General features: G+C 42.9%; 1 protein-coding gene and 2 pseudogenes across 3 annotated transcripts; all 3 read right to left on the bottom strand.

The window, feature by feature from the left end:
* Window positions 1-147,726: 147,726 nt before the first annotated feature.
* On the bottom strand, window positions 147,727-430,791 carry STXBP6 (syntaxin binding protein 6). 3 transcript variants are annotated; one of them, XM_062205343.1, is made up of 6 exons: window positions 430,633-430,791; window positions 349,164-349,352; window positions 194,687-194,817; window positions 193,647-193,812; window positions 154,586-154,743; window positions 147,727-148,414 (listed from the first exon to the last, which is right to left on the bottom strand). In XM_062205343.1, the coding sequence occupies exons 2-6, from the start codon at window positions 349,315-349,317 to the stop codon at window positions 148,391-148,393; spliced, it is 633 nt and encodes a 210-aa protein (XP_062061327.1). In that variant the 5' UTR covers window positions 349,318-349,352; window positions 430,633-430,791; the 3' UTR covers window positions 147,727-148,390. The 3 variants fall into 3 exon arrangements, with proteins under 3 accessions (XP_062061327.1, XP_062061328.1, XP_062061326.1); XM_062205344.1 differs by lacking the exon at window positions 349,164-349,352 and having other exon boundaries at window positions 430,633-430,790; XM_062205342.1 differs by lacking the exons at window positions 349,164-349,352; window positions 430,633-430,791 and adding an exon at window positions 325,765-325,801.
* Window positions 204,877-221,636, bottom strand: LOC133769714 (hsc70-interacting protein-like; annotated as a pseudogene).
* Window positions 430,792-501,442: 70,651 nt separating the features above from the next.
* Window positions 501,443-523,357, bottom strand: LOC133770473 (serine/arginine-rich splicing factor 11-like; annotated as a pseudogene).
* Window positions 523,358-529,822: the final 6,465 nt, after the last annotated feature.

Raw genomic sequence — 529,822 nt, 5'->3', positions numbered from 1 at the left:
TTCTTTGATGGCCCGTTCTTTCCACTGGGATCTCACTCGCAGGGATCTTTCATTTAGGTGTTTTTTTTTTTTGCCAGAATGTCTTGGCTTTCCATGCCTAAAATACTCTCATGGGCTCTTCAGCCAGATCTGAATGCCTTAAGGGCTATCCTCCAGTCTTGACATGACATCAAGTTGTGATATGTCATATGTGATACTTGGGTATGACCCAGTTGTAGATAACCCCTTGCTGTTTAGTTTCTCTGTTTCTGACCAGAAACTCAAGAGCAGTGTGGGAAATACACACAATGGTGAAGGAGGCCTGGACCATTCTAGTCAGCCCTGCAGAGTTTGTACCATGAAAAAGTAGGGTTTTGCAGAGGCTTGCAGGGCCTTGAGAACATTGTGCCAATGGCACTGTGGTGCAATGACTTACTGACCTACTGGGGGTCCAAAGACTCCATAATTCTCTCTGTATTCTCTAGTTGGACCATTTGCCAGAACTATTCTCTAGATGTTTTTTGTGTTCTCTTATCTCTGGCTTCTAAGCCTAGAAGACTGGGGATCTGTTGCTGGAGCATGTTTAATTTACCAAGGTATTGAGGTTCTGAGTAGTCATATATCCAGCCCCCTTTGGCATCATATGCTGAGACTTTGGCTGCGCAGCTATGAGCATCTAAAATACCTCCACACAACCCAGTATTTCCTAAGGACATAATGGGGCTGGAAGAAGTGAGGTTAGTATCAGCTTGTGTCTTTAGTTTTGTTTCTTCTTCTTTTTTTTAAAGATTTATTTATTTTATTTGAAAACCAGTGTTACATGGAGGGGGGGGAGGGGAGAGGGTGTGGGAGGGGGAGGAGAGAATGGGGAGAAGAGGAAGGGGAAGGGGAAGAGGAAGAGGAAGAAGAGGAAGAGGAAGAAGAAGAAGAGGAAGAGGAAGAAGAAGAGGAAGAGGAGGAAGAAGAGGAAGAGGAAGAGAAGGAAGAGGAAGAGGAGGAAGAAGAAGAGGAAGAGGAGGAGGAGGAAGAGGAAGAGGAGGAAGAAGAAGAAGAGGAAGAGGAGGAAGAGGAGGAGGAGGAAGAGGAAGAAGAAGAAGAAGAGGAAGAGGAGGAAGAGGAAGAGGAGGAAGAGGAAGAAGAGGAGGAGGAAGAAGAAGAAGAGGAGGAAGAAGAGGAGGAAGAGGAAGAGGAGGAAGAGGAAGAGGAGGAGGAGGAAGAGGAGGAGGAGGAAGAGGAGGAGGAGGAAGAGGAGGAGGAGGAAGAGGAGGAGGAGGAAGAGGAGGAGGAGGAAGAGGAGGAGGAAGAAGAAGAAGAGGAAGAGGAAGAAGAGGAAGAGGAGGAAGAGGAAGAAGAGGGAGAGGAGGAAGAGGAAGAAGAAGAAGAAGAAAGAGAGAGGGAGAGGGGGAGAGAGAGAAGGAGAGGGAGAAAGGTGTCTTCCATCCGCTGGTTCACTCCCCAATTGAACGCAACGGCCGGAGCTGTGCCGATCTGAAGCCAGGAGCCAGAAGCTTCTTCTGGGTTTCCTATGTGGGTACAGGGGCTCAAGGACTTGGGCCATCTTCTACTGCTTTCCCAGGCCATAGCAGAGAGCTGGATGGGAAGAGGAGCAGCCTGGACTCAAACTGGCACCCATATAGGATGCTGGCACTGCAGGTGGTAGCTTTACTTGCTATGCCACAGTGCCAACCCCAGCTTTGCTCCTTTCTCTCCAGAAATCTCACCTTTGCCTCATTCCTCACAAGACTGAGAGGAGGGGAGGAAGAAGTATTTTCCTTGTCCCCATTGAGGTCATAAGAGATGAAAAGGGTAGGAAAGACTTAGCCAAAGAGTATATCCACTCTGGGCTCTGCTGAATGTCCCAGAGAAGAGGGTCTTCACTGTGGAATTAACTCCCAGCTGACTCATGTAGGGCAAAGATGAGGTGAAGTGGAGAACATCAAAACCATCTTCAGATAAACTGAGGATGTCATTTTGTAGCATAATTAGTTGTTTAAACAGGAATGCAGATAAGAGGAAATTAGGGAAGAAGGAAAGTAAAGAGCATTAGTGTTAACCCATACTACATCACTATATTCTAAAACGTGTATAAGGGAGTTTATATGTTATCTCATTGAACTGTGCACATTCTGCATGGGAGTTATCATTAATCAGAGTTTTAAGTGAAACAAACTGAGATATTAAGTGATGTGATCAAGACCAGATGGTTAGAGAAAGTGTGTACACATATGCATGCTTACACACACACACACACACACAGGATGAGTGCCTGTCAAGCTGCAAACTCTTCTCGCTGCCACTCGTAGAAGTAGTGGAAGCCACAGTGGGCAGACTTCAGCTCAGCAAAGGGAGGTTCTCTTATAATGTGAGTTCTTATGGGAGTGGTTCCTTCAGTGAGGCTAGCTGCCTTCTCTCCAGGGAATTGTTGCAATGGAGGCTGTAACACATATTAGGAGGACTGGGAAGTTGCTACGGGCATGGGCATAAGATCACCTTTGGGACCTCTTGTAGCTCTGAGCTTTTATCTCAGCTAGAAGAGACCTCGTCTCTGGGTTAGCAGCCCTGAGTTCCTCTTCAGTTTTGTGGCTCAATTGCCAATCTGGGCCACATTATCCTTACCTATCAAAGGAAGATGTGGGCTTCAATAGAGGCTTTTAAATGTCTTTCATTATAGAAACTTTTCCTAAATGGATTATATATATGTAAGGCAGCTCTTTTTTTTTTTTTTGCCCATTCAACATGTGCATTTTATTTTTTTAAATTTTTTTAAACTTTTATTTAATGAATATAAATTTCCAGTGTACAGCTTATGGATTACAATGGCTTCCCCCCTCCCATAACTTCCCTCCCACCCGCAACCGTCCCCTCTCCCGCTCCCTCTCCCCTTCCATTTGCATCAAGATTCATTTTCAATTCTCTTTGCATACAGAAGATCAATTTAGTATAAAGATTTCAACAGTTTGCACCCACATAGAAACACAAAGTGAAACATACTGTTTGAGTACTAGTTATAGCATTAAATCAAAATGTACAGCACATTAAGGACAGAGATCCCACATGAGGAGCAAGTGCACAGTGACTCCTGTTGTTAACCCAACAAATTGACACTCTAGTTTATGGTGCCAGTAACCACCCTAGGCTGTCGTCATGAGTTGCCAAGGCTATGGAAGCCTTCCAAGTTTGCCGACTCTGATCATATTTAGACAAGGTCATAAAAGACAGAGTGAGGATAGTAACCAATGATCCTAAGAGTGGCATTTACCAGGTTTGAACAATTATACAGCATTAAGTGGGGAAGAGGACCATCAGTACACCCAGGTTGGGAGTAGAGCCATTGGTGGTAGAGTAGAGGTTATGATTACAAAGGAATGAGGCCCAAGTGTGCTAGACAGAGCCTAGAACAAAGGACCAAGTCATTATTAGAGGAGCTAAGAAAGGTGCTGTCTCAGCTACAAGTAATTTTTCTGATTGAGAGGCAAATAGAACCCGATAGAAGGGGCTTGATAATAATCTGGTGGGCTTTAGGCCTTGTAAGTTAAGAGGCCCAGACCTATCTATCTCTTCACATGGGGTATATCCTAGGATATACCTAAGGGAGGTGTGAACCTCCTAGGGGAAGGCACTCTGTTGACTTTCATTACTTGGCTGGGCTGGGAGGAGAGCTGGCCAGGTAAAGGCAGGGGGCATCTCTAACAAGAAATTTACAGTTCTGCCTGCAATGTTGCTGACCCTACTTGACCATCCCCTCAGCTGCAGTGGTCACTTTGGAAGTTGGGCTGAGTGAAGGGCTTTTCAGCTTAGAGCCAATAAGATCTGTGGCTCTGACCTGGGCATCCTTCGACTCCAGGGCAGGTCCATTTCCAGTGATCCAACTCTTGGCAGAGCTGCCAGGGCTCTTCACAAGCTGACTTCTGCTGAAGCCCAGGCTTACCACATTGAAAGCCACTGCAGTGGACTGGCCTGTTGGGTCTCCTTGAGGGCAGATCACTGTACAGATCAGCCATTAATAGGCCTGCCACCCATTGCTTCTGATGCCGAGCTTTCTTTTCCTCCTGGTTTGTGTTAAAGCAGACCAGAGGATGCAAGTCAAGGGAGTGCCCAAGTCCCATCTCTAATCTTCGGTGGCCTGAACTACAAGTCTATAGTCACAGGCATGTTCTGTAGTAGTTTTTCTAAGGTAGACAATGCCCATGAGGAAAATTATATTCTCACTTTAAAACTTTCTTTCCCTTTGATCTGAAAGGGAGGTTTTTTCTACTTACTGTATACTTCGCTAATGGCGAAGTGAATCTAGCTATGAGATTATTATTTAAGTTCTTATTTTGGCTATGCTATTACAGAAAAATGTTAGCCATCTCTTTTATAAGGTCTAAAGATTAAATTGTGCGTCCTACAGATTCCTTCATAATAGAATTAGTTTCCTATCTTGAAGAGAATAGAGAAATAAAAGAACAAGTTGGGCTTAGAATAGAGAAATATGGGAGCAAGTCCTAGATCGCTTGATGACAATAGCAATATTACATGAATACTTAGCAAACCGTTTCAACCATTAGATAACAACTTAAGAAAACATTTACCAGAAGGTCCAATGCCTTCTATAAATTTTAAGGATCATCTATTTGAAAACACCTCTTAAATATCTAACATGGTGTAGTTTGTTTAGCCAGTAAACTTAAGCACAACCATCTAAAATGTTTTTAGTTTCTTTCTACCAACACGTTTAAAACATATGATACACAGATTCAGGTCACACAAATTAAAATGTATCTTTGATTGATTTTAGCAGCTTCAATTTATGGACAATCTTATCTATAAGCCATTTAAAATAAAACTCTTAATAAAATTTCCCCATGTGGACATACAATATGTACACACATATAACATAGCATAATAGACCAATATAGCAATTTTAATAATAGCTTTTAAAATCTTTAACTCTTTTTGTAGATTGCCAATTGATTTGAATTGCTTTTTGTTTTTAGTAACCTCAGTTAACCATACTTTCTCTCAGTTGGTACTGTTAATACATTATTGGCTTCATCTGTTTACAGAGCCATCCCAAAGTACTGAATACAATAAAAGTGGCTGGAAAAAGTCCATAGGAACCTATAGGAGGACAGCTAAACACAGAACCAACAACGCTTTAGTTTTATGAGCAGCACATCATATAGAACTATGGATGACAAAAGACTTTAAGTCGCCATGTTTAAAATTATAAACTCATCAACCAACAAGAGGCACTTGCTTACTTCACAGTATTTTTGAAAGCACCTGTAGGATTTTACAAGTATTTAACCCTTTAGGCCTCTGGGGCTTTCTCATTAAGATAACTATCATGTCTAGTAACACAAGATCATTAGACTTTTTAATTCTCAAACATTTGTATTAATAGCATTTTCCATTATAGAAACTTAAAGTTTGGTACCATGTCACATCCTGACAGTACTTCTAATATAATCCAAATAGCCTGATTAGTTGGTGTCTCTATAAGATGAGAGACATAGGTCCTTCGTTTCAGTTGGGCCCAAACTGGAAAAACCAAAGTCCAGGATTTACTGGAAATTTTAGAGACCAGATTGTTTGAAACTTTGATTTTCTGAATGCCTGTCAAGAATGCCAAGAAGGCTCAAAATCCAAAATATCTGGTTGAAATAAGATTCCTTAAAATCATGACATAACAGACCAAATTTGATCATTGTTACAGGTGATTATTCAAATCTTTGAAAATAAGCACATATTTAAATAACCCATAGCTCTTAATAAAAATTCAGCTGTTTTTGAACAATTAGAATTTAACAGACATCAAGAGAACATAATAGATTACTTTAACACATTGCTTTAACAGAGCATCAGAGTTTAATTCTATGTCAAAGAGAAATTGAGCTTCCTGTGATCTTTTGCTGTGAGATTTCCTTCCTTTACCTTCTTTCATATTGGTGACCATGTTTCTGTGTTTCTGTGTGTAACACATCTTTAAGCATCTTTTGCAGGGCAGGATGAGTAGCAACAAATTCTTTCAATTTCTGTTTGCTATGAAAAGTCTTAATTTCACCTTCATTCACAAAAGAGAGCTTTGCAGGATATAGTATTCTGGGCTGGCAGTTTTTCTCTCTTAGTACCTGGGCTATGTCTCGCCATTCCCTTCTAGCTTGTAGGGTTTCTGATGAGAAGTCTGCTGTGAGTCTAATTGGAGATCCTCTGAGAGTAATCTGACGTTTCTCTCTTGCACATTTTAGGATCTTTTCTTTATGTTTCACTGTGGTGAGTTTAATTACGACGTGTCGTGGTGAGGATCTCTTTTGGTCATGTTTATTAGGGGTTCTATAAGCTTCCTGTACTAAGATGTCTCTGTCCTTCTCCAAACCTGGGAAATTTTCTGCTAGTATGTCACTGCAAATGCCTTCTAATCCTTTCTCCCTCTCCATGCCTTCAGGAACTCCTAGAACCCGAATGTTGGGTTTTTTAATAGTATCCTGTAGATTCCCGACAATATTTTTTAGATTTCTAATTTCTTCTTCTTTTCTTTGGTTTGCCTGTTTCCTTTCCTGTTCTCTGTCTTCTAAGTCTGATATTCTCTCTTCTGCTTCGCCCATTCTGTTTTTAAGGCTCTCTAATGTGTTTGTCATTTGATCTATTGAATTCTTCATTTCATTATGATTTGTCGTCACTATCACAGTTTCTTGTTCCACCAGTAGTTTCATTTCATTTTGATTCCTCCTTAATATTTCATTTTCACGAGAGAGATTTTCTATCTTGTCCATGAAGGATTTCTGTAGTTCAAGAATTTGTTTTTGAGAACTTCTTAATGTTCTTATCAATTTTTTGAGATCCGCTTCTTGCATTTCTTCAATCTCATCATCTTCATAATCTTGAATTGGGGTGTCTTTTTCATTTGGGGGCGTCATAGTGTCTTCCTTGTTCTTGTTAGCTTGGTTTTTGCGTTTGTTGTTTGGCATGTTGGAGATATTTGGTTTCTTCACTGTGTTGTTTTTTCTTGTTACACTATGGCTCTATATTAAGTGGACTGTCTGCTTTCAGTCCTTGAAATCATATATCTGTATCTATATTGATGTTCTGTGTACCTAAACAAATATTTATGTACATACTTATGCACATGTATACATATTTTAAATATACATATTTATAAACATACATTTTAATATATTAGATATGTACATATAATATAGATAACAATTACTAGATTATAATAATTAATAGATTAGCTATGTACATATAAATAGGTATATAAATGTGTGTGTGTTCATGAGTGCAGTTGTTACATATTTTGGTTTGCTTTGATCCTCTCCTTTTCCTTTTTCAAGCATAATCTTGACACGTCTTTGTCTCAGGAGTATTTTCAGCACTCACACTCAAGGTGTGAAGTCAACTCTTTTCTCCAAAATCATTAAGATATTCTGTTATAGAGGGCTTTGTGATCAACAGGATGTGAGAAGGCATGACTTTAAGGGTAACAGGAACCAGGAGGAAGATATTTTCCCACATGAAAATGAGTTTGGTATTGGTAGTGTGGGTGTTTTGGTCATAGGGTATTCATCCACAGCTGTGACTTGACTTAACTCCAAAGCATCACCCAGATTGGCCACAAGACCTCGAAGGGGATGCCTGCTGATCATGCCTGGTTAGATTGACTCAGGTGCATAGGGACTGAGGGCCAACAAAGAATCGCCTAACATGTGTATGGCTTCCTTGCTTAGAGCTGACCAACTGTGGGCTTGGAAACCAGGAATGGAACATAATCATCATGGCCTGTGGGCTAGAGGCTATTTCCATTTTTCTGGTACCAGATGAGCTGCTCTGAGTCTGGTGTTATTTAAGGAAGATAAGGAAATGTAGAATCACTTCCATGTCAGCATTTGCACTGAACTTTATATCCCATAAGCTACTTTAGATGTAAAGCCTAAGTAATGGCTTCCTTGGCTATGTTTTTCTTCGCTGCATCCCTCCCTTGCCCAAAGGTCGTTCTCCAATGGATATGGAATTAGAAATCTTCAGAACAGGAGGTCCCCACACCGATTCCAGTCCCACACACTGCTCAGATGGGACAATTGGTATGAAAACTGCAAGTTGTAAGACAGATGAATGTTATTATCCTCAAGGAAGATGACTTCCATTTGTGTTGATTTCCCAGGCAGATTCTGGCCATTCTGACCAACTAGGGCCAAGGAATGAGACTTACGGCGAGGAAAGTCCTTCTTCACAAGGAGTTGAACAGTGGCCTCCATGCTCACTTCTGAGCCATCAAGCATTCTCACCTTGCTGTACTCAGTACTACAATACCGTTTCATCACCGTGTCTCCCGTCTCTGGGATCTTACCCTCATCCTAGGAGATAAGACCAGGTTTCCTATTAGGGGATAGCAATTGATGAAAAGGAAGAAGAGCTTAAACCCTACTCCTGAAGAGCAAGAAGGGAGTGGTGGCATTGCTGTTTTCTTTTTTGTGTATTTTTGATCCCATATCTTCTAGGGTAGAACACTTCCTTGAACATGTTTCTTGGTTTTTTTCTCCTCTAATTTCCATTGTTTGCTAGCTTGATCATCAAATGTTGATGACCTGAAGTGGAGTGTCCCTCTTCACCATCCATAGATTTTGCTAACAAGTATAAGATAGCCCCCCAAATCCAGAAAAGAGAATTTTTAAAATTCAGGGAGATAGTTTTTTTTTTTTTTTTTGGCCAGGCAGAGTTAGTGAGAGAGAGGGAGAGAGAGAGACAGAGAAAGGTCTTCCTTTTCTGTTGGTTCACCCCCAAATGGCTGCTACGGCTGGTGCTGTGCCAATCTGAAGCCAGGAGCCAGGTGCTTCCTCCTGGTCTCCCATGCGGGTGCAGGGCCCAAGGACCTGGGCCATCCTCCACTGCCTTCCTGGGCCACAGCAGAGAGCTGGACTGGAAGAGGAGCAACCAGGATGGAATCCGGTGCCCCAATCGGGACTAGAACCCAGGGTGCCGGTGCCACAGGCAGAGGATTAGCCAAGTAAGCCACGGTGCTGGCCTAAGATAGGGTTCAGAAGTCAGCAAAGAGATTGTATAGACAAATTAGCCTCTTGTAGGAACTAGCCCAGAAAGAAAACCAACTCGTCATGCATTTGAAGACCGCTAACATTTACTCATGGATAGTTTTTTTTTTTTTAAGATTTACTTATTTATTTGAAAGTCAGAGTTACACACGCACACACACACACACAGAGAGAGAGAGAGAGAGAGAGAGAGAGAGAGAGAGAGAGGTTTCCATCCGCTGGTTCACTCCCCAGTTGGCTTTAACAGCTGGAGCTGTGCCGATCTGAAGGTAGGAGCCAGGAACTTCCTCTGGGTCTCCCACACGAGTACAGGGGTCTAAGCGCTTGGGCCATCTTCTACTGCTTTCCCAGGCCACAGCAGAGAGCTGGATCGGAAGTGGAGCAGCCAGGATTCGGACTGGCGCCCACATGGGATGCCAGCACTGCAGGCAGCGGCCCCACCCACTACACCACAGTGGCAGCCCCATGTTTTAAAATTTTTTTTAGGGCTGGCGCCGTGGCTCACTTGGTTAATCTTCCTCCTGCAGTGCCGGCATCCCATATGGGTGCTGGGTTCTAGTCCCGGTTGCTCCTCTTCCAGTCCAGCTCTCTGCTGTGGCCCAGGAAGGCAGTGGAGGATGGCCCAGGTCCTTGGGCCCTGCACCTGCATGGGAGACCAGGAGGAAGCACCTGGCTCCTGGCTTCGGATCACCGTAGCTCCAGCTGTAGCGGCCATTTGGGGGGTGAACCAATGGCAAAGGGAAGACCTTTCTCTCTCTCTCTCTCTCTCTCTCTCTCTCTCTCACTGTCTATAACTCTACCTGTCACATAAATGGGAAAAAAAAAACAATTCAAAGAGAGGGAATTCTCCAAAATTCTTAAAAAATTTTTTTAAAAAAGAAAGACTTATTTATTTATTTTGAAAGTCAGAGTTACAGAGAGGGAGGGAGGGAGGGAGGGAGAGAGGGAGAGAGAGAGAATATCATCCACTGATTCACTTTCAGATGGCCACAATGACCAGGGAGCCAGGAGCTTCATCTGGGTCTCCTATGTGGGTGATAGGGGCCAACACTTGGGCCATTTCCCCCTGCTTTTCCCAGGCCATTAGCAGGGAGCTGGATTGGAAGTGGAGCAGCTGAGACATGAATTGGCACCCACATGGGATGCTGTTGTCACTCTACCCACCATGCCAACATGCTGCCCCAACCTGGCTTCTTAGCATCCAGCAAGGACAGGAGCCTCTCTAACATTTAGCCACTAAGCTACTTACTTTGAACTTGTGAGGGAAAGAATAACTTTCTTTTTCTTTTTTTTTAACTTTTATTTAATGAATATGAATTTCCAAAGTACAGCTTATGGATTACAATGGCTCCCCCCCCCCATAACTTCCCTCCCACCCGCAACCCTCCCCTCTCCCACTCCCTCTCCCCTTCCATTCACATCAAGATTCATTTCCAATTCTCTTTGCATACAGAAGATCAATTTAGCACATGTTAAGTAAAGCTTTCAACAGTTTGCATCCACACAGAAACACAAAGTGTAAAATACTGTTTGAGTACTAGTTATAGCATTAAATCACAATGTACAGCACATTAAGGACAGAGATCCTACATGAGGAGTAAGTGCACAGTGACTCCTGTTGTTGACTTAACAATTTGACACTCTTGTTTATGGTGTCAGTAATCCCCCTAGGCTCTTGTCATGAGTTGCCAAGGCTATGGAGGCCTTTTGAGTTCGCCAACTCTGATCATATTTAGACAAGGTCATAGTCAAAGTGTCTCCTCCCTTCAGAGAAAGGTACCTCCTTCTTTGATGACCTGTTTGGAAATAATAACTTTCAAAATAGACAGTGACCAGGGAATATGGTTATAGTGTCTCTCACAGTAGAAAAGGGAGAGAGCGAGAACAAGCGAGACAGAATTGAGCTATCAAAACATGTAAAGACATGGAGGAACCTTCAGTGTCTATTGCTAAGTGAAAGAAGCCAATCTGAAAAGGCCACTGTGTGATTCCGAGTATACAGCATTCTGGAAAAGGCAAAACTGTGGGGACTGTAAAAAGACCAGTTGCCAGGGGTGGGAGTGGGGAGATGAATAGGTGCAGGACAGAGGATTTTTAGGGCAGTGAAACTACTCTGTCTGCCGCTGTAATGATGGACACATGGCATTCTACATTTGTCTAACTCCATAGAATATACCACACCAAAAGTGAACCTAACGTTAACCATGGAGTTTGGGTGATGAAGATGTGTCAGTGTATGTTCATCAGTTCTAATAAATGCGTCACTAATGAGGCATATGGGTGTTGGGGGAGGCTAAACATATGTGGGGTCAGAGTGTGTGTGTGGAATGTGTGTACCTTTTTCTCTGTTTTTCTATAAACCTAACTGAAAACCTAAATTTTTAAAAGATTTATTTAATTCATTGGGAAGGTAGGGTGACACAGAGAGAAGGAGAATGAAAGAGAAAAGGATTTGTTCTTCTATCTGCTAGTTCACTACCCTAATGGCTGTAACAGACAGAGCTGGGAAGGCCAAAAAGCCAAGAGCTTGAAACTCCATCAGAGCCTCCTATGTGGGTGGCAAGGGCCCAAGTATGTGGTCCATCCTCCACTGTCTTCCCAGGCATGTTAACAAGGAGCTGGATAAGAAAGAAGCAGAGCAGACAAGACTCCAACTGGTGCTCTGATATAGAATGCTGGCAGCCCCAACTATTTTTAAATTAATAAGCATCTTTTTAAAAAAAGTATCTATCTATCTATCTATTTAAATTTGAAAGAGTTAGAGAGAGGTAGACAGAGGGAGAGAGGTCTTCCATCTGCTGGTTCACTCTCCAAATGGCCACAACAGCCGGAGCTGAGCCTATCCAAAGCCAGGAGTCAGGAGCCTCCTCAGGGTCTTCCACGTGGGTTGCAGGGGCCCAAGGACTTGGGCCATCCTCCACTGTCTTCCTAGGCACATTAGCAGGGAGCTGGGTAGGAAGTGGAGCAGCTGGCACTGGAACTGGTGCCCCTATGGGATGCTGGTGCTTTAGGCTTGGGCTTTAACCCACTGTGCCACAGCGCCGACCCCAATAAGCATCTTTAAAACAAACACATACCCCCATATAACATTTTGGACAAATGTAAAGTGTTAAATAAGAGTAGATATAAAATCATGTATCTCAATAACTATATTAAGTGCAAGCATTCTAAATTCTCCAGTTAGAAGTAAGAGATTATCAGATTAGCTCTAATAGCAAAACATAATATGTTCCCAGTATAGTAGGCTTAAAAATTTGAAAGTAAAAGATTGGAAATGTACATTACATTTACAGTATCCCAAATAAAACTATCATAGGTGTGTTAATGCTAGGAAAAATTGACTTTAAGACAAAAAGCATGTGTAAAGAGAAGTAGGGGGGCTGGCGCTGTGGTGCCGCGGGCTAAAACCCTGGCCTGAAGCACAGCATCCCATATGGGCAATGGTTCTAGTCCTGGCTGTTCCTCTTCCAATCCAGCTCTCTGTATGGCCTGGGATAGCAGTAGAAGATGGCCCAAGTCCTTGGGCCCCTGCACCCATGTGGCAGACCTGGAAGAAGCTCCTGACTCCTGGCTTCGGATTGGTGCGGCTCTGGCTACTGCGGCCATCTGGGGAGTGAACCAGCATATAGAAGACCTCTCTCTCTTTCTCTGCCTCTCTGTAACTCTGTCAAATAAATAAAATAAATTAAAAAAAAAAGTGAAGTAGGATCATTTCACATGGATAAAAAGTTCCACTAATCAGGAAGACATAATGACTTGAAATTTTAATGATTTGAATCAGGGCGTGAAAATACATAAAACAAAAAGTGAAAGAACTGCAAGGAAATAAATAAATTCACTATCATCTCGGGAACTGGCACAATAAACATGATTTAAATAGAACACTTGGCAAAGTGGACCTAATAGTTCTACAATACTAAACCAGCCCACTGCAGAATATATATTTTTATTAGTACACACAAAAACATTTGCCAGAATTGATCATCTACTGGGCCATAAATCAAACCTCGTTCTGGTGACAGCATCATTAAGCTAGAAATCAATAACATGATAACTAGAAAATCTCCAAAAGGTTATAAAAAGAAATACATTTTAAAAATCATCCATAAGTCAAAATATAATTTATAAAAATAAAATATTTGAACTGAATAATAGCAATAACAATACTTATTAGAATTGTGGAATGCAGCTAGAATAGGTAGAGGAAATTATATAGTATTAATGCTCATAAATCACAAAAACGGAAGTCTTTGAGTTGGTTATATATATTATGTAGTTAGAAATTAGCAAATTAGACAAGCTCAATGAAGTAGGAGGAAGATATAATTTGAGACAGCAGAAGTTAATGAAACAATAAGCAAACATACAGTTGAGAGATTTAATAAAGCAAAGGTTATCTGAAAAGGCTAATAACACGATCAACCTCTGGATAAGCTAATCAAGGAAAAGAGAAGACTTTTTTATATAAGAATTTTTTTCCTCTTTTTTTGACAAGATTTATTTATTTTTATTTGAAAGTCAGAGTTACACAGAGAGAGTAGAGGCAGAGAGAGAGAGAGAGAGGTCTTCCATCCGCTGGTTCACTCCCCAATTGGCCGCAGCGGCTGGAGCTGCGCCGATCTGAAGCTAGGAGCCAGGAGCTTCTTCCGGGTCTCCCATGTGGGTGCAGAGCCCAAGGACTTGAGCCATCTTCTACTGCTTTCCCAGGCCACACAGAGAGCTGGATCGGAAGAGGAGCAGCAGGAACTAGAACTGGCGCCCATATGGGACGCCGGTGCTTCAGGCCAGGGCATTAACCTGCTGCGCCACAGCGCTGGCCCTTTCCTCTTTTTTTTTTTTTTTTAAAGACTTATTTGTTTCAAAGTCAGAGAAAGAGGGACAGACACACACACACTTACAGACAGAGAGAGAGAGAGAGAGAGAGAATATCTTCCATATGCTGGTTCACTCCCCAGGTGGCCACATTGGTCTGGGGCTGGGCCAGGCCCAAGCCAGTAGCCAGGAGCTTCCTCCAGGTTTCCCACGTTGAGTGCCAGGGGTCCAAGCACTTGGATCATCTTCTGCTACTTTCCCCAGGCACATTAGCAGGAAACCAGATCAGAACTGGAGCAGCCGGCACTTGAACCAGCACCCACATGGAATGCCAGATTGCAGACAGCCGCTTAATCCACTGTGCTGCAATGCCGGCCCCTAATATCAGAAATTTAAAAAGTAATGTTTTCCCAAATGCTGCAGGGCATTTAAACATGCCAAGAATGTCATTAAAAACTATATAGAGGAGCCAGTGCTGTGGCATAGCAGGTGAAACCCCCTTCTACAGTACTGGCATCCATATGGGTGCCAGTTTAGATCCTGGCTGCTCCACTTCCAATCCAGCTCTCTGCTATGGCCTGGGAAAGCAGTAGAAGATGGCCCAAGTCCTTGGGCCCCTGTACCCACATGGGAGACCTAGAAGAGGCTCCTGGCTCCTGGCTCTGGATTGGTGCAGCTCTGGCCATTGCGACCATTTGGGGAGTGAACCAGTGGATGGAAGACCTCTCTCTCTGCCTCTGCCTCTGTAACTCTTCCTTTCAAATAAATGAACATATCTTTAAAAAAACTATGTGGAAAATTTGAAATGTTAGACAAAATAGAAACATCACTGCCTGCCACCAACTCAAGATGAAATTGCAAGTTTGAGCAATGCTGGAACAATCAAAGAAATTACTTCAGTAGTAAAATTTTTCCACATACAAAGCTGACCTAGATGGTGGTACTATAATTTCTACTGAGACTCAAAGAAAAAAAAAAGCTTTTAACATTCTAAAAACACTTCCACAAAGATAGAAATAACACCACTCATCTCCGTTTATAAGTTTGGCATAATTGGGGTATGAAGAACAGAATAATAAAGAGAATTTATAGTCAGTCTTATTCATGGTGAGGTGAGTGAGATGAGCTCTTCCAACTGCTGGTTCGCTCCTCAAGAGGCTGTAATGGCTGGGGGAAGCCAGGAACCAGGAGTTTCTCCTGGGTCTTCCACGTGGGTGCAGGGACTCAAGGAACTGGGCCATCTTCTGCTGCTTTTCCAGGCACATTAACAGGGAACTGGATTGGAAGTGGAGCAGCTGGGACTCGAACTGGCACCCATATGATATGCTGGTGTTCAGGGGCAGCTCAACCCATTACATAATGCCAGCCCCATTTCTGTTTATTTTTGAAGAGAGACTGGGAGGGAAGCAGAACTGAAGTTCCTAATAATTTTGGGATATTATTCCTTGTGGATACCCCTTCTTAGCTCTCTTCCCATGAAAGATTTGTGCTTTTGTCTTCACTATCTGGGATCAGGGTCGCTAAGTCACCTTCTACATCATCTCTGTCTTCCAGCATTTAAGAAAACAGCAATTGTGTGTCCTCAGTGCTGCCTTTTCATGTAAGAGCAAATTTTCTTCTGTAGGAATTCCACTGACTCCAGCTATTCTATGTGATTTCCCCTTCATCATATAAGATGTATGCCACATGCCCACGGTGCTACACCAGTGTTATCACCTGAGATCTGTCCTTCTACCCAAACTCTGGCCAGATTCAAGGTGAAGGCATGAGAGGCAGTCTCAGGGAACTCTGCAATAGGCAGAAAATAGGAACATGGTGAATGGGGTCACAATGTGTGAAAACCCCCTGTACTACAGCTCCCAGATGGATGTAGACATTCCAGTGTGGCCCAAGTCAGCCATAACAAAAACCTTGACACCTCTTTCAGTGCCCAAAATTTATTTTTTATTTATTTATTTATTTATATTTTTTTGACAGGCAGAGTGGACAGTGAGAGAGAGAGATAGAGAGAAAGGTCTTCCTTTTTGCCGTTGGTTCACCCTCCAATGGCCGCTGCGGTATGCGCGCTGCTGCCGGCGCTCCGCGCTGATGTGATGGCAGGAGCCAGGTGCTTCTCCTGGTCTCCCATGGGGTGCAGGGCCCAAGCACTTGGGCCATCCTCCACTGCACTCCCTGGCCACAGCAGAGAGCTGGCCTGGAAGAGGGGCAATCGGGACAGAATCAGTGCCCCGACCGGGACTAGAACCTGGTGTGCCAGCGCCGCTAGGCGGAGGATTAGCCTATTGAGCCACGGCGCCGGCCTCAGTGCCCAAAATTTAATAAAAATAAAATAATCCCTTGAAAACATGTCATTGAAAAAATTCAAAATACTGAGAGGATGAGTTAAGGCTGTGTTTAGTCAATAACCACAAACTTGCTCTTAACTACAGTGACCACAAATCACCCTCCCAGGGTTCACTACGTCTCAAGAGCCATTGACTCTTTACAGTCATTGTAGCCACAGCTGGAATCCCATAGACAGCACCGCAGGCATTACAGATATAGAGACGCTGTTTCTTGCAAACTTTAAAACTTTCCACTGCTGGGCGCTGATTTGGGGAAGCCAAATTATAGCAACATTGGAGAATCAGTCCCTAGAGAAACATTTTTACATAATCCACATGGAAATGGAATGTCTAACTCTGGGCAATTCTCCCATTCAGAAAGAATGTATTAAGTACTATCTCTGTGAGTGGTACTTTACAAAGTATTGGGAATCCAGTCGTGAACAGTAACAGATTTAGTTTCTAAGCTTGAGGAGATATACATTAGCCAAAGAAATTCACACATTTATAATTACAATTGTGGTTAAATATATCTATACAGAGCCCATCACTTATGTCCATAAATCTGATCACCTCCCCTTTTCCTTTGCTTGATGGATAGCACTACTGTCTACCCTGTTGCCAAACCTTTCTTTCTCCATTCTTCACTACCCACAGCAACTCTATCACTGAGGATTGTTCAGCTTTTCTCCTCAGTGTCTTCCTGCACACTGCCCTCTTCCCCACCACTCCAGCTACAGTGTTGATGTAGAACAGAGATCACAACTGGGCTTTAGCCAGTGGTTTCTCTATGGATCACCTCCCCTTTGGTGTTTGCGGTCATCCAGCCATGATTCACAAAGTTGTCAAAATGAGATTTTCATGTTAAAATCTTACCACCTGACTCTCCTTTTTCATGAACCTTTAAAAAATGTCATTTCATTTTAAAGGGAGAGAGAGAAAGAGAAAGAGAAATCTTCTATCTGCTGTTTCACTCTCCAAATGACCTGCGTGGCCAACGCTAAGCCAGCCCAAAGCCAGGAGTCTGGGGTTCATTCAGATCTCCCACATGGGAGGCAGGGACTCCAGTATTTGAGTCACCACCTGCAGTAACCCAGATTGCACATCAGCTGGAATTGAAGCAGAGGAGTCAGGACTCCAAACAGACTCTCTGATATGGGATATGGACATCCCAACCACTGCACCAAACATTCTCCTCCAAATGTGAGCTTCTTGAAATGTCAAAAATGTAGGCATGGGGAAGCCTCAGTGCTAAGCCTGGTCTGTATCATTAACCTTCCCACTGGGAGCAACAGTCTTCTAGGCTTACCTGAGATTTTCAGGAAATGCCCAGTTTTGACTCTCCACGTGGCAATCACATGGACTGTTTGCCACACTTAGGATTTCTTGAGACTGCTTGTCTCCTTTTGATCAGATCTCTCCTCCAAGGCCACCACCTCTAGAAGCCTCACTTCACTCTTGATGAAATTTCAGGGGGCACCTTCCTCTATCTCCATGTCTTTCCTACCTCTAGTGAACAGCTTACCTGGCTGCATTGTCATCATTTGCTGGCAGATAGTGAAACTCCTTTAGATGATGCATATTTTAAGGCAAGGAAGTATGTCATTCAGCCTTGGGATCCTGAGCTCTGAATGTACACCCCTACTTGTAGGAGCTTAGTCTGTTGCTGGGTCTATGCTTTCTTTCTTTTTTTTTTTTTTTTAAATTTGACAGGCAGAGTTAGACAGTAAGAGAAAGACAGAGAGAAAGGTCTTCCTTCTGTTGGTTCACCCCCCAAATGGCCACTAAGGCCGGCGCACTGCACCGATCTGAAGCCAGCAGCCAGATGCTTCCTCCTGGTCTCCCATGCGAGTGCAGGGGCCCAAGCACCTGGGCCATCCTCCACTGCCTTCCTGGGCCAAGGCAGAGAGCTGGACTGGAAGAGGAGCAACTGGGACTAGAACCCGGTTCCCATGTGGGATGCCGGCACTGCAGGCAGAGGATTAACCAAGTGAGCCATGGCACCGGCCCCAGGTCTATGCTTTCAAAGCTGAGGTCTCATGGAGACTTCAGGAAAAGGAGTAACAGCTCAGGACATTCAGATATGGCACTGAAGGGCACACCCTGATCCTGTAAAGAGACTAGGGAGACTTCTTGCAGCCAGGGCACCCAGGAAACAGACAATGTACAGAAAGGGGAAACCCAAGCAACTTAACCTCCAGCCAGGGATGGCCATTCCTGAAAGCAGGCAGATCAGAAACCCAGGGTAGGGGTGCCAATTATGTAGAAAGACTTAGCTCCACAGCTTGAAGTTTCTTCTTTGTTCCCTGCCCAATCAAAATCCAGAAAATCCTTATGTTTACAAGAATAAAAAAACAAAAGTAGATGATGACATAGGTATCATGTTATACCATGTGGCTCTGCTATACACATTAGAAAAAGGCACCCTGGGGTAGGCTTTGTGGAATAGTGGGGTAACTTGCTGCTTGGTGCCCCTTCATCTCATATCAGGGTGCCTGGGATTGAGTTCTGCCTCTTCTTCTGAGTCAACTTCCTGCTAATGCACACACTGGGAAGCAGCAGATGATGACCTGAGTACTCGGGGGTCCTGCTGCCTTAATAGGAGACCCAGATGAAGTTCCAGGCTCCTGGGTTTTGGCCTGACCCGGGTGGGCAATTGGAAAGTGACCCAATGCATAGAAGATCATGTTTTATTTTCACTTCTCATTGACCCAAGGGATAACTGTTAACTATCTTTCTGCTCTATGGCTTTATTTATTGTCACTGAAAGCCTAAGCTGTTATTTGGGATAGGAAACTATGACTAGACTAGTCCATCTTGCAGACTTGTGTCATGTATGAAAGAGCTTTGCATCTGGAACAAAAACTGGTTGAATCTAAATAATGTCAATGTTAAATATTCTGCTCATATTATTTCAAAATTTCAACATAAAGAACATAGAAAGTATAGTATAATGAATACCCTTACACCTCTTATCTCAATTAAATAATGACTAAAGTTTACCATATTTTCTTTTTTAAAATGTGATTTTAAATATTAGCTATGGCCTAAAATTTGTTCCAAGTCAAGCACTAGAAAAGATCTGGAAAGAGCAGCAGGCATTTGCCTTAGGGGTTAAGATGCTTATATCCCAAATAGAGGGTCTGAGTTTGCTTCCCACCTCCAGCTCCTGACTTGAGATGCCAGCTAATGCAGACCCTGGGAAGCAGAGGTGATGGCTCAAGTCACTGAGCTCCTGCCTCCCAGATAGGAGACCCAGATCAAGTTCCAGTTCCTTGCTTTGGCCCCACCCAGTCCCAGCCTTGTGGACATTTGGGGAATGGACCAGCAGATGAGAGTTTGCTTGCTTGCTCTCTCTCTCTCAAATAAATTTTTGAAAGATCTGGGAAAAAGTATGAACTGGTTTTTTTTCAACCTCAGCCTACGTCTCTTCTTGTGACACACCCGTCACACGTGGGCTCTCCAGTCAGGCCACCGCAAACACCTGGGATTGATGCTGGGAAACCGGAGGGAGGCCCCTCCTCACACCTCTCCAGGCCCAGAGGCACAGAGAGAGGAAGGCTGATGGGGAGGTGCTTGTGGGCACTTTCAGAAATGTGTAATTCAGAGGTGAAAACTGCATACCACATTCCACTTTCATTAAAAACAATGAGTGCACGTAAAGGCTACCCTAGCAAGAAAACTTCTCCAGGGCCAATGACAGGAGTTTTCCACTGGGGCCTGTCTTCCACTTTTCATTTGTCTGGGGGCCTCTGAGACCCTTCACTCACATGTATAGATTAAGCTTCTACCTCCAGCCTGGTGACCTTGAAATCTAAGCTCCCATCCAGAGCTCTCTCCCCAGCTCCATACTGGTAACTCTAATTGACTTCATCCACATCACTTGGATGCCCCATGGACACATCAAGCTCAAGGGTACAAGACTGAGCTAATTATTTCCATCCCCACTTCAAACAGAAGATGCTGGGAAACTCAAGTATTCTTGGATTTAACTTTCACAAAATGCTCCTGGGTGATTTGGAAAGTTCATGACTTTTCCTTTTTTAAGTAAAATTCACGATACACAGTTAATCAGGGACTGTTTTAAAACACACAAGTCAGTGGCATTTAGTACATTCACAACATTTTATAACCATCCCTTCTATCTAAATTTAAGACATTTTCACTACCCCAAAAGGAAAAAGATGTGTGTATTAAGCAATTACTCCCTGTTCTTCCCTGTCTCCAGAAAATATTAATTGGCTTTCTATCTCTGTGGATTTGCCTATTCTGAATGCTTAAAATGAATGGAATCATGTATCTGACTTGTTTAACCCAACATAATTTTTTTTAAAGATTTATTTATTTACTTGAAAGTCAGAGTTACACAAAGAGAGAGCTCTTCCATCCTCTGGTTCACTCCCCAGTTGGCCACAATGGCTGGAGCTGTGTTGATATGAAGCCAGGAGCCCTGAGCTTCTTCTGGGTCTCCCATGTGGGTGCAGGGGCCCAAAGACCTGGGCCATCTTCTACTGCATGCCCAGGCCACAGCAGAGAGCTGGATTGGAAGTGGAGCAGCTGGTACTCAAACCAGCACCCATATGGGATGCCGGCACTGTGGCGGCTTTACCTGCTACGCCACAGCGCCGGCCTCCATAATGTTTTCAAGGCTCATCCATGAGTTAATGCTTCATTCCTTTTTATGAATGCATAATACTCCATTGTTTGAGTATTCTATTTTATGTTTATCTACTTATCAGCTGCTGAACATAACCACTCCTTGGCTTTTGTGCCTAATACTGCTAGAATATTTGTGTACAAAAAAAAATAGACACAAGTGTATTTGAATGTCTATCTTCTTTTTTTTAAAGATAATTTATTTGAAAGGCAAAGTTTTACACACACATACACACAGAGAGAGAGGGAGGGAGGGAAGGAAGGAGGGGGAGAGGGAGAGGGAGAGAGAGGGAGAGGGAGAGAGAGAGAATGAGAATGAATGAGAATCTTCTATCCCCTGGTTCACTGCCCAAATGGCTGCAACAGCCCAAGCTGGTTTAGACTGAAGTCAGGAACCAGAATTGTACTGTATTGGGTCTCCCAAATGAGTGGCAGGGTCCCAAGGACTTGGGCCATCCTCTGTGGCCTTCCTAGGCATATCAGCAGGGAGCTGGATTGGAAGCAGAACAGCTGGGACTCTGATATGAGACACTGGTGTTGCAGGTGGTAGCTTAGCCTGCTGTACCACAATGTCAGCTCTGTTGAATGTCTGTTTTCAGTTCTTGTGGGTATATACCTAGGAGTGGAAGTGATGGGTCATATGGTTATTCTGTCTTTAAATTGTTGAGAAACCTTCAAACTGTTTTGAACAGTGGCTATATTATTATATATCCTCAAAGCAATGCACAATTATTCTAATTTTTCTACTCTTGCTAATACTGCTATTTCCCCAAGTTTTTATAAATGTATTCATCCTAGTGGGTGTGAATGATTGTGGTTTTGATTTGTGTTTCCCTGATGACTAATTATGCTGAACATTTCTTGAGGTGCTTGTTGGCTGTTGGCAATTTTCTTTGGAGACTACTTTGCTCAGTTTTTAAATTAAAGTCATAATGTTTATGGTTTGGTATTGAGATGTGGATTTGAATCTCAGGCTGCAAGGCTGGTACTTGGGAGAGTCATTTAGCTGAGGTCCAGCAATTATAGAAAGCTCCACCTCCTATAATTTTTCTTTTTAAACCATTAGTTAATTATTTTAAAATTTTATTTGATACACACACACACACACACACAGAGATTCCATTGAGTCACTTCCTGAATGGTCACATAGCCATGGGTGTGCCAGGCAGTGGCCAGGGGTCTACAACTCAATCTGGGTCTCCCATATAGGTGACAGGGACCCAACCACTTGAACCATCACTTGCTGCCTCCCATGGTGCACGTTAGTGGATGCTATAATCAAGAGTGGAACTGGGACTTGAGCCTGGGCATCCCAAGTGGGGTCTTAACTACTAGGTCTAATGCCCTATCCCATACTCATTTTCTTGTACTCCTTTCAAGGGGAGAGTTACAAGAAAATTAGTCAAGCTCTATTGAATCATTAGTCTTGGTTAAAGACTCTGTCTTGTTCTTCCCTGGTTATTTTTAAATTTCAATGTACATTAAGTACCACTGGATATCTTGCTAAAATATAGATTTCAACTTCTTCTCCCTGAATTTCTGACTTGGTAGCTGGGCTCTGTACTAAGAAATCTGTACTTTTAAACATTCCCTTGGCCTCTTTGAGAACCACTTTCCTGCTTGAGTAATTGTGACCATTGCCCAATTTTTCACTGTGTGAACCTGTCACCATTTATTCAACCAGTTAATTATTGGGGAAGCTCCAATTAGATTAAGTGAATTCTTCACTATTTTAGTGGCACATTGGCTATAAACATTTTTATACCTACAATTTTGCCCTCATCCTTTTTTTTTTTTTTTTATAGGCAGAGTGGATAATGAGAGAGAGAGACAGAGAGAAAGGTCTTCCTTTTTGCCATTGGTTCACCCTCCAATGGCTGCTGCGGCTGGCACGCTGCGGCTGGCACACTACGCTGATCCGAAGGCAGGAGCCAGGTGCTTCTCCTGGTCTCCCATGGGGTGCAGGGCCCAAGGACTTGGGCCATCCTCCACTGCCTTCCCGGGCCACAGCAGAGAGCTGGCCTGGAAGAGGGGCAACCAGGACAGAATCCGGTGCCCTGACCGGGACTAAAACCCGGTGTGCTGGTGCCGCAGGCAGAGGATTAGCCTGTTGAGCCGCGGTGCCGGCCGCCCTCATCCTTTTAATATTTCTTGATTATACCCTGACTGTGTAGTATATGCTTGATAAATACTCCTCTAATTGTTGAAAGGAGGTTAAAGGTACAGAGGCTAGAGAAAAAGAAGCCACATCATGCCCTAAGAGAGATGATAGAGAAGAATTAGATTTTTAAAGGTAAAGTGGGAGGAGGAAGCAAGTGAACCTGCGAGGGAGCTGCATTAAAATTCCATAAAATCGAAACTAGAAGCCAAAAGAGGCTGTACATCTGGGGCCCAGCCAGTAAGAAAGCTTACTTCCCTAGAAACTAGGAGAGGAACCAAGGCCATCCATTTGAAAGCTTCAGGGTGGAGCAATAGTGGTGGGTAAGAGGGATGCTGCAAGAGAGAGGGAGGGAGGGGTAAGGAAACTACTCAGCTTTCTGTCTGGATTAGCTCCTGGAAGAGAGGCCATGCATGAGAAATTAAAGTGTTTTTTTCACTAAAGATTTTTGAGTTATATACAAGACACAAACAGAATTGCTTTGCTACTGGAACACTGAAGTTTGTGGCCAAGGAAAGGGGGTAGAAGTGTTGATGTGGACAGGTTTGGTTACTTTAAAAACTTCAGAGAACACACAGCATGCCCCTGGGTCACAATGGCCCTGTGCACATTCACAGAGCATTGGAGAAGAGGATGGCTCAGTTTCCTCACCACACAGTGCAGAGCTGCTGTACCGCAGCCTCCCAGGCTGCATTAGGTTCAGCAGGGGAGAGGGTAGTCCATGCTCCAGGAGAGGAAGCCAAGGCTCCATGGACTGGCAAGGGTCTTGCTTGTGAGCCCTTGTGAAGCATCTCCTTTTGGGGACTTGCAGGGATGGGGCTGTGGTTGGGAACTCCAAGCTGTGAATGAGATTCCTGGAAACGGAACTTTCTACCCCAAGAATGAAGGCAGCATAGTCCAGATAACTCATGAATCAGAGCCACAGGGGCCACCCTGAAGAGAGGCTGTGGAGTAGAGGAAATTTCTGCTCATGAATTGGTGGTATGGTATGGTGATCGCAGGAATGGGTGGGGTGAGGGCACTGCAGGGTCACTTATCAGAAGCCGGCAGAGTGACCAGAATCTGGAAGTTATTTCTTAAAAGAAAAAATAAATTAAAAAAAAAAAAACCAACCTGCCTCTTTTCTTGTTTTGAGATGGGTGAGCAAGCCAGTTTTCCCCTCTACATCCATTTCTACCCCTTGTCGCCTTAGGCACCCTGGTGAGGATGCCTCTAATGTAGAATGAGCCCTAAGGAAGTCTCCCTAGCATCTACTCCAATTCAAGTCAGAGAGTAACTGTTGCTGGGGAGAAGGGGGTTGGTAACTGAGGCCACTGCTGGAAACGGGCTGCTTAAGTCTAAAGAAATGCAATGGGGACTCATGGGGTGCAAGGAGGTGGTAAATGCAGTGAGGAAAGCACACAGCCTTAGTGTTTGAATTAGTTCCCCCAAAAGCCTCAGAGCCCAGAACCGGATGTGGCAGCTTCCTGTTAGTTGTTTCGCACAACCCCACAAAGAGCTGTGATGTTTTTTGGTCAGATCAAGATCACCACACCTATCTTCCTGAATTTATGAATTAATTTTATGAGAATTGTCATCTTTTAAAAAATTGTGTTATTCTGTAACAGTTAGCAGTATTTTAGGTTGCAGTAAGAGAAACTTGACTTATGGTAGTATACGTAGTAAGGGTTCATATTTCTTCTATGGTAGTCAGTCTGGAGCTGAGTAGCCTGGACATGCTGCAGTAACCACACAATGCTTTTCTCATCAGAGACTTGCACTTCTGTCTACACCTGTTGGTCTTCACCCTTTTGCTTATTGTGTCCTTGTCACTAAATGGCTGCAGCTACTCTAGGCATCACATTTGATTTCTTTCAAGAAGAAGGAAGAATAAACAGGGCTGATGTCCCATCCATAAGTCAAAACAGATGAAAAATCAAAATAGCAAAATAGAAACCATTTCATACTTCTGTTTACTCTCACTGGTCAGAACCCTGTCAAAAACTATGCCTATATGCAAACAAACTTGGCAAAACACATTCATGTTCCTCTCTCCCCAAACCTTGGGTTTTTATCAGTAAAAGGAAGGTGATGAACAGGTTTCATATAGATAATGTGTAGATCTGCTACATTATTCATCAATGTAGTCGTGTATTTGATTTATTAAGTCTTCTTTTATGGTCTTTATAAACTTTTATTATTTTACTCTATACACGTTTTAAATATTTTTGTTATTACTAGGATTGCCACAACTTTTATCACTATTATGTTACCTTTTACAAATATACATATTCTAATTGGTTGTTGTATAAGAGGTCATTCTTGTGTATTGTTCTTGTTGAGGATAATTAACTATAATAGCTTGTAATTTTTTGAGTCATTTAGACACTAACATCATCTATGTTAATGAACTATTTATTTTTCCTCTCCGTATAGCATTTTCTCCTTTTTTGGGTCTTATTGATAATTAAGAATGTCAAATACCATATTGGTTAAAAGAAATACTGGAAAGGTTAAATTTCTAAGTTTTATCATTAAAATATTGGCTATGTTTTTGTTGCTATTGAGCCAGACCATGCAAGATGGGTGGTTTGTATTAGGATAGACAAAGAAAAGGGACTTGACTGTTGAAGGACTAGAATCATAGGAGCAGAGAGGCTGGGTGATAACTGCATTTATAGGATAAGGAAAAGGGAGGAGTCAATTTAAAAAGGAATATTTTAATTTGACCTACTTCAGATTTACAGGAAAGATGCAAGATTAATATGAAGAATTTCTATATACCCTTCACCAATATTCTAAATGTCAGTATTTTATGTTTATCTCTTCCATTATAAGTAATCTGTAGATATACTGCCTTTTTACAACTAAATTCTCCAAACTATTTTCCTAATACAATTATAAAAACTAGAAATTTACATTGTGGGGAGGGTGTTGTGGCACAGGAGGTTAAGCTGTTGCTAGCGATGCCCACATCCCATCAAGTCCTGCCACCACTTCCAATCCAACTTCCTGCTTACGTGCCTGGGAGGCAGCATATGATGGCCCAAGTGCTTGGGTTCCTACTACCCACGTGTGATACCCAGATGGAGGCCTTGTCTCCTTGTTTTGGCCTGGCTTAGCCCCAGCTATTGTGGGCATTTGGGGAGTAAGGCAGCAGATGGAAGATATCTCTGTTTCTCTGTTTCTGTCTCTCCCTCTCCTTTCTCCTCTCTCTGTCACTCTGATTTTCAAATACACACATAATATTTTGAAAAATTGACATTGTTATGATGCTATTATATGACCTGTATAACTTATTGATATTTCTCCAATTGTTCCAATAATGTCCTTTGTGGCAAAAGAAAATTTAAGACCATGCAATACATTTCACTGTCTTTCCTTCTTTCCTTCAGTCTGGAGCGGTTTCTGGACCTTCCTATGTGTCTTGTTAGTTTTAAGAGTGCAGGTCCACTGTTTGGCAGAGTGGCCTTTACCTGGGTTTGTCTGACCACTCCTCAAGATTAGACCCAAACTTTGAACTTTTGGCAGGGCCCCTGGTGGTGGGGAGTCCTTCTCAGTGCATCCCACGTGGAGGCTCATGCTGTCAGTGAGCCCACTGCTGGCAACCTTACACTCCTAGCTGCCAAGTTTCTCCAGTCAGTCAAGTGACTGTTTTGCCTTTTGCTAGGAGTGAGTATCTTCTGGAGAGATACTTTGAAACTGTGTAATATCCTGTTAGTCCTCAAAGTTCTACTAGTGGCAATAATTTGTGCCTAAAAGAATTGGTATTAGGAAGACTGTTAAATGAGAATTTCCTAATGCTTTCGATCCTTCTACATTTATTATTAATTGCTTTCTTCTATGGAGAAAAGGCTTTCCTATTTATTTATTTATTTATACATTTATTTATATCAGTGTGGGGTTATTAATTATTACTTTACTCAATAGGTTTTAATCATTTTTGCTCATTTATTTTGAAGCTCAAATTGCCCATTTTTGAGGAAGTAGTGTAGTCAACTTTAATGTCCAGGTATTTGGTTTGGATAATCAATGGAAAAAGCTGCAACTTAACTGAAATGAGAAATGAAGGAGAAAGAAAAATATTTTTCCATTGTTGCTGTACTTTTTATCCAAAAATACATGATTAATCATGAAATTAATTTTATTTACATATGCTTATTTCCTTTTGTGAATTATTTGTTCATACCTTGTGTCCATTTCCCCTACTATTTGTAAGAATCCTTTATTGCTTAAAGGCATGAATCCTTTTTTGATATACACATTATGAATTGCTTATTGAGAGGATAAAATAAAGCAGAAACTTTACCAGCATATCTTATTTACTGTAGAGCCCTCTCAACAATCTCACACAGTATTGCTAGTATTTTCACTCTACAGATAAGAAGGCAAAAGGGTGTAGAAATATCTCCCCAGCTCATGAGCCAGCAACCAAGGAAAACCAGAGGTTAATTCCAAATGTGGCTGATGCCAGGTAGCAGGCAGCTGGTAAAGTGCATGGACTCCATGAAGATGAGCCAGTGGGTCAGTCACGAACTTTGACTCAGAGCACAGCTACTTGGGAAGGCCTTGCACCCGGACCCTAGGGAGCCACCGCAGTGCTTCCTCTGCGAAACAGAAGCTGCAGCAAGGTCTCCGTGGCCCCTTCTGACCACGACTTCCTGGAATTTTACCCTTCTTCATATTAGTCACTATTGGGGTCCCCTCTTTTCACTTGCCTTCTTATTTCCCTTCTTTTTCTCCTCTCTGCAGCTGCCTTTTTTTTTTTTTTTCCTCCTTTGATGTGCATTTGGCCTGCCAGAGGGCTCCTTTGAAATAATCATGTCTGGCCCTGTGACCCCTGACCAAAGCAATGACCTAGAGGCTGCCCTCCATTGCCTCAGAGTTTCAGGAGCCCCGATTTATGCTCTAGGGAGGGTGGGAAGGCCAGAGCCCTGGAGCTCTCTAAATCACCACCTTTTAAATTCCCTGTACCGTGGACTGTCTGCATGGTGCCCTCTGGTGTCCAACCCAAGTTCTTTTACCTTCTAGACTAGGAAGTCCAGAGCAGATTTCATCTTTTCCACAAGAGGGAGCCACTCAGGAAAAACAAGATTGTGGGATTAGTAGAAGCCATTTTCAAATAATAAGTTTTATTGAGTTACAAGAAAAAAATTGCATTATTTTTTCTAATTTATTGGATAAAACATCAATTCAGAGAAAGAAGAAAGGATTAGTTACTAAAAATACTAGTGAGTGCATTTAATGCAGCAACCCAGAGGAATCAATTAGTCCTTTGTTCCTTCATTCACATAATCCTGTAGAGATCTCCAAGAGTGCGCATGTGTTTTATCTAATTTAGGCCCTGATGTGCATAGCTGGATAGAACTAGCTCTAGCTCTGATCTCTCCATGCAGCTCCAAATAGCCTGTACAACTCTCTCAATATGTGCAAAAGAGGTAACAAATGTTACTGTGTGAAAAGCAGATTTTTTTTTTTACTCCCTCCCTCCAAAGCCTGATCTCTGCTCTCTCCCCTCCCTGGCACTGCCATCTGCTTAGCTGCACAGGCCCAAAACCTCGGAATCATTCCTGACTCCCCTTTTCCACATCTCGCACCCAAGTCACTGGTAGTTACTGTTAGCTCTGCCTTCCAGGCACATTCCAGCTATAACCCCTTCTTACCACGTAGTCCAAGCTCTGCCATCTTTCTTCTGATCCAGCAGTAATGTCCTGAGTGCTCTGTCTCCTCTTCCCCACCTCCTTCACTTAAACAAGAGCAACCTCACAAGATTGCAAGTGGGATTATGTGACCCATATTCAAAACCCTACCATGACACTCATTTGATTCAGAATGAAATGCAAGGTCTTTCCCATAGTCTGCTCTCTGACCTTGCCTCCTCTACACTCTCATCCCTCACCCCTTTCTAGCTACTGTCTCCTCCTTGTTAGTCCTTGGGCCTCTGCTCCTGATATTTCTTCTTTCTTGAATGTTCTATCACCAGACCAGAACTCTATTCCTCCTTCACTTCCTTAACATATCTATTCACATGTCATCTCCTCAAAGGAGACTCTCCCAGTCACCCATCAAAGATGGCTCCATATCTGGTCCTTTCTTCTGATTTATTTTTCTTTTGGGATTTTATCATCTGAGAGTGGACTGCTCAATTCCCTGTGTGTTTGGGGCCTGCACTTTCCTAAATAAAATATAAGAGTTATGAGAGGAGACTGTTTTATTCCTTGCTGAAATCTCAACTTGGAATACATCATGGCCACTTAATGATGTGGGAGGATATGAATTAATCATTAAAAGATTCTGGACTCCCAAAATAGTTTATCTTTTTTATTTTTATTTTTTGACAGGCAGAGTTAGACAGTGAGAGAGAGAGAGACAGAGAGAAAGGTTTTTCTTCCATTGGTTCACTCCTCTAATGGCCGCCATGGCCGGCGCTGTGCCAATCCGAAGCCAGGAGCCAGGTGCTTCCTCCCAGTCTCCTATGTGGGTGCAGGGTCCAAGGACTTGGGCCATCCTGCACTGCCCTCCCAGGCCACAGCAGAGAGCTGGACTGGAAGAGGAGCAACCAGGACTAGTACCTGGCGCCCCAACCGGGACTAGAACCTGGGATGCCGGCGCCACAGGCGGAAGATTAGCCAAGTGAGCCACGGCGCCGGCCAAAAGATTCTGGACTCCCAAAATAGCTTATCTTAATACAGCATTATCGCTGCTTTATATGTAGGGAACTAAAGCACAGTGAAGTAAGCTGACTTCCTCAAGTCAAATAACACAAGACAGGCAGACTGGGAGCATTTCACTGCTTTCATTGCAACACTGACTCAAGTCTTCTTGTGTCCTAGACCCCGTGTTAAGTCTTGGGGCCTTGGATGAGAAGGTCTTGTTCCATCTCCCAGCTCAGCCTTTCTGATGTTGTGGCTCTCTGGGTTCTCCTGTGTGCTCTGGCTGGCAGCAATGGGCAGGGCTCTGTGTGCACCCAGGGCAACATCATGTTTGCAGAAGGCCTGGAGTCAGCAAGGTAGACTGCTCCCTACTGCTTCTGTGACTTCTGGCATCAGGGGCCTGCCTGGTGGACCTTGAACCTGTTCCTTCTGGTCCCAGAGGAAATGTGAAATGGTCTGCCTGTAGTGTCAACCCCTCTGTCTGTCTCTCTCTCTCTCTTTCTCTTTTTTTTTTTTTAAGATTTATTTATTTATTTGAAAGTCAGAGTTACACAGAGAGAAGAGAGGCAGAGAGAAGGGGGGAGGGTCTTCCATCCGATGGTTCACTCCCCAGATGGCTGCAATGGCCAGAGCTGTGCCGATCTGAAGCCAGGAGCTAGCACTTCCTCCGGGTTTCCCATGTGGGTGCAGGGGCCCAAAGACTTGAGACATCTTCTACTGCTTTCCCGGGCTATTGCAGAGAGCTGGACAGGAAGTGGAGCATCGGGGACTAGAACCGGCTCCCATATGGGATGCCAGCGCTTCAGGCCAGGGCGTTAACCCACTGCGCCACAGCGCCGGCCCCCTCTGTCTGTCTCTTATCCCCTCTCTTCAATGTTGTGATGCTGGAAAGGCCACACACATACTTATGCATTGCTGATTCATCCTGAGAGGTACAGAGAGGAATCCACACATCCCCCAATATTTCTGTGCTCAGGAAACTACTCATAGCTTGGAGGGGCATCTAAAAGTGGGCAAAGGGTTAGGCCCATCTGTTCTGCTTTGACAGCAAAGGATATATGGAATGAGGGGTCATGTTCAGGGATGATTAAATGCTCATGGAACTTTTCTCTCCCAAACAGCTGCAGTGCTTCTGGGTCACTGTAGGAGTGCTGTGCAATGGGAGGAGAGAGGAAAATGAAAAAGCCATGTCACTGTGCTTTCCTTTCAGTCTTCAATTTTCAGCTTTTTTGCCTTCACCATTTCCCCTGACGAATTCTTCGTTTCAGAATTAGCTGGAAAAGTTTTGTTTTTCCTCTTTAACTAGCATTTTGCTTATCCTGTGGTTTATTGAGCCAGAGGGAATTTATACCCTATAAATAAATAAAACTATTATTATTATGTAGATCTATTCAGAGTATTAGTTGAAGGCGAGAAGTGACATTTTTCTTTATTTGCTTTAGAAATGTGTTGCAGTCACAATAGCTCTCCTCCTGCCTTGGATTAATGGCATAATTATTCACACTGGGCAGCAGAGATGGAATGAGCTTGAACTTGACATAAATTAATACACCAAAATATGCCTCCTGTTCTCTCTTATTGCTTAATTAATTCTGAATTATGAAATTTCCTTTGAGCTACCCAAAAAGCACAGGCACTGAATTCTGGTGCAATTATTCTCTATTTGCAATAAAAATCAAGTGGTTTGATAGTTATGGTCTGTTTGCAAAGAGAATATCCATTTCAGCATCCTGATGGGGAGGGAGACAGAAGACAATCTAAGGGATATTTCTAGAGGCTTTACAGTGAAGAACCTATACATTTTGCATATGTAAGGGTCCCCAAAGAAGACTGAACTTTGCATGAACCAACTGTACCTCTATGGAAATGAGGATCTTAGGAGCATTTCCCTAAGTCACTTCTCCAATCCTGTGCCTGAAGATCTGAAATTTCCACTGTGAAGACCATACCTTTGGGTTAGGAATGTTTGTTCAGAGATCCCTAGTTAAATACGAATGAGTTGTCCATGGAGAATAGCACAGTTATCTACCAATCACCAGCATAGGTTGAGAAGAACTTGGCATTGCATGATGAACTACACTATACTCTTGCTAGCTGCCCATTCAAAGGGAGGAAAAGTCATTAAGGTGAATTATTGGAACTCAAGACATTTGACTGGGCCAAAATAATAGATGGGGAATTGTGACATAAGAAGCAAAAATTCTGCACCTGCTTTCTTGCTCCCTCTTCCTCTGGGGATGTGTAAGTGGATTCAAGACATGATCACTCTCTTTAATTGACCTTCTTGCAGTTGTTAAGAGAGGTCAAGATCCCATTAATTAAACTCAGGACTTGGGCAAGAAGCCTGAGCTACAGAGTCTTAGTCAACTATTATTATGACGCTGATCTGGAGTACTGGGTTCTTGAACAACCATTAGTAGTGTGATATTTTAATTCTTACTTGTTATTCCTGTTGAGTTGTACCCCTAAGATCCTCATGGAACTGGGGGGAAGAGAATGATCAGCACAACAATATTCTCATATCTTTGCATGGATTCCTGGCAACAGAATGATCAAACACTATCAACATAAGAATTAAAATCCCAATTAGCTAAAGAAGGCAATATTCATTATTCAAATGAGTATCAGTTTATCAGTTTACTTTAAAGTAAAGGATAGCTTCTATCGGATTTTTTTCCTATCAACATATAAACACCCTGTGCTATTTCTCATCTGGAAAACAAAACAAGGAAACATTTCCTAAACCTCTTAACTCCCTCTAGTTACCTCTCCATGTCTCCACTTCCCTTTAAAGAAAATTTATTTTCATAAAATGTCATCTGTACATTTTGTCTGTTCTTACCTCATATTCTGTCCAATTATTGTTATTCCAGCTTTTTCACTAGTTCACTTTGTTAAAGTCATTGTATCATCTTCCTTGCTAAATTTAGTATTATTTTTGCGTCCTTTACTTTTCTATAGACCCATGGTACTTGTCGTATTGGTCCATGCTCTCTTCCATAAAACATTAAAAAAAAAAACCTTGGTTATGGTATTGCTTTTTCTATGATGTCTTTGTCCATGACTACTACTTCTGTTTTCCTGGAGTCTCTTCTTCCCAGGAATAGTCCATTTCTTTATCTGTGCTTGTTCCCTATGTGAGCTTACTGTGTGCTATAGTCTTAACTACATTACTTATACACTAATGATTCTGTATTTATCAGCTATTGTTGTAGTCTCAAATAGCCCCAATAGCTCAATATTTTACAAAAACCTTTGTTTCTCATTAATGCTATATGAAGGCCATGAGTAAGCTGTGCTCTACTTAGCTTGACCTAACTCAATGTGACTTTTCATTCTAGCCTCTAGAATAGACCTTTTCTGGGATAAGTTGTCCTTATGGTCAGAAGAAAGAGAGAAGCAGTGCAACACAATCTCTGAGATCACATTTAATGCTTTTGCTCAAATATGCACTTGTCCTCACACCTCATTGAGTAAATCATGTCACAGATTCAAATATGTGAGGTGGGGACATATTCTCCCTCCAAACGGTTCAGGCAACTCGCACAACAGAAAAAAAGTTACAATAAATCATTATATTAGAATATGGGAACAAGTTATTGGGAACAACAATTCCATCTAATATGATCCATCTCTTGTCATATGTATGTTCTTTCCTCCAAAATACATCACAATTTTGCCCATAAAAATTAGCCTAAGGGTCAATATGTGCTTTTCAAATAGTCAAAGACTGGCATCACTTTTTTTATTTTTATTTTTATTTTTTTATTTATTAAATATAAATTTCCAAAGTACAGTTTATGGACTACAATGGCTCCCCCCCCCCATAATTTCCCTCCCATCCTCATGCCTCCCATCTCCTGCTCCCTCTCCCATTCCATTCAATCAAGATTCATTTTCAATTACCTTTATATACAGAAGATCAATTTAGCATATATTAAGTAAAGATTTCATCAGTTTGCACCCACACAGAAACACAAAGTGTAAAATACTGTTTTAGTACTAGTTATAGCATTACTTCACATTAGACAACACATTAAGGACAGATCCCACATGAGAAGTAAGTACACAGTGACTCCTGTTGTTGACCTAACAATTTGACACTCTTGTTTATGGCATCAGTAATCTCCCTAGGCTCTTGTCATGAGTTGCCAAGGCTATGGAGGCCTTTTGAGTTTGCCAACTCTGATCTTATTTAGACAAGGTCATAGTCAAAGTGGAAGTTCTCTCCTCCCTTCAGAGAAAGGTACCTCCTTCTTTGATGGCCCCGTTCTTTCCACTGGGATCTCACTCGCAGAAATCTTTCATTTAGGTCTTTTTTTTTTTTTTTCCAGAGTGTCTTGGCTTTCCATGCCTGAAATACTCTCATGGGCTCTTCAGCCAGATCTGAATGCCTTAAGGGCTGATTCTGAGGCCAGAGTGATGTTTAGGACATCTGCCATTCTATGAGTCTGTTGTGTATCCCGCTTCCCATGTTGGATTGTTCTCTCCCTTTTTGATTCTATCAGTTAGTATTAGCAGACACTAGTCTTGTTTGTGTGATCCCTTTGACTCTTAGACCTATCATTGTGATCAATTGTGAACTGAAGTTGATCACTTGGACTAGTGAGATGGCATTGGTACATGCCACCTTGATGGGATTGTGTTGGAATCCCCTGGCACGTTTCTAACTCCACCGTCATCACTTTTAATAACATTGCTCTCTCAAACATTTTATTGTGTTGTCACATTTTAATCTATTTGATATTAAATCTATGTTCAAGGAGACATAACCACTGTTCTCTTCAAGGCACACCTGTCTCTCTAGGTTTATAGAACTGTGAGGATTTTTGTGCTTCCATGGAAACATACACTTTTTTTCTTTTCTCTAAGTCATTTTGTCCAAAGTGAAGAGATTATTGGGAGCTACCTTCATATAATAAGCAATATTGGACACATAACCAGAGAGGGCTGAAGGACATGTTTAATTTTCTAAATTTGGGATAGGGCCGGGTTGGGAATTGCTTCCTAGTTCCTCCCTCTTACTCTCAGTCTTTCCACATGCATTTACAAGTGTGCACGCCTGCACATACACGCAGCACAGGGACAGCTTCCTGTCAGCTGCAGGGAAGATCTGGCTTGACACTGACAGCTTGAGAGATGAAAGGGATACAAGAAGTGAGCAGGTCTAGATCTCTCATTTCATAGCTCAGAAAACCAAGGCTCAGAGATATGAGACACAACTAGTTCCTTGCAGAATCAGGACTGCATTCTCCCAGTTTCCTGACTTCTAGCTCCTGAGCTTCCCACATTTCCATGGAAACCACATCACAGCACCTTAGCCTGTTTCCTCACAGGGCAGTCTGTCTCCAGAAGGCTTGGCCACACCTCACATACCAGGTCTTTTGAATACTGGAACCCATGAGGCCCTCAGTGAGTCAGTGAGGAGTGTACACACAGGTGCATCACCACTTTTCCTCTATTTTGATAGGATGTAACCCTCCCACAGCAAAGCACTGAGTGGTTCCATCCTTCTTACCCCCAGGCCTTCTCAATTAGCCCCTGTCCTTTATATAGCAGCCTCTCACTGTCTTACAGAGCAGGAACCCCAGCAACTGCTTCAAGCTTAATTGATCTGGATGTTTAGAATCAAACTTCATTAGCTCAAATTACTTCAGTTTAACTAATTTGTTTCTCTATGTGAGCTCTGATCAGCTTGGCTTAACATCTTCTAAACTGTGATGTTTATCATCATCAATGCCTACTCAAATGACCCCTGCAGAGTAATGGACCAGAGAAAAATAGCTTAAAAGGTATAGCTATTATGTGGGTATTTCTACATTACACAGAATATGGCATTCATGTAACCATGGAAAGACACTTATTTCCATAAGATGCATCCAATTCTTTTTAAAAATTTATTTTATTTATTTCAAAGAGTTACAGAGAGAGGTAGAGACAGACAGACACAGACACACACTCACACGCACACACACACACAAAGAGGTCTTCCATCTACTGGTTCACTCCCCAAATTGCTGCAATGGCCGGAGCTGAGCTGATCCAAAGCCAGGAGTCAGGAGCTTCTTCTGGGTCTGTTATGTGGATGCAGTGGCCCAAGGACTTGGCCATCTTAGGTGTATTGGCTTTCCTAGGTGCATTAGCAGGAAGCTGGATCAGAAGTGGAGCAGCTGGGACTCCAACCAGTTTCTGGAAGGCACTAGGAGCAATTGTCATTTCCAAGAGGTGGTGGTACAAGGGAGACTTTCTTCTATACATCCCTTTATGCATGTGGAATCACACATTATCTTTCCCCCAAATTAAAGGCAAAAAATTGCATTGTCAGTAGTGATAATCCCAAATAAAACATTTTCCCATAATACTTAGGCCTGTTGACTGTGCCACACACATAGTTCATAGTTTTGTGTGCTTCGAAACGCCTTCATTCCAGTGCCTTGAGGCAGTAGCCGAGTGGGAGTCTTAGACCTGTGCTGACTGTCTGCCCCCTGGTTATTATTTTAACATGGAAATGGGTGTGAGAAAGCACAGCTAACACTGAGAATATGGAGGCCTATTTTACCATCATCACACTTATCTCAATCAATTTGTGTCTTTCTCGTAGAATCTGGAACATACAAGTGCTTTCATTCATTCGTGCGGACAGAACTGCTGGATTCAGTGGGGGCAGTCACTGCCAGAGTTATGAGAAAGGTCTCTTTCAGATTGTTCAGGTCATTTTTCTGCATTGACAAGAATCATAATATTTTCTTGCACTCCTTCATTGTATACGCTCATACTGGAAATGGAAAATACAGAAAATCTACCATTTAGAGCTAAAATGCTGCACACGCGAAAACAGGAAACTGATGTTCTAAGACAGAAATTGTCTTTCTTCTTTTTAAAGTTATCTCAATAACTGCATCAGTTTTTCACTTCACATGAATATCATGTACCTTGGACTGACCATGTTGGGTTACAAATGTTGGAGAGTGTAATTGTGGTCACACTGGTGTGCATATTTAGGTGGGGCTAGTTCAACAACCCTCACCAGTGGGAATTTGATACATTGGTCCCTCTGCCCCTTTCTAAGTTTCTGTTCACGTCTGCTCTCTTGAGGAGGCACCAGGGAGCCCCACTTTACTAAAGGATCAATCCAGAAAATAACACAGGCTGTCTCCGTGACCTCAGTGCGTCTGCTTCTTTTTCAGTCCTTGGGGGTCCTTTGGTACTTTGCTCTCATACACCTCACTTCTTCCCAGGGGCTTCCCTCAGGTTAATTGACACAGGAAATGCACCTGCCCTGAGCTTGGGCCATTGCTGCTGCTGTCCCCTGGTCAGTGGAGATGGAAACAGACAACCCCTCCCTTGAATTTGGCCCTCTTTCCAGGATCCCACAGCAAGGTTTCATGGGTCCAGAGTTGCCACAGTACTTCTGATTTTCTAAAAAACAGCCTTATTTACTTACAATTATACTAAAAATGTCAGCCACATAAAGTGTACAAGTAAGTGTTTTCAATGGCATATTACATGATTAATTTTTTTAACATGTAAAATACATGCAACAGAAAGTTTGTCATTTTGACTCAGGCAATTTTAATTAAATTCACAATAATGTGCAACCATCACCACCATTTCCAAAATTTCTCATCAACACAAAAAACTCTTAACCATTAAACACTATCTGTTTCTACCTTGTTTGACCCCAGGCAACCTCTGTCCACTTTCTGTCTATGAATGTGCACATTCCAGGCCGCTCATACAAGTGGAATGACACATTTTTGTCCTTTTGTGTCTAGTTTCATTCATGTAGCTTGGCGTTTTCAAGATTCATCCATGTTGTAGTGTGTGTTAGAATGTCATTCCTTTTAAAAGCTGAATAATACTTCATTTTAGCTATAGGCCACATTTTGTTTATTCATTCATCTGTTGGTGGACACCTGGGTTGTTTCCACATTTTGAATATTGTGAATAGTGCTGCCATGAACACCGGCATACAAGTATTGGATTGAGTCCTGTTTTCAATGACTCTGAGTATGACTGTAGGAGTGGAATTGCTAGGTCATGTGATAAGTCCATGTTTAACTTTTTGGGAACCAAAAAACTGCTTTCCACAGTGATTGCATCATTGTGCATTGCCACCAGTGATGCATGAAGGTTAATGCTTTTTACTTTCACACAAACACTACATTCACCATTCCTCCTTATAAGGCAGGAAAACACTGGTAGGATTGGGAGGGACAGTCTCAAATGATAGCCCCTAAGCTACTGGTATTTGGTTCACCAGTGGGTGCTCAGAGGCACGCAGTCCCCCATTCTAATCTGGCTTCTGTTAGCTCCTCCAGTCTAGTCTTCTGCAAATGCCTGTTCCTGTCTGATGACAGTCATTGATACTGCTTGAGTTCTCAATTCCATAAATCTCTAAAGCCATAATGAAAACCAGTCAAGAAACATAGAGACCAGAAAAGGAGATCCGTTGCTAGCTCTTGACACAGACTTCTATTTGGGTTCAGCTGGGCAAACATTTTAATAACATTTTCAACAGAGACTGTCCTGATGCCTGTAACTGAACCACTTGAACCATTCAGTGAAAACCAATCATTCATTTAACTAGTCTTGAAATGATGAACAAAATGTACTTCCAGGTCTTCCAAGAAGCAGACACCAACATGAGATGAGAGGCCCAAGACATGTATTTGGAAAATACCTGCAGGGGAATGGGGAGGGGTGCCATGGAGGATGAGTGAGCCATCAGTTTGCAATGCAGGCCTGGCCCCTGGGGAAGGTGAGAAGGAGAAGAATGTTGGATGGAAACATCCTTGACCACAGTGAAATCTCAGGAAGTTCAGCCAAGCTGTCAGGAGTCCTCAAGGCAAAGCTGCAAGTCAGAGTAGGCCCATGCCTCCTGGGAATGGATCTGCCTCAGTACCCCAGTCGTGCTCAGTCTTAGGCTGAGAAGAGCCCTAGGAAGGCATGGTGTCACCACCAATGCAGTGATGGGTTTCTGAGCAGGAGCTGGGCTGCAGTTGGGAATTTGGCAAGGTACAGTTCCATTGACATGATTGAGTGAGTTTGTATGTGGTGACATTTAGAATGATTCTTAAAGGAGATTCATGAAGAAAGAAATTATACTGGAATGGTATCTTGTGCCATTTCCTGTTAGAGGTTCTGTGTCCCATTAGCCCTCTAGAATATTCAGACTGCTATATATATATATATATATATATATATATATATATTTAATTTTTTTGACAGGCAGAGTGGACAGTGAGAGAGAGAGACAGAGAGAAAGGTCTTCCTTTTTGCCGTTGGTTCACCCCTCCAGTGGCCGCTGCGGCTGGCGCATCTCGCTGATCTGAAGCCAGGAGCCAGGTGCTTCTCCTGGTCTCCCTTGTGGGTGCAGGGCCCAAGCACTTGGGCCATCATCCACTGCCTTCCCAGGCCATAGCAGAGAGCTGGACTGGAAGAGGGGCAACCGGGATAGAATCAGGCGCCCCAACCGGGACTAGAATCCGGTGTGCCGGTACCGCAAGGTGGAGGATTAGTCTGTTAAGCCACGGCGCCGGCCCAGACTGCTATATACTTACTTATCATGGTTGGCTCTACAATGCCCCATCTTCTAAAATGCCTAGCATCTAAGGCAGCTATGTATCAATCTTCTTGAGCAAGATGGAGGGCTCCAACCACACCTGCTTTAACAGAAAGTAGTTCAGCATCGAGTCTGCTGGGTGCCTGTAACTTTAAGAGTTCTTTGACGACTATGGAATCCCTCCACTTTGAGTAAGCCCCTAACCCAAATGGCTCAAGTGGTAATAGGGGTTAGACCTGGAAACCCAGGCTTCAGACCCCCAATCGAGTGGATCTCTCAGTAACTTTAAGTAATCTTTTATGTTCCTCTTGCGTTCTCATTGTTTGGCATGGGTAGGACCCTGGCTTGCAGTTTCACCGTGGGACTTGCAGGCATCTCAGAATAGTATTTTTCCCAATGTGGTGGGAAGACTTGGGTCTAGCTCCACTCTATTTCTTCCTCATTAAAATCCTCATCGAATTCTCCTTTGTCTCTCCATATCCTTTCTTATTTCTAACCACAAATCTTGGCTGTGTCTTCCCTACTGTATTTAAATGTCTGTCTTCCCTTTACCCAGAGTCCCACTGGGTGGATTAACAGAGAGCTGTCTCCACATTAGGCACAATCCAGGGCCTTCTAATTCTTGTGCTAACAGGCCCCACTAAAGAAAGTTGGGGCCTGTGGCTTGGCCACACATCAAGGAGAGAATTATTGATGTGCATGAAATAGGCTTTGGGGTTTAATGGCCCTAAGATATCTGCTAACCCTCGGAATCCATAAACTTCTAGAACTCTATTCATAGCTGGACTATACTCTTCCATGTGGCACTGAACTTAATTAGAGAAAATGCATTGACTGCAGCCGGGGCGGAGAGTAGTTTGATTAATTAGGGCCCTATCATGCATTGCAGCGTACTTTCATGCTCCTGCTGTTGCTGTACATTAGTATTCTGCTGTTGTAGAGCTTTAAATAGTACCTGCTCCCCTGAAGGAAAACTTCAAGGTCTATTCATTTCCTAAAAGCTACAATTTTCCCCTGGGGTCAAGTGCCAGATTGTCAGCCCCAGCGGCTGGGGGGCTGTGCTTGCCCAGGACAAGGAGAGCCAGACAAATTTCCTTGCCCCTGCTTTCTTTGCACAGGGCAGGGAGTCCTGTGCTCCTCACGTTGCTGTCTCTCTTTGGTGGGAATGAGGATGATGTGGTCTTTGCTATCTGGGAAATACATGTGAGACCATGGGACATGTGAGACCATGGGACATGCAGCTCCAATTCTACTTTTGTTTTTGACAGGAAGAGTGGACAGTGAGAGAGAGAGACAGAGAGAAAGGTCTTCCTTTTTCCATTGGTTCACCCCCCAATGGCCGCTGCGGCCGGCGCACTGCAGCCAGCACACCGTGCTGATCCGAAGCCAGGAGCCAGGTGCTTCTCCTGGTCTCCCATGCTGGTGCAGAGCTCAAGGAGTTGGGCCATCTTCTGCACTGCACTCCCAGGCCACAGCAGAAAGCTGGACTGGAAGAGGGGCAACCAGGACAGAATCTGGTGCCCCGAATGGGACTAGAACCTGGTGTGCCGGCGCCGCAGGTGGAGGATTAGCTTATTGAGCCACGGCACCAGCCAGTTCCAATTCTACTTTAATCTTGTAAAATAATAAGTGAATCCACTGAGTTTTTTTTTTTTTTATTTTGTTCACTCAAGGTAAGGCGTAAGGTTGATTGCAAACAACAATATCAGGCTCCACAGTTACAGAGTTACCATGAGGGAAACAGCCTTTCACACTCACCTGGATTCCATATTCAGGGGATGGCAGGGAAAATACTGTCGTTTCTGTTTAATAGGAAAAACATTCATTCTTTCAGAAAACAAATATTTAGCTCCTCGTAAGATTTCATTCCTAATACTTACTGAATGCATACTATATGCCAGGGAGAGACTGACTTACTATCCAATCACATGTCCAAACTGACAGTGCGAACCCCACTTGGCAGATAAAGAAATGGAAGCACAAAGATTTCCCTGGGACATAAATGGATGACAGGGCTTGAATCTGATTCCATGTGGTCTGACTCCAGCACACATGCTCTGGACTGTTGTGCAGTCCCAGCAAGCAATCTATCAAACTCACAGAGGAATAATTACTCAGTTACAGTTGATAAATGCAATGAAGAAAAAGTACATTGTGCTAAGAGACAGTGTGATAGATGCCCTAGCAGTTTGGAGAGTGAGTAAAGGCTTCCCCAAGACAATGACACTGAAATTTAGTCCTGGAGAAGGGACAGAACAAGACAGGGGAGTAGGGTAAGGGCAGGAAGGGCGTCCTGGACAACAAGAATGGCTTGGGAAAGATTGAGAGGAGGGGAGGGTGTTGCTCTTGGAAAGACCTGAAAAAGCCTGCTTTCTTTGCTGAGTAGAGACTAAGGGGAGCAGAGAGATGAGGCTAGAGAGACAGGCAAGGGTGAGGCTTTGTTGATCATGCCCGGATTTGAGCACTGAGAGTTGGCTGAAGGTTAGTTTGGGCTTATAAGAACCCACCGTGACGGCTCACTGTGTCTGCTTTAGATTGGAGAGAGAGGCAAAAGCAGAAGTGGGAAGAGAGGCTAGGAGGCGATGACAGGAGGTGAAGATGGAGGGAAATGAGCAGATCAGGGCATGATTATGCAAGAAAGTGGGCATGACCTGGTGACTGATCTGGGCTGGAAAGAAGGAAAAGCCCATGACACCCGATCTGTAGCAAACCCCGTTGGCTGATGGTGCCATTTCCTCAGAGAAAGTAGTGAAGAGAATACAGGTTAGTGATGGGGGACTCAGCAGGGCACAGGTTAACTGGCAGAGGTCAGGGAAGTATTCAGGGAAATGTGTGACTCTGGAGCACACACGAGAGGGCTGTGATAAATGTATGCGTTGTTGAATCACTGACATAGCAGTTGAAGCCTTGGAGTAAAGACGAGAAAAGACCTAGGCTACCACCCAGAGTGCCCCAAGATTGAAAGGTTCCATGAAGAAGGATGACTTATCAAAGGAGAATAAGAAGGAACAATCAGGGGACTTCAAAAATTTCATGGAAATGGAATTAAAAGATAAGCCTGGGGTGGGCATTTGGCACAGCAGTTAAGACGCTGCTTGAGATTTTCACATAGCATGTGGGAGTACCTGGTTTTGGGTTCTGGTTCTGCTCCTGATTCCAGCTTTCTACTAATGTGCACCCTGGGAGGAAGCAGATTATGGCTCAAGTAGTTGGGTCCCTGCCACTCACATGGGGGCCTCTCCCTGGCTGTCACTGATATATGAGGAGTGAACCAGTGGGAGGAGTCTCTCTTTCTCTGTTGAAATAAATGATTTGAAAAACATTAAATTTGGTCCAAAAGTCCCAAGGTTTTCTTTGAGAATGACTAAATTATAAGAATGAAAAGGAGGTTAAGATATCTTGTTGCCCATGTAGATCCTTCCTCTGTTACCATCACTTCTCCAAAAGGAAGAAGGAAAATTTCTCCACATCTGTAGAGACCTCCTGAGGGATCAGGGGGCCCTGTAGGTGTTTGGGATTTACAGGGGGAAAAAGGAAACAGCTTTCTAAGCATGTTTTGGATTATGTGTATTCCTGAGTGTGTGTGGAGCTGATTTATAACTTTAGATCACAAAACTGAAGAAGTTCAAGAAAATGGTCCTAGAATGCTATCATAGCCCATTTGAAACAAAAGTGTTTAACTGCTTGCTTGAACTTAAAGTGTGTGCTTAAGAGAAATTCCCTGGATTATTAGATATTTTGCCATTAGGTGGATGTAACCTGGCCTAAACTTCCTCCTAACTTGACACCTGTGGATTACTCTGATGCTGGCTATTATTACTTCCTGGCTAATGATAAAGTGGATCATTGTTTAGAACCATCCAGTAGCCTCATGTTTGAAGATGTTTTGAAAGTTTCTTTCTACCTGGTGAGAGATTTTTTTTTTTATTTTTATTTTTTTGACAGGCAGAGTGGATAGTGAGAGAGAGACAGAAAGGTCTTCCTTTTGCCGTTGGTTGGTGAGAGATTTTTGGTTGGAGGTCCTTTCCTCTCCTCTTCTTGTGGTAGCAACAGCAGGTATAGAGTAAGACTGCTGTGAGCTGTCACCACACTGATCTGAAAGCTACTTAAGTTTGGGACTTTTGATTCTACAAAGCAGAAAAGGAAGCAAGCCAGTTGGCTTAAGAGAAAGCACAAGGCTGCCAGGGTCTTTGTCACAATCTGAGAAGTGCTGTTCCTGGGTCTGGAGGTCTGCTGACCCTGGTGATACCGGTGGAGTTGGCTTGAACCTCAGGCCTCACTTCCTTCTACCACTTGCTACAGCCCAATGATGCACACACACGAGCAAACACAGGGCACAGCTCATAAAGCCTGCCCAGCTCCTTGAAAACTTTTTGTTGAGAGAATCTTTAATTGTGAAGTTTCTCCAGGAAATTTAATCTTCTCAATTCCTTAATAAATCTTCCTATGATTTCTCAGTGGACCATGCAGACAATATTTACTTGATTTGAATAAATGACTAGCAATATGCACAAGGAAGCTTCTCTTTAAAGTGTATCAATTGATTAATGACTCGGGCAAGATTCACTTTATGGCTCTTGGCTGCATTATTAGTCATTTTATGATAATAGGGTTTTGTCACTTTAAAATGTAACTTTCTTTAATGTAAACCCAGTTAAGGTCACATGTGTTTGAAAAGATTAGGCAGGGAGTATGTGACCATACTAAGACCACCCCCCAATACTATGTACAGTTGCACAGCTGAGCAGGCTCCTAGGTGTCTTTCAGCCCAAACCTTTGATTTTCAGAGGTAAACTGGGTACAGAGATGACAATAGGATACCCACATCATTAGACTGCCTAAGCTAAATCAACACCAGTTTCTCAGATGCTTCTGATGTGCTTGTACTGTATGAGGCAATCACGTGGTTTTTGTCTTGAGTTTACCCCCTGGTTGCTGAGGGAAAACTGGCACATGTAAATATTTAAAGATAAAACACAGCAGTATATCACGTGCGACTCAGTAGGGGCCGACTGCATCTTACAGTCATACTGTGGGTCAGGATCTGTTCCTGGTCCAGGTTGGAAAGCAAAGCAAGCTTTGAGGCAGAGCGGAGCAGTGATAAACATTGCTCTGTGCTGCAACAGGAAGCTGGGCCACATGCAGTTCCAGTCTGGGTCATAGAGGACAAGGCTGCCAGGAGGAGCGGAGTATGGCTTAGAATCACTAGGACAGGAAGACTGGAAAAGCCCGACACCCGTGCCCCATGCGACTTTCTTCTTCCTTGTTCTGGTAGTAGCTTTCCTATTGGGAAACCAGCACAGCACAGTAGCTAATGGAGCTTTGTCATTGTATGACTTTGGGCAAATTACTGTACTTAGATTTCATTTCCTCATCTGTAAAATGAGAATAATAATTAATGCCTGCCTCACGTAATTCTATGAAGATCAATTGAGATAATGCATGGAAGTAAAGCACCCAGCACAGTATCTGACAGAGAATAATGCTTACTGCAAGGATCTATTGCTAACATACCCAGATTATGCTGTTAGCCTAGCAGCTGGTAGCAATGGGTTGTGGGGAGATACTGTGTGTGTGTGTGTGTGTGTTTCCTTACAGTATACTTGGCTGTTTGAACTATCAAGGAGAGATTTGGATTATGAAATCAAATTGCACAATGAATAGCTCTACAATGGCTGAAAATAACAAATGGGTTTAAGGTAGAGATATAAGAACAGCTCATTTAAAAATATTTATTTATTTATTTGAAAGGCAGAGTTACAGAGAAAGAGAAAGAAGGAGGGGGGGGGGAGAGAAAGAATCTTCCATCTGCTAGTTCACTCCCCAAATAGCAGTGATGACCAGGGCTGGTCCAGACCAAAGCCAGGAGTCAGGAGATTCTCTCAGGCCTGCCATGTGGATGCAGGGGCCCAAGGCCTTGGGCCATCCTTTGCTGCTTTCCCAGGCATAGCAGCAGGGAGCTGGATCAGAAGTGGAGCAGCTGGGACTCAAATTAGCATCCATGTGGGAAGCTGGCACTGCAGGTGGTAGCTTAACCTGCTGGCCATGGAGGCGGCCCCAGAACAGCTCATTTGTAAGTGGTCCTGTCAGTTATTTACTAGTTAGTGTCTTTTTAAAAAAAATTTATTTATTGTCTTTATTTGAAGAGCAGAGTGACAGAAAGTCAGGGAGAGACAAGGGGCGAGGAGAGAGAGAGAGAGAGAGAGATCTTTCATTCATTGGTTCCCTCTCCAAATGCTTGCAACAGCTAGGTCTGGGTCAGGTTGAAGCCAGGAGAGAGGAATTCCACCCTAATATCCCACATGGATGGAGGGGCTTGCATACTTGGCCATCTTCTTTTTTTTTTTTTAAAAAAAAAGATTATGTATTTATTTGAAAGGTAGAGTTACAGAGGCAGAGGACGGAGGCTTAGCCTACTACACCACAGTGCCAGCCCCTTGGGCCATCTTCTCTTACCTTCTCAGGTGCATTAGTAGGAAGCCAAATCAGAAGTGGAGCAGTTAGGCTTGAACTGACACTCTGATATGAGCTGCAAGTGATGTAAATAGAGGCTTAACTTGCTGTGCTAACACATTGGCTCCTCCATTTCTTTTTTAATAGTCACAGAGGAAGATTCTATTTCCCAGTCTCCCTCACAGTTTCATTCAGACCATGTGACTGATTATGGCCAATAAGACATGAGAAGAAATGTTGAACATAAAGCCACCTATGTGACACCCTGCTCTCTCTTCCTTCCATTGTCAAGTGTTCTAAATGACCATTCTAAACAGAAGGGGCACATACCCTTGATCATACTTATTGTAGAGCAAGGAATGAAGCTACCCACACTGTCTTCAACATTGTGTGACTATGAATTACATTTTTATTGTGTTAAGCCTCTGACATTTGGGAATTAGAAATAAGCCTTGATTATCTTACTTGTAAACTGGCCAACTGGGACTGTTTCAATGCAAAAATGTAAAGACAACCAACATGTTCATATCCAAATGATTCAGTTATATTTAGTAATAATCAATTTTATTAACAGAACATTGGAGGTACTTTTAAAATCATTAAAAATTATGTTTTTAGACTGAATTTTCTTTTAACCAAGATTTCAAAAAAATAATTTTTAAACATGTGGTGTTCTGACTCAGCACTGAGAACAGGGAGCATTTTCAGTTGTTGCCAGAAAATGCCCACCATGTGCTGCTGAGTGAAAAAGAGAGCATGTTTCAAATGAGTACAAACTGACTCTATTGGGAAAAAAACTAGTGTAAGTGGTGATGGCTCCTCTCCTGATGAGGGATTACAGATAGTTAAGTAATTTGTTCCATATAGGTTGTCATATTTTCTTGATCTTCAAGACATAAGCATGTGAGACTTTTAAACAAAAAGATAATGTAATTTAATTGCAGTAAAATTAAGATAGGTAGGAAATTGGAAGACGTCAAATATAGAACACACAATTCCTTAATTCTTTACTGTTTTCTAAAATGTGAGAGTCAGACAGAGACAGACACACAGAGAACTCCCATGTGCTGGGTCACTTCAGGAAGTGAGGTTGGGTTGGGCTGAAGCCAGAAGCTGGAAACTTAATTCAGATCTCCCATATGGGTGGCAGGAACTTGGGCCTCCGCCACTGCCTTCCAGGGTCTGCATTGGCAGGAAGCTGGAGTGAGGAGTTGGAGTCAGGCATTCTAATGTGTGGCACAGGTATGTAAATGAGCATCTTAGCATTGGGCTAAATGCTTACCCATAAGTTTCTTTTTTTTTTTTTTTTAACAGATTTATTTATTTATTTGAAAGTCAGAGTTATACAGAGAAAAAAGGAGAGGCAGAGAGAGAGAGAGAGAATGAGAGGTCTTTCATCTACTGGATCACTCCCCAATTGGCTGCAATGGCCAGAGCTGTCTGTGCCAATCCGAAGTCAGGAGCCAGGAGCTTCCTCTGCATCTCCCACATGGGTGCAGGGGCCCAAGGACTTGAGCCATCTTCTATTGCTTTCCCAGGCCATAGCATAGTTCTGGATCAGAAGTGGAACAGCTGGGACTCGAACCAGTGTCCATGTGGGGTGCTGGCACTTCAGGTGGTGGCTTTACTCATTATGCCACAGCATCGGCCCCTACCCATAAGTTTCAAAAATTACTTTAATTGAGCATTTTTATGAGATGCAGAGTTTTAATCTGTTATATGTATTCAATTTTGTGGTGGTCAAATCAGGTTAGCATTTTCATCTCCTTAAATATCTTGAGAATTTTTTGATTAACAATAATTGTACATTTTATGGGCTATAGCATGATATTTCACTAAGTATATGCAATCTGTACTGGTCAAATCAGGATACTTAACATTTCCCTATCCTTATTATTATTCTGTTTGGAGCCTTTGAGCTCCTCGCTTGTATTTGTTCATAAAATTATATAATGGATTTGATAGCAAAAACTTAAATCACAGTGATTTGAGTTTATAATCTCTAGCAAGTTATGTCATTAGTTAAAAGTGTTGAGGAAGAAGTGTACAAGTCAGCTAGTAACTGTGGACTTAAATGGGGACTACAGAGGCTTGAGTCATCAACATGGTGTCTGAGCCATGGAGATACCCTGCTGGGGGTTGCAGGTCACAAGACCTGTCAATGGCCCTCAGCAGTGACCAATGAAACATCTAGTGTACCTTCAGAAGGAGTGAACTTTCAGTCTTAGGATCATTGTGAGAAGAATGATGATTGACCCCCTTGTTTCACCCTCCCTTCATATAGATAACATCCCAAGTGGGAAAGAGTGTGGGAATGTAATGTACCTCCTCAGTTAGTAATCAAGTCTGTTAGTCATTAACATGTGCTCTTCTATTTCTAATGTATTCTTCAGATTCACAACCACACTTACTTCTGTATTGTTTAAATCTGATTCATTATATACACTCATCCTTTAAGAAAAGTATAAAACCTGTAACCAACTCAGTCTTGTGAAATAGCCAACACAGGCAACCAACTGGTTGTTTCCAAGTTTAAATGTTGGTTTATTTGAAAGACAGAGTGACAGGCCGGCAACGCGGCTCACTTGGCTAATCCTCCACCTGTGGTGCCAGCACCTTGGGTTCTAGTCCTGGCTGGGGCACAAGATTCTGTCCCTGTTGCTCCTCTTCCATTCCAGCTCTCTGCTGTGGCCCGGGAGGGCAGTGGAGGATGGCCCAAGTGCTTGGGCCCTGCACCCACATGGGAGACCAGGAGGAAGTGCCTGGCTCCTGGCTTCAGATTGGCGCATTGCGCTGGCCGTAGTGGCCATTTGGGGGGTGAACCAACGGAAGGAAGACCTTTGTCTCTGTCTCTCTCTCTCACTGTCTAACTCTGCCTGTCAAAAAACAAAAACAAAAACAAAGAAAGACAAAAGTGACAGAGCTAGATGATAGGTAGATAGGTAGATAGATACATATGCACATAGTTAGATGATAGATAATCTTCCAAACACTGGTTCACTCCCAAATGCCTGTAATAGCCAAAACTGGGCCAATCTAGGTATCCCACATGAGTACAGGGGCCCAAGCTCTTGGACCGTCTTCTACTGCTTTCTCAGGCCATAAGCAGAGAGCTGGATTGGAAGAGGAGCAACTGGGACATAAACTGGCACCCATATGGCATGCTGGCACTGCAGACAGAGGCTTAATCTACTACACCACAGTGCTGGCCCACATGTTGATTCTTTAATATGACATCTTTCAGATACTTGGTGGCTTTTTGGGTATGCATACCCTTGATGGCTTGGGGAGTTTCTCAAGTGTTCTTAAAGTGAACATAGAAATTTGAATCTCTTGATTTGGATGATTTTATGGGGTTTTCTGGGTCAATTGAGTAGCGAACCATTTCCAATCATTACCTAAGGCTGCTTACAGGAAGAGAGGATAAAAACCCTTGGAAAACTACATGTCAGAGGAATGTACCTCAACATAAATGACCATAAATGACAACTTCACGCGTATTATCCTCAATGGTGAAAAAGCTGAAAATTTACTCCCTTGGATTGGGAACAAGAAAATGATGCCCAATCTTGCTACTTGTATTCAACATAGTAATGGAAGTCTCAGTCAGATCAGTCATGGAATAAAAAGAAATAAAGGGCATCCAAATCATAGAAGAAGGAGTAGATTTGTCTTTGTTTGCATATGACAAAACTTCTTAGAAAATCATAAAGACAGCACCTGTGCTGTGGCATAGAGGGTGGAGTTGCCACCTGCGGTGCCAGCATCCCATGTGGGTGCCAGTTTATGTCCAGGCTACTCCACTTCCGATCCAGCTCTATGCTGTGGCCTGGGAGGGGAGTGGAGGGTGGCCTAAGTCCCTGGGCCCCTGCAACCACATGGGAGACCCAGAGGAAGCTTCTGGCTCTTGGCTTCAGATTGGCACAGCACCAGCCATTGCGGCCAGTTGGGGAGTGAACCAGCGATGGAGGACCTCTCTCTCTCTCTCTCTCTCTCTCTCTCTCTCTCTGTGCCTCTGCCTCTGCCTCTCCTTCTCTCTGTGTGTAACTCTGACTTTCAAATAAATAGATAAATAAATCTTTAAAAGAAAAAAAAAGAAAACCATAAAGACCTCACAAAAAATTGTTGATGTAATAAAGGAATTCCATAAAATAAATAAATAGACACACAAAAACCAGTTGTGTTTCTGTACACTAACAATCAAATATCCAAAAGGAAATTAAGGGTAAAATCCCATTTATAATAGCACTGGAAATAACATATCTAGGAATAAACTTAGTCAAGGATCGTAAAGACTAGTATACTGAAAACTATAACATATGAATGAAGGATATCAAATAAATGGAAAGACATTCATATTCATATGTTGAAAGACTTAATATTACTAAAATGTCCAGAGGACATGGTGAAATACAGATTCTTTTTTTTTTTTAAGGGAAGGAGTTTATTGGGGGAAATCCATCAGACTGGAAGGAAGGGGCAAAGAAGGAGAAAGAGGGCGAAGGAGAGTGTAAAAGAGAGAGACAGAGACAAGCTATGCAGACTCAATGCTATACTCATCAATATCCTAATGACATTTTCTATGGAAAAAAATCAGTCCTAAAATTTGTATGAAATCACAAAAGATCCTGAATAGCTAAATTAATCTTGAGAAAGAAGAGCAAATCTTGGGAAAGAAGGGATTTTGGAATACTTCCATATTCCAGAATATAGTATAAAGCTGCCATAATTAAGTTAGCAGAGTAATAGCATAAAGATAGACAAATGGGACATAATAGAGAAGCTAGAAATAAACCCACATATGTGTGGCCAATGATCTTCATCACAGATGTAAAAATACACAGTGGGAAAAGGGAAGCCTCTTCAACAAACAATGTTCAGAAAACAAGGTATTCACATGCATACACAAAATAAATAAAACATAATACAACAAAGTAAAAATACACAGCATACAGAAAAGTGAATTCAAAATGGATTAAAAGCTTAAGCATAAGACCCAGAACAGTAAAACTCCTAAAAAAACGAGGGAAAAACTTCATGAAATTTGTCTTGGCAATGATTTCTTGGAAATGACACTAAAAGAATAGACAATAAAAGCAAAAATATATGATTGAGACTAAGTCAAACTATAAAGCTTCTACATAGGAACAGAAAAAATTGATAGAATGAAAGGACAACCTATAGAATAAGAACATGTTTGCAAACCATGTATAATTTTGGAGTCAATATCCAAAATATGTAATGCATTCCTACAATTCAATAGCAAAATAAAAACTTAATTAAAAATGGATAAAAGACTTGACATTTCTCCAAAGAAGATATATAAGTGTCCAACTAGTATATGGAAATGTACCCAACATCACTAGTCATGAAGAAATATAAATTGAAGCCTCAAAAGGCCCTAGTCCTTTGGAGGGTCTCCGCACTCTGGCTACCTCCAATCACCGGATCCTTTTAAAATCTACCCACTTGCCCATACATTCTGTGTTGTGGCAATGAGTTGGCTGTTTCTCAATCTTGCTTAAGTTGGAGTAAAATTTAGTTTCAGTAAAATTAAGAGAGGAGACTGGAGGATATCCAATACTTCATATACCGTTCCTTGGTACTAAAAATTTTATGAGAGAGAGAGGGTGGTTGGAGAGATCCCATCTGCTGGTTTACTCCCGAAACGTGCACAATGGTTGGGCTGGGCTAGGGCTGGAGCCAGAAGCCAGAAGCTCAATCTAGGTCTCCCATGTAGGTGACAGGAACCCAATTACTTGAGCCATCACCTGTTGCCCTCCCATCTTCTGCCTTGGAAGGAAGCTGGAGTCAGGAGTTTCACACCCAGACCCTGTAATGTGAGATGTGGGAATCTTAACTGCTAGATTGAATACCCACTTCCTACTTTATCTCTTTAAATTCCTAGGTTAATAGTAGAGAAGACAGGAATAGGTTCTTTAGACAAGCCTCCAACTAGCTTGTATTTCAAACTTCTCTCTGTTACTATTTACAGCCAAAGAAGATAGAGATAAGCTTTATTTTCTCTCAGTTCAGGGTGGGAGAAGGAGAAAAAAAAATATTTCTTAGAAGCTTCTTTCTCAGTTGACACCCTCTTATAATATGACTTTCCTGAAGGTGAATGGCTTCAGGTGCAATGTATGGTGGTGTTCTATGATGGATTCTTCTCACAAGCCAAAATACAGTTATGAAATTTTTAATTTAGTTTAATTTTATTTTATGGGCAGAGATAGAACCAAGTGCTTGGGTCATCACCAGTGCCTCACAGGATGTAAATTGGTAAGAAATTGGAGTTGGGAGGGCAGTAGAGCCAGGAATTGAACTAGGCACTCTGATATGGGGTGCAAGCATCCCAAGCAGCATCATAACTGCTGTACCCAATACTGCCCCTTGAATGTACATTTTGCAGGCCCTGACACTGTAATAATATCCTCATATAATCCCTGCCTTTGACTTAGATATTTAAAAAAAAAAAAAAACAACCAAAAACCCTGTTAAATGAGTCTTACCTTTAAAACCACCTTGACTTTATGTGAACTTCACATTACTTGCAATAACTCACGGTCAATAATTCAGTGGCATTTTCACATTTTTGTTAATGTTTTACCTATCTGTATCTTCCAGTGAACACTCAAATTCTGCAGTGTGGCTGGTGTTGTGGCACAACTGGTTAACCCATAGCACACCATGCCAGCATCCCATATCAGAGATCTGGTTCACTTCCTGGTGTTCTGCTTCCTATCATCTTCCTGCTAATGTACCTGGGAAGGCATTAGAAGATGACCCAAGTGATTGGACCACCTGCCACCTGCAGGAGAGACCCAGATGGAGTTCCAGGCTTCTTGCTCTGGCCTGGCCCAGCCTCAGCTATTGTGGTCATTTGGGAAGTCAACCAGAGGATAGAAGAACTCTCTCTCACTTTGTGTCTCTCCCTTCCTCTCTGTAACTCTGCCTTTCAAATAAATATATAAATCTTAAAAAAAAAAACTGTTTGAAAAATCAAAGTTTCTATTTATCCAGCTAAGCAAACTGAGGATTTAAACTCAGAAACAGGGTTGGGTGTTGTGGGCCAGTGGTTAGGCCACCGCCTGGGATAACCATTCCCATAACAGAGTGCCAGTTCCAGTCTTGGCTTCTGTGCTTCCAGTCCAGTTTCCTCTTATGCACTCGGGGCTAGGGGGGCAGCAAGTGATGACCCAAGTACTTGGGTCCCTGCCATCCCAGTGGAGATCCACTGGGAGTGAACCAGTGGTTGGAAGATCTCTTTCTTTGTCTCTTCTTCTCTCTACTTAATTCTACCTTTCAAACAAATGAAATCAATCTTTTTAAAATTCTTCTTTAGTAAGGATTTTATTTTGATATTTTTTCTTATTTTCTACAGTGACCCAGAATTATTTAAAGTAAATGCTGAGTAAATATTGTTAGTAAGGTTATAGTGATTAGCTACTGCCATCCATTTATGCTGCTAGCTCAGTTTAGGTTTAGAAATGATTGGAGTTGAGGCTAAAGACCATTTTATCCTATTCCCCCAAACCCAATTTCCTAGCATCATGTAAATGAGAAAATTGCCATGGTTGTGATTTGCCCAGGATGACACAGCTCATTAGCGGAAGCATTAGGACATGACTTCTCAGTTCAGTGCTCTTTTCACTACAAAGTGCTGCCTCCAATCATCTAATGGGGTCAGGAGGAAATGGGACGTAAAATAGGTAAGTTCTATAAGGGAGAAAGTACCAGAAAATGTCGATAGAACGACATAGAATCTGGGGCTGGGAAATTGGAAGCTACCAGAAACCATGATAAAATGTGAGTTTAAGGGAAACAACAGAGAGGATACACATGGAACTAGATCTGCAGGAAACTTCACCTAAACTTTCTCTAACTTCATGCTGAGGTCTGACTCAGTGGTGGCAGGCAGCATGCTGTGAGATAGCTGCAACAATGGCATACATTCCTCAAGCTCTCCTTATGCCCCGTCAAGAGAGGGTATCTAATTCCCTGCTGTTGAATCTAACTGGCCTGTGACTCTCTAGTAACTAGGAGAATGAGGTTGAAAGGACGTGTGTAACTTCTAAGGCTAAGTGCACAAGGGCTGTATAGCTTTTGTCTGGTTCCTTTGGAACACTCGCTAGGTGGGCAGCCAGCTGCCATGGAACAACCCTGAGACCACCATGCTGAAGAGGATGCATGTAGACACTCCAGTAAAATTCCCAGCTGAACCCAGCTTTCCAATCATTCATGCCAAGGTGCCAGACATGTGGGAGACTCTATCTTAGACCCTGTAGACCAGTCTGTCTTCCAGCTGAACACCGCTGAGTGACCTCAGTACATGTCATGGGATCAGAAGGGTACAGGGTTGGGAGGACAGAAGAATTGTTCAGTCAAGACTGTATGAATCCCTGAATTATATAACCTGTAAGATTTAGTGAAAATGGTTTTATTTAATAAAAAGAATCATCAAAAATTACTACAAAGAGTTGTTTGCCATCAAACAGGGAAATCTATTAGAAATGGATAGATTCCTGGACACATGCAATCTACCTAAATTGAACCATGAAGACACAGAAAACCTAGACAGACCCATAACTGAGACAGAAATTGAAACAGTAATAAAGACCCTCCCAACAAAGAAAAGTCCAGGACCAGATGGATTCACTGCTGAATTCTACCAGACATTTAAAGAAGAACTAACTCCATTTCTTCTCAAACTATTCAAAACAATTGAAAAAGATGGGATCCTCCCAAATTCTTTCTATGAAGCCAGCATCACCTTAATCCCTAAGCCAGAGAAAGATGCAGCATTGAAAGAAAATTACAGACCAATATCCCTGATTAACATAGATGCAAAAATCCTTGATAAAATTCTCGCCAATAGAATACAACAACACATCAGAAAAATCTTCCACCCAGACCAAGTGGGATTTATCCCTGGTATGCAGGGATGGTTCAATTTTCGCAAATCAATCAATGTGATACACCACATCAGCAAACTGCAGAAGAAAAACCATATAATTATCTCAATAGATGCAGAGAAAGCATTCAATAAAATTCAACATGCTTTCATGATGAAAACTCTAAGCAAATTGGGTATAGAAGGAACAAAAAATGGTTTTATTTATTATTTATTTTTAAAGAAACATTTAAAAATATTTATTTATTTATTTGAAAGGCAGAATTTAGAGACAGGGAGAGACACAGGAGGCAATGGCTGGAGCTATGCCAGGCTGAAGCCAGGAGTCAGGATCTTCTTCCAGGTCTCCTATATGGGTGCAGGGGTCCAAGCATTTGGACCATCTTCTGCTGCTCTCAGGTGCGTTAGCAGGGAGCTGGATCAGAAGTGAAATAGCCAGGACTCCGACTGGCACACACACACACACATATATATGAATGGTTTTAGGTCACCAAGTTTTGGAGCAGTTTGCTACATAGCAACGGGTAGGGGAACACCAAGTTTTCTTACATTTGTAGGCATGCCATTATGCCATTCAGGGCTTTCTCATTGAGAGATTCTTGCTTGCTTTGCCCTGGCACATAGATGGATGGTTGCATGTCTGTATTTTAATAGACTGATAATCTGAGAACCAAGGGGTATCAGTTGGCCCCACATGGCCAGTGAGCTTCTGTTTCCTAGTGGATGTTGTATGGAGTCATGAGTCATGTCATAGCTCAATGGAAAAGTCATTTTTAGTTCAATGTAGAAATAGAAATTGATTCTCATTGAAAGGAGGAATTTAAAAACACCTTGTAGGCAAAGGAGAGACTTGGATTCAAATATCATAGACCCAGAATGCTCAACCTAAAGAGACAAAGAATTGAAGAGTCATTCTCATTAATACATGAATCAGGCAGCATATTCCATGAAGTCTACTGAGGCAATGTCTTTCCCTCCAAGATCACATCTGGGTATTGAAAGGCCCATAACTCAATTTTTTTGTGTTGGAGTCCTGAGAGCTAGGAGGGGTATGGGAATGGCCTGGGTGTGGTAGGTGTGTAGGGTATCTGTACTTCTGAATATAATTGCAACAGCATTGAACCGTATACCTGTTCCTCATGAAGAACAGAGTCTATTTTCTCTCCATTTGAGTCTGGCTGGCCTGGGGACTCATTTGCCCCATACAGTGTGGTAGAAGAGATATTTTGGCATTTCTAAGCCCAGACACTTTTTTTTAAGGGAAAGGGTTTATTGGGGAACACCCTGCAGACTGGAGTGAAGGGGCGGCGAAGGGAAAGAGAAGGAGACTGTAAGACAGAGAGACAGGGAGGAGGGAGAAGAGAGACGAGAGGAGGAGAGGAGCCAAGAGAGCGCAGGAGAGAAGGACCAAGAGCCAAGAGAGCACATGTTCAGGAACAGGCCCTTTTAAAATTTCGCCTGAGGGCGGGCAGGGAAGCAGAAGCAGCGAATCCCATTAGGATGGGAGTGGAGCCTGGCTCAGGTAGCTGGGCCATGCAGCCACCTGGCTAAAACTGCGCCAGTTTCCTAACATTCCCCCCTTTTGTTTTTTATAAAGCGGGGTTTATATGAGTCCCAAAAGTCAGGAGGGGTAGAGGGACGATGATCTGTCTTTAGAGCTACTTCCTGCTGACACGGGGCAATGAGGTACCCTCCGCTGGCATGGGGCAATGTCTCAAGCCACTGTCTCCTGGTTGGGGAGTATATTCCGGTAGCAGCATTTAGTTGACCACCTGGTTGCTGAAGGCCTTCGTTTGTTGCACTATAACCTGCTGTAAACACTTAGACACTGTAGTATAAAAGACAGGATGAGAATAGTAACCAATGACCCTAAGAGTAGCATTAACCAGGTAATAAGAGGATTTTATAGAGAGGAAATGGAGGGGTTCTCTGGACCCTTGTGGGGACAGTTTGATGGATGTGGCTTAAAGCTGATTCCAGCCAAGACTGGGAAAAAGGCCACTTAACTTTTACAGGTAGCAGGGTTTGTCTGTAGAGAAATTTTGAACAACCATACAACGTTAAGTGGGGAAGAGGACCATCAGTACACACAGGTTGGGAGTAGAGCCATTGGTGGTAGAGTAGAGGCTATGGTTACAAAGGAATGAGGCCCAAGTGGGCTAGACAGGGTCTAGAACAAAGGACAGAATCATTATTAGAGGAGCTAAGAAAGGTGCTAAGCTACAAATAAGTTTTCTGATTGAGAGGCAAATAGAACCTGACAGAAGGGGCTTGATAATAATCTGATGGGCTTTAAAGCCTTGTAAATTAGGATAAGCCCAGACACTAAGATGGCCTGAGAGCTTTCACTTTTGCCTTTTGGAGAAAGCCAACTTCCAAATAAGAAGTCCTGTTACCCTGAGACAGCCATGCTCAAGCTTTCCATGTGGAGAGGCCCTATGGAGGAGAACTCAAGCCCTCACTGAGGGCCCCCAGTGAGTTCCAGCTGTCAGTCAACACCAACTAGCCAACTGTGTGAATAAGGCCATCTTGGAAGTAGATTCCCCAGCAGTCTTCAAGTTGTCTTGGCTGACAGTACATGGAAAGAAATGAGCTATACCTACTGAGACTTGCTCAAGTTACAGAATCATAAAGAAATAAATGGCATTGTGGTCTTAGGTTATGAAGTTTTTTGTTGAGGTGGCTTGTTATGTAGAGATTAGGTAATTAAAAGAGTAGGAAAAGGCATGAGGCTGGCTTGTGCATATAGAACAACAGGGGTCTAAAAGCAAGTTCTAGGGCAAAGGCTTGGGAATTCAGGGATATGCCATATCATTAGATTCAAAATTCATGTCTGAGACTCAAAAACAGGCCCCAAATGCAGAGGCTGCATCAGGAATTAGGCAAATGGGGAGAACAGAGGACAGAAACAAAGGGGTGGGGGGCACCAAGGCAATAGCTAATGGAGCAAGTTGGATTTTCTTTTAAGTGACAGACCAACAAGAATTTTTAAGGGATTTTTTTATGCCTGTTTTATAGAATTTGCTTAAGCAACTGAACTAAAGCAAGATTAAAACAAATATTTCTAAAATACCTTCGATTTTCATAGGTCCTGGAAGCAAGTGTCCATCCTCAGCCCCACTGGCAGTGGTAGGAGCAGTGTGAGATACAGCAAAGAAAGCTGTACCCATGCCAGGTAGGGTTCCCACACACTCCTAATGAATGAGGCAGAACTGATGATTAGGACACACTCTAATGAGTTGATGTTTATATAGTACATTTTATATGGGTCTAACTTCTTGCAAGGGCCCAGACATTGCTACCTTTGTTATCTTCAAAAAGCTGTGAGTTAAAGAATCCCTCTAGGTACTGTTATATAAACACATATTCAGGAAGGACCCTACTAATGTGAAGATTTTAGGACTCAGAATCCGTAAAAAGCTAGGTAAGCATCTCTTTTCCAGAATTCTATCTTAATTGAGTCTCTTTCCAACTGTGTACACCAGGTGACATTAGCATAGATCATAACTGATGCACACCACCTTGAAGCAGTTGGATATATTATTCTACCACCTCTTGCTTTAATAACATTTAGAATGTTCTGAATTTCTAGTGTTTCAGCCCAATATACTGAGAATAATGTTTGCTCCATCCCTTAACAGAGCTGAGCCTAAGCAAACTTATGGAGCATTCCAAGGGTATTTCCCATTTTTGCACCCATCTTTATAATGTGTTGCCTATTTCCCCATGAGAGACCCAAACATTCTGTTTCCTAATTACTGACCTCAATTCTCCTGTGCCCATCAAGATCTGACCCTTCTCAAGTCTTTCATATTCTGGACCCAACTGTTCCCCAGGAATATTTACTCACTCTGTTGCTGAAATATGTGACATATATCTTTTGAGTAATTTTTATTGATATAGTAAAATGTTCACAGACCCATATGATATCTATAATATAAAAATTATATCCTAATAAGAGAGAGAGGAGATGTACAATTTGGGGCATGCTCAATCGGACTTGCCTCAAATGGTGGAGTTAGAAATGTGCCAGGGGATTCCAATTCAATCCCATCAAGGTGGCATGTACCAATGCCATCTCACTAGTCCAAATGATCAACTTCAGTTCACAATTGATCACACTGATAGGTCTAAGAGTCAAAGGGATCACATAAACAAGACTAGTGTCTGCTAATACTAACTGATAGAACTAAAAAGGGAGATAACGATCCAACATGGGAAGCGGGATACACAGCAGACTCATAGAATGGCACTTGTCCTAAACAGCACTCTGGCCTCAGAATCAGCCCTTAAGGCATTCAGATCTGGCTGAAGAGCCCATGAGCGTATTTCAGGCATGGAAAGCCAAGACACTCTGAAAAAACAAACAAACAAACAAACAAACAAACAAAAAAAAAAACAAAGAAGACCTAAATGAAAGATCTCTGCGAGTGAGATCCCAGTGGAAAGAACAGGGCCATCAAAAAGGAGGTACCTTTCTCTGAAGGGAGGAGAGAACTTCCACTTTGACTATGACCTTGTCTAAATAAGATCAGAGTCAGCGAACTCAAAAGGCCTCCATAGCCTTGGCAACTCATGACAAGAGCCTAGGGTGATTACTGACGCCATAAACAAGAGTGTCAATTTGTTAAGTCAACAACAGGAGTCACTGTGCACTTACTCCTCATGTAGGATCTCTGTCCTAAATGTGCTGTACATTGTGATTTAATGCTATAACTAGTACTAAAACAGTATTTTACACTTTGTGTTTCTGTGTGGGTGCAAACTGTTGAAATCTTTACTTAATATATGCTAAACTGATCTGTATATAAAGATAATTGAAAATGAATCTTGATGTGAATGGAAAGGGAAAGGGAGTGGGAGAGGGGAGGGTTGTGGGTGGGAGGGAAGTTATGGGGGGAAAAAGCCATTGTAATCCATAAGCTGTACTTTGGAAATTTATATTCATTAAATAAAAATTTAAAAAATTATATCCTAAGCTAATAAGGGTAGAAGTTTCATTATTTTGATTATGGACAATATATTCCTCTTAGGAGAGAACTATCTTTGCTTCAGAAAATAGATTTATACAAGCAGTTGAGTTGGAGGGAAGACTTGAGAGTCTTGGAGAGGTGTCAGGAGCTTGAGCAACAGTGAGAAGTAGCTAAACTGCTCTTTGTGAGCCCAGGATCAGAGAAGGGGAGACAGGAGATGTTTCTAGGCTTAGGATAGTAAGACCCATGTCGCTAGTGGGAATCTGCTGGCTGTGGAAAGGCTGATGTTTTATTTGACACTACATGCTGTAATGTACAGTTATACTCTTTGGTCTTCAGCTTACTGCAGGCACATGTGTGAGTGTGTGTGTGCAATCAAATATACATGAATGTATGCATCGTCAGAGTGGGTAAGCCTGGTAGTGAGCAGAGAAAGCAACTTTGGAGGTAGGGATTGGAGCCGAGAACTGGTCATGAGAAAGTGACTCCTCAATCTACAGAGATGTGGGCGAGTGCTTCGGACTTCTACAAAAAGAGGAATGAGATTTGTGTCACTTCAAATTCCAGGTGACCTATTGATTACAGGTAAATCTGATTATGTAGCTGGAGAGAAGAACCCAGATTGCCTGATTCCAAAGCCCACATTCTGACTACTTGCTTTGGGAGCTTCTCGACAAATGGAAGGGAGGAATGAAGAAATATGAGGAGAAAGGGAGTCAGGTGTTTGGCACAGTGGTCATGACAATGCCCGAGATGGCTGCATTCCATATTGAGTCTTAGTTCTGCTTCTGATTCCAGCTCCCTGCAAATGCACACCCTAGGAGGCAGCAGGTGATGGTTCAAGTGCCTGGGTCCCTTCACCCACATGGGAGATCTGGATTGAATTCAGGCTGGCCCAACCATGGCTATTGTTGGCATTTGCTGGAGTGAACAAACAGATGAAATCTCAATCTCTCTCTCTCTCTCTCTCTCTGCCTTTCAAATAAATTTCTTCTAAAAAATGAAGAAGGGACAGAGTGAGGAAACTGGTTCTGTTAAGTGTTTTTCCTCTCCCTTTGTGGAGAAAGCTGTACAAGTCAATTCCCTGATTCAAATTGTGGACTCCTCAAAACTGAACAACGGAGACATTTGTGTGTCTCTAGAACACGAACAAGGATATTTGATGGCTGGCACCCCCATCTCAAGCTCTTATGTTAGGTGAACCATTTTGGGGTTGGCCTTGCACTTCGCTGTTTTGGGAGGTATGCCTGTCAGGCAAGAGACTGGGTTGGCTGTGTCATTTTTCAGTGAGGTTGCTCCCATCCCGAAACACAGGAGGGCAGTGTTTCAACAGGCCTGAGAATTCTGAATGCACAGTAAAGTATGCTTCCATTATTTTCAGTAAAACGCTTGTTGGACTGATTATTTCAGCTCAAGAATTTTAGAGTCCAGGGGAGGATGCATTTTAATGACTCCAGGGAACGGATCAAATTAAACACATTATCCAGGATTTTCTTTCCTAGCCTCCTCTCACCCGCCTTCTCAGCGCTTCTGTCTGCACTGCGTGCGTTTCAGCCTCCTGCCCCGAATTATCCCCATTGCAAAGAGGCGGTGCTTGTGGAGGAACAAAGGGCCAGAAAAGGCCTCAGCAGCTTGTCTGGGCACAAATCCTCCAAGGTCACCTTACAGCAGGATAAACTTGGGAACTGCTGAGAATTGTGGTCCCAGCCAGCGTGTCTGCAGCCGGACAGGCCCTGGCCAGGGGAAAATAGACACAAACCTGGCAGCTGCCACAGCTCTAATCATGTAGGTGAGCTCCACGCACATCTAGGATCTTCACGTGTGTGATATCTTTTTTTTTTTTTTTTTGGACAGGCAGAGTGGATAGTGAGAGAGAGACAGAGAGAAAGGTCTTCCTTTTTGCCGCTGGTTCACCCTCCAATGGCCGCTGCGGCCAGCGCATCACGCTGATCCGAAGCCAGGAGCCAGGTGCTTCTCCTGGTCTCCCATGCGGGTGCAGGGCCCAAGCACTTGGGCCATTCTCCACTGCCTTCCCGGGCCATAGCAGAGAGCTGGCCTGGAAGAGGGGCAACCGGGGTGGAATCCGGCGCCCCGACCGAGACTAGAACCCAGGGTGCCGGTGCCGCAAGGCGGAGGATTAGCCTGTTGAGCCACGGCGCCAACCCCGTGTGTGATATCTTATCACCTGGCAAAGCTTGGGAGCAAAGTGCTGTTTCCATTTCGCAGATGAGAAGACAAATGCAGAGAGGTCCAAAAGCTGCAGAGCTGGTGGCTGCAGAGCTGGGGCTGACACCGGGACGTCCAGCCCAGAGCCCAGAGCACCCATGGCAGCCTTCTAAAGTCGGGCTCCACTTCTCGTGTACCAGTAGGTAGCCTGTGACACTTGGCCAGAACATTCAGAGGCCACATTAAGTGATTTACTGGGGGTGGGGAAGGAAACAGCGACAGCCTTCTTTGGGCCCCCTGAGTGCAAACTTTAAATTTCAATTCATCTTCAATCCCTTGTAGCTCCTGAAATAGCCTAGCATTACTGTCAGGTTGACGTAATCACATGTAATGAAATCGTGTGATTCCTTGGGATAGTCGACGGACTTACTCTTGATTGTCATGAAGTTTGTTTCTGCCTCACCTTATAGAGGGGTTGCTTCTGCCCAGCTTCTTGTTAAAATATCCTCAGAAACCCACTTACAGTGGGCTGTAATTGCTATCTTAGCTTCAGTGTCACTGATAAGAGACACGTATGAATTTTTTTTTTAGAAAAACCAGAATTAACTAATCAATCAAAACACGCAGCTGTAATTTGATTTTAGAGCAATCTGTGTGGTAAGAGTTAGCCAAGGAGAAGTAATTTCCTATAACAGTGGGATTTATGCAAATGAAATTTAAGCTCCAGTCTCACTCACCTCACAGAATGTCAGAGAAGCGCCAAGCAGAATGTGTTTATGAATGGGAAAGCCAATGGTGTTATATTTTCTCTTAGGTTATTCTCAATCTTGTTTTCATAAGGGACAAAATAGCTCTAAACATTTCCAAATATTTCACTCCATATGGCTCGAATCCCAAACTTAAAAATATCTACCAACTGCCCACAGAGACCGTTCTTTAAAGAAAAATAAAGAATCAATTTTATTGGAAAATATCCTCAGAAAAGTTTTCCCAGTGGGTAAAACATTGGCTGCCTGCCCTGCAGTGTAGTTGAATCTGTCCTAGCAAAGGTTGGACAATTATTCATTAACCATGTCATGGAAAGTGTTGCACCAGCTAGAAACTTATTCCAGGTGACCCTAGGGAAATTTCCACCAACTCTAAAATTACTGTAAATGAAGCACATGAGTGACACTTGCCTAGAATCTTATCAGGTTCACCATTCTGACTTGAAAAGAACTAGGAGCAGTGAACCAATCCTCCCACACTGTGTTGGAGGAGTTCTTCAACTTTCCCCAGACTCGCCTTCCAAGCCCTGCAAGCAGGACAGGCCACAGGCTGTGACTAACACTTCAAAGGAAAGGAGAGAAACTGCTGTCATTAAAAATGGCTCACCACTGAGTGACATGGGTTAGGAAATGATCACTGCTAAAAAATGACAAAGCTTGATGGCTTTCCGCCCCATCTTGAAAACCAGGGACATAGCAGACCTAAGGGGCAGCACCAGCTCTAGAACTGTTTTCTATCAACTGTGGATTTAAATACTGAAGCCCTAGAGGGAGAAGAGCTGTGGTGCCCTGGTGCCCTCCACTGAGGCCTGCAGAACACTTTGCAAGTTAGTCCCTTCTGGAGGAGGGCAGCAGGTGGTCTCCTGTGTAGGGCAGCACTGGCTATTCCCCCCACTACCATTCTTCCCCTCACCTATTTAACAAACATTTCTTGAGCATGTGCTATGTTCCAGATACTATTTTAGGACTTTGGAACAAAGTGGTGACAAGTGAGTCATGGTTCCTGCTCTCATAGGACTCATATTCTAATGGAAAGAGAGACTGTGGAAGAATAAATAATGAAATAGGAGTAACAGTTACCACAAAGAAAATAAAACATGGGGATGGGAAGAAGGGGGCCTGGTGAAGGAGGTGCCTCTGGGGAGTGACCTCACTGGTGGGAAGAAGTCAGTCTGGGCAAGGACATTCCAGGCAGGAGAGCAAGGCCCAAGGCCCCAAGATGTGCTTAAGTAACAGGAGGGGGAACAATGGGGCTCAAGTGCTGTGAATGCACACATTGTGGTATAAGATGAGGGCCGAGGTGATGGCAGCTGTGCTCTGAACGGAGAGCAGTAGAATCGTGATTGCCCAGTGGACAGTGTAGACCCAGCCTGTGTAAAGGACAATTCTGGTGCCAGCATTGCAGTGCAGTGGAGCTAAGCTACCACTTGTGATGCTGGCATTCCATATCAGAGTGCTGGTTCGAGTCCTGGCTGTTCCACTTCTGATTCAGGTTCTTTCTAATGCTCTTGGGAAAGCAGTGGATGATGGCCATAGAACTTGGGATCCTACCACCATGTGGGAGAGCAGGATGGAGTTCTTGATTCCTGGTTTGGCCTGGCCCAGACCTGGATGTTGTGGTCATCTGGGGAGTGAACCATCAAATGGAGGATTCTCTCTCTCTCCCCACTCCCTCTTGTCTGTCACTCTACCTTTCAAATCAATGAATTAATAAACAAAAAAAATAAAAGAGGACATCTTAGGACAGCCACAGTTCCTGTACCTACTGTTCTATATGAACCTTATCCAGGGCACCAGTTAGGATCCAGCCACATTACAGTTGGCAGGTATGGCCTTGAATCTGAGAAGTTAGTTTGGAAAAAGTCTGCTTCATCGGCTTTGAAGACCCATTAAGCATCTATTTTCTCTGGAACTTTAAGGACAAGGCCAATATTTCAAAATCTTCCAGGCACCAGTAATTTTTCCCATTGTATCTCTGACTCACCCATATCAGAGTTTACCTCAGCATCTCATCAAAACTCTTTCTGCTGATCTGAACAGTTTTAAAAACATCATGTCACTACAGCAGATTAAAGAACAGCTCAGGGGGGTATAACGTTGATGGGATTTTAGTGTATGTTTCAGCCTTCAGCTCTGCCACACACAGCTCTGTCTCCCTAGGATATATATGGTTCTCCACCAAATTTTCCGTCTTACACCTATATATTATTTATAAGTGTAGGTGGAAAATTCTTAGTCTTGTAAAATGGCTTTGAATGAGAAACAACCAATAAACGTCTAAAGAGTCCCACTGAAACTTAGTTCTTTTGGAAAAGGGTGACCAGATGCCTGATCCCCAACATATAGAGCAGAACCAGGCCCAGCAGATTCCTGCCTGTCTTTGCTCATCTTTCCCTGTGGCAGGTTCCTTTGAGGAACAAGCATCCTCCCTGCTTTGGCCTCCACCCCGTGTCCTAGTCTTGCCCTGTGCTTGCTGTCAACAAATCCTGTTGCATCACTTCAGGTGCAAGCTCACTATCAGAGTATGCATCAGCAGCCTGCAGTTGGGTCTTACCCTGCCTCTATTTTTAGCACATGTATTCTCACATTGCTTAACTTTTCTCAGCCACTGTGCCTCTGTCCATTCCCAGCTTACTTTGCTACCAGGATTGTCATTTGATGAGATTCAGTTGGCTAGTGATTTTCCTTGCATGGGACAACTCTAACAGATTGGGTGTCTGAGGAACATTGTTCAAAGGACTCAGATCCTTCGGGTGTAGTGTGGGCAAGCTGTGTACTGACCTAGGATCCTGAAGCAGGATCTCTGAACTCTTCACACTTTCCTACCTGTCCAGACCCTTCTCCCCCTCATCCAGATGGAAAGAGGAAAAAAGTGAACATTTAGTTTTATTTTCTTTGGTTTGACTTGCAAACTGAGCTCCTAAGCATTTGAAGGAATGACCCCAAGAGGGATAGAACATAGTCTATGTAATAATGATGGCTAGATATAGAAAAAGCTGACAGCCGTGATCCCCCATCCCCCGCTTTCAGGAGACATTATGAGTGTCATTTGGGATGAAGGTGGAAGGTAGCACAGGTGATCCTGGATGCAACTATGGAGACAGCCAGAAGCCACACAAGAAAAAAACTGACTTCGTTGGGGGATCTATGAATAACAGCAGTCACTACCGAGAGAGGTGGGGCCTAACCCAGCCAGCATACCTGCTCACTGCCTGTGGATCAGCCAGCAGAGGAATACCTGCTGGGGTCCTGGACATGTCTGAGCCTCCACCTACACTGCCCTGTGTGGGAAAGTCCCACCCTCATCACCTTCCCAGGATTTCAGTAAGCTTGTTCCTTGTGAAACAGAGCAAGTGTCATTGACTTACAGAAGGGTAGGTTATATAGGAATGAAAATAAAGCCTGAGACCTATGTGGGGCTGGCTGTGGGGGAAATGCCTTACTGTACAATCCATGTGATCAGTTACGATGATTGACTTCGGTACAGGAGGGTGAGGAGGGTGATGGAATTTGATGGAATCTAATAACTACCATTCTTTCTCCCAACATGTGAACATATCCAGGAAGTTTTAGAGACAAACAAGCAATTGTACTTGGAGAGCTCAAACCATAAGGGCTTGATTGAGTGGCTTTTGGCCTTAGGTGGGGTGAGCATGGGTCACATAAACTTTTCATTTTTAACTTGAAGGATTGTAGGACTTTGTTGTCACATGTGGCTGGTTTTTCAGTTGTGATTGGCTTTGCACTGGTGGGACCTGGGCTGGCAGCTTTGTGCTGTAGATATTAGTAAGCATAGTCCAGTGGAGTTTTGACCTTGCAGCTAATGGCAACTTTGTCCACAGGCAAGTAGCTGTTTTTATAGTCAGGGCAGCAAATGCCAGTCTTACAAATATGCAAGAGCTGCACTGCTCTCAGTAAAAGAGAGAGCTGAGACAAAGCTTTGATTAGAGGGAAAAGAGAATGTCAGACTTTTAAGTATAGGAGATGGAACACATTTTTCATTGCTTGGCTGCAAATTCACAATGTGGATTAGTCTCAAAAGCATATGGAAAGTGAATGAATCCAGACCTATAAGATGATATACCATATGATTCATTTATATAACATTTCAAAGAGTAAAATATAGTGACAGAGAGCTAGCTCATAAGTGAATCTTCTGGGCTATGGGTAAGGGGAGCATATGCATTCAAGGAGACACTAGGGAATTTTGGGGAATGATTTTCTGTATCTTGATTGTCATGATGGTTATGTGAGTACACAGTTGTGAAAACTCATCAAACTGTAGACTTAAAATGGTGAATGTTATAAATTATACCTGAATAAGGCTGATAAAAATAAAATTTACTGACTTTTTCTAAAGAGAACTAACAGAGTAGGTCCTTAAAGTCAAATTCTGCTGCTACAGACAAGGTGTAGGTCAGAGAGAGGCTGCTCAGAGCCTGGAACATTCCATGACAGGAAATACAGGTTCGAAGGAACATGTGGCGGAAGCCTTGTTTTTCGCCAGGCTCTGGGACACAGGCTTTGCAGGCAGTGCAGCCTCCATTTAGGGATCTGCTGAGAGTGATTTTCCAGCTGAAAGGAAGGAGATATGAGGAGGAGCCTTTCCGGAGAGGCAGGCTCCCCAGGCCGGAGTAATTTCAGAATAAGAAACAGGGAGAACCATCAATGTGGTGCAGGACTGAAAATGCACAGACAGAGGAGACCAAGTCAGCAGATCTAACCCACGCTGTTCTCAGAGGCAGATGGAATTTGGATTTTTCTATATATTGATTGGAAATAAGGCACTCACGATGAGATCCAGTGACTAGGATGGCAACTACTGCAAATGTCTGAATTTTATTAGGACAGTTAGCTATGTATCAGATTCTTTCTCCAAATTGCTAAGACACTATGTATATATGGATTTCTTGTCCCCTCCCACTGATATAGTGAAAATAATGTAATTGGCCCGTAGATGGGAGATATTATTAAATATTGAGTTCAAAGTCATATTCTCCCAACAAAGATATAGAATGACCAGTTACCCAGCAAAATTGAAACCAACGATTCAGTTCCATTTCTTTACATCATTCCCCTCAAATATCATGGGTCTCTGCTATGATATTTGGGAATAGTAAGTAGTAGAGAGTTTTGCCTGGGATATCTGCTAACTGCTATGGATTTACGTTTTCTAAAATACATGGGTACTTTGATCAATGTTAGCGTTTTCATTGATTTCCTCCAAAATGAGGCACATATGGATACAACTGAACTTTGAGGATCCTGAGGTAATTAAATCTATTCTGTTGGGAGAGAACTCAACTGCAGCTGAGAACCACAGTTCTACCTGGGCAGGGAATATTCCCCTGATGAGCTCAGAAGAATAAGAAGTGGGGAGGATGGAATTTGGGTTTCTAATGTCTTTTGATTTTTAATACAAAGGCGAGATAGTTTGATTTTAGAATTTAATAAGAAGGGGCTTTGATTTTGGAGTTATAAATTCAACCTGGGAAAATCATGATGGAAGGCTTATACTCAAATTTGGAAAATTTTATTATTGATAGACTAATGATATATCTTGATGTCTTCATTTAGTTTCATTGTAGAATCTCTGATGAGGCATTTTGGACTGTGTGGCTGAATGTAATTTAGGATGGAAAATACATCAGTGCAGTATGGTCTTTATGGTCTAATCTATTTCATAGCTTTCTGGGAACAAAAATCAACCTTGTCCCACTCATAGTCCCATGGAGGAAGAATAGTGATTCCTGAGAGAGAGGTCTTATTAAGTGGCAGCAACGCTCTTCTGAGAGAGCCGATTCCTTCTCTGGAGGGAGTGTCTCATCCCTGCTACAGAGTTGGTTTCCTCCAAAATGAGGCACATATGCATACAACAAACCACAGGATTCAGAGTTAAGCCTAATGGCTTAAGAGCTGAGGAATGAGAAGAGAGAACACCTGCTCCTCCCTCTCCTCTTGATTCCAGTGTTTGTCCAGGATGAGAATCACCACATTAGAGCAGCGATTCAGCATCACTTGGGACCTTGATTAGAAATACAAGTTCTCAGGTCTTACCCAGACCAGCTGAGTTAGAGAGGCCTAGTAATCTGCACTTATAACAAGCTTTCCAGGTGATTCTGTTACCTGCTCGAGTTTGAGAGCCCCTGCAGTGGAATAACACTGCTTGCCTCTCTACCACTCTCTTGCTTATTCCTGGTGAGTGGGGTCAAGGTGGACACAACTGAACAGATCAATGCATTTGGGAGAAGGAACTGGGCAGGCAAGGCACTTCTGGCTTCTTTTTACCCCTTTTGGTTTCTCCTTCTTTAAGAGCTGCCTGCAGACCTGCACCGTGGCTCACTTGGCTAATCCTCCACCTGCAGCGCCTGCACCCCGGGTTCTAGTCCCCGTTGGGGCACTGGATTCTGTCCCGGTGGCTCCTCTTCCAGTCCAGCTCTCTGCTGTGGCCCAGGAAGGCAGTGGAGGATGGCCTGAGTGCTTGGGCCCTGCACCCAATGAGAGACCAGGAGGAAGCACCTGGCTCCTGGCTTCAGATCAGTGCAGCGCGCCGGCCATAGCGGCCATTTGGAGGGTGAACCAACGGAAAAAGGAAGACCTTTCTCTCTGTCTCTCTCTCTCTCTCTCACTAACTCTGCCTATCAAAAAAAAAAAAAAATAGAAAATAATGAAAAAAAAGAGCTGCCTGCAGATGGAGAGTATGTTGCTGGCCTATGATGTCCCCAGTGTGGCAAGATTGAAGGGCAGCCTGGCCCTAACTAGCGAGGCACAAAGGCTGGGGGGTTTAATTTGGGAAAGAGTAGTAAGTCCACTTGTCTTTCACACCCAAGCTGGGTTTCCAAGAGCTGTGTCATTAATAGTTGATTTCCATCTTTCTAACTACTGTGTTTATTGATTACTTGGTTCCGAACTTGGACAGGAAAGAGGGATAATATTTATTTGATTGTCTCAAAACTAACTTAGGAGGGAGTTGTGGTACATGTAGATTAGACAATTAGGATCCTTTAAATTCCTCTAGGCACCCTACTTTGTGTAGCTTTTATGAGGATCTAGGTCATAAATGAGAGTATATGGGACTGGCGCTGTGATGCAGTGGGTTAATACTCTGCCTGCGGCACAAGTATCCCTTATGGGTACCAGTTCTAGTCCCAGCTGCTCCTCTTCCAATCCAGCTCTCTGCTGTGGCCTGGGAAAGCAGTGGAGGAAGGCCCGAGTCCTTAGGACCCTGCACCCGAGTGGGAGACCAGAGGAGACTCTTGGCTCCTGGCTTCGGATTGGCGCAGCTCCGGCCATTGCAGCCAATTAGGGAGTGAACCAGCAGATGGAGGACCTTTCTCTCTGTATCTCCCTCTCACTGTCTGTGGCTCTGCCTCTCAAATAAATCAATAAAAATATTTTTTTAAAAAAGAAATGAGAGTATAATGGAAATTATTTATTAGATTCTCGTGTTTGAAGACTTGGAACATTTGTACATAATCCATCAAGAATTCACTCGTCTTTAAGAAACACAAGGCCAAGGAGAAGGATACAATACTATTCATATTATAACAGACTGACAGATTTCCATCATAAATTAGTCACAAACAGGAAGCAATGAAGACTCAAATTAGTTCATTATGTCTATAAGACCTCATTGTATACTTTTAAAAATAATGACTCATGCCAACTTCTGAATTATCTTTGATATACATATGTTCAACTTACCACTATCCATTTATGATCACAGTTAATCAAGTCATTCAATCTTAAGGGAGCTCTAAAATGAAGGCTCTTTTTGAGTTGGATGGAAACAAGCGGTCAGAAGACTCCTTTGACTTGATTTTCAAGTTTAATGATTCTGAATATGTGTATTTCCCCTTCTACAAAAATACCGTGTGATTAATGATGCAATTTCTTTTCTTTTTATAGCCTCTGGGTCTAAGATTAAATTAACTACATGTCAATAAATGATATTTTCATTATTTCAACAAAACTGTGCCACTTCCTAAGATTAATTGTTGAAGTTGAGATGATGACACAGCCACAGGGAGGAAGATAAAATATGATTGTAGTTAAATGCAGGCTTTTGTGCCTCATTGACTATTTTCGCAGTGAATTGGGATCCTAACTTTTTGCTTTAAGTGAGGATTTAGTAAAAATCAGTCATTGTAATGGTTAACATTCAGAACCTGGAAATACAAATAACCAAGCACAATTGCCCACCAACATTCTGTGCAACTTGGCCTAGCAGTGAGGCCCAGCTTAAGTTAAAGAGTTGGATGTGATGGCAAGATTTATCAAGGGTTCTCTGTATGCAGAAGTATGACACAAGACTTGTACCTTAGTCCCTATTCAAAAATCAACTGACAGTGGGTCAGAGCTCTACATCTAAGACCTGAAACCATCAAATTACTGAAGAAAAACACAGGGAAAGCATTGTAAGACATTGGCATAGGCAAAGACTTCTTGGATAAGACTGCAGAAACACAGGCAATAAAGGCAAAAACAGACAAATGTGATTACATCAAGCTAAGAAGGTTCTGCACAGAAAAGTAAATACTCAACAAACAGGCAACCAACAGAATGGGAGAAAATATTTCCAAACTGTACATCCAGCAAAAGATTTTTTTTTCAAAGATTTATTTTATTTATTTGAAAGACAGAGTTACAGAGAGAGGTAGAGACAGAGAGAGAGGTCTTCTATCCACTGGTTCACTCCCCAGATGGCCACAATAGCCAGAGCTGCACCGATCTGAAGCCAGGAGCCAAGTGCTTTTTCTGGGTCTCCCACATGGGTGCAGGGGCCCAAGGACTTGGGCCATCCTCTACTGGTATCCCAGGCCATAGCAGAGAGCTGGATTGGAAGAGGATCAGATGAGTCTCAAACCAGCGCCCATATGGGATGCTGGTGCTTCAGGCCAGGGCTTTAACCTGCTTTAATCACAGTGCCAGCCCCCCAACAAAGGATTAGTGTCTAGAATATAGAACTCAAGAAAATCAACAACAAAACAAGCAATCCAGTTAAGAAATGTGCTTAAGGATATGAAGATATTTTTTTTGACAGGCAGAGTTAGACAGTGACAGAGAGAGACAGAGAGAAACATCTTCCTTCCATTGGTTCACTCCTCAAATGGCCACTACAGCCAGCGCATGCGGCTGGCGCGATGCAGCCAGCATGCTGCACCAGGAGCCAGGTGCTTCCTCCTGGTCTCCCATGTGGGTGCAGGGCTTCCTCCACTGCCTTCCCGGGCCACAGCAGAGAGCTGGAATGGAAGAGGAACAACCGGGACAGAATCCGGTGCCCCAACCGGGGAATAGAACCCGGGGTGCGGGTGCCTCAGGTGGAGGATTAGCCAATTAAGCTGCGGCACCAGCCTGAACAGACATTTTTTTAAAGAATGAAATACAAATGGCCAACAGACACATGAAAAAATGCTCAGGATTACTAACCATCAGAGAAATACAAATATAATCACAGTGAAGTTACACCTCACCTCAGTTGCAATGGTTATTATTCAAAAATCAAAAATAATAATGCTGGTGAGTATGTGAGGAAAAATGTACCCTAATGCACTATTGGTGGAATATAAACTAGGACAACTATGATGGAAGACAGTATGGAGATTCCTCAGGAATCTTAAACTATACCAACATTATTACCCAGCCATTTCTACTCCTTGCAATTTACCCAAAGGAAATGAAATCATCATATGAAAGTGTTATATGTATCCCCATGTTGATAGCAGCTCACCTAACAATAGCTAAGATATAGAACCAACCCAGATGTCCATCAATTGAAGACTGGATAAAGAATTTATGGTATATATAAACAGTAGAATACTACTCAGCTGTTAAAAAGATTGAAATTCTGTCTTTTACAACAAAATGGATGCCTCTGGAGATCATTATGCTTAGTGAAATAAGTCAGCCCCAAAAAGACAAATATCGTATGTTTTCCCTGATTTATGGTAACTAGTATACAGAGTATTAAAAAAATTTAATGTATATGAGTGTATTTGACATTGTGAGATTTGATTATTATTTATATTTCTTGTCTATACTCTTGAGGAACAGTGGTTTTTCTACTTACTACTTGTTGAATTTTGTATTTAGTGGAGGGTTAAGCTTGTGATTATGAAGAAAATTGAAAGTATGTCATTGGTAAACAAGTTCAGAGTCGGTGAACTCAAGGGGCTTCCATAGCCTAGACAGCTCATAGCAAGAGTCTCGGGTGATTGCTGACATCATAAATAAGAGTGCCAATTGTTAAATCAACAATGGGAGTCACTGGGTACATGCTCCCCACGTAGGATCTCTGTCCTTAATGTGTTTTACTATGAAACTTAAAAACACTACTAGTCGAACAATACCCTATACCTTGTGCGGTTGTGTGAGTGCAGCCTGTTGAAATCCTTGCTTAGTATATACTAAGTTGATCTTCAGTATATGAAGGTAATTGAAAATGAAACTTGATAAAGGGCGGGATGGGAGAGGGAGAGGGAGAGGGGAGGGCCACGGGAGGGAGGGAGGTTGGGGGGGGGAAGCCACAACAATACAAAAGTTGCACTTTGTAAATTCACATTTATGAAATAAAAAAATAAATAAAAAATAAAAAAAGAAAGCATGTCATTGGAAAAATTAAAAGAAAAACAAGAAAAGCAGGGGGGTGGTAGAATTCAGTGAGTGAGGAAGGGTAGGGTGGGAAGAATCATTATGCTCTTAAAACTGTATGTATGAAGTACATGAAGTTTGTTCCCTTTTTATAAATAATAAAACATTTTTAAAAAGGGTTGACATCCACAAAGAAGACCAGATCAGAATTACACTACCTTCTATCCTTGGCTTATAAACAGGGTATACTGATTGTGCTCCAGAATTTTATTTATTGTCAGTTTTTTAGAACCTGAAATGCTTGAAAGTCATTTACTGACATAGTCCCTGTCTAATTCACAGGGACTTTTAGTACATAATTAATGAAACATTTACAATGAAATGCTGTACAGTTGCAGTGAAAGTATGAGCTAGAAGTTCAGCCCAACAAAAGAAATCAGAAATATTAAATAAATGTTGTTTATTTTAAACATTTGAGAGGCTAAAAGAACAGAAGAACAATTTTGGAAAAGAGTTAAATGGGCTTTCTATGCACTTTCAAGTATTCTGGAATTCGATGGCCCTGGTCTCTTCAAGGAAGTTTTTCTTTTATCTGATGTTGCCAGGGAATTTTGAGTTATTGCTTCTCTTTCTTCAAGATAAAGTACCTTTTCAGAAAGGAAAGAACATTTCCAAAGGTAAATGGTCCAGAATTGAACTAGAGAGCTGGGGGAGGGGTGGGGTTCAAGTCTTGTGTATGTGTGTGTGTTGGTTCGACAAATAGAGTTCCTTTAATAGAATCAACTGTATTGGTACAGCAGAGAAAGTCTAAAGAAAAGTAAGGAGTGTTGCCTGGGAGGTATCCAGTGGCAATTCCTGAAAAATGAAAACAAAATTATGTTTGAATGAAATAAAAACATAGTTTCTTAAATTGTCCCTGGACTGTGTTCATCCAGAACGTTGTCTCTGCTTGACTTGGGAGATAGCTGGTGTAGTTCCCAGGAGGCATGGTGGCACAGGTGTTCAGGTGTGCTTATGGAAGCTCCAAGGGGGAATACTCAAAATGGAGGTCCTGTGGACAAATTGACTTGCAATTCAGCCAGCCTAGCTAAGATTTGGCTCTGCCAGTGTATGTACCCTGGAGTATTACTCAGAGGCAAATCTGTAGCTGCCAGAATCTCATGGTGCATGGGTGCCACCACCGAGCCTATTTCCCCCTCTTTGTATGGACTCTGTCAGCCTCTCAGTGGCAGGGCAGTTAAGGCACCGAGGGGGAAGAACTCCTGCTTCTTTACAAATTGCTCATGAATTTTCAAGTGTGCCTGTTGGCCGCTGATAGTGGCAGTTCCCATAGACCTCCTACTGGATAATGCTCTTGGTCACAGTTGTTGGAGAGGCAGCAAATGAACAGAACTTCTTGTCCAGCATGTCAGATCAAAAGCAAATAGGAAAGGCTGTGCCAAGTTTAATTCACAAAAAACGACCCCAAGGAAATGCATGCAAGTGTAAACAGGGCTGCTCTCTACCAGGATAGACAGTCCCTATCTGTGTGTGTGAAGTCATCTGCTATCGGCACCTGCTGCAGAGCAAACAGCCTCGGGGCTGAAAACCAATTTGAGAAAAGGCAGCTGTGGAGGGTCAAGTACTCAGGTAGGAGAGGACAGAGACCAAATTACTGTAGGACTCATTTCTGAACTGTCAGGAGATAAGTGTAAAATGCACATGCATTTTTTAGGGCTTCATAAATAGCAATCAGATTCCTTTTGTAAACAGAACACTGCCTTTTTCTCCGCTTTGATAACCAAGCCTCACAGAGTGGGTTAATTTTGAGTCACTCTTGGCAAATGAGTTTCCTGAGACATTCAGAGGAAAGCCCTGAATCCAGCTGAAAGAGAGACGAGCACATTTAAATAGAAAAGCTGATCCTCCTATCTAACAGCATCTGGCATTTTCATTTTGGCTTACTTATTTGCAAATTAAACTTCCCATAAAAAATCTTATGGGGAAGCTCAAAGATAAGCCTTTATTATTTTCCTGTGAATACCAGCAGTGGTAAAAAAGACTTATTCCAAAATTAATAAAGAGGAGCTGTCCTGATGAATAACTTTAAGGACTTACAAAGCCCCAAGAAAGTTTAGAAAATTTTGCGATAAATGCATATATGTAAACACAGAACACATATTTTGTTGCGTTCTGGTTCTAATCTGTCCCTTGAGGTCAGGGCTTTGGGACACTAGCTTGATGTATATTTTTAAAAATGTGATTATTTGTAGTCCTTACCTATATTCCTGCTGAACTATGTTCTTCTAAATTTTTATTTGTTGAACTCTTTTTTTAGTGGAGCATTAAGCCTTTGCCTATAATGTAAATTAAAAACGTCATCTCAAAAATTAAAAGAAACAAAGTTTGTCAGCAAATTAAAATGATCATTTGGAAGGGAGGGGTGGGAGAGGGGAGAGAGAGAGAGAGAGCTTCTATCTGCTGGTTCACTCCCAGATGGCCACAATGGCCAGGGCTGGTCCCAGCCAAGGCTCAGGAACCTGTAGCTCTAACCAGGTCTTCCATGTGGGTGGCAGGGGCACTAGCACTCAGGCTGTCCTCCACTGTCTTCCCAGACACATTAGCAGGGAGCTGGATTAGAAGTGGAGCAGCTGGGACTTGAATCAGCACTCCAAAATGGAATGCTAGTGTTGCAGGTGGCAGCTTACCTCAGTGCACCTCAAAGCCAGCCTTGCCTTGACATTTTATGAAGGTAAAATTGTTAGCAGTGCCTGGGTATTTGGGGCCAGTATCCATCTGACCCTTTCTGCTTTTCGACTTCTTCCTCTTTTGTATTACTCTTCTGCCTTCCTTTCTTGGGAAGCAGGCTTTCAGGTTGCTCCAGTGATGAGCTGGTGATTGGTAGAGCCTACTGTTTTGACAATTATTTAGTTTTCTTTCCCATAAAGTCCCCTTAGGCTCCAAATCCTAGGCTTAGGAACAAGCTCCACATTCCCTGTTCTTTATCCCCAATCCCTGTTCCTTGTCCTCCTAGAACATCTCTGGCATCTGGCTTTGTACAAAGGTAATGAACAGTATTGGCCTAGCCACTTTGTACAATTGTTCAGCAGAATCTGTGAAAACTGATCTTACACACATCCTATGGATCCAGCAATGGTACTTCTTGGCATACACCAGCAAAAAATGGGTGTATGTATACAAAACAAACGCACAGGAAGGCTCACATAAGCATTCTTCAGAATAGTAAAAGGCTGAAATCAACTTATTATAAGGATTCAACTGAAAATTGTGGAATAAAAGAGTTCTTCAAAAATATTGTGGAAAAATGGAGTTAAAAGAAGAGCTTATGGCTGGCGCCGTGGCTCAACAGGCTAATCCTCCGCCTTGCGGCGCCGGCACACCGGGTTCTAGTCCCGGTCGGGGCACCAATCCTGTCCCGGTTGCCCCTCTTCCAGGCCAGCTCTCTGCTGTGGCCAGGGAGTGCAGTGGAGGATGGCCCAAGTGTTTGGGCTCTGCACCCCATGGGAGACCAGGATAAGCACCTGGCTCCTGCCATCGGAACAGCGCGGTGCGCCAGCCGCAGCGCGCTACCGCGGCGGCCATTGGAGGGTGAACCAATGGCAAAAGGAAGACCTTCCTCTCTGTCTCTCTCTCTCTCACTGTCCACTCTGCCTGTCAAAAAAAAAAAAAAAAAAAAAAAAGCTTATTTTGGTGCAAAGAACTTTGATATCCATGCACAGTTTTTCCATAATATGCATTTTCCATGAACTTTCTGGTGACTTCTCATATGCCTGGATTTCAAATGTTTATGCTCCAAAGTAAATTTACCTTTTAATTCAAATTTTTGAAACATTGTCATATTTGTAATACTTACAATACAGCAGCGAGGATGAACAAACCACAACCAACATCATGAATTACTCACAAAAATGATGTTGAGCCAAAGAAGCTAAACCCAGAAGAGTATATACTCTGTGTGTATGGGTGTGTGGATGTGTGTGCTTCAAAAAGAGGCAGAATAAATCTACAATGTTAGCGGTCAGGATAGTTGAGACTGGGGCTGTGGAGATTGACAGGGAGGAGATATGCAGAGCGCTGCTGGCTGCTGAAATGACCTGCTTCTTGATGGGAGTGTTGGTTACACAGCTGTGTTCACTTCGTGTGCTTTTCTATTTGCATGTTACACTTGCACTATGATAAATTTTTCCTTTAAAAGAGAAAAGATCTACACTAAAAATTAGTATGAGATGCAGTCATCTTTTTCCAAGAAAGAAATTTATGTACAAAACTTAACCACATGGCAAAAATTCAATTCCACCACTGAGCAAGCTGTCCCTGCCTATCACATTAGTAGTCACAGTTATTAGTGTCTGTGGTCAAGCTCTGTACCTAGCTAAACGCTTTTCTAGAAGAGGTATGCATAAAACCTATGGAAATCCACCAAATATTTGGAGGCCTAATATGTGTCAGGCATAGAGAAAACAATGGACCTCCTCTCTCTCTCTCTCTCTCTCTCTCTCTCTCTCGATTTATTTATTTGAAAAGCAGAGCGTGGGGTGTGGGGAGAAAGAGAGAGAGAGAGAGAGAGAGAGAGAAAGAAAAAGAAAAAGAAAAAGAAAAAGAAAAAGAAAGAAAGGAAGGAAGAAAGAAAGGAAGAAAGGGGAGAATCTTCTATCTGCTAATTCACTCTCCAAATTCACAGCCAAGTCTGGGCCAGGCCTGGCCAGGAGCCAGGAATTCATCCAGGTTTCTCTCATGGGTGGCAGGAGCCCACATATTTGGATCATCTTCTGCTGCCTTCCCAGGTGGATTGGAAGTGCAGCAGCCAGTACTCGAATTGGTGGCTCAAGCAGTGGCTTAACCTGCCATACCACATCAGCCCCCTTGTGTCTTTTGAATTTCCTCCTCCCCTTCCTTCTTCTACCCAGGCCCCATCCCTTGCACTCCTCTGCAACTGCTGTGTTTTGCAGTGTTCCCTTCTTCTTTGCCACGAACACAACAACTTTCTCTTTGTGAATGAAATTGGACCTTTATGTAATGGATTTGAACCTGCTAGGGCACAGGCGCAAGAAGCTAGTTGAGAACTGGATTTCAGAAATCCCTAGTCATGTACCCCTACCTCTTCCCAAGAACAGGGATTACAACCACCACAACCCCTGCTCCTATCTCCTTGCTACCCTTAAGCTTATACTTGAAAACTCAGCTTTGATATTTGCAATTCTAGAAGAGGTATTAACACCAGAATAGTTTGAGTAATTATATCCAAGTGACAGAGAAAATGCAGCCATCATCCAGAAGTACTTACTAGTATAATAAGAATAGCCCAGAAATACAGCTATTGATTGGGTACTGATACAGATATTCTATCTGTATTTTTACAGCATTAGGTACAGATGCTCTGACTGTACCTAGCTCTCTAGGTAGGACCAGATCCTTATGTGTGTTGCAGTATGTTAAAAACCCTGAAAAAAATTGTACAATGATCCACAGTAAGGTTTTATAGGCTAGGCACAAGATAAATTTTTATGTCTCACTGGAAATATATGATCTTTATGGAAGCAAATATGGTTATTGCATGGTGATCACAAATTCTGATTAGCAATTTTCTGTGATTTTGATAAATTCAAGTTGGTAGACTAATAATTTCTTAACAGATGGAGTTTTCTTGGAAGATAGATTTCAAAGTGCGAGGTCCCTAGGGTTAATAAAATAATTAAACAGCTTCCTGGTAGTGAAAAATTTGACAAGTACAGATGTAAATTCAGGTGCCTTGCCCCTCTACAGGGCCAGCAGAGGGCGCTGGAATTAAATTTATTCCTTCCTGAGCCAGTGTTGTTTCAAGGGCACAAGACAACAAAAGTGAGGATTATTAGGGCAGATCTAGTCGTCTGAAGATTGAAAAGCAACCAGACCAGGATGGCAAGTGTATTTCATGTGCAAGATTTTAAGGACTAGGAGGTGAAAGACACGAGGAACAGTGTTTTGATGACAGTATTGTCTTGTTGTGACCTGTAACTGCCCACAGTTGCTCAGAAATGGATCATCTAGTGTGTGCTCATTGAGAGCATAGCTGCCTGGATAAGTTCACCACTGACCTCCTTAAATGTCATTTTCATCAGTGGGAGTGCGTCTGATTTTGCTAAAACAGTGGTCTAGGGGCCGGCGTCATGGCTCAATAGGCTAATCCTCCTCCTGCGGCGCCGGCACACCGGGTTCTAGTCCCAGTCAGGGCGCTGGATTCTGTCCCGGTTGCCCCTCTTCCAGGCCAGCTCTTTGCTGTGGCCCGGGAGTGCAGTGGAGGATGGCCCAAGTGCTTGGGCCCTGCACCCCATGGGAGACCAGGAGAAGCACCTGGCTCCGGGCTTCGGATCAGCGTGGTGCACCGGCCGCAGCGCGCTGTCCACAGCAGCCATTGGAGGGTGAACCAACAGTAAAGGAAGACCTTTCTCTGTCTCTCTCTCTCACTGTCCACTCTGCCTGTCAAAACAAACAAACAAACAAACAAAAACAGTGGTCTAGGGATTTCTGTTCCTGATTCCTCCTCCTCCTCTCTCTACTGGTCTCCTAGGCATGACTCTGGAGTAATTATTTCAGGCATTAATAAATCACACAAGGAGCTTCTTTTTCGTCAGGGGTTGACTCCAAACCTCCCACTTTATTCTTGCTCAACAGGTATAAGGAAGGTGTAACTTGCCCTGCCATCCTGAAGGGAGCCTCAGGGAAAAAACAGAGTCAGGGTAGCCCAACTCATCACTCCATTTCCTCTCTATGATGGCTCATCTCTTTCTGGAGAAGCTGAACACGGTCATCTTGCCTCACTGCTTTTTATAACTCCACATTTCACTGATTGCTGTTCTGCAGATTCACACTGAGTTTCACTAAGGCACTTAACCTACTTAATTATAAAAAGTTTTGTGTTCATCATTTTTTCACATCTTAAATGATCCTACAGTTTTCAAACTGTTTACACAAGCTGGATACTTGAGTTTCAGACTCATTTTAGTTATTTGCACTTTTAAGATGTGATTTTCATCTCCCCTCTATTTTGAATAAGTGCTTATGTGACTGGAATTAGAAACCCTGTGTTCTGAGTCTATGTAAGAGAACTCTGGAGTGATCTTTTGAGGCAACCCACAGCCTCTTCTATGACTTTGCTAACAAATCAGCAATTTTCCTTATACTTGAACATTTCTAACTATAGGATGAGGGTACTCTAACTCATGAGAAGGATCTCTGGTCAATTTATATGTTCAATAGGAATCCACCTCTTTGAGTTATCTAATAACAGATGCAAGTTACAACCCTCTTCTCAACCTTTCTTCAATGTTTTGAATGTCACTCTCATATTTCTCTTCCATTCTCTTTTCCCCAAAGATTGAATATACCTAAGGTCTTGTTTTAAAGATTTATTTGAATGGCAGAGTGGCAGAGAGAGGGAGGGAGACAGGGACACACACACACACACACAGAAAGAGAGAGAGGGAGAGAAAATGAATCTTCCATCTGTTGGTTCATTCCCCAAATGGCTCCAATAACCAGGGCTGGGTCAGGCTGAAGCCAGGAGCCAGGAATTCCATCCTGATCTCCCACATGGGTGGTAGGGGCCAAGTACTTGGGCTGTCTTCCTCTGCCTTCCCAGGTACATTAGCAGGAAGTTGGATAGGAAGCTGGGACTTGAACTGCCACTAGTGTTGGCTTAACCAGCTGTGCCACAACGCCAGTCCTTCCCGAAGGTCTTTAATAATCCCTCATATAGCACAAAGTTCTTTTTGCTTCCTTGTCATCATGACCAAAACTTCTGTTTGTCAGTACTTCTTAGAGTACACTCTATCCAGACTCCTTTCCCAGATAAGCAGATGGCTGGATTCACAGGAGCTTGTTCTTGTGTGGAGGTAAAGCCGTGCTGATCCTGAGGCAAAGGGCAGCCTCCTCAAGTCAAGCTGGGACCCAAGGGCAACTGATAATTCAAGCATAGCATCTGACTCTAAACTAACTGGGCCGAGAAACAGAAACCTGTCAAGAGATTGACTTAGAGTGCAAAGTCTCCCTGAGGCATTAGAACAGCCCCTGCTGCATACAAGACCTAAGCATGAGAAAAAGGCTGTATACTTGTTGAGTTCACTGAAGATTTTATGGATTTTCTTAAGTGGGTATTCATGGTGGTTTTTCTGATACCATTCCTAATACCAGATGTGTGGGGTTTTTTTCCATACCAGTCCTCCAGTTCTCTGACACCAATTTGGCATCCACTAATTCAGTTCTGAGGTTAATTATCAGGAGTTAGATCTACCCTGCATAAGAAGGTTCCATAAAACCTCCCCCACTTCAGATGCCTGCAAATGGGGTGCCCACATTTCTGCCCACATGGGTTCCCATAACCCTCACCCCCACCCCAGGTCTGGTAATTTGCTAGAATGACTCACAGGACTCAGGAAAACACTGTACTTACCAAGTTTATTTTAAAGGTTACAACTTAGGAACAGCCAAATGGAAGAGATAACATTGGCAATCCATGGTGGGGAGAGCTGGTGATGCCCAGCTTCCATGCCCTCTCTGGGCATGCTGCCTTCCCAGTACATCAGTGTGTTCACCAGTCCAGAAACTTTCTGACTCTCCTTGTTGATGACTTTTTTTTTAAAGGATTTATTTTATTTATTTGAAAGACAGAGTTACAGAGAGGTAAAAACAGAGAGAGAGAGAGGTCTTCCATCCATTGGTTCACTCCCCAGATGGCTGCAACAGCTGGAACTGTGCCGATCCAAAGCCAGGAGCCAGGAGCTTCTTCTGGGTTTCCCACATAGGTGCAGGGGCCCAAGGACTTGGGCCATCTTCCACTGCTTTCCCAGGCAATAGCTGAGAGCTGGATCGGAAGAGGAGCAGCTGGGACTAGAACCGGCGCTCATATGGAGTGCCAGTGCTTCAGGCCAGGGCTTTAACCCGCTGCACCACAGCGCTGGCCCTGTTGATGACTTTTTATAACCCAAACTCTAGCTCCTGTTCTCTCCGTAGGGCTGAAAGTTCCCACCCTCTAATCATATGTTTGGAAGAGTTAATATTGTTAAAATGGCCAAACTGTCAGATACAATTTACAGATTCAATGCAATTCTCATCAAAACAGCAATTACATTTTTTACAGACTTAGAAAAAATTTTTAAAATTCGTGTGGAAGCACAAAAGACCCCAAATATTCAAAGTAATGTTTAATGAAAATAACAAAGCTGAAGGAATCATAATATTTGATCTCAAGACATACTTCAGGATTTTAGAAACCAAAACAGTATGGTGTGGGCATAAAAATCCACACAGGCCAATGAAACAGAATTGAGAATCAGATAAATCCATACTTATACAGCCTAATTGATTTTATTTTATTTTATTTTTTTATTTTATTTATTTTTTTATTTTTGACAGGCAGAGTGGACAGTGAGAGAGAGACAGAGAGAAAGGTCTTCCTTTTGCCGTTGGTTCACCCTCCAATGGCCGCCGCGGTAGCGCGCTGCGGCCGGCGCACCGAGCTGATCCGATGGCAGGAGCCAGGTGCTTATCCTGGTCTCCCATGGGGTGCAGGGCCCAAGCACTTGGGCCATCCTCCACTGCACTCCCTGGCCACAGCAGAGAGCTGGCCTGGAAGAGGGGCAACCGGGACAGGATCGGTGCCCCAACCGGGACTAGAACCCGGTGTGCCGGCGCCGCAAGGCAGAGGATTAGCCTAGTGAGCCACGGCGCCGGCCGCCTAATTGATTTTTAACAAAAGTGCCAAATATATACATTGGAGAAAGGATAATTTTTTCAGTAAATGGGGGTAGAAAAACTGGATTTCCATATGCTGAAAATGAAACTAGATCCATATTTCTATCATATCAAAACCAACTCAAAATGGATCAAAGGCCTAAATTTAAAACTTGAAATTATGAAACTACTAGAATAGTAGCATAGGGAAAACACTTAAAGATACTGATATAGACAGTGATTATTTTTTGATAAGATCCCCAAAGGACAGGCAACAAAAGCAAAATTAGACAAATGGATTTGGATTATATTAAACTAAGAAATTTCTGCAAAGCAAAAGAAACAGTCAACAGAGGGAAGAGACAACTCACAGACTTGAAAAAACATCCCCCAGCAGTCCACTCAATGAGGGATTAATATCCAGAATATGTAAGGAACCCAAAAAACTCAAGAGTAAAAACAATCTAAATAAAAATGACATTTTTCAAACAAGAAATACAGATGGCCAGCAAATATATGGAAGAGTGTTCAACATCACTAATCATGGCTATGCAAATCAAAACTTAAAAGAATGAAATGCTTCCATTTGCAGCGTCATGGATGGAACTGGAGAACATTATGTGAAGTGAAATATCCAGACACACAAAGACCAAAACCCTCATATTCTCATTTATATGTGGAATGTAAGAAGTTGATGTCATAGAACTGGAACATAGAACGATGGTCAGTAGAGGTGAGGAAAGGTTGGATAAGTGGTGCCAAAATAAGTTACATAGGAAAAATAAGTTCAAATGTCCTATAGCACAAGCAAGTGACTGTAGTCCACAACTTTTTCTATATTTTATGTGGAGCTAGAATAGAGGAGTTTGAATGTTCCCAACACAAAGAAATGATAAATATTTAAGGAGATAGGAATGCTAATTACTGATTTGGTCGTGACATGTTGCACACGTGTCTCAAATTGTCACACTCTACCTCATCAATATGTACAATTATTGTCAATGCACAAGCTTTGTTTTTAACAGAAAGAACCCCCTTCAGAGGGTCTCGGCTATTTATGAGGTGGACAGGGTCCTATCACAAACGAAGTCAGGTGAAGTTTGGGGCCTTTTGTGAATCTATTACTGCTGAGATCCGGGCATCAGATGAAGACCGGACTCCCTGGCCTGATTGCTAGCACAGAGTAGCATCTTATCTCCCAATTCTTTGAAATTAAGCACTGATATATGATTGGTTTTGGCCAAAAGAATATGAGTAGAAGTGATATGTGTATATGTGGTGGGATCATGGATGCAGTGTTGAAGTGGTGCTTATGTTAACCTGAGGTCCTGAGTGACCCCAGAGAGCAGGTCTGTTGACCTGCATCAGCACATGTGTGAGTTTTGTTGTTAAGCTACTGTGATTAGGTGTTTGCTTTCAAAGCAGGACCCACCGATCTTAACTGTACTGCTGCCATGGTCTTACCCAGCCCATCGTTCTGCACCTCTGTGAGGACAACATTAAGGAGGATTCACAGTCTGGGAAAGACTTGAGTGGGTCCTTGCAGTGGGAGTGCTGAGGAGGTGATGGGAAGGTCAAGGTCTTGGGGGAATACTGGAGAGGAAGGCCAAGGCCAACAGAAGTTTCTTACTGTTTCTGTCTTGAACCAGGATGGTGGGTTTAAAATTGCCAAAATATTCACTTTTTTGGGAAGCAAATAGGAAATTTTGCTATTGCAGAAAATTATGATAAAGAGATCTCTGTGAACTTGAGACTGACTGGCCACACTCAGCAAGGCATGGTGAGCTTGACAGAGGCAGTTGAGTGGAGACTGATGAAGGTGCAGGTTCCCACCTCTTAGCTGATTGGCTGTTCACTGCTGGCTGCGGGCTGGGTAAAGAGAGGGATGGTCGTGGGGCTGAACCCCCAGTATAACCTGAGAACGAGTATGAAGAACCTTGGGCACAGAAGACTCAGCTCCTGCCTCGGAGGCCTTGTGTGACTTCCAGCTGGTGCTTTAGGCTGGTTGAACTTCAGCTTCCTCAGAAACAAAGAAGAGCTTAAAAAAAAAAACCCGTTCTGCCTCCTAGGAGTTCTATGGCAATCAGGAGATAATGTGCCTGCAAGGGTTTTGTGAATTGAAAATCGCTAGTCAGATAGCAGATTTTTTTTTGCTGTTGTTAAGGCCCTACTTGCTCTGCTTGGTTTTCCCTCGCTGATGTGCCTTAGGTGATATTATTTAGATATTATTAGTATAATGAAAAACTGTGTTGGTAAACTCATTCCTAGTGCTTTCATGTATTCAAGTCAACCCTGAATACTCTGGTCACCAGTCTCCCGTTAGAAACTTCCTGCTTGGATTTATTGCCCAAACGTCACAAAACGTACACATTTCTCAATAGTTTTTTGAGTGATGCTTGCATTTAAAAGATTTATATTACATTCCCCAAAGTCAAGGCACTATGTTTAACAAAATGACATGGAGAAAAAGTCTTGAATTAACATTTCAAATGTGAGTGGCAGAGCGGCAGAATCCTATGTGTGGATGCTTTGGAAATCACACACAGGGCCAACAACAGCCTTGCTGGCTCTGAGCAGTCAGAACACTGTGGGTTAATCATCTTATAAATTGTTTGGTGTTCTGGGAGTGATGTTTTAAGTATTTTCCATTCTAATGTGGTAGTTTGCTACTCATCATACAGGGTGTTTTTTTTTTTTTTTTTCCATTGCACTTTAGAGAAGTGAATGGGTGCTTTGGTTTCATGTGTGTTGTTACGATGATTTCCACTTCACAAGAAAGAGGCTTCATGTTAGTCTTTTCTTGCAGACTATATGCTGTCTGGGACAATTTGATTTTGACCCTTAATATTTGTAAGGGTGAAAACCTGAGGCTCAGAGGACTTAAGTTTTTCCTAGGCTGCAACATCTCTTCTTATGAGGAGTGAGGACTGTGATGTGTCTATGGTTACAACTTGGTCTGAAGCTGCTCCGGGTGCTCCAGCTTGGGCCTGTGTCCTCCTCGTGGCTCTGGTAGAGGCTGTGGGTCTGTGCAGAGCTCAGCAGAGACTCCCCGACTGCTCTGCAGAACCACTGCCCACTGCCCACAGCCCTGGGGGAGCTCAGGTGCTTGGGGGCTAACCCTCCAAGCCGCAGAAGTGACAGCTTGTGTATAACATGTTAACTCAGTCTGCTGTTGCAGGATCACCGCAGACCAGGTGGCTTTCACATCCGGCGTTTATATGTCATTGTTCTGGAGGACGAGAAATCCGAGGCCAGGGTACTGGTGTGGTTGGGTTCTTGGGGGAGGGGCTGCATCCAGGTGTGCAGCTGGATGGCTCCCCACTGCATCCTCATATGGCAGGGAGAGCCAGCTCTAGTCTTTTTCTCTTCTTATAAGGACACTAATCATCATGGGGCTGGACTTTCCTGATCTCATATAAACCTAATCACCTGCTGGGACTTGAGGCTTCAACATATGGTTCTGAGGAGTGGTGGGGATAAACTTGCCACCCATAATGTCTCCACAGATATCAGCCACACTCCTCTTTTTTTTTTTTGGACAGGCAGAGTGGACAGTGAGAGAGAGAGACAGAGAAAGGTCTTCCTTTGCCATTGGTTCACCCTCCAATGGCTGCTGTGGCCGGCGCACCGTGCTGATCTGAAGGCAGGAGCCAGGAGCTTTTCCTGGTCTCCCATGGGGTGCAGTGCCCAAGCACTTGGGCCATCCTCCGCTGCACTCCCGGGCCACAGCAGAGAGCTGGACTGGAAGAGGAGCAACTGGGACAGAATCCAGTGCCCCAACTGGGGCTAGAACCCCGGGTGCCGGCGCTGCAGGCGGAGGATTAGCCTAGTGAGCCACAGCGCCGGCCAGTAGATCTTTCTCTATCCTTGCTCTTTGCTTACAATTTTATTATTGTCTGTGCTGTGGCCAGTGGAGAATATATCAATTTCTTGGAGGATGGGTGACCGCAGATGAGGGAAGTACACAGGGTCTAAAGTACAACTCAAACAGGGCTGGGGGCGAGGTCCTGAGGACAGCCCCTGTTTTATTCACAACACTGTAGGCAGTCTCTGTCCCCAGGACCAGGACTGGGCCTGACCAATAGTGGGCACTCAGTGGTTGTTGAGGAATGAATGGGCGGATGAAGCCTGAAGCATTTGTTATAATGAGGAGGTGGCCAGGAAGGGACTACCAGACCTAAAACCAGAACACCAGGCCAGAGAGATCAAAGAACGACAACAGGAAAAGGTAGTCAAGCAAAGCAAATGCTGTCTGTTTGCTCTGCCTTCACCACAGTCGAGGCTGAAGTGGGGGAACGTGTGAGGAAAGATTGGATTTATTTTTATTTATTTATTTATTTTTTGACAGAGTTACACACAGAGAGAGACAGAGAGAAAGGTCTTCCTTTTTCCATTGGCTCACCCCCCAAATGGCCACTATGGCCGGCATGTGGTGCTGATCCGAAGGCAGGAGCCAGGTGCTTCCTCCTGGTCTCCCATGCGGGTGCAGGGCCCAAGCACTTGGGCCATCCTCCACTGCCTTCCTGGGCCACAGTAGAGAGCTGGCCTGGCAGAGGGGCAACTGGGACAGAATCCGGTGCCCCGACCGGGACTAGAACCCGGTGTGCCGGCGCTGCAGGTAGAGGATTAGCCTATTGAGCCACAGCGCCGGCCCAAGATTGGCTTTAAAGAGAAAAGATCAGGGCAGCTGTGGTGATGAAGCCTTTGTTCTTCTATCAAGGTTGTTTCTATACTTCTTTCTCTCTTCCGTTTGTAAAATTCTTTTCTTCAGAAAGATTCGTTTTGTTTATTTGAAAGGCAGAGTTACAGAGAGACAGAGATCTAGAGAGGTTTTCCATCAGCTAGTTCACTCCCCAAATGGCTGCAACAAACAAGGCTGGGTCAGGCTGAAGCCAGGAGCCAGGAGCTTCTTCCAGGTCTCCTATGTGGGTGCAGAGGCCCAAGCACTTGGGCCATCCTCTGCTGCTTTCCCAGGCACATTAGCAGGAAACTGAATCGGAACTGGAGCAGCTGGGACTCAAACTGGTGCCCATATGGGATGCTGATGCTATAGGTAGTGGTTTTACCTGCTATGCCACAGTGCTGGCCCAGTATTTGTAAAATTCGTGAGGGCAAGAACAGTGTCTGACTTACCTATCCATCCTTCCAGCCTCTGATAATACTATATTCTTTCACAGAGCAGACATTCAACAAATACAAAAGAAGTTTTAAAAGTTCAAAAATGGAATTAAAATTAAATTTATTTCAGTTTAAAAAACTTCAAAATTTGGAGTTGGCATTGTGGCGTAGTGGATTAAGCTGCCATCTACAATGTCAACATCCTATTTGGGTGCCGGTTCAAGTCCCGACTGCTCTACTTCTGATTCAGCTCCTTGCTAATGTGCCTAGGAAAGTAGCAGAAGATGGCCCAAGTTCTTGCGCCCCTGCACCACATGGGAGACCTGGATGGAGTTCCAGGCCTGACTGTTGCAGCCATTTGTGGAGTGAATCAGCAGATGGAAAATCTCACACTCTCTCTCCCTCTCTCTGTAACTCTGCCTTTAAAATAAATAAATAAATCTTGAAAAAAATTAAGTAAGTAGATTAAAAAAGTAGATAAGAACTTTAGAATAACTATGATGTATTCTCAAAAATCTTAAGGAAAATTTGAATATAATAAGGAGAAACATGGAAGATACAAAAAAGAATCAATTAGAGGTTGCAGAAATGAAAAATACAATGTATCAAAATTAAAGATTCCTTTGTGGTATTAACACAGTATTCTGCTAGCCACTGACCCCCTAAGACCACAGCGAGGCCATTTCCCTTCCCTTGAATTCCCTCGGAACTAAAACAGGCTCAGGCATGATTCTGTCCCTCATGGAACTGGAGAAGCAAGGACTAGGAAAGATTGAGCTTCCATAAGCCCTACCATCTGTATTGTTCTGTGACCACTTCTGGTTCTGAAGCAAATGCTTCGACATGACCATTTTTCTTCATAATCTTTATTTATAGCACTTCCCAAGGTTATTAAATTATTTCATAATTCTCAGTCATTTCTTCCCTGGAATGTAGATGGTAGATTCAATAACAGGTACCTCCGGAGGACTCCTGCTCTCTAGTAGGAGGCTGCTCTAATCCTCTTTCCCCACAGGTTTCTATGTAAAATATAACCATTTGGCCTTTGCTGCTAGAACCGGTGCATTCAAAGTCTTGATTACAGGCACAATTGTTGAAAATGATCTTAGAATATCCCACTGTTACAGACATATACAGAAAGGATGAAAAATAGACCATAAAATTTATTTCCCCAATTTTCAAAAAAGTTCTAGCATCTCTGCAAAGAGCTCGTGTGACTAATAGGCTATAAATAAATATAACTTTGCATTATGCAGCATGTAGTCTGACTGGAACTGAGACAAATGAGGCAGACAGAGGCTCTGTTCAGAATCATCCGAATACTGAATGATGAAGTTCAGCAGAAGCATATGTAATTTTTTCTCCCAAGCTTGAACAAATGTGAAGGAAGAACTTTTAGATGACCATTATGTGCTGATGTTAAAGTTTACATATTTTTATATTTCTCTTTTGTAAGACATGATAAAAATTTTAAGACACTTAGGAAAATTAGCAAGCATCCCCTCAAACATACTACTGGGAACTTATATGTCTCATTTCTTTCTTTACTGTTTGAAGTTTTTTTGTTTATTTTATTTATCAGAGAGAGAGAGAGAGAGAGAGAGAGAGAGAACTAGATGTTGGGGCTTGAGCCATGAGGCAAGAACACTGACTACTTGGGCCATCACCACTGCCTCCCAGAATCTGTATTCGTAGCAAAGTGGAATCAGAAGCAGAGCCAAGAATCAAACCCGGGTATTCTGATGTAGAGTGTGGGTGTCTTCACCATAAGAATATTTTCATTCACCTCTACTTGGTAAATATAATGATTGACTTTAATGAGTCAACTTGACTGGGCTAAGGGATGCCCAGATAACTGGTAGAACAACACTTCTGGGTATCTCTGTGAGCATGTTTCTGGAAGAGATTAACATTTGACTAGGTAGACTGAGTAAGGAAGTTTGCCCTCACCAATGTGGGAAGGCGTCAGTTACTGCTCTGAGGGCTCAAATAGAACAAAAAGAAGGCAAGAAGGGAAATATTTTAACTACTGTACCAAATGCTCTCTCCAGATGATCTATGTTTTAAAAACGGAGTAGAATTCCCCTATGAAGCTATCTGGGACTAGTGCTGTTTGTGGAATGTGTTTTCCAATCTTTTGGGTAACTGTCTTTTCATAACAAGTTATGCATCTCACCCAAATTTTAAAATTTATTCACATAGAATTTGGCAAATTAGTTCAAACAAATCTTTTATTTTTCTCTCTTTATGAAGATACAGCCACCTACTATCCTTGTATTTTCCCTCTCTCCATTTCAGCTCTCTTATTCTCCTTTGTACTGCTCTTTTTTTCCTTTGTACTTCTCTGCTTCCTCCTGAATAGCTTCCTCATTTGTTACTAGTGAAAAATGCTAGTAGATTAATTATGATAGATGTAAATGAAGGGAAGAGTCAGGCATTTATGCCTTCCTTTTATTAATGGAAGTTACCTCAGGGTAACCAAATAGTTTCTCAAGGGGAATTTTTATTTATGGAAATATTTCAGCTGATAAGTAGAAAACAGTTAGAATATTACCTTCTATATGCCCTGAATTAATTAATCTGAGCGCTGAGAGTCAATGGTTGCTAATTTATAAAATAGGACACCAGCAGGCATTATGTGTGTCCTATTAGAAATACATAAAGGGGCCGGCACTGTGGTTAATGCCACAGTGTTAATGCTCTGGCCAGAAGCGCCAGCACCCCATATGAGTGCCGGTTCAAGACCTGGCTGCTTCACTTCCTGTCCAGCTCTCTGCTATGGCCCGGGAAAGCAGTAGAAGATGGCCCAAACACTTGGGCCCCTGCACCCATGTGGGACACCCAGAAGAAGCTCCTGGATCCTGGCTTCGGATTGGCACACTCCAACCATTGCGGCCATCTGGGGAGTGAACCATCAGATGGAAGACCTCTCTCTCTCTCTCTCTCTCTCTCTCTCTGCCTCTCCTCTCTCTGTGTAACTCTGACTTTCAAATAAAAAAAAAAAAAGAAATACATAAAGTCATTTGCAAAGTGATATTGGCACAATAGTAAACTTGAATCTGATCAAGCCCATTGATCTACCAATTTATAGGAAATACAAATGAGAATAAGTAAAATATTCCTTCTTCCTTTTAGAAAATTGAAACCTAACCTTACTCTTTTGCCTTGAAAATTGGACACTGGTTATGGTTAAACTTTATCTAGACTAGGAAGACCATGAATAAATGATCAATATTTGCTGGGAAACCCTGGTTATGGACTTTCCTGAAGATGGTGACATTGTGAACAGGCCTCTCTCTTGCTGCTCCTTAGACCCTGTCTGTGGAAGCGCTAGATATTGGTTCCTACTGGGGACATGGAGTTTCTAAGCTATGGGTTCTTTCCCACCCACCACATGATTACATTCTCTTGTGCTTGAGCTGAGTCTTAGGGGCCAGACAAGACTAGCCTGTGGGCAGTTTGTCAGGACTCACGCTGCAGTTCCTGGGCTGGCAGGCGGTAAATTGTCCTTGGATCTTTATAAGTGATTTTCAGTGAAACACGTGGCCTCTTTTATAGCAGAGGGAGTCTGTATGTGTAACTGGGACTAAGAAGAGACCAGAATAGAAACTGAGAGCAGGAAACAGCAGCATTGTAAATGGTACCAGAGAGATACAACCAACAAATCAACATAAAGCAAACTTTATCAGACAAATGATGCAGATTTCTTCAACATATACATGCAAGGCAAAGAACAACTTAGAGGGCAACCTGTAAATTAAAATATAACTTACATGTCAACCATTGGAATGTATGAAACTTATTTGGATCTTTAATCAAATGTACTATAAAATATGAGGCAATGAAGAATACTGGAACACTGATTCAATATTTCACAGTATTCTAGAAATATTGTTCATGTTTTAGCTGTAACAACTTAGTCGTGGTTACTTTAAAACTGAAGCATTAATGGGTATCTGGAATTTTCACCTAAAGAATCAAGTGGGAGTGGGGGAAATGTGATGATCACTCATCTTCAACAAATGTTGACAAATGATGGCTGCATGGCAGCTCATCAAGCTATTCCAGCTATTTTGTTGCCTGCTTAAGGTTTCCCATAATGAAAAGTAAACTACCACTACTACTATTACCACTAAACATCGCAGTTTGTTTCAACAGTGTAAGGATGGTTCAATATTGGAAGGCAAATTCATACAATTCACATATTATTTTAAAATAAAAAATCCACTTGATTATTTTCATAGATGCTAAAAGCTTTTTAGCATCCATTCCTTACAAAAAAGTTTGAAAAAATAGCACAGCATGTTTAATATCTATATATTTTCTTTTTAATATGTCTTTTAAACAATTTAATATTGCATATATGTTATATTTCTATTAAAGTAGCACCACTCCAGCTCTGTTTTCCATATGAAATGGAAATATAAGGATAATACTTTTACATTCACAGAATGTAAAGCAAAATATTTAAAAAATTATGAGTACTGCAGATTACTTCCAAAATGTTCAACACAAAGAAAAGTCAAGCAAAAGTAACAAAACACTACCAGCTTTTGATGGTATTTAGAAATTCATTGTATCAATCTTTAAACCCTTCTGTGTCCTTGAAATTTTTCAAAGTAAATGGTGTGGATAAAAGCACACAGAAATCAATTTGAAGTCCCCACTGGTCTAAGACAAAATAATTTAAACATCAAAAAAGAATAATGAATTAAATTGTTTGGAACATTCTGAAATACAGAAAAATTCATGAGTTCGTAATAATACTCCAAATCTAACAAACCAATATTTCACTGTTCACCACTGGATTTTACTAATTTATTATTCTGGGAATTAATAAGTTAAACAAAATATTAAATATTTCTTTTAATTTTTCCTTATTTCATTTATTTGAAAGGTATACACACACACACACACAGAGTATCTGCTGATTTACAACTCAAATACTCACAACAGCTAGTGCTGGAGAAGGCTAAAACTGGGAGCCAAAAAGATGGGTGGCAGGAACAAAAGTACATGAGCCATCACCTGCTACCTACAGGGTGCGCATTACCAGGAAACTGGAATTGGGACTAGAGCCAGGACTTGAACCCAAATACTTTGATATGGGATGCAGATGTCCCAAGTGGTATCTAAGTGTTCTGTCAAACACTTTTCCCTAATTATTCTTTTATTTCCCTACACAAACTGTATTTTAGGGTATTAGATATTGGGTGTGTTTAAGTACTTCTTTATAGAAGTCCAGTCATAAATGCAGAGGGAACTATCAAAGTGAAAAATCACAGATTTGCAACCTATAATGGAATAATGGGTTTCAGTAATGGTCTTCATGGTTGCTGAAAATGTTATATTTTTAAAGCTTAATATGAAACTTTCTAATGGGCATCACAGTCTGGTCAATCTTCATTTTACAAAAAACAAGAAGACATCATGATGCCATGTAATAGCAAAGCATAGCTTACAAAGTTTTGTTTTTTCTTTTTAAAGATTTATTTATTTACTTGAAAGGCAGAGTTATAGAGAGAGGTGGAGACAGAGAGGTCTTCCATCCACTGGTTCACTCCCCAAATGGCCACAATGGCCGGAGCTGCGGCGATCCAAAGCCAGGAGCCCGGAGCTTCTCTGGGTCTCCCATGTGAGTGTAGAAGCCCAAGGACTTGGGCCATCTTCCACTGCTATCCCAGGCCACAGCAGAGAGCTGGATCGGAAGAGGAACAGCCGAGACTAGAATCGGCGCCCATATAGGATACCAGCACTTCAGGCCAGGGCTTTAACCCACTGAGCCACAGTGCCGGCCCCACAAAGTTTTCTTTCCAAACACATTTCACTTAAATCCTGTCAAGCTTTAGATCCACTAGTGTGCAGGAAATACAAGGACTGAGGAACAAGTTGACCAATACCCAGAGGAAACAATCAGTGAAATCTAGAATGCTGAATATGCTACAATAAGATTATAAGATTACTTGATTTCCCTCAATAAACATGCATAGGAATACAAAGAGAGGGGTAGATTAAAAATGACTGAAATGGTTTGGTAATAACCAATTGTTATGTGTGACCTCACTTGGATATTGATTCAAATAAACTTAAGCCAAAAGCATATTTCTAAGACAATCAGAAAAAATGGTTATGTTTACTCCCAAAAGACACAGAACTTCCTGAAACACAATTTCTTGGTGGTACAGAAATTTACCCAATATTCTGAATTTTAAGAAAACTGCTAGTTCACCCATTATGAATTCATTCCCTGACAATATCTGTTCTGAGCCTATGCTATGTCCTAAACACTGTGAAGAAACAAAATGTGTACAACCCAGAGCCTTCCCTGTAGGAGTATACAGAGCAGGAGAGCAGGTGGAATGTACATGGGTCATCTCCATACCAGGCATTCTGGGAGAAGTGTATTGTGGGAGGAATACATTGATGGAAGCTCAAGAGAAATTATTTGGGTTCCAGGGACCGAGGAAGACTTATAAGAGAACCTGAGCTGAACCTTAAACTTGTGTGGGGTTACTACATAAGGGTCAGGGAAGCAATATTTTTACCACAAAATATTTCTTTTCCTTTTCATCTTGATCATATGCAATGAGATCATAAAATTTGACCCACATCTTGCTCCTTTATCATATGTCTGTCTCCTTTTTAGTTGACACATAGGCCAACACCTTTCCCTTCTTTATTTCCTATTCTTCTGGCAGTTCTGTTATTACCTGAACTTATATCTACTTTCCACCAATATTCACCAAGTATTCAGTAGCCCTGGCTAAATAAATGTACTAGCTTCTCTCTGACAAGGATGTATCTTAAGCTAAGGCCATCTTGGAAAGATTGGATTAGCCAATTGTTGGGTTTTTAGAACATATTCTTTCCTTCTGGTTAATAACAGGCCTGGGCCCTAATACTCCCATAGGGAAAAGCAGCATTCGTTTCTGGGACTCCTGGGAAATATTGTCTAATGGAATTGCATGAGCCTTGTAAGCTCAATTCTTTTTCTGAAACCCTTTCCCTCTGTGCCTATAAAGTCTGCAGAGTAAATCCTTATTAAACTGATAGCTATTATTCAAAACAGCTCACATTTCAGAGCAATTACTGCTCCCTAGACAACAAAATGCCCAATTAGTCTTTAATAAAAACAGCACCTAGTACAGTGCCCAGTGGAGAAAGGTGTTTAACAAATCCTTTATTGCCGAATTCGTTGAACTCAAGCGACCTAAATAACATTTTATATGTTTTTTAGAAAATAAATTGTGCCCACGATTGAGTATACAGGAATTATTTTTTACTAACTCTCATAAGAATACCAGTCCACAACTGGGAAAGCTTATACCTTATCCTTTTTGTCTTTACATTATCCCTGTCAGGACCAAGAGCTGGTCATTGCTATTCTTTTGACCTCAACTCAGTCTACAGCAACAACCATGCAGCTTTCCTTCCCCTGTCCCAACTCCTAGCATCCTTCTCTCTGAGTGGTGGGGAGGGCAGGCAGGGGTAATGGTCCTCCCCGAGCATCAACACAAGGGACTCCTGGCTGGGACACGTATACATGAGCCCAATACTATTGTATTGGGTTCTTAAAATATCCCTGTAACCAAAGTATGTTTTTTAAGTGAAGTGTCAAAATGGATAACCTTGTATGAATGTACTGGATTCCTTCAATCAGCATTTTAACCATTTTGAGCTTAATTGGGACCACCAATTCCTCCCCTCCAGGCAGGTAGCAGGAGCTCTTTATCTGGAGTAACCAGGTACAGTGTCCAAGTCTTGCTTCTCTGCTATTGTGTGCTGGGATGCTGTCCTCTTTGATTTTGCAGGGGACGCAGACGTTTAGCTCCTCAAAATATTCAGTGGGAAAGTCTTCAATTAAAGGAGATTTACTGTGCTTGCTTTAAATTCTGAGGAGAGTGCCTTCCTCCTGCACAGTGTGGTAACCGAGGCTGCCTTCCTCTGACTTTGGCTGTTTTCATCAAGCTTGTGCGCACTCTCTGATGTGTTGCTCGTCCCTCAAGTGCTGCCTTCGTGTGCATTTGCCATGGAGCAGTCTCTGAAATCCTATTGTGTGGGGAACCGCAGGCTGGCCACCTGTGAGAACCTCCTCATCTACATAGTTTGCAGCAATCGGTCGACTACAAGGCCTATGAAAACAACCAGGTGAAACAGATGAAACAGAATGGACTCTGCATAAACAACTAGGAAGAACCAGGTGAAACAGCTGAACTTTTGACCTGAGGTTATCCGCGCCCTTTCATCTGATTGGACGATATCAGCATAAAGGGACATTGGGATCTGGGCGGGCCGGCGCGGCCCTCCTCTTCTTTTCTCCTCTCCCCACATTCCTTCTCTCCCCACAAATATAAAGTTCCTTGAGAACCGATGAACAGTGACCGTGTCGTGACTGCGTTGGACCCTTGCTGGCGAGGGTCCGACAAATGGTGCCGTGACTCGAATAGTCGGACCGGTCACTGGAAGCAGGGAAGAAAAAATTAGAACGTGTGGAAAACAAGGGAGTCTAGGCGGTAAAGTCTAGGGTTGGTACCGGGAAAAAGTTAGAACGTGTGGAAAACACGGGAGTCTAGGCGGTAAAGTCTAGGGTTGGTACCGGGAAAAAACTAGAACGTGTGGAAAACACGGGAGTCTGGGTGGTAAAGTCTAGGGTTGGTACCGGGAAAAAGTTAGAACGTGTGGAAAACACGGGAGTCTAGGCAGTAAAGTCTAGGGTTGGTACCGGGAAAAAGTTAGAACGTGTGGAAAACATGGGAGTCTAGGCGGTAAAGTCTAGGGTTGGTACCGGGAAAAAAATTAGAACGTGTGGAAAACACGGGAGTCTAGGCGGTGAAGTCTAGGGTTGGTACCGGGAAAAAACTAGAACGTGTGGAAAACACGGGAGTCTAGGCGGTAAAGTCTAGGGTTGGTACCGGGAAAAAAACTAGAACGTGTGGAAAACACGGGAGTCTAGGCGGTGAAGTCTAGGGTTGGTACCGGGAAAAAACTAGAACGTGTGGAAAACACGGGAGTCTAGGCGGTGAAGTCTAGGGTTGGTACCGGGAAAAAGAATTCTTCGACAACCAAGTTGTCTTTTAAAAAAGTAGCGGGGACGCCCGTGAAAGCGGCCGCTGTAAAGCGGTGAGTTAGAACAGGAACAATGGCGTGGGGTTGGAAGACAATTGAGGGCAGCAGAGCAATCACCTGAAGTCTCTAGGCTATGGCAACTGATCGACCCAGCTCTCCGTAATGGCTTAGAGGAAATAGCAGCCCTCTCAGATGAAGGGGCTGATTTACTAGAGGAAACAGAATCTCAATCTGGGAGCCTAGACGGAGACGAAGAAGACGGAGACAGAGGACCAACATGGGTCGGGACAGAGATAGGGAGGATGAGAGACCCCTTCCTTCTGCACCCCCCTATTCGAACCAAGACTCTTCCCTCCCTCCGGAGGACTCCTCCAGGAGAGAGACAAAAGGCGGGGCTTCTCCCCGGAACCTCAAGAAAAACGGGCAGGAGGACGAGGTACTCCCCCTAAGTGGGAAGAGGCACCAATGGACTAGTCCCAGAGGACTGGAGGAACCCAGCTAAGGCAGTGCTTGGTGGGGGAGACTTCCTCCTCTGGTCCAGGGCTTACAGAGAGCTGGCTAGGGCTCAGGCCCATGATAACGCTAGGAACCGTCAGCCAGCCTGGAATGAGGCTCAGGCTGGTTGCTCTAATGAGGTTTTGATGCAAGTGAGAACTAGCCTGGAGGGCATGGAAGGCCATTCCAAGAAATGGGCTAGAACGAAAATGTTTTAAGTGTGGAAAAGATCACGTGAAAAGGGAATGTACAGAACAGACAATCGGGACGCCAACTAGGACTGTGTCCTCGATGTGGTAAAGGCAACCATTGGGCAAATGAGTGCTATTCCAAGCAAGATAAGGCAGGCAATCTGCTCCTATCGCCCACCAGATTAAATAGCCAGGATAGTACATTCCAAAAAAGAGTGGCGGGCCCCCACACCCAGGAGCCCGAAAACTCAATGGGTGAAAGGACAAACCATGGGAGGAGTAGGACCGTCTCAAAAGGACCGGCAAGCGTTTACTGCACAGAGCTGCGAGCCACCAACTACTTAGTATTAACACCTCAAATAGGAATCCAGGCAATAGATGTGGAACCTCGGGAGCCCATGGATGATATCCACGGTTTAGGCATTACTATAGGAAGGGCTACAAATTCATTAAAGGGGTTAGTGGTTATAACGCGGCTTATTCAGTTGCCTTGCTCACAGCTCAAAGTAATATTCCAATCAACTAGGGGATAGTGCAGCTGTTGCCATTGCAGCCCATTGCTCAGCTGCTAATAATAAGCCCTGTAAAGGATACTAGAGGTAATTAAGGAAAGCATTTTGCAGCTCACTATGACTCTTGGCGAGCGCCCACTATGGGCTCTTATCAAAAGAAAGGCAATCAAGGGGCTGTTACATACGGGCACAGATGTTAGTATTATCTCCAAACAAGAGGAGCCTCTTTCATGGCCCCTCCAGGAAGGAGATAACACCTTGGTAGGATTAGGCACCGCTGTTGCCCAATCCCGAAGCACGCAAGTGCTAGACTGGAAAGATCAAGAAGGCACCACAGGCAAAGTACAACCTTACGTGTGTGCTATCCCTGTAACTTTATGGGATAAGGATGTCTTAGAGCAACTTCATTTGCAGAAGAACGCCTTAAAATCACGCAGATGCAAAGACGCCAGAGCAGTTCGCTCGTGTCAGTGGACACGTTCTCTGGAATTGTTAACCACGGCTCTAAACAAAGAAGGAACTCAACAGGTTATTCAACACTGTCTACAGTCCTTTGCCGCTTGGGGGTGCCCAAAATTATTAAAACAGATAATGGGCTAGCATACACTTCGGCCTGTTTTGCTACATTCTTAAAAGAATTCTGCATAAAGCACATTACAGGTGTGCCCTACAATCCCCAAGGGCAGGCAATAATTGAACACTCACCTGTACTTAAAAACTTTAATAAAAAGGGGGAATAGGAGAATATGTGGTAGCTAATTGTGATGCATTGGCTATAGCTCTATATACTATAAGTTTTTTGAATAGGAAAAAGTGTGGCAAAACTCCTGAGTTCATGGTGTTTAGTGATGTACTTGCAGTATTGTTTGAAGAATTCTTTTGCCTTAAGGAAAAAGATGTTGCACGTGATTTGTACTGCAGTAAATCAAAGTGACCTGAGTTGGATATATTTGAAGGTATTTTGAAAGTTACGTTCAAGGCTAACACCTAAGCTTTGTGTAATGTAAATAAGAATGTTTTTGTATCAGTTTTTTCCTTTGTAAATGGCATTAACATTGTTACTTGAGGTCTTGCTTAATCACTTTTGTTGTCCTGAGGACTTGAATTTAACATTGCATCAGATTTGTTGCTATTTTGTCTGTAGATAGTCTAGCTTCAGCTGTTTATGGTGATGCTACATTCTCGTTTATAAATATGTGGTAAAAAGTATAACCATAGGCTTTGAACAAATTTCCTTACATTTTTCATACAAAAATCATAAATATCTGTAGTGGTCCGACAGGCTATGCTTGCTATGTATCGCTCTGACCCTCAGCAACAGATATGGCTTGGCTTGATGAAGCGGTAGCCAAAGACGGGTAATCACTGGCGAGTGCCCCTAGCAACCTAAGAAGCAAGTGGCACATCGCTGGGAACCTAAAAGACAGGCACAACTATGCGCCATAAATAACAAAAAAGGGGGAGCTGTGGGGAACCGCAGGCTGGCCACCTGTGAGAACCTCCTCATCTACATAGTTTGCAGCAATCGGTCGACTACAAGGCCTATGAAAACAGCCAGGTGAAACAGATGAAACAGAATGGACTCTGCATAAACAACTAGGAAGAACCAGGTGAAACAGCTGAACTTTTGACCTGAGGCTATCCGCGCCCTTTCATCTGATTGGACGATATCAGCATAAAGGGACATTGGGATCTGGGCAGGCCGGCGCGGCCCTCCTCTTCTTTTCTCCTCTCCCCACATTCCTTCTCTCCCCACAAATATAAAGTTCCTTGAGAACCGATGAACAGTGACCGTGTCGTGACTGCGTTGGACCCTTGCTGGCGAGGGTCCGACACTATTCATTTTGAGCCCACACTCTCTCTGCACAGGAGAGAGTGCTATTTGTTTTTGAGAAGCTGTATGCTATTTTGGAAAGAGCATGGAATTTGGAGTTGAAAGACCCAGGTTCAAATCTGAGCTCTGTGCTTACTGAACTTTGAACAATTTAATTACATCTTGGTCTGTGGGCCTCCTCCCCTAAGCTATTAAATAGGGATAGAAATATTATCAACCTTGTGGGATTTTGTACAGATTAAGTGGGATAATATGTAATATTCCTAACACATAACCTTAATACTATATTTCGTTGACTCTGAAACACTACTTATTACAAAACACAGCATTATGGGTTGATGGTATTTCTGGGAGCAGGATGCATTATCAGAAAAAGATCCCTGAAGATCCTGTCATCTGAGGAAAGCTGGGAATTTGAGAGACTGGATGAGGGCAAAACGGGGAGATGGAGATGGAGGGTTCTAGGGAAGAAAGCCTCACCTAATTCTGTTTGGCACAGTTGTAAACTTTACATAGTGTAATTCTTGTGAAACATTTCTTGGTTTCCTGAAATTCCTGCTATAATAGCTGGGAGTTTTTTTTTTTAACTTGAGAGACAGAAAGCCCCCAATTGCTGGGACTGGGCTGGGCCAAAGCCAGGAGTGGGAGACCCAGATTCCGTTATGAGCCATCTCTGCAGTCTCCTGAGATTTGTCTTAGCAGGAAGTGGGAACCAGGAGCCAGAGCTGGGAATCAAACCCAGTCACTCCAGTGGGATGTAGGACTCTTCACTGGTACCTTCAGTGCAAGGCCAAGCCCACCTTTAAATAGAGCGCGCCAGTCTTCAAGTATAATTTTAAAACACTAAGGTGAAATCAGATGGCCTGAGGCTGCTGCCCCAGGCTGGGACACCTTGTGGGTGGCTCCTACCACCTCTGTTTCAGACATTGAAGTGAACACTTTCTCTTGTGTTTGCTCCTTCTTGCTTATGAGCAGGGCAGGGCTGAGATCTGGGTGTGGGCCCATGGGGATGGAACATGAGAAGCCCCTGGTCCTGTTCTGATTCAGACGAAGGAATTCCTTGGCTACAGAGGGACACATGACCTGAAGGCAGCATGCTGAGTTACAGGGTTGAGGCAGGAGGAGCTTGCTCCTTGACCCTCTCCAATGCCTTTCCACTCGAAACAATGAGAGTACCTGTGTGGGAGAATGAACAAGAATGGAGTGCATCAAGGAGTCAAAGTAGGAACTTCCAGAGCTGAATGGAACAGAAGTGAAAATCTTGTAATTGAGAGGCATCTCTGAGACCTGGGGTGAGCAGTGCTGTCGTATAGTTGCTGACACAGTGCCCTGTCTTTTCTCCCAGCCTCTCCCCTTCCATCTCTCTAGTAATACCCCGTGGTTTCTTCTACTTCCTTTATTTTTTATTCACTTTTAAAATCTTTTTAAAGATTTATTTACTTGAAAGGCCGAGTTAGAGAGGCAAAGACAGAGAAAGGTCTTCCATTCCCAAATGGTTCACTCTCCAAATAGTCATAACAGCTGGAGCTGGCCCAATCTGAAACCAGGAGCCAGGAGCTTCCCCCAGGTCTCCCATGCGGGTGCAGGGGCCCAAGGACTTGGGCCATCTTCTACTGCTTTTCCAGGCCACAGCAGGGAGCTGGATCAGAAGTGGAGCCGCCAGGACTCAAAATAGTGCCCATATGGGATGCTGGCACTGCAGGCGGTGGCTTTACCTGCTAAGCCACAGTGCCAGCTCCTCTACTCCCTTTAAACATTTCTAAGAAGCTTCTGGTTGTCTAAGATTCCAGACATCATTTCTCCAACTTTGGTAGAACGATCACCTCAGGAAGTCACCAAGAGAAACTGTGATCTGATGAACATCCATCAAACTATTTATATCCATGAAACACGCACAAACGCTTTCCTCATCCATCAAACCACTTACAATGAAGAAGTCTGTGGCTTCCCTCATGGTGGCGGACTGAGTCAGGAAAAGGCAAGAGCCAGGGGCTGTACAGTTGTGCCTCAATTTATCAGTTCCCAAGGACAGAGCAGCTTCTCTGCTGCTGAGGGGAGCCTGGCTCTCCAGCTCTGTGTTGAAGGAAGGAAGCAGGTGGGTACTGTGAGGCCAGCCTTGAATATACCAGCTAGGCCTGGGCAAAGGGTTTCGCAGCGTGAAGTTCAGCATGACACTGGGAGAGGTCCTCTTTATAAGGTCAAACTTGATAACTATATCCTGACACCAGCGGAATCCCAGTGCGCATGAGATCCTCAGGGCAGAAGCGAAATTATTTCACCACCTTTTTTTCTAAGTGCTGGAAGCACTCAGCTTGCTCACCAAACTGCTGCATTGTGTGCCTGCTGACACAGAAGAATAGCACTTCCCTATAGCATCCCACCAGATGGTAATTGGATGCTAATAATAGAACGAAATACAGAGAATTCCCACTGCTTGGCTGGGTTTTAACTGATGTGACAATGGAGAGTCAGCCCCTCCACTGTGTGCCTGAGTGAGGCCCGAGCTGTGACTGAGGCCTCAACATCTCTCAAACTCTGCGTTAGGGGAGGAGTCAGTTAGCGGCTGGGGTGGCCTTGGGGGCTTCAGCATTCCCCCTCTAGGTTGCTCTCTGTCGCTGGATTTCCTGACATTCTCGAGGGAGTTTGGGCTTCCTCACTCACAGCTCTGCTTCCTTTTCTGCAGTTGGCAGTGGGAGTCAGTCTTCTGGAACCAGGGCTCCAGCCTCAGCAGGGAGGTCATGTCTTTCGTTTTTCTCCTGGCCGTCCTCGGACTATTTCCAGGATTGTGGTAACTCCCAGTAAAGCTCCTGCCATAAAACATACAATACAGTGAACGGAATGGATTTTCTTTTTTCAGAAACTTGACTCCAATTTCTGGAAAAAGAAAAATCGCCTAGAAGACATATGCTCAGGAAAGCTACGCAACACACATGAGCCATCTGAAACTTGGACTTCTCTGACAAAAACAGGGCCAGCTGCCTGTTGTGCTCTGTTTTCCAGAGGCAATGTCTATAAATGTGCCTATGATGGTGACCAGCCAGATTAGGGTTCACCTCCTAAAGAATTAGGACTACAACAGCTTCTAGGATCACCATTGAGTCCTTGATTAGCTCCTCACTAAGCACCAGTATTTGCTTATAGTGCTGTAACAGCCAATAATAAGTAAATTCACTCACATAATTACAGAAAAAATTCAAGACACAGGGGCGCAGATTTAATCATGTATTTGTAGCTTGAATCCTACATGGAGCCTCAGATCCAACCTCCTTTGTAGATGACGAACACAGGAATCGGAGGCAAAGTGAATGACTCCAAACCCTGAACCTAAGTGATAAGGTGCGCCACACACAACTCATACCCACATTTCTGCTCCAATGCAGAAAAGTTTTTTTATCACTAAATCACTGTGTTGGAGTGAACTGGAGGGGCCAGCACTGTGGCACTGGGTAAAGCCAGTCTGTGGCACTGACATCCCATATGGGCACTGATTTATATCCTGGCTGCTCCACTTCTGATCCAGCTCCCTGATGAGGGGGTGAGATAAGCTGTGGAAAACGGCCCAAATGTTTGGGACCTTACCATGCATATGGGAGACCTTGAAGAAGCTCCTGGATCCTGGCTTCTGCCTGGCCCAGCTCTGGCCATTGTAGCCATCTATAGAGTGAAGCTGTGGATGGAAGATCTCTGGCTCTCCTCTCTTCCTGTAATTATGACTTTCAAATATTAAGTCTTTTTAAAACATAAAAAAAATTGGAAAAAGGAAAGGAGGTATCTATAATTTGGGGGAAGGTCTTGTGATGGAAGTAGACAGCCCAGCATTCTGGAGAACCTGAATGCAAACATTTACAGCAAAGTACGCACAGACGACTCTACTTAGATTCTGTGCTGTAAAAGTTGAGAGATGACTTTGGGTTAGGCAATGAAGACAGGCCCCCAGGAGGTGGGAGCTTTTGAGCTGAACTTTGAAAGATGGCTACATTTCAGATGAGGAATGAGAATAAGACCAGCAGGGGTAGGCTGACCAAAAGATGCAATCCTGGATGTAAGTAGAAGGGTTGTTAGTGTGAAGGCTGGAGACACATTAACTGTGGCTAGAAAAAGATCTAGAAGCCTGTACTAAAGAAAAACAGTAAAAAGGCTCAAAGTATCAGGTGTTAAATATCAATCAATGTTAAGAAAGTCAATGATCAAAAGTGGTAATTTGGGAATGATAGTATTACCTGTTATAAAGTCAGGGTTAGCCTTGAATCTGGGAGTAATACTGTGAATTTGTATTCGAGTCTGTATAGAAATCCATTTTTGCAGGATACTAAGATGCTTAAAGACTGATGAAATAATAAAGATCCTGTGTTGACTTTGGATATTGAACTTGAGCCAGAAGGACATTTGTTGAACGGTAGAAGTTAGCACTCCGAGAGCTAGATGTGCTTTAGAGTGTGGGTTTGGGAGTTTTCATACAGATGATTCCTGCTGAGATGGGGACCTAATATCAGATGTTGACTCCCTCCCTTGAACCAACCCAAGGATGTCGTCACATCAGCTTGTTTGATGCTTCTGATAATATAGCAAATAGTAAAAAGATCCTGGAGAGGCAGAAGGAGATTGGGTCCCAGAGTGTGGCTTGGAGGTGGGGGAGATGGGGGAGGGAGTGTATTCAGACGGAGGGATCTGATGCCCAGATGGAAACAGACTCGGAAGAATTTTCTGGCTAATTTTGCTTGTTCTCTTACATTACTATGGGCAGAAAATTGTTTGCCAGGCAGAAAAACAGCCTACTAGCCCAGCACCAGCCAGAAGTAAGAGTAACATCAGGGTCACTCTGGGGCTGTCTGGGTAGATAGCAGATAATCAACTGGGGCAGTCAGAGGCCTAAGTCAAGGTTCTTCCCCCCCCCCCCCCCCCCAGGCCTCCCTGTACCATAGTATAATTAACCTTTTATGCCACAATGCCAGCCCCTAGTTCTTATTTTCAAAACAGGAAGAAGTAGCCATGAGGGTGCAGTGTTGCTTATTTGGGAGTTAGGGAGTAAATAAAGCATGCCAGAGTCAGAAGTGTGTTCACACCAGGGTAGCTCCCTAAACTCGCCAGGAGACATAAAGACCCGAGTTTCACCCTCTTCCAGATACCCGCTGTCAGCCAAGATTATTTCAAGAATTAAAGGAGTCCAGTTTTCTGGATTTATGAATTTTTTACAGTAGGCTTTCAATAAATGTTTGCTGTTATTAATAAGGGGAAAGGCTGGAGGGAGATGGGAAATGGATAATTAAAATCAATGAACTACATTAATGTATGTAAATAAGCACTTTGAAGACAATAATGCATAGTGGGGATAGAGATGGTGTCAGAAAAGATCTCTCTGCAGAAGGGACGTTTGAGCTGCACCTGGAATAATGCGAGGCAGCTTGGAAGATGATTGGGACCAGCTGCCAGAGGGGCCGTCCTGAATAGCCTGCTCCACAAAGGAACTTGAGGACTTGCCTGTGTCCTTGGGGAGGGAGCAGAGAGGAATCAACCTTAGCAATGACTGATATTGAATTTCCCATCAGTTCAGGGGACCGGAGAACTTCAATGTCAATTTTGTTAAAGAATATCTGACATTTTGTGCCATTTTTAGTTTGTGTAGTAAGATTCTTATGTTTACTATAAAGGTGATTTTTTAAAAAAGTACTTGTCCCTTCTATCTTTCCTCTTTCAATTTAATAGCAATAATATTTTGTAACCCTCTAGGAAAGAATAAATACTAATTTGACTGGATTCAGAAAATGTCAATCACTAAAACATCTGATTGCAGCTGAGCTTTAATTTTTATACGAGAGAGAGACAGAGACACCGACCCCACCTACTGATTCTCTCCCCCTAAATGCCCACAGTGGCCAAGGCTGGGCTTGACTGAAGCTAGGTGCAAGGAAGTCAGTCCAGGTTTCCCATATGGGTGGCAGAGACTCAACTACTTGAGCCATAACTGCAGCTGAACTTTTTAATCACAGCCGTGTCAACACAGACCCCTCCTCAGTCAGCACCATGAGGCACTAACCGGTGCTTCTTGATTTTCCTAAGCCCTAACTTTGGGGGCAGACAAGAGGATAATTCTTGGTTTGGTTAACGGTGATCAGAATTCAAGACATCTTCACCTTTGAGATGTCACCATCACTTGGCCATTCTTCTGACCCTCCATCTGACTCCAAACAAGTTCTGACTTTCAACAATGCCCTCAGGACCAAATGTTTACCTTTCTTGTTCCTAACTTCACAAGTGACTTCAGACCACTGATCATTGTACTCCTCAGTTAGAATGGCCATGATCTGGGGAGATACTGATCCACTCTAATCTTCTAATGGACTTTCAATTCCATTACCTCCTAGGCGATTCCATAAGATATTGTAGTTCTAAAAGTCTTTTATTCTACATATCTTGCTGTGTAGCTTTGGGTAAGCTATCTAACCTCTCCAAACCTCATTTTCTTTATCCATAAAGTGGAAGAAATAGTAGATTGATCTTTAAAGGTTGTGTTGAGAATTAAATAACATAATTCATGTAAAGCAATGAAGGGACTGGATCATAGTAGCTTACAGTAAGTATTTAATTTTTTGCTATACATGAAGGGCAGAGACAGCAGAGAGTTCCTGTCATTGGTTCATGGCCCAGATGCCTGCAGCAGCTGGGGCAGTCACGCCAAATTTGGAAGCCAGGAACTCAGTCCAGTACTCCCAAGTGAGTGAGAGAGACCAAAGTAATTGAGCCATCACCTGCTGCTTCCTAGGGCGCACATTAGCAGAAATCTGGAATTAGGAGTGGAGCCACACAACTTGAATCCAGGCATTGCAGTATGAGACGCAGGCATCCTAAGTGGCTTCTTTACCACCAAGCCAAATTATCACCCTGGATTTAGAATTTAAATTCAAGATCTGGGCTCCAAGATCCACTGGTGATTACTTATACACTGACATGGACTTGGTACACTATAGCAGTTTTGGTTATTGAAATTATCTCTACATCTTAGTACTGTTCTTTTCCCACTGCTTTTGGGAATTACTGGTATCCAAAGTTCTTATACTAGACAGTAAATCTTTGCTTAAACTTGGGAGGCCCAAGAACAAAGTTTTGACTGTCAATATTGTAATCTAGAGCAGGAAGCAGGCCTAAAACAGCTTCTAAGGAAGATAGTTCCAATAAGCCTCCAACATGATGAAAACAGCTGCACCAATTAAAAGGCAATTAAATGTGTAATAAATGGAAATGCTACAAAATTGTTCTGCAAAAAAAAATCCAAATGGGACTTGCTGGGGTGTACTCGCCGAGTGAAAAATGCGTGCCAGGATGCAGGTTGCCCATGTTGTGGCTGGTGTGCCGCTCTGCAGTCCCAGCGAGGAATCTGTCAGAGCCACAACCCAGAAGCAAACTTTTCGGGGTTCTGCTGCGGTGTGCGGGAATGGTGACCTCTCTGCTCGCCCCCATGCTTGGGAGAAAAAGAAATGCTGAGCACACACCTGGGCGTGGGGAAGGGGAGAGGGGAACAGGGAGGAAGAGACAGCTTGGTGGAGCCACATGGCCTGAAGCCTGTGAATCCAAGCACTGAAAGGCGCGAGGGGCAGGACAGGAGCACCAGAGCAGAAAACGATGTTTTGAGCCAGTAAAGTGACCCGAGAATGAGCTTTGTAGACCATAGCAGTCGATGCTCTTCCTCTAGGAAGGACCACCTTGTCTTTTCTGTTTGATTTCATGTCACTTCACAATCCCAGAAAGACACCCTGGTTAAACCCTGATATATCAAATATTTATCACTCACCTTGTATTACAGGCCTCTCTTGGGCGGCAGATAATAGGGTGAATCAGTCAATCAGAAACAACTGCTATTTGTCATGCGATGAGGGGTCTATTACAGGAATTGGGAATCAGTCCTAACTCAGTTATGAGAGGAGCTGGAAGGGGGCAGTCCAGGAGGGAAGCTGGAGGATCAACGAAGTCAACTTCCTGCCAGGCACGGCCAGCCTCCCGAATGGGACCTTGTGAAAGAGATCACAGCAGATCTGTGGATCCATGGTGAGGGCCTGGAGCTATCCTTAGTCAATAGAATTGACAGTCAGGAAGGAGAGCTGGACAGAGGAGACAGAGAACAAGGTGGAACCCACTGGCACCTCAGCATCTCTCAGTCACTGTGTCTGACCTTGATGGCCCACAGCCACTGACCACTGCTGCCTCACACCTGCCTTCCAAATCCCACACAAGCGTCTCTTTTGGCCAACTGTCAGCCAAAGCCATAGAAGTAAGGGGATTTTAAGAGACAACTTAATGACCTCCCTTTCAGACCAAAGGGAAAGAAAGTTTTTAAGTGAGAATATAATTTTCCTCATGGGCATTGTCTTCCTTAGAAAAACTACTACAGAACGTGCCTGTGACTATAGACTTGTAGTTCAGGCCACTGAAGATTAGAGATGAGACTTGGGCAGTCCCTTGACTTGCATCCTCTGGTCTGCTTTAACACAAACCAGGAGGAAAAGAAAGCTAGGCATCAGAAGCAATGGGTGGCAGGCCTATTAATGGCTGATCTGTACAGTGATCTGCCCTCAAGGAGACCCAACAGGCCAGTCCACTGCAGTGGCTTTCAATGTGGTAAGCCTGGGCTTCAGCAGAAGTCAGCTTGTGAAGAGCCCTGGCAGCTCTGCCAAGAGTTGGATCACTGGAAATGGATCTGCCCTGGAGTCGAAGGATGCCCAGGTCAGAACCACAGATCTTATTGGCTCTAAGCTGAAAAGCCCTTCACTCAGCTCAACTTCCAAAGTGACCACTGCAGCTGAGGGGACGGCCAAGTAGGGTCAGCAACATTGCAGGCAGAACTGTAAATTTCTTGTTAGAGATGCCCCCTGCCTTTACCTAGCCAGCTCTCCTCCCAGGCCAGCCAAGTAATGAAAGTCAACAGAGTGCCTTTCCCCTAGGAGGTTCACACCTCCCCTAGGATATACCCCATGTGAAGAGATAGATAGGTCTGGGCCTCTTAATTTACAAGGCCTAAAGCCCACCAGATTATTATCAAGCCCCTTCTATCAGGTTCTACTTGCCTCTCAATCAGAAAACTTAATTGTAGCTTAGACAGCACCTTTCTTAGCTCCTCTAATAATGACTCTGTCCTTTGTTCTAGACCCTGTCTAGCACACTTGGGCCTCATTCCTTTGTAATCATAACCTCTAGTACCTCCAGTGGCTCTACTCCCAACCTGTGTGTACTGATGGTCCTCTTCCCCACTTAATGCCGTGTCATTGTTCAGACCTGGCTAATGCCACTCTTAGGATCATTGATTACTATCCTCACTCTGTCTTTTATGACCTTGTCTAAACATGATCAGAGTCGGGGAACTTGGAAGGCTTCCATAGCCTTGGCAACTCATGACGACAGCCTAGGGTGGTTACTGGCACCATAAACAAGAGTGTCAAATTGTTGGGTCAACAACAGGAGTCACTGTGTACTTATGTCTCATGTGGGATCTGTCCTTAATGTGCTGTACATTGTGACTTAATGCTATAACTAGTACTCAAACAGTATGTTTCACTTTGTGTTTCTATGTGGGTGCAAACTGTTAATCTTTATATACAGAAGATCAATTTAGTATAAAGATGATTGAAAATGAATCTTGATGTGCATAGAAGAGGAGAGGAAGCGAGAGAGGGGAGGGTTGCGGGTGGGAGGGAAGTTATGGGAGGGGGACGCCATTGTAATCCATAAGCTGTGCACTGGAAATTTATATTCATTAAATAAAAGTTTTAAAAAAAAAAAGCCCCAAGTTTCTATGAAAGTCAATGTTTGGGGGGGGGGGAAGCAGATTGGTCCTTTCAGAATTGTTTTCTTTGTAAAGTTAAATTAGAGGGTCTTTACACCTGCTAAAACCAGCTTCCTGGGATTTGGCTATTATTGCTCTCTCCTGATTTCTCAGAAGGTAAATAAACAACTTAGAAAAATTCTAAAAAAAGACAACTTAATGGAGCTGGCACAGGACAAATTACTCCGTAGGGTAAGTAGCAATCTGGAATGATTTGATTTAGAGCTGACGGTTCAGGATAGCAGGTAGTGTAGGAAAAGACAGAATAAGAAGAGAGAAGGAAATGGGAACCCAGAGCTTGGTTGAGAATTGTAGGGGCACAGATGGAAAAGTTGTGTGGTCTAAACAAATGTATTTCAGGGACAGAACTAGCTTTATTTCACTATGGGTGCTAAAGCCATAGTAATTGTTTAAAAAATTACATTGATTCATTTATTCAAGAAGCAGGAAGATTCAGATGGAAGACCTCTCTCTCTGTAATTCTGCCTCTCAAATAAAATACTTTTTTAAACAAAAGAAGCAGAAAGATAAAGATATCTATAGAGAGCTTTTACATGCTGGTTCACTCCCCAGATGCCCCCAACAGCCTGGGCTAGGCTGAGACCAAAGTCAGAAACTAAGAATCCAATGCAGGTTTCTGCCGTGAGTGGCAGAAATCCAACTACTTGAGCCATCTCTGTTGTGTTCCAGGGTCTGTACCAGCAGGAGGCTGTAATTGGGAACTGGAGATGAGTTGAACCCAACCATTTGATTGTTAGGCATGAGCATCCTGACTGGCATTTTAACACTAGGCTAAATGCACACTCCACTATGCTCATTTCAAGTACTCAGTTGCATTGGCTTGAAGGTGCCCATGCATTTTCTGAATGATAAAATGATTCCCAACTCCGAGAACATCTTGCAGCCTCATCTATATTCTCAGAACCACTCTTCTCAAAGCTGTAGGACAGGGGCCAACATAGAGTTGGCTGGAACCAACCAAACTCTAGCATCTCTCCATAACAGAGACATTTTCTCTACCTCAAATTTTAGAATGACAGTAAAAGGAGCTGCTTGAGAGGGACTCATTTACATTATGGGTGCATTTTGTACAAGCCTACTTATGTAGGTAGATATATATAAAGATTTATAGATACATTAAAATAATTATACAAACATGTTCATCAATCACCATTTGTTCCTAACTAAAGTATTAACTATTTTCTCAGATTATTATGTGAACTTAGATGTGTGTTTACATTTACCCAAGAAAGCATAAGGAAATGTTTCTGTGGGGGCTTCCTGGATCTTGCAGGGAGTAAATTAGAATATCAAGCCCACATGTAGACAAATGTCAGCTTAGAAATTCTGAAAGGAGAAATCTTTACTTAATGTATACTAAATTGATCTTATGTATATAAAGATAATTGAAAATCAATCTTGATGTGAATGGAATGGGAGAGGGAGCGGGAGATGGGAAGGGTGCGAGTGGGAGGGAAGTTATGGGGGGGGGGCATTGTAATCCATAAACTGTACTTTGGAAATTTATATTTACTAAATAAAAGTTTAAAAAAAGAAAAGCCAAAAAAAATTCTGAAAGGAAACTTCTATAAAATTCCCAGCCAGAACCCATGCGGAGATAAGCCTGCTTTCTTCTGTGCCTTTGCTGCTGAGATGGTTTTTCCCGTTGTCTCTCCCACTCCCTACATTGCCTGAGTCAAGGCCCTGTTCCTGCCTCTAACATGGCCATTACCATACAGGCCTCATGGTTCCTGAAATGCGCTCCTATTTTGGCTTCCAGCTCTGCTTGTAGCACCTTCCTCACAGCTCCTTGGGATTTCCCTTCCTTGCTCTGAATCCAGCCCTGTGTTCAAAACCCACTGGATATATTTTAAGCTACATTTCCAGTGTTTTGTATGAGAATTGTTCAGTGGCTTTAGAATCACGGATTTCTGGAAAATGAAGTTGCCAAGATGGTCATTAAATGCCTTCTGGCTAATACTGTGCTACACAGTGAAGCACCGTCATACTGGGGTTCTAAGTCTTACCTAGAATCTGAGAAAAATAGGCCTGGCCAAGAGAGGTTTCCATGAATATTCTGAGAGTCTGAAGTCGGGGGCAGGGGTATCTTACACTGGTTATGTTGCTGGGATTCTTTGAAATAGTGAAAGGTAGCTCTTCTTGGACTTTGGGTTTAGGGATGGTGCGAAACTCTTCATTATCTTTTTGAAGGCAAAGTGTTAGTGCTGAAGCTCCAAATTAATGATCTGAGGGAAGGATCTGCTGGATCTAGCAAACCATCTGTTCTTCTCTCCAGTGCCCGGAAGATGACCAGAGTCCACAAGTCGATGTGTCTATTCAGATTAAGAACGAGTCAGTGTCTGGCATAAAGGAAGACCAGCGGGAAATAAACCTTTTATCCACTTCTAGATGGAAACATTGAAACCTAGACTGTGCCTTGTCTGTCTTTCTGGTCATTTGGCTGCTTATTCAATGAAGATAATAAGGATCTCTTAGCTGAGAAAGAGCATGAAAGTGAAAATGGAGTTCCTTCCTCCAGTCAGTATTTAGTACACAGCCTCTGTGCTTGTATAATGTGTAAAGAGAAAAGGCCTCACAAAACAGGGCAGAAGATCAGACCCATGGTGTGGCCTGCCTCCACCTACAAACCTACCTCAGCAGAAACCAGGAAAATGGCCTCTTTCATGAAAGGAAACTGGCAGATAATGAGCTGCTCTGGAATTATATTTTTTATTTTTTTGACAGGCAGAGTGGACAGTGAGAGAGAGAAAGGTCTTCCTTTGCCGTTGGTTCACCCTCCAATGGCCGCCACGGCCGGTGTGCTGCGGCCAGCGCACCGCGCTGACCCGAAGGCAGGAGTCAGGTGCTTCTCCTGGTCTCCCATGTGGGTGCAGGGTCCAAGGACTTGGGCCATCCTCCTCTGCACTCCCGGGCCACAGCAGAGAGCTGGCCTGGAAGAGGGGCAACCAGGACAGAATCCAGTGGCCCGAATGGGACTAGAACCCGGTGTGCTGGCGCTGCAGGCGGAGGATTAGCCTATTGAGCTGCGGTGCCGGCCTGGAATTATATTTTCTAATTGGAGCACATTGTGGTTCAAAAACAGGGGCTGAGTATTCCTCATGTATGCAGTCTTGCACTTGTGCAACAACAAATAGTTGACACAGTGAGGCCGGGGTTGGGAGGGGAGGCAGGCATGTTTCCCCAAAAGTCCTGTTAGAAACCTTAAGCAACAGTCAAAAGTAAAATCTGACAACGTGTGAACAGTCATCCTTCTATTCATTCTATGATGATTTAAAGAAATCAAGTTTTCATAAGCATAGAAATAAATACAAAAGAAAGATGAACACTATCTTTTTAAAATTATAAGTGTAAATTTTCCTTTTTTTTTTTTTAAAACCACTTTGCTTTGCTAGGCACTTTTCATTCCTCTTGTGTTCTGACGCTAGCCCCTGTGTACTCCACCATCCATTCTCCTTCTGAACTCCATCTTTGCTTCCATGTTATTTCTCCTAAGAAATGGGTTCTTGTGAGCAGGGACAACATGGGATTAAGCAAAATGTGTGGATCACATAGATATGATCATGTAGTAGATTACACAGTAGAATATGATCACAAGGGAAGGGATTGGTTGTTTTGTTTACAAGATGTTTTCCAGTGTCTGGAAAGTCAGGGCTGCTGGAAGATTATTTGGTAAATAAATAACTGGGTGAGTGAGTGGATGAGGAAAGGAAGAGAGCCGCAGGAAAGCTATTGCAAAGGACTTTGTGGGAACCCTGCCAGGAGAAACAGCTCCCCCGAAGTGGGATCTTTAGGGGTAAATAACAGTCTTCGGTCATGTGGAAGGGTAAGGCTCTGCCCTGCTAGGCGCTCTTCCAAATCCCTGACACCTGAGGATAGCTGAACATACTCTCACGTTCTAGAAACCATGGGCATTTAAGGAAGAGAGGGAGTTAAAGCTGGGAAGAAGTAAAAACAAAGAAGTGAACGAGAGGATTATGGGAGGGTTTCAGTGCATCCTCCTTCTGCAACATCACCTGCATCAGCCGTGGTCTCAGGAGCGGCACTACCAGGTGAAACGTATGGAAAATTCCCAGGGTAAACTGTTGTGCTGAATGTCTCACAAAGGCAAAGCGACAGACAGTACAGTCTTACTACTGGAAGCTCAGAGAGCCATCTGTGAGCCCATTTGACATGGACCACGAATTCAAAATCTATGCCTGTGTCTGCACTTCCCCTATCCTTTTAGGAGACATTGTGAGCCCTCTCCCTTTCCAAGGTCCCAATTAAATTTCAAGTTGGTTCCACCTGAAATTAATAACAGGTATAAGGATATTCATCAACTATATATATGTCAACAATGTAGACATATGCAATTTTGTATCCAAACTGTTTTCCAGCTGCAGAGGTGGGTGGAAGGAGTGATTTGGAGAGGAGGGGATTGGAAGGAAAGGAGGGTTTCTAATTGAGGAGTTAGGAAACCCAGCACTGAATAAAACTTGCCCAGTCATAAAATTCCCTTAAGCTGGGCTCTTTGAAATATCCCCATTAACAAAGATAAAGAGCCTACAGATGTTCAACCAGTCTAAGCAGTTGATTAGCAGAACATCTAAATGCCTCCATTATGGAAAGTGATACTTCCTCATTCAGAAGCAATAATGAGCTCTTTCTCATTGATTCCATTGGGAGGGGGTCTAGAGGACTTCAATATTTTTCTCTCTGATGTTATAGTGATGTTAAGATTAAAACAGTGTTACAGAGAAGCCTGCCACTTCCTGGCTAGGGTGATCTCTGTGCTGACCTTCTGTAAATTCTTACTTCTGTACATTTCCCACTTTGCTGTAACCTGACTTGTCTATCCTGGTCCTCCCCCAAACCACTTGAATATTCTCTACATTATTTTAAGATCACTATGACCCTTACATTGCCAAATTAAAAAAAAAAAGACCCACATTTTTCTTTGAAAATCTCTACAGAACTGATGTTCCACATTTAAGTTTCTCCTTTCCTGCCTCTAACAAGTCATTTCTTGTGCTACTGCAGGCCATTTCTTTTTGCTCCTTTTGAGAGGGTCCTCTTCCTGTACTAACCCTTAAATAGTGCTCTTACCACATGCTGGACTTGGACTCCCTTCTTACGTATTCACTGTGCCCAGGTCATCTATCTGCTCTTTCTGCTCTTTTAAGTTTTATTTATTTGAAAGGCAGAGTTACAGGAAGAGGGGGAGAGACAGATCTTCCATCAGTTGGTTTACTCCCCAGGTGACTGCAACAGCCAGGGCTTGGGAAGGCTGAAGGAAGGAGCCAGGAGCTTCTTTCTGTTATCCCATGTGGATGCCAGGGATCCAAGGACCTGGGCCACCTTATGTTGCTTTCCTAGGCACGTTAGCAGGGAGCTGGATCAGAAGTGGAGCATCCAGGACACCGACCAGTGCCCATGTGGGATACTGGCATTGCAGGTGGCAATTTTACCTGCTATACAAAACCAGCCCTGATCTATCCACTCTTACTGGGTCAACCACCATCTCTAGATGAGGTTGCTCCAACTTCATCAAAAACCCAATTGTCCTATAGGCATTTGCAGTTCAAACTCAAGATCTCCAAAAGTTCATCACTGTCTTCTTTCCTATGCTGATTCTCATTCTAATATTCTTTGTTAAAACCTCATCAATCCAAGTAAGCAAACTAGAATTTTGGAGGACAACTTTGATTCTTCCCTTTCACTCTCCATCTGATGGTCATTTCTCTGCTCCCCAAATAATCAGCACTCATGTTGTAGTTGGCAGAACCCCAACATTGATTCCTTGAATATAAACCCTCCTACAGGCCAAAAAAAAGCAAAAACAATATTTTCCAAGGCAGAGATTAGAACCCTCCTGAGATAACTGAAGAATTCAAGACTAACCATCCCCATTTAATTCACCCTGGCCCAGACGGAGCTTAGAGGATGACAACTGAGTACTGCAAACTCAACCAAGTAGTAACTTCTGTTCTTGCTACCATGCTGTACTAGAAGTGGTGTCTGCTATGTAAATAGCACATTAGCACAGCTTTAAGTACATGCTGTATGGCCACTGAGCTGGAAAATGTGTTCCTTTCCATCTCAATCAGGAAGGAGAACCAGAAACTGTTCACATCCATGTAGAAGGAACGGGAGCAAACATTTTTGATACTTGGACACCAGGGTATTCATTTCCTCAGCTGTCATGGGTGTTGGCTGCCAATGGCTCACAGCTGGTCCAGGATTCGCTTTTCACAGAACAGAGGTGCTTTGTGAAGGTTGTGTACTCTTTCTTGGGGTCAGTCGATAGCCAACGACTAGACTAGGAACACCTCACTTACTTTGATTCGGGACTTTTCTGAGCGGCCATCCTTGTGCGACTGACTGAATGATTGACTCCAACTTCTCCCTTTACGCAGTCCTGCTTCCCTCAGTCCCTTAAAGACGTTGTTTCCAAGATCAATCCCTAATAAACCACTTGTGCAAGTCTCTATCTCTGTCTCAGGATCTGCCTCCATGGCAAACACTGAACCACCTGCATGGCAACTACGTGCAGCACTGTTTCTTTCTTCAGGGCTCTCCTCTGTAGAGAAACTCCCTTCCCCCTTGTGGCAGACGATGTGTTCCATCGTCCAGATCCCTTCAGGAATGAGGGACTGGTCTCCCCAGCACCAGGAGTTGCTGCTGGAACACAGCTCTCAGCTGTCAGTTCTTTTTGAAGAAAATTATTCTAAGTCACACCTCCTTCCAGGGGTAGCCCTCATTCAAGGACTGATCAATATGACTGTAATGACCTGGTTCCTTTATTCCTACTTGGAAAAACTCTGAAGGAGGCACTTCAACTCTAGAGATTTTATGGCTGAGGTCTTCAATTGGAGTATACCTTAATAAATGTCTCCTGTGCTAAACTCCTGTTTAGAATTGGCTTTCTCATTAATTTAACCTGCAATGTCCCTCTTTTCCAAGGTAATTCTTACTTAACCTTTAAGCATTCGACTCAGAGTTCCCACCTCCGGAATATCAATCTTCCATGTCCTGTACTCAATCTCCTCCTCTATTCTGGGTTCATTTTCCTGTGTTAGTGCTTCCATAGCATCCTGTACATGGTTCCATCACCTCCTCACGGCATCCTGTACGTGGTTCCATCACGGCCTACAGATTAATTCCACCTCTCCTTTTAATATGTATCTATACATCTATTTTTCCTGCACTAGATTTATGACTTCTTTGTTGTCCAACACTAAAGCACTAAAGTCTGCTGAGTTCTAGTATGAGCTTTCCTAATGATTATCTGTGTACCTTTACCTCTTTGTCATGTACCAGTATGCGTAACAGTATAATGAGAATGGTAAATCTCCATCTCTCCTACTCTGCTCTGTAAAAATGTATCACTATAGTTGTGGTTGGGGAAACTCCAGGCAGGACTTCTTTCAGGAGGGGTTAAGTACTCCCTCCACTTAACAATGTCCACTTATCCGGCCTTCTACAGTGTCAGCATAAGGACTAGCTGCCTGCAAGACTAGTGCAGAGCATCCATCTTGGTTCTCAAGCCAGGTACATATGAGGGTACTTCAAAAAGTTTGTGAACGGAATTAAAATATGAGCTTATGTTGGTGCAAAAAATTGAAATCCATACTTTTTAAAAATAATACACATTTTATGACATGTGTATTGACACAAAATTTTTTTAATCAATATGAACTTATTCTTATTTCCATTTTTCACACACTTTCTGAAGTCCCTGCATACTAATGTGAAGCCCAGGGTTGGAGCAGCCCCAATTTAATTTCTTAAACCCGGTTATTTAAGCATATTTAAATATAATTAACACTTATGCTTTTTTTTTTAAAGACCTATTTATGCATTTGAGAGGCAACGTTATAGACAGAGGAAGAGACAGACAGAGAGGGGAGGGGGGGCTTCCACCTACTAGTTCAGTCCCCAAATGGCCACAATGGCCAGAGTTGGGCCTATCCAAAGCCAGGAGCCAAGAGCTTCTTCCCAGTCTCCCATGTAGGTGCAGAGAGCTAAGCACTTGGGCCATCTTCTACTGCTTTCCAAAACACATCAGCAGAGAGCGAGATCAGAAGAGGAGCAGCCGGCACTTGAACCGGTGCCCATATGGGATGCCAGTACCGCAGGCAGAGGCCTAGCCCACTATGCCACAGTGCCAGTCCCAACACTTAGGCTTCTGCAGCACTTTGCATATAAACAAATTCCTAAGCCACAAAAGAATCTTTTATTAGACCATGTGACCCAGTTGGTCTGGGAAATTATTCCATGTACACACTAAAACATAGTAGTAAATTGGCATTGTGATTTATGCAACTGCCTCTTACGAGTTTGGTGTGCATTAGCTCCCCAGATTCCTGGTCATACTTGGGTAATGAAATTCAGTGGCTAAAATTTCAAAGGCTGTGGCTCTGTCTTTTTGGAGTGCTCAGCAGCATGAAGCCACTTCATAAAGCTCAGCTTAAAAATATGCAGGGAGAACCCATGGTGCTTCAGCCGTGTTGCAGTTATTACTTTAATCTTTATAGTGACCCTGGAAGTTCCCTTATCCCTTTCATACAAATGAAGAAGCTGGAGCGAGCTTATATGGGCTTTGAGAGTCAATAGTATTGATTGGTATTGGCCATGGCAGAAGTATTTACACCACAGAAATTGGCATGTTCTACACATCAAGGCTTTATTTATCAGGAGAGCCTTTTGTTAAAAACTAGCCAGCACACCATAGCTTACAGGTAAGTAATAACCGTCTGGGCCAAGATTCAAACTCAGGGCTGTCAGTGTCCAAGTTCTTGCCTGTCCTCCATGTTAAGAGAAGCTACAGGCTGAGGTTCAAGAGCCCAGCACTTTCTCAAGGCTCTGAAGATGTCTGCCTAGAGGCATCCCACCTATTCCTCAAGTAAATTCTGCCTTCTCAAAAGTACGAAGCAGGGCCCGTGCTATGGCGTGGTAGCCTAAGCCTCTGTCTACAGCATCAATATCCCATACAGGTGCTGGGCCATGTCCTGACTGCTCCACTTCCATCCAGCTCTCTGCTATGGCCTAGGAAAGCAGTAGAAGGTGGCCCAAGTGCCTGGACCCCTGCACCTGCATGGGAGACCCAGAAGAAGCTCCTGGCTCCTGGCTTCAACCTGGCCCATCCCTGGCCGTCACTGCCATTTGGCAGTGAATCGGTGGATAGAAGACCTTTCTCTCTCTCCCCTCTCTGACTGTAACTCTACTTCTCAAATAAGTGAAATCTTAAAAAAATAAGAGGCAAAGTTCAGCCAGGGCCGATCAGAATTCCCCTTTCTTAGTTTCAACTCTTAAAAAACCTAAGAGTCAAGTGATAAATACTTGAGAGAAACTAAAGAGACAAAGACAGTTTGGTGCCTGTTGGTTCAGTATCTGTGAATAAGTTTGAAGGAGGAACTGAACAAGCGATTAATTCCCAAATGCTTCAAGGAGCCCCACTGGAGAGCTCTTTCAGTTGGTAGTGAGGAGAAGGACCCCATGGAAGCCTGAATTGACATCTAATTACAGGAGGTTGAGTTTAATCTCTGGGCCAACTGTCCGTCTGCTTCCCATTTCCAATCAGTTAGCACACATTAAAAGTGAACACAACATAAACTCAGAACAACCTCAGCAATGCATTACATTTTTAGACAAGAGTAAGACAAACTTCAAGGAAAAACACAGCCAAATGGGCCAAATGTCCTACTAAAATCTGGCCTGGAGTACAGTCAGATAATGAGAAATGACCTTTAATTATCAATTCAATTTTTAGATATACTGGACTCTTCACTGCCAGTCATATCAGTCTTGAGGCAATGTTTAATAACTCAGCATATTCATTTTATATGTATTTTATACTACTTTTTATAGTTCCATTTTTGGTTTTCAATAATTCTTTGAAGATAGAGACCATATCTACTAAGTCCTTATAATAATGTGTTTTTTGCAGAAAAAATGTATCCTAAGGTGGGCATTTGGTCTAGTGGTTATGATGTTGCTTGTGACAACTGCATCCCATTTTGGAGTGCCTGGGTTCAAGTCCTGGCTCCTCTCCTGATTATAGCTTCCTAATGTGGACCCTGAAAGACTGCCATATGACTCAGGTACTTGGATTTCTGCCATCTAAGTGGGACAGATGGATTGAATTCCTGACTCCTGGCTTTGGCCTGACCCAGCCCCAGCTGCTGCAGGCCTTTGAGGATAAGCCAGTGGATGAATGGGGAAATCTCTCTCCCTCTCTTTTCCTCTCTCTCTCTGCCTTTCAGATAAATAAAATACATCAAATATGAAGAACAGAAAATGAAACTTTTAAAAATATGTTCCAACAGACGCTGGCGAGGATGTGGAGAAAAAGGGACACTAACCCACTGTTGGTGGGAATGCAAACTGGTAGAGCCACTGTGGAAGTCAGTCTGGAGATTTCTCAGAAACCTGAATATAACCCTACCATTCAACCCAGCCATCCCACTCCTTGGAATTTACCCAAAGGAAATATTCTTTTGACAGGCAGAGTGGACAGTGAGAGACAGACAGAAGAAAGGTCTTCCTTTTGCCGTTGGTTCATCCTCCAATGGCCGCCGCGGTAGGTGTGCTGCAGCCGGCGCACCGCGCCGATCAGATAGCAGGAGCCAGGTGCTTATCCTGGTCTCCCATGGGGTGCAGGTGTGTGTGAAATAACAGGAAATTAGGACCTAGTGAATGTGTGGTGCTAATGAGCTGAGACTGAAAAAAAAAGATGGTGGGGGAGAGAACTCACGAAATTCACGTGAGTACTCTCCAGAGATGCTATAATTTGGTAATCTTGGCAACCCAGTGGGAGACTGCAAGAGAATTTAAGCCCACACTGAGGGCAGCACAGATTCCCTATGTGGTCCTTGGGAAAGAGCTTCCGATCTCTGGCTCCTGTGGGTATATCATTCGCCTGCTAACTACCTCCAATTCCACTCAGCTGTGCGGAATTACTTCCCTTCCGAATCAGATTTACTACGCCTAACCTGGGAGTGTCACCTTTGGCACACCCTTAACCCGGAGGAACCAAACAGAGCTCTCGGGCCACACCCATTTCAAGCCTCTAAGGCTCCATCAAAAGCAGACAGTCTACTTAATACAGTCATAGTTTAACAAGAAAAAAAACACCACAGCAAGGGAAGAAGAATCCAAAGAATATCTCCACAATGCCAAGCAACAAATGCAGAAACTGAGGAAACAAGAACAAGGAAGACATTATAACACAACCAAATGAACAAGACACCCCAAGCCAAGATTATGAAGATGATGAGATGGAAGAAGTGCAAGATACGGGTTTCAAAAAATTTATAAGAACAATTAGAAGTTTTCAAAAACAAATGCTTGAGCTACGGAATTCCTTACTGGACAGGATAGAAAATCTCCTTCGAGAAAATGAAATCTTAAGGAGGAATCAAAATGAAATGCAGAAACGAGTAGAACAGGAAAGTGATAGTGAAGAGAAATCAAAATGAAATGAACTCAACAGATCAAATGACAAACACATTAGAGAGCCTTAAGAACAGTCAGTGAGACAGAAGAGAGAATATCAGACTTAGAAGACAGAGCACAGGAAAGTATACAGTCAAACCAAAGAAAAAGAGGAAATTAGAAATCTAAAAAAATATTGTTGGGAATCTACAGGATACTATTAAAAAAAACCAACACTTGGGTTCTAGGAGTTCCTGAAGGCATGAAGAGAGAGAAAGGATTAGAAGGCCTTTTTAGTGAGATACTAGCAGAGAACTTCCCGGGTTTGGAGAAGGACAGAGACATCCTAGTTCAGGAAGCTCATAGAACCCCTAGTAAACATGGCCAAAAGAGATCCTCACCATGACATGTAATAATCAAACTCACCACAGTGAAATATAAAGAAAAGATTCTAAAATGTGCAAGAGAAACGTCAGATTACTCTCAGAGGCTCTCCAATTAGACTCACAGCATACTTCTCATCAGAAACCCTGCAAGCTAGAAGGGAATGGCGAGACATAGCCCAGGTACTAAGAGAAAAACTGCCAGCCCAGAATATTATATCCTGCAAAGCTCTCATTTGTGAATGAAAGTGAAATAGACTTTTCATAGCAAACAGAAATTGAAAGAATTTGTTGCCACTCATCCTGCCCTGCAAAAGATGCTTAAAGATGTGTTACACACAGAAACACAGAAACATGGTCATCAATATGAAAGAAGGTAAAGGAAGGAAACCTCACAGCAAAAGATCACAGGAAGCTCAAAGTATATATTAGAAAATATCTTTGGCAAATGGCAGGGCAAAGTTACTACTTATCAATAGTCACATTGAATGTTAATGGCCTGAACTGTCCAGTTAAGACACAGATTGGCTGATTGGGTTAAGGAACAAAACCCACCTATTTGCTGCTTACAAGAAACACATCTTTCCAACAAAGATGCATACAGCTTGAAAGTGAAAGGCTGGAAAGAGATACCATGCCAACAGAAATGAAAAAAGCTCAGGCTAAAATTTGTGTTACCTTATTTAAAATGTTATCCTAATTTGGAGATTATTAACAGTTTATTTCAAAATGTAAATCGAGGACATAGGCAGATAGAAAATGTTACAAGTATACTAATCTATTTCTCTTTGACATAGAATTAAAATCTGATTCTTGGCTGGCGCCGTGGCTTAACAGGCTAATCCTCCGCCTTGCGGCGCTGGCACCCCGGGTTCTAGTCCCGGTCGGGGCATTGGATTCTATCCCGGTTGCCCCTCTTCCAGGCCAGCTCTCTGCCATGGCCCGGGAAGGCAGTGGAGGATGGCCCAAGTCCTTGGGCCCTGCACCTGCATAGCAGACCAGGAGAAGCACCTGGCTCCTGGCTTCGGATCAGTGAGATGCGCCGGCCGCAGCGGCCATTGGAGAGTGAACCAACGGCAAAAAGGAAGACCTTTCTCTCTGTCTCTCTCACTGTCCACTCTGCCTGTCAAAAAAAAAAAAAATCTGATTCTCTGTTAAAGCAATATGTTAAAGTAATCTATGTTCTCTTGATGTCTGTTAAATTCTAATTGTTCAAAAACAGCTGAATTTTTAAGAGCTACGGGTTACTTAAATATGTGCTTATTTTCAAAGATTTGAATAATCACCTTGTAACAATGATCATGTTTGATCTATGTTATGTCATGATTTTAGGAATCTTATTTCAACCAGATATTTCAGATTTTGAGCCTTCTTGGCATTCTTGACAGGCATTCAAGAAATCAAAGTTTCAAACAATCTGGACTCTAAAATTTCCAGTAAATCCTGGACTTCGGTTTTTCCAGTTTGGGCCCAACTGAAAAAATCGAAGGACCTATGTCTCATCTTATAGAGACACCAACTAATCAGGCTATTTGGATTATATTAGAAGTACTGTCAGGATGTGACATGGTACTAAATTTTAAGTTTCTATAATGGAAAATGCTATTAATACAAATGTTTGAGAATTAAAAAGTAATGATCTTGTGTTACTAGACATGATAGTTATCTTAATGAGAAAGCCCCAGAGGCCTAAAGGGTTAAATACTTGTAAAATCCTAAAGGTGCTTTCAAAAATACTGTGAAGTAAGCAAGTGCCTCTTGTTGGTTGAGTTTATAATTTTAAACATGGCGACTTAAAGTCTTTTGTCATCCACAGTTATATATGATTTGCTGCTCATAAAACTAAAGTGTTGTTGGTTCTGTGTTTAGCTGCCCTCCTATAGGTTCCTACGGACTTTTTCTAGCCACTTCTATTGTATCCAGTTCTTTGGGATGGCTCTGTAAACAGATGAAGCCAATAATGTATTAACAGTACCAACTGAGAGAAAGTATGGTTAACTGAGATTACTAAAAACAAAAATTCAAATCAATTGGCAACTTACAAAAAGAGTTTAAAGACTTTAAAAGCTATTAAAATTGCTATGTTGGTCTCTTATGTTATATGTGTGTACATATTGTATGTCCACATGGGAAAATTTTATTAAGAATTTTATTTTAATTGGCTTATGGAGAAGATTGTCCATAAATTTAAGCTGCTAAAATCAATCAAAGATATATTTTAATTCGTGTGACCTGAATCTCTGCATCATATGTTTTATACTTCTTTGTAGAAAGAAACTAAAAACATTTTATATGGTTGTGCTTAAGTTTACTGGTTAAACAAACTACACCATGTTAGATATTTAAGGTGTTTTCAAATACATGATTCTTAAAATTTATAGAAGGCGTTGGACCTTCTGGTAAATGTTTTATCAAGTTGTTATCTAGTGGTTGAAACTGTTTGCTAAGTATTCATGTGATATTGCTATTGTCAGCAAGCGATCTAAGACTTGCTCCCTCATTTCTCTATTCTAAGCCCAACTTGTTCTTTCATTTCTCTTTTCTCCTCAAGGTAGGAAACTAATTCTATTATGAAGGAATCTGTAGGACGCACAATTTAATCTTTAGACCTTATAAAAGAGATGGCTAACATTTTTCTGTAATAGCATAGCCAAAATAAGAGCTTAAATATTCTCATAGCTAGATTCACCTCGCCATCAGTGAAATATACAGTAAGTAGAAAAAACCTCCCTTTCAGACCAAAGGGAAAGAAAGTTTTAAAGTGAGAATATAATTTTCCTCATGGGCATTGTCTACCTTAGAAAAACTACTATAGAACGTGCCTGTGACTATAGACTTGTAGTTCAGGCCACCGAAGATTAGAGATGGGACACGGGCACTCCCTTGACTTGCATCCTCTGGTCTGCTTTAACACAAACCAGGAGGAAAAGAAAGCTAGGCATCAGAAGCAATGGGTGGCAGGCCTATTAATGGCTGATCTGTACAGTGATCTGCCCTCAAGGAGACCCAACAGGCCAGTCCACTGCAGTGGCTTTCAATGTGGTAAGCCTGGGCTTCAGCAGAAGTCAGCTTGTGAAGAGCCCTGGCAGCTCTGCCAAGAGTTGGATCACTGGAAATGGACCCACCCTGGAGTCGAAGGATGCCCAGGTCAGAGCCACAGATCTTATTGGCTCTAAGCTGAAAAGCCCTTCACTCAGCTCAACTTCCAAAGTGACCACTGCAGTTGAGGGGACAGCCAAGTAGGGTCAGCAACATTGCAGGCAGAACTATAAATTTCTTGTTAGAGATGCCCCCTGCCTTTACCTGGCCAGCTCTCCTCCCAGGCCAGCCAAGTAATGAAAGTCAACAGAGTGCCTTTCCCCTAGGAGGTTCACACCTCCCTTAGGATAAACCCCATGTGAAGAGATAGATAGGTCTGGGCCTCTTACAAGGCCTAAAGCCCACCAGATTATTATCAAGCCCCTTCTGTCATGTTCTATTTGCCTCTCAATTAGAAAACTTATTTGTAGCTTAGATAGCACCTTTCTTAGCTCCTCTAATAATGACTCTGTCCTTTGTTCTAGACCCTGTCTAGCTCACTTGGGCCTCATTCCTTTGTAATCATAACCTCTACCTCCAATGGCTCTACTCCCAACCTGTGTGTACTGATGGTCCTTTTCCCCACTTAATGTTTATGATGGTTCAGAATTTCTCTACAGACAAACCCCTCTACCTACAAAAGATGAGTGACTTTTCTCCCATTCTTGGCTGGAATCAGCTTTAAGTTACATCCATCAAACTGTCCCGACAAGGGTCCAGAGCCCCCCGCCCCCCGTTTCCTCTCCTCTATGAAATCCTCTCATTACCTGGTTAATGCCACTCTTGGGATCATTGGTTACTATTCTCACTCTGTCTTTTACATGTGCTCTCTCAGCTCTTCCCTCCTGCTCTCTTGGTTCTTCTCTCTTGGCCCTTCTCTCCTGTGCTCTCTTGGCCTCTCTTGGCTCCTCTCATCTCTCTTCTCTCTCCTCTCTGCTCTCTCCTCTCTTAGCTCCTCTGCTCTCTGTTTCTCTTACTCTTTCCCTTTGCTGCCCCTTCACTCCAGTCTGTTGGGTGTTCTGCAATAAACCCTTTCCCTTAAAAAAAAGGGAGGTGCCTTTCTCTGAAGGGAGGAGAGAACTTCCACTTTGACTATGACCTTGCCTAAATATGATCAGAGTCAGCAAACTCGGAAGGTTTCCATAGCCTTGGCAACTCAGGATGGGAGCCTAGGGTGGTTACTGGCGCCATAAACTAGAGTGTCAATTTGTTGGGTCAACAACAGGAGTCACTGTGCACTTGCTCCTCATGTGGGATCTCTGTCCTTAATGTGCCATACATTGTGATTTAATGCTATAACTGGCACTCAAACAGTATTTTACACTTTGTGTTTCTGTGTGGATGCAAACTGTTGAAATCTTTACTTTATATACAGAAGATCAGTTTAGTATGTATTAAGAGAATTGAAAATGAATCTTGATGTGCATGGAAGGGGAGAGGAGTGGGAGAGGGGAGGGTTGCGGGTGGGAGGGAAGTTATGGGGGGGAAGCCATTGTAATCCATAAGCTGTACATTGGAAATTTATATTCATTAAATAAAAGTTAAAAAAAAACCTCATGGAAAAACAGAAAAAATAATTAAAGGAGAGAATGATGCAACATGGGAAGCGGGATACATAGTAGACTTATAGAATGGCAGATGTCCTAAACAGCACTCTGGCCTCAGAATTAGCCCTTAAGGCATTCGGATCTGGCTAAAAAGCCCATGAGAGTTTCACAGGCATGGAAAGGCAACACACTCGAGCAAAAAAAAAAAACAAATACAAAACAAAACAAAACAAAAAAAACAAAAAAAAACCCAAAAAACCTAAATGGAAGATCTCTGCGAGTGAGATCCCAGTGGAAAGAACAGGCCATCAAAGAAGGAGGTACCTTTCTCTGAGGGGAGGAGACAACTTCCACTTTGACTATGACTTTGTCTAAATAAGATCGGAGTCGGCGAACTCAAGAGGCTTCCATAGCCTTGGCAACTCATGACAAGAGCCTAGGGTGATTACTGATGCCATAAACAAGAGTGTCAAGTCTACAACAGGAGTCACTGTGCACTTACTCCTCATGTAGGATGTCTGTCCTTAATGTGTTGTACAGTGTAAATTAATGCTATAACTAGTACTCAAACAGTACTTTACACTTTGTGTTTCTGTGTGGTTGCAAACTGTTAATCTTTATATACAGAAGATTAGTATATATTAAGATAATTGAAAATGAATCTTGATGTGAATGGAATGGGAGAGGGAGATGGGAGGGTTGTGGGTGGGAGGGAAATTATGGGGGGGGGAAGCCACTGTAATCCATAAGCTGTAATTTGGAAATTTATATTTGATAAATAAAAAGTTAAAAAAAAAAAATGTTCCGAGATTGAACTCTGGTACTGGTAATTGTCTCAAACTTGCAGACCTATGAATTTCAGAGGCATTCCTCTGTCTTTACATGCAGTTTCCCACAGCCCACATGCTTTGTTCTTGCTTGCTTTGGTTCAGAATTAGTGGGGAATGGTAAGGGTGGAGCTGGTGATCACCCAAAATAGTTCTGTTTACACTCGATACAGAAACCATCACCTGTGGCCCCTGTAAAATCCACTTTCTTGGTCAGCCTAGGATGGATGCAATAGGCTCCTCAGGAACAATCGGGGCCAAAAGGTGAGTCTTGAAAGAAGACAGAGGGAAGTTCTCTTTTCAGTACACAGAGGAATGGATAGACGAAGGGAAGTGTTTGTTATCTGAGCACCACCAGTGGTCACATTAGCAGCACCTGCAGTACAGTCAGGGCTTTGAAAGAGCTTTAGCACAGGGTGGAACAGAAAGCACATTCATCCCTCACTCACATCTGATCTTTGATATAGCCTTCCTCACTCCTTAGATGAAATCTGGAGCAGGCCATTCTCCTGTGGCCACTACATATTACCAAATATGCTACCCAGTAACTAAAATGCCTGGCCCACTTTTTGGTATAAGAGTCAAATTAAAACTTGAATTAAAATTATGTTTGAAATCTCTCCCTATCTGGCTTGGTCTTGCACAGATAGAAGCCTTCAGTGGGAAGGAACATGGGGTGTGGAGGTAGGGAGAGGCTGCAAAGTTGGTTTCATGTTTACTGATTCAGTCAACCACTCTCCCTACTCCAATTCCATCTTGCTCATTAGGCCATCTGTTCCTCTCCAGTGCTGAAGAGGAGAGGGGAAGGAGGGGTGACTTAGCTGATTGGCATAGCCATGAATGGGCACTGCCTTGCACTGGTGAGTATAATGTTGATCATTTTTTCATCTCGGGGGCCTATTTTTTTGTAGATGTTACCAGATTTTTTTTAAAGATTTATTTATTTATTTGAAAGAGTTACACGGAGAGGGAGAGGGAGGTGTCTTCCATCTGATGGTTCACTCCCCAGATGGTTGCAACGGCTGGAGCTGTGCCGATCCAAAGCCAGGAGCATCTTCCAGGTCTCCCACGTGGGTGCAGGGGCCCAAGGACTTGGGCCATCTTCTGCTTTCCTGGGCCATAGCAGAGAGCTGCACAGGAAGTGGAGCAGCCGGGTCTTGAACCAGCGCCCATATGGGATGCCGGTGCTTCAGTACAGGGCGTTAACCCACTGCGCCACAGCGCTGGCCCCAGATGTTATGAGATTTATCATAGTATGATAAAAGATTTTTTAATATGAATGATAATTGAATTTTATAAAATTTTTTCTATGTCCATTATGGTCATATAATCTTTTAAAGATGATTTTATTTATTTGAAAGGCAGAATCGTACAGAGAGGTGGAAGGACAGAGAAAGATTTTTCATCTGCTGGTTCACTCCTCAAATGGCCTCAATGGCTGGGGCTGGGCCTACACCAGGCTGAAGCTAGGAGCCAGGTGTTTCTTCTGGGTCTCCTGTATGGGTTCAGGGGCCCAAGCACTTGGGCTGTCCTCTGCTGCTTTCCCAGGCACATTAGCAGGGAGCTGGATTGAAAGTGGAGCAGCAAGGACTGGAACCAGCACCCATGTGAGATGCTGGTGTTGCAGGCAGTGGCTCTCTCTGCTTTGCCACAACACTGGTCCCAGATGTATAGTCTTTATTCTGTCACTATATGAAGGGCACTAGTTGACTTTTCAAATATTAACTCTTGCATCCCTATATTAAATATCACCCAGTTATGATGTATTATCTTTTCCTAAATCATTGACTTTATTTTGCTTATTGTGATTAAGATTTTTTTTATATTTTTAGAAAGAATGGCAATGTCTCTATCAGGTTTTATTATCATGGTTCTGTTGTCCTCACACAATGATTTGAAGAGTATGTGACTTCTATTCCCTGGAAGAGTCATTTTGCATATTTTTACTATGTCTTTTTGTAAATTGGCACATAATAATTATACATATTTATGGGGTACAGTGTGATAACTCCATACATATATACAACACATAATGATCAAATCATGGTAATTAGCATTTCCATCTCCCTAAATATTTATCATTTCTTCATGTTGGGAAATTTGAACTCCTCCCTTCCTGTTTTGTGAAATATTTAATAAATTATTGTGACTTATAGTCACCTTGTGCTATAGAATATCAGAATCTGGAAGAATTATTTAAGATTAGTGTTAACTTCTTCCTTAAAAGCTTGGTTGGATTTACCAGTGAAATCCTTTGTGCTGGGCATTCTTTGTGGGTTGTATCTATTTCTTCTGAAGACACTGCAAATTGTTTGGAGATTCCCTACAACTGGGAACCATCCATCTATCGATGCCTGCTTGATTAGGTGCATTTTCCACATTGTGTGTAGGCTAACTGACCCAGAAGGACATCTGCAGGGATAGAAGAGCTGGGAGATAGACAGGAAACACTCTCATCCCAGGGACACTCCATAGCCCAGTCCCAGCATCTCTGAGGCTCTGCTATTGCTGTGGCTCTCAAACAGATTAAATCCCAAAGTTAAAGCCATAGGTTGATGGTGCTGAGAGGGTAAAACATTAATCCAATTATGGTGTCTAGGAGTTGGGCTTAGTGGGAAGTCTTTAGGTCACTGGGGTTGTGTCCTTGAAGTCCTCACACACGGGTTGTTGTAAAAGCCGAGTTAAGCCTAGCCACTCCTTGTACTTCCTGACTCTCTGTGTAATTCTTCCTCTGTGCTTGCCCTGTGATTGCTGTCTTCTGGCCTTGCCAGACGGCTGAACTAGTAGGGCCTGCCTGATGTTAGAATGTCAATCTTCAAAAGTGCAAGCCAAAGTAAACCTCCTTCCTTCATTAATAGCTTGTTTCAGGCATCTCTACAGCCTCTCTGTGTGGATCAGGAGGTCTTCCTTCCCTTCTGTTCTATCCTTTTCCGAGAACGGCAACAGAGCCAGTCATGTAAATTGCAAGTCTCACTGCAAAATGGAAATGTGAGGCTCTTGTGCAAAAATGGTTAAGAGTGTTAACGTGATGGCTGCAGAGTATTAATGCAAGCATGGGGCCCTGTGTCATTGCACAGATTAATGCTCATAAAGTCAGCCCTTTCGCCTATTTCTCTCCATCTCACTGTTTTTTCACATCCACATAGCAAGTTCTCAAAAATTGCTTTTAAATGACAACCAAGGACCTCAGATGTACTGGGATGATATTGAGCTATTATAGGTTCTCTAAATCCATAAACATTGCAACAAAAGGAAGTCTTTGCTTAATGCATGCTATAAAAATGATAAGAGAAGTGTTTGGCACTTGAAATAGAAAATGGCAACTCAGAACAGTACAGGGAAAAATGATTGAGTCTTTGAAATACAGAATACCAATCGGCCAGGATCATGGACAACAAATAGTAGGAAAAGAGACTCCCCTTTTTGGAGTTGCAATAGGGAAAGAGGACAGAATAAAAAAAAGAAGAAAATAAGTAATCCTCACTTAGCAAACAGTAAAGATTTTAGGCTTTGAAGATCTGTTTTTTCTAAGGGTATCAAAAGACATGCCCCAAAGCTCCTAGGAGTAGGGGTTGGCGTGGTGAGGCTGTGAGGTAGTGGAGCAGAACAGGGTAAGATGGGGGCACTGTCTTTAAAACCACAATGGGCTAATGAGCTTGGATAATTAGCAAGGCTGTGTTTGCCTTGCCATCCCAGCCTGACAGGACAGTGAGAATTATGAAATGGCTGCTGGCAGATGGATGGGTTGCCTTCGCCATCTGTCTTCTGCATGATCCTGGAGCTACAGCTATTATTTTGGTCAGCCACCGGCAGGCGGGCAGTTGTTCACAGACTCTTAAAGAATCGCAGCTGTCAAGGATTTGGTGACTGCTATGACTTCCCACAGGCCCGTTTTCAGCTTGTCTGAGACGTTAACACACATGGGGCCCCAGGGTCTGGCACTGACCAGGAACGTTTAGCGCATTCCCTCAGCGTGGCCACTCGTCTTCTCTTCCTGTCCTTCCTCCTCCTTCCTCCTTCCAATGCTCCCCCTCCCCTCCTGTGGCCTCCCAGTCCCCCAGTTTCTCCACTTAGGTATCCTCTCTTCACCTGTTTCTTCTCTTCCTCTCACAGAACCACGCGGATATATTGGGAGAAGAGTCGCTGTTCCCAGGAGGCTGGGAGTATGGCGGTACCAAGCCCAAAGGGAGGAATTGGAGTAAAACTTACTGCCGTCTGACCAGGTGCCAGCCCTTGGTGTTATCCCAGGGAGGAAAACAAAAGGAGAGATTTCAGAAAAGGAAGAGGCACCCCTAAAAGGCATCCAGTACTAAATAGGCTCGTTCTGGCCAATAAGTTGGTTGTTAGATAAGACTGTCTTCCAGCTGTGTTTTTTTTTTTTTTTTCTTATTAAATTTCCCCAAAGGTAGGTGTGAACTTGAGCATATTGAATAGTTGCCTATACTCTGCACTCATTTTGTCAGCATTCTAATTTTCATCCCTTTATGGACCCATTTGAGTGTCACGATTCGGCCTACACATGCTTTGATGTGACAGATTAGAAGCACCACACAAGGTTCTCACCTTTGCACTCCCAAGAACCTACAAGTACAGACTCCAAGTTGAAGAGCACGTGACTGTTAAATCTTCCACCTGGAACAGGACTTGTTTTTGAAAGGGTAGCACCTTGAGGTTCAAGTTCATGAGTAGATTCAAATGATGGCTCTTCAGGCCTGGTGCACATGGCAACACATCTGGAACTCAACTTTCTCTTCTACTCTTCCTCCTCTTCTCCATTCCTTCACCCTTACCCCAGTCCTTCACATAAGCACTTTAAAAACAAAACAAAACACAGCACAACACAACATCTTTTTCCCCAGCTGCTGCAGCTGCAGGGAATGTCAGCATTAAAATCACTGTCTCACTTGATAATTGATTTCAGTTTCCTCACTTCAACTTTGCCACAAAGAGAATCCGAGTACTGTGTGTCAAGTATTATGGAAACGTCTGTTTTATTCCCAGTCAATCAAACAAAAGTGTATTAAGACTTCAGAGGCATAAAAACTTGATTAATTTTGATTCTGCATTGAGATTCAGGTTCAAAGCTATTGCTAACAGGGTATTGCTATGTGTGTGGTGGCTTCATGTCTAATGCCCCATTCCCATGGCCATGTGGTTTATCGTGAAACTAGGCACTTCTAAGAATTAAAGTGATCCCTTTTCAGGATGATACTAAGACAGCACACATAAATCTGTACTTCCCTGCATGAACCTGGATGCCTAGCCCCATGCCTATTATGGGATGCTCGAATAGGAGGAGAAGCATTTCCTTGCAAGCAAAGATGGTGGCCTCCCCTGAATGCCTGAAGTTGTAGATGAATTTTTCACCCATTTGCATTAGCATATTCTGTCTTAAAATTTTGTTTTCCTTTATATGGCTCTCACTTTGAGAGTGAGGGGCATCTTAATTTCTATTTCCATTTTCTAGGACAGATCCAGAGGTTCTAAATAAATATTGGTTGGCCACAACCGAGGTTGGCCTGAGAAGAGCTATTGGCTCTTGCTGGGTTTTGAGGGACCCCAATTCCCCATCTGAGAACTTCTATACTTCACCTGAGTTTAAGGATTGTATTAGTTTCTTATTGCTTCTGTAACAAATCCTCACTATCTTAGTGGATTAAAGAAATACTTGTTTTGCTACCACGGAGGTCAGAAGTCCCAAAATCAAGATGCCAGCAAAGCTGTGACTCATGGCAGCTCTAGGGGGGAATCTGTTTCCTTGCTGTTTCTAACTCCTATATGCCATCTACATTCCTTGATACGTGGTCCCTTCCTGCACCTCCAGAACCAGCAATTTGTCTTTTAATCTCTCTTTCTCTCTCTTGTCTCCTGCCCCCCTCTGGCCTTTATCATCATTTCACTTTTTTTCAACTCTAACCCTCTGGCTCCTTCTTACAGGGATCATTGTAACTACATTGGGCCACCTGGAAAATACAGGATAATATCCCTACCTCAAAACCCTTCACCTAATCACATCTTCAAAGGTCCTTTTGCCATGAAAGTAATATATTTACAGGGTCCAGGGGTTAGGATATAGGTACTTTTGTGGGGCCTTATTTAGTCTACCACGAGGGCCCTTTCAATTTAGACTCTTAAGTCAACCTGGTACTTTGTTATCTAGGAGTCATATCCATCCATCCATCCACCCGTCTGTCCATCCGTCCATCCATCTGTCTATCCATGTTTCCCATAGGTCTGAACAAAGGAAATATATTCCTTGTACTAAATTGACAGTGATCTTTGTGCCTCTCTAGGGTAGCCAGGGGGAGTAAAGATTTTAAATGCATGAATATGTTCCAAAAGTGCCATCATGTTTGTCAAAGAAGAGAAATTCTTCCCAGGTGACTTTTTAAAAAAGATTTATTTGAAAGAGTCTCTCTTCACACACACACAAACACACACACACAGAGAGAGAGAGAGAGAGAGAGAGAGAGAGAGAGAGAAATCTGCCATCTGCCATCTGCTGGTTCACTCCCCAAATGGCCACAATGGCCAGGGCTGGGCCAGGTTGAAGCCAGCTACCTAGAACTCCCTTTCCAGGTAGTTACACCAGCTGGGGCTGGGTACTTTCTCTCAAGTCTCTTCTGGCTCTTGGTGTACTATATGCCTTAGGTTGACTATGTGCATGGTCTACATACATACGTCTCCCAAGAAGAGTCCAGGAGGAAACTTGCAACAGACAGTGTAGACATGTGGAATAAGAGTTCATAACCAGTGTTCTCCCCCCGGGCCACCCTCCTTAAAATGGACCAGGTCTATTACCTCTGCTCTACCTTCACCCCCAGCTTGACAGGCAGGAAGCATGAACTGTGCCTCTGACCGCTGCCACAACCTCACCCCCATTAGCACCACCACTGCCAGAGGCCTGTTGGTGAAGATGTTGATGTCGCTGTGCTCAGACTTTCCTCCTCGCCTGTGATGGTCTCTGTTCCAGGGACATTGTATTCCCTCCGTCTTTCTTCTTCATGTTCAGGCAGGGTCTTGTGATTTTTCTCTGTAGGACAGTCATTAGCATAGCTCACAGGTGCCTGTGGTTTCAATTGTCTTTTTTTTGACAGGCAGAGTGGACAGTGAGAGACAGAGAGAAAGGTCGTCTTTTGCTGTTGGTTCACCCTCCAATGCCTCCGTGGCTGGTGCGCTGCGGCCAGCGCACCGCGCTGATCCGAAGCCAGGAGCCAGGTGCTTCTCCTGGTCTCCTATGGGGTGCAGGGCCAAGCATTTGGGCCATACTCCACTGCACTCCCGGGCCACAGCAGAGAGCTGGCCTGGAAGAGGGGCAACCGGGACAGAATCCGGCGCCCCGACTGGGACTAGAACCTGGTGTGCCGGCGCCACAAGGTGGAAGATTAGCCTATTGAGCCGCGGCGCCGGCCTCAATTGTCTTTAAATCTATTTTATTGTGAAAGCAGATTTCATCTTTCTCACAGCCAAACATACATGTAACTGCCACTGTGATAAAGTGACATGTTAAACACCTATGGTTTATAAATCAAATGCTGAGTAGTGTATGTGCACTGTCTCATCTAATCTTTACAACAGCCCTATGAAATGAGTATTTTCCGATATTACAAGTGAGGAAAGTAAAGTTTAGAAAAATGATTCGTCCAGTATGTGTGTGTGTGTATGTGAACTTGTGTAAACATACACATACAGTTCTCAGGAGACTTTGGTTAAAGAGAAAACAATATCCCCGAATCAATGTCTAAGTCGAAGCTGTGAAATATTGTTACAGAGGAAAAATCTTTGAAGTTGATCTTCTCTTGTGTTGGAGGTGTAGGAAAGAAATGACAAAGTTTTAAAATAGCATGTTCTTGCTCATATTCGTTTAATATGTGAACATACACTTATTGAGTATTGAATAATGTGTATTCTTAGAGGCATAACTGAGAGTCAGTGTCAGTCCTCTGGGTGCCACCTTCCTGCGAGAAGAAAAATTACATCTACCAAACGTGGTACAGTGTTCCAGAGTACCAAGAAACAGTGGGAGTGAACGAAAAGAAGTGATTAGTTCAGGAAGTGGAGTTGTAGCATAGGAGATAAAGCCACCATCTGCAATGCTGGTGTCCCATATGGGTGCAGGTAGGTGTCCCAGCTGCTCCACTTTCGATCTAGTTCCTTGCTAATGGCCTGGGAAAAGCAGTGGAAGATGGCCTAAGTGTTTGGCTTCCCTACCACCCATGTGGTTGACCTGGATGAAGCTCCTGGCTTCAGCCTGGCCCAACACTGGCTGTTGTGGCCATCTGGGGAGTGAACCAGTCAATTGGAGATTCTCTGTCTCTGTCTCTCTCTCTATATATACATATATATACACACATATCTCTGTAACTCTAGTTATATATATACATATATATATACATACATATATACACACATCTCTAACTCTGGTTTTCAAAATAAATACATAAATACATCTTTATAAACAAAAGTGATTACGTCAGTCTGGCAAAAAAAAAAAAAAAAAAAAAACCAAAGCAGCTACCTGCATCCATATGAGAGACCTGGAGGAAGCTCCTGGCTTCAGATTGGCTCAGCTCTGGCCATTGTGGCCATCTAGGAAGTGAACCAGCAGATGGAAGACCTCTCTCTCTCTGCCTGTGCCGTTCAAATAAATAAATCTTTTAAACACATTGCGAACAGTAGACTATTGATAGATGTCAACGAACTGGAGTTGCTCAGTTAAATATCAATGAGGATTAGTGCTATATTAGTGGCACTGATGGAAAAAATAGGACAGGCAGTGTATGGGAAGCAGAACTGACGGACTTGCAACTACTCAAGTGGATGATATTAATTAGAACAAATAATAACTCCTGATGGCATTACAACAAAATTTTATTCCTACAAAATACCATGATGTACACATTATTATTTCTAGTTTATAGTTGAGGAAAAGGAGGGAGTATCAAAGGGTGCTTAGGTTTTATGCTTGGATAAGATGTTAAAAGAAGGCAAACAAGCATGTAGGCAGAGATGAATTGAAATTTAGACTTACTGAGTCATGTGGAAATTTCTAGCAGGAAAGTCAGAAATTCAATTCTGGAGTTCAGAGGAAGGTGAAGGCTAGAGTAGTATGAAGGGACTTCAAAAAGCTCATGGAAAGATGAAATTAAAAGATAAGCTTATTTTTGAAACCCACACATAATTTTGTCATAATATGCCTTTCCATAAACTTTTTGAAGTATAATTGTTGCGTAAAAGTTTTAAAAATCAGCTTATGGAATGCATTCACTGACTTTGAAAAAGTGTAAAACAGAGGGGGGCAGGACAGAATTTTTGGAAAAATATGTTCATAGTGGTTGGGAAGAATGCACACACCAGAGGAAGGAGTGGAAATGCCCACCAATGTCAGATATCTGGCAGGACAGAGAAATAGGGATTAGAAGAATCCATTTCCGCTGGTCATTGAATCTTGGCTGGGCCATCCTTGAAAGACCAGTCTTCATAGTGTGTTGGCTCCAGAGCATTCTTGAAATTTGCTGGGCAAAGGTGGTGAGAAGATGGTATCTTAGGAAGTAACAAAGGCAAGGGGAAGCTTTAAAATGACTTCATGATGGGGAGACATTCATTTGTCCTCTGAGAGATGGGACAATGGAGAGGGAGAGATTAAAGACACAAGGGGAGGTGGGCACATGGTGCAGTGGGTTAACCTGCTGCCCAGGACACTTGCTTCTCATAACCCAGTGCCTGATGAAATCTTGCTTCTGCTTCTTGTCCAGTTTTCTGCTAATGTCATTCTGGGAGGCAGCAGGTGATGGCTGAAGTACTTGGCTCCTGCCATCCACACTGGAGACCTGAACGGTGTTTCAGGTTCCTGGTTTTGGCTTGTCCTGGCCCTGGATGTTGTGGGCATTTGGGGACTGATGGAAGATCTCTCTTTTTCTTCCTTGCCCTCAGTTTACCTTTCAAATAAATGAACGTTAAAGACAGAATGAAAGGAGTCTGTTGTTAATGGAATGGACCCTTGAAGCAGTTGGAGAAGACAGGGAGAAAGGGGTCCTAACATGGATCCTCCTGAAACAAGAAGAGGGCTGTTAAAGCTGGGAGTCTAAGGATGTAAAAGAACTTAGACAAAGAGTGAACGAAGTGGGATTATTTTAAATAGGATAGTCTTGACCTTAGCAAATTAGATCACTTGACAAATGTAAAGGATTTGCTGTAAGAACCTTGGAGAATGATGTAGATCTGGAACAGGAACTGTGCCAAGTTGCCTGGGAGTCTCCTGAGAGCAAATGTCAGGAATTCACATCACAGGTGTGAATGGGAAGACCGTAATTTAAGGAATTGTTAATGAGTAGAAAGTGGTTAACTTCTAAGGGCTCCAGAAGTAGCAGGTGCAATTTGCAGAGTTCTGGTATCACAAAGCAGGGTAAAGAAGGGTGGTTTGGGAACGGAGAGAGAATAACGTGATAGCTGGCCTAGATGATTACAAGGCTTGTCTCACATAGCAGATATATAATTTGCAGCTTAACAGTTCATTATTCCTTCTTCCCTTGCCAGATCCAGAATCCCATAGAGAAAGTACTGAGGAGTCGGGGAAAATGCATAGTTGCAGAAGCCGGACTAAGGGAGTGGAAGTACCCACCAATATCAGACGACTACAGGACAGCAACAAGCCGGGCATATTTATTTCATTGATTTACTTGTTTGGGGGAATTAAGAGCCTTCTGATAACTGCTTTCTGCCATTGAGAGGTGGAGAAACTTATTGTACAGTAGCTGCTTTAACGAGCTGGGCCAGGCAATGGTGATCTGAGTGGTAGACACAGTACTGGGTGGTCAGGAGAAGCTGGAGGCTAACAGACGGGCAGAGCACAGGCCTGAGGTAGGCTGGTAGGTGCCAGCAGCTTGCATCCAGATAAATGGTGACAGTGTGCCCCAGGTCGTATTCCCCTTCACTTTGATTTGATTATCAAATATGATCAACTTTTGAACTGTGCCTTTTAAAAAATGTGCATGTCTCCCGCTCTGAGTGAAGCTGGGTATTTCTCCTATGTTTAGCTATCTTACTTTTTTTCCGGCCAGCTCGCCTTTGTCTTCTGCGTGGAGGCTCCAAGTGGAAGGCCGGTGCATTCATTTAGATGGGACGTACTGAGTGCCTGGTGAATCGCAGGCTCTGGATACGCCCTGGGGAGCAAAAGGACACTGGTTCCTGGCCTCTGGGGGTTTACTGTATGATGAGTGAGACAACGAGAGTGAACAAATGGCTAAAAACTCATTTCCATAAGTTCTATAAAAGGAAACAGGAGGTGCTGTAACGGGAAAACCCTAGTTTACTTTAGACGTGGGGGTTGGGGAAGATCTTTCTGACCTGTAAGTGGACACTTCATGGACAAGACACGCAGACAAGGTCAGCCATGTGGAGGCCGAGGGACAAAAGTAGCCTTGGCAGCAGAAACAGCATATATGAGGACTTCTGGGTGCAAAAGAGAGCTGCAAGCGGCCAGGCCTGTGAAAGCATAATGAGTAACAAGGCAGCTTTAACTGTTGTGCCACGGTGCCGGCCCCATCTCTATTCTTGAGGTTAATTTCTATATCTCTCATGGCATTTTCTGAATGGTCTCTTTGGATTCATCTTTCATTGACCTCACTGAATTCAGGGGACAGCTCTTTCATGCTGAGCAGGTCTGGGAGCTATACTTTAGACTTCCTCTTTTTTAAAATATTTATTTATTTGCGAGGTGGAGGCTGGAGTTGTGGTGGTGCTGGGGCAGGCCAAAGCCAAGGGCCAGGAAACTCAGTTCAGGTTTCCCACATGGATGATGGCTGGTATCCATCACCTGCTGTCTTCCAGGGTTCACATTATCAGGAAGATGACATTGGGATTCAAGCCAGGCTCAAGCGCTCCAGTGTTGGATATGCTTGTCCCAATTAGTGGGTTAACTCCTGGGCCAAGCACTCACTCCAAGACTTTCTTTTCTTAAATAAAAAGCCTACAAGCCTAACATCGTTTGTGGTCTGCTTATGGAGTTAAGGTTTGTGGTGGCCTTGAGAAGCCATCATCTGTTGATAGGCAAGACGGTTTGAGTGACCTCAGGAAGTGGACTCAGTACTTTCCCTCCATTGTCCCTTCCTGTCATTATACTCGGTGAGGACAATATTTGTTCAGGTTCATCTCTGCCCCGACTGTGGCAACAGCAGCTTCCTCAAACCTGTCATCCACCCTCGCTGTATCTCGGGGAGGAGGACTGAAAGCAGAGGACAGCACAGGGACCTGAAGGAAGCCTGGGGGGTGGACTCTGGTCCACATGCCTTGTTCCTTGGGGTGTCTGCACATAGCTTCTCCTGCAGGGCTGGTGGACGGCAGGTGTGAGGGCAGTCTGATGTGGCTCAGCACCATGGGCAATCCTGGGGGTCAGAGGGACGAAGCATGAAGTAGACAGCTTAGCCTGTTCAGCATTATGCTGGAGGGGAGCCAGTTATGCCTCTTCCAGTCCTTCACCTGCTATTTCCAAGGGAAAGTCAGGCCAGGCGGAATCTCCAAAGGGGAGCACAGAACTGGCTGCCCAGCACCCCCTGGTCAGGATACAGCTCTGCTTTCAGTGAACGCAGGTGTGGACAGTGGAGTCCTCCCTCCATCTGAAAGCACGTCATTGGACCATTCTTCTGTCTGTATCCTGTCTCAGTGGGTTGCCTGACCAATCGCTACACTGAAAGCACATCATTGGACCATCCTTCTGCCTGTACCCTGTTTCTGTGGGATGCCTGACCAATCACTACTCCTTTCACTCTTTCCCAGTGAATTTCCAAGACTTTGACCATTTCTGTGGCCCTCCACCTGTTACTCTTGCCTTGGGAAAACCAGTCTCAGTAAGGACATGGATGGACCTCTGCTCAGCCCTCGTCGAGGGGAGAGTAGGTCTGACAGAGCTCAGTGTTTTGTTCTGTTGGTTTTCAGGTCATCTTCCCAAGCAGGTGGACGGTGTTTCTCCAAGAGGACTCAGGACTTGCAGGAGTTACCAGAGCCCCAGGGTCCACTGCACCCGGGCTGACCTGTCCCACTCTGTGGTCCCCAGTAGCCCGTCTTGCTCCCAGTCCTTTCCGTGAGGAAAGCCCACCTGTCTCCCACTATTCCCTCACTGCATTTCCCAGGCCAGCAAGTAGGGTCCACGTGTCCGAGACGGAGTTTTTCCTGTGAAGGGGGAAAGGAAGTCACGAGACCACCCCTACCTCAAGGTGGGGCCTGTAGGAGGGAGCAGTGGGAGAAGGAGGTTTTGGTGACTGCTATTTCCCACATTCCCCAGCTCAAGTCACTCCCAGGTCTCAGCAGACAGAGGAGGGAATTGTTCTCTGAAACACAACACGAGGTATTTTTAAAAAGTTACACGGACACACACAAATCTGATGAAGAAGCCAGGAGGCTCTCTGCTAGGAAAGATTCCAGTTACTTTTTCAAGATGAGACTCCATGGCTTGCCGTTTGTTTAAAAAATAATTTGTAGCACTGTAAAAATTAGAGGAGTAGAACTGGATTTTGATGGAGCATGTTCCCTGTTATAACAACCTTGATCCCTCTTACCTGGATCTAATAATGTGGGGTTTTAAAAGTTAACTAATTGAGACACACACAGAATTTCAATCTGCTGGTTCACTCCCCAGATGTCCACAACCACCAGGTATTAGCAGGAGCCAGGGGCAGTTTTCAAATCCAGACACTCTGGTGTGGGATGTGAGCATCCTTACAGTTAGGTCAAATGCATGCCCCATAATATTGAGTTTACTCAGCATAACAAATAGTAGCACCGTGGCAACCATAAGGAAACAGGACTCTGACAATGAGAGTTTCTGAGACCAGCTTTCCTTCTTTTAGCTGAATGCTTCCAGGAAAGCCACGTTATCAGCTATTTGCACATCGGTGAGATAGTTATTTCCCTTTTCCCCTTAGAACTATTTTCACTGCAGGCCAGGGTTCAATTCATAGAGTCAATAATTCTCTTTAAATCACTTTCAATTTAGGTAATTTGAGAATGGTTTATTTTTAAGAAAGTCCTCCCCAGAGTCCTTGGAATCACATTGATACATCTGTAGAATGACCTTGAACCTTTTTTTAAAAAATTTTATTTACTTATTTGAGAGGTAGAGTTACAGACAGTGAGAGAGGGGAACAGAGAGGAAGGTCTTCCATCTATTGGTTCATCCCCCAAATGGCTGCAACAGCCAGAACTGGGCCGATCCAAAAGCAGGAGCCAGGAGATTCTTTCGGGTCTCCCACATGGGTGCAGGGGCCGAAAGACTTGGGCCATCTTCGACTGCTCTTCCATGCCATAGCATAAAGCTAGATTGGAAATGGAGCAGCTGGGACTAGAACCTACGCCCATATGGGATGCTGCTGCTGCAGGCAGAGGATTATCTTACTGCACCACAGCTCTTTTTAAGAGTGCTCTCTTGTTAAGAAAGCAGTATGAATTACTGTCCAGTGGACATGTCAGCATCCCACAGACCACAAAACCATTCTTGATCACCCCATAGTTGATAACATTGACGATAAGGTCAGTTTCTCTTGACTTCTCTCACATGAATTTAGGCTTTTTGGAAATTTCTTCCAGAAAGTGGCTGTTAGGGCAGGAACCTTCTTTATCCCAGAACTGGCATTTATGGAATGCCAAGGGATTCATGCCCTGGGCCATAAAAATGGCCAGAGATGCTTGGCCAATGTCTGCCCTTTGTGCCTGTGCCAACCTCAGTTTCAGGGAAGTATGCCCACCCTGCCAGTCAGCAGCACAGTCTGCAGCCTCGCAAGACTGTAAAGTTCACCATTGTGTTTTGGACCCACATCACAGAGAAGTGGCGTTGACATTCTTTGAGCTCTTCACAAGAGGCAGGCACAGGACTAGAAGCTTTATCATGCATTATTTCATTTAATTCTTAAAATGGTCACCCCTATTTCAAAGCTAAGAAAACAGGCAAGAAAGTAGGAAATTACCCAAGGCCAGATAGTAGCAAAACCGGAGCTGGGTTTCAAAGCAGAGTAGGGCCATTTGGAGCCACTCTTCGTCATGAGGCAATGCAGGTCCCGATAAATCGGCACAAGGGGGCGCTCTGCCCTTGCCCATGCCAGCTAAAAGATGCTATGGTTTACTCTTACTTCCTGGGGGCTGCAGCGTGGGGCACAATTTATGCATTCCCTTTCCCACATTTTCCTTCTGTGCAAATCCTGAGGCTCCTTTAATACTGGGAAGTTTTGAGGCAAAATCTGTGGTATAGCAGGTAAAGCCACCCCTGTGGCGGGCATCCCATACGGGTGATTCCTGGCTGTTCCACTTCCTATCCAGGTCCCTGCCAGTACACCTGGCAAAGCAGCAGAAGATGGCCCAAATTCTTGAGCCCCTGCACCCACGTGGGAGACCTAGAAGAAGCTTCTGGTTCCTGGCTTCAGATCTGCCAAGCTCAGGCCATCGCAGCCATTTGGGGTATGGACCAGCAGATGTAGATTCTGTCTTTTTCCTTTCAAATACATAAATAAATCTTTAAAAAAACTGGAAAGTTTCTGGAAATGTAAATGTGTCTACCAGTATTGGCCACTGTAACTGCTGGCCTTAAATAAATTCCTCAAAAAGCCATTATGCTATGAATAGAGACTAGCTCAACAGTAGGAACCAGACTTTCCTTCCTTGAAAGTTAAGAAAGGGCTCATTTTAACACAAACTAACAGAAAGCTCGGGGCTTCTATCACCAGGGATGCGGTGTTATTATTGAACAGATCAGTTGCTGCACGAGGTTAAAGCACACATCAGTAACTGTCTTCAGCAAGGCATCTAAGCCATGTTTTAGATCGCAGGGTAGAACCCACGGGCTCCTTTATCTTCCCTGTGTCATCTGACAAATAATCAAGTGGCAAAGCAATTGTGATACAATGTCCTCAGACCAAGGCTCCAAACCTCATGTTGGCAAGTGACACCCGGGACTTGCAGGGCTGGAAACTCCTGCCCAGCTGCTGACAGTCCTAGGTGAGGATGTGTAACGAGGCCCGGCTGCATATAAAGAGGCATCCTTTTTTTTTTTTTTTTTTTTTGGACAGGCAGAGTGGACAGTAGAGGTTGGTTCACCCTCCAATGGCTGCCGCGGTAGGCGCGCTGCGGCCAGCGCACCGCGCTGTTCCGATGGCAGGAGCCAGGTGCTTCTCCTGGTCTCCCATGGGGTGCAGGGCCCAAGCACTTGGGCCATCCTCCACTGTACTCCCTGGCCACAGCAGAGAGGCATCCTTGCACTGGTTGAGCACAGGGAACACACATAGGAAAATGTGTGTTCTCTTAAAAGCTCTTCACTCCTAGACAATCAGTAGCATTTACAATGTCTAGCAGATGAGAGCAATGGGAGTGCCAACTGCACACGTCCAAAGCCAAGGCAGAGGCCCTTAGGTCTGTTCCTGTGGGCGGATGGAGGCATGGCCGCTTCCCCTCGCTGCACCGTGTCCATCGGTGCCCAGTGGAATGGGGCATTGAAACAGACGCCCCGAAGACCTGCGATCCCAGGCCATGGACTTAGCAGAGAGAAGAAATGTGGCAGAAAGCTTCACGGGAGGGAGGGGGCAGGTGTGAAGAGAAAACAGGACTCGGGAAATCCCGAGGCTCTGGATGAAGCGCGGGGAAATATAGACAGGGTCATGGTAGAAGGTGATGCTACAGGAGTCACAGAGCTTAGCTCCACACTAACATTTAATTTCCTTGGCAGCTTTAATTAGCTGGCTTAATTCCAGTCAGCATCTGGAAAGCCAGGTGTCCCATCCAGGGCCTGCCCAAGTCATATATATATATATATATTTTTTTTTTTTGCAAAAGCCCAGATGACCAGGGACACCAAAATGGCAGATTGGGAATAAAATATGTGCATTTCTGATAGCTCCCCAATTGCTCAGAGGAACTGCCTTAAGCTGCTATAAATCAGCACTTTAGCCCACCCTTCCTAAAGGGTTACCTATAAATAAAGCAGGATTTCACTAGGGTCGAGAACAAAGAGAAAGGCATGGAGGGGAGAAGGGAGCTTGCTCAACAGGTTGGGGGTGAAGGTTTAAATATAAATTTTGCACCAGGCTGGCTTGACTGCACAAAATCATCCTCTGTGTAATTTCTGAAGTGTCAAAAAGCAAACCAAAAGAAAATTCGTCCTTTGCAGCATCTTGTGAGAGAGATCTGTGGGCACATTACATTTAGAGACAACAGCGAGATTTGCCTTGTGGGTGGGTGTTCTTTTTCCATGTCTCCTACCTCTCTGAATTCTTCTTGCTGTGATAATGGTTGCCCCTGAGGCATTTTATAGTTTGATCCCTGCAAGTACCATCTCCTGCCTAGATGGGCCAGAGGGAGCCATGTAGTGGCTTCAGGGGTGTCTAGGAGCACATGTATAGGGGAACATGACTAAGTGTACCTCGCTCTCACCCAGGCCAGCCCACGCCAGCAGGAGAGGCATGCAATCAAAGGCAGACGTTTGCAGTTTGGCTTGACATTTATTTCTGGTAAATCCCGCCCACTCTCCTACTCTCTACTTCCCTTTCCCCCATCTACTCCAAAATGCTTGTTTAGACAGACAATGGTTATGATGTCAATGCTGTTCCCTAAGCAGGTTCCCACTGACAGCGGGGGAAGGGCACCACTGATATTTTGGAAACACTTTTTATATTAATTCTCACATAAAATGTGAAAGTTGGTCATGGCATAACCAGCAAACAAATAAAAATTATGCGAAGAAAAAAAGATCGTCTTTGCAAGGCAACTGGCTACCAGTTCAGTTTGTAAGAGCAGATGACTTGGAACGCTTCAGTAACGTAGGGCTCAGTTGTTGTCTAGCCAACCCCGATCTTCATCTTTTTTCTCTTTCCCTTCCACCTGCGGCCCTCCCAGAAGTATTTCAAAGCACTGCCTGCTCAAAGAGTGTCCAAGGCAGCCCCAAGATGCTATTCTGCTACCGCAGGCACCCGAGTCACTTCTCTCGAAAACAAATGGGGTAACGCAATCGCCGCCTTTACTTTCCAGGAAGTTGATAGAATATGGCCAGGTCTTTCCCAATCACAGGGCGTAGCACTAGCTGCTGAATGAGGGCACACGTTGAGTAAGTTATTGAGTACATCACTAATATCAGCAGGAGGGCAACTATGAATCTGCTTCATCTCATCCATGAGAAGGAAAAACAAAACAACACTTGCAGAATAGATGCCCATTGTCTAAATTAAGGTTAGCTCTTTAATCCTTTTTACATTTCAAGTTTTTCCATTAGAAAAGTTGCAACGGAACTTTATCAGGCTAATCCTAGTTATGAGGTATGAGTATGGTGCTGTGTACCTATTTGTAGTGTTTTACAGATTTCACAAATAACCGAGAAACAAACTTTCATCACAGTAAAATATTTAATGACAAAATTAGGGCTTGCTGTAATAGTGAATCAGTAGAGCAGGTGTTACTTGTCTCTGAATAAAACAAAAATTATGTTTTACATCTTAGGGAACTTCTGAAGGATTAGTAATTGTACAACATACATCAGCAATGCTGCAATTCTAAAAATTAAGAGCACAACCTATCTTTAATATCCTTTGATTAGGGCATTCTGTAAATATTTTTATATAAATGCACAACCTTTGCTAGCCACAAAAGTAGTATTAAGACAGACTTCACTGTAATTTTAAATCTAACACATAATCTTAGTTTTTTTCAGAGCTTAAAAAAAGTTAACTACTGATCTTGTTACATTTTACAAATACATTCTTTAAACAGGAAACACCGACCCGAAAAGCTGCGTACTTCCTGTACACAGGTATCTAAGAATACTAGTAAAGAATACTACTACAGCTACATTCCAGGAAGAAATGGTAATACTGGGAAGTTTCTTCTCTTCATATGTTGCCAGTATAATCTGAGAAGACCTTCACAGAAAAATAGTCTTCCCCAAATTCGTAGTGAAATGCAGAAATGAAACAGAAGTCCACCCAAATGAACGGGTCCCAAATGGTGCGAGTCAGTTCTGTTTTCTCCAGGTTTTGCTGTATCAACACTTCGTACTGCAGCACCTTCCACCTTCCAAACGACAGAAGACACTTCACACCTTATCCTGGGGCTCCTCTGCAAGAGCCTGAGGGGAGAGGAGGGAGAGGATTCCTGCTCTGGCCACTGGGTTGGTGGGACTTTGACACAGGGAAGTCAAGGTCATGACCACGGCCTGCGAACAAATCAGTAGAGGAAGCTAATAAAGATGCAGATGGACTTGCTTTAATCTAGGCTATTTCCGATCTTAGTCCGAAAGGATAAACAGCCAGGAGAGGGGGTGCGGTGCGCGTACTTGGATCACGATTTTACCAGGGAGGAAGAACCTCAGATCTCACAGTGTGCTTACTACCTCCTCCACTGCTTTAAAAGCCAGTTCCCACACGTGGCTGTTAGATACTTGGCACCCAACTTTATTCCTGCTTGGCCGATGCTCGGGAGGTTTTAGATTTATTCTTTCAATTACTTATTCTATCTATGTCTAAAATCAGAATCTATGTTGGGAAGGTGACTCCTCACCCCTCCCCCACCCCAACTCCCCATGTTTTCTGAAGGGAAGTTGGTAAACATAACTCATTTGGAGTAACACTTGGGTCTTTTCTTAGAAACTATAAATACTTCTAGTAGCGTTCACCAAATGGCATGTCCCTTGTTTCATTAGACTTTAAAGACAATACAAATAAAATAGAAACATATAAAATATTACAGTAAACTTACCTAGTTTACTATATAAGTTGGTTGAGAGCTTTCTAGAATTGGATAATCTCTAAGAGGATTCAGAAACTGGTCTCTGGCAAACCCCGTCTCTACTCTGACACACACTGCCTAGACTGTTTTTTGCTAACAGATAAATTCCGTCACCCTGGGGATGCTTTAATCAGAAGAACTTCAGCTATTTAAATCTGCATTAATCATCCCAAAGTCATCTTACTGCCATGTAAGAGACCACAGTTCACAAAGACTCAATTGGCTCAATAGATATAAGGGGGTCCTGAGGTTTGGGCAGCTTAAAAACTGACGCACTGCAGGGAGAGGCTGACCTGCGCGTCTGTGATGTGGCTTCACGCAGAAAAATCCCAGCTTGTTTTATGTTTAGCCTCTTAACTTTCTAGGAAACAAAACTTGCAGACTCTAAACCCAGCCCTGCCTTGAGTCATACAAGCTCAGGAGGTGTGACTGCAATGTCAGGGACTTATGTCTGTGCTGTCTTACGTCAGGCTAGGCAAGTCGCAACTGCCATAAAATGCAATTCCTCAAGAAAATCACATGTTAAATTATGTTAAATAGACCACAATAACATCAAAATCTCCCCAAACCAGATACTAAGAAACTGAAGGCCATTTCTCAGGGCACTGTGTAGGTGCCTAAAAACAGGCATGCCTTTGGAGAGATAAGAAGATAATACTTAAAACATAGCATCTTTTCACATTATCATCTACACAGACTTTTACCCAGACAAACCAAATTTTGATGAAAATCCAAGCTTTTTAATACAAGCCACTATCATTTGTGACAGTGACAAAGGACAGAAGCATCCATGAACACACAGAAGTTGTTGAATAGGCTTTTCCTTAGATCTTTACTTTCAAATTTTTATCCTTCATATGGTAACTCCAAATAATCAGCCTGGAAATAAGTAGCAGAAGTATTTACGCTGTAGCTCAGAAAGTAGATTTCTATCTGTGATTCTGATTTGCTTTTTCTTTTTTGAATGCTGGTGATGGTTCATGCAAAAGATTACTAAGCAATGAGCAAAATCTAAGACTGCTGTTTCCCCTGATAAATCCAAATGTTTCCCATAATACAGTCATGTCTTCGGATACACAATTCTAATTTTATGCTGCATATTGAGAGTAGCTGGAGAGTGAGGAGACTCAATAACTGCTTGATTTTTATTCTCACCTGGAACAATAATATCTGATGTCGCCACATGAAAATATGCTCCTGCTTCTAATCAGGGGAAAATACATGATGCCATTTAGAGACAGCACAGTTTATCATGTCCAAATTTTATATCCAAACTACAAAAAAATTTTTTTCAAAAAAAGAAAAATACATTCTCTTTCTCTCACACACACACATACACACACATACACACATGCGTGCGTACACTCACACAAACTCCACCGGGAAGAACAAAAGCAACATGAAGCTGATGTTACTGTAGCGTTTCCTAGCAGGATCACTGGGGGAATGTATAAACACATCACCTTTCCTTTTGTATTAATGTCTGAAAAGGAAAAACAAACTCTAAATGTCCATATATTGGAAAAAAAGAAGCAAGTGGAGGTCCAGAATTCTTGCAAAAACTGCTGAACAATCTCTTCCATTTCTCTTAGGGTCACCAGGACAGGTAGGTTCTCAACATTTGTGCTTCATGGCAAGCTAAGGAAAGAAAGGGATGAGCACAGTGAGACCTCATTAGCAGGGAACTCTCATTGTATGGCTCCCTCCCCGCCCCCAAAATGAGCAGCAGCACCCAGATTCTGCCCTGTCTGCCAGATCATCATTGCTACTCGTAGTGGCGTCTTGCAAATGCACACCGCCCCCCAATAGTTCATCTAGCACTGAGTTTTTAGCTCTCTCTGGCAACTTCTTGCTGTTGCATTGTGCAGGTGGGCAGAGTTCTACAAGGTGTGCTTTCATTCCGCTGAAGGAACAAATGGAAAAATCAATGCAACTCTTCTGAAGTGTAAGATTTTTTTCTGATGCCTCATCAGTATTAAAAAATCAACAGTTTGTAGAAAGAGAGACACAACCTGCAATACTCTACTTCATATCTGGCCTGGGCATTCAACCAAGGAAAGCACTTGACAATTTAAGTTGTGTTTGAGAGCAGGGCTGACTAATAGACCAAATCTAGACCTTGATTTTACTACTTCTCTCATTGGTATCTGAGGAATGTGGTCTATAAATGTTTGATCTTTATAAAAGGGAATACTGGGTACCACTCAACAGTTTCCCAAGTCTAGCTAGAGCCCATGGGATGCACTTAAGGAATGACATGCGGGAACAAAATGTAAAGTTGTCCCTGTCTTTTCCTATCTGTATCTTTCCTTAGGTCTTTTCCAAAGAGCCCATACACTGATGTGAACCAAAAGGCGGAGCCGAAGCTGAACCCTGATTCCTCTTGTGTGCAGAGTGACAGTGGTGGGTTAATCTCTGCGGTTGCGGCTGGTAGTGACCCGGGGTAGCGTCCTGCAGCTCAGGACTCCCTGGAGCAAAGAACAGGTGATTCTCTGCAGGCAAGAACTGTGTAGATGCCCTGTCATCTGCATCATGACTAGGTCCTCTGTCTTTTGGGAATTAGTCAAGTGGACCCCGCTGATCTGACCCAGAGCAACCATCCTAGAAGATGCCAATAACCCATTTCTCCAGCAAAACTCAGGGGGCATCCTGAGTCTCCTCCTTCTCTTCTTGATGTGTTCGACAGAGAAGTTACCACCCCAGGGTGGGCAAACAGTGAGACCACCAGCATCAACATTTCTGCAAGTGCTGGAGAGGGGATGTGTGGACCCAGCCCTCCTGTCGCAGCGTTAACCCCAGCTTGGGAAGCCTCAGCTGAAGCAGCTCCTGGTAACCCCGTCAGGTGGTGCCAGTGAGGCTGACACCAACAGTCAGTCAACTGTCACCTTCACAGTGTTTGTGAAGTTCTGTGTATCCCTGGCGTGCCATGCTGAGGGCTGTGGGGTTTTGTCAACAAGGGTGGAGCTGGCTAGTAACTCCTGACCTCAAGGAATTTGGCCTAGGCGACACGACTGGTGGAACGGCAGAGCCGTCCCACCCTGGGTACCCCGAGCCCGTTCACTGGATGGCTTTCACTTCTCACTCTGCCTGTCCTTCTCCTACATTATTTAGCAACACAGACCATAAAATTAACACAGAGCTGTTAAGGGTTGTGCATGATGAATTCCAACCATAAATATTTGATCAGCGCTGCTGTCCTGACAGACACTGGGCTGTTAGCTGTCACGTAACGGGCTGTGGCTCACTCGTGCACACGGCCATTAATCTGCACCAGTGACTGTGCTGCTGCCCGAGCCACATCCTGGTCACTGTGACTCTGGAGTGGAGCTGAGGGACGCCCCTGGGCCTGATCAGCAGGATCTGCAGAAAAACAACTGGATTGGACATTTTGCCATTTGAGGCATTGCTATGGCCCATGTGTTTATGTCCCTTTCATATTTGTGCATTGAAACTAACTTGGGGCTGGTGCTGTGGCGCAGAGGGTTAATCCTCCACCTGTGGTGCCAGCATCTCCTATGGCACTGGTTCTAGTCCCAGCTGCTCCTCTTCCAGTCCAGCTCTCTGCTGTGGCCTGGGATAGTAGGAGAAGATGGCCCAAGCGCTTGGGTCCCTGGACCCACGTGGGAGACCTGGAAGAAGCTCCTGGATCCTGGCTTCAGACTGGCTCAGTTCTGGCCGTTTGGGGAGTGAACCAGTGGATGGAAGACCTTTCTCTCTGTCTCTGCCTCTCACTGTCTGTAATTCTGCCTCTCAAAGTTTTTTTTTTTTAATTTATTTATTTAACTCCAGTGTGTTGTTGTTAGGAGGTGGGCCCTTTAGGAAGTGATCAGGAGGGAAGAGCCCTCAGGAATAGGATCAGGGTCCTTACAAGGAGGCCGCAGAGAAACCCCTAGCCCCTTCCACCGTGGCAGGACACAAAGAGAAGGCGCCATCTGTGAGACCGGCAATGAGCCCTCACCGGACAGAGAAACTGCTAGCACCTTGGTCTTGGACCTCCCAGCCTCCAGAACGGTGAGAAATGCGTTTCTGCTGTTTATAATCTGCCCAGTCTATGGAATTTCATCATGGCGGCCTGAATAGAGCATGGCAGGTATTTTTGCAGAAAGTGGCATTAGCTGACTGCTTTTTAATCCCCTGGGAATTAGGAGCTTTAGGATGTGGGAGGTTGGGTGGGAGAGCAGAAAGAGCATTGGATTAAATGAGGTAGGATACCTGCTGCTAACTTTGCTGTATGACCTTGAACTCGAAAGTCCACATCTCAGCCTCCTCATGCCTATAAAAGTCTCCAACTCTAAATGCTTGTGGGTTCATGCAGGTCTTAAGTTTCTATATGAGTTCACAATTTCTTTTATGTATATTGTTTTCTTAATATCTCACGGAAGGCTTTCCCTCAGTGGTATGTAACCTCCTCCACCTGACAATGCTAACAGAAGATCACTGCTAATGCCAAGGAGATACTTGAAGAGCTCTGAGCTCCTGAGTCCCCTTGTGGCCTAGAGACCCTGGGCTACCTAGAGTAGCACAGACAGAGAGACCCATTCCCTCCCAGGGAGAGACATGCCACACTTCCCCCATGAACGTAGGCCTGTGCAAAACAGGGCAGATCAATGTTCTCTTCTGCAAGAAATGTCATCTGAGGATGGCTGTGTGTGGGTAATGCTCTCGCCTGCTGACTCACTGCCTGTGGCAGTGCCCGGGCAACGCGCCGCAAACACTGCCACGTTGTGCTTTCTGGGGCAGGGGAAGTAGACAGGCCTGTGTCTGTGGTTGAGTAGCGCTTTCCCAAGGCTGGGGCTGTGCCAAGCCCACAGCTCAGGAAGGAACCACACTTCCTCACGCCAGGCTAACTGGGGCTGGGGGACCAGGGATCACTCTCCATCTGTTCTGTAGGGGACAAGCGCCCACTTATCTTGACGGCACAATGTCCCAAAGTGATTCTGTCACTGTCATACCTGGGATGTTACAGGAGCCCTGGAAAAATCAGAAGCTGACAATCTTTCTCTAGCAAGATGGATCGCAGTCTCCGGCTGCCCCTATTCAGCTGGGAGCTTGGAGGAGCTGTCACCTGGAATTGCCACTCTCCGCTCAGGGCGCTACCATGTGCACCGTGCCTTCACTTGCAAATGCAGCCCACTCTCTATGAGTCAGCTGAACCATGTTTGGGGGTGGGAGTCCAGGGCCGTCTTGGCTCTCCCCTCGCCAGCAGGCCCAGCTGGGAGTTGGCCAGTGAAATTACATCTTTACGATCAGCCTACACCAGCGAGTCCAAATCAGTGGTCCCAGGCCCTTGGGAAACGGCTACAACTTATTGAAAGAGGTCAGTGTGCTCACCAGGAGAATTGCCAATGTTGGTGATTCAGAAGCATGCATCGCAGTTTTGGAAGACTGCAAGTCTGGCTCCGACACTGTCTCACGCTCCCTCGCACACACTAAGAGACCCCAGCAGCCCCTCCTGCTCCCCCAGAACACCCACAGCGGGGTCTGGGCAGGGAGAACCAAAGCAGGTAGAAACTGTCCCCAGCCTCACCCCTCTCTACTGGGAGCAGGTAACTGCATGGACTTTTCCATTGGTCAAAGCCAGGGGCCTCTGTCTTTGGCCTCATCGGTTTCTTTTGATGGGTCCTGTTTCGGGGCTGCCGTGTGTTGAGATGGTGTCAACATTTAGCATCCCCCCTCACCCCCCGGATCTTCACCTGTGCTCTTGCCCCATCCCTGTGTCGAGGATCCTCGGTCACCAGGAACTACTCTCTAACTCCCCTCCAGTGCTCACTAAGCCATTGAAGGCTTGGCAGTAGCTATTCTTATGGAACTTACAATAGCAACTTAAGTTTATGTGTACTAATAGCTTTGGGCTCACTAGATTTTTTTTCCACACCACAGGAGGCAGGCATTATTATTAATCAGCTCTATTGTATGGATGAGGAAACCGAGGCTTGGAGGAGTTACGTACTGCCCAACGTCATGGTCTTGGTGAATGACAGATCTGGATTCTAACACAAGACACTACCTGCTATACCATGTTGCCTTCCCAAACACCCAGCAAACTTGGCCACAGTGTCAGGGAAACAGGACAACGAGGGCCAGGAATTTGGGCCATCTGCTGAGGTTATCCACTCTGGTGTTTGTACAGGCCCCTCTGAGAGGGACGCCTACGTGGATGGCATCCAGGCAGTGTCTACTCCACCTTAGAAAAAGTGGTTTCGCCGTCCTGCTCAGTCACTGAGCTCATGGGTTAATCGTTAACCTGAACTCCTGTTTTAACAAATTTTAGCAGTGCTCTATTGATGGCTCTATTTTGTGTGGGAAGACAAGCAAGATAACTGTGTGCACTCTCACCCTCGCCAGACAGGGAGCTGGGTGCAGTGCCACTCCCTTTAGCCTTCTCTTCCCACACTCAAGGCTTTCAACATTTCCCCAGATTTCCACTGTCTGTTCCTCATCTAAATCACTCAGGTTACTGTTAACAAACTGCAGCAGAATTCTGGCCTCCATCTCACAGAGGTGGGAGAAGGGAGGAAGTGGCCAGGAAACCTGCAAGCTGAGTTCTCTCCCCATAGAATAACTACAGCAATCTGAGACTGTGGGCTCCAGTGGGGCTGCCCTGCCCAGTCTTCCCACAGATCTGGTCAGTTCTCTCCCAAGGTATCAGAGTGGCAAGAGCCTGTCTCGACAGAACAGCAACAAAACCAGAAAAGTCAGAAGGGGCTGCCGGGAGGTAGGGCAGGAGACATCCGCTTGGAATCAGATTCCCGGTCAGGCCTAAAAGCTGAGGGGAGGCCGCCTCAGCTCAGCGGGGTTGCTTTTTGACACTGCTTTTTAGGTTGTTCATTTTTGTTTCCTCGGCAGAAGTAAGGATTTGTGTTGAAGTAAATTCATTTTTTCCCCGAAAGATCACCTGAAAATCCTATCTGCAGGGCCAGATCATGGTCTGACATGTCAACACAAGTCATCAGCAGAAGGTGTTTCTGGAAACCCAACTTTGAGTCACTGGCCGGATAAAAACAGCCCTTCGACCCGAAGGACAGGGCAGTAATGAATCCTCCTATCGCCTGACCAACAGGGCTTCTCTCCCCTTTGGTTTGTGGCAGTCTCAGACAGTGGCTGCCAATATACATCCCCCTTGTCCCTACCAAAAGGCACGGCTCTCTGTGAGTGTGGGAACGCACAGGGTGCACGATCAGTCACGTGGGAAACTCGCCTCTCCTGATGCAGAGGCAGGAGGGGAGCTTGCTGGCTGCTCGGCACTGGTCTGACCAAGCTTAGGGTTCTGCAGCTGAAGCCCTGAAATCGCACCTCTACAGGCATCAGCCTGAGGTGTGTTCTGTTCTGGGCCTCGCAAGCTCGCTTTGCACCTTGGGAAGAGATCATGACACAGGCTGAGCAAGGAGCTGGATGGGCAAATTAGCATGAGCAGCTGGGGGCCTCCAAGGCTTCTTTCCAGCGTTGGTCAAGGGAGGGAGATACATTTGAGACCTGATCTCCTTGTGCCCTTCTCATCCTGTGGCCTGAAACTTGAACCCGGAACTTCCGGGCAGGAACTAGAGAGGAGCCACGTTTCCTAAGGATCCAAGGTCAGACAGGCAGAGATGGGCATGAGCACATCAGAAAGGATGTAACCAAAGCTATTGGGCAAAAAGAACTTCTCACGACTCCGGTGCTTAGGAAAGAGTAGACGGGAACTATCTGAAGGGTGGTGAAGTAAAGGTGCTTTTCTATCTCCCATCATGAGGAACATTCTAAATGAAGTTCCCTGGAACCACGGCTCCCCAGCCGCCTGGAGCGAGGCCCCCGGGCCCTCCGCTGGCTCACCTTGTGCGCAGTTTCTGCAAACTGCTGGGCGCTGTTCTTCATGTCTTCTGTCTTCTCCTCTGCCCGGCCTAACCGCTCTCCACGCTCATTCAAGGCCTGGCTGGCCTTCTGCACTGCGCTGGTCACGCTATCGGCAGCCGAATGGAGGATGCTGTTCCCTGAAAGAAGAACGGCAGGGCCATCAGAAGCCGGTCCGGCTGACCCTGCCAGGCGACAACATCTGCTAAGGACAGGGCAGGCCACACCCCAGCGAGGCCTCCAGTGTCTAGGACACAAAGCAACATTTCTAGTTGGAGCTGACTGACTCACGTGCAGGGAGAACACCCCCTGAGCACAGGACCTGGGCAAATTCTGGGTGCTTCTTCCCACCCCCATCACTGGCCTGCCAGTCATTTCCATGCCGGCCAGCATTCTGTCTGGTGAAGCTCAAAAGGGTGGGTACATCTCGGTTTAGGACTTGGCTTGCAAAGGTAAAGGGGAATCCTGACAAGTTCAAAATAAATTAGGCAAGTTCAATGAGATGTCTCTGGGCGCTATGGTTATTTCCTCCTGACTTGTGGTTTAGAGGTAAGTGTCCACAGGAAAACTGGGCCCACAGGACTTCTCTAGTTACAATGCTCCATATTTCTTTCAACTCTTCCTTTTCATTTGGCCCCTTCTTCCAGCAGGGAGGCAACACTCCCAAGTGTATGGTTCCATGTAAGAAGCTGTGAATCGGTCTCAAAATTCAGAACAGATGCATGGGTTCCCATCCTTGAATTAGTGCCATGGTTCTGAGGGGGGGGGGCTCCTTCTCTCTGATCTCTAATATATGAAACATGGAGCCTCAGCACTGCACTTAGCCTGTAGGTAGAAAACAGTTACAGAAATCAGCACACGGAGAAACCTGACACTCCTGCATTTCAGAGTTAAGACACCGAGAAAGTTGAATTCCATTGCATCTCAAAGGGTCAAGCGTTCGCGATGTTCCCTTCACCAGGGCTGGGCAGCAAAATTCCACGGTCAAGAAATGGCAGATGCATAACCCATGGAAAACCGGCGAATTGCAAAATGATAGCCAAAGGAAATTTACGGCTGGGTTTTGTTCACACTGAGTGGAAGATGTTTAATGGCATTTTATGTAATAGCTTTATGTCTTTGAATAAGTTTATTACCTCATTTAAATTTGTACCTGAGATGGATACATCTAGCCACAGACAGCTTTTAATAGAAATGTAATTTCCAATGGTCTCGGCGGCAAAGGCTTCCTACTTTCTCCTCTGTAGGAACAGTCTGTGGTCTGTGGAAAAGAATTTCAGGCAAAATAAAAGCCTGGCCCACAGTAAGCACTTAGTAAATTGTTTTCTGTTCTTTAGGGATGGATTTCAAGGGCTTCAACTACGCACCAAGGGAAGGAGAATGGGATTAACTTAGTGTTAGTTGGATCAGATGCTACACAAATCAAGACCAGCAGATGCCACTACGGAGAAATCTGGTTGAAGGCATGGGTTGGCATGGAAGGCCTGGGTCTTCAGAACAGGATTAGGGTGAGAAGGCTTAGTCCCACTTCCGTGTCAGACCCATGACCATGATGACACCCCACCTGCACTGCCCATCATTTGACTAGACCTTTGCAGTGATAAAGCACTTCCCCAAATGTTATCTTGTCTGACTGTTCTACTGAGAAGACCGTGACTATTACAGGCTAAGAGGCTTGGACAAGATCATATCAAGTGAAAAGTGACAGGGCGAGTCACTGGGACCTAGTTTTCCTGTGACTTTTGCTTACTCTGCATCACCTTTTTTGCAGATGTGGTGTGGGACTGGGGAAGCGATCACTATGACAGAGCTGTGGGCAGACTTACATACAGATCGGTTGTGACAGGTTATTTTCCAAGGTCACGCCTGACTGTTTCTGTCCTTAAAGAATTCCTCTTGGTAAATTAAGAGTTATTGCTCATGCTTCACTGCAAGCTAAGTACTTTCCAGAAGGAATATAGGTCAATGGGATGGAATGGGAAGATGGAGAAGGGACTGAAAGGTCACGAGAAAATCCCTCTTCGTGCGTCATTCCATGTACCCACAGCCTCACCATCAGGACTGGGAAAAGATGAGTCGGGGAATCTGCGAATTCATGGATAGGAACAGCTGCCTTCAGTCAAAGGGAATTCAGAATCTGCTACCATAAAATTAATAGGAAATATAACTACCACCTGTCTTTCCCCGTTAGCATTGACCCAAATGATTGCCTACAAGGTATATACACCTGTGTTTCTGGAATGACCCTGCTACTCCTAAGCCATACTGCTTTCTTGTCAGGACTTAATCTTGTACCTGAGATCAGGTAACACCACAGCCAGTTTTGACATTCTGTTGAACCAATAATTGCTACAGCTAAGAGAGAACCACATGCTGTAGTCACTAGTCAAAGATGAGGTTGCTGACTACTCGTGATAGGAGGCCCACCTTTGGTTATTTGCAGGCATGAGAATGAACTGAACAACCTCATTCTCTCTGTTGAAACGACCTCTTCCAGGTTTAATTCTGCCAGATCTCAGGCCCAGTGAAATCCCATCACCTTTACCAAGCTTCAGGTCAACTTCATTTACTCCTTCCTTTCGGCTCCATCAGTACTGCCGTAGCCTTCCTGGGCAGGCAGTCAAGTGCAGTCGCGGGCAACTCTTCCCCCACTTCACGTCTTTGCCTGCAGACGCAGTGACTTCTCAGCTGCGTTACAGATCCCCGGAGCACACCACTTCCCTCTCGTGATTACCCCCTAAAGCTTCAGTTTCTTTTTTTTTTTTTAACTTAGATTTTGTCTTCATATACTTTCTTCTCTGGGGGAGCCTCTTGCTCCTATTGGAATTTTAGGGTTCTGTCCTGTTCTCTTCGCTTTTGCACTCTATAGACTCTTTGAGGACAAACTTACCCAGCTGATGGGTTCGATGACCAACTATTTTCCTTTTTTTTTTAAATTTTTTAAATTTTTGACAGGCAGAGTGGACAGTGAGAGAGAGACAGAGAAAGGTCTTCCTTTTGCTGTTGGTTCACCCTCCAATGGCCGCCGTGGTAGCGCTGCGGCCGGCGCACCGCGCTGTTCCGATGGCAGGAGCCAGGTGCTTCTCCTGGTCTCCCATGGGGTACAGGGCCCAAACACTTGGGCCATCCTCCACTGCACTCCCTGGCCACAGCAGAGAGCTGGCCTGGAAGAGGGGCAACCGGGACAGGATCGGTGCCCCGACCAGGACTAGAACCCGGTGTGCCGGCGCCGCAAGGCGGAGGATTAGCCTGTTGAGCCACGGCGCCGGCCCTATTTTCCTTTCATAAGCTTGTGCGCCAGAGTAATTTCAAATTCGCGTCTAAACCTGACGGTGTTACCTTTGCCTTCACGCGTGATTTTCCTTTAAGTTCCCTGCTTGGTGAATAACCCCAACATTTGCCCAGCTGTTTAATCCAGCCAGAAACCTGGGAATCTAGTCGAGATTTCTCCCTTCCTTTTACCCCATACAACTAAAGGGTACCTCCTCTACTTGTGTGGCTCTCTGTTTACTGTCATTGCCTTGCATATACACACAATCTTTATCACACCTCTAGTAATCACTAGAAATGGAGTCGCTGGCTCAAAGGGCATCATCGTGCCTTTTGGGGTTCTTGGTGTATGCTGCAAATCGCTTCCCTGAAGGAGCCATTACCATCCAAAACTGTTCAAGAAGCACATGCCATGTGTCGGGCAGCGTTGTGTTGACAAGCGACAGAGTGACTTGGAGCGAATGAGTTAATCTACCCGATCTTCAACTTTCTCTTCTTTCAAGTGTGGATGATGCCATTCATCGCACATGGCCACGATGAAGATGAAGGTACCTTGAAGTGTCTGCTGGTACTCCATGGAAGTTTGTCCATGTAGCTCCCTAACACCACATTTGATCTGGAGGGAACTCTGGAAAAATGACACAATCCCACCCAGTTCCACTGCGCGTCTCCCTCTCATTTCCCTTATCATGGAACTAAGTGTTTTGGGGCTCATGGAAGATACTTCATCGATATCTTTGTACATTCTACTGTGTATAGCACAGTGTGTTGCTGAAGACATATTCATTTATTCATTATATCAAGACAAGCTTTGTAAATAGGATGCCTAACTCAAAAGTTGGGACCAAGCATATTGTGCGGAGTTAAATCTGGAAACAAAGCGTCTCCTGAGGCAGACAGAACAGTAATTCTCCGTAAATAGACAGGAAGCGTATTAATACCCAAATTTATTCATGCAGACTGAGAGGAAGCTGCCAGCCACAGCAAATAAAGTCAACTCGCTTTGGAATTACAGTCTCTGGAGATACAGCAGAGACCAGTCTTACTTCATTGATGTTGCCTTCACATCAGTTCCACTCGGTGTGTGCTTTTAAAATATATATGCCAGAATCTTTTATATGATTTAGAAGACTTTACTGAGAGCAACTTGAGATAAAGCTATAAGACTATATTCAGTCACTGTTAGGCAATACAATTAAAAGAAAATGAAATGTATAGAAAAAGAAGAGAAAGAGAATAAAGTATACTGAAAAGTGACAACAGGAGAGAAGGAAGAGATGAGATTTTTAGAAGTACACCAGATACACCCAGTAACTCTGCAGCATGGTTTCATTTGATCATGTTAGACTTCAGGATGCCTCTTGGTAATTAAAGTTCCTCATTCTGTAGTTAGTCAAGAGGCAATTTAAACAGAATTTTGGGTAGATGGTATACATATTTGAATGTAAGATATTCATACTGTTTAGAAAGCAAGGCAATATTCACCTAAAAATTAATGATTGATAAATATATGCACACCTGTACTTAGTGGTGACTAAACAGGCTCATCTCTGAATACTCTTTTTAAAACAAATTTCTTAAATAGTTTTTCCTTGGGCTGCTTCTATTCCATAAGCAATTTTTAATAACCTTTTTAAAAAATATTTATTTGAGAAGCAGAGTGACAGAAAGAGGGAGAGACAGAAAGAAAGGTCCTCCATCCACTGGTTCACTTCCCAGATAGATAGCCATAACAGCTGCAGCTGGGCTGATCCAAAGCCAGGAGCCAGGAGCTTCTTTCAGGTCTCCCATGCGGGTACAGGGGACTAGAATGTGGGCCATCCTTAGCTGCTTTCCCAAGCACATTAGCAGGGAGCTGGATGGGAAGTGGAGCCGCAGGGTCTTGAACCCTGGGATGCTGGCATCACAGGTGGCAGCTTTACCCACTAAGCTCCAGGTATTGATTTTCTTAGCAAGACCACTTTCACGGGTAGGACATAGTTACACTTGTCTGGTTCAGTACTAGTAACACTCAAGCTAATATTTTGTGGGATCCACTCAAGCTGCTGTTCTTTCCTTTCTCTGCTTGGAGTATGTAAACATCTCACCCCTCAGCACCCCTACCACTGAAGGATATATTAGCAAAATAAAGATCCATGGAGACCTGGCTTGGTCTTTCCTGTCTGAAAGTCGCTCAGCACCATGGGTACACTGTTCTACTTCCTAGGAGGAGAGGCTCCCATCAGTGGTAATTGAGATGCTGCAAAGGAGGCTCTGCTCAGTACTGTGACTTTTCCCACACGTCTTATAAATGAATGCTAATGTAGACAATTTAGCTTTAAATTTAATTTAAATGATTTAGCTTTCTTTCTACAAAGAGAGGGAATAAATGCAAAGGCTAACGCGGTAAAACAAGTTGGTTTTTAGTTTACAGTGTCCATTAATTATCTAAGATTAAGACAAGAGTACAAGACAAGAGTATAAGATGAGCTGTTTCTACATTACACTGACTAATCAATACTAAATAACATCACTGAATTTCAATGCTGGACAACTTCTAGTATTTTTTAAGATGGAGATTCTTCAAAAAGGGTAAATTTCACTTGTACTTTGTGGTAATGACCAGTCAAATAAATTCTTTAAAAAAATTCTGGGTGTATCAAGCCTTTCTAAAAGGAGTTTTTAACCCAAGCTGGGCACAGATAGAGTGTGAACATGAGCCAATCACTATCTAGAACTTCTACCATTCACCGACTATCTACTGGGTAGCGGTGTTATGGTGAGGGGTTAAAACCTTCAAAGGTTTCAATAACATCCTTATTTTAGAGTTAAGGAAACTCTGTTCAGGAAAGTGAAGTAGCTTACCCAAGATCCCCCAAGTACTGACCCTAAAGATCTTAATGGCTATGCCAGCATTTCCTAAAGTTCCGTGAGCTTATAAGGTGTTTTGGTGGGCTCATAAGGTGCAACAAGGAGACCTTAATTCCATGACAAAACGACTGTGAAATGTGACCTAGTCTGGTTCCTTTAACACAGAACTTTGGAAAACCTTGAATAAACAAATATAAACAGTAAGTGAAAAAGAGATGGGGGTGGAGCAACAGAAGTATGATTCAAAGATGCCCAGATATGTTTACGCAAAGGTGCTTTTTGCATTGAGTACGTTGGTAGGATAAAATTCTACAGAATTCACACTGGGAGATGCTATGGTAAACTACCCTGACTCCTAAGTTAACGGAGGAAAATAAATAAATCCAGGCTGTCCTCATCCATTTAGCAACAGACAGACAAGTCATGTAATTACATTAAAAAGGCTTGCTTTATGGAGGCAGCACAACAGATATAGTATGCTGAATGGCAGTTCCGAAATTATCTTTTGTCTCCAGTTGGTTGCTAATTTCAGGGATCATGAAACTTGTTTGTTGCCTGGAGCTGATGACAAAGATAAATGGACTCAGCACTCAGGAATATTTTGTAAGCCCATAAAATCAAAAGCCTACTTGAAGGAGACCTTGCAGTTATCTATTGCTGAAGTTACCAATACCAGGTAACTGTCTTCTGTTGACTATGTTAAGGTGATTTAGTGGAACTCCAGCCTCTTCCCAGATAGCAGACAATGCCCCAGAGGCTAAGGACAGACTGAAAAAAGCCCAATGCCTCCTCCCTGCCCTCATGACAACTGAGTTCATACTTCCTCCTCAGTTCTTCCCAATGAGAAGGGTTAAACATTTAGGATTTTATTTACGTTCCTTTAAGCACTTAGACATGCAGAGAAATTCATGTGTCTTTAGTATTCAGTTAGCCTTGCTCCCTTTTTTTGGGTACAGATTTATTTTTATTTATTTCAAAGGTAGAGCTAGAGGGAGAGGGAGGTAGAGATAGAGATCTTCCATCCATTGGTTCATTCTCCAAACAGCCACCACAGTTGGGGCTGTGCCAGGCCAAAGCCAGGAGCCAGGAGCTTCATCCAGGTCTCCCATGTGGGTGCAGGGGCTCAAGCATTTGGACCATCCCCCACTACTTTCCTAGGTGCATTAGTAGGGAGTTGGATCAGAAGTGGAACAGCTGGGGCTCAAATCAGTGCCCATATAAGGGATGCCCATATAAAGGATGGTGGCTTTACCCCCTGTACTACAATGCCAGCCCCTAGCCCTGCTTCTTTTAAAATTATTATTTTAATCATACACATTTAGGGGTACTGTATAACAATTAGATACGTGTATTCAATGTATGATGATCAAACCATTTCCAGCTCCTTAAACATTTTTGAAAAATTTTACTAACACCTAATAAGTATGCATGTTTATGGGGTATGATGTGGTATTTCAACAAATGTTTGCAAGGGTTCATGGTCTTACAAGAGTCACTTTTGGTTCTGTTTCCATTGGAGAACAGGAGGCTCTTAGGAAGCTGAAATGCAAATTCCAAGAGTGACCTTTTGTTCTGAAGTTAAAAATCTACAGTGGCTCTAAATTTGGTAATATGGATTTTGTTTCTTATCTTTGGCTTTGTCTGGTGACAACCCAGTTATGATCTGTAGATCTGAGCTTTCATTACAGTTGGAAGCTAGTGACTTTAATAACTATAATTTAAAGTCCCAATACATACAATTTGAAAACATTCTACACAGTGCTACTGCCTAAAAGATGAATTCTATTCAACATCTTGAGCTTGGTATTTACTAGCTGTGCAACCTTGAAAAATTACTTACTCCTTTGCATTTAAGCTTCCTCTGGTCATGAGGCTAGGTCTACTGCCTACTTCACCAGATTATTGGGGACATGAATGAAGCAGTGTATAAGTGGAGCACTTATGACGTCTGGCATGTACCAAACACTCAACCTGAACCATCACTAAAGAGATAGACTTTGGTGCTGCTGCCTGCAAGCTGTCATCCCACATGAGCACCAGTTTGAATCTTGGCTGCTCCACTTCTGATGTAGCTCCCTCCTAATGTGCCTGGGAGAGCAGTGAAAGATGGCCCAAGCACCTGGGCTCATTCCACCCACTTGAGAGATCCAGTTGGAGTTCCAGGCTCCTGGCTTTGGCCTGGTCCAGCCCTGGCCATTGTGGCCATTTGGGGACTGAACCAGTGGATGGAAAAGCTCTCTATATCTCTGCCTTACCCGTTCTCTCTCTAACTCTGCCTTTCAAGGAAATAAATAAATCCATTTTTGAAAAAAATAAAGAGACTTTGTGTCTGGCACAAAACAATCTTTCTGTTAAGCTTCTAATTCAGATCATCTCTTTCCTTATTGTCATTATCATGCACATTCTTTGTTTTTGGTTGACACACGATATTAATACATACTTTTGAAGTAGAAGAAGACATTTTGATTCCTGAATACATTGGGTAATGATCAGCTCAGGGAAATCAGCATATTTACCACTTGGAACTTCCACCATCTCTTTACGTTGAGTCCATTTAAAACCACCCCTTCTAACTGTCGTGAGGTATACCATGCATTGTTGTTAACCATATTCAATCCTGCCATGTGATGGAACACCAGAACCTATTCCTTAAATGCAACCGTAACAATGTGCCCGAGAACAACTTCTTCCCACTCCCCAGCTCTCCTTGGTCTCTAGTAACCACTAGTCTATTCTTAACTTCTATGAGATCAACTTTTAAAGACTGCACTTGTGAGAGATCTTGCAATGTTTGTTTTTCTGTGTGAGACTTACCTCACCACAAACATGCTTGAAGGGGTAGTTTACATCTACTGTTACTACTCTAATCATTTTGAATTTTCAGCAAACAGCCTCCAACCCACTGTACTAACCTGGTCCTCTCAAATTTACCAATGATCTAATAAGTCCAATATTTTTTATATTTTAAATAAAAAAAATTTATTTACTTGAGAGGCATAGTTACAGAGAAAGGGAGAGACAGAGGGAAAGGTCTTCCATCTGCTGGTTTACTCCCCAAATGGCTGCAACAGCCAGGGTTGGGCCGATCCCAAGCCAGGAGCCAGGAGCTTCTTCTGGGTCTCCCATGCGGGTGCAGGGGCCATGGACTTGGGTCATCTTCTACTGCTTTCCCAGGACATAAGCAGAGAGCTGGATCGGAAGAGGAGCAGCCGGGACTAGAACCAGCACCCATACTGGATTCCAGCACTGCAGGCAGATGCTTACCCTACTACGCCACAGCACCGGCCCCCTCAATGCCTTTTAAGTTTCTTCTACGTGGCTACTGGAGCACAAGTTGGCTACTGCTTTTGAAGGCTCCTGGACTTCTAGAACACACTAAAACTGTGACTTATCCTCAGTAGTGTGATTATTTCCTTCGTTCCTTCCCTGGTACGGAGTCTGGCTCTGCCTAATGTCATCTGTGTGGCCTCAGTTAAATTACCTACGCTCCAGGTACCTGCAGTCTCTCATGGGGAGAATGGCGATAAAAACAGTACCTATTTTTCTTAGGTTCTTTCATGAAAATGAAAATAAATGTCTACTGAGCTTGGTCCTAGTAATGCAGTATGAGCTCAGTACACACTATGTCACTGGGGACAACTGATTCAGTTGGTACATTTATAACAGAACCAATGTGTGCCGGACAGGTTACACTCTCTGCTTCACAAATCACGCATTAATATTAACCTAGTGTTTCCCTCCCTCCCCTCTGATTTACTCTTTCTGAATGCACAGTGTAAATTAATGGCCCTTCTGTCCGCCCAGACTCCATGGGCATGTGGCTCCACCTCTGTCATGGTCCACAACAAACGTTCCCAGAGTCCACAGCTCCCTGTCCCATCAAGTCCTCTTCACTCGGCTCTCCACTTTATTATCCTTGATGGTGCTCCTGCCACTGGTCTCTGGGTGCTCCAGTCCCTCATCCTCTTGCTGTACAGACCTGACTGTGCTTGCTGGCTCACCCCCAACAGGACACACTCCACAAGGAACCCTTTCCTGCTCCACTGCTAGGCTACTCACGTCTCACCCCCGCAGTGCCCTAACCCTTCCCTACCACCTCACTATTCTTTACATGTTTTAGAAAGTCTTAGAATTTTTATCAGTTTCTTACTATAGATATGATAGGTATGATATAACGTAGGTTACTATGGACATGACAGAACTTAAATTAAGGGAAAAAAAATCAATGAGAATAAAAAGCGTAAGGAACACTGTGTCCAGCTCTGTCCCTAAAAGTTCCCCTCCTCAGCGGTAGCACTTTGTAGGTTTTTTCTTTCCAGCATCGGTTTACAAATGCAAACATGGCACTCAGGTTTTGGTGTCTAGCAATATTTTCTGCTACAAAAACACAACGTTCTTTGCAAAGTAGTCAGTTCTATGCCTTGGGGCAAGGGAAACTCAGATAGGTTTGATAGTCCTTATCACTGCCAGATGGCAAGGTTATCTTGAAAGATTGTGGACAGTGCTAACAGGAAAAACAAGCCAGTTGAAAACAGAGCTCACTGAATCTCGTTAGCAGTAACGATTATAAGAATGAAGATAATATGGTAATCTTGTAAAACTTTGTAGAAGCCATAATTTCTTAATAAGAGAAAGTTAATATAATATGTTCAAAAATAATTATAATTGAATGTTTATTTTATTGATTTTAACTAATAGGGAATACTAAAATACTTAGGTATTTTGTTTCCTCTAAGTATTTAGCTTATATTTATATTTTAATATTTTTAAAATATTTTTTCTTAGTACATTTTTTAAAGATTTCTTAAAATTTATTTATTTGAAAGGCAGAATAACCGAGGAAGAGGCAGAAGCAGAGAGAAAGAGAGAGCACGAGTCTTTCATCTGCTGGTTCACTCCCCAAATGACCACAGCGGCCAGAGCTGGTCCAATCAGAAGCCAGGAGCCAGGGGCTTCTTCCAAGTCTCCCGTGTGGGTACAGGGGCCCAAGGACTTGGGCTATCTTCTACTGCTTTCCCAGACCATAGCAGAGAGCTGGACCAGAAGTGAAGCAGCCAGGATTTGAACCAGTGCCCATATGGGATGCCGGCACTTCAGGTGGTAGCTTTGTCCACTATGCAATGGCACCATCCCCTATATATATAATTTGTCTCCATTCTAGGAGCAATGGGTAAATATAGGAAACTATGACTAAGCCAGAGGATTTCAGAAAGAGTAGAAACTGTTACAGAAAGGGTTGATGAGCATTAATGGATACACAGAACCACTAAGTAGAAAGCGTGACAATGACACATGCCAAAATAGTGAATGTGTCCTCTTATTTAGAAATTTGGTAATACGTTCAGACTAGATTGTATCTCTAGGGGAAGAAACATCTGGATAACTTGACAAAAATGACAGTAAGATTAATAATGTATCTGTATGTTTCCAATTATGCTAAATCAATGTATAATACTGACATCATAGAGAATGATACAAAGCTGGCCAAACCAACACCCCTGCAGTCCCAAAAAATAAAAGCACCATTCTGGAAGAAAACCCACCAAGCTGAAAACAGTGGATGCATGGGAAAAGTATGGGCCTAAATAGTGCTACCAATGTGATACATGAAGTTCACTTATAAAAAGAGACCCAGCGCGATTTAAATAGATTCAAGTTTAAATCAGCTTGGGAGAAGAAACCAGGCCCTGTGTCTCCTTCAAAAACTATTTGTGTGTCAGCCCAATTCATCCAGACTCAGGAAATGGGAGACAAAAAGCGCTTTGATTAAATTTGGAGGACCTATGAAGAAGTAAAGAAATAACGAGATATAAATTAAACCCATGGGCTTAGTTCATAATAGGATTAAATAAAATATTCCTTTAAGTATTGTTACTTTTGCATATGTTTTGTCTATTTAAAGGATATAAAGTATTGAAATGAATGAGTCCTATTAAATTCTGATTGCAGCTTAAATTGTTTAAGGGAATTTGATGAACTTAGCTTCACAAACGATGTTTAAAAGCTTAAGATTTGATAGTCCAAGTTGTGCTTAGTACAAATATTTAATGCATTAAGCATGAAACAAAGCGAAAATACTGCAAGTGCTTCCTCTACAAGCACAGACGCCTCATTAGTCTAGTATCTAATCAAGTCCTGAGACACACCATGTCTGTTCTTGCCACTGAGACCTCATCCACTCTAGCTATCCAACGGGCAATGCCCTTCCTTTCTGAACACCTGCTCATTCATAGTCATCAGATGTCACATCACCTTTTCAAAGTCTCTGCTGGTTTGTTTATTCATCGAAACAGGCTTTTGGACACCTATTGTTTGCAACAAGCTAGTAACACAGTTGTAGGCAAAATAGACATGCTTTCTAAACCCATGGCAGACAAGGAGCTTAGGGTCTGGAATAGGAAGCAGAGTGTGCATAGTTCAAAAAATGACATGTATAGGTGCATACGTGTGAGCCATTGGTTGTAATTAAAAACAATTTATTAAAATACAAAAAAGTGCCACACAGTTGAACAGTAATTAAAAAATCTGCCAAGCAGAATGTGCTGTGAAAGTGTATTCAAAAGGAGGAGAGTCAAGATTATTTAGACTACTTGTCTAAAGAGGCAATGTTGTGATGTGAAGACACAGGCTGTAAAGGCTTGAAAGGGAGACAAATATTATTTAACATTGTTACAATATGAAAGTATGATTACATTATTATTATAATATGGAAGGAAGACAAGCGTGGCTGTAGGGGCAGGGGGACTGGGGCTTGAAAAGAGAGCAGAGATAAGCAGGAGCCAGAATACACAGGGCTTACAGACCATGGTCACGAGAGCTCTTACCGAGGGTTTGAAAATAGGGCCAACTGGACAGAGATCATTTTTGAAATTACTACTGTGGTTATAGTGCTGGAAGAGGAGCAAGACAGGAAACAGATCAGTCAAAAAGCTACTAGGCTGTGCTAGGAGTATGTTGGTGGACATGAGAGAAATGGAAAGATTTAAGATGTGTATCAGAGCATTGACTGTGAGGGATGAAGGACGTGGAAGGATATCATATGAATGCTAGGTTTCTGGCTTAATCAATTGGGTAGATAGTGGTATCATTTTCATGATAAAATATAAAAAGCTGTCAGGAAAACAAATATTCTTGGAGAGTGAGCAGATAGGAGAGTAAAGCATTTCATTTTGGATCACATTATGTGCTTAATTTGCTCATGAGACATCCAGGTAGAGTCATTAAGGCAAATAGGTATTCCTGTGTGAAGTTCTGTGCCAAAGTCTGGGATGGAGATAAAACGTGTCAGGTATCAGTACAAAGATTATGGGAATACATTTGCTTGTCTAGAAGGGAAGGAATCTACTTGTCCCAACTCACCTTTTAGAGTATTAACATTTAGAGAACAGAAGGGGTAAAAATGCCTGCCAAGTAAACGGAAAAGAAATAAACTGAGAGGCTAAAGAAAACCAAGGTGAACCTGGCATGGTGGAAACTAAAGTCAGGACCTAATGTATCAAAGCAGCAGCCACAAGAGTGCTAAGATAATTTAAGGTGTTGCGTGTGTGCATGCATGTGTGTGTGTGTAGGGGTGCAGTCTTCAACAAATGACCACAGCTGGAAATGCAAAATAATGAAATTGGGCCTCTACATTACAACACATATAAATTTAACACAAAACAGATCAAAGACCTAAGCATAAGAGCTAAAGTATAAAACTTTAAGAAGAAAACCCAAGTGAAAATCTCTTGACTTTAGTTTTAATGATGTTTTCTTAGCTACGCGGGGACTTTGAAAAGTTCACAGATAAATGAAATTAAAAGTTTATTTTGAGGCAAACACTTTTGAACTCTATGCGTACATGTATGGTACCTCAAAGCAAAAGAGAAAAGTAGATGAACTGGACTCTTCAACATTTAAAAAGAGGGTTGTACCTTTTCTTCCATGCTGCCATATAACTTTACTAATGCCTCTATTCCTGTTTTTAATATACTGCATATTTAGACAATTTGATCGTGAATTCTTAGACTTCCTTGCCAGTGTTTTATCCCCATCTGTTTCGTTGATGCCAGAGTGCCAGGACCACACATCATATGCATTCCATGGCAGCTACTAGTCATATGAAAATAAGGAACTTTTTAAAACTGGGAGGTAAAAAGACGGAAAATATGGAAAGTTTTGCCAGACAAAGAGATATCACTGAGGCCAATTTATTAACACAGAATGGGAAATTAAATTTTCTTGGATTAAGACAATAAAAGGTAAAACTATCTGAGGCTTGAGTAAAGGATGAGGTCTGATGTTGAATGTCCTCTACAAAAAGCAAAACACAAACTCATTGTGCTCTTTAAGAAAACATGCACATGATAGGTAGGTTGTGTCCAGCCCCATTTGGTCTTAGAGAAGCTTTGCTCAAACTAATTCAATCATGAGTAATGTTTTTTGAGAACTCTGCATGACTGCCTCATGTCAAACAAGTGAACAACCCCCTCGCTTTTGACTGGGATGTAACACCATGTCCCAGCGAGCATGTTCACGTCAATTATTCTGTGATTTCAATCTGTACCACCAAGCTTCAAGCTCATGATCAACAAGTCCACAGGGAAAAAAGCATGCACTTCTAAGGAACGTGAGTATGTACCACCAGGGATATTTTTTTCATGGCCCATATACTTTGTGTAAAAGTACTGAAGAATTGTGAAGAAAGTTTTCTACTACTAAATGTTCTTCTGACAGTGCAGTCCTTAAACTGGCCATATCATTCACATCAAACTCTGTGTGTGAAATGTATTATCTGGAAGGAAAAATGAGACAAACTTCTACAGAAAGATGGTTATATTGCTGCTAAATTTTAGGCGAAAAATGCCAGCTTAACATAGAAAATCTCCTATTTTAATTGTCAGTGTCACTTTATAACTGGACGAGGTCTCTATTGTAGTAAAATCCTGTTATTCAGGAGACAATAAAGATAATCAAGTCAGTCCGTCTACAGCCACGGCAATTTCCTTTTATGATGCTGGTAGTAAAAAATTTCAAAGTATGCTCAATTATGCTTCAGGTATTGTCATCCAGGGTAACAGAACTTGGCACAGAGCTCAGTGAACCACAGCTTCTCTTTCTGACTGTCTGTTCTAATATGCACATGAACTTGAGAGTCATACTATTTCTTTTAATTTGGTGAATTAAACAATTGAGAATCCCACCTTACAGACAGATTGGACATACAGTGATGAATGAGTAGTTATGCTAAACAGTGTCAAATACAATTTCTATCCAGGCTGATGGTTGTAGAGGGCATTTTCATTATCTTTCTGGTATCGTACTTAACAATTCTGAAATTGATAATGAAACTCCAAAAGGTTTCATTACTACTCATTAGTCATTCTCTGGTCTTAATGAGTTTTCTTTGATTGCTAATGAATTCCTGTGATACATTTTACTTCAGAAGCGGGATGCTCTGAAAATCCTGCCAACTGGTCATTACAAGCCACTACAATTTCCATCAGTGCAATCAAATTGCTACTGATTACAACGAGGAGTTAATCTATACTGTATTATAAAGATAAACATTTTCAATTCATATTATCGAGGTAAAAACTGAAGGAAAGAAGGCCCAACTGCCTGTACCTCTGGAAGTTGAAAATGTAATCCATTTCCACTTGTACTACTATTGTTCCAAACCAGGATTTGGTCAGTGCCTGCCATCCGCCACAAACTGTGCTAAATGCCTCACATTCATTATTCTATTAATCCTAATGGCTACCCTTCAAGACAGATAACCATTACTCCTCTCCTGAAACCGAAGAAACACAAAGGCACACCCAAAAGTATACTGCTAGTCACTGTTAACATCTTGATTTGAGTCCAAGTCTTTTGGTTCTATGAAAGTCCCCACAGTGAAGGTATACCTTGGAAGGTGAAGTCTGAAGTACCAAGATTTGATTTTCCCTTTGTCCCAGCCTCATGTTAAGTTACACCTAGAATGTGAGCATGACGGATGCTTAGGGGCTGTCCTGTCAGGTTTCTTCCCCTCATCAGCCTGGTGATGTGAGCCACAATTCCTCTTCCTGGAATCCGGTTCTGATTCCCTGAGGCTAGAGGAGGTATTCTCCGTTTGGCACCCTTTGCATGTCTCCAATGGAGCATTCAATAGAATGCACCAAAAACCACTACTCCACTTATTTTACACCTCATTAAACCAGGAGGTTCTCAATCAGAGGAGTAGCCCCTTCATTTCCCAGCACCTTCAGGCATGATGGCTATCATTTAGTGGTTGTTCAACAGATATTTGTTGACTTGATAGTGTAACCGATAGATAATGGAGAATGTGTTTTGGTTTTATGAGGATGGAATGAGGTCACTATTCATACCTACATTCTTATTTTCATGGGCATGCATTTTGAATTGTGCTATTCTAATCAGTACACAGTAAATGTCAACTTCTGGACATGGCAAATTAAAATTGCCATTATACAACATTTCCTAAACTGCTGAAGACTTCTAAAAATTCTATCAAACATATATTCATGTTAAATATTCAAGTTCAGAATATCTGATATGGAAAAAATTATTTTTTAAACTGTTATTTATTTGAAAGGCAGGGTGACAGAGAGGGGGACACAGAGACAGGCAGAGAGGTCTTCCACCTGCTGGTTCATACCCCAAATGGTGGCAATGGCTGGGGCTGTGCCAGGCAGAAGCCAGAGGCCCAGAACTTCTTTCAGCTCTCACAGGTGCAGGGGCCCAAGCACTTGGGCCATCTTCTACTTCTTTCCCAAGTGCATTAGAAGGGAGCTGGATTGAAAGTGGAGCTCCTGGAACACCAACTGGCACCCATATGTGGTGCTGGCATTGCAGGCGGCAGCTTTACCTGCTATGCTACAATGCCAGCCTGGAAAAATAATTTTCCATAAAAACAGCACTATTTCCCAAATCCTTGTTATGGTTCTGGTGAGAAAAATTGACATACAAACTGAGTGAAAACCAAAACAGATTTTGTTTCTTCCAGTTAGAATAAGAAGGATGGCACATTTTTCACATGCCTGTTGCAATACCACATGTTTTTAAAGGATTAAGTGTTGAACTTTTATTTTTAAAAAATAAATTTTTAGGCTTTTCTACTTTGATACAGCTCCCTGCTGTTGCGTCTGGGAAAGTAGCAGAGGATGGCCATGTGCTTGGTCCCTGCACCCACGTGGAAGACCCGGAAGAGGCACCTAGCTCCTGGCTTTGGGCTGGCCCAGCCCTGACCATTGCAGCCATTTGGGGAGTGAACTAGCAGATGGAAGATCTCTCTCCCTCCCCCACTGCTTCCTTTTCTCCCTCTAACTCTGCCTTTCAAATAAACCAAAAAAAATTTTTTTTAATATACACTGAATATACTTTTAGTTAAAATACAGGCTAAAATGTTAACAATCACAGCTAAAAGATAAGGTTTCTGTCAACTTAAAAGTATTTCATATTTCAGTCTTTGGATTGTCTAAGTGGCATGAGAAGCCATTTACAGAGCTGTAGGAAGGATCTTCATATATTGAGGAATGGGTAAGGCATGTGACTCTTACACACCACGTGGTCGAGTGAGTAATACAGATGCTAGTGCTTCTTAGAATTTGTAAGGTGGGCAGAGCTCAGTGCTGAAGTAGTGATGATCTGGATGGTGAGGAGTGGGGTGGGTGTGGGAGGGGATAATGACAGAAATTAGGTGAACAGTGATGAGTGCAAATATTCTAGGAAAAGGTAACAGGGTCCTGAACTAAAATTAAAATGGTAAGGATGGGAATGAAAAAGCAGAATTTTAAGAGACATGGAGGGAGGCACCTAAGGGAGAAGGGCTCATTTAAGGTGACTTGTTTGCAGACAATGTACCACAAATTCCTAAAAGAGGAAAAGCAGAATCTAGCACAAGATCAAGTTCAAGTTGCATGATTTGAAAAATTTTTTAAAGATTTATTTGAAAGGCAAAGTTCTACAGAGAGGGAAGGCAGAGAGAAAGAGAAGTCTTCCATCCGCTGGTTCACTCCCCAGTTGGTGCAACAGCCAGAGATGTGCCAATCCAAAGCCAGGAGCCAGGAGCTTCTTCCAGGTCTCCCACATGGGTGCAGGAGCCCAAGGACTTGGGCCATCTTCTGCTTTCCCAGGCCATAGCAGAGAGCTGGATTGGAATTAGAGCAGCCTGGACTTGAATTGGCACCCATATGGGATGCTGGCACTGCAGGTGGCAGCTTTTCCTGCTATGCCACAGTGCTGGCCCCCATGATTTGAAATTAAGATTTTAAAAAAGTGCTTCTTGTGAGTTTTATTCTTTAATACACATGAAGGGTTTGGCAGAACTAATGCTGGTTGCTTGCAACATTGCATTGCATTTTTCTTCTTCCCAAATACGGAGAATGTATCTTCAAGATTTCTTTGCAGGTAGATTGGTAACATGGCCAATGAGTTTTCAGTAGAAGCAATGAGGGTTCCTTCTGGGGAGAAGTAATGAGAAGCCCCTGGGCAGCCCTCTAGCAATCTTTTCCTCTGTGGAATCTGACTAGGGAAGGCATGTGTTGGAATGGTAAAATAACAAAGAAACAAGCAAGGTGGATCCCAGAGAAACTACCTATTGCTTCAGGGAGGCACTGAACTTGCAGACCCTGGAGTAATAATATGGTAAGCTAGTAAGGTTTGTTACTGCAGCATCACTGAGTGTTGTTCTGACCAATGATTTGTGATGACGTTCACAATTTCAACACGCTCCAAAGACAGCGCCCAAGGGGCATCTATCACTTGGTAGACTGAAGTTTCCTTATGTTATTTCTTTTAAAAAAAGCAAAAAGGTGGGAAGATGGATAAAAAAAATCAATAAAAGAAAAAGGAAGATGAATGGGAAAAGATACTCTTTTTCTTAATTCTTTAAATCCTTAGGAAAAAATCTTGCTTCAAGTAAGTTCTTGTGAGTCTAATTAAGCACTTTTGCTGCAAGATGGAGCTATAATTAAAGCCTTACCTTATATGGCTTACTAACTTGCAGCTGCAGCTGAATGTGTTAACGTATCGGCATAGTGGGATTAGTTTGACAAAATGTAGTAATCATTTCCTTTTGTGGGCTACAAGGCACCCAGAACATGAATATTTTAATTCACATGTTAACAGATACAGACGTAATTATTAGATGTTACATGGTATATATGGCATTGTAATTTTTTCTATTCCTTTGTAAGGTAATTGAATGCTTTGCCTACTTGGAATAAATGTAACCTGACACAAATAATCTAAAACAAGGGGGAATAATAATCTAAAACAGCAGGGAAGTGGGAAGAAAATGGGACAAATCCTTGGCTTTGTAAAAGTACAGCAATTCGGTATTCCTAAAGGTGAAAAGTAGACTGAGAGCTGGGAGAGCTCGAGGGCCTGCCGGTTGTTTCCATCAAAAAGGATAAACTGATACTTGTGAGGGAAGCAGTCATGGCATCCATCTTTCTCTGTTCAAGCTCAAGAGTGGAAGGAAGCAGTCAATCATCTGGAATCTGAAATCTCACTGCCAATCAACTATACTCCCAAGCCACATAATCAGGTGTTCAGTTACTTCTGTATTCACATTTGGGCACTTGATCACTTTCATCAAAAGCAAGGGAGAAAGTTAGCAAAATGTTACTCTGTGGCTTTCGGCGTAGTGGCCAGGAGGAACAGTGTGACCAGGTTGGAATCAGAGGTCCCAGGATTTGGGGCTTAGTTCTTAGAACCCCGACCACCACAGTGGACCACAGTTGTGCCATCAGACGTGTGCCCACTTGGGCAAGGACTAGGGCGGAATCTGTAACATTAGCAATAACCAAAGAGCTCTACGATGCTGCTCCAACAGAACTAGCTATGGATGATAATCTTTATCTTAGCACTTTCCCAAACTATGGGGTGTCTGCCAGAAAGCCTGAGTCATCTCCAGGGAGTGTAAGTGTTGCAGATGCCCTGGTGAGCTGTGGGTGGCTGGAAATAGTAACACAAGGAAGAACAACAGCTAATGATCTCTCTGGGGTTTGGCAACCAAAGAGAAGCTTTCCCTTATGTTTACATTCTGGTCAAAGACCTGGATTCACCTTCCCAATTGAGAGCTTCACTGACTTTTAAAACAGCATCACTATTTGTTAGTCTTTTTCTAAAAAGATTTTATTTACTTATTTGAAAGGAAGAGTTATAAACAGAGAGAAAGGTCTTCTGTCTGCTTGTTCACTCCCTAATTGGCCACAACGGCTGGAGCTGGGCTGATCTGAACCCAAGAACCAGGAGCTTCTTCTGGGTCTCCCACGTGGGAGCAGGGGCCCAAGTGGTTGGGCCATTTTCTACTGCTTTCCCAGGCCATAGCAGAGAGCAGGATCAGAAGTGGAGCAGCGGGGACTAGAACCGGTGCCCATATGGGATGCTGGCACTGCAGGTGGAGGATTAACCTTATGCGCCACAGTGCCAGCCCCATGTTATAGTCTTTAATTGTGGAACTGAAGAAAATGTAGATGTTTTTCTTTAATGGCCAGTATACTTAAGGGCTCTTCATGTTCTATTATTAGGTAAGTTTTCTCTAATTCTTTTTAGAAATGTCCTAGGAGGACTAAGCATATTTGAGCACAAACACCTCCATGCACAGACAACTCAACTTCCCTTCCTTAGTTAAGTCTTGCTACTAATAAAGAACAAGATATAGAACATCCAAAGGCCAACAGGTGTTGGAAATGAAGACTGAAAACATTAAGAGGACCTTCCCTCTCAGCTGGGAGCCTGGCCAGCCACGGGAAGCAGCGGGAAGCAGAGTTCTGTGATTCTGAGTGAAAGTTGCACTGTCTGTCCCATTCTCTAATTTTAGAAATATTAGCCTTGACAGCATCCTTTAAATCCCACATTTCTCCATTTCTCACACTAAGAGAAAGGAATGGAATTTCTACCATCTTCCTGTAGATTAAATAGTTTTTTTTTTTTTTTTTTTTTTTAAGGACATCTGCCATTCTATGAGTCTGCTGTGGCTCCCCCTTCCCATGTTGGATCCTTTTCTCTCCTTTTGATTCTATCAGTTAGTATTAGCAGACACTAGTCTTGTTTGTGTGATCCCTTTGACTCTTAGACCTATCAGTGTGATCAATTGTGAACTGAAATTGATCACCTGGACTAGTGAGATGGCATTGGTAAATGCCACCTTGATGGGATTGTATTGGAATCCCCTGGCACGATTCTAACTCCATCATTTGGGGCAAGTCCAATTTTGCACGTCCCCAATTGTACATCTCCTCCATCTCTTTTCTCATTCTTATATTTAACTGGGATCACTTTTCAGTTAAGATTTAAACACCTAAGAATAATTGTGTGTTAATTACAGAGTTCAAGCATTATTACTAGAACAAAAAAATACTAAGATGTATAAAGTATTACATTGTACATCAACAGGACAAGAGCCTCCCCCTCTTGGGCTGAGAAGACTTGGTTCTAAGCAAATCTGGCACTGTCTCTTACTTTGGGGTACTTTCAGCCTCTATTGTAACACAGAATTCAAACTTCTCCATTCAGACAGACCTGGAGCTTATCAAACAGGCAGCTTTGTCCCTGCTAACTGCTCTATGATTCTGTTGGGTTTCTATTTTGTATTTTTTTCTCTTTCTGAAAGTGGCTATTTGCAATTTCCTTTATTTGCATGTGGTAGCACTAAAGGAGCTTCAAAACACACATTTACAATGCCAAACTGCCCCAACATCCAATCTCTGCAGCATTCATTTTTACCAATACAACAATCCAGAAATTCTACATTGATCAGCAGTGATAATACTTATTTTCCCTGTTGTTTTCATGAGCAAAGAAAAAGCTGATTTTGTCCTACTGACAGATTCTCTTATTTACTGCCTTGCTAATTGGCAGTGGATGGCCCCAAATGATCAGTTCCAATTTACTTTTTTTAACCAGAAAAGAAAGGGATGGAAAGCAGCAGCAGTTTGCCAGTCCTGTCTATTAATATCTGTGCTGTAGCTGTCAACTTTGGTGGCAATTTTACCTAATCAGAGAGAAATCTGGCTATCTGTGCATGTGTTTACTTAGCTTTTAAGGGAAGAAGTTGAGAAATATAATTTGCACAAAAGAGGGGGGGGTCATAATTTTGCAATTATTTTCTTAATTGTCACTGAAGAAAGCGGTCACATTTGTCCACGTCTTTCATCCCTTAAAGTAGATTCCTGCATATTCTATTTCTGAAGGCTGCCTTACCTAGGGCTTCTCCCTAATTGCCCAAGCATGTTGCTTGCCTGGAAATCTTATCAGCACAGGAGTTCAGGTGCATACATCATATATATATATATAACACGTGTATGTCTGAAATTTTATCAAATTTCAACAAATGAAATGGCATATTCCTCTTGAATTATAATATAATTTCAAATATGTGATTTGAAATGCCAGAAGAAACAGCATTAGCAAAATGAACATTAACAGTCAAGTGCTTAACCTTGATAAAGCTGTGTATTTGATAATTCAAGTGTTATACCGAAAATACAACGTTGCTCAATGTCAAGAACAATACTAATTGCCAGTGTAATGAAAATAGAAACAAATTTTGTTGGAAGAACATTTGGCATTTTTAGACAAAAATATGCATAATGATAGCTGCTTGGGAGAGTTTTCTGCTTTCTCTTTAAAGGGGAAGATGAAGAAACTATAGAAATGGGTGCAAATCTTGACTGTCTTCATTATTTCTGACTTTAGGTTAAATGATCTGAGGCTCAACTTTTTCACTTGTCAAACAGAAATAACAGCAACCATTTTTTAGAGTTAAATGAACTATAAAAACTCCCTGGTATACAACAGGAGCTCAGTATGGTAACTATTAGTGTAATCACTTGCTGGTTTTTCTTGGAAGAAAAATAATAAAAATGGAAATACAAATACACATGACTGCACCTCCACTCCAGCTGATGTAAAGGGACGCTTTCAGAACCATCGTCTGTTCCCACTCCCTCCTCTGGGTCTGACTGGAAATCAGATTCTATACTGATTCCCTTAACATGAGGGAAGGCAGAACAACAGGAAGACAGGATATCAATGGTAATATCTATCACTGAGCGCTCACTCTGTCCCACAGTTCGCCCTACGAACCATGCTGAATGTTTCACACATGATGTCATCTAACCTTGACAACGACCCTACAGGTTAGCTTTTAGTATTGCATTTAAGGAGAGGAAACCATGTTGCAGGTTAAGTACTTGACTCACTGACCAGTAACAGACTCCACCTGTCCAGTACATGACAACAGAAAATTGAAACCCAGATCTGTGTATTCCAAGCCTTTTTCTTTTTAATGGCATCGTATTATACCATACCTGCCAGAGAATTTAAGAATGTAAATATGTATGAATATATTTAGCTTCTGCCTTCAGTTCCTGGCATACAACTGGATTTCCTAAGTGATAAAGATGAAAGTAACATCTTTTGTTATTCATAATAGGTACCTTTCAACCATACCAGAGTTTATGCTGAAGCGCTGACTGTTGGAGCAGCAGGGCTGGTTGCCAGAAGAGCCAACCATGGGATTAGTGTTGGAACCTGCAGCCATAACCTCTGATCCATGCACTCCAGGAGGGGAGAGGGGCTGGAGATTGAGCCAATCACCAATGACTTAATCAGTCATGTTCCACATAAGGAGACCTCAGTAAAACCCCCTAAGTGATGGGGTTTGGAGAGCTTCCCCATAGATGAGTGCATCTCCACAAGCCAGGGAGACGGCACCCCTCAACTCTATGGGGACAGACGCTCCAGTACTCAGGACCCTTGTGCACCTTGCTCTAGGAATCCCTTCACTGGGCTGTTCACTAACAGTCTTTATCATATCCTTCATAAGAGACTGGCAATGTGAGAAAAGTGCTTCCCTGAATTCTGTGAGCTGTTACAGCAAACTGTCCAACCTGAGGAGAAGCTTGACCTCTGCTTTGTAGCCAAATTGGACAGAAGTATGGGTAGGATGGAGGCATCATACTGGGCACAATCTTGTGGGACTGACCCCTTAAGCTGTTGAGCTGCACTAACTCTGGGAGATGTCAGAATTGAGCTAAATTGTAGGACACCCAGATGATGCCTGCGGAAAATCAGAATTGCTTTGGATGTCAGAACACTTGGTGTCAGAAGTGCTCTGAGATTAGAAACAGGTCCCAGTAGTAGTAACACATCACTGGAGCAAAGGGATGACACACCCTGCACAAGGCAGGAAGCTGTCAAACTACGTGGTAGCTGCATTGCAGGTGCGCAGGTGGCATCACTTGTAAACATGTGTTGGACCAAATAGATAGATGTAACCAATGAATGGGAATTTGTCTGTAATGATAATGCATGAAATAAATGTGACCTTGACTGAAAAGGGATTTGTCAGGCTATCAAAAATAACACTGACAAATTATTTATAAGCAGTGCAGCGATGCATCAAAGAAGAGGATGAGTTTAACAAAGCCAAGTGACCTATAATATTTTCATCATCAAAAACATTAAATGTCAAATACCTTAAGACTTCCCAGAAACTTATGGAGAACGTTTGTAACTATTACGGGAACACAAATTTCTCAGCAAAGCAAGAGCCAGGGCTCAAATATCCCAGCTAGTAAAGCAGGGAATCTCTGGATACCGTGGAACACAGCAGGTGCTCTCAGCCCCGGAAGGCTCAAGTGCTTCTAAACTTCACTGTCTTCAATCATAACAGATTAGCACAGGAATACAGTCTGTGGGAAGTATATATCTTATGAGAGGAAAATCATTTAAACATAAGACAATATTACATGTTGTGATCCAGTGTAGCTGCTGCAATCGTTTAGGCACATGGCATAGAAGGCAGAACAGGCCGGCGCCGTGGCTCAACAGGCTAATCCTCCGCCTTGCGGCGCTGGCACACCGGGTTCTAGTCCCGGTCGGGGCACCGATCCTGTCCCGGTTGCCCCTCTTCCAGGCCAGCTCTCTGCTGTGGCCAGGGAGTGCAGTGGAGGATGGCCCAAGTGTTTGGGCTCTGCACCCCATGGGAGACCAGGATAAGCACCTGGCTCCTGCCATTGGAACAGCGCGGTGCGCCGGCCGCAGCGCGCTACCGCGGCGGCCATTAGAGGGTGAACCAACGGCAAAGGAAGACCTTTCTCTCTATCTCTCTCTCTCACTGTCCACTCTGCCTGTCAAAAAAAAAAAAAGGCAGAACAATGGCTATCAAACATGTCTGCATACTAGTCCCTGGAACTTGTGAACAGTAAAAGGGATTTTTTTAAAAAAAAATTTACTTGGGGGCCGGTGCTGTGGCGCAGCGGGTTAACGCCCTGGCCTGAAGTGCCGGCATCTCATATGGGCGATGGTTCGAGACCCGGCTGTTCCACTTCTGATCCAGCTCTCTGCTCTGGCCTGAAAAGCAGTGGAAGATGGCCCAAGTCCTTGAGCCCCTGCACCCGCATGAGAGACATGGAAGAAGCTCCTGGCTCCTGGCTTTGGATTGGCGCAGCTCTGGCCGTTGTGGCCAATTGGGGAGTGAACCAGCAGATGGAAGACCTCTTCTCGCTCGCTCTCTCTCGCTCTCTCTCTCTGCCTCTTTCTCTCTGTGTAACTCTGACTTTCAAATAAATAAATAAATCAAATAAAAAAAATAAAATAGTCAACAGCTTTAACAAAATATGCAAGGGTTATGTACTGATACTGTAAAAATGTTCTTAAAATTACAAAATGTGTTTTCCCCCTATTATCTCATCTCCAAAACAATATAACATTTCCAGAAATCAACCATCAGAAGGAACTTTTCTTTTTAAAAAATGTTAACTATTTGCATCTACTTGAGCGAGAGTGACAGTGAAAGCAAATCCATCTGCTGGTTCACTCCCCAATTCCTGCAACAGTGAGGGCTGGGCCAGGCTGCAGCCAGGAGTCAGGAGTCCCATCTGAGCCTCTCACGCAGGTGGCAGGGGCCCAAGCACTTGAGCAGTCTTCTGCGGCCTCCCAGGACGCATTAGGAGGCGGCGGAATGGAAAGCAGAGCAGCTGGGACTTGATGCCAAGCTCTCTGATACAGGACAGCAAGAGTCCCGAGCAGGGGCTTAACCCACGGTGTCACAATGCCCGCTTCAAGCTTTGGCTTTTATCACAGATAGGTGAATTGAACCTGACCTCGTGAAAAACAGAATTCCGCCAAGTGATAAACCTCTTAAAATGAATGGCAACTGGGGAGATCAATAAAATCAACCAACTAGGAAAATAAGGTGATGGGATAGAGGGATGATAAATAATAAGACGAAGGAAGAGTCACAGGAAGTTTCCATCTGTGTGCGAGCGATTTACATGATTTACAAGGCTCCTTTAGGCCTTGGGATAAGATGTATGAAGCCAATCCTGACCGCAGTGTTCTCGGGTTCAGTGAGGAAGCTACTGATTCCATTGCATTGCATTGCATTCCATTCCATTCCACTCCATTCCTTTCTTTGACAGGCAGAGTGGACAGTGAGAGAGAGAGAGAAAGGCCTTCCTTTACCGTTGGTTCAACCCCCAATGGCCGCTACGGCCGGTGCACCGCACTGATCTGAAGCCAGGAGCCAGGCGCTTCCTCCTGGTCTCCCATGCGGGTGCAGGGCCCAAGCACTTGGGCCATCCTCCGCTGTTCTCCTGGGCCACAGCAGAGAGCTGGACTGGAAGAGGAGCGACCGGGACAGAATCCAGCGCCCCGACCGGGACTAGAACCTGGGGTCCCGGCGCCGCAGGGGGAGGATTAGCCTAGTGAGCTGCGGCGCTGGCCCTGATTCCATTTCAGAGTCACTTTCTACCAGGCGTGGCGGCACAGGCAATTATGCTCATTATGTTTACATTTTTTTTTCCAAAAAGAATAAATAACTGGTTTCTGCTTAGACATCAAACACACATGGTTTGAGTCTGGTGTTTTCTTGATAAAGTTTTACTCTTTATTTGAAAGGCTGAGTGACAGGGAGAGGAAGAGGGGCAGGGAGAGGGAAAATAAGTGGGAGACGGTGAAGAGAGATAGTAAGAGAGTGAGAGAGAAATAGTGAGAGATAAAGAGACAGATCTTCCAATCGCTGGTTCATGGCCTAAAAGGCCCCAGCAACCAGGGCTGGGACAGCCCAAAGCCAGGAGTCAGGTCCTCCATCCAGTTATCCAATGTGGGTGGCAGAAACCCAAGTACTTGGGTCATCATCTGCTGCCTCCCAGGCACATGCGCAGGGAGCTGCATCACAAGCGGAGGCAAGACTCCATCCTGGCAGGCAGATGTGGGATGCAGGCACCCGCACTGAATCATGGGGCCACAATGCCCTCTGCTATCTGGTCTTTTAAATTTGAAGCATCCAACTTCAAATCTGCAGCAGAGTCCAAACTTCAGACAAGTTCCCATGCCAAAACTAGTGACTGTAGCCTTACTTTAGTGATCAGACAGAAAGCTAAAAGTTTAGAATATAACATGAAAAAAACAAGCCAGGTCCTTCCCCCATTCATGAAAGGGTTCAGGAAGTTTAGACTTCCGGGCCATTTTTCTCGGGTGCTGTGCTTCAGTTCTTTGCCCTCTTTCCAGATAAGGAAGATGCCTGGCCTTCAACTCTGAAGATTATACTCTGAGCTGCTGTCCCATAGTGTGTGTTGAATGGTTTCCCCAGAGCAGGAATAAATTTGCCTCATCATTCAATAACTACTTTTAGAAGCAGTTACTGTTCTTGAGAATTTAGAGTTCCTCTTCTCTGAAATTCTATGTAATTTTTAGTTCTGGATGTTTCTGTATTACAACAAAGCAACAGCTTCTAAGTGCCTGTTTTTTTTTATTATTATTTTTTTTATTGGCCAATGTGAAATAAGGACAATTAAGTTTTTCATAAAGGTAAATGTTTCCAACTTAAGAAATAGTCCCTTTATTCTCAAAGATCATGCTTTTTTATTATTTAGTATTAAACATCCTTTTTAAAAAAAAAACATTTATTTGAGAGTTACAGAGGCAGAGAGAGAGAGAGAGAGAGAGAGAGAGAGAGAGAGAGAGTCTTCCATCTGCTAGTTCACTCCCCAAGTGGCCACAATGGCCAGAGCTGGGCCGATCTGAAGCCAGGAGCCAGGAGCTTCTTCCGGGTCTCCCAAGTGAGTGCAAGGGCCCAAGGACTTGGGCCATCCTCCGCTGCTTTCCCAGGCCATAGCAGAGAGCTGGACTGGAAGAGCAGCAGCCTGGACTTGAAACAGCACCCATATGGCATGCTGGCACTGCAAGTAGCTTTACATGCTGTGCCACAGAGCTGGTCCCAAACCTCCTTTTTCGAAATTGTGGTGATACTGGGTGTGAAGTGGTTTTTTTTTTGTGTGTGTTTTTTAATACACTTCTCAGAAAATTGGTTGGCTAAACCTATGCCTCCTAAATTCTTTTCAAAATTATATTTATCTATAAATTTAAAAATATAGGCAACAAAGGGTGTTTTAGTTTGCTTCAGCAATACCACTTCGGGTCTAACAACCCTACATGATTTACAATCTGACTGATGCACCTCCGCTTTTGGCAGTGGAAAGAGAAATGGACTCAAGGAAGTACTGTGGACTGAGGACATCCTTCTGGAAAAACAATATTTCCATTCTCTTGTAAAGCTCAGGAAATGTGCTTTTTTTTTTTTTTTTTCTTTCCTACTGGAAGATGTGAATTATGTGCCCTGATCTTTGGCACAGTGTTACTAGATATATTTTAAACATCATTTTTTTGGGTAAGTCAGCAATAACATATGCACTCTATAAATGTCAAACACAGAATGCAACACATTCAGCATTCCATAAAACCGTGGCAAATAACTCAGCATCCCAAGCATTTAAAATGTCTATAACATAGCTCAGCTCATTTCCACTCGAAACAAAGAAATGACTACTTCCCCCCCCCACCCCCCGTGAAATTCTTAAGGGCAACATGGATCAGGAAAACTCAATAATATTCTCTTCTTTCTTTCATAAGAAAAGGCTTTTCCAAAAGTTACTTTTTTTTTTTTTTTTTTTTGAAAAGCAAAGAAATAGCGAGCAAGGGAGTGCTTCTACCCGCTGGTTTACTCCCCAGATGCCTGCAGCAGCTGGGGCCAGAAATGGATCTCAGAACTCAATCCAGGCCTCCCACGGGGGTGGCAGAAACCCAATTATTTGAGCCATCACCGCTGCCTTCCAGGGTCTGCGTTAGCAGGAAGCTGGAGCCAGGAATCCGATGCCAGCACTGTGATGTGGGACACAGGTGTGTTAACAGCTAGGCTAAATGCTCTCCCCAGTAAAGCCTTTTGATAAATACACTGGAAGAATTCACATGATATTGTAAATACATGCATTACAATTTCCAATTCGAAAATTAGAATATTCAGGCATTTACTGCCAGTTCTCCAAAAACCCATTTAAAATTTAAAGATTTACTTAAGGATCTTGAAATTTATTTCAATGGAACATATTTATGGAGAACAGTGAGTTAAGAACACATTTATTCAATGTGTGAAGATCAAATCAAGTTAGTTAGCATTTCTATCTCTTTAAATATTAAAAATGTTTAGTGACAATGATTGCATAATTTATAGTGCTCAGTGTGACATTTCAATAAATGTATACAGCATATGCTGTTCAAATGTCTCTTTGTCATGACTTTGTGAATGGAGGCTTTGAGCGTCTCTCTTCTATGTGTATTAACAATATACAATAGATTGCTGTGAACTATAGTCGCCACACTGCTGTGTATCACTAGACACTTGTCCCCTTTAGCAAGTGAATCCAGTCTGTGCTCTTTTCACTATATCACGTTGCATATTTATGTCTTCTGGTTGATTCTGAAAGTAGAAATGTCTCTCATTAATTGCAGATCAGTTAACCATCGAATAGGCAAAATGTTCATGATCTTTTTCAAACTGTCAAAGGATGCCTTGCAAGGACCCTCACGCAGCCTCGATTGGGTTCAAGATTTTACACACAGGGATGATTCAAAAGCATTTAATGCTTAGTCACTGCCAGCTCTGGATGACTAAGTATAACCTACCAGCTGTTTCACAGCATGCATTTCAGGGTAGCTAGTAGCCAATAAGCAATAAAAAAGAAAAATGTGTGTCTATGAACATTTTTAATATTTAAATACTTAGTGTAGGGTTAATCTTGTGAGTATAAAGTTTACTGAAAATAGATCGTTTTAAAATGAAGAGTAGGGGGGCTGGTGCTGTGGCATAGCGGGTAAAGCTGCTGCCTGCAGTGCCGGTGTCCCATGTCGGCACCAGCTCCAGTCCAGGCTGCTCTGCTGCTGATCTAGCTCTCTGTGATGGCCTGGGAATGCAGAGGAAAGTCCTTGGGCCCCTGCACCTGCATTGGAGACCTGGAAGAAGCTCCTGGCTTCAAATCTGCACAGCTCTGGCCATTGTGGCAAACTGGGGAATGAACCAGTGGATGGAAGACCTCTCTCTCTCTGCCTCTCCTCTCTAACTCTGACTTTCAAATAAAATAAATAAATCTTAAAAAAAAAAATTAAGAGTGGGAATAGGAGAGGGAGGAGGAAGAATGGTGGGAGGTTAGGCAGGAGTGAGGGTAGGGTGGAAAGTATCACTAAGTTTCTGACTCTGTATATAAAATTTGTACATCTTAAATAAAATTTTTAAAAAATGTTATGCTTAGTCAACAGTGTTCTACCATAACATATGGCTATGTTTGTGGGTCACAAAGTACCATGCACTCATTGTGTTTGATACAATAGTTACACTGCTAGGATTCCAATAACATCAACAAATTCCCCAGCCTGGACTTTTCTAATTGTATACTTTAAATATTTACATTGTTATTTTTATTGATACTTTTATTTTTAAAAACAGAAAAACTGAAGGAGGCAGACAGAGATCGCTCACCTACTTGTTCACCTGCAACAGCTAAGCCTGGGCTAGGAGCCGGGAACTCCACCCAGGTCTGTCAGTGTGATGGAACAAAGACATAACCCTTAGCCACTCTCCTCATTGTCCACAAGAGAAACACTAGAATGTATTCCTTGCCCTTGAACCTCAACTGGGTCTCACACCTTATTGCCTTCATACCCCACCTGCATTCTTTCCTAGGCTCCCAAGGTCCCCCACGGCCACCTGAAAGACCAATTCCAGGAATTCACCTCCACCTGCTACACCACCCCCCATCCTGAGCCCTCCTAAAATATAAAAAGGCCTGGCCCCTGGGGTCTCAGCCTTCTGCCACGTGTGCCATCCATGTACACTCTGGTAATTGGTCACCCACCTCTACGAATTCATTTTCTCTGAATAAATTTGGTCTGGCTATAGATTTGTATGCTGCCTCCTCTCTGCTCTGTGCCTCTTTCCCTAATATCGTGTGTTTACAGGAACCCAAATAGTCGAGCCATCCTTTGCTGCTTCCCAGGGTGTGTGTGAGCAGGAAGCTGGAGTTGGAAGTGGAGCCAGGACTTAACCCATACACTCCAATACGGGACGTGGGTGTCTGGAGTGTTTTCACTGTTGCATCAAATGCCCAACCTTAAAACCTTAATTCTTAATTTTTCATTCCAAAAGAATTCTATAAGGAAAATCCTATATTAAATATCACATTCTAGGTGCCAGCGCTGTGGTACAGCAGGTAAAGCCGCTGCCTGCAGTGCCGGCGTCCTGTATGGGTACCAATTTGAGCCCCGGCTGCTTCACTTCCTATCCAGCTCTCTGCTATGGCCTCGGAAAGCAGTAAAAGATGGCTCAAGTGCTTGGGCCCCTGCACCTGTGTGGGAGACCCAGAAGAAGCTCCTTGCTCCTGGCTTTGGAACAGCATAGCTTCAGCAGTTGCGGCATTTGAGGAGTGAACCAGAGAATGGAAGCTCTCTCTGCCTCTGACTCTGTAACACTGCCTTTCAAATAAAGAAATAAATAAATCTTAAAAATACCACATTCTAGATAAAGATGTGTTGACTTCAGTGAGGAGGACAGAGGCATGGAGGAGTGGATGATAAGTCTGTGTGTGTACATGATTAACATAATTAATAGTCATTTACTACATAAGTTTAAACTCAATATGCCCAAAGACCTTGTTAAACTGCCATCAACCTCTCTTTTGCTTAGCTGAATCAATATAAGGAAAAGAAGACTTGGGCTTATGAAAGGACTTGGAAGTCATAATCTCCACTTATGAGTGACAGGTCTTGAGTGAAAGACCAGCTCTATTCCTTAACAGCTATGGGGTCTTGGGTAAGTTCCCCATGACTCATTTTCCTCATTTGTACCATGGCTGATGATAAATGAAGTATTTTATTTTCTAACCTTTTTAAAGGACAACAAAAATAGTCTCCAGAGGAAATACAGAATGGATTTCTCTTGATTTGAAGAATTGTAACAAGCATTGCAAGGCTCTGTGACAACAGTGTATCTGCTAAGGAGCCTGACCTCCTCCACCATGTCTACACATGCGACAAGAAGCAATAGTGTGGTGGTTTAATACAACTCAGTCTGTGAACTACAGGCTCTAATGTGTAGATGTGTGAACGTGCGTGCCTGCACGTTCTGGCCATTGTGGCAAACTGCATGTGTGTATGTGTGGGGGGTGTGTGCGTGCATCCCCAAGTGTACTTAAGTTTGAGGAGTAGGGGCAAACTTATGACTTTTTTCTCGAAGTAAGCATTTCATTCTAATGCACCTGTGGTTGGAAAATGTGCAGCAGTGTGATGGCCACTCCCCATAAAGCCTTTATTCATAGGCAGAAAATACTAAACATTAAAACAGAGGGGCTGGTGCTGGCATAGCAGGTAAAGCCAGCATTCCATATGGGAGCCGGTTCAAGTCCCGGCTGCTCCACTTCGGATCTAGCTCTCTGCTATGACCTGGGAAAGCAGTGGAAGATGACACAAGTGCTTGGGCCCCTGCACCCGTGTGGGAGACCTGGAAGAAGCTCCTGGTTTCAGATTGGTGCAGCTCTGGCCACCGTTGTGGCCATCTAGAGAGTGACCCGGGGATTCAAGACCTCTCTTTCTCCCTTTCTCTCTCTCTGCCTCTCTGTAACTCTGCCTTTCAAATAAATCTTAAAAAAGAAGGGAGAAAAATAATGGCAAATGTTATAAAATGTTATATTTCCTTAACTCATATTAACATACTGGCATTAGGTATGATCATATTAATCTCCCCTATTTTTTTTTTATAAGAACCTTATTATAAAGTACATTTTTTTCTGTTTGTTTTGTTTTGGTTTTTAAAATTCGTTATCTCACCTAACACATGCCCATGGCTGAGGCATTCTCAAGGTGAAATATCTGCACATCTCACAGATGGATGACCTTGCACTGTTTGGAAGAAAAGTACAACATAAAGTCACACTTTGATCGTATCCTTAGACTCCATTCCACCCCAGGGGAGTTCAGCGCAAAGCCATAGGGTTTCCTTTAGAATACCAATCAGCAGGGGCAAATGAGGGCTGGCCTAGAATGGAGGAGATCTCCAGGGTTCTGTGTCCCTGGAATCCCAATAGCACTCAGAAGCCCAGGCTTTCTCCCACCATCTGGAGGACTGTGCCTAAAAGGGCAACGCTGATGAAATACCCTTTGCTGCTGATGAAAGTAGAACGAACTTCAAAATAGCCCGCTTTGTGGAAAAGCAGTCTGCCACTCTCCAAATTCTGAATATAGCGAACATTGAAATAAAAGTGTCTAGATGAACATTTACAATAAGAGACAGCTCATTTCATCTCGCCCTGATGTGTTTGGCAACTGCTAACCATCCTTTCAAATGCAGTTCAGCCATCAGCTTGCTGTTAGCACAGTGTTTTCTGGGTGTTTATGTCTGATTTCCATCCTAAAGAGAAGGGAAGTCAGCAGATCTCCACAGCTAGCTCTGTCCCAGACACACAAGCATCGCTGAGCAAAGGCCTGTGGAGTCAATGAGAAAATGTGCACAACAGGGCTGGAACAATGGTGGGCGGGGCCCACTCCAATAAGTGAAGTCATTACAGGTAACTGAATGAGTTAGGGTGTGTGTTTGGGTTCAGAGTTTAAGAAAAATGCTTTAGTTTTAACTCACCTCCGAGAATAATTTATAGTATTATTGAAAATGAAAACAGCAAGGCATCTACTTTGTGGATTCTAACAAAGATTGCCAATGTGGATGCACATTTTTTATACTGTGCTGTACAGAGCGAGCATCTCTAAATTCTAAATCTAAAATCTGAAACATTCCACAATCTGAAAGCTTTTGAGCACTGACCTGATGCCACAAAGTGGAAAATTCCACCCCAGGTCTCATGGGATGGGTCACAGTGAAACCACAGGCACACACTATACAGTACATTTAGTGTCTCCAGCAGGAAAAGACTCCCCACCCTGTTAGCTGCAACATGCTAACTTTGCTTCATGCAAGAGACTGTTGTATTAAATTACCTTCAGGCTATGTGTGTAAGGTGTACATGTAACATAAGTGAGTTTCAAGTTTAGACTGGGGTCCCATCCCCCAAATTTCTCTTTGGGTACATGCCGACATCCTAAAATCTGAAAAAACCCCAAATCCAAAACAGTGCTGGTCCCAAGCATTTCAGATGAGGGACGCTTACCCTGAATTAAGCACACAAATAATAGGCCAGCAGTAACCACTATAAAAAGTCAGCGAAAATACAATAACAATTAGAGAGCCACGCGGGGTCTAGTCACATTCTCTTAAGAATATTCAAGTGAGTGCACCAAAGGTCTCCCTTGGGACCCTGACTCACCAGGACATGCAAACTATCTAAGATGATGTGCTCTTTGCTTTGAAGTGAACTAGTCAACAGTAATTCTCTCCTCTGGAATCTAAGGTTTAACACACGTGATTAACTCCTTTGAGGCACCTTGGAAATACAGATGTGTGATCACACGTATGACATCATCTCTGCTGACACACAGAGGGAATAGCAGCTCCATCTCAGAACAAGTCTGATCCATACGAAGTTGAGTCATTCATGATGCGCTGTTCTGTTCAAGCAGTCAGGGTGGCCGCCGTGCCTCTGCCTTCAACGTCTGCAGGCTGCTGGGTAGTTCAAGGACCCAGCAACTAAATGAACAGCTTCGTATTTCTGAAACATGACTGGTGTTAATGAAGTGAAAGAGAGGGAGAGTGGAAGTCGGGTATGCGTTGGGAGACCGCCCTAGCTTGCTGATCCTCCAGCCACCTAGAGAAGAAAAGAGCCACAGAGGTGCCGACAGAGGGTGAGAAGCCAACACTTTTCCTTTTACACTTCTTTAGAGAATCCTGCCTTCTCTCAATGTATGAAGGCCTTGGAGACTTTACAACTATCTTTCCTGGATCCTGACCAAGCATCAGAAGATCAGAGCTCCCCAATCTGTTCTGTAGAGATGAGGAAATAGCGTTTTGGAGGAGAGACTTTCAATGATGCCAAAGAATTCGTCTCATTTCTGTTCAACTGACTTCCTCCAAAAGAAAAAGGAAACTATGGCCACATGAGATGCATACAGTCAATCAAGAGTAGAAGAGCATGGAATTACAGATATTTAAATGATGAGTTTGTTGACTTGGCATTGAAGGAAGTGCTGTTCAGTGAGAGTCAGGCACACTGGCTTCTACATCCTCTGATCCTGATAATGACATTCCAAATTGCTGCGCCCAGGTTTTCCCAGTGCAGCCATCACATGCACAGCACCTGAGAAGCCCTGTGAGTGGCTGGGATCACATCGTCTTCTCCACGCTTTCTAATGAACAACAACAACAAGCAAAATGATTTTAAAGATCCTTGATGATTCTATGGTTCTTGGAAAAAAAAAGCTTGAATTACTATTGCAATTGTATGCAGCTGAGACATAAGGAAAACTGTTAAAACTATTCATACCCTGTTCCTCTCATCCCACCCTCCGTTGTTAATTCTCAGAAATGTGCTGGCTAAAATAGGCCCAGCAGTTCTAGTACAATTCCAGGGGGCGCCACACTGAAGCAACATCATGGCATATCCTGAGCACACTACTCAGAGCCCCTAAGGAGAGGCTTTTAGAGCAGAGTGGGCCTGTCTTGAAATCTTATCTCTCTGACTCACTGTTTGGCCTTTGGCAAGCTATGTAATAATCTCTCCAATCCTGTTTCCTTCTCTGTAAAATAGAGATAATAAACTGTATTTCTAAAGGATGCTTTAAAAACAAAGTAAGATAACACATGTAAAGAACTTTGTGTAGGGCAGCCTATGAACACCAATATTAGTTCTCTGAAAATCATAGAATTATCAGTTTCCCCATACCATAAATAATGATATCTAACACCTGCGGCCCATTTTATAAGGAGATACCAAAACATATTAACTGGGAATAGATTTCACCTGCTGACGATGCAGACTATGCCCAAAAGTTAAAGGGGTCTCAACATAATGACCCCAAAACCACATTATTTTTGTCTCAGTACTATCACCAAGGAGACTTCTCAATATGCTAATTCATTAATGTGTGTTGGTACAATTGTTATTAAGGATCAGCAACTGTTTAAATAAGATAGCATTCATTCATGACATACATATTGCTAACAAATTACAACATGATTGATTCACATATGTAGTCCCAGCTATTGCAGGGAAGTGAACCAGCAGATGGAAGATATTTCTCTCTCTCTCTCTTCCCCCAATCCCTAAAACTCTGCCTTTCAAATAAAATCCTTAAAAAGAAAAAGTTTAAAAAAATAAATTATAGATGTTAGACTGGAAAGATTTAGCTATCATCCAGCCTATTTTCCACAGGTTCCACCTGGGAAATGCAGAAAATATGAGCGACACTGACAGTCATAAAAGACAAAGCTAGTTCTGCTACTGGTTTCATAACTTGTTCTCTCTCTTACTTCAGAAACCAATCTTCAGCTTCATTTATTACATATACCAACAATTCCATATTGGACACATGGGTCCCCACCTCAGCTCTGCACAATTTGGGGTTCATGGGCAATGGGAGAAGCCTGTAGGATGGGGCCAAATGCCTGATGGAAGTAACTGAGTGGGAGAGAGTGGGAAAGGCTGAGGATGTCCACGGAGGTACAGGAAGAACACAATACAGAGGCCACACGCCATCTTCCAGGCTGGGGTATGGGTGGTGGCTATAAGGGTCTATCAAGGGACCAAATATAGATGCAGTCTTTGTATCCAGGAATCAGCAGTGACTAGCACATAGCAGGTGCTTAATTTTTTTTGTTGTATGAATGGATGTTGAGAAAACACCTGAAAGAAGTCATGAGCGCTTTAGAGGTAGTAGAAGAGGGAGTGCAAGGAAGGAGGAAGAGGAGGGTTAACAAATCTGTCCCCAACTTAGGAGGAAGGAGGTCTTCATTGCCAGGTCAGTGAATCTGGGGTCTTTTTACTTCCTCCCTCATTTCCATTCTGAGGGTGTGCAATGGTTTCCATGGCATGGGGTCTGCTCTAAGGATGTCTCACTTGGCTCTCAGGGTGGGGTGTGGAAAGAGGGTTGTCCAAGGGGCAGTTTTTCTCCGAGAGCAACAGAAATGCCAAGTCCATATGTCACATTATTTTTAGAGCAGATTAAGTGCTTAAGTGCTAGCCATTCAGGCTACTGATGATACAAGGTGATCCTCAGAAAGTTCATGGAAAATAAGAATTTTTTTAAAAAAACTATGCATCAAAATAAACTTATTTTTTTTAGTTTTCCAATGTATGCTTGTATTGGCACCAACAAGGAAAGGTTTCAGAATAGGAACTGAAGAGTAAGAAAAAAATCTAACCAGGGGTCAGAATGATGAAGGGAGATTTGGGGTCCCTGGCCAATTTCCCACTTCCTGAAAGCATAATCCTATGCCTGGTGTGTTTCAACCCTCTGCTAAGTCTGTTAAGGCTGGACTTCCAAAGCAGGATTCATGCGAAGAGCATATGTAGTATAGACATGATAGAATGCTATGTCTCATATTTCCTAAATGGGTCAATGTTTGATAAGAACTTTCCTTTAGACACCTATGTTTAATATTTCTCACTTTCATATCATAGGATATGGCATCTCTGAAAAAGTAAGCACTACTCATCACCTCTTCTATTTTTCTATGACTAAATAAGGAAGCCATGATAAAAGATTGCATTGATGGCTTAGATCTGTCGAGGTTCTTATGACATAAGCAACTTCTCGTTTAAGAGTAATACGAACACTTTAGTGGATGATAACAAAGAACTGGACAGTGACTTCTCCATACAACATGTGGTAGATTAATGGCAAAATGACAGTGTGCAATCATTGCTAGGACAGAACAATGGATTCTGTCCCATGTTCACATGAAAGATGTGTACACCCAGGAGAAGATGTACTACCTCTAATGTGATCTTCATTTTATATTCCGTTAAGGAAAAGTTGGTACATTTAAAAAATTCAAAATCAAGAAAACACGTCAGTGAAAAGACCGATACTATAAACATTCCTCCCTAGCTCAGAGTGATTGGCAAGGTTTTTACATTTTTTGCACAGTTTGAATTCCCTAAAAAGCAATGCTACCTAAAAGAAACGTGTAAGCACCCTTTAAATAGTTCTCATTACATTGCCAATGCTGCATTTGCTCCTTAAGGCTGGCTTACAGTACTTACCCTAACTCAGCTTGCATGCCATTCAAGGAATGAATGCCTGACCTGTTATTTGAAAGAAAGCGATAGCTTCTTCTGGAATTTGTGCAATACTTATAAACCATCTTGAGAAATAACAGGTAAAAGCTCCCTTAGTCAGTGTTCTGTGATGAAATTAGAAAAGGTAGTCAAGGAGCGAAGCTGAAGTTTTTCTAATAAACAGACAGGTTTTTCTCATAGTACCAGTAATCTTGGCAAAAGGCTAATTCTTCTAAAAAGTCCAGCTTTTGAATGAGTGCAAAAACATGCCACTGTGTCTAGATTTAGCAAACATGAACTCCTTAGAAAAGTTCTCATGCTGGCTAGCTCTGAGTATATTGATCTCTTTTTTTTTGTCTTAGGCTATTGAACAACTAATATTTTATGTAAAAGTATAAGGGAACAGAGTGACGGAAATCATACAAATGTCTGCTTACCTCCCATAATTTTTGATTGACAGTTAATAAACTCCGGCTTCCTGTCTGTGAGGTACCTCTGGCAGGTGTGGTGGAGGATCTGGAAGAAGGTGCATTTTTCTGAGGCTGTGCTGGCGACCCACTGGTCAAAAGTATTTTCAAACAACAAATCAAACTCTGCAGAATCCTGGAAAAGACAATGAAATTAGTGATCTCAGTCTATAAGAACTGTTGCTTCCAGCTTACCAATGTTAGAATACTGTTAAAGTTAAAACAAAGACTATGGTCCCAGCACAAGGCTCATATTTACTACGACTCACATGTGTAGACAGTCCACATTTCTGTTTATTAACCAAATCCCAGATAATACAGAATCTGCAGACGTCCCTATAGAGCAAATATAGAAGCTGAGCTAATCTAACTATATACTAACATATTACAATTCAGGCCATATATTGTTTCTCCAATTATTTGGGGAGGAGTCCTTCAGCAATATTCTGTACTAATTTTTTCCCTTAACTTAGGCAGGGAAGTAGTCCCCTTTATTATTTTAATATATCCTACAATTTATTATCCTTCATTACTGATGTTTTGAGTGCTGTGTGTGGGTGAGCAAAAGGGCTGTCATTTGGATAACTACACCATAACGTGTTTTATTAATTCAATGGAATCATAATATACAGTTTCTAAGGTGCCTCTCCTTTGATTTGGGGTAAATAAATCGAGTCACTGGTGATGTCAGGAGCTAAATGAAGCTTTGATGAGCACGGTTTCCTCATATTGATACTTGTGGATATGATCATCTGAACTCTGCCCTTTGCTGATAAACATGACTAGACGTAGCAATTCAATATACGTCACCACAGGTTTCTTCATCAAACATGGTGAAAAGGTTTGTAATTTCCCATAAGAAGGGAACAGGCATCAGAAAGTTTTAGTCACCTAACTGACATAGAGAAATTGCCCTGGTATGAATGATTCCGTCACCACCCCTTCCTAGGTCAATCAGAGAACCAGCTTGTGAGGAGAAGGCCTTGCTCAGCGTTGGACCATTCACTCACCCGGTTAGGATCGATTCCATTAACCTGGCGAAGCTGCTCGAGCATCCACTGCGACCTCCGAACAAACGACGTGGAGCCTTCAAACTGTTTGACCTTCGTGATGGACGCCTGTGTGGGTTTCTTGTTTGTCACTGCCAAGAGAAGACCAATTGGATTAGTGGGTCTGCAGACTGGGCTTCTTTTCCCACTCAGTGTTGCCTTTGCATGCGCCTACTATGCATACGCACAATGACGGACACACAGGGAGGGAGAGAACACCAGTGAATAGGCCTGCCTCAGGTTAGGAGAGGAGGCGAAAGACACAGAAGTTATAATCTCCTCCCAAGCAGTCTGCAATATGATTAAAATTGTAAAAGCTGCTTCATTTATGTCTTCATTGTTTAAACTGAAAATAAGTCAATCACCCCTAGCGCGTTTAATGAAGGCTACAGATGCACAATTACAGCCTGTAGAGCAAGAAGCATTAGGTAGGGTGCACTGGGAAAGGCTGATGTTTAAAGGAAGTGAAGGTTACTGGCTCCCCTGGGTAACTACAATACTTATTTCTAGTTCTACAGCCCAGCATAAACATGGCCCACTGCAGTGACAGGAATGCCACCTCAGCGACCACGTCCCCCTCCAAAAAATAATAAATGAAAGAAGAAAGAGGAGGAGGAGTATTTGGTTTTATAATATCGTTTTTTAAAAAATCTATTTGCATCTGATCATGATTTGGAGGAGGAGGGAGGAGGAAGGAAGGAAGGGGGGGGAGGAAGAGGAGGAGGAGAACTATTTGGCTTTATCTAGTTTTGTATCTATTTGCATCTGATCACGACTCTAACATTCTGGCACACAGCATCACACATGAATTCCTGAGGTTACCCCAGCGGCAGGGCCAGCCGCAGTTGCTTCTTCCCCCAGCAAGATAACAGCATCTCCTCTCAGCTGGATGCCCAGCACCTGGCACCAGGAGAACAGCACCCTGAATATTCATACATCTGTTGACTTTGTGATTTAGAGACTGAAGGGTGGGAGTGAGTAACTAAGGATCTTAAAAGGCTTTCCTAAAAGCTCCCTCTGAGCCCCGGTGTAGGAATTACTACGATTAGGTAGGTATAATGCTATAAAGGAAGTAGGCAAAGCGGAAAGCACCATTGGCTATAATGGATTTGATCCTAATCACTGACTTGCAGAACACTCAGCAACCATGGCATCTTCTTTCTTTGTTTTAAATAATCCCATGGCTTCCCTGTTTCCCAATAACTATGCAGATGTTCAATCAGTGGCAAAAAGAGTTCTTGAGGGACAAGAAGCACCTGCTCAATCATAGTTGGTCATAAGAAGTTGCTATGGTTCATGCATTCCACACTGTATTGCAGTTTCAGCGTCTTGAGCCATTGCTGTGAGAGAGACTGCTGTGGGCCCTACAGTCTCAACATTGGAGTCTGTCTTCATAGCTTTAGTACACTCTCCCTTTGCTCCTAGCCAGAATTGAACAAACTTTTTTTTTTTTTTTAACTTCAAATGATACTTTGGTTTATTGGCCATTATTTCAGTTGTATTTGGTTAAAAGCTTCTGAACATTTCACACCAATTACATTTGCTTTCATGGTTAAAAGCCATCATTCCCTTAACACCCATGATCAGAGGAAATTTTATAGTCTTCTATTCACAAATGGCCTTTCTTCCTCTAACTAAATTCAGGCAACATTATCAGTCTGCCCAAGGTTCTGCTCATCCACTTAATTTGTTTTTTATTTTTTCTGTCTCCAATGACACAAATGGGAGACCTAATAGATTTCCCTGATAGTTGTGCCTTGCACTTGCACTGTAATGTTAAAGGAAACGACGCACCTGGAATATATGCAGCTCCTAAAAATGTGCTTAAAAGATTAAAGAATACTTTTCAATAACAGGAAAACATGGGTTCCTGTATTAGACACACACCCCTAAATGCACAAAGAGGATTTCCTCCTTTGTTTATGTAAATCAGATGACACTCAAGCATCCTGGGAAATATGAAGGTGTTCCTTCTGCCTTGACAGTTGTTAGGAGCTTCTATTTTCACCACTGGCCCATTTGTTTCCAGTAGTTTACAGCATTATAAAAATCTCAAACACAATGTGCGCTACTGGTATGTTTAGGACTCACAGTTTAGGAAGGTGAATTCCATTGGGAGTTTGTCACTGAGATGAGGTGGGCAGGAACCCCACCCACAATGATAAATGTCCCCAACAGTATCACCTTGCAGGGCAGTCATAAAAATGGAGGCAGTTACGACTCTATCCGTTCTTTTTCTCCCCCTATTAGTTTATTCTTTGCCCAGTTCTTGGAGTCTGGCTAGTTTTTCTGGGCACTGAGCCCAGTTGGTCTAATTTCTGTTTATTGTTATTAATTATAACATCACAATTTCTATTTTGAAGCAGGTGCTTTAAAATGATATGATTATATACACATTACATTATACGGAGTTAAATAAAAACTTTCCCCTTTTGAAATCAAAACACTTGTGCAAATATACAATTGCCAGACTTTTTCAGTATCACACTAGAAGGGACCACGTTTTAACTCCTTCCTTGTTTTGGTGTTTTTCAAGGTTTGCGGCTGACGAAAAGTAAATCAGTCACTCAAATTCCAGATGTCTTGTGAAAAAAGCATAATTTACCTTCCCCTTCCAAAGCAAAGCTGATTGATAACACACTCTGGAAAACGCAAACAGATTACCTGAACTGACAATATAAAAAAGACCAAAGAAACATAGTGCTATATGTCCAATCACTCTCACACTATACCCCAATTCTATTATTTTCAATAATTGTATTTATTTTCAACTTCCTATTTATTTTTTAGAAGACATTTTAAATGTACATTATATCAAAAATGTAATGCTCTTCTATATAAAGAGCTGGCACTGGGGTGGTTGTGTTACGCTTTCCACATTCACGAGGAAAAGGTATCTGAAGGGGCAGGGCAGAGACGGCACTCTGGGACATTACAGACCGCTCAGAATCGGCCTTTCCCCCTGGTTCTCCACTCCACCTGCTCATCAGTATCACCCAGGCAGCTTCCAACAAGCAAGGAGTCTTTGGTAAGTTCATGAGAGGTGCACATTATGAAGAAACTTTGCATGGATCTCAGAATTGTTTTACACCAAAATAAACATTTTGCACAAACGTTCGGAAGTGCCCTAGTCCACCTGAACTGTGTGAGTCAGACCTCTGGAGAGTATGGCTCTGGCACCCACATTTTAAGTCTTCCCAGGTTTTTTGTTTTTTTTTTTTTTTTGACAGGCAGAGTGGACAGTGAAAGAGAGAGAGAAAGGTCTTTTTTCCGTTCAACCCCCAATGGCCGCTGCGGCTGGTGCACCGCGCTGATCCAAAGCCAGGACCCAGGTGCTTCTCCTGGTCTCCCATGCGGGTGCAGGGCCCAAGGACCTGGGCCATCCTCCACTGCACTCCCGGGCCACAGCAGAGAGCAGCAAGTTAAGCTGCAGCCTGCAATGCTGGCAGTCACTATTGGAGCCCCAGTTTGAATCCTGGCTGCTCCACGTCCAATCCAGCTCCCTGCTAATGTACTGGGATGGCAGCAAAAGATGGCCCAGGTACTCCTACAACCCATGTGGGAGACCATATGGAATTCCAAGCTTTAGCCTGGCCCAGCCCTGGCCATTGTGGTCATCTGGGGAGTGAGCCAGTGAGTAGAATCTCAATCTCTCTCTCTCTCTCTGTCTTCCCCTCTCTCTCTCTGTAACTCTGCCTTTCAAAGAAATCTTTTTTAAGAAGGTTGTCAGGGAAAGGAAACGGAGTTCTTTGCATTTTATGCAAAAAAGGGAGACTAGCTTATGTTCCTCCAGTGGTTCAGAGACCAAGGATCCTTTGCAAGACCCAGTGGCTGAGAGATCACCTTTTTCAAAGAGTTACTTCCCTTACAATATCATTATTCATAGCAGTGTCTCTCAACCACTCTTAAAAAAAAAAATCATGGCCGGCGCCGCGGCTCAATAGGCTAATTCTCTGCCTGCGGTGCTGGCACACCGGGTTCTAGTCCCGGTCGGGGCGCCGATCCTGTCCCGGTTGCCCCTCTTCCAGGCCAGCTCTCTGCTGTGGCCAGGGAGTGCAGTGGAGGATGGCCCAAGTGCTTGGGTGCTGCACCCCATGGGAGAACAAGAGAAGCACCTGGCTCCTGCCATCGGATCAGCGCGGTGCGCCGGCCGCAGCGCGCTACCGCGGCGGCCATTGGAGGGTGAACCAACGGCAAAAGGAAGACCTTTCTCTCTGTCTCTCTCTCTCTCACTGTCCACTCTGCCTGTCAAAAAAATAAAAAAAAAAATTAAAAAAAAATCAATTTTGCCTGGGATACAAATTTGTCTCAGCCTTAAAATATTATTTTAAAGGAAACACATAATCATGGTATAGACAAAGTGATTACTCACCACCTCTATACCCTCTACTTCCTCACATTTCATAGGTATTTTTGTATATTGTCTAACATCTACATAAACATTTCTCTTACACATTGATGGAAATCATAACTTTATGTGGCTATTTCTCTTTAAAAAACAAAAAGCAAAGGTGCTCAAGAAGAACCAGTCACTTCTACACTAGAGTTTGATGTTGAGGCTAGGCAGCTGAAATGCGCAGTGAATCCTCTCCAAGACAGCTTAAGCTCTCACCAGGCAGAGTCCTGTCACAGCCTGGGCTCTCTGCTCAGCTGGAGCACAATGGCCAGGCATTTTGGTTTCAAAAAGATTGCTGATGAGAAGTGAACAGCTTAGAGTTAGAAAAAAGTGACATTCACATAAAATCTTACCAGGGTCACTCTCTGACTGCATCAGCGGTGACTGAGCAATGAGGAACAGAAGCAAAGTTCTCTGAACTGCGGGTTCAGGAAGCGAGGGCACGACCAAGCACGGCCCCTGACCCAGCGTGGCGGGAGCAGTCCAAGGTGAGAAATGGTTACCTGGAACGGGTCTCCTCACTGCTCTTCTAAACCTAACGTATGGCCATTTCAGGTGGATTTTCACAGTATTCGTGAGAAAATACAAGATTAGAAGCTGCACCAGCAACTTTATTAGGCAAAACAACTGAATGTTTACAAAGCTCAAAAAACAAAAACTCTACATCATTATCTCTGCTGCTTTCTGAACGAGGAAACTTCAGCCCTGCAAGAGTCCGTGGAAGTGGAGCAAGGGGCCCTCTACACAGCACTCGTCTGTTGCTGCTCACACCACTGCTCTAAGTGCGTCATGATTCAGGGTCACAGTAGATGTTCAGAGTCCACAGCCTACAGAAACCCAGTCTTCCAAAACCAGACCAACTCATGCAATGGTCAAGTTTGTCTCTGGGGTCCTACCCTTATCCTCCTACTGCTTCCTCCTTTCCATCTTAGGTGCGGGGGTCTCTGCTCAGATTCCTCACACGACCCGAATGGGCCCGACAGGCTATTTTTGAATCCGCAAGATTTAAGAAAGAAGGTATAATTTCTTTTTTAAAATTCAAAGGAACCATAAAAATGGCGGCATTTCAGTCATAAGCGCCACGTCAATGGAGAAGAATGTGTGCTGCCCATAAACAGTCCCTAAACGGGAAATAAGGGGTTGAATCAGCGCATAGGGCTTTGTGGAAGATGCCTTAGTCTACAAAGGACTCCATCACCAAGAGAGATTTTCCGTACAAAAATTCTGTATTTGCTATCACTTCTTCCTCATCCCTTTGGACCACATTCCCATCTCCAAATATGAGGAGGAGCTGGGGGAAGAGAGAGGATGACAATGATGATGATGGACATAATGCAAAGTTTAGGAAATGCCTTCAAAGAAACACCAGAAGAGAAAGCACATGAATGGTGAAGTTTGGGTAAGTCCTGAGAAGGATCAACATCCGCACCAAACATTCTATAGGAAGACTGGTTTTAATATGAAGGTATAGTCCCACATCCAGTGACATGACCAACCTATGCCAACTGCACAGGGAGTTTGAGCTGGTTTTAATATTTTCAAATTAACAATAAGGAAGCAGCACTACTTTTGGAAAACACAGCTTCAATGGAAGACTTTAAAAGTCAATACTTTAAAAAACTAGTCCCTTTTATTTTAGTCTTTACCTTGTCATAGTTTTATCTTTTTATTATAAAAATACATCTGCAGATTTTTATTTTGAAAGGGCATTCCGTTTTCCAAGTCAATGACAGGTTCAGGTACATCACAAGTAACTGTAGACTACTAAAATCAGAAGCACGAAACCAAGAAGCTTAGCCAAGAACGGACTTCCCCACTGCCCTTCCCAGACAACGACCACAGTATCTAATATATTATAAACTGATACACAGTGCAAACTGATGTAGCCATGAATGAATGAATAAATGCAGGGTTCTTCAACCAAAGAAGTATCAGTTGTTGTACACACTGGAAGCCATGAACAAACTAAAAACTTATTTCAGGTTCAACTGTTCAATTTCAAAACCAAGTGACAGATTTAAGGGATTCAAATATATTCTAACAAGAACACAGGGAATCAGAAGAACTATAAGTGAAAATACAGAAAAGGACAATAGCCGTAAGTTAAAGAAATATTGGTGGACTAGAAGGAGAGAGATGCGAGGGTTAAAACATATCATAACAACCTCTTTCCCTACAATCCTTATTCTAGCAGAATCCCCGATAAGTAACTGTTTGTTTCAGCCTCCCTGAAAATGTGATATCCGGCTTGAGATTCAGCAACCCAAGGCTTTCCATTGTGTGGGATTTTTGAACTTCCTCAGACTTTTCCCCAAAGACCTGCAGAGAAAATCAATTTGCATCAATGTTGGCCATAAGGGAAACACACAATGAATTGTAAAACCTGGATAATACTAGTTATTGCAAGTTTACACTTTATCTGGAAGGCTGCAGTAGATCTGATTCATAGAATGTATCTGCAAAAACAAAGAAACAGAAACAAACAAAAACACCAAAAAGGGCAGAGCCAAGGCAGCCAATGCCCAGAATTCTGACAACTGTTTGTGGTTTCTCAGAGATCAAGTCCAACACCAACCACTGTAACATACAGTGAAGGTAACAGAAGGGGTTAACTCAACTCAAAAAGTCCTGTTCTGCTCTTACTTCCTCAGTTCTGGCAACAGATGTAAACATCATTTTTGATCTTTTCTTAGGGAAGATTTACAAACAGAGTAGCAAAAAACAAAGGCATCAAAGCAGGAGCTACCCTACTCAAGCATGAATTACATTTTCCCACAAAAGCTTAAAGGAATAAAACTCGAAAAAGTTTAACGTTAGGCTTTCCTCGAACATTGTCCATTATACACTGAAAAGTGCAGGCCAAGCAGCAGCTCTCTTCAGGAAAAAGTCATACTTGGTATAAATTCAATATGCATTTTACCTAGGAGGGCTGCTAAAAAGCAGTTTTAGAGCTCAAATACCCTTTAGGTGGGCAGAGACGGAAACACTTCTGCAGCCTCTACTCCCTTTACTTGCTCTGCAGCTATGGGCCAGGCTCTCACTCACTGCCGAGGGAGGAACGAAAGCACCTGGTCCTGTGTCCCCCAAGAGCATGTGTCCCACTGCTGAGCACAGCCTTTCAAAGCATATACTTAGTCTAAACTAAGCAGTATCTAAATACACATTCCAGTGTGAAGAGACTATTCTAAAATACCCCAAACCAACTAAATAACTAGAAACCAAAACAATTAAAAAGAAGGGGGGGGGGCAGACGACTAAAACTTGAAGGAGGCAGATAATTTTTAAAAAATTTCATTTTGAAGCCATATTTTACTTTTAATGTAGCTAGAAATATCCAGCAACTATATATTTTAGATAGAAAAAAACTCCTTTTCTTTCCCTTATAGCATCATTAACATAAGAAAAGAACATTTCTGGTTTAGAAATGATATTGATGTTAAATCAACAACAGGAGTCACTGTGCACTTACTCCCCATGTAGCATCTCTGTCCTTAATGTATTGTACTATGTAAATTTACGGTATATCTAGCACTCAAACAGTACTTTATACTTTGTGTTTCTGTGTGGGTGCAAACTGTTGAAATCTTTACTTAGTATATACTAAATTTATCTTCTGTATATAAAGATAATTGAAAATGAATCTTGATGAAGAATGGGATGGGAGAGGGAGTGGGAGACGGGATGGTTGCGGGTGGAGGGTGCTTATGGGGGAAAAAGCTGCTATAATCCAAAAGTTGTACTTTGGGAATTTATATTTATTAAATAAAAGTTAAAAAATGATATTGAGGCTCAATGGAACTGAAGAATGTATTTTGTATCTGTGGAACTTAAAATTCTAAAAGCACAAGGTGTGTTTTTAGAAAATCAGTTTTATTTTTACCCCATTTATGCTAATTCTGTAATATTAGAATATAATTAGGCAATGTATATTTAAGTAAATTAAAGAAGGAACCCAGAATTAGCTTGTCTTTCTGAATTAAGCAAAGAATGTATTGGAAATTATGAGAAAGGAAGTTTATATGGTTAATGCTTCTATAAGATTTAAAAGCATGATTTTTAGTGTATAGCCTTTTCTCATTTATCTAACAGATGTATTTCTGTCTGCCTATGTATAGCAAAGGGTTACAAATCCAAATAAATGTATTTATGACTGCGGAGTGTGCTATTTCAGAAATCTATTTCATGCGATTTATCATTTTCTTTATCCTTGTAGGGGAAGGGAGAAAGAGCAGAGTTGGGGGTATGGCTGCAGTATTTAAAGAAGAGGTGAACAAGAGGACAATGCCTCTTTCACAGTGCCAATAGCTCCGCCATGAATAGCCGTGGCTGGCATCTATTGTATAATTCACGTTGGGTGAAGAAGTTAAGTTCTTCTCTACAGATCTCAATTAATTAAAGTCTTATACTCTTCAAAATATCAAGATGAATAGTATAAAATAAACTCTTGACTGCAATAGGTATTTCCTAAGTAGAATGTTTTTTAATACGACAAGGTTTGCCAGAGTAGGAGTCTAGCACTTAAACAGGCAATTTCATGGCCAAGTAAACTACAGCTGTTAAGGGTATCACCCCACAATCACCATGTGTATTACATATTAAATTAAATCCAGCAATAAATGTTTTCACAACGATGCTGTGAGGATGACAGCAGCAATGATGCCAGAAGAGAAAGAGGACTATCTGTAGCTTAAGAAGATTGAGTGGGAATGTATGACAGATGGGGTTAGGCATTTTGCAACCAGGAAAGGTAATTTTAAACACAGAAATATAAAAGGAAAACTACTCCCTTATTTCTTCTATGTGGAAATAATATGAAAAATGTATTAATACACTGAACAAGAATAGAGCTAAGAAATCCAACTCTATTATAGCATTATTAAAAAATATCCCTTTACCATAGTGTAAGATTTAAATGCAACCTGCACATTTAAAACATACAACACACAGTAAGAATTCTGTGCTCTGCCAAGTACTTCCAGCGCCTATATAGGTCTTAGCGAGATACTAGGAGTCTCAACAGTTTAATCAAAAGGAATCATTTATTAAAATATATCATACTCGTGTATTTGTGCTTAAGTCGCCCATACTCAAATATCTCCCTTGCCCAGTAATCCAAAGGGAAAAACTCAAAATAACTAATGAAGAAAAATGTAGGAATTAACAGTTTTTTTTACTTTGTTTTACATATTTTTAAAGCTTAAAATGTTTAGTTTGTGATTTCTAGTAGGAAAACATTATCTGAATGAATACCCTATTGATGAACCACTGTAAAATGTTCCAGTAGCATTTGGCAAGGCAGAGGGGTTTAGATTATCTTCATCCCAGCTCTTTTGAAGAGAACATCAGAGGTGCACTGGTTTGTAGTATTGCAACACCCATTAAGTGACCAAACTTGCTTTTCTTTTAACAAGGCGGCTTCTTTTTTTTTTTTTAAAAGGATTTCTTTACTTATTTGAAAGTCAGAGTTACACAGAGAGAGGAGAGGCAGAGAGAGAGAGAGGTCTTCCATCCACTGGTTCACTCCCCAGTAGGCTGCAATAGCTGGAGCTGTACTGATCTGAAGCCAGGAGCCAGGAGCTTCTGGGTCTCCAACGTGGGTGCAGGGGCCCAAGGACTTGGACCATCTTCTACTACTTTCCCAGGCCATAGGAGAGAGCTGTATCAGAAGAGGAGCAGCCGGGACTCAAACTGGTGTCCATATGGGATGCCAGCACTCCAGGTGGCGGCTTTACCTGCTACGCCACAGCACCAGCCCCTAACAAGGCTTTGATGGAAGGGCATTATGATCTCTACATTTGGCTGAGAGTTTACTGATGAGATTTATAACTTTGGGCTTGTTCTGATATTTGGACATATTTGCGGGGTTCCGGAGCACATCCTGGAAGGCTCCCATAACTTCTGGATCCTGCATGGCTGCAAGAACCTCTGGATCAGAGAACTTCTTTGAGTCCAGGCATTCCTGCCATTTCCAGGCATGCCCCTCCCATTCCAGGCATCCTCCAGGAAAAGTGCCAGGCACCTCCAGGCACCTGGAAAAGAGCCACACTGGGAGCTCCTGACTGTCCTCTGTCTTCTTCCTCCCTCTGGTCTCTCTCCTGCTCTTCTTGAGGCTTTTGAACCCTTTCTTTTCATTCTCTGATCTCTTACTCCTCACATTTTTGCTCACGTTATTTTTGATGTTCTGTGATATTCTGTGCCCTTGGTTGAACTTTCAGCATTGTGCTAGCATCTCCATCTAATCCAATTCACAGGTAAGGGCAGGATCATGGGCTCCTTACTCCCCATGGCCCAGAAGTTTGTATGCTTTCCCTGACCCCTTGTAAGGCTGAGCTGTATATGGGTTTATTTCAAAGGTTCTGTCTCAGATGCTGTATTTGGCTTTGGTAATCTGATGAAGACACTGGCTCTCTTGGCATAAAGAAGGGGCACGTGAGGATTTGGCGGGAGGGTACCTGTGAACCAGTCAGTGGCTTTATGCAGCTCTCCATCACGTAGGGCTTCTGTGGCTGTCCCCTTGCATTCATTTACCTGATCAATCGTTTCCTTAGTTTCCTCCACACTTTCATCTCCCATTTCTCCAAGGGCATCACATGTCTGGTTTAATTACACTTTTAGGAACATTTTCCTCCCTTGGTGGCTCACCCGTCTTTGTTTTCCCCTGCCTTTCTACCGTCTGTGGACGATTTCCTCCTGCTTCATGTTTATGAGTAGTAGCAGGTGCATCTTTATATACCCCATGCCCCCCACCTACTTTCTCAGGAAGTGCATCTCCTTGGTCTCTAGAATGCTTGCATCCTGCGTAGACATTTTCATGAAGGCCCAAAGCAAGGGTACAAGTTCAGGAGGCAGTGGGAGGCAGAAGGCACAACTCAGGAGGTTGTGACTTGATACAGACAAAATTTTCTGATGGACCAGGTACTAAATATGAAATGCCACTGCATTTTCAATAAGTACAAGCTGTCAAATCTAATTACAACTATGTCAAGCAAAGATAGATTTACCACTCTCGGCTCTCTTCCCTCTCCACCACCACTTTTAATCATGCATTCTAAATGAGGGTATACATTACTGAGCTCTAAAAAAAGGGAATGATGCCACTAAGAGTCTGTCACCTTCACTCTTTACTGTGTTAAATTAGGAAATAAAATCCAGTAGCATGTTCTAGTAAGAACAAAGGTCAAATATTTTAATGAATAGTACCTACAGTTAAAATTAGCTGAATTAACTTTGGTAAATGCTAGACAATATCCATGAAAAGCTAACCATGTATATACTTTATGGCCAAGAAGTTCCAATCCTGTGACAATATCCAATGTAGGTGAGTGCTTGGCTTACTCTCCTGCCTGAGACAACCAAAATCAACAACAAAATACAAAAAGTCAGTCAAAATGGATGACATAGCTAAAAGTAAAGGTCCAAAGCTACAAAATTTCAGAAGAAAACAAAAGATTTATTTGAGAGGCAGAGTTACAGAGAGAGCGAGAGAGAGGTCTTCCGTTCACTGGTTCACTCTCCAAATGGCCACAATGGCCAGGGTTGGGCCAAACCAAAGCCAGGGGCCAGGAGCTTCTTCTGTGTCTCCCATATGGGTGCAGGGGACCAAGCACTTGTGCCATCCTCTGCTGCTTTTCCAGGCCATTAGCAGAGAGCTGGACTGGAAGTGGAGCAGCCAGGACACAAACCAGCACCCATATGGGATGTTGGAGCCACAGGTGGAGGTTTAGCCTAATACACCACAGTGCTGGCTCCAGAAGAAAATACTTGTGACACAGGGATAGGTACAGAATTTTTATATATGGCACTAGAAGCACAATTCATGAAAGAACAAATTAAGAAGTAGGATGCCACCAAAATTAAAATCCTCTATTCTTCAGGACAATAAAAAGACAAGCCATGAATGAGGAGAAAATATTTGCAAATCTATTGTCTGATAAAGAATTTGTTTTGGGGGAATTTGTCTAAACATCTTAAAACTTATTAAAGAGAAAACAACCCAACAAAAAAAAATAAGCAAAACATTTGAGCAAAATCACTAAAGAAGATATGGCTGGAAAAACACACAAAAAGATGCTCAACATCATTGGTCATTGGAGAAATGCAAATTAAAACCACTATGAAATATTTTAAACACTAAATTAAAAAGACTGACCATAATAAGTGTTGGCTTGTATACCAATATTCAGAAAAGCTTTTCTTGTAATAGTCAAAAACTGGAAACAACCCAGACCTCCATCAGCAGAATGGATAAACCATGGCATATCTATATATGGACTACTACTGAGGAAATGAAAAATAATAAACTATTGATACATACTATGATATGGGTGAATCTCAAGACAATTATACTGAGGGAAAGAAGGCAGACCAAGAAGGATCCACACTGTATGCTTCCACTTATAAGGCCTTTTTTAGAAATCCCAGTTAATGCACAGGACAGAAAGCAAACTACCTGCACAGGACGGGTGGAATGCAGGAATGTTGAGGGCCAAGAAGGGGTTGCAAGGGAGGGAATACCAAGGGGTACAAAGAAATTTTCAGGGTGATGGACAGTTTACTATTTTATTGTGGTTCTAATTCTACAGGTGTATTCATATTACAAATTTATAGATTACTTTTGGTGGAGGAAGACAGGAGCTTTCTGGACTCCTGAAAAGATTCTATATGTTGAGGGAGGTGAGCCATGCATGGGTTTAAACACAGAAAATTCACTGAACTGTACATAAGAGTTATCTCATGACATATAAATAATACAGTAACAAAAATAGATTAATAATAACAATAACAGCATGGTTTCAAAAACCCCAGAGGTGGTGCTATGAATCTGTAATCACCTACCTGCACAGGTGTATCTCAGCACACCCCTTGCCCTGCCCAGTGCCTTCCAAGGTGACTGTCAGTATTAGATCACACCTACCCAAGCATTCTCCACAGAGAAATAATCTGTAAACTTCAAAGTGAATTTATTTACTGCAATTCTGACACTTGATTTCCTGAAAATCTACTTGTACAATGGAGAGCACATCTTATTTGTTAAACTCTCCGTTTGGGTCCATGGTCTGATTTCTGCCTGTCTCTTCTGGAACCTTTCTTGATCAAGTACTCCTCATCTTACATGAAGCTTCCATTCCTCTCTTTTCAGGTTGTCCCAGTCTGTTTTGTGTTGCTAATAATACAGCACTGGAGACAAAAGTTATAAAGAAAAAAGGTTAATTATGGCTCACAATTCAAGTCCAAGATCAAAGAAGCTGCACCTGGAATGGCCTTCTTTGCAGGCACAGTCTCAAGGAAGTTCAGGGTCTCACACGTCAAGAGACAGGGGGCATATGAAAGGGGCAAACTGGCTTTCATAGCAGACATGTTGTTGAGATAACCCATTAACCCACCTCCTGTTGTCTTACAACAAAGATTATGTTGCATTGCAATGCAAGTTTTGGAGGGGAACAAACCATGTTCAATCAATTGCACAGACTTCTTCTACTTGCCTGTGTACAGGCTTAACGTCTTTTCTTACAAGAATCTTTGGTTGACAGAGCAGTCCTCAAACCCTTTGCATTCTTTTGAGAAGTATGGTGGTGAGAGACTGAGACGTGCTTCCTCCTTATGCTGCTTCGCTACCCACTCATTCGTCAACTGCTCAGTTCTCTGTCTCCTGATATTCTCCAGAAACTGCTCCATGAACATCACAACACTTCCCTAAGTGTAAAACCCACTGCTTTTTCCGCTGTCCTCATCTGCCTGACTTCACTTCTCTCCTCCCTAGATTAGACAAACCCTGTGATGGTTAATTTTATATGTCAGCTTGACCAGGCCAACAGCAATGCAACTTAAACACTGTATGTCTGTGAGGGTATTTCCAGATTTAAAACAAAACAAAACAAAACAAAACACCATTTGGGTTAGTAGACTCAGCAGAAGTACCCTCTCCATATGGTTGGGCACCATCTAATTCTTTAAGGGCCTAAAAAGAACAAAAGGCAGGGGAAAGAGGAATTCTCCCTTTTCTCTTACTTCATCATTTATGCTGTGGCAGTTATTTTATCTTTTCTAGCCTCTGGACTGTGATTTTCACCATCAGCTCCCTTGATTTTCAAGCCTTTGGACCCTAACTGAATCGTATCACCAGCTTTCCTAGCTCTCCAACGTGTAGATGGCAGATCACGGGACTTCTCAGTTTCTGTAACTGTGTGAGCCAATGCTTTATAATCCATCTTCTATCAGTAGACAGACAGATATGGGTAGATAGAATATATGTATACTTCCTATAGATATATCCTATCGGGACTGTGTTCTAGAGAATTCTAACACAAACCCCAAGATACTCTTTGGATACCACAAGCCCACAAGGCCCAAAGGTGGACAAGAGGTTGATATGTTCAAGGAAGAGAAAAAGACCCAGAGGACAAAATAATGGCAAGAAAAGAAAGAATGATTGAAGTCAGAGACCAAAGCAAGTGCAGATCATGGAGGCTCTGATGCACAAAGCTGTGTAAATAGGAAGCAGTGGTATAATGGGATCTGATTTTTCATTACAAAATTATCCAGCTGCTGTAGGGCAAATGGGTCATTGCAAGAATGTGCACAAAAGCAGGGAAACCCCTCTGGAACTTCTATTGCAATATCCAGGAGAGAGGTCACGGCAATGACTTAGAGCAGACAACAGCAATGCAGACAGAGAGGAAAGGGGATTGTCTACTCTATTTCCCTTAGCCATCCAACATACAAATGGAAATCCTCAAGGTCAGTTCACAGGTCCCAGTCATGTATAGTGTATTGGAGGCCTCTGTGTACTGAGCACCACATTTTGTGCATGTCAGAATAAAGATGACTCTCTGATTTGTATTTCTATTTATGTGTGTGTGCTGTCTTATCTACCAGACAATAAATATCCAGAGAATGTAAGACTATCTCTTTGTATTCTCCAAGGTACTTGGTAGGGTGCTCTAATCAGAGTCTTAACTCAAATCTAACTCCAATATGCATCTCACGACATAGCTCCACTCCCATCAGAAATAACTGTTTGCTGCATTACTGATGACTGTGGCTAGAAACACCTCATCCACCCTGTTTTCTGGCCTCTGTTTTTCTCTTTTTATCTAGGGTCATTTAAGGTAATGTGGGGGTAGAGGGTGGAGAGAATAAACAAGCACACCTGACTCCCAAATTCTGACATGTGGTGAGGAGCAGCTTCTCTCACACACAAAGCCAGCATCTCCGTGACTTCGGCTGCAAATTCCAAGGTGGCGCACATTGTTATGCATTTCATTAGTATTTATGCAGCAGCCTAGGCATCATTGCTGAATTAAATGATGCCACTTGTGGTAAAGGACTGCTTCCAAAGAAAAACCCTGGGGTCTGTCCACTGCACAGCCTTGGTGAAGGTTCAGAACAAAAGGATCAAACACCTGACACTGCGGTGCTGGGTGAGTGGTGAGCCATTGAGGCTTCTCTACTCAGCTCCCTACTGACAATATCCACATAAATCGCAGTGTACTCGGAAGACAAACTGTCTTAATGAGAGGAGGCACAATTATCAATGCTTGGACGTCAGCTCTTCTCAAAGATCTGTCTTCAAGCCTCCATTTGCTTGTCTCTTGGTATCTTTCCCTGCCTCAGACCTACAGCCTGGGCTAGAGACTCTTTGGATAAGGTCAACAGAATCACAGCACAGTCATCGGACCTAGCGGCTACTCCCTGACAAAGAGAAAAGCTGCTGCTCTCAGTAAACACCAAGGGCAGCCACAGGGATATAGCTAAATGCTTCTCCAACCTTTTGGTGTCTACACCATGGAATGAGTTCCTCGGTGTTACTGGATGTCACCATGTGTCTCTCACTGGGAAGGTAAGGGTATGATATGCACAAAATCATTAGCAGGGGTAGCAATCTGGATAGAAAAGGTTTGTACCAATCAGATAATTAATTAATTGAAGGCCAATGCCTATCAAACAGCATGTGGGCCTACAATCTTGGAGCTTTTCATCAAATTGTTTTTGTCCCCAAATCTTGGGTTATTTTGACTGAAATTTGGGTCAGAAATCACCTTTACATCACAAAGTGACCTATGCTAGTTTTTTTTTTTTTTTAAAGATTTTTATTTATTTATTTGAGAGGTAGAGTTACAGACAGTAAGAAAGACTGAGAGAGGAAGGTCTTCCATCTGACGGTTCACTCCCCAAATGGCCGTAACGGCCAGAGCTGCACCGATCCGAAGCCAGGAGCCAGGTACTTCTTCCTGATCTCCCATGTGGGTGCAGGGGCCCAAGGACTTGGGCCATCTTCTACTGCTTTCCCAGGCCATAGCAGAGAGCTGGATCCGAAGAGGAGCAGGCCAGCACCACGGCTCACTAGGCTAATCCTCCGCCTGCGGGGCCAGCACCCCAGGTTCTAGTCCCGGTTGGGGAGCCGGATTCTGTCCAGGTTGTTCCTCTTCCAATCCAGCTCTCTGCTGTGGCCCAGGAGAACAGCGGAGGATGGCCCAAGTGCTTGGGCCCTGCACCCGCATGGGAGACTAGGAAGAAGCACTTGGTTCCTGGCTTTGGATTGGCGCAGCATGCTGGCCGTAGCGGCCATTTGGGGGGCGAACGAACGGAAGGAAGACCTTTCTCTTTGTCTCTCTCTCACTGTCTAACTCTGCCTGTCAAAAATAAATAAATAAAAAATAATAAAAAAGAAAAAAAAGAGGAGCAGCCGGGACTAGAACAAGTGCCCATATGGGATGCCAGCACCGCAGGTGGAGGATTAACCCACTGAGCCACAGCACCGGCCCCGACCCATACTAGTTTTAAAGCTAAACTGAATAAGGGGCCAGATATGAAGTCCTTAGATTTAAAAAAATACTAAAAATTATGACTTCCATTGACTCCTTCTAAAGCAGTAATTTTCATTTTTTAATGCAAAAGCTAAAGTTCTGTTCAGCTTATTATACCAATTTGATATAATTAAAGTTCACTTAACTGATTTTACAAATATGGTTTACTCTTTGGCCTATGTAATCACAGTAATACAGAATTAAATGGTCGGAAGATTTCTCTAGAGGTTTATTCTCCACGCCATGTCTTGCCTTCCAAGCTCCATTAGACAGATGTTTCTTCTTTTTTTCTCTTAAAAGTAATCAACAGTTCACCTAATAGTTAACACGTATCACTCACAAGAAACCCTCCTTTCAGGTCATAATTACATTCATTTGCATGTTTTTATTTTTATACCCTTGAAAGTTGTCATGTCAATGGTCTCCAGTTTTCTCCATGTTCATTCTCCCTGGTTCATTCTGCCTACCCAAGCAGGGCTTTGGTCACCCCACCCTCTACTACCACAAATCACCACCAGCTGTGTTGTCCCCCACTGACCAGAGCTGAGCTCGCCAAGGTCCTTTACTGGACACTGAGAAGATCTAAGAAGAATAGCTTAAAAGTGCATCCCCCAAATGCCAAACAGAACACACCAAATCCACATCCAACGTCAGGGATCTGAGCCCCTCTTAGAGTTTGCTAGAAAAAGTGCAGTGCTGCTTCATGTTCATGATCTTATTATCTTCCACGATTATTTTTAGGCCTTTTTTTGGCCACCTCCTCTGAGAGATTAGAGGGGAATTGCAATGGACATTTTGGACTTACTTTTTCTCTACAAGCCATAACAGTGCTTTCCATCCCTTTATGTTCACTTACTGCTACTGTCAAATGCAGGAAAGTCCATTGTTGAACTTCTTGGGGGATGCAGGTAGTTCCTACTCCTCAATAAAGAATTTCATGCCTTAAAGGCAAGACTTCTGCTTCTATTTTTCTCCAGGCCCCACTTCCATCTTGGCTCATGAAGTCAGATGGAAAATAATTTGGTACAAATTTGTGCCTGGTCTAGGAAACCAAGCATAAGGATGCTGGAGGTGATTCCGAGACACTCTCTAGTGTGAATAAGGATTCCAAATGGGTCTCATAGAATACTCATTCATGAGTAAAATGCAACATGAGGTACAAAAAAGGGAAAAGACCAGTACATTTGTTACTATAATACAAACCTATTTTTGGCAAGTCAAGAATTATAGGTAAAGTAACAGCCCACAATGACTCAAGTATGTTACTGAATCTTTTCTTGGTTGCTGTGAATTTTGTAGTTCTAAGGCACTTGAGACCCTGGGAAGCACAAACACACAAGCCACACCACAAAACTATAAACAATGGCAAAACCCTGTCAAATGTACATCTAGATGTAGAAGATGTGACTACCACGAGGACTAACAAAGGCAGCTTTGGGGTCTGAGGTTCTTACAAGGATAAGACTATTGCCTTCTCCTGTGGGCTCCCTCTGCTAAGGATGTCAGGACATCACTGAGTTCTACAGGAAGAAGCCAGTGCACCCTGCAGACACAGAGTGATGTTGAGGATGGCCGCCCTTTGGGTGACAAGCCATTATCTCCAGATCTTCACAATCAGGAATCTGTGCAAACAGAGTCCTCAGCACTGCTATCAGTGTCTCACCCCAAAGACACAGTCATGATGGGTAAAGTCACTCAGGAGCCCCAACAATTCAAGTCTAAATTACAGAATTTATTTCCAGGAAATAATTCTAAGTATAATTCTTTAAGTAATGCTATGTAGTGGGTCACAACTGTCCCTGGGTCCTGGAGGCCTAGCTGGCCCCCATCTATCCAGCCTCACTCTGTATGACACACTTCCATTGTAGACACTGCTAGAGACTTGACACCACCAGAGTGCCCAGGTACCCACAGGGCTTTGCAAGCATCTGCTGCTCCTGTGACTTTTCAGCCTGAGACACCCTCACAGGCACCGGCTGCAAATCTATGGCATGCCTGTCCTTCATGGGCCAGCTCCAGACCCTCCCTCTGCCACAGGACTCTCCTCCACAATGCAGACACTCTCTCTCCTTTCCCCAAAGTGCTTGGGGGTATTTTCTTTGCAACACTCAGAATGGGATTTTGCTGTACTGAATCTGATATGTACACACAAGGGAAATATGCTGTTTGCAAGTGAATGATTGATCCTGAACTGCTAGGTTCTGTTTTCATTTTTAATTTATTAAAGCTTTTTTGTGCATCTCTTATTCATTCTGTTCATCTCCTCAGGAAGTATTCCCCACCCCTCCACCCCGCTAACAGGTAGGAATTCAGCCAAACTTGTGACAAATCATCAAAAACTCTAAATCCACAATGCATTAGGTACCTTCAAATGAAAACATATTGCCTAATAAAACTGCAGTAGGATTTTGTTATTTATGAATTTTTTGTTACCCTGGGCAAAATAAGATACAATCCTGTCATCTCTAGGGTTTTCAGGCTACATTTGGATGAAAAAAAAAAGTCAACCAACAAATGGTTGTTACATATCTGTCCGTGGGGGGTTTGACAGGCTAGAAGAGACAGGAGAGTTTTCAGAGGAAGGTACATTCTAAAGGGAGACTTGAAGAAAAAGGAGAAGCAGAGATCCTCACAAAAGAGGAGGAAATAGCCACTCTGTCTCTCAAGTGCAAGAGAGAGTAAATGTTGGAAAAGCCACATGCCCAGAGAGGGGAGAGTAAAGACTGAAATGGGTACAGGGTGACTGTCAGGATTCTAATGAAATGGACAGCGAAAACAATGACTTCTAACTCTGGACTTCAGCCATTGTGATGTCCCCACAGAAGGAAGTACAGCGAAGGTCACTGCCTTCTACATGCGGTATTTAGTTTTCCTCCTCCGTGCTGGGCCAGAGGCACCAACTTTCTCCCTTCTCCCAAGGTCTCTTTTGTAAAAAGATTCATTTTGCAGATGAAAGTCCATGCCCTGACTGATGGGAACAATGAGGGCGTGGAGGAAGAACACAGGGACAGAGTCCAAAGATAACAGACACCGTTGTATGGGCCTCAGCTCTGTGCACAGTCTGTTCCTAACATAAGTCAAACAGCCCACGCTCACCAGGGCACCCACCTCACATAGACAAGGTGCCCGATTTTGCTGACAGGCAGGTGTGAAAGACCTCTATTGTCAATTCTGGTGCTTTGTAAATGAGATAAGGGAAGCATCCCTAGGACCACAAACTAAAGTTAGCATATACTGAGCACTCTAAATGAGAACTTCCAATTCTTAACCTACAGCAATGTTTTTAAGAGATGGGGTGGGGTAGGGAGGGAGAATCACTGGCTTTGTCCTTGGTAAATGGCTTACTCCCTCTCTCCTCCTTTCGAAGAAGCAAGGATTCCCAGGCCAGAAGCCTGAACTGAGGGTGGGGGAGGTGAGAGGGCATCTCAGCTGTATACTAAAGCTTGGGGTGCAGATACTGATATCCAGTGCTTATGCCCTGGTTTTAGATTTGTTCATTATACTGCTGACCTCCATTTCTAGCCAACATTTCCATAGTGTTGTTCAGGTACATAAAAGAGGAGTGTTGAAAGCCTGGTTGGCCCAGTGCTACCCACAGATACAGACCTCATTATGCTACAGACTACGTCCTAGCCATCCCATCTTAGCCACTGTTTTTGAGAGGCTCCAAAGAAAGACAGCCAGCATCCAAATTATGTCCTAAAAGAAATGAGCTCTGTTCACCAAAGCGTAAGCCAGGCAGAAAGCTACTACGGTTCATATGTTATGATGGATGGAAGGTCATTTTAATTCAAAGAGTGAAGCTAATTAAGAGGATTTTCTTCATAGAAGTTATTTGCTGAGACAACAAAGTAAAAGGAAATTTGTATGAGAAGACACACAGTGTTCCTGCAGGGAGCCTTAGACACGTCCCTTTGCATAGGATCCCATCGCTATACAGAGGCTCTTAAAAGGAAGTACGGATCAGCCTGCTCTGCTGTCTCCTGGGAGGAAGAGGACCTCTTTCCTACTCCCTGTCAGTGGCACAAACTCATTAAATGGGTGCAGTGGATGCTAGGCTCTTACGTGCTCCTTCATGTACCCACACAGCACAAGAGACATAGGATTTGGCCAGAAACTAAGCAATTCCCTCCTTAAAGGAAGCTGGCTGGAAAGGGAATGAGCCTTGTACCCAACAACCCTGGACTGCAGCTAACTGAGTAATGCAGTGATTCTGAGGGGACATCAAGCATCAGAGGGAGAATGCAAAACAGCTGGCAGCGGGTTGGGGTTCTAGCTACTCTTCTGTGGACACTGCAGACATGTTCTTTCCCTGTCTGGTCCCACTTCTATCATTTGTGGGAGGAAACCAGGTCAAGGGACACGATGAGCCCCTTCTAGTTTCAACATCCTATGGTTCCAGGAGTCACGTAAGTGCATGCTGTGTCCTGTGATACACCTTCTGTCAAGCCCAGATGTCTAATAAAATCAGAAACAGAGACAACTATTTTAGATAAAAACGGTGGTAAAAGATCTATTCATTAACAAATATCTGACACACAAGAAAAATCTTCAATTCTTTATACCCAGTCATAGCTGGAAGACTCATCTGAGATTGATATAGATAGCCTGTTCTGCCAAATCCTCTGCAATGTGGATTAGGTGTTGTGGGGTGGGTGTAAGGCATGGGGAGGTCTCTTGGCAGGAAGGGAAAGCTATTCTGTTGGGGGCGGCAACCTGTTAGGCTCATAACTTTCAGAAATTCCCCTGGAGGGAATCATGACCGAATATGAGAAGTTTATGTAAATTTTCTGTCTCACTTAGGAGGAATTTAAACTGCCAACACTCAGAGCATAAAGCAGTGTGACTATTCTTTTATTCTGGAAGAAATCTGAAGGCACAAATAACATTCATTCAACAAATATTTACTGTGTGCACACTGAAGGAGAGCTGATGCACGAGAGGTGGGAGGGGGAGGGGGAGGATGAGTTGAAAGGCAGAAACAAGGACAAGGTGATCCAAGGACAGCCCTACTCTTCAGAGCGTATGCCTTTCAGAAAAGAAAGGGCATGTTCCTAAGTGCTAAAATATAACCATAATATGATAAACACCATGATGTGTATTTCTTAACCACCAGCAAGCATATAATCAGGTATTTGGCGGCGGCCAAGAATACACGTTGTATAGAGAGGGAGAGTGAGGCAACAGGTACGTGTCTGGTGGACACAAGACCAGCATCATTTGAATGGCAACCAGCAAGGTGGGTAAGGCTTACAGGGATCAAGGCAAGAGAAGCAAAGCAGATCTGAATCAAACAATCCTTGTGCTTCCATGGCTAAAAAGAAGGGCCCTCCTATCTAGAAAGGACTGGTTCACAAATAGAGAAATGATGCCAAGCAGAGAGCAGCTGATTTCTTTTGGATTGTCTTGACCTGGGATGGATCTTAAGACAACTCATATCCTGGACAAGAATCCTGGATACTCCTCTATGTTCAGACTCAATGTTTAGGAAGTAATCTTGTTAAATATGTATTTATATTCAAAAACAGAACCCCAAGCTTCCTGGTCTTGTTTCCTGTCCTTAACACAAAGGCATTATTATTTTCTTGAGAAGGAAATTACTCCAGTATCCCTGTCCAGGCTCTGACACTCCGGTTTGCCCTCAATCTTCTTCCTCTTCGTGAAAGGGCACTCAGAGCTGTAACAATGACTGCTAGTGTGGGACAGCACAAGGGGTTTGATGTAGAAGCAGCAGTGATGTGCTTGCGTTTCTGTTTAAATGATGGGAACGATGTGGAGAGAAAACACTTAGACTGTTACTTCCCTTGAGATCTGCTATCCATTAAAAATTCAGCTGCAGGGCAAGGTGCATTTTAAAATCTAAGTCAAGAGGCTAAAGTTGGCAATTGGGCATTTGAGTGGGTATGCAAAGGAACTTACTGGTTTTGAACAATTCAAGAGGTAATGTTTAAGAACATTAAAAATTAGAGCAATGATGAACTAGATGCAGGTGGAAAGTGAATGAATTCTGGCACTACAATTTAACCATAGACACTTAGTGTTCTGAGCTGAAGGTAGTCAGTTTTGTTGGTTTTCTTAAAATTTTTTATTTGCCGGGAATTATCAAAGTATTTGATTTTTTAAAACTTCGCTTCCCTTCTCACAAAATTGCTTCTTAAAAGTGTTAAAATCATTCTGTAGGTATCTATTTGGAATGATATGCAGCTGGTATTGCTTTGCCAATGTAGCCTGGTTAAACAGCAATGAACATCGGTGAGTATATTAGAAATCTGGCCACTCAGGGGGTACCCAGAAGGCAGTCAGCTGGGTGTTTGTTAACTGAATGGAATGGCTCTTTCATGATGATCTATACCTAATGGCCTCAAAGCCAATTGTGAGTACTCCGCTGCCTGCTGGCCACCTAATCTTTTTAAATAGGCAATACATCCACATTGTTCAAAAACCCTGACCTTTGTGTCCATCTACTGCATTCTTTACTCCCTCTCTTGTAAGCTTTTTCCAGGGTTTCTTTCTGTAGAAAAACCAAATATGAGTAGATATTCTCATTTACACAAAAGGAAAGTCACTATATATATTTTCTTTTTTTCCCAAAGAAATCTTATATTTAAGGAGTACAAATTTTATAAGTACAACTTTAGGAATATAGTTATTCTTTCTACCATACCAGCCCTCCCACCACCCCACTTCCACCTCCACTCTCACCCCACCTCCTCCTCCCTCTCCCATTCCTAGTCCTGTTATCCATTAAGATTCATTTTCAATTAACTTTGTACACAGAAGACCAACTCTATTCTAAGTAGATTTCAATAATTTGTGCACACATACACAAAACAACTGTGTGAGAACAAGTTTTACAGTTAATTCTCATAACACATTGAGGACAGAGGTTCTGCATGAGAAGTGAGTGCACAGTGACTCCAGTTGTTAATTTAACAATTAACATTTATCATTCTTATGTATGACATCAGTTATCACCTGAGGATCTTGACATGAGCTGCCAGGCCAACGTAAGCCTTTTGAATCCACAATCTCCATTAGTACTTAGACAAGGCCATAAGCAAAATGGAGGGACTCTCCTCCCTTCAGAGAAAAGTAGATTCTTCTTTGATGGCCACTTCTTTACCCTAGGGTCTCACTCACAGAAATCCGATCCTTCATGTAGGACTTTTCTTTTCTTCTTCTTCTTCTTTTTTTTTTTTTTTTGCTACAGTGTCTTGGCTTTCCATGCCTGAAATGCTTCATAAGCTTTTTAGCTAGACCAGAATGCCTTAAGGGCTGATTCTGAGGTCAGAGTGCTATTTAATGCCATGGCACCATCTGTGTATACAAAGGCTACTGATTTTTGTGTATTGATTTTACATCCTGCTATTTTATCAAACTCTTCTATGAATTCTAATAGTCTCTTGGTGGATTCTTTTGGATTCCATATATATAGAATCATGTCATCTGCAAATAGGGAGAGTTTGACTTCCTCTTTCCCAATTTGTATCCCTTTGATTTTTTTTTTCCCCCCTAATGGCTCTGACCAAAACTTCCAGGACTATATTCAACAGCAATAGTGAGAGTGGGCATCCCTGTCTGGTACTGAATCTCAGTGGGAATGCTTCCAACTTTTTCCACTTAAATATGATGTTGGCCATGGGTTTGTTATAAAATGCCTTGATTGTGTTAAGGAATGTGCCTTCTATACCCACTTGCTTAGAGTTTTCATCATGAAAGGGTGTTGTATTTTGTCAAATGCTTTCTTTGCATCTATTGAGATAATCATATGGTTTTTGTTCTTTAGTTCATTAATGCGATGTATCACATTGATTGATTTACAAATGTTGAACCAGCTCTGCATATCAGGGATAAATCCCACTTGGTCTGGGTGAATGATCTTTCTTAGGTGTTGTTGGATTTGATTGGCTAGAATTTTGTTGGATTTTTGCATCTATGTTCATCAGGGAAACTGATCTGTAGTTTTCATTGTCTGTTGTATCTTTTTGGGTTTAGGAATTAAGGTAGTGCTGACTTCATAGAAAGAATTTGGGAGGATTCCCTCCCTTTCAATTGTTTTGAATAACTAGAAAAGAATTGGAATTAGTTGTTTTCTTCTCTAATATTATTGATTTGGGTCTTTTCTCCTTTTCTCTTTTTTTGGTTAATTGGGCCAAAGGTGTGTCAATTTTGTTTATTTTTTCAAAAACCCTGCTCTCTGTTTTGCTGATCTTTTGCATTGTATTTTTGGTTTCAATTTTTGTTGATTTCTTCTCTAATTTTAATTATTTCTCATCTCCTACTAGTTTTTGGTTTGGTTTGCTGTTGTTTTTGTAGATCCTTGAGGTGCATAGATAATTCATTTATTCGGTACCCTTCCAATTTCTTGATGTAGGCCACAATTGCTATAAACTTTCCTCTTAACACTGCTTTTGCTGTATTCCATAAGTTTTGATATTTTGTATTGTTGTCTTCATTTGTTTACAGAAATTTTTTGATTTCTCTTTTGATTTCTTCTATGACTCACTGTTCATTCAGATCATATTGTTCAGTCTCCATGTGTTTGCATATGTTCTAGAGTTACCTGAGTTGCTAATTTCCAGCTTCAATTTATTGTGGTCTGAGAAGGTGAATGGTGTGATTTGATTTTTTTGAATTTGCCAAGATTTGCTTTATGGCTTAGCATGTGGTCAATCCTAGAGAATATTCCAGGCACTGCTGAGAAGAAACTGTATTCTGCTACTGCAGGATGAAAAGTTCTGTAGATTTCTGTTAAGTCCATTTAGTCTATGGAATCAAGTATCTCGGCTGTTTCCTCGCTGATTTTCTGTCTGGTTGATCTGTTCATTGCTGAAAGTGGGGAACTGAAGTCCCCTGTTAGGATTGTTTTGGAGTCTGTCTCTCTTTAGATCCCTTACCATTTCTTTTTTTTTTTTTAACTTTTATTTAATGAATATAAATTTCCAATGTACACCTTACCATTTCTTTTAACAGTTTTTGTATTAAAGTCTATTTTGTCTGATATTAGGATGGCTACATGAATCTTTTTTGGTTTCTGTGGCATGGAATATCTTTTTCCTTCAGTTCACTTCCAGTCTGCAAGCATCTTTACTGCTGAGATCTTGTAGGCAGCAAATAGATGGGTTTTGTTTTTTAATCCAATCAGCCAGTCTGTCTTTTAACGAGAGTTCAGGCCATTTATAGTCAAGGTGATTACTGCTAAGTAATGACTTTACCCTGCCATTTTCCCATAAATATTCCTATATTTTACTTTGGATTACTTTTGTATTTTTACTGAGATTTTCTTCCTTAACCTCTTGTGTATTGATAACCATGTTTCTGTGTAGCTTAAGGTTTCTTCCATAGCTTCAGGCTTTTCCGTGACAGTAGGTCCTTCCTCACTCTAAGGAACCTGCTTATTTTTCAAATCTAATTTTTGTTTATATTAATATTTTCATCCTTTAGCAATTTATGAAGGAATACGGGCATGCAATCAACTTTACTAATTGGTGTTTCAGTTTGTTCCAATACCATTAACAGTTCAATTTTCCTTACTGATTTGAGATACTATTTTTACAATATACAAAATTTCCCATGTACTTTCCCATGTACTTGCGTATAAATTCTACATGGGATCCTCAGTGCTACCAGATACCTAATCTAATGCTGGAAGAATCATTTACTTACCTAAAGGCCTCTTCTTAAACTTCTGAATTTTCTCAGAAGACATCTTGGGACTTTCAGTTCCAAGACATGTTTCATCCTCACTTGTTAATCTTATGCCTAACTAAAATTCAGTAATTTCTTTCTCATTCAGAGGTTATTTGGTATCTGGGCAGATATCTGTGAACAATGAACACTAGTATGGGGCTACTATCTTATGACTATTTTTACTGCAATGAAATTGTGAGCAAGAACAAATAATTATAAAAACACACAGACACCAGGGAAATACAAATATAAACCACAATGAGGTTTCACCTCATTCCAGTTAGAGTGGTTATCATCCCCAAATCAAAAATAAATGAATGAATGAATGAATGAATGAATAAATGTTGGTGAGGATGTGGGGGAAAAGGTATCCTAATACACTGTTGGTGGGAATGTAAACTAGTACAACCATCATGGAGATTCCTCAGAAATCCGAAAACAGATTTAGCATGTGACCCAGTCATCCTAAAGGAAGCGAAGTCAGCATATAAAAGAGTTATCTGTACCCTCATGTTTATTGCAACTCAATTCACAATAGCTAAGATATGAAATTAACCCAGATGTCCATCAACTGATGAGTGGATAAAGAAAATGTGTTACATATACACTATGGAAGACTACTCGGCCATAAAAAAGAATGAAATCATTTCTTCTGCAACAAAATGAATGCAACTGGAACTCATCATGATTAGTGAAATAACTCAGTCCTAAAAGACAAATATCATGTTTTGCCTGATTTGTGGTCATTAATATATAGAACACACTAGTTAGAAATTAAAAAAAAAAAAAAGGAAATCCTGACATTTGCAACAAAATTATGCAACTGAAAACCATTATATTTGGTGAAATAAGCCAGTTCCCCAAAGATAGATATCATGTTTTCTCTGACCTGTGGTAACTAATACAGTACCTAAAATGTAATGTATGAAACTGACACTTTGAGAGTTGATGATTGTTTATAGCCCTTGTCTCTACTGTTGAGGAACAGTGTTTTTTATTCATACTTTTTGTTGAACTCTTTAGGGTTCTTTGTAGGGTTAATCTTATGAGTATAAAGTATACTGAAGATAGATCTTTGTAAAAATTAAGAGTGGGGATAGGAGAGGGAGGAGGAGGAAATGTGGGAGCATGGGCAGGAGAGAGGGTAGGATAAGAAGCATCCCTATGTTCCTTGTATGCCTTAAATAAAATTTTAAAAAATATAGAGGGCACAAAAATGTATATGAGTGAAATTGACATTTTGAGAATTGATTACTGTATACAGTCCTTGTCTATATTGTTGAGGAACAGTGGTTTTTCTATGTACTGCTTATTGAATTCTTTATTTAAATTTTCTACTTACTACTTACCGAATTATGGTTAAACTTCTGATTATAAAATAAACAGAAAGTATGCCATTATAAAAATCAAAAAATAAGGAAGGAAGAGGGAGGGTTTGAGCATGGGCAAGAGGGCAGGGAGGATAGGAAGTATTATTATACTCTTAAATCTGTTTATATAAAAAACATGAAATTTGCCCAACTTATATAAATAAAAAATTTTAAAAAGCAAAAAAAAAAGGCACACAGTACCAAAAGTTCTAATTATACAATGTTTAATCTGAATAACCACAGATCTCAAACACATTTTTCTTTCCTTTTTTTTTAAAAAAATTCATTTGTTAATTTGAATGGCAGAGCGAGAGAGAGAGGAGAGACAGACAGAGACAGACAACCAATCCTCCATCTGCTGGTTCACCCTCCAAATGATCACTGCAGCCGGGACTGGGCCAGACTGAAGCCAGGAGCCAGGATTTCTATCCAGGTCTCCAAGGTGGATGGCAGGAACCCAGTTCCTGGAGCCATCATTCCTTGTTTCCCACGTATACCAGCAGACAGCTGGACGAGAACCAGGAAATCCAACACGGGATGCAGGCATCCCAAGCACTGGCCCAACCAGTTGTCCCCTCAATGTTCCCTAAATTTTAAGGAGTAATTGAGAAAGACTATTGAAATTCTACAAAAGCATAAAAATACGTGCATTATAAAAGAAAAAAAAAACCAATAAGAACTAATAGCCCAGTAACTATCGGAGCCATGTCACTGAGGTAGGAAAGAAAATAGCTTCTTTTAAAGAAAAAGAAGGGAATTTTCATTTATTTAATTATTCACCATTCTTTTTTTTAAAATTTTTTGACAGGTAGAGTTAGACAGTGAGAGAGAGTGAGAGAGAGAGAGAAAGGTCTTCCTTTTTCCATTGGTTCACCCCGCAAATGGCCGCTACAGCCGGCTGGCGTGTTGCGGCTGGCGTGCTGCGCTGATCCAAAGCCAGCAGCCAGTTGCTTCCTCCTGGTCTCCCATGCGGGTGCAGGGCCCAAGGACCCGGGTCATCCTCCACTGCACTCTCGGGCCACAGCAGAGAGCTGGACTGGAAGAGGAGCAACCGGGACAGAATCCGGCACCTCAACTGGGACTTGAACCCAGGGTGCTGGTGCTGCAGGTGGAGGATTAGCCTAGTGAGCCAGGGCGCCAGCTAATTCACCATTCTTATCAATAATTAATAACCAACACTGCATAGAGAAGAACACATATGACTGGTTTTTGCTGTGCTATTTGTATCTGCTCTACAACCCTATACACAATCGGTATTTATTACATAGAGAAGTAAATTGATAATCAGAGTTTTTCTTCTAAAAAAAAAAAAAAGGACAAGAGCAAAGTAAGGTAAGGAGTTCTACACCCTAATGCTTCTGCTGTAATCCACGGTGATACTGGCCTGAATACTTAGCATCACGACATTATTGATCCTTCTCCTCCCAACCCTCCAAAATCTCTTGCCCTCTTCCTGGCTCCAGGCCAGCTCTCAGCTGTGGATCAATATTTCTTTTCATTCAGACACCATGATCTCATTTGGTACACTTTTAGTTCCTTGCTTGCATTCAAGATAACCTGACCCTCAGGGTTTGTCTGATGGCCAATTCTATTCTAGTCTCCAACCAATTACCTTAAGAAGAGATGAGGGAAAGAGGAGAGGAACTGGACAAACAATCTGACAGAATCCATTTTCTCCCTCTCCCTTGAATGTTTCCGGCCTCCCCACCTTGTCTTTCTTTCCCTAGCTCCAGGAGCTCTTTTTACAAAAGAGCAACAGGACTTTGGTTGGCAAAAGCCACCCGCTAAGAACAATAAAAAGCCAGGCAGAGACAACAATCCCCAAACAACCATGGGCCAGGTCCTGTAGGAAGGCAGCACAGTCCCCACTGACAGTGTCTCCGGGCCTGCTCCCAACCGGCCACTCAGGGCAGCAACGCTTGGGTCATTTGTTTCTTGTTCCTTTTTATCCTCCTGGAGTACACCTTCTTCAACTGTGAAATGATGAATCTGCTCCTACCACTAGGCTTGACAGCCATATGCTCTGCAAAGGGTCTCCTTGCGTCTGTGGGTGAAAGACTGCTATGACATTCCTCAACTGTCATGTTCCAAGTTGTGCTCAAAGACACAGAGAAAACACTTTAAAAACAGACTTACTAATTCACTATATTGTTTACAACATTATTCCCCAGGGGAACCAATGGAAGGTTTCCTTACTAGTTACCATGAGGGATTTGTTTCTGACATTGGGGGTGAGGCGGGGGGGGGGGGGGGGTAGGGAGGCAATGGAAAATGCAGCAACTAGGAAGAAGACTGAAGATTTCAAAAATTTCCCTGACAATGTTAAAACCTATTCCCGGGGCTGGTGCTGTGCCATAGCCAGTAAAGCCTCCACCTGCAGTGCCAGCATCCCATGTAGGCACTAGTTCAAGTCTTGGCTGCTCTACTTCCAATCCAGCTCTCTGCTATGGCCTAGGAAAGCAGTAGAAGATGGCCCAAGTCCTTGGATCCCGGCACCCATGTGGGAGACTAGGAAGAAGCTCCTGGCTCCTGACTTTAAACAGCCCAGCTCTGTCCCTTGCAGCCATTTGGGGAGTGAATCAGTGGATGGAAGATCTCTCTCTTTCTCCCTCTCTCTCTGTAACTCTGCCTTTCAAATAAAGAAATAAATCTTAAAAAAAAAATTATTCCCAACCCCTCTGAGACACATGAATGCTTAGCTCACACCTCTGTGTTTACCATGCTATTTGTCTACCAAGGCTTTGTGTCCCCTGTGCACAGAGAGGGAAGGCTATAGCTGGGAAACACACAGGGAGCAGTGGTACCACGTCCCTACTGCACTCTGGGTACATGATTCACTGCTCTCCGCCATCTGGTGCTGGGAATTCAGGCTCTATATGTGAGAATGAGCGGTGAGGGGAGACACTAAGGCAAAAATCTGGAAATAGTCCAGTCCTCACTTATTAATAGAAGAAACATTTATTAAAAATGACCAAATACAAAAAAGTGGGCCACGTATGGCTCAATGATAAGAACATGTCATGAACCAGTGATGATGATGAATCTAATTCTGTATACCCAAGTCCTAAAAAAGATGAGAGGGGAGAACAGGGACAGCTAGAGGGCAAAGAAGATGACTTGGCAGAACAGCATTGTGGGCAATCCAACATCTGAAAGGTTAGATGCGTCACATTTCATAAACTTTTCTAGATTCATCTATCAAAAGGGTGTTTTTAAACTTGCACTGAAAATCCAAAATGCACTGAGATTGTTCAGACATTATTCTATTTTTTTGACACCATTCTTTTTTTTTATTTATTTATTTGAAAGCCAGTTAGAGAGAGAGAGAGAGGGGAGAGAAAGAGAGGGAGAGAAGGATGGATCTTCCATCCAGTGATTCACTCCCCAGATGTCCATCATACACAACAGTCAGGGTCTGGCCAGGCCGAAGCCAGGAGCCTGGAATTCCATCAGGGTCTCCCATGTGGTGGCAGGCTGGCCATCTTCCGCTGCCTTCCCAGGCACATCAACAGGGAGCGGGACTGGAAGTAGAGCAGCCAGGACTTGAATGGGTACCCTGATGGGATTCTGGTGTCACAGGCAGCTGCTGCTCCCACTGTGCCACAACACCAGCCCCGACACAGTTGTTCTTACACAGTTGTCACCCCGCTGTGAGCTGCTGGCTTTACCACACACCTTCCTTCACAGGTGATGTTATCACTAGAAAGCTGCCCAGAGGCTGGAGCTCCTTCTGAGAATTTTTGCAAACCTACACAGAAAGAATAGTGAGCACATTGGTGAAAGGCTTAGGTTGTATTCAGCGTGCACAGGCCACACATTCAAGGGTAAATCCGAAGGGCAGCACACTTGACACCTTCTTTGGAACTCGCTGGCTTTCTGAATCTCTCCACGGTGGGTGGCCAGAGCTCCAGCTAGCAGATGAAGTGTACACTGGCATACTCCTCAAGTTACGGCAGAGAACCAATCCGTTGTCTAGGGAATAGACTTTGGAAAGGCACTCAAGTCAATATTTGAACTGCCATTCAAAACATGAAAAAGTTACTTAAATGCTATAGCAAGAGAATACTTGGAACCAGACAAAACGTGAAGAATGTCCAGTCAGAGTAAAACAACAAAGAAGACATTCACAACTCACTGTAAGTGAGCAGAGAAACACAACTTTTAATATTAATATTTAGTCACTCATGACATGGGGGCAGCCAGTTTAGACTGGAGCTTACCTAAACTCCCTGAAGCAGGAGACAGACAGGGAAATGACTCGAGAACTGTTTCCAGCAATGGTATAGATGCATCCTAAAAGCTAATTGTGGCTGGCACTCTTGGGCTGCGTAAGTGTAATATTAGCAGCAGACACAGGTCTGGTCATCACTCTGGAGTGTAGCTATCATAAAGGGTGAGACAGGGAGAGGAGCTGTGCCTACGAGGGCTAGTGGTCACCTGTGCCACAACACCAGCCCCGACACAGTTGTTCTTACACAGTTGTCACGCCGCTGTGAGCTGCTGGCTTTACCACACACCTTCCTTCACAGGGGATGTTATCTGCAGGGATGATGTGCAAGGCTCATACACAAATACCCCCACGAATGGGGAAGAGTCACTCTACTTTGCTCCAAATCGGCTCTAGCTGTCTACGGACTAGGAGGCGGAAATCCTGTTAGTTCTCTCCTCCCTATATCTTGGAATAGTCCTCTCACCGTCTGAGCCACCTTACTCTCTCTGAGGACAGGTTCCCACCCTGAAGGGCACTGCCCATCAGTCCTGTCCCATTTCTGTGACTGGTCACTTTACAGGACCGGGTCCTAACCTGCAGGACCTCATCCTGAAGTAACTCTGAGATGCCTGAATCTCAGCAGATGTGCCCTATGGCACCTCCTCAGAGCCAGCGGCAGAAAATGAGCACTGCGCCTCGAGTGCTGCTCCTAGCCAAGCCTGCACGGACCTGCATCTGCTCAGCTCTCTGTCACATGCCTCCACAGGGCTTTCGTTACTAAGTCGGCCTCTTGTTCCCTTCCCCACCCCCAAGCATTCTCAGCAAAGCTTCCAAGGCAGTTCAATAGATAAATATACAGACCTCTTAAATCTGATCTCCCTAGGTAAATCAATAGATAAATATACAGACCTCTTAAATCAGACCTCCCTCAACTTCCTAACTAGTTCTAGCCCAATACCTCTCCACTACAGATTCACTCGTTCATATAACCTCGCATGTATAATAAGCCCCACTTGATATAGAATTCAAATTCAAGTACAAAAGAACTATCAGCATTTTGAAAGTTTGTGTGTTTGCACGTCCTTTGAGCCAGTAACACTATTTCTAGAAGCTGCTCCTGAGGGAATAGAGTGAATGTGATAAAGTTTTTTTATGCTTATTTATTTGTTTTCATCTACTTGAAAGGCAGAATGACAGGGAGGAAGGGTGGGAAGAAGAGAGAGAGAGAGACAAGGAGGGAGGGAGGGAGGGAGGGAGGGAGGGAGAAAGGAAGGGAGAGAGAACTAGAGTTAGGGAGCTATAGGGAAGGGGAAGGAAGAGAGAGAGGCAGGTACCCAAGCATTTGCACCATCATCTGCTGCCTCCCAGGATGTATCAGCAGGAAGCTGGCTTGGAAGCAGAACAGTCAGGCCATGAACCGGTGCTCCAACATGGGAAGCGAGCACCCCAAGAGGCTGCTTAACTTGCAAGCCGCAATGCCTGCCCCCAAGGTTCTATTTACATGGTTAAGTCAAGACATTACTTATAATAATGAAATACAGGCAATAATTTCAATTTCCAATAAGAAGGGGTCGGTTAACTACATTCTGGTATATTTTCATATAATTGAATGCTACATGATGACTGTAATGATATGAAATTCTTAGAAAAGGAAATCATGAAATGAAATGTATATATCATAAAATCATACACACTTACCTGTACACAAATGTATACAAAATTTCCTGTGAATACTGCTTACTTGCACGTCACAAATTTTCTCTAAGTACATATTTTTAAAAATGAACTCTAGAATAGGATTAGATTTACAGAAAAGTTGTAAAGATCATACAGAGAATTCCTTTGCACCCCATACCCAGTTTCCCTTATTGTTAATATTTTGCATTAGGCAGGAATATGTCACCAAATATGAATCCAAACTGGTATATGAAGTCCATGTTTTATTCAGATGTCTCTACTTTTTAACATGATGTCACTTTTTGTTTTTCATGATCCTATCAAGGTTACCACTATTATTTTGGTAATAAAAATTATCCTGCTAAAAACTATGATCAAGGAAATTCTGAAAATTTGTCACAAACCATGGAGGGAGACAGTACTCAAGAGTGGCTGAAATCTCAAATGTTAAGCGTGCAGCTGCTGAGCAATCTGCGTTACGGAACTATGTGGACATCGGAACCCCTACTCCTGTAAAGTCCCCACGCTGAGGACTGTCAAAGGCTGCTACTCCACAGAGGTCGACGTTATTACAGAAACATGGCCCACTGAAATTGCTGGCCTGGCTTTAGTCCCTGGAGTCTCTGTTGTGCTGTTTTGGTTCCCAGAGCTGACTAACTGACCATTTGTTCTTCCCTAGTGTCTAATTCCCCCTGGGATCACTGTACAAATGGAAATGTCATACTATCTTCCTTAGGAAAGACTGCTTTTAAAAAATGTTTTGAATTGGAACTTTCCTACAACACAAGCTCTGAAGTAATTGGCAAACAAAAGAACAAAATAACAGGCTGTGCTTAAGGCAGAGGGATGGGGGAGGGGACAGCAAAAACCCTCTTGTTACAGGCTGCCGCCTCCCCCTTTTTAAGAAATCTCGTCACTTTTTAGCAACTGTACAGCTTCCGTGCAAACTGGGTGCATCTTATCTAGTACAAAGAGAAGGAAGAGAACGCCCCAGTAAGCCCCTGGGGTTCAATGGAGCCATCAGCCACTTGTGTTCTGTGGAGTGAGACTAGTTACAGCCTCATCTGATCCTTAAAAGATATGCTAGGAAAAAAAAAAGGAACAGTTTCTGTATGTCAGGACATATTTATATCTTCACACATAATTTCAAAGGATTTTGGTTAAAATGACCTGAAGAATAGCTGCAGAGAGCTTCAAATTTCCATCTTTCATTCATCACGGAAATTCCAGAACAAAAGGTAGTAATAGCTCTGATTCTCAATTAACAAATTTTCATTTTAAATTTCAAGGAAACATATTTTGATTTTTTTTTTCTCTCAAAGGACAGTCATTCTAATACAGCTTCCCTTTCTAAACGCAGTAAAACAACAACAACAAAACAAAGCTTTGCCTACATATGCCAAGAGTCAAGAAGAAATGGGCAGCACCCGCTCTTGCTGACGTGGCATTTCAAAGACTGCATGCACCTTTATAACTGCCCCAAGAATTTATACAGAACACTCTGGCATCAAGGAAGTCCTGCCAAGTCACTCCTCAGTGTCAGTTTTCCAAAAAGAGTATGCATTCATTCAGAAAAACATGCAGATCTGTAATATCGGTCACCGATACTCGTTATAAACCCTTCATTTCCATAGCTGTGCCCTGTGAGAGGCATACACAAAATAAAACACTGAATTCTAAACTCTTCACTATGCCTCGACGTGGCTTTGCCTTCATATAAAAGTCACACAAGAAATACCGATGTTTAAAATTCTGTGGGAAAAGATATAAGGAATCATGCAGGAGCATAAGAAAGCATAAGGAGGCATCAGGAAATTTTGCCAGGAAATGCAAGAAACCCCAAGTCAGTGCTTCTTCCTTCCCTGTCCATGTCCTGCTTTTGCCCAGCCATAGAAAATCATGCATTCATTTAGAAAGAAAAAGTCTCCAGGCTTCAACCTGGTCACTTAGGGTAAAATAAAACTTAGTGCGATATCTCTAAAAATCTGGAAGACCAGAAAGTTCCCGTGATTTATCAAATTTTTACATTCACCCAAGAATATTGCTTCTTTAAAAGCAATAACAACTGGTATTTTAGAACTGACTGCCACCTCTTCAGGTGTGGCTGAATCGTCTCATGCCCCAAATAAGAGTCCTGGGCAGAGTCTGTTTTCCTATACTCAAGATCTGGCAGATACAAAGGCCACAGGGCAAGCTGGGCAGGCTTGCTGTGGGAGAGCAGCTCAGGACCCCGGAGATGCCGGGGATGGGCAGGCCTTAGAGACCATTACTCCCAGAGGGAGGCCCCTGAGTGCCCAAGAAGGGCAGACTTTCCCACAGTCATGACCTCAGGTCCAGTTCTGGGTCTCCTGGTTTCTCTAGCATTAAGAGCAGTTTGACATGTTAGCAACCCACAGGTGGATGATGTTCATCCTCTCAGACGTCAGTACAGAGTTCTGCTTCCTGAAATCCTCCCTGTTTATTCGGAGTTAAGTTCAAACTGATCTCCCCTTAGCATTTTTGACCTCTAAGTATTTTAGGTTAAAAGGAGCCTAATAGAGCATTGGCCCGGTGACTCTTCTGTGATATCTGTGTCACAGGAAATACGCTGCCTTTTGTGGATGGGAACCCATTTACTCTATGTACAGAGACATATGACTGTGGTGCTTGAGTCCCAGGATAAATCTGGTTGTCGTTCATGTACAGTCCTCGGACAGAACTTAGTCTTCGAGAATCTGCCCTCATCCAGGGTAGACAAGCCTAGCCTCTTCCCCAGTGTTTGCACTTGGCCTTGTCTCCTTACTCAATTGCTCTAATCCCTGGGCTCCTCAGACTAGCATCTCCTTCAGGGAAGGACACAGTCTCACAAATACTTTCTGCACATACCTTGCTGGAAAAAAGCATTAGCTATTTTTTTTATTTTTCAGTATTTTTGATATTTCAATATCAACTCTTTGCTATAACCCTCGGTTGGTGCTGGTTAAGAACACTTTGTTTGGAGTCAAACACATCTGTCTCAAGGGTCTTATCTGTCACTTACCTCTACAACTTCATGCCTCAATATTATTATCTATAAAGTATCGATGTTGAAAGTAACTACGAATTTGAGTTGTTATAAGGCTCATAAATAAGACAATGCATTGAATGTCCTTTAGTTCAGGGACTGACATATATTAAGCACTGAATAAATGTTGGATATCAATATAATCATCTCCGGGAAGTCTCTGATACCTAGAACTTGTCAAGTTCAGATTAGATGTTCTTACTACTTTTAAAAAGAAACTTTTTTTTTTTTTGACAGACAGAGTGGACAGTGAGAGAGAGAGAGGGAAACGTCTTCCTTTGCCGTTGGTTCACCCTCTAATGGCCGCCGCGGCCAGTGCGCTGCGGCTGGCGCACCGCGCTGCTCCCAAGGCAGGAGTCAGGTGCTTATCCTGGTCTCCCATGAATCTTTTTAAAACTGTTTTATTTATTTAAGAGGCTGAGTGAGAAAGTGAAAGACACAGTGCTCCCATCTGCTGGTTTACTCCCCCAAATGCCCAGAATGGCTGGAGGTTGGCCAGGCTTATGCTGTGAGTGGGGAATTCAACCCAAGGCTCTCACATAGCTGGCAGGGACCCAAGTACTTGAGCCACAACTGCTACGCCTCAGCATGCACACTTGCAGGCAGCTGGAACCAGGAGTAGAGCTGGAACTCGAACCAGGTACTCTGACATGGGATGCACGTATCCCAATCAGTACATAAACTAACAGGCCAAATGCCTGCCCTAGTCTGGAACTTGTGGATTGGCAACAATTCACCTTTATGATCTGTTATTTCATATTAATCTTGTTTATATCTTCTCTGCAACACTTCATGGAGTCTAGACTTATTCCTGACTTCCCTGGTCACCATGATTCTGTATCACTTTATGCTTATACCATCTACATTTTAACTATCTTAGAATTAAAAAAATGACCAATAAAGCAATTTAGAAGGATTTACAACAGATGTATAGATAAGTCTGCATTAAAATAGAACCTTCCCTGTTCCCAGAATACCTTGTTGTTCCTTGAATCCAATCTGTACGTATTGAACTTTGTGTTCTACTTTCTGAACTCTCTCAAGAGGCAGCTAAACACCGAGAGCATGAAACCCCATGTGCTATATTTCTAAACTACAGGATTTCATCTGGCTTCTGCTTTACACTGAATGATGTCAGGGTTCATATCCTGCATGAGAATATAGTTTTGGCCGAAAAGTGTTTTTCCTCCACAAATTTATGAGCCCTTGACAGTTAAGGCCTCAACGAAAAATCTCCTAAATTATTGTACTAGATAAACCCTTTCTCTACTCTTTGGTGTTTTATTTAACCATAGTTTTCTTTTTTTAAAAACCATATGTTTGGAGAGAAAGAGAAGGAAGGGGAGAGGGAGAGGGAGAGGGAGAGGGAGAGATATCTCTTCTGCTGGTTCACTCCCCCAAATGAGTCTAACAGTTGTGGGGCACTAAATTCAATGTGGGCAACAAGGATCCAACTATTTGAGTCAACCGCTACCTTTTAGAGTCTGTATGAGCAGGAAGCTGGAATCAGGAACTGGAATAGGAGATAGAAGCCAGGTAATCAGGATAGGGTACCCACAAGTGTCCTAATGGGTATCACAGCGCTTGGCCAAGTGCCGGTCCCTTCAGCTGTATCTTTTGTTAATCAGATGATTATATGATCTACTTTTTTTCTTCTCAAAATGAGCAAAACTCTGACCCTGTTAACATATAATCACTAGAAGCTAAGGGATTTCAAGCAAACATTATACTTGGAACACATTGCCACTATTAATGTTTCTACTTCTCTGATTCAATTTTAATCTCTTTCCTCATAGCAGAAACAAAAAGGTTTATGTTTTAGAAGAAATTCTCTCTCCTCAGCTCTCCTTCCAAAAATCTATATTTGGATTCAACAGTCAGTGGTCTGAAACATTAATGGAGCTCTCCATTGAGCCATTACCGGCTTTCTTTTTGTTTTGCAAACAGGGCTTATTAAATCTTTGCTGTAGGCACCAGGAATGAACAGTAAGAATGTGCTGATGTGAAAGGTTTCACTGGAATCAAGCAAATCATTTCGGATTTGCCACAACTTCCCAACATTAAATACCAAAAAAGCATATTTGGGAAGCAACTATGAATTCTCATCACATAAAACGTACGAAAAGCAAACAAAAAACCCACCCCTCCGCCTACTCTAGGGGTTTAAGGCAGAGATGTTGGTTGCAGATGCTTCTTACTTAGTATATTCAAATACTGTGTGAAGAACAAATTTTTGGTACTAGTGTGGTTTAAAGTACGCTTTGCTAGCAGAGAGGAAAAGAAATCAGTGTATATTTTATAGCATAGAGCATTTTAATCTTTTGGTTATTGTCTATTGTATTTCAGGCTTACACACATAACACAGTTAAGTTCAGTACACACCTTTTCAAGACACACACTACACAATTAAGTTTAACTAGTCAAGAGAAGGTATGGAAAGCAAAGCCCAAATCCTTCTCTTCTTCATGTCTCATAGACAAGTTAATCCAATTCCATTTTCAGACAATGGTCTGTATATATACTTTTACGTGTAGTTGCTCTTAAACTTGACTGGAATGATAATAGGGAGATTATGTTTCAAAGGCACAATCTCAAAGAGGCAAAAAGAAAAAAAATGGAAGAGAATGCAATACCAACAAAATTGAAATAAAGATTATACAGAAAAGACCAGGAATTAGAATTCTTTTGGACTTCTTAAGAGCAACACTAGAATCTAAGACAGGGGCAACACCATCAAGCTTTCAAAATAAATTATATTTTCAGATTATTCTCTTGAAATAAATTGAAGCAAATTATAAAAGGTGTTCAGTCTACAATTAGCTCCCATTTATCCGGCAGAGGGAGCAGAACTATGGAGAGGTTGATTCAAACTTGCAGCTGATTGCCCCATCCTTTATTTAAATTTGGCACTTTTCAAAAGTAGGAGTTTGGCTTAAGGTGCCTGCATTCTGTATCCGGGCTCCTGAGTTCAAGCTCTGGCTGCTCTGCTTCTGATACCAGCTTCCTGCTGACGCACACCCTAGGAGGAAGCCGGTGATGACTCTACTGGTCTGGTCTCTGCCACCCACACGGGAGACGCTGGTTGAGCTCCAGTCACCCGCTTTGGCCTAGCCCAGACCTGGCTGTCGTGGGCATGTGGAGAGTGAACTAGTGGGTGGAAGATCTGTCTTTGTTTTCATTTTATTTTAGAGGCAGACAGAGAAAGAGACAAATAAAAATGTACAAAATTTAATTAAAGGATGGAGCAATCAACTGGGAGTTTGAGTCCATCTCTCCCCTGCACTGCCCCCTCTGAAGGGTACATAGTGGCTAACCAGACCTGGAATATTCTGTTTATGTTCTGTACATGCTTAGCCTGTATGTCAAAGACAAGAAAATGTTATTAAAAGATTAGTAAAAGACCACAGTCTCTTTTCACACTAAAACATCACCGCTCATTCATTCCCTGCCCCCACCCCCGCAACACAAACAGTAAAGAAAGGAAAATGTCAGAATTCCCAGGAAATTTACTTAGAACTTGTTTTTAATACTGCCATCCATCTCATTTAACTAAGTAGAAGTAAACTAGTATTTTTTCCACCCACCAATGGAATGAATCTTGAGGGTTCCCCTACTTCCTTCAACACTTTGAAAAAGTCACCTAGAAAAATGGTTGATTTGAACATTGATTTGTTCAACATATACACAAAATCCCCAACACCAAACTGCAAGATAACACTAAAGGGGACACTTTTGATGTTTCCATCACAAAACTTCTTCTAATGCCTTGAAAATGCAACGATTCTTCTACCTCACAATTTTTTGGGCATGAAGTTTTGTCTTCCTGGAATGGCTTTTCCTGTTCCTTCATTTCTTTATTAAGCCCCACTAATCCTTTAGAGGACAGCTCAAAAGTTACATCTGCTGGGAAACTTTCCCACAACTCCACGACCAGTTTGCATTCCCTTTAAAAATGCTTAGGGCTCGGGGCTGGCACTGTGACGTCACATGTAAAGCGGCTGCCTGTGGCGCCGGCATCCCATGTAGGCTCTGGCTGTTCCATTTCTGATCCAGCTCCCTGCTGATGCACCTGGGAACGCAGTGGAGGATGGCCCACGTGCTGGGGCCCCGGAATCCACGTGGGAGACCTGGAAGAAGCTTCTGAATTTGGATCAGCCCAGCTCAGGCCATTGTGACCATTTGGGGAGTGAACAAGCAGATAGAAGATCTCTCTCTCTCTTGTTCCCTGTCTCTCTGTGTCTCTGTAACTTTCAAATAAATAAATAAATCTTTTAAAAATGCTAATGGATTTTAATACTTTTATTTGTTAGCACTTATCTCTATATAATATAATTAGATATTCTTTAAATTATTTTACTGTTTATATCAGTCTATTTTTTTTGGTGGAAGAGTACAGTTAAAAGTTAATTTTGGTGCAAAAACTCTGAAATATACACATAGGGCAATCTTCAAAATGTTCATGAAAAATGGGGCCTGTGTTATGGTGCAGCAGGTTAAGCTTCTGCTTGACACTGGCATCCTATACCTTTCTTTTTTAAAAATTTTTTTGACAGGCAGAGTAGACAGTGAGAGAGAGAGAGAGAGACTGAGAGAAAGGTCTTCCTTTACCATTGGTTCACTCTCCAATGGCCACTGCGGCCGGCACACCGCGCTGATCCGATGCCAGGAGCCAGGAGCCAGGTGCTTCTCCTGGTCTCCCATGCGGGTGCAGGGCCCAAGCACTTGGGCCATCCTCCACTGCACTCCCGGGCCACAGCAAAGAGCTGGACTGGAAGAGGAGCGTCTGGGACAGAATCCAGTGCCCCGACTGGGACTAGAACCTGGTGTGCCGGCACCGCAGGTGGAGGATTAGCCTAGTGAGCCATGGTGCTGGCCCCTATACCTTTCTTAAACACCCTCCCCTTCCCAGTCTTTGCATCCTATGTAGCAGTGCCTATTTTGCACATGCCTGCATCCACACTGTCTAACAATGTAGGCAGCCAATAAACAGATAATACATAAATGTCAACAGAGGGGGAAGAAATACAAAGAGGAAGAGACAAACAGAGGGCAAAAGGAAGGGGAGAGAAAGAAAAGTTCTAAGTACTAACCCGGAGTTTAGATGGCAGTATTTAATTTAATTTTATCACTCATTTGCGCATCTTTCTGTTTGTTTGTTTTGCTTTAGAAATTTCAGAGGTTGTCAGAGGGTTTGGAAAAGGAGCCAGATATTTGTGACCTGTGTTAAGGGTGAAATAATTGTGAGAAGGAAGAAATCTTGGGGCTGAAACATCAGATGGCAGTCCTGGCGCTGGGCCAGTCACACCCCTGAAGAGTCACACAAAGGGCAGGGCCACTTCCTGCCAGACATCGTCTCCTGTGAGCTTTAGGAGCAGACTCCCTGAGCAGGTATCTGAACACTTGTCTCTGAACCTTTGCTCTGGGTATCGTACTGACAACATTCGAGAGAACTCTTTGGGCAGTGCAGCTTCTACACCGGCTCCATGAGGCCCACAGACTCCAAGGCTGCTGAGCTGCGAAGGCCCATGTGGAAGAATATCACATATGGGGCACATGGCCAAGATGGCACCAAGTAGGGGTCTGGAGTGAGAGAAGAAAGAGCTGAGTGGACCCCATGCACTCGCAACTATCAATTACTGTAACCAGAACTCCCACATTTGTGAACAGGGAGCAGAAAGAGCCTCGTTTTACACATTCTGCCGCTCTGAAGAGCTCTGTGGGGAGACATTGAGCAAGAAGGAGAGTCCAAGAATGGAACTCTCAGCAGTCAAGCAGCAAGGGGGTGCCTGTGGGATCACCTCCCAGGGAGGGGACAGGACCACCTGCCCACTACTCTCCGTGGTGGCTGCAGACCCCAGACGTTCAAACGTCCAAGATGCTGAATGCCTCCAAACCATTCACTTTGAGTAACAGATAGCAGAGGGGAACTGGCATTTTGCATGCATAAATACAGCTCTAACAACAAAAACCACAGGAGTTATACTCAGGAAGTGAGCACTTATTATGTGTCAGGTCCTATTCTAAGTCTTGTGCAAGTTAACTCACCGAACTGCATTTAACAAGTATTTACTTATTTTCATTTTATTTGAAATCCAGAGAGAGAGAGACAGACAGAGACAGAATATCTTTCATCTGTTGGTTCACTCTCCAAATGCTTGCAAAAGTTGGGGCTAGGCCAAGCCAAAGCCAGGAGCCAGAACTCCATCTGGGTTTCTCATGTGGGTGGCAGGGACCCAAGTACTTGAGTCACTACCTGCTGCCTCCCAGGCTGTGCATCCGGCAGAAGCACAAAGCTGGTTTGGAAGGAGGAGCTGGTACTTGGAACTGGCACCCTGACATGCAGTACAGTTGTCCTGTGTGGCAACTTAATTATTCCAAATGCCTGGCCCTTAACCTTCACCACAGATCTGAAGAACTTACCATTTTTTGAATCCATTTCACAGATAGAGAAAGAGTATCCAGAGGTTAAGGAATTTGCCTAGGTCACCCAGCGGGCGAGGAACAGAACAGAGATGAAGGCCTGGGCCACCTGGCTTCAGGGTCTTTGCTGTTACTCATCCCCAGCGCTGCCTTGCTAGGGTGGGAACCCCTAAGCACTTAAGAGTGTTAAACAATGAACAAGTTATGAAAACAAAAAAGAATCCATCTACACAAAACATGGGGTATTAAAGAGGACCTGTACTTTCTAATTATGATGAAAATCTCGTGGATAATTCCCAACAGAGAATCACAGTAAAAGCCATTGGCACTACAAGGGATGCACAGTGATCAACTACTCCATTTTCCTGTCTTCAAGTGGGAATAAAATATGCACCTGCCCATGCACATTTTCCCAGAATGCCAAAGTTAGAGAACAGACTTCCTTAGTAACATTCAACTTCAAGATCACAAACAGAACATTTTAAGGAAAAATAACTTCACAGTAAAATAATCGTTGGTTTGAACTCTGCATCTGTCACTTCCTTTTTGAGGAAGTGGCATTTGTTTTTTTGACAGGCAGTGTTAGTGAGAGAGAGAGAGAGACAGAGAGAAAGGTCTTCCTTCCGTTGGTTCATCATCCAAATGTCCACCACAGCCGGCGCGCTGTGCCAATCCAAAGCCAGGAGCCAGGTGCTTCTCCTGGTCTCCCATGGGGTGCAGGGCCCAAGCACTTGGGCCATCCTCCACTGCCTTCCCGGGCCACAGCAGAGAGCTGGACTGGAAGAGGAGCAACTGGGACAGAACCGGCGCCCCAACCAGGACTAGAACCCGGAGTGCCGGTGCTACAGGCGGAGGATTAGCCTAGTGAGCCACGGCGCTGGCCGAGGGAAGTGGCATTTTACAAGAAAACCCTATAATATAAAATGATGATAATATATAAATAAAAATGAAAATCGGGACTGAGGAACATAGAAATAGGCAAATAACATCAAATGGTTCCAGACTAACTCATATTAAAGAATTTGGACTTTTTTTCAGAAAACTAAGTAGGACTATTATAATTAGGCTTACATTTTAGAGCTTGAAAAGTTGTGGCAGAATTGAGAATTTCCTTACTGGAAAAGGAAAAGGACAAAGATTAATCTGGAAAGCATCTCAGCGTCTCATGAGAGAACAGATGTAGGCCAGAAACAAACGTGAGTGAAATGACCAGCAGTTAGAAGTGACTTGAATGCAAAGGTGAAAAAATTGGAAGAACAAGGTCAACAGTAAGTTTTCTAGCTTGGGGAAAGTGACAGAGGATGGTGTGGTTAACGAGGAAGGGGTGGTCAAAGGAGGGGTATCAGCAGGGAGGTGCTATGTTGGCCTGAGTTTAGGTCAGGTGGAAATATTTACCAGGTAGTCAGGGCAGGATAGACCAGAGTCTGTCTAGTTAACAGGGAGAGACCCAGGGCACGCAGTTCTATCAGAAATAGAAAGGCAATGCTGGTTAGAAAAGCTCAAAACAGATTCCATACCACCCAATGCACAGATCATCCTGCGTATTTTTAGGCTATGCTCATCATCTGAAAGCTTGCTTTGCTCACATGTGTATGCTTTATGGGCTACTTACATATCAGTGTCTCGCACTCCGCTGTCATGTAACTCTTCTTTAGATGCAAGTCCCTCTTCACTCAGGCTAAGGAACTTCTACATTGTGCCATAGGGCAGTAGTTACCAAGCAGATGAAAGACTGATGGAGAATAAAGTTTCCTGCTTGCATAACTTCCTTGAAACTTTTTTGAAGTTTTCCACTCTAACTCCCATATTTATTTCCTATGTTTTTCATGTTCAGTAAAATTTCTTCAATTCCTTCCATATTATATCCCCATGGATTTATAATATTTGCCTCAAACCTGGCTGGCTATTTTTCTTTACCTCTTATGCATTAGTTCTGGCCTCTAACCTAAGATTCTTTCCAAGTAAATGATGCCAAGTCAATACCTCGATTTTCATCTCAATTACTAATCATGGTCTATGTGTTAAGCACCTACCTGTTCCACAGAAATGTTTTTCTCACTGAAACTGGTCTAATTTATAGCTGGTCAAAGAGTGGTATTTTCCAATACCAACAGCCAAAGAGCAAGGAACAGAACGTGCAGATTTTTTTTCCCTTGTGAAATGACTATTTGATTGACGATAGCCATGAAACTAATTATAAACCACAAAGAATTCCCACATTATGCTGTTTATTCCTTTCCATTTGTCTCCCTACAGAAGAGTAATTTAAAGTGATTAAAGGGGCCAGCACTGTGGCAAAGTGGGTAAACCCGCTGCCTGCAGTGACAGCATCCTATATGGGTGTTGATTCGAGTCCTGGCTGCTCTACTTCTGATCCAGCTCTCTGCTGTGGCCTGGGAAAGCAGTGCAAGATGGCCTAAGGACTTGGGCCCTGCACCCGCATTGGAGACCTGGAGGGAGCTCCAGGCTTTAGATTTGCACAGATCCAGCAGTTGTAGCCATATGGGGAGTGAGTCAGCAGATGGAAGTCCTCTCTCTCTCTTTTTTTCTTTCTCTCTCTGCCTCTCTGTAACTCTGCCTTTTAAATAAATAAATAAATCTTTTTAAAAAAATTTAAATGCAATGTGCTTGAATTCCATCTAGCGGACCCATTTGTCAGCTCTGACTTAAAGAACAGGTGTAGACTTACTGACCTCTGTGCCCAGTGAAAGGAAAGACATTACTAGGGGTTACACTGAATTTCTCTTAAAAACTCTGGGAGGACCAGCTATTCATGGTGGTATATCCTCTTGTTGGGCAAGATTCCAAATGCCAAATGATGTCTAGCAGAGGTCCAAACACACAGAATTGAGGTTATACTCATTCAAAATCGACATAGTTAACAATTAAAAAAAAAAAATCCTCTCAAATATTCGAGAGAGCAGAGCTTCGTTTGCATAAGTTGGGACACTGAGAGCCACAAAAGCGGTAGTTGTCAGAGCATGAACTCTGCAGTTAGGTCCTCGCGCCCCCTACAAGTTGTGTTACCATGGACACTGCCTATCTTCTCTGGGCATAAATGACGCAACAGCACTTCTTCCTAGGGTTGGCCTGAAGAGCAGTAAACCAGACAATTTACATAAAATGATTAACACAGTTCCAGCAGACAGAGCTCACTGCACTGTTGCTACATTATGTTCATCAACATCATAATTATTAGAAACCAAAAAGAGCATGAGGTATCTTTGGTGGGGCTGAAGAACAGGCAACAACTAGACTCTCTTATCTGAGAAGCCTAAATATAGAATAGGCAGCAACACTTGTGAAATGAATGTCCTTGGGGGAGATGTCACTGGATGAATTCTTCAGCCTTTAGAAGAGCACAATGCAGTACTCGCAGGGTGGGTATCAGTCTAGCAGCACAGTGACATTTGGCTGTTTTTGCCCTGGCCATGCCTCTTTCCCACATTTCAATACTGTTAAGGCATTACTGACTCAAGTCTTACTCTACCAAGAAGCCTCCTATATAAATGTTACTGCAACCATAATAGTTGCTGATTTCATTTCTAATAGAATCTCACTTTAAAAAGGAGAAATGAAACCACAAGTAAAGACAGCACTTAGTGTGGATTGATGTTGAAGCTGCTAAAATCAGCTTTTCAGTTCATTTTTAAAAAAAGATTTATTTATTTATTTGAAAGTCAGAGTTACACAGAGAGAGGGAGGGAGAGAAAGAAGAGGGAGAGAGAGAAAGAAGAGGGAGAGAGAGAGAGGTCTTCCATCTGCTGGTTCACTCCCCAGATGGCTGTAATGGCCGGAGCTGGGCCGATCCAAAGCCAGGAGTCAGGAGCTTCTTCTGGGTCTCCCACGCGAGTGTAGGGGCCCAAAGACTTGGGCCATCTTCTACTGCTTTCCCAGGCCATAACAGAGAGCTGGATCGGAAATGGAGCAGCTGGGACCTGAACCAGCACACAAGTGTGATGCAGGCCCTGCAGGTGGCGGCTTTACCCTCTCCGCCACAGAGCAGGCCCCAGTTTTTCAGTTCTGATTCCAGAGGCCTTGGCATAGCTCCTTGTTTTAAGAAAAGAACCTCAGCTGCTCCACTTCCAATCCAGCTCTCTGCTATGGCCTGGGAAAGCAGTGCAAGATGGCCCAAGTCCTTGGGCCTCTGCACCCTCGTGGGAGACTTGTAAGAAACTCCTGGTTCCTGGCTTCAGATTGGCTCAGCTCGGGCTGTTGCAGCCATTTGGGGAGTGAACTAGAGGATGAAAGATTTTCTCTCTCTCTCTCTGCCTCTCTGTAACTCTCAAGTAAATAAATAAAATCTTAAAACAAAAACAGGACCTGCTATCAGATTTCTCATAGTCAAGGAGATGAATCAGAAGAGTTTAAGTCATCAGGGACCTTCTCATAGTAACTGCTTGCATGCAGTTACTTAAGTGCCAATCAAACCTATGGAAAGCCAGTCTCTTTGGAGGAAGGAGAGAGAACCCAGGAATCTGCATTATAACAAGTAGCATTTCATGCATATGAAGATTTGATAACCACTACTCTAGGAGCTCATAATTTAGTAGAAGATACACACATCCAAGTATAAGCTATTCTAATACTTGGCAGTCTTTCAGGGGAGCCATGATAAAGACATGGAATGAAGAGGCGGAACTAAGGAGAGAAGTCATTCCAATCAGGAAATCTCAGAGAGACTCCTGAAGCCTTGGAATGTGAGACTGGAAGGTGATTAGAAATAACAGCAGAAGATAGCTGGGCTAGGAGTAAGGAGAAATGGGACATAAGAATTGTCACGGGTGAGAGAACCAGCTAAACAAAACCATCAGGGGGTAAGCAAGTGTGGAATACAGGTAAGTGTGGCTGGGACCCAAGTGAAAGGGATTATGGGGTAGGGTTACTGCTGTAAGTAGAGAGAAAGGAAGAAACACAACACAGCCGTATGAGACACAAGACAGTAGGTCTTTACCACCAGCTGAAGTCTAGTTCTACTGTTTCTGCCAAGAACAGCTGTAAGAGATTTGTGCACAGAAATCATAATCAGCTTTAAGCTTTGAGAAGGGAAATCCAGTATGGTGAATTGGAAAGCACTACCCAGACCCACAATCCCTTATCTACTTTCCAAAATCCAGAAAGCTTTGCTGGCAAAACCTGCACCTGTCATGAAACTAAGTGGGGTTACTTATAGTCAATGCTGATCCAACTCATTGTGAACATCCATGCATGCTGATATAAAAATATGAATGCGTTTGATTAAGGGTGCTGCTCCAAACCCCACTGCAGATATTACATTAAATTTGGGTCATGTACTATATAACATTTCTGAACTCAGAGAAATTCTGAATTCCAAAACTCATCTGAGATGAAGACTTGGATGATGGTTTATGGATTCCCACAAATAACAGAACAGGTTCAGTATCCCCTTGATGCTTTGAAAGACAGAGGGGCCTTTCACAGGGTGATACATAAAGGAAGGTACTCAGTACCATTGTTCTCAGTGGCCAGTTTCCTATGACCATTTAATCTCTGTGGAAGTCTGACTAAAAGGAAAGGTGTTGACGGAATAAGTGGTTTGGCTCCTGTCATAATTATCAGCCCTTACTTCCCTATCTCTCAGTATAGATGAACAAAGTCTACAATTCTGCAGATTGGTAATAGGCGGTGAAGGCTGCTTTATCTTTGCACAGCTGTCTGTATGCACGTGTTTCTGTACTCCAAATCCAACATCAGGGCTGCAGAGCGCCTCAGTTCAACAAACAGATGAGGAAAGCTCACCTCAAAGGTTTTCACAGCTAAGACTTCCTGAGCACCACAGGTTTCCTTGTGACTGCATCTCTCAGAGGCCAAGGGGTCCATCTACTGTGACCAGACATTGATTTATCTACGGGGCATTTTTAAAATATGCCTCAACCTAAGTGTGAATGTATCACTAGGGAATAGAATTGAAGCCCACTGAACTGCATGCTTTTCTAAACACGTATAGGTTGAAGATCCTTAGTCCCAAAATTCAAAATTCTCTGAACTCTCAAACTTTTTGAGCACTAATGATGCTAAAACACACACACACACACACACACTCAATTGGGATTTCAAGAGCATTTCAGGTTTTGCAGCATTCTAGAGTTCAGCTCTTGGATATTTAGATTAGGAAAGTTCAACTGGTAAGGTCTATGCAAACACTCCCAAATTTGAAAAACTAAATCTGAAACACTTTTGGTCACAAGCATTTTGGATAAGGGATATTCAACCTGTACTGAAGTAGCCAGAAATTTATGTTTGAATCCAGTCCATCTCGATGACTCATATGAAGAAAAGCTAAGGAAATACCAAAGCATTTTTTCCTCTAAACGTATTTAGATTTACATAAAGCACCAAGTTATAGATACGTTTGTATATGTAAACTCCTAGAAAAACATGGAGATTAATAGAACTAAATCTTACCAAACCTCTACAGAGTGAATAAGTTCTACAATTAAAAACTACAGAAAAAATTCAAAATGGAAAAGATGTATAGCTTTAACTACACGTTCTCATTTATTTTGGTGTAATTTTAAAATAATCAAAAAGAAAAATGAGGAAATATTCTTATTGCCTGCTGCCTATCTAGGTCCAGCATTCTTTCCTCTACAAAGAAACTGCACAAATTAATGAGAAAAACACTGAGACTCCTAAACAGCCAGGTTAGAAACACGAATAGACATTTCAAAAAGGACAGATACCTTCAATAAGCAAATCCAAGACAAAAAGTTTAGACACCCACAATGAAACACAAATGCGAGCAGCAGCAGTGTCCGGGTTGCCTACCAATTTGCATGGATGAGAAAAACGATGACAGTCAGTGCTGGTGCCAGAATGTGATGAAACAGACAACCTGATGTACTACTACTACTGGCAGCAACAACTTGTGGAAGTTCCTTGTAAGACTCAAGTTCTTCAAACTATTCATATCCTTTGACCTACTAACTTCAGTTTTAGAAACCTACTCTAAAGAAATAAGGAACCCTGTAAACTTTTTCTGAACATGGATATTTATTGCATCATTATTTATATAACTGGAAAACTATTTTTAAAAACCACCATGTCCAATAATATATTAAAAGCAAATAAATCAAAAGGAATATATTCAAGATGATATTATGCAACCAGTGAGGTGATGCTTAATTAATCTTAGGTAATAACAGGAAAGTGTTTATGACTGAATAACAAATGAAAAGAGGTCAAAATTATTTATACAGAATGATTACAACTTGGTAAATAAATGAAGTCAATCTATGAATATAAAAATATCAGAGTGATTGGAAATAAAATGATTATATCTGAGTGGTGAGTGCATGTATCATTTATTTTTTTCTATTCATTTGTATTTTCTAAAATATCTCTAGATATTATACATAAATTTGATTTAGAAACTTAGTGAAATTAAAGCATTATATTCAATTAAAAAGTCAATTCTAATTTATCTCCCTCCTTACTACAGTAAGATGTTGTAATATACTCCCTAGGTAATATAATTCAAGTTAGCATGGATATCACAGGACTATCGCACAGAACAAATCCTTCAGAGGATCTCTGTTGTCAGGAGGAAACAGAACTGCTTATCCGTCTCAGTGAATCATGATTACAATCCTGTGAGGTAGGTGCTACGATTATCACCATTTCCCACATGGACCAAGGAAGATGGCAGCTTGCTCGGCTATCACACATTTGGTAAGGATTTGAACCCTGGCTGTACAGTGCAAGTGACATTTCTAGATGCCTTTCAGAGACTCGGAGATGAGAGGGTCCTTGGATGTAATTAGTACCAGCTTTCACTAAAAGTTTTCAGTACAGAGAGGTTACATGACTACCTTTAAAGTGTCACGTGGCAAATCATCCAATAGGCAAACAGAATAATATATTTCACAGGTTGTAATTTATAAATACTAAGATTAAAATGAATGCAAGCAACTGGGCTCATCTGCTCAATTTCTTTCCTAATATTCAATTTTTCTATTTTCTTAGGACCAATATTCAGGGAAAGGCATATTCCTGAATATGTAGGGAAAACCTACAACCCTGAAATCCTGTGGCTACTGGGTCTCAAGGTCTTTCAGTCCCATCACAGAACTTCATTTCAACCTAGGTGGTCTGCCATCATCATGGAAATGTCTTCATTAAAGCACCTACTGGGTGTGGCACTATCCCAGGCTTTGTAAAACATCAGACTCCAACAGAACTCTGAACTCCAGGAGAGCAGTGTAAGAGCCAAAACAAAATACAGCCACTTGCCAACAGCAAGAAAAGAGCTCTGTATTCACTTATTTTCTAATCCTTCATGGAGTCCAAGATAAACACCAGGCTTCCTCATCGCATCTGATACAGATTAAGAGAGTCAGATCTCTGTTGCGAGAGAAATGTTAGGAAAGCTCTATACCAAATAAATGGTCTAAATGACAAGAGAAAGTTCTACAGAATTGTTCCCCTGGGCTACTGTGGCTTAGGCTGGAATTTTCAGTGTGCTGTTTAGAGGCTTATGGATCCATCTTCAAGAGGTCGGAAGTAAAGGAAATGAAGTCCACATCAGATAGGGAAAATAACAGGGTGCACAATGATGCTGCCGTAAAACCATGAAAACAAGTTGTGTGTCTTCCTCGCTCCCCCCACCACCCCGGCAATGATGCACCAGCTTGTCCTATACCCTGACTCCTAATGGCCCAGTTCTGACTGAGCATCAGAAATAAATGATGACCAACACAATCTAAAGCAGAGAAGGCAATAAAAACTGGGATGCATGCATAATTGGGAGAAGGAAGAACAGCTCTGCTGTAGCAGCATAGGCTGTGCATCACCACTGGAAAGACAGAGACATGGAATTTACATTTACAGCAAGAAACACAATTAAGCTGAAATTGAAAACGGGGGATCAAATTAGTAGACTCATTTTAAATCAATAGGTAAAAGATAAAGGATTTATATGATTGTATAGATAGGGTTTTTTTTGTGCTATTTTTAACCTAAAAAAAAGCAAGACTAAGTAGAGAGTATACTAAGAACATCTTCTTTGATGTTTTCAACTTTAACTATTTAGGTTCATTTTAAACAACAACACTTTTTCGGAGATTGAACAACAACAACAAAAAAAGAACGAAGGAAGACAATGAATATCCAGGATGGCTAAACAAACTGGTAATATCCCCTAAACAAAATAATGGCAACACCAAGCAAAGGGTGGCATAGAATCTGAAACAATCAGAATACTGACACATCACGAGTGGAGTGTAAAATGTTACAGCCACTGGAAAACTGTCGGCACTTTCTGATAAACACAACCTTCCTGTGACCTAGTAATTCCATTTCGATCTGTTTATCAGAGAACTGAGTGATCATATTCATCAAGACTTATACTGCTAGGTACAGAGCAACTTCACTCATTATAACCAAAACCTGGGAGCAACCCAAGTCCATCAACAAAGAGAATGGTGAGATTATGACATAGTCACATAACAGAATGCTTGTCAGCAACATAAAAAAAATTACAAGAACATGGGTGAATCTCTAAAATGTACTGAATGAAAGAAATCAAGTCCTAAAAGAATTAAAAACACACTGAGGATTCCACTTTTGCAAAGTTCAAGAACAGGCTCATGTATGGTGCTAGGAATCAGAAAGGTGTCTATCTCTGAGGATGGGGCTACTAACTGCAGAGTGGAATAAGAGCTTTCTGGGGCAGCAGAAGTGTTTTGTATTTTAATCTGGGTGGTGTGCAAATCACGTTCATGCCTGTAAAATTCCATCAGGCTGTACATTAAGTTTTGTGCATTTTACTGTGCATACACTATGCCTAAAATAAAATACACATTGAACAAACAAATCATTGTTCTTATAAAATGTTAACATTATACAATTTTATATCTATGAATATAAAAGATAACAGAAATCTGTTTGCAATAAATATAAAAAACATCTATGTTTTTGCTAATGAGTGGATGAGTACAAGGATTTAGCCAGAAGGGTGTTCATTGCAAAATTGTTTCTTATAGGCAAACATTTTTAAAAAAAGATTTAAACGTCTAGCAATAGGAGATTGGTTGTGGCTGTATGTATGTTAGAACTCTGTAACTGAATTAAACTAAAATGTAGTAATATTTACCATAGACATGAAAAGGTAAGATTTAGTAAAACACAAAGCTAGATATAAAACATATATGGTTGTTATGGACTGAATGTTTTTGTTTTTCCCTGACCCCTAGAAGTTCATATGTTGAAGCCCTAAATCCCTAATATGGCTAGATTTGGAGATAGGGCCGTTGTTCTGCCCACCACAGATGCTTCATTAAGCATCCCAATAGGGGACCACCTCATCATCCTTTGGGTATCTTCACAGTGCTGTGGACAGCTGATGACTGATTACCAAGTATCCACTAGCCACCAGATAATCTGCTGAGTTATACACTATTTATTTATCTCTCCTAATAGTTTTATAGGAAACTGGCAGAATTCAATTAAGCATGAGTTAATAAAGAAATAAGATCTCGCAATGTCTTATCCTGACATTAGTGAGAAGGGCATATCAGAGTTCCTGGGGACACTGCTTCATTTATACCTTTTCTGTTTATAGGTGATTGCAGGGGTATTCTGTCCAAATACCAGGCAGTAGCAGGTCTTGAGTTAAATCTCTATATCCAATAGGTGACCTATAGACTTTCACCAAGGATCACTGTAATTATGTAACATATTTTTGCAATATGTTTATCTTTGACTAAGACTGTGCACTGCAGTTGAACTTGGTGGTTCTTTGAAAGATGGCTATTAGAATAGAGAAATGAGGGAGCAAGTCCTAGATCGCTTGCTGACAATAGCAATATCACATGAATACTTAGCAAACCATTTCAACCATTAGATAACAACTTAAGAAAACATTTACCGGAAGGTCCAATGCCTTCTATAAATTTTAAGAATCATGTATTTGAAAACACCTCTTAAATATCTAACATGGTGTAGTTTGTTTAACCAGTAAACTTAAGCACAACCATCTAAAATGTTTTTAGTTTCTTTCTACCAACAAGTATAAAATATATGATACATAGATTCAGGGCACACAATTTAAATGTATCTTTGATTGATTTAGGCAGCTTAAATTTATGGACAATCTTCTCCATAAGCCAATAAAAATAAAACTCTTAATAAAATTTTCCCATGTGGACATACAATATGTACACACATATAACATAGCATAATAGACCAATATAGCAATTTTAATACTAGCTTTTAAAATCTTTAACTCTTTTTGTAGATTGCCAATTGATTTGAATTGCTTTTTGTTTTTAGTAACCTCAGTTAACCACACTTTTTCTCAGTTGGTACTGTTAATACATTATTGGCTTCATCTGTTTACAGAGCCGTCCCAAAGTACTGAATACAATAGAAGTGGCTGGAAAAAGTCCATAGGAACCTATAGGAGGACAACTAAACACAGAACCAACAAGGCTTTAGTTTTATGAGCAGCACATCATATATAACTGTGGATGACAAAAGACTTTAAGTCGCCATGTTTAAAATTATAAACTCATCAACCAACAAGAGGCACTTGCTTACTTCACAGTATTTTTGAAAGCACCTGTAGGCTTTTACAAGTATTTAACCCTTTAGGCCTCTGGGGCTTTCTCATTAAGATAACTATCATGTCTAGTAACACAAGATCCTTAGACTTTTTAATTCTCAAACATTTGTATTAATAGCATTTTCCATTATAGAAACTTAAAGTTTGGTACCACATCACATCTTGACAGTACTTCTAATATAATCCAAATAGCCTGATTAGTTGGTGTCTCTATAAGATGAGAGACATAGGTCCTTCGATTTTTCAGTTGGGCCCAAACTGGAAAAACCAAAGTCCAGGATTTACTGGAAATTTTAGAGACCAGATTGTTTGAAACTTTGATTTTTTGAATGCCTGTCAAGAATGCCAAGAAGGCTCAAAATCCAAAATATCTGGTTGAAATAAGATTCCTTAAAATCATGACATAACATAGACCAAATTTGATCATTGTTACAAGGTGATTATTCAAATCTTTGAAAATAAGCACATATTTAAATAAGTCCAACTTCTTCTTTCATTTCTCTATTCTCTTCAAGGTAGGAAACTAATTCTATTATGAAGGAATCTGTAGGACGCACAATTTAATCTTTAGACCTTATAAAAGAGATGGCTAACATTTTTCTGTAATAGCATAGCCAAAATAAGAACTTAAATAATAATCTCATAGCTAGATTCACTTCGCCATCAGCGAAGTATACAGTAAGTAGAAAAAACCTCCCTTTCAGACCAAAGAGAAAGAAAGTTTTAAAGTAAGAATATAATTTTCCTCATGGGCATTGTCTACCTTAGAAAAACTAATACAGAACATGCCTGTGACTATAGACTTGTAGTTCAGGCCACCGAAGATTAGAGATGGGACACAGGCACTCCCTTGACTTGCATCCTCTGGTCTGCTTTAACACAAACCAGGAAAAAAAGAAAGCTAGGCATCAGAAGCAATGGGTGGCAGGCCTATTAATGGCTGATCTGTACAGTGATCTGCCCTCAAGGAGACCCAACAGGCCAGTCCACTGCAGTGGCTTTCAATGTGGTAAGCATGGGCTTCAGCAGAAGTCAGCTTGTGAAGAGCCCTGGCAGCTCTGCCAAGAGTTGGATCACTGGAAATGGACCTGCCCTGGAGTCGAAGGATGCCCAGGTCAGAGCCACAGATCTTATTGGCTCTAAGCTGAAAAGCCCTTCACTCAGCCCAACTTCCAAAGGGACCACTGCAGCTGAGGGTATGGTCAAGTAGGGTCAGCACCATTGCAGGCAGAACTGTAAATTTCTTGTTAGAGATGCCCCCTGCCTTTACCTGGCCAGCTCTCCTCCCAGGCCAGCCAAGTAATGAAAGTCAACAGAGTGCCTTCCCCTAGGAGGTTCACACCTCCCTTAGGATATACCCCATGTGAAGAGATAGATAGGTCTGGGCCTCTTAACTTACAAGGCCTAAAGCCCACCAGATTATTCTCAAGCCCCTTCTGTCAGGTTCTATTTGCCTCTCAATCAGAAAACTTAATTGTAGCTTAGACAACACCTTTCTTAGCTCCTCTAATAATGACTCTGTCCTTTGTTCTAGACCCTGTTTAGCGCACTTGGGCCTCATTCCTTTGTAATCATAACCTCTACTCTACCACCAATGGCTCTACTCCCAACCTCCGTGTACTGATGGTCCTCTTCCCCACTTAATGCTGTATAATTGTTCAAACCTGGTAAATGCCTCTCTTAGGATCATTGGTTACTATCCTCACTCTGTCTTTTATGACCTTGTCTAAATATGATCAGGGTCGGCAAACTTGGAAGGCTTCCATAGCCTTGGCAACTCATGACGACAGCCTAGGGTGGTTACTGGCGCCATAAACTAGAGTGTCAATTTGTTGGGTCAACAACAGGAGCCACTGTGCACTTGCTCCTCATGTGGGATCTCTGTCCTTAATGTGCTGTACATTTTGATTTAATGCTATAACTAGTACTCAAACAGTATGTTTCACTTTGTGTTTCTATGTGGGTGCAAACTGTTGAAATCTTTATACTAAATTGATATTCTGTATATAAAGAGAATTGAAAATGAATCTTGGCCGGCGCCGCGGCTCACTAGGCTAATCCTCCGCCTTGCGGCGCCGGCACACCGGGTTCTAGTCCCGGTCGGGGCACCGATCCTGTCCCGGTTGCCCCTCTTCCAGGCCAGCTCTCTGCTGTGGCTAGGGAGTGCAGTGGAGGATGGCCCAAGTGCTTGGTCCCTGCACCCCATGGGAGACCAGGAGAAGCACCTGGCTCTTGCCATCGGATCAGCGCGGTGCACTGGCCGCAGCGCGCTACCGCGGCGGCCATTGGAGGGTGAACCAACGGCAAAAGGAAGACCTTTCTCTCTGTCTCTCTCTCACTGTCCACTCTGCCTGTCCAAAAAAAAAAAAAAAAGAAAAGAAAAGAAAATGAATCTTGATGCAAATGGAAGGAGAGAGGGAGCGGGAGAGGGGAGGGTTGCGGGTAGGGGGGAAGTTATGGGAGGGGGAAGCCATTGTAATCCATAAGGTGTACACTGGAAATTTATATTCATTAAATAAAAGTTAAAAAAAAAAAGAAAGATGGCTATTAACTGTATTGTAAGTAGCTCATAGCAAATAACTTGCAACTATTTCAAAGAGGTTTAAGTTTTATTTATTTTTTACTCTTCTTCATTGAGTTCCTCTGTGCTACCATATGCGCCTGAGGCCTTCCAGTAAAATTTCCTCCTCCGGTACAGCTCCAGCTTTGGTATCTGAGCTTGACTTACTTCTTCTTGGCTCCCCCGCCCCCAGTCTTATTGAAACAGCGTTGAACATAGAATTGATGATCTTGTTTGAGAATCAAGGTAACATGCTTAGGTATTCCGGCGCCTGTGTAAAAGCCACCCCTTCCTTAACTGCCCAAGGGCCTGGTCACTGTTTCTCAGAAGGCCGTGACACTTCCGGATTGGTATGCCAATCTCTCCTACACGAGGAGTTGCTTAAGGACATAGTACACATCTTTGTTATCAGTACTGCCTGGTACAGACCCTGCAGTGAAGGTGGCTCACTATCAATATCTGTGGGATGCATTCAACTAGTACATAAAGAAAACTTCAAATTTTAAGATGGCTAAAAGTTTACATAGAAACAACCTGAAGATCTGAAGTGATACTTGTCTGTTGTCAAAAAAAAAAAAAAGATAGCTACAGAATACAAAAGCTTTATTTTGTTACTTGTATCTATCTTAGTGGTCTAACACAAACGGAAAAAAAAAAAAATCACAGAACATTCAAAGGAAAACACCCAAGATTAAAGCAAAGTTTCACATGCATTTATAAACTTGTACAAACTATATAAAATCACCGAGCTACAATTTTCTCATCTATAAAAATGGGATATTAGTCCATGAAAAATCTGCCAGGATTAAGTTTTTTGTGTTTAATAAAAGGGCCTGTAGATGTGTATTTATATACCAATTTTATCCTTCCAATTCTCCTCCTTCTCATCTGGACCAAATCTTTGTTCTCTGTTGCTTTAACATAGTTTGGCTGACCTAACCTATACAGGCTTTGATATGTCCCTTTGGAGCCCAAACAATGAAATTCAGTCACACAAGTCAAGGGCTGCCTTTAGGGCCTGGGCAAAGAATGTCAGCAGCTTGGCAGCAGGAACATCACTCTTACGAGTGACCTTGTCACTTACTTGTAATAGAATCAACAGAGCTCAGAATTATGAAATCATCTCCAATCCAAACACAAACCCAAAGTCATTTTAGAGCCTTTATATGAACAGGTGACAGCAACCTGTCCCAACTTTATACTTATATGGTGAGGGCAAGTATCCATCTAAGCTGATAGAAGCCTGCTACTTAAATATTCCTCCTAAAAGTCTACTATGCATTGAGTGATGTCCCCCTGAAATTTAGATGTTGAAGCTCTAGCCTTCAATGACTGCATTTGGATACAGGGCCTTTACAGAGTAACCGAGATCAATTGAGATTAGAAGGATGGCTGATAACTGTGTCAAAAGAGGAAGAGACACCCAGAATGTTCAAGCACAGAGGAAGGGCCCTATGGGGACATAACAAGAAGGTTCCAGTCTTTAAGCCACGAAGAGAGGCCTCCAGAAATCAACTCCACCAACAACTTGAACTTCTGGCTTCCAGAACTGTGAGAAAACAAATGTGTTGTTTAAGCCACCCAGTCTGTGATGTTCTGACAGCCAAGGAGGACAAATACAGCATCTATCATAGCTCTACCTGACCACAGCTAACCACTGGAAACTGATCAACCCATTCAAATATTGGATATTAGACAGGATGCTGAGAGATCTCAGCCTGAGAGTTTGAGTCCTGGCTTTGTTACCAGTAACAATGCAGCCTTTGCTACGCTGTTTAATCTCTTTCAGTTTCCCACATGTATAGATGTCTTTTGCAAGCAGAAAAGTCCAAGTAAAAATTTCTAAATAGAAAAGATTTGACTTTTTCATGATTTGTTGATGATATATACGTGTGTGTGTGTGTATACACTTTCTTTTTCCACTGGAGACCAAAAAAGGGACAAGCTAGAACCATCTGAAAGAACTGACTCACATTTACCATCTTCTCCTTTGGACCACTTATTCCAAAGTCCCTCTTATCCCTTAAATGTCAGAAGACTGCTGTTCAAGGTCAGGTTATGTTCATTTTCTAAGTTTAGGATTGCTAATCAGTAAAATGGGCTAGTGATAACTATTTATGGGAGTATCATATCCCATGAGGAACTTGAGAGTAATTGCAAAGTGCTAAGAACGCAACAGATATTCAACACATGTCTGTGAATTTGGATTTTCTGTGTTCACCCGACCTAAGAGTCTCCTCTCATGCCAGCCTAAGAAAACCTTCAGAATCTACAGGAGGCCTGCAGTTCCTTTTGTAACAAGGAGGAACCTCTGGCTCTGTTTTCCTTGGAGAAAACTGACAAAGGAAGAGGAGAACCATGCAGTTGTCCCAGTCCTCTCTCCAACGGAACCACTTGTGTTGTCTATTCTGATGGCTTTCATTTACTTCAGTAAATGAATATGTAAACATTTTTTAATGTGCCAGTTGCTGAACAAAAACCTTCAGGGGATAGATAATGTCAGACCAAAATAGGATCTATTTATAGGTGAAGTTCATGAAGTTTTTGTGTACATACATATATACTGTCTGTAGATCTGATGCCAAGATAAAATGAGAGGCCGGCGCCGTGGCTCACTTGGCTAATCCTCCACCTACGGCACTGGCACCCCGGGTTCTAGTCCCAGTAGGGGCACCAGGTACTAGTCCCGGTTGCTCCTCTTCCAGTCCAGCTCTCTGCTGTGGCCCGGGAGAACAGTGGAGGATGGTCCAAGTGCTTGGGCCCTGCACCCGCACGGGAGACCAGGAGAAGCACCTGGCCATAGCAGCCATCTGAGGGGTGAACCAACGGAAGGAAGACCTTTCTCTCTGTCCCTCTGACTGTCTAACTCTGCCTGTCAAAAAAAAAAAAAAAGATAAAGTGAGGGAAAAATTGTGGGAGGAAGAAATCACCTTACCCACTGTAATAAGCAGTTTTTACAAAAACCTCAGGGAAAAGCCTCTGAGTAGAAAAAACTATATCTAATTGTTATCATTTCTTAGGGAGAATTTCCCTAGAAGATCAATGTATATTGATGAAATATGTATTTCCATTATTCAAAATAATCAGATTTTTTTTAAACAAAAGCCTACAAATGAATTCCATCCCTTTTTTTAGAAGTGTTGCAGGGTGGTCTCTATTTTTCTCAATCCAAACCTTACTACTATAAAATGAATGATATATGCTACTTTTTCATTTGACTATAAATTGTTCCTTTAGGTTAAAAATATGCAGGGTTAAAGACTATTAATGATACACTACAATGAATACAAAAATGGCAAAATCAGGTAGATGTAAGGTAAACATTTTACTTAGTTTTTTTTTTAAGATGTATTTATTTATTTGAAAGTCAGAGTAACACAGAGAGAGAAAAGAGACAGAGAGAGAAAGAGAGAGAGGTCTTCCATCCGCTGGTTCACTCCCCAATTGGCTGCAATGGCCAGTGCTGTGTCGATCCAAAGCCAGGAGCCAGGAGCTTCTTCCAGGTCTCCCACGAGGGTGCAGGGGCCCAAGGACTTGAGCCATCTTCTACTGCTTTCCCAGGCCACAGCAGAGAGCTGGATCAGAAGTGGAGCAGCCAGGACTCGAACCGGTGCCCATATGGGATGCCGGCACTGCAGGCAGCAGCTCTACCCGCTATGCCTCAGTGCCGGCCCCTAGGTTTTTTTTTTAATATGAGGACTTAATGTTTGTTTGTTTAAATATAACACAGTTCAATCAACAGGCCAAAACAGTCTTTGTCTCAGCAGAAAATATGTTTAGCTTTCTGTGCTTGGAGAATTTCAAGTTCAGAGTACTATATATCTCAGCAACATTCCTTTGCAAAAATATCTGCCATCCTATATTTAGTCATTTGATTCAGATATTTTAAATGATTGTTTTCTAATGACTACAACCTGAGAATGAAGTATTCATGAAAAACGTTCACTAAAGGAAAATGAATAGTGCTGAATTGCAAGGTTTCCATATCCAGTGGTTTCCTTACTACAGAGAATCTTGCTAAGCCAAATTTCTAGGCTGGCAGTTTGATTTTTCACTTTTCCACACAGTAAACTGATGTGTAGGGAAATATGAGGTCAAGGAGATGAGTTATCCACTTGACTGTGTCTTCCAAGAGGAAAAACGAACAAGCAGGAAGTACTAGGAAAGGCACGGATTTGAAGCACTTAATGAGTTTATTCACATACATAAATATATACATGCATCACAACTGTATGTAAAAACGTGTAACATGGGAAACTGCTTTCACTAAAATGTGGAGTGTAAAAAGTTCTTAATGGGGCCGGCACTGTGACGTAGTGGGTAAAGCTGCCGCCTATAGCACCTGCATCTCAAATGGGCACCGGTTCAAATCCCAGCTGCTCCACTGCTGATCAGGTCTCTTCTATGGCTTGGGAAAGCAGTAGAGCCTGCACCCACGTGGCAGATCTGGAAGAAGCTCCTGGATTCAGGTCGGCACAGCTCCAACCATCGGGGCCACTTGAGGAGTGAACCAGCAGATGGAAGACCTCTCCGTCTCTCTCCCTCTCTCTGCCTCTCTGTACTCTGCCTTTTAAATAAATAAATAAATAAATCTTTTTTTTATAAAAAGCATTTTACACAGTTGTCTACAACCATACACTACCACCTCAATTCCATTACAGTGTCTTACAGACATGAAGAAAAACTGGAAAACACCAAGCCGTTAGCGTTTTGAAACTGAAATTGCCATGACCTCCAGTGGCATCTCTTCTGTGTGCCTTTTGTAAGGCCGCCACAAAACACACCAAATACTGGAGTAAGGGAAAGGGTTTACTGCGGGAAAACTGACAGAATGGAGGGAAGGGGTAAAGAAGAAACAGAGAGGAGAGTGTAAGAGAGAGATCAAGAGACAGAGAGAGAGAGAAAGAGAGAGATCAGGAAACGGAGAGAAAGAGAGCCACAGGTTTAGGAACTGGGCCTTTTAAAACTTTGCCGGGGGTGGGGGGTGGGGGTGCAGGCAGGGAAGTAGGAGCAGCGAATCCCATTACGATGGGGGTGGGGCTGACATCAGTGGTTGGGCTATGTGGCCACCTGGCTTCCAGCAATGGCGGTGGGGGCTAGAGCCCAAGATGGTGTCAGGGTATAGATCGCGCCATAGATAAGACTGTGCCATTTTACTAACACCTTTTATTTTTATTTTTTTAAGATTAAAAGTGTGTTGCTAAATCATAATCACTATAACATAAAAGTAAAACAAGGTAGTAATCCTGAATTATTCTTACACTTCAAGAACAATATTAACATCCCATCTATGAAAGACATTGATATTATTCCTTCTTTAAAAAACATTAACAATAACTGTATACATATGTATGGCATTTCAATATGTGCAAACAATGTATACTGATCAACAATGCCCCTTCTTTGACATTACTTTATGACTGGAAGCTCAGAGCTTCTTATGTTTGTTCTTAGAATATGTACTAGGTTATGGTGAACTATAGTCTCCCCACCATGCCGTGTAAAACTAGGAACTGATCCCTTTGATCTACCTCTGACTTGGAGCTTATCCAAACCCCATCATCCCCCAACTCTTCCCAGCCTCCAGTAATTACCATTCATTCAGTGTCCAGATTGAGTTTGTATTCTCTCTTTATAAATATGTTACCAAATCCTCATTTTGATTCTTTTGCATATTCTTGTCTCTTTGGACTTTAATTCCTTCTCTGTTAGATTCAAAATGTTGGGCAATTTGGTCTCAGTTTTGGCAATGCTGTCTTCCTGGGTGGTGATCTCAACCATCCAATGCAATGTTTGAAAAACAACTTCAAAACTAAGAAATTCCACAGGGCCGGCACCGTGGTGCAGTGGGTTAATCCTCCGCCTGCAGTGCTGGCATCCCATATGCATGCCGGTCCAAGTCCCAGCTGCTCTGTTTCCGATCCAGCTCTCTACTAGGGCCTGGGAAAGCAGTAGAAGATGGCCCAAGTCCTTGGGCCCCTGCACCCATGTGGGAGACCAGGAAGAGGCACCTGGCTCCTGGCTCCGGATCCGCGCAGCTCCAGCCGTTGTAGCCACTGGGGAGTGAACCAATGGATGGAAGATTTTTCTCTCTGTCTCTCCCTCTCACTGTAACTCTACCTCTCAAATAAATAAATAATCTTAAAAAAAAAAAAAAAAAACTAAGAAATCTCAAATCTGTACCTCTAGCCCACATCAACTCCTTGAGCTCCAGGTTGCAACCCTCTAAACAATAACGCCCTTAGGGGTCTATAACATGACCAAATACCATAACTGAATTACCTACCTCACCTCTCTCAGTCTTTCACCTTCATAGCAAGTGAAATCTCATTTGAAATACTCATTTGCTGAGTAAATTACAGGGAAAAACTGGAAATTACCCTTGGTTCCATTCTTTCCCATCCTTTCCCGCATAATTCAATTCATTAGCAAGATCTGTTTATGTCATGTATACATGTAGGCCGAATATAATTTGTTTCCACTTCTGTGGCTTCCACTTGGCCCAAGACAAAATTCCTATCAAACTGGCACTAAGCACAAGCCTCAGAAGGAGTGCCCATTGCCCAGGCATTTCAACCCCTTCATCTCCTTGGCAGCCAGAATGTGAAATGTGTCCTGCCCCATCTTTGCCTAAAATCTGCTCTTCATGTCCCATTACGCATACCATGGCTGACAAGGTTGTTTCTGTTTTGTTTTGTGTTTGTCGATGAGGTTTTACAGGATCTGGACTCACCTCCTTTTTGTCCCTTCAGCCTGGAAAACTCTCTCTCAGGTCTGTCTCCACACATTGTCTTTCTTCTGCTACTCAGACCAAAACAGACCTGAACATTGTCCCAGTTCCCTGAGAAGGCTCAGCCTGCGCCAGGACTGCAGGATCAGCAGCTCTCTCAGGTCTTCCAACAGCCCGTGAGCCGTCAGAGGCAGGCTGAGCTACAGCTCTTGCAGGCGGGGCTGGCTACTCCCTGCAGTCAGGGCTCACTCCAGGCAAATCCCATCACCCACCAGTTGCTAAAACTCAGACGATGCAGCTCAAGGACAAGTGAATGGGATTTGGCAGAACATAAAAGGAAACAAGAAATTATAAAGGAAAAAGCACTTAAAATAGAAATAGGTAAAGTACACAGTGGTGGAAGTTGTGCCAGCTAAATACATCAAACCATATTTACATTTCTGTGTTATCTTTAGGGACAAGCAGGAAAGAAGATGCAATTACTGAAGCAGTTCCAAATTTGTTCAAATCTGCATTGTACTTCACCTCAACGCTTCTTAAAACAGCAGAATACGGCATCCAGAGAATCTAAAGTCTGCACACTGACATATGGACTTGGCCTTGAATAGTGTGAATTTACAACTTCAGGCCTGCAATCAGGAACTCTGAGCACAGGAGCCATGCACTTTATGTGTGTGCTTTAGAGTTCACAGGGCCCATTCTGCATTATCTTGTTTGGTTTCCTACCCAACCCTAGAAATGATTTCATCCATATTACTCATGCAGGGACTGACAGCCAGGGACTTTATACAATTCGACCGAAGAATCAGTCATAAAGGAAGACCTGACTGTGATCTTCTGAGTCCTGGCACATTCAAAATTGAAAATCATGTTGCAATGTTCTGGAATCCAGAAGCAACAGTAGCCCCAACCCTCTCACCAACTAGCAAGTGTTGACTTTCAGTGAGTCGCCCTCTTTGGGCCTTCCTTTCCTCATGTGTAAAAATGGGCACAAGAACATCTATGTCACCCCTACCATAGGACTGCTTTCAGGAGTCAACGTGAACATCAAGCACACCTTCTACTCTTGTCACAACTCACAGCACCTGTGCACACCATTCAAGTCACGCTCTCACTTTGAGTCCTATGCACTGGCTGAGCCCTAGACGGCTCTTCCCTTGCTATCTGCAGCTTGCCACCATTTTTTTTCAGGCCACTGCTCACATATGACCCTGTGTGAAGGCCTTCATCAACAATCCACAGTAAAACACTGACCACACACCCAACCCACACTCCTTTTGTACATGTCCTACTGTGTAGTTAACATGCTTCGTCTTCATCTGACATATGTGCTTGTCTATTTATTGACACATACATTGTCAACTTCATGAAAGCAGGGATCTTTGTCTACATCAGTATCCCTGAAGTCTGGTGTCCCTTCAGTTTAATATAGTGGCTAGCACACAGCATGCCCCTTAAACACTGCTCCAGGAAATGGAAGAACAAATTGAAGACACCAACTATATGAAGTATATTATTATAGTCAGTTTCTAGTCCCTTCTCCATCCATCTACCATAAGACAAGTTATGTATAGCATTCTTGGTATTAAAATATATGTCTTTAATGAGGGTAAACTTTGTAAGTCACAATTTAAGCTAGAAGATCACAGGACTATATATACATGATAATTAACTACTAGAACTTAAGTTTTACAACTTAAATCCTAGCAAAGCCCTCATACCTTCTACTTTCATCATTATTGTTAATATCAGAGATACTAAAACAAAAATCACCACCCAGAATTTCCAACTGTGAAAAAGTCAGAAAACAAAAATAAAATTCCTCAGAAGGACAACAAACAGTTCCTGAACAACCCACAGGCCACCTCTGAGAAGCAAAATTGAGAAAAGAAGGGAATGGTGGTACTAAGATTTCAGCTATATCTGTAAGAATAGGAGAGGTGAAGGGGAGGGGGGTGCGGAGAGAGAGGGAAGAAGAAGAGAGGGAGAGAGGGAGAAATGTAGAGAGGGAGAGAGAATATGGTAAAACATTAAATCAGAATGCACTTTTCCATAGGCTTAAACTATTTTACAAATAAGGAAATAAAACAGCCAACCAGCCAGGTGTCTCCACTGTATATACCAGAATCTTCTATCAGACCCAACTGTTTCCAAAAACCCCACTGTGAGTCATTTGTCTGGTAGTGCTTCTTGGCAGTGTCTTTGCTCAGCTACATGGATGCCTTCTTCCATTCCTCAGAGTCAGTATCCCAAACCTTTTCTATCCCCTGCTCACCCCCGCAGTGTCATCTGCAGCAAGGCACATAGCTGAGAAAAACCAGGGCAGCGCTTCCATTCCTCCTTGTTTTCCTTTAAACATGCTGTGTATGTTTATGTGCATAGTTCAAAAGTTTTTTTTTTAACAGGCAGAGTTAGAGAGAGACAAAAAGAAAGGTCTTCCTTCCGTTGGTTCACCCCCCAAGTGGCCACTACGGCCGGCGCGCTGCAGCCGGCGTACTGCGCTGATCCGAAGCCAGGAGCCAGGTACTTTCTCCTGGTCTCCCATGCGGGTGCAGGGCCCAAGCACCTGGGCCATCCTCCACTGACTTCCTGGGCCACAGAAGAGAGCTGGACTGGAAGAGGAGCAACCAGGACAGAATCCAGTGCCCCAACGGGGACTAGAACCTGGGGTGCAGGCGCCACAGGCGGAGGATTAGCCTAGTGAGCTGTGGCGCCGGCCTCAAAACTATTAATTGAAGTCAGTCTCTGTTGATTTTTACCCTTTGGTCTGTGGACTCTCCACCCATGAAGACTTAATCTTTTTGTCCACCTGGAAGGCCCCCAAATGTTGTGAGACAAGTATATCCCCTTGAGACCTACCCAGGTTAATCATGATGACCTTGTTCAACTTGTACAATGGAAACAAAACAATCATCTAACCACCAATGGGAGGGAATGTGTTTGGTATGGGAGTCCCATCAAGCTGGTATTCCATACAAGTAATGTTATATTTTTACACCTAATCTTAACAAGGAATTCATGGCCCTTAAAAATTTTCAACTTCTTGAGATGTAAGAGAGACTAGACTTTACTGTGATTATTTTCCTATAATCTTTAAAGCTGCCTCTTTCTTTCAATTGTAAGCACAACTAAAGAACCAGGTTAGCTTTTTCAATGATATAATTCAAGATTTTTAAAAACTAAGTTAATAAAGGTATCTTGGATGGCTACTACTGAAAAATCACTTGATACCCCTACTTGGTGTTGTGGTAGGGAGAGATGGCTAGTTGGAGTTTACAAAAGGTTAAGAGAATGCATGCCAAGAAAAGAATGCAAAATGCAGCAACTAGTGTATGCCAAATAATTCTTCAAATGTTTTCTGACTGTTTAAGAAGGTTCTGGAGTTTGCAATAGAGATCTACTCTGTTCATCTAAAAATTAAATAACCTAATTTTAAGTATGTCCATTACCTACCTAAAGATTCAAACTATTTATTTTTAAAGCTTTTTTTTTATTTGAGAGAGGTGGGAAGAGAGAGAGAGAGAGAGAGAGAGAGAATGTTCCGTCTGCTGATTTACTCCCCAAGTGGCTACAATGGCCAGGGCTGGACCAGGTCTCCTGTGGTGGGGAAGGGGCCCAAGCACGTGGGCCATCCTCTGCTTCTTTCCCAGATGCGTTAGCAGGGAGATGGACTGGAAAAGGTGAGCTGGGACTCAAACTGGCACCCATATGGGATGCAAGTGCTGCAGATGGCGGCTTAACCCACTATATCACAAGACCAGCCTCCAAACAGTGTATTAAAAGAATACAATGACTTGGAATGGCAACAGGCACAAATGAGTGCAGCAGATTAATGTCAGCTGAAGTGTGGTCTGCAGACCCTGCTATCTGGTACTGGGCTGCAATCAAAACAGACACTTAGTTAATGCATTTAGACACTTTTATAGAACATGGACGGAGTAATTTGATGCCTGTTGAATCTAATACTACTTTTTTAAAAATAGAAACTTGCCTTTTTCATTGCATTTTCCTAGTAATTCATTTTTATTCTATTTTACTAAGGCATTGGTCAAAATAGGTTAGAAATTTTTTTTTTAAGATTTATTTATTATTTACTTGAAAGAGTTACACACAGAGAGAAAGAGAGGTCTTCCATCTGCTGGTTCACTCTCCAATTGGCTGCAATGGCTGGAGCTGTGCCAGTCCAAAGCCAGGAGACAGGAGCTTCCTCTGGGTCTCCCACGCAAGTGTAGGGGCTCAAGGACTTGGGCCATCTTCTACTGCTTTCCCAGGCCACAGCAGAGAGCTAGATTGGAAGTGGAGCAGCCAGGATTCGAAATGGCGCCCATAAGGGATGCGGTACTGAAGGCGGCGGCTTTACCCATTACGCAACAGCACCGGCCCTAGGTCAGAAATTTTTAAAGGCATCCTTCACTAAAGGTATTTCCAGAAGCCGGCTCTAGGTTAAAAATGGAGTTTGAGCTCTTACTTCTTTGCAATTCTGAGTTATGTGGCCCAATCTTAGTGCTGCCAGGAGATGGGGCTAATTAGGGGGAAATTCATAGCATCATTAAATGGTATAAAACTCAAACTATGTTAATCGATGCTGAAGAGGAAAACTGTCAGTGAGGGGATTTCAACAAAACATAGCAACTCAACTGTCATGGCCACTCATTTCTTTTAGTGGCCAAACAGGAATCATTCCCTCCTTGCTGAGGGCCACTTCTAGAAAGAGGAAATGAATACCACTTAATCAAGAATGGCCATCTTTGTGTCCAGGGCTACTTGGAAAAAAAGACTGTCTGTAACTCCTTTAAACGCTAGCTCAGAGGTACGCCAGGGGAAGACAAGTCTGTAAGGCAATTAGATTTCACTGGAATTTATTTTATTTTTTTCCCAGATAGTCAAAACTTTAATTTTAAGGGGCCGATACCATGGTTCACTTGACTAATCCTCTGCCTGTGGCGCTGGCATCCCATATGAGCACCGGGTTCTTGTCCCGGCTGCTCCTCTTCCAGTCCAGCTCTCTGCTGTGGCCCAGGAGGGCAGTGGAGGATGGCCCAGGTGATTGGGCACCTGCACCCAAGTGGAGACTACCTGGCTCCTGGCTTTAGATCGCTGCAGCATGCCGGCTGTGGCGGCCTTTTGTGGGGTGAACCAACGGAAGGAAGACCTTTCTCTCTGTCTCTCTCTCTCACTGTCTAACTCTACCTGTCAAATAAGTTCAAAAAAAAAAAAAAAAAGAAAAAGAAAAAGAAATCTCTATTTTTTAAAAAATTGCCTTTATTGCAAATGTAAAAGTCTCAGAAAGCTCCTTTGCCATCCACCCAAAGAATTCATAATGGTAAACAGCAGCACAAATTCATTTTGAAAGAACATTATTAAAAAGGAAGAAAATGATATCTGCACACATTAGTCCAACTTCTAAGAAGTAGTGCAATCCTTAGATAGTCAGAATCCCAGTGTTAGTAAGGTTGCCTTAACCACCAGAATTTATAGCTTAATTCCTCCACTTAAGACCAAGGAAAAGTTACAACTCCTCCAAGGGAAACACTGTTCCCGAATGATGGCCCTGGATGAGTCCCAAGATTTTCTACTGGACATGTCGAATTTTTCTTTTCCACTGGCCCTCGAGATGTTTCTCCAGATGCACTACCATTATTTTCTATTTCTTTTGAGGTGAAGGTAAATGAAAACTTTCTCCGGATAGAGCATGACCTTGGGACAGGACCTCTGACATTTAGAAATACTGGTTCATAGGAAACTGAACTCTCAATACAAATACCCCACAGACGTCCATATTTCCAGTCAGTTCCAAGACAGAGCTCATAAGCCTGTGGTTGCGGTTGATCCACAAAAGGTTCCCGTCCTACTTTGACCTGGAGCCAGAATTCAGGACAGGCTGCAGATAAATTTTGTAAACCGTGAGCTGACACCAGAAGCAGGAGGATCCCTCCTAGTACATCAAAGATCTTCATGGCTTCCAGATCTTGAACCGAAGTGTCACAGAAAGCAGGAAATCTGGAATTTATTTTAAACAAGGGATTTGAAAAGTGAATTGCTTTTGGGCCGGTGCTGTGGCATAGTGGGCTAAGCCTCTGCCTGTGTGGCGTTGGCATCCCATATGGGTACTGGTTCAAGTCCCGGCTGCTCAACTTCCTATCCAGCTCTCTGCTATGGCCTAGAAAAGCAGTAGAAGACGTCCCAAGTTCTTGAGCCTCTGCACCCATGTGGGAGACCAGGAAGAAGCTCTCGGCTCCTGGCTTCAGACTGTATGGGATTGACTCAGCTCTGGCCGTTGAGGCCATTTGGGGAGTGAACCAGCAGATGGAAGATGTTTCTCTGTCTCTGTCACTCAAATAAATAAAATCTTAAAAAAAAAAAAAAAGTGCATTGCTTTGCTGTAGTATGTAATTTCCATGTTTAACCTTGTGCTTGAAAGACAAACTCCACTGTTGCCTGCATTCATGCTTACCAGTCTCAAAAAAGCGCACACCAAGAAAATGGAAATAGGATACAGATGTGGCCACATAGCTTCCCGCAGAGCCTTTCTTCACCAGAAGAGGCTTTGAGGATGTGGGAAGGGGTTCAAGAAACACAGCGGTCAGTAGGCAGCTTGGCCCTTCTCTTTCCTCCGCTGCACCTTGCTTTCTGTGTCTACGTGTCCCTCGGCAGCAGCCTTGGCCACCAGTATTTATGGAGCCTTCAATTACACATCACCTTCCACTGTCATTTTTGTAACCAATACTAAGGCTAGTATCAGAAAACGTGTCACTCTGATGTGAAATAAGAAGTTATTTAAAATTAATTTCTCATGGATATTGTCTTACAAGTAGCTTAACCTCCCACAGTCGAGGCTAGCATGTTTGTAATGAATCATTTGTCGTGCCAGGACTATCGTCCAAATTGTGGTCACAAGACATATTTTAAAGTTGTCCTTGGTTCTTCCCTTATTTTTCAGTATGGCAGATTAGCAGCACTTCATTATTTATATGCATGGCGCTATGTTATAGACTCTCAATCACAAGACTGGAATATGATGTTGGCATATTAATGGCATAGTTGAATGCCTGGCTTTCTGTTTTGTTTTTTAACTGAACTTCAAAATACCAGCTAATGCAATGATTTCTTGTTCTCCTTAAGTCAAAGGAAGAAAAATCTATGCACATGCTGTAATAACAAATCTTCACAGGCAGGCTGACTGCATTGTCTTCCCCTTTCCTAAAGAAAATTTCCATCCCTTTTCTTTCCTCATTTCTGAGATCACAAGCAACCATGCTGTGCGACAGGGCCACAGCCCTTCAAAGTCCAGGCATGGACTCTGCTGGTTCTCTGTAGATGTCTGTCTCTTTCATAATCTATTCATGTCACAAATACTTCCCCTTTACAAGTTCTGCATTTAAAGTGAACATTAGGGTTGGGCATTTGGCCTAGTGCTTAAAACACTGGTTAAGATGTTGACATTGCATACTGGAGTACCTGTGTTCAATACCCAGCCCTAGTTCCTGATTCTAAGTTTCTGCTAATTTCAGGAAACAGTGGTGATGGCTCAAGTCACTGGGTCCCTGATACCCACGTAGGAGACCAGGCCTGAGTCCCTAGCTCCTGTCTATGGCCTCAGCCCAGCCCTAGCTGCTGCAGGCATTTGGACAGTGAAACAGAAGAAGAGAATACTCTCTCTCTCTCTCTCAAATAGGTGAAAATTTTAAAAATAAAATATACATTTTAAAGGATGTCTTGTGGGACAACACTGAGGCACATGCATCCCACCTCAGAGCGCCAGTTCAAGTCTTGGCTGCTCCACATCTGCTCTAGCTCCCTGCTAATGTGACTGGGAGAGCAGCAGATGGTCCAAGTGCTTAGGCCCCTGCCATTCATGTAGGACACCTGAGTAGAGTTTTAGGCTCCTGGCTTTGGCCTGGCCCTGGCCTGGCTCCACCTGGGCAGTTGTGGTCATCTCGGGGAGTGAAACAGCAGGTGGAAGTTGTCTCTCTCTCTCTCTCTGTCACTCTTTTAAAAAATACGCTTTAAAAAAAAAAAAAAAAGGATGGCTTGTGCATAATTCTTTGACAAAGAATTGTTAAAGATGGATCAAGATTTATGACTGTGCTTGATAGCATTTCAGTATTCCACTCACATATTTCCAAAGGATGTAGCTCTTAACAGTATGTATTTGTTTTCAGAAAATTATTTTCTCAACTGCTTCAAACATGTAAGTACCAGGCAGCAGGATTGCTGCAAAGCAAACATTAGTCTCCCTCAGCTTTCACCACTACTATCATTTCTTATTTATCACAATGTTTGGGTCAACACTGTCTTTTACAAGCATGAGAGAGAGGAATCACCAATGAGGACGGTTTATCACATTTCTCGGAGCTAAAGAAAAGTACAAGATTGCATTTCACATCATTACTGCTTGTAGAGGTCTGCCTTGGAGCTCCAACCACTCCTCTGATGACCTCACTGTAGACATGAAACAAAAATGACTAAATTGAGGTAAAAGCACAAATGGGATGGCTTTATAAATTCTTTCATTTTCATCATGGTTCTGAACTGTACTCTGATAGAATTTCTCCAGAAGACAGTGGTTATCAAGAGTCTAACATATGGTTCACTGAGTTACCCAGACAATACATGATGTAATGGGGCTCAGGTTATCTCACTGATACAAATTACTATTATGACTCATATCTATCCCAAGCCAACCACCATACGGTATTGTTCTTACCTACAGAGAATGATATGTTGAGTAAATCATTTATATTTGTAAACACAGTCCAATAAGATAATACACAGATTTGTACTTGCTTCTTCCTTCTCGTGAGGAAGCTAAGTTATACAGACATTTACCTAAAGTTATAGAAATTAGCATAACCTCTGAGGTCATGGTATTTTACACCAACAGCCTTCCTCTCTTTTCTATTTACCAATCAATATGCACACACACGACCCCAGTCAGCTCATTCTAAGCCAGCTGAAGATAAATAATCTTTATCAGGTGAAAGTGCAACGGATCAATCAATCAATCTCTCTCTTTCTGTCCCTCTCCAACTTGCTTTTCCTGTACCAAGGAAAAGCAAAGACAGATAAAGTGTGAACCTAAAAGAAAATTGCAGCAATCATAAAATAACCAAAGAATGGGTTTGTGTTTTCAGAAATTCACCAAAATTTCAAAACTGGTTTCTTAAGAGGGTTCAAAACAGGAATTCATATATTAAAAAAAAAAAAAACATGGTTTTTTAACTATGACAGTTAATGCATTTATAAATCTGAGCCTGAGGTTTACACTGACAGATCCCGAAGAACGTTGTTAGATTTATGTTCTGCTTAGAGAGTAACCAATCTTTCACTCTATAACTTAGAGTAAAAATCACCCCTAAGGAATCTAACATACAAGCCTAAGTCCTTATATTTTGGGTAAATACAAGTTTCATGATAAGGGAATCTAGTGATATCTGCCATGAAAACTTAAATGAATACCAGATTTCAGGACATACTACAGGGCAGTTGTTATCAAAACAGAATGGTACTGGTACAGAAACAGATGGATAGACCAATGGAACAGAATAGAAACACCAGAAATCAATCCAAACATCTATAGCCAACTTATATTTGATCAAGGATCCAAACCTAATCCCTGGAGTAAGGTCAGTCTATTCAATAAATGGTGCTGGGAAAATTGGATTTCCACCTGCAGAAGCATGAAGCAAGACCCCTACCTTACACCTTACACAAAAATCCACTCAACATGGATTAAAGACCTAAATCTATGACCCAAAATGATCAAATTATTACAGAACATTGGAGAAACCTGGCAAGATATAGGCTCAAGCAAAGACTTCGTGGAAAAGACCCCTGAACCACAGGCAGTCAAAGCCAAAATTAACATTTGGGATTGCATCAAATTGACAAGTTTCTGTACTGCAAAAGAAACAGTCAGGAAAGTGAAGAGGCAACCGACAGAATGGGAAAAAATATTTGCAAACTATGCAACACATAAAGGGTTGATAACCAGAATCTACAAAGAGATCAAGAAACTCCACAACATCAAAACAAACAACCCACTTAAGAGATGGGCCAAGGACCTCAATAGACATTTTTCAAAAGAGGAAATCCAAATGGCCAACAGACACATGAAAAAATGTTCAGGATCACTAGCAATCAGGGAAATGCAAATCAAAACCACAACGAGGTTTCACCTCATCCCGGTGAGAATGGCTCACACTCAGAAATCTACCAACAACAGATGCTGGCAAGGATGTGGGGAAAAAGGGACATGAACCCACTGTTGGTGGGAATGCAAACTGGTTAAGCCACTATGGAAGTCAGTCTGGGGATTCCTCAGAAACCTGAATATAACCCTACCATTCAACCCAGCCATACCACTCCTTGGAATTTACCCAAAGGAAATTAAATTGGCAAACAAAAAAGCTGTCTACACCTTAATGTTTATTGCATCTTAATTCACAATAGCTAAGACCTGGAACTAACCCAAATGCCCATCAACAGTAGACTGGATAAAGAAATTATGGGACATGTGCTCTATAGAATACTATACAGCAGTCAAAAACAATGAAATCCGGTCATTTGTAACAAAATGGAGGAATCTGGAAAACATCATGCTGAGTGAAATGAGCCAGTCCCAAAGGGACAAATATCATATGTTCTCCCTGATCGGTGACAACTAACTGAGCACCTAAAAGGAAACCTGTTGAAGTGAAATGGACACTATGAGAAACAGTGACTTGATCAGCTCTTGTCCTGACTGTTGATGTACAATTTAATACTTTATCCCTTTTAGTTTTGGTTTTTTTTTTTTTTTTTTTTTTTTTGGTTAAGATCAAAGTCGGCAAACTCAAAAGGCTTCCATAGCCTTGGCAACTCATGACTAGAGCCTAGGGAAATCACTGACACCATAAAAAAGAGTGTCAAATTGTTAAGGCAACAACAGGAGTCACTGTGTACTTACTCCTCCTGTGGGATCTGTCCTTAATGTGTTGTTCAATGTGAAGTAATGCTATAACTAGTACTCAAACAGTATTTTACACTTTATGTTCTGTGTGGGTGCAAACTGATGAAATCTTTACTTAATATATACTAAATTGATCTTCTGTATATAAAGAGAATTGAAAATGAATCTTGATGTAAATGGAATGGGAGAGGGAGCGGGAGATGGGAGGGTTGCGGGTGGGAGGGAAGTTATGGGGGGAAAAGCCATTGTAGTCCATAAACTGTACTTTGGAAATTTATATTTACTGAATGAAAGTTAAAAAAAAAAAAAGGAAACTTAAATGAAGCTAAAGAAAAGTAAAACTGACCAGGTAAGGGAGGCCCAACCCCTATCCCCATATCATTTTGAAATCAGCTTGGGAAATTTATACCTAAAGCAGCCAACTGGGCAATGAGCTCATCAAAGCACAAATTGCCCAACACCTTTCTGAGACACAGTGTGGAGAATACACTGGAAGAACACAGGTATTACCCTGACGTCTCTCAGGACTATGAATCTCGCCTTTGCAACTGCATAACTAGACACAGCGAAACTTCTGCAGTTTCTTCTAGGAGAGATTTAATTAATTTTAAAGATTTTTATCTATTTGTTTGACAGGTAGAGCTACAGACAGTGAGAGGGAGAGACAGAGAGAAAGGTCTTTCAGCCACTGGTTCACTCCCCAAATGGCCGCAACAGCTGGAGCTGAGCCAATCTGAAGCCAGGAGCCAGGAGCTTCTTCCACGTCTCCCAGGCAAGTGTAGGGGCCCAAGGATTGTGGCCATCTTTTACTGCTTTCCCAGGCAATAGCAGAGAGCTGGTTCTGAAGAGGAGCAGCCAGGACTAGAACCAGTGCCCCTGTAGTATGCTGGCACCACAGGCAGAGGATCAACCTATTGCACCACAGCGCCAGCCCCCGAGAGATTTAATTTCTTTTTATTTTTTTAATTTATTTGACAGGCAGAGTTAGTGAGAGAGACAGAGAGAAAGGTCTTTCTTCCCTTGATTCACCCCCCCAAATGGCCACCAAGGCTGGTTCTGCGCCGATCCGAAGCCAGGAGCCAGGTGTTTCCTCCTGGTCTCCCATGCGGGTGCAGGGCCCAAGCACTTGGGCCATCCTCCACTGCCTTCCCGGGCTACAGCAGAGAGCTAGACTGGAAGAGGAGCAACCGGGACAGGAAACTGGCGCCCATATGGGATGCCGACGCCACAGGCGGAGGATTAGCCATGTGAGCCACGGTGCCGGCCCCTGAGATTTCATTTCTTAATAATTTTCACCACTACTGGATTGCAGTTCCTGTGGTTTCTCCTGAAATAGATCTGCTTGTAGGCAAGGTGAGGTTTCATTTCAAAAATAACTTTTTTTTTTTTTTGGTTTCTAGAAAACTTTAGGGAGAACTCAGGGTGTGAACAAGAACAGAGTCTACATAATCTTTGGACATTAGTTTCCAAGCCTGGTCCATGTATCAACCAGCAAATACCCTGGGGAGCTTGTTAGAAACTGTAGAATATCAGGTTCTACCCAGACATAATGCATCAAAACATGCATTTTAATAAGATCTCTGGTGATCTGCACATATATTTCAGTTTGAGAAGCACTGATTTAGAAACACAGTCCACTCCAGTTTAGGAATTAGAGGCAATTAGCTCTTGGACACAAACATGACCGTTCCTAGACCATATTTACTCTCCAGACTTATCCTGTCAAGAATAAACTAGAATTGGCACAGAATAGTCTTAAATACAGGGGTAGCTGAGCAAAACCTCCGCAGAAAACATAGCCTAAGGAAATCTGAGTAGGAGGAAGACAATGCAATGATGCCACTGGCCTACTTGATCATTTCTAGGAGGTAAAGAATCGAACAATTCCAAATTAAAGTGAGAGCAAGGTAATATAAAATCCTTTCCCAATGTTATTCCTAAATACGGCAACTCACATAGTGACTTTTATTCTCAGGAATAAAACAAAAACTAAGAGGAAAAGATAATTCAGTGGAGTAGCCACAAGTGCTTCTGAGTCCCCATATTGGGCACATTTTTGACAAGGCATTGGCAGCCCAAATGGGAACAGAAGGATCATTCCATATTGTTCATTCGAGAGGGCTCTGAGCAAAGGCTGTCTCTACTGCAGCAGGTTCCATGAGCACAGCTTTAGCAACAGCCTTCCCCGACGTAAACAACCAGAGATAATCTCTAGGGGTCAACAATTTCAGTTAGTAATTAACTGCTTTCAGTTCTGAGACAGCAGGATATCCACATGCAAAAGAACCCAAATATTATCCACACAATTACTGCAGAGCCCAGCAATTCTACTTCTTGGTAACGACTAAAAAAAAAAGAGAGAAAAAAAAGAGTCCACACACACACACACACACCTACATACATGTTCACAGCAGTATCAATCATAAAAGCCAAAAAGTAAAAACTACCTTGTATTATTTTTCTATTGTTGCTATAATAAATGAGCATAAATCTAATGGCTGAAAACAATACAAATGTACCATATTACAGTTCTATAGGTCTCATGCCTTTCTGGAGACAACAGCAGAAACTCTGTTTCCTTGCTTTACCGGCTTCTAGAATCCAACCACGTTCTGTGACTCATGACACCTTTCTCTGTCTTTCTCCAGTAGTGTTGCATCTCATGCTGTTTCCTTCACAGTCAGATCTCCCTTTGACCACAAACCCGAAAGGCTCTCCCAATTTAAGGACGTAAGTGACTCCACCAGGCTCACAGGGGATCTTTTCATCAAGGCTGTTACCTTAGAGATATCTGTAAAGTCCCTTTTACCATGTAAAGCTAACATATTTACATGTCTGAGAATAGGACCTGGGCATCTTTGGGTATCATTATTCTACTTAATACAAACTCCATGTCTATCAATTGATTAATGGATAAACAAAATGTGGTCCAGTCATACAATGGAACAGTATTCTGTGATAAAAAAGGGATGAAGAACCGGTACATACTATAATGTGAGTGATTTTTTAGAAACATTATGTTAAGTGAACATGACAATAAGGGAAATGAAATGTCCATAGGTAAATCTATAGAGACAGAAAGTAGATTCATGGTTGCTAGGAGTTACAGGAGATGAGGGTGGTGATGAGTGTTATTTGTTAATGGGTTTGTGTTTGTGAGTGTGAGTGTGTGAGAGAGAGAGACTAAAAAAAAATAGTGGTGAACAGAGAGTGGTGATATTTGCACAATTCTATGAATATACTAGAAAGCACTAAAATGTACACTCTCAATGGGTGAAATGTGTGGCAGGTGAATTATGTATCAATAAAGCTATTCTTTAAAAAAATGGATGAGGATGGGGGACACAGGAATTACTTGTGATGGCTTTATTTAAATTACATCAGTACATACCTAAAATTATTGTTAAAAAAGCCTGAATTATGCTATGTACATAGTATGAAGGAATTGCTGATATTCATAAGAATAATGAAAATGTTTAAATTTTAAAGAATTGATTATTTATTTAAAACAAAAGCCAAAAAATTAACTACAGGCACAGATGGCAAACCAAGGGGAAATTTTATTTAGCTAGTGAAATGGAAGAATGGGAAAAAAGTTTCATTTAATAAAATACTCTCAAACTGGCAGTCTGTCAAATGGGTTAGGAGTGAGGTTTTATCTACTCAACATAAATGTTTTATCACAACACTAAGCCTTAATTAACATTCTAGTACCATCTTCTCTATTACTGCAGTTTCACCAGTGGCTGGTACACTGTTACCAAAGAATACAACTGATTATTAACATGAAATGTGGACAAAGCAAAATTATAGCACCTTAAATTTGAGTATTAGTTGGAAGATATTTGGTCTAAATATAAAGTTTCAATTTTATTCTGAACTAAGAATTCCAAAGAAATTTCTCCCCCACTGCACTCTGAAGTAGCCATCGCTTCCGTATTTCAAGGCTGCTGGTTCAGCACCTACACCTGGGAGGCAGAAGGACACCAGGTGTCCTGAACCTAAGATCATGCGAAGATTGAAATCCCACTGTTGTCATGAGAGGGGCTCTGGGAGAATAATGCTGCCACCCATCTTTCCTGACTTCCTTCTTCCCCGGGGTGAGATATGTCATAGAGCCCAAGCTGTGTGTCTCTCACTTATGCAACAGGCACAATGTGGAATTCAGCACACTCAGCCATCAAGCAGTTTCACGAAAACTATTGCCTCGAATGCTTCAAATAATATTCCCAAATCTCATTCAGGTGTGTATAATAGGATTCAGTCCCTAGTAGGTCATATTAAGCAGATGGAAGGAGAATTTACCCTGTAAGAAGTATACTAGCAGAGACATATCCTGATTTCCTAATTCCAAACAAAAACATTTTGGATGTTTTAACAACCAATGAATAAATGAAAATTAAAAATCCAAATTTTGTTATCTTTAGCGTCCACTAAATTTCTTTAGAGAATTGTTTATTTTCAGAGAGATTCAACAAGTATTTATTTTTTTTTAATCAAATTGCTCCTAAGCCACTTAGTAGCTGAGATTAAATTCTGCTCCTGCTTGGGATCTAGGAGAGATTTTGCCCTCTACAATTTTCGAAAACCTATGAATACACTTCACACCTGTGACTGCCTCATGCCCTTAATTTTCTTTGTGCAAAACAGTGATTTGGTTAATTAAATAAATGTAAACCTGTTAGCAGACACAGCAGTGCAGGGTGGGGGAAGCACATGTGCAGGCATAAATCAAGGGTGATGAGGATGGAGGCAGGGAGGTTAATTTTCTTTATAAGCATGAAAATACTGCAAAACGTTTGTGGAGAAATAGCATTGAAAGATAGATTCTGGTGCAAAGAATTTTCAAAATTCATGCATAAGAGGGGCCTTCTAAAAGGTCATTGAATTGTGTGTTATGAAAAAAACTATGTAGTTACTTGCTTAGAGTACTCAAGAGCCTAGACTTTGAAAGTATACTTGCAATAAATGGAGAATAGCTACAAAGATGAGAGAATCTGAGGTCAAATTGAAAAATAATGAAACTTATTTATCCCCTAACAACAGATGGATGGCAAAATAAGAAATCTTTTGGAATGTTTAGCTTTCCATAGATTTTTTTTTAAGTTTTTTTTTTTTTTAATTTATTTGACAAGTAGAGATATAGACAGTGAGAGAGACAGAGAGAAAGGTCTTCCTTCTGTTGGTTCACTTCCAAAATGGCCGCCATGGCTGGAGCTGTGCCAATCCGAAGCCAGGAGCCAGGTGCTTCTCCTGGTCTCCCGTGTGGGTGCAGGGGCCCAAGCACTTGGGCCACCCTCCACTGCCTTCCCAGGCCACAGCAGAGAGCTGGACTGGAAGAGGAGCAACCGGGACTAGAACCGGCACCCATATGGGATGCCGGCACCGCAGGGGGAGGATTAACCTAGTGTGCCATGGCGCCGGCCCCTCTATAGATTTTGACATACTGAAGTTTTGAAATTTCCTATCTATCTTTGTAAACCAAGACCAAACCAATCTTGAAACTTAACAGTGTACTCATGCAAGATATTCATAAAGCAAAGAAATCAAAACAAGAATTAGGAACTCAATACTGAAAGCACATTTGGAGAGAGATGTGTGAATGTTTTGTGTTTGTATACCAAATAATTTATTTTTCTTAGTGGGAGAGGGGGGAAGGATGTGCAGAGATCTTAAAATTTAAAAAAAAAATTATTTTCATTTTACTTGAAAGGCAGAGACATAGACAGATCTGTCTGGTTCATTCCATAAATGATTGCAAAGGCCTAAGGCTGGACCAGGCTGAAGCCAGGAACCTGAACACAATCTGGGTCTCTGAAGTGGGTAGCAGAGACCCATGTACTTGAGCCATTATCTTCTGCCTTCTAGCCTGAACATTAGCAGGAAGCTGGAGTGGGAAGTGGAGCTGGGACTCAAACCAGGTGTCTCAGCTAGTGTCCCAACCAGTGTCCCAATTAGTGTCTTAACCACTATGCCAAAGCCTGCCACTATACTGAATTATCTTTTAAGAGATATGTGCTAAATGTGGCCATTTTCTAAAGTAACAAGACCGTAATTTATACCTCATTTTTAATGGCTCTTTCCTGACAGTTTAAAACATATGTTCACTAAAGTCTTCAATTATTTGTACTGTTTGATCAATTCCACACAACATTCCCGCTTCATTTCCAAAATGTTGAGGTGATTTTTCAGGGGTTGTATTATCCTGCCCAGCTGGTTAAAGTGTAACTATCCTCTTTCTAGTTTGATGACAACAAAACATACGCCTCCTGGGTTTTTAGCTAGCCTCCTTTTTAGCGAAATTATGCATTACTTGAGCTGGAAAAGTTCTGTTAGGCAGCCAGCAAGGCCTCCATCCCAGTGGGGTCGTGTTGCTTCCGTTTTCTCTACTTGTCAACATTCCCAGTGCTTCTCTGATGCCATGTCCTTCAAGCTTCCAAGCTACCTCCCAGTCTCTCACCTTCCACATCAAGTGTCCCAAGACATCTAACCTTTCCCTAATTACGAAGGATTTGCTAAGCAACAGCTGTTCACGTTGGGAGCTTGTCTTTTCCCACAAACTGTAGTCTGTTTCACTGGCTTCTGGGAAACAAGAAAACAAGCGCGGTTCTTGGCTTAGTGCATATCCCATGAAAACCTGAGACAATGAGAAGCAAAGATCTAGAAATCTGGCCTGTGGGACCCAGCTGGCCCTACGCAACAGACACAAGGCATCAGAGGCAAGCATTTGATGCTTAGTAAATCAGGCTCTGGTATGAGTGACACCTGGTTCAAATACCACTGGCTTTTTAGTAATTGCTGCTTAGCAGGGAAGTTGTACAATCTTTATCTTATCTGCAAAATGGGAATAACACCACCTTCCTCTCAGGAGTGTGGTGAGGATTCCAAGAAATATTTGCAAAGGACTTAATACAGTATTGTACATTCAAGATCTTAATAAAAGGTGGAAAGTACTGCTGTTGAGAGCCCTTGTAGCAAAGCACATCTGGTGTGGCTCTCAGTTCTTTCCTGAGATGCCTACCTGGCTTGTCAGGTGTATACTCTTTTTTTTTTTTTTTTTTTGACAGGCAGAGTGGACAGTGAGAGAGAGACAGAGAGAAAGGTCTTCCTTTGCCGTTGGTTCACCCTCCAATGGCCGCCTCGGCCAGCGCACCACGCTGATCTGAAGCCAGGAGTCAGGTACTTCTCCTGGTCTCCCATGGGGTGCAGGGCCCAAGGACTTGGGCAATCCTCCACTGCACTCCCGGGCCATAGCAGAGAGCAGAGAGCAGAGAGCAGAAGAGGAGCAACCGGGACAGAACCGTCACTAGAACCCAGTGTGCCGGCGCCGCAGGTGGAGGATTAGCCTATTGAGCCGCGGCGCCGGTCAGGTGTATACTCTTCATTAAACTTTGCTACCCTATTTATTGCTACTCTGTCTCACATCTGAAATTATTTTCTTGTGTGACAATAAGGACCTCTGATCCAGCCATCTCTGGTTGCAGTAAGCATGGGCTCTAGGTTAAGTGGGTTTCATTCCAATTAATGAAGACAAGGAGACACTGGAATCTCCTAACACAATACTTTCAGATCTCAGCCAAATGCTGCTCTGTAGCTACTTAGGTACCTGCTATGACCCCCTCATGATAAAGCCAAGCCATCAGGCAAGTTTCCCAAGGAACTGCACTGACGTCCGATACACCACGATATCAGACCCCAGCTGGCTTCAGGGGTTGGCTCAACAGCCCACCAAAAACACCAGACCACCCCCCACTAAGCTGGATGGTGGTTACTGAGACATTTAAGTCTACTACCTCCTCCTCTATGGGTAGATTCAACTTTCTCTTTCCTTTATCTCCACACACACACACACACCAAAAGCACACTTGGTCTGAGCCATGTAGTCTCTGCTCTAACCAGAAATCTATTTGGTGGCTTTTTTTTTTTTTTTTTTTTTTTTTGACAGGCAGAGTGGACAGGGAGAGAGAGAGAGGCAGAGAGAAAGGTCTTCTTTGCCGTTGGTTCACCCCTCAATGGCTGCTGCGGCCGGCATACCACGCTGATCCAAAGCCAGGAGCCAGGTGCTTCTCCTGGTCTCCCATGGGGTGCAGGGCCCAAGGACTTGGGCCATCCTCCACTGCCCTCCCAGGCCACAGCAGAGAGCTGGACTGGAAGAGGAGCAACCAGGAAAGAATCCAGCGCCCCGACCGGGACTAGAACCTGGTGTGCCGGCACTGCAGGCGGAGGATTAGCCTATTGATCCGTGGCGCCGGCCAATTTGGTGGCCTTCTAACTGCTGAATAAGTGGCTTAGGGTAGAGTGTGATCGCCATGAAGAAATTTATAATTATGTTCTAAGAACTGTCATTTCACAAAAATTTTCCAGTGTTTGCAGACACACACACCAAGAAAAACTAGCTTAACTTGATGTCTACAGTATCTTTTCTTTCTTGGTACCAAGAGGTGTCTTAGTAAATCCTCAGTTGCTAAATATGCATATGGTTTTACTATACGAGGGTAGGAAGAAAACCAATTTAAGGTTTAGAACTGACTGGCATTAAAATAACAGAAACTCTGTTAGTCCTTTTTAATACCAGCAATAAGTTTGTCCTTGGTACTCCCCAACAAAGATGCACACTTCACGGGCACAGAGTCCCCAGCCACTCGGGAGTAAATTACAGTCATTTTCTGATAGGAAGGAAATTGCCCCCATCTACCTATTTTAATCTATTTTATTGACTACTGCCCTTCCTCCCTACATTTTTAAATAAGAACATGGCTCAAAAGCCTCGACTCTTTCACACCCCAGGTACTTCTTGTCTCAGGGTCAGACCCTGCATCCCACCTTTCTATCGCTGGGCTCCCTCCACCCAGCACACTCCCACACCCTTCAATCCTCAGAACACCCTGGGTCATATTCCAGGACTGGGGAGACTCCTTTCATACCTCAGTTGTTTACCTGGGTCTTTGTACGATCTGTTGTCGTCTGTCGCAGCCCTCTCCCCAGAGTGAGTCACCCTCCAAGTCTTCTATTAAGTCCTCTATACTTTCTCGTTCTGCCTTCTTCCTTTGACCTCCTCTCCCTCACTCGTTCTTCTCCCGCATGTACCCAGGATGGAACGATAGGGAGGAGTTTCGGACCTGAAGGGTCTTGCAACTTCCACATCAGTTGTCTTAAGATATCTAACCTTCAGAGATGACAAAATGGATTCTTACAAGGATTAAGCAGCCACTCCAAAGCCCCCCGCGGTGAGTGAGTAGGGAACCAGAAGCAGACCTTACCACCTAGGATTCCTGATCTAATGTGCTTTCAGTACTGCTGAAGCTCTTATACCAGAGCTATAAAGGCCATTATTTTTTCTTTCTTTAAAATGCATCATGAAGAGCATACCTTCCTCTTGCCATGGCAAAGCTGTCATCTCCATAAAGATAATCTCTTCCCCCTTACTATATCGTGGTGGTGCAATTCTGCTTGTTTTCATAATTCTTGAAGGAATACATCTCTACATTTTGTCAATTCCTAAAAGGACATGGAGATGCTGTCCTTTCCAGCAGCAGCCTGGATGCAAAATAAATGCCTCCTCCTACTTGAGGCCTCTGACCTGTTCTAGAGTTTACTTCTCTGTCTGAAACACTCGCTGCTCATCCCACATAAGCAGAATGGACCTCTGACACCACAGGAGGAACCTCAGGAGCATCCTATGTCATCACCACCTCCAACGTGTACTTTAGAAAGTACGACAGAGAAGCAGATCCTGGCCATTAATGAATTTAGATGAAAGAATGCTATTTCCAGTTCAATTACTTGTGACAAGCTTTGAGTCTCTCTGCTTTCAGTATTTTAACTTTAATATGATTTGTATGTCTTAGTATTCTTTGTTTCTGCCTTCATTTTTTCATATGAGGTATTTTTGACATTCAAAATGTATATAGAATAACAAACACTTAAGTATTTGTTCAATTTAAATAACCCATAGCAACTACCACTGATACCTTTATGTGTCCATTTGTGAGGTATCCTTGCTCCTAGCAAGGTAATAGAAAATCTTAATTTTATGTTTATACTATCCATACATTTCACTTTCCTACATATGGGATCCTGTAAAACATAAAAAACTTCTTATAGTTGTGAACTCTTTTTTAAAAAAAAGATTCATTTTATTTGTTTGAAACACAGATGACAGAGAGAGAGAGAGAGAGAGAGAGATAGAGATCCTCCATTGTGTGGTTCATTCTCCAAATGGCCATAGTGGTCAGGGCTGAGCAACGAGCAACGCCGGAGCCAAGAGGCTGGAACTCTACCTTCAGTCATTTTCTACTGCTTTCCCAGGTGCATTGGCTGGGAGCTGGATTGGACACAACGCAGCTTGGACTTGGGCCTACGCATCGATCTGTGACTCCTGAGTCACAAATAGCAGCTTAATCTGCTGTGTCCGGGCACTGGACCTGGTTGTAAACTTTATATAAATAGAAGCACAGGAAATACAACCTTTTGCAATTAGCTATTCTTGCTTCAAATTATGTTTGTAGCATTTCCTCATGTTGATTAACATAGCTTTAGTTTTTATTGCTGTATAGTATTCCATTATGTTAAAAAATATTGCAAATTTCGGGGTGGGCATATTGGCATGGCAGTAAGTTGCTTAGAATGCCTGTATCCCATATTGAAGTGCTTGAGTTTGAACCTTGGCTCCACTTCAACCCTAGCTTCCTGTTAATACACACCCTGAGTGGCAATAAGTGATGGCTCAAGTACTTGGGTCCCTGTCACCCACACTAGAGACCTAGATTGAGGTCTGAGCTCCTGGCTTCAGCCTGGCCCAGTTCTGGCTATTGCAGGCATTTGAGGAGTCAATCAGCAGACAGAAGATCTCTCTCACCTCTCTCCCTCCCTCTCTCTCATTCAAATAAATATAACTAAATAAACATTTTTTTTAAAAAACAGTATATATTTTTTCCATCTGTTTCCCTCTTTAGAGACAGTTACATGCAATTTTATAAACAACATTGTCTTGGATATTTTTTATGAACATGCCAGTTTCCTTTTGAACATGTCAGTCTCTGTAGGGCGGAAGTAGTGGCTAAGCCTTATGATTCTCCAAAGCACATTGCAAACAGATGAACACAGAGATCCTACTGAGGATCAGAACATTTGCTACCACTACTAGCTTAAATAAACATGACTCCTCCTATTTAAGGTACAAGCAATTACAGAGGTTATATCCGTTTGCATCCCATTCACGACGTATTATAGCTCATGTTGCTCTATACCTTCATCAATGTTTGTATTATCAAAGTCCACCATTTTTCAATCTGATGTGTGAAGACGTATTTCATTTAATTTTCATCTTACTGATTGCTAGTGAGGTTGAACATCTTTCATGTTTATTGGCTGTTTGGATTTCCTCTTCTTTGAGCTCCTTGATCTAACTTCTCATCATTTTCTACCGGGTGGTTCTTACTGTTCTGCAGAAATTCTTATGGTCTGTTCCTTTGTCCGTTACACAAAGTTACAAGTATCTCTTCTTGGTATGTGAGTTTTCCCATTTTGTTTATGGCATTATAGTGTACAGAAGCTTTTCATGTCAATGTGATCAAATTAACAATATTTTCTTCAATGATCTGTTCTTTCCACAGTTGTTCAAGAAACCCTTCTTCAATCTTAGAAAATAAGAACAGAGTTCTCTGTTTTCTGCCTGACGGTTAAAGCTTTGCCTTTTTAAACATTTAGATCTTTAATTCCCTTAATTGATTATAGTATATGGTATGAGCTACTTTCTTCTCATGATGAATAGTTGAATGTCATGGATCCATTTATTGAACAGTCCATAAATCCTTGTCCCATTGATGTGGAATGTCACCTGTCAAACATCATGTTTCCAAATAACCATGGGCCATTGATTTATTGTCTCTGTGCTTTGTTGATTAACAGTTTGTATTTCTGTGAACATGGCCTGGAAAAGCTCTTCTAGCTTTAGGATAAACAGAGACCTAAGCCTGTCCTGATGATGGAGACCTAGGATGGGCACACTCAAAACGAGCAAAGCGACTCTTGTCTAACCTGGCATGGAATTACAAGTCACTACACAGACCTCTGAGTTCACTCAGAAATAGATAAAATCTTAATGCCAAGGGAGTGGCCAGGAAAAAAATAAGGTAGCAATGGTCATGACTAACTTTTAGTTTATTTATTAGGAACTGTTTTGTCCTTGTTTGGGGTCTACATTCTCACCAGCCATCTCTTGACCTGTTTCCTTCAAAGAATTTAACAAGAAAAACATATGTTCACCTCTTACTATACAGGTTGAACATCCTTATCTGAAAATCCAAATCTCAAAATGCTCCAAACTTTGAAACTTTTAAGTGCCAATACGATGCCACCTGTGAAAGTTCTATACCAGGAAACTTCATTTCATGTACAAATTAAAAATATCGTATGAAATTACCTGAAGGCTCTGTGCTTAAGGTACCATGAAACATACATGCACTTCATTTATAGGTATCTCATTATGTACCCCTATGAAAATATTCCAAAATCCAAAAAAACTCCAAAATAAAAATCTGGCCCCACGTATCTTGGGTAAGGGAAACCAAACTTGAATTTATCATTGTGCTGATGCTAGGGTATGCTAAGATGACTAAGTCCCCATCCCTGCGTCCTTGGGGCACTCACAAGGGCAGACATGCACCAGGTTATGTCTGAATCTAACATGTCAGATTATGACAAGGGACAAGCTACAGGCACACAGTTACAGAATACCCAGTTCTCAAAGGAAGTTCAGGAAATTGCTACTGGGAATTGATATCTGCTGAAGTCCTTTGTTTCTTACAAATTTCTCCAGAAAAGTTATGGCTAAGAATTAGCTACCATAAAAAGAAAAGAGCCCACTATACTAAGATACTCCTTTGCTTCTTGGGCTAGCAGGTTTCAGACCAGTCCACACCCAGAGTTCTGTATTCGATTTGATAAACGACTTATGGTTAAAAAGGGACTCCCTCTTCAAAGCATGTGACCTGGAAGGACTTCACAGTGAGACTTCACCTCTAAGATGAACTCTCAGCAGAACTTCATTAAATGTGGACGCCTCTAAACATACTTTCATTTACTTACTTTTTTTTTTTTATTAGACAGGCAGAGTTAGACAGTGAGAGAGAGATAGAAAGAAGGTCTTCCTTCCGTTGATTCACTCCCCAAATGGCCACCCCGCTGCACTGATCCGAAGCCAGGAGCCAGGTGCTTCCTCCTGGTCTCCCATGCGGGCGCAGGTGCCCAAGAACTTGGGCCATCCTCCACTGCTCTCCTGGACCACAGCAGAGAGCTGGACTGGAAGAGGAGCAACTGGGACTAGAACCCAGTGCCCATATGGGATGCCGGCACCGCAGGTGGAAGATTAACCAAATGAGCCACAGCACCGGCCCCCATTTACTTACTCTCAGAATATGATTTAGATAGCATTCTCTTAAAAGTACTTCTATTACTTGCTCCAGGATGCACCTAGACCAAGATGGCCTTTGCCCAAGTTTCAGATTCACACAAAGCACACTGCAAGTAGCTTAACACAAAGACCTCAGGCACCAAAGATTAGAACATTCCCTACCATTACGAGTGAAATGAGATCAGACTAATTCCTATAGGGCAAAAATGACTATGGAGACAAAACAATTCAAGTAACAAGGGCCAGAAAACATTGTGGGATTATGTAGCAGAAACCCAGGTAGTTGCCTCCAAAAATGTGAAACTAAAATCATAGTGTGGGAAAGGAAATCTCTGTCTTTTTTAGTCAATCAGTCCTGTCCCCAAAGAGGTATCAAGAAGGACTTTGGCATTTCTCCAGGCAGGCACTACACAATCCCACAGGATTTTTGAGCCATCTCTAGGGAACCAGCAATTCAAATTCACTTTTAAAGATATGGAGAAGAGCACAGATGAACACTAATCAAAACAGTAGTAACTGCATAATTAATTGTGGAAAATCCTGAAGAAGCTTGCATAACAAGTTTTTAAAGTATTTTCTAATCTGCAAACATTCTACAGAAATAGCTTTTATAATCTCCCTACCTCTCCTACATTAAAACAGGAAGGGAGAAGAATGTAACTAAAACCAATGTTCTGAGTTGATCGGAAATTAGCTCACGCACAAAGGAAAAGAGCATTTCACTTTGGCGACTCCCTAAAGTCCACTCAATATATTACCTAGGAAACTGGGAAAGGGCAGGTGCTTGCGAGATAGGACAGTACTATTAAAGTGGACAGTGCCTGCAGTGAGGACTCTGACAGCTCCCCAAATATCTACTTTGCTGGCTGCCCCATTTTATTTAATTTTTGGCAAAGGATTTTTTTTTTATGCTTGCTTCTTTCTTTACTTCCCTTCTTTGTATAATAAACAAGCATGTATTTGATTTCCAATGAGTCTAGGGATATCCTACTGGAAAATTGGAGACGGAGTGGAATCTTGCTAAAGAGAGCAGAACACTACAGGAATTGCAAGCAGGCAGTCAAAACTGGGACAAGAAGTGTGGGACTAACAGGGGACATTAAACACACTTTCTAAAACTGCTTCTCTTCGATGTCCTTGGGCTCCCAACACTGATCTGACCAGGCATATGGACGCTTTCTACCACATAGCAATGGTACGTGTTCAGCCTGCTTCAGAGGCTTGTATTTGGAATACGTAACAACTTCAGCCAAGTAAGTCAAAGAATTGGATTGCACATAGTTTACTCCCAATGAACAATGAGAAAAACATGGGGGTTGAGAAAGTCTATTAGTTAGTACACTGCTGTCTTCATTTTGTGCTTTCTAGGAAGATTTGTATCCACAGCTAAAGAGCGTATCTATAAACAAGTAAATTATCAAGTACAATCTTTAAAAATTTATTTCCAACATAGAAACAATCAAGATTGTGCAACACAGTGGTTAAGAACAATTCTGATGATAGGCCACTTGGTTCACATCCCAGTTCTGTAGTTAACTGATGATGTAAATACTGGCAAATGACTTAACCTAGGCCTGGTTCTTCATTTGTAAAAGGAGGGTAATACCACTGTTACAGAAGTGTTGCGAGTATCACATGTTAATATGTATGACACACTTAGAACAGGACCTGGAGAAACATGAATACTGTGTAAGTTTCAGCTTTTCAGATATATATTCTAAATCAAGAGACTGAAAAACAGAGATAGACAAACAGGTGACAGAGAAAGCTTCCACCCACTGATTCATGCCCCAGTTACCAAGAATGGCCAGGACTGGGCCAAGTCAAAGCCTGGTGCCAGGAACTCAATCCAGGTCTTCCGAGTGGATAGCAGGGACTCAAACCTTTGAGTCATCATCTGCTGCCTCCCAGGGTGAATCACTCCATTATGTTAAACTCAGGGTGGTAACCTTGGCTAGTGGCATATAGAAACTTCATGTTTTTAAAACATATGGGTGGAAATTTGGCCTCAGAGTTAAGGTGCCTCTATCCCACAATGGAGTGAGTACCTGGGTTCAATTTCTTGCTCTGGCTCCAGCTTCCTGCTGATGCAGAAGCAGAAATCCAAACTTTTAAGTAGATTAAAGTAAGTAAAATCTTGTAAGTGGAGTAGGTCTGGAGGAACCATAACGGATGGCGTTCTAGTGTTCGTCTCACGCTGTGAGTGTGATACTCAGGCACTGCAGGTGGAATCAGGTCCTTCGCTCCACTATTAAAGAACACTTCCGAGTACAGGGCTATTGGTTTTGAGTAATGGAGGCTTCTCTGTGGTTTCCGCCCTGGCCCCATGCCCTGGTCCACCCTGCAGAGGGTCCTTCCGTACCCACCCTCCTGGCTGAACAATCCGCCTTCCCTCAGATGTTAATCTTTGCTTCTCAGTGACCAGGGTTGTTTCCTCCTCGAACTCTGGGCCGTGTTGACATCTTTCAGAAACAGAGTCAAGTGGAACAAGCAACAATATTTCTTCATGTTATCTATAATTGCCAAAGGCAGAGCATACTTACATGTAAAATCCTTGAAAAAGAAAAAGAAAGAAAAGAAACCCTAGGAGGGATACACCCAAATCTTGATTTGCTGAGAAAGTTTTGATAACAATCATCCTTTGCAATAACCTTTTCTCTAAAGACATCTTCAAAGAAAAGTTTGTTTATTTTCTAAATCACTCTGACAATGTCCTTCTTCCCTGGTTTTGTGCTATGACAGACTCAAACTCTCTATGTCCTTCATCCAAGGGATGGATTGCTGTAGCCTTCCTTCGGGTGACATTAGCAGAAATGTCAACTAGATATGTTTGGGGCTTATTTTTCTTCATTATACTTTTCCCCTCCCATCAGTGAGTTATGTTAACATTTAAAGTGGAATATTCCCAAACCTTTTATATTTGCAACTTTAATAAAAAGTCTCCCTTTTTTCCACTTTCAGTTCTAGAGAGCATTTAATGTCAAGGATTTAATTCACATTAATCTTCGTTTCCTGCCCAGACAGCCATGAATTATTCTCCAGTGTTGTTGGACCTGTGCACATGCAGACAACTGAGCAGAGAGAATGGTGGGGATGCAGTAGGAGACGGAAACCCTGAGACACCCTGCCTACAGAGATACAGTCCTCCGGAGTGCGGACTCATCAAGCCCTTCTGCCCTGATCTGACAGCACCCTACTGCCATCCTCTTCTCACTTCCCGTGGGAAGCCAGGCCTACACCCGTGCATGCATCATTAACAACCAGAACTTCAAAACCGTGCACAATGACACACGAGAGCAGGAGAGCTCAGCCGCCAGCACTAACGCGGTCGGGACTAGATAGGAGGAGAGGCTTCTGGAATATCGAAAGCTTCCAGTTTACCCCTCCTGAGCTTTACTCCCTGTCGATGTTTCTCAGCAACCAAGCATCCTGAGAGTTTGCTCCTTTTTGCTGTTTTCTAGGTTTTGTTTTTACTCACGTCACAGCCATACGCCAGGTTGTTCCCTTACCATTTTAACAGTGTCTCTAGTTCATAAACCCATTATTTCTTCTATGAAAAACCTCACACTGAGAAAACAACTTAGAATTGGATAACCTACTCAGCTGCTGATATCGCTTTCCCACTCTTTAGCAGTTGCATGAGATACTCATAAACCTAAATATGGAAGCAAGAAACACATAGCTGAAATAATTTAGTATCTCAGTGATGAAAGCAAAAACACGCAATCAGCAGCCCACAGCCTCCGTGTCAGCCGTGCAGCTGTCATATCTAATTGTTGTTTATTTTTTATTTATTCCTTCCAAAGGTACCTGAGACCACCCACTCCCAGAATGTCAACATTTCTAGTGTTCTGGCACATGAGTATTAAGAAATAAAGACAAGGGTTGTTGTTAAGTGGTTAAGAAACCCACTTCCTATTTCACAGTACCTTAGTTTGGGTTCTGGATCTACTATCTGATCTCTGTCTCATCTCTCTTTGTTGCTCTGCCTTTCAAATAAAATGGAAATAAATAAATAAAAGTTTTTAAAAAAATGCATGGTTTGGAAAACTCACATCCCATCCAGGAGTGCTGGGTTCAAGTCCCGGCTCCATTCCTGACTGCAGCTTCCTGATAATGAACTCCACAAGATGCAGCAGGTGATGACCTGAGCAATGTGGTCCCTGCCACCCATGTGGGAGACCTGGACTGAGCGCCCAGCTACTGACTTTGGTCTGGACTAGTCCCAGGCAGTTACAGGCATTTGAGGATTGGACCAGTGGATGAGAGATCTCTCTCTTTGCCTTGCAAATAAAAAAACCCAAAATTTTAAGAAAAACTGAAGTTAGTTTTAAAATTCTTTAAACTCAGTAAATGGGCTGGCACTGTAGCATAACAGGTAAAGCTGCTGCCTGTGATGCTGGCATTCCATACGGGTGCAGGCTTGTATCTTGGCTGCTCCACTTCCAATGCAGCTCCCTGCTAATAGCCTGAGAAAAGCAGTTGAAGATGGCCCAAGTGTTAGGGGCTCCTGCCATCCATATGTGAGACCCAGACAAAGCTTCTGGCTTCAGCCCGGCCCAGGCCTGGCCATTACAGCCATCTGGGGAGTGAATCAGCAGATGGAAGATTCTATGTCTTTCTTTCTTTCTATAACTCTTTTACATAAATAAATAAATAAATAAATCTTTTTAAAAAATAAACTCACTAAAAAACAAAAGCACTCTGAGTACCCATCAAAGTAGTTCCTTTAGGTTGGAAATTTCCATAAAAACCCAACACAGGCACTAGATTATAAAAGAAAAAAATACAGAATGACACCACAAAGGCAACTGATGACAGAAGGTATCAGATAAAATTCAGCAGAACCACCAAGGGAAACACAACCTTTAGACTTAAAAAGTCTAACAGCCAGCCAAATCAAAAAGTTCACTTAGAGATAGTGTAAAGGCCTCTAAAAACTCTACTCTTCACAATTTGTTCTTCAACCATTCCCAAGTACAGACTGGGTACCGCAATAAAATCTAACTTTGTAGAAAAGTAGTCTCTTAGGAAAGTCACAGGCATTTCAGATAAAACCATTCAAAGCTCGAGGCATTCTGAGAAACCTCTCAATCTTTCAGTTCCAGGGACACACAGCATCGCCACAGCCAGCATTTCCCATCGCGTCTTCCCACACGTCAACCCAGAGCTGACACTGTCTGGCCCCTAAATCACTTTAAGGAATGAAACACGCAACAAAGGGCCAGATTCAGAATGTCTCCATACACTTGCGGCAATATATAATCCAAACCACTTCCCTTCTGATACAGCAAACTATTTTGTCTTTACTACCGACTGTAGAGATTTAAAGTAGTAGTCTGCAGTTCTAAAAAGCATTTGTGCCCACGTTAGCAGTTTTAGGAAGTTTTATTGTTGAACTTCCAAGGAAGCTAATAAACATTTGTCTGGTTTCCCATTTAGATTTTCAGTACTGGACGAATACACAGCACAAGCAGAATTTCATCAAATTAGATATTTATATGGGCAACAAAATTTTATAGACTGTGCCAACTCTACAAGGCCTAAGTGGAGAAATAATGTTCTTCCAAGGCTGAGCAAGTGACCTCTGCTTCACCCGCACATAGCTCAGTGAACTGAAAGGATCACTCTCAGCAAAGTATGTTCCACTCAAATTCTTTCTCTCTCCTTCCTCTTGACCCCAGCCGTCAGAAAAGAGTAGCCTGGAGGCCAGCACTATGGCATAGTAGGCTAAGCCTCCGCCTGCAGCTCCAGCATCTCATACAGGCACTGGATCAAGTCCTGGCTGCTCCTCTTCCAATCCAGCTCTCTGCTTATGGCCTGGGAAAGCAGTAGAAGATGGCCCAAGTGCTTGGGCCCCTGCACCTGTGTAGGAGATGCAGAAGAAGCTCCTGGCTCCTGGCTTCAGAGTGGCCTAGCTCCGGCCATTGTGGCCACTGCAGCCACTTGGGGAGTGAAGGAGCAGATAGAAGACCTTTCTCTCTGTCTCTCCCTCTCTCTGTCTATAACTCTACTTCTGAAATAAATTAACTAGTAATTTTTTTTTTTTTAAAAGAGCAGCCTGGAAGACAAGGTAGGAGTGCCACCTATCACTGGCCCCTTGAGAATCTCAAAAATATGGAGCCACCTAATTACAAAGCAGCACTTCCTCCTATACGAGGAAGAACACGGCTGTGTGCTTCAGATGCCAACACTGAAACTTTATAGGCGTTTTAATTGACAAATATTCCGCAGGCCATAGGTACAGAAAATCTTTCTTCTTGCTAGATTTCTTCAAGACTCATTCTATTTCTGTTAGCACGGAATGAATCTGCTTTTGGAAGTGCAATGCACTATAAGCAGTGGCCCCCTCCTCAGACAGGAGATGACAGCATTCGGGTGGAGCCGGCGGACACACAGAGCTCACGACAGCACAGGCTGGTCATATCACAACCCATCTATGTTTTCCTCCAGCTGCGGACATTATTTTAATGTATTTCTGCTAACTGAACTTCTTGGTATTTGGAGAAATAAATGACATCTTTTCTGATAAGTCTTTGTATACTTTTGTGACTGTGGCATTGTGCTACTTACAGATTTTATGAACAAAACTTCTACCTGCATTTACTGTTCTGGAAGGAAATTGTTTCATGATGACTTGTTAGGGGTAAAATGCTCTGTGTCTCATTCTCTGTGAACATTATTCTGGTGATCCTATTCAGGCAGACTGTCATCACAATGAACTGAGAACAACAAAGAGAAATCTTGCAATTTTTACTGGGACACTGAACTTTTCCCAAAATTACAGCTGTATAAAATAATGTGGACAAGGGCTGAAGTGTGTGTTTGGGCAATAGCACTAGAGATTGATTCTTTATCAGAAAATTTAAAAATGGTTAGGGGGCAGGCATTTTGCCTAGTGGCTAAGACGCACGTATTCCATGTTTGTGTGCCTATGTTCAAGTCCTGGCTCATGATTCCATTTCCTGCTAATGAGAACTTCCTTACCGCCCATGTGGGAGACCTGGACCGAGTCCCCAGTGCTTGGCTTCAGCCCTGACCAACCTCAGCTGTTATGGACGTTTGGGGCATAAACCAGCAGCTGGAAAGAGAGCTTTCTGTGTTTCTCTGTGTCTATGCCTCTTTGCTCAGACTCTCAGCCCTCAAAATAAATAAATAATAGTTTAAAAATTATCTTAAAAGTGTTTATTACACTTTTTCATTAAAGGGAATTGAAAGAAATACCTGGATGTGTAAAAATTAATACTTTCGAGTTTAAGCATATTTTGCACCCACGGCAAGCTACTGTTTAACTGTCCTGAGAAGAAAAAGTTCAACAATATGAGCATTACTCATTTTCTTCCTTTTCCTCTGAACTTTCTTGGTAGAATTAGCTTTTTTTTTTTTTGAAAAGAAAAACCATGTTAAAATCTCATTCATTCATTCATTCATCTTTCATCATGCTTCCGATACGAGAGTAGTGCTGGACAGGAACAAATGAAGTATGATACAAGTTCTTCTGGAGCTTTCATTATGGTGAAGAGAGGGGGGAATGCGCAAGATAATGCCAAGTAGTGATAAGCTCAATTAGGTCCAAGATCCAATGCACATTTTCCAAAGCTGGACAATATGAGTAGGGACAAAGGTTGCCGAGGGAGTTCCACAGATGGGGTGGTCAAAGCAGGTATGATCCAGGAAGTAGCACTGATGGCCGGATAGCCAGAGGTCAGCCACACAAAGAATCAGGGCAGGGCAAGGAGGATATAAGAGGGAAACAGAAGATGAGAAGACAGAAAAGTAAACGCAAGAGCTTCCAAGGAAATCTGACTACATCTGAGAAACATACAGAGGTCTAGCGTGCCTGGAATAGCCAGGAAAGGGCTGGGGAACAAGAGAGAGGCTAGAAGAGACCTCTAAAGGGGAAGCACTAGGTGGGTTAGAAACTTTTAATTTACAGCACTGATTTGGATTTATTCTATGCATAAGATTTGGATTAACACTATTTGGATTTATTCCTAGGGTCATTTGATCGTCATCAATGAAAAAGTAAAACCTAAATGATTTCAAGATTCTTTACCCTGCTGTGTATGAAATGGGTTACAGAGATGGGGATAAAAATGCAAGAGGGAAGTCAGGTGCCTACACCAGGAGATTTAGAAGAGAGGATGGTAGCCTGGAACCGCAGGGTAGCAGAGAAATGTACAGAAAAGGTCAAGTCAGGGATATTCTAACGGTAGAATCAACAGCTCTTACTGGTTGAATCCAAATGGGAAAAATAAAGGAAATGGAAGAATCAAGGATGGCCCCAGTATTTCTGGCTTGAACAGTTTGGTGAATGACCTACTGCCATTTGAGAGCCAAGAACTGCTGTGAAGAAGGAGTTTGGCGAACAAAGAACAAACCAGTAGCTTTGTTTGGGTTACCTGTGGGAACCTTTTAGACATTTAACTGGAGATGGTGGGCAGCAGCTGCAATGAAGATTTGTTCTTATTTCAGAGGTGCAGACAGAGAGAGAGAGAATGAATGAATGAATGAATGAATTTCCATTTGTTGGTTCACTCCTCAAACGCTCACAGTGCCAAGGCCAGACCAGGAGCCAGGAGTCCAGTCCAGGTCTGCACATGGGCAGCAGGAACCCAATTCCTTGAGCCATCCATGTTGTTTCCTAGGGTCCACATTAGCAGGAATCTGGACCCGGGAGTCAGAGCTGGGGTGAAACCCACACACTCCACTGTGGGAAGCTGCAGCGTAACTGCTGCCCTAAATGCCTGCTCCTGGGTATAAAGATTTGAAGCAGTGAACAAGGGGTCAGAGGTAAAGATATAAATATAAATTTGGGAGTAGCTGTCTTATAGATGACATTAAAGGTCACATCACTGGCAACCGGCTAAGGAGCACATATAGATAGGAGTAGACGGCCGAGGAGCTGAGACAGGGATCGGAGTAAGAGATGGCAAAGGAGACAGAAGGAAGAGTGACTACAGAAATCATGCAGCTTCTGCATCTGCATCTTTCCCAAAAGCTTGATTATTTTTAGTATTTTATTATTATGTTTTATTTATTTCTACAGTCTACACAAATCATTCTTGAGAATTAGGACTACTTTGTCCATTTAAGACTAAAGTTTATCAAATTTTAATCACACTGTGTTACCCAAGGGACCAGAGAATTAATAACCATTATACTCCTAGATGAAGCAAAGACAAAAAATTGAAATAATAGTAAATATAGATGGCAAAAACACAAAAATGTAACAATGAAAGGGAAGAAAATGGCAATAGAGAACAAAGATAATCCCATAAAAGACGACTGATGTCTAAAGGTAAGAACCCAATGAAGGAAGAATAAAATATTAACATATGTGACAGAGGAAATGTTCCCTGAGGTGAAACATTAAACTTGTAGATTTTATAGAGTATATAACTTAATATAAAGAACATCTGATTAATATAATATTAAGTGTAAAGAGAATTTTTCTAACATTCAGCTGGACAAAAGTGATTCAGAAAATGAGAAATTAGATTGACTTCACATTTTTCCTAAGCAATATTCAGAGACAGAAGTCAACAAAACAGCTATGAAATTATTAGAGACAGAAAGTAAGAGCTAAGAGTACTATACACACTTGTTCTTATTCAAGTATAAACACCAATAGGCAGTATTAGTATAAACACTAATAGTCTCAAACATGAAAGGACACGAATCCTCACACTTCTTGAAAAGGATATTAGATATTCCAGCATAAAAGCCATCCTATCTAGAGAAAAATAAACGATGATCAAAGGGTGACTTTTCACAGGAATACAAGGATGGTCTAATATAACAAATCAATAAATAGGACAGATCATATCACAAGAATGAAAAGAAAAACAAAATGATCATTTTAACAACATGCAGATAAAAATTCTCAAAAAACTGGGTAGAGAAGGAACAAACCTCAATATAATAAAAGACTAAATCTAGGAGTTGGCGCAGTGGCGTAGCAAGTAAAGCCACGGCCCACAGTGTTGGAATCCCATATGGGCGCTGGTTCAAGTCCTGGCTGCTCCACTTCTGATCTAGCTTTCTGCTATGGCCTGGGAAAGCAGAAAAAGAGACCCAAGTCCTTGGGCCCCTACACCCACATAGGAGACCCAGAAGAAGCTCCTGGCTACTGGCTTCAGATTGGTGCAGCTCCAGCTGTTGTGGCCATCTGAGGAATGACCCAGCAGATGGAAGACCTCTCTCTCTCTGCCTTGCTATAACTCTGCCTTTCAAATAAATAAATAAATACATAAATAAATAAATAAATAAATCTTTTTAAAAAAGACTATATCTGACAGGCTCAGATTCAATATCAGACTAAAGAGAGAAAAGCTGAAAGTCTTTCCTTTATTTACAACAAGGCAAGGATGCCCACTTCACTGCTCTTATTCAACAGAGTACTGGAAATATTATCCAGAGCAAATAGACAAGTGAAAGAAATGAGAAGCATACATATTCTAAAGGAGAAGTTCAAATTATCCTATTTGCCGACAACATCGTTCTATATAGACAAAAACCTAAAGAATCCATCAAAAGAAATTTGTTAGATCTAATAAGTGAATTTAGTGAAGTTGTAGGACAGAAAGTCAACATGCAAAAATCAGTAGGATTTTAATATGCCAGTAATGAACTTGCTAAGAATTCAGTAAGGCAATCCTATCTGCAGAAGTTACCAAAACAAAATACCTCAGAATAAATTTAATGAAGAAAGTAAAAAACCTTGGGGCCGGCACCATGGCTCACTTGGCTAATACTCCGCCTGCAGCGCCGGCATCCCGTATGGGCGCCAGGTTCTAGTCCCGGCTGCTCCTCTTCCAGTCCAGCTCTCTGCTGTGGTCCAGGAGAGCAGTGGAGGATGGTCCAAGTGCTTGGGCCCCTGCACCAGTATGGGAGACCGGGAGGAAGCACCTGGCTCCTGGCTTCAGATCGGCGCAGTGCCAGCCATGGCGGCCATTTGGGGAGTGAACCAACGGAAGAAAGACCTTTCTCTCTGTCTCTACCTCTCACTGTCTATAACTCTACTTCTCAAATAAATTAAAAAAAAAAAAGAAAGTAAAAGACCTCTATGACGAAAAGTATAAAACATGGCTGAAAGAAATAGAAGACACAAAAGGTGAAAAAAAATTCCCATGTTCATGGAGAATTCATATTGTTAAAATGTCTTCACTACCCAAAGTGATTTACAGATTCAATGTGATCCCCATCAAAACACAAACAGTAGTCTTCATAGAAATTAAAAAAAAAAAAACCTAAAACTTATACAGAAGTACAAAGACCACAAACAGCCGGAGCAATTTTGAGCAAAAAGAACAAAGCTGGGGCATCACCATACTTAATTTGAAAATATACTACAGGGGTACAGTAACTAAGAGAGTCTACTACTTGCACAAAAAGCCACACACAGGTCAATGGAACTGAATAAAGAACCCAGAAATAAACCTACACATGCACAGACAATTGATACTTGATAAAAGAAACAGAGAGAGAGAGAGACAGAGAGACAGAGAGAGAGAGAGAGAGAGAAAGGACATCTCTTCAATAAATGATGCTGGGGAAACCAAATATCCATATGCAAAAGAATGAAACTAAACCTCTTCCATGGGCCATCTGCCACCATATATAAAAATCAACTCAAAGACTTAAATATAGACCTGAAATTATGAAACTGCTAGAAGAAAACACAGGGAAGCACTCCAAGACATCAGTATGAGAAATGATATTCTTTGGGAAAGAATCCAAAAGTACAGACAACAGAATCAAAAATGGACAAATGGGATTATACAAACTAAGAAGCTCTGCACAGCAAAGGAAACAAGAGAGTGAAGAAACAACTACAGGAGGAGAAAAAATACTTATGAAACACCCATCTGTAAGGGATTACTTCCTAGAATACACAGGGAACTCAAAAAACTCAACAGCAATAAATCAAATCAGCCAGTTTAAAGCCGAGCAAATGATCTCTCAAAAGATTTGCAAATGGCCAATAAGCAAGCACATGTGAAAAAATGAAAATGAAAACCACAATGAGAAATCATCTCCCCCAGTCAGAATGCTGGCAAGCATGTAGAGAAAAGGGAAAACTGACAAAGTTAGTATGGAAGTAAGTTAGTGCACCCATTTTGGAAGCAGTATGCAAGTTACTAAAAAAAAAGGGGGGGGGTAGGCATTGTACTGCTGCAGGTAAAGCTGCTTTCTACAATGCCAGCATCCCATACGGGTGCCACTCGTGTCCCAGTTGCTTCACTTCTGATCCAGCTCCCTGCTCATGGCCTGGGAAAAGCAGAAGATGCCCATGTGCTTCGGCCCCTGTACCCATGTCAGAGACCCAAATAAAGCTCCTGGCTCCTAGGTTTTGGCCTGGCCCAGCTCTAGTTATCACAGCCATCTGGGAAGTGAACCAGCAGATGGAAGATTCTCTGTCTGTCTCTCTCTCTTTCTCTGTAACTATGACTTTCAAAATAAGTAAAATCATTAAAAAAAAAAAAGATCTAAGTTAAGAACAAGCTATCCCACTACTGGGTATATGAATCCAAAGAAAATGCAATCAGTGCATCAAAGAATTGCCTGCATTCCCACAATTATGGCAGCACTATTCACAAGAGCCAGGAAGTGTCTATCACCAGATGAATGGATCAAGAAAATGTGCTATATATACATAATGGGATATTATTCAACCATAAAGAATGAAATCCTGTCATTTGTGAAACACAGGTTGGAACTGGGAGACATCCTTTTAAGTGAAATCAGACAGGTACAGAAAGACAAATGCTTCATGTTTTCTCTCATGTGTGATGCTAAAAAAGCTATACTTTGGAAATTTATATTCATTAAATAAAAGTTTAATAAAAGAAAAAAAAAGTTGATCTCAAAGTAGAATAATAATTACAAGCATCTGGAAGGTAGTAGGGATAGATGGAGGTTGGATAACAGGGCCCAAAACACAGTTACAAGGAACAAGTTCTAGTGTTTCATGGCAGGCGACAGTGACTATAGCTTACAATAATTCATTATATATTTAAGAAAACCTGGAAGAGAGGTGTTCAAAGACTCCAAAATCATAAAGATAAAGGAGCTAGAGCATCCAGAATATGGAGAAGTAACTCAGCTAGAGAGTGATCCGTGCAGTACGTCAGTTCCTAGTACAGACTGGCCAGGCTACGGCTAAGAATGGTTATCTGAAGGTTCCTGGGTGTTAAGTGCTTGCGCTGCATGGAAACTTAAGGAGGATTTCCTTACAGTGAGCAGACCTACCCTTCTGTTCCTTGTCCCAAGCTGAAAAATCTCACAGCAAGTATAATGTAACCATTAGGGGTGTGTTTTTAAGTTGGACTAGTACAACTCCTTTATGCAATAAATTGAAAAGTGCTAGGAAAAAAAAAAAAAACCTAGGAGATGGAAGTGTTAATCACCCTATTTGATCATTATACATTATATAAATGTATTGAACACTGTAACACTTATTACATGTTAATTAAATGTTTAAAAATTCAGATGGCAAACAACAGGTAAGTTAAAATACAGGACTCTAGAGGGCCTGCAAGGTGTACCGCTCCAGTATGGGGGAAAACTACATTCTCAGGGCAGAGTTGGAGAGAACACTCCAGTGGAGATTCTACGGAAGGGAGAGGGATCTGGGGATCTGTGTGGAAGGTGCAGGCATGCAGAAATGAGCACAGACACAACACACAACCCCAGCAGCCCAGAGCCACAGGAAGCACCTGCTTTGGAGAGCAAGGTGAGATCAGACTGCAGGGACCCACGCTACCGGCGACAGAGCCGGAGGGAAAGCCTGGCGGACCACACAGTCTGAGTCCGGCCTGGAGCCCTGAGGGGGACAGGGTGTCTGCTAACCCAGTGAAAAAAGGGGCATGTTTCCCTTTTTCCCCACATCCTCTCCAGCATCTGTTGTTGGTAGATTTCTGAATGTGAGCCATTCTAACCGGGGTGAGATGGAACCTCATTGTGGTTTTGATTTGCATTTCTCTGATTGCTAGTGATCTTGAACATTTTTTCATGTGTCTGTTGGCCATTTGGATTTCCTCTTTCGAAAAATGTCTATTGAGGTCCTTGGCCCATCTCTTAAGTGGGTTGTTTGTTTTGTTGTTGTGGATTTTCTTGATTTCTTTGTAGATTCTGGTTATCAATCCTTTATCTGTAGTATAGTTTGCGAATATTTTTTCCCATTCTGTCGGTTGCCTCTTCACTTTCCTGACTGTTTCTTTTGAAGTACAGAAACTTCTCAATTTGATGCAGTCCCAAATGTTAATTTTGGCTTTGACTGCCTGTGCTGTTGGAGTATTTTCCAGGAAGTCTTTGCCTGTGCCTATATCTTGCAGGGTTTCTCCAATGCTCTCTAATAATTTGATGGTTTCGGGTCGTAGATTTAAGTCTTTAATCCATGTTGAGTGAATTTTTGTGTAAGGTGATAGGTATGGGTCTTGCTTCAAGCTTCTGCACGTGGAAATCCAATTTTCCCAGCACCATTTATTGAATAGACTGTCCTTATTCCAGGGATTAGATTTGGATCTTTGGTCAAATATAAGTTGGCTGTAGATGTTTGGATTGATTTCTGGTGTTTCTATTCTGTTCCATTGGTCTATCCATCTGTTTCTGTACCAGTACCATGCTGTTTTGATAACATTGAATGTATAAATTGCTTTTGGGAGAATAGACATTTTGATGATATTGATTCTTCCAATCCATGAGCATGGAAGATTTCTCCATTTTTTGGTATCCTCTTCTATTTCTTTCTTTAAGGTTTTGTAGTTTTCATCATAGAGATCTTTAACGTCTTTGGTTAAGTTTATTCCTAGGTATTTGATTGTTTTTGTAGCTATTGTGAATGGCATTGATTTTAGAAGTTCTTCCTCAGCCGTGGCATTGCCTGTGTATACAAAGGCTGTTGATTTTTGTGGATTGATTTTATATCCTGCTACTTTGCCAAACTCTTCGATGAGTTCCAGCAGTCTCTTAGTAGAGTTCTTTGGGTCCCCTAAATAAAGAATCATATCATCTGCAAAGAGGGATAGTTTGAGTTCGTCCTTCCCGATTTGTATCCCTTTAATTTCTTTTTCTTGCCTAATAGCTCTGGCCAAAACTTCCAGAACTATATTGAATAGCAGTGGTGAGAGAGGGCATCCCTGTCTGGTACCAGATTTCAGTGGAAATGCTTCCAACTTTTCCCCATTCAATAGGATGTTGGCCGTGGGTTTTTCATATATTGCTTTGATTGTATTCAGGAATGTTCCTTCCATACCCAGTTTGCTTAGAGTTTTCATCATGAAAGGGTGTTGTATTTTATCAAATGCTTTCTCTGCGTCTATTGAGAGAATCATATGGTTTTTCTTCTGCAGTCTGTTAATGTAGTGTATTACGTTGATTGTTTTGCAAATGTTGAACCATCCCTGCATACCGGGGATGAATCCCACTTGGTCTGGGTGGATGATCTTTCTGATGTGTTGTTGCATTCTATTGGCCAGAATTTTATTGAGTATTTTTGCATCTATGTTCATCAGGGATATTGGTCTGTAATTCTTAATCCACTGTTGGTGGGAATGCAAACTGGTTAAGCCACTATGGAAGTCTGTCTGGAGATTCCTCAGAAACCTGAACATAACCCTACCATACAACCCAGCCATCCCACTCCTTGGAATTTACCCAAAGGAAATTAATTTGGCAAATAAAAAAGCCATCTGCACATTAATGTTTATTGCAGCTCAATTCACAATAGCTAAGACCTGGAACCAACCCAAATGCCCATCAACAGTAGACTGGATAAAGAAATTATGGGACATGTACTCCATAGAATACTATACAGCAGTAAGAAACAACGAAACCCAGTCATTTGCAACAAGATGGATCAATCTGGAAAACATCATGCTGAGTGAATTAAGCCAGTCCCAAAGAGAAAAATATCATTTGTTTTCCCTGATCGGTGACAACTGAGCGCCAAAGGGGAAACCTGTTAAGTGAAATGGACACTATAAGCAACAATGAACTGATCAGCTCCTGTCCTGACTTTAGATGTACAATGTAATACTTTATCCTTTTTAGTATTTGTTGTTGTTGTTGTGGTTCTAGTACTATTGGTTGAACTCAGTAATTAACACACAATTATTCTTAGGTGTTTAAATTTTAACTGAAAAGTGATCCCTGTTAAATCTAAGAGTGGGAAAAGAGAGGGAGGAGATGAAGAGCTATGGGTTATTTAACTATGTGCTTATTTTCAAAGACTTGAATAATCACCTTGTAACAATGATCAGATTTGGTCTATGTTATGTCATGATTTTAAGGAATCTTATTTCAACCAGATATTTTGGATTTTGATATTGGTCTATTATGCTATGTTATATGTGCGTACATATTGTATGTCCACATGGGGAAATTTTATTAAGAGTTTTATTTTAAATGGCTTTTAGATAAGATTGTCCATAAATTTAAGCTGCTAAAATCAATCAAAGATACATTTTAATTTGTATGACCTGAATCTGTGTATCATATGTTTTAAACTTGTTGGTAGAAAGAAACTAAAAACATTTTATATGGTTGTGCTTAAGTTTACTGGTTAAACAAACTACACCATGTTAGATATTTAAGACATGTTTTCAAATACATGATTCTTAAAATTTATAGAAGGCATTGGACCTTCCGGTAAATGTTTTATTAAGTTCTTATCTAAGGGTTGAAACGGTTTGCTAAGTATTCATGTAATATTGCTATTGTCAGCAAGTGATCTAGGACTTGCTCCCTCATTTCTCTATTCTAAGCCCAACTTGTTCTTTCACTTCTCTATTCTCTTCAAGGTAGGGAACTAATTCTATTATGAAGGAATCTGTAGGATGCACAATTTAATCTTTAGACCTTATAAGAGATGGCTAACATTTTTCTGTAATAGCATAGCCAAAATAAGAACTTAACTAATAATCTCATAGCTAGATTCACATCGCCATCAGCGAAGTATACAGTAAGTAAAAAAAAAACCTCCCTTTCAGACCAAAGGGAAAGAAAGTTTTAAAGTGAGAATATAATTTTCCTCATGGGCATTGTCTACCTTAGAAAAACTACTACAGAACATGCCTGTGACTATAGACTTGTAGTTCAGGCCACCGAAGATTAGAGATGGGACACGGGCACTCCCTTGACTTGCATCGTCTGGTCTGCTTTAACACAAACCAGGAGGAAAAGAAAGCTAGGCATCAGAAGCAATGAGTGGCAGGCCTATTAATGGCTGATCTGTACAGTGATCTGCCCTCAAGGAGACCCAACAGGCCAGTCCACTGCAGTGGCTTTCAATGTGGTAAGCCTGGGCTTCAGCAGAAGTCAGCTTGTGAAGAGCCCTGGCAGCTCTGCCAAGAGTTGGATCACTGGAAATGGACCTGCCCTGGAATCGAAGGATGCCCAGGTCAGAGCCACAGATCTTATTGGCTCCAAGCTGAAAAGCCCTTCACTCAGCCCAACTTCCAAAGTGACCACTGCAGTTGAGGGGACAGCCAAGTAGGGTCAGCAACATTGCAGGCAGAACTGTAAATTTCTTGTTAGAGATGCCCCCTGCCTTTACCTGGCCAGCTCTCCTCCCAGGCCAGCCAAGTAATGAAAGTCAACAGAGTGCCTTCCCCTAGGAGGTTCACACCTCCCTTAGGATATACCCCATGTGAAGAGATAGATAGGTCTGGGCCTCTTAACTTACAAGGCCTAAAGCCCAACAGATTATTATCAAGCCCCTTCTATCAGGTTCTATTTGCCTCTCAATCAGAAAAATTACTTGTAGCTTAGACAGCACCTTTCTTAGCTCCTCTAATAATGACTCTGTCCTTTGTTCTAGACCCTGTCTAGTCCACTTGGGCCTCATTCCTTTGTAATCATAACCTCTACTCTACCACCAATGGCTCTACTGCCAACCTGTGTGTACTGATGGTCCTCTTCCCCACTTAATGCTGTATAATTGTTCAGACCTGGTTAAGGCCACTCTTAGGATCATTGGTTACTATCCTCAACCTGTCTTTTATGACCTTGTCTAAATATGATCAGAGTCGGGGAACTTGGAAGGCTTCCATAGCCTTGGCAACTCATGACGACAGCCTAGGGTGGTTACTGGCGCCATAAACTAGAGTGTCAATTTGTTGGGTCAACAACAGGAGCCACTGTGCGCTTGCTCCTGATGTGGGATCTCTGTCCTTAATGTACTGTACATTTTGATTTAATGCTATAACTAGTACTCAAACAGTATGTTTCACTTTGTGTTTCTATGTGGGTGCAAACTGTTGAAGTATTTATACTAAATTGATCTTCTGTATATAAATAGAATTGAAAATGAATCTTGATGTGAATGGAAAGGGAGAGGGAGCGGGAGAGGGGAGGGTTGCGGGTGGGAGGGAAATTATGGGAAGGGGAAGCCATTGTAATCCATAAGCTGTATACTGGAAATTTATATTCATTAAATAAAAGTTAAAAAAAAAAAGGGGGGGGCATGTTTCACTCTCTCCCCATACCCTTAAAATGGCACCCAGCAGCTGGCTGAGAGAGGGCAGGCACTATTTTGGATGTAAGTAGCAGCTGCCGCAGCTCTTGTGAACACATCTAATAACTGGCGGAGATAAGATGCCACCTTGACAGCAGCAGCAGCAGTGGCAGCAGCTCAGGTGTGTGTACCCAGCAATGGGAGGGGAGGAGGAGCCATTTTGACATCAGCACCAGCAGCAGAGGCTCTTGTGCACACCCTGCAACCAGCAGGGAGAAAGCACCATTGTGAACCAAGTAGGGGCTATGGCCAGTGGCACTTGTGTACGTGTGTGATCCAGGGATTTTACCAGAGGGAAAAATCTGCATTCTCCACGGACCTTGAGTCGGGCTGGGAGGGTTGACAGGGGGTTGGCACCCATGTAGGACTGTGAGTTGCCCTCAGCCTCTCAACACATCACAGGCTTGAGGGCTCCAACCGCCTAGGTGGAGCACCCACAGGCAGCTGGCTCTGGGAATGTCAGCCTCTCCATGGATGAGATGGGCTAGCGGGAAACAGTGGATCCTCTGCATGTAGTGACTGTGGGAGCCCGGTGTGCTGAGACTGTGGGAATTCTGTGACTGCAGGAGAGGGCACAGGGGGTCTCTGGACAATCACTGTGTGTGGCTCCACGTGCCGACAGCACCCTGATTGCCCAGGATGGGTGATTACAAGGGGATCTGTGCTCACACTGAAGACTGCACAGATTCTTTGTGCAATTATATCGTAGCATGGATGAGACTGCCCCCACTGTGGGCTAATACTCAGGCACTGATCACCTTGAAAGAGAGGAGGTGAGGGTGTGATTATGCCAACAGGGGTATCATACCCTCCTTTCTGCTAACAAGAGATCTACCTCACCAAACTTGGGTGTCACTCTGGATACTCACTCCACACTGGAGCATAGACCAGAGCCCTTTGGCTACATCCAGCACAAACCTCTAGGTATTCACTGAAAGAGTAGACATGCCACTAAGCCACAGAGGAATAGTTCAAAGATAAAATCCATCAGAGGAAAAAACCAAGAAGTGTCTCCAAAAATGCCTAAAAGTAAATGCAGAAATTTGAGAAACAAGAATAATGAAGACCACATGACCTTCCCCAGAGGAATAAAACAACATGTCAATATTAGAAACTGAAGATGAAGAGATTGATGAAATGCCTGACATGGAATTCAAAAAATTAATCACCAGATTATTCTGAAGTAAAGAGAAGCAAATTGACAAGTTAAACAAATCCATACATGACACTAATGAAAAATTATCCCCTGAAATTGAGATTCTGAAGAGAAACCAAAATGAAATATTATAAATGAAGAATTCAATGTGACAAATAAAACATACAGTGGAAAGCCTTAACAACAGACATGGAGAGGGAGAAGAAAGAATAGCCGAGCTAGAAGCCAAATCTTTGGTAATTTTTCAGTCAGACAAAAAAGATGAAAAATAAGAAAAATTAAAAACAGTGTTGGAGATCTATCAAACAACCTAACTTACAGGTATTAGGAGTTCCTCAAGCTGTGGAAAGAAACAGTGGATTAGAAAGCCTATTCAGTGAAATAATTACAGAACACTTCCCCAGTTTGGAGAAAGAAAGGGACATCCAAGTGCCTGAGGCACAGAGAATTCCTTATAGACATGACCAGAAAAGATCTTCACTATGACATGTTGTAGTCAAACTTTCCACAATAAAACAAAGATTCTAAAATGTGCACAAGAGAAATGCCAGATTACTTTCAGAGGATCTCCAATTAGACTCACAGCTGACTTCTCATCAGAAACCCTACAGGCTAGGAGAGAATGGAGAGATATAATCCAAGTTCCAAGAGGAAAAAAAAAAAAACTGTCAACCCAGAATACTGTACCCAGCAAAGCTGTCATTTATGAATGAAGGTGAAATAAAGATCTTCCATAACAAACAGAAATTGAAAGAATTTGTCACCACTCATCTAGTCTTACAAAAGATGCTTGAGGGTGTGCTGCACACAGAAACACAGAAAGATAACCAACATTATGAACGAATGTGAAGGCAGAAAAGCTCCTAGTAAAACTACAAGGGAAATCCAAATAAAACAACAGGAGTATTTATAGAAAAATGGCAGGGTCAAGTTGTTACTTATCAATAGTAACCCTGAACGTAAATGGCCTAAATTCTCCAATTAAAATACACAGGCGGACTGAATGGATGAAAAAACAAGACCCATCTATTTGCTGCCTACAAGAAACACACCTCACCAACAAAGATACAGGCAGACTGAAAGTGAAAGTGAAAGGCTGGAAAAAGATATTCCATGCTAAAGAAACAACAACAAAAAAAAGACAAAAATAGATTTAAACACAAAACCAGTTAAAAGAGGCAAAGAAAGGCACTATGTAGTGATTAAGGGATCAATTCAACAGGAAGATGAGACCATAATAAATGTATATGAACCCAATGTCCAGGTGCTTGGCTATTTTAAAAAAATTTAATGGATCAAATGGGAGACACAGACTACAATACAATAGAAATGGGGGACTTTAACACCCCACTTTCATCAATGGATAGATCAACTAGGAAGAAATCAACAAAGAAACAACAGAGCTAATCCACACAAATGGACCTATCTGATATTATAAGCTTTCATCCCCCAGTTGCAGAATACATTCTTCTCACCATGGAATTTTCTCTAGGACAGAACCATATGCTAGGCCATAAAGCAAGTCTTAGCAAATTTAAAAAAAAATGAAATCATACATCTTTTCTAACCACAATGGAATGAAGTTGTAAATTAACAACCCAAGAATCTCTACAACATATACAAATACATGGAGATTGAACAACATGCTCCTGAATGAACAGTGGGTCATGGAAGAAAACAAAAGAGAAATGAAAAAATTTCTGGAAATGAAGGAAGACAAAAATACAACATATCAAAATTTATGATGGCATACAACAAAAGCAGTATTTTGAGGGATCTTTATAGCAGTTGGTGCCTACATCAAGAAATTGGGGGGCCAGCGCTGTGGCTCACTTGGTTAATCCTCTGCCTGCGGTGCAGGCATCCCATATGGATGCTGGGTTCTAGTCCTGACTGCTCTTCTTCCAGTCCAGCTCTCTGCTGTGGCCCAGGAGGGCAGTGGAGGATTGCCCGAGTGTTTGGGCCCTGCACCCACATGGGAGACCAGGAAGAAGCACCTGGCTCCTGGCTTCAGATCAGTGCAGCGCCAGCCATAGCAGCCATTTGGAGAATGAACCAACAGAAGTAAGACCTTTCTCTCTGTCTCTCTCTCTCACTGTCTGTAACTCTACCTGTCAAATAAATTTAAAAAAAAGAAATTGGAAAGGCACAAAATCAATGAACTATTAATGCATCTTAAGGACCTAGGAAAACAACAAACCAAATCCAAAATAAGTAGGAGGAAAGAAATAATTAAAATTAGAGAATGAACAAAATTTTAACAAAAAAAAAAAAAAAAAGAAGAAGAAAGAAACCCCACAATACACCATATGCTTTCTCTGATCTGTGGTAACTAATAGAGTACCTAAAAGGTATAGGAGTGAAATTGACATTTTGAGATTCGATGATTGTTTACAACCTCATCTCAACTGTTGTGGAACAGTGAGTTTTTTCTTCACACTATTTATTGAGCTCTTTATTTAGTGCAAAGTTAATCTTATGAGTATAAACTAAACTCAAAATAGATCTTTGCAAAAATCAAGAGTGGGAATAGAAGAGGGAGGAGGGAAAAGGGAGAGAGCTTGGGCAGGAGGAAGGCTAGAGTGGGAAGTATCACTAAATTCCTGAATTTTTATATATGAAATACATGAAATTTGTATATCTTAAATAAAAATTAAAAAATAAGGACTGAAGTACTTTAAAATGGAGAGGCAATGGTTAAACGACCTGGAATAAGCATTAAATTCATCAACATAAAGAACTAAGACTAAACAATTGAAGGAAGCATGTTTGCAGAGTAGAATGTAAATATTATAGTCCTCAACAAAGGGAAAATAAAACAGCTAATAAAATCCAAGAGATATAATGAAGAAAAGTAGGAGGAAGTATAATTATTTGTTTATAAAGCCAATAAAGTCATTCCCTAAAACAAAATTCCTAAGGCAGGCATACTGAAACCTGATAAAGAACAAAAGATGCTTTTCAGAACCTTAAGAAATACTGAGATACTCCTTTAAGAGATCTCAAAGAAAATGTAACTTATTTTTTATTTATAAAGTTGATACATTTCATAGTGTTCTTTAGCTTTCTTGAAGCAACGGCATGAGTAACACAAAAGGAATACCAAAAAAACCTCTCTAGGAGACTGATCTTTCCATGGAAAAATTTGCAGCACCTACATCCCCAGTTTACAAAAGTTATTACTATTCCAATGCAGAATTTGAGTAAAATTAGTTAGTAAATATGAAATGTAAAAAGCACAAACATAGGATCATCAGGCATACTCAGTTTCTCACAATGACAAACCATTTTACCACAAGGTATCCTGATGAAACTTGATGGAATTTCTGTACAAAGGCTTCAAATTATAAAAGACACAAACGTTTGGCAATGGAGAAAAAGGTAGAAGATGTAGAAAAGATAGAAAATAGAGAATAAACTGAAGTATCAGAACAGAGAAACAGATGAAAAATCCAGGGGCAAAAAAATCTAAGTGCATGGTTCATGTGAAAAAGCTCAGCAAAAATTAAAAGCCAAACTAAGGCAAAACAAGAAAGAATCATGTGAATTTTAATAGGAAAAAGACCCTATCTCTTACCATAGATAATTGTGGTGAAGGAATTATAACAGGAAGTGTAAATATTAAGATGGAGTTGGCAGCTTTGCATACAAAAAACAGTATTTTCTAAAAATGTGATAAGAGTAAATGTGTCAGCAAAGAGTATAAAACATCTATTTTAAGAATATACAATTGCCCTGGAATTACAGAATTATAATAAACTAAAATACAAATATCCTAGATTGCTCTTTCTTTGATGTCTTTTCCTGAAGCACAAGATTAGCCAACATATCTCCATCCCGAAAGTCTTTCTTCTCAGAAATATAATTGCTCTTGGTAATTATAATCCTTTTCTGATGAACGCACACCACACAACAACTTAACACCCATATGTAGACCAGACAGAAATAATCTGGCAACTCTCATTCATATGCACATTCACAGGAGAGACCAGCCCAAGGATCCAAAACAGGAGAAATATGAGAATACACCACACTCTCCGATTCTTCCATTGGTTTAAAAGCAGTTCTAGGTTGGCTAGGACCAGATGTCTTTGAACTTATCTTAGTGTTTGTGCCTGTAGCTGGTGAGCGCCAAAGGCTACAGCCCTGTGCTAGGCCAGAGTAAAAACTTACAGTCATTTGGGAGTAGAGTGGCTTACTCTGTTTCCAACAGTCCCAGACTTCTGCCTGGATGCAGAACATTTGTCTTTTCAGCACCAGCATTCACCTCCCTCACTCCACAACGTGACTGCAGGCAAGAGCATGGCTGGATTGCTACTTAGGTATGAAGGGGATATACTGGATGTTGAGTCAAAAACGTTACCTTCAGATAGAAGCCCTCAGGGTTGACAACAAGCTGGAAAAAGCACCCATGGAAAGAATGTCAGGCCGGCGCCGTGGCTCAACAGGCTAATCCTCTGCCTAGCGGCGCTGGCACACCGGGTTCTAGTCCCAGTCGGGGCACTGGATTCTGTCCCAGTTGCCCCTCTTCCAGTCCAGCTGTCTGCTATGGCCCGGGAGTGCAGTGGAGGATGGCCCAAGTGCTTGGCCCCTGCACCCCATGGGAGACCAGGAGAAGCACCTGGCTCCTGCCTTTGGATCAGCGCAGCGCGCCGGCCACAGCAGCCATTGGAGGATGAACCAATGGCAAAGGAAGACCTTTCTCTCTGTCTCTCTCTCTCTCACTGTCCACTCTGCCTGTCCAAAAAAAAAAAAAAAAAAAAAAAAAAGGAATGTCAGAGGGAGGAGGAAGAAGGGTGGGAAGGAGGAAGAAGGGTGGGAGCTAAAGTATCACTATGTTCCTGAGACTGTACATATGAAATACATGAAATGTGTATACCTTATGTAAAGTAATAAGAAAATAAAGTTAAAAAAAGAAGGTGGGGGGAAAATTCATTCACTTTGAAAAGGTCCTGATCTTCTTATGCACTGGACTTCATCAAGTCCAAGTCATTGCTGACCGTTAAGATGTACTATTGCTTATGTAACACTAAATAAGAGACTATCAATTAAACCATGACACAGTGCTATTTTATAGCATACTTTCATGCTTAATGAGAGCGTTCTTTTGGACGTAGACTTAGCATATAACACATTGCTCTGTTCTCATGTTTTTCACTATACACTGAATAGGATAATCTCTTAGAAGGCAGTTTATAGGTAAATATACTCGACCTATCTAAAGTGATAACAATATGAGCAGTTATGCCCAATCTGCACAGGCAACTACAATTTTGTTGTGAATGGCACCTGCTGATAGCAATCTAGAGATGTCACAGATTCTGTGGTGTATCCGAACATCATAGATGGTAAAATGTAAAGAAAAAAAACTCGCATCTTGGAAATACAATAAATGTAGTAATTTATATCTCCATTTTTGATCACAGCAGATAAATGTTTTAAAAATATGGATACACAGAAATAAAGAAAGAGGAACAATATTTTCTTGTGTGCTACATTTAAGTATTATTATTTCTGACATTAAATTTTATTGTGTGTGCATATGCACAGTCATTTGGCTGAGATTAAAAAAAAAAAAAAAGCTAGTATTGTACACGCAGGTTCTCAGAGACTTGGGGCATCATTTTACTCCTAGTATTCTGAGCTTTATGGATGGAAGGCATTTTAGAACTGCCAATCAAAATTCACTGAATACTTTGCCACTCTGCAAGTGTAGCAACATGCTAATTGGTGCAAAATTATACGTTAGAACCCTGTTCAGTTTTATGTGGAGAAGGAAACAATTCATCTTGTTTATCTATGATGCACACATTGTACAAGCAAATAGAAATCATATAAAGCTCTACACAGGGGGAGATCAGAGCCTAGTATTTCGTTGTTTGAACTGAAAACAGAATAGACTGGGACCATGGTGCTCTCACCACTTCTTAATACAAGAGCAGGTATATCATCAGCTCCTTCATCATACTCCGGGGAGCTGCTTCGTCAGGTGCTGTGCGTTGTCCATTCACTGAGAATGACTTATCTCCTACTATCTCCATGATAGCTAACTCAGCCACGCAAAGATAAAACTTGGTTTCTCATGGGATTCCCCTTCTCCCTTCTTTGAAGATTTTATAATTATAATGCTTAATTATGCTACATATTTTGTTCTCGCTAAAAATAATAGCATCCTACCAAGGCACCTATTTGTTGAATGCTCCTCTACCTCTGAGGCTTACAAAAATCAGCATCTACACCAAATCCCTCTCCAGATTCTGAGGCCCAGAGGAAGCCATTCTTTCAAATTGCAATTATAAAAGAAAGGTTTTTTTTAAAAGCCACAAAGTTAATTTGTTATACCAGTACTGGACTGCATTCTTACGAGTGACATTCAAATTTTTAAATATTGCTTATTTGCTTTTAATGGGTGCATGTCAGGCTTAGCCATCCTGGAGGCAGGACAGAAAGTGTCTCCATAATGGCTCACTCCTTGAAGTTTTCATGATGATTCTAAACATCTGGTCTCCTTCCCACTGTCTGGACATGCCTATCAGAAAAGTGTCATTTCTCATTGAAGGCACTTCATGTATGCTCAATATGCTCAAAAAATCCATGGGAGTAGAGTAACAACAGGGAGGGCTGATTCCCAAGGGGAAAATTTCTACTTAAGTCTTCAACTTCAGGCAGCCAGACAGTGCCAAAAACCCAGAAACAGAAAAAAGAAAAAAAAAAAATCAGTACTAGGGATTGAATATCAGAAAACAAACTTGAATTGCATTGTCATTCTATGAAAATTTATTAAACACATTGCATTTATGCGCCTTTGTCTAGGGAGGACAGTTGGTTTAGATCAAGCTGGATAACAAGATTTTTCCTGTAGTCACGAAATAACATTTGCAACCCTTTGTGGTGCTCTGGTGGCCAAGGCAACAGAGACAGTGCATCAACAGACCATATGGACACATGGAATAACTGCAGTTCTTGGTGTCTGAGTATCTTCCTGACTTCTATTCTAGTTTGGGAAGTGTTGATGCTAACCATAGCTGCTCACCCAGGCGACTGGAAGACAATGGGTTCCAACATAGATAAATTAAAAGATTTCAGCAAAAGGCTCAATTAGATGTGATTATGCAACATTTCCCTGAGTCTATCTGTACTGTATTACTTTGCTCCTTGAAGTAATAGCTTTATTGGTCTAATCTGAGAGGTGAAAACTAGATATTCTCTGCTGTTTTACTGATGGCAATGGCCATTATCTCCAAGTCAAAGCTATTGTGTTAGGTTTAATTATTGAATCTCTACTAACTATGCGTACTTTTGTGTATTGTAGCAAGACAATGCAACTCTCAGAAGTTCTAGACCACTGCTGTCCGGCAGAAATAAAATGTTGACAACATTCATTTTCTCAATGCTAGATAGAAACATTATTAATCATACATTTTACTAATACAAGATATAATAAACGATATTACTGAGTTATTTTTATTCTTTTTTCATACTAAATCTTCAAAGTCTAGTTTATATTTTAGACTTAAGAGTACAACTTAATTGGGATTAGTTTTATTTATTTATTTATATTTTAAAGATTTATTTATTTATTTGAAAGTCAGAGTTACACAGAGAGGAGAGGCAGAGAGAGAGAGAGAGAGAGAGAGGTCTTCTATCCAATGGTTCACTCCCCAGATAGCCGCAATGGCCAGAGCTGCACCGATCTGAAGCCAGGAGCCAGGAGATTCTTCCAGGTCTCTCAAGCGGGTGCAGGGGCCCAAGGACTTGGGCCATCTTCTACTGCTTTCCCAGGCCATAGCAGAGAGCTGGATGGGAAGAGGAGCAGCCAGGACTAGAACTGGCGCCCATATAGGATGCCAGCGCTTCAGGCCAGGGCTTTAATCCGCTGTGCCACAGCGCCGGCCCTGGAATTAGTTTTCATTGCAAGTGCTCGATAGCCACATACAGCTAGTGGCTGCTGCAGGGCACAGCGCAGTTTCAGACCTTAATAGAATGCAGGGAACGAAGTCCCAGTCCACATGCTTTACAAAAAGGAACTCTGTTGCCTGCTGGTCCAGTATCTTACTGGGAAGTCATCACTGACCTCCTGCTCTCGAACCCCAACTGTCACTTCTTTTTTTTTGATAAATCTGACGCTTTCATTCTTTAATAAAACTGAGAGGCTGGCGCCACGGCTCAGTAGGCTAATCCTCCACCTGCGGCGCCTGCACCCCAGGTTCTAGTCCTGGCTGGGGCGCCAGATTCTGTCCCGGTTGCTCCTCTTCCAGTCCAGCTCTCTGCTGTGGCCCGGGAGTGCAGTGGAGGATGGCCCAAGTGCTTGGGCCCTGCACCCGCATGGGAGACCAGGAGAAGCACCTGGCACCTGGCTTCGGATCAGCGCAGCGTGCCAGTCGTAGCGGCCATTTGGGGGGTGAACCAATGGAGGGAAGACCTTTCTCTCTCACTGTCTAACTCTGCCTGTCAAAAACAAAATAAAAATAAGAAAATAAATAAAACTGAGAGAGTGGTACAAACCCTAAAGACTAATTTAGGAGAGTGACCTACCTATCTAAGCAATGAGCACCTACAGCAAAATACTCATTCAAAGTGGAAAAAAAAAAAGTCTCAAAACTTTCACCCTTCCGTGTAAGATACTCCTTGTCGGGAGTATCATTGGCGAAAGGGATGGGGAAAAATCGCAGTCAGGATAACGACTGTGCAAACTGCACACTCGCACTGAATGCATTCTGTCAGGAGGTGGTTCCACAGGTGAGAAGCCCCTGAAGTGCACGTACTGTCTGGCTAAGAGAATGTTCATCTTCCCTTTTCCCTCCATCTATCAGCCACAGGTTTTCATCACTTCTCCACAGGCTTGACGCCGGGAGCCTCTTCTGTGACCTTTCAGTAAATAGGCTGAGTGCAGACGGGTAAGAATCGCAGGTCTATTTTTAGGCTGGTGCATGTCAGCGACCTGCTGGCCTGGATGCAAACCTTTCCAAAACCAATCTTCCCCCTCTCTGGCGCCACAGCAGCTTCCCCCTACTGCATTGCACCCTGCCTCATCCCCTACCCCACATGAAAACCAAGCCGTCATTCAGGGGGATGGCAAGGAAGGGCTGGTATGTCGATTGCAATCGAAAATTCAGTTCTAAAATTTGACAACATAGCCATGTTCTTTTGGTTTTATCCATGAATTTACCTCATGGTAAAGAGCAACCACACGATGCCAGACACCGCGCTAGATACCGTGTTTATGGTCACTAACCTCAACGTCTTGCTGTCTAGTAAGAAAAGAAACATAAATGGCAGGGCAGTGCAATAAGGGCCATGATGAGGATGCCCAAGGACATGATGGGCACACAGAGAGGCATCAGTTCACATGGGGGGGGCTGCGTGCAGGCATTCGAGTGAGACAGCACGTGAGGTTGTGAGGTTGCAAGTTCCAATCAAATTCTGCAGGGTGAGGAAATAGAAAGTACAATTAAAGGAAGAGGAATATCGGACTTTATCCATCAACATGGCTGCCACTGATATGAAGGCTGTGTGGGGGTAAGGAGGAGAGGCTAGATATGAGTGGCCGATGGGATTTGTTGAACAGTGTGCAGCAACTAGATACTGAGGACTTAGGATTCACACCCAAGAGAAGGCAGATCCTATTTCCACTAGGTTCATGGCCACGAACACCTACCCCAGCAGCCCAGCAACCTGGTCGCCCTCAATGCCCTGCCTCCAGGCAGCCTTCCACTTGGCCTGCGGCACTACTACTCCCCAACATCTGTTCTTTTCTGCCTTCCTCCTCCTCTTCCGTGGCTCCCTCCTCCACTTGAGCGAATGCCATTGCATGTGCGTAACTCAAGTGTGAGTGCATCCCAGAGACTAGCAGGAGATGATGCTTCCTCCAGCTTCCGAGTGTCTGTGAATAGCAGGTGAGGTCCTTTCACAGGAGCTGCCGGCTGCGTGCCATCAGGCTACAGCGATATGCAATGCCACAACTTCTTCTCGAGCAGGTCTCTCTGGGTGATGTGTTTACTTCAATGCATTCTGTGTTTGAGAAGCTTAGGATTGTGAAGAGGTTAACTGCTGAGAATAGAGAATGCAAATGTGGTATCGGGGACACAGTCAGCCTACAACGAGCAAGAATTCAATGAAACTGCAGGACAGAGTTTGACTGAATCCCTAAAAGAAAATGAAGGGAAAGAGAGCAAACAAGAGAACCAAAAAAAATTCAATTCTTTTCTAATAGGGCTTGAACTGACTTTTGAACCAACCAGTGAGCAGTAAATATGAGAGCAAATCCAGTGGTTCTACTTGAGCTTCATTTTTACTGGGGGTAATCAGAACCGTAACTCAGCAGACTGGATGACCAGATGCACAATGCCATCAACTCCATCCGGAGGTGGCAAGACAGGGAGCTTGGCAGACTATCTGGACGGGTTCCCATCAGTGGGTAAGGGCAAGAAGCAGGGGGTTGTGATGGTGTTTACCACATTCAACTCCCACTACCTTACAGAATTTCAGGGGCCACACTGGGTGGGAGACAGCATGTTGTCCAGAAAGCTGTCATTATGATCCATGAATGGCTGTCTCTCATGTTTCTCCTAAGAATAATGAAATGGCCAGAATCAAATGGCCAGGTATCTTGTCTCCACGCTTTGCCCATTGACAGCTTGATTTTTTTTTTTATTCTGCACTGTATTGAACACAACCACCATTGACTGGAGGTAGGTCCTGTTTTGAAGACCATGAAAAAGAGCAAGTCAATTACCAATGGCAGGCAATTTTTCACAAAAGACAATGGGTGATTCATGCTCTGTTGGCCTATTTTCAATTCCACAAACCAGAATCTAAGTGCATGTTTATTCCCAAACTGATTGCTAGCTATCAGAAAAATCCCAATATGTACAATAAAGGTGGGAAGGAAGTGCCAAGGCTCGGAAGACAAAACAAGTGGGAGGGAGGTCAGAGAAACACCTTAACTTCATTACAGTCAATTCCTTAAGGTGGAATCTCTTTCAGAAAATATATGTGCCTGCTATCTGGGCACTAACAGGGCACTTAACAGAACCCCGATTTGGGTGAGGTGGGGTAGCCAGGGTGGCTCACGTGACAGAGTTCTGAACAACGCACTGGGAAGTCACTGGGTTTCCGGGAGAACTTCCAGAAAGCCAGCTTGGTCCTGGGCCTCTGGCCTCTTCCCTCCTGTTTCTTTCCCAAAAGACAAACGTAACCCTGCAAGTGGAACACTCCTCTAATAAGCCCAGGTAATCTGTGCCAAGTGAAGTAAAAGGAGCTGTAAGGCAGAGGACCAGCAGAATCCACTCCAGATTCCTCATGGGAAAAAACGTGCTCATGATTGGTCCAAGCTACCGCTTACCCCGATTTTTTGTTAGATGCAGCTGAACAGAATCCTAACTAATAAATCATTCACTCCGAACACTCCACCAGAATCAAATGTTTCCATCTCCCAGTTTTATGCTGCTTGTGACATTTAGTAATTAAATTCTGAAGTTTTCGTTGAAAGGTAAACTGAATGAGAACTGCCAGGGTTAGTTCTGCAGGAAAGAAGGGCATTTGAGAACATAATTGCTATGCATAATAAAAATCAGTTTTTCTTCAGTACTGAATTGAATGCATTTAGTAAAATTCACTGCTATGTAATTGGATTATAACATTTAGAAAGGAATACAAATTGGTTTCAATGGTTATAATAACGTCTATATCTTGACCTTTGAATAAATCATTAAAAATTCTGAATGGTAGGAGTGCCAGCTTTGACTCTGGAGTACCAAAGAACTGGAATGAATACACATTTTCTTATTGAAAAAGAGTTATTTGGTGATTCAGAAGTTACCTTTTGATACAGCCATTGAAATTCCATGTTTTATTTTCCCTCCCAAACAAATTTAAAACAGAAATTAGGAACTTTTTTCTCTTTTATTGGTCTTTGCCATTCTCCATCTCTGTTTAGTTGGTCAAAATGTAGCTCCCTCCACAGGAAGAGGGCTCAGACCGTGCATCAACCAAAAGCTGTCGGTGCCAAAAACTGAGAGCAGGCTGACAGTGTATTTTTCCATATTCAAAGATGAGTGACAGGAAAACTTGCAGGAAGCTCTTGCTCTCATCACTTCCTTCAGCCTGGGCACACTTACCAGCAGACAGCCAAAGCACCTCCAATCAGAGCAGGGCAGGCTCAGATCTCAGGCAGAGGTAGATAAACACAGCTGTTATTCTTGCTTTACAACCTCCAAGGAAAAAAGTTCTAATTGGAGTTTATTTTTAACTGCATCACGGATCACGGTCTCATAGCCCCCATGCCATCAGCCGTCACAGCCAGCGTTTGCTTGGGTGCACAGGGAAATATGGGAGAGGGTTACCTTTGAAGGCCACAATGTTCCCTAGTGAAAACAAAGAAAGGGCTTTGAAAGGACAGCAGCGCACAGGGTCTTTGTCATGTTCACATCGAAGCTGGAGATGCTGGAACCAGAAGGGACATTGGGACCTTGTCCAATACTCTGGATTTTCCTAGCTAAGTTGTTAAGGAGTTTTAAACCAAGGGCTTCAATCTGAAGTTCTCATCACTACACTTGGTCATGAGCACCTGCAACATGGAGCTGAAACATGTACCTGTAACACTGCTCTCTTAAACAGCTACTTATTACAATCCTATCCTAGTTTTTCTTATCTTTGCTCTCCTTTCCATTTTCATATGTAACCTCATTCCTTTTTTAGAAAATTCTTTCTCTCTCTCCCTCTGTCCTTCTTAGGTAGAAAGACCACTTTCTTAGGTAGAAAGACAGAGGGAGAGAAAGAGAGACATAGAAAGATCTTCCATCTACTGGTGCACACCCCAAATGCCCACACAATCAGGCTGACGCTAAAGGGAAGGAACTCAATCCACGTCTTGCACAAGGGTGGTAGGAACTCGAACACTTGAGCCAGCACCTACTGCCTCCCAGGGTGTGCCCTAGCAGGAAGCTGGAATGGAAGCAGAGCTAGGGCTCCAATCTGGGTACCCCAAGAAGTATCTTAACCACTGTGCCAAATGTCTTCCTTGTAACCTCCGTTCATACTTTCCCAAACCCTTCAATTATCAAAACCTATGCTTCTCTTCTCACCCATTTTCTTAGGGTATCTTTCTTTTCTTTTTCTCTTGGTCACTCTTACTTCCTTTCACCACAGTCACAATATGTTTGCATTAGGTCAGTCCACTCTCCTGCTTTATGGAAGGCATATTGGAAAAGCGTTGGGTCATTTTAGGGCATGAGGTGGTTGTTCAGAGTGTGGAAAGAGAACAAAACCAGAGACAGGGGATTTGAATCTTAGCCCTGACTGTGCCACTAGCAAACAATATGATCTCAGAGAAAGATTCTTCTGACCAGACTTCCGTTTCCCACTAGCAATAGGGGCAACAGACCCAATGCTTTTAAGATCTATAATTCAGGGCTAACGCTGTGGCATGGCAGGTAAAACCACTGCCTAGGGTGCCAGCATCCTGTATGTGCACCTGTTCAAGTCCTGGCTGCTCCACTTCCAACCCAGTTCCCTGCTAATGGGCCTTGGAAAGCAGCAGAGGATGGCCCAAGTGCTTGGGCCCCTGAGACCTATGTACAAGATCCAAAAGAAGCACCCGGCTCCTGGCTTCAGATTGTTCCAGTCCCAGCCATTGTGGCTATTTGGGAAGCGAACCAGCAGAAGGAAGACCTCTCTCTCTCTCTCTCTCTCTCTCTCTCTCTCTCACCAGCAGAAGGAAGACCTCTCTCTCTCTCTCTCTTTCTGTAACTCTGCCTTTCAAATAAATAAATAAATCCCTAAAAAAACCACCCAAATCTACAATTGAACAAGTCACAGATTAGGTAACCACTCTATGCATGATGTTTTAAAAGCTATTTTGCCTCTATGGGCTCAGAACTTATTAAAGGCCTAAACAATTCTCCAATTTAAGCACATATAAGAATGAAATAGGAAAATTAGTTTTAAAAAGCAGATTCCTGACTCCACTGCTACAGAGTGTGGTTTGGCAACTCTGATACAGTGGACCCCTGGACTCTGCATCTTCCAAGGACCTTACATGGTTGTGAACTGGAAAGCCATTGGACCACGCTTGGAAACCCTACCCTATTGAAAAGGCAAGTGGGATCATCATTGCCTCTATGCCTGCAAACAGATGAACATGCCCTTCCTTGAGGAAATTTCTTATGGAATAATTAGAACTTTATGAACAACAGTAATCGTTGACATTTATCCAACATTGTTCTAAGTGCTTTACGTATGCAAGTAATAACAGTACATACTAGATGAAATGCAGATGGCCAACAGATACAGGAACAAATGCTCAGGACCACTAGCCATCAGGGAAATGCAAATAAAAACCACATCGAGGTTTCACCTCACCCCAGTTAGAATGGCTACCATACTAAAATAAAAAAATAACAGATGCTAGCAAGGATATGGAGAAAAAGATACTCTACTATACTATTGGTAGAAACCAGTACAATTATTATGGAAGACAGCATGGAGATTCCTCAGAAAACTAGAAAGAGATTTGATAAAGCATCCCACTTCTGGGAATATATCCAACATAAATGAAATCAGCATTATGAAAGAGTTACCCAAACTCCTGTATTTATAGCAGCTCAGTTCACAATACTTAAGATATGGAATATGCCATAGATGATGGAGAAATGCTAGAAATTCATTTGGAGCATCAAACGGGAAGAAACAGAAAATAGCCTTTGATACACCGCAATTCAGTGGATTCTAATAGTGGAGGGTTGAAATGTAGAGTTTTTAAAAGTGGACAATTCCTGTTCCTACATCTGTTTGTAAAGAAAACCATAATGTCTTTAAATCACTCATGTAAATAGATGACCTTTTTGCAGTGTAAAAAAAAAAAAAAGATATGGAATAAACCAGATGTCTACCAACTGATGCCAGGATAAATAAAATAGAGTATATGTACATGATGGAATATTACTCAGCCATAAAAAGAATGAAATATTCACATTTGCACAAAATAGATGCAAATAGAGATAATTATGCTAAATTAAATAAGCTAGACACCAAAAGACAAATATCACTTGTTGTCTCTTATTTGTGGTAGTTAACATATAGAGTATAATGATTATGCGGATTTCATATCATTGGTAAATAGTTATAAATATCACTTCACTGAATCACACCATGTAAATGACAATATACTTTTATTTCACACATTAAAATAAAAAATTAGGGGGAATAATGAGTACTCTGAGTTACTAGTTCTTATTTTGTTCTTGTTTTAGTGTTGGTTATGACTGTGATCAGATTAAAAGTCATTTATCTGTACACTTATGTGCATTTCTTTGTATGTATACTGTATTTCAATAAAATATTTTAAAAAATAATACATACTGGAGCCAGCATTGTGGTGCAGCAGCTTAAGCTGCTGCCTGTAGTGCTGGCATCACATATGAGTGTCAGTTCATGTCCTGGCTGTACCACTTCTGATCCAGCTCCTGTTAATTCACTTGCGAAAACAGTGGAAGATAGCCCACATTGCTGGGGTCCCTGTCACCCATGCAGGAGACCCAAATGGAGTTTGAGACTCCTGGCTTAGGCCTTCTCCAGCCCTAGCTACTGTGACCATTTGGGGATGGATGATCTTTCTCTGTGTAACTCCGCTTTTCAAATAAATTAAAAAATCTTAAAATAAATACATATGAATTCACTGAATCCCTCACCAAAGCAGCTTAAGTAGAAACATGATCTAAACATTTTTATCTAGAATTAGTAACTAGATAACTTTCAGAGACCTATTGAGTCTAAAAATAATCAAAATAGTTAATGTCAAGAGAGCAGAACAATGACGTAGATAGAGCAAAGAAAAAGATCTTAAAATGTTTACTCTAATATCTGGTGGACTGAGGCATGTACCTTCTAAGAGTGTGTGACACATGACATCTAATGGAAAACCAAGATGCTGAATATCTGAAACCAAAGAAAGATAAAGTTAACTTTCTTTTCCTTCAACAAAAATTTGAGTATAGTATTTATATAAATTTATAGAAAAACAAAGATGAGAAAATACTTAACAATATAAGTATACATAAGTAATGCAAATTACGAGCTATTTTGTGTATTTTGGATAGTTTAAATGAGCTTATTTTATTATCATAACTACAATGTAAGTACAACAGTACTACAGATAATAGCCTAGAGCACTTACTCATAACAATACTTAGAGTGCAAGAAAAGAGAGAAAGTGGGAAAGAAGAGAGTCCATGAAAGTCCTAAGAGTCTCCAAATTTAAAAATTAAGGTATAGGAGATCTACAACAGAGAAAAAAAATCAAAGCAAGTGATGGAGTGGAATGGTAACCAAGAGAGAGACTATGATATGTATGGTATGTCTGATGCAAGAGAGAAACAATTTTAAGGCAGACAGATGGTTCACTGTGTTGAATTCTCATCAGGTGAAAGAAAATGAGAAAAACAACTATCTTATTAGGTAGTACAGGGGCTCCCCATAACCATGTCTGGAATAGAGCCAAGAAGGCAGGATTTCAGTCAGACTCAAATGGGCTAAAGGGTGAAGAAGGAATTAACAAGCGCCCAATGCAAAAGCAGACATCCCTCCAGGAGACAGCCTAACAATACTGTTTGACAGGGGGACTGGAGTCCTGAACAGATTTTTGCTTTAAAGATGTATTTATTTATTTGAGAGTGAGAGTGTGAGAGTGAGAGAGAGAGAGAGAGAGAGAGAGAGATCTTCACTTACTGGTTCACTCCCCAAATGGATGAAATGGCTGGTGCTGAGCCAGGCCAAAGCCAGGAGCTTTTTGGGGTTTCCCATGTGGGTGCAGGGCCCCAAGGCCTTGCACCATCTTTTGCTGCTTCCCCAGGCCATTAGCAGGGAGCTGGATTAGAAGCAGAGCAGCTGAGACTCTATCCAAAGCCCATATGGGAAGCCAGCACTGCAGACAGTGGCTTAACCCGCTATGGCACAATGTCAGCCCCAGAACAAATTATTTTTTAAATGAGAGACACAAAAGTATGATCAGGATGCTTGTGGGAACAGTTTCACAGATCAGGCTAGAGATGAGATTATCAGAAGAGAAAGTCCCTGGGAAAGTAAAGGGAATGGATTATACAGCTGACATAAAGAGACTGGTCTTTGAAAGAAGAAAGACCAAGACAAGTAGGACTAAGACTCACGGCAGTTAATTCAGGAGACTAGAGCTTCATAGTTTAAGATGAAAAGCTACATAATACGAGTAACTGAGAAACTGCTCAGAAGAGACAACCCAAGAAAAAAAAAAGACAGAAATTGAAGCAGGCTACCTTCAGGGTCAAGTATTCACTTAACTAGCAAATTCAAAGTAGTCTGTCTATTGGTAAAAGTCTCCCCCAAATAATTTGATCTCAATTAACAAGGCAAGACAGCATTTCTGAAACAGAAAGGAGAGGAGAAATGTAATGCTATACAAGTATAGAGCTCTGTATGTGAACGGAAAGCCAAAAAAATTCACAGCTTTCTGGTTCTCCGGGACCAAACTGGTTTGAAAAAGAAACTGTGGCTCACGCTCAGAGATGACTGACAGCCACGAGGGGAACAGCTCACAGAAGGGAACACAGATGGCTTTTTGAAGAAAACAGGGACTGACGAGCACAATGTGGTGACAGAAACAGAATGGAGAAGTAAATGAGAAAATCCAGAACAATTTCAACAGAGTGCCAGGAGGCACAGCATACGCAGTCCCAAGAATGACACGAAGACCAATCACCGACAAGAAGAGTCATTGCCAACTGCAGTGGGAAGAAGTCAGGAATGGGAGGAAGAATATCATTCATGTATCAGTCACACAAAACAGAGATGCTTCTCCAAACAAAACTTCCATTCTTAGCCACTGAGCATTCTTTACACATGGGGGCAGGGAGGCTCTGACTGTTCAAACTTAATCGTAAACAGGCAGTGATTGGATAAAAAATGTAAAGATGAATGACCAAAAAAAGCTCGAATTCACACATCTCCCAGTTAGGATGACATCACCACTTCCAGTCTTCCTGAAAGGGGACACCTGCTCCCCACACGCCGCTTCTCAAGATGTGTGTATTATTTACAAGGATACGCTCAGAAGAACAAGCCTGCTACATAAACTAGCATTTCCACACAGATTGATTTCTGCCTTCAAGATTTCTCAGACCTGAAGTAGTGACTAACGGCTTCTTAGGTCAGAACAGTTTCCAATCTGAAAACAAACATTAAGTTAACACACAAACAGCCTCCATATGCAATATCCATTGCACTGGGATTACACTAAATGCTCAAAATATTACATCCATGAGAATGGGAGTGCACCAAATTCCAATTTCCTCTGGAGAAAGCAAAAATGCTTAAACAAAATCCACATGTTGAAATAGCCCTAAAATCAATGAAAATCCATTTCAAACCCATAGTGGTGGCAGTTAAAAAAGCTGAGGTTTTGATAAGATTCCCAGGCTCTGGCACTGCCTAGCACTTGAACCCAAAGAATCTCCAAGGGGAATCTGGATTTATTATGAAAAGCCTTAACTTTACACTCTTTAATGAAGCTTCTCACCTATCTCTCAAAGGCCAGGGCTCTGATGCTTTGCACAAAGAATCCCTGGTAAATGCCAGGGGCTCAGGGATAGGGCCGCCCTCAGAAGCCCTGTGATAAGGACGTGTCTCACGTTCAGTAACAGATGCTGTTACTGGCCCAAAGAGAGGAAACCTGACATTATTCTCACAAGGTTGACTTTCTGAGCTTAGGGAATTCTGTTGAAATGGAAAAACCAAGTCCAACAAGAGAACTGTCTTCTAACCATGAGCACACGAGACAACATCTTTGATAATTCTTACCTTACCAGTTCTTCTCTTTCGTTACACTCCTAGATTAATCAGAAATTAACAAGATATATCAAAAATCAGTATCAGGTGACAGAGGAAAAGAGACTATCTTTTCTCTGAGTATAATAAAAGATGTAATTGATTCTGTTACCCATAACAAGAAACAGCTAGTTATCTCAGTGTGATTGCTTGTTAATCTCTTCAAAAAACATCACAGGATTTTAAGTACTCAAGGAGATGGACATTTCCCATGTTACAGAAACCCATTTCACAGCATAAGGTGGAGAATAGGATAGTAGACATCTAAAAATCCACCCTAATTTCTTTCAAATAACTTGATGCATGTCTTGATATTACACATCCTCAGTCATAAAATTAATGGAGGACAAGAGGACACACAATGTTGCTGGACAGGTGAGGGGAGAACTATCGGGGGAGCCACATGAGTCCAACTGAATTGGGACTAAATTCATCAGAGACAAACAGAAAATAAGCATCACTAGAGCAAATATAGATTCTTACAGATGAAAGCTGGTTATAGCTGGCTGCCTCATCACACAAGGCCACTGTTTTAACATCTAACATCTTTTATTTTCAAACACTAAAAGTGTAAAATGCATGGGCCAGAAGGCAATCTTTCTCTCTAAACTGAGTAGTGATTATCTCTTCTTTATCTTCAGTTTCAGAGAAATGCATCAACTAAAGAGGACTCCACTGAAGAGTCACACAGTCAACTAAAGAGATGGAAAGTGGACTCCTTAGCTAAGCATCAGCTGGCCATGAGAAGAAAAGAAAGAAAGAGAATCCCAACAGTTATCTCAGCTGTTAAGAGTTCTTCTCAAAGAAACTGTGACAGAACATTTTCCATTTTCCTCACTGTGAAAAGATACAAACAGCGGTAAGTAATTTATACATACAAATACTTACACACACACACACACATTCATTTACTTGAAAGTCAAAGTTATAGAGAGAGGAAGAAACGCAATGGCCAGGGCTGGACTAGGCTGAAGCCAGGTCACAGAAGCTTCTTCCAGGTCTCCTGCATGGGTACCAGGGGCCATCTTACGCTGCTTTTCCCAGGCCATTGGCAGGGACCTGGATCAGAAGTGGGACAGCTGGGTTGAACCAGTGCACACATGGGACGCCAGCATTGCAGGCAGAGACTTTATATGCTACACTATGATGCCAGGTCTGGAAATATTTTCCGCATACACAATAAAAGAGAAATTTGCCTTCAATCTGTCAAAATCTATTTTCCTAAAATTTCTCATTTATAAAAACAGTAACTGGCTTTCCTATACCTGTCAGATTTCCAACTGCAAACATTCATCCAGTAACCCTCCTTGCTCACTAAATGACTTAAAAAAAAAATGACCACATGTGTTCATCAATTGGCATACTGCTGGTGAGAGTTGGTACCACCCTCTGGGAAGCTGTTGAGCACCATACATCGAAGCTGAAGAAGTCATGCTCTTCAATATGGCAATTCTATTAATGGTACTTCCCTAAGAAATACATAAGTATATACTCGAAGAGATACACACCAGAATGTTTACAGCAGTACCATATGTAATAAGCAAACAATGGAAGAAGTCTGAATGTCAGTCAACAATAGTATGAGATCTAATAGTATATATTTACAAGACTTCTAGTCAACAAGCAGAATGACAAACTACAGTTCCACGCAACAACACAAGTGAATGAATCTCACAAATAACACAGAAAGGAAGAAGTCAAGCTCTAAGAAGTACATTCTCTAGGATTGCACATATAACGTCCAAAAGCAGATAAATCTAAGCCATGGTGTGAGGGATCAAGATAAGTTACCCTCTAGGAGTCATTGCCATGTGTTTCTTAATCTTCCAGTACATGCGGATTTTTCTAGACATCTATTTTAAGAGGATATTTACTCAAAAAATACATTCTCTTATACTGCCTGGAAGACCAAGTAACTCTACTTCATCCCATTGCTTTACAATGCGAATTTTGCTCTTTCTTAACTTCAAAAAATTTGTCATAATCTGATAGACAAATGTCAAAGTAAATTATTATATTTTTCTATTTCTTTCTGTACCAAGCTGAACAGATCATAAACTTCTTTGCTATATTTTCACTATTTAAATCTTTCTGCTGTTCCATATTTCACTCTTTTGAAATAAAATGTATACTCTCTGAAAAAAAAGATACTTTCTTCGAATTTGCATATGAGATATAAATATACAAGGATAATTGGAAAAGCTGAACATTACGGAATTTGCTTTTGTGATATTAGTGTTTTGACTGTGCTTTAAAAAAATCTCTTGTGGTTCAGGCTGGAGTTTGATGAGCTCCTTAAAAACCATGGTGCATCAGAAGTACATGCTTTTAAGTGTCACGTCAGCAAGATGTAGTGAAAGAAAAATCAGATTTGGAAACCTCTGCCCAATAGTTTCCCATGGAATACATTCTCTGCATCCTTAATAAGTAATAAACTCAGGGCCGGTGTTGTGGCATAGCAAATAAAATTGCTGCCTGTGGTGTCAGCGTTCTGTACGGGTGCCGGTTCATGTCTCAGCTGCTCCTCTTCTGATCCAGCTCCCTGCCAGTGGCCTGGGAAAGGCAGCGGGAGACAGTCCAAGTATTTGGGCCCCTGTCATTCACGTGGAATATACAGATGAAGTTCCTGGCTCCTGGCTTCAGCCTGGCCCAGCCCTGGCTGTTGTGGCCATTTGGGGAGTAAACCAGTGGGTGGAAGATATCTCTCTGTAACCCTGACTTTCAAATAAATTAATCTCTTTTTTTCAAAAAAAAAAGGTAATAAAACCAACTAGTTCAGCTAAAAAACATTTTTCTCTTAGATATGTGCATATTAAAGAATGCAGTTATATGATTTACATAAAAATATTCCAGTTAAGGGAAACAGAAAATAAATGCTGTATGACTGGCCAGTAACATTAACTGTACAAACTAGTTGATGGGTACATGAAGGTTTGTTATACTATTCTCTCTACTGCTGCATACTGCAACTTTTAATAAAAAGGTTAAAAAATAATAATTACTTAGAAAATACCATGAATACAAATAGCAAGTTTATACAAACTTGGAGAGTTTGAAGTGGCCTACTGACATAAATGTATATAAATATTAATATGTCAGCATGAACATAGTTATCATGTATTATAATTACCTAGCATACATAGACTTTCCCCCTAAACCTCACAGTTCACAGTTAATATTTTTGCCCAGGTCAAAACAAACATGAAGAGTGTCCTATTTTTCTTTTTGAGTTTTTCTAGATAAAACTAAATTCCTAAGGTAGTTCTACAAGCAGCATTTAATGTTCTGAATTAAGAAAATTTAAACTCAATCCCATAATTAAAACTCTCTTATCAGAACAAAAATTCTGAGTTGAGAGATTGTAAACTACTGCTGTTCAAAAAGAAATAAAACACTAGGAGTCAGATATGCACCTCACCTCACCTCACCTAAGCAGAGGACAAAGGTGAATTTTCTTGATTTGTTCAATGCTATAAACAAATTTTTGCTAAATACACAGAACTAAATTTTGCTAAACTCACAGGAAAATATGGAACCAAAGGGTATTCCAGTCCAGAGGAAGAATCACACTGAAAGCTTCTAAGAGCAAGGAGATACCCCAAAATCTATGCCATTTTTTCATATATTTGTGAGCAAATGCAAACGCTCAATACAGACCTGTTCCTGAGGGTAGAACAGTGTCTTCTGTACTTCTTGCAGCATGCCTGGTATCTAAAGGAATGTGCCTTGCCTAAATGCCCAAATTCCTAAATGTTGATACCATGGAATCTTACAGAGAAGTATGTGGCTGCTACAACAAATCATCACAAATCGGGTAGCTTGCAACCTAAGCGTATCATCTCACCATTCTGGATGCCCAAAGTCCACACTGAAGATGACAGCAAGCACACTCCGTTTGCATGTTCCCGGGGAGAATTTGTTCTTGCCCTTTCTGGCTTCTAACAGCTGCCAACATTCCCAGACTCATGGCTGCACCAACCCAGTCTCCCTCTGTCCTCACATCACCTTAATCTGTGTGTGTGTGTGTGATTTTAAGGCTCACCAGGATGATACACCAGGGTAACTGCCCTATATGAAAATCCTGAAATTAATCACATTTATAAAATCCTTTTTTTCAAATAAGGTAAAGTTCACAGGCTCTTGGGATGAGGACATGAACACCTTCTGGGGGGCCATTATCAGCTCCCTCCCCATAATGTTGACCACTCTCCCTCTGCACACTGTCCCTGGAGACACCTGCTTTGTGTCCCTCAAGGTTGCTACCTCCCTTCTGCCAGTGAGAGTCGGCTCTTGCACCTGAGCCCTCTGCTGTGTCTACGTGGCTCATCAGTGTAGGATCAGAAGTAGGATGCTCTCCTACTTCTCCCCTCACTTCTTTCCCAGCCACTCTAGGAAATTTTTTTTTTAACATTTATTTACTTATTTGAAAAGCAGAGTTACAGAGAGAGGAAGAGGCAGAGAGATCCTCTATCTGCTGGTTCACTCCCCAAATGGCTGTAATGGACAGGATTGGGCCAGGCTGAAGCCAGGAGCTTTATCTGGGCCTCCCACATGGGTCGCAGGGGTCCAAGGATTTGGGCCATCTTCCACTGCTTTCCTAGGCATGTTAGCAGAGAGCTGGATTGGAAGTGGAGCAGCTGAGACTCAAACCAGGGCCCAGTACTGAAGGTGGCTGCTTAATCAGCTGCGTCACAATGCTGGCTCCTAGGAGACTTTTTTCAACCCTCACAACTCCATTTGTCAATCGCTTCACACTGAAGACATCAAGGTCCTCTGCTATATGTTTTCCTTCATACAAATCAACTCAGGACTTCACAGCTGATGAACTTCCATGTCTCTCCTCCTCTAAATGCCACAAAAATAGTCAATCATGTTTACTTTTGTCCACAGTAAGAGTCTAATAAATATTTATTGAATGAATAAAAAAAAATAAAACCAACTCAGGCTAAATGGTGGCATCAAGTTTAGAATTGCTGATGATAGCAGAGGCCAGCATCACCTCCAGGACAGGAAACTATGGGGCACATAGAGAATATTCTTGCAGTTCTTGGGAGGTGTGGAGGTGATGAGATGGAGGTGATGAGAATGGAGACGGCTGCGAGGGCAGCCAAAGAATGAGAAGACAGAAAGACAAAGATCTGGCCCTGGCTCTTGGAGATAAAAGCAACCAGCCCCTTTCCAAAGAAAACAGACGCACTCATCATCTCTGGTATGTGTGAGGGGCTTCCAATCCCAGGCCTAAAATGATGCTCACAGCTCTGAACTAAGGAAACAAGGCCGGGAGGATAATGCATGTATTTCAAACCCTAACTGCTTCCTAAGGAGTTACAATTGCTTGGATTCTATTCTGCCCAGTGTAAAGCTGGAGCTGGGTGAACAAGGTGAAGGGAAGCAGTAAGAAGCTGTGCATGACTCTCCGTGGTGGGGAGAGATGGACTACCAAGGGGAGGGGAAGAGGGGACTCAGCTGAGCAGAGCCCGCCGCTGTGAATTTTAAAGAAAGGCTCTCTCTAGATCAGTGCCTTGAGGTGGCACAGCCAGGGCTGAGGGAGCAGAGGCTGTGCTGCTCGTCGTTCTGTGTTACGTAGACACTCCACCATCTCTAGGAAGGAGCCTCCGCTGTGTCTGCACGGCTCATCAGGGCCTTTTCGCTGAGTAAAACACAGGGACCGGAAGGCAGAGCAGCATGGCGATCTGTGTGTGAGCTGAACTTGATGTGCCCACAGACAGGGACCGGGAATGTGGACGGGCTGGCCGGGGAAGGCCAGTGGTGTCTGGACCCACTGCCACTTAGAACCAGGGAGGATACGTCATCTTTCCCTGTAGGGTGGGTTTGCTGCAAGGCGGTGTTACTGTGATGCGAAAGCAGACAGGCAACAAACTTCCCCCTCAGCTTCTGCTGACAGAAAGCAGTCCCAGACGAGGGGATGCGAGCTTGGCACAGAAAGAAGTGGCTTCAGGCAGCACCTTTGTCCTATGGAGGCTAAGGGCTAAAGCTCAAGAAACAGAAGGAACTGGTTTCCATCCTTACTGCAAACGTTACTGGCCCTGCCACTGGACCAGTTCCTGAGCGTTTTTGGTCTTCTCATCTGAAGAAAGGAGTGACAAGCATCCACGGGTCTCGGGGAGGGTTGGTAAAGGATTAAGTGAAGTCACACATGAAAGCTGCTTTGTTCAGTAAACGACACATACGTGTTCAATTAATGTTAGCTATCTTTATTGTTGCTCCCATCTGAAAGATCTTGTTTAAAAAAAGATGTACTTATTTGAAAGGCAGAATGAGAGAGAGGGGGGGAAACACACACATGGAGAGAAGGAGAGACAGAGAGAGATCTTCCATCTGCTGATTCACTCCCCCAAGTGGCTGGGGCTGGGCCAGGTCAAAACCAGGAGCCAGGAATGCCATCTGGGTCTCCCAGGTGGCTAGCAGGAGCCCAAGTACTTGGGCCATCTGCTGCTGCTTTTCCCAGGTGCAGGGAGCTGGATTGGGACTGCGGCAGCTGGGACTTGAACTGACACTCTGATGTGGGAGGCTGGCATTGCTAAGCGGTAGGAGGCTGGCATTGCCAAGTGGTGGCTTAATCCACTGTGCCACAATCCTGGTCCCTGAAAGATCTTTGTTTCTGAGCTATTGTTTTCTGAAAATTATGTGGAATGTGGCAGGAAGGGAGAATTACCTAGGGAGGATGCTAACTGTGTCACCTCCTTCCAACAGCCCAAGGGCTTGCGGGTTTCCTGTTAGAGAAACAGTAAAGCCATCAACCTCTGGGGAGCTGCGGTCACACTAGACTGTAAGCGCCATGTCTAAGGTGAAAGCATCTTCAAGTCACCCATCCTAACTCTTCCACCACCACCTGCTGGAGCTTCTTTTCCCTCCTATGCTGGTGGAAGGGAAATGCTTAAGGCATCTCACTTTTTTTTGATTTGGTCCCTAGGGTCCTGGCTGTCTCCCTTGCTTGTAAGGAGAACTAGCTTGGAATGTAAGTGTCCTGGCCCTTGTTGCTCTAGGCTTGCATACAGGGTGAACTGGTGGGACCTGTGTTAGAAGCCAGCAGCATTTAGGGGCATTCAAACCCAAGTGGCAAAGTGAGGCCATAGTCACAGCCCCCCATGGGAGCCGATGGCAGCTGGTGGCTGTGGTGAGGAAGATAGGATACTCCTCGGGTGCAGAGGTTCTCAGCCAACAGATGGTTTGGGGATGTGGCCCTGTTGCCTTCAGCAAGACTCTACACTGACTAGTGCCAGGATACTGGAACGGGTGTAGAGAGAACCAGGAGAGACAATGTGGGGGCAGCAGCTTCCTTTCAACAGCGTCTACTGTATGCTGGGAAATCAGCCAGGTGCTTTTCATACATTAACTCTCACCTCTACAAACCACCCCAAACAATCAGCTGTCAAGCCACGCACACCAAGACAAAGCGAGGGGGAAGTAACTTCCTCAAGATCACACAGCTGGTGTCCGTGTTGGATTTAAACCCAGTTTGCCTTGGAAGTCCTGGCTGACTTTTCCCCAATGTACCGCGCAGCTGCTGGCTACTGATCCCTAACCCATACTCAAAAGCACAAAGGAGAGTTTAATTTTTTTTAAAGATTTTACTTATTATTTATTTGAGAGGTAGAGTTACAGACAGAGAGAGGGAAAGAGAGAGGGAGAGGGAGGGGAAGAGGGGAAGAGGGGAAGAGGGGGAGAGGGGGAGAGGGGGAGAGGCGGAGAGGGGGAGAGGGGGAGAGGGAGAAAGTCTTCCATTTGCTGGTTCACTCCCTAAATGGCCACAACGACTGAAACTGGGCCAATCCAAAGCCAGGAGCCAGGAGCTTCTTCTGGGTCTCCCATGTTGGTACAGGGTTCCAAGCAGTTCAGCCATCTTCCACTGCTTTCCCAGGCCATAAGTATAGAGCTGGATCAGAAGAGGAGCAGCCAGGACATGTACTGGTGCCCATATGGGATGCCTGCACTGCAGATGGAGGCTTAGCCTACTACACCACAGCGCCGGCCCAGACAGAGTTTAATTTTTAACTGGTGAATGATGTGGTTCACTGAACATGAAAAAAACATTGCCTAGTAGGTATTTGATCACGTGGGTCAATGGAATTAAAGGTGGGGGGAAATCACCACACCTTTGAACAAACTGGAGTTACAAAGAAAAGAACAGGACCTTGGTAAGGAACCCAGCATCAAGTCAGAGGCTGGCACACTGACTGCGGAGGGCTTCACCCCTCCCCATCAGGACGCAGGGGTGGATGCCTAATCAGAGACCTGGCTGAAAGGCTACCGAATAATTCCTCAGAAGAAGGGCTTGGCTTTGAGAGCTCTCAATGGGAGAAGAAAATCCACAGGAATGGCATTATCTGCATAAAAATGAATGTGGGGGAAATAAAGTAATAAACCAGAAATTGGGTTTCTGACATTCTTTTATATCCTTACAGCGTGTTATCAAACTGCAGAGAATTCAAGCTGTTTGGGGATGGGGCACATGGCTTAAGCCGTGTACAGACTTGGGTGAGTTGCCTACAGAAGCTTAAGGCTCCCCGTCCAACAAAGATGTTTTAAGAGGAGGAAAACAGGTCTCGGCAGCACATCAGCTGAAAACACAAAAACCACACGTTGAAACATGGGGGCAGATATTTGTATGTTTCACTTTTATTTTTTTTTTAAAGATTAATTTATCTGAGAGGTAGAGTTACAGAGAGAGGTCTTCCATCCTGGTTCACTCCCCAAATGGCTGCAACAGCCAGGGCTGGGCCAATCCAAAGCCAGGAGCCAGGAACTTCTTCCAGGTCTCCCATGTGGGTGCAGGGGCCCAAGGACTTGGGCCATCTTCTACTGCTTTCCCAGGCCACAGCAGAGAGCTGGATCGGAAGTGGAGCAGCTGGGACTAGAACTGGTGCTCATATGGGATGCCGGTACTGTAGGCAAAGGCTTAGCCTTCTATACCACAGCATCGGTCCCTTGTTTTGTTTTCATGACACATAGATCAACCATGACTTCAAGAGCAATGGCCTTGGCTCTTCACAGGGTCCAGCCCTCAGCTGAAGCCAGGGTGCAGCACATTGAGCTGTCAGGTTGTGGCCCCACTGCTTCCTTCCCTTGAACAAACCCCTTTGGAAGCACTCAGGATGTTCTCACAAATCCTACGTTCCCTGATGAAGGATTCCCATTTTGCATAAGTCTGTGCGCACACACACACACACACATTATGCAGCACATGGCCAAGCAGTGTTTGCTGAGGTCTGTGATGGGCAGGGCTCTTTGCTGGTGGTCTCATTTACTCTACACACCAAACCCACAGGTACAGGTCGTCCCCATCGTCTGGGTGAGGAGCGGGGGGCACACAGGCTAGGCAACGTCTGCGATCGCGGCCAGGAAGGGATAAGCTGCTACGTGCACAGCTGCAGCTGACTTCTCACCACACCCAGCCCCGCGGCATGTTTCCCAACAGTCAAAACCATTCATTCGTGCTTTTAGTGGAAACTCCCATGGTTTATGACCGATGCAGCACTCAGGCCAGTACCGCAGTGACAAAACTTGGGATCAGGATCCTGACGGGCGTCATGCTCCTTGGAGTAGAAAGCCTGCTGGCACACTGATTCCCGTCTGAGGAGTGCACTCCATTTCCAGCTGCTTCCTACCCTTCTCTGCCTCTGACAGACGACTGACGACTTTTAATCCTCAATGCCAGCAGAGAATGCTGGCACATGTCAGATGAGGACGATGAGAAAACCACCATTTACTAATCATCTGCTACATCCTGGGGCCAAGCAGAGTGGTATATGTCTATCTTTTCATACAATTTTTAAAAGTCCTTACGACAGCCCTCCGAGATAGCTATTATTTAACCAGCACTTTACACCAAGTGGAAACTGCTCAGAAAGGCACAGTGACCCTCTCTGGGTTATACTGCTAGTCAGCAGTACAACAGGATTCAAATCCACATTTTTTTTCCATGCCCGGAATCTTTTTTTTAAATAATATAAAGAGAACAGATTTAATGTGGTTCACAGACAAATTCTAAGAATATAATGATACTTCCCATCCTCCCCCTACTCCCGCTCTCTTTCTCTTTAAATGTCTGAGATAGCATGCTTTTAATTTACTTTATAGTCAAAGGCTTGATGCTCTAAATAAAGAGTTCAGCAAGTAGAAAGAACACAGTTCAGCAGAAATACAGACGAGGACTATAAACAATAATCAAATCAAAAGATGTAAATTTCACACATATACATTAAATATTTTTATATTCTTGCTATATATTTACTACCAAAAATCAGAGAAAACATGTGATTTTTGTCTTTTTTCCAAAAAACCTTTATACATAAATAACTTCTGGGCCCTGGAAATTTTTTTTTGGGGGGGCTAGGCAGAATTAATGAGAGAGAGAGAGAGTTATAGACAGTGAAGAGAGAGAGAGAGAGAGAGAGAGAGAGAGAGAAAGGTCTTCCTTCCATTGGTTCACCCCCCAAATGGCCACTACGGCCGGCGCGCTGCGCCAGTCCAAAGCCAGGAGCCAGGTGCTTCCTCCTGGTCTCCCATGCGGGTGCAGGGCCCAAGCACTTGGGCCATCCTCCACTGCCTTCCCGGGCCACAGAAGAGAGCTGGACTGGAAGAGGAGCAACCGGGACAGAACCAGTACCCCAACCGGGCCTAGAACCCGGGGTTCCGGCGCCGCAGGTGGAGGATTAGCTTAGTGAGCCGCGGAGCCGGTCTGGCCCTGGAAATTGAAAAAACATAGAACTGTCACTCGGTTAGCCACTACTACAGGGCCATTGGTTTTTCCGACTTGGTACTCTATGTCTGACAAAACAGAGCCTCTTTTCAGAAGGGCTAATGCAACTTCTCATGGATATAGTATACCTGATTTGTCAGTACACAAAGGATCTCTATCTTTCCAAGACTAACCTGAGACTTGGGAAAATGATGCTCTACAAAGCATCACTCATAAAACTTGCAAATTCTAACCAGATTCAGTATCGATAGGCTAATAAGTGACTCCAACTCATAAATCTAACTAAATAATTTCAATCCAATCTCACTTATAATGTTGTACAAACCAAAGTGTTTATGATGCTAACTACACTGTATAACACTAAGAGCTGTATCTTCTGGGACTTCAAATACTATAATTCCTATTCCTCTGCTTCTAGGCAAAAATTAAAGTGGTCACAAGCAAACTTAAATCCATTTCTTCCAAACTCTCCCCTTGCTTGTGACGGCAAGGTATTTTCAGTCCAGACTCCAAGAGCTCATTTTATGAGGAAGAAGATTCCTTTCTTTCCTGACCTTATCATTCACAAAGCTGTACTGGGGCTCAAAATAAAATTAGATTTTGGAAAGAAGCAAGTTTGAAATATTATGTAGGAAATTCTTGGCAACAAGATTCCCATCATATCATCATCTTAAAGCCAGAGAATTTTATCTGAAAGGCTGGATTCACAGTGATTTTTTTTTAAATCACTATAAACACGCTTTTTGAAACTGAAGGAGGCATTTAAAATCCTGAGTGCCCTTGGTATTAGCAATTTGATTTATGAAAATGATTAATGCAAAGCTCTTTAGTATCAAGTTGCACTTTCTGTACATTCTTCATTTAAATGCAAAAACCAACAGAAGCCAAATGAAGTGAAATCAAAGTCTATTAATAGGCTGTTTTCTAAATTCAAGGTAAAAACCATCACCCCACCAAAAGGTTCCAAGCAATATATAAACAGTATATAAACAATGATTCCAACAGATACATAAGGAAAAAAGCACTATGGAACAATGATCCAAATAGCAAATCCAGCGTTGTTATACTGTGTGCATTAACTGTAGATACCATTATCTAGGCAGGGATAAAGTGGGTGACAATGATCGCTCAGTAGATGCTTTCAGTGTTCCTACTAAGTGCTACCACTAGTGTTAGAAGGGTTGCCGTTCTGCAAACACAATCCCGAGTATTTTTGTCAACTATATTTCTCATTACCAGCATCTCAGACCAGTCACCATGAGCACCTGTGTTTTTAGTAATGTTGGTGAGGGAAGAGCAAGAATGATTTCAGAGTGAGCGGACACTGGTCAACTGCGATGGTTTGCAAAGGGAGGCTCCGAGCAGCAAAGGACAAGAGCAACGAAGCAGAGCTGGACAGGACACCTGAAAGGGGAGCAGTATAAACAGGAAGAAGGGAGGGTAATCCCTTCAAATACACACAGAAAACCCAGTCTAACCTCAGAGCTACGTTATTTCTGGGGAAAAATAAAATGATATTTTTAACAGTTCCAAATTCCATGGGGGGAAAAAAAGTCTTGTGATATGTTTATGTAAGATGTGACACATGCGATTGTCTTTTGGAGACATAATACTTTGCTTCCTGAGGTTATCTGTGGTCAGCTGTGGTCCAGAAGCATTAAATGGAAAAAAAAAAAAATCTTAGTAAAAACCATATGTTTTAAATAACAGTGATTACAATATATTGTTACAATGGTTTTATTTCATTATTAGTTATTATTAGTCCTACTATGCCTAATTTAGAAATTAACTTTATCACAGATATGCATGTATAGGAACAGTGTATAGCAAGGGCTCAGTACTAACCTTGGTTGCACGCCTTCCCTGGGGGTTTGGAATGCATCCGCCATGCATAAATGGGGATTTACTGTATTTGAATTAAATTCAAAAGAATATTTTTTCCAAAGTGCACTGGTATAGCAGTGCTAGAAGTAAGTGGTCTAGATGGCCCTTACATATAAAGCATCACTATTGAAAAAGAGACATAATTATGTCCAAAAAGGAAAGGCAGTAACTCAAACAGACTTGCATGCACAGGAACCAAGCACTTTGCTGTATTAGCAGAGACTGAGGCTCCCCTGGATGAATCAATACATGTCAGGTCCAGAAAGGAAATGTAAGCTTTCCCTTGTTTAAACAGCACCAAAGGCCAAGAAGCTCCAGAACTAAATAAACCAGGCCCAAGCTGACAATATATACTAAAGTGTACATGCAGTGCAAACCAAGCCTAATGCTAAAACAGAAATAAATAATTGTCTCAGCCAGGCTTGAGGCTTCAGAAGCAGGCCAGACAACCCCTGGGAGACGAGCCCATCACCCGCAACTACTAAGTGCCAAGCACTTGGACAAGCACCTTGCCCATCTCATGACACTGGGTCCACGTAGAAGCTGGCTCTTCACCTTCCAGAAAGCCATGGAATCTAGGTGTGGACTGAGGATGGGGAGTGGAAGCCGAAGGCCGATTCCACAGGGCAGCAATGTGCTCACCACTTTGGGCAACTACCTCTAAAGCCAGAGATTTAAAAACACTCGGTTCCAGTCCACTGGTCAGAAGTCCTTAGTACAACAAAGCCTTCCGCCTCTCAGGGCTCCATCCAGGGACCTCCTGACCATTTTTGACTCTGCAGCCCCTCCATAAAAAAACTGATGGGGGCTGGCACTGTGGCATAGCAGGTAAAGCTGCTACCCTGCAGTGCCAGTAACCCTTATGGGCGCCAGTTCGAGTCCCAGCTGCTCCACTTCCTATCCAGCTCTCTGCTATGGCCTGGGAAAGCAGAAAATGGCCAAGTCCTTGGGCCCCTGCATCTGTGTGGGAAGACCCAGAGGAAGTTCCTAGCTCTGCATCGGTGCAGCTCCGGCCATTGTGGTCAATTGGGGAGTGAACCAATGGATGGAAGACCTCTCTCTGTCTCTCTGCCTCTCCTCTCACTACATAACTGAGTTTCAAATAAATAAATAAATCTTTTATTTATATATATGTGTATATATATATATAAACACCAATGAGCATTAATCCCAGTATATTAATAAACTGTGAACATAGATTACTGTTTTAACATATCGTGAAACTTGAATTACAAGACAACTCTGTTTTAAATTTTAAGGTAATATTGTATACAACATCTTCTTTGAGCCCAACAGATCAGACAGTGCTGCCCACTGAGACATTTTTGGCCTTTCCCCTCCAAAACGTGACCATTAGGTACTTTCCATTTTATGGGTACCCAAGTCTAAGGATAGGCCTGCATACTTGCCCTTTGCAGCTAAACCTGTAAGTGGTTTCTTACCACAAGCAAACCCTAGAAGAGACACAGCCACCTCTGGGATTGGCAGCAGAGGGAGGGGCTCCTCTAAGATTGAGTGGTACAAACTCCTCTTGCATACTAATGTGAGAAGGAAAGTCGGAGCAACAGATCCTCCAATTCAGCCAAGGCACTAATCACATCTCTTCCTCATCTAACCCCATTTCAAGGAGAGTCAAAAATGAAATTAGCAGGAAGATCTGAACCCATTTCTTTGCTTCTTTTGCTTAACTACAGTGGTTCTACGATGTTGGGCAAAACCATCCAACCTTTGTGGCCCTTATTTTTTATATAAACACTAACATTAGCCCTGAGGATGATTAAGGATTCTTCTAGATATGAAAACCTGGAGTTATTTTAAAAAACTTCTTTAAGAAGTTAATTTCCCTCACCCTAATTGCTCTGTTGGTTCAAAGTTGGATCTGATGTACTGACAAATGTGAATCATTAATTAAATGCACTGATCTAGAAAAAAAATGCATGCATATGTTTGGTTGACATTTACCACTTCCCTCAACTCCCTTCTCATAACAATGCAATAAAAAGATGTCTAATGAATTGCAACTGAACCAGAACAGGAAAATAAGCTAAAGAGCAAGGTCTTTTGAGGAACATGAGAGTTGACTCTAGGTAAGCAACATCCCTTCTTCCCCTCCCTTTCTCTGCACAAGCACACATGTACAGTGCATGTACACCTGCAAATGCATATGGAAGTCAAATCACAGCATAACCTTAAAGGGTTCAGGCATTAAACCTCAATGAGAACTTACTGTAGAACATTGCTAAATGTCCTGGGGATTGCTAATCAGTTGTTCAGCATATACAGTGCAACAGGACATTTTACTTTTAAGGGATTCTGATGGACTTGGGTTTTGGAAAATGGTCAGTTTGGTTCATGGCAGAGCACCTAGCAGGTCACAGAGGACTGAAGTTCTAGTCCCACTCAGTCAAACACTAGCAGTGGGTACAATTCCTCTACAAGCTATCCATGTGTTTCCTTACTGTAAAATGGGTATTCAAACAAAGGACGACATTGTGTACAGTGATGAAGCTACTGCCTGGGTCTCCACATCCCATATCGGAGTACCTGGGTTTGAGTTCTGGTTCAACTTCCTATTCCAGCTTCCTGCTAATCATCTTGGGAGGCAACAGGTGATGACTCAAGCAGTTGGGTCTCTGCCGCCAGCTTGGGAGACCTGGATTGGGTCCCAGGTTCCTGGCCTCAGCCTAGCACAGCCCTGGCTTTTGCAGGTTTTTGGAGAAATCTCCGTCTGTGTTTGTCTTTCTCTTTGCTTCTCTGACTTTCAAATAAAATAAAAGATTTTGTTTTAAGAAAAAAGGCAAATCCAAGATCGTGATTTTTCACAGTGAAATTGAAAACAAATTAAAAAAAAAACCAAGATGCGTATCAGTTGTTGAATGGGTTAAATACTTACATATACCCAAGAGGCTACAGCTTATCTTTATAAAAATATAACAAAAATAAGCAGTAAAGATGCCTGCATCTCACATCAGAGTGCCTAGGTCCAATATCCAGCTTTGGCTTCTGACTCTACCTTCCTGCCAGTGCAGACTGTGGGAGGTCCTGGTGATGGCTCAGATGATTGGGTTCCTGCCACACATGTGGGAGACCTAGATTTCATTCCTGACCTCTGGCTTCGGCTCCAGCCCAACCCTGGGAAGTGGACTTGCAGATGGGAACTCTCTATCAAAGCAATTAACAGATAATTTTTTAAAAAGTTAAATGAATAAATATAATCAGTCACCCTATTAAGTAAAAAGAGAACAAAATTATACCAAGAATATTATAAAGTAAGAGAAGAATTAAGAAGCAGGAAGCTGGAAAAGCCAGCCATAATTTATACATGATTTTCCCTTCATTGGTTTTTCTTTGCCTATTTTCCTTAGTAGCACTTCCCAGGGTTTCTTTTCCTTACAGTATATGCATACATTTATAAGGAGAAATATACCTAAAAATTCTTGGGTCCAAAACCACAGTTGACTGTCACCTGTCCATAGACGGAAAGGCTTCTGACTGGATAAAACTCCCATCGCCGCTGCTGAAGTGCATGAGCTGGAAAGTGCCAAAGTGGCAGAGGGCAGCTTTCACCTCCAAACGCTTCCTTCTATGGAAACAGACTCTTGGATCTCAAGGATCAAGACCACGTATATTCTTGCCATCTCAAATCCACTTGCCAAGCCTATAGGCTTCTCACAGCAGTACACTTTGTTAAACTGATATAAACACCAAAATGCAGTAACTGAAGCCACAGGGGATTCTCACATGGTGGCTGGAAAATATTTTGTGTGAAGAGGATGAGGGAGAAGAGCCAGTATGAATATCCTCAGATGGTAAAACTAAGAAACAAAAACCAGGTTTCCATTTTTTCCTTGCAAGCCTTCTTTAAGGAAATGTAGAACTGAAAATGATTACTGTAAGAAAAGAGCATTTGGGGACAGTTGTGATATATTCAGAGCCCATTAAATGATCATTTATACCTCCATAATAGGAGCTCTTTCTTCAGGACAAACACTCAGGTACTTCAAAATGTTGCGATAGCAGCTTCCCACTGCAGGCCACAACGGAAGCATTTATAAATTGCTCATTTTGGATGACTCCTAAAGTATGAATATATCAGAAAGGCTGTACTTTCTTGGTAACTGGGCCATTGGGTAGAATAAAATCTCCTGTTTAGTAACCTATGGATTTCAAGGGAATTAAATGACCAGCCAGCAACATCCTAGTGTGAATAACAGCACCTTAAAAAAAAAGTCAACCCAAGCACCAGCTGGTATAACCCAGAGTGAATGTGTGAGCTCAGAGCTCAAACCAGAAGTCAGCGCCAAGCTCTGCGGCTCTGAGGCTCAGCAGAAGTGGGATTGTGTCTGATTTTCCCACTAGTGCTTCATTTATTCCACAGGGGGCCTGTGACCCAGCACTGGGGACAGAGAGGAGTCTACAACAGAGTTCCCTACCTCTGGAGGCTGACAGCCTGAGAAGCAAACACAAAACAACTGGCAGACAAAACCCAGCAATGCTGAGTGCGATGGCAGAGATAACATGGGAAGCCAAAGGAGCAGTGAGCTCAGAGCACGGCCACAGAAGGTCATCTACTCTTTCTGGTACCGGACACAACCTCATGTGCTTGTGGTCATGTAGTTACTTCAGGAGATTCTGCACATGGCTTAGCAGGGGTATAAGAGAAGGAAATGTTATTCTCATTCTCTCTCCCTCCCTCTCTGTAAAGGAAGGGTAACAGGAAGGAGTTACAGAAACAAGAACCTGAGCTGAACTGAAAAGCGTTTGTATCAGCCTCTCCCAGCTATGCTGTTTGCTTAACAGTGCACTCGATTGCCCCAGAGAATATTTGGTTTTGTTTTGCTTTAATTTTTCTTTTGATCCGCTGAGGGTAGGTGTAGGAAAATAACATCTCCCATTTCAGGGACAGGAACTTGATTGACTAAGTCAGTTCTAACTCCCCATGAAGCTGGATAAAAAGGCCCAAATGCAATGAACTTCAGCACCCTATCCACCCAGAACTGTGGAGGTTTTTCAAACTCTCTGGAATAAAACAGCAAAAAGACACCTCATCTAGTGTTCTAGTCTGGGTTGGGGGTAGTGGAGATAATTTTGGAGTACAGAGAATCAGGAGAAGCCTGGTTTAGAAAGTGGGGCTGGGAATGACATTGAGATTCCTGTTAGGGGTGGGACACAGAAGGGAAAAGAAGCAATCTTGAGAGAAGGCAATTTAGAGAGGAAGTGGAGAGAAAAACTTGACAAACAAATCTGGGCTAGTAGGTGGTTTTGCCCCACATCATGGGGTCGTCATTGTCTGTCACAGATACAAATAACATGTTTTTAAAACACTATGGATGGGCCGGCGCCGTGGCTTAACAGGCTAATCCTCCGCCTTGCAGTGCCGGCACACGGGGTTCTAGTCCCAGTTGGGGCGCCGGATTCTATCCTGGTTGCCCCTCTTCCAGGCCAGCTCTCTGCTATGGCCCGGGAAGGCAGTGGAGGATGGCCCAAGTCCTTGGGCCCTGCACCCCATGGGAGACCAGGAGAAGCACCTGGCTCCTGGCTTCGGATCAGTGCGATGAGCCGGCCGCAGTGGCCATTGGAGGGTGAACCAACGGCAAAAAGGAAGACCTTTCTCTCTGTCTCTCTCTCTCTCTCACTATCCACTCTGCCTGTCAAAAACAAAACAAACAAACAAACAAACAAAAAACACTATGGATGAATATGGATGAATTATCTTCCTATGAAAAGATCCGGTGGGTATCTTAGTAACAAGGTAATAACGTCGCTCAAAAAGCTAAGTATCTTCTGTGTATTGTGCATTGTCTACACATGTAGCTAGATCACTTACTCTTCACAATACCCTTGAGACACAGATATCATCCCCACTGTATAGAAGAGCAAATAGCCCCAGATATGACAGATAGCAGGGTCAGCATTTTAGTCGCAAGCCCAAACCTATGCTTTGCTATAGCTGGGGCAGAATACAAGAGACTAGGAACTCCTGGCTCATGCTCTATGTTTGCCTGACAAATGAAAGCCTTGACAGCTAAATTCTCCATATGACAGCAAAGCACACCAACTTCTAAAAGTGTCAACTCAGAAAATCACCCAAAACAAAGACTGCTCCTGTGTGTGTGCAAACAGTGCTTTCTGGGTCTGCGGCTGGCTGGGTGTCTGTTGTTTCGGTACACGGTGCCTCACCAGCCGCTTTCCGGAAGGAAGGCTGCCTTGCTTTGCAGCCTCCCTTACCGCTGCTTGCTCTACCTTTGCAATGAGTGAAAGCTAATCAAGACGAACAGAAGTGAGTCAGCCCAGAAACTCCTGTTCCCGACAGAGGACTGCGTGGTGGGAGAGCACGCAGACGGATTTCCTTTGTTAATGACATGTTTTGGCACTAACTTCTGTTCAGAGTTTTCTCTCGTTTCCATCTGGTTCTGGTACTGGGCCAATCCACTCACTAGAGAGGCTCAAGTGGTCCTCAGCACACCCTGCATGTCCTAGCAGATGACAGCAGCCTGCTCAAGGAATGTTGTCACGTTGTTTCTAAGGCAGGGGGGACTCCGGTGCTCACACCTAGCCCCAGCCTGGAAAAACGATAGCGTAAGTGTGTATATTTTGGATTCAGATGGCCCCAGATGGAAGTCTCAGCTCCTGCATTCCCAAGCTGCCTGACCGTGGCCTGTGCTCTTAATAACTTACAGTATTGGCAGATGAGATCTAGAACCATGGAAATTCTCAAAAATATTTCAAGGCATCTACTTTTTCTATTATACAACTAAACAAAACAAATTCCTATGTGGCGTTGGCCCTGTCAAATTTTGCCACTGCAAACTTCCCTAGGGAATTAGTTTTCCCTCTAATAGTCAAACACATTGGGTACCAATGTCACTTTAACATGTAGATTTCTTAACAACCCACTCACTGGTTCATAGGACTGTCCACATACAGTCGGAAAACAATTGAAGCTTAAACCTCTGGGAGATCAGCAAAATGCCAAGACAGGACTACCACTAATGCTTTGTGAGAGGGAAGGAAAAGATGTTTGGTTTGGGAAGTCTTCTTTCCTACGGTTCCCACGCCTACAAGAGCAGCAGAGCACAGTGGCTCAGGGAATGGGCTCTGGAATCCAATCCTTGCTCTGTGACTCGCTAGCAGACAATGTGCAGCAAGCGAACTACCTCTGTATCTGCAGTCACCTCATCTACAAAACATGGACAGTGCTAAGAGGATGCTTCCACATGTCTGTAGACACATGGAATTAAAAGCTAAGTTTATTTTGATTTAAAAGATTTCTGAAATCCATAAATAGCTTTTTGCGATACACATTTCCCATGAGCGTGCTGAAGACCCCTTGCATTATCTACCTCATAGCATTGTTGCAAGAGTTGATATATAGATAGGGTATAGAATCCTGCCTGAAATAGGAACCCAGTAAATACCATCTGTACTATTGTTACTATTCCAGGGCAGGCTGGTGCCACACTGACCCATACTAAGCCTTCATAAATCTGAAGCATGCATGGCAGGGGTTATGCCAAAGGTCACTAATACATGACACCTGGTGGACAACCACTGAGCCAGAAAACATTTCAGAAGAAAACACTCTCCTTTTAGCTGCATGTAAGCAATATTTGTTGTTCAAACATTTCATTCAAATGTGCCTGGGGGCCGGTGCTGTGGCACAGGGGGTTAGGCCACCACTTGGATTGCTGGCATCCTATATCAGAGTGCCAGTTTAAATGCTAGCTGCTTCACTTCAGATCCAGCTCCCTGCTAATGTACCAGGGAAAACAGTAGAAAATGGTTCCTATACGTGGTCCCCCATCAATTTCATGGGAGACTTGGATGGAATTCATGGCTCCTGGTTTTGTCCTGGCCCAGACCCAGCCATTACAGCCACTGGAGAGTGAACCAGGAGATTGAAGATCTCTCTATCTCTTTCTCATTTCTCCTCTCTCTATTCCCCTCTCCTTCACCCTCTCTCTCCCCTTCTCTGTCACTCTGCCTTTAAAATAAATGAAGTAAACATTTACAAATAAACAAATAAAATATATCTATGTACATACTATAGAAGAGCCAAATTCTCAATAAATACAATAAGAGAGGATATTTTATTTTTATAAAACTGAAAAGAGGGGCCAGCTCCATGGCGCAATGGGTTAATCCTCCGCCCGAGGCACCAGCATGCCAAGTGGGCACCAGTTCTAGGCTCGGCTGCTCCTCTTCCAATGTAGCTCTCTGCTACGGTCTGGAAAAGCAGTGGAGGATGGCCCAAATGCTTGGGCCCCTGCACCTGCATGGGGGACCAGGAGGAAGCACCTGGTTCCTGGTTTCAGATCGGCGCAGCTCCGGGATTTATGGCCATCTGGGGGATGAACCAACAGAAAGAAGACCTCTCTCTCTGTCTCTCCCTCTCACTGTCTGTAATTCTACCTCTTAAATAAATAAATAAAATCTTTAAAAATATATATTTTTAAAAAACTGAAAAGAATGTGGAAAGACTCATAGAATCAAGGCACCAGAACTAACTGCATTTTCTATTGTACTGTCTTCTAGAGTTTTAAAAAAAGTTTTATGGGGCCAGTGCTGTGACACAGCACGTGACACCAGTGTCCCACTATGAGTGCCAGTTCAAGTCCCAGCTGCTCCACTTCTGACCTGGCTCCTTGCTAACACACCTGGGAAAGCAGCTGAAGGTGGCCCCAGTGCTTGGATGTGGGATACCCAGATGGAGTTCCAGGCTCCTGGCTTTGGCCTGGCCCATCCCCAACCATTGAAGCCATTTGTTGAGTGAACCAGCAAGATCTCCCTCTTGCTTGCTATTTCTCTCTTTCTCTGTAACTCTGCCTTTCAAATAAATAAATAAATAAATAAAATCATTTTTAAAACAAGTTTTAAGGCTAGACTTATATGCCAAAGCTCTATAATAAACAGATATAAGGCTCACTCTGACATATATTCTAAATACAGGAAAGCATATAAATGAATAACCCCGATAATGAGGTAAGAAGCCACCATGTGGATCAAACGTGTTCCATGTCTCTATCAATCATGAAGAGTTAGAGATCAAACTGCTCCCTAAAACACAGCCTTCTCCAGCACACCCTGAGCTAAGTCAGAAGTGAGGGTTGGCCATCCCAGTGTGCTCTAACGCAATCTCTATTTACTTGTGGGTGAGTCTCTTCCCAGTAACAGGAGCTGTGTCCTAAGGAAAGAGCCTTGCCACAGTCATAATCTGTGACTGAAGAGCCTGGAATTTCTGAGACTATCCAATCTCATATCACTTTTATTTATTTTTAATAAAGGCAATTTGTTGAATATGAAAAAAGATGAAAAGAGGGGTTATGGCAGCATGAGCATGGCCCCTCCAGTCAAGGGGACTGGGTAGATTTCCCACTCTTCCACTTTCAGAATAGTGATCCCCTAAAATCATGACCTGCAATGAACACTGGATCCTTCATCTTTGAAATGAAGAACTGAACACCTGATTGACAGGGATGCTGTGGGGACTGACTGGAATGAACTGATATACACGCACAAGATGAATGATTTTTATTTTCTTCAATATATTTTTCTAAAATTGTTAATATTTGCAATGATACAAACTACCTGTATAAGACTAATAAATATGTGTTACTACTATACTTGGTTTGCATTTCCTCTTGGATTGCTAACACCTAAGTACACATCTGATTTCAATGTGAATTTTTAAAAATTTTTCCTAGCTAAAAATTCATGGAACATCAACTTACCATTGCTGAATAAGCCATTTCTTTCAAGGCCAAATTTATCCATCTTGAATTCTTTCTTTTCTCTTTTAATATTTATAGATTTTAGGTTAGGATCCACTCTGAATTAGAAAGCAGATTAAAAAAAAAATGCTTTCTTATACCAGATCACTGATTAAATTCTGCAACTGTAATTTCAATAACAACCCATAAAGAATTTTCTCAAACCCTCATAAATGTTTAAGTGCCCACTTTGATATTAACAACCTGAATTCCTTTCTACATAATACGCAAGGAATAAGAATGACTTTTGGTAGAAAAATTTCCAAGGCATTCAGAATCCTAGGCTCTTAAAGCCCAAAGGAACCTCAATGTCACTCCTCTTAACTTTTCAACTTACTAAATGAAAGCCTAGAAAAATACAGAGGTTTGATCATGTTGAGACAACAATAAAGTGGCTAAAAGTTATTCTGTAATAAAATTGAATACCAAAAATATGTCATTACGTCAAAGATCCCAAGAGTTCAACCCCAAAGATACTGCCCCAAATAGTGACCTCTCAACCTTAGCTTCAGAATCTCTTGCACACACTTTCAAGTTACAGATTAGCATTCTTCCCACCCCTGGTGCTGTATTAGTAGACAATGTGGAACCAGGCCACGTGCACTTTGAGAAGTTCTGTAGGCTTTTCTAAGGAACATCAGGGCTGAGATAAAGGACAGCATCACCAGGTTCTACACTTCTAATCTGTGTCATTACCTCCCATAAGTATCTATTTACATAAATTATTTCATCAAAGACTATTCAAAGCCTTTTAAAAAGAAGTAAGACAACCTTGCTCATTCTACAAGCCTAAAATTATTTTGGAAAAGATTAAACTTTTCTGTTTCAACAAAATATGCGAAAGAATATACTAATCACGAAAATTAAAGATCCCACATGCTCCTTCTGTGAAGACAATGAGACGCAGCCAAGGAAGGTTTTGTATCACTTATGGATATGAGGCCAGCATCCTGCAATACACATGCTGAACTAAAACAGGATCAGGCAAACAGATTTTAAACATGAAATGTAGGGTATCTTCAATAGGTAAATGGCCTCTAATAGCAAACTGACTTACCTTAGTGTGTTTCTATTTTAGTTTTATAGATCCAGATTATCATGGAGGGTCAAGTGACCATGGAAATTGTCATTGGCAGGGCATGCTTCACACTCTAAGGGTCCTAACAGTTCTAAGTTAAATATAAAGCCTACATTATAATCAAGTAAGTAAAAACCCATATAGCATCTTCCATTCAACACCTACCATGTCCACACCTAGCACTGTGCCAAGTATTATGGGAAGAACACATCATATAGAGTCTTGTGACTCTATAAGGATTTGTACAAAACTTTGTGTGTGTTTGACTTTATAGAAAACCTGCCAATCTGCTCATGAAAATCATTTCAGGACTTTTACACTCCCATCAGCAAAGTACAAGAGCTCAAATTGCTCCACATGCTTGCTATGACTTGGTATTACCTGTATTTTTATGTTACTCTCTGCTGAAAAGGAAAAGTAGAAACCAACGCTTTGAGGCACATGGGTATGCAAGCACTGGCAATCCCCCGCATTAGTCAGGCAAGGACCCAGAGAGAAAGACACAAACCCAGTCCCCAAGACTCCGTGGATGGACTGCAGAGATGATTCTTCTCCTTACAGATTTACAACTATACAACCCAAGAAAGAGCAGCTTATTCCCCTCGCTTCAGCTCCTCTAATTTTTTTTAATCTCTCCAGAGGATATATGACCTACTCTGAAAATGTATCTTATGATCACAAACTCTACCTCCTACATTGTAAGTTGTATGATACCAGAAAACTAAAATTTACATGTAGAAACAATAAAGACACTGGATACACATAAAACAACTATGCCTAGATACAAATTGGGGCAGGCTTTTCAAGTTGTGATACTTTTCCCTTTTTAAAAAATTCAATTCTTCCTGCTATTTGAAGGGTGGTTAAAATTACTTGCAGGCACTGACTTCATGTGGACGAAGTTTGCCTGTTCAGAATGAAGGGCCAGTTTTCATCATGCAAACCACAACAGTGGAGGGTCTGGCCCTCCCAGAGAGCATGGGCAGCTCACACTAATCGCAGTAAGAACACCACCCTTCCAGTGCCCTGCTTTGTTTCACAGCTCCCATGTGTGTTGAGCTACAAAGAGATCATCCATAGACTGTACTGGAGAAAGGAGAAAAACAAAAATCCTGGTGAGTCTCTTAACGAAGCTGCCGTTCCTGCTGCCCGGAATGTCCTCTCACCCACGCAATCCTGTCGTCAAAACCAGTGAAGCCCTACTTTTTCAGAAGCTCTGTGCTTTCACATCACTGCCTTTTCTCTCTTTAACTCTTTTGCAGTTTATAATTATGCTTATTTTAGTGAGTGATTTGTTAATGTCTACTGCTTCCTCCTCTCCAAACTAGAGAAGCTGCCTACATTTTTCTCATAACTGTACGCCTAGCATCTAAAATGCTCAGCATGGGGCCGGCACTGTGGCGCAGTAGGTTAGTCCTCTGCCTGCCGCGCCAGCATCCCATAAGTGCGCCTGTTCAAGTCCCGGCTGCTCCTGTTCCAATCCAGCTCTCTGCTATAGCCTGAGAAAGCAGTGGAAGATGGCCCTAGCAGTTGGGTCCCTGAACCCTCGTGGGAGACCCAGAAGAAGCTCCTGGCTCCCGATTGGCTCAATTCTGGCCATTGTGACCATTTGGGAAGTGAACCAGTAGGTAGGAGATCTCTCTCTCTCTCCCTCTCTCTCTTTCCCTCTAAGTCTACCTCTCAAATAAATAAAAACCTTTAGAATGCTCAGCACATAAAAAGGTAGTTAATAAACATCTGACTAATTAATTGTTAATTAAAACATTACCCTATCAAGGATGTGACTGATATGCCTCTAAGCTTCACATAAGTTAGAAATTAAGACTTCTTTCCACTTTTAAGAAAAATCCAACTGCAAAAAATTGGGGTGTCAAAGTCACTTGATTTTTTCCTGCCCCAATTTCCATTATGGCGTCTGCTTAAATGTCAGTTCTACTTTATCAATCCATCCTCTCAAAATTCAAAACCATGAAAAGCATAAGGACTTTGAGAACAAAAGACTTTCCTCCATTAGAATGCAACAAAAGAGCGATTCTCGTAGTTTCGGACTTTAAAGCTGGAGGTCTTGGTAATTTGTAAAGGAAATGCAGTTATCCAATAAGCCCCAGGTCATTGTCTCCCATGGCACGGGAAAAGGTTATGCTATTTCACTGAGATGATGTTGTTACAGGCCATGTGTCACTCTTACAGACTTCACGGTCAGAAAAAGGCAGATAATAGCATCTTAGCAAAACTGTTCACTTTCAATTTGAGGTATGTACTAATAAGCTAAACTCAAGTAGCTTCCAGACCACCCACCTTTCTACTCCTACCTGTCTACAAGAAAGCTCAGTGAAACAGAAGCCAGGACACGTCTAAATTTAAAAATATAAAATATTTTTAAGATTTGGATATTTTTAACAAAATACTGGAAGATATTAAGGAAGGCTACTTTTTTCTTTCACGTGGTCATAAGATATTAATTGAGCCCCTACCATATGCCAAGCACTGCTAAGCATATTAAAGAAATATAAATGTCTTCTAACAATAACCAAATTATTAATCTAATGCATATTTGGGACAAAAAAGATGAATTTTTCAAGGTCAGTTCTCACACTCATATAAGTAAAAGCTTTCTTTTAACCATTATTTTGAAAAACCATTCTTATCAAAGTATTATGCTATTGTTTTAAGATACATTCTTAAGAATTTACATGTTCTTTCTGATAAGACATTATTTCTACCTTGAAATAAATTCTGGTAATCCTAAATGATCATGGGCTTAATGTTTTAAAAATCTAAAAATACTTCCAATAAAAGTTTTATTCCCAAGCCACAGTTAAAGTTATTTTTCAAAGATGAATTGAGGTAAGATTAATTCTTCCATCACTCTATTATAAGAAACTTTTATCGAAATATTACAAATGCCCCCAGGCATCGAGATTAGCATCACCCATAACTCCATGAGAACTTTATCCAAATTTTATCTCAGAAAAGTTTGTCTGAATCCACAGTAAATCCCACAGATATCCAACAATCACAACAGAAAGAGAAAAAAATAATAATCTAACACAATTCTAAGCTTACTAAAACAGACGCCTCTTCCTGACAAGGAGCAGCTGTCAGGCAAAGCAAAGATTTGGGAACTAAATCTACTTTCACACTTTCCATCAGGTGCCAATATTTACCTCAAGACAAACTATTACTGATTATTGGTTGACAAGTGTCTAGAAAAAGAAAGTCAGTGAAGCTCAGGCTGCCAGTAATGACAATTTTCTTAACATCAGGAATTATTCTAAGCCAACAAAATACCAGAGGACAGTTCACTCTCTGTCAATGCTCTCATGAAAGAAAAAGTATGAACATATCAAACCCTTTACAAATGCTCTTAATTAACTGAAAAACACATTAAAATTGGACTTCACTAGCTTTTCAACACAACGTGATCACCAACATAGAGGTAGCTCAAGTAAATAAGATTCAGAGAAAGACAACAGAGAAATAGAAAGAGGAGTGGGAGAGCAGATGTCTATACTACCTGGGAATACAATCCTCCTGGATAACTCAGAATTAATTGAGAATAGAAGTTGTCTTAGGAACATTAATATCTAATTTTTATTACCTGACAGGCAGATGTAAGTTAAATATTCGCCTTGACCCCCAGTTGCCAAGAATGGAATCTTTTTCTTTGTCCTCCTCTTGACTTGGACAGCTCCCAGCATCCTTTCATCAAGAGGTGCAAAAATTTCCTTGCTGATGGCAGATTTGGCACTCATCGTAGAGCAAGCGAGGAGGGCACGCAGCAAGTTTTCTAAAGAAGGAAAAGAAGAGCAAAGTTGGAATCATAATATTGTAAGGACTCACATAACAAGCAGCAAGCCTATTTGCCTCTTATTTGCTTGAAATGCATGACAGAAACAAAAAGAGGGGTCTTCATATTTGTACTAAGTCTAAGAAATACAAAGAGGGAATACTCACATACTCCCTAGTCAACACAGTGTGAGATGAGCAGCACAAAACAGCATCTAGACAGTCTGTCCACTTTTACCCCAACTACTCCTCACACTAACTGGCAAAGGTGTGCCTACCCTCTGAACACAATTTCACACCACCTGTTGAGAAGTCTTCCACTGTCCAGCAGTCCTTCAAGTCAAGAGGCTCTTTATATGCCCTTCAAAAACTCTGATGAAAATCCACGTCCCTAATTCTATTCCCTGGCTAACTATACGTCTTCTACATAATAACTACACATGCAGCAGAAGACTATTAACGATCAGGCTAAGTGGTAAATCCTTGTATACTAGCCTCCTCCAGGGGCCGCCCTTCCAGTGCTCCTCTGCATCTAGTTTCCATGCCCTGGACCCTTGCCAAATTCTCTACATTTTCCTTTAGTCAAAGTGGACACAGAATTCTAAAGAGGGATCTGACTAATGCCGAGTATTTTGGACATGTCAGTTGGCAGTTCCTATGTTATGCTCTTGTAGATAACTGTCAGTGGGCGTCTAACAATTAAGAAAATAAGGAAGTATGTTGCTGACTCACAATCATTCCCTGCTAAAACTTCACATACATAGTCCTCATGTTAGATTTAGTTTTCCAAAAGTTGTACTTTCCTAGTCATCTTCTTTATTCAGCTTATTTGCCCCTATTATGTTAGAGGTTAAATCTAAATACTAAACCTTTTTTTGTCAAAAAGCTCAAAAGCAACATGAATAAATTTTCTCCATTCCATCATCCTCGTCATAGTTCATATCTTAATCACTAACCAATGTTTGTTCAGGCAACTAAAAATCAGAATTGGCTACAGAATTGTACAGGGTATTCAAAGATCCTGCATAAAAATGAAAAACAGTAGCTTAGAGCATTGGTCAGACTGCTGTAGAACTGTGCCAGATAACACAAGTTCTCTGGTTATCTGGCCAAGTGGCCAGATAACACCCACTACCTGCCACCTTATACTCAGTACTACAGATACAAAACTTGATAGTCTCTGTCCTCCATGAATTGACCACCGATTAAAACAAAGGTTTTGCTTAAATCTAGATGATTAATGATGGAAGTCCACAAGATTATCCTTCCCAAACCAAGATTCACAAATGCTTTCAGCACAGATGTCTACATTGTTTAAAACTTTTTTTTATTTATTTGAAAGAGCTGCAGAGAGAGAGGACACAAAGAGAGACAGATGGACAGAGAGAGATCTTCCATCTGCTGGTTCACTCCCCAAATGGCTCCAATGGCTGGAGCTGGGCTGCTCTGAAGCCAGGAGCCAGGAGTTTCTTCCAAGTCTCCCATGTGGGTGGCAGGAACCCAAGCAGTTAGGTCATCTTCTCCTGCTTTCCCAAGCCATTAGCAGGGAGCTGGAATAGAAGTGGAACACCTGGGACATAAACTAGCATCCATAGGAGATGCTGTCATTTGCCAGGAACTTTTCTTTTTTAGGTGAGAAACACATTCTGGTTCTTTCCAAGCTCCAAGGCCTCTCATCTCTAATGATATGGGGACATGTGAAAAAGAAAGCCAGTGGTAGCATGATGGCTTCAAATAACCTTATAAGCAATGGAAAGAGCAAGCCATATTCCCAAACCCATCAGGCATTCTGTGACCGCACCTTTCCAACTGGCATAGCTTCTGCTTTTTCATCTTGGACTCAAATTTTCTAAAACCGTAGTTAAGAGAAATATGAAGGGGCAGGTGTTTAGCACAGCAGTAAAGATGTTGCTTGAGACTCCTGTATTCCATACTGGAGTGCCTGGGTTCACGTTTTGGCTGTGCTCCTGAATCCAGCTTCCTGCTAAAGCATTCAAACCAGATTATGGCATAAGCACTTGAGTACTAGCCAACAATGGGGGAGCCTGGATGGAATTCTTGGCTCCTGGCTTCAGCCTGGCCCAGCCCAAGTTGTTGTGGTATTGTATTTGAGGAATAGACCAGCAGATGGAAGCTTCTCTCTCTCTCTCTCTCTCTCTCTCTCTCAAAAGAAATAAATGAATAAATAAATGAAACGCCAGTTTTTAAAAAAGAAACAGCTATAATTTTATTGGGTAAAATTTGTTGGATGCAATAGATGCTGGAGAGGATATGGGGAGAAAAGGACACTAACCCACTGTTGGTGGGAATGCAAACTGGTTAAGCCACTATGGAAGTCAGTCTGGAGATGTCTCAGAAACCTGAATATAACCCTACCATTCAACCCAGCCATCCCACTCCTTGGAATTTACCCAAAGGAAATTAATTTGGCAAACAAAAAAGCCGTCTGCACATTAATGTTTATTGTAGCTCAATTCACAATAGCTAAGACCTGGAACCAATCCAAATGCCCATCAACAGTAGACTGGATAAAGAAATTATGGGACATGTACTCTATAGAATACTATACAGCAGTCAAAAACAATGAAACCCGGTCAATTGCAACAAGATGGAGGAATCTGGAAAACATCATGCTGAGTGAAATGAGCCAGCCCCAAAGAGACAAATATCATTTGTTTTCCCTGATCGGCGACAACTAACTGAGCACCAAAGGGGAAACCTGTTGAAGTGAAATGGACACTATGAGAAACAATGACTTGATCACCTCTTGTCCTGACTGTTGATGTACAATGTAATACTTTATGCATTTTAGTATTTTTTTTTGTTCTAGTACTAGTGGTTGAACTCTGTAATTAACACACAATTATTCTTAGGTGTTTAAATTTTAACTGAAAAGTGATCCCTGTTAAATTTAAGAGTGGGAAAAAGAGAGGGAGGAGATGTACAATTTGGGACATGCTCAATCGGACTTGCCCCAAATGGTGGAGTTAGAAACGTACCAGAGGATTCCAATACAATCCCATCAAGGTGGCATGTACCAATGCCATCTCACTAGTCCAAGTGATCATCTTCAGTTCGCAATTGATCACACTGATAGGTCTAAGAGTCAAAGGGATCACACAAACAAGACTAGTGTCTGCTAATACTGTTAGAATCAAAAAGGGAGAAAACGATCCAACATGGGAAGCGGGAGCCACAGCAGACTCATAGAATGGCAGATGTCCTAAATAGCACTCTGGCCTCAGAATCAGCCCGTAAGGCATTCGGATATGGCTGAAGAGCCCACGAGAGTATTTTAGGCATGGAAAGCCAAAACACTCTGGGAAAAAATCCCATCAAGGTGGCATGTACCAATGCCATCTCACTAGTCCAAGTGATCATCTTCAGTTCGCAATTGATCACACTGATAGGTCTAAGAGTCAAAGGGATCACACAAACAAGACTAGTGTCTGCTAATACTGTTAGAATCAAAAAGGGAGAAAACGATCCAACATGGGAAGCGGGAGACACAGCAGACTCATAGAATGGCAGATGTCCTAAATAGCACTCTGGCCTCAGAATCAGCCCGTAAGGCATTCGGATATGGCTGAAGAGCCCACGAGAGTATTTTAGGCATGGAAAGCCAAAACACTCTGGGAAAAAAAAAAAAAGAAGAAGAAGAAGACCTAAATGAAAGATCTCTGCGAGTGAGATCCCAGTGGAAAGAACGGGGCCATCAAAGAAGGAAGTACCTTTCTCTGAAGGGAGGAGAGAACTTCCACTTTGACTATGACCCTGTCGGAATAAGATCAAAGTCGGTGAACCCTAAAGGCTTCCATAGCCTTGGCAACTCATGACTAGAGCCTAGGGAGATTACGACGCCATAAACAAGAGTGTCAAATTGTTAATTCAACAACAGGAGTCACTGTGCACTTGCTCCTCATGTAGGATCTCTGTCCTTAATGTGCTATACATTGTGATTTAATGCTATAACTAGTACTCCAACAGTATTTTTCACTTTGTGTTGCTATGTGGGGGCAAACTGTTGAAATATTTACTTAATATATACTAAACTGATCTTCTGTATATAAAGAGAATTGAAAATGAATCTTGATGTGAATGGAAGGGGAGAGGGAATGGAAAAGGGGAGGGTTGTGGGTGGGAGGGAAGCTATGGGGTGGGGGGAGGAAAGCCATTGTAATCCATAAGCTGTACTTTGGAAATTTATATTCATTAAATAAAAGTTTTTAAAAAAATGTTCGATGAAAGAGAAAGAATAGAGAGAGAGATGTTTCACCAAATCCTGTTCTTCTTTTGAAAACTGGTGAGAAACATAAATGACCCTTTTTGTTGTATTTTTTTTTTAAAGATCTATTTATTTATTTGAAAGTCAGAGGGAGAAGGAGAGGTCAAGGCAGAGAGAGTGAGAGTGTCTTCCAACTGCTTTTTCACTCCCCAAATGGCTGCAATGGCCAGGGCTGGGCTAGGCCAAAGCCAGGAGCCAGGAGCTTCATCTGAGTCTCACATGTGGGTGAAGGGACTTAAGTACTTGAACCATCTTCCAATGCTTCCCAGGCATATTAGCTGGGAGCTGGATTGGAACTGGAGCAGCCAGGACTTGAACTGGTGTCTATCTGGAATACCAGTGCTGCTACACCACAGTGTTGACCCCTGTTGTATTTTTTAATACTTATACAGATAACTCAGTCGTTGAAAACAAAAGCAAAAATAAGGAAGATAAAATCAGTAATTTCACTGAGTGCAAGTTCTGGAATTTAGACTAAAATTTTAGCTACAAAATATAAGAGCTATATGACTTCTAGGTCAATCTCTTGAAATTTCAGACCCTCAGCTTACTAACCATAGCATAGGGATATCTTTACCTACCTTCTCTAACTGAAGAATTAAGTGAAATAATGCATATAGGTTATTAATTCTTGGGCATGGATAATTAAATATAGTCATCTGGTCCAGAGGGTAAGAGTATTTCAAAAAGTGAAAAAAAAAAGCCTTACTTTTCTCACCCATGGGTCTGAAACGCTCTACATGATAGTCAAATAGATGGTCTCTCTGTACTGTTGTAAGGCAAAGGATTTATAGTTCTCACTCTCACCCAGAAAATTCTGAGATTATCAGAAGTTTTTTTTTTAACTTTTATTTAATGAATATAAATTTCCAAAGTACAGCTTATGGATTACAATGGCTTCCCCCTGCCTTAACTTCCCTCCCACCCGCAACCCTCCCCTTTCCCATTCCCTCTCCCCTTCCATTCACATCAAGATTCATTTTCAATTCTCTTTATATACAGAAGACCAGTTTAGTATATATTAAGCAAAGATTTCAACAGTTTGCCCCCACATAGCAACACAAAGTGAAAAATACTGTTGGAGTATAGTTATAGCATTAAATCACAATGTATAGCACATTAAGGACAGAGATCCTACATGATATTTTTAAAAAATTGATTAATTTTCTATGCAATTTCCAATTTAAAACCAAGTTTTTCATTTTCAATTATCTTTATATACAGAAGATCGATTCTGTATATACTAAGTAAAGATTTCATCAGTTTGCACCCACACAGAAACACAAAGTGTAAAATACTGTCGTGCTGATCAGAAGTTTTTGTTCAGGGCAATGATACTAACAGGCTATGTCACACACACACATGTGTGTATGTTGTAATTGTCAGCCTGATAATGCTAACAGGGTAGATTGGAAAAGAAAGCATCAGAGGATACAAGGGACCCTGCTGTTGCTTTGTAACAATAACTTGTAAGGGTTATCTCCACAAAATACCCCAAATACGCTTATACCTCTGAATGCAGCATGTAGAGCTTTGAAAAAATGCAGATCCCTGGGCTCACCTTTATAGCCACCCAATCAGAATCATAGGGTCTGCATTTCAAACAACTCTCTAACTGGTTCCTATGCAGTCAGGCAGTTGTCCTGCTACTTAATTTAAAAGCACTTAGCCTACAGAAGAACTAAAGCCTGGACCATAAAAGTGGTGATGGGAATGGAAGGGAAGAATCATTTCAAGAGAAAATACAAGACAAGGCAAGGATTTTTTTCTCTTGTTTTAAGCAAGGAGCTTCATCAGATCTTGGGTCTTAATGCTGGTAAATGAAGCGCACCCCAGGGCAGAGACCCACTGTAAGGAAGCAAAATGAATGGAAGAGCAATAGTATACCAATGACCATTAGTTACTCCACGCTCCATCACCCCCATGGGAGCCTTCTCCCCGCCCCCGCCCTCCATCCACCAATGTACACTGATTTGCAAGTCAAAGCAGCTGGCTGTCTTAAGTTGTAGTTGAACAAAGTAATCACAGTGAGTTTTGGTCTTCCTCATGGCCTTTTTCATCTACCTTATTCTACTTCACACCCTCTACTCCATGTATCTCCTTTTTGGCAGTACACAGCTACTGTAGTGAGGTAGACCTCCACCACCCAAGTAACCAGAAATAAGATCATCCTTTAGGGTCAGAGTTGCAATCAAATGCCCTCAAGATTCACGCAGATGGAGTAAAAGGGTACAGGTGTACGATGTTTGTACTCCTGCATTACTCTGGTTTTTATATTCGTTTGAGTGCTGAATATTCTCCAATGGCTCATGTGTTAAAGACTTGGTCCCTAATGTCTTATTTTAATGGTACTTAGAGCATGGAAGCTTAATCCTATTAAGGTATTAGGAGCTGGGGCCTTTGGGAGATGATTGGATTGGTTTGTTAGGCGGGGTCCCCATGATTAAATTTTGGGGGCTTTGAAAGAGACCATAGACATCAACAGTACGTATGCCAGTCTCTTGCCATGCTCTTTGCCTGTCTGGAAGTCTGCCAGCAGAATGCTTTCACCAGATGCCAGACCAATGGGACCTGCCCAATCTTAGACTGTGAACCTCCAAAACCGTGAGCCACAGATAAACTTCTTTCCTTAGAGAGTTAGCTCTCTTCAACTACTTCATTATAGTGATGAAAAACTGATTAATACAAACACTAACTCTTTGGTTTCAAGTGGTAGAACTGATGTTTGTCCTCTGTGTTCTGGAGACCAGAGAGAGTCCAAGAAATTAAAAACTGCCACTGACAAGGCATTCTTCACCAAGTTGAAAATTCTAGGGTGACTTCGCCTAAAGTATTTCTCATTTGAGAAGAAAGAGCCTCCTCTAGTAAGACAATGATGCCATCTGGTTAACTTAACACTCTTAGATATTTTATTTATCTTACCTCATTAAGAGCTCTGATCTGGTCCCATGTTTAATATGCAATGTTCTGGTTATGTCTTGGCCTTAGCCATGCCAACTCAGTTACTCTGGAGGGTGTGACAGTTATAGTTCTCCTATTGTAAGTGAATAACTAGAATCCCTTGTCTTAAATTTCAGCTCATAATCTGGTTAACGTGACTCAACACTGAGGCAAATACACTCAACATGCTTGGAGTCCTCCGAGTTAAGAGCAAGGTTGATGTAACCAAGAGAGATTTTGGGGGGAGAATCAGCTAGTCTTTCTTCGTGCATGGAAACAGTGATGAGGTGAACCAGGTAATTTATAAATAGGAGAAATAGATTATTCTGTAAAATTAGACTTTTCTACATTGTTCTGAAATTCTACAAATGCAACTTCAGTTCCCGATCGCACCCTAAGCATGCATTTAGATCAGACTGCCCTTCTAGCTTTAAACTGGGAAGGAAGCTCTATCTAGCTATAAACCAAGGATTTCCACCAAGAGTTAACCTAGGCAAACTCCTTCCTCCTGAAATCCTCCACCAGCCCTCCATAAGGACTAGCCAGTCATCAAGTCCTGTGGAATTCATTTAACATTTCTGGACTCCCCAAGTTTTTTTTTCATTCCCATTTTTGCCTTGGTTTGGGTCTCTACTATCTCCGGCCTACATGGTTCTGCTGATTTCTCTTCTAAAAGGACTTCAGTGCTACTCTGTCTTCACCACAATCAACCCTCAACATTGCCCAGTGCGTATCTAAAGGAAGAATATGGCTGAAACTTAATCACATTTAATTGTTTCTTCTCTGTACCTCAGGTCTTGACAAAAAAATGCAATTATCTTAACAAGGAAACATTCCATGTTGTAAAGGATGAAAGCACAGTAGAGAAATGTTAAATTACTTCCTATAAATACTAAATGTTACAAGTCAGATGTTACTACATAATCATTAAACCTAAAAATAATCTTAAAGTGTTAATTTTTCTCCAAAAACTTCACCTGTTAGTCAGAAAACACATACTATTATGCAAAGAAAGTCAATTTTGTTTTTTCCGATTCCATATATTAAGACCAGTGAGATAATTTAAGATCAATTTAATCTCTTTATAAAAGTTTATTAACTAAAGGTTAATAATTTTAAATATACAAAATTTTGACTTAAACAAAGCTAAATCTTTGATCATGCAGTTCTCAAGTTGAAAATTTTAGTTTCTCCATGGCAAGTAGCATGTGGATAAACAATAAATGAGACAGAAACTTCAGCTCATCAATAAATTTTTCCATGAAGTTCAATTATTACTTTAAACTAATAATTCTTATAAATATAATCTAAACGGGGAGTCAAATATGAATTAACAAATACTCTGGTGATAGCATTCAAAGTTTAGAAGTACAACTGTTATTTAATGCTATAACTAGTACTCCAACAGTATTTTTCACTTTGTGTTGTTATGTGGGGGCAAACTGTTAAAATCTTTGCTTAATATATACTGAACTGATCTTCTGTATATAAAGAGAATTGAAAATGAATCTTGATGTGAATGGAAGGGGAGAGGGAGCGGGAAAGGGGAGGGTTGCGGGTGGGAGAGAAGTTATGGGGGGGGAAGCCATTGTAATCCATAAGCTGTACTTTGGAAATTTATATTCATTAAATAAAAGTTAAAAAAAAACAAAACAAAACAAACAAACAAAAAAACCCACAAAGTTTAGAAGTACAATAAGGGGCAAGCATTTAGCCGAGGAATTAGGATACCTATTAGGATGCCAAGATTCCAGCATGGAGTACCTGGATTTGAGTCCTAGTTTTACTCCTGATTACAGCTTCTTATTTTCTAATGTGTACCCTGGGATACAGGAAGTGTAGGGTCGAGTAGCTGGGCCCCCATCACCCATGTGGGAGACCTAGATAGTGTTCTCAGTTCCTTGCTTTGGCCTGGTCCAGCTGTGACTGCTGTTGGCATTTGGTGAGTGAATCAATGAGTGGGATCTCTCTCTCTCCTTCAAATAAACAAACAAAAGAATGTTTTAATTCCATAAAGATTACATGACCAATTTTCTGTAAGGCCCTAATAACGAATCAGTGAAATTTTTGTAGTACTTTGTGATTTACAAAGTTTTTCTACATTCAATCCCAAATGTACATTCAAGATAAACACTAAATATATCTTCCACACTTTGCTTCAAGACTATAAATTAGGATATTTAAAATGTGTGCTTATGAAAGACAAACAATGTCATTTTTACCCACCTCTAAGGTTCGTGATATTGTAATTTGTCTCTTCCAGAGATTCATAATTGAGTTGGAACCCTTTGAACCAGAGAATGGTGTGAGCAGCATCCATGTGTGTGGCTGTTATAGATGCATGTTTACCTCATGTTCAATTTTAAGAGCATGACAGTATAACAAACTAAATGTCCTTCAGTCTTCATTCATTAAACAGAACATAGACCATCCATTCAACACAGTATTGTGCTTCACATTAAAACTGTGGCACAGATCTATGGGTACTGACTTGGAAAAATGACTACAAAATAATAAAGTGAAAACAAGGGGGTTACAAAATGGAAAATGAGTTCATAACCGCACAGTTGTATGTGTGTATTTATATGCATAAAAGGATATCCAGAAAACAAGCTTGCCAAAATGTCTACATGATTATTTCTGTTTGGAAAAAAGGAAAATAGGCCAGAGATTCTACAGGACAGTATCCTTACTCCGTTACAAACTGTCTAGAGCGTTCATGCAGACATTTCTGTTTGTTTGTTTGCTTTTTGACAGGCAGAGTTAGACAGTGAGAGACAGAGAGAAAGGTCTTCCTTTCGTTGGTTCACCCCCCAAATGGCTGCCACGGCCGGCGCGCTGTGCCAGTCCCAAGCCAGGAGCCAGGTGCTTCCTCCTGGTCTCCCATGCGGGTGCAGGGCCCAAGCACTTGGGCCATCCTCCACTGCACTCCCAGGCCACAGCAGAGAGCTGGCCTGGAAGAGGAGCAACCGGGACAGAATCCGGCACCCCAACTTGGACTAGAACCCGGGGTGGTGGCGCCGCAGGCAGAGGATTAGCCTGGTGAGGCATGGTGCCGGCCAACATTTCTGTTTTAAGGTATACTCTTTCCCCCATATCTGGAAAACATATTAAAATGCTGAGATCTTGGTATAAGCACAGTATTGAGAACCTCAAAGGAATTCCCATCCTCACAGAGTCTTAAGAAAGGAGAGCGAACCCTGTGAATGAATAATTACAAGGCCTGGAAGACATTTTTGTGAGAAGAAAATGGCACCTTTGCTTTGAGCAATGGCAGCTCATGCCAAGCCTGTGGCCTGATGAACACGTGAGCTTATATTTGCCCCCTCTCACACACACAACCCTGCAGCAGAACAAAACCTGCTTAACTCTTTAAGGAAGGACAAGAAGACTTTGTTTTCTACCTCTAGGCTTCCAGATCCTACAAGACTTGGTTAGCCTTTTATTCCCTGTATGTACTAACTCTTGCTGTGTAGGAGACATTATGTTCACAGGATTCTCTGAGCCAGTGACTCATGTCTGCTTCAATTATAAAGCTAGACTATTTTCATCCCCTTTCCTTGTTTATATATTTGTTAAGCACATTCTTGTAAGCTTAACATCCAAAGAACAAACCTTGTTCTACATCCAGACCACAGAATGGTGTTTACACAAGTTTATTTACATTGTGGATGTACTTTTTAACGTTTTCGTCAATCACTACATTTGAAGAAATGATAGCACAAAGCCAAAAAAAGAAAGAAAAAAACTACCACCACCAAGATACATGAGATATGGAGGGTTCATCAAAGGAAGATGAAGATTTCGTAAGGATTGCTCATCCCAATCATCTATATCTATATATATCTAATATATATATACATATATACATATATATATACATATATATATATATGATCATCTATAACAGAACCTCCACTTTCACAGCTTTAATTCCAAAGACCAGTTAAACTGGCACTTGTGTGCTCATTCTACAGTAACAGACAGAAAGAAGACCAAGCTGGACGGCACTCATTGGATTATTACAGGATTACCAACCCAAAACATGACACAGGCATTATATTTAACCACATGAAGAAAAAGGAAAAACAAAGGATAGTAAGAGAAAATAATCTAAAAAGAGCTCTAATTTTTGGCCACACTCTATTTCCACTGAGCATCCATGCCACTGTGGTGTCCAAGAGCTGGCTAGCAAACCAAGACAACGTGTTGTCCTGAAAGCATCACTCACAGTTGACAGCAGTGGCAACAGCCAAATCTAGTCCAATCACATCCAAATACAGGCAAACGCCACACAAAGATTAACTTCGCAATAAAATAAACATTTTAATTATTTGCTAGGTTCTGTACTACTTGCTGAATTGGTGTGTTTCTTTTACTTGTGCGGATGAACAGGCAGAACTAACCCCTCGGGGAGAAAGCAGAAGGCTTAGGTACCTCTTCAGGCATTTTCACCTTAAAGGAGAGCTTGAGTTATGACAAGTAATAGATTTTTAAAAAATATATATCAACTATTAAAAATAAAGAAGCAAACAAATAAATGTGCTCTCCAGCAAGCATGAAGGTAGACTTTTATATATAGCAGCTATTTGTTACCTCAAATCTTAGGTAACTTTTTTTTTTTTTTGTTAAGCTAATTATAATTTACAACAGACAAGATTATAACACTAAAAAGATCCAGAGCCTTTAAAGAGAACCTCCATTCTTAAAGCAGAGGAAACATAAAAACCTAAAATGCAGTAGATAAGCTCGTTTTCTAAAATTTTAAAAAATCTGGGCAAAATTTCTTTTAAATATTCTCTAAATGCCATATCAACTGTAAAGCAGTATTTCCTACTTGAACATCTCAATTGGGGAATATCCCCACTTTACAACTTTTTGGAAGAACTTCGATGTTTTTCTGTATTTGAAATGTCATCAGAGAGTGTTACACTCTGACAGGAAATCTTTCACAGGAGAAATGTAGCATTTCCGGGCCCCTTTTACTTGAACTTAGCTTGTCAGTTTAAAAGGCAAGGCAGTGTGCCCTTCAATGCTTTGACTTCACAAACGTAATTTCCAATAAGATTCATTAAAACTTCTCATCTGGCCAAGGGCTGCAATTTCAATTTTAATTGCTCTATTCAATGTCAAGTTCATGAATTCATGCCTGTGCAGTATAAACTGAATGGAGGGGCCAGCGCCGCGGCTCACTAGGCTAATCCTCCGCCTGTGGCGCCGGCACACCAGGTTCTAGTTCTGGTTGGGGCACCAGATTCTGTCCCGGTTGCCCCTCTTCCAGGCCAGCTCTCTGCTATGGCCTGGGAGTGCAGTGGAGGATGGCCCAAATGCTTGGGCCCTGCACCCACATGGGAGACCAGGAGAAGCACCTGGCTCCTGGCTTCGGATCAGCGTGGTGCGCAGGCCACAGTGGCCATTGTGGGGTTAACCAACGGAAAAGGAAGACCTTTCTTTCTGTCTCTCTCACTGTCCACTCTGCCTCTTTAAAAAAAAAAAAAAAAAAAAAGGGAAAGAAAGAAACTGAATGGAGGTGGAAAGTCTCCCTCCCAGGCTCTACAAGCACTTTCTACTGTCAGCTACCTCACAATCTGACACGAGAGAGAGAGGCATCCACTTAGACATGGAACTTCAGTATTCAAAAATCCTTATTAGTATGTTGACACTCTGGGGAGAGAGATCCTATTTTACAGATGAGGAAACCAAAGCTCAGAGCAGCTAAGTAAGTTGTGCTAGATGGCAGAGTATTTCAAGGGCACAGCAGGGATGTCATCCTAGCAAGCATGACTGCTTTAGCAAGTCTGCTTTTCCTGTCTCATAGCACGGAAATGAGAAAGGCAGGACAAGGTGTGGCAGGAATGCATCCCAAGCACAACAGGGCAAATTCAAGGGCTTCACTGTCTTGTCTCTGATCAGACTTGCTTTCTGGTTGATGAGATACTGTTATCAGCCCTGCCCAGCAGGCTCTCCTCTGAACTCATTCTTTTGGGATATCTGTTCATCTCAGTTGTGCACATCATGCTGTTTAGTTGGCAAAGAGGATCACACAGTCTCGTTAAGATCGGACTTGCTTTGATTCCACAAATAAAACTGTGTAGTTAACAAAATGCTAACAGAGAGATTCTATGATATATCTTTGTCCCCAGAAACAGGTCCATGCCCACCTCGTCACAGCTGTTCACCACTCTCCTTTCTAGACCAGCAGTTTGCAAGGGGAGTCGACTCCCAAGAAGATCTTGATGGATGCCCTGAGGCAGTTTTATGAATCTTGTAGGCTATCTAACAACAAGGAAAAGGCTTAAATACGAAAGGCACGTATTTCAAAGACTTCTGCCCATTCTCAAGGGAAACTTCTTCACTTCCTTTGCCTCTATTACCTACTTCTGACATTTCAAAACACAGCTTGGGTCTCCTGTTTACTCTCCCCTCCCATTCTTCCTGTGCTTTCTATCTGGTGCTGCCATTGCTGCAAGCAACCTTGGCTGCCCTAGCAGCAAAGCCCCAAACTTCACCAATTTAAGAGGCTCTGCAAAATGAATTTCATCCATTTCACTTTACTGAGAAGGATCTCAGCAGGACCTTCAACAATGAACCAGCCAACAACCAACCATTCCTTGACACCTTTCTTCGGCCCTACCCACCAGAAAATTTCACCTACGTTGGAAAGAATGAACAGGGAAAAATTTTGACATCCTGAAGCTTAAAATTATAATAGCCAGAGGAGTTCTTGGTGATTGTCTATCTCATCCAATTCTCTCATTTAACTCATAAAGAAACTGGAGTCCAGATGATAATATCAAAGCCATACAATTAAAGAGAAACAAAGTCAAGATCAGGGTTAGACACTGCTCTCCACTGTACTGTAATACTCTTTCAAATAAAATTATAGAAGCTTTGGGGCTGACACTGTTGTGTAGTGGGTCAAGCTGATGCCTAAACAGTGCCAGCATCCCATATGGGCTCTGGTTTGATTTCCTGCTGCTTCACTTCCAATCTAGCTCCCTGCCAATGTGCCTGTGAAGGCAGTGGAAGATGGCCCAAGTGCTTGGGCCCCCACCATTCACATGGGAGACCCGGAATAAGCTCTTGCCTTCTGACTATGGTCAGCTCCAGCCACTGAGGCCATCTGAGGAGTAAACCAGTGGATGGGAGATCTCTCTGTCACTTTGCCTTTCAAATAAAAAAATAAATAAATCTTTTAAAAAGTTAGAGGAGCATGAAGTTGATTACAACAGTCTCCAGTTTGTGGAAGGCAAGAACTGGTGGTATGTTGGGAAAGCAGGAAGAAAAATGGGGAAACATGATCAATCACAGTGGGGGATGCTTCTTAGATTCATTCTTTTCCTTGGGAATTGGTTTGGAATTAAGTGCTGAAACAGAATACCTCTAGCCCATAGATTTTTCCTTTTTGACTTTTAGTTATTACCTTTTCCCCCTTGAATTTTCACAGCTTATGTTTTCTCATTTGGCTGTCAAAGCCAAAAGCAATGATGGGTTGCCCAAGCAGAATAGCCTGGGGTATTCCAAGAAGCACAGAATAACTTTGGCCAAGTCCCAACCCACAGGCCTCTGTGCTGACTCCAACTTACAGAAGCTCTCCTACACTCAGTGCTCTGGGCCCTGGCAGAAAGAACACTCCTCAGTGAAGCGACATGCCCACTGTCAGCTGGGAATTAACATTCTGACATTAATAGTCTTTTGAAAGCACAAACTAACCATGTCACGGCCTGGATCAGACATCGTAAGAGTTTCTCAGTACTTATTCCAGACATTGGCAAACAATAGGGTAGGAAAATAGGAATCTGTCAAGCTCCGTTCTGGTCTTCAGTATTGCACCCTTCAGCCTCAGTACAAAAACAACACCAGGTGTCTGCAATCTGTAATCAGTGCTTTATTAAAGTGCTCCCAGAAATGCCAGATTGATCCTGATTTCCACATGCAGCTGCACAAGGTCCTACTGGGTAACTGAAGAGTCTTTGCAGGTTCACTTGAGACTCCCCAGAAGCAACAAACGAGAGTGCTTTGGGCATCCAATGGTGGTGAAATCTCCATGTGAGTGGGATGGGTGGGGAGGTGGGCATCTCTATTTTATGTCTTGGGGTGTCACAGAATAACCTACAAATCCAGGTCAGACGCAAGGTCCATATGCAAAGACTGGCTCTGTCCCATTCAATCAGCTCCTCTGTCATTCAGTGTCAACCTCTTTTTAATCAGCATATTTCAGAAAATAACTAACTCTGAATTAACTGCTGCACTGTGTTTGATACTGAAGAAAAAACAGAGTGTATCAACTGAATACTGCCCTAGCAGAATCTCAGTAAACACTACTGCAAGTACAACAGTATGAATTATAAAGACATTCAGGTACATGTGATCAGGATCTGGATCCAGAAGCTGGGGCAAGTGCTCAAGACACGGGGGTCACTTCTCCCCTGCCCCGACCTGATAGGTGTCGAATGGTGGAAAGAAGTCTACGTTGGTTATCAGAAGATCTGGATCTGAGTTTGTTTGTTGCCTTTACTTGGTGAATCATACTTGAAGAAAATTACATAGTTCTGAAACTTTTATCTTCACCTTCAAAATGGGACAACGCCACCAACTTTAAACAACTGTTGTAAAGGAAGAAGAAAGAAGCTTTGGAAATCAGCTCCCAGGTCTGACTGCTCCCATCTGGGGTGCCCCGCCCCCTAAAGACAGACAAGCATGTCAGCTTACACTTGCAAAAGTATATTCACCACAGTGTACTTCACAAAATCTTTCCTCAAAAGGCATCCTGTTTCACCTTCCTAACTTATGAAGGAGGTAGTGAAGTATAATTGTCTCTTATGAACAAAAGAAGGGTTGAGTCTTCGTCCTGAAATTCTGTCCGATTTCCACTGTTCCCCTCTGCTTCACCATATGGAACTAACAGCCTAGCCAGAAAATAATGACAGAAGCCAACTGAAGTGTTCCCCAGCTGCGAATGAACATCGCTACCCATGGCAGATACACAGTGGGACAGACCTTAAAAGAAAAAGGAGAAAGAAGAAACAGGAAGGAAAAAAAAAAAAAAAAAACAAGAGCAAAGCTGGCCTCAGACATATCCTTATTTAACATGGTGACACGGTCCTAGACACTGAGGATCAACAAAGTCCAGTCCCCTCTTGAGTCCATTCTGGAGTAGGGAAGAAGAACAATCAACAGGTTAACAAATCAATACAGCCATTGGGAAGAAATCAATAGACAGGTCCTGTGGGTTCTGCAACTAGGCAAAGGGATAAAGAATAATAGTCACTATCACTCACCACTAACCAGCAGACAGAGAAATCAAATAATGTGGAGCCAAGCACTCCCTGCCTTCCTAGAGGACATTCATCTGGCCTTGATGTATATTTCCATGCCTGGCTCATACTGCCCCTTATTAAATCAGTTTCAACTAGGGACAGGATAGGAACTACCCTTCCTCACTCAACAAACACTAACTGAGCAATTACTGTGACTTGTGCTACATGTGAGAGTTGCAGATCCCAGACAAATTACACATAGTCAAGGAAATAGTTGTCTAGTAAAGGAGAAAGATAAAGAAAACAGGCAACTGACTCCACTAAATTAAGAATCTGAAGTTGCTGCTCCACAGCAACAGAAGAGGCAGGGATGGCTTAATCCTTCAGAGGCTGGTGATCAGAAGATACTCCAGTAAGCCTACCCTTGAAATGTAATTGAAGAATATAATTAGATCTGCCTGCATGGATTATCCAGGTAGAGCCACTTCAATGGGAAGTCATAGGGAATGCTTTTAGAAGCTGTTAGCTCTGTGACCTAGAATATATGCCTGTTCTGGTCTCTGCTTCCACTGGGGACCCGCACAATGGGTGTGCCCGGAGCTGCTTCAGCTGAGACAAACAGACCCTGGTCTAGGGTGGAATGTGGAGAACACTCTGCAGGGAGCCACTTCCATACTGAACCTTCACACTCAGAACAGCAAGCAGAAACGAACGGTCATGGGGAAGTGGTCACAGGAAAAAGGTGTCTGAGAGAAGTAAGAATTCTGGCAAGTGCCCATTTGGTACTGAGTTTCATGCTAGGAATGATATGGAAGAAAAAGTACTTTAAAAACTGTATAGAGAGGTTACTGAAGTGGGAGGGGACACAACTGGGGTCACAAATGAACAGTTTCACAAAACCATGTTTTCCTGGCTTGTACACATTTTAAAAGATACATATTTTATGTGAAAAAGATTTCAGGATTTTCTTGAACATTGGGAGAACCTGGTAATTTGCACCCACCACAATCTCTAATCTGAATCTCACTAGTCCCCACCACTCCTTGCTCTCATTGTTCAAAGTGAGTTTACCATCATCCTCCAAGCTGCTCTGTTTTTCTAATACCTGGCCTCTTCAGTGACCAATTCCTGTCTGGTTACTGAAGGTGCCAGTACCTGGTGTGGACACTAACTGACATATTTGAGAATAAAGGTATTCACAGTTTACAAAAAGAAAAAAAAGTACTTATAATACTGTCCAACGGAAGAATAAAACAGATATCAAGAAATCATACCAGCAATTTAGAACCAGGAGCATCCGATAAGCAAAAATCAAGGCAAATATTCTATCACATAGTCATCCTAGAAGTTGTACGAGTGCTTACACTCTACCCCTCACCAACATGCCAATTGCTCCAATAAACTGCCACCAAGGAAGCAGTGCAGAAACAAGACGGTGATAGGTGTGTCTGACGGAGGGGTGACCATGGTGAGATGCTAACGGCTTCATATGCAGGCAACTGGTACAAATTTTTTCCCCTGGGAACTTCCATTATATTTATCAAAATCTCTGAAAATAGGTACAACAATTGCAACAGCAATTCTGTTCCCATGAATTTCTCTAAAGGAAAAATCCATCAAACAAATGGGCAAAAATGTATACTCAAGAACGCTCATCAAAGGGCCAGCATTGTGGCACAGGGGGATGCCACCTGCAACGCAGCATCCCATATGAGCACCAGGTTCAAGTCCCAGCTGCTCCATTTTGGACCTAGATCACTGCTAATACACCTGGGAAAGCAGCAGAAGGTGGCCCAAGTGCTTGGGTCCATGCCATCCATGTGGGAGACCATGGCGGAGTTCCAGGCTCCTAGTTGTGGCCTGAAGCAGCTCTGGCCATTGTAGCCTTCTGGGGAGTAATCCAGTAGATGGAAGATTCTCTCTCTCTCTCTCTCTCTCTCTCTCTCTCTCTAAGTCTGCCTTCTGAACAAATAAATAAATCATAAAAAAGAATGCTCATCAACTCTATTGGTAGTCTTAAAAACACCAGACTATCGTTCTAGATACTTCTATCAGTGTTGATGGAATGGTTTTCTCTATGGTAAGCCCAACTCAACCTGGTTACAGTTGGGAAGCCCTGAAGAAAGTGTGTAGGGTTGGGTATCAGGATATTTTATTAGTCAAATTAAGAAAAATCCATTAAAACAAATAAAATTCAGTGAATAACATTTTTAAAAAGAAAATAGCAGTGCTTTAAATAGTTTGAAGTTACTTGGTATTGGTTGGTGACTTGCATGCATTATTGGCTGTTGAGTTATTTATGAAATGACTATGCGGATTTCCACTATTCTAATTCTACCCTTCATACTTTTGAATAGTGTATAAACATAAAGATAGTTCACTGTAGTTAGTGAGATAGAGAAAACAAATGACTACATGCAAATGAAAAAGGCATGTCAATACAGAGCAGGAAACTACTTTTTTTTATTTTTCCCCTATGCAATTAACTTAGAAATCACATGGAAACTGAGAAATAATGCTCAGAAATAAACAAGTTGGATTGCAGAATCTAATCCCCATAGATAATACTGTATCTAATATAAAATTAGGATGCCTTAATTTGTTAACAGGGGTCAAAGGGAAAAAATTGCAGAAAAAAATCTAGCTTGATACACATCTGAGCTGAAATTTCTATTCTATGGCATGTCATTAACTACCGAAGAACTCATTAAAAAACAACAACAAACCCTCACTTCCACAACCAGACTTTAATAAGGAAGGCACAGAGAAGAAAAACAGAAGAAAAGAGAAGATTCTGTGGTATTTTTTAAAGATCCAGGCCAATGAACACTCTACAGATACTGACTCTAAGTAGCTGTTTACAGATCAGGGAGCTAAGTTCATAGTGCACAAAACAACAAGCTAAGGGTCTGGGAGTTACGGCTCCTGAGATAAACCTTAACCGTTTCCAAACAACTGGCCTCAGAATGTCAACAAAGAGGCTGCACCAGATGTGGGCTCTCTTGTAACAGGCAGAGCATATGTTGAGCCAGTGACCAATTAATGATGTGTCTTTCTCACAGTTACACTGAGAGGTAGAGACGTCTTCTTTCTTAAATGAGCATCGAGCCTTCACAGCTGTCCAAACAGCATGTATGGTGGTTATGTTTACCATGTAGTCCATGAGTGCTGGGTGGGCCAACTGAAAACTGGATATCACTGGAAATTGTAGATTCCGATTGAGATGATGCTTTTTAAGTGGTCCTATGGCTACTTCTCAATGCAGCCGATGACTGAGACTTTAGTATGGATAAGTAGATGTGTGTTTTTTCCAGGTTTTTTCAGAATAAAATATCTTTGGAACTAGGAGTACAAAATGAGTTACGGGCCAGTCAGGGAAGGATCACACCTCAGGATGCTCTGCTTCTCCCTCTGTGCTTTCTGAGAGAAGCTGCCCAGCTTCTTGATTTTATGAACCACATGAGGATGCCTTAACCTCCGTGCTGAATAGAACAGGGGGAGGGCCCTCAAACCACGAGCTGCTGTATGGCCTTGCTTGGAGAAATATGCTGGGCCAATCAGATTCTGAAAGGAAACAGAGCTAATACCCAGTTAGCCATGGGAGCTGAATGCTTAGGGTCAGTTAGGATGCAGAGAGAAGCTGGGAGGATTAGACTGATTACATACAAGCAAAAGTTACAAAGAAAGCTGATGTTTGCTTAATTATTTTAGAAGGCAGAGGGACAGAAGACTCCCATTTACTGGCTCACTCCTTAAATGTCTACAACAGGGGGGCTGGGCCAGGCCATAGGCAGGAGCCGGAAACTCAATCTGAGTCTCCCACAAAGGTAACAAGAACCCTACTGTTAGAGACATCACCTGCTCTCCACCCAAGGTGCTCATTAGCAGGAATGGGGAGTGAACTAGGACTCAAACTCAGGTACCTCCATATGGAATGCAGGCAGGCATGTTAACTGCTACCCCAAATGTAGCTATGCAGAGAGGAAGAGGAAGAGAATGAGGAGCAGAGGAGAGGAGAGAGACATGGGGGGAGGCGGGGCAAGGAGAGAGGAAGGCACCCAACTTCCTGGGCTCTCCATCTCCCCTTCCAGTTTGTATGCAGGCATCTGAAAAACTCCCATTTTCCTCAATTGGTTGGAATGAGCTGCAGTTACCCGCAAATGAAAGAACTGACAAAAGCAGTGAATGATGGCAAATAAATTAAAATCTCTAAGTATATGTCACACTGTCTTTGCTCATATATCAGACCTAACTGCACCCAAGTCAGCTCTAAGGTCAATGGAAGAACACAGATGAATGTGAGTGTGTAATCCGTTGTTATTAAAGGGTGTGGGTGGTAAAACGAGTTTCCAAATACATGGAGAACTTTGATTGCCTATGTTAGTTGCTCAGCTCACTGAGCTTTTATCATCCCTAAAGGCAAAATAAATCCAGTCAAAAGACATATTAATGCAAGATGACTTTTGTACTTTACATAAGGGTAAAATCAACCAATTCAAGGTTATGGTTCCCACAAACTCAAACCACGCTAAATATGTCATCTTAAAAAAGAAGAAGAGGAAACAGTAAGAATGCCTAGAAGACATATTTTTGTGACAGACGAGCAGAGAACTCGGAACTGCCTTTTCTCCATGACTTCACAGCCTCAGGTCCTACTTCTCACACAGGATCCTGGTGAGAGAGCTGGGGGAGGAACCCACCCATCCTCTATATCCAATCCCAGCTCCACATGGCCATATGCAGCCTGAGGCACCTGGTAGCCCCTCTCTCAATAGGATCATCCTTGCTGCTGCTTCCCTTAGGACTAGGTGTCACTGTTCTGTGATACTTGCCAATAGCTTTAGCACTATGCCAAGTAGTTATATTCACCCAGCTCACTCCTACCTAGCTTGGACAGCACTTTCTGTAGGCAGCCTGAACGTCATCACAGCAGTAATAACACTGCCCGTTAACTGTGTGTACTTGCTCTGTGTTTTCCCCCATGAAACCATGAAGTCCAAGGCGGGAGTCTTAGTGTATCTGGGCTACTAGACCAAAATTCCACAGACTTGGAAGCTTATAAACAACAGAAATGTGAGAAACACAGTCAGAGATCAAGTAGTCAATGGATTCCAAGTCTGGTAAGGGCCCATTTCCTGGCTCATAGATGGCGTCTTATAGCAGTGTCCTCACACAGCAGGACAGATAAGCCAGCTCTCTAGGGTCTCTTTTATAAGAAGGACACTAATAACATTCACGACAGCTCTGTCCTTGTGACCTAATCACCTCCCAAAGACCCACTTCCTAAAATCATCACCTTCCAGGGTCTGCATAAACAAGGAGCTAAAGCCAGGGTTAGAACCGAGACACTCTAATGTGGCATGTGGGCATCTTAATTGCTAGGCCATGATGCCTACCCCATGATTAATTTCAACATATGAATTTGGGGGAACACAAACAATTCAGACCAAAGCAGAAAGCACTAGGTTTTTCTTGCTCACACAGCTTTAATTCCACATAGTAGGTGCTCAATAATACTTTGCTGAATGAATGATTAATTAACAAATCAGAAGATATAAATTAGTTCCTAGTAGGGGGATATGGGAATGCTTCTTAAAGAAAGTAGATTTTGCAGTGGGCCATTAGACTCAACTTCCAGCACTGTAGAAACTCCAAGGAAAATAGCTTTGCCTTAGCTTCCATGGACTCCCTAACAACATAGGTTAAATGATTTCTTTGTCTTTCAGGGGTATCCAAATTATCAGGTAGCTCTTGGAAAATAACCTTCTTGGGAATAAAACTTCTATCTTTGACATTCATCCATAGGCCAATCACAAAGGCAAAACTGCTTTAGAAACACAGCAACCAAGCCCACCTGCATGTTTATTAGCCTACACTGCCCTGTTTTAGAGGATCTGCTGCACTCCACCTGCTGTCCTCAAGTAACACGCATACTGGGATCCCAAACAGCAGGCTTTATTGTTTTTCTTCCACAAGCCACACATATCAGATTTTAGAAACTCTTTTAAGCCATGTAAGTTATAAATCTGAACATCATCTTCAGAACTCAACACAGAGAAAAGTGCTCATGAGGTAAAAGTCTTTACACTGATGTCCATGAATGTACTATATAAACCGTAGAGGAGTATCTATATTTGGAATGCATTCTCCCCCATCCCACCTGCAATAGTTGAAATAATAAAAAAGTTTTGCAATTTTAAAGGTAAAAGCAATAAACCTATGTGAACTTTACTTATCAAAACTTACTTCCCATACTTTAACTTTATTTATGACAGGTCAAACACTAGCCAACAGCTCCTGGGTTATTTATTTATTTATTTATTTAGGCCATTTAGTAGACTCCGTTCTACTGAATAAGCATAATATTTTGCCATTCAAAGTTTTAGTCCCTAAGAATTTGATCAATCGCTTTCTTTATCCCTTGATGTCTTAGTAGCAACAATATATTTAACAAAAACAAAGGATAATAGATATTATTTCTTTTTTTATCTTCAGATAAGCCCTGGTGTGAGGTTAAAATGACACAGCAACACAAAAGGAGAAATCATTCTCTAAAGTTGTTCAGCTTTCTAAAGTACAAAATTGTTGGGCCAGCGCTGCGGCTCAATAGGCTAATCCTCCGCCTGTGGTGCCGGCACCCCGGGTTCTAGTCCCGGTCAGGGCGCTGGATTCTGTCCTGGTTGCTCCTCTTCCAGTCCAGCTCTTTGCTGTGGCCCGGGAGTGCAGTGGAGGATGGCCAAAGTGCTTGGGCCCTGCACCCAAATGGAAGACCAGGAGGAAGCACCTGGCTCCTGGCTTCGGATCAGCGCGATGTGCCGGCCACAGCAGCCATTGGGGGGGTGAACCAACGGAAAAAGGAATTCCTTTCTCTCTCTCTCTCTCTCTCTCTCTCTCACTGTCCACTCTGCCTGTCAAAAAAAAAAAAAAAAGTACAAAATTGTTTCCACTCTCCATGGTTATCTACTATGTTTTGAATTTCACAATGCATGGCGTGCCTGGCCCTCGATCTTCTGCCTGCCTTCCTTTCTCACCAAATTCCCCAGTACACGTCCCATGGTCCCCCTAAGTGGGCTTCCTATACCTGAATCTCAGCCTCAACTCCCTCTGCTACCTTCCCAGAAATTCATCCAACACAGTAATCCCCAAATCCTCTCTTCTGGGAGTTTCAGTGAAATCACAAACTATCTCTTTTTTTGGTGTCACATCTTTGCTTCTCCCTTTCAAAGTAAATAGATGGGGGGAGGGAATTTCGGTAGCAGAGGCACAGCTCCAGAGTACACAAAGACACAAGAGTAAACTGAAACACACCCTTCCCAACTGGCAGCTACCAGAGAAAGACAGGCAGAAAGGCACTGCAGTCAGCTTGCCAGTGCTGGAATCCCAGTTCCTGACACTGTTACTCTCCCACCCCAATCACAGTATCTGTGCCTTTCTGTCTACCTCAGTCTCTGCACCTCTAAAACAATGATGATATTAACCACCCACCTCATGGAATCCTCATGAGGGTGAAATGTGATAACCTGCACCAAATATGGAGAGCTGTACCCATGGTGGGCACTCACAACTGTTATCTGCTATAATTTTCTTTTACATCCTAAAAGGTTAGTCCATGCACACAAATTAAAGAAAAGTGGGAAAAATCATTAAGTACAAGAGATGAACGAATAAAAATGTCAAGAAGATGGACATAAAGTAGAGAACCATTTTTGGTATCATGAAAAATGACACTGAGTATGGATGTGTGGCAGTACCTTGGGCCAGGAGGAAATTAGGCCAAGATGAGACAAATCTAAAGGTGAGGGAAGTACTGACATCAAAATCGTTTAGCACAGCAGGATCTTCAGACCTGAAGACAACTCAGTTCAAGTGAATCTGGGGGAAAACAAAGCAGCTCTTTCAATCAAGTGATTTGCGGTACTTCAACAAATTCATGAAGAATGAAGTTAAAAGGTAAATGCAGAGGTTGGCATTTGGTGCCATAGTTAAGATGCTGCTTGGGATGCATGCATCCCATATTGGAGTGCCTGGGTTCAAGTCCTGGCTCCCCTTCTGCTTCTAGCTTCCTGCTGATGTGCACCCTGGGAAGCACAAGAAGCTCAATCCCAGGGCTGGTGTTGTGGCATAGCAGGTAAAGCTACGCATCCTATGGGGCGCCAGTTCAGGTCCCAGCTGCTCCACTGCTGATCCAGCTAACGGCCTGGGAAAAACAATGGAAGATCTCTCTCTCAGTTTCTCTCTCTGTAACCCTTTCAAAATACATAAATAAATCTCTTTTTAAAAAGTCAGATCTAGGGGCCAGTGCTGTGGCGCAGCGGGTTAAAGCACTAGCAGGAAGCACCGGCATCCCATATAGGCACCAGTTCTAGTCCTAGCTTCTCCACTTCCGATCCCGCTCTCTGCTATGACCTGGGATGGCAGTAGAAGAAGGCCCAGGTCCTTGGACCCCTGCACCCATTTGGGAGATCCAGAGGAAGCTCCTGGCTCCTGACTCCGATCAGCGCAGCACCAGCCGTTGTGGCCATCTGGGTAGTGAACCAGCAGATGGAAGACCTCTCTCTATCTCTGCCTCTCTCTGTAACTCTTTCAAATAAATGAAATATTATTTTTTTTAAAAAAAGCTAGATATAGTCTATATTTTAAAAAATGTTCAGTCTCAGGGCTGACATTGTAGTGCAGTAGGTTAAGCTGCTAGCATCCCACATTCCAGTCCCAGCTCCTTGCTAATATGACTGGGAAAGTAGTGGATGATGGACAAAATACTTGGTTCTTTCTGCCCACATGGGAGACTTGGATGGAGTTCCTACAGCCATTTGGGGAGTGAACCAGAGGATGGAAGACCTCCCTGTCTCTCCCTCTCCCTCCCTCTCCCTCCCTCTTTCTCCTCCCCTCAACCCCACCTTTTGAATGAATAAACATTTTGTTAAAAAGAAGTTGAGGCTGGCGCTGTGGCTCACTAGGCTAATCCTCCACCTGTGGCGCCGACACCCAGGGTTCTAGTCCCGGGTGGGGCACCAGATTCTGTCCCGGTTGCTCCTCTTCCAGTCCAGCTCTCTGCTGTGGACCAGGAGTGCAGTGGAGGATGCCCAGGTCCTTGGGCCCGGCACCCGCATGGGAGACCAGGAGAAGCACCTGGCTCCTGGCTTTGGATTGGTGCAGCGCGCCAGCTGCAACGTGCCGGCCGTAGCGGCCACTTGGGGGTGGTGAACCAACGGAAAAAGGAAGACCTTTCTCTCTCTCACTGTCTAACTCTGCCTGCCAAAAATAAATAAATAAATAAAAAGAAGTTGAGTCCCTGCCACCCACATAGGGGATCCAGATTGAGTTCCTGGCTCCTGGCTTCAGACTGGCCCAGCCCTGGCTGAGTAGGCATTTGGGAAGTGAACCAGTGGGTAGAACTGTCTCCCTTTCAATTAAAATTTTTTTTAAGAAAATTTATATTTATTTTGGTGTAAAAAACTGAAATCCATGCGTAGATTTTATATAATACATATTTTCTACATATATTTTTGAAAACAACCCGCATATGTTACTAGAGAGTGACTACTACCTGGGTAGAAACCATGATATCTCTTACACAGGAGATTTCTGTTAAATAAACAAAGCTCAACTATTTTGGGTCACCCGTTAGGTCTCAAAAGTTCACACAAATCAATCTGTATTTCCTTAACATCTACTGTAGGTGTGGCTGATACTGAAGATAAAAATTTTTTAAGATTCAGAGCTTGCACACGAAGGGTCAGTTTTTGTTGTTCGCTGTTTTAACTGAAAAGTATTTCAGGGTAATTTTTTTTTTTTTTTTTTTTTTTTTTTGACAGGCAGAGTGGATAGTGAGAGAGAGAGACAGAGAGAAAGGTCTTCCTTTTTGCCGTTGGTTCACCCTCCAATGGCCACTGCGGCCGGCGCATCTCGCTGATCCGAAGCCAGGAGCCAGGTGCCTCTCCCGGTCTCCCATGCGGGTGGCAGGGCCCAAGCACTTGGGCCATCCTCCACTGCCTTCCCGGGCCATAGCAGAGAGCTGGCCTGGAAGAGGGGCAACTGGGATAGAATCCGGCGCCCCAACCTGGACCAGAACCCGGTGTGCCAGCACTGCAAGGCAGAGGATTAGCCTGTTAAGCCACGGCACCGGCCTCAGGGTATTATTATTTTACTATAAATAAAAATATTTTTCTAATGGCCCCTAAAATATCAATTGTTTTTCTTTTGTATTCAAGGGATAAAAGCTCAACTTTGGGGGCAGGCATCTGACATAATGCTTAAAATGCTAGTTAGGATGCATGCATCCACAGCACAGTGCCTGGGTTTGAGTCCTGGCTCAAGCTCCCGACTCCAGTTTCTTGCTAATATGAACCCGGGAAGCCAGTGGGTAGTGGCTCATTGTTGGGTCCCGGTCTCCCAAGTGGGAAAGCTGGCCTGGGTTTCCAGCACCCAGCTTCAGTATGACCTTGTCCCGGCTATTGTGGGCACTTAGGCAATGAACTAGTAGATGGGAATGCACTTTCTCACCCTCTCTCTCTGAAATAAATCAAATAAACTATTTTTTCTAAAAATGCTCAACTTTGGCCATTTTCAAGAATTTTCAAAAATATTATTGCCTATGTGGGAAAATATACAGTGTTTTCAACCTTGGTTACACATGCTCATTACTCTCATATCAGTGAACACACATCCTTGTAATTTACATGATACATAAAGGACAGGTTAATTATCTGTATAATTAATATATTTTCAAATTTATATAGTCAAAATATCCTGACGTATGAATCCACTTAATAGTGTGGGCTGGATGGTGATGTGCTGGATGGTGAGTTATTTATGGCAGAGAGCTTAAGTCTTCTTGCATTCTACTTAGACATTAATCACTAAGTACTTGAGAAGACTCTAATAACCAAAAGCAGAGGCATAAAGGCACACGTTCAAATATTTGTTGTTGCAAGAGCACAAAAGAATCTCTGCTTCTTATCTTTTCCTGATAGTGATCAAATCACAGACTACAAACTGCCAGGATCTAACCCCAAAATTCCACACCTGAGTTTATGCTAATCAGATGACTTTTTTGGTGACTCTAGGGAACTTTAGGATGAGGCCTGGTCCCAAAAAGACCCAGAAAGGTGTGATAAGAGTGTTGGAATTTTCAACGTGCCCCTAGCACTCTTCATTTCTGTTACTGTGTTTTCTATTTCTAGCATTTTCTTTTGTTTTTTTTCTAAAGTTTTTATCTCTGTCTTGCATGTTGTCTTCTTTTTTCTACTAAATCTGTCAAAGCATTATAATTCTTTTAAATTCCTTGTCTGATAATTCTAATATCTGTTTCATATCAGAATTTGGTTTTATTCATTACTCTGTCTCTTCAGATTTAGATTTTCTTGCCTTTTGGTGTGTCTTCCAATTGTTGCTGATGTGAGACATATTACACCAGTTAAAAAGCAGTGAGGTATGTAAGCCTTTGGTGTGATGATGATTCTTTTCCCATCACAAGGGCTCTAATGCAGGCAGAATTTAGCATCATCTCCTACCATAAACCATATTTGGGAACTTATCCATTGTTATTCCCTGTTCAAAGAAGTACTTTCTGCTAGATCTTTGGTCAAAAATGTACATGTGGAGTCACCAGGCTAGTTCTTCAGATTATTGCTTTTAACAACATCATTTAAGCCACATGAAAGGATATGTATTTATTTATTTGAAAGGGAGAGAGAGAGAGAGAGAGAGAGAATGAATGAATCTTCCATTTGATAGTTCACAACCCAGATGGCTGCAACAGCAGGAGCTGCACCAATCCAAAGCCAGGAGCCAGGAGCCAAGAGCCAGGAGCCTCCTCTGGGTCTCCCACGTGGCTGCAGGGGCCCAAGGACTTGGACCATCCTGTACCATCCTTCACTGCTTTCCCAGGCCATAGCAGAGAACTTAATCGGAAGTGGAGCAGCCAAGACTCGAACCAGTACCCGCATGGGATGCTGGCACTGCAGGCAGCAGCTTTACCCGCTATGGCACGGCATCGGCCCCAGTACTTTTCTTGTAACCCACCATACTGCTCTTTCATTCTCTAAAACTATTTCCAGTAAGAAGATGACACTGGACAAATACTTCTAAGTCACTGTGATATCATTTAGAAGAGTGACTTGAGATACAGGAAAATGCAGCTCCTTCAGTATTAATCGTCATAGACTATTTTGAAAGAAGATAGACCTTCTATTTTCAATATAAGTTCTTAGAATTTTAAAAAGTTAATTTAGGACAGGGAATCCCATACTGTTGAATTCTTATGACTTTCAAAGCCCTGTGAAAGAAACAGCATTTCTCTGTCTTCACAAAGATGGTCAAAGTGAAGCAACAACTCAGCACTGAAATGTTCGTATCAAGATTCTGAAATGTAAAGGTCAAAGATTCAAAGATGTGAAGATGATCTTCTACTTCACTGACTTTTGGCAAAAGAACTTTAAACTTACAAGACACTCAAGAACCTCGAGATCAGAGAAAAGTCCTGGCCAGCTGCTCTCCAAGTCACCTCCGAGCTGAATGGGAAGGGAGGAAGGCCAATTGTCACGTCTGAAAACAACGATGTGGAGGGCAGCCGGTGGTACACAATGGGAAAGATGTGCTGATGAAACCTCCCATTGCAAAGGAGAATAAAGCCCTCTTCCCAGAAAATATTGTCTCTCCTATCCTTTAATAACTCAAATCTTTTTAACTCACCAAAGCATTCTGTTACCACCATTAAAATGTGCCTCTAGGAAGGAACATAACAAAGCCCCAAGGGAAGGATGCTAGCTGTTATTTTATTAGGGAAGCAAGCCTAATGACGGAGGTATATACATCCATCTTCAGAGAACTTTCAGGAACCTTTGGTGAGTCAAGCAGAACCCAAGATACAAACCTGGCTACCAGACAGGAAAAGATTAATCTGTTGTTCTTTTGTTAGGCTGAGCAATGCAGTACATAAGACACAAAATGAGTCTTGCCAAGAAAAGCACAGTATAGCAATGTGGGTCAGTATCAATCACCAGACACGAGCCCTGGGAGTACATTTCAGACCACATCAAGACACATACTTCTCTACTCATTCAGCAACAACCCTTTAGCACATCAGCACTTGCCCTTCTGAAATCTTGTGCCGGAAGACTCTTATGGGCTAAGCCAGGTCAGTGTCACAAAGTTAAGCAACAAGATGAAACATCACATGAATTGACAGGAACACAATGAACAGCAAGAAGTGATGTCTTCCATGCAATTATTCACCAAGCATAAGACTAGCTTAAGGAAGTGCTAGAAGTGGAAGAAGTTTAAGTAATCAATTGATTCATCAAGTATTTACTGAGTTACACATAAGATATAAAGCACCATGTTATTCTCTGGAGCAAGGCACTACGGAAAAGAATACAAAGAAGACTAAGCCCTGGTACCTATCTCCAAGGACTATAACATCTCAAAAGAAGACAGACATGTCAACAGAAACAAGGACAAAAAGGAGCAATATCATACATTGAAGAGAGAGAAGAAGACACTAAATAAGAAGCAAGAAGTTGGTGATATTTGAATTCTAACTTGAAAATATTGTAATAGGCCAAAGGAAGAGAGCCACTGAATCTGCTGAAACTAACCACAAAAACACAGCTGAGTAGGATTTTCTCAACAGATTCTGCTAATCCCCTCATTTCAGCATCCACTCGGGGAAAAGGGCACTCGATCAACTTTTTCTGGACAGTCTGTCACAAGTGCTAAATGGCCCTTGGGGAATGACAGACAGCGGGGTGGAGAAAGGCAGTACTAAGTGGACTTGTTGTATACTGGGGTTTGCAGCTGACCACCTAACTGAGTGTCAGGGGGCAAACCTGACAGCACACAGAAACAGCACCTGTAGCTAACGTACCTCTCAGATCTCAATGAAATCACTTACTTTTTCGTCACCATCACCTGAGAGTCCCACTTGAAGTGGTCTGGTCAACCAGAGCTGTTAGCTCTTTGAGGGCAGAGTTCATGTGTCTTTCATTTCTAGGTACCACAAATGGCACTTAGCACAAGGTAGGCACTAAAACAATCCAGGGAAAGAAGCAAACCAAAGGTCAGTTTGCACTCCCTAGACCCTACCCTCAGCACTGGGTGGGGTCGGGGGAGGTGCACAGAAAGGGGTGCAGGCATCTGAAAGTAGCTAATGGCGAGTGCAGTAATCAACACACACTTGAACCTACAGGCAGAATAACCACCCTCATCCAAGAACTCCGTTTCAGCCATTCAGGTGGAAACTGCTGGTCCAGTCACCTGATGAAAACTAAGGCACTGAAACTGTAACCTTTACCCATCTCATTTACCATAAATAGGTGCAGGATTAACTAGTAAAGACTAAATAAATCCAGAAATGTATAAATGGCTCATACAGATTGGAGCTTGGTTTCTTACTCCCACTACAGGAACTAGGGAAGGTTGTGTTCCTGTTTCTCACACTGAATCCGGGACTCAGGCTATTGGGCCCAGCTTTCTTCCTCGTGGTCATTCTATGGGCTAGAACCTAGTCAGTGGCCTCAAGTGACTGCAAGGTAGGTCGGGAGATGCATTCTTGCTTTCAGCTCATTAGAGGAAAATGGGAATATCAGTGAGAAGTCAATAGCCTCTGACACTGTATTTTAGGACCTGCCATTCCCCTTCCAAGATCTCCCCTGCCCTGTTTCTGTAGATGCACATTCACATGTATACAGCCGCATCTACGTTCCCATATAGTTAAACGTTTGATCTGGTCTAAGAAATGCCAAGGACCCTCACACAAACGTGGCAGGTGTTTTATTTCCGAAAGGAAGTGAATGATCTGATATTAGGGCCCAGAAAAGCAGCTCACCAAGAGGCTCTGCTTCAAGTAAGGGACAGGAATTCTCCTGCATTCACAATCCTTAGGGTCTTTGTTGGAATCCACCCAAGTAATATACTCCCCGAGGGGTTCATATCTAAGCTGGCAAATTCTAGTAAAGCATGTAATTTTCCTTATTAAGGACAGCAAAATGCAAAGTATAGTCCTTGAGGCCCTCAACAACTCCATGTTCTGACCAAGGACCATCACACCAGCACTAAGGGCTGGCTTTCTTCTCAGAGTAATTATTCACAAAGAAGTATATTCCACTTCAGTGGCATTTTATGTACTTTTTAAAAGATTTATTGATTTATTTGAAGGCAGAGCCACAGAGAGGCAAATGCAGAGGCAGAGAAGAGAGACAGAAAGAGAGAGAGGTCTTCCATCTACTGGTTCACTCCCCAGACGGCCACAACGGCCAGAGCTACGCCGATCTGAAGCCAGAAGGCTCCTTTGGGTCTCCCACACAGATGCAGGGGCCCAAGGACTTGGGCCATCTCCTACTGCTTTCCCAGGCCATAGCAGAGAGCTGAATTGGAAGTGAAGCAGCTGGGACTCAAACCAGCACCCAGATGGGATGCCAGAATTGCAGGCAGTGGCTTTACCTACACACTGTGTTGGCTCCCATTTCATGCTTTAAACAATGGGTAGCAACGACCTTGCACTGAAATGTGGACACTGGGCAAGTGGCCAAATGAACTCTTGAGTTAGCTACCACACAGCAGGCTCCCAAAGCACCTGGCTCAAAGTCATGCCTCAGTGAAATGGGCAAAGGGAGATGTACGTCACAGAATCTCAGTCTGTCTCCAATGCTAATCACTGCTATGCAAGTATCTATTCAATGGATATGGAGACCACATGGCCCTGTGGAATGACACAGAGGTAACAACTTGCTGTCCTCCACAGTGCCTTGTATATGCCATCATTCAATAAACATTGGTTGAATACGTACAGTCATTTGGTTTCTTGTTGATCATTAGTGAGTCCTCTGTATGTGTCCCTGGGAGGACTGTCAGCTTTGAGGACAAATATGGTGCTGGATGACTCACTGGGTACACAACTCTGCTACTGGGTACTGGATAAATGCTTTCTGACTGTGACTGTGACGATGGTAGCAGTGACCATGACAGCATGATCAGATATAACATGTAAAGATTGTGCTGCTGCATGTCTGTGAGTCCAATGAATCACCATAAGGAGTGTAAGACCCCAGGTCTTAACGTGGTTTCCTTACCCCTCAGCACAAATCCTATCCCATTGCCTGTTTTAATTTTCTCCATAGCTCACATTATCATCGGACACATTTCACACATTTGTGCACCTGTCTTCCTCACGGGCAGCTCTGTGAGGGCAGGGAGTTAGGCCCATGGTGTCCAGAGACCAAAACACAGCATTGTGCATGTTGGAAAGGTGCCCACCCCATGGGAGACCAGGATAAACACCTGGCTCCTGCCATCGGATCAGCGCGGTGCGCTGGCCGCAGCGCGCTACCACGGCGGCCATTGGAGGGTGAACCAACGGCAAAAGGAAGACCTTTCTCTCTGTCTCTGTCTCTCACTGTCCACTCTGCCTGTCAAAAAAAAAAAAAAAAAAAAAAAAGGAAAGGTGCCCAATAACCACTTCTGGAAGGAACAGATAAAATAAGGGAGATTACTTGGATTCTTTCCTCCAAATCTGAGGTTTTATCACAGAAGAAATTATTTTGGGGGCAGGCGCTGTGGCACAGCAGTTTAAGCCATTGCACGAGACACTGCCATCCCATATCGGGGTCCTGTGTCAAGCTCTGGCTTCTCAGCTTCTGATCCAGCTCCCTGTTAATGCACCTAGGAATGCAGCGGAACACGGCCCAAGTCCTTGGGCCCCTGCCACTCATGTGGGAGACCCAGATGGAGTTCCTGGTGTCAGCCTGGCCCAGCTCCAGCTGTTACAGACATTTCAGGAGTGAACCAGTGGATGAAAGACTTCTCTTTCTCCCTACGCCACTGCCATCACCCTATGTGCGTATCTGTCTCTCACTCTGTCACTCTGCCTTTCAAATAAATCTTTTTTTCTTTAAAGAAAGTATTCCTGCAATGTTCCAGCACATCCTCATTCTTCTGAACATCTCACAATGAGCTCTCACAGTCAAGCCACTTTTTGTATCACAAACCAGCATTTCTACAAATCCAAGTTATTGTCCTGACATCTTATGGTCCTCAAATAAATGGAGAGTAGATAGAATCTCCAAGATAGGCCACACTTTTGGTAGCTTTTCACCATGCAAGAACCACTTGTGCAGCCTGGCTATCTTTCCACCTGGCTCCCCTCCACCTCAGGGTTCTGAATGTGGCTCGCTGAGCCAAACACCGTGGAAACTCCTTCCCTTCAGCAACTAATTTCCCTGAATCCTACACAAAGATTTCAGACCCTAGGCCCATATTTATACATGGAAATAGCCACAGTTAATTTAAAGAAAAAAAAAAATACAGCTCAAGTTAAAGTACAGCTTTTTAAACATGGCCACGTACCAGATAAGATAAATTCCTTTAGGTTGTTAAAGTATCATGGAATGCTATAATTAATTTGACAAGCTGTTCCTGATGGAGCTTTAAAATCCATATTTTATTTAATTTGGGGCATATGGAGAATGGTGTCTACTGGCAACAACAATCCCTATTTATTCATTCTTCTGTTGACTTTCAAACAGTAATTAAATAAAACTCCCAAAGTAACAGCAAAAGAGAATATTAGCTTGAGAATGTGTAACCCAAAAGAAAGTTCACACATCAGAAGTTTCTGAATTGTAAAAATCAGCACCTAATAATTCAGAGGGGAGTGACTAAATTTTTTAATTCCCAAAAGAAAAGTGGTTCAAACATCTTCTACCATACAACTCAACTTCTTCCCTAAGATTTTGTTTAAATGTATTTTGGCCAAAAGGTTTGTTTCAAGTTCTTTTAGCAAACACTATCCCAGCGAGCCCACCAGATACTAGGTGCTGAACCCAGAGATAGGCACAGAGAATCTTGAGAGTAAGATGTAACTTTCACTGTGAAATGCTAGATTTATTAGCAAAATGAAAATATGCACTGCAGGACAGTTAAGGTCATTTCCAGTAATTTGTTTTGATTTCAAATGACATCAAGTCAAGGTAGCAATTAAAAACTGAAATTTCAAAATACTTCAATAAGTAGAGAATTCTTACCACTTTTTCCCAATATTTGGTTTCTCTAAAATATCCAGTTTTGGATCTTATGAGGAGGTCTTCAAAAAGTTCATGAAAATGTATATTATGAAACAACCATGCAGAGATTCCAAGATTTTTTGCACTAAAATATATGTATTTTAAAATTTTTTTCCAAGAGCTTTTTGAAGTCCCTTCATATTCATTTTCCTAGGGGCTTCTTTCTTACTTAATCACAACAGCAGATTCCCTGGGTTCTTTGTTTTTCCACTTTCCTATTTGTCCCTCAAAGTATGAGAGAAAAATTACATAAATTATACAAAATCACACAATAAATAATCAATTTCTGCCCCAAAATGTTTCATTGCACAGTCTCGTGTAGCGTGACGAAACACACAGGAAAGCTCTTCTTCCCTAGTCAAACAGAAGACCACTGAGTCCAAGTCCAACCCAGCACTCCAAGGGATGCAGAGTGGCCACGATGTTCACACACTCTTGGAGAACTCACTCCAAGTTGGTGCTGACCTCAACCAAAAGGTGCTGGTTTTACAGTTCCATTGGAATCTGTTAATGTGTTCCAAGGCACCCATACGTAGTCTGTGCATTCTAAATGACATAATGCAAATGACTTGCATTGAAAATCAAGCCAAAAAATCACAAATCGTACAAGACATGTTGCCAAATTTTCAGCAGCAGTGACTGCCACCATATGAACTGCAAATCATTCAATGTCATTATTTATCTCTTCTAGAAACAGTGGCACACTCTGGGGAGAAATGGTATTTTAATAAGCGATCTCCACTCTCCCCATCAGCCTCTCTTCTGTTGTGTTTAACTCTAACCAAACAAGGCTGCTCTTGGCAGTGGCTCTCCGAGATTCAGGGAGAAGAGGTCTTCAGAGTTTCAAAAGTGCACTTGGAGACTCGCAGTTACAGTAGATCCACGTGCAGACACATTCCCGGACTTCTGAGTTCTGACCATAAAGACTTGAGCCAAGGCAGTTGTCATAAAGAGTTAAGATAAGGCTCCGTGGATGATGGATAACCCGTACTTCAAACTTGAAAACAGATCAACAGACTACTCTAAAGTTGCCTCTAAAAGTAAACTTATTATTATTTTTTTGAGAGGCAGAGTGGACAGTGAGAGAGAGAGACAGAGAGAAAGGTTTTCCTTTGCCGTTGGTTCACCCTCCAATGGCCACCGCGGCCGGCGCATCACGCTGATCCAAAGCCAGGAGCCAGGTGCTTCTCCTGGTCTCCCATGAGGGTGCAGTGCCCAAGGACTTGGGCCATCCTCCACTGCCCTCCCAGGCCACAGCAGAGAGCTGGCCTGGAAGAGGGGCAACCGGGACAGAATCCGGTGCCCCGACCAGGACTAGAACCCGGTGTGCCGGTGCCGCTAGGCGAAGGATTAGCCTATTGAGCCGCGGCGCCTGCCATAAAAGTAAACTTATTTAGACAACTAAAATTAATTCCAATTTCTACCTCCCATGCCTTATATACTTTACTCTTAAGAGAAAGAAAGAACAATGTAAACACACACATCATGTCTCAGCCTTTTGGTTAAAATCAATTGTAAACTCACGCGTGCACGCACACACACATACACACAGCCCTGAATTTCAAATTTGAATTCAAATTGCTCGGACCACTTCACACTTAATAATTGGCGCCGGCACACCGGGTTCTAGTCCCGGTCGGGGCACCAGATTCTGTCCCGGTTGCCCCTCTTCCAGGCCAGCTCTCTGCTGTGGCCAGGGAGTGCAGTGGAGGATGGCCCAAGTGCTTGGGCCCTGCACCCCATGGGAGACCAGGAGAAACACCTGGCTCCTGCCATCGGATCAGCGCGGTGCGCCGGCCGCAGCGTGCCTACCGCGGCGGCCATTGGAGGGTGAACCAACAGCAAAAGGAAGACCTTTCTCTCTGTCTCTCTCTCACTGTCCACTCTGCCTGTCAAAAATAAAAAAAAAAAATAATTGTACCATAAGCAAATGTTTCGCATGTTTTTCTAACATGTTTTTAGAAAGTACTCACCTACCTTAACCAGCATTTTAGTTAGGGCAGCATTTTATGGAAAACACACAGAGCACCTTTCCTCTTCCTAGTACTTCCAGGTCTTTATGAAGAAGCTGAACTTTCTAAGCAGGAAACTCAAGTGCACAAAGGCGGGGCCAGAACCCCAATTCCTGGCATTCCCCAGCCATAAGTTCAAGGCTCCCATCAACATCTATCACATGCTTTCCATGTGGATATGGATCTTCTCAATGAATTTAACATGAATCTTAAAACTTTCTTTTTTTTCAATTTGGTCCAAGTGAAAAACATGAAAGAAAATTCTGACAAGAACAATCATAGTGACATAGAGTTTCATAGCCCATTCCTGCCAAAGGTCACCTTTCTACTTTACATTTTGATGTTCCATCAAACTCACCTAGATAACTTGTTTTTTAGAAAAGCCCAGGCAGCTGACATTTCAAATATGGAAATCTAGGAGTTGGCAACGCCGGCACCCCATATGGGCACCGGTTCATGTCCCAGCTGTTCCACTTCTGATCCAGCTCCCTGCTTGGGAAAGCATTGGAAGATGGCACAGGTACTTTGTACTTGGGCCTCTGCACCCATGTGGGAAACCCAGAAGCAGCTCCTGGCTCCTGGCTTCAGCCCGGCCCAGCTCCAGCCATTGCAGCCGTGTGGGGAGTGAACCAGCAGATGAGAGATTTCAGTGTCGTTTTCCCCTCTCTCTCTGTAATCTGCCTTTCAGTTAAATCTATTTAAAAAATGCAGCAACCTAAGCACAACAGGGCAGAGTTAACGTTGAGAAAAGTAACAAATGAAACACCAATGAAAAATGAATTTTCTCATGAATACAAAAATTGATTTAGTATTTAAAATCTAATTTCCAACAAAGAAAGCCATCTGCCATTAACAGCCCTGCAGTCTTCGACACAGTCTTTGCTTCAGTCACCACCTGAACCACAAGCACTTACGAATCACATGAGTGGTGCTGTGGGCTCTGATCTCAGTTCCTGCAGGATGACACTTTTCCAGATGGCCCCTCAGGTTGTCAGGTACAAGCAGGTGTTTTTTATGCTAGAAAAATACTCAAGGGCATTACATAAGACTGCTTATCTCCTGGAAATGCATTAACTTTAGAAAGCCACTGGCAGCTGTTTTGGAAGCACATTTCCTCACTTCCTTTTCTTATGATGGAAACGTCCACGTACTCGGGAAATAAAGAGTTAACATTGTTCATCAGTCAAGAAACGCTAACGTCATCAGGAATGGTGACAAAATGATAGATTACCAAGTTTAGCCTAGCAGAAAGAGACAATATAGATCTTCCTGAGGCCTCACCCCAGAGACTATAAAACCCAGTGGTTTTGTGTAGCCCAAGGGATTTGTATAATAAATGACGGAAAAATGAGAGCCCCAGGCTTAAGGCACCATCACTCATCCTTTCTTGAATGATTTGGTTCTACTAATTTCAAGATGTAAAAAATATTTCTAAACTACACAGTTGAGCAATCAATTGGATCCTGAGTCCAGAAATTACTGGAAAATACAGGGAGCTATTACTGAAGTCCACAGCCAAGGCAGGCTCTGCTCAGGATGACTGAAATCTTCAAAAGCTGACACTGAAATGAGCTTTTACTGCATCTCAAATTTCCCGGCTGTGACTAGAAAACAACATAGTCAGGGCACTGCTTTTTACACCAGGCAGCTACAGCCAACGTTCATCTTGACTCTGCCTCTATGTTTCCCTTTGGAAGGCCAATCCATTTGAGGGGAAAAAAACAACTAATTTTACTTCCTGATCCCTAAAGAGTTCACGTCTGTCTAGTGGGCGGCATTTACAGTCTCTAATCTTTAGTTAATCCTAACGTGTGGACTGCAGTGACTGTGTCTTAGGGGAAAACCATTACGTAAGGAACTCCTGAAACTGCTAGTTTTGTCACTTATTGGCTGTGAGAGTTGAAGCAAGTCACACAGGCACGCACACACACACACACACAGAAAGAGAGAGAGAATTGAAATGAAAAGGGAACTCACTGAAAAGGCCACCAGTGATTACACACATTTAGGAGGAAATGTAAAAGATGAACCCAAAAAGATGGTTCAAGTATTTTTAGTCTTAAGACTCCTTTACACATGCAGATATTACCCAAGATTTTGAAGAGCTTACCTTCAAAAATTCTAGAAAACATAAGATTACAACTGCACACATTCAGTGGCCAACATGAGGACTTTAGAAAATACCACACACCGGCGGAGCGGCAAGATGGCGGAATAGGAAGGGAGCACATTGATAGTTCAGCAAGACACACAGGTTAATAAAAGTGGAGATACTGCAGGGTCAAGGAAGAGTAGGGGAAGAAACAGCAGAGGAAACTCTTCCGGAACTAGTGATTCACAGTGGACCTGCGTGGAGAGTGTGGGAGCCCAAGTTCGGGACACCAGCGGCAGACTCAACGCACCAGCGCTGGAACGCGAGGTGAGCCGAACCTCAATAGCCCGAGACACCAGCGGGCAAGTGGAAAGAGGAGACTAGAGGGAACGAGGCTTGAAACTCCGTGGGGAAAAGTTCACCAGGCTAACTAGAAGAGAGAGAGGAAAAAAAAAAAAAAGTGACCAATACGGACATGAGTTTCTCTCGCTCCGCTCACCCCTCAAAGGCGAGCAAGACAAAGAGCAGGCGCCATTTTGGAGATACGTCATAAGCAGGGCGACCTCAGGTCTGCACCGGCCCTGAGCCTAGCAGAAAAACCTGACTCTGGGGGGAGGGGTGAAATAACAGGAGATTAGGATCTAACTTGGCAACCCAGTGGGAGACTGCAGGAGAATTGGAGCCCACACCGAGGGCAGCAGAGATTCCTTGTGTGGTCCTTGGGAAAGAGCTTCCGATCTCTGGCTCCTGTGGGTATATCATTCGCCTGCTAACTACCTCCAATTCCGTTCAGCTGTGCGGAATTACTTCCCTTTTGAAGCAAAAAAAAAAAAAAAAAGAAAAAAAAGAAAGAGAGATTTACCACGCCTAACCTGGGAGTGTCATCTTTGACACACCCTCAACCCTGAGGAACCAAACCCAGCTCTCAGTCCATACTTATCTCAAGCCTCTAAGGCTCCACCGAAAGCAGACAGTCCACTTAATATAGAGCCATAGTGTAACAAGAAAAAACACCACAGTGAAGAAACCAAATATCTCCAACATGCCATACAACAAACGCAAAAACCGAGGTAACAAGAACAAGGAAGACACTATGACGCCCCCAAATGAAAAAGACACCCCAATTCAAGATTATGAAGATGATGAGATAGAAGAAATGCAAGAAGCGGATCTCAAAAAATTGATAAGAACATTAAGAAGTTCTCAAAAACAAATTCTTGAACTACAGAAATCCTTAACGGACAAGATAGAAAATCTCTCTCGTGAAAATGAAATATTAAGGAGGAATCAAAATGAAATGAAACAACTAGTAGAACAGGAAACTGTGATAGTGACAAAAAACCACAATGAAATGAAGAACTCAATAGATCAAATGACAAACACATTAGAGAGCCTTAAAAACAGAATGGGCGAAGCAGAAGAGAGAATATCAGACTTAGAAGACAGACAACAGGAAAGGAAACAGGCAAACCAAAGAAAAGAAGAAGGAATTAGAAATCTAAAAAATATTGTCAGGAATCTACAGGATACTATTAAAAAACCTAATATTCGGGTTCTAGGAGTTCCTGAAGGCATGGAGAGGAAGAAAGGATTAGAAGGCATTTTCAGTGAGATACTAGCAGAAAATTTCCCAGGTTTGGAGAAGGACAGAGGCATCTTAGTACAGGAAGCTTATAGAACCCCTAATAAACATGACCAAAAGAGAGATCCTCACCACGACACACTGTAATCAAACTCACCACAGTGAAACATAAAGAAAAGATTCTAAAATGTGCAAGAGAGAAACGTCAGATTACTCTCAGAGGATCTCCAATTAGACTCACAGCAGACTTCTCATCAGAAACCCTACAAGCTAGAAGGGAATGGCGAGATATAGCCCAGGTACTAAGAGAGAAAAACTGCCAGCCCAGAATACTATATCCTGCAAAGCTCTCATTTGTGAATGAAGGTGAAATTAAGACTTTTCATAGCAAACAGAAACTGAAAGAATTTGTTGCCACTCATCCTGCCCTGCAAAAGATGCTTAAAGATGTGTTACCCACAGAAACACAGAAACATGGTCACCAATATGAAAGAAGGTAAAGGAAGGAAACCTCACAGCAAAAGATCACAGGAAGCTCAATTTCTCTTTGACATAGAATTAAACTCTGATGCTCTGTTAAAGCAATGTGTTAAAGTAATCTAAAAACAAAAAGCAATTCAAATCAATTGGCAATCTACAAAAAGAGTTAAAGATTTTAAAAGCTATTATTAAAATTGCTATATTGGTCTATTATGCTATGTTATATGTGTGTACATATTGTATGTCCACATAGGAAATTTTATTAAGAGTTTTATTTTAAATGGCTTATAGATAAGATTGTCCATAAATTTAAGCTGCTAAAATCAATCAAAGATACATTTTAATTTGTGTGACCTGAATCTGTGTATCATATGTTTTAAACTTGTTGGTAGAAAGAAACTAAAAACATTTTATATGGTTGTGCTTAAGTTTACTGGTTAAACAAACTACACCATGTTAGATATTTAAGAGGTGTTTTCAAATACATGATTCTTAAAATTTATAGAAGGCATTGGACCTTCTGGTAAATGTTTTCTTAAGTTGTTATCTAATGGTTGAAACTGTTTGCTAAGTATTCATGTGATATTGCTATTGTCAGCAAGCGATCTAGGACTTGCTCCCTCATTTCTCTATTCTAAGCCCAACTTATTCTTTCATTTCTCTATTCTCTTCAAGGTAGGAAACTAATTCTATTATGAAGGAATCTGTAGGATGCACAATTTAATCTTTAGACCTTATAAAAGAGATGGCTAACATTTTTCTGTAATAGCATAGCCAAAATAAGAACTTCAATAATAATCTCATAGCTAGATTCACTTCGCCATCAGCCAAGTATACAGTAAGTAGAAAAAACCTCCCTTTCAGACCAAAGGGAAAGAAAGTTTTAAAGTGAGAATATAATTTTCCTCATGGGCATTGTCTACCTTAGAAAAACTACTACAGAACATGCCTGTGACTACAGACTTGTAGTTCAGGCCACCGAAGATTAGAGATGGGACTTGGGCACTCCCTTGACTTGCATCCTCTGGCCTGCTTTAACAAAAACCAGGAGGAAAAGAAAGCTAGGCATCAGAAGCAATGGGTGGCAGGCCTATTAATGGCTGATCTGTACAGTGATCTGCCCTCAAGGAGACCCAACAGGCCAGTCCACTGCAGTGGCTTTCAACGTGGTAAGCCTGGGCTTCAGCAGAAGTCAGCTTGTGAAGAGCCCTGGCAGCTCTGCCAAGAGTTGGATCACTGGAAATGGACCTGCCCTGGAGTCGAAGGATGCCCAGGTCAGAGCCACAGATCTTATTGGCTCTAAGCTGAAAAGCCCTTCACTCAGCCCAACTTTCAAAGTGACCACTGCAGCTGAGGGGATGGTCAAGTAGGGTCAGCAACATTGCAGGCAGAACTGTAAATTTCTTGTTAGAGATGCCACCTGCCTTTACTTGGCCAGCTCTCCTCCCAGCCCAGCCAAGTAATGAAAGTCAACAGAGTGCCTTCCCCTAGGAGGTTCACACCTCCCTTAGGATATACCCCATGTGAAGAGATAGATAGGTCTGGGCCTCTTAACTTACAAGGCCTAAAGCCCAACAGATTATTATCAAGCCCCTTCTATCAGGTTCTATTTGCCTCTCAATCAGAAAACTTAATTGTAGCTTAGACAGCACCTTTCTTAGCTCCTCTAATAATGACTCTGTCCTTTGTTCTAGACCCTGTCTAGCGCACTTGGGCCTCATTCCTTTGTATTCATAACCTCTACTCTACCACCAATGGCTCTACTGCCAACCTGTGTGTACTGATGGTCCTCTTCCCCACTTAATGCTGTATAATTGTTCAAACCTGGTAAATGCCACTCTTAGGATCATTGGTTACTATCCTCACTCTGTCTTTTATGACCTTGTCTAAATATGAGCAGAGTCGGCAAACTTGGAAGGCTTCCATAGCCTTGGCAACTCATGACGACAGCCTAGGGTGGTTACTGGCGCCATAAACTAGAGTGTCAATTTGCTGGGTCAACAACAGGAGCCACTGTGCACTTGCTCCTCATGTGGGATCTCTGTCCTTAATGTGCTGTACATTTTGATTTAATGCTATAACTAGTACTCAAACAGTATGTTTCACTTTGTGTTTCTATGTGGGTGCAAACTGTTGAAATCTTTATACTAAATTGATCTTCTGTATATAAAGAGAATTGAAAATGAATCTTGATGTGAATGGAAGGGGAGAGGGAGCGGGAAAAGGGAGGGTTGCGGGTGGGAGGGAAGTTATGGGAGGGGGAAGCCATTGTAATCCATAAACTGTACACTGGAAATTTATATTCATTAAATAAAAGTTAAAAAAAAAAAAACGTAAGTTCTGATTTGGAGAATAAAATCTTTTTGTATTAAAAAAAAAAAAGAAAGAAAGAAAATACCACATACCTAAGAGAAAGAGCATGAGCCGTAAATTGGGTGTTGGCATCATCCTGAAAATGTTTTTGACCTCACTGACTCCCTAATGAGATCGTGGGAACTGCTAGGTACCCTCAGTCTACACTCTGAGAGCCACTGACCTAGAATAGAGAGAGCCAGGATCGCATCAAGGACTACTAGAGTTAACAGTCAATTCAGGAGCCAGCACAAAGGGGCTCCTGTTGGCCAATGATGAACAATTTTAGTTTTCATAAGAATAAATGCAAAATATTGAAACACAAAAGTTTTTAAAGATTTATTTATTTATTTGAGAGACAGATTACAGAGAAGAGAGAAAGAAGGAAAGAAAGAGGGAGAGATCTTCCATCCGGTGGTTAACTCCCCAATAGCCACAAAGGCCAGGGCTGTGCCAGGCCCAAACTAGGAGCTCGGAGCTTCTTCTGGGTCTCTTACATGGCTACAGGGGTCCAAGCACCTGGGCCATCTTCCACTGTTTTCCCAGGCACATTAGCAGGGAGCTAGTTCAGAAGTAGAGCAGCCGGGATTTGAACTGGCACCCATATAGGATACCAGCACTGCAGGTTGTGGCTTAACCTGCTGCACCACAGCGCCAGCACCACACAAATATTTTTAAATTTATGAATTCTTAACATGACCTCTCTCTTTCCCCTCATACCTACCCACCTTATAGGTTATTTTCTGATTGTAAGGAACCAAATATTTTTGAAAACTGGTAAATAAAGAGAAAGAACCAATAGGTAGTTGACTAGCAAGTTTTCCTTATAGAAGTAATCTAGCTAATAAATGAAGAATTGATTGACAGGAAATAACATTTTAAGATCCCTAATGAATTGATGGCTTTAGACAGCAACAATCACCATTGGTTAACACCACCTCTCTCTCTGTTTCTTTCACACACACACACACACACACACCAGAGATATATGCCCCCCATAAGAACACACCACATACAGTATTCCTGACCAAAAAAAAAAAAAAAGGAAACAGAATGATCCAGCCTACACAGAGGCTAGAGGAATATATATATATAGGACAGAGTGGATAGTGAGAGAGAGACAGAGACAAAGGTCAGAGACAAAGGTCTTCCTTTTTGCCGTTGGTTCACCCTCCAATGGCCGCTGCGGCCGGCGCATCGTGCTGATCCGAAGCCAGGAGCTTCTCCTGGTCTCCCATGCGGGTGCAGGGCCCAAAGACTTGGGCCATCCTCCACTGCCTTCCCGGGCCATAGCAGAGAGCTGGCCTGGAAGAGGGGCAACCAGGATAGAATCCAGCACCCCGACCGGGACTAGAACCTGGTGTGCTGGCGCCGCAAGGTGGAGGATTAGCCTGTTAAGCCACAGCGCCGGCTAGAGGAATATATTAAACAGAGAAACATTTACCATTTAACTCCCTGAGATGTAATCAGAAAAATCCAGACTATACAAGTTTACAAAATAAACAGTCCTGTCAGCAAAAAATAAATCACAAGGAAAAGACGATAGAGGGTGAATCTATTAAAAGAGGCTGAAGAGCCACCTCCATCAGCTGGAACATACGAATTTTACTGGATAGTTATACAAACTGAAGAGAAAATGAGAAAAACAGATAACTTTGAGCACTGATTAAATATTCCATGCTTGACTCTATTGGTGGCATTAGATTATTGAAAGAGGGGGTCCTGGGTCCGGCGCCATGGTGCAGGTTAATCCTCTGCCTGCACCGCCAGCATCCCATATGAGTGCCGGTTCTAGTCCCAGCTGCTTCTCTTCCAATGCAGCTCTCTGCTGTGGTCTGGGAAAGCAGTAGAAGATGGCCCAAGTCCTTGGGCCCTGCACCCACGTGGGAGACCGGGAAGAAGCTCCTGGCTCCCGGTTTCAGATTGGCGCAGCTCCAGCCATTGCAGCCATTTGGGGAATGAACCAATGGAAAGAAGATCTTTCTCTGTCTCTCCCTCTCACTGTCTGTAACTCTACCTCTCAAATAAAGTAAATAAAATCTTTTTAAAAAGAAAGAAAGAGTCCTTATCTTCTGGAGATGTGTATAGAAATATCTACTAAGGCAGTAAGAGAGGATGTCGGGGATTTTCTTCAGAATCATCCAGAGTAGGGGGAGGAGGTTGGGGTCTAGAGGAAGAAAGATTGGCCATAAATAGAGAACTGCTGAAGCCGAGAGAGACACATGGAGTCTATTATATTCTCTCTACTTTTATATATGTTTGAAAATTTCCATACCAAAAAAAGTTAAGAAAATAAAAATTACAAGTAGTCATGGAAACGGTGCTTGTCTTCCCCAGCTATACTGGGAGACACTCAGAAGCACAGTGGCCCTGATGTGCACCCAGCACCCAGTAGGTGTTCCATGGAGCTCTTTACGAACAAGGCTGCGAGCCAAAAATGAGCAGAGCTGAACTGGGACACAGTATGCTTAGCTCAGAGGTTCGAAGTCAGTTCCCTCTGAACCTTAGACATCTTTATAACAGGAAGCAAAACTGCATTTACAGTATGATCTGAACAAAGGAGGACTAAACGTCTACTAGAAAACGGTGTTAAAACTCTTCACAGAAAATGAAAACAGCACTTTTTCTCTTCTTTGGTATATGGAACAATGAAAATTTGTTTTGCTTTTTCTTTATTTCTCTGAATTTTCCCTGATTCCCATATTACTTTAAATGTTTATTTCTAAATCACTTTTAATATCAAAGTTCTATTGACTGCTATTTTACATAATAGTGTTATATAATACTTTATTTGTTATGTTCCTATGACTATGGCTTAGATGAAGGAAAAATATAATAATCAAGAAAATATTGAATCATTGAGAAATTTTTGAATTGAATTATCAAAGCAAAATAAGAACATCTTTATTTACATTTAGAAAGGGGAAGATAATCATTATGTTGTCCTATACAAAATACAGGAGAATTGGTAGTTTTAAAAAATTACATTTAGATAACTGAAATAAGGGTTATCTTTTTTCCAAAAATTTATTTGAAAGGCAAGTTGACAGAGAAAGGGACACACACACACACTCAGAGAGAGACAGACAGAGACAGAGACAGACAGATCTTCCAAGCACATGGGCCAACTTCCACTATCTTCCCAGGTACATTAGCAAAGAAGAACCAGTATTCAAACTGGTGCTCCAACATGGGATGCCAGCATTGTAGGCAGGAGCTTAACCTGCTGTGCCACAATGCTGGTTCCCCAAAGGGACCGATTAAGGGCCTTCTAAAATCCCAGTTTCATCACAGAAATCTGGAGATAGACAGGAATAGCTGGGACCTAATGAATGGGTTCCTCCTGGTTACTTGACAACCATCTTCCAGACAGAGTCTTCCAGCCACCCTATCCCTACCCCTCCCATGAGCTCAAGGAAGGGAAAGTTTAGATTAATGCCAAGCTTCCATACCTGAAAACACATTTTCCAAGAGAAGACATAACCCACAAACATAAATAGATCTATTATTTTTTAGAAAAAGTGTTCCTTTAAGATAAAGATTCTTAAAGAACTAGGCAATACCTTAGAATCCAACATAAGTCTGTTATTCCACATAGAAATAATTGAAAGAATATGTACACTGATGACTATTAATAACTGAACACAGAAATCTGGCATGGATAACTGTTGTGTTTTCCACGTGGGTCTAATTAAACTTGATTTAGACTGCATGGAACCTTTTGTAAATACTGCTATTAAATAAACTATAAGAAAATCTGAAACTGCTACTTCTTTGCTTACATGTACTGTGGTGGTTGTATTCAACACAAGAAAAAAAAAGTCAGAATGACTCAATACATGGCACTATAACCTTAAGTTAAGAGTGCGAACTTGGGTCAGATTTCCAAGGCTAAAATTGCTGATCTGCATTTTATAGCTGTGTGACCTTGAGGAAGCTGTTGAACCTCTCTGTACAACATGGGGTTCTCACTTATAAAATACAGGTAAGAGTGGTAGTGTTACAGGGCTGCTGTAATAACTGATGAGAAATGGAAAATGCTAGGACAGTACCTGACATATTCATGCTCAGTAAGTACTGCCTACTATTATTATTATAACCTAATACACTTTTTTCTCTCTTCTCTTTTCTTCTTTTTTTTATGCTTTTTATTTTATTTTTTATTTTTGACAGGCAGAGTGGACAGTGAGAGAGAGACAGACAGAGAGAAAGGTCTTCCTTTGCCATTGGTTCACCTTCCAATGGCTGCCGCGGTCGGCGCGCTGCAGCAGGCACACCGTGCTGATCCGATGGCAGGAGCAAGGCGCTTCTCCTGGTCTCCCATGGGGTGCAGGGCCCAAGCACTTGGGCCATCCTCTACTGCCTTCCCGGGCCACAGCAGAGAGCTGCCCTGGAAGAGGGGCAACCGGGACAGAATCCGGTGCCCCGACCGGGACTAGAACCCGGTGTGCTGGCGCCGCTAGGTGGAGGATTAGCCTATTGAGCAGGGGCGCCGGCTTTCTCTTTTCTTCTTTTTCTCACCCAAGAAGCAGAGTTTAGCCTCATCAGTGAATACTGTAATCTATTTTAAAACCTGGCTCTTCTATTTTTCCCAGAGTACAAATTAATTTTTTCTCTTAAAAAAAAAAAAAAAGATGGAGTTACGTTCCTCTTTACGTTTGCTAATCACAAATGGTACCAGATTCCCAACTCTTTGAACCCGTTAAAAACTACTACCGTTTCTGAGGGCCTAGGCAATCCTCAGAAATAGAGGGAGTAACCTCCTGACTGCTCCCATCAAATCTTATGTGTTGGGGATCTGTTTTCCAATTACACTAAATTTCCAGTGACTCTTTTAAGAGAAAGAAAATTCAGAAAAATCTTTACGCAAGTGAACAGCTGAAAGAAATTCACATGATTCTAGAAAAGGTACAAGTCTTCAACATATCTGCAGGTCACAGACAACTTTGATTCAAAAGAATATGTGAGGTGTGTTTTTGTACTGTAGGGAGACTCCTGGTTTGTGAGTTTACTAACAGGACAGGAAAAGGGTTGTTGAAACAGTAAAATTAACCCAGGGGAGCACAAAACTTAAAAACAAACAAACAGAAAACCTATTCCAAGCTACAAGGGACCATGTAGAAGAGGTAGAGTTGGATTCACAGAGTGCTTAAGGCTCTTACTACAGACGCATTTGCATGAGAACTGAAAGCAGTTAGAGGCTTGCATTAAAGAAAGGAATCTGCAGGGAGAGCAGACAAAATTAATTTGAGGTGAGTGTTGTTCAGTTATATGGTGCTGAGAATGCAGTAAATCGTTCATTAGGAATACAGAAAGTCCAGTGGTGGCATAACCAAAGACTCAGTCAATTACACGGTAGATATAAAATAGCATCTCTGGTGTTGTATGTTTGAACCCAGTAAAAGCACAAATTTTTATTCTAGAAAATTCTCTGAAAAATGAACAATATTATTAACCATTGTTAGGGTAGAAAAGCAGACAGCAAGGCTGTCTCAATTTGGGTAGAAAACTTTGATTGACGTTCAATATGAAGCAGGAATGGAATCAGCAGAGCTGGTGAAAGACCACACACGTCAAGCTGTGACCCTTCCAGTTTTCAACAGAGCCTATTTGATGGGCTAGATTCCCTGTGGAAACCAGTGGGGGAGAAATGCTGCGTTCAGGCTCCCTGTGAGAGAGGCAGAAACAGCCCTTTGGGAAGCAGACGGCACATACAGGAACGTGTGGTATTCCAAAGGGCAAAGGACAGGGAATAGCAACTGACACTCTGTTATCAAGGAACGGGAAGCTGACAGGATCAGGTCATGACGCAATGTCTTCAGAACTCAAGAGACTCCTTGGGAACACACAAGTCACAGACATTCGGCCAAGGGTAGTCTTGGGCCATAATGCTTTCCCGTGACTTATGTGGCTCTATGTAAGCCCTGGAGGACATCAGAGCACTGTAGCACTTTCGTGAAAATTTGCTTCGTACTCTCAGAAGCAGCATAGGTGACAGACAGCATCCAGGACAGCGAGGGCTTATTGGACAGGCCGTGGGTCCCCGTGGGCAGCTCAGCAGGGCAGTGGTTGAGACCTGCCTGCTCAGATTCAGTATGTGTTCTGTCTGCTCAGGCATCCGGCCTGAAATCTCCCTCTGTCCAAATTCTCCCAGCTGCGGATCACTCATAGATTTTCTCCCTCAACAGGGGAACAAAGACTTCTCGATGACATGCAATACAATACACTGTCCCCAGCTCAGCACATTCAGAAAACACAGCCTCTGCCTGATCTTTGGTATGTCATCCTTCCTGTTCTATCATTGCTCTTCTGCAAGTTTATTTTCCCATCATTCTTGCAGTATACAAATAGGATTCTCAGGGGCTGGCACTGTGGCATAATGGGTAAAGCTGCTGCCTGGGATGCTGGCATCCCATAAGGGCACCAGTTTGAGTCCCTGCTGTTACATTTCTGATCCAGCTCTGTACTAATGGCCTGGGAAAAAACAGCAGAAGATGGTCCAAGTACTTTGGCCCCTGCCGCCCACATGGGAGACCCAGAAGATGCTGCTGGCTTCGTCCTGGCTCAGCCTTGGCTGTTGCGGCCATCTGGGGTAGATGGAAGTGTGTGCTCTCACTCGCGCTTGCTTGCTCGCTTGCTCGCTCGCTCGCTCTCTCCCTCTTTCTGTGCAACTCTTTCAAATAAATAAGTAAATCTTAGGAAAAACAATATGATTCCCAAAGATTAACACATCCCAAACTCCAGCCACACAGTTCTTGACTTGATTTGCCTGCAACTCACTCCTGACGCAGCTGAACACTGAGAGTGTACCTACCCAAAGCCTATGCACGGCTCCCACAAGGCCCAGAAGTCACCTGAGACCAGGCTCTTCTCTTATTCTAAAACCCTCCAAGCAATGACCTTTTATATTATTACAAAAGGCTAGAGTTTTGAGATTGTAGGGATAAGTATAAGTATTGACCTAGAAGTTATTGAAAATTACCAGCTGTAGAAGCCAACCACTGGAGAGGGATAACGTGATTAAATATCAGGGGATCAAACCTCTATGCGTTATGCTATTTCTTGACATATCACCCAGGGCTGGGGCCTCTCCCGACACCATCTCTTTCCACCTGCCTGTCCACACTCCCCACTCAAGAGTCATTTTTCAGCCGCAACTTCAAAAAGTTCTTGGAAAAGTGGAAGTAAACAAAAAGTTTATTTTGCAATTTAAAAAAAAAAAAAAACTTTGAAAGTCATGCTTAAGTTTTTCCAAATAAGTGCTTTCTATGAATTTTTGAAGACCTTGGTGTGGTTGGACAATGCTAGACCCAGAGCCCAATATGCCAAATAAACACGTTACCTGGGGACAGTGCTACACCTCAGTAGGCCCCAGCTTTTGCTTTTTTTCTGTGTAAATTTTAGACCCTGGGATCTGTTTCTAGCCTGTCCTGCCTAGGAGACAAGTTTTCTTTTAAACTCACATCTCTGGTTATCCATTAATTCATCCCATTAAGTAGAGACAAGTTCTTAGTTTATAAATCTCTTCAATATAGGGTCTTGCTAAACAGCTGTTTGAGTCCAACACAAACAGGTGTCATTAAACAATAACCAACAATGTGCCAGGCATTATTCCTGACAGTCTGTGATCTCAAATGAGACTTGCTAGAGGATCTCAAGCAGGCAAGAGTTCCTTGGTTGCAATTTAACTGAACCGCTTTCTGCTCTGCTGAGCCCAAGAAGCTATAAGGGGCTGAATTATAGCTCACCTCCCACAATTACAGGCTTCACAATACCCAGTAAAGTACACAGAGCATGGGAGAACAAATAGCCACAAGACGACTTGGCCAGAACAAACTAAGTTTTTGTCCTTTGAAAATGGTCAAGAACAAAGCAAGTGGTTTAGTCATTTAGGGAGGAAGAAATAAATACATTCAAGGTAAGGCCAGAACGATTACTTGGGTAAACCAACATAAAAGACAAGCTGGAGATAGAGTTTGGCTCTGAAGCATCCATTTGAGACATCTGCATCCCATATTTGGAATGTCTGCTTTGGCTCCCAGCTACTCTGCTTCCAACCCAGATTCCTGCTGATGCTCACCATGGAAGGCTACACTGGTGGTTCAAGTACTTGAGTCCCTGCGACCCACAGGGGAGACTTGGATAGAGTTCCAGGCTGCTGGCTCTGGCCTGGCCCAGCCTTAACTGCTGCTGGCATTTGGGAAGTGAACCTGTGGATGAAAGATCTCTATTTCTGCCTGTCTGCCTTTCAAATAAAATGACAACAAACACATTTTTAAAAATTTAAAATAGAAGCCAAGGAGATTCAAGGCTCAGCAGCACTTCTCTGTTCTCCTTATCAGAGAAAACAGAAGCAGTACTTAAAGGCCTGGAACCCCAGCTGGGAGAACCCAAGTCTTGAGACTGATACTTGAGGGACTAGGAACTTGTTGATTGTTAAGCCTTGAATTCGGTAGAGAAGCAATTCCTTGGAAATAGTTCGAGAGAAGTGATTTAAGGTTTATCACAATCTTAATATATGAATCTACCAAGAACTAACTTAGTAAATTACACAAATAATAATACCAAAGCATCAGAGAAATGAAAAATAGTGCACCATGTTGTACCTGGTTTTGATCTTGCTAGGCACAGAAAAATGGAGATGTGGAGAAGGGGGAAGAAAGGTATTAGGATGGAGAAAAGACAAGCAAAAGCAGGAATGAATAAACAGACTCCTTAGGGGAGAATAAGACGACAGATTGAAAGAAAGCACAGAGAAATGCATGGTCGACAGCGAGGCTGCTCCAGGCTGTGAAACAGTTCATTCTGTGGCAGGTAGCCTGAGTGCCGAGGGACTTCCAACTTCCCTCCTCATCCTCAGCCTGCAAACGTGCACGCTCTTGCCTGGTGCTTTGTCATTTACTAATCTCTTCACTGAGCTGTAACGAGCAGAGCTGTAGCGGAGGACTGCACACCCCAATTTTTTTTTTTTTTTTAAGATTCCACATTACTGCATCCTGATTACTTACTGAGGAGTTTTGTCACGACCTTCAGATGTTTCATGATGATCAGATTTAGTATCTTATTATAAAACCCGAGTGGTTTTTTTTTTCCTTTCCTTTCACGAGTTTTTCAAACCCCTCTCCCTCTCCAGTACAGAGAACCCAATGCTGGCTCCAGTGCTTTGCCATTCAGATGTATTTTCTGAGCTCTCAGAATCCTGCATATAAACTACAGATTGGTGGACCTGCTTGGCTTCGCTTCCTGCCAAAGCCTGATACACATTACACGCGACAACAGATGTCTCTAACGTAGCTTCCTACTTACTTTCCCTGAAGCTTATCACAGTGAGAGCCACAAGGGATCCAGTTAAATTTGGCCTGTTCTTGAAGTTTTGGATTGCACTGCCAGTCACCTTCAGAAGCAACATGACCATGTAAGGCAAAGGAAGAACTCCAAATCATCCCAACTGCTAAAGACTAGCAACTCAGGGGATTCAAATGCCTTACACTATCTGTAGTAACATGAAATGATCAGAGACACATTTTTCCTGATAAAATATCACTTCATTACATATTTCAGGGGGGGGTGGTGGTGGTGCAGAGTTATTTGCATATACTCGCCACACTGCATTTCCATTTAAACCAAAGGTAAGGAAGCTTATAGGAAATATAAATCTATTTTTTGATAAATAGTCAACCCAATAACCTCATTTGAACTCTTGCCAAAATATCCCTCTATTCCCCTAATTCTGTGGTCTGCACGGGTGTTATGGGTACAGTAGGACTTGTCTCTCCAACACTCAACCCAGTGTTTAAAATCTGATGGCTTAATGCTAATCATTGATGGACTAAGGGTGGAGGTGTGACCTAAGTGTGGTGGCTCAGATGAGTAGTCAGTGGGAGGTCTTTAGGTCACTGGGGCAAGCCCTTGGAGGGAGGTTCTCAAGAGAGAGTTGATTATTACATAGCCTAGGTTTTTCTCTCGGCTCTGTCCTCATGTCTCCATACTAGACACAGACAGCTTCCACGAGACAGCAGACTATGGAGCAGCCAGGTCCTGAACTAACCGCCAAACTCTGAGCTGGAATGAACTTTTCCTTTCCCATGAAGCTCCTCCCAAGGAATTTAAAGTTAAAAAAAAAAAAAGTGGACTGATACAATGGGTAACCTCATATTCAAGGCACTGACACTCTGGGCTCCATTCTCTGGCTGCCTCATGGCTAGTGACTCTCTTTTCCACTACACCTGAGCCACCTACCGCCCAGGCAAATGTTCTCCCCTTGAACTTTACTATCCTCAGCTTCAGTTTCCTTATTAAAATCTCCTTCCGATTGTGATCTACCATTAGAAGCTTCCTTTCTAAACACCATCATTTTGATAACACACTTCTCATAATGCTGTTGCCAAGCTCCCTGAACTTACCTTGCTCACCCTCTGATAGTCCTTTACGGTCTGTCCAACCCCAGCCTTAGGTGCTGGCTACTACAACTCTGTCTGTGTGTATGACTGAGCACCTGAGTACTAGAGAAAGTCACACACAGGCAAGTACATCCTATCAGTTTACATGCATGTTAACAACCGCAATGAGTTCTGGGCAATGCTGGCCAACTCTGGCACATTTCCAGTTTTCTGGGTTTTTGTTTGTCTATTAAAAGTTTATTTATTTGAAAAGCAGAGTTATGGGGGGAGAGGGAGGGAGAAGGAGAGAAACAGAAAGGGAGAGGGGAAGGGAGGAAGGTGGGAGGGAGAGAGAGAGATGGATCTTCCATCCACTGGTTCACTCCCCAAATGGCCACAATGGCCAGGGCTGGGCCAGATTGAAGACAGGAGCCTGGAACTCCATCCTGGTCTCCCACGTGGGTGACAGAGGCTCAAGTACTTGGTGCTCATACGGGATGCCACCATTGCAGACAGTGCCAGAACACTGGCCCCCACATTTTTCTTGCCGACTCAATCTATCACTCTCCTTAACTATTGCCTAAGTTTCAAACCTCTCTTTTGACATCCAGACCACCATCCTCATTCTCAGATGACCTTGCTGCCTAAAAGAGAAATGGGAGTCATCCTGCACAACAACTTCCTGTTAGCAGACTAACATCTGTGGTACGTCTATGTTTCTCCCTTCCTGTCGCATCCTGTTCACTCTTCCCACCTGAGTCCAACCCCTCCACTGGGCTTTAGATTCCACTCCACCCCACATTCTCGGGCTCACAAGAGCAATCATCCCCTTCTCTCCTGTTTATTCAAGCAACTCCTCCCTTTCAACCAGATCCTTCCCATCATGCATCAGCACACCCAAGTCCTGCCTTTAAAGCACTCCAGCTCAGCCTCACACATCTCTACCACTGCCCCATTTTTCTGCTTCCTTTCACCATCACAAGTAAAAACTGTCCTCCTCTTACGCACTCAAAAATTTTTTTAACCTCCCATTCATTTTTCAACCCATTCCAAACTGCTTGGCCTGATCACTCACTGAAGCGGCTCCAGCTCAGGTCAACAGTGACCTCCTTGTTGCCAAATTCAAATCAGAATTTTTTTCCCCAAGTATTTATCTTATTTGACATCATGATGGTATTGGCAACATTGACTAATTTCTCCCTGAAGAACTCCTTCCATCGGCCAACACTTTCCTTTCTACTGCCATAGCTCCTTCTGTTTATAGACTTGGGCTCCTCTAAATGTTTATTTGGAGGCTCCTCAAAGCTTGAACCTAGGTTTCCTTCTCTTTTCACCTTATGCGAGGCAAAAATCCAACAACCCATAGGAGCAAGCAACAAACACAAATGAAGGACAACTGTCTTTCAATTTCCTCTCAATTCTACAATGTAAAACTCAGAAGTACAAGTGTTACATGTTCACCAAAAATGTTTTTTAAATTTTTAAAAATTAATTTAACTGGGGCTGGCTTTGTGATGCAGCAGGTAGAGCCACAGCCTGCAATGCCAGCATCCCAGATGCTTGAACACCTGTTCCAGGACCGGCTGCTCTGCTTCCAGTCCAACTCCTTGTCAATGTGCCTGGGAGAGCAGTGGAAGCTGGCCCAAGAGCTTGGGCCCTTGCCACTCACATGGGAGACCCAAATGGAGTTCCAGGTTCTTGGCTTGAGCCTGGCTGTTGCGGCTACTTGGGGAGTGAACTGGAGGATGGAAGCTCTCTCCTCGTTCTCTGTCTTTACCTCTCTGTAATTCTGCTTTTTAAATAAATCAATAAATGCTTAAAATTATAAATAAAACATGACAGAGCAGGCATGTTAGCTGGTAGCGGACCCCATGCATAAGGAACAGTACAGATTATTATAAATTGAATAACCAAAAAAAGTCACAAGTTTACATTTTAGTAACTGCATCAATTAAGATTCTTTGCAGTGTCAATAGAAGAAATCTTGGGTCAAACTGGGAATACACCAGAAGGAGTACTGGCTTATTTAACTGAAAAGCTTAGAGATGTACCTTGGCAAGGGTTTAATCAATGTGATCAGGAGTAGCTTCTACTTCTGGATTGCATTTCTTTATCATCATGTCCCCTTTCTCGGATAAGCTCTACCCCATGGCGGCAAGGAAACTTCTAGAACCTCCAGCCTACATCCCGCCAGGTTGAAGCAGAAAACAAGAAAGTCTTCCTGGAGCTACCCTGCAACCTAAAAAGTGCCTCTGATTGGGCCAACCCAGATGACAAGTCCATTCTTGAACCAACCGCTGTGGGGAGGCAACTCAGGAGGGACTGGCTGGCCTTGGTCACTACTTCATTAGGAGCCAGAGGCAGAACTCTGTTAGCAGCTCCAGGTCTGAGATGGGAGGATACAGATTGGATCAAAAGGCAATTAGGATGCTGCTACCAAAAAGGGAAAAAACTCTGGGCAGCCAAAAAAACAGAAACATACACTATGGCAACTCATTCAAATATTTTAAAAACACTACACAGGCCAAATGAAACAGGATTCTGGCTGAAGGTGGCGTGACAACCACCAATGCCAACCGTCCTTTCTCTGGTTGTTTCATAGGTGATCTCATCCAAGACTGAACCTTCATCTACCATTTCCACACCAAGAATGCCACAATTTTATCTCTGACTCACAAATCCAGCTGCCCACTCAGCATCTTCACTTGAACCCTCACACTCATCCCAAAGCTGGCCTTCCTCAGCGTGCTTATTGCAGAGAAGAGATGGTGAGGAATGGTAACTTGTTAATCCAGGATTAAATTCTCCCCCAAAAAAAGCAGTTTTAAGCAGGGAGCCATAAAACAAGATCTTAATCTGAATGTTGGCACTACAAGTCTCCAAAAAGCATTTTAAGACCTTCAACAAGGAAACTGGAAGCTTTCAACAGAAGTCTAAGGATCCAAATAACTATTTCAGTTATAAACAAGTGGTGGCCATTAAGATGCATTCTTCCAAAATTCTTAATTGTTAACTATGGCTCGAACTTGGTAAAATTATATCTAATTATTGCAAGAACTAATAATGCAAACTAAATGTGCAGGCCTAATCGTTCCAATCAGCCTGTGCAGGAGGCCTTTTGATTTCAATACCCAATATTCATTACAAAGAAAATTTGTAGCAAAAGCCAAGAAATTTGGTATGTGAATGAGACAGACTTAATTCGTGACAAGGGTTTCAAATTTAATTGTTTTACACTTTGTATTCCCTACAGCACCTATGGTGGTGTTGTAAGCAAACACAGAAACTGCAAGTGTACCTGATGGCACATATAGCAAGGAAAATGATGTGCCCTCTGCTTTTGTGGCTGTCCCTTCTCCCCGGTTCTGTGCTGGCTCTGGAGGAGAAACAATCCAACAAATTCTTTGCAATATCCACCAAATGTGCCTTTGTGTCAAAAGCACACATAATACTGTAAGTCCTCAAGTAGTAATCAATGGGCATAAACATAAAAATTACATAGGTGATACTCACTTTTAACTATCAGTAACTGAGCAACTTTTCAAAATGTTGTAACATCACATCCAAGGAGAGCTGGACACAGAACTGGTAGACTTGGTACACACAGTTGCTAGATATGACCAAGGGCAAATCACTTCTGGGAACCTGTGTCCTTACTTAATGTCATTCATCCCTCAGTGCTACTACTACAAAAGAGATTAAGGCAGAAGAAAATCTTTTGTAAACCCCCAAACACTATACAGTGCAAATTATCATTAGGGACACTAGTAAAATGTCCTGTTGCCCATAATACTGCATTGAGTTCATTTTGGAGGCCCTTATGATGAAGTCAGAAGTAAAAATCCAATAATGCCATAGCCAGGTTTCAAGACTTTATTTTATTTTTTAAGTTAAATTTCTTTTTTAACGATTTTTTTTTATTTATTTGAAAGAGCTAAAGAGAGAGGTAGAGACAGAGAGAGAGGTCTTCCATCCGCCAGCTCACTCCCCAACTGGCCACAACGGCTGGAGTTGGGCCGTTTCAAAGCCAGGAGCCAGGAGCCTCCTCTGGGCCTCCCATGTAGGTGTAGGGGCCCAAGGACTTGGGCCATCCTCCACTGCCCTCCCAGGCCATAGCAGGGAGCCAGATTGGAAGAAGAGCAGCCGGGACCAGAACCGGCGCCCATATGGGATGCCGGTGCCCCAGGCCAGGGCTTTAACCCACTGCGCCACAGCGCCAGCCCCTCAAGACTCTTTAATGGCAGAGGATGTACTCATCTGTTTGGCTTTTAGACGTGGCCCTACAGAAGCTGTCTCCTCTCAAGCTCCAGTATCTGGCTCTACTTTTCAAAGACCACAGCAAATACACAGTGTCCTCCTGATTCGTCCTCTTCCACACCCTTTTGCCTTTGCATTTTTGGTAGATCTTCTAGCTGTGATTATCTTGCCAAACTCAGAACTCTACAGACCACTGCTGTAGCCCCTTCCACATTCTCGTGGGTCTCTGAGCTTCTATAGGCCAAGGAAAGCCAATACCTTATTTGTTTTTAAAGAATTATTATTTACTTGAAAGGCAGAGAAACAGAGAATCAGAGGGAGAGACACAGGGATCTTCCATGGCTGGTTCTCTCCATGAATGGCCACAACATCTGGGTCTGGGCCAAGCTAAAGCCAGAACCGAAAACTCCACTTGGGTCTCCCACATGGGTGGCAGGAGCTCAAGTGTTGGGATCATCTTCCACGGACTTTCCAGGTGCATTAGAAGGAAGCTGAATGGGAAGCAGACCTGCTAGGACTCAGATTGGCCCTCCGATATGACATGCCAGTGGCACAAGCTGCAGTTTAACCAGCTGTGCCACAATGTTGGCCCTTACTCTTTTTAGTATTCCATACACCTACTAAAGAGCCCTACCTACAGCATCTCAATAAGTGTTCCTTGAGTGACAGGCAAGAGAGATCCATACTGGCATGCCACAAATAAACAGTGTCACAGAGAAAACCTCAAGGGAAAATTGCAAACTGAAAAAAGGCTTAGAGACTCTAATAAAACTACTACAGGTCTACATTTTTTTTCCATCCAAGTCCCCTAAGGCCAGATGTGTTTTGGAATTCAGAATTGGTGACATTTTAGAAAGGTAATATGGTAACATACCTTTTGCTCCTTGTAGGGTCTATGTCAGCACCCCATGGGCTCAAATGCACTAACACTGCTACAGCAAAAATTAAAAATCACCCCGCTGAATAAGACAAATTAAGAATGTGAACTGACTTGCCTTTGTTCAAGTCAGATTTTACCACCAAATAATTTATGCGAGCTCTCACAACCTTTTGGATGTCAGCATTACAGGAGAGTATCCTTCCTGCCTTATTTGTGTATATACGAGTAGCTCTTTCACATTTTTTCTTGTTTGCTCAGAAATTCCCTTTGGCAGGACTGACCCACATTTAGGCAACAAACAGTACCAGCCACGCACCCAAACAGCGGCCGCCAGGTTATAAATTACTCTAAGACGGCATCCAGAGGCACACACAACAGTGGTCATCGCTGGCAATGACGGCAACATAGGAAAACATGGAAAAAAATTTTTTGAGAGTCACCACATCTAGCACTGAAGGACCAGGTGAGAAACGCAGTTGCATGCAGAGTGAGAAGTGAATTAATGATGAGGTGCATCCACACATGCATACGAAATACGCTCAGAAACTAACTCCTATGCTAAATGGCTCTCCAACTGCAGAGACAGAAAGAGACATACGAAAACAATGATATTCACAAGCCAAAACCAAGCTTTCCCAACCATCGACACAGAGAAGGTAGGAAAGACACACCATCCTCCCTCTAATTCCGTATCACAATAGGACTGGCAATGCAGAGGACATATTCTCTCCAACACTCAGAAAGATTCCCACCTAATGCCCCATGTGGAAAACCTGCTCTTGACCCACACCTTGGCAGGAGCAAGGTCTTCTCGAGCACCAGGCAAGTGCTTTCCATTCTGAATACAAGTACCACCCACCTTGCAAGAGGAAAGAGAACGCATATTCCCATGTCCCATGAATCCAAACTCCTGGACACTCCTTCTGTGACTAGCTAGGATTTAAAAAGTTCTTATCTGAGAGAGCAGGAGAATTCTGCCTCAAAATATTTATGAGAGTCACCAGCTCCTTCTGTCTCACACAGAGGCCAACGGCAACAGCAACAGTTGCACTTACCCTAATGAGGCCTCACGGCATGCCAGGATGGGAGCTGAGCACTTTCAGTCTCAATTAATCCCCACATTAATAACACCCTCCTAAGGTTATCACACGAAAGAAACTGAATCTTCCTAAAGATCCTAGAGCTTTCAAGAAGGAAAGCCAGTTGACTGTGATGTTATCTTCCGCCAATGATACATGCTACTCAGCTTATAACGGGGTCGAGGTCCTGATAAACCCCTCATCAACCGGAAAATGCCATTAAGTGGAAAGTGCATTTCATACACTGAACCTACTGAACACCAGAGCTTAGCCACACAGCACTCCGTGGGGCATTAACGACTTCCGCTAGTGATTGTGGGGCTGACTGGCTGCTGTGGTTGCTACCTCTGTCCGAGATCAGGAGACACTATGACACTACATGTCACCAACTTGAGAGGAAAATTCAAAATCCGAAGTACGATTTCTACTGAATGTGTATCACCTTTGCACATCACAAAATGGAGAAATTCCAAGTTGAAGCGCTGGAAGTCAGAGACCGTCTGTACTTGGTGCCCACGCTGACAACGGCACGGCTGAGGCTCGTTCTTCCTCACACACTTCTAACCTCTACTAAACACCTGTCTCAGTAAACATGCAGCAGAAACAGCTTCATCATTCATTCCCAAAGCCTTTCCCAGGTACCCCAGGGAAAAATGCGTCTTTTCTCCTCTCTCTTTTCAGAAGTTCTCTTTTAGTGGGCCCCACCCATCCTTCCATCCATCCCCTTTTGGGTACTTAAGGTACACAGGTCACCATGCTGAGGATATAAATGTAAAAGCCAGGGGCCGGATCTGTGGTGCAGCAGGTTAAAGCCCCAGTCTGCAGTGCTGGCATCCCATATGGATGCCAGTTCGAATCCCGGCTGCTTCTCTTCCAATCCAGCTCTCTGCTATGCCCGGGAAAGCAGTGGAAGATGGCCCAAGTCCTTGGGCCCCTGCACCCGCGTGGGAGACCTGGAAGAGACTCTTGGCTCCTGGCTTCAGATCAGCTCAGCTCTGGCTGTTGCAGTCGTTTTGGGAGTGAACCAGCGGAATGGAAGACCTCTCTCTCTCTCTCTCTAACTCTTTCAAATAAATAAAATAATTCTTGAAAAAAATAAATGTAAAAACCAGTCAGATCCCTCAACTTTCCAGTCTCGACTTGTAAGGATAACCGTACTTGAGGATGGTAAGTTATATTTGGTACAAGAGTAGCACAGATCAACTGCAGCTTGGGCAAAAGGTCATTGATCACAAAGAGCTTCAAAGAGGTGGCAGCCTTGACCAGGTGTAAAGAATGATGGCCAAGACAGCGACTCGATGAGGAGGAGCACTTCAAGCTCTTCAGAACAGACTCAGGTGACAATGGGAGCTAAGTTGGGAAAGAGAGACGGGGTAGGCCAATAGCCTGGAGAAACAAAGCTGACCCATCCTCGTCCCCAAAGTCCGGTCCACATGGCCGTCCGATCACAACACCCAGGACAGCACCCAACCCCAGGGAGAGGAGAAAGGACAGGCCTGGAGCAACCACGTGGGCAAAGGAAGCCATCGTGCCCTGCAGCCCCCTGGGAGAGCATGGCCACTTTGTCCCCAGCAATGATTTCCAGCGGTACTCCTGGCACCCTTGTTCTCACCACAAAACCTGTAGGGCAGTAATAACTAGTCTCTTGTCCCTTTTGAGGCCAGCTTCTGTCAATCATGACACTAAGACCTTGAGTTGAGGACAAGACACTGTTCCCTCCAGGGTGTTTCATCCTGTGGGGCGGGCAGCACACAGAACAAAATGCTCACTGAGCTGGGCAAGGGAACAGGAGAACTGATTTACGAGACAGCTTTTAAAGGGTAAGAGCTGGAGCATAGATCACCAGTTACACCAGTTACACCGAGCTTCAATCCCCTCAACAGTGGGGTGCAAAGAGGCTGACAAGGTATTGAGTGCACACCCACTCGTCATGGGCATTTACAGCTGGAGTCCCCTTGCTTCTGGAACTGCCATGGCCTCTCTCCACCTGACTGATGGGCTCCCATCTCCTCTTTACAAGAACAAAATCCTGTTGCTAGATAAGTTGTTTTTTTTTTTTTAATTAAGAAGGATTTAAATGAGCTGTGATGAGACTTTCCTGACACCCTAAATGATAATTAAACACATTCTGGCTTCTTACACAAACTCTGAGGGGAAAACCAGGAGTTCAAGGAGTCACGCCTGACAGAGACCAAGATGTTAGGGAAAGAACAGTATGTTTCCACACAGACTCGCTCTCGTCCTGATGACAGAAAACACTGGTATCTCTCTAAATTACTCATTCACTCACACACGTGACATTGCCAAATTCAGTAAATGTCATTTATAGAACCATACGTCTTTTACCTTAATTTTAGAACAAGATAAAGCCATTGCTTGGTTCTCTCCTTGTACTAAACCAGGTAAAGCTCTGGCCACCATGAAGCAAGGAAACAAATGCTAGGAGAAAAGGAGCTTCGACTGGAAGCTGCATTTTAGACAATGAGTCTTCAAAATATTGTAAAGCTGTAAAAAGTCACAATGAGCTGAGGAATCAAGAGACTGCGATCGAGAACCCTGAGTTTACCACTGATTCCTGGTAGCTCTGCGCAGTCTCAGTTCCCCCATCTGGATAAAAGAGGTGTGCAGAATAAAAGACAAAGGGGTTAATTCAACACCTGAAGGCCTTTTCCTGTCCCCAAAACAATGCACTTTATAATACACACAGAAGAGATTCCTTCCAGAAAGAGATGAAATCCCCACTTCCATTTTAATATAAAAGCTTAAAAAAGGAAATAACAATAGAAGACAATAAATCTATTTAAATCATCTTAGCCCAAAAGTTCTATTTGTATGCCAATGTCAGTTTATGAAGTAAACATGACTGAGTGGTACTTTTTGGCTCAATGTTTTACATGCTAACATAGAGAACAAAATAGGTTAAATTGGTTTGCGCCATTATTTTAGATCATAACTGGTTAAGAGAGCCATATGTTTCTTTCTAGCATGCTTAGGACAACTGAGCAGCAAAGTAGAGTAGAAATACCACAATGTCATTCTAGGACCCTAAGAAGTAGCCTAAACAATGCCCTGCTTTCCAATAAAGGATGCAATGGGCTATGGCACTGCTGAGTTCCAAGAGAAAGTGGAGAGTGGAAAAGACAGAAAAATACAGTGTAAAGACAGAAAGAACTACACCAGCATTCCAGCAATTTTTTTAAGTGACAGAGATGGAAAAAATAAAGAGGCTTCAAATGTAATGACTATAAGACAATCGGTGCAAATATTAGGAAAAAAAGACCAGCCACAGGCAAATTATTTTGAACGATGTCCTCCAACACAGGAAAGCTTTCTATTCCAGAGAGAGAAAGCACTTTGGGAGGACTGATCCCATGAGCACAGCCAGACCGAAATGATCCTCACTCAGGTCTTTAAGAAGGCTGGTAGTGAGTCTTATCATCCACATCTCTCCACATGGAAGACAGAGATGGAGATATCACTGGTCCTCGGACACTCTCAACACTGGGGTGATGACTTGCTTTGAGCACCCCAAGACTTAAAATTCAAAACAATCCCCCCCCCAAAAAAAAAAAAAACGACATCTAACCCATTGTTCTCTCATCTCTCCCTTATTTTCAGATTTACATCAACCAAAAACATACTCACTGACTCATCATTTTACAGAATTGGGCCAAAAAGGTAACAGAAGCATTGACCTATGCATGAGCACTCATACAAGAGAGATTCCCCATCTGCCAACTGTCAACTGTCATCATGGGGCTCGTGCCCTCTGGGGCAACAGCTCCCACCAGTGGTGTGGAGGACTTCAAGGGGTTACTTCAATTATGGTAAAACCCTCCCATTTCATGACATTATCGATATAAGCTTCAAAGCTTATAAAAAGTTTGCTGTTATTCGGCTTATTTTACTTATGGAGAAAATGAGAATCAGAATGGTTAAGGTTGGCCTAAATTAAAAAAAATGTAGATTTCTAAGTGCTGAAATATTCAAAATGATGGAAAAGCTTCCTGAAAATTGAAGGCACATCTTTTTGTGGTTAAACGCCTGTGGGATTCTATTGCAACTGTGGACATTTTCTCGTGCCCCAGTGACACCAGTAGTACACTAACTATGGCTTCCCACCAAGCACAAATGCCACCCCTCTAAAGAAACTCCTCCTCGTCAAATGCATCCAGCAAAGCTGACTGAGTACTTACTACATGTAACACTACAAGGATTCAAAATGAAATTAGGAGGAGGTCCTGCTATCAGTCTACCTACTACTTCAAGAGACATGACAATGTGGACTGGCACTGCCACCACCAGTCATGAGGCCAGAGACCGAGAAGCTGCCTATGGTGTTTCCCCCTTTCTCACCCCACACTTCCAACCCATCGCCACATCCTGTCACATCACCTGTTTTCTATGTCCAACCAGTTTTCTCCATCTTTACAACCCTGGTCGCGCTGTCACCATTTCTTCCTACACCATTGCAAACCCTCCTAAGCTGGCTCATTTGCATGCCCTCCTACATCCCTACAGTTCATTCTCTTTAGTGCAACCAAAGTGAATCTTTTACTCCAAATCCATGTTAGGAGCCCCGGTGACTCTTTGAAGACTATGTTTCATACCCATTATCCTCCACTGCCAGCTATGGAGGACAGCCTCTGTCTCTAACTCATACCAAGGTTCCTTCTACCACAGGACCTTTGCATATTCTATCACCGCTGTCATACCATCTCCTTCTTAAGCTCCTACTCATCCTTTGGATTTCAGCTCATCATTGCTTCCTTCGGTAGGCAGCCCCAATTTCTTATCTAGGCCAAATCCCTTCAAATACGAATCCCCAATATCCTGACGACAGTTGTCATGTAACCTTTTATGCTACTGCTTTGTATATGGCTCCTTTCTTAAAGTTCTATAAAAGCAGAAAATTGTCTGGTTTTTGCTCACCATGGAAATGGGTTAACACAGTAGGCACCTTTGCTGAATAAATGAAAAGATTCATGAGTTCAACAAAAAATGAAAACGAACCTAGAGAAAGACAAAAACAGACGTCCTAGCAGGATTTTAAACCTGCCCTCGGACTTTTAATAAGAGGCATGTCTCTGGAAGCCTGTTGGGCTGTCTTCAACGTAACATGGTATCCTGTTGAGTAAAGGAAGAATTTATCTCCTCCTCCCTCCTGCCCTCCCCCCCCCCCCCCCAGCCAGGGCAGAAACAGCCATGGGAAAAAGTAGGGCTCTGCATAGGAACTTTGCCCTGCATTTTTTTTTTCTTTAGATAAAGGCAGAAGAAGGAGGCTCGAGGAATACCCACAAACCTACTCCAACAGTTAGTGCAGGTGAAACTGCTCCCGACCACTAGCTGGGGAGTACAAATCTCTTGGCATAAACCCTTCCAGGATGCAGGTCAGAACCCTTTTAGGAAGCTGAGTAGCTTACCCTCTCTTTTAAAAGTCAATGGAGGGGCCAGCGCTGTGGCGCAGAGGGTTAAAGCCCTGGCCTCCTCCTCTTCCGATCCAGCTCTCTGTTATGGCCTGGGAGAGCAGTGGAAGATGGCCCAAGACCTTGGGCCCCTGCACCCATGTGGGAGACCGGGAAGAAGCTCCTGGCTCCTGGCTTCAGATAGGTGCAGCTCTGACCATCTGGCTCCGTTGTGGCCATCTGGGAAGTGAACCAGTGGATGGAAGACCTCTGTCTCCACCTCTCTTTTTCAAATAAAAATAAATCTTTAAAAAAAAAAATCAATGGAATCTCTTTCCTTCAAGAATCAATTTCCTCTCAAAATCTGCTGTAATTAATTTTCCTATCAAAAAAATTTCCCTATCCCTCTCATACGTTGAGCGTATTTATCATGCAAGAGTCACCTATACTGATACACTTCTCATTAATAAGTGTCTGATCTTCCCTCTTTTGATATCCAGTTTCTCAGGAGCGGCCCCAGGTCCTGACCACACCCTCCAGCTGCTCACTGCTGGGGTACAGCACAGGGGTAGTCACAAGTCTTCATTCCAGAATCACAATGACGAGCTGTGTGATCCTGTAACCAAGGGACACCTTCTCTGAGCCTTGGTTTCTGATTCTGCAACATGCGGTTAGTAACAGCACCTAATTAAGAGAATTGGAAAAAATCTGTACAATGTCCTAGCACAGTGGCCAGCACAATACAGGTACACAACTTTCAACACAATTACTATCCCATTAAGGGAGCCTCAGGCACTCATTGAAGTGAGTTCTCTATTCCCAAACCAAGAGGCCTATTAAACACAAATCTTAAAAAACGTCTCAGAGAATAAAAAATATCTTTAGCCAGCAGTACCTCTGGAGCAGAGGTGAAGAATGTCCACTCCGTGAAACCATTTGGTCTGGCCCTGCCAAGGCACTCACAGGCAAGACTCAGAACCCAATAAACCTATAGCGGGGTAATTTTTAACTTGATAATGCTGTATGGCCAGTGGCCCCTGGCAGAAAAAGGTCCCCCAGTCCTGCTGTAAGGTGACACAGCTATTTATAGGGAGACGTGTTTACTGTACCTCTGCCAGGGACAACAATGAGACCTGACCTACATCCTAGTTAACACATCCCGGAACTAGAGTCAGTTACACCCTCTAAATACACAAGGAAGTGGGTGGTTCGTTACTACTATCACAATGTACACCTGTGTTTCCTCAGCGTCCCAGACAGTTCAGTAAAGTTTAAAACATAAAGCATGATTTATATTTCTTCTTTTGGCAGGAGGTGAGGAATGGGGTCAAAATATCCACCCGCCAAGCCCAACCCTGACACGTAAAAGCTACAGGTGTGTACAGGATCATATAATCTGCTAGGAAAGTGGTTTAGGCGGCCACATCAGGTACTCACACCCTAGGTGACAGCTGCTCCATAGTAACCGGCACCTCTTCCCACCTGCTCTGCAACCATCTACAGGAATTGAACTGGGTATGAAAATGCGTATCCTACCAGAGGAGGTTTTCACAAAACCTCAAGCATCTCACCTTATCCAGGGAAAACTGTGAGAAGCAATGAAATAAAATTCTACTTTGTATATAAAATTTGGCTATCTGGTCACCCAGGACCCAGTGTTCTACCCTGAAAACCAAGGCTGCGCAGGATTCAAGGTGTTAAGGAAACCACCAAACACAGAAACCATTCAACTGCGCAGTCTCGAGAGAAATCCAGAGGCCTCTTTGCTTTACTTTGAGCCAGAAGAACAGACAGCAGTTCTGCTCCCTACGTGCTCAGCTTTTAGACAACATTCCCAATCTCAGATAAGGACGACAGCTTGTTGGGGGTGTGTGATCCAGGAAGGGTTTGGGATGGCCAAGTAAATTTCTGTGTCTCTCTTGGGTCTCTCTCACCTCAGGGGTAGTTCAATGCTCCAGAGTCTAACAGAAAGCCGACTGCCCAGGGCATTCTTCCCAGGAATAACTTCTGAAGGCCTTCACTACACCCCAGAAATTAACCCATTGTGCCTCGGCAAAAACTAACGGGGTGATTTTTCTCTTAAGATCCAGGATGAATGAGCATGAAAGAAGTCAGTAACATTCGGCCACTACTGGTCAGATTTTATTCAGGTCTCCAATGCAAAAAAGATGATCTTCTACACAGAATATAATTTCCAACAGAAACATTACCGATCAGTACATCTTGCAGTATTTCCTGGGTCACCATCTCCCAGTCAGGAAAAAAAAGCAGCAGGTCTAGATAGCAAGACCTACAGAGCAGACCACGAGTCCTGGCAGGACACGGCTAGAACACAGGGCCCTCAAAAGCTCCCACGAGCAGCCAGGGCCCCGGCACACATGTGTAGGAAGAATCCGAGTCCAGAAGCCTGAACCCCGGAAGGAAGGGCAGGGCGGGGAAAGGCAGGGGTGACAGAAGATCTGGGCTTCACCCCAAGTCACGCTCCTTTCCCTCTCTAAACCTCTGGCTTTTCACGTACAAAATGCAAACACTCAAAAGAACACATACTTCTGGGTTACTGTACAGATTAAGAGAGATCATGGGATTCGCACCTTTCCCCTCCCTGCTACCAACTTCCGTCTTCCTCTGAGAAAGGACGTTCCATCCCTTTGCAGGCAAGTCTTATAAACAGTGCTTTCTTTTTTTTTTTTAAGTCACCCAGGAAGCATCTTCCGTGCTCACTAGACTAGAATCTGAAATGTCTTTTGCTGTTTCCCAGGACCGTATACATAAACTACTGCTGCACACACAATATGGATGAGCCTCCCAAACATCAACTAGGGAAAGAAGTCAGACACAGGAACTTCACAGAGCGAAGAATGGTGATTTTCAGGGGCGGGGAGCTGAGGTCTGTGAGACCTGCTGTTCAATGGACATACAGCCCCAGTCGGGAAGAGCAAGTTACGGAGACCCATTGTATAACTTGGTGATCGTAGGTAGCAGCAATGCATCGTATATTTGAAAAATGCTTACAGAGTAGATGTCAAGCATTCTCACCATAAATAAATAATAAGTATGTGAGGTAATGTGTATGTTAACTAGCTTGATTTAGTCATTCTGTAATACATATGCATGGCAAAACATGATGTTGTACACAACATATGATTTTTGTCAATTAAAAATAAATACCAAAACTTAAAAACCAGACACAAAAATATAAAAGTAGAAGTGCATTTACACAGAGCTCAAAATGAGGCAAAAGTGGGGAGCAGGCATTTAGCTTGCTGATTAAGCAGCCCGCTACTTCCCACATCAGAATGTGTGGGCTTGGTTTTCTGCTAACTCTCCTGACTCCAGCATCCCATGGAGGCAGACCCTGAGAGGTGGTGCTGACGGCTCAAGGAACCGAGTTCCTGCCACCCACGTGGGAGACCTGGATCGTGATCCTGGCCCCAGCCCAGCCCCAGGTATTGCAGGAATTGGGGGAATGAGGCTGTAGATGGGAGCTCGCTCGCTCTCTCTCTCTCTCTCTCTATATATATATATATATTTCTGTGTGTGTGTGTGTATCTCAGTCTCTCTCTCTCTCTCAAAAGATGTTTTAATTAGGCAAAAGCAACCTAGAGTGTGGGAAGTCTGTACACTGGCTACTACAGAGGAAGAAGTAACCAGAGCGGAGCACAAGGGAAATTTAGGGGATACCTCCATGGCTTTCTTGCTTAATCTGTGTTAAGATTAAATGGGTGTTCTTACAACACGAAAAGTCACTAAACTGTGCCCACAAAATTTCTACTAGTTTCTGTATATGTGTTGTGCTTCAACACAGTTATTTCTTGAAAAAGCAGACCCACCAGGATGTCTCTTCCTGAGAAAAGTCAAACTGGACACACCGTGTGAAGCGCCCGCTGGCACTGATGCGGTTCAGCAGGCCGGCCCAGCCCAAGACCAGGAGACAGGGCGTGTTCCCACCCTCTGGGAGACTCGGACTCCATACACCACACATCTATAAAAAGTGCCTGGGTCACCCTAAGAATCAAAGGAGACAGCACCAGAGCGCTCTGCAAACCAGCACTAGGCATGCCACCAACCGTTCCTGCGACGGTGTTACACGCAACGGCACGGGGAGGACCAGCAGGGCGAACTGGGCGAGACTGAAGCAGAGTCTGGGGAGCCTGAGGGGTTACTTCCAGGAGGCTTAGGGGGTTCTTTATGACATTTCAAGTGAAACAGGAAGCTTCGAGGCTCTTCTGACAGCCGTGCCACCAGAGTCACTCTACAACATGGCGGCTCCCGGGGAGAACAAGGCACTCGCTTCATTTGGAGATCATCGAGTTTTCTCCCAGCTTCTCTCTCATTCTGACTTCACCCTCCTGCTGTCGTCACGCCACTTGCAGTTAGCTGCTGTCTGGATGTCTCATGCCTCTCTCTGGCTCCAGATTAGGGGTTGGGTCTTTTTCAGGTGACACAACACTTGTAGTACCACGCCTGGCATCCCACAGACTCTGGGCTCCTCGACAGCCTTGGTGCACGCTAGCCTTGGTCATTTCCCAAAAGCCTCTTAGAAACACAGACTCCCAGGCCTCACCCCGGACCCAAGCATCAGAATCTGCAGCTTAACAGGACACACAGGTGACTCCCATGGAAAGGTTTGTGACTGACTGAGGTCATCTGACACAGTGGTCTAGGGCTGGACGTCTCGGCCTTCGCTGGCTGGTGGAGTTCACCCCAAACAGCCCCTGTGTGAATGGCTTCAGCCCAAGCCTGAGCCCATGCAGACGGGCCAGGCTCACATACCTGTCACAAGTCCCATTTTTCTGGACCCTAGGAGCAGGCAGAAAGAAGACAGGGAGCCAGGGAGATGGACAGGAGGGAAGAAGAAAATGTGTATCTTGTTTCAATCAATCAAAAAAAGGAGACAGTTGCGAGCTGAAGCCAAGAAAGGGAGCTATGGGAAGGCTGCCTGCCACATGCCACTGTGGGACCTTGGGTGAGTCACTGGACCCTTCTCTCCCCAGCTTCTCAGTTGTGGAATGGGGATAAGTAGCAGTGCCTACTGTGGCAGTCTGCCTTCAGGAGTAAAGGAATCCACATATGTTAAAGTGCTCAGAAGCGCGTGCTATGATAGCACGTAACAACCCTTAGGTACACGGTCAGTAGCAAAAACACAATATATTGGGCAAAACTTAACAGTGAAGGGGACTCCCAGAAGAAAAGCAGCTGGCCCAGCTCGCTGTCCTTTTATTGATTCTCCACTAGCAGCCAGACACGCAGAGCCACGCAGAGCCACGCAGACCCGGGGGTCTCTGGGAAGTTCAGCCTGCTGGGGTCTGAGACTAAGAGCTGTTCCTAAGGAAGGTGTCTGAGGTCTGCAAAAGAAACGGCGAGACAGATCAGTGCATGTGTGGTTCTCAGTGTCGGAAGAGGATCTGAAAATCTCATATCTTGTTCCCCAATAAATGAACTGTGAGAGAGGAACTCCTTATAAACCTGCCAACTTTTATCTTCAAGGTGAGGTTTTTAAATTATTGTGCTAGTTGTACATGGATTTTTTAAAAGACTTCCTTCCAGAGCTCCTAGCTTTACACTTCCAGCTCCTTCTCAGAACAAAGCAGCTTCCTTATTGCTATTTAATGATGGGGGATTAAATGCTTCGGGAATAATATTAACTTCTCAGACGCCAGGCACAGCTGGCTTAGAGCGTGTGGGCCAACACCTTCCCAGGCAGTCTAAGAACAGAGACAGCTTGCAGATACATCTCTTCGCTGACCAAGCTTGCCTGCCCGACAGTGGTTACAGAAGTGACTGGTTCACAGCACATTGAGTTCACAGGTCACTGGCCTGGGAAACCAGAGAACTCCCACTTGCAAAGCACACCTCCACCTCTACCTTCTGGAAGAACAGTAAGTCCAATTGAGGCTCATGTTTTAGGCTTCAACCCAAACATCTCATCATTGATTATGTGAGCTGCTGTAACATCACTTTAAATGCTCAGCCCTGGCATCGTAACAAAGTGAGCAATTTCATTTTCTTCAAAGTCATCAAGCACTGAAGATCCAAACTTGCCAATCCAAGAAAGAAAACAGGACAGGGCCCCACAGGGCAGAACTCCCACCGTTAGGAAAGCAATGAATTTCAAACTATACAGACTACAAGTTAGTTTGATTCACTACCCTTGTGTCTTTGCTAGTTAAGCATTAACCACTACCACTGTATTTCTTCCCAGAAGAAAGCCAAAAAGGATCCCTGAACTTAATTAAGTAAACACAATCTTTCATTTCCCCCCATCTCCAATGATGCTAAAGGATACAGAAACAGACAAAAAGTTATTAAGCCACCATCTCCCCTGTGGAACGCTATGAGGACATGAGTGCCCTAGCCCAGGTCTGTAGAGCAATCGATTCACTGTACAGAGGTGAATCGTCCTACATGCAGCCCAATACACCCTCATGCCAACTGCATGCTTCAGGCAGGCCTGCTGGAGTTATCACTAGTCCTGAGTACAACAGAGGGCGCTCTGGCTCCTGAGGACAACTGGCACAGGTTCCAGGTAGCAGAATCACAGCCAACTGCTCCCCATTAGCCTAATTCACTTCAACTTTCCCAGGGTGAACAGATGCATGGAAGGTAAACTAACTCACGCTTAGATTTTCTGAAGCCAACAGGGAGGCAGCTTTCTCAGACTCATCCCTGAAAGCTCAGTGGCGTGACTTTTAGCTCCATTTCCTCTCGTTTCTGTCAGACACTCATCAGCCAGTGAGGATGGCAGCCAGGTGAGCAAAGACCAACAGCAGCTTCCACCCTACCCAGGCCCTGCAGCACCAACTGAGCAGCTCGGGAACCACCTCCTCCTGGTCAAAAAGGAACCACCTCCAGGAAGGCGGAGTAGAGATCCAACACCTTCGCTGAAGATGCTCTGGACTCAGCTGAGATCAGCAGGGACTTCACACAAACCATGGTAATTTGAAAACTAATAAGCAAATTAAAATCCATACCCCCTTCTCCTGCACCTGTCCTCACACCAATCAAACCCACACAAATCAAAAAAAAAAAAAAAAGCTCCTCCCATTGGCATTCTCCCACTTTTTTTTTTTTTTTTTTTGACAGGCAGAGTGAACAGTGAGAGAGAGACAGAGAGAAAGGTCTTCCTTTTGCCGCTGGTTCACCCTCCAATGGCCGCCGCGGTAGCGCGCTGCGGCCGGCGCACCGCGCTGATCCGATGGCAGGAGCCAGGCGCTTCTCCTGGTCTCCCATGGGGTGCAGGGCCCAAACACTTGGGCCATCCTCCACTGCACTCCCTGGCCACAGCAGAGAGCTGGCCTGTAAGAGGGGCAACTGGGACAGGATTGGTGCCCTGACCGGGACTAGAACCCGGTGTGCCGGCGCCGCAAGGCGGAGGATTAGCCTAGTGAGCCGCGGCGCCGGCCCACATATTTTTTTTTTTCTTAATCCTCCTCATGGAGTTCTTGGCCCTTGCAGGAAGAAGGCAAATAATATTTAGCATTCAGGGTGCATCAGCTGGCACATTTCTGTGAGCTGAGTCCTACCTTGATCTTCCAGACAAGAACACTGTGGCCTATATGTTAATTAGCTTGCATGGTCCTACAAGTTCATGGTGGAGCCCTTTTCAGCTCTGTCCCATTCTAAAGTCATCTTCCTTGTGCTGTATCAGCTTCCACCCAAAGTGTAACCCACGGGATGACAGCATCCGCATCCATGGGAACTTGTTAGAACTGCAGGATCTCAAGACTCAACGCAGGCCTACTGAATGGGAATCAGCACCCCAACAAGACCCCCAGGAGTTTCCTGTGCAGGAGGAGAGAAGAAAGGGTCTCTACCCACGGGTCAACCACCTCATCCCCCGTGGTATTAAACCTCACTTTGCATAATGAACACCCCAGGCCCAAATGCACTGATGTTCACCATAATGCTAAAGACCATGGGAATTTTGTTTGAACACAGAGATTTTTGAAAAAGAGAAGAGGGTAGTTTTGAAAGAGTTCCACACAGAAAACACAGAATGATGGTAAAATGTCGACCACAAGTCAAATGTTAAGAGAGAAGTTAAACGTAAGCTGCCCAGTCAGCATGCCCTCTGGTGGATCACAACAAGGAAGCCTAAATATGGAGTGAGTCTCCGGAGGGAAATCCAGAAACACGGAGAAAACAGAGACCAGAAGGCATTCGCCATGGAAACTGTCCCACTGGCTCAGGAACAACTTGAAACAAAACTTCTGAGAACGGTCTTTTGGATGAGGAAGTAACGGGGGAACCACTGAAGACCCAAAGATAAGCCAGAGGTCTTCCTTCCTCCAAAGAAGTGCCCTTTTAAAACTGACACTTTACTCCTGACACCTCTCACCACCACCCAATTTAATAATCCTTTGGTCCCTTCTTCCAATTTTGAAAAATTGATATCATTCATATACCATAAAATTCACCCTTGTAAAGTATACGATTTAGGATCTTTAGTGTACCCATTAACTTGTGTAACTATCGCCACCATCTAACGCCAGACAGAATGTTTTTATCACCCTACCCCCATCATCAGTCACTCCCCATAGCCACGTCCATCACTGTGGATTTTCCTATTCTGGACATTTTCCAGTGAGATCACATGGTATGTGACCCTTTGTGCCTGACTTCTTCCACATAGCACATTTTTAAGATACATCCATGTTGGCCCATGAACAAAACGTCAATCCTTTTCGTGGCTGAATGGCTTTCCATTGTATGCATAGATCACATTTTGTCTATCCATTCATCCACTGATGGGCATTTGGATTGTTTCCACTTTTTGGCTATTAATAATGCTGCTATGAGGCCGGCGCCGTGGCTTAACAGGCTAATCCTCTGCCTTTAGGCACCGGCACACCGGGTTCTAGTCCCGCTTGGGGCGCCGGATTCTATCCCGGTTGCCCCTCTTCCAGGCCAGCTCTCTGCTGTGTCCCGGGAGTGCAGTGGAGGATGGCCCAAATGCTTGGGCCCTGCACCCACATGGGAGACCAGGAGAAGCACCTGGCTCCTGGCTCCGGATCAGCGCGATGTGCCGGCCGCAGCGGCCATTGGAGGGTGAACCAACGGCAAAAAGGAAGACCTTTCTCTCTGTCTCTCTCTCTCTCACCATCCACTCTGCCTGTCAAAAAAATAATAATAATAATAATGCTGCTATGAGTATTCATATACAAGTTTTTAATATGGGCATGTGTTCAATTCTCTTGGGTATACATCTAAACATGGAATTGGTCATTAGGTAGCCAATGTTTAACATGTCGAGGAACTGCCAAAGTGTTTTCTAAAATGACTGCATTATTTTACAGTCACATCAGCAAGGGACAGAACAAGGATCCCACTTTCTCCACATCCTCTATGTGTCACTACCTGTTTTGTTTTTTTTTTTTTTTAATCATAGCCATCCTGGTGGATGTAAAGTGGCATCTCACAATGGTTTTGATTTGCGTTTCCCTAAGGATTAATGTGCTGAACATCTTTTCACATCCTTATTGGCACTTGTATATCTTCTTTTAAGGAATATCTATCCAAATGCTTTGCCTATTTTTAATTGGGTTATTTGCCTTTTTATTATCATTGGGCTGTAAAAGCCTTTTAGCTTTTTTTTGTTTTGTTTTGTTTTTGGTAACGCCAATCAAGAGCCCTCTTGCCAGAAGCTCTTCTACCAATCGTCGTCCTTTTTTTTTAACCCAAGCCCACATTTTAATGAATCCTTCTGTACCTGGAGCCACTATGATGGAAAGACCCAAGAGTAATTCCATTCCCATTTTCTGCGCCATCCACTCCTCCTTGCTTTCTTCTTGAGTGCTGTGTCTGTACTCCTGCTTAGCCACAGCTTGCCTGCCTGTCCTCAGAACTCACCGGCTACTTAAGTTCCTTCCTGAGTCTGTGAATTCACTGACGATGTTTTTGACTGCCACCAGCAGAGATTTACTGAGTGTCGCATTGTGTTGGGTTCAGTAACTTTCCTCATATGCTCTTAAAATTATTTATATGCAGTCTTCATACTCCTACCCCATTATACCACCAACCTAAAATACTCATTTTCTCTAGAAAAATGCTACCATCGCTTACATTTATCACAGTCCAGCCCCTTCCTGGAGACTTTCTTAACAATCATCAAGTAAAACCTTTCTCTCTACTTAGAAATAAAAAAGAAGAAACAGTAACCACTGCTCAAGTTCATTAATTATTTAATATCCATATTCAATGAATGTCCCTATACTTAGGGACATATTAGATAACACCAACCCAATCCATAGCTCATGTTAAATGACATACTAGAATTGCTGACATGTGCTAATTTAGGGATGCAATTATAAAACCACATACAGACCACAAAGTTCAGTGTACAAACACTACTTGAAATTCTACCAGGTTGTTATTGTTGATACTGAAAAGTGCAATACTTCTCAGTCTTTGATATGATGCTGTGCCTACTGAGAATCTCTATGAGAGGGGAAATAATAGGCAAGGCTTCCCGAATTGAGGTGCCCTTCACAAGAGCACACTTACTAACACCCACCCCAACAGCATCCTTCCAATAAACTCTGGGAACTGCTGAGCTAATTCAATTGCTGTTCAGTTCTATCAGCTAGACAGCACTGAATAGAAATTATATTTCCTACTGGATTAAGGAATTAAATTTCCTTTGTTTTAGGATGTCATCAGTTGGCAGACACTCATTGACATGCCAGGTTATATAAAAAGAAAAAAAAAAAAAACACAGAAATTGTACCATAAATGTGTTCATGATTTTTAAGACCCATGTGGATTTCTGAAGTTGGAAAATGCTGAAAGGTGAAAGAAAAATGTATCTTACAAATGAGCTAGTGCAGTGTAACAAGGGTTTCTGCTTAAAAGCATTCTCAGCCGGCGCCGCGGCTCACTTGGCTAATCCTCCGCCTGCGGTGCCGGCACCCCAGTTCTAGCCCTAGTTGGGGCGCCGGTTCTGTCTCAGTTGCTCCTCTTCCAGTCCAGCTCTCTGCTGTGGCCCGGGAAGGCAATGGAGGATGGCCCAAGTGCTTGGGTCCCTGCACCCGCATGGGAGACCAGGAGGAAGCGCCTGGCTCCTGGCTGCAGATTGGCGCAGTGCGCCGGCCGTAGCAGCCATTTGGGGTACGAAAAAATGGAAGGAAGACCTTTCTCTCTGTCTCTAACTCTGCCTGTCAAAAAATAAATAAATAAAAGCATTCTCAAGGAAGATTGAAAATAATATTCTAGGAATGGGCCTTGACACTGTGACCCATTAATAATAGCCCTGATGGCCAAAGACGAATAAAGCACAAGAATGACTGTCTCACAATAGATTTATTAAAGGTAACAAGGATTTCAGGTGACTGAGTGCTGGGAAAAGTGAACAGTGATAAGGAAAGAGGCTTCCCTCACATTGGAAAAACCCCAGCAGCAAAAAGTCAGGGTAACACCCAAAACATAAACATCAAATTCTGGGAAAGATTTTTAACACTGGAACGTTCCCTACTTATTAAGTGGCAGACATCATTTAAATTAGCTACTGATTCTTAAGAACTGTAAGTCAAACGCTGTTCCTTCGCCAAGCGTTGATGAATGTCAGGAAGACAGGTTTGGTCTTGTGGTTTTATCTGCTACAGCAGTCAAGTGATACACTTGAGTTTTTGAATGGGCTTTTGATTTACCGATAGGTTTCTCTAGTGTTAATCATTTTAACACTAAAATAAAGCACAAAGGGAAAGCTGAGATAAAACATGAAAGTCAGCTAGAATTCCATTGGCACCATAACATAGTTCAACATAACATAGTATTATAACTCGTTCAAGTGCTGACTGACCTCCTCCTACATTTATTAAGTCCATCTGGCTGCCGTATTATATAAACTTTATTTCTTCTTTAGGAAGTTACCTCAGGAAGACTCTGTGATCAGAAAAATTACAATACAGGGGGCCGGTGTTGTGGCATAGCAGGTAAAGCATTCCATGTGGGCACCGGTTTGAGTCCTGGCTGCCCTGCTTGTGTTCAACTCTCTTCTATGGCCTGGGAAAGCAGTAGAGGATGGCCCAAGCACTTGGGCCCCTGCACCCATGTGCTAGACCTGGAGGAAGCTCCAGGCTCCTGGCTTCAGACCAGCTCAGCTCTAGCCATTGCAGCCATTTGGGGAGCAAACCAGCGGATAGAAGACCGCTTGCTCTCTGTGCCTCTGCCTCTCTCTAACTCTGCCTTTCAAATAAATAAATCTTTAAAAATTAAAATACAGGACCACATGGTCAAAGTAAGTCATGCTGCACTCTCAGCACAGGTCCTTGGCTGGAGGAACAAGAAGAGCTTAAGATTGGGTTGAGTCTAAGTAGTACTTAGTGATAAGCTAAACTCCATAGGGCACCACACTGATCCTGCACAGCTACCCCTGAAAGCCAGTCTTCCTCCTCCTTAAAGAGTAGAAGAGCCTTAGCCACTGCTAATGTCACCAAGGCACGGAGGGCTTTTTGCCTGGTCTGACCCCTTGGCTCAGCTGACATAAGCTATACCTCACACTCGTCCGGGGATTTGATCAGCTGGTCATTCGGAGAAAACACCACCACACATTCCTTTTAAATCTGTTCCTAAGTGATTCAACCTGTTGTCCATAAGACTACAAGTTTCCAACCATCAGAACTGCAGGCAATCTCCTCTTCACACACGTCTGAGGTCCCCAAAGAAAGGAAACAGAGTAGCTGCTGGATTTATCAATATAAAGCACACCAATCTCAGTTTACCCAAGACTGCTCTAGAAACCAGAGACTCAGGAAAACCAGCAATGAGGTAGACATGATGGTGAGTGGTAGAGGGGAGCAGTGGCAGAGGAGGAATTTTCTTTTTTTTTTTACAGGCAGAGTTAGAGAGAGAAAAGTCTGCCTTCCGTTGGTTCACCCCTCAAATGGCTGCTGCAGCTGGCGCTGCGCTGATCCAAAGCCAGGAGCCAGGTGCTTCTCCTGGTCTCCCATGCGGGTGCAGGGACCCAAGCACCTGGGCCATCCTCTACTGCCTTCCTGGGCCATGACAGAGAGCTGGACTGGAAGAGGAGCAACCAGGACAAAATCCGGCGCCCGGACCAGGACTAGAACCTGGGGTGGCGGCGCCGCCGCAGGCGGAGGATTAGCCGGCTCAGGAGAAATTTCTGATGTTCTCTAGCACAGCTGGGTAACTATGTTTATATTTCAGAACTGCAGAGAGAGGTTTGATGTTCCCAATACAAGGAAATGATGACTGTTTGAAGGAAGACTATGCTAATTACCCTCATCTGACCATTACACACTGTATCCCTGCACTGAACTAGCACACTGTACCCCAGAAATATGTACAATTATTAAGTGTCGATTTAAATAGCGTAAATATTATAAAAATTAAACAATGGAGAATCCTGGGGCTGGCACTGTGGCACAGCAGGCTAAGCCACCTCTCGAGAAGCCAACATCCCGTATCGGAATACTGGTTTGAGTCCTGATTATTTGGTTTCTGATCTAGTTTCCTGTTAATGTGCCTGAGTAGGCAGCAGAACCCAAACACCTGGGTTCCTGCCACTCACGTGGGACACCCCTATGGAGCTCCTGGCTTGGTCTGGCCCAGACCTGGCTGCTGTGGCCATTTGGGGAGTGAACCAGTGGAAGATATCTCTTTCTTGCTCTGCCTTTCAAATAAGTAAAAACCCTTAAAGAAGGGAGAATCCTATTTTTTGTAAAAATGTGTTGATTTGAAGATCAATCAGAATTATCAAAACAGGATAACAGTAAGAAGCAAAAGTATTGGAATAAAAAAAATGCTTAAAGCAACTTCCTAAAATGCCCAGAAACCCTGCTGTCCCTGTATATGAGCTACTGAATTAATGGTGATTCAGAACAAGCCTCACCTGCCTATGGTCTCATCCCACAAATTAGTGATTCTACAGGCGTGGCCCCCGGACTAGCAGTATTAGCATCATCTGGAACTAGTTAGAAATGCGAATTCTTAGCCCTGTCTCCTAGATCTGGAGAATCTGAGACTCAGCAGGGTAATCTAACAATCTGTGCTTTCACTAGCCCTCTTGTGAGTCTGATGCTCACACCTGGGTTAGGCAAAGTGCACCACCTGGGACGGCTCCGGAGCCCACTGAATTTTTATTAATGAGTGACACACCATAGCCTGTTACTGCCTCCAACTGGCACTGGCTTTTAATCTCATAGGCTGATTTCACCAAGGAGATGCTGAGTCCCCAGTTCAAGGTCACTGTTGGAGGCCAAATCAGAGCTCCAACTCAGGGCCTGCTGACTGCACCAACAATGGATCTCAAATTAAGGCCTTGCTGACCTCAACTTTGGGACCCAGGACCATGAACATTGATAAGGAAGCCCCAGGGGTCTCCTAATGTACAGCAGCAGCCTCCCTGAGAGAAATATAAGGGCTGGAGTCCCAACCCTTAAAATCAAGACAGGTGGATGGGGGAGGGAGGGTTGTAAACAGCTATTTCCAAAGACCTAGCAACCAAACCTCTTGATGAGGAGTGGGTAGAGGTGAGAACACAGACGTTATAATTAAGGATCCGTTCATCTGAAAAAACATCTGAGTAAGGAGCACAGAGACAATACCTAAGATGCAAATGTGCTTTCAAGTTTTCACAGCGCGTTCATTCCCATTATCTACACCAAGTCTCCCAACACCCCTGCCTGCCGTTGGGAGGGGGCTAAGGCCGCAATTAACCACATTTCACAGAAGGGAAAACTGAACTTCAGAGTGGTTGATGATTTGTCCATCAGCTGTGAAGCTATACCCTGACCTCGGGCCTGTCTGACCCTCGAACCTGTGCGGTGCACACGGCCTGTGAGGGCTGAGTCCCACATCTGGAAGTCTGCCCTGGAGCAGATGACCCCAAGAAAAAAGCAAAGAGAAAAACACGCACCAAAAAATGGCGAGCCCCTGAAACACGGCACTTGAGCAGCATGCGGGTGCCCCTTTAAGAACTTAACACATAAACCCAAAGCCAAGGTGCTCAGCCAAAACGGAGGGGAAAAAAAGAGGCATATTTCTAGCCTGCATAATCATTTCTGGACCGGTTCCCACTAGCAGCCTCCTAGGCGAACAGCGGCTCACTGCCTCGCCGAAGCTTCTCCACCCCCACCCCCCTACCCGGGCTACGCCAGCGCAGCTCTGACTCGTGTGCAGGCAAAGCCCCAAAACTCGAAACAAGAAGTGGAAAAAGTGAAGCCAAGGGAAGCAGCTTTGGACCTTTGCAATCTGCACAAGGCCAGTTCCAGGATCCTGGGGTCGCCTAGACGCGATCTTAGGAGGCAGGGGACGAGGTGGACGTCCCTGTGGGCCCACCGACCCTATTCTTTCCCACCCTGTCCCTGAGAAAGAGTAAGAGAAATGGGAGAGGGTGCGTTAGGAAGCCCTCGGGCCGGCAGCCACGGTCGGTAGACACATCCCAGGCACTTTCTCCTCGGAAAGACTCTGCCATTCCAAACTCTCGCCTGGCCCTCCAGGTCCTGTTTTCTGCTAAGATGAACGGGTAGGTGCTGGGGCTCAGTAGCTCTGGGGAAATGCTGGAGGGATTATCTGGCCACCCACCTACTCCGGCCACTTCGTCCGCCCTGCGTGTGAGGCTGGATTCCGGCGCGCACCCCAAGTGCGAATTCGGAACCCGCTGCCCTTGACCAAGTCGCAGGTGGGGAGGGGGCATCGCAAGCGGCCAGGCTTCCTAGGGGCAGGGAGCAGCGGCCGCCCAAGAGCCCGCCACAGCTTTGGCAGCAAAGATTTTCCTAGAACACGCCAGGGGTCGCGAAGATCGGGGTGATTCATGGACTTCTGCAGGGAGGGGGGGTCTCAACCTAGGCGTGCGGCGACACGTTCAGTTCCTCACTGGGGGGCCTCCAGGCAACACCTGCAGGGCCCATCCTATGGCGGGGACAGTGCGGACCGAAGGGCTCCATCCGCAACTTTCCCGGAGAAAACTGCTTTGCCCAGTCCTGCCCACACGCCAGTCCCAGGTTTGGAGAGAACCAGGGACCCGAGTCCCCTCCGCGCGCACAAAGCAGCTGCGCCCGGGCGCGAGCCCCTTCTCCCGCTCCCCGCCAACTTAAAGCATCTCTCCGGGCGCCCGCCTGCTCCTTCCGCCCCCACAGCCTGGCCCCTGCCCTGGGCGGCCGCGTCCGACGGGGCGCCAGCGCCCCGAAATCCGCGGCGGCTGCAACCGCATCGCCCCCCTGGCCTGGCCTCCGCCTGGCTCCCCACGCCCCGGCCCTACCGTGCAGCCTGGCTGGTGCCCGGGTCGTGCCAGTGCAGGGCACGCGTCCCAGCCGCCGGGGCTCCTCCCTGGGGGCTGCCCCGCTTTGGGCGCCCGGCTCCGGACACAGCTGACCCGCCCGGGCGCTGGTGGCTCGCGCCGGCTGGCGGCTTCCGCGCCGGCTCCTGTCGCCGCGCGCGCCGAGGGAGCCGTGGGGGGCGGGAAACTCCCGGCAACTCCAACTCCGGGCGCCCGAGCTCCCGCTGCAGCCGCGCGTCCGCCGGCCCGCCGCCGAGTGCGAGCGCCCGCGGAGCCAACCTGCCCCCGCGGCCGTCTCCGAGCATGCCCAGTGGCGCCGTGGGCGAGCCCGAGCGCCCTGGCCCGGGGCAAGGAGCTGCGGCGGGGGTCCGGGGAGCAGCCCCGGGCTCCCTAGAGAGGCGTTGGAGGGGCGAGGGGGAGGGGACGAGCAGGGCCGGGGGCGGGAGCGCCTGAGCGAAGGGCAGGAGGAAAACTGGTCAGAGTTTCTCGGGGAGTGGGAAGTTAGTGGGCTGGAGAGGAGGGGGCTCCTTGTGCGAGCCCCTCTGCAAGGCTCTATTCGAAAGCACAACCAGGAAGCATTTATTCTCCAGGAAAAGGCGAGTGGCCCCAGCAGATGGGTTTGTATCCAGCGCGCTCGTCCCTGTGTGCCTAGGGTGGCAAACTCCGAGAGCCAGCGGGGCCTGGCAGGCCATGTGAGTGAGTGGAGAGCGCTGTGAAGGCCGGGCCACTGCCCTGCCCTGAATGCCCATTGCTGCTGTGTGAGATTGCCGACGAGTTTTTGTGGATTTCCTGGTTTTTTTTTTCAAGTCGCCACAGAGATCTAGATTTTTTGCTTTCATGTAAAATATTCTGATTTTTAAATCTTGATAACAAATTCTGTGTATTCCCCCCCCCCCACACACACACACACACTCTGGACAACAAACCAACCAATCAAACATGTGGGTCCCTTCCCCTCTCAGCCAGTTTGAGCCAATGATTTCTGTGTTCTTTTGAGCCAAGAGGTACTGAGTGGCCTATCGTGCTTTGAGAAGGCGCTGCAAAGAATCCAGGGTGGTTCCACCTGCCTTCCAGGGGGGCAAACAGGTCCTCCAGGGAGAAGAGAGCTACTGACGAATGCTGAAGCCTTCTGTGAGAGCCAGAGATTCTTATTCTAGAAATGGGCTGGGAGGAGAACCAACTTTTGGAAAGCATCGCACTTAGTAAATGTGGGGAGCGGCTGCAGGGTCGGTAACAGCGCCCCTCAGAGGCAGTCTTCATCCTGATGTAAGAAGAAAAACCCTGAATAACCACTCTGTCTGTTAGGTAGGAAGTCAGTTATGAGCTTATGTGTGTGTGATAGGCCTAAGGAGAAGACATCTATGTCCAGCATATGCATCTGCATCTCAAAGTCATCCTGACAATGTTTCAGGGGCAGCCCAGAGTTCGCATCCTGCCTGCCCTGCCCCCTTCTACCTGATAACCTGCCAGGTGGAGGCCCCCACCCCTCCTGCTTCCTGCCTGATAAATCTTCCACAATCTCCCAGGTGCAGCCCAGTATCAAACATCCTGCTACCTTTCTCCTGTCCGATAACATTTGCATCCATAAAATCCTTTGTTTCAGACCTTCCACAGGAAGAAGCTTCTTAACATTTACACCCATTAAGTCTTTCTTTCCAGGAGGAAGCATGTGAAGACAAAGACCCACTTCTTTAAAAACCCCAGCCTAAATGTAGACTGGGCACTCTCTCTCAGGTCCTGTCTGGAGAGGTGCCCATCCGTTTTTACGGATGTCCCTACCCTAATAAACTTTGCTACTTTTACCTCCCACTACTCTCTGTCTCACGCCTGAATTCTTTCTTGCGAGAAGACAAGAACCGTGCAATTTCTCTGGTAACATGTCTTTATGTGAAATTCTGATATTTTTCATCGTGCATTTTTGCCTTAACTTTTATTTTTTGGAAAAACTGTTGCATTAAAATAATGTGATGACTGCGCTCTCGCATGGGACCCTTACCTGTGTGTTCTGTCTCACGCTACCCTGACCTTGCTGGCACGTTAGGTGGTGGTGTGCAACTCAGTTTGGTTGGAGTATAAGAGGCAAGAATGAGCATTTGAATTTGAGGAGTGGATGGGGGATGAAGCACAGGACCTCACTGGCAGTCTGGGGAGCCTGTGGGGAGCTGCAAGTGGCAGAACCCTAACTGGGCTCCAGGAAGATGCAGAGCTGGGAAGGTGGGGTGGAAGGGACTGGGAGGAATGGACGGCCAAGGGCATGCTCTCTGTTGCCTTGGAATGAAAGGCACAGAAATTTGCCTGATGAAGTCGTGTGTATTCAGCCAGGCTCTGGAGAGCTGCATGGTGGTCCTTGCTTGGTGCCCATGGGCAGGGCATTACTGGGTCCCTGCTTTAAACTTCAGCCTTTCTCTTACCTGGTCTCTATGGGGCACGTGTTCCAGCCACTGGTGCTGACTTTCCTCATCTGTGAAATTGAAGACAGCTCTTAGGGTCTTTCGTCTGAAGGCTTTAAAACATCCAGAGTTTAAGCAAATGGAAGGCATTGTTCTATTCTACACCTCATTTACATAAAACCTGAGTTGAAAGAAGGAAGTCCTATTGTTTTACCAAAGTTGTCTTAAGTAGCAAGCTTCTTTGATTGAGTGAGTCCTTTTAATGTCTTGGGCAGCTGTTTACAGAATGATGGGATTGTTTTTTGGGTAAATGAACAGTTTGCTCAAGATGTTCCTATACTTTACAATTTCAGTCCAGACACCCCTCCCTCACTAGCACCTTCCTTTTCTTTCTTTTTTGCTAAATCTTCTCTTTTTTTCTCTATATTGAAGATATAGTCAAGATGAGCCCGTCCCTCTGTACAGCGTGCCCTCCAAATCGCACATAGGTAGTCAGTGCAGGTTTGCCACAACCACACACCTGGGACCCACCTCAGAGTTGGGGTCAATTCTCCCTGCAGGTGAGCTATCACTTGGTACATGCATGGAGAACAGACCGCTACTTATCTATGGGAAACATTTTAAACATGCAGAACTCTCAAATAAAAAAAAAATGCTTGAATATTTACACACAGAAGCCTTCCAGAATTTATGGAAGAGAGGAAGTAGCTAGTCCAGGACGTATCACATACCAGATAGTTACAAATATTTATGGAATAAATAGAATATTTGCAGATTTAAACAAGCACATTTCCTATAGCCCTGGTCCACCTCCTACAGTTCCTAAGAATTATTATTTTTAAAAATCACAATAATGTTAACATTGTGAAGAACAGGATGTAAACATTTATCCAGGGAGGAGCCCTGTGCTTTTACAAGTGAAATGTTTTGTCTCCTTAAATTACTGTATTTTTGAATTCTTATTAGTAAATAATGCCGGATATTAAAAAGAAACTCCATATAAGAAGCTACAGTACAGGGAAAAGCATGTTTCTCTCCAAAGAACTACTGTTGGTGCCTTTTTCTTGCATATAGTTACGGACATACTTCGTGCAGATGAGAGCAAGCATGGTCGTTCCCCACCCCCTCCAAAAGTTTAATCTGGTAATAATAGAACTGAAAAAGACCTTCTGGTTCATCTAGATGCCAAGTTAGGAAGTGGGCATTTAGCCAGCAGCTGATGCACACATCCCGTATCTCAGTGCCCGGGGTTCCACTTTTAGGTTCCAGCTCCTGACTCTAGCTTTCTGCTAATGCATACTGGAGAGGCAGTGATGATGGCTCAAGTCACCCGTGTGTGAAACCTGGATTGCATTTCTGCTTGTTGCTCCAGCTTTGGCCCTGCCCTCACTCTTGCAAGCATTTGGGGGACTCTCTCTCTTGCCCTTCTCTCTTTCTTTCTCATGTTCCCCTGTCAAAAATCATCATCATCATCATCATCATCAGTGCCACGTTAGAGTCTAAAATGACATTATATTCTGGGGGGGGGGGGACATAAAAGTACTCTTCCCTATGGTATCAGTAAAGTGGCAGTAAGGACATCACATAACCCTCCTTCTGAGCACGAAGTGATTCAGGAAAAATTTGAGTTTACTTAGAGTTGCCCTGAAATCCATAATGCCTACCGTGAACCTCAACCTAAAGCACTTATGGATTTAGATACCTTGGGTTGCCTAGGCTTTTACAAGGAAGTGGTTTCTAAATAACAATGGAATGAATTTATATGGACAAAGACAGCTTGATCCAGGGACTTGGATATTATAACTATTTTTAATAGCATCACTTGTAACATTCCCTGTCTTATAGTATGCTTTCAAGACTAATAAAGTCTATATATTTTTTAAGAATCCCTCTACTACACAGCTTAAGTAATAGCATTTCAAAGCTTTAATTCTGATTATGTGATTTCAGGCAGGAAATTCAGGAAGTCACCAACTTACCCACTTTGAGGTTGAGCTGATGAAAATGCCAGCTTTATTGATCATGGACTCTCATTTTTTTAAAAAGAGTATTTATTTGAAAATGCAGAGTTACAGAGAGGCAGAAGCAGAGAGAGAGAGAGAGAGGTCTTCCATCCGCTGGTTCACTCCCCTATTGCCGCAACGGCCAGAGCTGTGCTGATCCATAGCCAGGAGCCAGGAGCTTCTTCTGGGTCTCCATGAGGTTGCAGGGAACCAAGCACTTGGGCAATCTTCTGCTGCTTTCCCAGGCCATAGCAGAGAGCTGGATCGGAAGTGGGGCAGCTGGGACTTGAACCAGCACCCATATGGGATGTTGACACTGCAAGCAACAGCTTTAACCTCTACGCCACAGCACCACCACCACCACCCCCATCAGACTCTTGAATATCGGGAATTTCACAGGGCTCAATTGTTAGAGCTTGAAGAGTCCTTCTGTTAAGTTGCTCAGAATACTATTCATTTTCTTACAAGAGCTGTGTCACAAAGCTGTATTTTGGAGAAACCCACTTAATGTTTACAGTTTGTAATAGTACGAGATTCATATTGGTCCTATGAATTAGGCCTGTTCTATACAGCAGGGTCAAGAAAGAAAAGGAAATTTCTCCTCCTCTCTTGGCGAGTGCAGCGCTGGCCCTGGTTGGTCTTGAAGCCATGAACACAGTTGTTAACTCCTTTCTACTCCTTTTGCATCTCACTCTCCGCAATAAGCACCTGAAGCCCTTTTCCATTCTATTGCCCTCACTCAGAGCTCAGTCCTCTTATCTCACGTGGCTTGTTTGTTGCTCCCTATACTTAAAAAGAAACCAAACAACAACAACAAAACAGCACCTTCCATGGGCATGTAGCCTAGCAGTTAAGACAAACACATCCTAGGTCAGTTACTTCAGCTCAGTAACCAGGTCTGGCTCCTGACTCCAGCCTTCTCCTAATCAGACCCCAAGAAACAGTGTTGATGGCTGAGGGAGTATGGTCCCTGCCACCCATATGCAGACCGGGACTGGGTTCCTGATCCCAGCTCCAGCCCTTGCACAACCCAGGTTACTGCAAGTATTTGAGGAATCAACCATCAACCGGCAGGTGAGAGTTTCCTCTCTCTCTCTTTCTCTCTCTCTCTCCTTCCTCCCTTCTCCCTCTCCCTCTCAAATAAGTAAAAATAAATAAATAAATAAACACACATCAGCAGTCCTATAGTGTTCTGCAACTGTGAGTTAGAATTCAATGAAGTAGTTGAAGTAGTTTTGATCAAATTAATTCACATTCATGCATGGAAGACTGTCAACCTTCCCAAAGATAAATGCAATTTTGATATTTTGTAGTGTCATAGCAATATTTCCATTACAAAATGTTGGAGTTTGAAAAATGAAAAGAGAATGAATTTTGATAGTAAGTGGTAGACATGATATATTGAGGAAGGGAAGATGTTCAGTTCCCTATCATTCAATATTTTATAATTTTTTTCCTATCTTTCTTCTTTGAGATCATGGACTCTCTTAAAGTTTTGAGTTTTGTTTTGCACAGTTGCTCTCTAGTGAGTAGCAATTAGCATCCCAAGTTACGTGATAGCTCCAGAGCTGTTGCATATATGTGTCATTTCACTTCTAGTGACACCAAATTGTGGGATCCGAGATCTGCAGAATTTAGACAGGTTGATGGAGCTTATTCTTGGAGCCCTCTTCTGTTTTCCCACACACTGAGCCTTGATCTATTATCCTTTAAGAATTCTGGGGTTTGTTTCTGTAGATGACCTTAATTTCTGACTGAGTTGTCATTATATAACATTCTCTCCCTAATTCACTGTGTTTGGTTTCTTTCTCTTCTATACTTTTTAAGAGCCAGTGTAAATATTGTCTATCAACATCAAATCTGGTGGCATTGTGGCATTGTGGCATAGCAGGTGAAGCCATTGTCTACGATGCTAGTATCCCTTATGGTCACCGGTTCCAGTCTCAGCTGCTCCACTTCCAATCCAGCTCCCTGCTAATGGCCTGGAAAAGCAGAAGACAGCCCAAGTGCATGGGCCCCTGCCACCCATACTGAAGAGCTGTGTGAAGCTCCTGGCTCAGCCTCAGCCATTGTGGGCCATCTGGGGAGTGAACCAGAGAATGGAAGATCTCTTTCTGTGTGTCTTTGTCTCTTTCTGTAACTCGGATTTTCAAATAAATAAATAAATATTAATTTTAAAAATTCTATTACATCGGGGCCGGCGCTGTGGCACAGTGGGTTAAAGCCCTGGGCTAAAGAGCCAGCATCCCATGTTGGGGCTGGTTTGAGATCTGGCTGCTCCACTTCCAATCCAGCTCTCTGCTTTGGCCTAAGAAAGCAGAAGATGGCCCGAATCCTTGGGCCCCTGCACCCATGTGGGAGATCCAGAAGAAGCTCCTGGCTCCTGGCTTCGGATCGGCGCAGCTATGGTGTTACAGACATTTGGGGAGTGAACCAGCAGATGGATGATCTCTCTCTCTCTCTCTCTCTCTCTCTCTCTGTCTCTACCTCTCTCTGTAACTCTTTCAAATAAATAAAATAAATCTTTAAAAAAAAATTCTATTACACCTGATGGTCCCTGGCCCACTTCCATTCACTATACGGTGGAACATTTTTAGGAACATAGGAAACTGCAGTTCTCATTTCTCTCTTGCCGCCTGTATTGGTCCTCCCTTGTTCTCCAAAATTCTTACTGCTTCTCTATTTATATGGCTTTATCACCTAAAGCTATTTCATCTGTCATATACCAACATATAGATCAGACAAAGACCGTGATCCTTGGGGAAAAAAAACAAAAAACTATTTTTGTCTTACAAAAAGACTTAAAGACACCCTGGATTTGGTTTTGCATTTCTCACTCGTGTTGTTCCAAAAACATCAGCAGTTTCTTGAGTGCTGGGAATAAGTCTTTTTTTTTTTTTTTTTGACAGGCAGAGTGGACAGTGAGAGAGAGAGAGAGAGAGAGAGAAAGGTCTTCCTTTGCCGTTGGTTCACCCTCCAATGGCCGCCGCGGCCAGTGTGCTGCAGCTGGTGCATCACACTGATCTGAAGCCAGGAGCCAGGTGCTTCTCATGGTCTCCCATGGGGTGCAGGGCCAAAGCACTTGGGCCATCCTCCACTGCACTCCCGGGCCACAGCAGAGCTGGACTGGAAGAGGGGCCACCGGGACAGAATCCCGCGCCCTGACTGGGACTAGAACCCAGTGTGCAGGCGCCACAGGGGGAGGAGTAGCCTATTGAGCCGCGGTGCCGGCCAGGGAATAAGTCTTAAAGATCTTCAATTCTCTCACCCAATGTCCAACACAGAGGCGGGAGCCCATCAACAAACAGCAATTACAGCCTGTCACGATTCAGGTGTCATCAGGAACAGAAGACAAACAGCTGATTCTAGAGAATCTCTTCTTTAGAACAAACATGTAAATGTGAAATTGTTTTACCATTGAGAGGTACACTGCACTATTAAAAGTGTATACTACAAATGGTAGACAAAGGGAAGAAAGATTTTTTGAAGAAATGGTGCTGAGTTCAAGGTGTAACAGAATAAGCAGGTACATTAAATAGGCAGGAAGGTAGCAAAGAAAGGATTTCAGGAAGAGAATGTAGCATGTACAGTGGTACTGTGGTGGAAAAATATAAAGCTAGCAAGAGATCTTAACCATCTTTAATTTAACAAGTCACCAACTCCACAGACTTTCTGATGCAACTCAACATCTAATAATAACAATTGCTATAAGAAAGAAAGCTGTCCTCTTCAAGGTACATTAAACAAGCTAGTGGGGGCCCGCTGCTGTGGCTCAGTAGGCTAATACTCCCCCTGCAGTGCCGGCATGCCCTCTGGGTGCCAGTTCTAGCCCCTGCTGCTCCTTTTCTAATCCAGCTCTCTGTTGTAGCTTAGGAAGGCAGTAAAAGATGGCCTGAGTACTTGGGCCCCTGCACCAGAGGGGTCTCCTGGTTCCTGGCTTCAGATTGGCTCAGTTCCGGCCATTGCAGTCATCTGGGGAGTGAACCAACGGATGGAAGACTTTTCTCTCTGTCTCTCCCTCTCACTGTCTATAACTCTACCTCTCAAATAAATAAATAAATAAATATCTTAAAAAAATAAAACAAGCTGGTGGAGCAAGCATTTATCCTAGTTATTAGAATACCGCTTGTGATGCCTACATCCCATATTGGAGTGCAGGTTGGAGTCCCAGATATACTTTATTTTTTTTTAAGATTTATTTATTTATTTGAAAGTCAGAGTTACACACAGAGAGGAGAGGCAGAGAAAGAGAGAGAGTTCTTCATCCGCTGGTTCACTCCCCAGATGGCCACAACGGCCAGAGCTGCACCCATCTGAAGCCAAGAGCCAGGAGCTTCTTCCGGGTCTCCCACACAGGTATAGGGGCCCAAGGACTTGGGCCATCTTCTAATGCTTTCTCAGGCCTTAGCAGAGAGTTGGATTGGAAGTGGGGCAGCTGAGACTCGAACCCGTGCCCATATGGGATGTTGGCACTGCAAGCTTCAGCTTTAACCTCTACACCACAGCACCAGCCCAGATATACTTCTAATTCCAGCTTCCTGTCAGTGTGCCCTTGGTGGGGAGCAGGTGATGGCTCAAGTACTTGAGTCCCTGCCATCCAAGTGAGAGACCAGATTGAATTCTAAGATTGTGGGTTTGGACTGGCCCAGCCTTGATTGTTGTGTGTATGTGGGGATTAAACTAGGGGATGGAAGATTGATATCTCTTCTCTCTCTCTGCCTTTGCAATAAATAAAAATTGAAAAATAAAAAAATACAAAACCTAGTGTTAGGAAACAGCATACCTGGGTACAAAGGGCATGGATTTTAAATGAGATGGATTTGGGTTTAAAACTCAAGTTTCAAGGTTGCTTTACAACCTTGGGCAAATTCCACAACTTTGAGATTTGCTATCTGCAAAGTATGCATATTGCTATCTACTTATGGTTTTAATTGGAGGATTAAAAGGCAGTACATAATCTACTTAACACTGTACCTAGCCCACAGCAAATGATGAATAAATATTTCGTCTTTCATTCCACTACCACCCATCTTGGCAATGTCAAGAAAAAAGAGGGGAAACCATTAGTGTGTTTTGAATGCCAATCCAAGCTGTTTCTTAGAAGCATTACCTCTGCCATAGGCAATCATATGTTATCTCTGCAGATGCAACATAGCACTCCTCTTTTTACAAAACTATTTTATATGCACAGAAAGTGCTGTTAAAATAATTTCCGCCTTCGCCTATGCAAATGTCCTAGTGTTTCTACCTATTGTGTTTCCAAAGGCCAAAAAGGATAGACCAATAGTTCAGAGGTTTCAGCAGTTATATTAACTTATGATTCAATTAATATCTACTAAGAAATTCTTCTTATCCCACAAATTAGTTTTTAACAGTAATCAGTTCTGAATTTGGATCATAAGTATCTAAAGTATCATAAGTATCTAAAGATCATAAGTATTTCTCTCTTCTTGAATTACTTGGATCTGAGCTCTTAGAGAATGGCATTAAGCAGAAAAATAAAAACAGATAAAGCCCTTGTTTTAACCACCCTCTGCAGCAGGGGGGGCCTCCACCTTACTCAGATGTGGTTCGTTGTATTAAGTTCAGAGTTTGGTAGCAGAATCATCCTAGTTACTGCTTCCTTTATTTTACCAATATTTATGAAAGGTCTGTTTTTGTTTAACACGACCCTGTCTCTACCAAGATCCAGAGAAGCTGCTAGGCTTTGAGCTAACAAAGAATCCCTTATTCTGGCCGTGCACAAGCGAGTCAGTGACAACACAGACACGCTCTATCACCCAGAGTTCCGTGCTACTGCTTTAGAGATAATAGGATGGGGCCATCTGTAGGCAACCTCAGGTGGAGAGCTCTCCTGTGTCACATGGGATGGCTCTTTCTCCTCTGAGTGTTGTGGTACCTGAGCTGTCCCAAGAGACGGTGACAGAACCTCCTGTCATTCTGCCCCTTAGACACTTCTAAGCCCTATCTGTCGTTTCCCACTGTTCCTGCCTCATCTTGGAAATACAAGACCTAGGATGTTTCTGCTCAAAGTGCACTTCACGGACTAGCAGCTTCAGCATTACCCGGGAGCTTGTTAGAGAGACAGGCTCTCCTGCCTTGCCAGACCCGGTGAATAGAATCTGCGCTTTAACAAGATCTCCAGGTACTTCATTTATGCATGAAAGTTTAAGCAGCACTGCCCTAGGACACCCAGCCAAGAAAGACTGGAGAAAAACCAAAATCAATTTTCTTTGCCCTGGATGCCCTTTCTTGCACCAATCTCCAGGCTCCATCTCTATGTATCTAAATCCTACCCTGTCTATCTTTGAGCTGTCTCAAATGCCTCCTCTGTGGAAATCGTCACTGATTGTGTCAGCCCCAGGCGTCTCCCACTCATCTGCTGGTGTCTCTCCTCTGGCTCCTGCCATGGTGTGCTTGCATTGTCAAGTATGCACACACTGGTCTAATCCATCCCACACCTATTTTATAACCTCCAGAGTGTCTAGAAAGGTGGGTCTTGGAAAAAAGCTTATTTATTTATGGAAAAAGAGGGAAAGAATGGAGAGAAGACAATGAGAACTCTATTTTTGAGGCAAATAGCTCTGCAAAACTGAATTCTGCCCTGGGATGGATTTGAGCCTGTTTGAGATAGGCACACAGGAACTGTTATTTCCATCCTAGACCAAGCCCCAGTGCACTTGTGGGTGTGGTAATGTTAGGTAGGAAGTCAGTTATGAGCTTATGTGTGTGTAACAGGCCTAAAGAGAAGACATCTATGTCCAGCATATGCATCTGCATCTCAAAGTCATCCCGATGGTGTTTCAGGGGCAGCCTGGTCCCTCATCCTGCCCTGCCCCCTTCTACCTGATAACCTGCCAAGTGGAGGTCCCCACCCCTTCTGCCTGACAATCTTCCACAATCTCCCAGGTGCAGCCTAGTATCTGCATCGCAAACACCCTGCTCCCTTCCTCCTGTCTGATAACATTTGCATCCATAAAGTCCTTTGTTTCAGACCTTCAAGAGAAGTTTTTTTATTTACATCCAAAAAGCCCTTTGTTCTAAGAGGAGCAGAGGTGGGGAAGCAAGACCCATCTCCTTAAAAACCCCCAGCCTCAACTGGACTGCGCTCAGCTCTCTGCATCTTTGCTGAGCCACCCGCCTGGGCTGGTCAGGTGTAATCTGTCCACTCAACATGTAACCTCCCTCCTTTCTCCTCCCCAGTCTCTCAGGCTCTGTCTGGAGAGGTGCCCATCCGCCCTTACAGTTGTCCCTTCCTAATAAACCTTGCTATTTTACCTCCCACTACTCTCTGTCTCACGCCTGAATTCTTTCTTGCGCGAAGACAAGAACCCTGCAATTTCTCCGGTAACAGTAATATCCTCTTTTTTCAGAAGCTAACTGGGCTGGATCAGACTCCAGCACACTCTATCTCCACACTCGCTCACCAGAGCTGGCCAAAAGTTGATTTCTTTCTAAGAGCAGAATCACCGATCTGTTTGCCTGGACCTGGGCCCCTGCCTCTAAGCATGCTGAGAGTCTGGAAGGGCTGCCTCTCTGCCCACTCTTTGTCCCATGTCTCTTCCCACCTAAGAGTTAATGTATTTTTTTTTCTCAAAAAACAAAAAGTTGTTGAAAGACTTTTTCAATGTCTAGCATCTTTTCTATTTAATCTTTTTGAAAAATGCTTGTTGTATTTATAATTCAAGTATTTGTAATAAATCCTTAAGTAAAAGAGAGAAATTTCTGACTACATCTTACAAGTTCAAAGAATAAGACATTTTATTACTTTTAGTTGATAGCTGAGTCAATTAAAAACCTTGACTCTAGATTAGATTTATGATGTCATACTCACAATACACACATCTTTGAGTCAGACATACTGGTGACACTATAATTTTACCACACATAAAACCTAGTAGGAAATAGAACTTACAGAAAATCAGACCTCAGCAGTGTCAACACAGTTGTGACTCATAAAAGGACTATGGGACCCAAAGGGATGTGGCAGGATCTGAAGTTCACATAGATTAGGCATAGTTTTTTTGATTATCATTTAAAAGTTACAACCAGTCTATCCAAGATTAGTCATTTTGAGGATACTGTAAGTTCCTTTCAAGGAAAAACTGGTGATCTTTTGAGGCAAAAATATTCAGAAACTGTAATCCTAACTTCTATCTACTTGTGTAAATTTCCCTCAGGAGCTACTTCACTCAAAAAAGGAAATTCTATTTATTTCTATTATATTTCTATTCATGTATATTATAATTAGATATATAATATATAATATTATATATTATATAAAATATATATTATGTATAAGTATAATATATAAATATATATTATATTTATATAATATATAGCACAATATATTATATATAATATAATAATGTTACTTATAATAGCAAACATGAGTAACATTTTTCATAAATTAGTTTGTTTTATATTTATTTGATAGTATATGTGATATCTTTTACAAAAATAACAGAATTACTAACTAGAGCATTTACGAAACTTGCTCAATTTCAGAAAAAGAGACATGAGGCCATATGAAAGCATTATTATACCTAGCTACATAGCCAACATTAGACGAGTACACTAGGCCAGACTGTGCTGGGGGCCAGGGGGATAGTACTGAAAAAGACAAACGTGGTTCCTGGTGTATGGACGTCATGGTCTAATGAGAGAGAAGGATATTCACAAGGTCAATACATCCTTACAGACTACCACTCTTGCTTGCTCTGACCTAAGGGTGTTTAGACATATATTAATAGGGGGACCTACAAAGAAACCTCCCTACAGAAGTGAAAGAAGAATCAGCCAGGGGAAGCTTGAGGGAAGACGGTTCCAGGAATACAAAACCAGAGTTGGGAGAGTGTGTTTGTTACCATCACAGAAATGGAAAAAGGACCAGAGCAATTGGAGCGTAAGGACTGAGAGGAGAATGGTAAAATGTAGGTGGGTAGATCATTCATTGCTTTCAGGATTTACCACTTGCTACAATTTTTTTTTTTTAATTTTATTTTGAGAGGCAGGAGGGAGAGAGAGACATAGAGAGACAATTCCTGCCTGCTGGGTCATTTTTCAAACGCCCACAACATCTGGGGATGGGTCAGAACAAGGGAGATGGGAATGCAGTTGATGTCTCCCACATTATTGGCAGGGATCTAACCACTTGAACCATCAACTGCTGCCTCCCAGACTCTTCTACAGCAGGAAGCTGGAGTTAGGAACTGGGGTTGGGCATCATCAAATCCAGACTCTTTGATAAGGCCTGTGGGCATTTTAACCAGTGTCTTTTTAAAAAATATTTATTTATTTATTTGAAAGTCAGAGGTACACAGAGAGAGAAAGCAAGGCAGAGAGAGAGGTCTTCAATCTGCTGGTTCACTCCCTGATTGGCTGTAGTGGCCGGAGCTGCACTGATCCGGAGCCAGGAGCCTTTCCTGGGTCTGTCATGTGGATGCAGGGGCCCAATGACGTAGGCCATCTTCTACAGCTTTCCCAGGCCAAAATAGAGAGCTGGATTGGAAGTGGAGCAGCTGGGTCTTGAACCAGCACCCATATGGGATGCCAGCATTGCAGATGGCAGCTTTACCAGCTGCGCCACTGTGCCAAACTCATACCCTGGAATTTTTTTTTTGAGGGGGGGGGATTTATTAGCACAAAGTTGAAATCAGAAGCAGAGCTGCAACTGAAACCTGGTCACCCGAATACAGCATGTGGATATCCCAAGTCTCAACTGCTATGCCAAGTGCTCACCCCTGATTAGTTCTGATAGCTTAGTTGCACCATATAACACTCACCATGCACTTAGTCTTGGTCCTGTTAAGAAACAAAATTCCAACTATTTTAATTTAAAAATGTAACTGATTTTTGGGGCCTACATCATGGCTCACTTGGTTAATCCTCCGCCTGTGGCACCAGCATCCCACATGGGTGCTGAGTTCTAGTCCCGGTTGCTCCTCTTCCAGTCCAGCTCTCTGCTGTGGCCCAGAAAGGCAGTGGAGGATGGCCCAAGTGCTTGGACCCTGCACCCGCATGGGAGACCAGGAGAAGCACCTGGCTCCTGGCTTCGGATTGGCACAGTGCGCCGGCTGTAGTGGCCATTTAGGGGGTGAACCAACGGAAGGAAAACCTTTCTCTCTGTCTCTCTCTCTCACTGTCTATAACTCTACCTGTCAAATAAACTTTTAAAAAAAGGTGTTTATCTAAAAAAATGTAACTGATTTTTTATTAGTAACCCATGAATCAGGTAGCATCTCATCCCAAGATTTAGAGCAACCACTTTGTTTTGTTCATTGCAGAATAGTTGGGTTTTATAAGGCAGCTTGGGCAGGAACAAGGCAACAGCCTTATAGCAGAATCAGACTGGTTAACTCTGATTGCTTGGAGTTAAAGCAGAAGGGACCTCCTTATCATGCCAGCTAACGCTGACCTGTTTGGAGATTTAGCTCTCATTTCTCTCCCAATTTCTTGCAAGCTGAGATAAACAGCTTAGTTTTCTTTCTGAGAGTGGAAATTTAGCAGGAGTGATTTCATTTTGGTTTGGTCTGTTGGGGCCTACAGCAGGAGCTCAGTCCAAATCAATGGCTTCCATAAATTTTATTTAGTAACTTATAAGCGCTTTGTGTTTGTCATTCATTTTTTGTATTTCTCTATTTATTGCCATGTTAAATATAAAATAGTTCCTTTGTCTCCAGTCTAGGATTAAATCTGTGAAAGTTTTAAAAATATGAAAGATATCCAGTCCAACAACAAAACTTTGAAGCGAAAAGTCCTTGCCTGCGCAACAGATACACATAGATTGTACTCTTTGCTACATATGAGAGATTTTATGATCTATAACAAATGATCTATTTCTTTCATTGCGCACTTGTAGAATTTTGGCAAAAGTCCTCCTTTCCTTAAAATAAAACCATTCTCTTCAGGTAAATTTTGGTCTTAATTTAACAAATGTGTGTTAGACAAAGATGAATACAAGTCAGAACGAGAAAGTCTTTTTTAAAAATTTAGTTGGGTGCTGGTGCTGTGGCATAGTGGGTAAAGCCCTGCTCTGCAGTGCTGGCATCCCATATAGGTGCTGGTTTGAGTCTTGGCTGTTCCACTTCTGATCCAGCTCTCTGTTATGGCCTGGGAAAGCAGTAGAAAAAGGCCCAAGTGCTTGGGCTCCTGCACCCACATGGGAGAGTCAGAAGAATCTCCTGGCTCCTGGCTTTGGATCGGTGCAGCTCCAGCCGTTGTGGCCATCTGGGGAGTGAACCAGTGGATGGAAGACCTCTCTTTCTCTCTACCTCTGCCTCTCTGTAACTCTGCCCTTCAAATAAATAAATAAACCTTTAAAAAAATTTAGTTGGACTCTGTTCCTAAATATGTATATATGAAATACATGAAGCTTGTATAACTTAAATAAAATTTTAAAAATTTTAAAAATAAAAAATAAAAGTAATCATACCGGCCGGCACCGTGGCTCACTTGGCTAATCCTCCACCTGCGGTGCTGGCACCCGGGTTCTAGTCCCGGTTGGGGTGCCAGATTCTGTCCTGGTTGCCCCTCTTCCAGGCCAGCTCTCTGCTATGGCCGGGGAGTGCAGTGGAGGATGGCCCAAGTGCTTGGGCCCTGCACCTGGAGGAAGCACCTGGCTCCTGGCTTTGGATTGGCACTGCACACCGGCCGTAGCGGCCATCTAGGGGATGAAGCAATGGAAAAGGAAGACCTTTCTCTCTCTGTCTCTCTCTCTCTCTGTCTAACTCCTCTGCCTGTCAAAAAAAAAAAAAAAAAAAGTAATCATACAAATGTGCTAAGTAGTTTGTAAAAGTTTTTCAAGAGCAATTAAAGCACATTCACATATTCTTGGAAGAAAAAGAATTTAGTTGGAATTTCTTTTTACAGCTTGGTGTTTAAAAAGTGTGATGGTTTGGATAGGAAGGACAGGAACTTTGTTGTCTTCCCAGTTTGGGCAATGGGAGAGGAGAGTTGGAGCAAATCCTTTAGCTACTTCCCACACTCATTTAAATATGTGACTACTCATTTTCCTCACAATGACTCAGATGCCACCACCCTGTGTGTACTACTGAATTACAAAAAAAGAAAGAGGAAGGAGCCTCTGAAAAGAGTGGTCTCAGCAAACTGGCAGGGCCTCACTTACTTCCCTAACTGATTGTTAACATAGTAATCTCTCCTCAGGTATGAATTCTTCTTGGCAAGAATTCCAGTCGACATGGATCATCTTCTGAAACCCTCTACGACCCTGTGGAACCAATCTAAAACCACTGCTAGGATCCGTGTCTCAGAAGACTGGATGGCTCTCCTTATCACTCACCCATGTTTTTCTTTTCTTCCCCCTCTTATCTGTGTCATTGGATATATCCAAATAGGACTCAAGAAAATATGTGGTCCCTTCCCTTTGGGAAATGCAGGGAACAATATAACCTGCACATGACTGGGGATGAAGGGAGTGAATGGAATGCTGGAGAACTCTGGCGGGTGAATGGGGAGTAAGCAAGGGCGTGTTTAAAGGTTTTAAGGCAGGTGTCGTAGTATCAGAGAGGAGAGCTCTTAGGGAGGAATGGTCATATTTTTCCAATGTCATCCTTGATTTAGTTTACACTTAAGAGAAACTTTAACTGTGATTTTCCTTTCAGCTATAGGAGAAGACCTCCCAGGTCACAGAGGAAAAACATACCCTTCAATAATTACTTCTTCTATTATCCTAAACCAGCTACTACTACTACTACTACTACTACTACTACTATTATCATTTTGCAGAACATTCAGCAAATTTTGGTGGTTCTTAGAAGTAGATCTGCTATGCAGTTGTCCAATCACGTTGAGAACAGATATTTCTCAACCTGTGGAATATTAGTGTTTAATTCAGGCTGCTGTAACAGTGCTAGAGATTACGTAGAATTTATTTCCTACAGTTCTGTAAGCTGGGAGTTTAAGGCCAGGGTGCCAACTTGGTTGGGTTCTGGCGAGGGTTCTCTTCCAGACTGTACACCGCACCCTGGCATTGTGTCCTCTTGTGGCACAAAGCAGATGAGAGCGAGCTCTCTGGGGTCCCTTTTCTAAGGGCATTAATCCCTCATGAGGGCTCCACCCTGATGACCCAAATGTTCCCCAAAGCCCCACCTTCTGGGGCCATCAGATTGGAGCCTAGGACTCCAACATACAAATTGGTGGGTACACAGTATTCTATTCATAGCAGCTTCGAGCTACACTGGTACACAAAGAATGCCTGTTACCACATGTGCTGCTGGCCTCACACACAGCCAATGATTTACTTGAAGACTTAGTGGTGTTGGAAAGAGGGCGAAAGGAGATGGTTAATTAAAGCAAAAACAGAATGTGGAAATTCTCAGTTGAGAACTGATTTAAGGTTTCCCTCAACCCCATAATTAACGTCTCATTTTGCGGTTTCCCACACGATGATTGTCAGCTACTTGATGGAATCACTTTCTGTGGTACTCAGGAATACTGTTTAGGTAGCGTTCACTCTCCTCTTCCCTGGCTCATTGACTCTAGGATTGGCCACATGACTTGCTTTGGCCAATGGAAGTGAGAATAGCCTGTCAACGAACTTACAGAATTTGGCTTGAGTTTGTGCTCCAAGGATCTACTGTGGGAGGAACACACCCCAGGTAGCTGCTGATACTTCACTCCAGACACCAGAACAAATACAAACAGAGCAGACCTGAGTCCAGTTCAAAGCCTGGAGCCAAGTCCAGTTACTCTGCATCCTGAAGCACAACTTCTCAGCCAAACCAGCCCAGTGATTGGGCCAGAATCATCTGCAGACTCATGAGCATTTCAGGTGAGTGTTTCTGTAGCTGCCATAAATCTTCCAAACTAAACTCCAAACCAGCATTCTCAAGATCATTTAATCACGTCATTTATTTTAACGTGAGCTGGGCTCTTACAGTCTGAATATTTGTTCCCTCCCAACAATTCATATATTGAAATCTTGACTTTCCAAGAGATGGTGTTAAGAGGTGGGGCCTTTGGGGAGGCGGTAAGTTCTAGAAGGCAAAACCCTCATGAGAGCGATTAGAGCTTGGAGAGCTCCTTTGCCCCTTCTGCTGTGGTGAGGATGCAGCAAGAAGTGGGCATCACCAGATACCAGATCTGCTGCCACATTGGTTTTGGACTTCTGGGCCTCCAAAGCAGCTAGAAATAAGTTTCTAGGCCGGCGCCGTGGCTCACTAGGCTAATCCTCCGCCTTGCGGTGCCGGCACACCGGGTTCTAGTCCCAGTCAGGGCGCCAGATTCTATCCTGGTTGCCCCTCTTCCAGGCCAGCTCTCTGCTGTGGCCCAGGAGTGCAGTGGAGGATGGCCCAAGTCCTTGGGCTCTGCACCCCATGGGAGACCAGGAGAAGCACCTGGCTCCTGCCATCGGATCGGCGCGGTGCGCCGGCCGCAGCATGCCAGCCGCGGCGGCCATTGGAGGGTGAACCAACGGCAAAGGAAGACCTTTCTCTCTGTCTCTCTCTCTCACTGTCCACTCTGCCCATCAAAAAAAAAAAAAAAAATCAAACTTCAGTAAAATACATTGATTTATTTTTTTATTTTTTATTTTTGACAGGCAGAGTGGACAGTGAGAGAGAGACAGAGAGAAAGGTCTTCTTTTGCCGTTGGTTCACCCTCCAATGGCCGCCGCGGTAGGCGCGCTGCGGCCGGCGCACCGCGCCGATCCGATGGCAGGAGCCAGGTGCTTCTCCTGGTCTCCCATGGGGTGCAGGGCCCAAGCACTTGGGCCATCCTCCACTGCACTCCCTGGCCACAGCAGAGAGCTGGCCTGGAAGAGGGGCAACCAGGACAGGATCGGTGTCCCGACCGGGACTAGAACCTGGTGTGCCAGCGCCGCAAGGCGGAGGATTAGCCTAGTGAGCCACGGCGCCGGCCAAAATACATTGATATTAAAAATAAAGTCATTTAAGGGACAGGCATTGTGGAATAGGGGTTAAGTCAAAGCCTACAATACTGGCATCCCAAATGGTTCAAGTCCTGGCTGCTCCCCTTCTGATCCAGCTTCTGCTAATGCGCCTGGGAAAGCAGCAGAGGATGACCCAAGTGCTTGAGCCCCTGTGCCCACGTGGGAGACCTGGAAGAAGTTCCAGGCTCCTGGCTTCGGCCTGGCCCACCCTTAGGCTATTGTGGCCATTTGGAGAATGAAGCAGCACATGGAAGATCTCTCTCTTTCTGTCTCTCTCTTTGTAACTCTGCCTTTCAAATAAATATTTAAAAAAATCATTCAACATCAATTAAGTAATTTCATTTTTAAATATTTTGACAAGAGTTTCCCCAAAACAAGCTTTCTTTCTTTCTTTCTTTCTGTCTTTCTTTTTTTTTTTGACAGAGTTAGTCAGTGAGAAAGGTCTTTTTTCTGTTGGTTCACCCCCTAAATGTCCACTACGGCAGGTGCTGCGCCGATCCAAAGCCAAGAGCCAGGTGCTTCTTCCTGGTCTCCCATGCGGGTGCAGGGTACAAGCACTTGGGCCATCCTCCACTGTACTCCCAGGCCACAGCAGAAAGCTGGACTGGAAGAGGAGCAACTGGGACTAGAAAACGGCGCCCATATGGGATGCCGGTGCCACAGGCGGAGGATTAACCAAGTGAGCCACGGCGCCGGCCCCCAAGCATTCTGAAATAAGGTGGGATTGTATGAGTATGCAGGGCTGTAATGTGACATCTTTTTTTAAGATTTATTTATTTATTCATTTATTTGAAAGTCAGAATTACATAGAGAGAGAAGAGGCAGAGAGAGAGAGGTGTCTTCCACCCGCTGGTTTACTCCCCAGTTAGCCACAATGGCTAGAGCTGTGCCAATCTGAAGCTAGGAGCCAAGAGCTTCTTCCGGGTCTCCCATGCAGGTGCAGGGGCCCAAGGACTTGGGCGATTTCCTACTGCTTTCCCAGGCATAGCAGAGAGCTGGATTGAAAATGGAGCAGCCGGGACTCAAACCGGTGCCCATATGGGATGCTGGCACTGCAGGCGACGGCTTTACCCACTGTGCCCCAGTGCTGGGCCTGTAATGTGACATTTGAGAGCAATTCTTCCTTCTACCTATGTATTTATTCACATTGAGTGTTTTTGCAGTAGGACCAATGCGGTAGGCTTTAGATAATTTGTGTAAGAATTTAGAATTGGAAAAAAAATTGTGATTAAAATTTCTGCATTCAAACTACATGAGAACTCCATAGTTGTTGAACAAAATTAGAAATACAGATAGACAAATAGAAGAAAAAAAAGAAACCCTCCATATATATACCTAAAGATTCTCTTTGTTAAAATTTGATATTTATACAAAAACTTCACAAAACTATATACAGATTAAATTTTGCAAAGACATTTGTTACTGTGCCATACTGCTTTATAAATTGCTTTTTTTGTTTTTTAAGATTTATTTATTTATTGGAAAGGCAGAGTTATAGAGGGGCAGAGGCAGAGAGAGAGAGAGAGGTCTTCCATCTGCTGATTCACTCCCCAGATGGCTGCAATGGCCAGAGCTGTGCAGATCTAAAGCCAGGAGCCAGGAGCTTCTTCTGGGACTCCCACATGGGTGCAGGGGTCCAAGGACTTGGGCCATCTTCTACTGATTTCTTAGGCCAAAGCAGAGAGCTGGATCAGAAGTGGCATATCTTGGACTCGAACCAGCATTCACATAGGATGCCAACACAGCAGCCAGCAGCTTTATCTGCTACACCACAGCGCCGTCCCCTGTAAATTACTTTTATCACTGAATATTATGTTGTAACCTCTGTCCATGACAATAATATAGAGCTACACTATCATTTTTAAAGGCTGTCTGTTATTTTATACCCATATCTTTGGATATTTAAGGCTGTTTTTTCTTGTTGTTGTTTGTTGACATTATAAATTGTGCTTGAATAAACATTGTTGTTCATCCATTGTTTCCCTAGGATGCATTCTTGGAAGTGATATGACTAACACAAAGGATGTGTAGGAGCTTGCTTGCGACCTTTCTCCAGGTGAACTCCAGAGGAATAGTCCCTCTAGCCATAGGACTTTCACTATACTTTCCAATCAACACTCAGTGTTGCTTTTTGAGAAAATTCCCAGGACCTGCGTTGTGGATCCAGCTCCCTACTAATGTGCCTGGGAAAGCAGTGGAAGATGGCCCAAGTCGTTTGGCCTGTGTACCCACATGAGAGACCCAGAAGTGACTGGCTCCTGGCTTCTGTCTGGCCCAGCCCTAGCTGTTGTGGCCATTTGGGGAGTAAACTGGGAGGTGAAAGACCTCTCTCTCTAACTATACCTTTCAGATAAATAAAGATGAATCTTTTAATAAAGAAAGAAGAAAAAAAGATTGCCTCCTCACCTAGTCCCTTCTATGTATCTAACATCTACTCCACTTCCATTTCTAATGATTTTGAGAAATTCCACAATTCCATTTTTCCTGTGATATTCAAAGAAACAAAAACATGACTTAAGAAATACCTTGACTAGGAGGAAATAAGTAAAGATAATTATGAGAGCGAAGCAGTCTTCTTTCTCAGAAAAAAATCCTCTTAATTTTGATTTCAAGATTGTTCGGAATAATACCTAACTAATTCATAACCCTCTTAAAATTTCATGATATTAAATAGGGCTTGTTGGAAATGAGTCATTTTGTATACATCGGGAATTTTATGGTTAGTTTACTGTCATTGAACTTAATTAACTTAAATTGTCACTTGCACATCATTATAGTTTGGTAAACCCTCCTTAGAGAGCTGTCAGTACTGAAAAAAATGCAGAGTTCCTCTAAATCGCATAACTGGCATAACTGGTTAGGTGAAGAAACGGAGGGATGAAGCTGTACACCCTCCAGTAAGAGGAGTAAAAAAAATCATCAAATTATAAAGGTACAGATGCTACTATGTAGGAAGATAAAATTAACATAAAGGAACATTTTTATGTGCCAAACTCAGTCTTTTGCAATCACTAATAGATGAGACTGCAAACCAGTGCCAGAATTCTAAATGAAGTTTGCACTTGGAAGTGGCAACTGGCTTGGGAACTCACCCCTGCACGTTCTCCAAGTTTCAGAAATCACACAAACACATCAGAAAGAAATCTCCCCTTAGGTTTTATTTTAAGAAGGTAAAATCAGAAACAATAGTATTTTGAATATTACAAAATAAGCTATGACAGTGAAAAATATATAAAAAACCTAAGATTTCTTCAAGAGCAATTCCCAAGATGTCCTTTTATCATCTTAATCATCCAGGCATATTTTGAAGGAAATTAGGAGGCTCTCACTGCAAAGTTAGACTTTAAGATACTTTCTTCCAACATACTTTTACCCAGTTAGTTTCTGATTCGCTGTTATGGCTCACTGGTTTTTCTTTTTTAAGATTCTTATAGATCTTTATATTTCAAAGTACTTGCTTGACAGTCACATTTTTCAATACAATGTGAAGCTTAGCAACAATGTCCTCTCAAGATAATTTACACTTTAAACACTAGATCTCTCTTGATCTTATTTCTCTTTACTCATGTGCATTTTCTGAGATTATCTATTTTAATTCAAATTTAGTTCAACAAGTATTTACTGAGTAATCTCTTGGTCTAAGACTTGATGTCCAAGCTGCTAAAGGACTAGGAAGATAGAGAGGAAAAGCAGATCCGTGGTTTTCAGGGCCGAGGGGAGAAGAGGAATGAGGACACATTATGTAATGAGTAGAAGACTTCCTTTCTCAAGGATGAAAAGGTTCTGGAACTACCTAGTGGTGATGGTTGTACAGCACTGTGAATGCACTGAGCACCTACATTGTACACTTTAAAATAGTTAAAATGGTAAATAGTATGCATTTTACCACAGTTAAAAAAAAATCTGGTGGCTGGTGCTGTGGCACAGTGGGTTAAAGCCCCGGTCTGCAGTGCTGGCATCCCATATGGCGAGGGTTCGAGTCCAGGCTGCTCCACTTCCGATCCAGCTCTCTGCTAAGGCCTGGGAAAGCAATAGAAAGCATTAGAAGATGGGCCCCTACACCTGCATGGAAGACCCAGAGGAAGCTCCTGACTCCTTGGCTTCGAATCATCACAGATCCAGCCATTGCAGCCATCTGGGGAGCGAACCAGCAGATGGAAGAACTACTCTCTGCCTCTGCGTCTCTCTAACTCTGCCTTTCAAATAAACAAATAAATCTTAAAAAGAAAAAAAAAAAAGAAAGAAAAAAGGAAAATTCTTTTAATCAGAAATATATTAAAATTATAATTCCAGCCTCACTATTGATTTTATGCAGCAACTATATCAAGTCCAGTTTAATAGTCTGTATTATTAGGGCAGTCAAAGTCAGTCATTCATTGTACTTAAAATTGTATACAAATACAGAATTGAGCAAAGTATAGTGCTTGCCCTCAAGTAAATTTCGATTTAATAGAGGATAAAGACAGATATCTAAAAGGTATAATACAAGACAAAGTGTCATAAAAGCTATACTAGAGAAACGAACATTGTTTTAATACAGTGAAGAGGGTAATTGTATTAATTTTTTTTAAAGATTTATTTATTCATTTGAAAGAGTTACACAGAGAGAGGAGAGGCAGAGAGAGAGAGAGAGAGAGAGAGAAAGAGAGAGAGGTCTCCCATCCACTGGTTCACTCCCCAGATGGCCACAATGGCTGGAGCTGCACTGATCCAAAGCCAGGAGCCAGGAGCCTCTTCCAGGTCTCCCACATGGATGCAGGGGCCCAAGGCCTTGAGGCATCTTCTACTGCTTTCCCAGGCCATAGCAGAGAGCTGGATGGGAAGAGGAGCAGCTGGGACTAGAACCGGCGCCCAAATGGGATGCTGGTGCTTCAGGCCAGGGCGTTAACTCACTGCACCACAGCGGCGGCCCTGTATTAATTATTAAGGAGAGCATCAGTGATGCCTTAGCTTTGTGCTTGATCTTCTAGGATGGTTATAACTTTGCCAATCTCACAAAATGGCAAAGGTCGGTCCAGGTGAAAGGACTGAGTAAAATTCAAAGCTAAGAAATGAAAGGTCATTGAAGAGAACACAGGGCATCCACACTTGCATGATGGGCATAGCTTAGCAGGCCAGAGAGTGAATATCAAGTGTGAAGGGTACCAATGTATCACAGGCTGAGTTGAAGACATTTAGAGTGTGGAGGTAATTTAGAAGTAATTTATTCCAACTCTCCACATACAAAATAGACCTTTCCCATAGCATCTGCACAGGGGCCATGTGGATGCTTTGGGTAATTTCTCTGCTGACTCACCGTTCTCTAAAGCAGCCTGGACTTCTGTGAGGTGACTGAACTTCCAGGAGCTCTCATGTTGATCCAGTTCTGCCTTCCCACAGTTTCTTTTTCTTTTCTTTTCTTTTCTTTTTTCTTTTTTGACAGATAGAGTTAGACAGTGAGAGAGAGAGACGGAGAGAAAGGTCTTCCTTTTCTGTTGGTTCACCCCCCAAGTGGCTGCTACGGCCGGCGCGCTGCGGCTGGAGCACTGTGCCGATCTGAAGCCAAGAGCCAGGTGCTTCTCCTGGTCTCCATGCGGGTGCAGGGCCCAAGGACCTGGGCCATCCTCCACTCCTTCCCGGGCCACAGCAGAGAGCTGGACTGGAAGAGGGGCAACCGGGACAGAACCGGTGCTCCAACTGGGACTAGAATCTGGTGTGCCAGCGCCTAGTGAGTCGTGGCACCGGCCTTCCCACAGTTTCTATCCGCTTATTTTAGTTCCACCCTCTGAGCTTCTACAAAACAAAGTGATTTTTTTCCATTTCAGCTCTTCTAGTGTTTGAGTCGGGAAGTATGTTCTCTTTTTATCTTTTCTTCTCCAAGTTAGGTATTCCTGGGCCCTCTATTTGCTGCTCTTTTGACATGCTTCTTCAGACTCTTGCAATTCTAGTTAGTCTGCCCTTTACAAACTCCTACATCCCTATTTCATTGTATCCACTAGCACGTGAATTTCTCTCTCTAGTTTTAGTCTGAAAAGTGGCATGTCTAGTTCCAGTACCGTCTCCAGTTGCAGTTAAGGTTCTGGCAAGCTCATTACCAAGCTGACATACACAAAGCTTAGAGTCAACTCATACCCATGTAAAATTATTATTTTTGAAGAACAAATATTGTCAGTTACTCCTAATTCAGTACTCAAGTGTTAAAATTATCATTAAAACGTTATTGTGTCAGATTGGACGTATAGTTACATAGTATGAGAATCTTTAGGATCTTGATTTTGTTGTCTAGTGCATTAGGACTCTTCTAATGTGTTGCCATCCATTAATTTGATAAACACACTTTTGGTGTTTATATTCAAGGCATTAAAAATTGTCATAGAAAAAACTGCATGTGATGGTGTTAAACAAGAAAAGTTTTCCTTTCAGGTAGACTTGAATTACTCATTTATCAGACCTCTCTGAACTAGTTATGAATTCAATTATATTTTTGTTGGCCAGTTTTTTACAGTTTTGGTCACGTATTTTTATTGTGAAGTATATTTTAAACTCCATTGCTAAAATTAACATAGTAGATAGGAGCTCAGGCTTTGGAGTTAAGATTTAGGAACTGACATTCAGCAAAGCCAGCTGCTAGCCACAACCTTGGGCAAATTCTGCAATTCCTCTGTGCTTCATTTTCTTCATCTAGATGATGTGTGTAACAAGACCATGGACTTCAGAGGGCTGTAATGTGGATTAAATGAGTTTTATTACTATTACATTATTACTCTTACCTAGCAAGAGTAAAATAAGAAAGCTTTGTTGCTATTATGATGATGATGATTTTAAAATATATCCACAAATTCTTTGATTTTCCTCCCTTTAAGAGGTGGAGTCTAATTTTTTCTCCCTTGAGTGGAGATGATGATTAATGATGATTTACTCGCTTCCAACAAATAGACTGTGGCATTGTTTTTCAACAGAAAATCGTTGTGGCCATGCTGTCTCACTATCTGGGACTGGTCAGTCTGATGTTAGTTTTCTATTCTGCATGACAAATGGCTATACATCCAGTAGCTTCTAACAGCACTCATTTAGTAGCTCACAGTTCTGTGGTCAGAATTCCAGCATGGCGTGGCTGGGGCCTCAGGGTATCCCAAGGGAGACAGTCTGGTTCACACCAGCTGAGTTTCTGGAGCCTCTGGGAAAATCAGCTTCCACATTCACTCTTGCTGTTGGCAGATTTCAATTCCTTGGAGCTATAAATCTGAGGTCCCAGTTTTCTTGCTGGCTACCAACTGAGGGCTAAATTCAACTCCCAAGGACTGCTTAGGACTCTAGCCTCCTCCGTCTCCAAGCCAGCATTAACACATGGAAGTATTTTCATGATTTGAATTTCTGACTCGACCTTCTAGCACCATTCTGAGAAGATTTTCAGCTTTTAAAGGCCCATTTGATTCTATAGGACCCACTTGAACAATCTCTCTACCTTTAGGTCAACTGATGTAGGACCTTAATTGCATCTTCAAAATTCCCTTCACAGTAGTACTTAATTACTGTGATTTAACTTCTAGAAGAAGGTGTGTCTGCATAAAGGTCTGGGCTCCTGGGGCCATGTTGGAATTCTGCCTACAGGTGCTTATTGGCAGGGGAGGTTGCAAACTCAAGGAGATGCCATAGCCTTAAGTAGTGAGTATGCTATAATTCCCTTTTATAGGCTTAGGCTGTGGCCATATTATCTACAGAATGGAACACCATAAATAACCAAAACAATCTTCTGTGTACAATATGTAATATTCCTGGATGTATATAATCTTTCATTAGCTATCAAGAGTTTTTGAACAAGGACACAATATGCTCAGAAAAGCTTGCACAAGGTTACTTGAACAAAAGGAACCCACAGACAAAAAACTGGAAACACAAAGAGTATTTGGGCTGCTATCCAACAGCCAAGGATTAAGAAGGTGATTGCCCCCAAATTGTCAAAGTGAATGTAGGACTGGGAAGAGATTAGATGGGAAAAATCATTCAGGAAATAGAATCTACTGAGTTGATGAGGTTGGTTTACCACCAGGTGTTGAAGGAAAGTCCTGGACTTTAAGAGTTAATAGACACAAATGTGGGCAATAGTAGAGAATACGCACTGGGCAGTCACTCAGTGGTGCTAATTGCTTATGTGTGGATGATATGCCCTGGAAGAGTATAAGGAAAATAGAGGATTAAAGTACAATCTTAGGAATATTAATATTTAAGACCAGTTTAACTTAGAATTGGAGCAGGATAAAATCATTGAAATGCAGAAATGGGGTATTTTTTAAAAGCAGGAGAGCAAGAAGAGTTAAGGGAGAGAAGAGAATTTCAACAGGAAAGGGATAAGTAATACCAATTTATGTCCTGTCTTAAAGTTAGAGAGGATGCGGACCAAGAAGTTAAATTACAATCAATTTGATAGTCTATTGTAAAACAGAAAGAAGTAGCCAGTATATTTCTACGTTCAGCAATCTGGGAAAACTGACACTGAAAATAAATCAAGTATGTTTTTCTTAAAGATGAGGAGTATGACCTGGTCTCTGAAAACCATTCCAATATTAATGTTCTTCCTTTTCAGAGCTAGAGAACACTGGGAGATTTCAAATATTTCTCTCAGTGGCGGTGGCTCATCTAATTCAATGCCAAAAATAACAATGCTGCACCTTAAGTGCTTCCTGAATTTAAAACCCTGGACTCATAATTTGGGCGTTGGTCGTCCACTGCTCTCAAAGCCACCTTGAGGCTGTTCCTGCAGTGTCAGAGACACTTTGTACCCAGACCTCTAGATACCCACTCCCATCACCACCACCCGTCAACCAAGTTGCTCTGCACCATGAGCTTCTGGCAACTTTAGGGGGAGGGGAAATACCTCATTCAAGCGCATTAAACAAGATCATAACAGATGCAATGGGCAACTAACAGAACCACGTCAAATGTTTTGATTAAGCACGCATCAAGCTCTTGTTTCTCTTCAGCTAATTTTAACGGAAACAAATTTTATTCACAGGTATACACATGCCACTGTTAACCTCATTATTCTCTACTCTGTTTCTAACTTTTCCCAATTACATCAGGAAAATCAAACTCCACACCCCTCTCTCTGTCTACTGATTGCCTCATTTTTTTCCACTTGCTCAAAATGCAGCCTTCATAAATTCTGGCACACGTAAAAGAACATTAATTATCTACCTCTATGAAGAAAATTAAACTTATAAACTATGAAGTTAAATTAGGCATCGTGAAGAGCTGATCCCATTAGCTGCTAAAGCCCATAGAATCAGAAGCGATTTTTTTTGAACAAACACACAAAATTACTCTTATCATCACTTCAGTTCTTTAAAACATTTTTCCTTAAGTAGAAATATTCTGGTTCTCTGTGTGTCCTTAATTGTTGGCACTGCAGAATGAGTTTTTACTATTTTTCATTGCTAATGACTAATAATCCAGATACAGTATGAGAAAAATAGAAACATTCTGAAATTCAGTCCCTATCATTAATTCTGCTGTTAAAAGAAAATGAATTCTCTGTTCCTAACAAGTGATTTCCAAGTTTAGAGCCCTAACCACTGGAGAGTTGAAGATGGTGCATATGTGAGTAAAATAACATCAGATATCTTCTGTTTGAGTTAACCAATGTGAACTTTTTGGTTTTATTCTGTTTAAGCTTGCAATGCAATATTGCCACAATCTCTTTATTCTGTATTTAGGATAGCTGCAACTCAGCATGTCCAAGATTATGCCCCTGGAGTCAGACAGAACTGTGCTTCAATCCTATACAATCACTTAAGTGCTCTGTGTTTGGAGGAAAATGATTTAATTTCTTTTAACCTTAGCTTCCTAGTATGAGTGCCTAACTCAAAGAGTTATTGTTTGAATCAGATAAGATCATGTGCAAATTTCTGGCACATAGAAGGCACACCATTACTACTATTTTCAGAGAGTAGAATGGTGATCTTTTTTAAGAAAAATCATGTGCCCATATCAATAAAATATTTATCATCTAGCCCTTATTTTGATAAATTATATATATATATATATTCCCTCTAGATTAATATAGTGTAAAATATAAAAGAAAAATTCAAGAACATAATGAAGATAAACAATACTTAAATGCAGTTTCAAACTACAAATGGGATATTGTTGCATTGCAAAATTTTCAAACAATTCCAAACTGCAGTACAACTGTTCAGATTTTTAAAAAATAAGTCAGAAACTCTGTTTCTAGGTAATTTTTTTGGGGGGTAGAAATAAAAATGTTAATCATTTTCACACAAAGTCACATAATAAACATTTCTAAGCATTCATTTTTCAAGATACTTAATAGTACTGAAGAGGTAGCAGCAGCTACTTTCCTATTTTTAAAATTCCCCCTTTACATCTTAGCATATGTGTGTGTGTGCGCGTGTGTGTCTGTAATATCTGTTGGAGGCTTACTACTGACAGGCAGTTGTTATCGCAGAAAATATCAGCACATTTTGTTTTTCTTAATGTCTACTTTGCTAAATATCAATAGCCAATCACAGAAGAGAGCAGCAAGTTTGGAACAAAAAATTTTTTTTTTCTGTAAAGAAAGCTATATACTTAACCTTTAATTTGACAAGAGTTTGAAATATTTTATCACTAGGTATTCGAGGACCCTCTTTGCTGCAAAATATTTTCAAGGCTATCCTTCATCTCAGGAGCACAAACAGTTACCAGGGACTGGTATGAGGCTGGCTATTTTCCAAGCACTATTTTAAGTCCTAATTCATTTGATCTCTAACAACACTGGGAGTTTAGTTTCAGTCCCATTTTACAGATGAGATGAGGTAACTAAGGCAGAGAGAAGCTATGCACGTATGTGGGGCATGAGCGCGGCCAGGCCAGGCCAGGCCAGGCCTGGCCAGGGGGCTCTGCATGCGCAGCTGCTCCAGGGTGCCCCCGCCCGAGCTGCGCGGAACGGAGCCGCGCGGAGCCGAGTAAGATGGCGCCCAGAGGAGGTAAGATGGGCGGAATCCAAAGTTGTTTACCACTAAAACTAACTGGCTGCGCAACATCAGGGGAGGTAACAAAACTAGTAACAAGTGTATAGACATAGGGCTAGTCCTATAGAAATCCCCCCATAAGGTGATTTTTTAAGTGATTGGTTGGCCCTTAGCCCTGCCCCCATGACTCTGCAGTTTTGTGCTATAAAAGGTACTGTTACACACAAAGTAAAGGAGTCCTTGCTAGACTTGGCTCCCCACTGCGTCTGACTGTCTCCGGGACCAGGAGGCTGGGGGACGGGCGAGCGGCACACTTACCTTTCCTCGGACCCAGTCCATCCTGTACGGGTGGACTAAGACCCAGCACACGTAAGAAATGTGTGAAATGCCACACAGGATTTTTAATCCTTTTTTTTTTCCTTGAAAAATAAAAAAAACCCACTTGACTGAGTCACACCCAGTTGTAAGCACGTCTGTGAGAGCTCTGCCCCCACCCCCCGGCCACACAGTCCACGACGACCCGCCTGGGTGCTGGGGAGGCTCACAGGGCAGGTGCCCAGCAGGGCAGCAGGCGGGCCGCAGTCTGGGAGGGAAGCCCTGGGCGGGTGGGGTCAGGGCAGGAGCGGGGCGCTGAGCGCCAAGTGGCTGGGGAGCCTCTGCCTCAAGCCTTCCAGGAAGGGCCTCCAGCCGCTGGCCTCAGCCTTTGACCCCCACCTCCAGGCTAGGAGTCCGCTGTCCCCAGGGGCCTGGCCCCAGCCCCAGCCGCACCCCCCTACAAAGGCCCGTCCAGCCCAACTGGGTTCCAGTTCCCTGTGAGTCTCTGGGTCAGGCTGAGGTGTGGGGGAGGTGGATACAGGTGAGCACCCCAGCGCCTCAGAGCCCTGCCCTGGGTCTGAGCGGCTCCTCAGGGGGCAGCATTTTAAAAAAATTTAGGTGGCATTATAAAAAAAAATATTTAATTTATTTATTTGAGAGAGAGTTTACAGAGAGAGGGAGAGACAGAGAGGAAGGTCCTCTATCTGCTGGTTCATTCCCCAAATGGCTGCAATGGCCTGATTCGAAGCCAGGAGCCAAGAGCTTCCTCCTGATCTCCTGCGTGGGTGCAGGGACCGAAGCACTTAGGGCATCTTCCACTGCTTTCCCAGGCCATAGCAGAGAGCGGGATAGGAAGTGGAGCAGCCGGGGCTTGAACCTGCACCCGTATGGGATGCTAGCACTGCAGGTGGCTGCAAAACTATTCTCCTTTTTTTTTTTTTTTTAAAGATTTATTTAATTTATTTGAAAGAGTTACAGAGAGAGGCAGAGACAGAAAGAGAGGTCTTCCATCTGCTGGTTCACTCCCCAAATGGCCACAATGGCCAAAGCTGCGTCAATCCCAAGCCAGGAGCCAGGAGCCAGGAGCTTCTTCTGGGTTTTCCATGCAGGTGCAGGGGCCCAAGGACTTGGGCCATCTTCTACTGCTTTCCTTGGCCATAGCAGAGAGCTGGATTGGAAAAGGAGCAGCCAGGACTAGAACCAGCACCCATATGGGATGACAGTGCTGCGCTACTGCTCCGTCCCCCGCAGAACTATTCTTGATACATCATATTTATATTCCTCTCCAAAAATTAGAGAATACGAGGCTTGATTTCTAAATGCCTTATTTTCAAAAAAATATTTATTTGAAAGGCAGACAGACAGGGAGAGACAGTAAGAAATCTTCCATTTGCTGGGTCACTTCCCAAATGACTGTGACAGTTGGGCCTGGGCCAGGCCAAAGCTAGGACCCAGGAACTCCATGTGGGTCTCTCATGTGGGGGACAGGGTCCCAAGTATTCAAACCATCTTCTTCTGCTTTCCCAGGTGCATTAGCAGGGAGCAGGATCAGAAACAGAACAGCTGGGACTTGAACCGGTGCTCCCATATGGGATGCTGGCATTGTAGGTAGTGGATTTACCTGCAGTGCCACAATTTTGGCCCCTCTACATAACTTCTGAGTCCTCCAGATGCTTAGTGGTAACTTTTATGTATTTATTTTTCACAATAGAAATATTATCATTTATCTAGGTCATTATCAAGTTATGACTGCAATGGATAACTATTTCCTGAGTTACAGTACTATAATCACATAAAAATAGTTAAATGAATTGGAATTTCTGGAACATTTCAGGTTAATGAAAACCCAAGGTAGTATTAGGATGAAATTGATTCAGGCTTAGAATGGGTCTGGCAAATGAGTCTCTCACTTAGTGGTTTGCAATCCCTGGAAGATAGGAACTGTGTTTTGCTCTGTGTTCAAGGCTCCAACACATATTGCTGAATGACTGAATGGGTAAATGATTTTCTGTTTGGGAGATCCGACCTCCTTAAAGATTGCCACAGGACAGAACTAATTTTACTGGGGGACAGAACTAATTTTACTCCTTCCTTCTCCAAATGAATTTCTTACTGACCCCACTCAGGATCCAGTTTCCTCTACTTTGCCCCCAAACCTGAATGTCATGGGTGAAGACAAGGTGGTTTGCATGGTAGAGATTTTGTCTTAGGAGGGTGAGGAAACATCTCAAGGTGGATGTGAATGCACTTTAATGTCCAATCCAGTTAAATATGCATCTGACCTTGCTTATCTGATCTGCTTATTTATCTTTTAGATTCTGGTGACTGCAAGTGACCCAAATGAAAAGAACACAGCAAAAGAGTCCAAATTCAGTTAAGTTCCTCCCAAGTGCTGGGACTCTTCAAGTGTGAGAATCATTTGGGCTGTGAATCAATCTAGGGCAAAGAGTGGCCTTCCTTCAACTTCTCCAGGTGAGTGAGTGATGCATAACTTATGTGGATAGTAAATTTGTGTTTAGTTTGACTGCCCTCTCACATCAGTTCTACAAGTTTGTGTTTATGGGCAAAAATCAAATCTATGTTCTGCTGAGCAGTCAGGCTGCTACATACTGGAGAAGCAGCAGTTCCTACTAAGCATGCAGAGTTGCTTTGTAGCTGTATTACCAGTGTTGCCTTGCTTTGGTATAGTTTCTAATCATGACTGTATTTTTAAAAATATAAATGTGATTAGTTTAGTTTGATCATTTTGCAGTTAACCCTATAATGGTAGCAGTGCATATTTGTATTAATATTGTGGCCCGCTTTTTTTCTTTAACTAGACTTCAAAGATACACATGTAATCAATATGAATTGTCTACCCTTCTGCTGCTAAAACGGGTATATATATGTACACATGTGTATGTGTGTGTAAGACCTTTCCCCAAATTTCCTTGTATAGTCATACCTCACTGATTTCCTTCCTATTCCTTCCTTCCTTCCCCTCTCTTTCTTTTTCTTTCTCTTCCCTTCCTTCCTTCCTGTCCTTTTTTTCCTTCTTCTTTTTCTTTCTTTTATTTGAGTGTCACAGAGACAGGACAGAGACTGAGAGAAAAATCTTCCACCTGCTGATTTGTTCCTCAAATGCCCACAACAGCCATGGCTTGACCCAGATGAAGCTAAGTGCAGGGAATGCAATCCAGGTTTCCCATGTGGATGGCAGCAACCCAAGTACTTGAGCCATTACCTGCTGCCTCCCAGGTTGTGCATGGGCAGGAGTGGAGCTAGGACTCAAAACCAAGCCTTCCAATGTGAGACGCAGGTATTAAAAGTGGCATCTTAACCACTGCACCAAAGGCCTCTCCCTGAATTATTTTTTCTAGTGGAGATGGGTGCTTCAAGGAGCTTTGTAGCCAATTACTAGATCCCCCTGGTTTTATGTCATTGGATTACATCTAATTCTGACTGATTCTAATGAAAGAGATAGCTACATAAGTCTATGTCAGGGACTGCCAGTGAACTCTAAGGAAAAGCAAAATGACCCAATCCCAGATGTTAGAGAGAATAATATTTTAGATAAAGAGAGGTAAAGGAAAGAAGGTTGGGGATTAAAGAGCCTAAGATTATTTTTTGAATATTCAAACATTAGAACTGCACTGTCTAATTCACTGGTCATCTGTGACTATTTAAATTTTAAATTAGATTAACTGAAACTAAATAAAATAGAAAATTCATCCCTGCAGTAACTTCTACCCACATTTCAAGGGTTCCATAGCTTTATGTGGCCAGTGGCATCTGCTCGGACACCACCAATGTAGAATGTTTCTATCAGCACAGAGAGTTCTACTGGAAACACTGAATTAGACTATAAAGCATTTGAGCAAATTTTATTCAAGGACTAGCAGCGGTGGCTGATAGATTGATACACAGCACTCCCAAACTGTTCAATTTTAAGAAGGAAGAAGAAAACAGACCATTATTCAATCCAAGATAAATAATGGAATCCACTAGGAAGGAGAAATTGTTGGCCAACTTGCTAAGCTTGCAGGAGGATGTGTTTTGTGCAACATGGTCTTCACTATTCGTTTTAAATGATGTCACATTTTAGTGATCAAAATTTGTGAGACTACCCTTGTCTGCTACAGGGAAGATCTCACAGTTTTGAAAGAGGTCTTAGCTTCTGAAATGTGTGCTTTAAGACAGGGAGTATTCTTTTTAAATCCTGGGCAGTCTGATTCCTGCCTTTTCTATAAAGGCATTTAAATTAATTGTTAGATAAAATCACCAAGTGAGGCACACGGAGCACATCATCCGCATGACTGCCCACTGCAGCTAGAATGTGCTCCATAATTGGGAGATTTCTCACATGAAGAGCCCTGCTTTCCCAGCGTAGAAGTTGAAGATAAAATTCAAATTCCTCAGACTCCCCTGTAGTTGAAACTCAGGCTAGTGACGCAGGCTTCACCAATCAGGTACACCCACGGAAGACTTGATGCCCTAAGTGAGTATCCAAAGGAAACAGGATCCACATACGACTTTGGTCTGTTGCTGCCGCAGGTGCAGCCATGGTGTCTGCTTTTGATAGTGACAGCAGTGCTGTATCGACAAGGTGAAGTGCCTGGTGCACAAGTGGCGCTGATGCTGGCCCTGGCAGCCATTTCAGTCAAGTTCCTGGTGTTGAATTCTTAGCACTGGAGCTGACAGCGGAAGTGTCCTCACCAGACAGTTGTATGGTTTGGGTCTGAGCGTTCTTTGGAAGCTAACTGGTAGCCTGCTTCTCTAGCTCTCTCATCTTTCTGTAAGCCGTGTAATACTCTTTAGTAAATATTTTTTTCTGCTTAAACTAGCCAGAGTGGACTCTGTCCTTGCAGCTGAGGACACTGACAACACAGGCAATATTGTCAGCTTATGTTTTTGATTCACAGTTATTAGTGAGTTTGTTCAGTATGCATTTATTCCATGCATTCTAAGTTCCATGGCAGCATCTCACTGAAGGTTACAACTGGAGCATCTGTGTGAATGGTGGAATCAGGGAGAAACAAAATACAGGAGGTGAGAGCGGTGTTGGACATGTTCCAGTAGAGAAGGTTCTTTATTTCTGCTACACCAAATCCAGTCTGTCAACAAATTCTCACAATTGTACCTCTTCAGTATCTTTACCATGGCTCCTTTCTCATTTCACAGCCTTTCAATCATTTGGCAAACATTCAAATATGGTATTTTTTTCATTTAAATTGTTGAAATAACCAACTGTAGCATGTATTTCCTCACACACTATCATTGCTTCTGCTGTTCTGAGAAGCTAGAAAACTGTGCTTCTCCTTATTCTTATTCACCTGGACACCTGCTGTGTATGCTTTATGCCCAGACTGCCTTTTTGATTTCATATACTACCCTGAGTGATAATTATATGGCTATTTATTTGACTTGTACTACTGGCACAAATTATCCAACTGGGGCAGTTTATTATGTTTTATTTATTGTTATGTCTCTGGCACTTGTACCTATGCCTGGTACACACAAAGTAGGTACACAGTCATTACTTGTAGAGAGAACAAATGACTCATAATTATTTACTGCATGTCTGCCTGTCTAGTCTATGAACTTCTTTAAAATAATACAATGCCTGGCATATAATAGGGACTCATAACGACTTATTATACACATAAATGGGGTGCATGTGGGGCATCTGTTTAAAATAATTGATAGCAATTAAATTCTGATTCTATTTCTCAGAATAGAACCGGGGCTGGAGATGAGCACTGGGAATTAATTGCCAGCTGTGGTGTGTGGTAGTCCTGCAGAGGCTTCTCTCAGATCGCTGACTGGAAGGAGAATAAGTGACCCATGGCTCTCGCTGCTCTGCTTTGCAATCCTTCCAATATTTTCACTGAGGTCTCCCTTCCCAAGGGTTGTTCCTAGACAGTGGCCAGACCTTGGAGGGATTCTGGGGAAGGCCCCAGAGATGGGCACTTCAGTGACATTGGTCACTTCCCTACACACTTTAGAACTGCACAGCAGTCCAGGACACCTCCACCCGACTCCCCTTCCCTCGGGATCAGAATGACATGGCCATCCGTAGGGTGCCCTGGCCCCTGCAAGCTTCCTTCCCATTTTCTTCCCAGGCATTCACCCTAATACATTTCTTGTATGCTTAAACCTGTCTTCTGCTCCTCCAAGGACCCAAGCTAACACGCGGATGAAGCCAGCCGAGGGAGCAGGTTTGTTATTTGAGGAGGGTCACAGAATGAGAAGAGGCACTTGAATAGAATGGGTGGGAAAGAGAGTTCCAGGGGAGACAGCTTAAAAAGAGCAATCAGAAAAGTAGGCAGTGGACCAAGAATGTATTATTCCAGAACAGGTGTCTCGGGAGTGTTTCCTTCCAGAGCTTTTCCCAGAACAATGAAAGTTAAAAATTTACCAAAGAGTGACACAGAGGCTTCTGAAACTAGGGGAATAAAGAGAGAAACTGAGGTAAAAGAAAAAAAAAACCAAACAAACCAAACTTCGTCTTTTTAAAGATTTAATAATTAACCTAGCTAGATAATTTAAACAGAAGCAATAGGATAAATATATGTGTACCCATTTAGACTCATAAAAGAAATATTTTTGAACACTTATTTCCAGCAGGGAAAGGTACTTCCTTTGTTTTCTGTGTCCTCTCTTTAAATGGTTCCCTGAGGTATCACTTAGCTGACAAATATGCCATATAGAAGTAGTGTGGGAGTGAAAATGGATGGATAATATTTCCTATAAACTTGAGAATTAATGCAGGCATAGTTAAATTTTAAAAATCCATACAGGGGCTGGCACTGTGGCGCAGCAGGTTAATGCCCTGGCCTGAAGCACCGGCATCCCATATGGCCGCTGGTTCAGGATCCGGCTGCTCCACTTCTAATCCAGCTCTCTGCTATGGCCTGGGAAAGCAGTAGAAGATGGCCCAAGTCCTTGGGCCCCTGCACCTGCGTGAGAGACCAGGAGGAAGCTCCTGGCTCCTGGCTTCAGATCAGCACAGCTCTGGCCGTTGCGGCCATTTGGGGGGTGAACCAGCGGATGCAAGACCTCTCTCTCTCTCTGCCTCTCCTCTCTCTCTGTGGAACTCTGACTTTCAAATAAATAAATAAATCTTAAAAAGAAAATCCATACAACATAGATAAGAGTAGAGTTATCGTAAGTCACTTTTAAGTGATAAAAGGACTGCTCGGCCACTGAAAGGAAGAATGTCAAATGTCAGTGAAGTCAGCAGTGGAGGCGAGGGAAAGTCACAGGGCCCAACCGTCTAGTGCACATTCAAGGACAAGCAGCGGAGAGGACGTGGCCCAGGATTCAGAGAGTAAGCTCCATATGGGCAAAACTTTAGGGATGTAGTTTGCAGTGTTGTGTCTCCAGTGCCTATCATGTCAGAGGCATGCAAGAAATACTTTCAGGGCTGGCATTGTGGTGTAATGAGTTAAGCTGCCCTGTCCCACACCAGCATCTGCTCCACTTCTGGTCCAGCTTTCTGATAATGTGCCTGGGAAAAGCAGCGAAAAGATGGTCCAAGTCCTTAGGCCCCTGCACCCACGTAGGAGACCCAGATGAAGCTCCTGGTTCTTGGCTTTGGCTTGACCCAGCACTGGCCCTTGTGGCCATCTGGGGAGTGAACAAGCAGATGAGAGATCTCTCTCTCCTTCTCTGTCTCTGTAACCCTGCCTTTAAAATAAATTTTAAAAATTTAAAAAATGAAATACTTTCATACAATTAGGTATATGACCTTGTGTATAATATACACCAAGGTTATATTTTTGTGGGGGTGACAGCTTAAGCCCTCTTAGATGGTGCTAATCTTTAAAAATGGCCATTTTGTGATTATACATTTTTCTAATTGTATAATGTTGAAGTAATTTTCTGATTATAAGGACCTCTGTGGGTAAGACCCTCTCTCTGAAGGGAGGAGAGAACTTACACTTTGTTTATGGCCTTGTCTAAATATTGAAGGAGTTTGTGGATTCAAAAGGCATCCATATAGCCTAGGCAGCTCATGTCAAGAGCCTTGGGTGATCACTGATGTCATAATTAAGAGTGTTAACTGTTAAATTAACAACAGGAGTCACTGTGCACTAACTTCCCAAGCAGGACCTCTGTCCTCAAAGAGTTGTATTATGAGAGTTAATAATAACATTTGTTCTGAAAGATTTACCTCATTTTAGTGTATTAAATGTTCCTGTAAGTTATCCTTCTGTCTAAGTGCTTGCAAAAGATGTATCATTCTTGGGTTCTTCTTTAAAGTTGATTAAGTTTATAAAGAATGCTTAAAAAAAGTGAAATCTGGGGCCGGTGTTGTGGTGCAGTGGGTTAACACCCTGGCCTGAAGCACTAGCATCCCATATAGGCACCGGTTTGAGACCTGGCTGTTCCACTTTTGATCCAGCGCTCTGCAGTGGCAGATGACCCAGGTTCTTGGGCCTCTGCACCCATGTGGGTGACCCGGAGGAGGCTCCTGGCTCCTGGCTTTGGATCAGTGCAACTCCGGCCGTTGTGGCCAATTGGGAACTGAATATCGGATGGAAGACCTCTCTCTCTCTCTCTCTCTCTCTCACTCTCTCTCTCTGCCTCTCCTCTCTCTGTGTAACTCTGACCTTCAAACAAATAAATAAATCTTTAAAAAAAAAGTGAAATTAACTTTGAGATGCAATGACTTTGAACAGATCTTGTCTATGACTGTTGAGGGACAGTTTTTTTTTTCCATACAATTTGCTGAAATCTTTACTTTGTATAGAGTTAATCTTCTGTGTATAAAATTAATTGAAAATAGATCTTAGTAAAAAATAAGACTGGGAATAGGAGAGAGAGGAGGAAGAGGGGTGGGAGTGTGGGTGGGAGGGCGGGTACGGTAGAAAGAATCACTATGTTCCTAAAGTTATATTTATGAAATGCATGAAGCTTGTATTCCTTAAATAAAAGATTTCTTTGGGAAAAAAAATCTCATTAAGAGTAAAAAATTTTTTTTGATTATAATTTGACATTCTAAGTGAATTTGAGTATAAGGAGGAAATACACTAATCATACCAACTCAAGAAAATTGGTCCGTGTTTCATAAGGCAAATTAATATATTGGCATCCTGGTTTTAGACATCAAAAACTCATACAATTAATTGATGTGACTTTAGTCTTCAGTAACCAATGCACATTATTTTTCAAATTAGGTACAGGCCCACAAAGGCATGTTTTACATGTTTATGCCTTTGTCTCTTCCAGCATGTTCTTTCCTCTTCCTCATGGGTCAGTGTTCCAAGAAAGCGAGGATAGAAACTGCAGTGCTTCTTAAGGTCGTGACTTGGACATCACTGCTAGCAATCTATTGGTCAAAGCAAGTGACGCAGTCAATCCAGATTAAAGGAGTGAGATGCTACCACTTGATGAGAGGAGTTACAGAATAGTGTGGCCATTCTTTTAGCTGCCAATGCCCGCCTCTATGGTCAAAATTGTTTCTATTATTCCCACAGGCCAGATATACTGAAAGTTCCCTAGAAAGTTTCATCTCAGTTATCTCAGGCCCAATATTGAAATTCTTATCTAGGGGTAGGTGTTTGGTGCAGCAATTAAAACACCACTTGGGAGTGAACCAGCAGATGCGAGACCTCTGTCTGTCTGTTCCTGTGTTTCTGTGTTTCTCTGCCTTTCAAATCAATAAAGTAAATAGATTTTTAAAAAATTAAAAATCTAGGTTGGCAGCATGACTCAGCAAATTAAGCTGTTGCTTTGGAGGCCTGCATCCCATATTGGTGTGCCTAGTTAAGTCCCAGATATTCTTCTTCTGATCCAGCTTCCTGCTGATACACTCCTAGGAGGCAGAGGGTAATGGCTCAAGTGGTTGAGTCCCTGTCACTCATGTGGGAGATCTGGTCCAGGCCTGGCTGCTGTGGCTATTTGGGGAATGATCCAATATATGGAAGACTTCTCTCTTTCTCTCTTCTTCTCTGTAACTCTGCATTTCACATAAATAGAAATTAATATAAATTAAAAAAAAACCTTATCATATAAACAAAGCCCATATGCAGATGAGGTTTCTTGACCCAACTCCCTGGGTGTGAGTCCTGTTCCAGAGCTTGGTGAATTAAAAAGAACAAACTGTCTGCTCTTCACACACCCAGATCGTTATAGTAGATGTTCCTCTTTAGAAGGAAGGAAGAAGGGGAAACAGGGAGTGAGAACCAGATCCTAACAGTTCTGAAGTCCAGGCATTCCCATGTTACCAGTTTCCCCATTTAAGGACAGAAGTGTTGCTGGAGTAAAACATATGGTGCTTTCTGAGTGTTTCCGTGATCCACTGTTCTAGTGGCTCTATCCTCTGGACTCTTCCTTCACATTTGGAAATTTCTTATTTTACTATCAATGAACCATGTTTGCAGTTGAGTAACTTTCTCTACGTCCAGTCAACACAAAATTAGGGCCCAGAGGTCCCTTTTCATTTTGTATGAGTTGTATGTCTTTTGAGGTGCGATGATTCTCTTGTGAGTTTGTGAGTTTCCTACGAATCTGATAAGGATCATTGCATGTTCTTTAAGTCACATCCATAATTCTTTTTGAGACAGACCATTCCCTTTCTGCTGCCATTTATACAACTGCTATAGGATAGTAATTTCAAGCTTCTCGGAAGCCTTCTTTGTCTAGCTGAAATGTTTTGACTGTCTTAACGTGGGATCTTAACAATCAGACATATTCTTTGTTTAATCTTTACCCTGAGATCATTTCTGGCTTTGAGAAGCTACACTTTCTGAAGAGAGTGTAGATGAGAAAAATTTTGTTTTCCAACTGGCAAATCTTGGTTCATCTATATCACTTCTAAATTTTGCTTCCAAATGAATGAGTCCTTCTTTAAGTCATCTCTGTTTTTCAATTGCTTGTCACACTTAGTTTAAAAACCAGCTATGTCGGCCTGTTTTCATTTGCTTTAATAAAATACTTCACACTGAAGACTTTATAAAGAAAAGAGGTTTATTTCATTCATAGTTCTAGAGATTAAACAGAATAGTGCAAACTTCTGCTTAGCTTTGATAGGGGTTTTCTGGCTACATCACAACATGGTAGTATCATGATAGGAGCATGTGTGGGAAGGAGAAATTACACAAGGAGACAGGAAGCTAGACAGGGGCAGACTTGCTCTTTTATGATAATATTCTTTTGAGAGAACTAACTGTGGTTCTAAGAGAACTACTAAATTCCTTCTGATGGCATGTCCCCAGTGACCTAATTACTTCCCACTGGGCCCCAACTCTTATAGATTCCACCATCTCTCAATATAACCATTCTGGGAACCAAACTTGTAAGGCATGAAGTTTGAGAGGACCATCTTAGTACCAGTTGACAATTTCAATGTTTGGCTTGGAAATCCAGAATCTTGATAAGAAAATTTTACATCTTCTGAGTTAGTTTAAATTATATATTTGGTATATTTGCCAATTGCTCCACCCAGCCTCCACTAGCTGCCAAGCACAACCAATACCATGTCTTTTAGGTTTTTGTTATGTTAATAACACTGAAAGCTACTTCCAGGGATCAATTTCTGTTTCAGTTGTCTATTGCTATAAAATATGGCACTCTGTACAAGAAAAAAAAAAACTTTTTTCATGATTTCATGGGTTGGTCAAGCAGTTATTTTGCTATTTTCCCTCTGGGATTACTTTTATATTCAACCAAAGGATCAGCTAGGATAGAAGGACCAAGATGGCTTCATATCCATGTTTGATATTAGGTCCCGGATATTGGCTGGGGTGCCTTGTCCTCATGCCCACCCCACAATTATGTTCTCCACTACCATGTTTTTTTTTTTTTTTCTTGTAGTCCAGAAGACTAGACTCTGACAGACTCTGGGCAGTGTTCCAAAAGGACAAAGTTGGTAGCTCAAGGCCCCTTGAAGTTATACAGTGATAGTTCTGCTATGTTATATTGATCAAACAAGTCATAAAGCCAGTCCAGAGTCCAGGGGTGGAAAAGTAGATTCTACTTCTTGATGGAAGAAGTGGCAAAGTAAACTGCAAAAGAATATCATTCATGGGTGGAAGGGGTTGCTGTGGCCAGGTTGACCCAGCACTGTCATTGACCCAGTTTTATGTCTTAGGTTCTCTTTTTCCATCACTTCACATGCCAATCTATTAAAAAGTCTATTTATCTACCTCCTAATTATTTCTTAGATATATTCCTTCCTTCTATCACTTTGAGGCCTTTCTGACTTCTTGCCTTTGTTATTGAAATGATCTCCCTGCCAACAGTCTCGTCCTCCCATTTACCAGAAAGATATTTCAAATTTGAAGTCTGATAATATATTTCCATTACTCAAAATCTTTTCATTGGTTTTTGTCAGTATTCTTTTTCTTAATCTAGGAGTTGGTTACACAGGTGTATTTACTTTGTGAAAATTCACTGAACTGTAAACTTATGATTTGTGTAAGTATAACTTAAAAGGTTATTTTTTTTTAAAGTGACTTCTTATTATCTCAAGGTCAGAATCAGAATTCTTAATTTGATATTTAAGGCTTTTTTGAATTCTGATATTTCCACATTCCTGTCAGTACTCTAATATCCCCATGCCTAATTATTTCTGCTAATAAACTGTATTATTTCTAGACTATTTATGTTTGCTATTCCTGGAATGCCTTTTAACCATTGTCTACCTTTTAAACTATATTCCTACATCAAGAATAGACCCAAGTGTCATCTTTAGGGACAATTTAAAAAATTCCCTTGAGAACTTACTTTCTTTTTCATATTCAAAGTGCACTACACATGCTTCTAACACAACATTCCTTACATTGGTTAACTTATTTGTTTTTATTTCTACTTGATCAATTGGTTGGAAATTCCTCTATGACCAGGAACATGCCATATATATCTTTCCTTCATGTCTAACATTGTATTTGGCATTATAGTGCAGCCATATACGTATACTGTTTTGGTCAACAGACTGCATTATGGTGGGGGTCCTATGAGAGTGTATTGCCTGGTCATATCATTGCCATCTTTGTTTGTTGTAGGTGTGCTCTGTGATATTCTCCTCATGACAAAATTGCCAAAGGGTGCAGTTCTCAGAATGTGTCCTCATTAAGCCATGTGTGACTAGCATCTCAATGTATGTGTCTACCTAGATTTCATGTTGAAATCCTAATCCACAAGGCATTAGGAGGTGAGGTCTTTGGGAAGTGATTAGGTGATGAGGGTAGGTAGACCTAATCTCTTTCGTTCTTTTTTGCTGTGTGAGATTACAGCAAAAAGATGGTTATATGGAAACGAGAAATAGGCCCTCACCAGACAGCAAATCTACTGGTCCCTTGACCTAGGGTTACCCAGTTTATGGTTTTTATCATGGCGACCACAACAGGTAAGTATGCAGTCTAAAAACAGTTTGAATGCATGGATGAGGGAAGTAGATTGAGTAAATGTAGCCCATGAATGTGGCTTTTGAAAAAAATTGCAATCTAATTGAGTAAATGAATTAGAGACACATAGTTAAGTGAAAATGTGATATAAGAATAGGGGTGGATATTTGGTACAGTAGTTAAGATATTGCGTGGGATGCTCACATCAGCCTGGGATCAAGTCCAGCTGAACTCCTGATTCCAGCTTCCTACTACAGTGTGCACCCTGAGCTGCAGCAGATGACTACTCAAGTGGTTGGGTCCTTGCTAACCACGTGGGAGACCCGGATTGAGTTCTCAGGTCTTGGTTTCAGCCTGGCCTAGTCTTGGCTGTTGCTGGCATTTTAGGGGTGAACCAGTGAATGAGAGGTTTCTGTTTATCTGTCAGTCTCTCTGCCTTTCAAATAAGTAAAACTTTAAGAAAATATGATGCAAAAGTAAATGAGACCCAATAACAATTTATAAATTTGTAAATGATAATCAAGGAAACAGACCAAAGTGACACAGGAGAGTAGTGAACATGCCGTGGAGCAGTAGGAACTTGACGTATAGAGCTGAAGAGTCTTCTGGTATTTTTATTGTTGGAGGAAAGAAGAAAGATATTACAGTAATGAAGATAACTCAAACATATCTAGGAAGTAATATTGAACTGTGTTTGGGAGGGTAAAGAGAATAATTCTAGACTTTTTAAAGAAAGATTGGCTAATTTATTTGAAAGGCAGAGAAAGAGAGAGAGAGGAAGAGAGAGAGAGAGAGACTGATCTTCCATCTGCTCATTCACTCCCTAAATGGCTGCAACAGACAGGGCTGGGCCAAGCTGAAGCTGGGAGCTCAGAACTCATCCTGGTCTCCCACGTGGGTGGCAGGGGCCAAAGTGTTTGGGCCATCTTTGTTGCTTTCCCAGGCACATTAGCAGGGAGCTGGACTGAAAGTGGGGCAGCTGGGACTCAAACCAGTGCTCATATGGGATGCTGTCATCCCAGATGGTGGCTTAACCTGTTTCACCACAACACTGTCCCCCCCCCCCCCTGCATTTTTTTCAATAGGAAAGAAAATTGCTGAAACATGAAATTCAGGCAAGGCAAGGAAGTTTATGGGGAAGGCAGTAAGCTACATTTTGCCTGCAGACCATCTAATAGAGCTGTTTTGGAAACGTGGTCTGCATGTCAGCAGAAAAGGAAGAAATACAGAGTTGCTAGGCAGACACACATGAGTCAGTGAAATTTTCCTGGAAAAGAATATACAGAGAGAAGAGAAGGGGTTACTCATGGGACCTTGTGGGAAATGTATTATATTTAAGGAATAAGATAAAGGGGGAGATGGAAATTCGACAGGTGTTAATAGGAAGGCTGTCAGAGAATTGGAGATCTGCAGAAGACAAGGGGGCAGAGGATTTTGAAATCAGGAGTGAGCAGTGGCACAGGTAATCAGAGAAGCTGAGAAGGCTGAAAATTGCTATGAGACGATTGGGTTTGGTGCTTTAGATTAATTGGTCATCTTCAGGACAGCTATTTCAGTAAAGCGGTTATGGGGGAAAATGGTATAGCAAGTGGAGAAGTCAGTGCGAGTTAGGAAGTGCAGATGGAACTTGGCCAAAAGGAGAGTGTGGCATAGAGATTTGTGGGGACTGGTAGAATTGAGAGATTAGCAGAGATAAACAGAGGGCCTTTACTTTCTTGGATGAAGTGCTAAAGCATGTCTAGGTAGGAAGGAAGATGCTGTGTTTTTTTCACAGAGGTAGAGGGATGTGGAAAACTGCTCAATGGGTGAAGATCCAGGAACAGATAGAAAGGCAAAGAATCAAGACTACATGGGAAATGTGAAAGGAGAATGTCTGAGGAGTCTGTGCAGTTTTGAGGTTTTGAGACAAGAATGGGGAGACTATACATTGGAAGGCTTCAGTCTTCTTAGTTAAGTAGGAAGTGAAGTTGTCTATTTTAAAAGCACAGAATGGAAGTGGGAGATTTAGGTCAAGTCAGATGAGCTTGGGGAATGAAGTAAAGAGGACTGCAAAGCTACTGCTGAGATAAGACGGAGACAGGGACAGAATAGAGATGCACAAGGAAATGAGTTCTGGCTGTATATGAGACAGGCAGGTGGCGTGTGTGCCTAACGAATTATGTTTTTTACAGAATGCCGTCACTGAAGACTAAACATTGCTAGGTGATGTTACTACAGACAAATTCAGAGGGGCTGGTGTCTACCATATATGTAAGACAAGGAGGTGACCTAAGTCGTGAGCAGGGTCATGAGTCTAAGAGACATGGGAAGCATGTGTGTCTTTGCTAGAAGTCTAGCTTTCAGGAGGGACACTAGGGCTTGAAAATAAGATGAACTATATGGTTTTTGGCACTAGATTTGATATGGAAAATCATAAAATTAAAGAGAAAGCTCCCTATAATGCTCCCTAGCTAAGGCTTTGGTAACAAATCAGTAATCAGAGGGTAACAGGTAACACAAATGTAGGGAAACTAGAACATGGTTGGGGAGGAAGGAAAAGAACAAAGCAAGGGGCCGGCGCCGTGGCTCACTTGGTTAATCCTCCGCCTGCAGCGCCGGCATCCCATATGGGCGCCGGGTTCTAGTCCTGGTTGCCCCTCTTCCAGGCCAGCTCTCTGCTGTGGCCCAGGAAGGCAGTGGAGGATGGCCCAAGTGCTTGGGCCCTGCACCCGCATGGGAGACCAGGAGGAAGAACCTGGCTCCTGGCTTTGGATCGATGCAGCGCTGGCCATAGTGGCCTTTTGGAGAGTGAACCAACGGAAGGAAGGCCTTTCTGTCTCTCTCTCTCTCACTGTCTATAACTCTACCTGTCAAATAAATAAATAAATCTTAAAAAAAAAAAAAAGAACAAGGCAGACAAGTGCTGCGACCAGAAACTGAGGGGTCAGTGGTTTCAGTGCATGCAGGAGCACAGCAAAGTCAAGGAGAAGGAGAATGGGGAATGCATCAATTCCACAGTCAGCTGGAAAACCGCCCACTGATTTATTCTTTAAATTATGGCCTTGCTTTTGCAATTAGCTTTAAGATGGATTATCCCACAATATGACAAATTATTGCTCAAAGTTTCCCATAAAGGGTTCATTACAAAAGAGAAAGACTGTCCCCTACACAGGTTTAAGAAGTCGATGTTTGTGCTAGAGTCAACATTTTTCAAAGGAAAACTTCCAATTTGCTTGAAAAGCTTGTGTGAAATGTGCTTTTACTTTCGTTGTTTTGATTTGCCACTTTGGGTTGACTTTATTATTTTTCACCAGACCATTGCTGTCGGCTTCTGGGACCAGATGAGATTCCTTCCCAGACAGTGCTCCTGTCAATATATATAGAAGCGACACCTTTGACCATAATATTCTCTTGAAACTCTCCTGCATTTTTTGCTGACAGATTAAACTGGAGAGAGCTTGACCAACAGTCCAAGAGAAAAGTATTCTCAAACTGACTGTATCTAAGTCTTCCTTTTTTTTTTTTTTAAATTTTTGTCTCTTGTATCCTTAATGGGTATGTTAATTTCCTTGCCATCAATGTGTAAAACATGCTACCAAGATAAGTAATTGTTGCAACTTTGTGCATTAATTAACTTTTCTGGGGTCATTCTGTGAGTGTGTATACAGAAGACTCTGAGTTTTATCTGTGACTGAGGGATGAGATAATAAACAACATCACATGGAAATGCTGTTACTCAACTTATATTAGTATTTACAGAATAATGCAGGCAAATAGACTAAAATTCTTCAGATGCCACTAGGTTATACACATTAACCACAGTTGTTATGTATGATTAGCAAAATGAAAATATGAAAGCATATTTTAGTATTTTGATTCACATGTTAATAGTGCTAAAATTAAATTCTCTATCAGTCCCATCTCAACTCCTTAGAGACAGCTTTCTTTCTCTGAAATATTTTTTCTGCCTCTCAGTCATGCATAACAGAAAATTATTCTGCATCTCATCCAAGCTAAAAAAAAAAATCTCAGTTTTAAGTGCATGCTAAAATGGTGCCAAGAGAAAACTCAAAATAGAAGCCTCAGGACAGAGAGAGATCATTTTATTCAGTGAGTTTAAGAGTAGTATTAGAGGTTATCAAAAACTAAATTGATCATCCAGGCTGTTATTCAAAACTCCAAGTTGTAAATCTTGAGAGATGGGTAAAAAGGAAGGCATAAACAATACCTGCCAGAAGTTTTCTCCTGAAGCTGTGACTGCTGGAAGCAGGCACTGTTGCTGGGTATTGTTGACACAAATTCACTTATTTAAAAAAAAGTAATTGTTTTTGGCTGCATTTATTAAACAAAAAATTAGCGATTGAGCAGCTACTATGTGCATGGTATTGTGTTTAAGTGTAGCTGGGAACTAAGATGGTGAAGTCCTAGTTTCTGTCCCCTGAGACACCAGGAGTGTATTTTTATTGGTGTTGGAGGGATTATGGAGGAGGCAGGTTCCCCAAGCACATGTCTGAACAGATCATTCCAGAACTGCCTCAGTGCAGTAGGTTGTATTACACGGGACTCCTGCCACTGCAGAGTAATCGTGATCAGCCTGGACCCCAAACTAAAGGATCTATCTCTGCTAAGAGGACAAGAATGACAGAGTGCTTATCCAGTGTCCAGGAGTCATTTCCATATTATATGAAAATCGTCGTAAGTACTAGATCTCAGGGAAATTCCAAGTTAAGCCTACCTCTTTACTTCTGATTTTTCCAGTAATTGTGTACTAGGGTAGATTATCTTTAGACACTGAATATCTGTTGTTTGTAGGTTAACCACATATACCTGTGAGTTAACAGAAAGTTTGATGTTGAATAACTTCACTCTCACAGTGTTGAATCCTCTTTGGTGACTGTATTTCCTATTCTCTTTCTTGCATCATCTCTATTAATGAGAATAGATTTCTGCACCATGATTCAATAGAGAAAACTGTTCTGGATCCTAGGGTTAAAAGTAAATTCATCCTTGGGGCCAGCACTCTGGCATATTGGGTAAAGCTGCCGTCTGCAATGACAGCATCCCATATGGGCACTGGTTTGAGTCCTGGCTGCTCTGCGTCTGATCCATCTCCTTGCTGGTGCACCTGAGAAAGGAGCAGCAGATGGCCCAAGTCCTTGGGTGCCTGCACCAGCATGGGAGACCCAAAAGAAGCTCTTGGCTCCTGGCTTCAGCTTTGTCTAGCCTTGGCTGTTGCAGCCATCTGGGGAGTGAACCAGGGGATGGAAGATTCTCTCTCTCTCTCTCTCTCTCATTCTGAATTTAAAATAGATAAATAAATCTAAAAGAAAACACTGAAAGTTTTTGGAAAAAAAAATTCATCCTAAGCTTTTATGTAAAGCATTTCCCAGTCTGATTTAGGACTGATGTTGCTTTCTGTGTCCCTGTATCTCATAAGTCTGTCTCCTCCTCCTCCTCTTCCTTCTCTTCTCTTTCCCCTCCCTTCCCCTCTCCTCCCCTCCTCCTCCCCTCTCCTCTTTTCTTTTCTTCTCTCCTCCTCCTCGTCTTCCTTCTTCTTCTTCCATGGTATAATTGCCTCTTTACTTTCTTTGGGTGTCTCAAAGTTGCTTGAAGTTTGATGTGTGGAACTGAACACATTATCTCCAACAAATATTCCCTTCCTTCTGCAGTATTGTTTAAACTTCCTTGACAACCTCGTCCATGTCCTTCATGGACAGACTGAATTTTGCTTACTCCCCTTTGCCTTTTCGTCTTGGCCAAGTGAAGTCAGTTATTCTTATGGTCTGGTGCTGCCTTTCATACATTTGCTATTTGATTTATATGCTGGTTCATGATTATGAGCTCTTCAACAGCAGGGACTCTACCTTGTCTCCCTGCAGCTATAGCATAGACAGTGCAAATGTTTGTTGAATCTATTTATGAACACCTGCTCCTGACTTTCTGTCCTTTGTCTTAGTGGGTACACTTCTCAAGGGGAAGGCGTGTTGACGTGCTGAATCTTGAACTGTTTGATATTGCTTAAGCCTTGTCACCACCTGAATTCAGTTTCCCTATTTATAAAATGTAGAAGAGATGCTATTTCCTTCCTTAGATAATAAATACATAAATATTTATCTGTAAGTTTAATTCTCCTTCACAGGCTGTATTTTGATCTCCAGCTCAGGAGAAGAGTTGCAGACAGTAGTTTTAGAGAAAAAAGATCCTAGAGAAGCAGAGGTGTGGTCTTCCAACCGCAGGAAGGACTTTTAATAGGACAATGGACAACTGTGTTTTGTAGCTGCAGGAGCTAGAACTAGGACAGATGGGTGAAAACCATAAAGAAATGTCCAAACACATAAAATTGTTTGGTTAGTGGTGTCTAAGAATCAATATAATATACATACCTAAATGTGGAGACTGATCAGAGTTTTAACATTTATCAAAAAGAAAAAAAAGCCAAACAAAATAGAAAAGCAGCACTATTTTCTACCATGACCATCATTTCATAGAAGAAAATTCTATTTAAAAAATATAGAATGGTCAGTAAAGAAAAGGTCTTTTTCAGTAAGAACACAGACAGTCTTACCAAGAATATAGCTGTATATATGCGCACATTGTATTTTCCCCTTCATTTTGTTTAGGCATTGCAAGCATCTGCGCTGATTTAACAGGTCGCCTGCAAACAGTATTTGAGCATCATTGCCCTAAGATCCCTTTTACACCTGGTTCAGTAAGGGATCAAAGTATACATATATACACATATACTTACATTTATGTTTAATTTGGAGGCTTGTATAGGTCTAAGAAGAGATTTTCCCACAAACATTTTTGGAATCTGATAGTTCTATTTCTTGGATTTATTTTCTGTAGTCAGAACATCACATTTTTGGAAGTTCCTTGATTTTTGACATATCTTTCTGCATCATGCTTTTCTTGAATTTTTAAAGGAAACCAGTGTGTGTTGGTACAGAATTCTGAACATAAATATAAATCTGAGTTCTTGGTTTGGTTCAAATTGTACCTTTATGATAACTTTACAAAAAATTTTAAGGTACTTTAGACCAGGAGACCAGGTCTTTTCTCTTGGTTATGGTGGTTTCCCATGTAATTTCAGTTGCTCATGCTCTGAGACAGGGTCCAGAGTGAACCCAGAAGTGGATTTCCCCTGGGGTGGTGGTTAATTACTAGAATGACCTGAGACAAGCAGCTGGTGGGAAAGCCCATCTTTTATGGCAGGGGCAAACTATTAGCACTAAAGCCAAATAAGATTTTGGCTTTTTTTTTTTTTTTTTTTTTTTAGGTGTAGGGCAAGACATAGGCAGTAAATTAGAAGCAAGTTTGAGTTCCCAAGTTGATGAGACATGGTGGTGAACTTGACAGCTTCCAGGATTGTGCAGGGCTCCAAGAGCAGTAACATAAGTAGGTAGAAAGTTTGCCTTGTCACATTTGCTCAGCCAGTTTCTCCTGAACCTAACAAACTGTAGCAGAAATTTCTTATAGAAGCAGCATTTTCCCCATAGGCAATTAGTTTACATTCAGGAAGTTGCATATAACATCTTGTAGTCATAAATATAGAGTACTGACTGTCTTCTACCTAAGACCACTGTAAAAATGTAACATAAATAAAAGTTTCAGATTAAATTCCCCAATAGCTGTTGTGCATTATTAAAACGAGCCATTTGATGAAGGTGAGAAAATTGTCATGCTAAGTAACAACCTAAGTTATGAAAACAGTGAGGATGGATGAGTCTTATAAGTTATAAAGCACTGACTTCCAGATACATGTGTCAGGTATCTTTAGAAAAATTAAGAAGATGAATTTGTTTCTAGAATCAAAGAACGAGCCATGGCAAGTAAACGATTTCTCCCTATTCCTTCTAAATAACACTTAAAACCAAGAGTGCATTAAAATCTGCTGCATCACCCTCTCATCCTATTTACTGGTGTGAGGAGAACTTTCATAAACTCCAGAAATTAGAAAAATGACCACAGTAAAATTCCCCAAAGCTTCTGTAAGCCGGAGGCAATGTGATATATCGAGATCCTCACAGACAACCACAGGGCAAAGTTGCAATGCTTTGCCAGTCACCCAGAAGTCCCTGGGTTCAGTCTAACACTCAGGGGAGAGATGCCTTGAAGAGATCTTTTCTGGAAGACTCTGAATCTTAACCCTTGGCTAAACTCCAGATAGATCTTGTGGCCTCTGCTGTTCCCTTTGGATGAACATAGCATAATAATGTGCCTTCTTCAGAAATTGCAGGGGAGAGATGTGACTAGTTCTCTTATGCTCTAAAGAAGAGAAGAGTGCCCTTATTGAAGTTACACATGAAACAGATATTTAAGGGAGCTTCTGGGTAATTCAGGCAGCCAACATTTTCTTTGTTATCTGAAATTCTCAGATTAGTGAAATAAATGTTGGTATATGCAATGTATTGTTCTCCCTTCTCTGCGGAAAAGTAGGAGTGGCTTCTGCAGAACTTGTTAGATTAATTGCCTCCATTCTCTGCCGCTGTGTGCACATAGCCTATGCCCCTTGGCTATCTTATCAGTGTGTACTTGCTTTTCGAAGAATTTTAAGTTATTTAAAGTGTCTTACAATATTTGCTCTCAATTCTCCTTTTGGAAGTGCCTGAGAACAGCCTATCAGTTGCATTTTGAAGATGGAACAATAGACCCAGAGAGTGATTATTGCTGGTGAAGTGGGGAAACCAGACCTAGGTCCTGTAACTCATATTAGGTGCTCTATCTTCGACTTGGTAGAAGGTGTTTCTCATTGCCTAAAATCGTAGCTGAAAAGCTCAAAGCTAGCGGGACCAGTTCTGGTAAAGAATGCAGTCTTAATGATGAATGTCTCAGAAACCAAAGATAAAAACTGTGCCAGCTTCAAAACCAAGCGCTGAGAGATCTCAGGGAGGGCAGGCTGACAGGTCTGCCTACTGTATCGGTCTTAAATATTCACCTCTACTGACAATTCATCTGTTCCTTTTGAAAGGTGGTGGAATATGACACTTTGACACCAGGATTATTTTGAACTAAAGGCAATTAAAAAAATGGCAGGTGCAGTGTGTGTTCTAACCTTCCCCTTTTTCTGCCTGAAAGCAGGAGATAACCCATGCCCTCCCCCCTCCTCCATGGAAGATATTTTCCCTGTATCAGAAGAAAAGCAACATTCTTCTCACCAGGGTTGGGAATTTGAGAGCGAATTCTGCACACACAGTCCTTGTTAAAATATCTCATCTTCCTTCAGCCTCCCTACATAGTTTAGATACTTTTCAACAGTTATCGCTCTTTGTTCAACCTAGTATAGAATCGGGTTTTGCTGCTTTTTCAAGTCTTTGTTTCCTAATGAGGGCTCCTGTGTCATGTACAATGTATATTCAATACATTTATATGCGTTTTTCCTGTTAATCTGTTTTAGGCCAGGTTTTTTTTTTTTTTTTTTTTTTTTTTTGACAGGCAGAGTGGACAGTGAGAGAGAGACAGAGAGAAAGGTCTTCCTTTTGCCGTTGGTTCACCCTCCAATGGCCGCCGCGGTAGCGCGCTGCAGCCGGCGCAACGCGCTGTTCCGATGGCAGGAGCCAGGTGCTTCTCCTGGTCTCCCATGGGGTGCAGAGCCCAAACACTTGGGCCATCCTCCACTGCACTCCCTGGCCACAGCAGAGAGCTGGCCTGGAAGAGGGGCAACCGGGACAGGATCGGTGCCCCGACCGGGACTAGAACCCGGTGTGCCGGCGCCGCAAGGCGGAGGATTAGCCTGTTGAGCCACGGCGCCGGCCTAGGCCAGTTTTTAATTCTCAACTTCATCTGGAAAACCCCAAGGATTTTGAGGTGAAATTTTGCCTCCCCACACTATTTTTTTCTACAGCGTCCTTTTCCTTGTAGCTCACTCAGAATCAAATCATTTATAAAGCCCTGCAACGATTTTCTGTGCCTTTCCGACCAGCTGCTCAAACTGGCTGAACTGTATTAATCAGAGCTGCCCCAGTCACTGCATAGGGTAATAGATTAAGTACTTGCTGGTGTGAGAAAAATATCCGTTGGCTTCTCTCTATAGCAAACCTAGAAGAAAGCCATGGCCTGGCAGATAATCAATACCTATTAGGGCAGAAATCAATGTGCCCAATCAGGTAATGCCCTGATTGGATTTTCTCTACAGCAGAGGGAAGATTTGCCCATAAGGACCACAGTATGGCAGTTTCCTCCTTCAAAGGCGAGGCCACCGCTTGCACTTTGATCCTTGCGGACCACTTGGTGTGAGGACTTCTAATCTTGCTCCCCACACACTGTCATGGATTTAGAGTTTGAGTGACACCTGCAGGTGTCCTAAATTTTCACTTTCATTATGTTTTTATATTGTATTGAGGTCAGACATCAGGTGGAATGTGGGGTTAATGGACTAGATATATACTCATAAGAAGTAGCTGCTAGTATAAGTTTGGCATTTATAATGCTGAGTTACGTGAATTATGTTGAGGCTGATAAAGATTTGCTTATTAATATTTCCCAAAATTAATAAGTTGTATGGGCTCTTGCCATGAATTCAGAGAAGTATTCTGAATACTGGCTCAAATAGACCAGGCAGCATGGTAAGTTCTTAAGCTTTTTATTCAGTGGGTGAAATGCATAGGCGAGTGAGGGCTCTAAGAGAGAAAGGTAAATCTAGATTCATACTGAGCAGAGCAGGCCAAGAGCCAGCTATATGGAGGGACATGCAGGCCAGAAAGCGTGGAGCAGGTGGCCCAAAGGCCACCTGCCCCAAAGGTGTGGGGCAGTAAGGGGATCAAGGGCTAGGAGGGGAAAAGAAAAAGAGCTGGGCCCACCATGCTCCAGTCTAGCTCTTTAATCCACTTCCAAAGGGGAATGGTTAATTAGTCTGATTGGCAGGTGGGCGCACAGGTGTGGTCAGGTGGGGGCACGAGATCACACAGGGGGCGTGGTGAAGGTGTGATCTTCTAGCTCACAAGCCTAATTGAATTTTATGCTATATGCCTGCCTACATCAAGGCCATACAGACTTCACCTGTGAACATATAAATATGTATTGGGCATCACAGTTGTCAGGGACATGGATCATGAACAATTTAGTAAAAAAAAACCTGCTTGGCAGGCACTGAACACAAAGCACTAAGCTGAACTGTGGATAACTTTTATTTCCAAAGCTTTTCACTTTATGTACATCTTTGAGGCTTTGTAGTCAGCATTTACTCAGCAATGACTTGCTTTCCACTTTGAGTTGGATTCGTTTTGTATGTCATGATTCTCTCAATTTTTACTGTTAGCAGTTCTGAGTGTTGTGTTATAAACAATTTCTGAAATTATATTTAGTGATGACAGTTGTGTTTCCCCCATTTTTTTTTGCATAAGTGATCTCATTTTAATAAGCAAGAGCTCAGGTAGATGTTTCCTCTCTTTCAAAAAGAAATGCAGCTTATCAGTGAGGACAAAATGAATGGGAGATTTAAGCGCCTTGCTGTGGCTGGGGACACAGTTTAGGAAGGCATCCCAGGGCCTGAGAGTTCAGGCAGTGGTGGGTGATTCCAGCCTTGGCCCACTTTCACCTTTGTCATCTCTTGAGGATCTGCAACCCCACCTTCTGGTTATATAATCTCTGGGCTGAGGAAACTGGAGAGGTCAGACAAAGCTTGCTTTGTTATGGAGATTAGGCACAACCAAGTTAACTCCTTTAACTGTGAACATTAGGGTAGAATGGGAGAAAAATGTAGGACTGCCTCATCCTCCCCACCCCCTACCCCTCACTCAGAATGATAAATATTCCTCCCTGAACATGTGTTTAAAGTATTTCCTATGAGGGCTCTGAACACGACTACACTTAGTGGAAATGTGTCCCTAATCGTACTCATTCTTTTTTCCCCCTCAGAGGAAAGCAGAAGGGTCCGCATCAGTACTGAATAAAAATCCCAGCCTTGAACCTTCCGAAGCCCTTTGGCAGCTTCTCCATGGACCTCCTGTTTTTTCCTAGGCAGCTCTGTTGCAAAGCTCAGCCTCAGCCTCTTGTGATGAGATGGAGTTGGAATCTAGCTTTTCAGATGGGGATAAGATCACTTCCAGAATTTTGGCAGACATGTCTCAGGGTGAGACATCGCACGCTCTCCCAAGGGCGCGTCTCTGAGGGATGGACTAGGGGTTGGAGACAATGTCTAAAAACAGATATCCCCAAGTCAACCCACGGGAGGCTTCACATTCCAGAGGCAAAGGGCAGTACAGAGAGGGTCACAACTGAATCCAAATGGAAAGGAATTCCTAACTGCTTTTCCACAGCACCAGGAAAGATAACAGACTGATAGCAGAGTACAAAATCAATTAAGAACATAAAATGCAGTAATGGAAGCTATTACCATAAGGAACACTGGAACTATCACTATAAAGAAAAACTAACCAATTACTAATCAACTGAGCAGATAAAAATTTAGCAAAAAAATTCTTTTAATCAACAAGGAAACAGACTCTGTGTTTTTGCCTTGTGTTGGTGATTTCGTTTCAAAAGCAAAATCAGGTGTTCCCTGTTTACTGCATTATTCCTTTAGGACAGATTTTTCAACTCACTTCCCTGGAGACTTTTAACTCCTTTTCTTCTGAGCAGAATCAAGTTAGGATCATATTCAAGAGAGCCTGAATGATTGTCCAGGACTGAATAAAGTAAAGCCCCAGGCTACATACTGTATCTACACCGTTCACCAAATCACCCCAGCGATGTCACAGATATGTAGTATTTTTATTCCCACTTTGTGGCTGGGATTCTGCTGCTTCCCCTGGCAACTGGCAGGCTTAATGCTGCATCCTCTCTTAGGAGTCCCGGATAGAGCTGTGTCCTTACTGTTTGTGTAATTTATCAGAAATTCTTCCATGAAATGCTTCCTGTTGTGGCTGGCTTCCCTTCACACCTCCCCGTATTCCATAAACATATGGTCAGCATGTGTAAGAGGAGTACTTGTAAATTTCACTAGCTTCATAGAAAAATCACACTGTGGCTTTGAGTGAGGACTCCTCGCTTGGGCCTTCAGTTGCATAGAAACAGAGAGAGAGAGAGAGAGAGAGAGAGAGAGAGAGAGAGAGAGAGAGAGAGAGAGAAGCAGTGCATATGCACATGAACACAGGTGTATATGAAAGAGAGAGATTGATTCAGGCATGCCCTCTACCCTGCCAGTCCTCCCTCCTCTGGTGCAGAACCCCTTTTCTAAATGACATTTTATATCTGCTGTTGCTCACTGATAGACTGCTCTGCCAGAAGACTGAATGAATTTATGAATTTATGGTACTTCCTGTTACCATAGATACCTGGTGTGGCCAGGTATCAGTTGATTTGCCACATTGGGATGAAGCAGCAGGGAGGGGTAAAGGACCTGGACCACACACAGCCAGGCCTGAGAGTCCCAAGAGGGTGTGCAGGCTGTGAGGCAGAGGTTGACATTCAAAGGACAAGGATACAGGTCATGGGGCTCATCTGGTCCAGCTGGAAGCATCAGGGAGGTCACCACTGGAAAGACAGGGATTCTGATAGATCGTCAGAGCCCCTAATTGTGGCCTTCAGCTCCTTGAGCTAGGGGAACCCAGAAAGCAGAGCTGAGGGCCCAGCAGCAGGCATCTGGAAGCCTGGCCTCCAGCAACAGAACTCTCTTTGGAGTTTAGAGGGAGAACCTTAATCCCTAAAGCATTCCCACCTCACCCATATTGCCGTTCCTAGACAGTAGGACTCAGGGATCCTAGAAGGTTATTGGCAAGGACTCAGGCAAGGCAATTAATAGGTTGATTGAACTGCTAGAAACAGGATCAAAGTGGGAGACCAGATCTTGGACAGACCCAGAGGCAACCCATCAAGGCTAGAACTGTTTGTATTTCGGGGGCAGAGACATCTACCATTTATTCTCTGCATAGCCTTGGGCAAGCTGTTTGATTTCTCTGGATGTTCCTGGTCTTTTATATTTTAAAATAATAACTGTGCGACAGAGTCACTTTGATGATTAAATGAGGTAACATCTAGGGGCATAATATTGACTCTAAGCTATTTAGGGACAGGAACTAGATCTTATTCTAATTTTATTGTTAGTGCCTAGTTACAGGAGCCCGAACATGGTAAGCCCTTTATAAATATCTGTTACACTGTGTCAAATCACCCACTAGGTGACTGGCACACAGATGTATCTGGATAGAGAGATAGATCAATTGGTATAGGTATGTATTTATAGATCTATGCAGATGGTATAACCGTATCAACTTATGTATATATTTATCTAACCATCTTTGTCTTTTAGTTTTTGAAACTGAGTATAAAGTTTGGGGTGGAGTGGCATAAATGATGACAAATTCTGTCAAAATATGAACCTAGAGCTCTTAAGAGCATCACCTAGAGTTTGGAGCCCTCTTTGCAAGCTTTGAGGAGTCCAGGTTGGGTGTGCTGGTGTGAGTGAGAAGGTTCTGTTATAGGCACAGAGAAAAGATACGGAGATAAGAATCGGGTAGAATGAGACTTATTATCCTAAAATACCCTTTGCACTAAAAATGGTGTTGAAACCAAAGTTTTTAGTGATGTTCCTAAAGCATTTATCACGATTTGTTTTCATGCTTCTAACTGATTTAAAAAAAGAGGCCCCTGCTAATGTCTTCCTGGGGAAAGACTCAAGTTAAGTATTCAGTAGCTTCACTATTCCCCTTTTGCCCTGAGGGTACCTTTTGCAAGGGATAATGAAGTGTTCTCGCTGATTCTCTATTTGGTTTCCAGACTTTGATGTGCTTAAATAAATTTTTTGGTATTGCCTTTGATCCAGTGAAGCCTAGAGCTGCCCTTCACTTCTTGGAGGAAGTCAGGGTTAGATCAGCCTTGAATGACAGACAGCTTGGGTCAACAGCCAAGGGCATAGCACCGAGGCTAGAAGGAAGTGCTTTGACCACAGACAAAACTGAGACCAAGGAAACCAAGTCATGGCCCTGCCACTTACTAAACGTGTCATCTTACGCACAATGTGTCTCTTCTTTAAAGCCCGTCTTGACTCATTGGTAAAGGGTTAAGATAGTAGTAGCTACCAAAGAGGGTTATTGTGACTCGTGAAAGGAATAACATCATAAGACACCCAGGACAGTGCCTGGCACAGAGTATGTGTTGAATACAGATGAGCTGTTTATATAGGGAAGGAGGAAGTGAGGGCTGTTCAGGTGAGGACAGGCACCCGAACAGCGGTGAGGTGGGACTGGAGCTCGGCGTGCTCGGGGTTCCCTTGCATGAGTGTGGGTGGAGGGCTGTGGAAAAATGTCTTTGGTGCAGAGAGAGTGATTGAGTATGAGAGGGCTTTAAAAGGTAGGCAGGGGCCAGCGCCATGGCTCAGTTGGCTAATCCTCCGCCTGCGGCGCCGGCACCCTGGGTTCTAGTCCCGGTTAGGGCGCCGGGTACTAGTCCCGGTTGCTCCTCTTCCAGGCCAGCTCTCTGCTGTGGCCCGGAAAGGCAGTGGAGGATGGCCCAAGTGCTTGGGCCCTGCACTCGCATGGGAGACCGGGAGAAAGCACCAGGCTCCTGGCTTTGGATCGGCGCAGCACCGGCCCTAGCGGCCATTAGGGGAGTGAACCAATGGAAGGAAGACCTTTCTCTCTGTCTCTCTCTCTCTCACTGTCTATAACTCTGTCAAATAAATAATAATAATAAAAAAAAGGTAGGCAGGAAAGTTAACCAGATATGAAAAGCTGTGGTAGGTGTTTGAACATATTGTGTTGTAAAATAGTAAAGTTTACATTCAGGATTTCCTTTTAGAAACTATGAAATTCCTTTTAGACTCTACTATGTGGCAGGGACCATGCTCCAAACACTGTAAAGTAAGAATTATTCTACCTGCTTAAAAATAATGTCCTGGCCCAGAAAGAATAAACATAATAACGCATGTTCACCTTTCAATTCTGCAGGCTGTGCTGGCCCATCTGCAACTGGAGTGTCTGCACAGTGCTGTGCCTCAGCCCCTCGCTGAGCCACCCAGTCTGAGGGCTCTTTGATATGATATCCTACCTGGAATATAGCTCATTGCCCACCAAATACATGTGTCCAGGCAGCAGGTGGGCCAGAATCCTGGGTCCTGATTTCTATCACTCTGATCTGTCCCTTTCTTTCCAAGTTGCTTTGCCAGCTGTGAACATGTTGAAAATAGAGATGCTTGGGTTTAATTCTAGACAGATTAAATCCCGCCATGATGTGGCCTGAAAATTGATATTTAAAAAATGTCCCTCAAGGTAGATTCTGATATAATCGTTTGTTGGGCTGGCCTTTGGGAAACACTGATATGGGTGTTTAGAACACAGGGCTTCTATGGCCTACTGCCACTCTGAGTTTATGGTTTGCTCCCAGCTAGGTCATGTTCACAAATTAAAGTCAGATAAGTTTCTAAAACTTATTTAAGAGAAAATCTAGTCTTCCCTCCACATCTTTCTGGATGAAACCACCTCAGCAGGGACTGACACTGTGGCTTAGTGGGTGAGTTAAGACTCCTACAATATTAGCATCCCATATCAGAGTGCTGGTTTGAGGGCTGGCTACTCCAGTTCTGATCCAACTTTATGCTAATGTGCCTGGGGAGGCAGTGGAGAATAACCCAGGTGGTTGGTCTGCTGACACACAAGTGGGGAACCAGGATGGATTTCCTGGCTCCTGGCTTAGGCCTGGCCGAGCCCTGGCTTTTGTGGCCATTTGGGGAGTGAACCAGCAAAAGAAAGATCTCTCTCTCACTTTCAAGAAAGATATCTGGAGAGAGAGAGGAAGAGGGGAGAGAAGGGAGAGAGGAAGAGGGGAGAGAGGGAGAGAGGGAGAGAGAGGGAAAGGGAGAGAGAGGGAGAGAGAAAGAAACTCTTTTACACACTGATTCACTATCAAAGACCTGTCAGGGCTAGTTTAGGCCAAAGCCTGGAACTCCATCTGGGTCTCCCATGTGGATTGCAGGGACCCAACCACTAGAACCTTCATCTGCTGCCTCCCAGGGTGTGGATTAGCATGAAGGTGAATCAGAATTGGAGGCAAGACACAGTCTAGGAACTCTGATATGGAATATGGGCATCCCAAGCTGAGCCTTAACCCACTGTATCACAGTGCCCATCTCTGTTCTCATTCTAAGAGGCCTATGAGGCTGCCCTCATGCTATTCCTAAGGTGTGACTTTTGAGCATGTGGCATTTTACCTACATCAGATGCAAAAGTAGGTATACTCTGTCCAGTGCGTCTTGATATTGGAATTGTCAAAGAAAGCCCATGCAACTAGGTACCAACTGGGATCAAGTTTACTCACACAGAGAAGAGACTGGCAGTTCAGGTTCAGGGGTAGCCGTGGGTACCCTGTGACTGCAAGCAGCAAATGCAGGGAAATTGTCCCATATATTCTCCTCTAGTGCTGCTGCACCAGGACTGTGCCCTCTTTCTGTAGGGGACACACACAAAAGTAGGGTTGGCCAGAAGCCTAATCACATACACAGACTTAACACAGAAACATGGCTTGAGTCTGACATGAAAGATGTTCCCATACAAAGTGACAAGTCCAGTGCAAGCTATGAAGGCTCTTTATCTCTTGGTGAGGATATATTGCAGACCCAATACGCATCCCATGTGGCTGAGAGGGGGCAGAAAGGCTGCTCGTGTGAGACTGCCCTTCCCGGCAGTGACCTTGCAGACTGGCTCTTGCACGATGTTTGCTCTTTGCTGTCACTACCTCAGCCTAGTTTCAGATTTTCTCTTAGAAATGAAAATCTGCCCACTTTCAAAGCTGTCACCATCAAAGCCATTGCTCTGAACCCTTCTGAGGCATAATCTGGGAACATCTGAGATTTAATATCTTTTTAAATGTTGTGCAAAAAAGAGTTCTGTCTGGATGGGAATCCTCCAAATTCGTTAGGCTAGGTCTTACTGCCGCTATCTTTTGTTGTTGTACTAAAACTTAAAACTTCTAAACTGAGAACCTTGGAAACTTGAACATCTTCATGAGCAGTTAGGTTAGAAATCCATACGTTTGTGTGTTATCTTACTTTGCCTTTACTTATCCCTGGAGGTGCTGTATGTGAATCAATGTAAGAGACTTCATTCCTTTTGAGCATCTGTCACTGTGCAGAGTTCCTGTGGTAAGAAAGAATGATTTTGTTAAAGACCATTTGTTCCCTCAATTATTTTCATGCTACCCAGTACAGGATAGGTTTTGTAGAGCCTGGTTTCAATGCCATGCAAGTTTCTAACATTTTCTATGTTGTAGAAATCAATATTTCTGTAAGCATTATAGTGATAATAAATATCTTAGATGTCCAGTACAACCAAGAAGATCCTGGTATAAAGATTTCGATCATCAATTTCTGAGGAACGTTAAGAAATATTGACATGGAATTGGGTAAAATCAAACAATAGCAGGACAGGAAGCTTTGGAACTTGGAAGGAGACTCAGTTTGTTGTCATACCCTAGACTGGGGTGCCTTCGTTAACTTGCCACATCAGTGCCGTATTCATTGTAGTAAACATCTTTTTGCACCTAATTGTTCTCAGCTTCTAAATCTGTGTTCCCCAGATGTTGATGCCAGGCCAGCTAAAGAAGAGTTTGGAGAAACAACTCCATTGTCGTTTTGGTTCCAGGCACACTGGGTGTTGCCCACAATAGAGGTCTTCACTGGATGAACAATTAGGACGTGGCGACGTGGTGGGGTGTATGAAGAGAGCTGATGGGCTGGCCAACAGCTCTTTCCCTTACTGCTAAATCTCCAAGTCAGTAAAAATGTAGTTGGTGGGACTCTAAGGTAACATGTGGTCTTTTTGTGAATTTGCTAGAGACTTTTCAACGGAACAGTGAGAAAAGGGGGTGTTTCCCTTATTACAAGATGGAAAGGCCTGAGGTTGAGGATGTTCAGGTCATAGTTTTGAAGTGTTTTACTAAGGTGGGTTTCCATTCCATTCATAGAGAAGAGAAGTAGATACAAGAAGAGAATAGGGTAGAGAGGCTCAGGAATTGAGAAAACTAGGGTCATGCTTTCTCTGGGGACCTCAAGAAGACAGTTCTGATCAGGGAGTATTCAATGTAAATCCTAAAAACAATTTGGATCTTCTCTCCATTTGTAGTTTATCATTAATTAATTAATTAATTAATCATTTGGCCTACAATAGGATTTTTTGAAAAGATTTATTTGAAGGGAAGGGGGATAAAGAGAGAGAGAGAGAGATCCTCTGTCTGCTGATTGACTCCCTACAAGCCACAATAGCTAAGACTGGTCCAAGCAGAAGCCAGGAGTCCAGAAACTCCCCTACAGATGGCAGAGGCCTAAGTACTTTGATCATCTTCTTCTCCTTTCTCAGACACATTAGGAGGGAGCTGGACTGGAAGTGGAGCAGCTGGGACTTTAACTAGCACTCTGATATGGGATGCTGGCATCACCAGCAGTGTCCTAACCCACTGTGTCCTAATGCTAACCTCGATATGGTTATTCTTATACCTATAAACTGCAATAATTATTAAAGTGGAGTTAATTTTTTAAATGTGAAAATACTTTTGAAACCAGTAATAACAATTCTGAAACAACATAAGTAAAACAAGATAAAATACCTAAGGAAAAACTGTAGGATACCTCTTACTACATGCTAAAGAAAATAAATTTAAATGAGATATTTGTCCTCTCTTAACATTCCACCAGAATCCCTCTCAAACTGTGTACTTTTCCTTTTTTAAAAGAAGATGCTCTGACAGGCAGGATCCAGGAAGACTGCTGGAATCAAGGAGGATTTCGAAACACTGCCCCACCAGTGGTGGTGAATTAGGAAGCAGAGCCATGGACTCTATTTGCTCCACCCTCTGGCTTAGAAAAGTCACACATCATCTTGGCAGAAGATATGAAAAGCTCTCTGTTACTAATACAGCCTTTTGCTAGCCCAGGGATTCCAACCAGAAAGCCAGGCAGTTGCATTCCTTTCTGCATGAGGTCACAATTTTATAGGCAGTCAGATCAGGGCTCTCCCCCTCTTTCCTCTCTTCTTTCTTTGCTTTGAACTCCAAATAAGAGACTGAGCACCTCCATAGAGCTGTGCCACATGTGGGATAGATCCAGCGCAGTGCCATGCCAGGGAGGAATTAATTGGTGGTGGTGCTTTGGGTTGGGATTGTGAGTATGACACACAGAGCAGAGACAAGAAGAGCCTGGAAGCGTGATTGAGCAAGTGTGCATGGCTGTGGGAGGCAGGGTGTGCGGGGACTTCATGTCTCTCTCTGGAAAAGTGGTAACTGCAGACTGTGCCTAAGCTCCCAGCATAGTCAAGAGATTCTGGCAGTGTGAGAAAGAGCTTCATTTATTTACCCAGCGTGTGCTGTGTGCCAGATGTTGTTTTGGTGGTAGAGAAACACAGTACAGAAGACAGACCAGGGCCTCCGTTGGGAAGGGGGGAGACCAAACTAAGTACGCTATTGAAAAATATAACTTCTGGGGCTGGCGCTGTGGCTCAGTAGGCTAATTCTCTGTCTGTGGCGCCGGCATCCCATAGGGGTGCTGGATCTAGTCCTGGCTGCTCCTCTTTCAGGCCAGCTCTCTGCTGTGGCCTGGGATAGCAGTAGAGGATGGCCCAAGTGCTTGGGCCCCTGCTCCCACGTGGGAGGACCAGGAGGAAGCTCCTGGCTTCGGATTGGTGCAGCTCCGGCCTTTGTGGCCATTTGGGGAGTGAACCAATGGGAGGAAGACCTTTCTCTTTGTCTCTCTCTCTCACTGTCTGTAACTCTACCTGTCAAATAAGTAAATAAAATCTTAAAAAAAAGAACAATGCAACTTCTGATCCTCATTGGTGCCCTGAAGAAAAGGAGATGACGTAGCGTGGTCTCTCAGACCACGGCATTGCAGCTGCCACTCAGACTCAGCTCGCGGCTGCAGAATTCGTCCAGGGGAAGCCAGAACAAATGGGGCAGAAGACACACAGTTTCTGTTATTCATTTTCTTCTTTGAGTCTACCGCACCCTGTCATGGAAGTGCTATTGCTATGCAGTTTTACAGATGAAGAAAACCCAAGATAATAAATGGGAAAAGAAAGCATTCCTAAGCGAAGTAAATAAGCAGCTAATAAATATTTGAAACTTGTGAAAATTCACGATGAAATAAACACACTAACAATTGAATGACATTTAAAATTACCATTAGATTCCATTTTAAATGTATCAAATTTGCAAATATTAAGAAAACCCAAATCATTCCTGGTGATGGGGGGCAGTTTTGACTCTTCTCTTTGCTGCTGCTGAAAAGTTTAGGTGGTAAATTCACTGAAGCGATCTCACTTGTAGGAGTAAATCCGAAGTAAATAACTGAAAAAGCAAATACGTGTTAACATAGGGCATGCTAATTGCAGTACTCTTAATAAAATCCTCCATGGGAAACAACCTGTATGTTTGGCAGAAGCGAAGCACTTCCCTATGTAGAACCTTTACATGGTTCCTAAAGATGAAGTCCATGAAGATTTATCACTGATGTGGGGGGATGATTATTAAAATATTAACCAAATAGTAGGCTTAAAGTTGTGTATGTGGTTTAGTGAATGTTGGTAATAGAACCATTTGAGGTCTAAATGGACATTTAACTGTTCACTTAGAAATTATATTTCCCAGTTAGCCAGGTGTGGCCACACAGCCAAGGCCTGGCCAGTGACTCGGGAGCAGAAATCAGATCACACCCCTCAAAGGAAGCTGCTTGCTTCTGTGTCTTCTTTCCCCTTTCCTTAGGCTGGCATGTGCAGGAGGGTAAGCAGGGTTTTTTTTTTTTTAAGATTTATTTTATTTATTAGAAAGACAAAGTTATGGAGGGAGAGAGGAGGAGGAGGAGTAAGGAGAGAGAGAGAGAGAGAGAGAGAGAGAGAGAGAGGAAATATCTTCCATCTGCTGGTTCACTCCCTAAATGGTCCCAACAGTCAAGGCTGGGCCAGACTGAAGCCAGGAGCCAGGAGCCAGGAACTTAATCCAGGTCTCCTACATGGGTGCAGGGGCCCAGAGACTTGGGCCATCTTCTGTTGCCTTCCTGGGCACATTAATAGGGATCTGGATCAGAAGTGGAACAGCTGGGACTTGAACCAGCAGTGCCCATATGGGCTGCAGGCATTGCAGGTGGCGGCTTAAACTGTTTATGCCACAATGTTAGTCCCAGTAGGTTTTTATAGAATTTTAAAAATTAACATGTAATACACCTTTGTGGGGGCACCAAACAATATTTCAATACATAAGTATTAGTTATGCATGCCTGGTTAGTAAGTGAGTGTGGCAGGGACAAGTCAGTTTTGGCGATGAGAACAAGTACAATGCGCTCTAGCAAGGAAGAAACAAGACAGAAGGAGCCGGGCTGGTGTCACGGCTCACTAGGCCAATCCTCCGCCTGCGGTGCTGGCACCCCGGGTTCTAGTCCCGGTTGGGGCGCCGGATTCTGTCCCGGTTGCTCCTCTTCCAGTCCATCTCTCTGCTGTGGCCCGGGAGTGCAGTGGAGAATGGCCCAGGTTCTTGGACCCTGCACTCTCATGGGAGACCAGGAGAAGCACCTGGCTCCTGGCTCCGGATCAGTGCAGCACAGCAGCCGTAGCAGCCACTTGGGGGAGGGGGTGAACCAACAGAAAAGGAAGACCTTTCTCTCTGTCTCTCTCTCACTGTCTAACTCTGCCTGTCCAAAAAAAAAAAAAAAAAAAAAAAAAAAAAAAAAAGGAGTCCAGCTTCTAAATGCTGAGCCTATCCAATGGAACTTTAATGAGAGAACTACCCTTTTCTCTTGTTTTCAGCCATTGTGAATCAAAGTCTGGTTAAGCCTCTGAACTAATATTCTCACTAATGAGCCACTGTGGAAAATACATGAAATTTTTCATTTCTTCTTAATGTGATTATTTAATACTTAAAGACACTAATGTTCTTAGTAATGATACTAAATAGTAAATCTTGATATGAATTTGTTAATGAAAGCAGAGTGCTTAACGTTACGCCTCTGTCATTCTGGCAGTCATAGGTGCATGTGTTTCAGAAAGCATGTAACTATAAGCACAGAAATCAATGAAAATAATAGGACCTGACGCAAAGATGAAAGCCTTGCTTAGTTTCTATGAGGCTTTGATCTCAGACCTGTGGAGTATTAGCAGCAGTTTTTGTTTTTCACTCCTGCCTATTGCTCCCAGAATGGGGTACTGTGTGCTTATTTATTCAGGGGTCTCTGTTACAGACTTACTCCAATAGAGTGATAAGTTGTTCCAGGGACAAGGAGGGTGCTTCCTGAACCATGAGTAACCAAGAGACAAAAAGGGGGGAGAGAGATAATGGTAAACATGCCTTTTTCTTAGGGAAATTTTAATGGTTTCTCTTCATCAGCATGATTTACTGGAACCTAGATGAGTAGTCAGCAGGAATATATAGGAACGTTCCAGGCTGCATGTGATGACGCAGGTGTTAGCAAAGGGAAACTGCAATAGAACCAGAATGGAAGGGAAGGTTGGGAACAGAGAGACATAAATGGAGACTGATTATGGAGGGGAGGAAGGGATGGTATAGTAGAAGGTCACGTTCAAATCCAAGTGTGGGAGGGGCAATTCTAGTCCAGTGTCAGAAGACTTTGAAATACAAAGGAAAGGGATGAGGCTTTAAACCCAGAGGGAAAAGATGATGGCACAATCAGGAAATGTAGCACACTTCAGGGAATTCTTTCTAAATACAAGATGGAAAAAGAACATGGAGAAAACTCAACTTTCAGAGAAATCACCTGGCTGGACAGAGACTAAACAGGCTCTAGCCAAGAAGAGGACAAGATTGATTGTGCCAGCCATTCTTGGTGTCTTGTGGGTAGGAGAGACTCCAGGAATTCAAGGGACCCAGACAGAAGAGGCAAGGCAAGGCATTCTCATGGTTGTGGAGCATCTGATATCCCATGCGCTCCATTTGGTGATTTGCAGGGTGAGTATGATTGGTATCCTCTTGGCGGGCCTCTTTCAGTTCAGAGAGGGAACAGGAAGCCTGGGGACAGGAAGGATGGTCTGCCCCTTTCCCAGGGTCTCAGCGTGTTCCATCTTGACCCCAGGTGGCCCTTTCTGCTACTGGTGACCTAAGCAATCCTCCGAAGTATGCTCAGAAACCCAGTAGCCTTTTTTATTAAAGATTGATTTATTTATTTGAAAGAGTTACACAGAAGGAGAAGAGACAGAGAGGTCTTCTTTTTTTTTTTTTAAGATTTATTTTATTTATTTGAAAGACAGAGTTTCAGAGAGAGGTAGAGATGGAGAGAGAGGTCTTCCATCCGCTGGTTCACTCCCCACATGGCTGCAACGACTGGAGCTGCGCCGATCTGAAGCCAGAAGCCAGGAGCCAGGAGCCAGGAGCTTCTTCCAGTTCTCTCACGTGGGTGCAGGGGCCCAAGCACTTGGGCCATCTTCTACTGCTTTCCCACGCCATAGCAGAGAGCTGGATCAGAAGAGGAGCAGCTGGAACTAGAACTGGCACCCATATGGGATGCTGGCACTTCAGGCCAGGGCTTTAACCTGCTGCGCCACAGCACCGGCCCAAGAGAGAAGTCTTCTACCACTGGTTCACTCCCCAGTTGGCTGCAATGGCTGGAGCTGCACCGATCTGAAGTCAGGAGACGGGAGCTTCTTCCAGGTCTCCCACGTGGGTACAGGGGCCTAAGGACTTGGGCCCTCTTCTAACGCTTTCCCAGGCCATAGCAGAGAGCTGGATCGGAAGTGGAGTAGCTGGGACTCGAACTGGTGTCCATATGGGATGCCGGCACTGCAGACAGCGGCTTTACCCGCTACACCACAACGCCAGCTCCCCAATAGCCTTTAAAGGAAACATTCTGATAAGGCGTGAGCTGTCCAATCATGTGACTGATAACGTAAAAGCAAATCAAACTAACCAGTTGATACTATTTTTGTGCCATTAGAGAGAAGAAAAACTACAGATTTTTTTTTTTCCATATCCGGTGTCTTTGAGTGTACAGAGAAAATTAAACTTTAATTTGCTGTTAGTGGGAAGTTGGCAACATCTATTAAAATTTACTCAATTGAACAAGAAATTTAACCTTTCACCTTTGACATCTTTCTTACAGAAGTAATCACGCAAACATGCAAGGATATGTGTACAGTGATATATAACCCAACACTGTTCAGAAAAAATCCCCAAAACCAAGTACTATCCATCCATAAAGAAAGAGTAACAAATTACTTTACAGGGCATTTCTCCCTAAGGAGTACTACAAAGCCAATTAAAAATGTGGTTGAACTATTTTTACTTTCATGGAAGGATATCCAGGATATATTAAGTGAAAAAAATCAAGCTAATAAGGACAAAAATAATACACTTGTGTTCTCATATGTACACAGAGAAAAGTCTGGAAGGATATATACCACTTAGGGCTTGTTCTAGGGGAGAGAAGGTGGAATGAGGAAGGACTGGATGTTATAATCTTCATTTTTAATACATTTCTGCATGGTTTGAATTTTAGGAAGATATAATATGTGTTTATTTCCACTGTAAATTAAAATAGGTGCAAAATCAAAATGAATAACAGTCAGTGGTAGACAACCATCTTTCTGGGCTGAGGCAGAAAACTGTAGGTGACTTGAGGTCATGGATGATTCTGTATCAGGATCCAATACAGACACAAGCTGAAATGTGCATCACTTAGGAAAGCCAAAACAGCTGCTCCAGGCAGAACTGAAAGAATTCAATTTCTCTCCATACTAGTGTACTCCAGCCAGTGCACCTAGTGGCATTAGTATCTACTCCTCAGCAATTCCTTTGACTCTTATTGACCTCCTGTTTTTACCTGAAGCAACTTTGTTTTATTCTTTTCTCATCAATTTACATTTTCATGCTTACTGGGCTCTTGACACTGTCTCATTCTTTACAGTAGGGGCTGAAGTACATGTAAAACTTTTGCAAAATATTTCACAGATGGATAAAAGGCAATGCCCCTGAGGCTGTAATCAAACCAGATGTCATTGGCACCTGGTAAATATATTAAATTAAATTCAGAAAATGTTGAAGGTTCGTTTTCTTCCCACTCATAGAGTTGATTTCATTTCATCTGTCTTCAAAGGAGGAAATAAGGGGTAAAGGGAGATATACACAGAGATCAGAGAGGTGAGATGAGAGCACAGGATGGCAATGAAGGAGACTGAAGCATAGTGTAGCATCAAATAGTGAGATTGCATCTGGACCTACACCTTTTTAGTGCTCGTAGGAGGTGGAATAACGCCATGGCACCCTGTTAAAGCAGGTCTTCAACTCTGGCATCACTCCCTAACTGGATCCTGAACCACTTCAGCTGGCTGCTTCCCGCTGCTGCCGCTTGATATGCTGTGACCTCACTTTCTTTTTTTATGATTATTTATTTATTTTTTTACAGGCAGAGTGGATAGTAAGAGAGAGACAGAGAGAAAAGTCTTCCTTTTTGCCGTTGGTTCACCCTCCAATGGCCGCTGCGGCCGGCGCACCGTGCTGATCCGAAGGCAGGAGCCAGGTGCTTCTCCTGGTCTCCCATGGGGTGCAGGGCCCAAGGACTTGGGCCATCCTCCACTGCACTCCCGGGACACAGCAGAGAGCTGGCCTGGAAGAGGGGCAACCGGGATAGAATCCGGCGCCCCAACCGGGACTAGAACCCGGTGTGCCGGTGCCGCAAGGCGGAGGATTAGCCTGTTAAGCCACAGCGCCGGCGTGACCTCACTTTCTATTCATCACTTCACAGCCTCAGCTATGGAATTAACATGTGGCATTGGTGACATCTGCTGTCATCCTTCATGGGGGTTCAGAGTTCCCTTATGAATTCCTAGGGAGAATAATCCCCACAAGATGTTCACGTCCTAATCCCTGAAACCTGCGGATATGCTAGTTTATGTGGCAAAGGGGAATTTAGGTTGCAGATGGAATTAATGTTGTTTAGCTACTGACCTCACAACAGGTGGAATTACACTTGATTATCCAGATGGGTTCAATATAGTCACGAGGGTCCTTCCACGTGGAAAGGTGAGGCACACGGGGCAGCCCGAGCGGTGTGATATAAGAGGGCGCTTGCTTCGCCTTTGTAGCTTCGAAGCTGGAGGAAGCGGTTCGTAGCCGGGAAGCGCGGGCACCCCTTGAAACCTGGAAAAGGTAAGGAAATATGCTGCCCAGACTCCACAGAAAGGAGGAGTCGTCTTGCTAGAACCTCCATTTTACTCTGTCGAGACCTGTGTCAGGTTTTTAAGGGACAGAACTGTACAACGACTTTATGCTACTTCACACTGCCGAATCTGTTGTGATTTGCTACAGCAGCGATAGGAAACCAACACACCCCGGCTACTTTACAGTGAACATTCCTCCTGGTTTGACCCAAAGCCCTTGGTGCCCTCCAACCTCATGGAGTCTCCAGTGGTCACGAAAAAGGAGATTCTGATTATGGCAGGAACTGGACTTCCCAGCTTACCATTTGCTTTTTTGTTCAGACTACCCCTCCGCCCTTCCTTTCAGCAAAGGGCTCCTGGGCATCTATGTATAGGGTTGGAAATAAGTAGAATATCAAGGCGTGTTCTTGATTGTTTCAGGGCATCAACAGAACTGGATGGTTGATGCCACGGGCCCTGCCTTAGTAAAAGCTTACGGTTGGTGATTTATGGCCAGTGGAAGTTAAATTGCTGTGCCATGCATTTTAGCCAGCTAGAACTACATTATACTAGGTGTAGGTTGATATTTGTGCAAGTGATATTGGAGACTCGGTCAGTCTCCACTCTAAATGTGAAAGAAGTCACAAGCAGATAAAACAGAGGAATAAATATTCACTATGTAAGCTGCTTGTCTTGGTATATTAGTCATTTGCAAACTTTAGTTTACATAAAAGCCACCTGGGGACCTTGTTAAAAAAATGTAGATTTCCAGCTCAGCTGCTCGGCATGAGTGAGCCTGGAAAACATTTTTGACATGTGCTCCTTATGCAAGTAATCAGTGCAGTACACAGCACGGATGGCGCCGAAACTGCTCGGGATGGGGGAGGGACACCATTCAGATGGTCCAGTGGTATGTCTTAAAGAGCAACAAATACTTAATTTCTGAAGTCCCCCCTCCCCCCCACAATTTGATCATTCTCAAGGATGTCCACTCCCTTTCACTTTACCTCATCACATAGGCATTTACAGGCAATGTGGAGTCAGGTGTGGTAGAGGGCATACTCCTGTGGGGGTTGATATCCTAGTCTCCAGGTGGGCATGTGTAGGGTCCTCCCAGATTCTATACTATTTCTCTGTTTCCCACTCTGCTCACCAACAGGTGACTCCTAGCATGGAGCAAAGTAGGTGTTCCTTTGGTGGGGAATTTCTGGTTGTAAGGAGGCTTGCTTCTTAAGTCACCATTGGACTTGCATTGTTGGTGAGCAGCAGTCAAGGCCTTACACTTGGGAATGTCCTTCCCTTCAAAGGTAGGGAGAATAATCTGATCCCTTCACCATGAGCTCTTGCGCTCCAAAGTCTAGTCTGCCTTTGATCTGGGTCACTTGGGAGAGGAGGGCTCTGCTACGGTTGTACAGGCTGAATGTTTCATTTCCAGTAGGTGCATGGAAGTGGGAGCCAGTCTCGGCCACCCTCGGCCACCCTCACAAAGCTGGATGCCAGAGCCAGGGCCAGGTTTGTATCTGGCTGGTAGAAAGGGCACCTTTCAAAAGTCCACACGCAGCCTCAGCTCATGACCCTGCCAGGTAGCACAGTCAAGGATCTCTCAGTCCCTTCTGGACCTCAGTGACTGGAGCTCCGGAGTCATTTAAAAAGGGAAAACGGAATGAAATTTGGAACTGTTAGCTGCATTTTCCAATAGTTGTAAATCCCTGTTTATTGACAATAAATGGTCCCCATGAAAAGCCCACCAATTGGACTCTGCTGAACACATCTACTTGCTGGACAAACAACTTCCTTGGTGAGTGACGCATTATCCCCTAGTGTCCTGTCAATCTTATTTGCCAACTTCCAGCTTATCAGCCGGACTTGCTCAATGCTGCAGGCCAAGGTATTTTGTGTTTTAATTTTAACTCCTTGCAGACAGCTGATTACATTAGTGGCGGTACCTCATCAGTACACAAAGGATATTGGCTCCAAGTTGGAAGACTCGTCTCAGCATTTTTCAAAGCTTTACAAAACTGTTGGAAGAGACCTATTTTTAAATAGGATAGGAGAGAAACATGGAGGATATAAACTAGTTATGTTTCCTCTTCTATCTAGCCCCATTTTTCTACATTTCATATGTCCAAATGATATTTTTAAGAATTTTTATTTTTAAAATATAAGTCTTTGCCTCTGTATCATCTACTCCCCTGGTGGTGAAAACAGCCATTGAGATTCTGTGCCCCACCTTTCTCAGTGGGTTCCCTGCCTGAGCTCTGGCTGCAGTAACATTTACTGAGCTACTTGCTGCCCACTTCATAGGCCACTGAAGCTGCAGGCAACTCTTCTGATGAACAGTTCGAGTCGTGGGCTTTTGAGCAGTTGCTGACCAGCCGCTTTGGTCCAGATTCAGGCTTGCCTCCAACCTTGCTGGCTGAAGTATCTGACTTATAGAAGGCTGGACACAGTCTCCTTAATGCAGCAAGATTAGTAGGTGCTAAGGAGGGCATTACAGATCATTAGCTACCTAATCGGAGTAACTAAAGGAGAAGTTCTCCCAAGGAGGCCATTTATTGTGCTTGCATGAGATGACCAGGCACGCACAGGGCACTTCTTAAGGAATCTCCCTCCGTCCTCACATTGAGCTAGGGATTAGTCTTGATTTTCTTTCAGTTGAGAGATCTGAGGTGCAAAGACTTAGAAAAGACTTAGAATAACATTTCTGAAGCCATGCATCTAATAAAATGAGGCAGGGGGAAAACACTTTGGGGGGGAAGGAGGCAGTAGTGAAATACTTCATACTGATGACAAAATATGTGTTTGGGAAGAGTATTTTTCTGTCTGACTCCTGCTAGGTCAGCAGATCAGTGCTGCAGTAATTTTTGCTGGATTCAGAAGTGATTCTTTGATCTCCTTTTATTTTTCAGCCTTTCATAAGCTGAAACCGATCTTGGCCAAAATGGACATCTCAGATGTAATGTTATTTCCACATTTTTTCCTCTTCTGTCAGTTTAATAGCGTGACTATTTATCCCTTCTAGATAGTACACGCCTAGAGAAACTGGTGTTGAGCAAGAGAAAATGCCAATAGATCAGCCAAAGGTCAGTGGTTCACAACCTTGGCTGCCAATGAAGATCACCTGGAAAGATCTTAAAAACTCCCCATCTCCAGGCCACATCCCTCTCCCCAGCCGGCTGGATTAGTGTCTCTGGGAAAGCGGCTGGGCAGCGAAGTCGGCATCTCTGGAAGTGGCCCAGGCATTGGTGTGTTTTTTTTAAAGCTTCCTGGCATTTCTAGCCATGCTTCCTCACTGTAGAGTGAACAGGAAGCACTAGGGTATGTTTAAAATGCAGGTTCAGACTCAGTGGGTGTGGCAATCTGTTTCTGACAAGCTTCCAATGCAAGCTGTAGAGTCTGCTGCTCCCCACAGTTGGGGTAGTAAGGCTCCAGATCAGGTGAAAATGGGACCCCTGGATCTGTGGCATTGGCAACTTCGGTGGCTTGTTAGAAATGCAAATTCTTGGACCCAATTCCAGACATGAATCGGGTACTCTGGGGTTGGAGCCCAGCAATATGTCTTAAAGCCTCCAAGGGGTTCTGGTGTACGTTAGTTTGCGAACTACTGCTGGATAAGAGTTTCCCATTTACTTCAGTGTTAAGCTTTGTAGAGGCAAGGGAGCAATCTCATGCTTCAAAGTAATGGAGAAAGTGTCTTATAAGAGTACTTAGAGGCCAGTGCCGTGGCTCAATAGGCTAATCCTCTGCCTGTGGCGCCGGCACCCAGGGTTCTAGTCCCGGTCGGGGTGCCAGATTCTGTCCCAGTTGCCCCTCTTCCAGTCCAGCTCTCTGCTGTGGCCTGGGAGTGCAGTGGAGGATGGCCCAAGTGCTTGGGCCCTGCACCCATGTGGGAGACCAGGAGGAAGCACCTGGCTCCTGGCTTCAGATTAGCGCGGTGTTTTGGCCACAGCGGCCATTGGGGGGTGAAACAACGGAAATGGAAGACCTTTCTCTGTCTCACTGTCTACTCTGTCAAAAAAAAAAAAAAGTACTTAGAAGTAGATCAGTTTTCAGGGGAACTACGGAAAAGATGCACAGCCAGAAGTGCACGAGGAACTACTCGTGAAACCAGGCATCCTGGGAACTGTGTGCCTCTGGGAGCACGAGGTGGCAGTCAGTGTCAGGGTGGCGGAGTGGGCTGATGCATTGCGCGCCTGGATGCAGGGGTGCATGTTTCCTCCTCCAGGGCCTGCTGCTGTTTAACTCAACAGCTCTTCCCCATCTCTGCCCCTAAATTTCTAAGGCAGGACACCTTAGCATTCTGGAATGAAATTACTTAAGTGATAATTCTGACTTATCTTCATAAGGTATTTTACCTAACTTCTCTTGACCTCAGTGATCTTGTACTGAAAAATGGGAATACTAAGTGTACCTACCTTATAGACTTGTTGGATTAAATGAGATAATGGATGTCATATTGAATATTTAGAATGACATGGGACCCAGGAACATCTCATGAGCTTTCATTACTGTATTGTCTTTTGTGTCTCTATGCTTGCAGTTGCATCTAACTCTGACTCTCAGTATAAACCTCGAGTTCAAATGTTTGAGAAAGACCCAGTGAGTCACTTTTGTTTAATAGGCAAAGCTCCCACCAAGCAGCTGTGGACATCTGTGTATATGCTGTTTAGGGTTACTTGTGGTCCTCTGGTTCGTATGACTTCACTTACTTGGGAAGCTCTACTCATGATTTACGTAACTTGAAGGGAGAGAAAGCATGTGTGATTTTTGTGCTATCTATGGGACACTGGCACTCTTCCAAGGCTATATGCCACTGTAGTGCCTTCTTCCCTCAGCTTTGACCAACCCATCTTGCCGTCTGCTGACGACCTGGTGTCAGTCTCCACAACTTAGAAATTCAATTTTACACGAATCTACCAGCTGTTAGCTGAGTGCACATACAGAACTGGGGGCCTCTTGCACTATTACTGTCACTTCTGTCCCCTTCTGTTAGCACATTCCTAGAGGAGTGATTTTAAATCAAAGGAGATGCTGCTTGTTGGTAGAGGCAAAGAGCATGCAAATTTAGGAACGCATAATTCCTATCTTAAAAGTCCCCCCTCTCTTCTGCTTGGGACTTTTAAGGGAAATATCTTTTGTAGTGTGTGTGTGTGTGTGTGTTTTTTTTTTTTAAGATTTTATTTGAAAGAGTTAGAGAGGTAGAGACAGAGGTCTTCCATCTGCTGGTTCACTCCCCAGATGGCCTCAATGGCCAGAGCTACGCTGATTTGAATCCAGAAGCCTCTTCTGGGTCTCCCACACAGGTGCAGGGGCCCAAGGACTTGGGCCATCTTCTGCTATCCCAGGCAGTAGCAGAGAGCTGAATTGGAAGAGGAGCAGCTGGGACTAGAACCAGCGCCCACATGGGATGCCGGTGCTTCAGGCCAGGGTGTTAACCCGCTGTGCCACAGTGCCGTCCCCCTTTGTAGTGGTTTTTTAGGTTGGAGAAAAGAGGAGTTGTTGTCAGTTGCTCACATTTTCAGCTGATTTCCTACCACAAAGCCACTGGATTGGTCTACTCCAGTGTGTGGATAAACAGTAAGACCAGTCTTGCAATGCATTCTGCCTGGGTAAGATGGGCTGCCTTTAACGATGTAACTGCCATGTCTTTCTGTGCTCACTGACTTCTGAGTGAGGGAATGCAGCCATGCAAGGTGTGAGATGCTTTCCTTTGCAGTCTGAAGTTGCGTGACAGTGGTGTTCCCTGCTTGATCATCCAGAATGTCTCTGTTGCCTTTCTTCCTTGGAGAAAAGTAGAGAGAACTCATTTAGTAGTGACAATGACAAGTCTTTTAATCTGAGGTCACCCTGTAGTTCCCATCATTCTTGTCTCTCTGTGCTGTAGTCATTAGTTTCCACATCAGGATTTTAGACGGTTTCAATGTTTGACTTGAGTAATCTTCAGTATATATAGATCTTGAAGGAAACTGCTTGAGACTTTCAAGCATTACTTCACTTTTTTATAGAATTCCTTAATTATGTAACACTACAAAACATATTGAAGCATGTGTTATTAAACTTTAAAATATCATCTGCATTTGGTTGTAGGTGTATATATTTATAAGAGCAGTTATTGATTTTAAATTGTCAATTCTGGGTGTGTTAATAGATTGGATATAATTGTTTCACTTGTGACTCTTAACCATTACCAATAAGCATTAAAGTTGCAGTTGCTTTTATTGTCATTTTGATATTTTAATCGTCATTTTAAACAAAAATTAGTGAATTGAAAATACATTCTCCCCATGCTGAAAAATAAATACTAATATGGTACTTTCATTACATATTTTCTGGCAACATAAATGACAGTATTTTGAAAAGTTCAGTGGAAAAATTGTTTTGGTGCAAATTTTTTTTGAAAGCTATGCAGTTTTTTGTAATATGCATTTCCCATATTTTTTTGAAGACCCCATATTTGCATGGATTTCAAAACATTTTAGCATCTAAATGAAGTTATCTTTTAATTTCATTTTCCATGACCTTTTTGGAGTATTCTTGAATAGCACTTAGCAAAGGCCCGGGTACTTGAATGTTTGACTTTTTAACAGCTATATGCACAATGTGACTTGGTTTCTCCATTACTTTTCTCCGTTCAAATTGCTACAGAAGTCTTGTATGATGTATGGTGACTTTACCTGTTCTTGACTTAGTGTACACCTCATTGTTAACACAAGCAGTCACTGGCCTCTCACGTCTCCCAGGTGACATGGCTATTATGTGTGCACTAATATTTAAGTTAATAATATGAGAACAAAGTTTCTTAGAAAATCCTTAAATCTCAGGATCTTCAGCAGTGCTAAGATTGCAAGATGTTGGCCGGCGCCGCGGCTCACTAGGCTAATCCTCCGCCTTGCGGCGCCGGCACACCAGGTTCTAGTCCCGGTCGGGGCACTGATCCTGTCCCGGTTGCCCCTCTTCCAGGCCAGCTCTCTGCTGTGGCCAGGGAGTGCAGTGGAGGATGGCCCAAGTCCTTGGGCCCTGCACCCCATGGGAGACCAGGAGAAGCACCTGGCTCCTGCCATCGGATCAGCGCGGTGCACTGGCCGCAGCGCGCCTACCGCCGCGGCCATTGGAGGGTGAACCAACGGCAAAGGAAGACCTTTCTATCTCTCTCTCTCATTGTCCACTCTGCCTGTCAAAAAAAAAATAAAATAAAAATAAAAAAATAACTTGACCAGTGGTTTTTTTTTTAATTTATTTATCATGAAAGTTTCACTCTATTTAATTCTCACAAAAACCCAATGTGGTAGACACTAGTACCAATTCAATTTCACAGATGAAGGCTTTGTGAGCAAAGATGGGTTAAGGAGCTTTCTCAGCACCAGATAGACAGGAACCTGCATTCCATCCCAAGTCCATCTCCAAAGGCTCTCTCCTGAGTTCTCTCCAAACCCCTACTGCAGAAATCTTTCCCCCAAACTTCAGGCAACTGGGAAGTGATCCTTGGCTAGACGGGCTCATGCCTAAGCTTTGCTGCTGTTTGAGGAAACTTGAGGCAAAGGTGGCAACCATGAGCTGAGCTAACGCAGTGCCTGTGTTTTGGGGGAAAAGGTCTCAATTTTAATGAGAACCCATTTATTCATGTAACTTTTCAATCATCCTGAAAGCTATTTAGGGGCAGCAGAAACCTTACAGCCAAGGCAAGTGCTGAACCTTGTGTTTGAATGAAAACCTTTTTCTAAGCTTAAAAGCCTGGCAGTTTGTGCGTTTATTCAGCACCGAATTGTACAGAGTGACTGGCTCTCCCCTCCTAGGTATTCTGTCAGCAGCTCTCCAGTCCCAGTCCTCTGCCACACACAGACCCTTTCCCCCTAGTTTTCTTACTGTAAATGCCTGTCTTTCCAGCGTGGAGAAAGCTTGGGTTGGCTGTGGGGTGGCACAAATGCACTGACAAATCTTGGTGTCGGAAATTCTGGGTGAAAACGCTGCAGCTCTAACCTTCATTAAGTCGCTTTCTTCCTCTGAGCTTATCTTTCCCCCCCTTTAACATGAGAACGTTGATAATGAAGTCCCAGGTTTATTGTGCAGAGTCCATGAGGTCGTGTGTGTTGACAACACTAAGGACTTCAGCGTATTTTCAATGGCAAGATCGGATTATTCACTGTTTCCCAGTCACTCCGCGAATACTTGTTAAGTGTCAGGATCTGCACTGGCACTGGAAATCAAGATGAGACTTTGTTGCTAATTTTAATGAACTTGTAATCTAATAAGGAAGATTGGCATTTAAAAAGCGATGTGGTGAGAAATGCCTAATGGAAGAATTATGTGCAATGACAAAGAAGCAGTGCTCAGAGCAGGTTAACTTTTGTAGACTGGAGACATGAACTTTAGCATTCAACCATCATTAAAAGTCATTGAAAAACAGTATGGTGTGTGTGGGAAATGCGGTCAGTAAGGTGGGGCAGGATATGAGGTAAGCATGATTAGGACACAGAACCAAGGCTGCAGGCTTGTTCTACTTTTGTTGTACCATGATTAGGCATGGTCATAGTGTCCACCCATGCTATTTCCTTTCTCCCCAGAATTGTCAAAAAGCAGTTAATTTATGCATGTTGAGGATGAAAAAACATCAAATACTCTCTCCGGTTCATCACTTTATTGCTGTTTCTGCGTTCGGGAATGTTATGGCTCCTCAACAGGGGTTTCCTCTTGCCTCCTTGATAGGACTGCTTTGTTTTGGCAGGCCCTTGATTTCCTCTGAATGTCATTTGGCTGCTGCCTTGTTACTCTTTTGATGGCCTATTTAGGCCCCTGGAGCTAGGATACACTTAGCCCAAGTTTCCATCAGGAACGGAGATTTCTGCAGTTCTCTAGGAATCGGGTTTCAATCCACTCCATGAAGCCAATGCCTGGACCAATGGGTCAATCAACCTGTTTGTCTCCTTGAATTGAGCAGGTGGTTCGGCATTTTTTCAGCCCATGTTGTCATTATTCTCTTGTGATTTGGGTGAGGAATTCGGATCCCGTTACGTTACTCTGCCTGAGTCATGGTTTGCTTGAGTTGGTAATGTTTTCTGAATGATGTTTTCAATAAATGTCCCAAACAATGAGTTGAATATTATCCTCTGTAAGTGAACAAAGTGCTGCTGGGGCCTGTTGTTCTCCACCCATTGCCACAGACTCTGGGGAATAACTAAGTTATCTGTATTAGAGGCACTGAAAAAATCATAAGTTCTGTGGGCCTTCATGATTTGGTTTGACTGCAGCATGGTTTCACAGCCTGCTTCACAGCCAAAGTCCTTCTTGCAAATAACTTTGTGGTCTGCATTTTGAGATGTGAAGGTAGTTCCCACAGAGTGTGTTTTAGATCACAGATCGCCAAAATGGGGTGATTAAGATTCTTGGGACACTGTAAGAATATATTAGAACTTGCGTGTGTGTATGTGTGCATAAATACTTAATGTTAGATTCATTTCGTGTGTATTTATAAGGATAAAGTGGCATCCTTTTATGCTGTTCAATAAAGAAATTGGTAATGTCTTCAAGTAGCCTGCATGTCAGGTGGTCATGTGCATTGAAGAGCACAATGGCTCAGTGGCAGCATCATTCATAAGTTTTCCTTCAGCCTCTTGTGATAGTTTGCGGTTTACATGAGCATGGTTAAATGAGCAAAAGTCTTAAGAGTTCTGTAATGACATTGCCAAATATGACCTTTATTACAATAATGCAAACTCAATGGTGGAACAAACTGCATCTGACAGGGAGTTGACCCAACACTTCAAATCATAAAACAGTTTAAGATACGGATCTTGTGATGGGCTGAATTGTGTTCTCTTGCCCACCCCACTCATCTGTTGAATTTCCAACCCCCACTTCTCAGTGTGTGAATTTTTTTGCTGGAGTCTTTACAGGGTGATTAAGTTAAAATGAGGTCATTGTGGTGGACCTTAATCTAGTACTACTGGGATCCTTATAAAAGAAACTTGTACACAGGTATGAATGGAGGGAAGACAACGTGAAGGCTTAAGGAAAGGATGGCAATCTACCAGGTGAGGGGAGAGAACTGGAATAGACTCTTTAATTATCTTTTTTTAATGTTTTTTTTCCCCCCTCTTTGGTCCTCAGAACTATTGACAACCCTTTAGTCAATCTTGGATTCCCAGAAAAGAAACTTCTGTTAAGCCACCAGTCCTGGTACTTTATTATGGCAGCTCTAATCAATGAACAGATTCAATTCCAGTCTAACTTACTATACTTCAGTCATGGTGTATTATTAGGTCTTGAGGTGTTAATGTAGAACCACTATAAAGACATTTGAAAGTAAGCTTTCAGAGCATGAAGACAAAACAAGTTGACAAACTAGGAAATGTGTTGAATCACATTGTTGGCACTGAAAATAACTAGTAATGAGACTTCTAGGAGAAGAAAGGCTGTCTTGTAGTATTAGAAGCTAAAGTAGGTGGCCCAATGGGTTAAGCCACAGCTTAGGATGCCTGTATTTTGTATGGGAGTGCATGGGATTCAGTCATGTCTCAACTCCCCATCCAGCTTCCTGCTAATGCAACCCTGAGAGGCAGCAGATGAGGTCTCAAACACTTGGGTCTGTGCCACCCATGTGTAAGACTCGGGAGTTCCTGGCTCCTCGTTTTAGCCTGGCATAGCTCTCTCTCCCTTTATTCCCTTGCTATGTCTTTCAAATAAACAAGCTTTTCATAAATAAGCTGAAATATTTTAAAAGCTTGGATGCTTTAAAATTCAGCTTGTAGTGTTAGCTCTGTTTTCACTGTATAGGTAATAGGATAGTCTTACATAACAAAATACACTAATATGGCTGAATGGAATTGGAGAAGATAGGAACTAATGTTTCCAGTGAAAAATGAGCAATTTAGCAGGATAGCAAACTTTAGGCAGAATGGGGAGAATCTGGCTTAGTAAATGGTGAAGGAAAAAAATAGTAATGAAGGCTGCCCTGAACTCGTAATTACAGAGACCTAAAAAGACAATGTTAGTGTTTGAAGGCTAATTAAATTTGCAATGGAAAATTACATTAGAATTTTCAACCTCTGGGGTCATTGATCAACTTTGCCACCATGTTTTTGCAGCTTGCAGGAGACTGGCTTCCGCTATTATACAGTTCAGAATGCCTATAATGGAATTGCTTAGAGGTGGGAAACTGTCTTGGAGGGTGAGTGCTAACTTCTTGTCTTGATGCTGTGACTGTAGACAGTTCTTTAAATATTACTCAAGAGGTAGAGAGGGAGAGACAGATCTTCATCTGCTGGTGTACTCCCAAATGTCTGCAACAGCCAGAGCTGAGCCAGTCTGAAGCCAGGAGTTTCTTCCAGGTCTCCCATGCCAGTGCAGGGGCCCGAGTACTTGGGCCATCTTTCTATTGCTTTTCCAGGCCATAGCAGAGAGCTGGATCAGAAGAGCAGCGGGACATGAACTGGTGCCCTTACGAGATGCCTGTGCTGCCAGTGGAGGCTTAGCCTACTATGCCACAGCGCAGGCCCCAAAAGTAAATAATTTTAAGAGTATTACAGATTTTGATCTACATTAAGATGCGTCTACTTACGCGTTTTCTTTAAAAGTGCCGATTTAAAGCATGAACTACTGCTATTATATTACTCTTCCAGGTGATTTTAGGAGGTACTTCTGGAAAAGGAGCAGCACTAGAATAGTTGAGGAATTGGAATATAAAGAGTTAAGAGAACATAATGAACTGGTTAAAATAGATTTTGGAGCCAATTTATCTAATTTGAACTTTGACTCCAAATTAACTGAGTTCATGAACTGTTTCATGCTTTTTAAAGTTAAAAAAAAAAAATACTGCCTATCTCCTAGCACTCTTAGTGTTAAACAGTTAATATGTATAATACTTTCAGAACATTGGCATATGATAATCTATTTTAATGATTTACTATTTTAGTACAATTATAATTCCTAGGCCTTGTTTTCCCTGATACATGAAAGCTATACCTATTTATGGGTGCCAAGTAATGTCTTGTTACATGTGTACATTGTGCAGTGTTCAAGGTAATTGTGTATCTTCAAACATCTTTGATAAACACATTCTGATGCGGGCCAGCCGCACCTGTCGAACGGAACCTGAAGGAGGGAGTGGGAATGAAAAGAGGGACAAGGGCGCAGAGAATGGAGCCAAGACAAAAGTCTGATCAAGGCTCGTTTATTCCAGCGTCTCAGTGATATTTTATACATAACCAGCTGCAGCTCAAGGCAACACAGACGTGAACAACACAGGCAAGCAAGTTATCAGGCTTTCTGCAACACAATCATAACATAGCTAATTTTGGCGGAGTGTTCTTGTTTGATCATTCTCCTGAAGCATGGGAATAGGTGACTTTTTTTCCTCCCAGGAACTCCACAAGCCAAGACTGACCTTGACTTGTCTATGACTTGTTTATGGGCTGCCTACAACATTCAAAACTCTATCCTAGCTCACATGTATAGGTACAGACTACATAAATATTGTACTATGCACTAGACCTCTGGAGTTCCTTTTTCATATTTATAACTTAGTATCTGTTAACCTTTTCTCATAACTCCATCCTTACCATTTTCCCCAGCCTTTTGTAACCACCATTTGTTATCAACTTCTGTTAATCAACTTTTTAAAAAGAGTTCACTTTTCCCTACATTCTTGTTAAGATTGATTTGAAAGGCAGATACATAGAGGAGAGAAATCTTTCTTCCACTGGTTCATTCCTCAAATGGCCACAATGGCCAGAGCTGGGCCAGGCCAAAGCCAGGAGCTAGGAGTTTCTTCCAGGTCTCCCACATGGGTGCAGGGGTCCAAGAACTTGGGCTGTCTTGCGCTGCTTTTCTCAGGTGCATTAGCAGGGAGTTGGATTGGAAGTAGAGCAGCTGGGACTTGAACTGACACCCATATGGGATGCCAACACTGCAGGCAGAGACTTAACTTTCTCTGCCATGGCACCAGCCCCTTCCCTAGATTCTTACCAACTCTTGTTGTCTTTTCTTTCTGAGAGTAGCTATTCTTACTGGAGTGGGATGATATCTTATTTTTTTTTTTAATGGAATTTTTTTTTATTCTTTTTTTTTTTTTTTAAATTTTTGACAGGCAGAGTGGACAGTGAGAGAGAGACAGAGAAAGGTCTTCCTTTTGCCGTTGATTCACCCTCCAATGGCCGCCGCGGTAGCGCGCTGCAGCCAGCGCACCGCGCTGTTCCGATGGCAGGAGCCAGGTGCTTATCCTGGTCTCCCATGGGGTGCAGGGCCCAAGGACTTGGGCCATCCTCCACTGCACTCCCTGGCCACAGCAGAGAGCTGGCCTGGAAGAGGGGCAACCGGGACAGGATCGGTGCCCCGACCGGGACTAGAACCCGGTGTGCCGGCGCCGCAAGGCGGAGGATTAGCCTGTTGAGCCACGGCGCCGGCCATGATATCTTATTTTTATTTGTATTTCCCAGATGTTGAACATTTGTGTGCCTATTAGCCATTTGTACGTCTTCCTTTGAAAAATGTCTACTCGGGGGCTGGCGCTGTGGCACAGCAGGTTAAAGCCCTGGCCTGAAGCACTGGCATCCCATATGGGTGCCAGTTCTAGTCCCGGCTGCTCCTCTTCCAATCCAGCTCTCTGCTATGGCCTGGGATAGCAGTACAAGATGGCCCAAGTCCTTGGGCCCCTACACCCACATGGGAGACCCAGAAGAAGCTCCTGGCTTTGGATCGGTGCAGACCCAGCCATTGCAGCCATCTGGGGAGTGAACCAGTGGATGGAAGACCTCTCTCTGTCTCTACCTCTATCTGTAACTCTTTCAAATAAATTGGTCTACTCAGTCCTGTTTTCCAAATTGGATTATTTTTGTGCTATTGAGTTCCTTATATATTCTGGATATTAACTGCTTATCTGATAGTTCATGAATATCACATTTTGTTTTACAGAAGCTTCCTACTTTGATCTCCCATATGTCTAGTTTTGATTTTGTTTTTTAGGGTCAAATCAATAAAATACTTGTAAATGTTAATGTTTTAAAACGTTTCCCCTATATTGTTTCAGTTTCAAGTTTTACATTTAGGTCTTTAATCCATTTTAGATTTTTTTTGTATGTACAAAAATTATGTATGTAGATACCCAATTTTTTCAGCATTGCTGTTTCAGACTGTCCTCTCTCAATGCACTGTTGAAGATTAGTTGATTGCAAATGTGTGGATTTACTTCTAGGCTCTATACTTGTTTGTTCTTATTTTTCCTTAGCTTTTGCTATCTTTTCTAGGTTTTGTTTTCTTTTTGCTAGTTAGCAACTTTTCAGTTCAAAGAACTCCCTTTAGCATATCAGCTTTTATTTGGTAATATCTTTAACTCTTACATCTAAAGATAGCTTTGCTGGGTACGTTATTCTTGGTTGGCAGGATTTTTTTAATTCAGTACTGTGAAAATCTCATTCCACTCTCTGCTGGCTTGTAGAGTTTTTGAGAATTCTGCAGTCAGGCAAATTGGGACATTCTTAAAGGTTACTTGTCTTTCTCTTGAAGTTTTAAGAATACTTTGTCTTTAACCTTGGAGAGCATGATTGTCATAACTGTTTCGGAGTAGACTTGGTTGAGCTGAATCCACCTGGGTGACCTGACGTTTCTGTACCTGGATAGTTGTATCTTTCTCTGTGTTTGAGAAGTTTTATGTTATCTCTTCGAATATGCCTTTTACCTTGTTAGACTTTTCAAGTGCCTTTTGAACTATTAAAGACTGGTAGGTCTTTAATATCATAAAATTCCAACAAGTACTTTTTTTTCTCCTGAGAAAATACCTATATTTTCAGATAGCCTGTGAGCACACTACTTCTGTTGGATCTATTGTTACTGATGCCTTCGATCATGTTATTTTTAAGTTTGTATTTATTACTAAAGTCTTGTAAAATTTCAGAAACTGTACATCAACATGGCACAGACTGTAGCCTACTTTTTCATTTGCACAAAAGCTTGAAACTCGGGCAACTGTTCCTAGTTAACTACTTTGCATATAGCATGGGATCACTGCATGATTACTGCAGTAATAGTTAACAATTTTATTGGTTTTACACATGTTGATCAAATAAGACAAATTACTTGATAATGTACTCCTTATTTTAAAAGCATATGAAGGTCAGGGGCCGGTGCCATAGCTCACTTGGTTAACCCTCCGCCTGCGGCGCCGGAATCCCACATGGGCGCCGGGTTCTAGTCTCGGTTGCTCCTCTTCCTGTCCAGCTCTCTGCTGTGGCCCGGGAGGGTAGTGGAGGATGGCCCAAGTGCTTGGGCCCCTGTACCCGCGTGGGAGACCAGGAAGAGGCACCTGGCTCCTGGCTTTGGATCAGTGCAGCACTGGCTGTAGCGGCTATTTGGGGGGTGAACCAACGGAAAGAAGACCTTTCTCTCTCTCTCACTGTCTGTGATTCAACCTGTCAAAAACATATGAAGGTCAATTTAAAATGCACTAGCCTCTTTTTCAACAGTGAGTTTTAAACTTTGTAAAAGTTCTCTTGTTCTGATTTTCAGATGAACTCTGAATAGGTGGAGCTTTCACTGATATAGATGTGGAAAAAATTATTTCAGCAAAATTCTCAAACACCTTATGAAAAAGTATACAACTCTACTTCAAAATATGCTATTTACTCACTGCCAAAGCCAGTTTTACTTGATCTTATTTCTGTAATTAAAGCCTAAGTAGCCTTCAAAAAAGGTTAGTGCATATGCAGACAACCTTTCAAAGTTAAACAAAAGCCACACAAATTTAGCCATAAGTTCAAAGGATTATCTATCGCAAATGTTCATTTCCAGATGTAATCTAACAATGTTAACTTGTCATGTCAACAAGACCATAGGTAGATCCATCATGTTGGAGGGTTTTAATGACATTTAGGATATTCTTGCCACAGTAACATGCAATTGGTGCATTCCCTACATGGCTCTATTAAGCAAGGAATCCAATTCTAGAAATACTGTAAGTGAACTGACTTAAGGAGATCCTCCAACATAAACAATCCGTGCCTGCTGTCGCTGCATACAGTTCTTCATATTTACTAAGCAACACCAGAATAGTAAAACTACTTACTCGGATTTCACCATAAGAATTGTTTATCCATGTACCACTTCCTAAAAGCTTTTTGATGTAAATAATATCAATGTCAGAAGCTTTATAACCATTTATAACTCGGCTGTATACATCTAGGTTTGAGATGAACACATACAGCGTTAAGAAGTCACACCAGGAAGGACACTGATGCATGTACACAGTTGGGGTTCCAAAGAGGCAACATTCAGTCACCATACCCACGTTGTCTTCATGATGGTCCTCTCCACTCACGCTGGAGTCTTAGCGAATCACCAGTCCCATTTTCCACAGAACGTTCCTTTGTTTTAGGTGAACCAGCTTCAGCTGGATTTTTTTCCCCTTGCTGTCATATCCCTGTTCCTCTTCATAATCCCGGTGTAAGCTGTTTTACATCTTTATCACTGATTTTCTTCCTGGTCCTTCTCCTTATCTTTTCTTGCTTGTTGTTTGTTCCCTTTCATCTCTGCTTCTTTGTCTTTATCTTTTTCTGTCTCCTAGGGGATGGTGAGACAATCTTTGTTTAGGAGACCTGGGTTTTTAGGAGCTCTTGTTCCACTCCTGTTTCTTCATCGTCCTCTACCTCTGCTTGCACTTCTAGAACGTCTGGCTGCACTGTAACTTTTTGGTGGTATTTTAGAACTTTTTTGTCGCTGGTTTTTGACTTGTTCCTTGACCTACCTCTCTGGAATAAGATCTCTTTGGACTTTTGGATCGTCTCCCTTCTTTGACTTAGAATGTGATCACCTCCTTGATCTACTTCTGTTAGGAAGTCGGATATGAGCTTATGTGTGTGTGACATAAAGGCCTAAAGAGTTGACATCTAGGTCCAGCATATGCAGCTCAAAGTCATCCCAATAACCTTATCTACATCCTGCCCTGCCCCCTCCTACCCGATAACCTTCCAGGTGGGGGTCCCTGCCACTTCTGCCTGATATCTGCATTTCAAATATCCTGTTCTGGAGGATTCTCCAGGGGGTCCTGTCCATCCTTCCAGGCTTCCCCCATCTGATAACTTCAGGGGAAAAACTCAGATAGGAATAAAAAGTCCTTTGTTCCAAGAGGAGCAGAGGTGGGGAGGCAGGACCCATCTCCTTACTCTCCCCCCCCCCCCCCCCCAACCGGATGGCGTGCTCAGCCCTCTGCCTCTGAGCCACCGGCCTGGCCTGCCCAGGTGTATTCTCCTCTCAACCATGTAACTCCGCTCTTCCCCATTCCAAGCGACTGGGCATACTCTCAGGCTCTGTCTGGAGAGGAGCCCAACCATTCTTATGGATGTCCCTTCCCTAATAAACTTTGCTATTTTACTTTCCACTACCTGTCTTACGCCTGAATTCTTTCTTGCACAAAGACAAGAACCCTGCCATTCACCGGTAACACTTCTTGATCGCTTGTGCCTAGAAGATGGAGCCCCTTCATCTTGATCTTGAATGCCTTCTTTCTTATCTGGTACTATAGCAGCAGAAATCGGGGGCTGTTTCTTGTACTCTTCTCATAGCCTCATCTATTTCTTTACTAGAGGTATCAGATCTCAGACTTGGTGAAACAAGACCAGCAGCAGCTACATGATTCAACTTGAGATCAACAGTACTCATGAGCTTCAGCAATTGGTCTACGGTGAGAGACTAGGAGTTCAAGTTTGCTCCAGGAAGCCCAAGTGCAGCAAGGGTAAGATCAAGAGTAGGAGCTCTCAAAGTGGCCAATGGAACAGTGCCAGACTAAGAGGGTTAGGAGTAGGCAGGCGTCTACCACCAGGCAGAGGACCTGCCACTGCATTAGCCTTAGTCTCATCAGGAGTAACTCCTTCTGTGTGTGGTACGACTATCAAAGCTCTGTCAATGAACACAGCGTTTGTTAGATGCTGTGCCACAACTGCTGAGACCGGATCATGGAATTTAACAAAGCACACAGAAGAGGAGACTGACAAAGGTGAATCATCTGGTGGGAAGAGGCGCAGTTCATCGATCTTGCCTAGGAAACCAGAGTCCACATCTGCTTGGAGCTAGTGCTTGGAGACATTAGTCACCTGGGTTATCTTGGTGCCGCCAGGCCGGCCACTGGAGAGGACGGTAGTGTTGCTCATTGCGCTGCTGCGTTCTCGCCCTCGAGCAGGTGATTCCAGATGCTAGACCTGCACTGGCAATGGAAAGGACTCCCTTGATCATGTTTTTAAATTCACTTAATGTACTTCTCGATTCCAGAATGTGTTGGATTTTAAAAATTTACTTCTGTTCCTGTAAAGATTTTCCTAATTATTTTTCTGAATCTCATTGAGTTACTTTATATTCTGCACCCAAGAATTTGCACTTACCAATGTCAGTCTGTTCAGTTTTATTTTGTCTCATTAGGTGAGGTCATGGTTCCTTGAAAGTTCCTGATACTTGCTGGCATACAATTTCATCTGTGCATTGAAGGATTAAGTGTTTTTCTAGTCTTTGTATTCTGACTTTGTACCTGCTTTCCAGAAATTCTAAGCGATCTATTTGTTTCTTAGCCTGTGGGCATTTCTCCATTTCAATACTAGGTGGCGCCCTAAGTCCTGGTCTGGTAGTATGTTACAGAAGCACATGGTGCCCCTGTCCGAGGTCTATCCCAGGTTCTCAGAATGAACTGCTAGAGGCTTTCTGTGCACACTGGCCTGTGGATGGATTGAGGCCTCTGAGCTCTTGTCCAGTGCTGGGTCAACAGTTTGCCCCATGGCAAAGTACTGTAGTGACACTCCCACCTCACAGTCAAGTGGCTGGAGTCTTGCTTCACTGTCTGGGAGATTGGGGGAGGTATGGTGGAAGTGCTTCTTTGGCCAGTTGTCTAAGGAGGGGCCCAAAAGGTCAGCTGGCAGGTAGAGATCCGGAGGCAGGAGTTGTAGGGGCCCAGCTGGCACTGGGTTGTACAGTGGCAGGCTTGGTACTAGGTTCTAAGCTCTGGACTTAATGCCTCTCATCTGAGGAAGGGGGAGAGAATTAGCAGGGAGCTGGATCTGAAGTACAGCAGCCGGGACTCAAACCGGCACCCATATGGGAAGCTGGGACTACAGACTGACAACCTTCTACGCCACAGCACTGGCCCTTGAATTCAATTTAAAGTATATGTGGTTGAACTTGGTTGGGAAAGAACTTCATCATAAGCTCAACATGTTCCCACACATACAGAAATGCTGATTGTCTGAGGGCATATGTGTATCTCGGAGGAAAGATTGGCGTATTCTTACACCTGAGACCCAACTACTAACGTCCATTGTAGAAGAATATGTAGTAATGAGAGGCAGGCTTCAAATGAGCAGTGGTGCAACAAATGAGCATGGAAGGTGTTGCATCTTCTCAGCCCTTCTGGAGATGGAAGATACTCACTTAGTGTGAGTAAGCACACGGGACTTGCCTTAAGAGAGCCTGTGAGAACGAAGGGGCTGTCAGTGGAGTCTTCTGATCACCATCAGGGAAAGCACAGGCACTTAGACACAGTGCAAGAAAACATACTGACTTTCAATTTTGCAAATAATCGCATGGCCCAGGAGGCACCAAGCTGAACCAGAGTTCTGGTTCTACTACTGGCTGTCCCTCAGAGCCTGCAAGTTTCTGCCAATGTCAGAAGTTGAAACCTTACAATGCTTAAATGAGATTGGGACTGGCTGATTCTTAGTGGATTTTTAATTATGCAGGTGGCAAAGTTTACTCTTAGGTAGATAAGAGATGCAGGATGATATGGGGCCAAGCCATTGGGCATTTCAGTAGTGAGACTGGGGAGAGGAGACTGGGGTCATTGAGAACCAGGAAAGTAAACCGGAGTGCTGTCATGGTACCTGAGGCCAAGAGTGTGAACAGATTTGTGAAATGACTTCTCTGCTTCACCTTACTCAGTTTCCCACTTATCCTTAGCTGTGGAAATGGAGGACTTCCTCATGCTGTGAGGGCACTGAATGTACAAGTTGAAGACATTTGGGACTTATGCAACCAATAGACAATATCCTTAATACCACCCTTTACTCAAAATATCACCTGAAGCCAGGAGCCTGGAACTCGGTCTTTCAGGTGGGTGGATGGCAGGGATCTGAGTACCTGAGCCATTACCTCCTGCCTCCCAGGGTGTACATACAGGAAGCTTGATTGGAAGCAGAGGAGCTGGGACTTGAACCATGCACTCAGATATGTGATGTGAGCATCCCAAGTGTTGTCTTAACTGCTGTGCCAAGTGCCCACTTATACTTCCTGTTTTCTATTCCTTTTGCATATCTAATCTCCGTGGGATTAGAGTATGCTAAGAAGGATCAGATTTAGATAGGAGGGAGGGCTTTCTAGTAGTTCTAGGATGCTATTGGCAATGAATTTTCATTCAATATGTATTTTTTAAAGAAGATTTTTTTTTGACAGTGGACAGAGAAAGGTCTTCCTTTTCCATTGGTTCACCCCCCAGTGGCTACTGTAGCCGGTGCACCGCGCTGATCCGAAGCCAGGTGCTTCTCCTGGTCTCCCATGCGGGTGCAGGGCCCAAGCACTTGGGCCATCCTCCACTGCCTTCCCGGGCCACAGCAGAGAGCTGGACAGGAAGAGGGGCAACCGGGACAGAATCTGGCACCCCGACTGGGACTAGAACCTGGTGTGCCGGCGCCGCAGGCGGAGGATTAGCCTATTGAGCCATGGTGCAGGCCAAGACGACTTATTTGTGAGAATTAGAAGGCGAGACAAATCTTTCCATCCACTATCTCTCTGGATGGCTACGATGACTGGGGCTGGGCAGGCCAGAGCCGGGAGCTTACTTGGGTCTCCCACATGGGTAGCAGCTAGGGCCATTTCCCGCTGCTTTCCGCAGGGAGCTGGGTCAGAAGTGGAGCAGCCAATCCCAGCACCCATATGGGATTTCAACATGCAGGCAGCAACTTTACCCACTACACAATGCCAGCCATTCATTCAGTATGGATTTTCTACGTAATTACTAAATATAAGATGCTCCTATAGATGGTGCAGCAAAGATAGTGATGTGTTCACTGAAGTCAAGATGTCCTCAAATGTAAGTGTAGGCACAACATATGAAAAGCCTGGATAAAATGCGATGAAGGACCAAAGAAGCGATCCCACTGAGTGGGAGAGATTGCAGCAGGTTCAGAGGTGGAGTTCATGTGTGGGTTGGCCTTAAAATGAGGGATTCATGAGGCAGAGGGAGGAAATAGACAAGTTAGCAAAACAGTAACCGCAGGAGCAAAGGCACGGAGATGGGCCAGGGTGGGTCGTTCCTGGAGACAAGGTGGTGGTCCGATTTAGCTGGAACATGAAGATGGGTGAGGAGAGAGAGAAAAGGGGCATAAAGATGGAGGAGTGATCCCGTGTGTCAGGTCCTGGGTGCAGAAACCGGAGATCAGAACACTGCTTGGGGGCCAGAGAGGGGGGAGAAACCCAGGCTGTCCCTAATACTAGCTGTGGTATGGGTTATGTCAAATCACTGCTTTGAGTCCATTCTTTGTCTAATGTGAAATGCTCTTGTATTACCGAAAACCACTCCCCAGACCCCCACCCAGCCGAACCATGATGTTGACCATGGGGCACGACTAAGTCTGAGCAGGCAGGGCAGTGAATGGGAGATTGTGTTAGGGCCCCTAGACAAGTAAACTCGCCTACAGACGCACAGCTTGTAAGAGGGAGGGGCGTGATAAGACCTTCTGTATTCTGAAACCAACTACACCTCCTGTCGGGGAGGAGAGAGCATCCTGGATCTGTGAGGTGGTGGATGTTGGCATGAGCCGCGGAACAGTGTCCCTGGGGGCCGGCCAGCTTCGAGGGAAGTGGGCGGGTGTGACACAAAAGAGCAAGGCACGGAGCTGCTGCAACCGCGTGGCTGAGCGCTGGGAGGTGGGGGCCGCGCTCCCACAGGGAGCGACAGAAACCTTCCCTGCTGTCTAGACCAGGGAAGCGCGGCGGCAGCGTGGGGAGAGCCAGTCCTCAACAGTGCCACCGTGTGGCGGAGAGGAGCCAGGGCTCTGCGCAGCCTCTGGAGCCAAGTCCTCTCCCGGCACCAGCACCGTGGGGGCAAAGCCCGCGGTGTGTTCACGCAAAAGGCTTGAGGCGGCCGTCACGGTGCCTCCGGAGGTGAGACTGAGAACCCAATCGAAAAGGAAAGAGAATAGGTTATGTGTAATTCAGATTTGTAGGGCAGCTCTAAGTGGTCATTAGAATAAAATAACTACAGTGAAAAAGAAACTCTATATCTAGTTCTAAAGGGTTAACTTTGTTTCTTGAAGTAACTGGGTGATCCAGAAACTCATTTTATGAGATTCTGGATATGAAGAGATGTTTGTTTTCATCAGGGAATGAAATGATTTCATTTTAAGTCTATGCCAGGTTCAATAAACTGCTGGCAGAGGAGGTGTCCAGTGGCCCCAGCTGCATGTCCTGTCTCTGCCACTTAACATTTCTGCACTTACTCCTTGAGTGTCTTGTGGACGAGGGGAAACGCTGAGAAGTGCATTGGTCATGTTAATTACTGGCTGAATTACACCTGCTCCTGGTCAATCATCATTAAGTAAAGCTGTTTCCATCAGGGTCATGGCAAATGGTGCTCCGGGTCTGATAAGGAGCCATTGAGAAGTGACCAGTGGGTAAGACCCCAGGGGGGCATTTTTTCCCACCAATGTTGACCGTTGTATCATTCTTGATTTAGAACTTACTGGATTTTGGGACATAAAATCTTAGAAGAGTCTATGGTGGTCATTTAGTTCAACCTTTTATTCTAGGCAGGAACATTTTCTGCAAAATCCCTGACTTGGTGTGGCAGAAGATCCATCAGTGCAGGGTCTGCTAAAACACACCTGGGGTGTACAGTTCATTGCTTTGTGGAGCAGCGCTTTCTCAAGATTTAAAGTGTAGCCTGGGAGCAACAGTAGACCTCACGTGGGAGTTGGTGAGAAATGCTGAGTCTGGGCCCCTGCCCGGCCCTACAGGGTCGGAGGCTTCAGTAGGCAAGCTCCCTGGGTGTGTTTGAGAGGCATTGGACTATCTCATTGTTGAATGGTTTCAGATGTTAGGTTTTAGTAGACGAAGTTTTCTGTGCTGATGTGGCCTATGGACCGGTGTATCAGCCTTGTCTGCCCCCAGGACCCTGGCTGACGGCTCTGCTTCTTGCTGCTTTTGTAGTTAGAGCATTGGCTGCTGCTGCCGCCAGTGTGGGCACTTCGCTTCCTTACCCTCCAGTTGTTGCCAGATTCCCTAGGGGTGAGGGCTGGGCTGCAGCAAAGCCTTGATCAGCTTCGCTGCGGTGGGAGCTGTGGCTCCAGAGCTTGGGTCAGAATTTGCTGGATCCACCAAGACTCTGGCTTCCTCTGCTCCTCGGGAGGGGAGGGGAGGGGAGGGGAGGGTAACTCAATTACAGCAGGACTTACACCATGTAGGGGTATAAAGAGGCAGAGAGGATCCAAGGTAAATTGCTGGCTCTTGTTCCTTCTGCCGAAATAAGCCATTGTATTCTACCCTCCCTCTCCCAAAATGTGACCCATGGTGCTTTATTTTTTTTGACAGGTAGAGTTAGAGACAGAAAGATCTTCCTTCCATTGGTTCACTCTCCAAATGACAGCTACAGCTGGTGCTGTGCTGATCCGAAGCCAGGAGCCAGGTGCTTCTTCCTGGTCTCCTATGCAGGTGCAGCGGCCCAAGCACTTGGGCATCATCCACTGGCCCCTGGGCCAGAGAGCTGGACTAGAAGAGGGGCAATTGGGACTAAAACCCGGTACCCATATGGGATGCTGGTGTCGCAGGTGGAGGATTAACTTAGTGAGCCATGGCACCGGCCCCAGTGCTTTATTTTTAAGATTAATATATTTATTTGAAAGGCAGAATTGGAGAAATAGATCTTCGATCCACTGGTTCACTCAACAGCTACAGTAGCCAGGGCTTGGCCAGGCTGAAGCCAGGAGCCAGGATCTCCATCTAGGTCTCATGTGTGATAGAGGCCCAAACATTTGGGCCATCTTCTATTGCTTTCCAGGCACATTATCAGGGAGCTGGATTGGAAGCAGACAAGTGGGACTTGAATCAGTGCTCCTATGGGGTGCTGGTATTCCAGGCATTGGCTTAACCGGCACCACAAGGCTGGCCCCACCTGTTGTATTTCATGGGAAACTGAACAGCTTGGAAGTATACTATCCCTCCCACTCATTTCTTTTGCTTTATCTTTTCTCCTCTAAGATTACACCCTCCAAATAACATAGTCACACCTAGGCTTTGTCTGAGTCTGTTTTCCAGGGAACTGAGATGTCTGTTTCATGTGTGTGCTGCTCCTGATTCTGCCACGTGGCTTTCCTTACAGTGGTCAGCAACTTTCAAGTACCTCCTTCCTTCAAATTCTAGAAAATGGCTACCATGCCTTTGCATTCCTGGCTTAAATGCCCTCAGTTTCTTTTAAATATTCTTCAAGATGCAATTTTTGGTTCTCTCATCTCTTGTCTCATTCTAACATGTCATTATCTTCCCAAATTGACACTACTTAAATGTCCCTCCAGGCATGGTCAGTGTGTGGCTGAGGTCAAGGTGAGTGTGATTTCTCATTTATCTTATTGTGGGCATGAAATACTATTTATATAGCCGTCATGGCATGGGCCGCCTCTCGTGAGAAGAAAGCTGTGTGGTGGTTGGTGATCAGACAGGTTAAAAATGAGCTTAGGGAAATTAAGTTCAGAGTGAGACGGGCCTGGTTTGGCCTATGTCAGTTTGGGGAAGGGTGGGTCCTCCTGTGAGCCCGGACTTCCTCTTGTGTGTGTTCCTTTAGGACACACTTGGGCTGACTGGTATGCCAGGTGGGGGTGATGAAGTATTTGTGTTGATTCTTGGAGGGTTGGAATAGTCTTAATCTTCTCTCAACCAGAGAAACCCAGAGCCAGAATTCCCAAGAAAATATTAAGGTAGCTCCAGGTTTAGTTTTTCTGCGTCAGAATGGCAATCTCGGAGAATGATCTAACAACCATGACAAGTGTCCTAAGATCTAGACCATTTTGTTTCTGACAATCTTTTTCATTTTGCTTTGTTTTTAAGGATCGTTTACCTCATCTCCCCAAACTCCTAGGAGACTTTGTGATTTATGAGTAGGTATTGTCTTTGTGCCCACTGGGAGCAAGCACTGTACCCATTTTTTAAAACATGTTTTATTTATGTATCTTATTTGAGGGAGACAGGGAGAGACTGAGAGATGACATGTTCTGGTTCACTCTCGCAAGTGCCTGCAATAGCCATGCCTGGGCCAGATGGGAGCCAGGAGCCAGAACCTCTATCCAGCTCTTCCACATGGGTGGCAAGGGCCTGGGCACTTAGGCCATCATCTCCTGCCTCCCAGGATTGATGTTGGCAGGGGGCCAATGTTGTGGCATGACAGGTAAAACTGTCACCTGCGACATTGGCATCCCATATGGGCATCGGTTCAAGTCCTGGCTGCTTTACTTCTGATCCAGCTCCCTGCTGGTGCTGGTGGCCTGGGAAGAGCAGTAGAAGATGGCCCAGATGTTTGGGCCTCTGCTACCCATGTGGAAGATCAGATCAAGCTCCTGGCTTCAGCCTGGCCCAGCACTGGCTGTTGCAACCTCCTGCCTCCAAAGACTGAGGGGAGCATACCCAATTACTGTTGGCATGCTTGCAAATCTATTTTTAGCAACCCAGAAGTGCTATAGTAAACAGCCAGACAGGGAATGTCAGCCAGAAAGAGCTGGGGAGGTACTTCATCACCTACCAGACAGCATGCAGCTTTCATTCTAAATGATTCATAGTGAGAATCCAGCGCTATGCTGGTTTCTCTGCTCCCAGCAAAGCCCCCTGGGCAGTCTCCTTTCCGGAGTATGACGGTGCATAAAGAATGCAGATGGGCTCTGATTTGGAGGCTAGCTTTACTCTGGCTTCTGAGCTTTCTGAGCCTTCTGGAGGGAAGGGAAGGTGAGTGTTGGACCTCTCAGTTGCAGAGATGCCCACTTGCTCGGGAGGACGCCCAAAGACCCAGACTCCAGACAAATTGATGCAAAAAGCACGAGGTTTTTATTGAACGTTTGTGCAAACAGGCCCCCACCTCAGGCCGTGAGGAGCCCTGAGCGGCAGTTCACACAGGTTATATAGGCAACGAATTAGCATATTCCTAATGCGCATGCGTAGGATTGGTCAGTTCAGAGGGACCATTAGCATATGGCAGAACACTGGCGAAGAATGCTGGTGGAGAGTGCTGGTGAAGAATGCAGAGGTGGCACGGGATTGGCTAGTTCGGAGGGACAATTAGCATACCGGAGAATGCTGACGGAGAGTGCTGAGGTGTTACAGGATTGGCCGGTCGCAGTGACATCATAAGTGCGCGCCTAGAGACTCTCCGAAGGGGAGGGGCAGCTCTGCTCTGGGCGCGCCTAGAGATTCTCTGAAGGGGATTGACTTTTCCTTCCCAGAGAACGTCCTGCCCGCTAGACTCTGGGGAACATCTAACCTCGTAAGAAGCCCCTGATATTTGCCCAGGCCTAGTTTCTTGTCCCTCCCCCAATAAGGGTCCTTCAGTGAGAAGAGTAGTAAGGGCAAAGCAGATTCCCGGGGCCCCTGCAGGCTGTAAAATCTCCAGCTCCGCCTTCCTTTATGGGGAGGCTGACATGTATTCAAGCTGTGGTTTTCCACCTAGGGGTTCTACAAAGACCCTGTAATTAGACATAAACTACTGTGTGCATTTGAGGGTTACAAAGACACTTTTTCTTCCCACCAACTTCCTTTGCTAAATCATACGTAACAACTGTTATTTGTGGATAACGTTCTTGTTCTTCTTTAACTTTCCCAAGCTTGGAAATCGTCATTGCAGCCTTCACCTGGGTACTTTCATTGTTGCCCCTGTAACTCGCTTTGCTGTCAGTGGTTTGTGAACTTGGGAAAATTCTGGATCTATGTTTATATGTTGGGTGTGGCCATGACCCAAAAAACCCACACGATCCTACAGTCCTCTCTAGTTAGAATAAAAGCCAGTGCTTCTGCCAGCGTGTCCTCAAGTCACAATCTTCCTTTAGTTCTGTTCCTGTGTTCCTCCCTGACTCCTCTGCCGTGTTTCCTGATCTCTTTGCCTGGCCGTCATCAACTACAAGGTTAGTTTAATAGAGGAGTTATTTGATCCTTTCATCTAAACTTCATTGTGTTAAACTTGTATGCATAGCATCTTGTTTCCAGAGTTTATTATATATATATATATATATACTTTAAAGATTTATTTATTTGAAAGTCAGAGTTACAGAGAGGAGAGGCAGAGTGAGAGAGAGCTTCTGTTCGATGGTTCACTCCCCAGATGGCTGCTCCGGCCAGAGCTGCGCCAATCCGAAGCCAGGAGCTTCTTCCATGTCTCTCATGCGGGTGCAGGGGCCCAAGGACTTGGGCCATCTTATGCTTTCCCAGGCCATAGCAGAGAGCTGGATTGGAAGAGGAGCTGCTGGGACTAGAACCGGTGCCCATATGGAATGCCAGCGCTTCAGGCCAGGGCGTTAACCCACAGTGCCAGCCCCAGTTTATTATATTTTGAAACTATTTGTCTTCATAATTATTTGTACAATGATCCTCTCCCTCCTAGATTCGTTTCCATGAAGACAAGTGCTTTTTTTTTTTTTTTTTAACTGTTATATTATGATACTTGACGGAGTTTCTGCCTGAAATATGGTAGGTTCTTAGTAACTACTGACTGAATGAACGTTAAATTAACTAAAATTAGTATTAATCATAAAATATAAAATTAAGAATGCTAAAACAATGCAGCCATTAAAGATATTTATCGGCCTGTTTTATCATAAAACCCTGGTATGTTTTTTAATTGAAAAAAAAACACCACTATAAGAGATACTATATTTTCATGTAGTATACTAAAATATTTTGCACATAAAAGATACAAAACTTCAGTTTGACAGGGGAATAAGATCAGGAGAGTTCTTGCAGAACATGGTGGCTATAATAAGTATTGCATACTTAAATTGCTGAAGTAGCTTTTAAATGTTCACATACACAAACACACATGTATATACAAATATGTGATATGTTTGATATCTTCCGGTCTTACTAATAATTTGTAATACTAGTGCTGATATTTGGATGCTGCAGTGCTGGCATCCCATATGGTTGCCATTTTGAGTCCTGGCTGCTCCATTTCTGATCCAACTCTCTGCTATGGCCTGGGAAAGCAGTAGAAGATGGCCCAAGGCCTTGGGCTCCTGCGCTGCATGGAAGAC

This window comes from Lepus europaeus, chromosome 11, assembly GCF_033115175.1.
Source record: "Lepus europaeus isolate LE1 chromosome 11, mLepTim1.pri, whole genome shotgun sequence".
NCBI classification, from domain to species: Eukaryota; Metazoa; Chordata; class Mammalia; order Lagomorpha; family Leporidae; genus Lepus; species Lepus europaeus.
Note: the sequence above shows the minus strand (reverse complement) of the source record. Positions and strands in the feature narration are given on the sequence as shown.

Bases quoted from the DNA above. Each gene is read 5' to 3' on its own strand.
- STXBP6 (XM_062205343.1), bottom strand. From the start codon at position 349,317: ATGAGTGCCAAATCTGCCATCAGCAAGGAAATTTTTGCACCTCTTGAT. The intron at 193,813-194,686 runs GTGAGTGAATGG...TGTCTTTTCCAG, and splicing joins ATGGAATCGATCCTAACCGG to GATTCTGCAGAGTTTGATTT. The intron at 154,744-193,646 runs GTAAGCAGACAT...TTCTTCTTTCAG, and splicing joins TCAATCAAAAATTATGGGAG to GGAACAGCATCCTCCATTCG.